General features: G+C 44.2%; 1 protein-coding gene and 1 long non-coding RNA gene across 4 annotated transcripts; both read left to right on the top strand.

Annotated features, from left to right (window-relative positions):
* The first annotated feature begins 32091 nt into the window (after window positions 1-32091).
* CADM1 (cell adhesion molecule 1) lies at window positions 32092-371811 on the top strand. Of its 3 annotated transcripts, XM_075909409.1 has the most exons (12): window positions 32092-32260; window positions 282068-282214; window positions 283448-283600; window positions 291854-291991; window positions 294975-295130; window positions 313416-313515; window positions 318255-318427; window positions 323395-323460; window positions 338028-338060; window positions 350956-351009; window positions 365980-366111; window positions 367361-371811. In XM_075909409.1, the coding sequence occupies exons 1-12, from the start codon at window positions 32146-32148 to the stop codon at window positions 367477-367479; spliced, it is 1386 nt and encodes a 461-aa protein (XP_075765524.1). In that variant the 5' UTR covers window positions 32092-32145; the 3' UTR covers window positions 367480-371811. The 3 variants fall into 3 exon arrangements, with proteins under 3 accessions (XP_075765524.1, XP_075765525.1, XP_075765526.1); XM_075909410.1 differs by lacking the exon at window positions 350956-351009; XM_075909411.1 differs by lacking the exons at window positions 338028-338060; window positions 350956-351009 and having other exon boundaries at window positions 32093-32260.
* Window positions 371812-498747: 126936 nt separating this feature from the next.
* Window positions 498748-511908, top strand: LOC142820505 (uncharacterized). The gene is made up of 4 exons (XR_012897728.1): window positions 498748-498953; window positions 500280-500363; window positions 511554-511679; window positions 511771-511908. It is a non-coding gene; the product is annotated as an uncharacterized LOC142820505 (long non-coding RNA).
* Window positions 511909-576716: the final 64808 nt, after the last annotated feature.

The following is a 576716-nucleotide window of genomic DNA, read 5'->3' on the forward strand; positions in this document are numbered from 1 at the left end:
CAGTGCCCAGACATCTGAGGAGGTGCACTGGGTGTTAGAACTCCAAAGAATAAGCAACTGAATCGAGTGTGTACACTATTATTGTACTATAGAAGTGCACTGAGTATGGTGACTTGCTGGTCGTGAATATCCTTGCCATGTATATATGGGTTTGGATGTATAAACAATTAGGTGTGTGTGCTGGAAATAGGTTCTTAGAAAGCGTTTTGGAGGCAGTACATCGATCACATCTTTCCAGGACACAGGAAAGTGGATTTAGATGTCGGATGGGCTTGATAAGGGGTAGAGTTTAAGTCAGCAATCAAGCTAACAAGTGACGGAGGAAATAATGTAACTTTCTGCAATCTTTCTTAACTCTTGATATAAAGATAATGAACTTTGTCTTTTTGCTCCTTCTCACGCTCTCTTAGGGGACATAAGGAATAACGCCCTCTGAGTCTGTGAATACTGGATCCTTTTTCATCTGAAGGGCCGGAGCTGCTGGCCGCTTCCTGTGAGTGAGAAACTGTTTTAGGCAAAGAGATTCTAGAACCGAGCTTTAGTCACTGGAAAGTGAGTGTTGCTTTGTAGCCATTGTCTGTTAGTTGCCTCTGCTTAGCATCATTTAAATCCGCTCTGGATTTATAGTAAAACTAAGTTGAACAATCTCGGCACTTTCAGGGGGTAGCCGAGTTAGTCTGTACAGGATAAACTTAAACAACAAATGGTCTGGTAGCACTTTAGACTAACAAAATATGTAGAGGGTATCATGAGCTTTTGTGGGCACAGCCCACTTCAGATGACCAGAGGTGGCGATGTTTGTTCTCATCACTGTTTGTTGCAGTAGAGAGACGAGTCCTTAGTTCACACAAGGCTCGTGTGTACACTTTCTCTTAGGGGACAGCAAACTTAATTTCTGTGAGTGCCCAATGAGAGGGTCAAGACTCTAGCAATGTCTCTGGGAAGCTCGAACGGGGACCACTGATCCTTACCTCCAAGCCAAGATGAAGACACTCAGTCTTGAGAAGTTGACAGGTTGATGTAGACAGGCTGGAGTCTGATAGCTCACTGCCTTAATCTCCAGTAAAAGCTCACCCTTACTCACACAGAGCCGCTCTTTCTTGAACCCTGTCAAAGTCCTGGATTTCAGGGTTTTTAGCTGTCCCGGGAGAACATCATAAGAATCTCTGCAGGATTTCTAATGTGAATGTTAGTGAGAACATAAGTGCTATGCAACATTATGCTACGTAACCAAGGGATGCCCCACATCTTAAATACTGCATACAGATGTAGTCGCCTCATCTCAAAAAAGATACATTGGCATTGGAAACAGTTCAGAAAAGGGCAACAAAAAATGAGGGGTTTGGAACAGGTCCTGTATGAAGAGAGATTAAAAAGACTGATATTTTCAGCTTAGAAAAGAGGAGACTAAGGGAGGGATATGATAGAGGTCTATACAATCATGACTGGTGTTGAAAAAGTGAATAAGGAAAAGTTAATGACTTGTTCCCATACCGTAAGAACTAGAGGTCACCAAATGAAATGAATAGGTAGTAGTTTAAAACAAAGAAAAGGAAGTTTTTCTTCACAAGCACATGGAACTCTTTGCCAGAGGAGGTTGTAAAGACCAGGACGTTGACAGGGTTCAAGAAAGATCAAGATACACTCATGGAGGTTTGGTCCATCAATGGCTATTAGCCAAGATGGGTAGGAATGGTGGCCCTAGCATCTGTCAGAGGGTGGGTATGGGTGACAGGAGAGGGATTACTTGATTCCGTTCACTCCCGGGCATGTGGCATTGGCTACCATTGGCAGATAGGACACTGGGCTCAATGGACCTTTGGTCTGACCCAGTGTGGCTGTTCTTATGTTCTAACCCCACCACTCCTGCAGTGAATAAATGTGCCGACCAACCATCCGGAGCAACTTTTCCTGAGCAAAATAAAACATGAAATACATATACATATTGGAGAAGATCAGCCGCTGCCATACTTCTTCACTCTACGATGTTCGCTTGTTCTTCGCCTTACTGTCACTCCCTGTCCTATCAAGGACTTCTGGAGTCTCTCGGCCAGAATTGATTCTTTGTTTGCCCCTAAGCAAGAGAGCACAGCTGGGAGATGTTCCACATTTACAGCACATAAAGAACAACAAGTGGGGCTCTCTGAAGCTTGCTATGGCATGGGTGCGTGAGGCATAATTGTTTCCTCTTTGCCGGTGTCATCTGTAAATATTGTTTTGGCCCACTCTTTCCTGAACAATATTCCACATGTACAAACACACCTTCTTTTGAATTCCTCTGTCTATTCTGAAGTGTCCTAGAATAATCTTCTCTCTTGTTTTTCACACCTCCCTAGCCCCTGTATTCTGATTTGTTGCATTAGCTAACTGGGATAATCAGGATACAACATCTTGAACAATCACTTCACCTATGAATAGTCACATTGTAAAATAGAATCACAAGCAGGCTTTCCTACTTGATACCTAAGTGAGTGTAGAGTCCCAAATTCTCTAGGCAGATGAACCAAGAGAAGACCTTAATTGTAGAAGCCAGCAGCAACTAACAGTACAGTTGGAATAGCAAATTCTGAATACTTGCGAAGAAATGCAATCAAGCCACAGATTTTTTTTTTTAAATCTCACCATAACTCCTGAACTCCTTAATTATGAGGAAATTGGCACTTGCTTAGGTATTGTAGGAAAATGACTAAACATCAATTAAACTATTTGTTGTGAAATATTCATTTAACACGGCACGCAATGTAAGAAGAAAATCTCCTCCCTCCTCCATAAAGAGCTAGGATTACAGGCGCATTTGGGAACTGAAAACCACTTCTTGTGCAATGGAAAATTGATTTTTGTGGGGCAGAATAGCAGTGTGTGTAAGTGAAGAACCAATAACTTTACCTAACGGGAATCAATGGTTAACTGCTACATTTTTAATGTTGTTCAATTTCCATTTTTCTGCCCATGGATTAAATAGAGAAAATTGTGATGTTCAGCTCCTCTAGAAAGGGAATCAGAAGGGTGTGGGTCATCTACCTACATATTTTAGAAATGTGCATCTATCTGTCCATCTTTGAGTCTGTTTGTTCAAGAACTCCTCTGAAACAATAAGAGCTAGAACCACCAGGTTTGGTAGGCAGCTGCCTGTTACCTTATCTTAAAGCAAAGTTGAGGTTTGGTTGTGCCAGGACAATGGGATGTGTCTTAAATTGAACTTTCTCATAAGATGCAAAGAGAGGGATCTGGTAGGAGGGAGTTATACTGTGGAATGACCACAGGGGGGCAGCAAGCACCTAACTGGGAAGTCACTGGCAGGCAGCAGCAGACACCTCGGCCTGCCCTGGGGAGCAGCTGTTGGCCACTGGACAACCTCTGCCATCCCTGGACCAACCCCACTTCCTCCCGGGCTGGGCACAGGGAATGCCAGCTGACGGCCAGGGCCTGTGCTCTACATTCAGAGGAACGTGACTGCCTGGTGGTAGAGCAATTTCAATCCGCTCTTACAATGCTGAGCAGGAGGAAGGGAAAATACAGTGCCTATGTAGCTGGGGGTAGCTGCCAGGGGAGACGTTCCCGATCAGCGTTAAGACCCTTCAAGCTTCACTTCGCCTTCACCTCCAAGTGTGCAAAACTCCGTCAGAAATAGCCATCTGCCCACTTCAGCGCGGGGAACAGAACAGGAAGCAAACCTCATAGTACCGGAAAGTGTCGTCTCCTCAGCCAGGCAGCCTAGAATGCAGCAGGTATTTGCACATTTCAGTTAGAGAAGGTGTTTGTAGCTCAACTTGCTTAATATCTGCTGTCTAGGACGTGATAATGGAGGATACTTTTAAAGCGCCATTAGTGTTGTGCTGACTCCGGCTTTATGTTTTGAAAGGGCAAAGCGCATCTGCCAAGTGATTTAAAGAAACACAGCCTATTTGTCACCACTTTGCGAGGAGCTGGCTAATAGAGCCCCCCTTTGCTCGTGCTGTCTGAGCTAATGTCGTGCAGCATGGAACACCCGCGTTCCCCTGCATTTGTCCCTATAGTGACACTTATAGAAGTGCCCCTAGATTGCTGGCTCTGTCCTTGTCAGCCAGCCACACTTACAGGAATTCTCAGGAGAAAGTGATTTTGCAGGGCTTTCTCATACTTCCCGAGGTTGCGACAATTTCAATCAATATCCACACGGCAAGTCCCCCTCATCCCCCCCCAACACACACACCCGTCTTCATTATTGTGCATCAAATTTAGTTTAATTCTTAATTTGTCCCCCCACAAAACCCCTCTTTGGTGACTGGCTGGATGTTAATTGTGTTGTGATCCTTCTGCTTCCCACCCCGCTCCTTCCTACTGCTCTACTCTGGTTGCATCTTGTTTCAGATTGCAAGTCCTCCAGGGCAGGGCTGTTCCTGCTCCTGGGTCTATGTGGCACCTAATTCAATGGAACCCTGATCCCAACAGGGTCCTCAAAGTTGAGGCTACCGGCCTCAGACTAACTTGGCGTCCTTTCCGATTGTGAGTTCTACAGGTTGAACCTCCGTAAACCAGGACTCCTAGGTCTGGCAACTGGACCACAGATGTTCCAGGACCAGAGAGTCCTGGAGAGTTGGTGGCTCGGTTCCCCACAGCTGGGCTGCCTGGTACGCTGGGAGTGGAACCAGAGATGACTTCCCCTGGTCTGGCAAAATCCCTCCTCTGGGACCAGTCTGGTCCCAAGGGTGCCGGACCAGGGAGGTCCAACCTGTAATAGTCCCAAGCAGTCTCCTTTTCCCTGCCCTACCCTGGATGTTATAATTGTCATTTTAATATAACTATTAACATCACTGTGACAGTCATACCAGAGGGCTGCAATACAATGGGGAAAGGCAGCCCTAGCAGGGGAAAAGGCCCACCCCACTATTCAGAAGATGTGAGTTACTGCAGATCAATCCGGATCAGCAACAAAGGGGTTGACTCAGGAAAATTGGGATCTGCTGAGACAGGGCTCCCTCGGAGCAACTAGGATCAGCTGATTCCACTTCAGGGCCACTTGAGACCTTTTAAACCCTTCCCTGGAGGGAAGAGGAGAGACCCACACCCTCAGTGGTGGCTAAGCTAGAGATGGCAGGGGAGTGAGCAGCTTCAGGAGGAGAGCTGGGCTTCCGACCCCAGGGGAAGATAACGAGCCTAAACCTCCACTACGGGGGAGGCTGACTAGCTGGATGTGGCTAATTGGGGGTGCTTTATTTGCGGTCCATCTCATGGGGGGGGGGGGTGGAGTGCAGAGGCTGGCAAGGGAAAGCAGGGTCCTTGCCACACTTCATAAAATGTAATGACAGAACCAAGAGTGTAGTTGGGCATGTGCTAGGCAAAAGTTATTTACTTGTTCCTGTAACACAACCACTAGGGGTCACTAAATGAAACGAACCGGTAACAGGTTCTTCACAACAATCATCCTGTGGAACTCCTTGCCAGAGGATGTTGTGAAGGTCAGGACTTGAACAGCATTCAAAAAAGAGCTACCCACTTATTAGCCAGGTTGGGCAGGAATTGTGTCCGTAGCCTCTGTTTGACAGAGGCCGGGAAAGGATGACAGGAGACCACTCATGATGATTCCTTGTTCTGTTCACTCCAGCTATGTCTACGCTACGAGTTTTCTCAGCCAAAAAAAATGCTGAGGGACTCATTTGCATATTTTCGGCCAATCCGTTTTTTGCTAGGGTTTTTGTGCAAAAACAAGCAGTATGGACATTTTCTTTTTGTGCAAAAACTCCTTTTCTCGCAAGAGCCTTATGCGCCCCCCCCACCCCCCCAAAAAAGTTTACGGATCTTGTGGGAAAAGGGGTTTTTGCACAAAAAGAAAACATCCACACTGCTTCTTTTTGCACAAAAACTCTAGCGAAAAACAGATCGGCAGAAAACATGCAAATGAGTCCCTCATTAGCATATTGTTTGCCGAGAGAACTCGTTGTGTAGATGTAACCTTCCTCTGGAGCATCTGGCATTGGCCTCTGTTGTAAGACAGGATACTGGGCTAGATAGACCTTTGTTCTGGCTGTTCTTATGCTTTTATGTTAAACAGCAGAGAGCTGAAAGCTTTGTGGCAGAACACACATGTCTATTTCTATGGTTAGCAGGTTTCTGAAGGGAACATGCTGTGGAATTCCCAGTTGCATTGGTAGATAGGATGGCACAGATGACTGGTAGGTATATCAGTCTTCTAGAGCAATGTCTAATATAATCGGAAAGTCTTTTTGCTTTGGTCTCCCAATGGGGAAGTTGGCAGAGAGAGCTCCAGCTCAACCCATCATAGAGAAACTGCAAAAATTAGGTTTGGGTGTGGATCTCAAAGTGCAGTTCCTTCCACACGCCAACGCTGGCGCGAAGGGCTGGCCTGTTTGCATGTGGGGGTTCCACGGTGGCGTGGAGTGGGGGCGCTATTCAGAGCATAAGGAAAAAGTGGCCACGGTTCTGAGTGCGTTGGAGAACGCTGGAAGGCCACTGGGGAAAACGCGCCTGCTGCATTTCAGAGCACTACGTCACTGCGATCAATGCCAGACTCAACCGCAGGCGGGGGCTGGATGAGCTCGGGTTGTTTGCAGTGCCCTCATGCTCACAACCCTTCCGATGGAAACTGAAAACTGTTCATGCCGCAGAGACGTTCCGAAGCGGTGGGGAGTATAATTTGCCATGACCCGGCCTTGGGTTGGCATTTAAAGGTCACGTTCTGAGCAGGCCCCTCAGAAATGGGCCAGTTAGAAAAAAAACCCAACTTTGTACAGAGCGGAAAAGTGGGGGCAGGAAAGCTAAAATCAAACTGACAACGGTCATTGTTGCAAGCGAACAAGGAGCCGCTGAAAAGCGCCCATTGTGTTGTCAATAGCAGATTGAGGATGCCCTGTGGAAGGGCTGCAGCAATCAATGGGAGTATCTGGCCTGTCTGGACAAGAGGCGGCTGTTTTGCTAACGTAGCCGGAGGGAATTGGGGGGGGGAGGAGTGGAGTTGGGGATTCTCTCACTGCCAAGACTGACTAATAGGAGAACTGGGCTTCCTCTTGGAAGGGGGATGCTCAGGGCATGGGCAGAGGGGACAAGGTGGCCAGCTGATGGGGCTGTTAGAAAGCTCTGTCTTGTTATGTGCTGATTAGCCCACAAAAACACCAGCTGCTGAATCATGACCTAGCACAGCAGGACGGTGTGAAAGGGCCAGTTTTGCTCAACATCTTTCTTAATGGCCTGGAGGAGGGGATGGATGACACTAAGCTGCGGAGAGGTGTAGATACGTTGGAGGGCAGGGATAGGGTCCAGAGTGACATAGACAAACTGGAGGATGGGGCCAAAAGAAATCTGATGAGGTTCAACAAGGACAAGTGTAGAGTCCTGCCCTTGGGACGGAAGAATCCCAAGTATTGTTACAGGCTGGGGACCGACTGGCTAGGCAGTAGTTCGGCAGAAAAGGACCTGGGGGTTACAGTGGATGAGAAGTTGAATGAGTCAACCATGTGCCCTTGTAGCCAAGAGGGCTAATGGCATATTCGGTTGCATTGGGAGGAGCATTGCCAGCAGATCTAGAGAAGTGATTATTCCCCTTGATCTGGCATTGGTGAGACCACATCTGGACTATTGCGTCCAATTCTGGGCCTTCCATTACAGAAAGGGTGTGGATGCATTGGAGAGCGTCCAGCAGAGAGCAACTGAAATGATTAGGGGGCTGGAGCACTTGACTTAACGAGGAGAGGCTGAGGGATTTGGGTGGGTTTAGTTTACAGAAAAGAAGAGTGAGGGGGGATTTGAGAGCAGCCTCCAACTTCCTGAAGGGAGGTTCCAAAGAGGATGGAGAGAGGCTGTTCTCAGTGGTGACGAATGGCAGAACAAGGAGCAATGGTCCCAAGTTACAGTGGGGGAGGTCTAGGTTGGATATTAGGAAAAACTATTTCTCTAGGTGGGTGGGGAAGCACTGGGATGGGTTCCCTAGGGAGATGGTGGAATCTCCATCCCTAGAGGTTAAGTCCTGGCTTGACAAAGCCCTGGCTGGGATGATTTAGTTGGGATTGGTGCTGCTTTGGGCAGGGGGTTGGACTCCGATGCCTCCTGAGATGTCTTCCAGCCTGGGGTTCTATGATACATACATGCACATGCCAGCGCAGCCATCCTGCCTTGTACCTCCCAGTGCTACAGGAAGCCGGGATGTGCATTATGTGCACAAGCAATACATTATTACCAGTAAGTGTTAGCAAAAGCACTCCAGGGTCTACACACACAAGGAGGTTAACCGAGATAGGGCCTTGGCTGGAGGGAAGGCATGCGGAAATGACCATTTCCGTATGCCTGGGAGGACACATGCTTGGGGATTTCAATATATGTGCATCTTGCCATCAAGTGATGGGAAGAACGTGGATGAAACGCTTAGTGAATGTACATCACAAGGTTCGATATCAATAGCTTAAGGCCTTTGAAGGCAGGGAAGGAGCATTCCTACCAAATGCACTTTGTGCTGAAGGGACATCTCCCCCAACCTGTGGGATTGGATCGTTACCAGGGGAAGATCCAAGGCTGGGAAAGAAACTGTTTGCCTTAATGAGCTCAGCTAACCGTCAGCTGTTTTGTAAGCATTAGCAAATAATGAGAAATAGCTGCGTTTGCTTTGTGGATGCAGCGGGATCTGTCCCTAACAAGGAGTATTGGCACATGGTTATATTTCAAACACAGTTAATCGATGTTCCAAAAAACAAAGATACTCAGAGGCACTCTAGAAAGACTGGAACTCTGAGGTTCCATGGAGGGGTGCACTGGAGGGAAGGCAGCTGCTGTATGTTTGCCAGTGCATGAATAGATGACAGAACACACGGTAGGGACAGACAGACTGGACTTGGAGGCAGACAAGAGCCTGCTTATCTTCTAAAGCTTTCAATGCACAGAACGGGGCTGAAAAGTCCGGCATTGAGTGGTGGCTTGCTCCTCCCTCTTGTGCCAGTTTCCTCTGTGGTCACAACTGGAAATGTTCAGGGAGCATGAGAGCCGCTGACGTGGACCCATAGCTGCAATTCTAAGGGGCCTGTCGGCACCCCCAAACCCATCTGGGTTTTGCTCATTGTGCAGAATCTAGCCTCTCAACTTGTGGAGGTTCAGAAAAGGGCAACAAAAATGATGAGGGGTTTGGAATGGGTCCCATGTGAAGACAGATTAAAAAGACTTTGGACTTTTCATCTTAGAAAAGAGGAGACTAAGGGAGGATAGGCTAGAGGTCTATAAAATGATGACTGGAGTGGAAAAAGTGAATAAGGAAATCTTATTTGCTTGTTCCCATAACACAAAAAACTAGGGGTCACCAAATGAAATTAATCGGTAGCAGATTTAAAACAAAAGGACGTTTTTCTTCACTCAGGGCACAGTCAACCTGTGGAACTCCTTGCCAGAGGATGTTGTGAAGTCCAGGACTTTAACAGGGTTCAAAAAAGAGCTAGATAAATTCATGGAGGTGAGGTCCATCAATGGCTATTAGCCTGGATGGGTAGGAGTGGTGTCCCTAGCCTGTGTTTGTCTGAAAATGGATGTCAAGAGAGAAATCACATGATGATTACCTGCTGAGTTATGTTCTTACCTCTTCCATCTAGGATTTTCAGATATCTTTCACTCCTCTCCTTCAGACTGAGAGTATAATCAGAGAATATCTCCTTTTCCTATGAGCTTTGTAACTACAAACAGTTTACAGTGCTAATGGGAAAACAGACTGCTCTTCTCCAGAGATGCGGGAACTAAGCAGAGCAATTTAAGGCAAGACGGGCGGGCAAATAGGGGAGGAAGGATGCTCTAGTTATTATGGTACCAGTCTGGGACTCAACAGCCCAGTTTCAATTCCTTGCTCTCTTATGGGCTTACTATTTGACCATGGCCAAGTCATGTAATCAATCTTGCTCATCCTTAAAACAAGGGGAAAAGCTTTGCCTTCTTGCATGGGGGAGGACAAATACATAATGGCTGAGGTGCCTGGGTAGTACTGAAATGGGGGCCACATCAGAAACATAGGTAGACAACATTATTAGATCAACTTACTCATATAGGCACCTCCTATAGCTGAGTATTCTGGGCACCTCAGTGGAAGGGAAGATGTATTAAAGTTCAGGGAGGGATTCCATTCTGAGGGCAGGAAGTGCATTTAAATTGCTCTGCAGAGCACAGATGAGAACAGATGGTTGGCAACGTACCAATGTGCAAGAACGTGAAGGGTCTGTTCTCAAAACATGGGTATGCCCATTTTAGGGGCTAAGAGCAACGGAGTGCAGTTAGGAAGAGGACACTTGGGGTATGTCTACACTACCACCCTAGTTCGAACTAGAGTGGTAATGTAGTCAACCGGAGTTGCAAATGAAGCCCGGGATTTGAATTTCCTGGGCTTCATTTGCATGTTGCTGGGCGCCGCCATTTTTAAATGTCCGCTAGTTCGGACTCCGTGCCCCGCAGCTACACGCGACACGAACTAGGTAGTTCGGACTAGGCTTCCTATTCTGAACTACTGTTACTCCTCGTTCCAGGAAGCCTAGTCCAAACTACCTAGTTCGTGTCGCGTGTAGCCGCGGGGCACAGAGTCTGAACTAGCGGACATTTAAAAATGGCGGCGCCCAGCAACATGCAAATGAAGCCCGGGAAATTCAAATCCCGGGCTTCATTTGCAACTCCGGTTGACTACATTACCACTCTAGTTCGAACTAGGGTGGTAGTGTAGACATACCCTTGGATATTGAATTGTGGGGGAAGGAGGGACGTTCCTAGTGGTAGCACGTGGCACGAGCCCTATCATCTGAGACGCAAAACTAAACTAGCTCCAATGACTAAGAAATATGCAGCACAGAACAATTCTGTCTTGTCTCTGGGTGCTGGGCCAAATGACCTGAAAGGTCTTTTCTACCCCTAGCCACCAGAATTCTGCATGAGAGCCACAGGGCTTGATGTGAGCAGGGCCCGCCGGGGAAGGCTTGGATTATAGAAGTGATGGAGCTAAAGAAAAATAAGAGGTTTGACAAGTGAAAATTCACTGCAAAGTGTGGCCCACAGATCACAGTATTTCTCCTTTCTTCCCCCCGTCTTGTGCAGAGAAAAGCAGCTGGCCAGCTTGACAAGTGGAAACTGTAGTTTTGTCATTAGTGCGCAATGCTGAAACAATGATATATGGCTGGCGATAGATCATGTTGGGTTTCCAGAGAGCAGGGAAGACTAAAGCATGCACCTAATCCATGATGCATGAACACATTGATCTTCCTGGCTTTGAAAATACAGGGTAATGAACCCCCCGCTAACACATCATTTTTATGTCATTGCACCTCACTAATATCTAATGATTTCACCTTCCACTGAGATAAAATATAATTGCATGGGAGTTCCTGCTTTGTTCTTTTGCTAATAGAATAGCTGTGTTTTGCTCTGCAGCTATTAGTGTGTTAAGACTGAAACTTACAAAACCAATTAGGATCAGATGCACAGTGAAAGATCTGCATGTACGTGTGTGTAGAGAAAGCATGTATGTGCGGTACACCACTAGGATACATGTGCACATACTGTAACTGAAACAGCTGAAAGATAAAATGAAATTTTGTAAAGATGTTCAGAAGCAGGTGTCCAAGCTCTGGGATTTTTGGATCTCTTCCAGCCCATGAGCACTCAGGAAATAACAATTACTTAAGGCTGGAGATTGCCCTGTAAATGTTATTGTTTGCAACATTCCATCTGGTGATTGGGGGGGAAAAAATCATTGGAAAACAAAGTCCACATCCCTTCCTAAGCTGTGGCAGGCAGAGCTGAGACACAATCAGGCCATGTTTCTCTGATGCCACCACTTCCCACAATCTTGGGTAAATTTTTTGTACAATGAAAAAACTGTTAAGTTACAGATCAATTTCTGTGATGCTTTCTGCATTATTGCAAGGCGGAAGCAAAATATTTGCAAAGGCTGGTGGATGAATGTCTCACTTCATAGTTCTTTCTGCTTTTACTTGCCTCTGGGCCCACAACTTCCTCGTGGGCACATTTAGAATAGGACTAACTTGCAAATACCCCTTGTGAAAATCAAAGGCTAGGATAGATGAGTTTTGTCTCATTTGTAACAATGGCGAGAGAGGTGGAGTGATTGGCTCCATATCGTCCCGCAAACCTGGGGCAGATCCTAGCTGATCTGACATCCATTCCTACCGTGGATCCAGTACACCTGCTGCCACCCAAAAGGTAAAATTGCTGAACACTTGGGTTCCAGTGTAATGAGCTCTCAGAAGGCTGCATGCTTCCCCAAACTTCCCAGGCATTAGGGTGGCGGAAATCTTTTCCCAAAAAGACTTTGGGAGACTTATGCAACTTCCAAGTGCAGCTTTATGCTGACCGAGGCGAGGATGCATATGGGAGGTGACTAAACACTTGTGATTTTGATAAGGGTAGTTTGGGGGGAAGGTTCTGATTGAGGGCATGGGGAAGAAGAGCGTCACTTTTATCTGATTGTCTTACCCCTACCTCTCTTTGTAGGGAACAGTATAAATAGGGTTAGGACGCAAAGGTGCATGTGTCATTCAGGCATGGCCAAAGATTGCGGGGCCCAAGGCAGCTCGGTGTGGTTGACTGGGAGCTGCCCGGCCGTGCGGCTCAGCCAGGGCAGCAAGCGAGCTGCTTGGTGGGCAGAACTGGGCAGCCCGGGGCTCTGAATGCCCGGGGCCCAAGGCAACTGCCTTGCCCAAAGGCCAAGACTGGTCATTAGACAAACAAGGTGGGTACCCAGAACCACACCAGTCCAGAGTGTCTCAGGAGAAAAAATCAACCTATCAGCTACCTCACTGTCCTGCTGAGACCACGGCCTAGGAGGCAGACCAATATGGTCTCATAGCACTTTATAGACTAACAAAACATGTGGATGGTATCCTGAGCTTTCGTGGGCACAGCCCACTTCTTCAGAGGACTGGAATTTTGAGTTTATTTTGGGTCTGCACATCCTAAATAAGGGAGAAGGGGGGGGGGGAACAGGAAGGGGGCGGGAAACAAGGGTAGCAGAGGGAATGAAAATATCAAAGGGAAAAACAAGTAGGCAGAACTGGTAATCTATATGCAGCTGAAGATTGGGTAGTTAAAAAGAAGCAGATGAGGCTCAAACGATAGCAATTATCTGTACAGGATAAACCCTTCCTAACTTGGCTACCCCCTGAAGCTTCTCAATATTGTCTTGCTTCCTTATGTTCCCTGACTGTCTCCTCAGCTCTCCTGTTTTCTAGTTGCATTGTAAGCTTTGGGGAAAGCAGGGAAGGGATCACCTTTTTGGTTCAGTATTTGTACAGCATCCTGCGTAACGGAGTCCTGTCCCGAGAGTGGCACTCCGGGGTGCTACCCACCACCCACAATAATTGGCATCTGTCTGCTTTTCAACTTGCTCACAGATTCTTCCCAGGAAAACCCGAGACTTCAAAATGAGTCAGTGTAGACCTTATTGGATGCTAGAGCTGAAGTTACATTAAACCTAATTTGACATTCCCTCCAGGCAAAGTAAGACATTTTCCCCCGTTTACGTGTTGTGTTTGTATCCCTTTGGGGGCCTCTTACCTCTGTGCTCCAGTTGTCTACATGTGGGGCTCATGGCAGACACAAGCATAAAGTCTCCTAAATCAGAGAAACAGCCTAATCTCTCCCTGAACCCAAGGGGTATTAATCTGTGTCACCATCAGATGCCGAGGAGCAAGTTCTCATGGACGCAAATCCAATGTGGAGAACAATCCTTTGCTGACACAGATGTACATTGGGGGCTTGAACTCATCTCTTCTACCTCAAATGTTTGTAATTCTTAGCATAAACATCATGTTGAGGGCCAATACACTAGCTTTATGAAATGCTCTGCAGTACCTGCCCTGGAAATCATCTGTCCGTGTGTCTCTCCTGAAAGTTTGTGCGAAGCAAGGTGAGGTATTGTTGCTGTAATATGCTAGCCCTCTGAAATGTCACTGCAGTGGTGCACTCTTCTCCCCTTTCAGAAGGTTGCCTGGTTGTCCTCTAAGCAAACAAAATGACATTCTGATCTGGCTGGTATTCTAGGATGTGAATTTACTTGTTCGAGGCTTATTTTCCTAGTAGGCGTCGCACAATTTGGTATGTCTGACATCTACAGCATCTCTCCAGGACCTCGCCCATGCAGAGGAGACCCTTGATAATGCAGCCAGAGGGAAGAAGTACTTGATTTTTTTTTCTTCTGAGTGTTGATGAAAGGTGCCAGGCACAGCCCCGAGGGAAGAGTTGTCTCCGGGACTAAGTGCAGGAATCCAGAGCTCAGACTGAGGAGTAGGCTGTGTGCGGCTGATGAATTCCGGGGGAGCAATCTGTCCCAGTCAGCTGCAGAGGAAAACCAGTCTCCAGAGTCTGAGCTGAATAGCTGCAGCAGTCCGTGTCAGCTCAAGCTTCTCCATTCATCTCCCACCACCTGCCTCGAACCTGATCAGAAGATCACTTCCGGACAGATACTGCTCCCTCTCCATGCAGCTGTTGTGGAGACATCGAGCGTGCCTTTGGTAAGAGTGCTGCAGTCACCTGTCCGCCAACAGCTGTGATGCTTCATCGACGATTTAGCTATTGGCATAGAGAAGATGCACATAAAGTTTGCAGATGATACTGGGAGAGGTGGCAAATGCTTTGGAGGATAGGGTCATAATTCAAAATGATCTAGGCAAACTAGAGAAATGGTCTCCTCTAAATAGGATGAAGTTAATAAGGACAAATGAAAAGTGCTCCATGTAGGAAGGAACAATCCGTGTCTCTCTCAGGATGGGAAGCGACTGTCTAGGAAGGAGTACGGCAGAAAGGGATCTAGGGGTCACAGTGGACCACAAGCTGAATGAGTCAACAGTGTGATAGTTTCCAAAAAACAAATAAAACAAACATGATCCTGGGCTGCATTAACAGGAGTGTTGTGAGCAAGACGCGAGGAGTCATTCTTCCGCTCTACTCTGCGCTGATTAGGCCTCAACTGGAGTATTGTCCAGTTCTGGGCACCACATTTCAAGAAAGATTTGGAGAAGGTCCAGAGAAGAGCAACAAAACCGATTAAAGGCCTAGAAAACATGAGCTGTGAGGGACAACTGAAAAAACTGGGTTTGTTTAATTTAGAAAAGAGAAGACTGAGAGGGCACGTGATAGCGGTTTCCAAGTACCCAAAAGAATGTTACAAGGAGGAGGGAGAAGAAAATGTTCTTTGACCTCTGATGATAGGACAAGGAGCAATGGGCTTAAATTGCAGCAGGTTTAGGTTGGACACTAGGAAAAACTTCCTGTCAGGGTAGTTAAACACTGGGATAAGTTTCCTAGGGAGGTTGTGGAATCTCCATCTCTGGAGATATTTAAAAGCAAGTTGGACAGACTCCTGTCAGGGATGGTCTTAGACGGTGCTTGGTCCTGCTGTGGGGACTGGACTCGATGTTCTGTCGAGGTCCCTTCCAGTTCTAGTGTTCTCTGGTGAATACAAAATGGTGATGGTGGGACCAGCCCTTGGTTGCTACCAGCCAGGACATGCATTTGAACCACTTGTTAGTAGTTGTCTCCCCTGAGCAAAGAGGGTAGATCTGAGAATCTTGGTGTGGGGGCAGCTAAAAGGGAGGATGAGTCAGAGTAGCTGAAGATCGGGGAAGGGACCTCCCTCCACATGCTGCTTTGCATTAAAGTCCAATGTGAAATGTATCTGGCTGGGGAGGTATTCTCTCCGGGCACACAGCACAGTCTGGGGCAGCTTCAAAAGGAGCCAGTCTTTATGGCATCTGTAAGGATCATGGGGCTTGGTTAGCATGTAGGGGAGGCAGATGAGGAGATAGGCGCTAGCTTTGAAGCTTTCTCGTTGACATGCCTGTGGCTTTCCTTAGCACTTATTGATAGCTTACTCTCCCCCACCCCATCTTCATGACCTGACTTTTACAGTCTCTTCCTCTACGAGAGTTTTAAACATATTTAAAAACACTTAAATGCTAATGTGAAACCTGGGAAAAAAAGGATGTCAGATGTAAGAAAAATGCTCTGAAGATGAGTCTGCAGAAGGATTTGACCCCAGTAATCTAATTTGCTTTAAATTTAAAATGATACTCCATTCCCTTATTATAAGGCTCCGTGTCATTGGCTCATAAAGATGGCAATTTCTTGTCTTCCAATTGTAATAAATCCAATTCAAGCACCCTCTTGATTTGAAATTCGTCACAACAACATGCAGAGGGCATAGCTTCTCCGGTGAGTTTTATGGAGAGGGTGCTCTGCTCATTTGCAGGAGAGATGATGCAAGACTATAAAATGATTTGCCTCCCCTCCCTTCTCAATATGATCTGTGAAAAGAATACTATGTCTAAATTATAGTCTATTCCTCATTATCCAGCAGTAAAAAGGTTAGACCAGCAAGGGAGCCAGACGGGCTAAAGCTTTGCATTTTATCTGTACGCCGGGGAATAGTTGAGTTTCTTTAAATCCATCTGAAAATATTCCATCTTGTTCCAACAAATCTAGTAGTTTAACCTTTCTGGTTATTTTTATTAGAAGTGATAACTGATCAGTGAGAAGTGAGTCTTACTGAGCAATCTAGTCATCTGAACTGATGCAAATAAACCCTTTATTTGCTATCTTTATAGCATAGAATCTGTAGAGTCGCCTGTCTAAGGGACTGACAGAACTTCATTCAGTATTAGAAGGAAAATAAAGGTGGAGAAAAAGTGTATTAATTATTTAGCTGCATTGTGATAACAGCCAGGATCTCCGGTCATAATCCTAGACAACCCCCCCGCTGCCCCTCCCTGCAAATACACATGATAGGTGCTGCAAAAATGCAATATGGGTTTTGCTTTTGTGGGGCTGTCTTAATTTGTATTTCAGTGTTAGCAATGTGTTCCGCTACTTCGCACGTGGCTTTTTGGGGACCAGTTTCAATGTCGGTGTACATAAAGAATGGATCTGTGCATGTATCAAGAGAAAATGTTGGAGATACTGCAGATCAAGCCTCTCTAGTGTAGCATAGAGTGTGCCAAGCAGCTGCATAATTGGGATACATTTCCGGATTGAGATCTTTCCTTTTTTTCTCTGTCGTATGCCTCCAGACCATCCTCTGAGCTTATTTCATTTTCATTCCCTTCTTTAAACTCCCTATGGATGGGATTAAGTCTCCTGAGCTGCCAAAAGACAGCTTTGCAAAGAGTGAGAATGGCTGACCAGCTGAAACAAAACCATATTTAGCCTCAAGTCCAGCTACCTTACGTTCCTCCTATGGCTATGCAAAAATGGCTCATGGCAATATTTCTGTGAAGTGGTTGAGAGAAATCCTTGTCAGTTGGCTGCAGGCCATTGGGCACCTCTAAAATTCTGCTGATCTGTGAAATTTGACAAACAGGTTGAACCTCTGATCTGGCAACATCTGCTCTGGTCCGCGTGCTCTGATCTGGTAACATACGTGGTCCAGCATGATTTGAGTTAGCCGGATGTCCATTTCTGATAGGTGTGGCCAAGTTTCCCGCAATCCCACAAAGTTTGTTTACCACCACCAGTCCTGGCTCTCTTTTCTATGCCATTATTTTAGCTCTAAGTTACTCCTCAAAGTCTTCTAAGAGCCCAGAAGCAGTGGAAGGGTCGGTAATGCTGCTAGACATTATTGACCTCCTGTAGTTCAGCAGATTCTCTGGTTCAGCACTGGTTCAATTTGTAGCGACTCATTTTTCACCAAACTCTTGCAATGTTTTCCACCGTTCATTTTTAATTTCAAGGTCACTCTTCGAGAGCCAAAAATGTGGTGCCAAAAGTTGTATCCTTACTGGCTGCCTAATTTCCTGCTTTTTGCATCAGCTGATAAGATGGTCTGAATTTGCAGGGAAATCTTTTTAATGAAATCACAATTTACCCTCCTACATTTAACCTCTTTCCTCTTGTGTAAGCCTCTTTCTCCTGCCAAACAACAATTTAAAAATAACCAAAAAAACCAGACTAGACTAGGTTGGCCTTTGAACTGATTCAGTGAACCGGTTCTGGGACTGTAATATTTCAAGATACCAGGCTGAAGCAGAAATGCACAGGCTGGCATTTCACAAATACAAATGTAATACCGTTGAACCAGTCCGTGTGTGTGTGTATGGATATAGATTATATTGATATAGGTATCTCGAGAGACCTTGGCGTTTAGTTAGTTGCAACCATTTGGGAATACATCCCTCTTTTTGAACAGTCTTGAATCAATGCACGCATGAGACTTCCTTCCTCTGCTTGGAAGGGACATTTATACTTCTAGTATTTGTGCAGTGTTCTTTAGGGTTTGTTTGGTTTTGTTAACAGAGGTCTTAGCCAAGCAAAAAAAATCCCATCTGTATGGTGCTTTTTTATTAAAAGATAAAAAGCTGGAGTTGCTAGGAGTTAGCTTTAAGTCACAGTCCATAGCAATCTAAGGTATTCATTGGCTGGGGACTTCCTCTGTTTATTTCAAGTATCCCTTTATCATTTTTGTTGAAAGAGCAGTGTTCTCTATAAAGTGCTGCCAATTGGAAAAAGAATCAGATAATGAAGACTGATGCTTTTCTGATGACAGCCCTTCAAGTTCCTCAATAGGATTTCTCCAAAATCAAAAGACTTTTTTTATTGTCACATTTGGTGGCGTTTTTACAAGTAAATTAAAAATTTTTTCCAGTCGCAACCAAAATTAAATCTTAACATGCAAAGAAAAGGACAGAGCAAATGCAAATATTAAGTGGGGTATTGGGGGGAAATTTTGTAGCTAACTCAAAATGAAATTGTGTATGATGGATGCTGAGCACATGTGCTTCAAAAACATTGTTGCCCATAATCAGTGTGTCTGTGCGTGTTGCAGTTTTTCTATAGATTGCAAGTGAATTGAAGTTGGTTTGTTCACAGCATTGTATAAATGTTACTTTTATACGTTTTTAATTCATCAATTGCTCCCGCAACTATTTGACATCAACTATCTTTCTGATAGAGACTTTGGTTCAGAAAAGTACTTAAGTATGTATCTAAATTGCATAGAAATCAATAGGATTTGGCATGTGTTTAAGTGCTTTGTTGAATAGGAATGGACTCAAGCACGTGTTAAAGTTAAGTACATGGTTGCATTTCTGAACTGGAGCCACATCTTCCTTTGCCATAAATCCAGATCCAAAAATGCTCTCAAAGGATTATCAACTGTACAGACACAACATGAGCCTCCAACGAAAAGCAGCCACCTCTGGAGTGAAACATACTGTGCATGGACAGCGACTAACAGAAAACGCTAGCTGATTTTTATGTCCCAAACTTAGAAGCAGTATGAGCTAGTGAATAGCAGAGTGCTGGGATTCAGGAGACCTGGGTATTGTTCTTGCTCTGCCACTGGCTTGCTGGGTCACCTTGGGCAGGTCACCTCAATTCTGTGCCTCTACATCCCCTGTCTGTAAATGGGAATAATGATACTGACTTCCTCGGTAAAGTACTTTGAGAGCTACGGATGCAAAATTTCACATAGGCAAGGTAGTTTTACTATTTACATAAGCTAGCGAGTTAAAATAGACATTGTGGCACTGAAATTTTATTGGAGAATTTTCGGGGTACAAAACCCCTGCTCCTTAAATTGGAATGAGGGTTGGACTCTGAGGTTAGTGATCTTTGTCTTGCAAAAAGACTTATGGTCTCTTAAATATCTAGTAGTTGGGATCCTCTGCAAATCCTTAAGTTTCTTGCCTTAGTATCAGATCCCCTAATTAAATCATGGTCCCCAAAATGAATGTTTAATTGTACCCAAAAGTGGCTTTTTAACCAACATAACATATCTTTATACACTGCTGGGGTATTTATTCAGTATAGTGTAAGCTCTTTGGGCAGGCACACTCTCTGTTGAACTCTGATCATTACAGATGTCTCCAGGTGCTACTGCAATATCAGTAAATATTTAATAATGGGGGGGGAGTGTCCCCCTATTCAATCACCAATAGCACTTCCTAGATGGTCTGTCTCCTGAGTGATACTGTCTAACTTGGGTTGAGAACATGAGATGCTCCATCTTTTTTTTTTTTTCCTTCTTTTTTAATGGGACTAGAGAGAAGTTTTCCTACACTGTGTATTGGAATCTCTCTTTGATACCTTTTACATTCTGAACAAATTTGTTATTCCTCATAGTGAAAGCCAGAAAAATAAAACATACTGAGAGATATTTGTACTGGAACTAACGTACTAAATTTATAGAGGAAGAGCGTGGCAAATGACATCTTTGTCACACCACATGAAAGAGAGGAAATGAAGCTTTGCATTTTTACCTGATCTTTAAACAGATTGAACTTCAGTTCTTCACTCTGGAGATCAGTAAAAGGAGACATTCAGACTCCACCTGGGAGCCCTGTTGGTTGAATGAAACACATCCTTGAAGCCCTTGAATTTCTGTCAGGAGAGCCGTTGAGTCTGAAATGCTATAACTTGATTATTCCTTTGCTGGACTCTTTTCACAAATGCCTAAATTTTCAAAGGGTTACACCAGCTTCATCCACGTACCCACTTTAATGTGAGTTGTGTGGCTAAACCCCGTGCAACTCTTTGAAAATTTCAGGGTTGGTGCTTCTCATGAGAGACTGTTTTATTCCACTTGACAAAGTATATGAATGAACAAACACTATCATTTGTGGGGAAAATGGAAATCTCTTCGCCATCTGTTGTTGCTCTTTGCAGCACTTTTCATCTGAGACTCAGAGCTACAGAAGGATGGAAGAAAACCTACAATATCTGCACAAATAACAGAAATCTCTATCTCCATTTTATAAGAGAAACTGAGTCACAAACTCAAGATGAACTAACAAGGTTCACATCGCAAGTGAGTGGAAGAGAGCCCTGCAATCTGGACTTTCTGAATTCAATCCATTTCTCTCTGGACAGGGAATTCTTTAATACCTAGATATCCCATAAAGGAATTTGGGTGAAATTACAAGCCACAAAAAAACCTGAGCAAAATTATCGCAGCAAGAGAAGATCCTGCTTTATGTCAAAGATGTCCCTAATGATCTGTTTCAGAGAATATTACCATAAAAAATGGCTTCTCAAATGTGGCAAACCCAAAGAGAACTTTCATCGCATTTTAATGAAAATGATGCATATAAATGACGAATGTGTCTGAGTTATTTCCAACTTCAACACACAATGAGCTGTTTGTTATTTAAACTTACACTTTGATGTGGTTAAAAATAAAAGTAAAATGTCTTTCTGTACGAACACATCTCTGCAACCAAACTTCATTAAACACATGGGAGAGAAGGGGGCCTTTGTACATAATTTTGAATTAAACTCTATTTCCTTCTTTTTTTAAAAAAATCGGAGACTTGTGGCATATATATATAAAAGCATGGTAATCTCTGAATTGTACGGTAGTCTATGCATACATCTTTGAGGATTCTGATGAAGTCTGACCACCTTCTTCAGCGGTGGTTTTAGTCTTACCTGGATGACGTAAATTTTATGAGGTACCGTCTGGCTTTATCACGGTTTAATTTGTGGTGGTGATTTCTGTAGTATCTCTGCTATGTACACTAGTGCACCTGGGTGTCAGTTCTGCAAATCCTCGTGCAATTGCTTAAATTTGCCCATGCGATTAGTCCAATTGACTTCAATCCAGCTATTCTTGAGAGCAAAGTTCAGCATCTGTGTTTGCAGGACTGAGGCCATGAATTGCTACTGAGTGTCTAGCTTTCTATCTGCCTTTTGAACAATGGTTTGGCCTACCCTGCTCTTATCTGCAGGAAAAATCCCTCTGGATTTAATACATTTTAAGTTGTGTAGCTTACTTATCAAGAAACTTAAAAAAAGTAATTAACACTTTTTACGGAATTCATGAAAACACTATTTCTCACTACAGGCTCTTCAGAAGTGGTTAAATAGAATTCTCACTGTAGAGCTATGCAAATATTCTTTTAAGAATGAGTAGTCTCTGTCTGAGGCACAAATATACCAGCTGTGTGTGTGTGTGTGTGTGTGTGTGTGTGTGTGTGTGTGTGTGTATATAGCTTGTACTATGTGGTTAGATCTTTAAGTCAAAAGGAGCCCTTAAAGTCAATAGAAAAATTACCTCTCAGGCTCTAGATTGGTTACTAACCTGAAATATCACACAGTGCTCATTGTTCATCCAAATATCTGAATGTGAATCCTTATGTCATTACAAGTCTCATAGGGCAAACGTTGTTCATTAAATAGTGTTTACTCTTTAGTTTGTTCCATGAGGGAGGACAGTGTATAAATTCTTTTCCATTTTTCTGTATTTTTCTCTATATATATGTTTAGCACCTTATGGTTTTGGCACTTTCTCCCGCTCAAGTATATCACAGATTGGAATTCTCATTTTTAAGCGTATTTCTGTTCTTGCTTTAAAAATGCATTAACAAACAATTGATTATCGGTTATAAACTGCAAAAACACCATCTGGTGCTTGAAATTAGCTAAATTGAAGTAGAAAAAAAATTCCCATTTGAAGAATGTTTGCCAGTGGCGTAAAAAAAGTGCTACTGTCAAGAAATTCCTCATGCTCATAACTTTTTATTAAGTAGCTATGGAAACTTGGCACGTTACATATTCCATGTGTGATCCACATCATCCTCAAGTCTGGGAATTTATCCTGCCTATCTCACTTGAACGGATTTCAGTTTTTGTTCCCACTTATAAAATGTTATGAAATTGCAGCCCGTACACAGTTTGACAATGTTACCTTTCCTGTTTCCAAGTGCTGGTGGGTGGAAAGTCACTGGATTTGGAATGTTTGATTCTTGGTTGCCCTACAGCCCTTCTTTATCACTCCGGCAGCTTAAGGTTCTAGAGCAGGGGTGGGCAAGATGCAGTCCAGGGGCCACTCTGCTGGGACGTTTGGCACAAAGCCGCCCCATGCTGCTTTAAACATCTGGCTGCTCTCTCTGGCTCTCCTCCGGGCACCGGGAAAGGTGGGAGAGGCTTTGCGTGCTGCCCTCGCACTCAGCACCATTTCTCAGCTCCTATTGTTCAGTTTCTGGCCAATAGGAGCTGAGAATGTGCTGGGGGGGGAGGGAGGACTCACACACAACCTTCCCCTTCTCCCCCATCAGCACCAGGAGCAGCCAGCTGTTTTGAGTAGTCTGCGCTTGTAGCAGGCAAGGGGGAAGGGGAGGGACACAGGTCAGGGTCTGGCAGGGCTGCTGACAGGGAGCTGTTTAGGTAAGTGCCTCCCATCCAGAGCCTATCCCATCTTGCACCCCATCAGGCATTGGCCACTGTCGGGAGACAGGACGCTGGGCTGGTTGGACCTATGGTCTGACCCAGTCTGGCTGCTCTTATGTTCTAACACACTGCCCCATTCCACCACTCCTTCCTAGCTCAGGTCATCACCAAAACCCTTTGCACATCCCTCCCCCCCAGGTCACAACTCCCTCCCAGCACCTGCACTCGAATGTCCTCCTTCACCCAAACTCCCTCCCAGACCCACTACCCTGAGCTCCATTCTGCACCCACCCTGCATCCGAGATCCCACCCCCCCTCCATAGAAAAGTGTGGCCCTTGACCACTTGCCAAAATCTTGGCATGGTCCCCCCCCCCCAATCAAATCTTGGCGTGCCCACCCCAATCCAGAGGAACCAACAGCAGCCTGTTGTGTATGTCCAGTCAGTCGAGAGCTGACCGGGGGGAAAACAGCCCTCAGCATAGAGCAGGGCTACTCAACACGCGGCCCGTGGGCCGCATGCGGCCTGCAGCCCATTCGTTTGCAGCCCGTGGATGGGAGCTAAAACAAAAAAGGAGTCAATATCATAGTCTCCTGCTGATATGCATTTAGTAGTTAAATTCCTGGACTGTCATTGCTCAGTAAAAGTGCTGTCATATGGGTGGAAATTGGGTAACTATTGCATTTTATTACTATCAGGAGGACTGACTTCAATGGGGCCTGTGTGTTGTGTAGTCTTATCTTAATCTTTGTATTCATGCCCATCAGTGTGAAAAGTGATTTGCATATCTATTTGCATGTATATGCAACCACACTTAAGTTGCGGCCCTCTGCATGTATGGTTTTGGCCCCCAGGGCTTCCCAAGTTGAGTAGCCCTGGTGTAGAGAATCGGTTGGGAGCATGGCATTACGCTACAGCTACTTGCTATTTTCCCCAGGTTCATAGGTTTCTAGGGTTGCCAGGTGTCCGGTATTGGCCTGGACAGTTGGGTATTTGCAGCCTCGGTCAAGCAAAAAAACCCACTGGACATATAAAAAGGGACATTCCTCCCCTGCAGTGTCAGGCGGGAAGAGGGGAGGGAGAAGTGGGGGAAAGGAATGGGGATTTAAGGGAACAGTGACTTTTTTTTTTTTTTTGCTCAATTTTTTTTCCTGGCAAGTTTGATATTTTTGTGAAAGTATCTGGCAACCCTATAGGTTTCTCCAAATTCTGCTGTGTGCTGGGCAGGATACTGTGTATGGCTCAAGAAAACAGGGACCCAATAGAAAAGGACTTTCTGACTGCTGCTATATGAAAGAAAGGTCTGAGAAACCTGCTATCATTGAAGATCTGCTTGAGTGGGAGACTTTGTGGGGCCTTGTAGCATTAAGAAATATCTATTACAGGTGAAATGGTCAAGCCAATCTTTATCAGACCACTCTTCTCCTCCCTTTTTTTAGCCAGCTCCTGTTGCAAGTTGCTTGTAACCTGAGTCCTCTCAAATATATTTAGTCTTCAGTTACAGCCAGTGGGACTCCTGCTTCAAGATCAAAACTGCTAACTCACTGTGACCAATAATGTGAGTTTAAACTTCCATGAGAGGAAATAGTTTTCCTCTTGAAACAAAAGTTAATGCATTAGGATTCGAACGGGGCCTTGCTGCTATCTCCTTAGCAAATCTGAACTCCCTTCTTTTTGTGTTTGCTTAAAGAAAAGCACGTAGTTAAGGAAGTCATTTCCTATAGTTCGGGATTTGCAATTTGCATTCCATAATCTCTTGGTCATTTAGAGACAGATAATTTGTCATGGTTTGTTTTAGCTGTTGTGATATTGATATTTATTATGCAAATTGTATTTCCTACATCTTATTGTTCTGCATCCTATGAATACTTAAATTATTATAAACCTTTACACTTAATATGAGTCGTCCTTCAATTTGATGCTTGAGCAGCAGTGGGTCATAAAGTACAATATCTCATGGAAGGGAATAAAATAAGTAATTAAAACTAGACAAACAAGATACTCTGGTACCTAATCATACTGAGGCAAATGGAGTTTATATGCAGTGTCTTTCAAACCAGATTTGTTTACCAGCATGAAAGTCCTTCTGGAGATGAACAATCTACGGTATCCTAGACTAAGAAGAGCCTCCCTCTTAATCGGAGGATAAATCTGGTTTAGTCACATAGTTGCAATGACCCTAGCAGCTTTAACATTGTGTGCAGCTAGTGCAGGGAGCAAAATACTTTACTGCCAATATGTAAAGGGCAAAGAAGAGCCACTGCTTATTCCAACAGAAGTGAGAAGAGCTGAGATTTATGGACAACGGAGGTGGCTTGCCCAGGGCCTGCTTGTGGGTATGAATGCTCCCAGTTTGAAGGAGTTGGAGTGTGGGAAGAGTCTTGTGTTTGCATATGTAACGCTTGTGTGAATCCACACTAGGACCCAATCAGTTGGAAAAGGTGGTTCTTTCCAAACCCACAGCGCGGTTCAAGATTTGCCTGGAGCAGTTTTAAGTTGAGACTCTACAGAAGGTGACAGAATGGTAAAGCTAAAGTGACAACTCATTTGCTGTAGCACTGCTTCGAATAATCTAATTAAGAGTGTTGGAAATATTTGGCATCCCCTTCCTATTAATGGATACTCAGGACTATAATATTCAAGAACTAATGAGAGAGGGAGGCTTAGTTCTTCTTTCCAATGGAAGTGATGCCTACTCGTCAATAACTCAATGGTATATTTACTGCACAAAATGTATTGAGACGGCTGGGCTTAGTCTGGAGGAACAATTCTCTGGGCCTCATCTCTTTTGCAAAGAGAGAGGAAGGGTTGTTCAAATAAAGAAAAAAAAAAAGACTGGTACCAATTATTGCACAGAAGGAAAATCTACAGAAGTGTGTCAGAGGGATGTAAATCCCATTTAATTAGTTAACAAGTTAAACATTAAGTTTAACTGTCTAACTGATTACATTGAGGCAGGTGGTCTTTGTACTACCCCTTCCAGCCCTGCCCAAGTCTGCCAACTCCGAGCAGGGGGATTGCTCCCAGCTAACTGTTAACAGTTACTAGGTAAGCATCACCCATTGAGGGGGGTTGACTGGTTACCCATTCACATGCCTAGTCAAAGTCTGGTAACGTTCACCTATCTACCACTTACGGTCTATCTAGAAAAACAAGGATATGGTAACTATTTGGAGATGACCATGCCCCACTTCATGAGGAAAAGAGCAGAGGAGATAACCCTATATTGAGTAGAGTTTAATGCACCGATGTCCAACTTGCGGAAATGGAAAAGAACTTTGGCTGAATGAACATAGTTATATTGGCACCTGTTTGGTAGGCCCTTTCTCATGCCCATAAATTGACTCCTACTCTTGGCTTAATCTTCCATTGGCCAAAGTTGAGTAGAAAGGTGGGAAAGGTCCCTTTAGCTCAAGTCTGTTCAGGAAGCTGTTGGATGGAGGGGTAAGATATGGGGTGGGGGGTGGGAGAGAGGTTGATACAAACGGAATCCTCTGAACTTAACAGCTGTTAACTTAAGGGCTCCAAAATCTCCAGGGGATGTGGTCGAATCACTTCAAGAACAAACCTACCTGCTAAGATTGGAAATCCCCCTATTGTGGACCATCGATACTTGTTTTGGTTGGAGTAGTCCAATGGGACTAAATTGCCACCCGTTTTGTGTGTTTCTTTAGTGAGAAATTAACGTGATTAACACACCGATTAACGTGGAGGATTTTCCTGCATCCTCTCTCATGCTTCCAATGGCATCATTTTACTTGTGGGCTGCTTTATACATTCAGGGGGAGAGGCAGATGACCACAAAGGCTCTGGAACTGTTCTGAGCAACTCCTAAATGGTAAACCGAATGTTGCTACTAATAACTCCTCCACAACGTCCATTTCCTACTCCACCTTTCTTAGCATCCCTTTAACATCCCTGTGTTTGCCTTCTCCTAGGGTTGTCAAATTTCTAACCAAAGAAAACTGAACTTTGCTGAGGTCCTGCCCCACACCCCCCCAGTCACTCGCTCATTTTCATTGGGTGGAGGAGAGTCCTTTTTCCGCGGTGTGTTTGGGTGAACACTGGACATCTGGCAACCCTTCCAGGGTAACCAACTAGACCAAATTTCCCTGTGTCACACTCCCATGAGCAGAGGGTCCAGCTAAAGCTGATGCCTGAGCGTAGGTTTGCCGGGTGTCCAGTATTCTACCGGACAGTCTGGTATTTGCGCTTTGTCCGGTCCGGTATTCTGATTTACATGTGCACTGTCTGGTATGAGCTGATTTTTCCGGCTGCGCACCGGACGGAAGCCTGGCGTGGGCGGGGGAAGCAGCTGGGAGGCGGGGCCACGATTGGCACTAGGAGCCTGTGATTGCACAGAAGCCTGGCGGGGGTAAGGGGAGTGGCTGGGAGTCGCCAGGCTTCTGCTCAATGGCAGGCTCCGAGTGCCGATGGCGGCCACTCCTCCCAGCCTGGGAGTCCCAGCTGGGAGGAGGGGTTGCGATCACCGCTCTGGGTGCCCCAGAAGGGGGGGGGCTGCTTATCACGTGTTCCTCCTTTTTTTTTTTTTTTTTTTTTTTTTTTTTCCTCAACCAAAAAATACCACGTGTCCAGTATCTGGCAACCCTACCTGAGCAGCCTGATTTCAGTAGAAGCTTGGACGGTGCATAATCTCTGACTACCTGCTGCTGTTCATAGTTCTCAGGCTTTGCGAGTGACTGCAGCCTGTATTTGGACAACACTTCAACCTGGCCCTCCAGGACTGGCCATGTTTTCCTCAGACTGTTGCTCAGCAGGGGCCAGGAGGTTCTCTTACTCCCACTGCTTCCCCCTCAAAACAATCTGGGGCTCAAAGACAGCTGAATGGAAAGACAGAAGGGCTGTGTCTAGACTGGCATGATTTTCCGGAAATGCTTTTAACGGAAAAGTTTTCCGTTAAAAGCATTTTCGGAACAGAGCATCTAGATTGGCACAGACGCTTTTCCGCAAAAGCACTTTTTGTGGAAAAGCATCAGTGCCAATATAGACGCGCTTTTCCGCAATAAAACCGATAGCCATATTTGCAATCGGGACTTTTTTGCGGAAAACAAATCTGAGCTGTCTACACTGGCCCTTTTGCACAAAAGCTTTGCGGAAAAGGGACTTTTGCCTGAACGGGAGCAGAATAGTATTTCCGCAAGAAGCACTGATTTCTTACAGTAGGAAGTCAGTGCTTTTGCGGAAATTCAAGCAGCCAATGTAGACAGCTGGCAAATTTTTCCGGAAAAGCGGCTGATTTTCTGGAAAAACTGGCCAGTCTAGACACAGCCAAGGGGAAGATCATAGACTACTAGGATTGGAAGGGACCTCGAGAGTTAAGTAATATTAAAAATGTTTGTGCAGCCCCTTCTGAGTGACTCTGAAATGCACCAAGAGTTCAGCTAGGTGGTAGCTTGGGTGTGTTGTAGAAGTCTAATGACCTCCAATGTACAGAGAGCCTGTTCTCTGACTCTCTAAAAAGCATTGCTTGTGACAATTGGGTCTTAGCCTTCATGTGCCTCGTTGTTCTGTTCCCTCTGGGGAATCTAGGCTTGTTTGACCAGCAGATATATTAAAACTACTTGGCTTCATCCTGGGACTCTCACAGGCCAGCGAATGGGTGTTTTAAATTGCACCTTTCTTTTCCAGTGGGGAGACAGCCTGTTTTCCCTCCTCAGTCCAATCCACCTTTACAGTTGGTGCCCACTCCCTGATGTTGAAGGTATGGTGCAGTCCATGGTCACAGGCCATTCTGGTGGTGGTTACATCAGCAATGTAATGTGTAATCGGGTATACCAGTCTGGGAAAGTGGAGTCGTGTCTGGCCATATTTAAAGGCTGGCCGCCCCCTCTCTCCGCTAACATCTCCTGTCTAGCTCTGAGGCATTTTCCAATAGCCTCTCTTAAAGATCCTGCATTTCAAATTCTCTTTAGATCCTTCCTGCTCCTTAGTAAGCCTAAAGGGTCAAGGTGACTGGATCTTGGTTTGCAAGACAGGTGTCCTTGGCTAGCGATGTTACACAGAGTCAAGCTCAATCTGTCTTTCAAGTAGCAGGATTTGCATTTTTTTGTATAGTTCTCTCTCACTATTTCTTACAAATCATTCTTAACATGAATCCTGCTCTGTATCAACTATGAATCATGGACAGATTAATCAGAGCCGTATGGTATGCTTGATACTTTTTGTAGCAACTGAATTACCAGCATTAGACACAGAAGGGCCATTTTCTAATCTCCAGGTATGCTTTTTCTCCTTTGTCCCCGTCCTTTTTTATTTTGCCTTAAACAATAGGATCCGATTTCAGTAGTGGAACCAAAGAGCCTCTGCCTAAATCGCCAATTTACCCCAAATGATGCTACTGCAGAGACTGGTAACAAAGGGTTTTCGTTTTAATAGGCTCTATACAAAGGCAATAAGAAAAATCTGTTTAAAAACATCTACTTGTTTGTTTGGAGTTGGGGAGAAGAGTTTTAAATATTTATTTTCTTCTGTGTTCTTTTAAAAAAAGGATTTGTTTGATGGGTAAAACAAAACAAATCCCAGGCAACCATACTCTGAATTTAAATATTGTGACAGTAAATTGTAACATCTTAAAAGCCCTATTGAATAAAAGACAACAGTCCTGTATCCCTTCACTGCTAAATTCTCCTCTGCATAACCAGCAATAACACACTGACCAAATGAAAGGATTTGGGTGTAGTCATTATAATGGCTTCTGCCACACATCCACTGTTGCATGGTGTTTATGCTAACATGGCCTATTTGTCTATAGACAATAATGCCCGATACTGAATTCAAGGGATTTAAAAGAATTGTGGGGCATGTGGATAGCATAGGATCCATGTGTCCATCCACGTCCCATTTACCAACAGGGTTGTTCATCTCCCAGGTTGTGCCAGTATAATCAAGATTTTGTCTACATGGGAAAATTTCTTCATTGTAACCTGAGGTGAGAATTTCAACTCATTACACTGGTATAAGGGGTGTAGAAATACCAAATCTTTTGGTTCACTGGGAGTTGAAAAATGGTTGTGGGGTGAACCGAACATTTTGTTTTGACATCTAAATGTTGCTTTGACAACTTAATTTTTTTGACAGAAGAAAGGGGAATTTTGAAACTTCCTTTGAATAAAAAAGGTGTTAGTGGCTGGATTCCTGTTGTACCCCTATGTTTAACATTTTGGTGTAGCTGCATCTGCTTCTTAGCTGAAAAATGTTTTGTCGAACATTTTTGCTTCTAGGTATCATTCCCTATTTAGAAAATATTATTCCAGCTTAAATCTGGCGCTTTTTCTAGTTTAGTTTATAGTGTCTGGAGGGGAAGAGGGTTATACTTAAAAGTGAAAGTGGCCTTTTTCAGTTTAATGTGTCCACAGGTGAAGTCAGATCATTATAATTGATGTACTTTCCCTTGTAGCTAAGGCCTAAAAGTATGTGGTTTAATATGGATTTAAGTAAATTGGCAAAATTTAGTGTAGACATTCTTACATTGATTTTAAAACTGGCTTGTATCAGGTTACGTTACACTGAAATTTACAGGTGCAACATATATAAAAATAACCCAATTTTAAATCAATAGTCTACTCAGTGTGTGACTTGCATGGTTTTAACCAAATCGGGTTGCTCTGAGGGAATGCGCTAAGGATGAATTATCAGAAGTACAAAGCCGCACACGGCTGCATGGGTCATAGGGGTGTCTGGTACCAAGTCGTTAAGATATTGCCCAATATAGTATCCACCAAAGTTTCCTTGTTGTATGGAGTGATACCATATTGATGTAAATTCTGCATCTTCAGCACTAGAGATGGGGCTGTGTGCATGGGGAAAGGCATATGCGGGGCAGCTAGGTAAGTTGTGTGGTGATGTATTTGAGAGAGTCCAGGGTTGGGGTGCATAGGGGTAGGGTCAGTACCGAGGCTGCAGGTCTGGGGTGTGGGGATGCTGGAGGAAGTAGTGTGAAGATGGTGATTTGGAAGGAATATGGGGGTGAGAAGAGTACATAGGTATTTGGGGAGGGAAAAGGTGGGAAGGGGATGCAGGCAGATGTGGGTTGTAGGGCTTAGGGCGGCTAGACTTAGAAGGGGATTGGGGGAGGGATGTGGACAATGCATGCCGCGGGGCTGCAGGGAAGGGAGGTGGGGTTACAGGGAGACAGGGGCTGCAGCCTGTGTGGGGAAGGAAGGGCTGGGGGGAGGCATGCAGAGGGGGGCTGCAGGTTTGGGGGGCTGCAAGGGAGGGAGAATGGAAGGGAGGTTGGGGGTGCAGGCAGAGGGGGGCTGCAGGGGAGGGAGGTTGGGGGGTGAAGGCAGAGGGGGGCTGCAAGGGAGGGAGAATGGAAGGGAGGTTGGAGGGTGCAGGCAGAGGGGGGCTGCAGGTTTGGGGGGCTGCAAGGGAGGGAGAATGGAAGGGAGGTTGGGGGTGCAGGCAGAGGGGGGCTGCAGGGGAGGGAGGTTGGGGGGTGCAGGCAGAGGGGGGCTGCAGGGGAGGGAGAATGGAAGGGAGGTTGGGGGTGCAGGCAGAGGGGGGCTGCAGGGGAGGGAGGTTGGGGGGTGCAGGCAGAGGGGGGCTGCAGGGGAGGGAGAATGGAAGGGAGGTTGGGGGTGCAGGCAGAGGGGGGCTGCAGGGGAGGGAGAATGGAAGGGAGGTTGGGGGTGCAGGCAGAGGGGGGCTGCAGGGGAGGGAGGTTGGGGGGTGCAGGCAGAGGGGGAAGGGGAGAGGTGGCAGGCAGGCGGGGCTGGGACTGGGGCAGGCCCACAGGCGCGGCGCAGCCGTTCCCCTCCACGCGCCAGCCCCGGGCTCAGCGCCGACGGGCCGGGCCGGAGCTGGGACTTTACTCCCGATCCCTTATCGCCGAGCGGGGCGGGGCCGGGGCCGAGCCCCAGCGGCGGCAAGGCGGGCAGGGGGCGGGGCTGGGCCCCGCGGCCGCCCCGCCCCGCGGTGACGTCGGCGCATCTCATTAGCGGGCGCTCGCTCGCTCGGTCGCTAGGTGCGGGCGGCGCTGGCAGAGCGAAGCAGGTGCCCGGACATGGCGAGTCGGACCGAGCCCAGCGGCTGCTCCGGGCGCGGCGGCGGCGGGGCCCCCGGCGTCCTCCCGCTCCCGCTGCTGCTGCTGCTCGCCGCCGCCGCGCTCGTCCCCAGAGGTAGGGGGGCTCCTGCCCCACGGCCTCCCCGCGCCGCGGTGGGGGGGCTCCCCTGCCCCCCGTCTCCCCCCTGCCCCCCCTCCCGCTGCCCCCCGCCCCCCCCGCTGCCCCCCTCTGCTGCCCCCATGGATCCCCGCTGCCCCCCTCTGCTGCCCCCCTCTGCTGCCCCCCTGGATCCCCGCTGCCCCCATGGATCCCCGCTGCCCCCCCGCTGCCCCCCTCTGCTGCCCCCATGGATCCCCGCTGCCCCCCTTCTGCTGGTCTCCCCCTCCCCCCTCCTGCTCCCCCTCCTGGCCCCCCCGCCCCCATGCATCTCCCGCGACCCCTGCTTCCCCCTTCTGGTTCCCCCTACCCCGCCATGCATCTCCCCTGCTGCTCCCCGGGACTCTCTTCTGCTGCCCCCCCTCCGGCTCCCCCTGCTCCCCCTGCATCTCTTGCACCCCCCCTTGCAGCCCCTGCATCTCCCCGGACCCCCTGCTGCTCCCCGCGACTCTCTACTGTTGCCCCCCGGCTCCCCCTCTCCGCTGCCCCCGGCCGGGCCCCGCCAAGCAGAAGTTGCCTCCCTCCGTGACTCGGCTGCGGCGGCGGCTCCCCCGGCTCCGGCTCTGCCCGGGGCGCTCGGAGGGTCAGTCCGGAGCGGTGTGTTCATCCTGCCGGGCTTGCTCCGGGGACCCTGCCCGAGAGCTCCTCGCGGCGCCTGCAGGGATGCGCGCTCCAAGGGCGAGCTGGGGCCAAGTGTCGGGAGTCCCTCCTGGCCCCTTCCCAGCCCTGTTGCGGCGGGGGGTTGCGCACACAAGGGGCTTTTCTTGCCTTTCCTCCTGTGCTGCAAATATCCCCCTCTCCCCACAGCAGCGCCTGCGAGTATTGGCGAGGTTGGGAATGAAGAGGGCAGTGTTTGCTTTCAATAACAAAAGGCAGAGAGACAAATCACTCCCGCTCACTCTGCGCCGCTTCCGATCCTGCTGTTTGCCATCCCTTTGCACCCCTGCCTCCCCTCAATAAATAAACCGGCGGAGTAGATCCGATTCTGCCTCCCCGGGGCAGAGACCTGAGTATCAGTGACAACAGCAGCAACAAGTAGCATAAAAGTGGATGGGGAGGGAAAAAAACCACCCCCAAACAACTCGCCATCTCACTCAGAAAGAATGCTTTGCCGTGTTGTGGCCTGAAGGTTTTTCTTTGGCAGAGATGAAAGTCTTCTAGCATTTCCCTCTCTATCTTTTACCAGTTATTTTCACAATTATGTAAATAGTATGCAACTGAATACATCGTAATGTGCTAGGTCAAGCCCTTGAGAAGATTATTCCATGCAAAGCATTTTTTAAAAGTGCTCTCTTTCCTCCGAGCCATTTATTTTATAGACTAAATGTGTATCGGGTGCATAAAATGAGATTTTTTTGGGTCTCATTTTTCTTCCACTGAAAGCTTTGTGTGAATCACTAAATCTTTAATTTATGGGTTGGTAGATGAATTGATTTGGCAAACCTGGATTTGTTCGAAGTTGTTACTTATTTGTGATGTCCAAGTTTTGAGGATCTCAATAAAATATTCTTGAAAGAGCCTGTTTGGACTGCTGCATTGTGAAAGACCCTGTGTTGTGAAAACGTGTGTGCATGTGAGGATTTCAAACTGGTGCATCTTAGAGGGAACAATAGACTGTCTGCTGGAGACTGGACACAGAGATTTCCTTGAGACCAAACATGAGGAATATATAGTGTTGCTCACTGACAATAAAGTAATAGGCTACATCTGAGCATTGAGAGAATGCTGAAAGTAATACATTTGTAAATATTTTGCAGTGTGAAATCGCTGCCCTGAAAAGGGATATATGGTGGCTAGTAAAGAAGCCATTGTAGGCTCGACAGTGCATGTCAAAGCTACATGAAAATTTTGTTACTGGTTACCATGGAAGCAGCTTCTTGCTCTTGTGTTTCTTATGGGTCTGGCTATCGCGTAGCATTCGTGTTTAAAAGGGGCTCTGTGTGTGTTCTCTAATTCTTCATCTAAATCAAAGGGTTATCAACCTAGATAAGTCTGAGCCATATGCTGCAAAGGCAGGAGTCTCTCGGTGCATCCTCATGAAGGATACCCCGATGGTGAATTGGGAAGCCGGAAAGTCTGTAGTAGAGTTGAAAACCTGTTGGTATCAAAGTACAGCTTACGTGCTTCCATTTTCTTCCTTCTGTTGTGGTTAATGGGAGCCTTGTTAAAAGGAGTTCTTCAGCGTTACCCAATGCGTCTTTCATCAGGACTAGATGCTTTTCCCATGGTGATGGTTTTGGATTAAATCAAACGGATGTTAATTTAACCCCGCTAAAAGGGGTTACCCAAGCCTTTCTGGTTCTTTTCCCGCTTTACAGGAAAGCCGTGCAATTTAACTGAAAGCTATAACTCGAATCTTGGCAGACAATTGGGTGGGTAATTTGGGGCAACTTCGGCCGTCCAGAGCCACGGTATTGTTCCAGTGGCTTGACAAGATTGTATTCTGGGCTACGTATTCTACACAAAGTGCTGCCTCGCTATTGTTGCGTTTCTTCTGCATTGAACTGAATAGCCACAGGAGGGACTTGGGCTGGCGTCTGGCTTTGATAAAATATCCCTCATTAACGCCACTTTATATTTACAGTGTGTCACTGGAGACGCACAAGGCTTCATTCACTGACTTGTGTGACAAGAGGAGCTAGCATTATTTGACTGGGACATTTTGGAGGAACAAGAGAGCCATTGAGTGATCTTTTGAATTTAACTAATACTAGGACGAGGGGGGAGAATAAAAGAGCAGGCAGTACTCTTGAACAAAGAACTTTATTCATATGTATGTTGTACATGTTTTCCCCGGTGGCCCTCTTGGTAAGGCGGCGGGGGGAGAAAACTGGTGTCGCTTTCAGTTCATTATTCTGACTTGATGTACCTCCTTTTAAAGCAGTGCCCTCCAGAGCAAGGCCACCATCCTGTCCTGCGTGAGTACCAGTTAGGACAATGATTGTTATTTTGTGACTGTGCCATTTAAAAACACATCATTTTGAAGGAAGAGCTAATTTGTGTTCCAGTCTCCCCTCATGGCTATAGAGCAGCTGAGCTACAAGTCTTCCTTGTTGGGAATGGGGGTTTGGAGTAGGGAATGCCTCAGTGTTTGATAGTGGTTTTTTTAAAGGCCAGGGATACAGATATCACTTTGGCATGACTCTAGTCAATTTGCAGAGGCAGACACCCGATGTCTTCCGACGCTGGGGCGTCTATGCAATTACTGCACTGTGTTCATGGCGTTTAAGCCGTGTTGCAGCCAGATGGATTTTTGTCCTTTTCAAAAACGACATTGTAAAATGGACTCTGGTTTTCTGCGAGCGCGGAGTTTGCTTGTGCTCCTGCTAGGTTTCAGCTTCACACCTAGTGAATTGTGCAGTGCGTGGCATTGGAGAATTGGATCACGAAACAATACTCAAGCTAAAATAAAACCACTTTCCTAGCGTGGTATCTCATTCCCTCTTTCTGTATCTCAAACTCTTAATGCCTCATCTCCTGCTTAGAATCACCATTTAAAAAATACTTTTTATTAAACAAAAGGCTTGTACCGTGCTACTATATGGTGAGCCTGGTAAATGGAGCCCAGCTAATAGACCTAACACTTTGAATTAAAATATAGCAGCATTAGGAGCAATTGAAAAGAAATGAAAACGGGGGATCTGAATGCGGCAGTTGTTCAGTTAAAAGGGATGTGACTGACCTGTACATTGGGCATTATTCACTGACAAACTGGAGAGCACCACGCAGTGGTAGCTGTTGCAGAACAGAAAATTTGCTACTGGATGCCCGAGCGTCATTAATCTCCACTAAAAGTTTGATTATCCGAGGCAAGGGGTAAAGCACTAGAAACTCTTCGCTGGCTGAGTTTATGTCAAGTTCTCTTAAAGCTTCAGAAATATTTCCCTCACTTGGCCTTCCTCCCGTTTGCACATTTTAAAGCTATTAATATGTAATAATGAAGTTTCAGTACTTAGGGAAGGAAAATCCATGCCGTGGGAGTAAATACTTGTTTGGTAATGATTGCACAGCTTTGTGTCCCTTTCTGTTGCCTAATTCTAAGGTAAAATCTGTCCTTTCTGCATTGCAAGACAACGGACAATATGGTGGAGGTGCTATATCTCGCTGTCTGGGTGGAATCTGTAACTGGGGTGTGCTTTGGGGCAGGTTATAATGGGTGCGCTGAATGAGTCAAGCAAGGTAATTGGCATAGGGCCAGCCAAGTTTTAACACGGCCATAAAATAGTGATACACACAGATTCATCACGCGTTACTTTTAGCTCCTTTCATCTGACCATCTCAGCCCTTTACACGTCCGTAAGCATCACCATTTCTCTGTGGAATAGAAAAAGAATACAGAAATGACTTCAGCTAGCATTGAACTGCAGTCAGTCCTTGGGTGGACTGAACAGCTGTCTAAGGGAGTGTCTACACTGCAGCTACTTCTGATATCCCGAAATAGCTATTCCACCTCTTTTGAACAAGCCCGTTCTTTCGAAATATAATGGGCTCGCTATTCTGATGTCCCTGTAAACCTCGTTCCACAAGGATTAAGGGACGCTTTGGAATAGCGGTTTATTTGGAACACCGTGCCAAATTTTGAAATAAGCGACGCAATTTGCGTCGCTTATTTTGAGCTAAGGGTGCAGTGTAGACACATCCTAACAGTGCACAGTAACACTGCATAGTAGTTCAGATAAGAACTTTCCAACTCAAATGGCAGGAGGACTTCAGAGGTAGGTGAGGTAATTTTTTTTATTCATGAAAGAGATGAACATTCACCAACGTAAGCTGGTTCAGTTAAAGAGATGACCTTGCCCACCTTGTGTCTTTAATAGCTTGGGATTGATACAGCTACAGCAAGGGAACGAACGGGGGTTAACTGTCCTATTTGTAAGAGACTACAATGGGGTATCAAATGACAAAAAGGGTCAGGATTAAGTGTTACCTCTTAGCCAAGATAGATAAACCCTGTGGGAGCACTGGACAAGCCAAGAGATCTTTTCAGAAGTCCATGAGCTAACCTGACTGCTCAATAATCACACTGAGTTTTATGGGGTGAGTAGATTCTTGTAAATATGGAGCAGCATTGTAAGGGAACTTCTGCATGCAAGCAGGGGGAAAATATTTGCTATCCACTGTCTCTCCTTGGGACTGTGAGCTAAGCACTTGGCATGGAAAAAGTACCCAGCTTCTGGCTCTGGTGAGTGTCCTGCATGCTTTGCAAACACTGAAGTGAAGTTGCAAAGGAGAGGCTGGTAAAGAAAATACAACTTCAGTTGTGATATGGGCTTATTCAAGGCACTTGAGCACTGGTTGTGAACATGGTAATCTGGTTTAGGAACCTAATCACCAAGGAGATTACGATGACATCTTCTGAAGGCTACCCTTAGTCTCGGCTTTATGTATACCAGATATGGTGATACTGGGCTAGTCACTAGCACCTTCATCTCACTAATTAGTTTCAAATTAAGTGATGACACTGCTGGAAACAACCGTACAGCTCATGAAGAGCCATTGCTGCTGCTCTCATTTTGTTTTGGGGAAGCTATTATTTATACCCTTTTGCCACCGCATAGGGACATTTTTTTTTCTTTAAGCACAGTCTGCTTCAGTTTCTGGTGTGTGGATCTTTTGCTGCTTTTGTGTGTTCTGCTTTCCTTTTTCGGTTGTGTAATTAAAGAAACACTTAACATCAAACCACTGACTCAGTAAAGAAAGAAGGCTGTTTCCTTTGGGCCACGCCAGACCTGCAGTCGTGGTACATAGAGACAGCAGCATGCGCACAGTTTCTGCCCTATTGATTAGTGCTACATCTAAAAATAGATCAGACCTTGTGTGTCAGAGGCCATATAGAACAAATCCATTTTTGTTTTAGACCGGGCATGCTGCCTCTTCAGACTATTTAAATGCTCTTACTAGCCTCTTTTGATGAAAAATGACTTTCCTGCTATCTTTTTGGTGGCATTATATGCATGCGTATTCCTCTGGTTAGGTTAGTTTGACACAGACTCATGCAGATGCTGGCAACTTTAATTTTTTAAAGTGGCTGTATAATTTTTGGGTGTGTCTTTCGTTTTGAGCAAAATATGGTAGAATGTTCCAGGGTGCCCCAGAAATCGAACAGCATCCAAAAGTTTGATGACTTTTTTTTTTTTGTTTCTGGGGATATGATTTTACCAGACTTGTAGAAATTGGACTGTAAATTGAAAGCATCCAGTCTGGCTGGATTCCAGCCACATAAGTAAACGTTTATGTAGTGGTTTAAGGATTCAAGCAAAGCTGGACGTATTCTCTGATCTTTTCTCGGTAACTGGACATTACGCAGAAAACTCTGTAGCTGTTTCCTTGCGGAGCATTGTGTACATTTCTTCAGTGTTGCAAAACCACCAGCACTAAATAAAGTCTTTGTTCAGAAACCTGCAATAAAGGGGAGACTCTCTATCTGGGAATGTTGCAATTGCAAGTGGTGCCTACTATTTCAGAGCTTCATGGAATTTCAACAAGTAACGGGTTGAGTTGTGTGCTCCAGCCAACAGCTGTTACGGTTAACGGGAGGTTCCACTGCAGAACTTCCTGTGAAAGCCTCCCACAACTGGCTTGGGGTTTTGGTGCACTGGGCCTCAGACTTGTCAGAAGACGTGGGACGGAGCAAGGCTGTGTGGGAGGGATAGAGCTTGACATGCCAGTAGGTTTTCCTTGGAAACAAAGCCTTGTGAGGATTTGGTCACAAGAAACAGAGACGAGTGTTGGTCATCCTTAGTATATTTGGGAGGATCCCAGGCCCGTCTGAGTTAATCTAGTAATTTGAACTGGGTATGCATGGGGGCGGGGGCGCACTCTTAATCGAATATTCGATCTTGCATTCATCAGCTGTAGTCAACCCTGGCCATGCTGTGGAAATGTGAGACCCAGAAGCTACAAGTGGATAGGATAGATCCCATTCTGATATTTGCATACATGTGTAGATTGTGCATGCTTGGGCCTCGTTAAATATTTTATGTCTACTTTTGAAGGAGGGAGATTCCTTCCCACTCATTTAAAGTCAGTGGCCTCTGCTGGGCAGATTTATTGTGCTCCATTTTAAATCTTTTAGCAAGATGTTTTAGGCAGCAGCTGAAAGGGAGGGCAATTAAGTCACAGGGCAGGGTATGTAAGGTTTCTCCAGTGAATAAAGTGACTTAGGTTACTCTCTTCCTGTCTGAAACGCCTGCTGTGGACGCATCCAGCCCTCATAGCTGCGTTCAAACTTCACTCAGCTACTGCTGTGTGTGGATTTTGCCCTGTTTGGGGGATCATCGCTTCTTGGGAATTTTAGTGATATATAAACAGAACTGCTTAGAGTCAATGGGACCACTAAAGCAAGTAGTGACACCCAAGTCCTAATGTTTGGTCCAGCCCTTAGTGTACATGTACAGCTAGTTTTTAGACTAATAAACGGTAATTGACTAAAACTTGAGCGAGGGAAATTCACTGAGATTATTGAATTCTCAAGATAAACTCACAAACAGCAAAACCAGTCTTTTCCATATTAAGAGCTCAATACTGAGATACAAACTGCCATCTTTACACTCCTGCACAATAGGAATGAAGAAATGACACATTGTCTAAGTATTGGAGGCTTAATTACAAGAGCTTATTGACGGACTGGAGTAGAAATGCTTTTGTTTCTACGTGACTCAACAGTAGCTTCTGAAACGCCTGTTTTCTGGACTGAAGCCATCCAGAGTATTTCAGTCCAAGTGCCATGTTCTGACATGCTGTTAGGTTCTCTCTCTTAAAGCACTTAGACAAGGAGTGGAGAACCTCGGGACCGGGGGCCACATTTGGCCCCCGAGGCTCAGCACTGGGGAGCCCGCACTGGCTCCAGCCCTCCTGACAGCCACCCGCAGGGCTGGAGCAGACAAAATCTACTACCTTGCCCCCCCCCCAAGCTCTGGTGTGCAAGGGGAATAAGGGAAGTGTTTTTCTCCTTCTCAGTCAGGGTTTTCTCACTTGTGTGTGGCCCCGACTGACTTTTTTTTTTTTGTGAGTCATCAGCCCCCAACCCGAAAAAGGTTCCCACCCCTGTCTCAGACGTTCGTAATAATTCTAGCCAGGATTCTTCTCTGCATTTCAGTAATATTAGCAATAGCCTGGTAAGTAACTTCCTTGGGCTTTTGGCACAGGATAAGCGGAAATGGCATTTGTGAGCTGCAGCCTGACTTGCGAACATTCTAACATCTTAGCTATCATTTTCTGGACTTTTTTTTTTCTAGACAGTAAAAGGTCTCCTCTCCCTCCCCCTCCCTGTCTTTTGTTAGTGCCAGTGGAAGTCAAATGGCTATAGTGAGGGAAAGACAGACCCTTAGCTGTACCTGATTGGAGCCGTTTGTATTAAGATGTTCCATTTGGTAATGGAGAGCATACAGTTATAGATTACCAGTCTGCTTTCCCTTTAGCATGGAGAGAGCATGTAGCTTTTATTTCTCTTTCTGAAATCTTTGACTAAACAGTAGACACTCGAAAGCCACAAGAAGCCATTAATTTAATACTATATTACTTGCCCAATTGTGTTATCTCTGGAAAGGTTTAGGGATGTGATGTGACAGTGAATTTCCCTTCTTTGTTCCTATCCTGTTGAAGATACAGCATCTTGATGATGAGAGGAACCTTTTAGATGCATCCATTTGGCAGCTTCCTTGTGCCAAAATAATCAGCTTTAGGAGAATGGGAAACGCCTCACCAATTTTCAGTGGAGAAAGCTGTGCATGATCTTGTCTTAGTTGTGTGGTTTTTTTTAGTTTGATACAGCATGATTTTTGTTCAATACAGCATGATTTTTGTTCAATGATGAGCTGACCTTTTTCATCTCCTGTTTTCTTACTCGCTTTCAGATGTCAGCAGTTGCCACTGCTGATACTAGAAAAGGCACAGCTCTAGTTCCATCCATGGAATAACCCTGTAATTCATTAGTTTTAAAGTTTCGAAAGTTATGGGAGATGGTAGAAGTTTGGCTTGTATCATTGGCAAGTCAAGAGCTCTTCCTTTAGAGTAGCACTTGGCATCCATTGGGATCAAAACATTGCTCCTTATGTAATGGATGGACTGACCTCCCTTTCTAGGAAAGCCATTTGGCTAGATCTCAAAAGGCTGTTTAAAATGTTTCTCCTCAGTGTTAGCCATATGTGGTCAGAAGTCACCGGGGTGGTGTCCTGACAGGTATCTTGCTTTGTCAAACGATGATCGTTTGGCTGTGCGTGTGCATTCCCTCCAGGTGCTATATCAGCTCTGTGCAGATAGCGGGGACAGCAGACTCTCAGAGAACCCCTAAGGACGACGAGACCAGAGAAGGCAAAAAGATGCCTTGACCAGGTGTGTTGCCAAACAAAGCACACTAATGGTTGTCAGACTCTACTGAATCGCTAGGCATATGTGCCCCCTGACAGTGGACTCAGCCCGGTCAGTGCTGGGATTTTCCACTGGAGAAAGCGTTAAGGTGAAAGATCCCAACATTAATAGACAGTGATACACATCTTACATACCATCTTTTATGGCATGTTGGTTACCTCCCCTTGTACTTTCCTCCTGAGATTCAGACAACGCATTCTTCTTCCCTACCTGTCATTCTTCGTTTGTTCTCTCCTGATGTCAGACAAAATACTAGTATTCATCACTTTTTGTCACACTTTTCTATTGTGTGCTAGGCTGGGTGTCCTTGTACTGTCTTGGTAGAATGTACTTCCATGTTCCATGTGTTATAGCAGCACTAACAAAGTAGTTCATGTCCCGGACACTGACTTGCAACCAAACCTGCTTTTGACAGGGCCTACCTGTTCCTTTTGTTGGATCAAACTCATGCCTCAGGCTTGCTTTTTTTTTCCACTATACCATGCCTCAAGCCAAAGACTCCCCATGTAAAAATTTCTGAAAATGTGCAAATTGAGGTTCATAATCTACTACCCCCAGTTGTCCCAAACACAAGTTACTAGTGTTAACTAGGGAGGTGAAAATGCATTTATTTTGGTAAACATGTAAGCACTGAAATTTTCAGCAGTTCCATGTGGAGGGCAGGGAAGGGGGCAGAGATGCCTCCATGGAAGCTGATGCATGTGAGGAGCTGGCTTCTGGGGGGTGAGGGGGCAGGCAAGAGCTAGTGCTTCCGGGAAGCCCGTGCTTCCCCTCCTGCGCACTGCTGCCTCTGATACAGGAAAAACAGCCAGGGGGGTGGAGGGACTGCATGTAACGGAAGGGTTAAGCAATGAGCCCCAGCTCATTGGTTAACCGTTTACACCATCACATCCCTAGTGTAAACTGCTTTCTCTCACCTTCATTGTCTGGTCTTTCCATCGCTTAGTTGAGAGAGGCACGTGAGCACTGCTAGTCCTTAATTCCGGAGGGCAACTCTTGGTAATTCAACACTGTCTGGATAGTCAAACAAATTGTGATTCACAGCTGTTTTTATTGGACATCTGGAACCGGGAGTTGCATGTTGAACTTCCTGAGTACACTTCTTCCCTGCCTTTTCTCTGTGGATTGCTTTATAGCTGGATTACTCCTAGGCAAATACAGTATTTCTGGGCTAGATATTGGGGGCAGGTATTGGGATATTGTACTTCACTCACACTACCGAGGAATGGTCAACTTGTCTCAAAATAGGACAAGGGTGTTACCATAGTGGGATGGTTTTGCAAAAAGTGACTTCCTGGATTTAAAAAAAGAAGCAAAACCATATTCGAAAGCATTCTAGTCTTCGTCGAAGATTTGCACAGTTAGGGTACATCTACGCTGCATCACTATTTCAAAATAACTAGCACGATTCCTAAATAACTTAGTCTGCATCTAGACAGCGGGAAGTTATTTCGAAATAGTATCAAAATACTGTCAAGTTGGAGGACTTCTTACTCCGACTCCTGTAACCCTCATTATATGAGGAATAAGGGAAGTCGGAGGAAGAGTGTTCTATTTCAAAATAAGTGCCGTGTAGCTGCTCCGTATTTTGAAATAAGCTATTGAAACCCACAGACCTAGTGTGGTTACTGAGCAATGCAAGTGGTACCTAGACCACAGCAACAGTTAAGATCAAGAGTCCTCTACAGCATGGGCTGGAAGCCAGCTGGTTTTTAGCTCAGAGGATAGAGGCTCCTGTACTCAATTCTAGAGGTCCCAGGTTCAAATCTGCCTGGTGGTTGTGGTTACGCTATTTCAAAGTAAGATACTCAGTTGACAGTTCAGTTTGTGTAGCTTATTTTGAGTTAAGCCCTGCTGTGTAGATACCCTTATGATCCCTAGTCATGGCAACTACATCGGTATTATTGGTGGAAATTGCCTCCAGGTTCGGGCATCTTTACAAGCCTAACCATCAGCATCATAACTGATTTTGTATTAAATGTCCTTAACCCACTGTTTTCAGCCTGCTCTCTGACAAACCTGAGCGCACATACTAATGGGGCAGGGAAATAATGTTGACAGAAAAAAATCAGAGAACCTCAGCTCTTCATGAAATGATGAGCAAATGCCTTGCCTCAGATCTCCAGAGCCATTAGTCGCACGCATTTGCGTTGTGCTGTGCATTGTGGGAATTCGAGCTCTTCAGAAGGATCAGCTGTTTGGTCAGCACATGGCTCTTGATCCGTAATCCTAGCCATGCAAGGAGGCCAGGATGGAAGGAGTATTGCTGCATTTTCTTTGAGAGAAGCACAAGCAATAGATTGTAATCTTCACGGGTGGAGAGTCCAGGTCAACTGGTTACAGGGACTGACATTTCCTTGAGGGGCATTAAGAATACCTCTCTCCTGGGTGGAGGTGGGCACTCTGTTCAGAATTCAATCCCTAGTATTGGTGGGTATAATGGCCTTTAGGATTCAGGCAGTTCAGATCCCTTTATATCCCTTTCTAGCACCAAACATCTGCCAGATTGGACCTCTCCAAAAGGACTCACCCAGGCAGGAGCTTACATTGCATCCTCAAAACCATTATTAGTTGTTTTGTTTTGTTTGTTTTTCCCCCCCGTACACAAAGACAAAATTTCCTAAGCTCTAATCCAGTGTTTCTCAACCAGTGGTATGCGTGCCCTTAGGGGTACTTGAGAAGTCTGAGGGGTATGTCAACACAACTGAAATTTGGAGAAAACTGAATTTGTGTTTTAAGTTTTTCAGTGCTTTATTACTTCTGTGCTTTTTAAATCAAAAAATTGCATCGCCCTCCTGGCTATGATTAAGTTGTTTAAACAAATGTGTCGCAATGGTAGAAAAAATGGGTTTTTATCTGAAAACTGTAGCAACTGGGGGTACTTATAATTGTGTGTTTTTTTTTAAAAGGGATACTTTATAAAAAAAAAAAAAAGTTGAGAAACACTGCTCTAATTCAAACCAAAACCATTGAGATGAACTGAGAGCCGGGAAGAGCTCTAGTTTGAGAACAGCGCATAGGAGTATACCCTTATAATTCTGGTCACCTGGTGGCCAACGTGTCATTTGAGACCTCGAGACAGACGTTGGCAAGCTCTCTCCCCAAATCACCCTGAATGTGAGTAACGATTGTCTCAAGATTGCTGCTCATTAACAGTTTGGGTTACATTTCTACCTGTGTGCTAGAGGACAAAAGCGTATTCTTCCATTGCCTGCCATCTGAGTCATCGAAGTGTGATGTCTATAGGGTTATGTATTTAGGGTTTCCAGGTGTCCGGTATTCAGCCGGACAGTCTGGTATTTTCGGCTCCTGTCCGGGGGGAAAAAAAAAATTCAGAGAATACTGGGCACCTAAAACATCCGATATTTTCGGAATTTTTCCCCGGCCAAGAGGCGAAAATGCCGGGCACCTGGCAACCCTATAAACATTCAGCTCCCGGCCTTCCCCCATCCCCTTCCCCAAACTCCCCCCTGGTTCCCAACGCCCCCAGCCCCCATGCTGACCTGGTTCCCCAAGGTACAAAATGGCTGTCGACCAAAAGACCTAGGGTAAGCAATGCTTTCCCTGGGTCTTAGTGCTCAACTTCTCCCCTGTTCCTGTCTCTGCACTAACTCTTAAAGGGGACATGCTGTTTTAATACTGGTCTATTTTAAATTTTTTTGGCTTACTTGGAGGTTTTTTGTTTTTTGCTTTGGTCCCACTCCCCCCCCCCCCCCGTTTTTCCCCCTTCCAACAGAATTTTTTCCTGTTTTTTGGGGGGGGGGGGGGGTTGATATTTTTGTTTCAACCATCTGGCAACCCTATATGTATTCTCAGTAGAGGCGTGATTGCCAGGGCTGGCCTAAGGTAATATGGCGCTCTGGGCGAACTTATGTTTTGGTGCTCCTGACTCTTGTGAGCATAACACCACCCTTTTCCCCTGGCACCTCCATCCTGTGCACCCTTTAATCACTAATCCTGTATTGTGCCCCCAGCCCTGCATTTCCAGCACTCCCCTCCATGCTGCCCCCTGCACCCTCTTTGTCCTGCGACACCCATGCCCAGTTGTCCCCCATCTCTGACTATTGCACCTTGGACATGGGCCCAGCTTGCCTGGCCCAAGGCCAGCCCCAATGATTGCAGTAAGGAAATGTTAAGCATCGGGTTTTGGCTCCCCATCCCCCCCGTCCAGCAATTAGAAATAAGTCTGTCTACAGCATCAAAAGATAGATCAGAGTAATAGGATCAAGCCAGAGCAGTTCCTTGTTGCTGCTTTTCTGTTTTTAAATGAGGTTGCCAAGTAGCTTCCCTCCTAGGAAAATGTGTCCTTAAAATATCTGTGGTGTTAATCTCTAAAATTGGAGTTATGGCTAAATAAGGTTTTGCTACAATTAGGCCAGAAAGTAAATTGCCTTCAAACAATCTCCTGTTAAATAGAACAGATTTGCTTCATATTAGCTCGGAGGTGAATAAATTAAAGTAAAGGTGAAACGAATGACTTTTTTCTGCTTTAATCCATATCCTGGGAGTCGATCGGGGTTGGTACCTAACGCTGACTGCAGAGGTAGAACCTGCACTAGACACCTTTTATTACTGTAATCCTTTTCTTAAATGCATTTAGTGACACTGATATATCTGTGACCTTGAAAAGGCATGTGGCTTTTAAAAAAAGCTATTTTTTCCCCCAGCTGCCATAATATATCATGGGATAACTTTTGGGCAACAGTCGCTCTTCATCCATAAACAGTAGCTGAAACTACATGACTGAGTTGAATTGGGGAGGGAAAAGCTAGTGGCGCTTGTTATTTATAGCTTCGTCACAAAGAGTGTCTCCTTTACATGAACTTCCATTTGTTTGACCTTCTATTATGCCTGCTGAGGGCAGGTAGACTGTCAGCTCAGTTTGATTCTTTGCAATGCTCCATAGCATCAAAATAGTCAACGTCTTGTCAATGTTTTCCCTGCAGCTATAAAACTGTCTCAATTGCACAGTTGTATTTGCTTAAGCATTATGTACAGATTAGCTCAATTAATTGGTTGAAGTTCTTAGAAGAATGACCAAGACTTTTTCTTGAAGCGTAAAATGATGTCACGTGGTATTTCTTGATGGACGTCGCAGATAGCAATGTTTGCATTTGGGAATGTTGCATTGTGAGTGGGATATTTAAGCAGCATTGTGATGATGTAGGTTCAGTTAAGCATTTCTTTCACAGGGTGCCACTAATAAGCCAATGAAAACCTGAAGCTGATGTCGGACTAATCTCAGTTCTTGAGTAAAGTCATTGTACATTAAAGTACAGGATATAAAACTTCTGCATTGAGTCAATGGAAAGGTTAGTCAGCCAAGTCTAACTGCATTCATTACAGTTAAGCTTTATGGCTTGTCTTCAGTATATCTCTCATTTGTTATGGTGAAATCTCAAACGAAAACAAGCTCTGATACTTAAATTCTCCGCTCCTGAGATCTTTCCACCATGAAATCCCATCCCCGTGATAGCTAATTGGTCCTACTCGACATGGTGATGATGTCAAAAGGCTTGCATGACCAGCTGGAGGAGTGAGTGAGCTCTGAAAAGCACCCCCAAAAGCTGTGTTTGCTTAAAAAAAGACACTATCTGTAAATGAGCTGAAAGGAGGAGTGATTACGTGTACTATGCAAGCTATTTCTAAATAGAATGCCAGTTTTCGAGATGTCATCAGTCCTTTCAAACATTTATGTCTACACCTGTCTTAATGGAGAAGGAGAGGGGAGAACCTTGAGAATATTTTCACAATTCTGCTTAATATACTGAGGGCTATCATTCTGTATCGTTCTTGCTTTCTGCATACTTACAGCGTTAAGTAGAATGCAGATCAAGAAGCATCACAACTGTTAACGCGTTTTCAGTGAATGTTGGCTTTATCAGACATCAGTGTTCTTGTGAGGGACTTGGGCTACAATTGTTTGGAGTAAGCACAGATGAGTGTTTTTTGGGAGGGAAGGGACCCAAAACAAAAACGTGATTGGTGTAGGAAGTGCTTGCGTATTAGCAGTGGAAACCTAGGTCAGCCTGATAGCAGCTACAGTTCTTTAGGCAGATTAATTTTTTTTCTCACCTTCGTTTTTAGCATGGTAGGCAGAGTCCAAAGAAACTGCCTGGTTCCTTTGTGCATATGAGCCAGCAGGGGGTCTGGAATTTAAATTTGCAAAGTTCATTTGCAGTTGAGCAGTGTGTGGGTGTCTCAAGGCTAAAATGGCACTCCTGCTGAGATGTTGGCATTTCTTGATCTCTCCATCTATATAAAATGTCAAGTTACCTGTGATAGGTGATGCTACATTTCTTGAACGTGGCGAGCATGGGACAACAAAACGTATGGACATATGTGAAGGATGTCACGATGGCCCTGTGTTGCATGTAGCATGGCTTGAGACAAGTAGTACGCGATTTCCCTTTTATGAGAGAGACAGCTCACTTCTGGCCTGTGTTAAAGCGTAAATTTACATTGGATTAGATAGAAAGGTGGCAAAGTTCATCCAGTTCCTTTTTTTTTGGTTTCTTTAAAAATCCTCTGAAGCTGGTGCATTAGCTTACTGCTTTCTCACTGCTCCTTTATGACTTAAAACTTCAGAACTCTTTTAAGGAGGAAATTAGCTTCGTTTGAAAGTCTCCTTTTTGACCTCCCTGTTCCAATAGCTCACTCAGTTCTCAGATCAGTCACTTTTGCGCGTAGTCCTTCAGAAGCTGTATCTCCAAGCTTGCGATGACATGATTGCTGTCCCATGCCAATACACATGATCTTCCCTCGCCACCTCCCTCTTCTGAGGCTGAAAGTGAGTGAAATGTGAAAGAAACATTACTCATTTTAAGTAGTCTCTTTCTGCCAGGTTAATGTGACTCTTAAGCTGAGCCTTGTGAGCTCTGTCTGTGGTAACTGCTTTTAAGTTGATTTAAAGTTCTTAAATACTCTGAATTGCTTCAAATAATCTTTTAAACAGGATGTACAAATTTCATGCTTTTTAAAAAACCCCATAACTGCCAGTTGCTGTCAGCTGACTATAAAGAGTAGGTAGGTGATTGTAAATTCCGGTGCGGAGAATAAATTCGTCAATGGATAAAAAGGCAGAGTAATATCTATATTGAGAGACCAGGGTAAAATCTCATGTGGGCGAGAAATAAAACACCCACTTGCAGCTGGTTTGCTTATTGCTATCCAGAAATATAAGTCGAGCCTAATAAAAGAGAGGGTTGCCAGCAGAACCAATGAGGTAGCTTTTCACTTGCCCCAGGAGAGTCCTGAGTGCATAATGAATCTCTCAGCCATGCTCTCTCTCCTGGAAATGGAATCTGAAGTATGTTCACACAACCAGATGCATATACAGTGAAACCTTGTAAGCCACACGTGCCGTGTTAAATACTGCTGACTTCCAATTGCAAAACCAAGAGGATAGCGTTGGGTGGGTGGATGCTGGGTAGGCTATTGGTGTGTTTCCTATGTAAGGAGGAGCAAGGCTTGGTGTTCTTAGGTTTATTGCAAGAGAGCATTTTAATGTTTTGTTCTCTGCTCTCCTAAAGAGGAAAATGATTTAAGGAGGTGTAGGTGCCCCAGGTACTTTTCCTAACATGCAAAGGGAAGGAAAGAAGAAAGGTGCTCGTGGAATTGTGCATCAGTGCTAACGTGTTGAGGATCTTGGTTGAGCTTTATCTTGGGTCTCAAATGAAATTGCATTCACAGGAGTGTTGTGAGCAAGACATGAGAAGTCATTCTTCCGCTCTACTTGCATTGATTAGTCCTAAATGGGAGTATTGTGTCCAGTTCTGGGCACCACATTTCAAGAAAGATGTGGAGAAATTGGAGAAAGCCCAGAGAAGAGCAACAAGAATGATTAAAGGTCTAGAGATCAGGAGTTAAGAGGGAAGAATGAAAGATTTGGGCTTCTTTAGTTTGGAAAGAAGACTGAGAGGCGACGTAATAGTGGCTTTCAGGTATCACAAGGAGGAGGGAGAAAAATTGTTCTCCTTGGCCTCTGAGGATAGGACAAGAAGCAATGGACTTAAACTGCAGGAAGGGAGGTTTAGATTGGACATAGGGAAAAATTTAGGGTGGTTAAACATTGGAATAAGTTTCCTAGAGAGGTTGTGGAATCTCCATCTCTGGAGATATTTAACAGCAGGCTAGATAGACACCTGTCAGGGATGGTCTAGACAGTACTGGGTCCTGCTGTGAGGGCAGGGGACTGGACGCGATGACCTCGCGAGGTCCCTTCTGGTTCTAGTGTTCTAGGACTGAGAGTTCCTTCTGCTAATCCCTTGGGTATGTGCACAGCTAAGCACAGGAGACAGTGCTTGTTGACTGGAAGAGCAGGAGTGTTGCATGTGTGGCATATGAAGCACGTTGGGGAGGGCTGCTTGGGGAAGACTTGCCTAGTAATTGCCTGGAGCACGCTAGAATGCTGATGTAGACTGCTGCTGTTTCTATATGTTGAGTGGTTTAAAAGGTAACCTGCCTTCCATTCGTAATCCAGCAGTTCTGCCATAACAAAGGTTGCATTCTGAAGCAGACTTAGTGGGACACACATCTGTTTTTTCTACGCATCGGTGGTTTCCGGTCTGAAAAGTGACACGCTTCTTATGCCCCTGGAATTTTGTATGTAGGTTTTTTGTTTTGGATTTGTTTGAATGGAAAGGATTTGGGAATTGTTCTCTGGATAAAAAATGTTGAGATTTTGTTGTTGACTGTATCTATAAAATAACACACTGCACCGGATGCTAATAGACCAGTTTTAAAGGGGTAGTCCTATTAGTTTGTTTCAGAAGAAACAATGAATCCAGCAGTATCTTAAAGATGAGCAATTTTATTATGGCATACAGTTTTTGTGAGTTGCAACATGCTAATTCATGGGTAGCTTTGGTACAGCGGGCAAGTCATCTTCCCAGCAAAGATCATTCCATTTGAGCTGTGCTTATTGGGAGGAACTTAAAAAACAACAAATAGTATGGTAGCACTTTAAAGACTAACAAAACATGTAGATGGTATCATGAGCTTTAGTGGCCTTGAGGGAGGAAAAATCTCATGAGGTATTTTCCCACCCAGCCAGGCAGCGACTTGGAACCAGGGAGATTGCATTTGGTTTTTATTTTTTTTTCACTTTAACCACAGTCTTTTGAGTGGGCAGGATATGTGTCTATATTTACTGGACGTTCGACACACTGGAGATTGATCTTCTGGGGGTTTGATTTAGCAGGCCTAGGAAGGACATGCTAAATCAAACACTGAGGGCACCCCCATCGACCCTGGTACTCCTCAGAATCACAAGGCATAAGGGAAATCAAAGGGAGAGTTTCTCCTGTCAACCTCCTGCTGTGGGGCCGCTCCAGAAAATCGATTTAAGGTTTGTCTACTCCAGCAATGCAATTCTTGTAGCTGGAGTTGGGAATTTGAAATCAATTTTCTGACCCAGTGTAGACCTGGCCTGGCGGCTGTGTTGGTTCCTATTGATTTTTATTCAAGGTCAGGGACCAGCTCCTGGCCTGTTACGGGAAGAAGGTCTTAATTCTGCTTGTTACAGAGGTCTGGTTTGACAGTGCTGTAGGCCTTGCTATGGTATAGTCGTTGAGTTGATGGTGTTGCTGGGCCCCCTGATTTGGTATGGGCGATTTAATAGGCGTGTTTAAGTGTATTTTTAAGATGGTCAGGGCTGTGCTAAGCACTGGGTGGCAGCACTTTTTTTTTAAATTATAATTTGTAAAAGTCGAAAGTGATTTAAATTTAGGATCCAGAATCATCAACGTTACCAAGTATAAATCCTGCAGTCAAATAAGTAGCTTATGTTTGGCCTACTGATCCTTTACCACAGGATATTTAAAACATGTCATGGGATTCTCTTCCAAGAGGATCAGGGAAGGCTGTCTCAGCATTTAAGGGTCACATACTGAAATTAAGAGAAATGTTTTAAGTGCACCACTTAAAGGAGTGGTATAGATTTCCCCCCACCCCCCACACCACCGCTGTCTCTGGACGTCAGTGCTGAGAGTTGCATCTTTAACCAGGACTAAATTCACTGAGAATGAAAGCATCTTAAAGGTTTTCCTAACACAACTGTTAAAATTTGTAACCGTATTTCTTCACACTCATTCAAGGCAATGGTCTTTCGCAGAATCCTAGAACACTAGAACTGGAAGGCACCTCAAGATCAAGTCCAGTCCCCTGCCCTCCTGGCAGGACCAAGACTTTGTTGAAGATGTAAGTCCAGTATACGACGGAGGTTTATTTAGTTTGGAGTGTGCAAAGAATCAGTTTAAAGAAATATGATTTTTCAAACCTTGGTTTATGGAAAACTGGCTAGGATATCTCTTACCTAAACCTCTTATAAAAAGTCACCTGAGAATAAACTTGCCAAAGGGTAATTTTTGGACGGCTCATTAAACTATCAAAAATGGATGTTAGTGAAAATAATGCCTCTGGAATTGGTATCTTTATTTCAAATTGGTTCACAGACTTCAAGGAATTGAAAGTGCACAGAGAGTAAACAGCACTGGCTGAATATTGAAGCAACTCATCTATTTTTCAGCAAAATATATGGGCGTGCTGGAATGGCAACTGTAGCTACTAAAAATTGTAGCATGCAAGATGCTGCTTTGCACTGCTCAGGATAGTAATAAAAGTTAGACCTTCATATGATGTTTGATCTTGCAGGTCAGTGAACATTTCAAGGGTTGTTCTTGTTGACTTCCCGCTGCGCCCTTTGTATTGATTTCTTTTTAACCATTTCATATCAGCATGCCATCTGTGTTTATTTATTTGCCACACACTGTTTGGTAGGTGAAGTCCTCCGGTGTCTCTAGCATTCATGTGTCCAGATTATCAGCATGCAAAGGAAAACCGGCTTGTTATTTACATGATTTAGTTGTAAATATGGTGAGCATGTTGATGTATATTAGTTGTCACAAGTGCTTACAGCTTATGAGCTGATTACTGAATTTTTTTTAAACTTGTTCAGTCTATGCATGCTAGTCGATTCCCAAGGGAACTAGAATGGGCTTGGGGCTTGCACATAGAAACGAAATCAGAGGTGTAGTGGTGTTGCATTGATATTTATCAAACAAATTTCAGCTTCAGGGTCTCTTGACTCGGGTATTTTGTGATGGGGTGGGAGCAAATTCTTCCCTTCCTTCACTGTTGGGTGTTTCTCAAACTGTGCTCCGTGGAGCCCAGGGCTCTGCGAGACATCTCCCGGGAGTCCGCGAGGTTGACAAACTAGAAACGTCGATAGGTACAACACGTACAATCAGTGGACCTCTGGGGCTCCACATACATTTTTATGCGTGTAAAGAGCTCCCGAGCCCAAAAAGTTTGAGAACCGCTGCTGTAGGGTAATGATTTGGTGACAAGATGTATGAAGAATGTCAGTGAGGCTCTATGGAGCGAGCTAGCTGGGAGACATGTTAATAGGTACGAGTGGTGTTAAAGGGACAAATGTGTGATTTGCTGCTAGCTGCTATATTGATTGATAAACAGCAGTAATTATATTGCACCTTCACAGTATTCATTCCAGAATGCCTTTGTCTGTTTAGACCTCTGCCATTACCACAATAAATTGGTCTAGGAAATATCCCCTCTGCATGCGTGGCATGGTCTTAGCCGAGGCTTATTTGGGTTGTTTTTTGTGGCCCGGAAGATGGACGGTGTTTTGCAAAGCTGTATGAAACCTTGGTCGGGAGTAAATTTTGGAGTCTTTCATTGAAAGTGAAAAATTGAAAAGGTATGGCATTGGTTTGCTTTACATCTGAAAGTGCGTGGAGAGTGAAAAATGATTTCACTGTATTGACTGTATCCATTTAATTCTGCACAGCCTGAGCGCTCTTCGTTAAGCCTGTTCACTCCGTGGGTGGTATGGCACCCGTTTACACGGAAACACAAAGTGAATGGGTTTCCTACTGATTGTCTCGCCCCCTTGGTGAGTGGCAGATCTGGAAACTGGACCCAGGGGAGAGGTTTACAGTTCAGTTGCTGAGTGACTTCAGTCTAGGGCACTTCAGGGTCCTCTCCTGCTCATGAGGGCTGGGAACTGCGGTTGGAACCCAGAGTTTGCACATCCCAAAGCTGCAGGTGGGGTGGGGGAGGGGGGAGAGTACTGCACAGCTCCCAGCCCCCCAGATTGTGGGAGAGCCCCAGTGTGTCAGGCATCAGGGACCCTGGAATTCCAACACCCAAATGTCAGTGAGGACCATGGAAGCTATATTGCCCATGACTTTTACTCAAAATATCCAGGACACAATCTTAGCCTTACCAAGAACTCTGGCTTCTCTAGGACATGGAAAGTACTTTGCTGAACTGCTCTGAACGTTTATAAAGTGCATGGTAGAACTTCAGCAGTACTCAGAGTGGTGTGACAAATGAGAGGGGTGGAAGCGATTTATAACGCAGTTGGCTGACTTGGGTGGTTTGGTAACCGCTCTCTCTCCCAGGCGCGTTATCATGCCCTGCTCGTGCTATTAAATGACACGAACAATCTCTAGTTCTTCAGTATCGTAAGCAAGTTGCTTAGATAAAATGAGTCCCATTCAAAACTGCGAGGTTTGCTCAGTCTTGACTCCCCCTCCACTTCTGAAGCAGTGATACCCTTGAAATAGAAGCAGTGCTTGGTCTACGAGGATTTGCACCTCTGAACTTAGAGCGTCATGCTACAATTCAATTGCAAAGGCAACTGTTCCGTATGGATGCTGCTAGTATTAACTTGAAGCATCTAGTTTGTGGTGCTGTAGTCCTCTTCGAACAGGAGTACGTTAATATGAACTAGGTACCTTGTAGTTTGCACCAGCTACGGGCCCACGCGATGGGTGCAGTGTTATGTTGTGCTCTGCAGTTCAGATCCCCTGCAGTCTGCACTGTGGCATGCTATAGATGCTTAGAAAATGTTCATTCACCAGTGGGGGAAGAGGAAGAGAGATACTTGAGGATTTAAGACGTATGGACAAAATAGGCCTTACAGAGTCACACATCCAGATGGATTACATGGGTAACTTGACATCTTGTTTAAAAACAAATCATTCATTATGTAGCAATGAATAATCAAGCATTACAATTTCATCTCTGGAGATTGCTTTTTTTGGTTGGGATTTTGATAGTTCAGTAATTAAAAGCTGAAAGCTGTAACACTGTCTACATGTTGATCAATTGGTAATTAAAAAGTTGATGATGGAATGGTATTTCATGCAGCTACTTGGTTTTTGATCAAATTTCTTTAGTGTTTGAAATTTGTCATTTTACTTGGCACTTGATTTTTTTTCAGCATTCATGAACTATTGTGTTTGATTTTGTTATAAATAACATGATCACAATTTGCATACAGCAATTGGAGATGCTATTGGGTCACGTGATTTTAATGAGATCTGAAAGGTTGTTTTTTTCCCATCTTTCTGCCAGAATGCATTTCCAGAATATTAAAAATTTCTTTCTCTGGGCACCATATAATTTTTGACTGTTGTATCCTTAATTTGCTGATGGATTTGTGGCTGGCTTAATCAGAATGAATGTAAGACAAAATGCTACTTGAGGCATGATGCTTGATTCAAGGCTCAATCTCTGGAGGAGTCAATCAATTTTCATATTGAGTTTTTAATCTGTAACTGGTATAAAGTATTAATTGGGACAAGTGGTACAAATGTTTCAGCCAGTGTGTTGGCTAAACTTTGGAGAAAACAGTTTTCCCCATTTTGCCAAACTCACAATCCCTTTGGTTGGGGGTTGTCTCAAGTGGGTTGTGCATCTCAAGCATAATTTCTATTCACATATCAGAGTTACCAACGAAACAGTCAACTGCATGCCTCCTTTCGAACCAGAAGCACTGAAGCAGGCGGCAGCTATGGGGAGAGGGGTAAGCAAATTCAGAACAGCATTGTATTGTATTACAAATACATTCCTAAAAAAGGGGAAACAGTATTTTTCTTCTGCATGATCAAGTTGCAAAGCTGTGCAGGTTGAACCTCTCAAGTCTGGCATACTCTGGTCTGGCAACATCCGTGGTCTGGCATAGTTAGTTAGCCGGATGCTCTCTTATGAGTGTGGTCCACTTTCCCGCGGTTCCATAAAGTTTGTTTATAGTCAGCAGTCCCGGATCTGAGTGTCCTGTGCTGTTGTTTAACTCTAATCTACCCTAAATGTCTTCTAAGAGCCCAGTAAGCAGCAGAAATGTTGGTAATGCTGCTAGACAATATTGACCTCCCAGAGTTGGGCAAATTCTCTGGTTGGGCACCGGTCAGGTCCTGAGGGTGCTAGATTAGAAAGGTTCAATGTATTAAGTAAATACTCAGCTGTAAACTTTTGAAAGAACAATCAACATTTTGAAAGAACAATCAACATTTTGTTGTGTTACACATTTCATTTACAAACAACCCCATTCCCAAGGTGTTGGTAACTTGGAGGTTCTACTGTATCCTATGTGTAGCAGTCATTTTAATACAGTGCATGGGGAAGTCCAAGTTCTCTTAACCCATCTTGTCCTGCTGAAGTGCAGGTGTGGAATCAACAGATGTGTGCAGTCATGTAAGTAGTGTGTGTGCTATGCATTCAGGAATGAATTTGCTACTGTAAAAGAAAATGATAAAGCTGATACAGAGGCAGCAGTGTGGCGTGGCAAGGGGCTGACCCCACCCCTGGGGACTATAAAATAGTCGAGTAACCGATAAGAATTCATGAGGTTAATCGACTATTCAGTTAACTGATTTTTAACATCCCTAGTTCAAACCCCAGGGGAAAGTATATAGGGAGTAGAGCACTTTTGGTGGAACGTCTCCGCTTTGGGACCTCTACTTCGAGATCTGAATGAAGCTCAAGCCTATAGCTTTTCAGAGCGTGATTTCTGTGCAACCTCTTCCAAAGATAGGTAAATACAATAAGATTTCTACCTGTAATTGCAGGAGATTTGGTTCATTAGCGAGATTTGTGCTATCACGATGTGAATACATAAAATCAAGATGACTTGACTTTGCTTCTCCATACCTTACTAGTGGGCACAGTCAAAATCCTGAGAGCTTTGTAAACCTGTTGGAGTTGATATTTGGTTTGGGAAGAGGCAGGTGTGTTGCTTAAGATTGAATAACTTGACAAGAACTCATCAGGTGCCTCCGGGCTGGTGTGTTTAGATGGATCTAGTGGTTTAAAAACCTTTGTACAGTCAAACCTGTGTTATCCGGCATGCTTGGGGATTAGGGCATTCCGATTACCTAAAAATCCAGTTATCTGAGGGTCTCATCAACCTAGGAGAAACCAATGAATAATAATAGTAAAACTCAAGTTTTTAATATTGGTAGTTTTGTAGTGTAAGGCAGTTGGTCTCACATTTCTATTTTGAGTTCAAGATGATTAGTACAACTTAAATAAAAAATTGTTAAGCCATCATGTTAAACCAAGCCAGGCCTGTGCGCCTGAAGATGTGACAGTATTATGGCTAGGGGCAATGCCCGTTAACAAAGTTTTCTGATTAACAGAGTGCCGGATGATAAAGCTTTCACAGTAGTTGCTTCACCCCCTCCAACTAGATGAACAACATGGAAGTGATGGAGTTGAAGTAGCACAGCAGATACAATGTCTAGTCCAAAACACTCATAAATTTGGCTGCGTTCTGACACTGAGAAATGTTCTGAAAAGCCATTGGTTTAAAATTCATGATATCCTTAGATTATTGTTGCTGTGTGACAGCTGGTTCCAGTAATTTGTTTTTATAGGGCAGTTTGTAGTAAATGAATGACATGTTGAATATTTTACTGAGATTTTAGGTTATCTAAAGAATAGTTTCTGGCTTACTAATTGGTAGATAATGGTGAGTACATTGATGTTGACATGTGCAAATGGATTTAAAATGACTTTGAAGCGAGCTTCATTAAAAGATGCTCTAATTCAGAGTCAACAGGAAATGTTAAATAGTATGTCCATCGTTGGTTTCACAGATCAGACTGCGGCAGTGTTGGAATTTTTATAGGTTTACGTTGTAGTCAAATACTGATTGTGTAAATCCACACAGGTCTGTATCCCCTCCCAGCTTATTCTGCAGGACTCTAAGGTGCTATTTTCCTGTGTTGAAATATATAGTTACCGCCAAGGTAAGGTGCATTGATTCTGTAGCTGCTTTTTGGTGGCTACATAATTTTACAGTGCAATGCAAAGAGGGCTTTGTTTTTCTAATTTCACAGTGTGGAAATTGAGGCACACACAAAGCTCATGGTCCAAGGTAGACCTGGAGCAAAGCTCTCTGTAAACTCAAAAGCTTGTCTTTCACCTATAGACATTTCTGTGGTAAAAGATACAGTCTCAGTCTGATACAGTTAAAACACCATAGAAGAATGGAGTAAAACCAAAGACTTCTGCTTGAGTCATTCCGGAGTCATTAGATGTGTATTATAATCAAACATATCCAATTAGAATGGCAAAGGCAGAGTAAGAATTCTTCAGTAAAATAGTTGCCCAAGACACCAAGGCCTGCACCTTTTATATCTGGAAGTCTCATGCTACTTTCAGATGCCATAGGTCTTGAGGCGTGACTTCACGGAAAAAAGGTGACAGAGAAGCATATTATCTCTTCGCACGGCACAAGGGATGTAAATATGGCTTTCCGTACCGTGTTAAAAACTGAAGGAATCCAGGTACTGAACGTACTGAGGTGGAATTGTAACAGCTTATAGAAGAAAGTTGTTCTTAGAAGCCGCCTATCCTAGTAGTGTCAAATCCTTCCTCTTCCTATTGCGAGGGTGGGCAGGAGATTGTAATATCAGTTTTATATTTTGGTTAGTTTTCCCATCACTTCGGAAGCAGACTTAATGGTATGGTACCAGCCCATCTGAGTTGTGACATGTTAGATGAGTCTCCGCCCCTACCCTTTAGTTAAATATTATGACACTATACTCTTTGCCCTAGTTCCATGTTGTCTAGATGTTGGACTTCACACTGGAGGATCCTAATGCCTTTGCAATGATTTAACACAGCCTGTTAAAATGGTGCCTTCACCTGTCCCAGTCTGAACACGATCACAGCATAGATTTTCTTCTGCAAATGGCTTTGGAAAGTTGACTTCTAAAATTAGCCACTGGAACAATTTACCAGAAGTTGTGGCGGTTCCTTCGTCACTGAGCATTTTAAAATCAAGACTGGATGGGTTTCTGAAAGATCTGTCATATAGGAATGGTTTTGGGGAAGCTTTATGGCATGTGTTACACAGATCAGACTAAATCAAGGGTGGGGAACCTAAGGCCTGGGGGACAGATATCCTCCCTCCCGCTTGCCTGGATCTGGCCCTTGAGGCATGGGGCTCCTTTGCAGCTTTGGGGACACCTTGCTTGTGCTCCAGCCCCCTGCCAACCTGCATGGGACTGGAGCACACAAAATCTAGTAGCCTGGGCCCCCCTAAGCTCTGGTGCATGAGGGGAATGTGGGGAGTGTCTTTCTCCTTCTGACACATCAAGTGAGGGTTTGTATCTTTTTTTTTTTTCTTTTGCTTCTCACTTGTGTGCAGCTCCTGACTGACTTTTTTTTTTGTCCTGTTGGTCAGTGGCCCGACCCCCAAAAAGGTTCCCCACCGCTGGACTAAATGATCTCCGGAGTCTTGGCCTCCAATCTCTGACTGCAGTAAAATTGTGGTTCAGCTGTTGTCTCCCTGCCACTCCCAAAAAGCAAGTTGCGGTGTGCATATGTCAGTTTGGCCTGCTGTTAACCCCTCTCTCTTGTTAGGGAAATGGAGCTTGCATCACATTGAGAAAATGAAGGGGAAAATGCTTTATGGAATGACTAACCTCTCAAATATGCTTTATGCTGCATAAATCCATTATGCTGGTTAATTTAATGTTTCCTCTAAAGATTCAGGGCCTGTCAGGAGAATGAAGAGAAACAAGCAATCCTTTGCCAGACAATTGTAAATGGGTTTATATTTCCATTCAATTAAATATACATTCACCTTACTTTATTTTCCCCTTCCTTCTTCAGTGTTGCTATGCTTCTGGTCCACTTCCTGTCTTGCATTACTACGATTTTGCCTGCTTGGGAACTGTTTTGTTCAATGAAATATGACTAATATGTTAAATATTTAATACCACTAATTGATTCATTGTAAAGGAACAGCAAACAGCCGCAGGTTGCCTGCAACTTTGGTCAGTGTTCTTTAAACCATTGAGACAGCAGGAGTAACGTACTGCAGGTGATTCACCTTAAATTGGGAGGGCAGGGACATAGACGCCAGGGACGTAAGACCCTGTTGAATTGGTTAACCTATTAACTGATATTAAAGGGGAGGGCAGGTGTGTGTGGAGGGGAGCGCTCCAGCTTGGATCATGTTTGCCTCATATTTGACTGAAACTTACCTTGTGGACCACTATGACCCCAAGATCCCTTTCTGCAGTTCTCCTTCCTAGGAGTCACTTCCCATTTTGCGTGTGTGAAACTGTAGTTGTTCCTTCCTAAGTGAAGTACTTAGGATGACATTCAATATGGATAAATGCTATTTACCTCAGACCAGTTCTCCAGTTTGCCTGGATCATTTTGAATAATAATCTTATGCTCCAAAGCACTTGCAACCCCTCCCAGCGTGGGATCATCCACAAACTCTATTCCGTTATCTAAATTGTTGATGCAGATATTGAACACAACTGGTCTCAAAACCGATTCCTGCAGAACCCAACTTGTTATGCCCTTCCAGCATGACTGTGAACCATTGATAACTGCTCTCTGAGAAGTTATCTAACCAATTATGCATCCACCTTTTAGTAGCCCCACCTATGTTGAATTTCTCTAGTTAATTTATGAGGTCATGAAAGACTGTATGCTTTACTACATATACTGCTTCCCCCTTATCCACAAGTCTTGTTACCTTATTAAGAAAACCTCTCGGGTTGGTTTGACATGATTTGATTTTTACATATTCATGCTGATTGAGGTTGGCATGGTGAAATGGAGATGAGTTGAAATTTGCTGAAGGCCATGTGGCCTAGGGTGTGAGGTTTAGTGGACGGGGTACTATCTCTGCCTCTACCATTGACCTGCTTGGTGACTTTGAAAGACATAACATTTTGCTGTGCTGTTCCATCTTGTCCACTTTCCCAGGTGCTGTTTTTCTTACATGTTTGCACAGTGTCCAGTTCTGAGAGTCATGGCAGGGGTTAGAATTTGAGTACCTGTCTCCTAATCCTGAGCTCAGACAAAGTAGGCCTTCTAGGTTGGGAGTTGGAAGTGAGGTAATATTTTAGTCCTAAAATGTTGTTTTAGTCCTAAAATATTTTAAATCACTGAACTAAAAAAACCTATTTTTTTCTATAGTCTAGTAAAATGCGTCATATTCCACATTACAGAACCCATATACAGGTTTAACCTCTCTAGCTTGGCATTTTTTGGTCCAGCAACATCTGTGGTCTGACATGATTTTAGTTATCCTCTTATCATGAGTGTGGCCAAGTTTCCTGTGGTCCCATAAAGTTTGTTTACAGCCATCAGTCCCAGCTCTGTGATCTATGGTGTTATCTAGCTCTTAATTTACCCTAAATGTCTTCTAAGAGTCCAGTAAGCAGCGCAAGTGTTGGTAATGCTATTAGACAATATTGACTTCTCTGGTTTGGCACCAGTCAGGTTCTGGGGGTGCTGGACTAGAGAGGATTAATCTGTAAAGGTTTTGCTTTTTCCAACAATACTACTAGTACCAAATAACTAATGTTTTGAGAAGAGAATGCAGTCTATGAACAAAGTCTTTAGAATATTAAGAATGCACATTAGTTAATTTCCTTTAAAGAGGTCCTATTGGAGATGTGTTCTCAAATATGAAATGTCTTAAGTATAGTCTTGCTGTGAACCGCCTCTTTAGAGCATCTTGCAAATTTCTGTTTCATGAAAATATCAAAGTAATTTAAACCGAATATGTGGACCACCGCATAAAAGTTAACCTGTGCCTCTTCTGTTTATATGTGGCGTGGTAAGATGGAGAAGAATAGGACCAAAAGAGATTGTAATTGTGGTAAGGCTACAGAGCTACAGGAATAAGTGCACTGCTGAGAGCAGGGTTGAATAGACAGAGGTGTCCCCAATGTTTTCTTTGTTCCATACGTTGCTACTCTCTGAGGACAGCAGGAGATTGCTGTGTACTGTTAATTCTTTCTTCCAACCCCTACCAGCAAATTCATGCTGTCTTCTTTCGAAAATGCACTCATCGATATAGGAAGCCACAAACACAGGAATTATTGATTGACATACAAACTGGTAGAAATCATTTCCCAACTTGCTTTGTCTAAAAAGTGATGATCACAATATGCTATCTTATGCCCCCCTCCCCTCCTTTCCTCTTCCTCTGGCAGTGTAATTAGGTCTTGATGATTGTAACCACTACCTTGTTGGTACTTGTACGCTTTTTCTTTGTAAGATCTATTGTCTTTCCTTATCACACATACATAGATGAGTTTTAGGTTTTATAGCTTATGGTGGGTTGCTTCACTGTAGAATTTTTTTTCTTCCAGATTGGTACTAAATTGGATGCTGTGCTTGTCTACCAGCCCTGCTGGAGATCCCACCATCAAAATACGACCTGAGCCCAGGGCATTATGCTCTTTAACATCTGAAATTATTGTCTCTGTAGATATTAAGCTGCTGGACCCATTTGTAATGAGTATCTCAGATTGGGAGTTGAGTTAGCAGTTGCCTGGGGCGTTGTGCAGCATGTCCCATGCTTGTTAAGTGTATATTTCAGTGTCTGGTATAGAGTAGAACTGAAATGTGTGGATGTCCTGGGTGGGACACTTCGTACAATGGCAAAGGGGGGTAAGTAGGGTGTGGACTAGGAATGTTACATTTAGTTTCATCAACTACTCGACTAGTTGATGGAATTTCCATCGACTAGTCGATAAGCTGGGGAGCTGCAGTGGGGTGAGCTCACCCTGCTGAGGCTCTGCCTTTTAAATGTATTAAGAGCTCATGCCAGGCACCCCCCGCTGCGCACCAGCCTTTTAAATGCATTAAGAGCAGACAAGTTCTTAATTCATTTAAAAAGCAGAGGCACAGTGTCCTGGGACTGGGTATGAGCCAGAAATCAGTGGATTCCTGGCTTGGACCCAGTCCCTATTATCCCCATGCCTCCTCTGCCCCCTGCGGACAGGGGAAGCAGTAGAGGCAGCAAGGTGGGGGAGAGGGACTAGTTCAGGGGTGGCCAACCCATTTAACAAAGAGAGACAAAACAATGGTGGAAAAAATGCAAAGAGCTGCACCGGAATTGTTGAGCAAAACCAAAAACATTAAAACATTTTTTTAAAAGAAGGCTGCCCCTTTAAGATGGCCGCCATCTTGGGCGCCATTTTTAAAATCCCGCAGCTCCAACCCGGTAAGGACAGGGAAGCTGGGGCCCCGGAGTGGGGTGAGGGGAGCGTTTGGGGGAGCACAGGAGCAGCTTCAGGAGCTTCACTTTTAGGGGCAAGAGCTACGGGTTGGCCATGGCTGGACTAGTTGATTATCTGATAAGCTTATGCTTATCGGATAGTCGAGTAGTCGCTTGCATCCCTAGTGTGGACGACAGGCAGCTTAAAATGCCGCAGGTGATGGATTGAGAGGTAGGTAGACATCCTATTGACTCGAATATCACATGGGCATTCAGAAGAGCCCAGCAGGTTCATGGCAATGACAAGAGGACTGCAAAGAGGGCAAAAGGAAAGAATTCACTTTTGGTACGCGCAAATGAAGCTTCCGCACACCAACACACTTTGCTGTTTGCCTGCCCATTGCTGATGGAAACCTCAGGCTGTTGGTGCAGCATCGCAAAACTCGAAAGCTCACTTTGTTCCCATCACTAAATCTGATTTGTGTGGAAGTCACTGGAGGGGTTAATAAAAGCTTGAAATTCTATGGGGCCATTCTAGCCTTCCTCTGGAGGGTTCTGGAAGCCTGAAATATTCTGGTGAAGTACCAGGAGGTAATTTATTTTCAAAATGTACTGAACCCAATGAAGCATAGACATGAGGATAACAGGAGCCTTATGCACATGTGGCAAAAAATAAAATCCTATGGATTTAGGATTCCTCTAACTCTCTGCACTAAGCAGCTTCAAATTAACTATTTTTTGGTGACTCTCCCAATTTCATTTCTTCAGGTTGACCAGTTGCGGAGAAACAGCTGGTCAAAGCTACTGTTGGACTGCGAAGAGAGGAATGAGGGCCAAGACTTCCTGACTGGAATTCACCTCCTTGCCAAGGGGAATTGTGAATTTCTTTTTTGAAAGAAAGCAGACCAGCGTTCAACTTAATCTATAGTTTCAACCTTTCCGAGGTCCATACATAGCAATATGAGCCAATCTGAATTTTCATTAATGCCTAAATTAATGGAATGTATTTTAAATCCTCTGCTTTCACTGAGAAATTCTTCAGTAGGTTCCACGTAGGCATAATTAAAGGATGCTTACCATCTTACATTACCTAGATTGGGGATATTTTTATTATACCATGAAAGCAGACTGCAATGAAATCTGATAGGAAGAGACTCAAAAGGTTAGCTGAAAGCAGACAAGAACTGAATCATTGAATTGACTACAAAACCACATTGTGCAAGCAATAATGTTCCTTTCCATTCATTATTGCAATTATAATTATGGAACCCAAAGTATTTAATTGGCATAGCATACTCTTCACATTGAATAGATTGCATTGTTTCAGTGCAAAAAAAAAAAATCCCTCTTATGCATTGCAAATGCATGTACATGTTGCTCTCTGGCTCTCAAGAGGTTTCTTTTGTTTACGTGATGAGTGATTAATGGAATTATGGATCCTTGCTATACAGCATCAGGAATGAAAATCAAAGGAGAAGGGGTCTCTTCCAGAGCTCAGTGTTTGGAGTTCTCTAGCCATCTTAATGTTATGTCTCTGTGTGGAGAATCCAATATTTGAGAACTGGTAAAGGACAATTAAGTCAAGGCTGCCCCCCCCCCCCACACACACCTGGATCTGGATTGCTTGATCTAATATACTTCATCCCAATAAAGTCTTAGGTGTGTGAGACCTTTTATGGCACTATTTCTGACTCCAGTATAGATCTGGTTATGTTGGCACAGAAGTGGTTTTGTTAGTACAGCCTGGGAACCCATGTAAACTGTCTACATTAGGAGGGTGTGCTGCAGTAGATATATATAAGAACATCAGAATGGACATACTGGGTTAGACCAAAGGTCCATCTAGCCCAGAATCTGTCTGCCGACAGTGGCCAATGTCAGGTGCCCCAGAGGGAATGAACAGAACAGGGAATCATCAAGTAATCCCTCTCCCGTCACTCATTCCCAGCCTCTGACAGAGGCTAGGGACACCATTCCTACCCATCCTGGCTAATAGCCATCGATAGACCTAGCCTCCATGAATTTATCTAGCTCTTTCTTGACCCCTGTTAAAGTCCTCGTCTTCACAGTCTCCTCTGGCAAGGAGTTCCACAGGTTGACTGTGCACTGTGTGAAGAAAAACGTCCTTTTGTTTTAAACTTGCTGCCTATTAATTTAATGTGGTGACCCCCTAGTTCTTATATTATGGGAACAAGTAAAGGACTTTTCTTTATTCTTTAATTTTTGTTGCCCTTTTCTGAACCTTTTCCAATACCAATATATTGATAGTGTTGATCTTTTTTTGAGTTGAGGTGACTGCATGTGTTCAGGGTATTCAGGGTGTGGGCATACTGTGGATTTATAGAGGCGCAAGAAGAGATTCCCTATCTTATTCTCTATCCCTTTTTTAATGATTCCTAACATTCTGTTCGCTTTTCTGATTGCCACTGCACACTGAGCGGATGTTTCCAGAGAACTATCCACAATGACTCCAAGATCAATCTCTTGAGTAGTTGTCACTAAATTAGTCCCCATCATATTGTATGTATAGTTGGAGATTGTTTTCCAGTGAGCATTACTTTACATTTATCAACATTACATTTCATTTGCCATTTTGTTGCCAATCACTTAGTTTGGTGAGATCTTTTTGAAGTTCTTCACAGTTTGCTTTTGTCTTACTTATTTTGAGCAGTTTGGTATCATCTGCAAATTTTGCCACCTCACTGTTTACCCCTTTCTCTAGATCATTTACAGCCAGTCGCCGAGTTGCGAACGGTTGAGTTATGACCGTTCGCATTTATGACCAAAGCTCCCAGGGAGTGGTCGTAAAGGCGGTCCTCGAGTTACGAACGCGACCCGCGCTTATGAACAGCGTGGTCGCTATGTAACTCAGTGGGGTCCGAGTTACAAACAGATCGAGTTACGGCCAAGTGTTCGGTCCGTAACTCATTCGTAACTCAGGGAGAGGCTGTATAAATAAGTTGAATAGGATGGGTTCCTGGACAGACCCTTGGGGGACCCCACTAGTTACCTCTGTCCATTCTGAAAAGTTACCGTTTAACCCTACTTTTTGTTTCTTGTCTTTTAACCAGTTATCAGTCCATGAAAGGACCTTCCCTCTTATCCCATGACAACTTACTTTACTCAAGAACCTTGGTGAGGGGCCTTGTCAAAGGCTTTCTGGAAATCTAAGTACATTATATCCACTGGATTCTTCTTGTCCACGTGTTTGTTGACCCCCTCAAAGAACTCTAGTAGGTTAGTAAGGCATGATTGCCCTTTACAGAAACCATGTTGACTTTCCCCTACAAATTATGTTCATCTATGTGTCTGTCATTTTATTCTTTATTTTAATTTCAGCTAATTTGCTCGGTACTGACGTTAGACTTACCGGTCTTTAATTGTCAGGATCACCTCTAAAGCCCTTTTTAAATATTGGCGTCACATTATCTTCCAATCATTCGGTATACCAGCGCTACTTAGACCAGTGGCTCTCAGCCTTTCCAGACTCTCCACCTTTCAGGAGTCTGGTCTTGCACACTAAAATGTTTATGCAAGGCATAGAGCCCTTTTACTCAGTGAGTTGAACAGGAAAGTGTTCAATAACACCTGGCTCTTGGTCACCAGGTGTTGATTAGATTGTACAGGCCAATGGCATAAAACCATTGGCTATAGCATATATTTTTATATATGTAAAAGTGACTATAGTTGGCACTGAAATTGAGTAGTGGGCTGGTTGAAGGAACAATGTGTCCTGAATCTACCAAGTCTCATTTTGCTTTAGAAGATAAGAATGACTGGACTGTGGCCACTACATGGACCTCAGACACAGGAGCGGCCCTAGACAAGCTGCCGGCAACTGGCGCCCTAGGCGAAACATGCAATCAGCACCCCCACCTCCAAGGCCCTCACCTACTGTTCATGTTGGTGCCCTAGGCAACTGCCTAGGTCGCCTGTATTAACGGGCCGCCACTGCTCAGAAGCACATCATGTGCATATGTAGTGCCGACAGGCGGGATTGAACCTGGGACCTCTAGGAGCTTCCTGCATGAGCTTCTGCTGCTTGAGCTAAAAGCCAGCTGACTCCCAACTCAGACTGTAGAGCAAACTCATTCTCTCTCTGATGTAAGTGGTCTAAGTGCCACAACATGGGACAGTGAACCACACCTAGTAGGTGTGTGTGTGTTACACTCAGACTGACAGCTGCTGTTTAAAATATCCTTCACCCCTTTGCTCGTTGTGTTAGATAGCCTTATCACTTTGTTTCAGGAGAATTCTGGTTCAGTTTCTTGCCAGCATCTATTCCTTCATTTGCTGTTTACCTTTCTGTATTCTGTGCTGTCCCCATCAGCCTTGCAGGTGTTTTTTTAAATAATTCTTGTTGGGGGTGCATTTATGCATTAGCTATTTTTATTAGAGTTCCAGCTCTGGTGATGCTTTCATTCCTAGCCCCCATTTTCAGTGGCCTATAATTTTGCAAGGCATTACAAGGATGAAATAAATGTCTTATTTTTCCTCTGTTTGGAAGTGACTATATTCTGTAGAGTTGCAAGTAAATCCATGGATCATAAAGAGCACGTTAAAATAACATTGAGGTACATTTTCCTATTTTTCCCTTTAAAAGGAAAACGGATGCAGTAAATTAAATTAATTTGACATTGCATTTGAATTGGCTGACTTCGATGCAATTAAATACTCATAGCAACTATAATTCTTCCCTGTGCCTTTACAGGGTCTTTCAAAATGAGAGGCGTCTTGTACAATCTGCTAATATACTGGGAAGGGAGAGGCCTTTGTGCTTGGTAAATAAGGCGGATGCGGTTTGAAGTGCATAACCCCATCTTGGTTTCTATGCTAAAATGCCCACAGGTGGTTTCTTGCCTGTATGTGCTGGGGCCAGATAATGAAAGATGGAATACACACAGAGGTGGAATTACAGTTAATGTGGAAATGATCTGAGAATTTACTGACCTGTGCAATTAAAAATTTCAACCTTAACCATGCATGAACTTTTGTTTTGTTTGCAAAGGGTGGGATGGTAGTTGCAGTGGGAACAGCACTGTCATTTTACTATGAAATGTGTACTTGCCCTAAAAGAGACACATTTTTCACTTTGCTTTATAGTCTCCTCCCCCACGTTCTGGGAGTGGGAAATGTAAGGAGGGAGCGACAACGACTTCCAGTGGCAGTCATCGAAACCTGAAAAAGCAAAAGCATGGCTATACAAACGCAGAACTCCGGAATGGGCTTTGGATGTTGCCAATGGGTGGAATTTCAGAATGAATGTGTAGTGCGTGAACATACTGTTGGTTTGATTGTGCCGTACAGCACGAGATCGATGAAATACTTCACCAGGGTGGGCGTAGACAGAATGAGCAGGTTTTTGCCTTACATGATTTTGATTTTTACCTAGTCTTCCACGTTTCCTCAAATTTCCATTCTGCCACTTAGCTTTAGTCACTTTAAAGATGGCCATCTTGGCCGCCATCTTGTGAAGTACAGCTGTTCCCCGACTTACGACCGTCCATACTTAACAACCAACTTCGCAGCAGCAGGTTGTGTTTGCATGTCTGCGGTTGGGAAGCGTGTTTACGTTTCATTCCCTCACTGTGTTTTCGGTGTTTGCTTGTAGCTATCATGTCAAGTAAAAGAAAAAGGGCTAGTTGATAAGGGTGATGAGAAAAGAAAGAGAATAACTATTGATTTGGAACAGAAAATAGCGATAGTAAGACAATACGAAGGGAGTCAAACAGTGTCCTTCATATTGCGTAAGTTAGGGCTACCGAAATCCACTGTAAAGGATCCATTATAAAGGATAGTGATTGTGTTCATGAAGTAGTGAAAGGGTCTGCTTCTATGAATCAAAAATTCTAACAAAGCAAAGAGCAGGTCCCATTCTGGAAATGGAAAAACTCGTAGTGCTTTGGATGGAAGACCAAATTGAAAAACACATGCCATTAAGTCTCATGACGATACAAGCTAAGGCTCGTAGTCTTTTTGGAGACTTAAAGAAAAAGGACGGGTCTGACTATCACCAAACTTTCACTGGCCAGTCACAGTTGGTTCAACCATTTCAAGATGCATACTTTCACATTATAAAGGTTTGCAAGTGGGGAGGCAGCCAGTGCTGATTCAAAAGCAGCCAAAACTTTCATAGAAGAATTGGATAAGCTGATAAGAGGGAAATTATTTTCTAAAACAGATCTTTAATGTTGATGAGACAGGTCTCTTTTGGAAGAAAATGCCCGAACGTACCTCCATACCTAAGGAAGCAAAAACTATGCATGGTTATAAGGCTTTCAAAGATCATCTAACAGTCTTGTTAGAAGGCATTGTTTCTGGGTATAAATTGAAACCTCTCTTGATTTATCATTCTGAAAACCCTAGAGCCTTCAAGAATATCAGCACGGCTACTTTACCAGTCCATTATCGCGCTAATAAGAGAGCCTGGATGACACACTTTTTGAAGATTGGTTCATGAACTGCTTCATCCCTGAAGTCAAGTCATATTTTCTGGAGAAAGGAATTCCTTTGCAAATTTTGCTTATTTTGGATAATGCTCCAGGTCACCCTCAATACCTAAATGACTTAAATTCCGATGTGAAAGTGGTGTTTCTGCCTCCCAACACCACATCTCTTCTCCAGCCCATGGACCAGAGGGCCATAGCTGCTGTCAAAGCATATTATCTTCGCAACACATTTGCGAAGGCAGTAGCTGCCACGGAATGCGAAAATGGCAAAACATTACATGAAGGACTACAACATTCTGAATTGCATAAAGAACGCTGCATTGCATATGGAACATTGCTGCAGGGTTGGAAAAAGTCACTCCACAATGTACGAATGGCATATGGAAGAAAATCCTAAAAAGATTTGTGAACTGTTTCAAAGGCTTTGAAAAAGAAAAGGCACTGGAAGACATTTCTAATAACATTGTACAGCTGGCGAAAGAAGTGGATCTGGAAATGGATAATGAAGACATACACCAACTGGTTGGGGAGGAGCTGAGCAATGAAGATGTAATGCAGCTCGAGGCGAAGAGGTTAGCAGAGGAAGAGAGACAAACAGCCCAAGAAGAAGCAGCCGCCAAAAACTTTGTGATGAGAGAAATGGCTGCAGCTTTCAGCAAAATAAATGAAGGAATGCAAATGTTTGAACAAATGGACCCTAATCTTGCGAGATTCTCAGAGGTGGATCGTTTAATTCAGGACACCCTGGCTTGCTATAAGGACATATATAATGAGAAGAAAAAACAAATTGTCCAGTCCAAAATGGATATTTTTTTTAAAGAAAGCCCCCAGCAGTGCTGCCTCCCATACTGAACCAATGCCTTCTACAAGCAAAGGAACTGCTGAAGTAGAAGATGAATCTGTGGATGATGTTGTTACTGTAGATTTTTACTCCTATTCCTCATCCAATTAATTCAATTCACATTACTGTATTTAAATTACTGCATTGTGCTTTGTATTTCATGTTCATGTTTGTTAAATAAAGCTTGCTGTTGCTGCAGTAGTGTTGTTTTTTCGTGTGTTTCTATTTTTCATTGTTTATTGTGTTGTTGGTGCTTGGTTACGCTTCGAGTGCTTCGTATGGGGTATTTCCGACTTACGAACAAATTGAGTTACGACCAGCTGTTTGGAACGTAACCTGTTCGTAAGTCGGGGAACGGCTGTATACCTGAGGGTGTAAGTTATTTCACACTAAACTTTGCAGGTCGTTGATAATTTCCAATATTCTGCCCATTTCTCCTTCCTCCCTACCCCCAGGCATGGATTTTATTATCTTCCTCTCTTCCTTTTGGGAAGGACTTCTACTGCTACCAAATGCTTTGCTGGAAAGTCTGACTACAATTTAAATATGTGAAATATATCGTGTCATACATATTTCAGTACCTCTTACAGTGCTGGGCTGGACAAACCTGAATTCAGTCTCCCTATGCTATGGGGTAGCTCTGGGAAGTCACCTCATCGCCTCTTAACAGATGGTGAAAATGTGGCAGGGAAGTGGAGTGTCTTGTCCGAAGAAATGAGGTTAAATGTGAGGGGTTCTTTGATCCTGTCCTCTGCATCATGCTCTCTTATGTCATGCGCATCCTTTATTGCTTGACTACGTATTGCACTGGCCTGTGAGTGCACCGAGTAATCTAAAAGGCCTCTTCTGCCTTGAGTCTCCAACTGCCGTTTCGCTATCAGTGCGATCTGAGCAATGCATTTTATTATGGTTATCTTTAGAACAGATTGGGAAAGGGAAAATAGGACTCTGGTATGTGGCGCTGCTCATGAAACTCCTTTTAAAGTTGTGCAATTTAGGAGTCCATTACACAGCTGTGGCTCACTTCTCGAGTTAATTTTGTTATCCGCCTTCTTTGCGCCTCCAGATTGTATCAGTCACTTGTGAGAAGCGAGGGATGAGCATGACACCTGTGACCCAGTACGTTGGATGCTGTGTTACACTAAAAAAGCTTTAGCTCCCTGGGCAGCAGGGACTTAACACTGCCATCTTATCGTTCTTAAGAGGTACATCTCTGGCTGGTTCTAGTTTCTTCTTCAAACTGCTGTGAAGAATCTGAAGTCTGTTACGTAAGCTACTGAGGCATCCGGACAGCTCACCAGGGGTCCTCTTTATAACTACTTGCCTTGCTGTGTTGCTTTTTGCTCTTGACGTTTTGTGCTCAAGTTAGAAAAGATTTTGCTTTTTCTCTCCTAAAACAATTAAACGCTGTTTTAGTGGGCTTGATTTCTATCCCCTTTGCCCTGGGATTATCCACTAATCCTAGCACCAGGGGGAGTTTCCCTCTGGCAGTCCCCCGCCAGGCAGTTTCTGGGACACTCCACCCAATCTGCAAGCATTTTGGTTTCCCAGCATTCTTGCCAGAAGTTCTTCCTCTCCACAGAGTGAAGTGGGCAGTCTGGTACACATCTACATAATCGGTTTATTGCTTTTCGCCTTGCAGGCTGTAGGGAGTGTGTTTTTCCTCAAAGAAAATGTAAGAAATATGTGGAGCATCACTGTTCACGTTGGAAAGAATTTTGGGAGACTGTCCGGCACGTCAGCACTCGTTCCTTTCCACGGTTCTCACTTCGGAACCTGCGTTTTATTCTGCAGGTTGCTAAATGATTTGCACTTGGTGATGTCACAGCTGCCAACCGACTGCATCCACAAGTGAGCAGTTGCCTCCCCAGGCCATGCAAGAGCTGAAGTCCCGACTCTTTGTGGAGCAGACACCCTCATGACCCTGCTAATTAGGCAAGCCAGCCAAGCAGCAGTGGAATGACCCATGTATGCTTGTCTCTAGAATTGCCAAGGGATTTTTGGGGGGGGGGGGGGGGCAGACCAAGGAAATAATGTTGCTGTAAATCCCTCAAGAAAAATCCTAGGGAAAAGTGTGTGTAGCCATTGAAAAGCACCAAGGAAGTATTCCTGCAGCCTTCCGGAGCCACCTACCTCTGCTCATTGCCATGTTGTGAGGACAATATCTAAAAAGGCTTCCAAAAAATTCAGGAAGGCAAATGGTTTATTCTTAGTCCTTCCTGCTCAGTGAGGGAAAGAGCCTATGTTTAAAAAGACAACTGTTCTTCACAGCCTTGGATCTGAAGAATCCACAGTTGGCCCCTTGGTGTCTTGTTACGGTGGTAACAGATTCTCTGCATTCAGAAGCGGCAGCACAAATATTTTGGCCAAGTGCACACAAGATGTAGGGATTCCTGAATTTCCTTGAGGGAGGATGTAATGAGATTGGTGAGGCCTTCCCAAGAAGAGGTCTGACCAGTTTGAGGAATGGTATGAAACACACCCTCTTGCTACCAGAAATAAGCATTTCAAACAAAAGCAGCGGCATCTGCATTAAGTGGTCATTTGGAAGGGAACTGTCCCCTCTTTCCTTATCCCAAGGAATCCTTTTGAGAATTCCTCTTGCCCATATCAATAATTTCAGGATTTCAGCAGCCTCTGCAAACATCTCTGCTTCCACTCCATTTTCCTCAATGGTTGGCAGTCCAATCCTGGAGGGGCGTTTCTTATGCAAATGTGGAGGACTGTTAAGGGCTTCATTCCTTTTGGAGGTTTTTTAGACTCTTAGGGTGTGTATAGACGACAGGGTTTTTTTTTTTTGAAAAAAGACACCTTTTTTTGAAAACGTCACCTGCGTCTAAACTGCTGCCACGTTCTTTCGAAATTAAATCGAAAATGCAGCAGTTTTTCGATCATGGAAAATCTCATTTTATTGGGAATAACACCTTTTTTTGAAAGTGCTCTTTTGAAAAAAGGCGTTATTGAATGCAAACCGTGCTTTTTTTGAAAGAGAGCATCCGGACTGCCTGGGTGCTCTCTCTGAAAAAGAGAGCCACTTTTTCGCAAAATACAGGTTGCTTTCTAGACGGTCTCTTTCGAAAGATGCTTTTTCGAAAGATTCTTTCAAAAAAGCCTCTTTCGAAAGAGGCTTGTAGTCTAGATGTACCCTTAGATATTGTTGCCAATAAGAATGTTAAAAAGTGGGTAATTGGGTAACCCTGAAACTACTGAAAATTTCAGCGGTTACACACACCCACAATGGCAGCCAGCTCTCTGGGAGCTTTTAAGCCGGCTCCACGCACATACCGGCTCCCGTCTGTGGGCCCCACTCCTGGGGGTTGGCTGCTGCCTCAGAACCTTAAAGACTTATCACATTTATTTGGGCACAAGCTTTCGTGGGTAAAAACCACTGCATCTGCCCCCAGATGTGTTGCGTTTTGTGAACCTGTTGGTGTCCTCAGAAGGACAGAAGCATAAAGGCTTCTAAAGGCCAGTCTTGTCTTTGTGGCAGGAGAAGGGTATCTGAGAATCCAACCTGTAACGAGTATAGCAGCAGTCCCACACCACTTCTGTCTCGTGTCTCTCTTCTTCTTATCAGTATCTGAGCATTTTAAAAGCTGTGCTATTCCCTGCTTTGCTTTTGTCCTCAGAACTGTAGTCATTCTCACATCTGAGAAGAGGGATTTATATAATTTTGGTATTTCTGTTGCACATAGAATAAATCAAGCAAATTCAGCTGCAGAGCTACAGTTCTACCACTGAAGATACATGGAAATCTTACAATACATCAAAATCTTCTTTTTCATTAAGACCAGAAATGGTGCCTTTGCATATTTGTATTTCTGCCAATTACTGGTGATACTAGGTATGTTTGTCCTTCCCCAATCTTTTAATGTCTCCACAGACTGAAAGAGAATCATGTGTAATACATGCAGGCCATAACTTCCTATCTAAAACCCCTGTAAATAGGAGCTGTTTTGGAGGCTGCTTGTTCTGATTTTTGTTGGTGAATGGGGAGAATGTGATACTTGAGCGAGAAGATTTGAAATTGGATTTACAAGATACTAGTTCAGCAACGAAATGTCTATGGTGTTTATATAGCTTATCTCTAATCATCGGTGTTTGCAGGGCTCTGCTCGCCAAGTGTTAGTGTAAACGCTATTTCAAGACATTGGTCCATTTGCCTTCTGGAAATCCATCCTTTACAAGATGGCAGTAAACCCTTTGTACATAAAAACAAACCCTCCCTGTGGTTTGAATGGTATGAAGGCTGAGCATCCTTTAAAAGCAAGCTGTCAGAGTGGCTAGGATTGAAGTCATTGGTGGAACAGAGTTTGGGAGCTAAAATTGCTGCTGTATGACCGAATATAACCACAGCATAGAAGGGGTTTCTTCCCCAGAAGATGGGGTGCTAAAAATCTAGGTGTAGCCTTAACATATGTTGGAAATTATTAGAGGGATTCCTATTGAAAATACAACAAGCTGGTTATTAAGTGATAAAATAGCTTTGCCAACTCCTTGATTCCACTGAGTATTTTATAGTCTTTGATACCTTTTCTAAAGTCTTTCTCTTTTCCCTTTTGCAAAGTGAAAGGTTACACAAACAGCAGGAATGCTGAGAACTATGCAGAGAGTACTCTGGATTGCACGTTGTAGACAAAAGCAATACATATATTTTTCTTTAATCTTAAAACCTATTTTTTTTTAAAAAAAATTGATGTCTTTTTAAACTTGGTCCACTGAGCAATCGATAAGAGAAGAAAGTCAATAGCCATTGTAGTAGGATATTTTTTAGGATGTTAATAAAATTGCCCAAACACTTCCACCTCTGAAGCAAAACTATGTGCTGCTTTTTTAGTTTTGCAGGCTTTGTGCGCAATGAAATAAGAATGTTCCCATCTCTAAAGTTAAGACCGTCTGGGACATAACTGTTTCACATTTGGCTTAAAGGCATGCATGTTCTGAATAAAAGTGCCATCAGCAAGTGTGTAAATTTTCAGTAGCAGAGCAGTTCAAATATGAGAAATGGAGAGTAGAAAATTCCAGGAACTCCTGTGTTACATTCTCCTGCCACCCCCAGTTTTTCAGACAAACTGGTGTGCAGAGAGGTCACTTCTGATTATGACTTGCTAGAAAAACAGTTTTTTTACAGGGCTGACCTTAAGTACAGCATGGGCAGTAATTCAGACTCCTAGGGGGGCTCAGGAAATGAGTGCAGGTTATTGGTTTTGGCAGTGAAAAAGTTGGTTGGGTAGCGTCGCTTAGACCTTTGACTAAAAATGCAGAGAAGCTGAGCAAAAGCCGTGTGTGCTCTACCAAGCAATTCATTATTTTCATTGGCACAATGCATGGCTCTGTTTTGGAAATTATCTGAAACGTAGGGTAGACTGGAAAAGGTCTGTTGCTTTAAATGTTGTTTTGGCAGGCTCTTCACGTAAGTCGTTTGAGTACCCCAGATGCACACCAAGTATTTTTGTCAGGGGTTCAGAAATCCTGATCATCTTCTTTTTTTTTTTTTTTTTTTTTTTTTTTGAGTATTTGTGGAAGTTGGACAAACTACACTAGAAATTTTTTTTAAACATCTTTTTGTCTTACATATGAACATGATTTGGGAAGAGGAGAGGTAGATAAATGAATCTTTCGCTGGAGAACAGCAATGGTGTATAGGGGTGGAAGTGAAATCCATATACTTCTTTGGAGTGCAAACGATTTCCAGGAAATGACACGAACTAGATTACGAAAACTAGGCCATGTGTACCTGTCTTTGCTCTCCTGTTGCTCCTGGTAGATGAGAATTTATCTAAATGGGGAGTTTGATTGTTTAAAAATCAAACATAGAAATATTGTGATTTTTTTTCTGAAGGTAGCCTCAAATAGTGGAAAGAAAGGGTTAATTGATGTCTCAGTAAGTGAAGTTTCATTTGTTAATGAGGTTGGCCTAGTCAAAGGCTTTGGGAATACACTTGGCAGGGAAAAGAAGAATGTTCATATTTTTTCAGGCATTGTCTTTGGGTCAATTAAGGAAGCTGCAGAATGAATTTTCTAAACTGAACGTTAAATGAGAGGACAGTTAAGCAATGTAGTGTTGCACTAATGAGTGCTTGGCTAAACATGCAAAAATGGGCCACTGGAATGGTTGCAGTAGGGTGCCCTCAGGTCACTTTTCAAAAAGACAGGAAAGATGGGATGGGCAGAAGAGTGAAGAAGAACTCATAAGGTACAGATACTTTGCTTTAGCTTCTCCATGGGAGTTGTTTGTGTTCAGACAGAACCCTGAGATGGAAGCATGTGGGAAGGTAAAATGATAGAATGCAAAATTCTGGGTGGGTGCCAAACACTCAACTGGCTTTGTTTTTAAAACAACCAAACCTTGTTTGCAGTCCTTTTTGGGCAGGTGGGAAAAATGGCAGCTTTTACTCATCCTCCTCTTGGACAGGTAAATATCAGGATCTACTTCATTCTGCACAGTTATATGGAAAACATAAGTCATCAGCTTTCATTGTGACAAATGGAAACTGTCATTTAATTTTTATCCCCAATTATACAGCTCTGGGACCAATTTTTCAGGTGGAATGCTGGAGCCATTAGAAAGAAATAAGTAAACTATACTGCATTCCATCATTTTTCTGGCAGCTACCCAATGGTCTGTAGCCTTATTCTGTGTGTGGGTTTTTTTATATAGATATTTTTCTGTGGGTTTCTACAAGATTCTTATTTAACTCTGTACTGACTCTCTGGAAGGAAGGAACATTGGATAAATTTTTAGAGCCAAATGCTTGAGTGGAAACTGCCAATGCAAAATGTTGGCCATCGTTCTATACCAATGCTTTTTCTCTGATTTTTTGGCAAAGTGGTGGCTGGTATGTTAAGTTTTCATCTAGAATAAGAATAGCTTAGTTTTGCTAGTGTATGTCCAAGGCCTGTTAATGTTCAGGCTGTTTGCTTATAAGAGAAGAATGATTGATTTACATATCTCTGAGTATAGTCTACTGAAAACCCTGAAAATATTTTCAGGACACATATACTGAAATAGATCAGACTACCTATCTTCATCTTGCTAATCAAATTGGCATTACAACATAGGAAAGCTGTTTCCTGCCATATGAGCCTTTAATATCATCAGTTCTGCAACATGGCTACCTTTGTGTATGAAAACCTTATTTTTATTTGAAGTATTAACATCTAGTGGTTTAATTGTGGTAAATCCTGTGAGTGCCTATAGCTCTTGGTGAAATTCTTCGATAGACAGTCTGCCTAGATAAGGCTTCACCATTTTGATACTTTCTAGAGTTCAATGAAGATTTTTTTCTTTTGTTCTGTACTCTCTGTTGCTAAGAAGTAATAGTCTTAAATGTTAGTTTGAGTCTCAAAAAAAGTAGACTATCAAAACCTTACTGGTTATTTCTATTAATAGAAGCTTGGTAGGAATTTTTCAATGTACTACATTTTCTTGAGATACTTTGGGGGAAGTAGAGTTATCTTGATAGAAACGAAAGGGAGGGGGGAAAGCTATACGTTTTGTATATACATATGTAACTTTCAAGTTAATAGTTACCATTGCAGATTTAAGCCAGAGGAGTTCTTCTGACACAGACAAGGTTTCCTAGTAAAACATAATATATTTTGTCTATCTACAGTCCACTTTGTGTTCAAGAACTAAGTAGTTGCAGACAATATCTGCTTACTACTACAAATGCATGAAGCTTCTGGCTACAGCAGTCAAAATGCTCTTTAAGTCTGTTGGCCCTGTTTCTTTTGCACTTTTTAAACACCATTCCTGGCAGCCATTTTAAGATGGGTATTGAGGCATTTTGCTGGTGAACGACTTGCATTGCATGCTGATAATGTGGCAGCTTTCTACAGTTGGTACTGCTACAGCTGATATGTTTCCTTAATTAACAGGAACGGCATGAAAGTTATTTGTTTCTTTGACTAACAGGAATATAAATAAAACAAAACATGTTAATAGCTGCGGTTCCAGACATACCCTACACTGGTTGAACACGTTGCTTGTGTTGACATAATAAAATAGCTCCATTTGGTTAACACAGTTCCTGCACAGGAAATGCCTGAGATTAGTATGTATTAAATTTTGTTTCCAGAGGGAATTTCCTTCATAAACTTACTATTTCCTTTAAAGTGAAGTGATTATTAATTCTTGGCAGAAAAACTTGGTGGTTAAATGAACGTGTCCTTTTTGCATGTGTCTTTCCAGGCTAGTGGAGGGATTCTTGCTTATCAGCCTGTGGAGACAGAAGGAATATATGTATATGGGCAAAAGGCTTCAAACAGCAGACCTGATAGGATATACTTATGCTTCCATCAGATGGGTGTTTTTCTCTCCTTCTCGGATCAAGGCTCCTAGTTCTTTAGAGTCAGTAGTTTGTCCCATTTATTAGTGCTAGGTTTTGTTTTTGTTTTTGTTTTTTTAAGGGAGAAATCTGGTTGAAGAGTGACGCTGTTCCTGAAAAGGAGGGTCGCCCTTCAGGGTCTTTCGCTGGGTTCTCGTGGGTTGTGCAAAATTAGAGCTGCCATTCTGGCTTTTGTACTTTCTGGCAAGCCCTGAGTACCTATAAGAAATGCTGCTGGACTTGTCAGCCTTTTTACCTCCTCTTCCCTCCAGAATGGCAGATTTTTTTCCCTAGGTGTGCCTGCCAACCCCTCTCGTGCTCTGAGATTTTCCCCTACTCCCCCCCGCCATATCCCTGTCTGATGTGGCGTTTCCCTGGAGCTGAAGGGCAATCTGGTAGCCCCTGTCCTACTGTGATAGCTGGTATCTTCTTGCATGTCCATAGTTGCCCATGTACTACTATTGCATCAATTCCTTCTCTACTCCAGCAGTAGCCTTCAGGCCTTTTATATCACAAAATTAACCTGAGGAAAAGCGATGTCCTTTCTGAAGATAGTGTCTGTACTAGAAATCTGAATCCCTCTCCAACAGGACTGTCCAGCAGAGAGCAACCAAAATGATGAGCGGGCTGGAGCGCACAAACTGCGAGGAGGGATTTGGGCTTCTTTAGTCTGCAGAAGAGAAGAGTGAGGGGGGATTTGAGAGCAGCCTTCAACTTCCTGAAGGGAGGTTCCAAAGAGGATGGAGAGAGGCTGTTCTCAGTGGCGGCGGATGGCAGAACAAGGAGCAATGGTCTCAAGTTACAGTGGGGAGGTCCAGGTTGGATATTAGGAAAAACTCTTTCCCTAGGAGGGTGGGGAAGCAACGGGATGGGTTCCCTAGGGAGGTGGTGGAATCTCCATCCCTACAGGTTTTTAAGCCCTGTCTTGACAAAGCCTTGATTAGGATATTGAGTTGGGATTGGTCCTGCCTTGGGCAGGGGGCTGGACTCGATGACCTCCTGAGTCTCTGCCAGCCCTACGATTATATGATTCTATTCCTGGCACGAGCTAGAAAACCGATTTCATTGCTCTGGATGCTAGGCTATTATCATGTTGGTTGAACTCATTGATTTCCTTTTTGCTCCCCCAGTGTTACGGACCACATCCCAGGAACAAAAGAGCAAGGCCTGTTGAGGATCTCCTCGAGATAGGGGGACTCTTGTTAAATTAATGGAGATTGCTTATCTCCTAGAATTGGAAGGGACCTTGAAAGGTCATCGAGTCCAGTCCCCTGCCTTCACAGTAGGACTGAGTACTATCCCTGACAATTTTTGCCCCAAATCCCTAAATGGCCTCCACAAGGATTGAACTCACAACCCTGGGTTTAGCAGGCCAGTGTGCAAACCACTGAGCTATCCCTTCCCCCATATTGTTGAGGTCAATATGATTGTGTGAGCAGAGAGATCTGTACTGGGCGCCCCTGATAGCGGATTACAGCTTTCATCCATTGTAGGGTAACAGAATAATGTTCATCTGTATCGTGGCAAATCTTACAGAATGACTGGGAAGTTGTAACAGACTCAATAAAATAGATGCACTTGCCATTAGGGGTTATAAAAGGGACTACTTTAAATGTATCAGATTTCCTTCATACTACTTGTTGGTCAGTGTTCTCCTTGAGAAGTGCTCATTAATGTTGTCGTATTTAATACTGAGATGGTAAAACCTGTCTGCATTTAGATAAATGAAAGTATTTTTGAAGGAGTAATTGTAATCTGATGCTGTTGTTTTTTAAAAAAAAACCGGCGCTAATGTAGGCCTTTTTATGAAAGACTAACCCATTAAAATAGCCTTTGTCACAAGCATTCTGACTAACTTGTTCAGGAGCTGTGCGTTTGGTAAACTTAGAAGTAACATTTTTGTAAATTGTGTGTCTGCCAATTTAAACCTCTTAGTGCGCTAACAAGCCTTCTTGTGGGTAGATGGACCACGTCAGCTATAAACTTGCTGCTTAGGGCTTAATCATGCATGCCTCAAATTAAGGATGAAAAATCCCATTTAAAATGTTAAACAGTTACCCCTTTACATCTCTATCTCAAATTGCTGAGGGATTGAGCACAAGTGCGCTTGATCTATATTATTTCCCTTTTTCATTAACATGAGAGAGAGGCGAAAGAAGCAGGCAAATATCCTTGTGGTAAATACTCACTGAAAATAAAATAGATATTTTTTTAGGATGCTTGCTGCAGAGGCCTACAATTACGTGGATAGTTTGCCAATCTTGACAAAGAATATCATCTCTTGAACTGATCACGTAAAACATTTGCGGGGTTTACCTGCCACCAAGGCTGTGTTTTGGAGTCAGGACTCTGTGGAAAATGTTTCAATAAGCTTTTTTTTAAAAAGAAAAAGACAATGTTCTACTGAAATTGGCTTTATTGAAAACGATACCCTCTTCTGAGGGATAAGTCTTGCATTCAGCTGGCATTTTTTACACTGAATATTGTCACAACTATGCACTTTCCGATTTGTGCAGTCATTTTCTTCAAATATTGTGCGTCAGCCGTTGAAAATAATTGTTGCACTTGCAATTTCCAGAAAACTGAAGTATGCTTTCAAGTTCAAGACTAGTGAGTGAAACTATATTGATCAGGTACTCCCTAAACATTAATACACTTAAAAACCTTTCTCCTTGCCATAAATATAATAATGAAGCCTGTAGCCTGAACAATTACTACATTAATAAGATTATGTATTGGGGAGCAACTTATCACAGATAACAGGTTCTTTTCCCTGGTGGCTACTTAAAGTTAATTGAGAAGATGAAATTGGTGAAACCGAGAAACTTTTAATGCAGACAGCTATAATTGAAATCATAGGAAAGGATCAATACACACAATGATTAGAATAAGATAAGCACAGGACAGTGGCTTTTCTGCATTGTTCAGACGTGCCGTATTGCATCGTGCGTATGTTTGGAGACTTCTGGAACCAGAGATGGAAGGGAAAGTAAATGGAGACCATCAGAAGGTAAGTCCTGATTTAATTTGCACCATTTTGGGGACCTGACAAATCCAAAGAAATAGGAACTGGGCATGGCCTTTTATACCCTTTATGGTAATATTGGCCATATTTGACCTTTCACCCTATTGTAATTAGGCCAGTTCTTGCCCTATCCATATGTAGCATTTGGGGTGTCTCTAATTATATTCCTGAGTTACATCACTTCCAGTTTTTATAGGTAGATGCTATTTAACTGCTCAGATATTGCTGAAAGCCCCCAAAACTTTCTTCTTGAAGAATAGAAGAATGCTGTGGTGTACTAGACCCGTTTGACAGCACTTGATTGTGCGTCTGAATGAGAATGCAGAAGATCTGACCTGGGGTTATCTCCTTAGGTTGCTCTCATTTCCGCTACACTTCAGCCTTTAATAACTGACTCCCACAAAGCCTTAACCTAATATGACAGGCCCTTAACTATAGCAAGCTTAATAACCCATTTACTTAGATTCACCTATGTACCCCCATGCATATTCCAAGCTAATAAGCAATGTACCCCTGTCAGTCTGATACTGCTATAATGCCACTTTACCTCGAGCAAACATAAAATCATCCTGAACACGGCCGTGTCACAGGTTATAAGATCATGTTAGGGATCAACAAGCTGCATAATTACAAAAGTGTTTTGCTCTGTTAAACCCACAATTAAATATAGTAGTTGGTCAGTCTGCTTTAATGGGTGAGTTGTGTTGTTCCGAGGCCGGGCTGTGCTGTTTGGTTGGAAGCTCACATTAGATCGATAGTCATTTTGTTGTGGGAATGGGCCAGATGTCAACGGACAGAAATATGCTTTCAAATACCACTGACTGGCGATGGCAATTAGTTCGGTGAAAGATGTTGCTTGGCAGTCAAGGCATGAATAGCGGGTTTTGTCGTCCACCTGTTCAAGGGGAGGCTTTTAATTACCTTTTTGGTGGCTGGCCAGTGTGATGATACCTGTACGTGCTGCTTTCCCTTCCTTCCCTCAGTCCCTTGTCTGAAGACAAAGGAAGCGTTTGAATGGACTTTCCCGAAGAGAACAGTGTACCCATTTCCCTGCACATCCCAGGTGTGCCTTTGAATCAGGGATGTAAAATGCCGTTAAAAAGTTAACTGGTTAAACTATATGTTTATGCTAATCCCCGCTTCATTTAAATCCCCGCTTCATTAGCAATTTCAATGTGCTTAATCTACATCTCTCTGTCGACAGAAAGGTGTAGTCTAGACACAGCCTGAGTGTGAGAGCCTTGATTATGGCATTTTGTGATTTTTTTTTTTTGAGCACATTTGACTTTGCAGCCTTAAGTTTTTAATGTAATTGTGGGATGTAATTTTTAAACTTATTTAAAAAGCTACAATCCATCCTCCCCTCCAGAAAATCGATCATGGGGAAATCATATGGACCCCCAGCAAAGATCATGGGCACTGTGTAGACCTTGAGATTCACAGAACAGCCTGCAATATTGAGCTAATGGAGTAACTGGTAGAGGATAATAGCCTGCTAGTGCTTGTGCCCCAGTCACTAGAGGCTGGGGGATGAGTCACAGACTTTTGTTGGTGGGTTTCATAGAAATTTGCTGACAGCAGAAACAGGACTCCTGAATTTAGTTCTAGGTGCTGAAGCATGTTCTGCTGGTTCTAGATCCATTATGTCCTTGATCTGCCTTTATCTCCCTCTGTTCTGTCTCCCTTCTGTGTCTCCCGCAGCTATGCTTATCTAACCACTCCCAGCTGCGTGCCTATGTAGCTCCAGTCCCTCTTCCTGTGCATTTCTGGGTACCAAAAGGCAGCGCACAAGCGCCAAGGAGAGAGTCTCCTTGCAGTCCCTGACTACTGGGTACCACAGTGGAGAAATCTTGCTCCCCTGCTGCATCTGTCATGCTCTGGGGGATAGGCCATATGCAGCCCCATCTGCACAAGGAGCTGCGTGGCAGTGGATTCTTCTCAGTGCAGGTGGAATTGCTGGAGAATTCATCTTCCAAACTAACAAGTCTCTTGTATAAACTGAGACACTTTCAGAGGCGTCTAACTTGGAGCAAAAGGCACATCCCTGACTCCAGGGTGATCGCATTCTGCCAAACATCAAGCCCTCACTCCAAAATATGCAGCGCTAGATCAATGGTAATCCACTTTTCTGTCAAGGTCCATGTTTCTTGGTTAATGTGTCTCTGGAGTTGGGGCCTTGCTTCTACATTTTTCACACGGCAATAACAATAGTAAATAAATAAAATATTTTGCTGTCTGTTCACAAGCATCCTATGGTCTGGATTTGGCCTGGAGCCTACCTCCCCTGACTACCTCATGCATCTCAATGAAACCACGGCCAGGATATTTTTTTCAGTGGGGGTCAAACCACATCATTTCCCCCTCCCCCCATCTTTTCTTAGAAGTGGTTGAGCCATTTTTGATTGATCTTTCTTTTGTTAAGGCTCTGGCAGACACCCAGCATAGACTTTCAGCCTGCAGCCTTAGCTGTTAAGAACAGGACCTAGCAGAGGTGAGATTTGGGCAACCTTCACTATAGGAGAAGCAGGAGTGGGTTCTGTTCTAAGGGAGGAAGATTTCATTTTGAATAGTACTAGTTAGAGTACCTGAAAGGGGAAATAGAGCAAAAGCTTGCTAAATACTATAATTGGCATAGATTTCCTTGCACCGTGGAATAGATTCCCAAAGGAAGTTAGGGAAGATTCCTGCTGGTAGCTCTTCAGGTAAGTTGTAAATAGTCACTATTTAGCTTCTGTTAAAATAATAGTTAAACATTAATATTTCTGTGTGAACAGGGGGATAACCCTGACCTGCCTCTGAGGATTGTGATGGTTAATGTTTGCTTCCTGCTTTGACTGAACAACTAGGGACGTGACCGGGTAACCGGTTGATTGGTTATGTGGCAAGCATCTCCCTTTCCGGTTATCGGGTACTGGTTAACTGGTGCCCTGTAGCAGCCCCATGTCTGCAGCCCACCAGGGCAGAGGGCTACTCCAGTGGGGGACCGCGCTGGGGGACCAGGAGCAGAAGCTGGCTCCCTCGCATGGATGATGCCTGTCTCTTGCTGCCGTTCCCCCACTATGCGAGGGAGGGGGCGGGAGCTGGATCCCGCTTAATCAGGTAACTAGTTAAAACAATGCATTTTATTAAGGAAAACCACACACAAATAAATAACGCTTTGGCTGTTGGATGTTGCAAAACAGTTGACATCAGTCTTCCAGGTCAGTAGTGAGAGGGGCAGGTGTAGAATTGTTCTGAATGCTGCAGTCCATAAATCACTGGGTTTTCCAATGAAATGGGCTGATTTTTGTAGATGCCTGCAGTGGTTTTTGTAGCTGTGTCAGCTCCAGGATATTAGAGCAACAAAGTGGGTGAGGTAATGTCTTTTTATTGGACTCTGTAATTTGAAAGTGTTTCTCTCTCCAACAGTAGCTGGTCCATTATCTCACCCACCTTGTCTCTCTGATTTTACAAATATCAGCCTTCAAAAGCAGGCAAGCTTTTATAAAAAAAAAAAAAAAATCTGGTTCCCCTGTCAGTACACAATATTGTAATTTAGTTCTGGAAATAAATGCTTGCATATTGAAGGTGCTTTTGTAAAAGGTCTAGTTTCTACTTGTTTTTTTTCTCTTAATTCCTAGACAGAATATTTACCTCGGTCGCTGCTTGTCTGTCGTCTTGTCCTTCTGCTTGTTTCAGAACCTGTGCAAATATGTGAATTCACTGCAGCCAAATAATTGGACTAGTATGTAGCTGCTTGAAAGCCAGACATTAAAATGAATGGGGCATAGACCTTCAGGGCAGGGCTGCCAGTTACACAGTTGTCATCAAGTCAGTTTCTACTGTGATGCTAAGAAAATTAGTCCATTCTTTTGATTTAATGTCAATGTTATGTTTGAAAACTATGCTTCGTCATACTGTCAGTTTACCGTCTTTGAGCAGCTAAGTTGCTGCATGATTTTTAATAAAATTAATGAACATCTATGTAAATGTACATCTTATCTTGCTCTTAATTAACATTGGATACTTAAATAAGGGGTATCATTGGCTATTGGTTCTGCTGCTCTCTAGTTTTCGTAAATCCAAAAAGAAAATCCCAAAAGACCTTTCAGAAGAGAAGAGTGAGGGGGGATTGGATAGCAGCCTTCAACTTCCTGAAGGGAGGTTCCAAAGGGTATCGAGAGAGTTTTTCCAATCTAGACCTCCCCCACTATAATTTGAGACCACTGCTCTTTGTTCTGCCATCCGTTACTACTGTGAACAGCCTGTTTTCCTAGAAGGGTGGTGAAGCACTGGAATGGGTTACCTAGGGAGGTGGTGGAATCTCCATCCCTAGAAGTTTTTAAGTCTCAGCTTGACAAAGCCCTGGCTGGATCAATTTAGTTGGGATTGGTCCTACCTAGAGCAGGGGACTGAACTTGATGACCTCTTGAGGTCTCTTCCAGCTCTGACTCTGAGAGAAATGTAGAAAAGGTTAGATGTTTAGATCTCCATGTTATGGCTTTATCACTCAATTCACAAACTCTTGTTAGAAACTTAGTTTCATGTCTAAGGGGTGAGAGGGAGAAGGGGAGGAATTGACTTATTGCCAGTTCCTCACTTAAACTGAAGTAATTTTACTGCAAAGATGTTTTATCTGGAGTTCTGGCAGGCTAATAAATTCCATGGACCGTTTTAAACATGGACAATCTAAAAGGTAATCCTATTAAAATAATTGAGTATTTCCAGAGAAAAGAATTCCCTTGTCCTCCTGCCCACAAAACACGAGAGAACATAAAAGGTACCCTGAATTGTCCTCCGAAGAACCTTGAACCATTATGTGTGTAGTCCATTGTACCTCTTCGAAGAACCACAAAGCTTGTAATGAGCAGCTAGTTTACAGATCACTTCATTCTAATGGCATTTAGTTAAGAAGGGTCTTGAACTTCTCCTGCCCCATGTCCCGAACACTGCAGAAAATTAATACCTGTATTAATAGTCATCTGGTATCTCTGTGCTGGTTAAAGCGGTGAAAAGTTTTTGTAATAATCCCATGTTTCACGTGTTAAGTTTCCAAAGTATTTGTCCAGTGGATTGAAATTTTTGTTTGGTCTTTTTGCTTGGCATTATTTTTAAATTGGGGTGCTTCCCCTTTTTGCTTGTTTATAGAAGGTTTTTTGTTCCCCTTTCTTGTTTACATTAGAAATGTGAAGCACGCTGTGCCTAACGGTACCTGATTTTGACTGGAGGAGACTGGAAACTTCAGAAGGATGGGCTGCAGCCTCTTTTAAATGGGAGGAGCAGGATACTGAATCTTTAACAAATGTCATTGCTTCCAATGGTTCACCTGGCACTGGCTTTTTAAAAGGCTTTAACAAAAAGTGAAGTCAGATCTTGAGCAGCTGTCTGAAACGCTCAATTTTCCGGCTTTCAGTCTCCAGTGGTATCAGAATTCGACAAGTTCTCTACTTGCTGTAGCCTTGCAGTGCAGGCGAGACCTGAATTTCTAATGTAGGCAGAAAAAAACCCAAGAGGCTGTGGCGGGAGGGGGTGGGAAACAAAAGTGTACGTCAGGTTGTCTTTGTATACTGTTAATTAAGAGTGTGAGCACAAGCTTATTTTGGGGCAGGTCACCTTTAATGAAGGGGAACAAAGTGTGTTTTCCTTACAGCAGCTGAGTTTTACAAAAACCCCTTTGTTTTACTTTAAAAAAAAAAAAAGTCATTTGATTTTTTTCAAGTGGGCTGTAGCAAAAAGAGCTTGCATGTAAACTTGCCAAAGAACAAGGGCTTAGTGAGGGATGCTGTCTTTTGGTGGGCGAGGGTAAAGCAAATAGGGAGAAATAACTTTTGAGCATGCTCAGTTGGTATGGATGCTTTTGCCTGTCAAACGAATCCAGCTCCTAGCATTGGTCCATATTCTCCATGCATGGCCTGACCATGGTCCAACAAGCTCAGAGGGCTGTTTTCATCTGGCAGGCAGGAAGTGTTTGGAGTGCACATGGACTCCTAGTCTACATCTACACTACAAGATTTCTTGGCAAAAAATATGCAAATGAATGACTCATTTGCATATTGTCTGCAGAACCGTTTTTGCGCAAAAACAAACAGAGTGGATGTTTTCTTTTTGCGCAAAACCCCTATTTTCTGCAAGATCAGTATACCTCCTTTTTGGGGGCATAAGGATCTTGCGAGAAAAGAGGGTTTTGCACAAAAAGAAAAGGTCCACACTGCTTGTTTTTGAACCAAAACCCCAGCGCAAAAACGGATTGGCAGAAAATAGGCAAATGAGATAGTGATTCATGCAAATGAGAGACTCATTTGCATATTTTTCGCCGAGAAAACTCATAGTGTAGACGTCACCTCGGAAAGTATCTGTATGCTGACTGCTGCATCACAACAAGATTTTTTTAGTTTTTCCTTCTTTTGCAGAGTAGTCTCTGCAACCTGAAATGTCTGTCCTCCCTGTTTTAGGGCCTTTTGTCCCGTTTCTTCCATAAGTGTGGGTTCGTTTGAATTGAATGGGTTCAGGGCATGCCACTTTTGGTAAAAGGGCAAAAGAAATGGTCACCTAATTCACAAAGGTTTGCCCTTGGAGTGATTTAGTTGTGCTGGATGATAGCGGAGGAGCCTTATTGACTTTGAGCTCCCTTTGGAACCGAATTCAGAGAGCTGTACAGCTCTGCAGCACCTGCGAGACACTCACTTGAATAGAGCTACTGAGAAAAGCATTTCGGTTATTGGCATTTTTCCTAATGCATTTTGTATGTGTCTATACCACAGGGAGAAATGTGCGGTTATTGTTGAAATATTATCTACATGGCTTTTCGGGAGATGAAAGAACCTCACTCTGCAGCAAGGAGTGTTGTGGATGTAGCATTGTGGTAATGGTTTGGGGCTTTCCCATAGATGCAGCTCAGTATGTTTTATCCCAACTATGCATGTGTTAAAAAGCTTTAAACTTGATACGGAATTGTTTGAGTAATGCATGGCAGGCTGCTTTCTGGGGGCTGGTAACTGGGCTGAAATGTTGCTTAATCATTATTTCAGATAGTCTACTAGAAACTAGACGATTATGCACATTGCCTATTTTAGTAGAGATGCTGCATATTAAACAGAGGTCATTGGAATACGGGGGAGTGAATGAATCTCCCTGATTCACTTTGAATTGAGAAGCAACAATTCAAATAAATGCATATAAACAACTTCATTTTGTCATGGCATTGCAGTGTATGTCTTGGTCTGTTGGACACACTTCTAAGTGTCTGTCTTGCATCCTAAGGCTACAATAGCTGTTTTTGTTTTTTAACTTAGAAAATCCTTTTTGTGTGTGTTTTGCTAACTTTGCTGGAAGACTTTGTAATTATTTTCCAAAACAGTACAGTGTGAATCCTGTGGCTGTTTCTCTAACTTAAAGAAAATTCAAAACATAATCTCAAAAGTGTGGTTTGGTTTTTGTTACATGAAAGGAGTTATTTATTATTCATTACTAGGCAAATGACATGCAATCATTGGGGAAAAAAACCAACCCAATAGCAAAATAACAAACCTGTGTTGCATCTCCAAGTTTCTATATCTGGTTTACTCAGCTTTTCTTGTTCTCTTTTCCTCACTTTGAAAAATAAGGGCTTCCTTTCTAATAGCCTGGAGCGGTGACTAGAATAAGTTCTCAAGTCCAGAGTGATTGTGGGAAGTGCCAGAAAAAGGTGGAATTGAGCAAGGAGACTGAATCAAAGTAGAAACATAGTCTCTTTCTTAAGTTACCAGTGAACTAAAATCAAAATAAGGAGGCAGTCTCATCACCTCTCCTTAAGATTGTTTCAACAAAATGCAAATACTGCATTTCATTGTTTTCCCGCCATCTATAATGTGGAAGAAAACGCCAGGCTCCTTTCAAAATATCAGTTTATTTTATCTTGAGAATAGTGGCTGACAGCTAATTTAATATCCCCAAGTGAATGGTGACTTTTGAATTAAATAAACAAATCGCAGTTCTTGGGGCATTTTTAGTCTCTTGTCCAAGATAAAAATAAACAAATCATTTGTCTAGATAACAGTAATATAATCGTAAGTGCTTTAGCATGCATTGTTTTCCTATATTAATTACAATAATGTAATGACCCTTCTGTGTTCATCTTAATGTGACCGATTACAACAGGCAGAAGTATTAAATCTGGATGGAAGAGAAGTTCCAAGTAAATCCAGGATGTTGGATTTGTGGTTTTCAAGTTAAATGGGCTAATTTTTGAAGTGGTTCAACTTGATACCATAGTAACTAATCTTGATTTAGTTTATGAACACAGTATGCTAAAAAAAAACCCATTACATCACTTTAAAAGGAGGATTTGAAATAAATCCAGAAAATTGAGGAAATTGTGAATTGAGTCGTATTGTTCATTTCTCATTGCGTTATCTGGGTACTGCAGGGTTATTACTAAATTAGCAGCATTAGTAAGGCACAGTGAAATGAATGAAGTACAGAATGACAAAATATGTGAAACTCTGAGTTCGGGTTGTATGCATCTTAATGTTGAATGGACTTGTTTGTAATATTGGCAGGAACTAACCAATGTTGATATACTGGCATTGATAAAATAGATTGGAAGTCAGTGTCATCTTGGTGTATAATCATATACTGTTTATATATCCTTCAGAGCTATTCCATCATACTAATACTTGTAGTGGTTTTATCTTAAGTGGGTCTGTGACAAACACCTGCAGAGTAGTGTTTGTATGAGTCACTGAGGGAAAATGTGCTTGAGGTTTTTTTTTTAACTGCACTCTCAATCTTGCATATAGAATTCGGTGCTAACAATTAACTACTGGCAGTTCTCTTCATGCAGCTTGTTCACAGGAGAAAACATGGTTGAATGGTGTTAATACTTTGTACAATCACTGTTTGAAAATCAAGGCCCCGATGTGTCTTTTACTTAAGCAACTCCAGAAATACCACTGTGATAGATAGGTTAGACTCGCTGATAGAGGGAAACAAAGGGGGCAGTTGCTCCAGAACCCACCGACTCCCAGGACTCTCAGCCGGAGTACTCTAATTCATGAGGTTTTTGAGCCTAACAAATGATTTTTGGAATGCCTTTGAGGTTGGCAATACTGCAGCTGTGGCAGATTAACCATGTACATGTTGCTGCAAACAGTGTACATGTTGCTAGTCGATATTGATGAGTATTAATGACATAACGTATTAGACTTCTGTAGTATAACTCGTTGTATGCGTTGGCTGAATTCCCCCAGGGCTTGCCTTAGAACCATTCATCTTTCACTCATGTTTATCCATGCAGCTACCTAAAAACAGTCTTACCCCCTTAGTCTCCTCTTCTGTGCGCAAAATCACCACCCTGTCGTGATTCAGTTCCTGTCTCTAAACCGGGGTTTCCCAACCTATGGGTCAGGACTCAAATATGGGTTGCCATTACATTGCAAAAGGGTCGCCAAGTGACTCCGCCCCTTGTCCTCCCCCCTGGGTTTGAATTGCCTTGGGTCGCCAAGTCTTCCCGAGTTGTCAAAATGGGTCCCCATCTGGAAAAGGTTAAAGTCTAAACTTTTTTTGACACTGCACTGAAAACAGGGGAGGCGTAAGAAAAAGAGTATAGTAAAACTCTGCTGCTCTGAAACTGAGCCATTCTACCCACGATCATTCATTGTGTGGTGTCTACTGGGTGTTATTTCTCCAGTGTAAGTACCTTGGGTCTGACTGCTAGACCTTCCCTGGAATAATTCCTCGAGCTGATGTTTTAAAAAAGATCCACTCTTGATACAAAAGTTGACAGTGATGGAGGAATCCACAATTTTGGTGTAAATTATTCCACTGGCTACTTACCATTAGCCATATGTGCCTTATTTCCAGTCTGAATTTTTCTAGTTTCAGCTTCCAGTCAGTGAATCCTGTTCTACCTTTTTCTGGATAGAAGAGCCCATTATTAAACATGTATCCCATCTAGATAATTGGACAGTACTTAAGCTATTTCTTTACCCTCTTCGAGATAAATAAATTGAATTTGTTGTAAAAATGTAAAAAACAACAAATAGACCATTAGTACAGGCAGTCCCCGGGTTACGTACAAGATAGGGACTGTAGGTTTGTTCTTAAGTTGAATTTGTATGTAAGTCGGAACTGGTACATATTGTAGGGGAAACTATAGCCAAACATTTCTCCAGAGCTCAGTTTTATTCTCCCACACCTTACTTCCCTCAGTCCTTTATTCTCAAGCTGAGGTGTCTGCTGAGAAAAGCCACTCCGCATCTCCCTGGTCTACTGGGGGGGCGCTAGCTTCGCGTCTCCCTGGTCTGCTGGGGGGAAGCAGCTAGTGCGGGGTTGCCTCACCCCGTTTGTAAGTAGGGATCCGATGTAAGTCGGATCCATGTAACCCGGGGACTGCCTGTACCTTAAAGACTAACAAAACATGTAGATGATATCATGAGCTTTTGCGGGTGCAGCCCACTTTTTCAGATGATAATTCATCGTGTTTATCACTTTGGGTATGTCTGGACGGCAGTGTTATTTCAGAATAACTGAAGTTATTCCAAAATAATATAGTCCCTATCTCTACTAGAAGCAGTTATTTTGACAATGTCAAAATACAGTTGAGCTGGAGGACTTCTTACTCCAACTTGTAACCCCCATTTTATGAGGAGTAAGGGAAGTCGGTGCAAGAGTGCTCCTTCTTGGATTTCCTGCTGCACAGAAAGTGCCAAAAGCTGAAATAAGTTATTTCAACTTAAGTTACGCAATTGACATAGTTCAAGTTGCATAGCTTATTTCGGCTTTAGTCCTGTTGTGTAGGTGTGTTCCAGAAGGCCTGTTTTCTAATCCTTTTAACCATTATGGCTCTTTGAACCCTTTACTTCCTAAGTCTTCATAGGGATATAGTGACAGATACAGTGGTCATTCTTTGTGGTTAATTTGCGTAAATACCACAACTGTTTCTTCAGGGTAAGTAATAGTCACATGGGACCTCTGCTCTATTGTTGAAAGGTGCAAGAATTCACAAGCATGCATGAACTTTTGTAACCCCCACTCCTGTGGGACCAGTTAATTCCTGCATCTTATGTAGTTGGTTAGGTTTCTTTGCCAAAATGCTGGTGAAACTTGCCCTTGATAGACTCACAGGGGAGTTTTATGCCATAGTGGTGGTAGCTGTGGTGGTCCCAGAGTAATAGGGACACCAGGTGGGAGTGATAATCTTTTATTAGCCCAACTTCTGTTGGAAATTGAGGCAAGCTTACACAAAGCCTGAAGATGCTGTGTGTAAGCTCGAAAGCTTTGTCTTTCACGGACAGAAGTTGGACCAGTAAAAGTAGTATTTCTTAAACTTCTTAAGAGTGAGGAACATCAAATAATTTTTTTTTATGGGGAACGCCGAGGATTTTTTGTTGGGGGGGAGGGGAAGGGGTCGGGGGAAAGTTTTTTTTTTTTGGGAGGGGGGGAGAGGAGAAGGTTGCCTGCCCCTTTAAGGGTGGCCATTTTGAATTCTGTTGTTCTCCGTGGCACACCTCCAACTGCCAGTTTAAGAAACACTGAGTCAAAGGGATAGCTTCCTCCACCTTGTCTTCTGAGTAAGGTTGTGAAATTCAAAGAATGCACGACTTCCAGCAGCCTCGGTCTTAGCCAGTGACAGCGTGGAGGTGCAGTGTCTCTCATCAGCTATGTTGGCCAGAAGCTGCGGGATGAGACCCCTCTGCTTCCACCGTCCTCCATGAAAGCATACAGGTGGTGGGACCCCTTGAGACTTTGAGCCCCGGAGGGTGGACAGACCCCATGGAGCTCTGAATAGCCCTCCACATCTCAGCTTCCCATTTTGTCACGGATATGTTGGAAAAAAAGTCAGACGGCTCATGGGTTTCTGTGAATTTTTCTTAACTGCCCACAAGCCGTCTGACTTTTACTGAAGGTCTCCATGACAGTCTTAGACTTTCTTATAAAAGAACTAATAGTCAAGGAGGCCAGGCTATAATTCTACGAGATAAATATTAAGGAATAGTTTCCTCTTCCGAAGTGAAGTGAGCTTTGGAGCATAGAACCTTTCTTTGCTTACTTGCTCTAATTAGGTCAAAGCTTTCCTCTCTGAATTTGTCTGTGTGGGTGGGAGAGAGGAGGCGGTCCTTACGGATTACTTAGCACTCTGTTTGGTGGAGTCTCTTTTGGTTTATCGAGTAAAGCTGTGATTTCCAGCCTTTTTTCATTTGTAACCCCCTATAAATTTTGAATGGTAGTACAGACCCCTTTGGAAATATTAAGTCTTGCTTGGACAATTCTTTCATTACTTAAAATAGGATTTTTAATTTGTCTGTCCTCTACCACTAGTTTACTAAACTGGATGCTTTTCAAACACTTGTTTTGAGACCTAAAACCAGGTGTTAATCAGAAAAAAGCTTTTTTTGTGGGGGATGTTCAGCTGAACGCTTGGCCTGCTTGATTGTGTGCTTCGTTAAAAGCGTGGACACGCACCACTCTTCTTATTTTGTTTTGAAGCTTTTTCTTAAGTAGTACCATAGTCTGTTTCTCTTCAAGTATTTGGTTAACCGAATACCTGCATGAAATATGATGTCTTGCTTAGGGAATGCATCTCTTTCTAGTTCTTGTTCTGCGCCTAAGTGCAATGTTGGAAAGCATTTCAAACTATCAGGGAAATCTTCCTGGGTAATTAAGTGCTTTTCAGGAAGCTCTGCTCTGAGTCAAACTGTTAGTCAGAGCTGGTGACCTACTTTCTTTTTAGTGTTTCTATAATGTTATGAAGCCCCGGTGTTGAAGATGCTAAAACAGTGGTGGGCAGCACACAAGACATCTTGTTTACCATTGCCCATGTGCCAGTGTCCAGATTCCACTGGTTTCTGCCTGTGAGGTGTTTTTTTTTTCTTACTGGTACAGCTGGTCCCCGACTTACGAATGCATCGACTTACGACCATCCGCACTTACGACCAACCTCCCATTAACCCCATTACAGCCGATCCCTGACTTACAAATGCACCATCCTCACTTATGAACAGCCCGGCTGTGTGTAAAACCATGTGTTTCCCACTTACGAACAAATCGAGTTACGACCAGGTGTTTGGAACATGTGTTACTAAAGCAACATGCTCATAGATCAAGGGCATGTGAAGTTAAGTGCAAATTGATTGCAAACACACGTTTGCTCCCTTCATCCAGTCAATGCTCTGCTGTGGTTCCATCCATGCTAGGGAGGTGAAAAGTTAACCGGTAAGCATCGCCTGTTTAGGTAACCCCACCCTGCTGTGGGTAGAGGGTTGTTCCAGAGCCGCCATGGACAGGTGCCTCGCAGGCAGGCAGAGTGGGTTGGGAACTGGAGCCAGCAGCCTCACAATGGGGTTGGGAGCAGGAGAGGTCCCCAGCCCACACCCCGCTGTAGTCTGTAAACTGGTTAAACGTTAGGTCAATTTAATGTTTAACTGAGTAGCTGGGATTTTCCATCCCAAGCGGTATTTGGCGCACGTTCTAGGTATGCAGACTTAGTGAGCAAGACGAACCTGTCCCGGAGATTGCCTTGGTTTTGACCGTCTTGTGGCCCGCTGGGAAGAGGGAGGGGCATTCATGTGACCCACTCGCTTGCTTAAGTTGCCCACTGCTGTGCTAAGACCAGTTTCGTCCTGGAGCTTTTATTTTGGTCTCTGCTCTCCGTTTACCCAAATACATACTTCCTGGTCTTTCCAATACTATCTCCTGCAATTGTTGTAGAGCGCAAAGACAAGCTGATTAAAATTCCCACCTAACCAAACAAAAGTGACACTTTGGCATTATCTACACTGCCGTGGGCTGTTGACCTAAGTTCTGCGACTTCAGTTACTTGAATAACATGCCTGAAGTGGGAGGGAGGGGGGTTCAGGGTAGAGGGTTGAAATGTTGGGGGATCAGCTTGGGAGGCTGGGAGTGTGGGGAACCAGGGCAGAGGGGATGTTGGGGTGCAGGACTTAGGGCAGGGGGCTTAGGACAAGAGGGGTGTGTGGGGGGAGGGAGGGGCAAGGACACCACTTTGGGAGGGCTTGACAAAGCCCTGGCTGAATTGATCTAGTTGGGATTGATCCGGCCTTGGGCAGGGGGCAGGACTTGATGACTTTCTGAAGTCTCTTCCAGCTCTATGATTCTAGGGCAGGGGACAGCTGCTGCACATACTGGGTCACTGCTGCTCTCTCCCTTCCCCAAACTATCATTGTGCAAGTGGAAAATGCCCAGCCTGCTGCTTTTCTCTTGCTCAGCTGCCCGAGGAGGGGCAGAGGAGGAATGCAGGAGGCTCTGCATTTTCCCCTTGATCTCTGATAAGGGAAGGAGGAGAAGAAGCATCAGCAGCCCTGCATGTATAGCTACAGCCCCTCATCCTCCCAAAATGGCACCCTGGGTGCGGGGGTCCCAGCTAGCCCCTTTCAACTGCCTGCTGCTTAGTGCACCTCCCCTCCTAGCTTCTTGTTGGGGCTCCGCTACGGGACCCACCGGCTTATTTTCACTTTTGCTCTTGTAAAAGTATCTGTGTAACTCACTGAAGCCTTAAATGGCACATCCTCCTCAAGATCCAGACATCTTGCCACGGGTAATTCTCCTGGTTGTAAGGATACAGAATTGCCTAACTTGCAAAAGATATTTTGTTTTTTCCCAAAGAGGAGCAGAATCTTTAACTGATGAGCTACGGGTATTGTAAAAACCCAGTGTTTAATGCCCAGCGCACATCAGGTTCAGCAGAAGAGGTTACATTGTGCGTAATAGCCAGAGCTGTCTAAAAGATAGCTGTTACTTAGCAACAGGTGGAAACATAATGAGAATGAAAGGTGCTTCTCTGTTGTTGAAGCAACTGCAATGCAAAATGTTCACTATGCTGCTTGGCTCGGTATGGTCTTAAAATCCTGGTTTAAACGGAAGAGGCAGTGATGTGCTTTTATTGAGGCTTGCTATTCAATTCAATGTTGTACCTCTGGCTGCACGGGGCAAAGAGGGGAGTCGCATACTTCTCAGCCACTTCTGATGCCTTTGGTTTTGATTTAGCAAAGTTCTCTTCTGCTGATTTGCAGTGTCGGAGACTATAATGCGGAGAACCTGCAGCCCCTTTTTCTCCGGCACAGGTGGTTACTTTGGCTTGTTCTGCAGCCTGTGCCATTTATAGCCTCTCTAAGAATAGCCTCGTGCAGCTATACTTCATGTAGCAAAATTTTGTTCAGGATAGAGCGGCTCTGTCCTTTGGAAGTCAGATTTCATATTCTAGTACCTTGCTAAGGGGTCAGCCTTTGGTTTGACCTAAGTAACTGGAATAAGCCCGTGAAAGGTTAGGGGAGGGTGCTGCTAAAATTGGTCAAAACAAGTGCAATTCGTGATACAAAATGAAACAGTCCTTCTTCTTTTTAAACTTTTTGTCCACTCCCTGCTCGGGGTTTGACTGAGGCTGTGTCTAGACAACAGTCTTTTCGAAAAAAGTAGCCTTTTAAAAAAAAAAAAATTCACCTGCATCTAGACTGCCGTCGTGTTCTTTCTAAATTAAATCGAAAGAATGCGGTGGCTTTTTCGAAATTGGTAAACCTACCGCAAACTGCTTTTTTTTTTTTTTTTTTGAAAGAGAGCGTCCAGATTGCCTGGGCGCTCTCTTTTGAAAAAGCGGATCGCTTTTTCGACATGCTTGTGGCTGTCTAGATGATCTCTTTCGAAAGAGGCTGGTCATCTAGACGTACCTTGTATGTTCTACAGGGTAGGGATGAGTAGATTTCCCCCCGCACCTTCCTTCCCAAGCACAGAGTACAATTAGGTGCCCAACTCACAAGTTCTTTAGCCTACTATGAAAATCTTAGTAACAGCTATCAGGTAACTTGTATCCTCAAAAAAATCTGACTTGTGTTGTAAGTCACAATTTTGATAGACAAAATGAATGATCAAATTGGACTTTTGCTCTTGCAACTCCTGCCCTGTCATTAAACCGAATCGAAACCCATTGGTTCCTAACATGGTGTTGGGGGAAAGCATGGAGTACTTTCCATAGATGTGGCAACTTGTGACAAACAATCGGAAATTTGGCAGGTACAACAAAACTGTTGGCTGTGCCCTGACACTATTTCTGGGGCTTGGGAATGTGTTTGTGTAGCAGATGGAGCTATTAGTTAGCTGTGCAATCCTGAAGAATTGCTTTCCCAGGTAATCAGCTCTGCTCATTTATGATGTCGTTTTCCCACCTCGAAATGTCAGCCGAGGAAGCAGGCATGATTAATCGCTGTGGTTTGGACACTGCTCTAGAATAACTGTGGAGGGGGTGTCTTTTCAAGGTGCAGCACCACCGCAGGGAGTTTCAAGTGCTGCCACACAAAGCAAAGGAGGGGAAAAGATGACCCCTGATGGTTGTGTGCTAGTGCATGGAGTTTCTGCAGCAACCTGAAGATTTACAATTCATAGGAAGAATGGAGCGAGACAAAACTTTTAAATCCTGGCTGTCGGTCCAGTGAAACTGCTGCTGCCAACATCTGGCAACCTCTTCTTTTAACGGCTTTCCTTTCACGCTTGGGGGGGTAAATCACATAAGAGTAATATGCATAGTAAACCCTCTTTGTAGAATATGTATGTCTTTTATATTTTGAATGAGTTGGAACTTCAGAAAGTTAAAATGAAAGAAAAAGTCAATATTAGTGATTTTTTTTCTCTAGGATGCTTTACTTTTGATGGGCTGCTTATGCCAGGGAAACTAGAACGCTAACCTCTCCTCCACTCTCGAAAACCAAACCTAGTTTTTTCAACTGTAGGAGGCCCCCGACTTGTGACGCGATTCGTTCCGGAGGAAGCGTCGCAAGTCGGGGGTGTTGTTACTCGCACCCACATTTACGGTAGGCGCAGTGCTCCGTCGTAAATTCAGGCCAAGGATGTAAGTTGGAGATTTCCAGCCCTTTCCACACTTACAAAAATGGTTGTAAATGCGGAGGAGAGGCGGAGTTGGAACTCAGGCGGTCGCATCTCAGCGGCCTCCATTACTTAGAGAGCATGAGTATAAAATACCTTGCATTTTCCATTAGAGGCTCCTAAATTGTCACTAGTAACCACAATTTTGAACTTTTTTTTTCTCTCTAGGAGGTTACAAAATTGTAAGGCTTTCAGTAGTAGAAACTTTGACTCAGATTCACCCAGTCTCCTTAGCAGTTTGAATATCGTACGTTAGAATTTTCATGTGTAATATAAACATGAAGTGTGAAATAGGGCAATCTGGGATTTACAGTTTGAGAGGGTGCCAGCTAAAGCTCCTAAGTATGACCAAGTAATTTAAGAGTATTAGGCAGTTTAGTCTCTTCATGAATATGCAAGATTTCCCCATCTACCCTTGTACTTGCTGCCACCTGTGCTTTTTCTGAGCTTGTAGTTGATTTACATGACAAAATATGCTAAGTGATGTACCAAAGTAACTCACTAGTTACGTTATTTTCATGGCAAGCTAAAAAAAGTAATTTAAAAGGGTGTTTAAAATAGGGATGTGCATGACTAGTCGCTTCCCTGCCCCCTGCGCTTCCTGCCTCTATCAGGGAGGGGGAGGAGAGGTAGAGGACAGGGTACTTCAAAGCGGCAGTGCTGTGTGGAGCCCGGGACCAGACCGTGGGCTCCATGCGGTTCTGCTGCTTTGAAATGCTGCATGCAGCCTGGGGCAGCTGGGAGTCCCAGCTGTGGTCCCACTGACCCCAGGCTCCATGCGGTGCTGCCCCTTTGAAATGCCGTAGGGAGCACAGGGCCAGCATTTTCGCCGTTTGAAGTGTAGCAGCAGCCCCAGGGCAAACTTCATCAACTATTCGATTAGCCAGTTAATCTAAATTTCATATCCCTAGTTCGAAACACTAAGCTTAAACTAAAATTCTAGAAACAGAACAACGTGTCTTTTTCCCAGCACAAATAAAAAATAGAGACCCCTGGAAATTAATGAACAAGAATGTTGTTTTAAGTGCTAGTTTCTAGCAGGGCTTAACCTTGAACTTCAGTTGGGGATCTATAGGAGTTTCAGATTTTGACCATGACGCAAGTGTATGGCTTCAAGTGAATGTATAGCTGGTGTAGTCTGTTTCCTAACAGGTTGTGGTATCGCATGTCCAGCTTTTCCCAGGATTATTCTCCCCCCCCCTTTTTTCCCGAGGCAGCTGTCTATGAAATGCAAGGGTGCTCGGCTGGCATTGCCAGCTGTCCAGTTCTAGGGACCCAAGATCATCCCAGCTGTCCCCGTTTTTTGTGCATCAGAGATGGCAACTCCTGTTATGGAGGAACAATTTGTTGATTGAAAATCTAAACAAAATTATTGCGGAAGTGGCAGAGCAACGTCCACATGCTTAGAATTGTGTGCGACAGGTTAACTGCCCAAAGGAGCTTATGATCAACCAACATATCAAATGATTGTTTATATAGTAGTGTAGACTTGCATTATTTTACAGACAGTATTAGTTTACTATCCCTCCCCTCACCCCCAGTGAGGCCTACACTAAAGGAGAAGGTTGAATTAAGATGGGCATCTCCAACTACGTTAATTACATAGGTGGAGTTGGTGCATCTTAATTTGAGTTTCCGTGCCGTCTCCTCAGTGGGAGACCGATGGGAACAAGTGTTCCCATCCGCTTCCCTTACTTTCTTGTGAGGAGCAGGAGTACCAACTGCCCTTGGGGGCGCCCTCTGAATTTGATTTGCGGGTTGGTACGAGACCTGTTCAATTGAACTCGGGAAGATGGATCGCGGCAGCGGCAATCTTCTACTTAGTGAAGACATGGCCATAATTTCGTAGCTGAGCTACCCAGAGAAGATGCTTTCAGAAATTTAAGCTGTGGAAAACCTTTGCCGCTGACTGGGGTTCAGAAATGAAAATTCGGGTTAAACTCCGATACCCAGAGTAGTGCTAGCTGCACACTGTGTTTTCTGTTGCGAGTGTTCAGTACTTTATCTGTACATCTATATAGAGCCAATTTCATCAAAGTCCTTCTGCTGGGCTCATTGCAATACTGTGTGGATACTTCTAAATGTAATTTACCCAAGATGACGTGCATTGGCAGGGCTAGAATCTATGGGCACTGCTTTCATAAGCATTGAGCACCCACAGTGCTCGTTGGCAGAGGCACTGGGTCCTTAGTGCTTGTAGGTCCTGATTTGACAGCTCTTTTTCTTGGATACGGTGTTGTGTTCATACATCTCCTAGTTCTCCTAGTGCAGGAATGGCCAACCCACGGCTCATGAGCTACATCTGGCTCTTCCTACCCCCTTAAAATGCAGCTTGCGAAGCCTCCCCCGCGGCTTGCAAAGCCGCCCCTAGAAATGGCCCCCAGTTCTCTGTGCTCACTGGGTGTAGGTGAGCCGCCTGGCGAAGTAAAATGGTGCTGGCACGATGGTGCCAGCCAAGAGGAGTGTGATATGGCCAAAAACCCAAACTGGAGGTTTTTTTTAAAGGGGCAGCGTCTTTTTTTTTTTTCAACAAAACATGGCGGCTGGGCCTTTTTCCCCCACCCCCCAACTTTTTCCTCTTTTCTTCTGTGCTATATCCAGCACTATTTTGGTTCTTTGTCTGTAGTGGGTTGGCCACCCCTGTCCTAGTGCATCTCGTGGAACCTTGTAGTGCTGTGTTGTCATTTTGAGATTGATTTTTCTCGTTTTCTTGATTGGCATGTGTGACGGCGCAGTCGGGGTTCCACCAAATCCTGCACCCCATCTGCAGCAAGAACAGACCCCACCAGCCAGTAGAATAGAGGGTTTATTGCTTCTCCAGGATACAGCACAGCACAGACATGATGTGGTTACAGAAGCCAGGGCCTGGATGCCTCAGACCCCTTAGGTTAGGGGTCCATGACCCCTCAGCCCAGGCTCTTTCCTTCATGTTCCTCTGCCAGCAACTCCCCTTCCTCTGAACCCTCACTTTCTTAGTTCCGACTCGTCTGACCGGTTGGGTCTTTGTCTACATGACTTAGGCAGCCCACCTGCTGGGCAGTGCTCCCAGGCAGAGGCCAGTAGGGGTCACCCACAGCCCACACCCCAAGCACAGCAACCAGCAAGATACTGACACTACATCACCACATGTGGGTGAGTCAGTGGGAATCACACATCACAGTGCAGGGGGACACCGGGTTACAGAGCGGACAGCACCCCCACTACGCCACAGCATGTTACTGCCACGTGCTGCTAGTAGAATCACTGTAAGCCAGTAAGGTACAGAAATTTGGCACAAGTTTCTTGAACCTGCAGTTCTGTGCTTTTAGCGAGAAATTATGCCATGTAGATAGATACTTAATAGTTTGGCCCCCTCATCCTATTATTGTCATTCTGACGTGAGCCTGTTTTCAGTAACTTGAGAATAACATGGTTGAATGAGAAGCCATATGTTTTGCAAGTAGGTAATGTACTGCTGAGATCTGATCATTTTCCAGGATTTGTGAGATGATGGCTCCATCAAGGAATTCAGTTTTTTATAATTTCTAGAGCACAGTAAGTTATTTACCTCAGACATGTTTGTGAACTTGTATAAATGTTCCCCCTTTTCAGTCTAGCTGGGTATCTTTCTAAAACCGTGTTCATTTGTTTTCGAAATAATGCCTCTAGCAAGATCCCAAAGTTAATTGCCCAGATGTATATTGCAAATAAGATGAAGTGTTACAAGAAGATAGCAGCAGATGAATGGATTGGGAGAATAACCTCAGGGCATGTGCATATGAACAGACATGTAAAAATGCATTAATTTTGAACTTCTGACTTCAAATATTTTGTATAGAAATGTTTAAGTAGTTTTCTATCAAGTTTGATCTTTTGAATCACCAGACATTTTTAGTAGTTGGCAGAAATTATAATTGTATTTTCCTCTGAAATGATCTCTGCTGTCAGGAAGTTTGCGTGAATAGTTTTGGATGGAAATCTATGGAATTGGCTCAGACAATAGTAGAGGAAAGGATTTTTTTCAGTAGAAACTGGGTAGGATTTTGATAACTACCTGTTATTTACATTGTGATGGTTTAGTTGGCAAACATTTGTGCAAATGGACGCATGTCGAATTAGTTTGTATGTTACTATTGAAATGCTCATAAAATTATTTTAGGATGAATGATTTGAGCATTGTTGGGGACTTAAGTGTATTTTGGGTCAGCTAGATTAGTTTCATGAAGCTACATGTGTTTCCTAAAGTGTACAATAAACTAATACACAAATTTGAGCCTTGTTTGTCCAGACACTTGAAAGTCGGTCTCTTTTAAAGAGTTCTTTTCACTCTGTTCTTCCCAAAATGGCATTAGGGGAGAGACGGTTTGTTTGTTAATTGTTTTGGCTAGTAGTCCCGTGTTCAGCTATCACTTGGAATGGGTAGAAACTTCCTGTCCGATGAAACCACAGCAGACCCGATCAGCTGGAAGCATTTGGCACAAAATGAATGGTTAAGCTGGCAAAGCTATCAGTCTGAGTCTGTCGTGAGGGGCCACCAATAGGCTTTGCCAGTGGGATTTACATTCTTGAAGCTAACATGAAAGTACGAAGTGCATATTAATCAAAGCCGGTTTTGTGTGAAGGATGGAATACTCCTATGGTGCTAGCCTCGCAATGAAATTGTCCCTTCCTGTTGACCTAGCGTGAAGATCTGAAGATGAGAACGTGTGTGTTCCCAATATGTGAGGTTACTTTGTGGACAACTTTAACTGTGTGCCTAGTGCACTATTGAAGTGCAGGTAGTTAAAAACGGCTTTGACATAGCTGGGCATTGATAAGCCAAAAAGAACACCACATGGTTCATTAAGATTTACAACTCAAACATAAATAATTCAGAATCCACAAACATAACATTAAAAAACCCTAAACCACTCCTGGCATAGCACATAGATCAAAAGGATCAGACTAGTTGATTTGAGACTTAGTCCCAGGGGCACAGTAACTTACATTATAAGGATTTTTCTGATCCTGTTAAGTCTATTGTTGGACCTTGCTAAGGCGAATGGACAAGAAAAGACAAAACAGCAGGGATATGTTAGCTGAGGAATGAAATGTTCTGAAGTAGATTTACTCTGTAGAAATGTACCATCTCTCTAGTCAAACGATAAACAAAACAGATTGGCTCAATTAGCATTTTTTTTTTTTTTCAGCAACCATCACAATTAGTCGACATCTCCAGTGGAAAACATGCTTTCCAAAGAAGCCTGTTGTGTGGAGAAGATTTTTCTGCAATCTTAAAACCTTGTAGGGGAGTTTTGCCCCAGTTGTCAGCGTAAGTCTGGCATATCTTGTTGACAGGCAGAGCTACCTTTGGCTATTGTGCCTTATTAGGAACCGGTAAATGGTGGCTTTGCTGGCTCGCTCTAAATGTTGTGTGTGTGCCATTATTTTGGTGCCTGAGCATTAACCAATTGATTGTTCAGGGTGACTTGATCAGGCTACAAGGGAGTCTATTCAGTGAACAGAAATTCGATGATAGAGGGGTCTTTAGTCTAGCAGACAAACGTATAACAAGAGCCAATATTTGAAAGTTGAAGCAAGACAAACACAGGCAAGAAATGAGTGCGCCTTTTTAACGTTGAGTTTGTAGTCATTGGAAAAACTTAGCATGGGCATTGGTGGATTCTCCATCATTGACCATTTTTTAAACCAAACTCAACTCTTTTTAGAAAAAAATATTCTCTAGTTTCAAACAGGAATTAATTTGGGAAATTAGTTCAGGATTATACCAGAGTTCACATGAGACTCTCATAGGTTTTTGCCAGTAAGTTCTGCTCCTATTCATTTGACACTCGGTACCAATGGACTTTCCCTTCTATTCCCAGTTCTGCAAGCTTCCAGATCCATTAAAAGGGTGTTTTGAATGAGGTTTAGGGGGAGGGATAGCTCAGTGGTTTGAGCATTGGCCTGCTAAACCCAGGGTTGTGAGTTCAATCCTTGTGGAGGCCATTTAGGGATTTGGGGCAAAAGTTTGTCAGGGATGGTACTTGGTCCTGCTGTGAAGGTAGGGGACTGGACTTGATGACCTTTAAGGTCCTTTCCAGTTCTAGGAGATAGGTAATCTCCATTATAAAAGACTCAAACAGCTCACCTCTGGCAGTTCAAGCTTAGAATTCCTTAAAGCAGGGTTTGGTGGTACTCTTCCAGGACACATTTCTACTCTTGAGACCCTGGAGGGAAGTGGAAGTATTCACGGTGGAGTCCCATCCCTCTGTTAGTCTGAAATCAGTGTCTTCATCCTATACCCCCCACTTGTCATGTGTAAATATGTTCCTCCTCCATTTTGAGCTTATGCCACTATGCCTCTAGAGTGGCCTACCTCTTGTAAAATGACACTTTTTTAATGGTTGCTTTGGCTAGAGAAGCTGGAGAAAGAGCTCCCTTCTCCTTTAAAGAACAATTTCAGCACTTAGTATAAGGATAAAGGAGTGTCAATTTTTTCTCGAGTTTCCACTTGACTCAGAGTAGCATGTCCTCGTGCTTTATACTGTCACCATTAGGATGGAGTGCCTTCCATGTAAAATTGGCAGCACTAGGCAAGTCTTTAGTCAGTTTCATGGACGTTTTACTGACTCACCAGAAAATATAACCTTGTTGATGATCATTGCGTACTTTTAGAAAACTAAATACTGAACTTTTTCCTTGAAGCGAATCACTTCTTTCTTGAGATTTTTGCTGTACTCACTTTATCTCACTTGTGGTTTATTTCTTAATCATGATTTCCTTTTTAAAGGACTCATTTAGGAACATAATCTTCCTTTCTCTGATTCATATATTCCTTCTCTAAACTATGATTTAACAAGTCCCCGAGTCTTATCTCTGTAGATTATGACACTGTCTGTCTCATAAATATTATGTTAAAATACTAACTCCTGAAAAATATCGCATTTGTATAATTCTATTGCAGTCTTTGTTTAATCTCCAGTACTGTTGTTAGTCTCTCTTGGGCTGCATTTAAGGGAAGTAGTGTTGATCCAGATGCTTAATCCTAGTATGCCTAATTAATTTTTCATTTAGTAGCTGATAAACTTTGGCTTTGGTCTCCGGTATCTTTATGTTGCTCACCCTAAAATCAATTTCAGACTGGCCCAGTAAATGTAATTTACAGTAGGATACTTTGGAGCGTAATGTAGAGAATATTTCTGGTGCAGATTTATCCTAAATGATGACTCCTTTTCTGGAGTCTAGAGTAATTTTTTTGTGAATCTGGGTGGTAATTAGAGATTTCACTCCTCGGTTCTTGCACTGTGGTAGTAACCATTCTGGCTGTAAGTAGTTCATGTGATGTAAAGGACTTCTGCGGTAACTCTTATCGTTGTGTATGATATAAGCACCACTTCCTTTAAGTTCTGGGGCTAAGCGTTAAAGGTGCATTCAATTTCCAGCCAAACTATATAGTGCACAATTACTAAGCTGTGGGAAACCCTGGCTTTCTAGGAGTTAACAGGAATATTTTTCAGCTCTCATGAGAGATCTGATTTATATAGTTTCCTAAAGAAAAAAGTGTATCCATAAATTGAAGAGAAAAAAATCACTATCTAGGCCTGCTCATGTGTTTGTTTCTCTCTTTACAGTTTATGCAAGTGTAGTTATTTTGGCTGACATTAAAAGATAACATTTAGTGCAAGCACAAAGTATTTTTATTAGGGATGTAAAATCCCATTTAATTAATTGGTTAAATGTTTAACTAGTTAACTGAGTTAATGGGGGCTACAGGGGGTGGGGTGGGAGAGGGCGACTGCTCCATTCCCCACTGGGTAACCAGAACCGTTAAGCATTACCCATTTAGGATGATGCTTACCGGTTAACTTTCACATCCCTATCACGGTGGTGTCAACTCATTGCTCAAAGCTTTAGTTTTGCATTGTTTTTAGGATCTTCTTCAGCATAACACTTAAGTTCACGAGAGAGAGCCATGTAAGTCTGTAACTTAAAAAAAAAAAAAAAAAAAAAAAAAGAGTGGTCTTGTAGCACCTTAGAAATCTGGTCGTGAAATCTGGTCTCTTGTGTGCTTTTTTAGCTTATACTATCCATGTGGTTTGGGGGGGGGGGGGTGACGGACATGTTTCTCAAATTGATGGTCATGATCCAAAAGGTGGATGGTCAAGAAAACCCACTGTGGACGTCAGCTCACTATAGAGGAAACTTCTTCCTAGCTCCCCATCAGTCTTTAGTTAACTTATTTTCCAGTTGAATGCAAGCCCGTTTTAAATTTTGGAGTTACGGTCTTGTGGCAATGAATTTCATTGGTTAATTATGTGGCGTTGGGTGGAGGGAATGTTTGGTTATATCAGTTTTAAGTGTTCCTTGTCAATTTACAGAAAAAACTCCTTGCTCTGGTAGTACTGTAGGATGAATAGAAGCAGCTATTTAACCTTCAGTATTGTTGGAGAGATGCTAAACAACCGTCATGATGCATCACTGAATTTCAACAGCCGTATTCTGTTTTGTGAGTGTCACCAAGCCTTTTAATATTCACTGCTTATTTTTGGAACCTCTTCTATTTCAACTCTATCACTTCTGAGATGGGGAAGCCAGAACTGTGTGTGTGTGGTATTCCAAGTTGGTCCCAGTTACTTCTTTGCTTTCAAAATGCAAGTTAGTTGTACTGTATGTTTACTGTTACTCTGCTGATTTATTCATTCCATGTTTATAGCCTTCACACTTTTTATACCTGGTTTTAATGATTTTCATAGAAAGAAATTGTGCGTTGTTTATCCTTACACTTTCCCAAAAGATTAATGAGAAACCAGCAGAGAATTGACCAAAGAGGCCGAACTTTGAATAAGAGCTTCGCCTGTCACAGAATATTACTTAAGGTTGTTTATTAGTTAGGAGATTGGTGTCTTTTCTCTAGCTTGTGGAAAAGTGATGCATTAATTGTTTGACTTGAGTTCCTTATATGGAGGAGGGATGAGCTACAGCATTTAAATAAAATGCCAAAAATAGCAGGTGAACCAATAGAGAACATTAAACTACATTGTGTGATTGGAGCTTGTTTAAATTTCCTACTATGGGTTCTTTTTTCCTCTGTAACCAAACACAGCCAAACTACTTTATGGAGCAAACTCTGTGGATGAAATTTGGTTGTCTTAAAATACAGCATTACTAAGATTTACGGGTAGCTACTGACCCATCCATCTGTTGGTAGTCATTGTATATCCCTTTCTGAGTCCTCTTACCCAATGCTAAATTCATAATTACAGCTCAGTTATCACGTTTCTTAGTACTACCTGTTGTCAAGGAGACAAAGCCTATTGAACTAATAGAAATTGTACTTTGGAAGGAACTGGCACATGTTTGTTGTTAGCAAAGTGAGCGGTTGAAATCATTTAGGTTCTTCATATGTTAGCGGCAGCAATTCTATTTACATTTATAGATTAACTTTTGCACTCGTGAAGTTTACAATACATTTGTACACGCATTTTGTTTGTTGTATTTATGCACGTAGAATGAATGCTTCATGTGAACTTGGTTACACTGGTTTGATGGTAGACATGTTTGGTAATTGCATTGGTACAGAAGAGGGTGTCCAAAGAGGTTATATTGGCAAACCAAATAACATTCTAAGAGGTAAAAAAAATTGAAGATACACTACTCACCTGGGACTATCGTCTGTATTACTATGCACTATTCAACTCTCGGGCAGGGCCAGCCCACAACATTTTGGCATCTGAGGCGGGGAGCTCAAATAACGCCCCCATGTCCCCTCACTTGGGCCAAAACTTTTTGAAAGGTCTCAATTCTGCCTCCTTCCTGTTCTTCTCCTCTCATGGGACTGCTCTGCTACCTACATATGCACCAGCAGCAGGCACAATTTTCTACACTCTGGGTCCTAGTGCCCCCCCTCCCTCCTGATGCGGCTGCCTCCGTTTGCCTCATGGTAGGGCCAGCCCTGCCCTTGGGGAATTCTTTCTTGTGTGTGGCATAGTAGGAAATAATAGTACTTGGGGTTGGGGGATGGGGGGGGGAGGGGGGCTCATCCTTCACAGAGGAATCAGAATGAGTTTGTACATTCCTTTGTATATTTGAGTTTAATGTTTATATTAATCTTTATGGGCATGTCTCTTTCATCTATAGTTCTTAATGCTTTCTGTAGACAACACCCCCAGGAAGTAAGGTTTCCATCCCTATTTTGCGCATTGTGATATGGTGCGGGGAAGGGACATCTTGTCCAAGGTGCATTAACAAATCAGTTGTAAAACTGGGAACAGAATTTTGGGTTTCCAGCTCTGCCATCTGTGGCATGCATTAATATGCCATACTTTTCCCACTCTTTAAGCTGATAGATTCATTTTGATTTCTTCATTTTATGTCGCTGTTAAGGAGATGTTTTCAATCTGTTTCAAGAAACTCGGCTCCAAGAGCAGCATTTGTGCTGCTTGTACCCCAAGCAGGAGAAGATTATGATGCGTCTACTTACATGAGAGGTGACAGATTATCGACAATTAGCAGTGCCTTTTCTTTTACGAGGGCAAAATGTGAATTTATAAAAGCTGATTTTCTTTATCTTGGCCTCAGGAATTCTGAAGCAGTTGTACTTATTCTTAATTGCTCGTTTTATGGGTGAAAATTAGGTTGTAATGTTGGCTGTATTGTGAGGAGACTATAGTAGAATTGTTGTGGTGGTTGAACACCAAGTGAAAAATTGGTACTGAGGATTGCCTAATAGTTTGCAAATTCCAATTTTTATTAAGTTTAACAATGCAAGCATTTCATACCATTCTACAACTAAATATAGTAATGAAATTTTATCTGAAGTCAGGAACATTATCCAGAGAGAACTTGATGTGTGTAGGATACTGCACATCAACTTAGTGGTACAGATTGTGTTAAATGGGCCTGAAATAATCTTCAGAAAAGAAAATCGCTTCCTATTCTTCTTGGCACAAAGTGTTTGTCACAGATATGCATTCTTATCCACATCTTGTTAGTGAAATCATTGTACTTTTTCATTATGAGTTTTATGCAAATATGCTGGCTTTCCTTGATTAGGTTTACATGAATAAGCTGTAATGATATATCTAGGTGATATTAATGTGTGATAATTAAATGTGTAATTAATATGTGTAATTACGATCTGAAAGGTGCATTGTAGTGCCTGTGCACTGTGTTGATTTATAGCTAAGGTGTTGCCCACGCAGAGAGAGATCTAGTTTTATGCTTAACACCTCTTCCTATAAATCTTCAGCCTCTTGCAGGGAGGGAACACATTATATTAAGAATGGGGAGTCTGATGGGGTTCAGTGACAGAAGACCCCTTGCTGATTATGCCAATGACATCCACCATCTTGCTCTGAGGCTCTCTACCACCCTGTCCTTCTGGGCTCAAGCCTCTGGTCTCCCTCAGACAAGGCACAGACTTGGGGTCACTCCCTTCTCCCTGCAGAACAATGCAGACTGTGAACAACTTCAGCTCTGGGTGGATGCAGTTCTAGGGCACAGCCCCCAGGAAACCAATCCCCAAAAGAGCTTAAATAAATCTGTCTCTCCGTGTGAAAGGTTTATACAGGGAAAGCTCATGAAGATGTTTGTCATCAGTTAATGAAGAGAGATATGCACACTGGTGTTCCCTTCCTCCCCATCCTAGGTAACAGTTATTACACTAGGCCGGATAGTAATCAAAAGTGTTTAAGTACGAACAGCAGGGTTTAAGTAGTTGCCAGTAATAACACTGACCAATGTAAGCTTCTGAGTTAAAATGGAAGGAAAACACATCTATCCATCCCATCCCATTCGTTCTTTGGGCTCTGTTCTAAAGAACACTTATTGAAACACTTATTGAAGGTAGTAAAACACTTATTGAAGGCAGATTCATTCCCTAAAGAGCTGTTCTTAATTCAGGCATAATCTTCAGATCAGAGACTCTTACCCTGACCTGGGTCTCTGGCTCTCTTTGTATCTTTTCAGGGTTTTCCAGGCTAGCCAAAGACAAAGGGCTGATAGCTTCACATTGCTTAAATAGACTTTCTCCCACACTGGGAATCTTTTGGTCAACATTTCTCCCTTCTCCCTTCCATGGGAAAATACCAACATCAAAATGGAATCCCATAACCAGGTGATATGGTCACATGTCTTACTAGTCTAATCATGTTTGAACTTACAGGACAAACAACACTGTTTACAAGTCATTAAGTTGATTGAGGTTTATAGAGCGGGGAGGGGGTGACAGTGATGGCTTTCCTTAGCATATTTGAAACAATAAACATGTTCATACTTCATATTTCTAACTTTACATACAAGAATGAGGCATGTACCAAAAGAGGATATCCAGATCCCACATATTGTAACATTAAAATTGATAGGTTACCGGAAGTATTTTGTTTAAAGCATCTTTGAGTTATGCACATTTATATTCATAAAGCCAAAATTCATACAGCATGGAGGAGGGGAAACCGTCAGTCTTCATAACCATACAAAGTTGCTTTTAGACCACCTCTTGGGGTTTCCTGCTCGAGCATTTGTTTCATAAACAGCCACGCCTATTGGGAGGAGGAAATTAATACAACTGGAGTTTTGAGAAGGCTATTGAATGTGTAGCCAGAGTTAGAATTCTGCTTTAAGCATAAAAGAGAAGCTCGTAGGATGGATATCCGTCACTCTGCAGTGAGTCAAAGATTCTCGTTTAGCATCACTTGGAATAGACTTGGCATTCAGTTCATGCGGGCAAGGGGGGTGCTTCAGCCTCCAGCGATTAACTGTGATTAACCATTCACATCCTGACTGATCAGTTCTGATCTCTAAGGTTCACTTGTAGCTTATTTTCATGGCCGTCAAGGGGGCTGTAGTGTTAGCATGCTCACTAAGAACACTTTTTTAAGGCATTGTTAAAGTAATTAAAGACGCTCCTGAACTGCTCTGACATCTCTGTACTTGCAAGCAGCTCAGGAAAGGTGCCGATCTGGTGAGGTTGTAGTATACTTGGTATCATTCTTGGGAGCCTGGGATATGCAGACTGATCATGCCATGGGCAATTGCAATGCAAGGAGAAGCCAAGTTGCAGATTATTTAAGTCTGCTTTAGACTATCATGTTGCTATGCCATCGGTGTTTCTCATCACATTTTTAGGATGAGCCCATAGGCATAATAACTATCAGTAAATAATCTTGATACAAGTGCATATACATGTATGTTTCCTGGAATAACACATGGAGGGTTGACTTAAATTCTAATGCAACATATTTCTAAGGGAAGGATCTCAGAACAGATGTCTTGTCTACTATGAATGTGTTGGGATCATTCCATTGTGCTTACAGATCCCCTTTCTGTCTGGTGCACTCTGCCCTCTAAATGCTTCCTGAATTGCTTTTTGAACAAGGCAGCGCCTGCAGCTGCAACCATTGAATCTGGCCTTCTGCCAGCAAGAAATATATCCCTACCTACCATGAGTCTAGGAGCAAGATGGAAAGGAAGTACTATTTCACACACATGGCGAAACTGAAAGTGGGGGGAAATATTAAACGGGTTTAATTTAGAACGACTTTAGTTGGCATTACAGCGTTGGTCATCTTTGGTCCTCGAAGAAAGGGTATGGTCTTTTCCCTCTTTCTGATTTTTGAGCAAGCTTGGTGCAGTACATTATTGCTTCTCCCTTATCTTTGCAGTTTTCCTGTTAATCAAAGATACACAACGTTGCAATTGTCAGGAGATGTACCTAAAATGGCTTTCAGGTTTTTCTTCATTTAGCGAACAGAGGCATCAAAATGGATCTTTTTTCCAAAATATAATAAGTTCTATATTCTCTTCACTTTCAGTGTTTTTAAAACCCCATGTATAAATATGTATTTAACTGTATTATGGAAGAGCCGTTTACAAATATTGAAGCTATAGTGGCCTAGGTTTCAGATGCAGTTGGATTCACTTAAAGACTTTCTAAATATGCTTCTCTTTCTCCTTTCCTTCTGCCTGCCCCGGAAAATGTGATCCTGGAATATTCTTAAAGAAACAACTTGTATCTCATAGATTAGGACTTCGGAAATTGCAGTAGTGACTTCTCCAGGCACCAGTAGATCTCCTTTAATTTCTTTTAACCCTCTGTCCATGTAATCGACTAACTGGAATACATTGCCTAGGGAGGTTGTGGAATCTCTATTGCTGGAGATTTTTAAGGGCAGGTTAGACAAACACCTGTCAGGGATGGTCTAGATGGCACTTGGTCCTGCCATGAGTGCGTGTGGACTTGAAGCCTTCCTGAGGTTTCTTCCGGTTCATAATTAGCATTGCAGATTTATTTTTATGGCCGATTCTGTAACAGATAAGAATGGCCATACTGGGTCAGACCAAAGGTCCATCTAGCCCAGTGTCCTGACTGTGGACAGTACTCAATACTAGATGCCCCAAAGGGAGGGAACACAACAGGTAATCCTCACATGAGCCCTCCCCTGTCACGTATATCCACACTTCTCTGTTTTGTATGAACAGAAAATATTTCCTGCCACCTGCTCAAACCCCCCCCCCCCCCCCAAAACCCATACAAACCAAAAATAAACCCAACCTCTGAGGAGCCTGCCAAAATTCTCCTTTTCGGGGAAAAAAGTCAAAAGCAGCAGAAGACTTATTGAGATGCACTCTGTTCTCAAATATGGGCAATGCCCACTTCTTGTCTTTTTGGGTTTTGAATTTTGTTTCCATTTTGCCTCTTTGTGGTGGAAGAAGGGAATCACTGTGGAACAATGACTTGCTTTCTAAGGAAGTCAAGAATTGTAGGTTGTGGCCTGTGGCAGTAGTGAGGTGGGAAGACGTTTTCCTTGATCTTGGTTTTTCAGTGTCATTTCCTGAAGTGATTCACATGTTGAGATCTTAGGACAGTGACTGGTGCAACTAAGAACTAGACTCTTGCTAGGTCCAGCTGCTTCAACACATGGCCTGCGGGAAATGCAGGCACGCACTCCCTTTCCTTGGTTTGGATCCCAGACTGTAAACTCTGCTTAGATTCCAAATGTAGAAGCACAAGGTGTTATCTGTCGCTTAGAGAGATGTGTCATTTCTGCCACTGGATTCGTCTGAAGAATTAAAATTCAGCGTAGAAATGAGTCTTGGCTTATATTTATACTTCAAGGTTGAAATGCATACATTTATGCAGACATTAGCTCATTTTCTTCTGAAATCGGTGCAGCAGTCAACTGGTTAAGTTTGCATGCCAGTGGGTGTTTGTCTTCAGAGATTTGAAAATATATAATGTGGTGCCATAAGTGATAGGAACAGAATGCCTTGAAAAAAAGAAATAAGCAGGTGCATGTGACATGGCTGATGTTGAGGTTTCTTTTGATACTTTGGATGGGTTTCATGGAGTTGAAAATAAACTTTCAGTTCTCCCCACACAAGCTTTTACACCTACCATGTTGTAATGCTTATAGTAATACTACTTTTTTCTATCTTTCTCTTTTTAGGTAAGTGAACATAATTCTTGGATGTACCAATTGTATGGTCGTGTTTTACATTCAACAGCTGTGAATTCAGAAGGAAATTGTAAGTAAAGCTGACCAGTGGTCGATCATTTAGTTCAGCAGCAACTTCTAAGGATTTCCAAATGGGTTTTTATTCTGCAGTGGAGTGAAAAGAAAAGTGTGCATGACAGACACATTCAGTAGCTGGATGTCTAGGGTACTAGCTTGGAACGTGGGAGATCCAGTTTCATGGGTCAGAGCAGTCTTGCATGCTGTATCACGTCAAAGGCAAAGACCTGAACTTGGATTTTCCACATCCCAAGTTAGTACTTTTATCATCATAGTTCTCGCTGAGGTGTGCGGCTGTGCACAAAGAATTCCTCCCCCACCCACCTGCTCTGGAGAACCGTGCAGCAGCATTCGTGTGGCAGGTGACTGCTCCGGTGGGCGGGGCCAGCTAAGATGGCATGGTGAGGGAGCCACTGGAGCGGGGGTTGGGCTGCTCCAGGGGGTGAGGCCACCATGTTGCAGCTGGGGCTGGGAGCAGGACCTGCTACATGGCAGAGGATGCGGGATTCTGCTCCGGCAGATGGGAAATGTGTGTGTTAATAAATTGGGTGCCACAGTGGCACACAACCAAACCAGTGCACCTCAGAATTGGTGCACAAGCCAAAACTCACTCTTTGCATGATTGGAAAATCATAGAGGGAACACTGCTTATCATCCAGTCGGTCTCTCTGCCTCAGCCTTAAACCTTTCTAGTGTGTCTTCATGAAACACTTGGGCAAACGTCTTCTGACCAGCTCTGAGATACTTTCCAACTGGCAGATGTTCCAGTAGCACATCTAGTAATTGAATGCCGGAGGTGCCATGGAGCTTTAAAAACAACTGATGTGGTCATTCTGGTGCTAGTCTGAGACTCTTGACTGGTTTATCAGACCTGTGTGGGTAAGTGACCTCTTTGACTGTGCAACGACCCTTCCTGCCACCCGAGAAATGGCATTGAACAGCTCCGAAGGGAGCTGGCTCGTTGCTCTCAGAAAAATATGGAATAGGTTAGGAAGCGGAGCTCGAGTTCTGTGAGGCTCTCTGGCTGAGTGGGAAGGGTAGACCAGACTTTTGAAGTCTGTAAGCTGTTTGCATTCAGGGGTTTAGTGTTTTTCCAGGTATGTCTGAGATAATTGTCTTCTAGTCAACATTTTTAATTATGTTCCTGCCAGGAAGAATATAGAACCGCCACACTGGGTCAGACCAAAGGTCCATCTAGCCCAGTATCCTGTCTGCCGACAGTGGCCAATATCTCATGCCCCAGAAGGAGGGATCACAACAGGTAATCCTCACGTGATCCTTCCCCTGTCTCTCACTTCCAGAGAAACAGAGGCTAGGGACACCTTTCCTACCCATCCTGGCTAATAGCCATTAATGGACCTAACCTCCATGAATCTATCTAGCTCTTTTTTGAGCCCTGTTAAAATTCTAGTCTTCACCGCATCCTCTGGCAAGGAGTTCCACAGGTTGACAGTGTGCTGAGTGAAGAAAAGCTTCCTTTTGATTGTTTTAAACTACAGGAAAATTGTATCTCTTTAACTTTGGAAGAAAGGGTGGGGGAAGGAAATGTTCTTTATGCTTAATTTTAAGATTAAACTCAGAAGTGCTTGGAAAAAAATAAACAAGATCCCTCAATCAAATTCTCTCTCTCTCGTGTTCGGCTCTGTTTTATCCATTGAGCAAGTACATCTAGTAGAAGGAGATACACAATGGAAGGGCAATTTTAGTCACAGCAGATATGCCTGGGAGGGACCTCAGACTGGATCAGAAGAACCTCAAGCGTCAATGGCTTATTTCTTCCTTATTGGAGAGTGCTGTTTTTTGTGGCAAAGGCATGGCCTGACCTGTTCTTGTTGAAGTCAAGTCAGTGGAGAAACTCCCAAGCATATTTGGCTGACAGCCACTCACTAGAAATAAAACAGGGTTAAGGGAAGAGATGACAACTGATTAGCATCCCTCTCTGGTTGGTTGCTTCAGTGCATCACTTGAAATTATTCAAAAACTCTTTACTTTTTAATTGGTGCCTATTCATGACCAGCTGTCTAAATGGCAAATTCCTCTTCTTCACTAATATTGTGAGGAAAATTGCACGAGCTGCTGAAACCTCCTGATGGGGGTGATTGGTAAAAAAGCTTGGAGCCTGGCTAGGTATTAGGGTTGCCAGGTGGTTTCAACAAAAATACTGGGCACAGCTGACTTACATCACAATCTACATTACATCTTCTTTAGAAAATCCCAACATTTATATTTTCTCATTTATATTTTCTCAGTTTGTTTCCTGAAGAGAGATCTCAAATACTGGACTGTCCGGTTCAAAACCGGACACCTGGCAACCCTTCTAGGTATCCAAGTTTGTAAAATGCTTCCTGGCAATTCAAGGAAGTCTTACTGGTGTGGCTTGTTATACAGATGGCCCTCGTGGGCAAACATAGCCTGGTGTGATGGAGGCAAAAAATGGTGGAGTGTTACAGAGCCCAATCCTGTGACATCTGAGTACCGCTTGTAAGGTGGTGACGTTGCTGGAAGTTAAGGCGTATTGATATTGTTCAGCTCTAGTTCTTACACAGCGCAGACGGGTGAGATTGTAGCCCACCCCGATGTGTAAACCCAGCTCGTGTGGACTGAAAGACACTCACTTCACAATACGATTGTCTTGTTTGATTCTGGACTGCATGAACATAAACTAGGGATCTCTTTGATGGAGCAAGTCGAGTATTCACAGGCCATGATGGCACCAGGCTGTAGTGTGAGCTGTAACTCAGTCTGCACTGCAGAGCTGTGTCGACCAGACCATGGATTCATTCCATCATTAGCAGGGAGCAGTCTGCAAATCTGCAAGCTTTTTGTTTTCCTCTGTGAATCTATGGTAATGATCTGAGAAGGGCTGCCAAGTTCAGATGTGCGTCCCTTTACGCCAAGGGGGGGCAATGAAACCTTTGGGACTAGTGAAGGATTTTATAGGTGAATGTAAAGGACAGAAACAGGTATCCGGCTAATACTAAGCTGTATTCTTCGCTGTGTGCTGGTTGTGCCAGACTATGCACAGAAGTTCTAGAACATATGTCCTGACCTGATATAGCAGCATTCCTCAGCCATGTGGCATTGTGGTTTGCTGACAAACTGCCTTTCTCAGCACATTGTCCAAAAATACAGATGCTTGCTTTACCAGAGGTTACCCACTTGCTGTGCTTGCAAGAAGCCAGCTTTACAGAGTGGACGGTTAATGAGTAGAAAGAGAAAATGGGAATAGGAGCAAGATAAATTATAGTTTCAAGTAGGATTATTTAGTCAAAAATACTTGTGTAATGTGTTAGAATCCCATTTTCGAGCAATAACACACTCAATGTTGTATTCAAACACTGAGATAAATGCATCCATCTAAATTCATGATTTTGGTTTTTCATATTGCCGCTAATTATTGAACATAACTAGCTTATTCATAATTTCTTTTCTCCTTCTGCTTGATAGCTATAATCCTGTATTTGTGCTGCTGTCATTCCCATGGTAACAGACTAATGTCTGAAGCAAAAGATTATTAAATACAGAATAGTACATTAAAATAATGTTAAGGTTCTGACTTAGACTTCCACATAGGGGCAAACTTGAAAAAAAAAACATTTGTACAAAAAGCAATTTACTTTGTCAGTAATGTTCTGTATTCCCACAGCTATTACTGAAGAGGTTTGTGTGAATAACAGCCTTTTCCTTCGCAACCCATCTTTTCCTTCTGCTTTGCAGAGAAATCCTAATCTCCTGTTTGTCGTCAGCTTGTTGCCGTGGAAACTTTTTCACAAATGTATCATGACCTCATGACAGGGTGAAGAAGGGAGGAACACATGGGTTCAAAGGAGATAGTAAACAGGGCCGACTTATCCATTAGGCACAGTAGGCACCATGCCTAGGGCCCACGATACTTTTAAGGGGCCCACGAAAATGTTTTAATTTTAAAATCAGAAGAGAAAAAATGAACTTTTAGGGTCGAAGAAAATGTTTTCATTTTTTTCTGATGCGAGAAAAAAATGAAACTTTTAGGGCCCACAAAAATCTATTAAATTTTGCCTAAAACAGAAAAAAAAAATGTTGAAGTATTTAAAGTTATATAAAAAATAATGTTTAATATTGATATTATTATGGTGGGATGGGCCCACGAAGGCAAAGGTGCCTAGGGCCCACGAAAGTCATAATGCGACCCTGATAGTAAAGATGACTTGTTATAAAAAACCAAGCAAATTCTCCTATCTTAGCAAATGTAGCAAGGCAAAGTACATAAAGGTTAAATGGATTTAGGTTATTTCATGTCAATTGGTAAGTTCTAAACAAAATTGTCTTTTGGTTGCTCCCTTTCTGTTGTGAAAGTGTTTGCCAATGAACAAAAAGGGCAAAATTCAGAGTTAAAACTGTGATTTTCGTCTGAGACGTCGTAAGATTCCTGACGTGATTTGATACCCTGTATTGCAGCAATGAGGTGTAAAAGGGTTTGTTCAAATGGAATGTCAGAACTGTTTCCCCAGCGTCCATGACTTTAATGGTTTAAGGTTGGATTATCATGTTACCTTTTTATGAAAGTGTCAAACATTCTTTTTATGGCCTCCCACAATCTATTTCATTTTAAACCATAAATGCAGTGAAGTGCACAAGTATTCAATGGTAAGCCTCATCAGTGAAGGAAAATTGCATGATCCTCTTAATATATGGATAGCATCTGTGGTCAAATGTGTGAAAATCTGATGCAGCAAAATTGGAGACTTTCTTTTAAATACCTGAAAAATATAATTGAAGGAAACCAAGAAAACAAACTAAACTGTATACAGAGTGTGCATCTACACAGCAAGCCCGTTATTTTGAAATAACAGGGTTCTTACTCTGACTTCTGTAACCCTCCTTTCATGAACTTGAAGAGAGTTCTTCCTTCCAAACCACAGGCTATCACACAATTCGGTCTCCTCCAAAGCCTCTTCTGTCGAAGGAAACACAAGTCTAAAATAGCAGTGACGACATATACATGGGGTGTACGTGGCAGAAATTGGCAGTAGGTGTTTTTTAGCTCTTCACTGTTTCCAGTACCTAATGCATTAAAACAAATTATAGAAAGGGATGCATCAGAGTGGTTACTATTTTGCAAATGTCTGCTTGTTCATTCCGAAAGCTGTCAGCCCACGTAATACAATTTTATTACAGGTTGGATCTCCCTCATCTGTAAGGATCACGGATGGGTCCAGGACCAGAGACCCCCATGGAGGGCTGCCTGGCATGATGCAGTGGGGCTGTAGCCTGGCATGCCGCGATGAGGCTGTCCAGCACGGCTGGTAGTCCCGGCAGGACTGGTAGCTGGGCTGGAGCTAGACTTTCCAGGCTTAGCAGCGGGAGGGGCAGGAGTGAGACCAGCAGGGTAGTATGACTGGTGGGGTTAGTGGGGCTGGGGGGCTGGCTGGGAAGCCAGTTGCTGGTCCAGTAGCATGGGAGCCAGATACGACTCCCCTGGCCCAGCAAAATCCCTCATCTGGGACTGGTCAGGTTCTGAGGGTGCTGGACTAGGGAGATCCAACTTGTAGTATAATTGCCTATACACCTTGCCCAGAAAGTCTCCAAACAATTGGGCTGCATCTACACTGGCAAGATTTTGCGCAAAAGTACTTTTGCGCAAAATCGTGCCACCTGTCTACACTGGCCATGAGTATTTGCGCAAGAACACTGATGTTCTACTGCATGAAATCAGTGCTTCTTGCGCAAATACTCTGACACTCCCGCTCAGGGATAAGTCCTCTTGTGCAAGAGGCCAGTGTAGACAGATAACATCAATTCCTTGTGCAAGAAAGCCCGATGGCTAAAATGGCCATCGGAGCTTTCTTGCGCAAGTGTGTGTCTACACTGGTACGGATGCTTTTGCGCAAAAGCAAATCTTTTGTACAAAGGCACATGCCAGTATGGATGCTCGCTCTCTTGCGCAAATGCTTTTAACGGAAAAACTTTTCCATTAAAAGTATTTGCGCAAAATCATGCCAGTGTAGACGCAGCCTTGGAGTATAGCATAGGGTCAGACCACATCAGGAGAGCTTCCTGTTGGTTGCCGCCTCTTCAGTGGCAGAAAACAAACTCTGGCTTTTGGGTTTGTATAGTGTGTGCTGACACACTAGCATTCCGCTAGCACACGTTCTTTTCCCCTTAAGGTGTTCATAACTGAGATGACATGAAATGGATAGTCTTCCTTTTTGCAGTAGGTAATGCTCGAGGAGATGAGTAAGTGGCGATTTCTTCGTACCATAAAACAAAATACCACTGCAATAAAGGCCTGCCTAAAACTTAACCCAGCATTTTTTTTTTATTTACCTTGGTTATTGCTGTTCACTGTCTCCGTTTTAGTGAACGGAGATTTCCCTCTGGAGCCAGACTTAAAAACAGAGGTTATAAGGACTCGGAGCATCTTGTTTCATGCTTAGCCTTAAGAAATATATTTGACTTCAAATAATAGGTCCACTTGTTTTTCTATTATGTTCCCTTTTGCAGTGTGGATGGTTAATCTCCGTTTTAGACTACCGCCTACAGTAAATGTACAAGATAGCATTGTAAAATCATTGTGCTATCACGTTTGTTGTAAAGGATTTAGATGTTCCTCCACTAAGGCATTAACATGATTGCTAAATGTCTTCTAGTACAGGACTGGGGAACCTTTTCCAGGTCGGGGCTGCTGAGCCACAGAAAAATCAGTTGGGTGCTGCACACAAGTGAGAAGCCAAAAAACAACCCCCCCCAACCCACTGATGTGTACCCTGACTGAGAAGGAGAACAACACTCCCCATATTCTCCTCCCATACCAGAGCCTCGGGGGCTCAGGCTAGTAGATTCTGTGTACTCCGACCCCACGGTGGAGTGGAAGGGGCTAGCTCAGTGGGGAGCCTTGGGAGCCAGATCCAGGCAAGCCAGGGGTCGCATCCAGCCCCTGGGCCTGAAGCTCCCCATCCCTGTTTTAGTGTCTTGAAAAATGTAGCTAACATGTGGATGTGCATGCACATTTAAACTACCTAAATTGGCTTGTTTAAGAATAGTGCAATGACAAAGTAAAAAAAAAAAAAAAAAAAAACAACCCACACCTTGGAAAGTTGGGCATCATTTCTTCTATTACTTCACCAAGGCTGTGCTATTTTATATGTGCTGTCTTCATCTTCTGGGTAATTTAAGATGGCGTTCATCTAAATCCCATATTTGGCTGATATTTCGAGAAGTCCATATACTATCAAGGACTTTTTCATATTAAAAGAAGCAGATTAATGGGGAGGAGAGTGTTAGTATCCCAAATGCCCTATATGTCACCTACTGTGACAGGTGTGCTCTTCACATGTGTGTGTTTGAACAGGTGCCTTGTTGGTTTGCTGAACGACTGGCATTTGAAACTGTAATTCAGCTGCAATTATTGCCTCAAGGGACATAGGCCAAGGGCATGGGGGTTGCTGTTATATTAACACATTGAGGTTTATTTCTTTGGTTAGTCGTTTACCATCGTTCAATTTTAGTAGCTGAAACGAGAGAAAAGAAAGATGATCTGTTTTTCCCTGTCCGTTTTTTATCTTTTCATTTTTGACTTGTCCAGGGATGTGCAAAGATGCCAGCTCCTTTAAAACAATGCAGTCACTTGTTTTTTAAAGCTAACCTTGTAAGAATGCAGTTCATATAGGGGTTTCAGAATGAGAAGTTGTTCTAATAGCTTGATTTTTTTTTTTTAAACTGAATTAAATTCCCGAGGTCTATTTGACAGATAGCCAAATGAGCTCATTGACACAGATAAAAATGAAGATGAACCACTGATAAAATATCTGCTGGTCGTATTACTTACAATCTCATTTGGATGATGGTTGTTGAAGCCTCTGCTGGTTCCAGAAACGGCTCTCCACATCCATAAATAGAAGTACTTCTCCCCCAGTAAAATTAAGGTTGTAACAAGTTACTTTTAGCACCAGGAGGTGGATAGATGCTTTGCACACTGGGGGGCGAAAAATATGTTGGCGCTGGGATTATTAGGTTGAAGGCAGAGCATAAATCAATGCATCTTGTGTTCCTTGGGAGAAAATCTGAGTCTTCTAGGACAAATTAATTTCAGGCAGGTCTTCCAGGAACAAAAGATTGAAAGAGCCATTTGACTTGCCAGGGAGGTAATCGAAGTCTGGCATTGACACTTGGGATTATTTTGACAATAGATCAACTCCCATGTATTATCCCTTTTTACATGTATTTGTTTGGGGAAAAAAATGTATGTAGTAGGAACATAGAGGTGAGGCAAATCTTTTGTATGGGAGAAATGGGGGAGAATGTATGAACAGAAGCTTTGCTCCTGTCACCCAGTCAAGAACCCTAATGTAGCAAAATGTAAGGACACTAGGAAACAGGAAGCATTCATGGAAGATTTGTGTGATAGCCTGTGCTTGGGAGGTGAACAAAGACAGTTTTTTGTAACGTTGCATATGAAGGAGTGAGACTCTGATCCAACCAACTGCACTCAGTTGATTAAAAGCAAATCCCAATAAGGGATAAACAAACACCGATGCTCTGTCTACACTGGTGCGTTCTCACGCAAAAACTCTTTTGCGGAAGAGTTCTTCTGCAAAAACTCTTCCAGAAGAGAGCACGTCATGTGCTTTTACGCAAGAGCATCCATGCCAGTGTGGACACTCTCTTGCGCAAGAAAGCTCTGATGGCCATTTTAACCATAGGGCGTTCTTGCGTAAGAAATTCATGTTGCCTGTCTACACCTGCCTCTTCTGGAACAGCTCTTGCGCAAAAGGCTTCTTCCTGACTGGAAGCGTCAGAGTTCTCGCGCAAGAAGCCCTGATTTTATACATTAGAACGTCAGTTTACTTGTGCAAGAACACTCGGCCAGTGTAGACAGGCAGCAAGTTTTTGCCCAAGAGCGGCCGCTTTTGCGTGAGATCGCGCCAGTGTAGACACAGCCTGATAGTTTTATGTACAAAGCAAGTTTTTTAAAGTTTTCATTCATCCATGTTTTTTATCTGGGGTTTTAAACACACAAATGCCGGTGGAGAGTTGATATATAACTGCACCTATGAATCACACTGCTAGACTGCAAGTATAATTTCAAACCTGGGGTTAAAAGGTACTTTCATGTGAGGGTCCAAATGAGTCTTGAATTTGGGCTTCAGAGGCTATATTTTTCCATTTGATGTGTTGGAATAATTCTGTCTTGATCTTAAATACTTCATTCGTCTTTCAGGACTTATGTTGAAACTCTGGGTGTTTTTGAATGAGAGAGATTTTTTTCAGCATGCACCACTTAACTCTGACAGTCCTTTGTAAATCAGTTGCTGATAAAGAAAATGAATGTAATAAAGAAATGGGGAAAAATGTCTCTCAGTAAAAGTAGTATTCTCTTGAAAAGGAACAAGAAGCAAATGGAAAAGTTCTTTATTTTTGTTCATGCATTTGGTTGAATCCTCCAAATTGTATGTTCAATGGTTGGAATCTGGTATAGGCAGGTTAACAGTTTCTAGACAGTGATATACATTGATTTCTTTTCACAGGCTTTGAGACAATTGCTAATTCACAAAGCATGACTGTATTTTTCAGTGATTGTCAGTTGCGTTGTTTTTTTGCATTCCTGTGTCTGTACTATTGGCAGCCCTTAAATTGATTGAATTTGAAATCTGAATGAGAAATTAGTGTGTTCCTATGTGGACATGTCTCAGTTAAATTATTAAATGAAGTGTGTGACTTCATCTGAATTAAACTGGCAGAAAAATTTTAATTAACTCTTTCATTGGCCGAGGAGGAGTTGGAAGATGTGACCTAAGTTCGTAATTGACTAAATCAGCGTATTTTGGGGGAGGGAAGTAGGCATATCTTGTTTCTTCCGATAAAAGTGAATTTCATCTTTGTTGTCAGATTGTCCATTACTTTAATACCTAGCTATTTGCTGCTGGCCTTCTAATGCGGGACACCATTTGTGCAGCAGGAAGAACAGTGTATCTACCCAGTGTCACTTTGGCTATGTCTAGATGACGTTCTATTTTCGAAAGAGAATTTGCATATCTTCTTCTGATCTCACTTTTGAAAGTGGATCTTTCAAAAGTGAAAATAGTCTGAATGGTTTTTTTCAGGAAAAAAAAACCCATTTTCAGGGGGAAAAAATGCTCTTCCTTAAAAAAAATGAGGTTTACGCGGTTTTTTTCGAAAAGGGTTTTTTTTTTTCCTGAAAAAACTGTGTCCAGGCTACTTCCAGATCGGAAGTAGATATGCAAATTCCTGCAGAATTTTCATATCCTCTTTTGAAAACAGAAAGTAGTTTAGACATACCCTTTGTAGTACGAAAAAATCAGCGAAGTCACCCTCATCTAGAAATGTCTCCTAACAGCACTCTCTAAGGCTGAACTTTTGAAAGCGCTTTTGTCACAAGGTGAAAAAATGTGTCAGCCTGATAGAAGAAGTCTTCCTCTGTTTGGTTTGTCCTTTCCAACATCATGGCCAGTCTGTATGAGCCATAACTCTACTTGGCTTTTACAGTTCAAAATATGGGTTGATGTTCAACTTAAGAGGCTTTTATTTTTTCATTCAGAGAGACGGGCTCAAAGACACAAGAAGCAATTCTTCTGCTCTGCTCAGCGCTATTTAGGCCTCAACTGAAGTATTATGTCCAGTTCTGGGCAGCACATGTGTAACAATATTCTGCTTTCCCCCACAAAATATTTCACAGCTGGGTGTTAGGTTTTATATAGTTTATGTATGCCCAATTGTCCATCTGTGTTGAATTTAATAAACAGTGCTTTCATAGCATTAGCGCTGTTTGTGCCATAATTAGCCCCCACTATGAAGTCTGCAGTGAGACTACAGGATGGTAGCAGTTGGCCTGTCCCCTAGGTTAGGCCAAGGTTCAACTGCTGCCATTTTTGTTGTAAGAGTTGGTGCAAAACCATTTTTTAGTACTCCTTGCAGGTAACTAATTCTATGTTGGCCAAATAATCATACTTAACCTTCTCTGCACTTGGAGATAAAAAGCCAGGAATTTTTTTTTTTGAGATTTCACAATAAAAGTAGCCCTATGAGGAACACAAATCTCAGTATTTTTAAGGATGGGATTGAGAGGGGCATAGATAAGTAACTTGCTTAAGGTCACAGAGGAAGTCTGTAGCAGATGTAAAACAGAACGTAAGGATATGTCTAGATGCACAGCGAAGATGGACATTTCACTTGACTGTAATTTTGCATTTAACAGTAATATACACAGTTCAGATACGTGGTTAGTATTATCCAGTGGTTCTGAAGAAAATTGCAGAATGTAAACTACCAGAGGACATTAATTACAAAAGAGAATGATTTGCTGTCCTCCTCTAAGGACCAGACAGAATGGATCATAGCTTTTTGTTTGCAAAATACTAAGCTGCGTCATAAAGCTTGGATAGGGGTATGTGTGTGCGTTGTGTGTATAAAAATAGAGAGTTGAAGTTTGCGTTTGCAAAGCTAGCTTGATATAATCTTGGCTGGTTTTATTTGGAAGGAGTATGATGTTTACAAAGCAGATCTGAGCTGATTAAAATAATTTCCTAATGCAGTATGTTCCCGGAGGGAAAAATGTGCCTTCTAGCAATGGCTAATAAGAGTTAAAATTTGTATTGCACTGGGTTATCTTGCCTTGTCTTCCTATCAAAAACTTGCTGCGGAATTCGTGCAGCAAAGCTTTATGCTTACATAATTGGTGTGCCAAAACATTCCTTGGGGATTGCTGGAAACTTTTTTGGTTCTGGAAATATTGACTTTCAGAGAACTCTTTTGTAGCTACTTTTTATCTGCATGAAAAAGAAACTTCACAGAAACGATGTTGACTCTTTTAAAGTGGACAAATCACTTCAGAATCTCTTAATGCTCCTTTGCTGAGGAATCTTCATTATAGCTGAAAACTGCTGGGCTGTGTCTACACAATAGTGGCCGCTATTGCGCAAAAACTTGCTGCCTGTCTACACTGGCCATGTGTCCTTGCTCAAGTAAACTGATGTTTTAACGTATGAAATCAGAGTTTCTTGCGCCAGAACTCTGACGCTCCCGCTCAGGAAGAAGCCCTTTTGCACAACTGTTCTTGCACAAGAGGCAACACAAATTTCTTGCGCAAGAAAGCCCCGTGGCTAAAATGGCCAACAGAGCTTTCTTGTGCAAGAGAGCGCCTACACTGGCATGGATGCTCTTGCACAAAGGCACATGCCAGTGTAGACGCTCTCTCTTCTGGAAGAGTTTTTGCAGAACTCTTGCACTGAAGAGTTTTTGCATGAGAGCGCGCCAGTGTAGATGTAGCCCTGCTGTGTTCGGCTGAGTGACTTGAGGTGTCGGAGGGAGGTGGTGGGTTAAGAGGGTGTGTTCTGCAACTTGAAATTCTTGCAAACCGTATCTGCAGCTGTGTAGGGCGCTGTTACACATTTTCACATATCCCTGCTCACTTAAATCAACTTGTAATTGTACGGTAGTGTAATAGAAGTGGGGGGTAAGGAAAACGAAAATGAGTACGAATGCAGGTTTTCTGTAAGGTTTCAGAGTGCAATAATAGGATTTAAGCTCTGCTGTTCCAAGAAGGTGAGCTATCCATCAAAAGCACAATCTTGGATTTGGGTCTTCTATTTAGATTAGGCATGTTAAGAAAGATGGATGGTAAACGTCTTTCCACCACACTGTCCCCAAAACACAAAATGAAATCTAAAGACTCTCAAAGAAGGTTTCAATTACGTTAGCAAATAGCTTGAACAAGAATTGGGTAAAAGGAGGTCATGGGGCAGTGGAGTGCCAGTTGAGGATTTATATAGCTTAAAATGAAAACATTATTTTCATTAACCCTCCCCGTACACACACAACATTCCCCGCAAGTTATTTTTCAGGCCAGAGGTTTGCAAAGATTCGTCATACTTGATGTAGAAAGACCTTTTGGCTAATAGGAATTGCATGGCATTTCAGTATGCACATACATATGTATTATTCATTACTGCATGATGCGTGGATCTCCTCTGTTAATACTCACAAGCTCTACCTGGAATCTTTCATTGTTTGTTGTACTGACTTGCTCTGAAAATGAAGCAGCAAGCAGACTGGATTGCAAGATGTTTTGCAATGCTAGTGCTTAAAATCCCCTATGCAGTGAGCCAGCTCTTAAAAAAAAAAAATTGTTTTGTTCTGATTACATTCATCCTATACCATGGAGACGCTGATAACTGAAAAATAGGAGCTACTGGAAATTAGAAATGAAGCTACTTAATACTTACCATAATTGATAGAGGCTTAGGGAAATTTTGGTGTCCAATAACTTAAACACATTGGAGAAAAACATGGTTGGTAACAGCTGCCTGGCTCTTGAAGAATTTAAATTTATTATATGCTCAAGGGCCGTGTGTTTCGAAGCAGCACTGTTAATTTGAATAAAATGGGAGAGATGGGTACACCATACATTCAAAAAGCACAAAAGATGGGCCCAATAGTGTTTTTAATATTTAATAGTCTGCAGGCTTAACATTTAAAAAGCATTTGAGATTGCTTTATTTCTATTCAGGTGTGTGTATGTACGTGGCCATATTAATACAAATGATGATGGTGAAGTGATACAGAATCCAGATTGTACTTCTGCTGCCTCTTTTGACTGGAAGTTTACATCCTGGGGGCAACCCACTTGGTTAGTTAAGCCGAAGAGAGATGATTTTGTGATTCTTCAGGCATCCTTCACAAGGCTGAGGAGTGTAATCTGGGTAAACCCTTCTTGGTTGACCATTTCTGTGTAGGCTTAAAAGTCTCAGAGGGGTAGCTGTGTTGGTCTTTCACTTAATTTTTTTAAAGTGTTCATTTGGCACCTTTGAGACTAACAAAAGAATATAGTTGGTATCATGAGCTTTCGTGGGCACAACCCACTTCTTCAGATAAGTGGAGCAAGAGGACCCTGGCTTGCTCATTGAAAGGAAAACCCACTGTGTATGGGAAATTCTTGCTAGAAGTCCTTTAAAACTGAATATCATCATTTGCTTTCTTACCCCTTTGTCTTGCAAAGAAAGGTGCTAGTTATCGGTGTGGGGTGGAGACAAACAATCACTTCTTCATATCCAACAATAGCCTGTCTCCATTACGAAATGCACATGCTGCTAATGCAAGTGTAGGTGGCCTGCACTTTGAAATGTGATACTGGTATTCTAGCATCACAAGGCGAGGCTTGTATTCGAAAGGCTTCTAAGAAAATCAATGATACTGACAGCTGGAATTAATGTCAGTATGACAAAGTGATTCTATAGTATACTGAAGCTTTTTTCATTTTGCCTTTTAGTTAATACAGGAGCTTAATTAGCCATTAACATGTTCTCACCTTGCATGGTCCTAACCACAGAAGCATGTCTTATTGTATTCTAGAGAATGTCACTGCTAGTTATCTTTTCACTTAATCTATTTTATGTATTTTACACTAAAGTTTGCCCTTTTGAAAATCCCTGCTTCAGATCTGTATCTTTCCTTAGTTCTAGGATCCATTTCAAAATATATTTTGGCTACTGTTATCTTATCCAGTACAGTGCAAAGATGAATTATGTTACAATGCAGTTCCACTAATAAAATCGGGAATTGAAATAATTAATTAGAAAATAGCACATGCTGTTCTGGGTGACTGAGAAGATTACAAAGGGCAAAAATTACAAAAGGCAGCCATAATCCCTTGCTGTTTCATTTACTCTGTTACCTTACAAAGATGGTGAAGTTGTTTTCATAATAAAATAGAGGTGGGGAAAGATTTATTCGGTTTCTACCCTCTGTAAAAGTGATACTTAACACTTGTATGTCAAGAATGCAGGGAACATGGATAAAATTTGTTGACAGCATCAGGTGAAAGGTAACAGAAGTACAGAATAGGATTGATCCCATATATAAGGATGTCTGCCGTGAATTTTATCTAAACCGGTAAAGTCGGACTTGTTCTCCACCTACTTCTGAAAAGACTAACCAGACGAGCAAATAAGTGTGAATTAAAAGTGTTTAATAATCAAGGCTTGGAACGAGCAGCTTAGAGTTATACTTTCTGCTACATTTGCCTGCTACTAGAATGGAATCAGTACTGTTTTGCACTTCTCTACGTGGTATCAGATACTTTCAAAGCATTTTAATGTTCATACTATTCTTGTGAGGCAGGTAAACTTTTAAGTTACCTGTGCCCGTTTTATAGGGAATAGAAAGGGCTTCTACACACAGCTTCTTGAGTGCTAAAAGATGGCTACAGAGTAACTCACTTTGGTTTCACAAGCCATGAGGAGGCACCTACAAAGGTGAAGAATAGCAAAAGCCAAAGAAGCTTGGTGCAGAAATGCAAAGAGCTCACCTACCATTCATGGCCACATGCAGCACTACATTAATGTGAACTAGAATCTCAGAACACTAGAACTGGAAGGGACTTCAAGATGTCATCAAGTCCAGTCCCCTGCCCTCAGGGCGGGACCCAGCACTGTCTAGACCAGGGGTTCCCAACCTGGGGTACGCGTACCACCAGGGGGTAAGAGAAGCTTGTCAAGGGGTACAGGGAATATTTGGTAAATAATTAGATTATCCTAATTGTAATATTCCAAAAGTAGTAGTGTTAGTTAAAAAAGTTGTGGATTCTAGAGTCTAGAATTTATTTCCTTTAATATTAAATAGGGGGTACGGTAAGGTTTACTAAAAGCCAAGAGGGTACGGGGACCGAAAAAGGTTGGGAATCCGTGGTCTAGACCATCACTGACAGGTGTCTATCTAACCTGCTCTTAAATATCTCCAGAAATGGAGATTCCACAGCCTCCCTAAGCAATTTATTCCAGTGTTTAACCACCCTGACAGGTAGGAAGTTTTTTCTAATGTCCAACCTAAACCTCCCTTGTTGCAACATAAGCCCATTGCTGCTTGTCCTATCATCAGAGGCCAAGGAGAACAATTTTTCTCCCTTCTCCTTGTGACACTCTTTTAGATACTTGAAAACGGCTATCATGTCTCCTCTCAGTCTTCTCCTTTCCAAACTAAACAAACCCAATTCTTTCAGTCTTCCCTCATGGCTCGTGTTCTCTAGACCGTTCATCATTCTTGTTGCTCTTCTCTGGACCTTCTCCACTTTCTCCACATCTTTCTTGAAATGTGGCGCTCAGAACTGGACACAATACTCCAACTGGACACAATACTCCAACTGAGGCCTAATCGGCGCAGGGTAGAGCTGGCCTGTGTGGTCTCTACTGGCAACTAGTTCTTGCCAGTAGAGTCTGCACAGACCAGTTATTGCATAGAACATCGGAGCGCTTTAGAAACCACACCCCTTTAATGGGCATTGCTGTGCTTTGTGGGCCAGCCCGAAGAGCCCACTGGATGTCTGCGGCAAAGCAGGATTTCTCTCCAGATAGCCATATTCCTAGTCCAGCTCCCTCGCTACAGAACCACACTTTGAACTAGTTTGCCAGGATTGTAAAATACCCTGGCACCGGGAATGCAGTGAACGGGTTCCGTGCAATATGCAAATGGTTGTCAATAGTGAGCGAGGATCTAAAAAATGTAAGCATGTCAGGGATATAAAATTCTGGTTAATCAGTTAACTGGTTAAATGGCTGCTGCAGGGGTTGGGGAGCAGTTTAAATAGCCTACAGCCCCAACTGTGGGGGGAGGAGGGACAGATGATACTCCTGCCCCCTCCCCCCCCCCCCCCGCTAGAGCCGCTCCCAGGTACCGGTTAAGTCCTCACATCCTTGCACATATTCCTCTTGCGAGCGTTTTCACGAAAAGGCAAGATCTTGAAGATGACAATATTGTTGCAATAAAAATCTATTATGGTGATAAATTTTCATGTCTGTGCAATATTTTAGTTTCCCACTCTTCGCCACGTGGGACTTAATTACGTTAGTTGTCAGATGGAGTTGCCAGTTCAGTTTCTTCAAGTGCTGCTTCCTAAAGCTGACTCGGTAGGTTCTGTAATCTTGAATATAAAGTAAATGTTAAGGTACGGGTACCTGCAAGTTACTCCAGTTGTAAATCTTTGGCTTATTTCAAAAGTCCATTGAATGCGCTGTGTGTTACTGTTGCGGTAGATGCTGCGGGGCATGCCGTGTGAATTCTGTTACACACCGCATGTGGGTAGTCTGGTTAACCGAATTATATTGAAAACAATGAGCAGTCCTGTGATACCCAAGGGTATGTCTACACTTGGTACCCTCTTTCGAGAGAGTGATGCAAAAGAAGACGTTTGAAATGGCAAAAGAAGCCAGTATTTAACTATCCTGCGCTTCATTTGCATATTTGCGTTATAGCGAATGTTGAAATGGCGCTATTTTGAAATAACAGACACTGTTAAGACGTGCTTATTTTGAGAGAGAACCCTTCTCTCAAAATAACTGGTAAACCTCATTGTATGAGGAATAAGGGTTCTTTCGAGAGAGAGTTTTTTCTCGCAATAACCACGTCTTAACAGCGTCTGTTATTTTGAAATAGTGCCATAATGAGAATATGCAGATGAAGTGTGTGATATTTAAATCCTGGCTTCATTTGCAATTTCGAATGTCTTCATTTGCATCCCTCTCTCGAAAGAGGGTGCAAGTGTAGACATACCCTTAGAGACTAACAAATATGGAGCACCATGAGCTTTTGTGGGCAACACCCACTTTTTCAGACGAAGAAGCTTATCCGAAGTGAGTCTTTAAGATGTCACGGGACTACTCGTTTTCAAAGTTACAGACTAATACGGCTACTCATCTGAGACAAATTATATTGAGTACACTCAGCTTATTTATGGCAGGAGATCTCTATCCCGTAATACTCGACAAAACTAAACAGCGCTATTGGCACTAATAAATATAGAAACTGCCAAAATGAAGATGTTTGATCTTTGATCTAATACAGATATCTTAATGAGCAACTGGTTTGAAATGTAGTATCCAGCACACAGAGAAGGGAAATTACAGAAGAGGGGAAGGAAGTAGTGTATTGGATTTTAGGAGACAGGTAAAGGTGCTTTCTAACTTGAATACAAGTGTGCACTATAAATATTAGTGCTTGGGGTGAGGGTGTAGCTTCAAAGTACACATTTGGGGTATGTTAAAGTGCACGTTTTGAGAAATAAACTGTGTGGAAGGATTATTAATATGGCTTTGACACTTTGCTTTCTATATTGTACTACGTTGTCTCAAACAATGAATTGGCTGCTTGGTTATCTTGGGTGGTAGCCACTCTTCATGATGCTGTGTCTCTCTAACATTATTCCATCTCGCTACCATGCTGCAAGGCAAGTAAACCATGTACCTGTTTTCTCGCTCAGTCACTTCACTAGTCTCCAGGCTATTGACTGCTTCTGCTTGTGTGTGTTGCTGGTTTGTAGGGAAAGACGATTGCTGATGGAAGCCCATGGCTAATATGGCGTCTGTCAGCAAGCTAATCATGTGGGTTGTCTTGCATGCACTGTTGCTTATGCTTTCAGAAAACATTTTTTTTTGTGTATTCTCTGAAATGCAGCTGCTTTTCATGACACTTAATTCCTCGCTAATGTGCTTCTTGTAGAGAATTGTGGTGTGGTGAGGGGGTTAATATGTTTATCTTCTCTGTGGAGGTAATTTTAATTGAAGATAAATGGGCTTTATTTTTAAATGTCTTGAGCTATTATAGGTCTTCTGTTATTTTGTACTAATTTCAGGCGATCTGAGAAGCCAGGTAACTTTTAACAACCCTAATCTGATTCAGCATTCATTATTGCAGCTAAATCAAATAAGAACCAGGCTAATGGAAACGTGGCTGGTATAGTCATCCTTCAATTTAATTAGAATATTGCACACTGTATTGTACTTAGATCTTCGTATCAAAGACTGAACTCATATCGATTCAAGCATTGTATTACAGAAGCGTCTGCTAATGCCATAAGAGAGACTTGCAAATATGTTTCTGGGGCTTCCTGCCTTGGTGATAAACTTTGCTTTACGCTAAAACTTTCTTCTTCCAAATGACTCAGAGGGGCTGTGTCTGGACTGCAGGTTTTTTTTGAAAAAAGTAGCCTTTTTTAAAAAAAAAAACTTCACCTGCGTCTAGACTACAGCCGTGTTCTTTTGAAATTAAATTGAAAGAACGCGACTTTTCTTTTGATGGTGGTAATCCTCATTTCACGAGGAATAAAGCCTTTTTTTTTTAAAGTGTTCTTTAGAAAAAGGGGTTCTTGAATGCAAACAGGGCTTTTTCGAAACAGAGCATCCAGACTGCCTGGTGCTCTCTTTCAAAAGAGTGGCTCACTTTTTCGAAAGAAGAGGTTGCAGTCTAGATGCTCTCTTTCAAAAGAGGCTTTTTCGAAAGATTCTTTCGAAAGAGGCTTGCAGTCTAGACGTAGCCAGGGTTTGTGTTCTGTGCTCGGGCAGCTAACAGAGCATTTGAACAGTCTCTTGGGGTCTGTCACAAACACAGGTGGCAAATAGCTATAGAAGTTACTTAAGTTCTCTGTCCCATGGGTCTGATCAGCTAACTCATCCTCATTTGGGTTAGTGTTCTGCATTCTGGGAAGAGTTAATACTGGAAGATGCTTCTGACTTGCTTTTTTCATTGGTGTAAGGACAATTAGTAGAATGGTAGAGCAACTGCACAAAGCAAATCTCTTCATTGCAGGTTGTGGATAACCTGGGGAACTCACTGCTACAGTAGATTAGTTTAGTGCCGTGGCTGGAGTTTTAGGACTGGCATCATTTCATGACCCCACAGCTCGATGCAAAACGAAGAGAAGGGAAATCTAATCTCAAGCATCACGATGTAAACAAGGATGATCCTGGATCAGAGAGCCCAGGAACAGAGAGGTCTAGACAGCGTGGCTGGGAACTCCGCAGCAGGGGTGGGGGACCGGTGACACGGCCAGAAATTCTGGGGAGCCTGGTGGCAGGTGGGCTCGGGCCATAGCCTGGTAAATTCCCTCATTTGGGATTGGCCAGGTCCCGAGGGTGCCGGACCAGGAACGTCCAACCTGTACTGACCCCTAAATTAATGAGCTAAGTCTCCTTTGTAGAATGTCCTTGTTGCGCTAAACTGGATTCTCTGGTTTGGCATGTGATTACCTTGTGCCTTACTGTCTAAATAGTGGTTTGAAGGTGAGCAATGGATAATTGCAAGCTACTTTCGGTTGCCGTTATCTTGTGCTATCAGGTGCTTTTAACTTTGAATTATCTAGGAGTCGGTAATAACACAGAGTTGATTTGTCTGATCTCATTTGAAGAGAAACTTCTTTTTATTTCTGGGATTTCTCAGGGTAAGCAACAGGTACACAATCTACCTTTTAACCAATAAACCAAAACAAAATGCTGTAATTTGATTACAGAGTTGCCGTGTTCATCTTGAACCCTGCCTTTTCTTACTCAATTTGTTGGCCATTGCTCTTAATAGGAAGAAATAATGTGAGACTAATTTTGTAAGTAATGTTTCTGCCAGTCTCCTCATCTTGTTACTACAGCTGTGTAGATAACACCGGCACCTTGAACCCATAACTCCATCTGAAAACGTGGGCGGTGCCTACAAAAGCTCATGATACCATCTACATTTTTGTTAGTCTCTAACATGCTGTAGGACTATTCACTGTTTAAGTTTTTTCAGTTACAGACTAACACAGCTACCCCTCTGAAATAGATAACACCGGGATACTGGAGGGGGATGCTGCTTCCGAAAAGTCTTGATAGAGTTAATGAAAAGCACTTTAAAGCCTCTCCATTCCACCTTCACCAGGCAATAAAGAAAAAAAGGTACCTGATCAGTCAGCTGCTTGAAAGCTGCTTTTGAGTAGTGATCAAGAATAGATGGGTTAAACCTCTAAGTTAATGCATGACAGAGTGAACTTGGGAGCTCCATTCCCTTACTGAAAGTTCAACTTGATGATAAATCTGCTAGCACTTTGTCATCTGACGTTATGAATTGTCTTGCCTTATAAATATAAAATTACTCATTTAAGCCTGCCACTGGCATCGCTCTCAGAACTGGACAGCTTGGCAATCCTTTCTCCTTTTGCTGTCTTGGGCTCTTAGGCTTGTTCTGAATTCCCGTGTTGTAGGATGGGAATTTAGAACGCTCCTTTCGTAACGGTAGAGCGTGGGAATGGGAATGGCGAAAGGCAGAGAGCTATAGATGTCAGCCACTTGGAGTTGAGCCGTTTCTCAAATTCATGCCAATCACTCACGTCCAGAACAGGTTAGAGAAAGAGGCACTTGTGAGTTATAGCGGAATAGGCTCTGAGCAGATTCCGATATACCAAGGTAGGCAATAGGTTAGTGTTCTGCACCAACAGGGGTGGGGAATGTGAAACCTACTAAACGTTAAGACCAGAATGTTCACCATTGTCGTCTTTTGTGTCTGATTGCAGATTTAAGCGCTCTCAAGTGGCAAGAAAGGTATTTAATCAGTTTTTCCCAATAAGCTAAATCCCTTTTGAGTCCTGTCTTCCCCCATCACTTGAATATATTGGAAAGCATGCACCATTTGTACCATGACCACTGTACTTATACATGATATGCATCTGACGAAGTGGGTCTTTGCCCATGAAAGCTTATGCTCCGATAAATCTCTTAGTCTCTAAGGTGCCACAGGACTTATTGTTTTTGCAGATTGAGACTAACAGAGCTACCCCTCTGATACATGATAAAAAGTGTTTCCCAAACCTTGCCTGGCGGATCTTTGCATTGTACTCGAAGTTCTGTAGGTCAGCTTGGAATCATCACGCTTACAAGGGGAAAAAAAGTTGACTTCAAAGGACAACTCTGACACGGTCAATTAATAATTAAAACCGTTTTTAATGAGCTGTGCAATTACCTGTGTGTCCCAGGAGATGAGAGTTTATAGTATTATTGCAGTGTGCCCTTTCTCTAGTCGTGGCACATGACATCTGTAATTTAAAGCAGGCTAGACATTAAAGTGACAGGACTTTCATTAACCTTGTCTAAAGTTTGCTAATGACAAATGTCTTGTAAAAAATGCTATTGTCAAAATACCAAGCTACAATGAAAAGAAGCCTCTACAGTCCTGAGGCTTGTGCCGTTGGTTAGTAAGTGTGCACAACTCCAGCTGATGTAATGGGAAGGCAAAGCTGTTTCCTTCTCCTTGTACCCACAACCTCGGTGTATGCTCTCTGTACTCGTGACATACTGGTGTTGCTGCGTGAGTTTATTCGGTATAAATTCTCGGGTTTGTGGAGCTTGCAGTTCTCAACTATAATTTACACAGGCCTGAAACTTGGTTAATAAATGAGGTTTAAGGTATTTCCCCCTAGTTTTAAAATGACTGGGCTGCCGATATTTGAGGGCGTGTTGGACAGGTTGGCCACATCCCAAGAAAATGAAACTTGTTTAAACGGAACTCGTGCACAGCAAAGGGAGTGTTGTGAAGTGGGTAAAGTAGCGGGCTGAGTGATGGGTATATTACTGACTGTCCTTAGCTTCCCTACAGCAAATACTCCACAACCTTGCCTCCGCTTATTGATTTTGCAACAAGATAACTAATGCGTGGGGGGGGGGGGGGGGCGGGGAAACCCACTAAGCAAAAATACCTATAAAGCCAAAGTGGGATTGGCAAAACACATAGAGCTCCATTGTCTACAGTGCTGTCTGTGTGAACTTCTTACTTTACTAATAACGAGCGTCCTACGGCTCCTTTGAGACTAACCAAAATATATTGAGTACCATGAGCTTTCATGGGTACAACCCACTTCTTCAGATGAGCATCTTTGTCTGATGAAGTGGGTTTCGCCCACGAAAGCTCATGATACTATATATATTTTGGTTAGTCAAAGGTGCCGCAGGACTACTCATTTTTAAAGTTAGAGTAATATGGTGACCCCTCTGAGACTGACTTTCTTTACTGGCAAAGATGACATGGAAGTCACATTTGGAGCAATAAGATTTTTGTTATGTTCACTATACAGCCGCTCCCCGAGTTACGAACAAGTTATGGACCAACACTTGGTCCGTAACTCGAAGTGTTCGTGACTCGGATCCCATAGAGTTACATGCCGACCGCGCTGTTCGTAAGCGCGGATCGCAGTTCGTAACTCGGATCTGCATTTATGACCACGTTGGTCGTAAGTGCGGATGGCCGTAAGTGGAGGTGGTCGTAACTCTGGGAGCGGCTGTATTGCCTACAACAAAGAGGAAGCGCTTGTGTTTTTTCAAGTACGTCTTAACACTGGTACTGTCTCCACCCCTGGATTCCCCAATTCCTTTGAATTTTCAGTTGGGTAGATATGTTATTATAGGCTAGGTGTTGAAATGGTACGTTTTGTGTATTTACCCATCCCATGTGCCATTTGGGACTAGTTGAATGCTTCATTAAATGCTTGCTGTAATACGTTGGTGAGCCAGCTAACCTTATGTCCTCTTTTCAAACATGAGTTGTCTCTGCTGCAGTGTCTTCTGTTTGAGGCACTGAAAAGTTAATTTAGTTTTCACTCGAGTCTGGATTAGAGAGCAAAATTAGCTGAGTCATGAGCACCTTTGTAGGAAGGGGATCAGCAGCAGAGGAGTCTCTTGAGAGCTGAATTTGCAAGGAGATGGTGTTAAAACGGGTAAGTCAGATCTTAACATCTTAGTATTGAATGTCAGGCTGTTTGGAAATGGAGTCTGTCCTGGTATTGTTCAGAAGCTTCACTAGAGAATAATGTAAGTAAATATACTTTCCTTATGCCTCTGTCACTGCAGTCAGCCTCACAATCAAAATAGGTAGCAGGATTTATTATTTTACCCTCAGTGTTTATGGCTCTGGAATGATCAGAATAGCTCATTAGTGAAGTCTAAAGTGATAGGAATCAGAACTGGATTAACTTCTCTTCTGCTCCTGTGAAATTGAAAGCCATGTCCGTCCCACAATATTTTTGTTAGTGTAGCTTGTCGGATTTAGAAAGCATCTAACCTACATAATGCTGCTTCGTTTGTTGCCTCTCTTCAGAAGACTGAGAGACAACCCCTGTTTCATCCGAGAGAATTTTATTTCCCTTCTTAATTTATACAGAAATGTATTTCTTACTGTTCAGGTTAACAGCATAAGTTTATTCATTTCGATTTGCCATGACAAATGGGATTCTAAAAACTTGCTTGTACAGGAATTTGTTTTTATTTGCCTTAAGGAAGGAGTTGTCTGTAGTCAATAGAGCCCTGTGTAGTTATATGTATAATCCCCCTAATATTCTCCAGATTTGCCTAAGGATTTGAAATGAAGGCACTTCAGCAAAATGTGTGCATGGATTGACAGTAGTTACCTTCTTTGTAATTGTGGCTTTGCAGTGAGATTATAGCATCAGCGGCATTTTACCCTTTGGTTATGTTGAATGATCATTAATGGTTTTATGTGGGTTTTTTGTTTTGTTTTTTGTTTTCTCCCATGCTTTACTGGATGAAAGCTGGGTGCAGAAGAGCATTCCTTTCATGGGAGGTCAGCTTGCATATCTCATCAGTGGACTTTAATTGAGGAGGAGGGAGGCCTGTGTTCCTGGAGCGTCTCCTAAATCTGTTGGCTCATTTTGATCCATTTGTGACATGTGGGCTTCATGGCTCACTACTTTGGTGGGTAAAATCTCCCTTTTTATTTAATGAAGTTGCTTGGGGTTTCTGCAGAGGACTTTCATGCAGCTTAAAGGAACCACTGAATTTGGTTTGATACTTGGTTTTTGGTATATTTAGTGAGTCAGGATTTACAAAGTGACACAGAGAGGGGAAGGTTGGGCACAAACGCCTAATCCACTCGTAGGCTATAGACGGGCTTTCTGATCCAAGTGCCTCCTAACTTCTCATCCTTTCTGCTGGCCTCCACTCTTAATTGTTCATTCCATTCCTTTTTAATGGGTAAATATAAAATGTAGGAAACAACCAGCCAACTGGGGGTAAAATAACTAACAAATCTGGCCTGGCCTAATGCTGCCTTCCGAACAGCCTTCTGTCTGTGCATGCATACCTGTCAGATTCAGAATTTACTCTTTTTAAACCAAAGACTGCACGTTTGTGTTACCAGACTAGTTCATCTGGACCTATCCTGGCCTAAGTGCTTTCACAATATAAAATATATGCCCTTCTTTAACGGGGGTGGGGAACCTTTTTTGGGTCGTGGGGCTGCACACGAGTGAGAAGACCCCCCTCCCCGGTGGTCCCCAATTGAGAAGGAGAAAGACACTCCTCACATTCCCCTTGCACACCAGAGCCCGGGGGTGCGGGTATGGCTAGTAGGGTTTGTATGTTTGAGCCTCAGGGGCCAGTTCCAGGCAAGACGGGGACCCCATCCCAGCATTAACAGATGAGAATGAAGTAAAAAAAAAAAGACTCCCCCTAAAAACGTCTCTGCCAATCATTTCCTTACTAATCAATGCAAAAGGGATTCCAGGAAGTTGCTCCCCTTGCCAAAACCTGGGGGAAGAGGCTGGATGATGGAGAATAGCATTAGCAGCATGCCCTGAAGGTAATTAGTCTGAATTCTTTACAAGGTATGTGTGTCATGATCTCAGACCTTCACAGAAAACAACCTGGTAAAAGCCTCTTAAGGCATACGTTTGCTGCAGAGTTAGCCAAAGTGTAGCTCTTAACCCTTGTCCATCCACCCAGAAATGCCTCTCATCCAGGCTTGAAGGTGTCTTTAAAATCTGGCTAGCAGGCTCAGCCCGGGGGTACGCTTGAGTTGTGAGTCAGCCTGGACTCGCAACCTGTCCAGGGTGCAGTGAGAAGGTAGGCGAATTGAGTCCGGGTGCCATCAGTCCTCCAATCCTATCCCTTGTTTCACCTGGGTGGTACGTGTCTAACTCTTTCCCCTTCGGCACTGCACTATAGTCACGCTCGCATTATTCGCTTCTGCTGGACTTAGAATCATAGAATCCTAGAGCTGGAAGGAGACCTCAGGAGTCATCAAGTCCAGCCCCCTGCCCAAGGCAGGACCAATCTCAACTACTTCTGCACCTCTTGAACAGAGATGCTGTCCAGGAACAGCTACCCTGAGCTGTGAATGGGCACAGCACCCTGGGTGGGAGCCTATGGGCTTGTCTCCACTACGCTTGGGGTTGATGCTGTGGAGATCCATCCACCGGCCATTAATTTATCATATCTTAGTGAGACTGGTTTTCTTTCTGATTTTGTTGAGGGGCTGGTCTTTGGGTTTTACTTCTTGTTGATTGCATGTGTTGCAGTGATAGTCTACTTTATAGCTGTGTTGCTAATTCTTAGTTTCTTACGGCTCAATGGATACTTGATGTGGTATTGTTTGGCAAACGATAGAAACATGAATCTGAGAAGTAAAGCTTTGTGAAAGTCCCACATTAAACATGTATATAGTTGACTATTAATCTAAAAATGTAGTACATTGAATCTCCTGGTACAGTAGACTTCTGATAATCCAGAACCAATGGGACCTAGGTGGTGCCAGATTATCAGATATGCCGGAGTATCAGGAGGTACTATAAGTTGGTTATGTATATACTGTATATAGTATATACTGTATATAAAGTGTTCTTAACCTTTTTTATTGTACATACTGTATACAGTATACTGTAATGTTTTCGTTTTTAACCCTTTTTTACCCTTTTCGCTCAGTTCAGCTGCTGCCGCTGTTACCTTTAGACTCATTTTTTGCCAAAGCTCACCCATTAGGCTCTTGCCATTTTGATGCCGGACTATTAGGAGTGCCGGACTATTGGATGCCGGACTATTGGAGTTTTACTTTACATTGATTAGGGATGTCAATGGTTAACCGGTAAACATCACCCTTACTGGGTGATGCTTACTGATTTAACCTGTAGCCCAACAGGGCTGGAACAGCCTTCCTGTGTGATGCTGGAGCAGCCTTCTACCAGTGGTTAACTGATTAAAATTTACATCCTAACATTGATGCTGCACACCAATGCTGTGGCCATGCTATCCATTGTAGCGCTCTTCCTGAGTTTTAAAAAATGTAATACAGGCCGAACTTCTCTAGTTCAGCACTCCTGGGACCTGACCAGTTCCAAACCAGAGAATTTGCCGAACTATAGGAAGTTAACATTGTCTAGCAGCATTACCAACACTTCCACTGCTTACTGGGCTTTTAGAAGACATTTAAGGGTAAATCAGATCTAAACAACAGCACAGAACATTGAGGGCCAGGACTGGTCGATGTAAACAAACTTTATTGGACCACTTAGCCACATTCATAAGTGAAGAAATGACTAACTAAAATCCTTCTGGACCATGGATGTTTCTGGACCCGAGTTCTGGACTAGAGAGGTTCAATCTGTATCTCAATTCCCTCCGCAAAGTAAGGATATGGGAATATAAAGCATATCACTTTCTTCCTTCTCATTTTGTCCCTGCCTTTCATTATCAGTGACATCTGTCCACTCCACCAGGGAAAAGCTCTCCACTTTTTTCCACTCCAGTGTGGTACAGTGAAAAGCATGATCCACTACCATAGATGGGATTACAGTTTTTATAGGCAATGCCATCAAAAAACAAATCCTACAGAAAGTGGAAACATGGACAATCTGGGGAAAAGAAGTACAAAGAAGAGCACAAATATGTAGGAAAAAAATCAAGCAGCCTAAGGTACAAAATGAGTTGCAGTTAGGAAGAGATTTAAAAGAAAAGGAGAGGTGCTTTAAATATATTCGAAACAAGAGAAGGACAAAAGTGTAAGCTCTCAATGTGGTGGAGAGGGAGAGCTAAAGATATCAGTATTGTCTTTTCTTAAAAAAAGGATAAGGGTGATTCAGCACAATGTTAACAATAAGGATAACCGGAAGAAAAATAAAATAGGGGAAGGAACAGATGAAATGATATTGAGATGTTAGATTTATTGAAATCTGACCGAGTCAGATTATGTTCCTAGGATATGTAAGGAACTAGTTGAAGCAGTCTTGGAATAGTTAGGAATTATCTTTGAGGGGAAAGAAAAGGGGAAGAATGGGAGAGGTCCCAGTAGACTGGAGAAAGGCAAGCATCATCTATATCTTTAAAAAGGAGGACCAAAGAGGGCCAGGGGGAATTTAGAGCAGTCAACCAAACTTTATACCTGGAAAAGTAGTGCACGAAATGACTAACCAATCAGTTTCTAAGCACCTAGGGTTGCAAGGAATAGCCAGTGTGGATTGGTCAAAAACAAATTAAATACCAGCCTAATTTATTTCAGTTTTACTAGCTTAGTGGCAGCGTGGGGGGAAGTTGTAGATGTAGTACATCTTGCTTTTTTGGGGGGGGGGTAAGGCTTTTGATACATGCCTCCTTTGATAGACATTGATGTTTAATGTTGTGTAAATGAAATTACTTTAAGGCTGAAAGACATACTCGGCGTAGTTATTCAGTGTATTACTCTCAAACTGGGAGATTGCATCCAGTGGGGTCCCTTGGGAGTCAGTCCTGGGCCTGGTACTATTTAATCTGGTCATTGAGTTGGATGATGGAGTGGAGAGCACCTTCATAAAATTTGTAGAGGACACAAAGTTGAAGGGAAGTTGCAGGCACTTCAGAGAAGAGGGTTAGAATTCAATGACCTTGACAAATTGGAGAATTGGTCTGAAATCAGGAAGACAAATTCAATAAGGACAAGTATAAAGTGCTTCACTTTGGAAAGAAAAATCAAATGTGCAAGGTACAAAATGAGGACTAACTGGCAAGGTAGTGGGACAGCTGAAAAGGACTGCAGAGCTAGAGTGGATTACCAATTAAACGAGTAGTGGGTGGGTGAGATTCTGTGGCCTGCGCTGTGCAGGGGGTCAGACTAGATGATCATGATGGTCCCTTCTGACCTTAAAGTCTATGAGTCTGAGTCAGTGCGATGCAGTCAGAGCTGCCGACAGAATTGCTGGGCCCCTGGGTGAAAGGATGGGGCTGCAGAGGTAGCCTGGAGCCTCCCTTTCGACATCCTCCCCCCGTTTGCTGCCCTGGTGCCTCATGCTGCTACTGGTCCGGCCAGCAATTTAAGAATCAGAACACTGGGTCTTTAGTCTCCTTCTCTCCCCCGTGCCCTCCGCTGCTACCACACCATGCCACTACTGCCCTTTAAAACAGAGGGGCCTGTGGGGCCCTCCCCTTCCTCCGCCCACCCCCAGTCAGTGCACTGTGCCACTATTGGTCTTTAAAAGCAACAAGGAACTTCCCAGCCACTGCTACCACGGCATTTTCGGCAGCCCCAGGGCCTTTAAATCACCAGGGCCCCCTCTTCCTGCCCCCCTAGTGGCCCTGGATATGGTTGCGGAAAAGGCTAATATCATTCTAAGGCATATAAATGACTGTACATAAGACACTGGGGCTAGGTCTACACTACGGGTTTTCTTGGCAAAAAATATGCAAACGAGGGACTCATTTGCATGAGTCACAATCTCATTTGCATATTCTGCTGATCTGTTTTTGCGCTGGGGTTTTTGCGTAAAAACAAGCAGTGTGAACGTTTTCTTTTTGCAGGGGAATACCAATCTTGCGGGAAAAGGGGTTTTTGCACAGAAAGAAAACGTCCACACAGCTTGTTTTTGCGCAAAAATGGATCGGCAGAAAATATGCAAATGACATTGCAACTTATGCAAATGAGTCCCTCATTTGCATATTTTTTGCCAAGAAAACTCGTAGTGTAGACATAGCCTGGAGGCAATTCTCTTGCTCAGCTCGCCACTGGTGAGGCTTCAGCTGGAGCACTGCGTGGAACTCTGCGTGCTGCGCAATAGGAAAGGTCTGGGTGTGCTGGAGAAAGAACAGAGGGGAGTCACTAATGAGAAAATGTTTAGAAATCCGAATCTATGAGAAGCGTTGGGTTTTTTTAGTTGGGTATAGTTAGTCCTCGGCACAGAAGACCAAGAGGGGACCAGATAAGTTTAAAAAAAGCTGATTTTTTTTTTTTAAAGGACAGGGAACAAGAGATCTCTGACTACTGAAGGTAGGATGAGAAGTAATGGGCTTAACGTGCAGCAGGTTCCATATTAAGGGGAAAAAAGTTGTTGGGCTCGAGTAGGGTTCCAAAGCAGATTGTGGAATCAGTGGAGGCTCTTATGACCAGGTTAGAAAAACACTTTTGTGTGCAAACAGTAGGGAACTGGAGTCTAAATGTACCCTTCTGTGTGCCAACAGTCCACAGCAACCCTGCTGCCTCATAGCAATCTTTTCCTACTGCGCTTAGATGTCTCCTGACTGGAAAAGGGAGAAGATGAAAGCACGTTCTGTAACTTCTAGTCTGGGACAGGAGGGTATCCACAGACATACAAGTACAGGAAAACTCCAATAGTCTGGCATCCAATAGTCCGGCACTCCTGATAGTCCGGCATCAAAATGTCAAGAGCCTAGTGAGTGAGCTTCAGCAAAAAATGAGTCACAAGGTAACAGTGGCAGAAGCTGAACTGAGCAAAAAGGGTAAAAAAGGCTTAAAAAAACTAAAATATTACAGTATACTATATACAGTATGTACAATAAAAAGGGTTAAGAACACTTTATATACAGTATGTAATGTATACAGTGTGTATATATATAACCAGCTTATAGTACCTCCTGATAGTGCGGCATATTTGATAATCCGGCACCACCTAGGTCCCATAGGTTCCAGATTATCGGAAGTCTACTGTATGTGGCAGGATAGATTAGCACCGTAGGAACTAAGTTCTTGGGTAGACTTGGCTTAAGCGAAGCAGCAATAAATGTTAACTGTATCCTCCTTTGCCAGCCTGACCGTGGGCTTAATTCAATAAATATGTAGTTTTGTAGACGACGTGTCAATGCTGCGTGTGCAGCCCTGTTACAGAGCATGTAACTCTGGTGGCTGAGTTTGTATTAAAAGCCAACCGTTATTTTGAATTAAAATACTGGACATTTTCAAATGACCAGATTTATTGTGATAGTTGATGGTAGTATTTACTAATGAAAAGTCTCAGGGGGGTCGCTGTGTTAGTCTGTAACCTTAAAAATGAGTAGTCTTGTGGCACCGTGGAGACTAACAAAGGTATTGGACCTCAGCTTTTGTGGGTAAAAGCCCCACTTCACCACTCATCTGAAGTGGGTTTTACCAGTCCTATGCCTTTGTTAGTGTTTTTAAATGAAAGCTGCCATGGTTTAACACATACCACGAGCAGTAGACGTCTGTGCTGATGTTTCTGTGTACACATTATAGGTCAGCTTAATGAAATCTCAGTGTATAGTAACATGTGCAAAATGCTAGCCTCCTAGATTATCCAGGTGTGATGAAGCTCTTAATTAGGAAAAAAAAAGCAGCAAGTGTTTTTTTGTTTTTTTTCCCCCTTGAAATGTTAAAATGTGAGTGTGTTGGAGAAAGTGTGTCGATTGGGAACTTGAAATACTCTGACCACTTGCTTAAAACAAGAAGATACTGTATTATAAGTAATAGAAAATATTTCTGGGAAGTTTGCTGACCCGTGGACATTCCCTGCTTATTTTCTGAACCATTTAGCTTGCAGTGCAAATGACAGAGGTTGGACACTGGGTATTTTCTATTTAGCCTGTGTGTAAAGTAACTAATATTAAGTCTGGCTAATATTAAGGTAGTTGAAACTAACCAGTAATAGTTGGTAGAGTTACCATGTAGGTGGCAATTTTATAGTTAAAGTAGCTAAAAGGAGCATGATGTTAGTTGTGCTCGTGGCAAATACAACTGAGTTGTGTTTATTACAGGGTGTTTGCCTTTGACTTTTGAAAAAAAACAAACTTGGTTTGGTTTATATATTGCAGAATCCATGTTCCGTGATGGTAAAACAGCTGGGCCTATGCCGTCTTTGAATAATGGTCAGCTTGGGGTGGGCAGAGGAGGGAAATGTGCCGCACAGTAGAGCATATAGGATTGGCAGTGTTCAAGTGTAGAAAATGTGAAGTCATTTTACAATGTATAAATTAATAAAAAGGATGATATGAAAGTAATGTTACGCACAAGTACATCATAAATAACAAAAGGGCTGTCTGTTAGCTGTTGGCAAGGATTTGTCACTTAGTTTGTGTCTTAATTATTGCTGCAGGACGTGAGCAAGAACATTGTAGATCAAATGAAATAGGATCTCTCCAAATCTATCCAGTGTTAATGGAAACCCAAAGGTGACTGTGTATAGGTAACTCCTGAATAGGGATGTTAAAATGTGTGTAATTAAGTAACTGTATAAGCGTGGAAAATTTCAGTGGTTACACATGAAGCGGCAGGCAGCTTCCCTGGGAACTGGTGTGCGTGGGAAGCCAGCTTTTAAGTTCATACTGGAAACATGCATATAACTGTGAAGTTAGGCTCATCAGTTAACCATTTACACTGCTACACATTCACATCCCTGCTCCTGAAAGTTCTTCTAACTATCCTGGAAAGTTGGTTGTTTTTTTATTTTGTTTTTTTAAGAAAACCATGGAGTTGTTCTCTTCCTGAAGAACTTTGAAGAAAATAATTTAAAATGGGGACCAGTTGGGGAAGCATCCTGCTTTGTCTCCTATTTAAAGTTCTTTGTTTAATATTTTCTGTGCATTTCAGGGTGTTACATTTGCCTCATTTTCTCATCTTGCTTTGTGGCATTTTCTCATCTTGCTTTCCTTACCTGGTCAACCCAAGGTATACACTTACTGCGGTAATCCTATAAATTAAATTCCCTCAAACTTTGTAGGTCATCAGCATGTTAAACTAATTGCTTTTGGGGAATTCTTTATACTTACTAGTATTTGAATTACACACATACAGTGCCGGTGGCTACACCTTTCCTGTTGGAAACTGAATACATGCCCACGTTCATAGCAAGATGACTTGGTGCTAGCAAGTAGCAGTAACTGGCTATGGAGGCTGATTGGCTAAGATGTTCTACACATTAAATAAACAACTCTTTATTGAATTAACTGATTGAGAGAAGACTGGATTTTATCAGTTGGGGCATAGGCAGTTGCTCTCTACTTGACCAAAGTGAGCTAGTCTCAAACAATGTGCAGTGTGTGTTAATTGACATATGCAAAATATGCCCCTTTCTATTGAATAGATCAGTGTTTCTTAAACTTTTTAAGACCGAGGAACACCGACCAATAATTTTTTTTATGAGGAACACCAAGCATTTTTTGCTGGGTGTGGGGGGGGGGGGGGGGGGAGAAGAGGTCAGGAGGAAAGTTATTGAGCAAAAAAAAAGTCACCCACCCCTTTAAGAGTGGCCATTTTGAACTCTTTTGTTCTCCGCGGCACACCTCTGACTGTCTGCTGTGCCGCGGAACACAGTTTAAGAAACACTGAAATATATGCTCTAAGAGATGTGCAGAAAGCAGACTGCCATTGCATAAATAGGCCCATGCTATTCTAGGAACTACCTGCCTTCAAGTTTGAGAGATTGGTCACCTGGACCACTCTGCAGTTTGCAGCTGTATATTGCTTATGTTCCTATCATAGACAGCTCAGCACACCAATATTGAAGGAGGTTAAAATAGGATTGGATCTGATTTTAAGGATAACGAGATAACTGGTGCAGAGCTAACTTGCCATCTTGTTCTTCCTTTTTTGGAAGGACAGAAATATCCAATGTGTACTGCTCAAGACTTAGGGTGTTGCAGGGGGAAAGCAAGGTTAAATAGCATCTCACACCTTTTGCTTCAAGTTTCATTATTCATTGCTAATAGAAGCCTGGGCCATCTGTCTCTGCAAAGAACATTTGCATGTGACAGGCATAGTAGATATTGCAAAAGTTTTTCGTCAGTAAAATCTTGGTTTACAACTTGCTCCATTGTTGATGCCCTGGAGTTTTTTGAAGCTCGCTAGTACAGGCAGTCCCCAGGTTACATGGATCCGACTTACATCAGATCCCTACTTACAAACGGGGTGAGGCAACCCCGCACTAGCTGCTTCCCCCCAGCAGACTAGGGAGACGCGAAGCTAGCACCCCCCCCCCCCAGCAAACCAGGGAGATGCGGAGCGGCTTTTCTCAGCAGACACCTCAGCTTGAGAATAAAGGACTGAGGGAAGTGAGGTGTGGGAGAATAAAACTGAGCTCTGGAGAAATGTTTGGCTATAGTTTCCCCTACAATATGTACCAGTTCCGACTTACATACAAATTCAACTTAAGAATAAACCTACAGTCCCTATCTTGTACGTAACCCGGGGACTGCCTGTACTCAAGTGAACAGTAAAGTACAACCTTGCTGCTCTTCAGCTTAATTAGCTGGGCTTCTTTGGTACTCTCTAGGTTAACAGGAACAATGAGTATTGTCTCTTCTTCTCTTAGATTTAGTTGGCTTACAGGAAATCTTTTTTAACAAAGGAAGCCAAACTATGAAGATTTTTATTTGACACTGCTATAACTGCAGAGAAATGTATGTTGGGAAGTGAATGGCTTATGTATTTTTAGTGATATCTAGGCAAAGTGGTTTCACTATAGAGGGACACTTAATTCCTTTTGCGTTGGATTCCTGGACAGGATCTAGCAGAGAATGAAATAGCCTATCAAGATTCCACTGTTGTAGAGATCATTAACCTTCATGAAGAACTTACTGCAGTCCATTTTTAGTTCTTACTTGTGAATAAGCCTCTTACTCCCATTTTTCCAGGCTATGCATTTTAATTTATCCATCCCATGTTTTGCAGATTGTCTCCTCAGTAGAGCTGTTGGGATCGCAAAGAAATGAATTTGGGAGGATTGGGGGAGCGGTGTGCCACCTTTAGAGGTGAATTGCAAAGAGGAAAAGGATCCAGTTTTCCCCGTTTAGTACTGGTGATTTTCTGGGGTACACAACACTTAAGAGACTGTTTTCAAGCTTATTTCTGTGTGCGCGCTCTCTCTCTTTCTCTCACCCACCCAGGGTTGCTCAGGTCCTTTACTCAATTTTTGTTTTTCTTCATGTCAATCAGTGGTTCCCAAACTTTTCAGCATTATGCCCCTTTTTGATTTTGGAGAAACCCTCAACCTCCCCCCCCGCGCGCAGCAAAACTTGATAAAAATAAAAAAGGACCTGACCAAGGCCGAGAAACAAAAATGGCAGCAAAACTTGGGGGGGGGGGGGAGAGGGAGGAGGCTGGGTTGCCTCGTGCCCCCCCTCGGAATTTCTCCATGCCCCCCAGGGTTGGCATGCTCCCCAGTTTGGGAACCCATGGTGTAAACCATTGCTCTGGGGTTGGAGGGGTTCAGTCTGCTGGCTACCCGGGGGGAGAGGACAGAATAACCAGCAATGTTCCCATGGGAATCGCATGCAGGGGAAGGGCAGAAGTCTTTAAAAGGCACATGTCTCTGCATAAACTTTGAGGCTGCCTTAAACATCTCAGTGAAGGGGAAACAAAAGGTGTAAATGCTATTTTTTGTTTCTAAGACCTTATTTATACGTTGTGGTTGGCAAGGTGCATTGGATGCATCTGGGAGAACATCAGTGTGTTACTGCAGCTTCTCCCGCCCCACTCACTGGGGTTCTGATCCTGACAAAGGATCACCTCTTGGCAGTACTATCAATAAAACAATACATTAGAATTTGTCTGCTTACATAAGCTCTTAAACTTTCCTAGTAAAATTTTTAGAAGAGCTGGAATTGGGAAGTGTGTAGGTTACAGTGATTGTCCTACTGCCAATATTCCCTCTAACTTGTTCCGTCCATGTGTGGAATAAATTGCAGAATAGTATGCACTGAGGCACAAATGGATGTGCACCATGAGTAGAAACACATGCTGCCAGCTGTGGGCACTCTGCTAATTAGCTGGGCATCATCTGACTCTCTCCTGGGTGCTCACCCAAGAACCTTCTGTCTAGTCTTGAGGGGAGAGAGTGTGCATGTGAGGGGGAGGGAGAAATGTCTGTTGTAATGCAAGTTACTGATTTCAGGAGAAATGGATCAACTAGATGGCTATATATTTTAAAGTCACAAGAACAGAAAGATAACGATTAAGCCTGAATGCTTAAGCATGTGTACGTTGATTCCTAAGGAATCCTTGCCACCTCCTCCCATTTTACAAGGTATTTTTAAGTGGAAAATCTTCCTGAAGGAATTGAGGCCATTGCTCTTTTCTCTTAAAACTTGGTGAATTGTCTCTGGGGCACTTAATCTTAAGGCCAAGGTGTTGATAAACCACAACACGTACAGTTCAGTTTGAAAATCAGCAGAATGTGAGATTGAGCTATCATGTTAGTGGTTGTGATTTAGTCATGGAATGTAAGGCATTTTCAACAGGAAATGTATCTGGTTCTGAAGTATTTTCCATCCCCATCTGACTTTTAATGTAGATGCCAATGAGGTATCAGTATTTATTTATGGAACTTTGTCTGGAAAGGGTTTTTTCCTTTTTCTTCTCTGGTCTAATGTTGTTGTTGTTGTTGTTTTTTTGGCGCCACACAAACTGCAGGTTTTGGCAGAAACACTACTTGTCTTTATTTGGATGCGGAACATTTATTGGCTGGCTGTATAACAACTTCATTATCATTTGTATCCATCTTAAGATGCGAATACAGAAGATATCCCGAAGGCATAAAATGTGCAGATATTTTATTCATTTCTTATGCTTTGAGTCAGAACTACAGTTTATGCTAGTCAACAGATTCTAGGGTTACGCATTTGGAAGTTAAACGCAATGCAAAATCCTAATTTGGGGGTGTTTTTTGGGGAGAGTAACTCCGATGTATGCTGACAAAGCACTGCTGTTGTTTCTTTGTGCATTTAGGGTATGTCTACACTACCCCGCTAGTTCGAACTAGCGGGGGTAATGTAGTCATCCGCAATTGCAAATGAAGCCCGGGATTTGAATTTCCCAGGCTTCATTTGCATGAAGCCGGCCGGCTCCATTTTTAAATGCCGGCTAGTTCGAACCCCGTGCCGCGCGGCTACACGCGGCATGGAGTAGCTAGTTTGGATTAGGCTTCCTAATCCAAACTAGCTGTACTCCTCATTCCACGAGCTTAGTGCATGAGTCCACAGTGTGAGCTAAAAGCCAGCTGACTTTCAGCTAAGGTTGTAGAGCAGGCTCATCCTCTCTCTGTAAGTGGTCTCAGGGCCAGTGCATGGGACAGTGAACCACACCCAGAGGGTGGTGTCGGTTACAGCAGCACTCGACCGATTTAGCCTGACTGCCAATTGGGTGGGTTACTAGTCGTAGTGAAAGCAGCATTCAAGCTGCTACTGACTTCTTGCCTCCCCGTTTTCACCTTAGTGCGAGCAAGGCTGGGGTTCAAAGCACCTCTCAACGCAATGTGGTTTTTGTGTGGATTGGAATGGGTTTGGGATTCACATCTGAGTGACTCCAAGCTAACGCTGCAGTGAAGACATCATCCCTTGTATCTTTACGGGAATAGTCAGTATAAACACTGATTCTCTCATCTCCTTCTGAAGATACATTTTGGCTGGAAGGGCTGGATCTCGTTCTAATCTCTATGTATCAGAGGGGTAGCTGTGTTAGTCTGAATCTGCATAAACAACGAGAAGTTCTGTGGCACCTTATACAGCCGCTCCCCGAGTTACGAACAAGTTACGGACCAACACTTGGTCTGTAACTCGAAGTGTTCGTAACTCGGATCCCATAGAGTTACATGACAACTGCGCTGTTCATAAGCACAGATCGCCATTCGTAACTCGGATCCACATTTATGACCGCTTTGGTCGTAAGTGCGGATGCTTGTAAGTCGAGGTGGTCATAACTCGAGGTGGTCGTAACTCAGGGAGCGGCTGAAGACTAACAGATTTGTTGGTGCATAAGCCTTCGTGGGCAAAGACCCACTTCATCAGATGCATGTCAAAACAAGACGGGAGATTTACATTGCACTCTTCACTTCTCTATAGAAGAAAAAGAACTGTAAGCTATCTAAACTCCTACTTGTCACATGCATTTGACAAAGTGGGTCTTTGCCCACAAAAGCTTATGCTCCAATAAATCTGTTAGTCTATAAAGTGCCACAGCATTTCTTGTTGTTTATTCTAATCTCTAATTTGTTTCCATATTGCAGAATCGCCATACAGGTAGTTATTCGATGAATTGACACAGGGAACTCATGTGGCAGGGATATAAAAAGTAGAATTCAGGTGCACTGGCTTTAAGTTCTTTTATGGCTGACTCTTCCTAGTGCTTAATTACCAAGTGAGCCCCCAGTCTGTGGGACAAACTTGTTGGAATTGTGCAGTGTGGGTGTGTTTCTGGATAAGTGTTTTTTTAATAAACACATCTGGATTGTTCTGTTAGATTTATGGTGGGTTGAGCTGGTTGTGATGGAGGCATCATCCATCTTTTAAGATTACATAAGCCATGAAGTAGTCTCATCAGTAGATAAAAGTGTTCATATGTGTAGCACAGGAATGGCCCATCTATTTGAAAACGGGGGGTGGGGGGTATCTTCTTAAAAAGGATGTTAAAGATTTAGATCCGCTGAAGACCTATAATGGATTTTTCGTTGTTGGATTTGAAATGCTGGAATGGCTTCATTTCATAATATTCATTTCCAAAATATTATGGTAGTAGAGAGAAGTTTTAATGGGACAAGAAAGGAATAGTTAACCTTACCATCTGCAGTCAATCTCTGTTGGCAATACATGCCTTTGAGCAGCATATTTGGCCACTGAGCTGGAAAATTGTCATCCTTCTGTGGAAATGATATTTTTAGTCAGAGAAACATCTGTAGAACATTTTCCTCAAACTTTCACTATCTTTTGACAAGTCAGACAGACGTGACTCATGTCAGTTTTGAACTTTCTGGAGGAAGAGAGGAAAGCCGCACATAAACCAGAAATACGGAGGGGGAAAAAAATTCAGTCTAAATGGGTCATTCTACTTGATTTGTAAATGCATGGGGGAAAAGCTTTGTGTTTTGGTCTCCATATTAAAGACATCTGCCTTTAAAGGTGTATGTAAATCTATGTTGTGGTATCGTGGAAATCATACTTTGTTGATTTTTATGAAACTTCCTACCATTCCAAGTTGAGGGCAAAAATGTCCTATTTCTGGAGTTGAATGAACCCAATATGTTGAGTGAGTTCTCCTGAAACAATGATGGTTTGTAGTGTGCTGCTGCTCGAAGAACAGACTGCAAAAGTGTCTGGAGGGGGAAACCGAGGTTCTATGTCTATTGTGTCAAAGATCTCCAAATATGTTCTCTAGGTTGTTTTAAAAAAAAGATCCTTCTCCCACCCTCTGTCTCGATTTCAAGATTGGAAAGCCAACCTGTGTTGTACCAAAAATTATAGGTGGGCCAGATAACATTGCTGCCTGACTCTTTAAATTATAAGACCCACTAGCCAGCCGCCCCTCCCTCTGTGATGCTGGCACACACAGAGGAGAACTGACTACTGCTATCAGTCACATGTGGCAGAGGCCAGTTGGGTGGCTCTACAGGTTCCCACTTGGTGGCTGATCCAGGAGAGCCAAATTGATGCCGTGTGGATTTTTTTGTTTTATTGCTTTGTTTTTTTTAAACTCTAGAAAATTATGCACCCATGAGCTAAAAAACCCCGTTAAGGTTGCAAAGTCAATACTCAAGTTAGAAAATGCCAGTTTGAATGTGGCCTGTGCTACGTTCATTCAGCCTTGCACTGAATGAGTCCGAGGTGCTACGGTGGGGTGTGTGTGTGTGGGGGAGAGATCCCTTTGATACTCCAAACAGGTAGGCAAGCTTAATCCTGGCACTTGCTAATATTGGGGTGCTTGTCTCTGCAGGCTAAATGTTTGTAATGAGCAGGGTTGTGGGTGTAGTAGTTAATAAAGATTCTACAGTCCCAACTGTGCCCTAACTTGCAGCAGTGCAACTACCCTCTTCAATGGATTTGCTCATGGATGACTTGGAATATTGTCGTCCTGCAGCAGGGGACTAGTTAACAATTCCATTGTTATACGAGCAAAACCAGAATGCCTTTCGTACACAGGCAGTGCCTCTTGTGACACGAACAGGAATAAACAATAGAGCTTTAATGTGTTATTAAAGTAAGCAAATAGGACTTGGAATGCACAAAGAGAATCGGTTGAGTAAAACAATAGCTTATGTGATAGCTTTTCAGGTCAGAACCCCAAACCTTCTGTCATTCTAGGAGTGATGCTTGTGAGGCGGAAAAAAGCAAAGGTGTTGAACAACAGAGCAGTTGTTAGGCCTTCTTCACGCTCAGAGAGGAGCCATATTTGACTTAACTGGGGTTCTGCACCCAGGAAGTGGCTCAGCATATAGGACTTGCACGCTATTTCTTGCGCCATATGTACGGCAGACTTGATTTTTGCTTAAAATTTGTCCCTGATGGAGCCGCTCCATGAGGTAGCAAAGCTCGTAATGCAAGAAAAGCTCAAAGCAAGAAAACATGCATGCAGGCTAGGAGTGTGAAAGGTTAACCAGTTAACGGGTTGAGCATCATCTTTAGCAGGTGATGCTTGCAGGTTCCACTTTAACCGGTAGGGGCTGGAGCAGCTCCCTGCTTGTCGCAATGATGGGGCGCTTTGATGGTGAAATGATTAGTACTCCGATCAGCAAAACACATTTGAGCCATGCTTTTAACCCCGTGTTTCTGAAACGCTTCCTAAGCCTTAAGATGGAACATTGTTGCCTATTCAGAAGGATAGGGCAGGAAAAGGAAAACAAGGGCGTAACCTGGCTTTCTCTTGGAGTTGGTCATTATATCAGGATGAAGATGTAAGGTTTTTCTTTTCACAGGTGGGACATTAGTGAACACAAAAACTAATTCAATTGACAGGACTTGAAAGGAAGCTGTTAAACAGTATGGCTGTGTCTAGACTGCTTCCCTTTTCCGTAAAAGAGATGCAAATTAGACATATCGCAATTGTAAATGAAGCGGGGATTTAAATCCCCCCGCTTCATTAGCATAAAAATGGCTGCCGCTTTTTTCCGGCTCGGAGCTTTGCCGGAAAAAAGCGCCAGTCTAGATGCGGATCTTTTGGAGAATAAAGCCTTAAGAGGGTTAAGGGATCTTTCGGAAAAGGCTTTATTCTCCGAAAGTTCTGCGTCTAGACTGGTGCTTTTTTCCGGCAAAGCTCCGAGCCGGAAAAAAGTGGCAGCCATTTTTATGCTAATGAAGCGGGGGGGATTTAAATCCCCGCTTCATTTGCAATTGCGATACGTCTAATTTGCATCCTGTTTACGGAAAAGGGATGCAGTCTAGACACAGCCTTCAGATGTATTTTTAAAAAAATGAGTTGAAGCTCTTGTTAACCTAGTCGGTTATCTTTGGTTTAATTTGTTTTCATGGTTTCAAATTCCAAGTATCATTATTTACCCCCAAATTTGGCATTTGGATGTAGAATCTGCCAGCCTTACAGCTTCAAGTACTTGTGATACCCGGGAGAATTTTGTTCAGCAATACAACACTTCTGAATACCCCGCTGTCACATAATACTTGTGTGGGAGTAAAGTTTTTTTTTTTTTGTGTGAAGTGACTTGAAGTTGCGATGATCTTGAGTAGGAGTTGGACCTTGACATGAGGTCTCAAAAAACATTTTTGGCTTAAATTCTGTCACTTGCTGTTGAAAGCATAAGCAGATGTGTCTTGGCATATTTAGATTTGTTTAAATAGCTTTTAAAATATTTCATAGCATTATGTTAATATATTAACATTATATTAATGACTTGTCTGTCACCTGTTAGTTGTAATACTTATCTTTCCATTACTTCTGATGGGACTAGACAGAAATTTCTTACATCAGTATACACACACAATTTGTATTACTGTGTGTGGGAGCTAGAGTTGGCGGGTGGAAGGGTTGTTCCCACTTATCTCACACACATGGGAGAAAATGGATCCCAAGGCTCATGAAGATAGAATTGGATGTTATTTACAAAAAGAAATACTGGGATTTCTCTCATTTGAGACTTTTTAAATAGGTGCACTCTATTCAGACACCAAAACCATGTTAAAAATGGTGAAGAACGGGATTATCTATCAGTAATTTAGGGTAAAATGTTCTATGGATCAGATAAGAGTGAGTTTTCTGTCTCTTCTTTTTGCACTCCCCTTGTCCTTTGCCAGTGTGACAAATATATTTTCCTGTGCAAATATACACGCGGCCTGTTTTTCATCTCTTCCTCTTGCCAGTGTCACCAACCTTTGTGACTTTTTCTTCCATCTTTCAGTACTTGTTTTTCTGGTAGCTCAAACGCCTGAGAATCATGTGAATGTGAGAATCTCAATGTTCATTTAGAAAGAAAAAAATATTTTACTCGTCTGATGGCAAGCAGGAACTGAAAAACACAAATTCTAAAGGTTCAGACATTAGAACACAAAAACACGTATGCCACATTGAATCTTATCCTGTTGTTTTAATGTGGGGACTGGCAGCTCTGTGAGCCTCGCATTATTTTGTGGTACATGTGCACACGAACAAACCAGTCCCCTCTCTCTTCCAAATATATCTGCTGTAAAGAGTTACCCCTGAAATATTTAATACTGATGGTCATTTTTGCCATTAATTTTCATAACTGAAAGTTCCCGTCAACAGAGGCTGCTGCATAAAACATTTTCTTTCAGAGAAACTTATGGAAAATTGTCCTCTTTCAAAATAGCTACTATTGTTCCTACTGTGGTTGAAGCACAGCTCTCAAGAAACGTGACTTTCAAAATGGCCGGCCCATTATTTTTACTAAGAACAAACCAGCAGTCATCTTGGAACTGCCTGTGTCCTCAGTTTCTGTTCAGAATTTGAAATAAATGCCCCTCTCAAAATAGCATCCAAGCTGTAGGTTAAATTTATGACTTTATTTCTACTTAGAACAATGGAACATGTTAGCCATATTGGAAAAAGGTCCTTCTACATGGAATTATCTGTAGTTGAATATTATTTATCATCCTTTGCAGAAAAAGAAATTTCCTAAAGAATAATGGGGGAAGAATAACCATTAACTCTTCTAAAATAAAAGCCTTCAAAACAACCAGAAATGTATCCCCCTGCAGGGGATATCAGTGAGTTTAGTCTGTCAGGGAAGTTTGGAGCACCTGCGTAATTGCAGTATGATCAAATAGTCTGACACTGGGTACTAATTATTTTTAATTACAATTTTTTAAATAATCCATGACCAGTAAGCTGTTTTACTTGTAAATGCTCGGAAAATGTACCCTGTGCTTGGAGTAAATAGTACTCTTTCCTCCCCCCTCCCCCCGAAAGATGCACTGCATTCTTCATCTTTTCTTATGACAGAATCCTTGACTTAAGTCCAAGGCTCAATGTGACTTTATGCTATGGAGTCATGAGTAGTGCAACATTACTAAATCATTAACTTTTGCAGTTTCTCACTATAGATTATTTTAATGCTTTAACACATACTTTGAGTAACTCTTGCTTCTGCTGTACTGTAAGGGCACATCTACACCACAGAGCTAAACTTGAAACAAGTTACACAACTTGAGCTATATCAATTGCCTAGCTTAAGTCGAAATAACTGATTTCGTCTTTGGGCATATCTACACAGTGCTTATTTCAAAAGAGAGCACTCTTCCTCCGACTTCTCTGACCCCTCATACAATGAGGTTTACAGAAGTCAACGTAAGAAGCCCGTATTTCAACTTTATTTTGAAATAACGGGCTTGCTGTGTAGACGCGGACTATGTTATTTCGGAATAATTGACGGTACCCTAAGGCATCAGACCTACCTAGAAAAGAGAAAAACACTTGAATCTTTGTGTTGAACTAGTTTACTTGATTGAAGTTGCTAATTGGAAAGCAGTGATTGAGGTTGACATAGTTTTCTTGAAAACAACAACGAATGGTCAGTTCTAATGTTTGGTTTCAGAGTTGTATGCTAGTTTCTTTAGCAAGAGGACCATGAGCTATTGAGATTGGAAGCAGTTTTCCTATAGGACTGAAAATTTTAGGAGAAAAGGATCATGAAAGCTGCATATATGATAGAATTACCAATGCCTTTTACTTTTTATGTCATGAATAATATTTTTTTAAAGTACTACTTAAATTTGTTTGTTTCCTTGCTTGAAACCACATCATTTGCCAACCTTTCCGAAATGTCATCATGTAATTATTTTAACAGGCAGTGTATTCTCCTTTATTTGGGGGATAGTAACCTTTCTAAACAAAAAGAATGTTAATATACACTGGTGACACAACTAATAGGATTTCATTTTTCTCATTAGGCAAGAGACTTATTTGAATTCTGTTTTTAAATAATTGCGAAAGAATGCCACAAGTAAAATAATTGCCTTAAACTAATCCATGATAGCAATTTTAAATGTGAATATCCAGATCACACTGTAGAGAGTAATGTTTTTGTTTGCTTTGGTCAAATGGTATTGAAGGATGATATAAATTCATTGAATTTAGAACAAAGAAAATGCTAATTATGAATTCACTTCATTATTTTATGCCATGAAATGTAGTATTTAATTCACAAAGCTTGTTGTGGCCTGTTTAGGTTTCAGGTAATGTTTTGTGTTGGTTTGGGGTCTGTATTATGTATTAGGTTCAGCACAGCACGTTTTTGTTTTCTTTCCAAAATATTTAATTGAAATTTTGTTTGCCTGAATTATCTATACTTCACTTTTTCTCTCCAACACCATTTGCTTGGGGAGGCTGAATAGATGAGTAGAAGCACCTTAAACAGAATATCTCATTCTGAGCTCTTCCCATTGATTTTTTTGTGGGTCTTAAAAAAGATGGGCTCTGTTGTTCTTGGATTAGTCTGAGGGAATGAAACATTTTTGCTTTCCTTCTAGGCAAAAATACTAGTATAGTCAACTTTTGGAATGCAAGGGCTGGTGACTAGTGATTCCTCAATTTTGAAATGCATGTTCCAACAAGAACTATGCATTAGTCTTCTCAGTGATTGTGGGCATATATACGCATTTGAGTACTGCTCTGTGGAACTGGTTTGCATTCACTTGACTGATGTATAATTTTGAAGTGTGTGTGTGTGGGTGTATGTGTGGTCTCAAATAGTCATTTGGCTTTTAATGTTACTTTGAATGTGCACACTAGTGTTTTATGTGCTGAAATTGAAATATATAGACCTAGATTAATATAATCTATAATGTAAAATTGTGTGATGTTTTGCATCTGAAATGTAATGTGGACAAATATCCCAAACTCTACATAATTTATATTTCAATCTTGATTTTAAAAGAATATTTTAGGCCCCCTAATGACTTGCTTTATCTACAGTGAACTTAATGTGTGCTGCCAGGGTATAATTGCTTCAGCACCTTTGAACAAGGAGCAACACAGAGTTGTTAACAAAACACATATTAGAACTTAATACAATCCTTTTGATGCATAGAGGAGGATAAATAGAAAGCTAAGTTGATTGCCTATCTGGAAGAATATTTGTGCCTGATTTATGCTCTAATTTTAGCACAGAGTTTCCTTTTATAATAGTAAAATGTCACATTAGCATTTCCCTTTTAATCTAATTTAGTTCCAATGAAAACAAATACATGTGCTAAGAGATTGAATCTTCATACTTGGAGACCAAAATGTTATTTTTTTTCTTCCTTCTTACTCTTTCATTTTGGAGTACTGGTGAAACAAAATTTAGAAGACAAAAGTGTCAGTAAATAAGCATTTGGTTGATTTTCAGCAGCAAAGGGAAATGAGCTCATGAAGGGTAATGTCTCCTAAGAAAAGAAGTTTGACCTACGTAAATAATGATAGAAGATAAAATCAAAAAGAGAAAGTACCTTTATTCTGGAAAATTGATTTCTGAGTCTCTAAACAGAGAGCATAATGTTCAAACATTCAAGCACTTTCCTTCATCGGTAAATACCCAGTGCTTACAGATAACACAGTACAATTTTACAATAAAAAAGTCTTGCTGATTCTCAGGGTTGTGACCCATAATTTGAGATTCCAGACTTGGTTGAAGGTTCAGCTGCAACTGCCCTAACGTGTCTAAGTGCTACTAATTTAGAGCCGTACAGATCTAATTTTTAGTGGAATTGAAAGCTGCCTCTCAACTAATTATGATTTACAGAAATTGATAATTTATCTTGTGTGTATCTGCAGGAAGAAAATGAGTATTAGATATGATTAGCAAATGACAGGTTTCAGCCCAGTAATGTTCATTAACAAACTTCGAAAATTTATCAATAACACTGGAAGTTACTTTGTTTATATAATGTTATCACAGCTGGTATCATTTTTATAGTAAGGAAAATGTGGGCATTGTATTATTAGTGTGCCGTTAGTTTACTCAGCTCTTCTATGAGTCCTGATGTCCACTTACACCCTCCAAATCGTCCGTTAATGGTATATTCTAGACAGGGCTGGATTAAGACCTTTAGAGACCCTAAGCACTGACAAGATTATGGAGCCCCACCCCCATATGTAACTCGAAATAAAAACAATACTGTACTGTTTTTGCCCCTGCTTTGCGGGTGCCCTAAGCACATGCTTAGTCTGCCTATTGGGTAATCCAGCCGTGATTATAGACCAACCACCAATTCATTTTCATAGAATCGTAGGACTGGAAGGGACTTGAAGACATCTTCTAGTTCAGTGCCATGCACTCGAGGCAGGACTAAGTACTGTTGTTGTTGTTTGTCTCGTGGGAGCCAAGGAAGACATGTTGTGCGTTTCCATGAATGAAATGCAAGTGGCTCCGGAGCCCAAAGGTCGAAGCACACATGAGGGTACAAATAGGGCATGGGACGCCGGTTGTCAGGACAAAAGAGAACACAGCTCTGTCGTCTTTCCCATGCAGCTGCGAGGGGTTGGTGGCAGTTGTCCTCAAACTTTGTCACTGCTTTCCTTGTAAGGGAACGCCATTTAGTCCTGTTTGCAGCAGCTAGTTCAAATTGTCGAGGTTGAAGGCCTGTCCGTTGCAAGTTGGTCTTCAGGTTATCCTTATACCTCTTCCTCGGGCGCCCCTTTTTGTGACTACCATGTACCAGCTCTCCATAAAACAGCTGCCTTGGGATCCTGCTTTCGTCCATGCGGAGAACATGGCCAGACCATCGAAGCTGGGTCTGGAGGATCTTAGCTTCGATGCTTGTGGAACCAGCTCTATCAAGCACTTCTTGGTTAGTAATTCGGTCCTGCCAGTATACTAAGTACTGTATATACTTGTTTATTAGCCCATTTTTTAGGAGCCAACCCACCAAGAAGAATAGATAAAAATGGCAAAACTCTGACCCTTTCATAAGCTGATCCTATGTTTTAGCAACTGGCAAACTTCAGTTCCTGGCTTGTTTTTTACCTGGAACATCTGCATGCGTGGAGCCCTGCAGCTCTCAGTGTCTGCAGCCTGCCGTTCCTGGCCCACAAGAGTGGTGGGAAATGGTGGCCAGGATATCCATCAGTCCGCGCCACTTCCTGCAACGACCGTTGGCTGAGAATGGTGAATTGCAGCCACTAGACGCTGAGGGGCTCCATGCCTGTAGATGTGCCAGGTAAACAAACCTCCCTGCATGCCAGTAGCTTGCCCTGATGGTCCGGGAGCCAACGTTTGCAGACCCCCTGTTGTAGAGCACCAATATTGTAAGTTCTGCACTCTCGACTTCTTTTTTTTTAAGTGCTACATTTTTATTTTTATTTATATTGTAAATGCATGAAATTTGACCCATGCGTTTCTCAAAATGCTAGACCTTACAAGTCAATTGGAATAATACAATGTACGCTAGTACCAGGCCCGGCCCTTGGGCAAGGTGAACGAGGCAGTTACCTAGGGCCCTGTGCTGCCTTGCTCCCAGCCCCACCTACCTGGCTGCTCACTCAGGGCCCTGCACTGCCCTGCTCCTGGCTAGGGTTGCCAGATGCTTTCAGAAAAAATACCCCCCCCCCCAAAAAAGACCCCAAGAGTTGTTAAGCAAAAACCCCCCCAAAACCCCACACAGCGTGGCCCCTTTAAGAAATACGTGGTGAGACTTTTTGGCCCTAACAGGCTACTGGCGGCTGCCCGCCATCTTGCCTCCCTGCACGGGGCCAGACAGCTCCCCTGCAGAACCCGATAAGCAGTAGCGTTGCCAGGCTGCCTCTGTATTGAGCTGGACAGCCCGGGATTTTCGCCTCCTGGCCGGGAAAAAAATCCAGGTACCAGACATTTTAGGAGTATTTTCTGAACTTTTTACTGGACAGGAGGTAAAAATACTGAACTGTCCAGTTCAATACCGAACACCTGGCTACCCTAATCCTGGCCCTGCCCACCCGCTGCTCACTCAGGGCCCCATGCTGCCTTTCTCTCACACGATTTGGCTGGGCCTGGGTAATACTATGGCACTGGTGTCAGTCTGCTACTGTGTAATTTGATCTCTTCATGAAAGTTGACCACTGGACCACCTAAGTCTCTAGCCAATCTGAAAATATTATGTGCAGGAGCAGTGAAATCTGTAATACATTTAAATAGGTTGTTATCGTCACAGACATGACAATCTACAGGGCCGCTTTGAAGTAAACAAAGAACGATTATAATTTGACAGTGATAAAGCAGGTGACGTTCCTTTGTAAAGTCCTACAGAAGCTATAACTAAGTTTTTTCTAAGATTTTCATAGTAGTATTTAAAATGAACAATGTTGAAATCAAAGGAAAACTGCTTATGATGCAGCATTCAAAATTAAAATTGTTGAATACGTAGAAGCAAACAGTATTTGTGCTACTGCTTGTGAATTCTGTATAAATGAGATGCAGGTAGGAGAATGGGAAATAAATAAAAACAGTACTAAAAGACATGCCAAGAAGAAAAAAAGCTGTCCAATGAGGGGTGCTTCGCTTCCTGAGCTGGAGAAAGATCTCAGTGATTGAGTTGTTGAATGACGTCAAAATGGGTACCTCCTCACTAAAACTGGAATTCGTCTGCATGCTCTGCAAATGTAGAAACATGACACACACAAGTCTGTAAAGTCATCAGTGTTCGTCGCATCAGCTGGTTGGTGTTCTCATTTCATGAACCATCATGGTTTCTATCTTTGTCAGCGAACAAAGATAGCACAAAAGCTGCCGAGAGACCTGGAAGAAAAAATAAAATCTTCCCAAAGGTTTATTATAGAACATAGAAAGGAATATGCATTTGAGTGGTCACAAATAGGAAATATGGATGAAATACAGATGACATTTGATCTCCTGAGCAACAAAATGGTAACTTGTGTTGGTGAAAAACCATTTTAATTAAGACCACTGGCCATGGGGAAAAAAATCCATCTTACAGTGGTTTTATCATGTTGGGCCAATAAATCAAAGCTCACTCCAGTTTGTTTGTTTTTAAAAGAAAAAAGCCTTCTCCAAACACATGAAATTTCCTGTGGGTGTCGTCATACGTTCACATGAAAAAGGGATGAATGGATGAAAGTGGGGTCATTGAATGGCTGGAAAAAGTGTGGAATAAGAGACCAGGCGCACTCCTTAAGAAACCTTCTATGGTTGTTTGGGACGTGTTCAGAGCACACGAGATGGCTGAGGTGAAACATTTGGCCAAAAAAATGAAAACTACTTTGGCTGTAATATCCGGAGGCTCAACTTCTGTTCTACAACCACTTGATGTCAGAGCAAACCCTTTAAAGACAGGCTACACAAAATGTGGGCTGACAGGATGTGCTCAGGCATGGTTAAGTACACAAAAGGCGAGAATCTTATGAATCCCCAAATCAATCTGCCCACCCAATGGGTGAGGGATATGAAAATGATGGGTCAGAAGACAACTCCAAGTTTGCTGATGACACAATGGATCCTGAAAAGGAGGATGACGCAGGAGCAGCTATGACTGAAATTGAGTTTAATGAACTGTTTGGTGAGTTGGAGACTGATTTAAGGGTTTTAAGACTTTTTAAATAAGTGCATTGGAATGATATGAGACTTTAAAACATGGACTGTAAATTTGAAGGATGTTTATCCCTAATGTCCAGCCTAACCTACCCTTGCTGCAATGTAAGCCATCGCTTCTTGTCATATCCTCAGAGGTCAAAAAACTATTTTTCTCCCAATTCACAACCTTTTATTTACTTGAAAACTAACTTTTTTCCCCTCTCTACCGACGTCGTCTAAACAAATCCAGTTTTTTAGTTTTCCCTAATAGGTCATATTTCCTAGACTTTCAATTTTTGTTGCTCTTCTCTGTATTTTCTCCAGTTCACGTCTTTCCTTCAATGTGGCACTCAGAATGGGAAACTGTACTCGGCACTGAGTGGAGCAGAAGCATTTGTCTTACAGCACTCCTGTTAACGCATCCTAGAATGATGTTTGCTTGTATTTTTTCAACATTGTTACACTGCTGACTCATATTTAGCTTGTGGTCCATTATAACCCATAGATCCCTTTCTTCAGTTCTCCTTTCTAGGCAGTCACTTCTCATTTAATATGTGGGAAACTGATCATTCCTCCCTAAGTGGAGTACTTTGCATTTGTTCTTACTGAACATCCTATTTGCCTCTGACCATTTCTCCTGTTTGTCCAGATCATTCTAAATTATAATCCTAGTCTCCAAAGCAATTGTAACCACCTCTGCTCGATCTCATACACAGGCTTTATAAGTTTCCACTCTATACCATCATCTCAACTGATGATGAAGTTATTGACCAGAACCAGTCCCAGAACTCATCTCTATGGGATACCACTTGATCTGCCTTTACAGCTTGACCGTAAACCACTGATGACTACTCTCGGGGAATGGTTTCCCAACCAGTTATGCACTTACCTTATAGTAGCTCCATCTAGGTTGTATTTCCCTACTTTATGAGAAGGTCATGTGAGACCGAATCAAAGCCGCCTTAATATTAAAATATACCGCATTTACCACTCCTACCTATTCGTAAGGATTGATTCTGAATAGCTTGTCATTTGCAGCATAAAATCTCCAGGTCAAAATTTTCTTTTACAAAGTGACTTAACTCTCATTTAATGTAATTATGCATCACATGCTGTTTTATGCAACATGATATGAGGAGAGATTTTAACAGTCTAGTGTGGAAGCTCTTGCAGACAGCTGAGGAATGGTTTAGTATGAGTAGTTATGGCTCTGCCATTGTAGCCATGTTACTGAGCTGTAAAACTCAATGGCTACTAGCCAAGATAGGAAGGAATGGTGTCCCTAGCCACCCTCATTCTCATCTTCTGACAAACAGCGATCACCTGACGATTCCCTGTTCCGTTCATTCCCTCTGGGGCCTCTGGTATTGACCACTGTCGGAAGACAGGATACTGGGCTAGATGAACCTTTGGTCTGACCCGGTGTGGCCGTTCTTGTCCTATACTTACGTTCTTGGCACAATGTGCCAACATATCTTCTCCCTCCCACCCCCCACCACTACTGTGGTTTGACAAGAGCATTGCATTTGTACCTAATGGATCTGCCATCTCCCACACGAACTTGAGATGATTGTCTCTGCAGATGCCGAGGTCAAGGCTAATTATAAAAAGCCTGGAATGCCTTTGCTCTTTTCTTGGTAGAGAAGGGCAGAAACTTGTACAAGAGCTTTGGACCCAGTGGATAAAGGCCTCTGTGTGATGTTGATTCTAAAATGGGCTTGCTATCAAATGATCTGATAGATTAATTAAACACCAAGATCTCTCTGACTTGCTCACAATTTTGGAGGCAGTAAAAGGAAACCGTTGGAATGTCCTGGTATAGTAATTGGGAGTAATACTCCTGTAATCGTACTGTGGTGCTGGTCTTGGACCAGTAGGTCTCTTAGACCCACAGCCTCCAACCAGTTCTGTCGCAGTTGCCAAACGGCCACATTGTTCAAGCCAACAACCGGCCAAATAGCCACAAGTGGCTAGCATGTCAGACACCACGGTCTTATACCATAAATCATGTTGTCTCAGTTGTTAAAGAGAATTTTAGTACTTTTAAGAATGCCAGTGTGATTTCCTTAAGTTGAAGGTAAAATCATTGAAATTAACATTTCCTTCAATAAGGAGGAGAACTTTACTAACTTTCCTTAGTTGGGATGTAAAACTTTGCTGACCTCATTTTTAAATTGTCTGAGCAGTGAAAGCCAATCATGCTCCATTCCATGCTGGCTTTCTTGTGGACAAAATGGAACTAGGATGAGTCTTTTGGGGTACATCATTGGTGCGCAGGGTATAGAAACACTTAGGCTACGTCTAGACTGGCCCCTATTCCGAAATAGCTATGCTAATTTCCAACTTTGGAATAGGGAAATCCGCGGGGGATTTAAATATCCCCCGCGGGATTTAAATAAACATGTCCGCCGCTTTTTTTCCGGCTTGGGGAAAAGCCGGAAAAAAGCATCTAGACTGGCGCAATCCTCCGGAATAAAGCCCTTTTCCGGAGGATCTCTTATTCCTACTTTCAGGTACAAAGTACAAAGATACAAAACTTGTATCTGCAGCTACAAAAATGAGTTGCAGATCTCCGTGGATCCGCAGGGCTCTAGTAATATGTACAAAACCGCAAGCACCAGGTTAAACTAGTCACAGTAATCTGCACAAAAAGTCGTTCCCCCCCATTCCCCCCCACCATCAACAGCCTACCATAAGCAGGCCCTGAACAGTTATTCATGTTATCAAGAGCTTGGCAAAAAGATGTATCTTTTACTGAGCTCTGAATGTTACAAGAGTCAGGCTTTGACCAGAGATCTGAGGTTAATAAAGAATACTCCTGTAGTCCCTAGTAGCACATGGAGGGACTGTATCAAAAGATTGGAGCTGAACTTCAGCCTCTGCCGTTACACAAAAAGGAAAGTGACCTCCATACCAGCCAGTCCTCAGACCGAATAGTACTCGATAAAACCACTAGTGCTCTATCTGGAATCAGTAGGAGGAAGCCAGCAAGTGCCTGGAATATAAATCTAATATGCACAAACCTATTCATTCCACTGACAAATGGAGCTGAAAACCTCTTTAAGATTTAAAATTTGGTATTCATATTTTTGGGAGGCTATATTATGAACCCTTTTGCTCTTAGCTGGTTTTGCTTCACTAAAGAAATCTTGACAGTTTTGCACAACTGACCAATGTATTTTGTTGGGTTGTGACTAGCTGGTAACACAGCTCCTGTGCCCTCCCACTATGCCTGCTGTTTCTTGATTGTTGTATTGTTTTGCGTTTGCTTTCACCATAGCACTTAATTTAGTCAGTCAGCTTGAATTTTTAATAAGGAAGGGATTCAATGGCATCTAATGATTAAATAACCCCAATCATTTGTAAAATTGTGGTGTCTGGATGTTAGAATGCTGCTCAGATAGCAGGCACGGACTTCTAATAGTAGGATCAGATTTACAGCTGAAAGATGAGATGTACTGTAACATTCCTTCATTTTGTACCTCTTTGTATGTCTCCCTCCTGGAGCAAAATGCACTGTGTATTAAAGTTGGTGCATTTGTACATCACAACAAATAAAAAAGCAAAATCCAAATAGCTGTTAAATGTTTATCTGATAGGCACCGTTGTCTTAGGGGAAAAGGACTGAGTGGGCATTAAAAATGAGCTCCTTTTCTCAGCTCCTAGACAAACCTACAGTCCATACTGAAACAGCAGTGATGGGATATTATGAAGAAACTTGAATGGATCCTGCCCATTTTGTACTGGTTCTTTGGTTACTAGATCTGTTAGGGAATTCCAAGCTAGCACTAAATACTAAGCAAAAACATTATTTAAAAATATATAGTATCCTTGTTGTAGGTTAGTTCCTTTCTGAGAGACAATGAACATATTACTTACACCTGGCTTTATGAAAGTTAGACAGTCTCCAATCTCAGCCTTTCGTTTTCTGTCACATAATTGCCTTCAAAGAATTTTACTTTTTGCTTCCGATATGTAAAAAGACTCTGGGGTTTTCCCCCAATCCAAATTCCTTTTTGTCTGCCCCAATCTAATGCCACTTTCTTATGGTGTCACATAAGACTCCTTCAGGGTAGAATATAGATGTAACTCTTCCATTCTGATGTATTAGGACTGTTAACAGGTTCTCTATTAACTTTGCTTCTAAGAAATCGGATTAAAGTAATCTTCTATTATAGCCTGATAGAAGCTGCACATGTAGAGATATTTTACTGTAGTCATAGTTCTTAAGGTAAGTTAAAGTTATTTCAATTGTTACTTATCTGTGGGATGACGATGACAAATGGCTGGTATAATTTCTTTCCCTGAGCAGATAGATATAAAATGAAAGTATTACATAGATCTTTTATGAAATTTTAGCTTTACGAACATTGAATTAGGTACTGAAACATTTAACTTGACAAGCAAGAAATAAACTGTATTCTGATCTAGTTTGTATAATAAAGTGAAATCCAATGTTTGAGATTTGTGCTAGTAACTTTTCATTGCTATAATAGTTAACTTAGAAAGAAGAATACAGCCATTGATCTCTGTTAGTGACACACACACACTTCCAAGAGGCGAAGTTGACTGCAGTTGAATTTAAAATGGACATCTAGTTGAAGGAGGATCCCTCTCTGCTATTCTTGTCTTTGCCCCAACAACACTACTTATTGTGGGAAGCCAACTCGCCACAGACTTGGGGAGGTAGTCGTGACAAAGCCCTTTCCGGCTGCCGGGCATCAACAGCAAGAGCCTCGCTAGTTACTCGGTGCAGACGCATAGAGGCATGCGCCTCCCAGCAAGAGCCTGTGGACCAACCCATCGAGCAGAGTCGTTATGGATCCCGAGAACGTTCGGCCGACCGGAGCCACGGGTCCCAGCACTCGTCCTCAAGGATAGTGTCACCACATTCAAGGAGATGCCCACGGCTGCTGTCCCGTGATACCTTAAATTCCCACGCCTTGTCCTGGTACCCGTCCTGTAGCACAAGCCCTGGGATGCTAGTCTCCTGTCGCTGATCACCACGGAGGTGCATGTGCTGGTCGGATCATTCCTCCTCCAGGTGTGACACCGGACACCAGTCATGAAGACTCCACTAGAAGATAGCGATGTACTATATTACTGGGGTCCTGCCTCTTGAGATACAGCTCCAGTACAGAGCTGGCATTGAGACCTACCCTATGGCTCCAGCCTCACTGGTCGGCTCAGTTTTACCCTTGGACCTCCTGGGAACTTAGATTGTTGAGACCACCAGCCTGTCTAAACCCCCTCCAGTATTTGAGACCTGATGGGAAAAGATCTCCCCCCCCCCCCCCAACTCCTCATGAACAAAGGGGGCCAAGTTGCTGGACCACCAATGGGTACCATGGAAGCCATGATACCGTCCTATTTGTCGTCGTTGCCAGATGAGGCTATCAGCAGGGTCCCTCGCCACCTTCCTCAGGATGTTGCTAAGGCACACAAGGAACTTCTAAAGGGGGATGCAGCTGAGAAATTGGAGGAGCTGCGGATGCCCTATTTGACGTCCTCCTTTCCAATACTCCTGCTAGGGTGGCCCTTCCCTTTCCTGACAAGGTAATAACTACCACCTAGTGGCAAGCCACCTCCTCTCTGCCCCCTATCTCCAAGCAGGTAGAAAATCAGCATTTTTTCCCAGCCAAAGGGCGTGAAAAGCTCTGTTTCCGCCCTGCTCCACATTTCCTGGTGATCAGGGCGGTTCATCACAGAACGTGTCAGGGACAACTCAGAACTACCCCCAAAATAATGACTATAAGAAGCTGCACTTATTTGAATGGAAAAAAATCAAAACTAGTTTAGAGGGCAGGTGCTCCTGGACGGCGATTATTTCAATACGTAGCGCATGGCAGCCAGGTTCGGCAGGCCTGTGCTATAATCTACGTGGCTGTAAATGCCTACCCACTTCTAAGGGTGCTGCTTGGAATCACCTAATATGGACTGGACAGGAGCAATCACTCAAAGAAGAAAAGACAGTTGCCTGTTTCCCTAACCAGTTCTCTTTGAGATGTCTTGTTCACATTCATCCCATAACCCACCCTCTTTCCTGTTGTTGGAGTTTCCAGCAAGAAGTAACTTGAGTGTGGGAGAAGCAGATGGCAACCCTTATACCACATCGTGTGGGTACCAATCCAGAAAATGCCAGAGCCACTCCCCTATGGATACTGCTGAGGGAAAAGTTTCCAGCACCGATGCGTGTGGCAAGCTCACACACCTAACGTAGAATTGTCCTGTAGCATCTTGGAGACTTAACAAAACATGTAGGGTGTGTCTAGACTACATGCCTCCTTCGACGGAGGCATGTAGATTAGCCAGATCGGAAGAGGGAAATGAAGCCGCGATTAAAATAATCGCGGCTTCATTTAAATTTAAATGGCTGCCCCGATCTGCCGATCAGCTGTTTGTCGGCAGATCGGGGCAGTCTGGACGCGATGCGCCGACAAAGAAGCCTTTCTTCATCGGCACAGGTAAGCCTCGTGAAACCAGGTTTACCTGTGCCGATGAAGAAAGGCTTCTTTGTCGGCGCGTCGCGTCCAGACTGCCCCGATCTGCCGACAAACAGCTGATCGGCAGATCGGGGCAGCCATTTAAATTTAAATGAAGCCGCGATTATTTTAATCGCGGCTTCATTTCCCTCTTCCGATCTGGCTAATCTACATGCCTCCGTCGAAGGAGGCATGTAGTCTAGACACACCCGTAGATGGTATCTTGAGCTTTTGTGGGCACAACCTGCTTCTTCATTCCGAATACTTGACTTCATTCCGAATACTTACTTTCTTGGAAAGATTTGGAGAGGGACTACACATGTTTAGTGTTAAGTATTGCTGATGCGTTTGGGCTTTGTGTAGGGTAGGTTGTCTTGTATTTAAAGATGGGTGAACATAGCAAAGGATAATTGACTATTTTTTTCATGCACTAGTGCTTATTTCACCTACTTGTCTCCATGCTCCGGGTGATGGTTGATTTATATTAAAGTGGCACTTAAACAAATAGTGACCCTCCCAAAACTAAAAGTGCTCAGTATCTAATTATACAAGACAGATGAAGACCTTAAGAACGGCCATACTGGGTCAGACCAACGGTCCTTCTAGCCACCCTGTCTGCCAACAGTGGCCAATGCCATATGCTCTCCCAGGGGAGGGAACACAACAGGTGATCCTCGTGATCCTGACGTGATCCCTCCCCTGTCACCCACCTCCAGAGAAACAGAGGCTAGGGACACCATTCCTACCCAGCCTGGCTAATAGCCATTGATGGACCTAATCTCCATGAATCTATCTATCTCTTTTTTGAACCCTGTTAAAGTTCTAGCCCTCACTGCGTCCTCTGGCAAGGAGTTCCACAGAGAGAAGTGGCCTCGCCCAGTTCCCTATCCACTAGATTAGCTGGCTCACTTGCTTGGCAGATCAGAAGTGGAGACTGTCTTGCTTGCATTAGCATTATGCCACAAAACAACATGTGGCATTTTCCCTGGTATTGTTGCTTATTGTTTAAGGCTTGAGTTTGAGCCAGGAAGCACTGGAGGGAGGTCTATTGGATTTGCTGATGTGCACGCTTTTACTTCCAAATCAGGCAATCTTTTTTAGAGTCCTGTTCATTGTGTACTGTGCTGCTTTTCAAAAATGCAGCATGGGATCATTAGTTTGCACCAAAGATGGGAGGAAGTTGGGTGAGAGTCAACTGGGATGACTTTCACCCAACTTTACTATTACCTGGGAGCTCCCAGACAGCAGCTACAGAATCAGAACTTTCATTTTTAAAAGGGGGAAAAAAACGTTTCTGGCATTTCTGGCTGCAAATAAAAATAATGAAATTTCTGTTTACAGACTCTGTGACAGGAAGTTTTTTTTATATATATCCCCAGCGCCAACTTACTATGTTTCTGAAACTGGCATCTACCGGAGAAAATGTTTTTCCCTTAGTCCTAAGGCATGAATGATGTTGTTTACACCAGACAGAAACCATGGCTTATACATTCGGTCTTACAAGAAGTCACTGGGTATACTGAAAATGGTTTGGAATTGGGCAAATTTAGCACCAAAGGAGATACATTTGAATGACACTGAACAATTTGCTTATCTTTTGGCCACAATGAGGTGAGCAGCTTTGTGAAAGAGGGCTTCCCCGAAGGGTTACAGCGTGGAAAGGTAACAAAGAGGGGGAGCAGGTTTGGCTAGTGATGGTATTTCTCTGTATCCTGTTGTTTTTAAAAGGGCAGCAAATGTAGAATCATGCCAGCAAGCAGCCTCCCCCTCTCCGTTTTTACGGTCTTTTTATCGTCTAATTTGCTTGTTGTATTCAACACCAAATCCTTTTGTGGCTGCTTAGAATTGTGTAGCAATATTCTCCACCAGCGCAGGCTCCATATAGTTGTATGCAGGATATAGTAATACTCTCTTTTTTAAGGTTGCCCCCCCATACACAAAAATGGTGGCATGTATCAGCCCCAGACAGTAAGTGGCCAGAAACTATCTTGCGGGTCTGTCTGTATTCTGCTGCACAGTAGATGCATATCTGAACATGATGTAGCCTCCCATAGAATGTTTTACTTCAGATTTCAGGCTGACTTGGCTCTGAGCACTGTCACTCGGATAATAAACTGTCTGGAAAAATTATAAATAAAGTGTAATGATAAATGACAATTTATTGAAGCCATGGGAGATGCCCCATGAGGTGCAGCAGGAATTGTTGTTAAGCCATCTCATTAATAAAAGTCTTGAAACAAAAATAAAAGGGGGGGCATGAGGACGAACAGCATGCTAATTAATCTCAGGTGAGACTAAATGGTGTTGTGTATGCTACAGAGGGTAGTGGAATAATACAAAGGCTTCCAGATGATTATTTCAGAAGTAAGAGGAGGAAATAGAACATGGAAGCATTCACGTGAATCCCACTGAAGAAAATTAATCAAATAGTTGCATTAAGAGAAATTGGGCAATGGCTAAACTGAGGGTCAGTCAGGGAGTGATAGTGATCAGCAAATTAGGCCAGGTCCACACTGTGGCGAAAGGTCAGCTTAGGATACACAGTGCCAGCTACGTAAAAACGTGGCTGGAGTGGACATACCTTAAGCTGAGCTTCGATGCTGTCCTCGCAGTGGGAGGTTGACGGGAGGAATGCTTTCATCAATTTCCCTTACTCCTCATGAGGCGTAGAAGTTCCAGTGTTGCCAGGGGTGCCCTCAGCATTTGATTTAGCAGATCTTTACTAGACCTGCTAAATCAAACTCTGGAAGATCAACCACAGCTTCGATCTCTGCGTCTTTACTTTGAGGATGTTAGACATTAGGATGCAAAAGAGGACAATAAAACAGGCAGTGCATCTCTGGGTTGTATGTGCAGAGGTGGCATTCATTGAGCAAAGAGGTGATGGTCGGTCAGTGTCCTACCAGTGGGGTCATACCAGAGACCTAGCACTAAGTCCAGATCTGGTGTTCTGATGTGGTTCTGATGTGGTTCCATCTCTGTGCTGGAATGAGCATGGCAAATGGTGGTCAGAGCAATTGGGGGTTAGTACCCAGGGCTCATATCCAGTAGTCTGCTCCACATGGCTGGCCCCTGCAGGGCTGGAACCTGTACATTTATAGAAGGAACAAGCAGATGGAGGCAGTGGTATTTTAGGGCATGTCTAAGGAAATTATTTCGAAATGATTAAATTTGAAGTCACAAAATCAAAATAGCATGTCCCCGCTATAGGGGAGTCTCGAAATGAGTCCAAGGCAGACTCTGTTAATGTGGACGTGCTGCCTGAACTTACAGCCGCAGGAAGCGTTGGGGAGTAATTACTTCGAATGACTTTGGGGAGTAATTATTTCAAAATAGCAGCAATGGAGCATCTGCACTGCTGCTATTTTGAAATAACTATTTTGAAATAAGCATTATTCCCCGAGACAGCAGGAATACAGATTTAAAAATAACCAGCCTGTTATTTCGAAATAACGGGCCTGGTAATGTGGACGCTCCACTTATTATTTTGAAATACGGGGCTTATTTTGAAATAACTCCCTAGTGTAAACCAGGGCTTACAGGTATTGTAAGGTTGTAAACAGCCGTTGGAGAGTAGAACTGTTTTGGGCTGCGCATAGGGTTGGAATTAGAAGTAACGGGTGAAATATAAGCTGAGCATTGTGAAACGGCTTTTCTTAGACTGGAATTGTCTCCCAAGGGACATGATGGAAGCTGATGAGTTGCTAGTTTAAGAACAGGCTACTGGCAAAAGCACAAGTGTGTACCGTAAAGAACAATACTGTGTAGGCAGGTAGATAGACTCCAGTCTCAACTACCTGTAATTCTTGAAACACCAGTTTTTAAACTATAAATTTCTGTTAATCTTTCAGATGTTGGCTGCTTGGTTCAGAAATGAAAATACGTATTCACACTTCCAGGTGAAAGGCTGCGGTCATGAAAATAAGATGTGCATCTCATGAGGCTCTTGCAGCTCTACAGAAATAAAAAATCCATGTAAAACGGAGTTGAATACAGGGAGGGGGGAGAAGCATGTACAGACTTCAGCATGGATGCTGGATGAGTGCATTTCTTGTATTGACTGTGGCCCTTAAAGATTATGCTTAAAATGGTACATACAGATAAGCAAAAGTGTATGCACACAATCCATCTTCTCCAGCCTCGTGAATTTCCAGTGTTTATTTGCAGCTGTAACTATGTTGCCGCCGCACGGCATAGTGCGGAATGAAGGGAATACTTGGGTCTTTGAGACGCTGTTTGCTCAGTGCAGTCATGGCCTTTGACAAATTCACCGGTCACAGAACTATAATATGTGAGCGGGCAGGAGCATGCTTTTAATATTCATCATCTCTTAAGTGCTACAAACTGACATCTAGTATGAAGGGTGCAGATATGGGTGCTAGGAGAAACAAAGTAGGGACGCAGACTTGCTAATTTGTATTCTAGATGGAAATCTTAAATTAGTTTGAGATTTTAAAAATGAATTTTAAATGCCGGGCACATAGGAGATGGAATTGATATTAATATTAATAAGGCTTTAAAGATATTTAGTGAAAAACTTGTATAATTTAATTTTGTTCATAGTCGAGTTGGAAACCATACCCAAAATGATCAGAGTCCAGAAATTTGTGAGTCAGAGTACTCTGTAGTCTGACTTGTCATGGAATACAAAGCCTTTTGTGGTCACGTGGATAACCGAATCCTCATTTGGTTGTGGCTTTACTGCTAAGATGTACACTCAGGCTACATCTACGTTAAGGGTTTGGTTTTTTTTTGGCAGAATATGGGCTAATGAGGGACTCATTAGCATGAGTTGCAATATCATTAGCGTATTTTCTGCCGTTTCTTTTTGTGCAAAAAGAAGCAGCATGGACTTTTTTTGCACGAAAACCCCGTTTTGCGCAAATAAAGTCCACACTGCTTGTTTTTGCGCAAAAACCCCTTGCACAAATACGGCTCGAATTGATTATGCAAATGAAGCATGACAAAATGCTAATCAGCGCTTCATTTGTATACTCTGTGCCAGCAAAAGCCAGAAGTGTAGACAGAGCCTCAGTGCATCAGATCTTACTTTTGCATCATGAATGTCATTGTTTTATCAGGGGCGTTAAAGCAACATCCCTCAAGGCATGCATATTCTATTTGTTAGTTTGATCACCTGCCAGTGACTTCTAGGTCACTACAGATAGGACCTCCCTGGTCTGTCACCCTCAGGACCTGCGTGGTCCTGGACCATGGAGTTTGCCGGAGGTTAAGGCTCTTCTCCCAGGCGGGGCTGCATTCCCCCCATGCCAGCCCAGCCTCTGAAGCTGGTCAGCCGAGACTCTCTGAGCAATATCTGTGGTCCTGCCAGACCATGCATGTTGCTGGACCAGAGAGCCCTGGATTTTAGAAGTTTAACTGTACTCACTTCCCCCTCCTTGAATATTAATGATCTACTATCCATCTATTGTGCCGTAAGTTTTCCTAAGTGCTTGACAGAAAAGGGATTGGAGTTGGAGATGCAGCACAGGAAAGACGCTTCCTTCCTGGGGAGCCTAAAACACTATAAATAATAGGGGGGGTTAAATTTAGATGAACTTGCTAATCGAATAGTCGATGCAGTTTGCTAATCAAATAATCGATAAGGCTGGCCTCGGGCTCCATGCGGTGCTGCTGCTTTGAAACGCCATGTGCAGCCTGTACCAGCTGGGCACTTCCCCGCTGACCCTGGGCTGCACGCGGCGTTTCAAAGTGGCAGCGCCGTGTGGACCCTGGAGTCTGGCCCGAAGCTCTACGCATTACTGCTGCTTGGAAACGCTCCCTCCTTTACCCTCCCTTGCCTCTTTCTGATAGAGGGGTGGGAGAGCGACTAGGATACTAGTGTGTGGACTATCCGATAGATAGTCGACTAGTTCACATCCCTATGTGGCTTCTGCTAAGGGTTCGATGGGTTTGGGTTCATTGCACTCAGTCTCGCTCTGGAGAGAGGGTGTGTGTAATATAATTACTTTCCTCTTAATTTTTACTTACCTCTTGCAAGTGGGAGGTAGAATTTCTTAGCACACATCAGGTGCCAGGGGGTTTAAACTACTGTTTAAAATAGCATGCATGGAACCTGAATGAGCAGTCAAGAGAGAATCTTTTCTTAGATTGCTGTGTAACAAATGCCTGTTGAGATTATAAGATACAATTAAAAAGCATTTTACCCCTAGATAAATGGAGACTGATTAAACACCTCCAAGAGAAATCGTTGCACAAGAGAATGTATTTTGCTGCCTTGTTGATGCAAGAATAGTGTCCTGTAGATCTAGATAAAACCAGGACAGTTACAGGAAGACCAAGATGGGAGAAGCTGCAATATTAATGGCTGTGTTTTAAACATTGCACCTACATTGAGAGCAATGTGATGTTCTTGCTTGTGTATTCATGTTGAGTTAGCTGGGCTTTAAATTTTTAAAGCAGAGAAGGAAAAGAGAAGTTTTGCTGCTTGTGATAGGCTTTAATGTTGTGTGTTGCTGCTGAGGTACAAATAGAGGAAACTGATTTACATTTGTGTCCAAATAGCTCTTGATTATATGATCATCAACGTGCTCTCGTGCATATGAGCTCTCACAGCTACTTAATGAGTCTAACAGCGAACAAACTTAGTAACATTTCCTTGGGTTTTTTTTTGGGGGGGAGGCTTTGTCAAAAATTCTCTTCCTTACAGAACCAAAGTTCCCGTTTAGACCGTTTAAGAGAAGTGCATCTAAGCTTCGTTATGCATGCTGTTTATACTACATGGTTCTACTGCTTTAATGTTACATAACACCCTAGTGTGGACACGTGTATACAAGTATTGCTAGTTATTCCCCTTCTTGGGACAAGAAATAAGTTATCTTTGGGTGGTGTACCTGCATTCCCATGAGAGGCTGTACATTTAAAACGGTTTTGATTTAAAAAAAACCCCGATGCCTGCACTTGCAAGTAGTGGTTTTGTATCTGCACAAAAGCTGCAGATAGTTCAGATCTACCAATACTTATTCATCTGGAGTCCAGCAGCTGTTGCTGTTCCCGAGTTTCTCACAACCCATGAGAGCTGCTACCTATAAACAGATGCAGATTTGCACAGTTGTTTTTCTTGGGAGACGCTGGATAGAGTAATATGTTTCCAACTACAGGTTTAGGCTATGGTGCCTGGGTTTGTTTAGGTGTTCAAAATCAGTGTGGTAAACTTCCTATGTGTACAGACTGACTTGATGGAGTACAGTCACTTGGCCAGGTAAAATAGCATTTTTTTGAAAGTTCTTTGTAATGTGTGCTTAAAAATTCATCTATGGTTCATGTGACTGATAAAATAACAGCATCTTTGCAGCTATTATGGACTATCCTACTGAGAACTTGTCTGTAGGTGAATTACTTCCTCGCAGCTGCTTTACCAGTAAGTAACAAGCTGTTCTGAATGAGGAGCTGTTGATGCTATAGTAACTTTGATTAGCGCTTCGTTCACAGCTACTACTGTACTTTTTAGCTTATGTGTTGATGTATGGGCTTGTTTCAACAAGGAGTTTGCTTCCACCTACAGGAAGCATCAGGCAAAAAAACCCCAAACTCCTCTGATCAGCCAGCCTATTCTGAATAAGCCCAGGAAAGTTTTTCTTGAATATTTCTGCTTTTTGGTGGCAGTCAAGTAAAATCGCACAAGTGTTGTTATAGTAGGCTCAGGGCTTTGTGACCCTTGGAATTTTTCCTGTATTTGTCTTTTCTCATGCTCATATAAAGGAAATATATAAAAACAGGCAAGACAATATTTGGGCTCAGTTTGTCTCGAGGGTTGCCAGATACTTTCACAAAAAATCCCAAACATGGCAGTAAAAAAAAATTGGTTGAGGAAAAAAAAAACCCCCCGCTATGCCTTTAAATATCCCTTTGCTCCCCTCACTCTTGCCAGACGGGTGGCAGGGGAAGAAAATTTCCCCGCTGGTCTTCTGTCCAAGAGAAACAGAAAATACCATGGTTTCTTCACCAGAAATAACGGACTGTCCGGGGGAAAACCGGATACCTGGCAACAGTACTCGTCATTAGCGAGACTTCCGTTTGCAGTCTGAGTTGAATAAAGTATGCAATTAAAAAATACAAAGTTCAGAAGAGAGCAACAAAAGCACTGGGAGTTTTTGGGGACAAAATAGTTTTTGGTTCTAGGAGAGTTGGGCATGTCCAGCTGGAGGTGTACCATACGGTAACGGTCTGACTTCCTTATAGGTAACTGGTGGCGGGCAGTGAAAAGGTTAGAAGCTAGACCAGTTATGGTCCCTGATGTAGCTCATAGACTATTAGTTACTACTTCCTTGGTGCCTAAAATTACCTCCTACCGAACGCCCAGCACCAAACACATTGTCATTCATCCCAAAGCTTCAGACCATATGTGCTCCTAGGCCTGTTTTGTGACCAGTTCATACAGACGTCCTTTTTAAGTCTAGCCTCCTTTTCTGCAGGAGCATGATAGGTAGCCTGATGGTCCTTATTAACATGAGTGGATCCTAGGGTTTAATCAGCTGAGCTTAAGCTCCCAGTGCATCTCCATGGCTTGAAGGGCTAACGCGGCCCTTGGATGCATAAAGGGAGTACAGAGGGTATACTACTGTACTCTGCCCAGTTCTGGTGCCCAAAATTCCAGGAGGATACGGGCAAATGGGTGAGAATTCAGAGAAGATCCATGAGAACAATGGCAGGATTAAAACACATCTAATTAAAGGATGTGAACTCGGTACCCTGCCACTCAAATCTCCACGACTGTTGGGTAATTGGCACTGAATTAGAGGGTCGGTTTTTAGGTGGAGCTACAGCGCGAAGGACTAATAGGGGTGTGTTGGTGGTGCGGGAAATCCTGGGAGCAGACAAATGGAGAGGAAGGAGCCCATGGAAGTCAGGAGAGGAGAGCCAGAAGATGGGCAAATGGCCAGAAGATGGGCAAATGGCCAGCTCTGCCTAAGTTCCTTGTAAACTGTGCATCCCTAATTCGCACCATGTAGGTGCTCAAGGTGGGGACCTGCCAGCTGGAGGAGGGCTGGCTCATCCCCAACCCAGCCTGCCCCAGCAGGGGGAGAGTTGGTCTGAACTTGCCACCTCTCCCCTGGCCCAAATGCAGCCAGAACCCGGCCCCCGAGCTTCCTCCTCCGTTCCCCAGCCAGACCCAGATCCTGCCACGGTGCCAGGACCCGTCAGTCCAGCTGAAACCTGCCAAGTCCAGGAACCGGCACCCTCAACCCTGCAGATGCCATGGTAGGTAGGGAAAGGTTATTTTCCCTTCCAGCCCAAGTGCTGCTGTGAGGAGAGAGCTGGGGGGAGTCTCCTCTCATCACATCACACATGGGAACGCCGCGGTTTATAGCTTTGTTCCTTTGCCCTGGAAGCTAGTAGGGGACTTACCCCTGGAATAGGGTAGTAAGACTTGGCAGAGGTGAAGGAGACATGAGTGGGTGTGATCTGTATATAAAGCTAGACTGGACTCTCCAGGGACCATACAGCAACACGGGCCTTGTAGTGATAAGACTTACAGTGCAGTCTGCTTAGATTAATGAAGAGAAAGTTGGGGTGGTACCTTGATTAACAAAGAGAAAGTTCCCCCAACCTTGATTACTATCTACAAGTGCCTACATGGGGAACTAATTTTTAATAATGGGGTTTTCAGTCTAGTAGAGAAAGATTGAACATGATCTGCAGAGAAGGGCCTGGGAATTACAATGGATGGGAAGCTGGATATGAGTCAAGAAGGCTCATGGCATATTGGGCTGCATTAGTAAGAGCATTCCCAGCAGACCAAAGGAAGTGATTGTTCCACTTTATTCAGCTCTGGTGGGGCCACATCTGGAGTACTGCATCCGGTCTTGGGCCCCCCAATATACAGAATGGATGTGGACAAATTGGAGAGAGTCCAGCAGAGAGCAATGAAAATGATGAAGGGGCTGGAGCGCAAGCCTTATGTGGAGAGGCTGAAGGAACTGGGCATTTTTAATCTGCAGAAGAGAAGAATGGAGCGGGGGGAGTGGTATTAGCTTTCAGCTACCTGAAAGTGGGTTCCTAGAGGTTGGAACTTAGCAGTTCTTAATGGTGGCAGGTGACAGAACAAGGAGCGATGGTCTCAAATTGCAGTGGGAGTGGCCTAAATTGGGGATTAGAATCCTAGAACACTAGAACTGAATCCAGTCCCTCCCCTCATGGCAGGACCCAGTACCACCTAGACCATCCCTAGGTTTAGAATTATTTCCTTAGAGTGGGGTTGGTAGCGAAGCAGTGGAATGAGTTATGTTGGGAGGTGATGGGATCTCAGTCATTGGGTTTTCAAGGCCACGCTTGACAGAGCCCTGGCTGGAATGATTTAGTTGGGGCTTTGTCCTGCTTGGAGCAAGGAGTTGAACTAGAAGAGCTCCTGAGGTCTCCTCCAGCCCTAATTTTGTATGAGCTGATGGCTGGAAGTTGCAGCTAGAAGGAATATAGTGTCTGTGTCGGGGCCTTGGTTTAAAATATGCTTTACAACTATTTCATTAGTGTGTTGCTGAAAATTATAACCGCATCTCTAGAAGATCATTATGAACCTCCATGTGGACTGATGTTGGGCACAGTTTAATGGTACTGCACATGTCCATGTAAAACCTATGGCTGTCCCTAAAGCTAGTGTCCCAGTCTCATCCTTTATTTCTCTTTGTTATATTTGGACATTGGTAGGCTGCCATTTCTAAGTTTCTCCTGGACTGTTCCCCAATGAGTCCTCATGCCATGTAGTGTATGTGGACAGGCACCCTTTTTGCAATGTCCAGTAAGTTGTATCTGAAGTGAGTGATTTTGTCATAGCCCTTCTCTTTCCGGCATCCTAATTTTTTATTTCTTCTGCTTGTAAGAATGGCTCCCATCCAGTAACTAATTCCTGAAATGAACATCAACTCTTAAATGTCTGTGTTCTGTCTATGAGAAGATCCATAGCAATTAGAAAGTCATGCATACCAAACAGTGTCCTGTAAACATAATGCTTCAAAATTTCCAGTCGGGTGCCATGGGCTTTTTGAGATGTAAGGGTTTCTAAAAATTATGTTAAAACAAAAAGTTATCCAAGAGACGCAAGTCCATTGACAGCTGAAATCAAACTGGTTAACGCATTGCAGAGGTAATTTCCCCCCTCTGGATATTCACATCTCCACACCAAATGCTGTGAATGAGCCACTTCCACACTGACTTGATTAGCTTCATTAACAGATGCAACTTCTTCTTTGTATATACACCTTTGCTTCTGTAACTTCCACTCCAAATCATCTAATGAAGTGGGTTTTACCCACGAAAGCTTATGCCCTAATAAATCTGATAAAGACGAACACAGCTATGCCTCTAAGAATTGTATTCAGCTGAGTTGCTCGGGCTTTCTAGTGTCACTGAGCTTTTATTATGACATGGAGAGGGTAAACAAACAGTGTCTTAAACTTAACACGCTCTCCCCTCCAGCTGTCAGTCCAAAAGGCATGCCATCGATCTGATGCCAGACAGATAGAATCAGGTTTTTGTATGTCAGATGGATTGTATGCTGTTTTTGGATTGATGGCTTGACAAGAGATTCTAGCCTCCATATATTATGGAAAGGAGTCCTGGTGGTAACGTTCTGGTATGATATTTATCTTTATGGACTATGAGATGAGAATTAAGAAGTTCCCAGTTTTAGTTTAATTAAGCAATAAAGCACAGCAGATGGTGCATTTCTAGATTATTATGGAAAGTCTCTTGTTCACCCGAGAAGTTCAGTAACACTATAGAATTGGTTGTCCAGAGTGTCTCATTGCTCCTATGAGCTGATATTAAAATAAGGACCATAGACATGTGTTGGTCGTGGGGCTAATTGCATGTTACTTATTGCTGGAGTTCTAAAGTTGTTTTAGAGTAAGTGGCAAGGTCGGATGTGAATCCACTCTGTGCAGAATCATGCACCAGAATCTCCACTTAAGTTGGTAGCTTTGGTGTGTGTGTGTATATACTTTTTTTTTAAGACAACAGAATGCAAATGAGCACAGTCTCTGGGCTTCCTGATTCTGCAGGCAGTCTGAAACAGCAGGTTAGAAAAGTGCAAGCTGCTTCTAATTGGGCTCAAGGAGAGGTATTAAGCCATTGATGATGGTGTGTGTCAATGTTATTAACTATGGAGTGGCTGATCCATTTATCAGAAACAGCTAGGTAATGCATTCAGTCCTCAGTAGAAACTGCTTCATATTCTTTTTTTAGTTATCAAGACCTTATCTTCCAGTTATGGCTTCTGCGATGCAGTGATGTGATACCAACACACAGCTTCTTGGCACTTTAGAAACTAAAGGTGTGCAAAAAAATTGCATTGTCTCTAAAGTAAGCAAACTGTTTTATTGATGTGTTTTTTGTAGTTAATGAACAAATTAATGTTTTCTAATTTAAACTAAGGATTATATTGCAGTTAAGGTGTTGGAATGAGGTTCTGGATATCTGGGTTCAATCCCACTTTCCACCATAGATTATGTGATGTTCGAAAACTTGGTTAGGACATGTCTACAATATGGAGTCTATGCCAGAATAGCCTTCTAGTGTAAATAAAGCCTATGTTGATGGATTTTCCGCTGATGGAGGTTCACTGTTTCTCAGACAGGCAAAGTTGAGAGAAGCCGCCTTTAGCTGGTAATATTGCCTATGTTGGGGATTTTGTTGGCAGAAATAAATTCTTCAGGGGTGTGGTTTTTCCTGATATGCATGTCTGTGGTGAGAACATTTAAATGTAGACCAAGGCCAGGCCTATGCTAAAAGGGAACATCAAATAAAGATATGCAAATCCAGCTGCATTAATTACATAGCTGGAATCGACGTACCTTGTTTCAAATTTCCCCGTAGTCCCCACAGCAGGAGACTGACCAGAGCAAAACTCCCATCGGCTTCCCTTATCCTTGCAGAAACAGGAGTTCCAGCCACCAGCAGGAGTGCCCTCTGAGTTCAATTTAGTGAGTCTTAACTAGACTCATTAAATCAAACTCTGAAAGAGAGATTGTGGCAGCCTGGATCTTCCATTTAGTGAAGACGTGACCCAAGTCTGTCTGTCTTGTGCCTCAGCTCTCCATCTGTAAAACTGGAATAATGTTCCCATTCTCCCAGCCTTTGTCTTGTCTATTTCAATGGTAAAGTGTTACTGCTAGTTGTACATACACACATTCACAGAGAGATCCCGATCTCAGTTGGAACCTGCAGGCACTGTTATAATGCAAATAAAAAACCCCACTAGCATAATTTCTAATAGGATGCAGAATTCTGAAAATGAGCTTCAGAATTTAGGTCCAGGTGCCCATGGAATATATGGGACCTTCACTATAGAATGGAAAACGGCTGCACTAGCAGTTGAGTGAGCGAGAAGGTCGGGAGTGCAATTGCCATGAAACCCCCCAAATGCAGCTGTCATTACCTCTCTGTATACAGTTGATTTGCAAACACTGTGTACTCTGGTATTCTTTTGTGTAATCTGGGTCAAACATTAAGGAGGCTTTGGAATATGATTTGCATGCTTAAGTGCTCAAAGGAGATCCAGTAAATGGAGAAGAGCTGAATTTATGGCAGGTTGTTTTATTGTGTTTGCTTTTACTGACTAGAGAGAACATTGGGAGTTTTCTGCAATATGCGCTTCTCTAAGTAGTGTATGCTTATAGCTAAGGTATTTACTCTAGAGAATGGTTAAAAATATACAGGGGCAGAAAACATGGAATTAATCAAATAAACCTTGCCAATCTCTGGCTCTTAAGGGAGAGAATTGGACTGTTAAATTGAGTCTCAGTTACTCCCATTGGCATGACATAACTGTTTGTGTCTCCTATTATATTCTGTTTTTTGCCCCTTGACGTTTCTGAAGTTGTAACTGACTCGAGACCTGGCATAACGCTTGCAATTACATTGTATTTTATGTAACTGGCTAATATGCCTCAATTTTTCTCATTAATGCAGTATTTGAAAGCATCAAAATGAAATACATTCAGTTGCTGGCTGCCGTGTTGTTGAAAGTATGATCTGTGGGGAGATTTTAATATAGCTGTAGTTCTTGCAGATAAAATAGCCCATTTGTCTCAACCTGGCGCTGTGATGATGAGATTTGGGATTGTGTTTTAAATCATCAACTTCAAGACATTTAAGCATAAATGCTTTTACATTTCATTTTGAGAAACCCTGGGACACTTAACTTTTTACTGTGCAAGATTTGTTTTTTTTTTCCCCCGTTACTCTTTCTAATGAAGTTATCCCCTTAAAATTCCATATTCGGTCATTTGCATCTGCTCACTTAAATTCGCTCAAAGTGCATACTTGATTAATTAAAGTTTTTGGGATAGTTTTCCTATAGCATGCTCCTCTGATGCTCTAACTATAAAAGGGACAGAAAAAGCACCAGAATGGATCTTTCTGTGAGCAAACACATTCCTGTTGAATTTGAAAATCTTGCCTTTCGTTAAGGCCTAAATATGTTTCAGGAAAAAGGTTTGCTAATTTCTCTGTTCCCTGTGGATTTCTATTCTTATTTGTATTTCAAGCACTTGCATTCCCCTACCACTGTACCATTGAAGTTATAAGCTATTAAGTCTCGATATGCACTTGTCTTCACTCAGCAGTTAGGTTGATCTCATCTTCTAGATTCATTTCCTCTCTGACTACAGAAAGAGTCAGTTCCCCAGATTCTACCAGTGATTTGCAGTCAGTACCCTGGCTCATCAGGATGCTCTGGGGCATACCGCCCTTCCCACATCTTGAATCTCTTGCTCTTCTCCATTTTATGGGGTGAAAGGGTGCTAGTGTCCCACACTGGCACTCCGACTCCTCTGCAGAACTTCCAGTTCTGTGCTGTTCTCGAGACCAATTTCTGGCTACAGTTCGTAGGTCTCTGATACACCTGGGAAACTTCAGCTTCTTTGAACCATAAATGTGAGAATTTCTTGTAGGAAAAGCAGTGCTGAATTAACTTGAAAGGTAAAGTAACTAATGAAGTATGTGAAGTTGGACTCCTTCAGATTAATTATGATGATTAAAGAAACATTTCACCTCACAATGGCCAGATTGGAGACTTTCATGATGCTTTTCCACCAGTGTCATTGAGGTTTAAGCTTGATGAGCGTGAATATCCCTTGGTTATGTGTTAAAGAACATTTGTGAGCATGCCCTCGAATTTAGAAGCAAATAACCTCCCTTCTCAACTAGCACCTGGAAGTTTTAAGCACAGATCTGTTACTGTATTCCAGGGGAGCTACATACCTATGAAAATTTAGTGGACAAACTATGAAACCAAAATATTTGTTAGATGGGGACGGTACCCCTGGGCATACAAAAGATAATGCCATATATGAATGGTCATTTGCTGCTCACTGTTTTGACACATCTAGAATATGGAATGTGCCATAGAAATCCCACGTTCTCCTGAGTTTGCTCAAATTTCATGTCAATTTTAAGCAGTTGGCATTTAATATAATAAATGTGTTCTATATTTCAGTGCAACGGGCTAGAAAATATTTTAAGAACTCTCTAAGCACAACATATAAAAGACATCTTTTATCCAAAGCCTTGTTTTGGGTGTGGTATTTTGGAACGAAGTGTGTAACACAATTAAAGCAAATTCTTGGTCATAGATTAGTTGGCCTTATGCCATCTTTATAGGCAGTCTCCTACTTTAAATAGCTTGGATTGGGTTGAGAAAAATAATTGCTGCTATGAAATAATTTTGCAATTACCAGTGTAATTAAGGGCAGTTTGTTAATGAAAACGCTTGGTGAATAATGACTGTAGGGGACTCGGTTTTGCAGAATTCATGCCAGATGATTGGTTCATGTGGTGGATGTGGTTAGGGAGTTAGTGACACAGCTGTCATGGTTACAAGATATGGATGTAAATAGCCAGTGCTGTTGATGATGAAGAACAGTCATTAGCCTCTTGCCATATGGGAGCTGGTCAGATAAGCAAAAATAAACTTATCATATGACGGTAAAAGTTATTGCTTATGTCTTTAAAAAATAGGTACATAATATGTGCACATGTACTCAGTGACCTATTGAAATATGTACATATTTATACCTATTTATTCGCTAGGTTACTGAGTTTATGTGAATAAGGTTCCTTTTTTTTAAAGCATGTTAACTTGATAGATGGAGGCCTCTAGTCAGCGTATTGATTTACTCAGTTGTGAGCTACCATTATTAGCTTATGAACCAGTTCGCTAGAAACCTAGTGGATATATCTGGATTTTATCCTCATAGATCTGCTTGTTTCATGGTCTCTCTCCTGCACATGAAATTTTCCTTTTAGAGCAATCAGCGCCTTGCCCAGGTCTACATTAGGACCTTATTCTGAAATAACCCCCCTCCAAGTTCGAATTCATAGCCATAGTGGGGATGCACTACTTATCTCTAGACTATGCTGAAGTGAAGAAAGGGGATATGTAAATTTGGTGGGAATTTGCATATCTTCTTCTGCTCTCACTTGGAGAGGAGCTTTGCAAGTGAAAGTAGTCTAGATGTATTTTTTCAGCAACCCCTCCTTTTTCGAAAAGATGCTTTTCCTCAAAAAATGAGGTTTATGCAGTTTTTCGAAAAAGTTGCGTCTAGACTACTTTCACTTTCAAAAGCGAGATTGGAAGCAGATATTTGCATATCCTCTTTCGAATCTTCTATGTAGTCTAGAACCCCCTATCAAGCCCATTAGTTTGAACTAACAGGTTGTGGAATTTGAGCTCTGGACTCTTGCTTTTCACTAGGAGTAATGCTAATTCTGAAATAGTAATTTCAAAATAACGTCATTGTGGACGCTCCGGTGCTGCTAATTCTAACTTATTGGCCTCTGAGAGGCCTCCCTCAGCTCCCCAGAGGCCTTCCTGGGGCTCGAAGCCTGAGGTAGCACATTTACATTAGTGGAGCTTGTGTTGCACTAATTTTGATGCTTCCCCCGTAGTGAGGACACGCTAGTTTGAATGTCAGACAGGACACTGGGCTGGACTTTTGGTCTGACCTAGTGAGACCGTTCTTATGTTTCCTACTACAGACATGGCTATGGACTTGTTTGCAGTCTGCGTAGAGCAATTTCATGTTAGTTTCAGAAGAACAAAATATTCTGTTGGCCATAAAACCTGACAACTTTGTCTTCTCTTTCTGTTTGCAGGTAAGAAATATGAAAATTTTGCTCTTACATGCTCAGGTGCAAGAGATCTACTACTTGAGCATGCTAGTCCATTGGATGACAGTAGCCCATGACAGACACACTAACCAAAGATCCCTGGATCAGGTTTGATAGATTATGCACAGTACTGGTGATGAATGTTGGTGGTATACAAGCAATTTCCTGCTCTTCTAAATATTTTCTTTAAATGCAGAACACGGTTCCCAAAAATATTGAAAACCTGAAGTAATTCATGAGCAGTTTACACATATTTAAGTCTAATTGGACTGGCTTGGTATTGAGGAGCTAACTTGTTTTCTCCTGCAAATACATAGAGCCCTATGCACATACAGAATTGGTATATACATACATGTATATGTAAAAATGAGCTGCAGCTATCTGTATCCACATTCTTTGATGCCCTTTGATATAAAGTGGCTCTCCGCAAATGCACAGGGTTCTAAATACAAACTTTATATCCGTATCTTGCAAAAATGGGCCATGGATATCTGTGTCTATATCTGCAGGTATGAAGTGAGTCTCTGGATTTGCAGGGCTATACAAATACAGACCTCCCTATCATTAGCAGCTGTTCAGTGTCTCCCATTGTATATTTTTGACATGGTCTACAACTAGCTCTTAACAGCATGACTGGATAGTAGCATAGGTCGGGAATCTCACTGTATATAGAAGGTACCTTAGAACAATTCTTTTTAAAACTTTATATTATCAGGAAGAGGCTGGTTATCACTCTGGCCTTCTGATTGGTTTCTCCCCCTCCGTCTATCCTGTGTCTGTCTGAGTTTAAAAAATGATTAAAGGTCTAGAAAACATGACCTATGAGGGAAGACTGAAAGAATTGGGCTTATTTAGTTTGGAAAAGAGAAGGCTGAGAGGAGACAGGATAGCAGTTTTCAGGTATCTAAAAGGGTGTGTAGAGGAGGGAGGAAAATGAGGCAATGGGCTTAAATTGCAGCAAGGGATGTTAAACAATAGAATAAATTACCCAGGGAGATTGTGGGAATCTCCATCATTGGAGATACTGAAGAGCAGCTTAGAGAGACATCTGTGAGGGATGATCTAGACAGTGTCTGGTCCTGCCATGAGGGCAGGGGTCTGGACTTGATGATCTCTCAAGGTTCCTTCCAGTTCTAGTGTTCTATGAATCTTCAGGGTAGCCCAGGAAGTGACTGGTATATCAGAGTGCCAGTCCCTAGTACCCATGTAATTCAGAACAGCAAAGGGGGAGCCAGTTCAATAGAAATGGAAATGTTACAACCCAGTGCTTGGCTGCTGAGACATGTGTTGGTTTGACTGGCACAGCACTTGAATTCACTAATTCAAAAGTCAGCGTTGTGACAGTATGTCCTGATGGTTTACCGTTGGAAGCCTAAACAAATAAAGGGGTTTCTGTTGCTTGCTTGATTAGATAGGGTTTAGTTTGGATTAGCCCTGAGAGTGACAGCACCAAGCATACAAGTGAACCTTTCTTTACTTGTGTTACATTCTTGCCTACTGCTGCTTCAGTGTTGCTGCTGCTATAGAAGTTATCTTGTAGGGTTGGGAGAAGAGTCCTGCTTATCAACAATCAGTAACTCTAATTGCACACACAGTATGGTCAAGTTTAAAAAAAACCTCAAACAACCTAGAAGAAGAAAAAAAATTCATTTGTTGGACCCTTCTGGGGTGCTTTTACAAGTGTGGTGCTTTCAGAATGGTCTTTTTTTTTTCTCCAGTCTATCCATCCCCTATAATGACAAAAGGTAAAATTTTAAAAGTGCCAGAGTGATTTGTGTCCCTAAGTGTCCGACTGTCTCTGAACATCATATCTGAGCAATTAAACTTTTAGGCACTTCTGAAAAGTACTTCAGGGACATCTCTAAGCAACCTTCTGTCTGTTTGTCATTTTAATATACTAGACTACTGTTGTTTTTTTCTGTTGGCTCTTAACCAGTTTGAATAGATGTAACTTATGAGAACTGCTTAAATGTATTTAGCGAGTTGTTTGGAATTGCAAAAATGGGGGTTGTGTGATTGTTAGTGTGGGTTACTAGAGGCTTCCATAGGTTGAGTTTGCGCAAATAGTTAAAGCTCCAACGGGCTGAGATGGAATGTTGTACAGGTTGAACCTCTCTGGTCTGGCATCACCCCAATGCTGCAGCTCGATTTTAGTTTATCGTGGGTGTGGCCAAGTTTCCCGTGGTCCCGTAAAGTTAGTTTATAGCCAATGCTTCTGGCTCCCAGTATTTTGTTCTGCTATTTTAGCCCTAAATGTCTTCTAATACCCCAGTAAGCAGTGGAAGTGTTGGTAATGCTGCTAGACAATATTGACCTCAAATGGTTCAGCAAATTCTCTGGTTCAGCACTGGTCAGGTCCCAAGGGTGTCGGACTACAGAGGTTCAACCTGTGTCTTCCCTTTTCCTTCCTCCCCCCGCCTCTGTCATCTTGGGACTATGTACGTCATGTTCTGTCTTAGCAAGAAATGCAAGGAGTCTCTCTTCAGGACTTTTCAGAGGTTTTATCAAATTCCATAATGAAGATGGATCAGGTTCTGTCTTGTTGCCAGTCACTCTCTATCAAAATAATGCTAATTACAGTGGTTACACATTAATATGCTTCCTTGTTCTTGAGTAGCTTAAAAGCACACTCTGTACCACTTATAAAAGATGGTGTGAAGAGGGAATTCTTTCTCCTTTTTGGAAGAGTAGTTAGTAAAGGAGCAGGAAATTGATTTTGGTGTCACAAAGGACATTTCTGACAGGAGTGTACTTTGCAATGATTCAAGACAACTGTTGCAGATACCCAACGCCACAAGGAGCTGTACCTAAATCAAACTATTTAATGTGTCACCACTGGGTCTGAACACAATCCACCTCCTCGTGACGGGATTGGCATTTTTATCATTTTACGAACTTTAAGTCCCTCAGCAAGGTCTTTCCTGTGGCAATCATTTTTTCTGGTGTTTGTGACTACTCAGTTGGCATCTTGTTAACTCTGCAAATGGGTATAATTTTATAAGCTGTTCGGGTTTGTGTGGTCTTCAGTTATGAAATGTAACTTACTTTATTTAAATTTAAAATTATATTTTTCATTTGCTCAATCTGTTTTTCACAGAGGCCCTATAACAACATTGCGGTTTATTCCAGTGGATGCTCTATGAGCTCTTTGATTTGGTAGATGGCCTTTTCCTCCACTGTTAGCTTTGTCATGCCAAAACTGTCACTTATGGTAAACCAAGCACTCTTAAAAAGTGTTTGTAAATAAAAGCCGAGACAAAAAAAAGTGTGTCAGGAAGACCTCTTGCTATGTGCCTATATATAGTACCTTGTGCAAGGGAGCCCTATTCTCACTTTTTTTGGAGATAAGCCCTATCTATTGGTTTAAGCATGGTAGAAATGAAGACATTTTTATTTCTGGTTCTTGCTTTAACGCAGAAGACTCCTGTGCCCTTGAGTAGCTCGCACAATCTTTGGAAAACGGATATTATTTCAGAAATACTGTCATCTTACAACCAATGTGTGGAACTACTGCAAAACTTCCCAGCTCTAATGCTGAAACTCCTTATTTTAATATTGCTGATGTTCTCCCAGGTCCCTATTTGAAACATAGGCACCTTTGTCTTATGCTCTATATAAATCTTCATGAAAACATGTCCCTTGATCTGAAGACATTTCTATCTAGGTTGGTTTTTCTATTTAGATTATGCAACATCATCTTAGCTGCTTGCTATGAAGGAAAAAGAATATGCATTCTGACATGTCAGTTAATGCTACCTTTAGCAGAATTCTAATACAGATCTTGGTGGTCTTTAAGAAGGGGCAAGATTCAGGTTATTTATACTTGGAAACATTCTGTTTTGTTTTTGGTGGTGGTCACTTCTGGTACCAATTTGCATTTCAAGATGTGTGGTCTCTGTGGATTTCTCGTTCTGTGATGTATTAGGGCTTTTTGAGGGATATTGTCAACTTGAAACCCAAGATGATGCTCAAAAAGAGTTAAAAGCATTTTCTGGTGTTTTCTTTGCCCTTGAGGTTCCCTGCAGTTTTAAAGCATTCTCTTTTCTTGTTGGTATGTGTGAGACCAATACACAGGGCACATAATTATACAGGGGAAAGAGTGAAAGTAACTCAAGATACACTTATAGCAGATGTGCACAGTATGTAAGCTGGAAAAAACAATTGTTCTTAGTTTTCCAGTTACACGAATGGTCGTGTTTTTTTTTAACAGAAGTAAACAAGCAAACAAAAAATCTGGGAATAGCGTGACACTTTTTTAAAGTTTATGGCCGTGTAAGTTGCTTGAAATACATTTGATTTTGAATTTTCTGCCTTAGCTAAATGTCTAGCTTAATACAAGTCCAGGATAAGTATTAAATGTAAAAACTGATACTCTGTGTAGGACTTAGTGTTCATGACGCACTCTGATAAGCTGACATTCTTATTGTTCCAGCTGTACCGAGGCTGCTATTAATGGATTAATGCTTTTCAATTGTACATTTTTATAGCAGTCTGTCTTCTAGCAATCAAAACATGAGAATTGTTGTGTTGTGAGTCAGAGCATGGAACTGCTAGGTAGGCTGCACTTAAAGGGGGAGAGGACAGAAGAGGTATTAACTAATGAGAATGTTCATCTGTTGTGACGAGTTTTTGTGTATTTTGCTGATCAGGAAGGGGAGGGAGGTTTGAGTTGTCCAAAATAAAATACTCTTACTCATCATCAAATGGTAAAAATAATGCAGTAAGCTGATTTGTCCATTTTTTTTGGAAGAAGAAAAAAAATCTTTCTTTGCTGCTGTAGTCCTCTTCTCCCTACCTTGGTGTTGTTGGCAGCTATAACTGTAAGCTCTTGGCATTAAAGACCTCATCGTCCTCTGTTTGCCTGCAGTTCAGCACAGGTAATCCTGATGGTAGAACTAAAAGTGCACGTTTATGATTTATACATTGCCATTTGCCATGTGTTGAACACAATGCAAGTATTATTTCTCAGCTGATAAGGAAATTGCATGTTGTATCCTTCTGCCAGAAGTGAACCCTTCCACCTTGGATATCTGTTAATGTTCTTGTATGGTTTTCATCAAGGAGGCTGACTTGGAGTCAGTATTTCGTTATCTAAGTTTTTTTTTTTTTTGATAACACTCTCTCATGGGAACTTTCAGCCTCCAGGAATGGGGAGGGAGAGGGAGGAAAAGGGCCAAGAAGCCAGGATGGTTAGCATCAATTCTCCTACTCATACAGAACCTGTGTGCTAGGACTCTCGGGAATGTAGGAGCTACTTGGCTAGGAGCCTTGCATCAAAGTCGCCACCACTGCATGCACTGAAAAGAGCCCTTCCTGCCACATGCAATTTATGCTGCGTATAAGGAAGTACAAGGCAGAACCAGTGGAAAGTTGCATTGTAAGGAACTGATGTGAACAATGAATCAATGCAACCTTCCTTCCCCCCATAAATAAGTATTAACAGGACACTGATGGTACTTTGAATTGGATGCAGCAGAGAGTTGAATTTATCAGTGGCCTGATTGACTTACTTGGTGCACCACTTAATCCCATGCCCGTAGCAATCTGGCACCACTACAGAATATGCAGCGTTTCATGTTGCGTTGAGGGTCAAGACCCCAGCGTCATCTGCTGCGTTATACATGTTGTCCAGCCAGCCAAAAGGGCTGTCAGGAAGGCTTTCAGAAAGGGTGACAGAAGGATGCCAGGAAATTGGTCCAGACCCCCGCATAGTTCTGCATGTACCAGGATCAGTGTTCCCTCTATGCTGGGTGGCAGCACAGCTTCACAGGTGACACTAAGCTAGGGGGAGAGGTAAATACACTGGAGGGCAGGGATAGGGTCCAGAGTGACCTGGCCAGATTAGAGGATGGGGCCAAAAGCAATCTGATGAGGTTCAACTAGGACAAGTGTAGAGTCCTGCACTTGGGATGGAAGAATCCCAAGCATAGTTACAGGCTGGGGACTGAATGGCTAAGTAGCAGTTCTGCAGAAAAGGACCTGGGGATTACAGTGGGTGAGAAGCTGGATATGAGTCAACAGTGTGTCCTTGTAGCCAAGAAGGCTAATGGCGTATTAGGGTGCATTAGGAGGAGCATTGCCAGCAGATCCAGAGAAGTAATTATTCCCCTTTATTTGGCTCTGGTGAGGCCACATATAGAATATTGTGTCCAGTTCTGGGCCCCCCACTATAGAAAGGATGTGGACGCATTGGAGAGGGTTCAGTGGAGGGCAACCAATATGATATGATAGGAGAGACTGAGGGATTTGGGTTTTTCGTCTGCAGAAGAGACAAGTGAGGGGGGATTTGATAGCAGCCTTCAACTTCCTGAAGTTCCAGAGAGGATGGAGAGAGGCTGTTCTCAATGGTGACAGATGGCAGAACAAGGAGCAATGGTTTCAAGTAACAGTGGGGGTGGTCTAGGTTGAATAGTAAGAAAAGCTATTTCCCTAGGAGGGTGGGGAAGCGCTGGGATGGGTTCCCTAGGGAGGCGGCAGAATCTCCATCCCTAGAGGTGTTTAAGTCTCGGCTTGACAAAGCTTTGCTCATGGGTTGATTTAGTTGGGATTAGTCCTGCCTTGGGCCAGGAGCTGGACTTGATGGCCTCCTGAGGTCTCTTCTAGTTCTATGATTAATTAGCCCCGCCCAATCAGTCAGCTCCCTGTACGGAACACTGAGCTTAAGAACCTGGGCTGCCGTGCACTGTAGAGGGAACACTGATCAGAGTATATATGAACCAACCCATGCTTTTCCCTAGCAGATCTCCTGTCCCCACTCATAGTCCATGGGAAGTCACCTTTCTGTAAAACAAGAGCTGTCAGAAGTAAGAATGTTGAGAGTAGGAAAACCTCTCAGATGGGATCTAAGTTTTCCCATATCGCACTTCAAGTGAGTTGATGGAAAAAGAAATAATGCCCTTTGGAACAGGAGTATGTATGAATTACCATTCGGTAGGCAGGGAAAATCTCTTTTCTCCTTAGTACTCTACCCTGCGCTAGGTCACTGTGAAGGTTTGCTGCTGTAAACGCAGCCTACGGATGCGCGTGATGGATTTTGTGCTGCTCTGTCTGGGCCCCGATGGTTCTATCCATCACAAGGAATGTTGGAAAGCTGAATTTCAAGGAAAGTATGGAAAACTGTGCTGTGGCATATATAGCACAGGGTGTAAAAAGTCCCCTTCATTTTATATTGCAGGAAATAAGGCTACGTCTAGACTGGCCCCAAATTCCGGAAAAGGGATGCAAAGCAGGTAAGTCAGCATAGGGAAATCCGTGGGGGATTTAAATATCCCCCGCGGATTTAAATAAACATGTCCGCCGCTTTTTTTCCGGCTTGGAAAGTAGGAATAAGAGATCCTCCGGAAAAGGGTTTTATTCCGGAGGATCGCGCCAGTCTAGACGCTTTTTTTTTCCGGCTTTTCCCCAAGCCGGAAAAAAAGCAGCGGACATGTTTATTTAAATCCGCGGGGGATATTTAAATCCCCCGCAGATTTCCCTATGCTGACTTACCTGCTTTGCATCCCTTTTCCAGAATTTGGGGCCAGTTTAGACGTAGCCTAAATGTATAGACTTTGTAAATCTGCTTTATTATATAACATATTATATAATATATAAATTATATATGTTAGTTTTTAAGGCATCTCCGATTGAGCTGGTAGGACACCTTGTGTACTTCTCTGAAGTGGTTTCCTTTCCTTCACCATGTCCCATTTTGAAAGAAGCTAAAGTTGCAAGTCTGATAAAATGGCCCTGAAGAAATTCTACAAACCACGCAGCGAAAAGATCCCTTGCTTTCTCCTTCCTGGAGAATCTGTTAGCATACTTTATAAATAGACTCAGTGCTGGGTCTGCTCAACCTTAGCTCTGTGTCCTTTAACTAGCAGTGGGGTTTCTTGTGTCCTGTTGTGGCCTTTTATGCGAAGAACAAGTGACCTTTTATCCATTCTAATTTGTCTTTTTGACTTTCAAATGTAATTTTTTTTTAAATGCAACTGTCAGTTAATCTTGAATACAAGAGTTTGGGGGCTTTATCGGTGCTAAGGTTCAAACGTTGCAGCACTTCCTATGTATTTAGGAACAAAAGGAAGTTTTTCTTCACTCAGTGCACAGTCAACCTCTGGAACTCCTTGCCAGAGGATGTGGTGAAGGCTAGGACTTTGACAGGGTTCAGAAAAGAGCTAGATGGATTCATGGAGGTTAGGTTCATCAATGGCTATTAGCCAAAATGGGTAGGAATGGTGACCCTACTGTCTATTTGTCTAGAGGTGGGTGACAGGGGAGGGATCATGTGAGGATTACCTGTTGTGTTCCCTCCCTCTGGGGCATCTGGTATTGGCCACTGTCGGCGACAGGATACTGGGCTGCATGGACTGTTGGTTTGACCCAGTTCTTATGTATATTTTGATATAGAATCATTTCTTTAAAAAACTCATTAAATTACTTTGATAGTACCCAGTATTATTGGTAGTAGAACAGGAGAGTGGCGTGTAAAGTTGCTCCTTACAGTTGTGAAAATGCACGATTTCCCATTGGCAATTCCTCTTTGTTGTTCTCCAGTGAGCTGCGCAGACAGACATAATTTGGCACAGCTGAGGAAGCTGTTTATAAATAAGTGCCACCCGACTCCTTGTTGTTTTGCTGAAACAGACCAACGTGGCTGCCTCTCTGAAACGTGTTTATAAATATCTACCAGCCCCAAGCTTGATCGCTTGAAAGTCGCTTCTCACTGAACTCAGAAGTTGAACCCAGCTTTCCACATGCGGGACATTAGTCACTTAGACTCCTGAGCCCTCAACAAGCCCAACTTCCTGTGCATCACTTCTTCCTTTTTTGTATAACAATGGATGCTGCTGATGAAATAACAAAGTAATGGGTCAAATATCTTGGAAGAAGTGTGACTTTGATATTGAGCTTAGGGGGAGAGACTTTGGAGATCTAGGTTCTATTCCTACCCAGTCCATGGAGTGTCTGGTATGAGATTGTTATTCGTTTAATTAAATTGTGCGCTTGTTTCCCCTCGTCAAAGAAGAAAGGAGTACTGGGATGGACGTAGAAATGGGAATATTGAGAGATTTGCAACAATTTGTTAAATAGTTTGAGAGCCTCAACTGGAAGGTGCTGTAGATAAATGTAAATCACACCTATACCTTGTAAGTCACACCTGGCGCTGGCCACTGTCGGCAGACAGGGTACTGGGCTAGATGGACCTTTGGTCTCACCCAGTACGGCCGTTCTTATGTTCTTAATGTGTGCGTGGAACTCGTAATAGCTCCTAATGCAATTAGGGACCCAGTTTTCATTGAAAATTAATGGGAGCAAGGTGCTTCTGAACATTTCTCCTTGTAATCTTAAAACTCTGTTAAATCTGCTGCTTCTGGGTATCTGGCTTGATGAGACAAATAGTGTTTCCCTTTACCCAAAGTAAACTATTTTCCCCTAAACTTCAGTAATTTGTTAGGAGGTCAGAATAAATATTAGGACATAAGAATAAAGAGTGTACTGAAGAGGGCATGGGGCTGCATATCATTACTGTTTGAATTGGTGGGAGGGATAAAAGAGGAAACAAGAATATTGACTTTAAATTTAATGTTGAATTAGTGTTGCTCTGAAAAGGACTTTTAATTTAACTCCTGTTAATAGTTTTACTTCAGGTGGCCTAGATCAGTGTTTCTCAACCTTTTTGTATAAAGTACCCCTTATACATACATACACATACATATATTTTTTAAAGTACCCCCAGTACCTACAGTTTTCAGACGCGCACATTTTTTTTCTACCTTTGCAACACATTTGTTTGAACAACTTAATCGTAACCGGGTGGGTGGTGAAACTTTTGAGTGTAAAAAGTACAAAAATAATAAAGCACTGTAAAGCTTAAAACAAATTGAGTTTTCTTTAAATTTTAGTTGTGTAGATGTACCCCCAGACTTCTCTCGAGTACCCATAAGGGTACTTGTACCTCTGGTTGAGAAACACTGGCCTAGACAGTTCTTGGTATGTTGCAGAAGATATGTCTTGCACACAGCGAATTAGCTTTTCAGTATTGCTGGTATCGTGACATTGGGGAAGGTTTTGTGAAGTTGCTACTAGAGTGAAATTTTTAACCGCATTCTTCAGCCATTGGATTAACTTGCTTCATGTTATATAATACAGTCCAGTTCCATTGATCGCTAGAATTCCAATAGGCATAAATTCTTGACTCCATATTAGACATGCATGCCTTTCTTTGGAAGCTGAGCAGCCCTGCTATCTATCTAGAATGAAATGCCTCATGATTTTTAGTGGAGTGAAAGTTCTTGCATACCAAAGCATTGTAGCATCTAACCCTAATGCTTAAACCTGTAGTCTTTCAGCAAGAAAAGGCTTCATAGCTGGATGTACTGCTGTACGAAAGTCGTTAAATGCCAAAGGAAGGACAGGCAAAGCACTGAATACATGTTTCATGGAAACAAGGGAAATCAGACAATATGTAGGATGCAGCATCATTTATTTCATTGAAAAGAAGAAAAAAAAGGTATAAGGGTCAAAGTCTACTCTAAAGGCCATGTGTATGGTTCCAAAAGATGGTCTAAGCTTGGAGTGAACAACAGAACGGATCGCTTGATGATTACCTGTTCTTGTTCATTCCCTCTGAGGCACCTGATATATAATAGGCAGCAGGTTTAAAACAAACAAAAGGAAGTTTTTCTTCACTCAGCGCACAGTCAACCTGTGGAACTCCTTGCCAGAGGATGCGGTGAAGGCTAAAACTTTAACATGGTTCAAAAAAGAGCTAGATAGATTCATGGAGGTTAGGTCCATCAATGGCTATTAGTCAGGATAGGTAGGAATGGTGTCCCTACCTTCTGTTTCTCTTGAGGTGGGTGATAGGGGAGGGATCACATGAGGATTACCTGTTGTGATCCTTCCCTCTGGGGCATCTGTTATTGGCCACTGTTGGCAGACAGGATACTAGTCTGGATGGACCTTTGCTCTGACCCAGTATGGCCGTTCTTACGTTATGGTATTCATCACGGTCAGAAGACGAGATACTGGGCAAGATGGACACTTGTTGTGATCTAGCATGTCTGTTCTTGTGTCTCTTCTGGCGATGTTAGTGAAGATTTCTTTGTGTATGTATTTATCGCTGTTTGCTTGTTTCATAGGGAATGGAGTAATTCAGAGAGCTATACTGATGGAAATGGTTACTATTCTAAATCCAAATTTCATTAAGGACATGTAGGTAACGGTTGTTGAGCAATCAGTCTTGATTTCAGCACGCATTTCTCCAGGGGATAGCGAGAGCTGACACATGACTAGGATGCACGTTTTCATTGTCCTCCCAATAAGCAATATGCAGGCAAGAGATAAAGAAGAAATGTACCTACTTCTAGCTTAAAGCTGCCCAGACAAGCTGTTGCAGAACCATGTGCAATGAAATGGAGATAGGTGTAGTATGTACCAGAAGAGATGTGATAGCACAACAAAGTCTACTCATCTGCAAATAGGAGAAGCCAGATAAAATCAGTGGAAGTAGAAAGGATTTAAAATGTCTTGAAAATGAATTTTTGATTGTTTTGATTAACATGTACTCTTTAGGTCTTTTCTTTATTAATGCAACAGTGTTGTGTTAACTTTGCTTGGCATTCTAGCTGTGCATTACTCTCGCTGCATAAATCGATCCTGGCTACTGCCCTGTGTGGGGTATTGATGGACAACTTAAATACTTCTCATTTAAAAAAAAAAGAGAGCAGCCTGGGTAATTAAGTAATGCACTCTACAAGTTAGAGATCAGCATCTCATGGAGGACCAGTAATGAATAAAAAGTACATTACCCAAATTAAACGCGTGCATTGCCTGTAGGTCTGTAACTATAGACTTGGCTATTTGAATTTCATTATACTATATCAGAAAAACCCTGCTCATGAAAGACACTTGCAAGAAATATTCTGGGTTTAAGGATTTTTGAATAAGGAGATGAACAGTGTTGCTGCTGTTCTGATTGAAACATTTAACTCTTCCTTCTCTTTCACCCCTGTCACCCTGCCAAAAAGGTAAGCATTGTCTCAGCAACTTACCGAGACTTTAAGCCGATAGGAAACCAGGCCTATGAGGTTTTTCCTAAAGCAAGGGTCTAAAATTAGGCACCTGAATAAATGGACTGATTTTCAAAAGTAATATGCACTGAAGAGCTCCTGCTGAAATAAGATGGAAATGTTGGGTTTGCAAAACTACTGAAAATCAAGCCCCTTCTTTATGAAAATCTTGGCCATGGGAGATAAATACATTATATGGTGCTACAGTCAGGCTAGCCAAACGGATTGTCCTGATTGTTGATGATGATAAACTGTCCGTAAGCTAAGGGAATTTATGTATTCTTTAGAAAGAGTTGATTGACGTTTAGGTGTGGATGTTGCTGAAAATAGCCCAAATTCAGCCCTGAAGCAGGTGGCCACAATTCTGGTGACTTTGGATGGCTTGGACCTGTTCATATGAGCACTAATTTGGGCCTAATAACCTCTATATATGAGGGAGGCAGAGAGGGCCATCATCAGAACCGTCTTTAGGATTTATGGGGCCCTACGCTGTACTATTAAACTGGTACCCCATGTCGGATGGCAGAAGGTGTAGGGGGGGGATGATTTCTTAGAGATAGGTTTGATAACTCTCAGCAATACAGTAATGAAATATTTTTAAAAGAAATTTTAAACACATGTCCTGTAGATTAATACAGCAAAGTCAAAACCTACCCATATACACCTGTGTTTGGCAAATGGCTTAATTGCTATTTGAAGGGCTCTTTCACAGGTTGGATATTCTGCTAATAGGCCTGGCAGGGTTTCTCGCTTTTAAGTTAACTAGTTCCTATCTGGAGGAGATGTGTGGGTGGACATTAAGACCCAGTGGTGCCCCAAATTTTTGGGTGCCCTATGCAACCGAGTGTTCTGTGTATGAAAAGGGTGGCTCTGGGAATCATTAATAGATTGTCAGATCCTAGAATCTCTTGAGTTCTATACTAAATATACAGATTACAATTGCCAGCCAGAGTACAGACACTGGTATCCTTCTAAATACCACCTGCTGCAGAACCGTCAACTTGGACTGGCTAACAGTGGCTGCCAGTTAATGAAATTACAGGGATTAAAATTTTTGTGCTTGAAATAATCATATAATTATTTTGGACACAGATGTCCATAACCAATTAGGGTACAGGAAATAGATAATTAGGTAGGATGCCAGTCGTACATCAGTAACAGTGCAACATGGTCATTGGCCAAGATAATTCTCCTTCAGCAAAATATTTTGTAATTAATCTGATGTGATCAAAAAAACTTCAGAATGGCTAGTGCAGAAATCAAGTTCTGGTTCATGCCGCTTTGTAGTCTCATGAATCTTTGGAGAGGGCAGCTTTGCTCCTCTCAGAACTTGAAATATGGATAAGTCCATATACAAGTTTTTCCTTTTCTATAGTTACTTCAATAGAACTCAACAGAATCCAACTTCCATTGTGGTTGCTCAAGGTTTTGTTTATTCTTCAGTCCTCCTTCATCTCCTTGTGCTATGACTCCAAGCTTCTTAAAAAAAAAAAAAAAAAAAAAAAAAAAAAGAGGAGGAAAGACAAATCAATGAGAACATAAGAAGCAGAGACCAGACTGACACAAAGCCAAATCTCCAAAGGATTTGGTCTCGTAAGAGCACAAAAGAATAGAGGCTCTCTAGGGGAAAGATGAGGTTACTTTGATTAAATACACATGGAGAGGAAAACCTGTACTGCTTGGACTCTTCCCTCCTCTTAGTGTGCATTGCAGCTAGCTTTTCCCTTGGGTGTAAGATTTGAGGTAAAAGGGAAAACTGCATAAGCCTCTAACGACTATAAGTACTATCACAGGGGTGATTTGGTAGCCTTTCCCTCATTTGTCTTCAACTGTGCATCCACCCTGGAGTCCTGTACACTTGGAACATTTGTCAGTACACTGCAAAATGGGTTGGGGGTGGGGTGATTTTTTTTTTTTTTTGCCTTCTTGTGTACAAATTCTCATCTAACTCCTCCAGCTCATGTGAGTATAAATAGCCATGTAGGGGTAGTGGAAGCATAGCTGGTCCATGATGAGTATTCCGTTGCTGCAGCCAGTGCTGTTCTAGCTGCGCTATTTATATCCATGCTCCCCGGGTTAGTACAGGTTGGGTCTCTCTGGTTCAGAGTTTCATTATCTGGCAACGTCTGTGCTTGAGAATCCCTGCGGGTGCTCCTGGGCTGGCGCTCAGGCTGAGGGAGGGAGGTCAGGAGTGGGAATGGGGGCAGAGGCGGGGAGCACAGCGGGGCGGCCGTGGGGCTAGGTGCGCTCCTGTGGGTCTGTGATCCTGGCCACAGGACGCTGCAGTCACCCTCCCTCTTCTCCCAGCTTTGACCTCCTGTGATCCAGCAAATTCTCTTGTTTGGGACTGGGCAGGCCCTGAGGATACTGGACCAGGGTGGTCCAACCTGTACATGCATGAGCAGGGAGTTCTCACCCCTATCTTACAGTGTAGACATAGCCTGAATCCTTCAGCACCCGGCTTTCAATGGACTTCCGTTTGCCGGGGTGTACGACAAGCTTCACGTTTGCATCGTGTTCACCCCCCCCCCACCCAAATAAAAAGCTTAGTCGCTACAAAATGGGATGTGAACCGTTTATTTGTGCCACAATCATCTCTTCCCTTCAAGAAAACCACCATTGAATTAGCTTCGGCATAGTGTGTTTCAATCAAAGCATTTGATCCTTGTTTCTGCAAGATAATCCCAAGAATTTCTTACATTGAGAATAGAAGACGGTGATGGATTTAATTCATAAAGGGAAGCCGCCGTAAGGAATGTAAATGTAAGAGTCAGATAAGGTAGGATTTCCTAGTTGCTATGGCAACCCTTGGGTCATGAGCCTGAAAAAAATATAAAGTAAGTCCTGAAGCTGTGGAGATGATTATAAAATTTAACTGTCATTCTTCATTTAGAGTTGATAGCAAACATTATTTACTTAAGTTTATCTGCAGACAGGCAAGGATCCCCTTTCGCTCCCCCCTGCCCTTTGGCTCCTTCCCCCCCTCTCTCTCCTTTAAAATCTGAGGCTTAGATCACAAATGAATATATGTTGTGCATGTCTGACATTTATACTCTGAATCCTCTATTTATTATTCTAACCAGGCAATTTGCTTTTAATATTCAAGTAGATTCCGTCACTGTCCTGTAGAAACCAAAGGTTTTATCTCTCGCATCCATAATGAAAGCCTTTGTAATGCAGCTTTGCACAGAGTAATTTTACCAAAGCAGCATACTTTTCACTCTACTGAAAAGGCGGGTGGGGAGAATAAGGATTTCACACCAGTCATGTACAGTTACCATTACGTTCTCTTGCTGGGATACAGTTTTGCCCTGTACGCAGGAGGAAATTTACAACTCTAATTATTTGTTCTGTAGGCATACCAATCTAAGCTTGGGGGGTAGTTGAATTCTGCATGCAGGAAAGGACCAAAAAGAATTTGCAATCCTGCATTCTCTGTGTAGTATTTTCTAACTTGGTTTGGCTCTGGTTCCAGCAACAATTTTTTTTTAAAGTTTAGTTTTCTGTTGTTTCTTAGTTATAGCTGTCGGATGATTCCTTCTATAAAGTGTAAAAGCTTTATATTTTGAGTACTTGATCGTCATTTCTAACTGGGATTGAGAAGAACGTTTTACAGGTCCCTCTGTCAGCTATTGACATTCTGAGGATTACATTTTCAGGTAGCTGAGCATCACATGTTGCTGCAAAGTCCTTGTAACCCATTCCATATCAGCCATTTATGCATATCAACTTCAACTGGTATAGTGGATTCAGAAGCACTGTTAAGTTCCTGGGTTTTTTTTAGTAGCTAATGTTTAAACAAGCAGCCTTAGGACATGCTCTGTAAAGGGTGATTTTTGAATTACTGTGTATATATGTAGCCATCATCAGTTCACCACATTTTATGTATAAGTGTTTTTTGTCAAGTTGGAAACTGGCCATAAAGAGGAAGAGGACAACACATTTTATATACAGTAGTGTTAGATGCAGAAAGTAAGTACATTTTTAAAGCAGGACAGTGGAGGTTTTATTTGTTACAGATATAACTTTTTATGTAATTATATTAAGCACATTTTCAGTGAGAACCAAGATTTTAAAGTTGGGTTTATATGAAATTGTAAAACAATATTGGCAGTATCATTTTTTGTCTTCTGATCATTTATTATCCTGTATTGACTCCTCTCCCCTTAAAACAACCCTCCCTTTTAGCTGTTTTTAAGGATAAGTTATTCACACGTTTTTAAGCCAGAATCTTTAGTCCAAATTAATCTAAAATGAAATACAATGCTGCCCCTCTTCCCCTAGAAACATCACCCCAAATCTTAGCACAGATTACTCACTGTAGTCAGACATTAATCGGTCACAACACACTAACTAAAATAAATTTGAAAAACCTTGAATAATTTTATTTTTAATTTGGAGGTCTGCATATATCAAAAGCCCCAATAAGGTCCTAAATTACCGAACTTAAACAAAGGGAGAGAGTTATTTAAAAGCAAATCCTGTAATTGGTCAATAAACCATATTTTATCGTAATGGCCTGGGTCCTGCAGTGAATTCCATGCAGATCCTGATGATCCCACGCAACTCCTTACAGGGTCAGAGTCAGCAGTTGCAATGTGAAATGCTTATTGTGGATACACAGTGGATAAGAGTAGAAGAGCAAAGAGAAAAACACTCACTGCCTTTACTAAATTGACAGCTGAGTTATTTAACAAGAGCTGGACCAAAAAGGAAGAAGATTAGAATATAATCACAGTATTATACCAGTGTGGGTATTCTCTCATAACCCAGGAATGATGGTGTCTCAACTCTATTGTCTTCCTGTGCTTTGTATGTCTGACACTTGGTTTGTATTTTCCTGCGTATTTTATTCATTATGTTGCTGAAATTGTAAGTACAGCTAAGCAACAGTGCTCCAAATCAATAAAACATAAATGCCCCAGGATCAGGAAAGAATTAATTATATTTGGAAAGGAGAGAGCCATTTAAGTAATTGTTGTGTGGGGTAGCGGAGAGGTGTACCTGCCTTGGCCATCTGCTACCAGATGGATCACTTCCTGCTTTTGATAATCTTAAGGGAGATCTCCGTAAAGAGCTGTTCACAGCCTTTCTCACCACCGTACAGGTTGAATCTCTCTAGTCTGGCATCCTTGGGACCTGACTGATTCTGAATGAGTGAATTTTCCAGACCACGGGGGGTCAATATTGTCTAGCAGCCTTACCAACACTTCTGCTGCTTATTGGGCTGTTAAAGGACATTTTGGGGACAGACCAATCCTCACCTAAAGGCAACCTCCTAACCTCAAACACATTCTTTCTGCAACCACACAGCACACCTCCCTTATACTCATTCAGCAACTCATCCCTGCAAGCAACTCCGGTGCTAATTCTGTCCACACATCTATACAAGTGACATCATCACAGGACCTAACTGCATCAGCCACTACGTCAGAGGCTCAAACAACTGCACATCCACCAATGTGTTCTATTCCATCAAGTGCCAGCAATGCCCCTTTGCCATGTATATTGGCCAAACTGGACAGTCTCCGTGACAAAGGATTAATGGACGCAAATCAGATATTGAAATGGTAACACACAGAAACCTGTTGGGGAACATTGTAACTTGCTGGGCACTCGCTAATGGATCTACAAGGCAAGTTCAAACACCAGCTGGAGAGAGAAGCTACAGAACTTGATTTAATTTACAAATCTGACATCTGCAATAGAGGTTTAAACAAAGACCTTAACTGGATGGCCGGCTACATTCCACACTCTAATGACATAAAAAGCCAAGCACTGGGTACTAAGAGTACAGTAAAACTCCAATAGTCCGGCACTCCTGATAGTCCGGCATCAAAATGGCAAGAGCCTAGTGAGTGAGCTTCGGCAAAACGTGAGCTATAAGGTAACAGCGGCAGCAGCTGAACTGAGCGAAAAGGGTAAAAAAGGGTTAAAAAAACCCTAAAACATTACAGTATACTGTGTACAGTATATACAATAAAAAGGGTTAAGAACACCTCACATACAGTGTATACAGTATATACATAACCAGCTTATAGTAGTACTTCCTGATACTCTGGCATATCTGATAATCTGGCACCACCTAGGTCCCATAGGTTCCGGATTATCGGAAGTCTTCTGTACTTAGAACCCACTTTATCAGCCTCATTTACCGATATATTTTTTCCTTCTCTTTCCCATCCCATCCCCTCTCTTTCTCTGCTATGTATTTGCAACCTGGACCTCTTAACTCCATTCATTTTTTGAGGATTACAGGATCTTTCAAAATGCGGCATTTCTGTTGTAAATGCCCCATCTAAACTGCCTCTTTTTTTCGAAAAGCCCCATTCCAGAAAAAAGCGGCGGCTGCCATTATGCAAATGAAGCACAGGATATTTAAATCCTGGCTTCATTTGCACTTTCAATGTGTCTGCTGACAGAGGGGTGTAGTTTAGACACAATCTAAGGTGCTGCAAGACTATTTGTTGTTTAAGTTTATTTAGGGGCAATTAGAGCTTAATAACAGCACAGAACACTGAGAGCCAGGACCGGTGGCTGTAAATAAACTTTATGGGACCGTGGGAAACTTAGCCACACCCTGAAAAGTGGACATCTGGCTAACTAAAATCATTTTGAATGACTGCTGTTTCTGGACCAGAGAGGTTCAACCTGTACTAGCTACTTCATGGCGAGGCTTGAAGCTGAGCTGTATTAGATTACTCCTCTAAGACCTCTGAATGCATTTGCTTGGCATTGCTAGCTAGATGTGATCACCAGCAGAGGCAATATACTCAAGAAGTATGTCCTATATGTCATTCTTCAGCCTTTGTTTCCTTATGAATCTGCTTCTTCCTAGTATCCCTGGTATCTGTACAAGCCAGCTTTGCCAACAGGACAACTCTCTTTCTACTTGCATGCTACATGTATGCAGCTTCTTCTGTATCAGCCCAGGAATCTCACAGTCAAAGGAGAATTCTCCCCCCCCCACCTATGAATAGGACATTGTTTAATTCATGTGATGGCACTGCTGTTGAACTGTGAGCCGCTCAAAGAACACTGACCTGCACCTATCTTGGCTTTTTCAAGGTTACGTTCTTAAGCTCCCCAAGTCTGGCTTGACCAGTGAGATACGTCTGCTTTCTCCATCAGCAGGACAGAGCGTTTTGAAATGTCCCAGAGACTGTATTTTTTTTCCGAATTCTAAACTTAAGAGAATTTTTCCCCCTCCTGATTCCTTCTAGGTTAATTTTTAGTTCTGCCATGAAAAGCCAATGAAATTGATCACGAGAGCCGACACCTTCATTTGAAGACATTTCCATATAGTCACCAGCTCTTTTGGATCTGGCCTATGGCCATTACTAGTGCCCCCACCCAAGCAAATTCTATCGATCCATTCCTCTCCATACCCCTGCTAGCCCAGCTTCCATAATGTGTTCAGCCCCCATACCATTACCCCACCTTTAGAGACTGCCTAGGCTCCGTTGCAACATATCCTCCCTCTCGGCTTTCTGGTGAACAATAGGGATACGTCTAGACTACAGGCTTTTGTCAACAGATTCTTTCTCGACAGATACTGTCAACAAAGCTTCTGGCGACAAAGAGCATCTAGATTACATCCAGTTCTGTCAACAAAGCAAGCTGCTTTTTCAACATGAGTGTAGACGCAAAGGACAGTGTAGATGCAATAACGCCTTCTGTTGACAGAACTGTTGACAAAAGGCGTTATTCCTCGTAGAATGAGGCTTACCGCCGTCGACAAAACTGCCGAGTTCTGTCGACATTATGTGTAGTGTAGACACAGGTATAGTTTTGTCAACAAAAGTCCACTTTTGTTGACAAAACCCTGTAGTCTAGACACACTCTAGGAGAGTTGTCCTGTGGCATCTGCTTTTGGAGTTGAGCAGCAAATTCCATCTCTTTGAAAAACTGGCTTTGCCCCTTGCATTGTCAGTAAGAAGGCAGCACACCTAAGGAAAGGGGGCTTCTTTTCACATGGTCCATAGGTCCACTCCATAAGCAGCTACCCCCTCTGACTTTCCCATGGCTTGCCAATTCAGGACCCCCTCCGAGGGACTCAAGGAAGTCCAGTGGGAGTAAGTTGCTTAGGTTAGATAAGTACCTTGCTAGATTGCATATCTAGGCATATAGTTTCTCCCACGCATTCAAGCTCCCATTCATCATTTCGTCCTTGTATGGCTTCTTAAATCCGGCAGCTCACCCCCACTCTTGACTTCCTCAGATCTGTAGAGCAAGGTTTCCTAATAGCCGGCCACAGGAAGCTCATTCCAGGGAGCACTCGTCAGTGTGGTAGCACTGCTGAGTTCTTATCACTCATCTCTTGGCCTTGAAGAGTCCCTGCAACTTCACAACAAACTCACTTTTGGTTCTGCTCATCATGCACACATGCAGGTTTTTTAGAATACCACTAACCTCCGATCTCATACGTACCCAGGCACAGATGAAGTGTCTCCTTATCCAGTGATCTGTCTTGGTGAAGTCCGCTAAGCTGGAACGTGAAGATGTCTGTGCATACTTGTCATGGTACGTGGGTGGAAATATGTGAGATGAGTTTGGAAGAATAATTGTTGGCCAACTTGGTGTCATCCTTGGTTTTTAGGTCTCACATTAACTGCTTCAACTGTATGTTGGTTTACAAATACGTTTTTCAGACTGAAGAGAGACTGGGGTGGAGTACAAGGGAGACAGGAAGAAAACATAAAGACATGTTTCAATCACATACTTTACAGCTCTTGAGACACCCAAGGGTTGGAAATAACTCCTTAAAGCCTAAATAGTGCTGAACTAAGTAGCATGTTTATGTATTTTTTTCAGAATGATAGAAGAACTTCATTTTCTATGTTCTGGTTAATCCCAGTTGCAGTTGTAATTTCTATATGATTAATCTAAACTGTTTGTTTGCGGCCCATGGGTGGGAGCTATAACAAAAAATGTTGATGTGCATTTCAGAAGTTAAATTCCTGGGCTGTCATTGCTCATTAAAAGTGCTATCATAGAGTGGAAATTGGGTAAATATTGCATTTTATTAATATCAGCAGAACTGACTTAAAAGGGGCCCATGTGTTGTGTAGTCTTGCCTTAATCTTTGTATTCATGCCCATCAGTGTGAAAGAAGCTATTTGCATATGTATTTGCATGCAACCACACTTACTGTAAGTTGCAGCCCTCTGCATGTGCTGTGGGTATCATTGTGGCCCCCAGGGCTTCCAAAGTTGAGTAGGCCTGATCTAGTGGGTGTACATGTGCTGTCTGAGATGATCGAGGACAGAAATACCAAACTGCCCTTTACCGAGCATACTTTTGGTTTTAACCTGGCTCAATGGGCAGGTCAGAACTCCCTTCTGTAGTGTTCAGGATTCCTGAGCTACTGTGTGATTATAAGTGTTGTTTTTTTGTTTTGTTTCATTTAGCATGTTTTTAGGTCTACGTGAGGGCGTTGCATATTTATATGTTTATCTTCTAGTATTTTGAGTTGTACCTTTAGAAGAGTGTAGAACAGCTTGGTAGCCTTGATTTACGGGAATGCCTCTTTATGGGGTTCTGGGATTCCTAGATCAATAAAATATGTTTACAGTCATCAAGGATTTGCTGTCATGCTATCTTAAACTCATATTTCAGATCCCATAGATGACAAACTTGCAAAAATCTGAGCATTGAAAACTTATTCCAAGCAATTACCCTAAATATCAGATGTAAAGTATGTAATTAGTTTGTTTTTAAAAAAGCCTGAGCAAATCTGTCCAATAGAAAATGAAATACCAAATAAGTCAGCGGGGTATCACGTCTACACCTGTTTGAGGAACACAGTGGAGGTTGAGGATACTGTTGCTAAAGCTTGCAATTATTTTCAAAATCCTGGGGGAAAAAAATCTTTACTTACAAGAACTCATTTTCAGAAACATTCACTCAGTAGGAGAGCTGCTCAGACTTTTTTTTCACTTTTAGATCAATTGCTGTGTTTCGGTTTCCCTATTTATAGCCTAATTTTGGCTGGATCAGATGAAAACTGTTGCACTTGCCTGTATAATACACTTAAAATAGCTAATCTGAAAGCGCCGTTTTCAATCAGAAGGGAATTTTGACTGCTTTTATAGAAAGATTACTCTAAAACATGCTTCCCGTTTGGCTGGTTTAGGTTCCTTGAATACGCTTTGTAAATGTTGAAATATGATGCCAAATGTGTTTCTCTCTTTCTGTTTCTGTTAAAACATTTTGAAATCCAGGCAGAGGATTCTGTTTCAGGCTTCATATTGATAAGAAAAAGAGTTTTAAGGGGAAAAGTGGTGGCTAACCTGTCAGCGCTTTGTATCACCTCTATCAGAGAGACTGATTACCATGTTGATGGTGACTTCTAAGGCCATCTCTCACTTGCTTCTGCTCAATAAGGTGGTATAATGCAGTCTAAACTCCAGAAAAATAGGTCAAACTGTGGGTATAGCATACTAAACTACCACAAAAAAGCCCCCCAAGTCTTAGGTTTGAGTGGATAGGCCTTCATAAGCTATTTCTACAATCTAAGCAAAAATTGAAAATTGTTAATCGAGACTCAGTGTATATTTATGCACCAAACTGCTCTTTGCTCATTTAGGCATCATTATTTTCCACGGTGCTAGAAGCTGCCATTTTTTATATATATTTAAAGAAGGCTCATCTTTGGTATCTGTCAACTCCAGCTGCTCACATTGAATGTAAAAAGAAAATACATGAACTTTTTTGAGAGTAATTGTTATTCCTAAGTATAGCCTCAGGGCAGCAGGCAAAGTTCTTACTTGCCTACAGACAAAACTAACAGAAAAGATGCTTCACTCAGCAAGGGTGCCAAAGCACATGCCTAACTTTACACATACCGGGTTGAGTGAGGCAATACCTTTTATTCAAGAATTTTGTGTAACTGAAAAGCTTGTCCTGCTCATCAACAGAAGTTGGTTCATTAAAAGATGTTACCTTTCCGTCTTCTGTCTCCCCTATCCGGGGACCCACATGGCTACAACAATGCACATAAATGTAAGCTATGCTCCCTCTAATTTTTTCCATCCGTGTGTGGAATAAATTTTGTTATGCATATATGTGGATGTGCACCACCAGTAGAAACACTGCTGCCAGCTGTGGGCACTCTGCTAATCAGTTGGTTGTCATTTGAATCTCCCTTGGGTGACCGCCCAAGTGCTCAAGTAAGATGTCCCAATGACGTCAGTGGGAAACCTTATTGGATTGTGACGTCACTCATTTTTAACCAGGTACAAAACACTTAAAAATAGAAAGGAAACATGTTAATTTAAAACTTTTTTTTTCTGATCAGCTCTTCTTGAGCATGGCAGCAGTTCTAAATTGCTTGAGAACTAAAGTTTGCTGCTCTTATCTTTAGTTTTGAGAGAATATTTAGTGAAGGAACTAAGATAAAGCATTAAATTTAGTTAATTCTTGAAAGAAACAAGGCACGAGTAAACTTCACAGTTAGCTCTTTTACAGACCTGATGCCCTGATGGTGTCTGCTTTACTATTAGTATTCTGATACCGTCTGGCCTGACAGGATTCAGGTAACTTCAGCTTTTTTTCTTTTATAATACGAAGATTTCAAGGAGTGCGCAGGAAACTGTTCATGTAAATCCAATCCTGGAATAGCTGCTATCACACAGTCTTGACAGATAAATGTCATTCTCTTCATCTGGCACGTGTTGTCAGTGATACGAGGCTGAGAGTTGGCGGTAGGCCCGTGGGGTTGGGTGTCAGACGAAAAAAATGTTCTGAGAAGTATTTTTCCAGACTGACACATACTTACTTCAAACACTAAGTTGCTGTTGTTGATGATAAATATATGGGTGGGAGGTTGTTGAAGTTTACAGTGAAGCCAGAATTCTTAAAGTGGGCATATTTCTTTTGGAGATCTAGGTTTTCTGACAGTGCTTTCCCCTTCTCTTTAATATGTATCAGAGCACTATATTAGAACATTGATACACTTTGCACAATTCTCATTTCTGCTATGGTAGAGCTCAATAATTCATGAACATATGGAACTATACTTGCTCGCGAGTAGACGAGGTGACTTGTTGACTTCAGGAGAGTGTTTGTTTTATTAGCTAGAGTGGTCCATCTGCTTTTGAAATTGTAATTAAGATGCACATGTCCCTTTGGCCAAAGAAGTGGAAAAAGTGTTCAATCTATTGCGGTGAGGTTAGGTACTCAGCTGCTAACTCCTTCCCCAGAACCGGAAAAAAGCTAGACTTGGCAAATGTGATGTAGATATAACCTACTCCCCACTTTCATGCCCCCTGTGTGGCTTGAGATTTAATGCTGTCACTGACGAATATTTAAATAAATTTAATCTTGATGTCTTGATAAAACCTACATACCCTTGTGTAAGATGAGAAAATGAGAACTGTTAGTTTCCCATCATTGGCAGTAAAAGGGATGCTGAATATTGTTACAAAATATGTTTTGTACCATTCTTCCATTGACTAGAGAGGCCATGTCAGTCACACCACACACGCACGCGCACGGCTGTATTTGCGGACTAATCAGCAACAAACTGACGATCCCTTTTGACTAGTTGTCAGTGGCACTGTGTTTGTGTTGCCTTATTTTTCTGTGTAAAATACCTGATGGAGGTGCGAGCAGGCAGACAGGAATGATGCTTCATTATATCAATATCTATAAGGATCAAAGCAAACTTCTCAAACAGTCTTGCTTGTTCTCATGCAGCGGAACATCTGTCTAACTGTCTGTCCACATTCTGATTGCTTCACCTAAGGATCTGTGATCATAGGCATCTGTCAGGGTAGCTCTGTCATCTATCCTGGCTGATCACCACTAATGGGGGCTGTTCTATGAGGGGTGCATGTGCTGTAGAAGGCTTTATTATTAACTTATGCTTCATCATTCCATGACGACTTAATTGATTGCTACATAGTTAGTGAAGCAGAAACTGTTCCACTGATTTCCCCATGTCCTCTCCACCGCATGCACTCATAGGAGAAGGCGGAGCAAGGCCAAGAGGTGGGGCAAATTAAGCAGAGTATTCACTTGGTGCAACAGATCTTATTTTGTTGGAACACACGAGCACGTTCGTGAAGTTGCTTTCCTTGAAAGTAAATGTGTTTTCTGTTCAGAGAGGGAGGACAGAGTTCCAATCAGTAGACCAAGTAAGTTGGAAGATCCCTGGGCACCCTGATAAGCTCACACCGCAAAATTAAAGGTTTCAGGGCCTCCTCTTGCAGGCTTACAAGGTAGAAAGGCTCTGATTCAGCTCCGAGGGGGTCTAATTGGTCTCCCTGATAACAGTCAAATCCCTTCTGAGCTCATTGCATCTCTCCCTACCTCTGCCAGAGATTGTTCTACGTGCTGCTTCTAAGATACATTTCCAAGTGTCTGGGGAATCAGACTGGTTTAATCACGTGGTTGTAGTACATTTTCTCTTATGGAAAAAACCGAGTCCCCCGAACTGAACTCGGCTAGCAATAATGCCATAGCAGCTGTGCTATAAACCTAGTCTGACTTACGGAAATGAAGAATCGGGGGAAGTTTGTCTCTGTATTTACCACCATTATTCTGACTTCTCTGCTCTCTTCTTCAATTGAGTTTGCAAAACCACCCCACGCTGGGGATTCGGTAGCAGTGCTCAGGGACGGTACTTGGTCCTGCTGTGAAGGCGGGGGACTGGACTCGATGACCTTTCAAGGTCCCTTCCAGTTCTGTGAGATAGGTATATCTCCATATATTAAATGCCAAGCAAACTCTTGCTTCCATTCAAAGGGTCTCCTTTTCAGGATGTGACGGATTATGTTGTCCTTCTCAACAGCCACCCCTCCAAACAGAGGGTGAATGATGCTACTTGGGCGTCCTTAGTGCCAGTCACAAAATTTAAGGCCAGAAGGGAACACCAGGTCATTAGTCTGGTGTGTCATAAGCCACCAACACCCTGCACACTAAACCCAGTTACTTAACTCAAACTCAAGGAACCACAAGACTTAGGAGTCGGAACTGTAGTGTGGCAGGAGGAGAGACTCGGAGGAACTGTGGATCACCAATCCTTGAGGCACTGCAGTGGCCGGAAACTGAGATATGAAGAAATAAATGTTAGGACAGAGCTAAGTATGTGAGTATTTCTAAGCAAGTAATGAATCCATGGGATTCTGCTGCAGATATTTTACTTTCCTCTTGCTATGGACTCTATGGGAGAATTGCAGGTGTGGTAAGTGCTGTTTTTGTAAGAATGACGTAGTAAGTAACCTCTTCTGAAAAGCTCAGAGTACCACTGGAAGACCCCGTGCTGGTGTGTACAGAGCTAGAAGATGAAATAGGTCTCTTTTCATTGCTAGCATTGTAAAAATTAACTAATTCAGAACAGGGATGTAATATAGCTATAAAACAGATTGCACGACTGTTAAAAAATTGACTGTTTTACCTGGGGATGTGTGGGTAGGGATGAGGGAGGGAAGGAGGGTGGAGGGGTGCTCTTGTGTCTGCTCCTGGGATGTTCCTGGCCGACTGCAATCCTGGGGAGTCTACTGTCGTGCTGTGCGTGTGCCAGGAGAGAGTCCACAGAGTGGGGCTGGAAATGGGGCGGCAGCCCGTGTTGGAACTCAGCCAGTAACTTGGAGGGTATGTCTAGACTACATTGTTTTTTTCAAAAAAAGTCACCTGCGTCCACACTGCAATCGTGTTCTTTCGAAATTAAATCGAAAGAACGCAGGGATTTTTTTCGACATTGGTGAACTTCAAATTATGAGGAAGAACGCCTTTTTCGAAAGATCTTTCGAAAAAAGTCATGTGTGAACACAGAACAGGGATGTTTTTTGAAAGTAGAGGCAATTGACAAAAGCACAGGTGCCCTGGTGGCCATCCTGGGAATAGCAATCAGGGCTTTCTTTCGAGAGAGCGTCCATGCAGTCTGGATGCGCTCTTTCGAAAAAGCAGATCGCTTTTTCTATCCAGTGTTGAGGGGTGGACGCTCTCTTCCGAAAGAAGCTTGTAGTCTAGACATACCTGGAGGGACTCCTTTGGTGCAGCCTGGAAGGACTTTGCATCAACACCCCAAGCAGTTGTGGCAGCAGAGCCCTGAGCAGCAAGGTGGCGGCCTGGACGGACTGCTGGCAAGTGGGACGCTAGCAGTGTGACACCAGTAACAAAAGCCAATAGACACCAAATAAAAACATGAAATACAAACTTTTTTTGGAATGTATTTTTGACCTGAAATTACATTTTTTGGCAAATAAACTACAGTCTATTGGGAATCCACTCAGCTGTATTTGCTAACCCCAGTTGCTCTTGGAACTTTTCTGAGATTAGTAGTTACACGTGTCAACCTTACATTTACTGAGTGGCAAAACAGCCATTATATATCTCTTGGCTTTCTACGCATGTTTGTTTTCTTAACATCTAAAAAAATTCATCGCCGCCTTAGAAATTCAATACTGCTAATCTAAAGCGAATCTTCAAAACCACACAGAGACCTTTGGTATTTTTAGAGAGATGGCTACATTAGCTTTGGGATTTAAGTAAGACCAGCAGCGAGTGGCTTTTACGAGAGAAGTGCTTTTGCCTTCGCAGCAGGACTCTAATCCAGCCACCTGTTTTTTGCTTGCCGGCCCAGAGAACAGAAGTTGTTGTTAATTGCTCTAGGGCATTAAGTTTTTACCTTTACTCCCACCTGTGATTGAATCTTATTACACGGACCCCTTTACACTATATCCCACTGTGACCCATGTTCTGCAGTTTGCCAACGAAAAGCTGGGCCATGCAGGATCTAATATTATTCAGTCCAAAAACTAATAGTCCACTAACATTTTTATGTGGAACATATAACAAAATGCATGTGTATATTCATATATAACAGTAGCATGTCTAGTAATGTCCTTTGCAATGAAGGCTGATTGACAAATGACTGCCTTTAACTGCTTAGTTTCAGCTAGTTCTTTATCCCTGCAGGAGTCAGAGCTGGGAAGCTCTTTCCTGCCCTCCAAAAAAGAAAAACCTGAAAACAACGAATAGCCGTGCAGCACTGGTGCTGGAAAATTAACACGGCTACCCCTCTGAAACACCCCAAAAGAGTTAAGCCTGGAACTTTTCAGTGGACTGTGAGCCGTGTACGCTACGATTGTATCAAGACTACATTTAATTTATGAAGAGGAAGGGAGGATAACACATGAGAGAGACAGAAATCTGCTGTTCTCTTTTTAAGTGAAAGGTCACGTTACTGAGCACTGCAGGGTGGATTTGAGAGAAATGAGCTCCTGTTTGCTAGGAATTAGAATGAGTCTATCTGATTTTCCTTCACTTGTGACCTTTAAAGATGCAGCTTTTAGATTGATAAGCAGGTTGATGCTTTGAGTAACCCAATCCAGAATTTGTTTAATATAAAGACTATCTTTCAAGCCCCATGGATATTACTTCCACAAAAAGGTTTCTTTCTATGAAACCTCTAGAGAAAGGAATGGACCGATGACATCTTATCTGTCAGACAAAAGGAAAATTCAGAATTCCTGTAAGTTTAAATTTGAAGAATGTTGAATTTGCTAAGGTATAAAACATTGTATGGAACGTCTTGCATCCTCTCATTAGGGCCCTCCAGGCTAGAATAATCTTTCTTAACCAGGAGCAAATTTTCCTTTCCTTCCCCCTTCCAGGTCTCCCTGCTTTGTTCTCTTTTCACTTCATTTGCAGGCGTGAAGCATTCCTTTCCTATGGGACAGCAGAGTAGCTTGTCAAGATAACTTACTGTGCGCAGTGTACAATGGAATGTTACTTAACAATCTTTTTGTCAATGATGTATAGCTTGAGGTGTTTGATGGCAGATCAAAGAATGCATGCACGTTGAAAACACCTTACATACCACAGGAGTAAAACATTGACGTTGCCTGTAGATTTTTGTTTTTCGCTATAACCGTCCGCTACACCACACTGGTACAGTTGGCTCTCTTTAGCACGTCTCTGTGTAGTTCTTTGTAGGTGATTCATTTGTGGCTGGCCTCTTCCCTGTTACATTCACAGCTGCTTGATATGCCTGCAGGGGGAGGTTTCCCGAATACAGGTGGTCACCCCAGGAACCTAGTCACTCAGGGCTGCTCAGAAGCAGTTTCTCTAGAGCTCTCTGGGCCTCCAGGTAGGGGCATTATTAGTATGTACATACGTGTCCACACCTTGGACATTTTTCTTGGTGCACCTGGAAGGGAGAGGATTTATATGCATTAAAGAAAGGATCCTGCAGGCTACTATAAGTGGAGTAGAAACTATAATAGTGTGGCAGGCCGAGCCAAGCACGGAAAGTCAACTTTATCCATAGACAAGTCCCTTTTGGTCAAGGTTGAAATGTATTTGTGCAACGGCAGAGGAGGCTCTTTCTGGCCTTGCATGGCTCTTCTCGTTCTGTTTGTTAATACAAGGCATGCTTTTCCAGGGCTAGCAATCCAGTGTCTCACTAAATGGCTCCTTACTGACATGCTTTTATCAGATGGTGTCTCTCTTCAGGCTGCTGTATTTGAGTCTCTGGAACTGGACTCTGGTTTTTTTTGCATTGTGCTGAATATTATCCATTCAGTGTGTACCATTTACCCTTGTTCTTGACCATTTTTTACAGAAAATGTGCTCTACAAAAGAAGAAACATGTTTATGTGGTAGCTAGGAAGGAGGGTGTCTCCCAGTAATGCTCCAAGTTGTCTCTTTTGGCTGCTGTATGCTCTGCTTTTCAACTGCATTCTGTTATCTTAGCTTGAATTCTAATTTGACGAGCTGTTCCAGAGCTCCAAAATAATTATGTAGAAACTTCATCTGAATCATTGCGGGACTCCCTAGCAGCAAGTGTGAGTGCTGTCTCCACACTGTCCTTTTGTTTCCATTTCATGTGATGGATATAGACACAAGAAGTAAATCTGAAGTAAAAACCTGTTTCTCAACACTTGCAAAATCATTCTTAACCTCTTTCCCTGGATGCTGAAATTCCTGTCTATAACTTGATTTCCCTACGCCTGGGATTGCTGTAATGCAAACCAGACGTGCATTACAAATAATTAATGATTTTCTGTTCCGGGAGGTCAGAATACTGCAGCTCTGTCCACCTAAGGCAGGCTGAACGTTTCATACCAGTTCCTGGTTCATCTTTATCTATTCTAGCTTTCAGTTTGGGCTTGATCTAGTTTTTAAAATCCTGATCTGGCTAATTCTATCTAGACTCACGATATATGTACTTACAACATTATGCATGCCAAACACTTAGCTTAAGCATGCCGTGTTTCCTCCAGTTGCACTTGATGTGCATCTGCTATTGAAATGAGAAATGCATGTAGAAATCCTCAGTGCAGGAAAATTGCTGTCCTTGGATGACAAAGAGCATTTGGGCCTCTAGCCTCTGGTGCTTTGGGTTCTTGTTAACTGAAGACAGAAGTACAAACTGAAAGTTGTACAGCCCCTGCAGCGTTAGGTTTTATACACACACGCACACAATGTAAAGAAATAAGTTGTAAAATGCCTTTTCACCTCCCCCTAACACCAAAAGTGTGAAAATACCAGGAATGACATGAAAAATTTCCTGAAGAACGTTTTAGTTTCCATTTAAAACTGTGAAAAGCCCCACCTGTCGAAAATTACTGCACAATATTGTGCACTAAAACACTACTGCCAAAGACCAGCCTTTCATTTAAAACTAACAACTAACTGTAAACTAAAACAAAAAAGCAGACATTCTTAAGTTTACCGTATGTTTCCTGAATGCATTCTTTAGATGAGCACCATTGTATTGTAGAGTTCAGTATCAGTATAATGAAAGCCACATGGGTATGTCTAGACAACATGGCTTTGTTGCCAGAACCATGTAGATTAGTTTACTAGACATACCCACATGAAGCGGCGATTTAAATAATCGCCGCTTCATTTAAATTAAAATGGCTGCTGCGCTGAACCAATCAGCTGTTTGTCGTCTCAGCGCGCTAGTCTGAGCGCTCCGCAGTCTACATCAAAGGCATTTGTCAACCTCCCCGTTATGCCTCATGGGATGAGGTTTACTGGGGCGGTCGACAAATGCCTTTGATGTCGACCACGGAGCATTCAGACTAGCGCGCTGAGCCAACAAACAGCTGATTGGCTCAATGCGGCAGCCATTTTAATTTAAATGAAGCAGCGATTATTTAAATCTCCGCTTCGTTTGGGTATGTCTAGTAAACTAATCTACATGGCTCTGGCGACAGAGCCATGTAGTCTAGACATACCCCATGGGACCAGCCAACTTTCGTGGTCTTAGGTGACCCATCTGTTGTTGGGGTGGGAGTGCATCAGGAGGTTAGGTAGTTATTGCATTCTTCAATAATATTATGGAAACTAATAAGAGTCTCTCCAGAGTGTTGTGAGTCATGTTCCCCATTGGCACATATTTGATGCTGCTGGGTCTGGTAATTCTAATTTCAAAAGGGAAAAAAAATCGTTGCATGAATGCAACCAAATTTCTTAACATGAACCAATATATGATTCTTAATCAGGGTACCAATCAGAATGTTCCTCCTTAGTTTTGGGTGTCTGGCCCAAAACTTGAGACAAGATGGAGATGTTACAACGCAAGAAATGATTGATACGCTTCTTTTCTCGAAGTTCATTCTGTTATTGATTTTATGATATTGTTTGAAGAATGATTCTGCATTTTTATTAAAATATGTACTCCGAGTAGCTTTTCAATTAAGTGATTTGTTCTCTAGTTGAAAGGTTCTGTTGTGCTTGAAATATGCTTTGCTTTTCTGTACCTTCAGCACCATCTTAATTAGCAGTGATGTGACAGGAGGTGGAGAAAAACTCACTGACAGGAGGTGGAGAAAAACTCACTGGCAAGCTTCCTTATCCTTGATATTTTATCCATTTACTTTTGTGCGAAAGTGCAGGCTCTGTTCTGGATGAAACCGTCACCCAACTGGGCAATAGGGAAAATTGAGCTAAGTAGTCCGGGGAGTAGTCCAAATGCTTCCTTGGCAAGACTGTATCTTCCTACAGAGAGCCTACCCCAGATACCAATGTAATGAGAGGCAATGCTCACCCATTAACATAGCCACTTACCACAATCAACACTAAAACTTTTTGTGGGAGATGTACCCAAACGCTCATTCCCTACTGCCCTAAAACGTGCACACCTACCTCTGGGTCAATGCTGTCTCGTATGTGTCTTAGGACTTTCTAAGCAAGCCTTTTAATTTTTGATCATCCAAGCCTGATCCCAGATGTACTGAGCTTTCCCTCTAACTCTGTGTTACATGTGAATTTTCATTTCAAACATGAGCGTTAATAAAAATATAATGGAGATTGCCTATCTCCTAGAACTGGAAGGGACCTTGAAAGGTCATCGAGTCCAGTCCACTGCCTTCACAGCAGGACCAAGTACCATCCCTGACAAATTTTTGCCCCAAATCCCTAAATGGCCTCCACCAGGATTGAACTCACAATGCTGGGTTTAGCAGACCAATGCTCAAACCACTGAGCTAGCCCTCCCAAATAAAGCTGAGATTCTGGGTACATGCTACACGGTAGCTTCTGTTTGCCTCTAGCCTACATAATGAAGGTGCAAGAGCCATATGTGATGGACTGGATCACGGGAGTCCCCTTGGGATTGTCACCTGGTATGCTGGCCATGCCACTGAATCCACCACCCTGCTCTTGGGGGTATCTGACCACTGTGTCCTGCTGGGCTAGAAGCTGTGGTCTCCCCTAGCCAAGGCACTAAGTTGAGGTAACTTAGAGACTGAATCAGCTCAGCTGTAAGATCGCTGGCACCCCCCCAGGAACAGAGCCCCCAAAAGAGGAACAAACATTTTTATACAGAGTAAAAACATTGTCAGCTCTGTCAGTGAAAGAGATGTATAGTGGTTGCTCCTTTACTCCTTCTCCCAGTAACAGTTATTTACACTGGGCTTGATAATAAACAGAAGTGGTTTTATTAAATATAAGAATCGAATTTAAGTGATTGCAAGTGGAAACAGGCAGATCAGAAGTAAGTCACTAAGCCATAATAAATAAAACAGGCCAGCTAAACCTAATACACTAAGAAATGTGTTACATGCATATTCCTACCCTAACAGTTGTTCTACTTATCTCTTTCTCAAGCTAGGCAGCCTTTTAGCTTGGGCCCAATTCTTCCCCGGTCAGTCTTAAATGTTTTCAGCAGGCATCTTGGATAGGTTGTAAGTGTAGGTCTTCTGGCCTCTGGCCACACCTCCTGTTGTTTGGTTTTCCTCCCTCCCCCAATATCCCTTTTGCCCAAGGTAGGAATTCTTTGTGCTCAAATGGAACTTTTCTCACCGTGAGTGGAGAAGTACTAAATCCAAAATGAGTTCTAGCATCAGGTGGCATGGTCATATGTCTTTGTAGGACCAACCACAGTTTGGGTTTACAGGGGAAAAAATAGCCATTCACTGGTTTTTGACTTGATCACTGAATCATTAAGTTCCTAAAACATCACCAATGGCTTTTATTGAATACATGGACTAATAAAACAGGTGCCTATTTAATATTTCTAACTTCCCACACAAGACAGATACATTCACACACTGAGAATATACCGCTTCAGTGGATTCCAACTTTTAAAATGACACTTACGGGACCCATTTTGCATAAAGCATTTTTAAGTTATGCATATTCATAAGCAAATTCTCATAAAGCATGGGGAGCTACAACTCCACATGTAGAGAATGTGCAGGACTGAACGACTGGAATCTTTTTCTACTTCAGCTTACATGCCATCGTGAACTGAAAAGCTACCCTGAGAAGTTTATTTAGCATGAGCAACTTTGTAAGTGAATCAGTCAGTTCCTGCTAGGCTGCTTTCTTGCCTGTCATATCTGCCTCAATTATTATTGGGCAAAATCAGTTGCATTTTTTATTTAGTATGGCTTTTATTCATTTTTTGTTCTTTCTTCAGGCTGGTACTTATGTGCTATCTGCCTCAAGTGTGAGGATGGACTCATGATCCATAGAAGAGGCCTGTTGCTGGAGTAGTACCAGGTTAATGCCTCAAGGGAGTGGTGGGAGAAGTGTCTGTTAGGGCTAGTGACTCGGTTGTTTTCCATGGCTCAGAGAAAAATCCCATTTGGCTTATTAACGCATAAAAACCTACCAGTTCTCCATGATGTCAGAAAGTATTGGGATGTGTCCATCAGATACAAAGGGTGAATGCACGACTGAGTTGAGCTACTGAAGCGTATGAAAGCTTTGTCTTGAATGACATTCCTGGATGGAGTCCATTCGCTAGGAAGCAAAAGCTTTCAGTCAATAGGGACAGTCTGGGGAAAAATGCATTTTAGAATGATGAGTGCTTTGAAAATGGGAAGGCTTTACAGTTACTAACTGAACTCCTACTTTAAACAATTGCAGAGCACAGATGTTAAATTTATGTAATTCTATGGTGAAAGTGTAAACATATAACAGTTAAGATGTGATGCAAACTGGAATGCATTTCGGGCAAAGAAACAAGGGAAAAATCTTCTGTGTACGAGCGTGGAAAACCTGATTGTAACGTCAACATTTCTGAGCCAATTTCTTTAAAACTTTACTTTGTTGTTTAGTGTGTGGTGAGTTCTAAATGTGTCAAGTTTGAATAGTCAGTTTGGTTGGTTTTGAGTAAATTATGCACTGTTCTGTTAAGGCACGTGCATAACTCAAATACCTGAGTGGATTGTTCTTTTCTGATGCTTTCCCAAAAACCCTTAACAAACAAACTGGAGGCAGATGCATGAAAAATTCAGCCCAGAAGGAATTTGAACAATAAAAGACAAATATAACACACAGCAGTTCAATTTGAAATAAAGTGGTTACTACTGTTGTCTTTGTAATACGACAGGTCTTTGTAGCTATAGTCCACTGAATATCCTGCGTAAACTAACGAGGTTTCTCAATTTCATTTTATTTTTCTGGCTCAGTTAGAACATTTCAAATGCTGCATTTGCTGCAGCCTATCCCTGAATGTGCTGAGTAGCTTATTCTTCCTGGAGGAATTGAATGTTCTTCTTTCACATTACCGAATTCCAAGTGTGTTCCATATCAAAAAGATGTTGCAGCCTCTCCATTCAGGGAACTCGAGTGAAGGGTTTCTGTGGAAGGCCTGCAGGGCTAAGCCCACAATTAGTATGCACAGATAGTGAAATTTAAATAAAGTTGCAGGAAAGTGCGAGGGCAATTTTTGTCATTTTGCTCTTGGTTTTGAGGATGTCTCTCAAAGTTTTGGTGATGAAATTAATGTCACCGTGCAGAGGTCACCCAAAAAGTCCAAAGCTTGTTTGCATTGGCTTCCTCGTTTGAAAGCGGTTGGCCACGCTTGTAGATCCCTCGTGGACAGATGGAGCAGTGCATGGTGAGTATGCATCCCACGGTGCATGTACCACCTTTCTCTAGGCGCTGTCGGAATGTAGAATGGAACATGAAAAACGTCCCATCAAGCATCGCTTTCCTCCAGGGATTTCTAGCTCCCTTTCACACCATGTGTAAAGCTGCCAGCCTTTGCTGTGCGTTTCAGTATCTGGATCACCGTTCTCTTGAGGACAACTGGAGGATATCACTCACTGCAGCAGAGTTACTGCTGAGGTTACTGACAGAGTCGTGGCTAGACGACACTGTGAGTAACACGGACAGCAGCAACCTGGCATTGAACGTAGCTGCCGAGCAGCATTGTTTGGAGGCTAGGGAAACCCAGTGGGATGACGTTGTCATGCAAGTATAGGATGAAGACCGGTGGCTACGGAACTTTAGGATGGGCCTTCCTGGAGCCGTGTGCTGAGCTGGCCTCCGCGTGGTGACTCAAGGACCCTGAATTAGAGCTTCCCTGTAGGTAGAGAAGTGGGTGGAAACAGCCGTGTGGAAGCTGGCAACGCCCACTAGCTAACCAGTCTGTTGTGAATCATTTTGGAGTGGGGGGAGTCTGCCATTGGGGCTGCCCGACTGCAAGTGTGCAGGGCAGTGAGTCGCATTCTGCTGTGCGGCACAGTGACTCTAGGAAATGCATATGACATAATAGCTGGCTTTACAGGAGTGGGTTTTCCTACCTGCCGGGGCCACACATTCCAAGTGTAGCGCCAGGCGGCTTTGCCACAGTCCCGGAAAGGGTTCTTCTCGATGGTGCCTCATGCTTGTCCGTCATTGTAGGCGTTTCACAGACATAAACGTGGGGTGGTCTAGAAAGGTGCATAATGCATGAATCTTCGGGAACACTGGCCTGTACGGAAAGTGGTGGGCGGGGACTAATGTTCCAGACCACGAGATTACCATACACGATGTGGACATGCTCATAATGATCCTGAGAAACCCTCTGCATGGGAGTGTGACATTTGCTCATGGGGGAACACTGAGGCAAAGTGCTTGGGCGTGCTGTTTGAGGAGCCAGAGACTAGGGCTGTAACAGGAATCCGTACGGTTGCCAAACATCAGGGAAGTTTTTGAGGAACCACTTTGATAACGAGGGGCGCTGAGATCCTTTTTGGGGTTGCTTCTGTGCTGTCAGTGCTACTCGATGCTAATCATGCCCCCATGATTGCATCCAGCTCCTGACTAGGGATGTTAAATATCGGTCAATTGAATAGTCGATTAACCTCCTGAATTCTATAGTCTGTATCAGAGGAAGCAGCACGGGCTTTAAAAACCAACTCCCCACAGAGGCTGCTGCCTCTGATATACAGACAGCAGTGCAGGGTGGCAGCGGCTCCTGTTTGGGTGGGGTCTGAGCTCCTGGACCTGGTGTGAGCTGGAACTGAGCCAGGCTGCCTGCCTGCCTGTCTCCTAACACACTTTAAATGCAGAGCCACAGGGGTAGGTCCCAGACCCAGTGCAAATCAGGACTAAGCTGGGCTGCTGGCCAGCCTGCTATCAGATTTACCGGTGGAGGGGCAGAGGGGATGTGTGTTGTCTGTAGCATTAACTGATAAGCTTTTGCTAATCGATTACACTAGTACATCCCTACTCCTTATAAAACTCGCATGTCTTGGATGCATCACCAGAATGGTGGTTTGCCTCCTTTGGCTTCAGGTATGACTTCCTCAGCTCCTCTCTTTGCTGTGCCCTGCAGTGTGTCCTGGTCAGACCCCTTCTCGCACAAGGATCGAGAAACGTGGCCGTACATGTCCTGGCTCCTGTGGGTCACTCGCAGCTGGGCCTGCTCTGACTCCTCTCCCCACATGCTAAGATCCCACAGCGTTGGGTGCCATAGCCAGCCGTGGCTAGTCGGGAAGATTCCATGTGAGCTCTCAACTCTGAGTCACCCGGAATGTAAAGTTCCCAGAGCTTGCAAGGAGCAGGAGCGGATTGCTGTGTCTGCAGAGCAGCAGAATTTAAAGCGTTCCAGAGTGGCTAGTTGGGCATTGCAGGATACACTCCGGAGTTCCACAAGAGCAAAACAAAAGTCATCCTGTGATACATGCTACGTGATTGTGCACAGTAAAGGGAAGCAGAAAGGAAAAAAAAATCGCTTGTGGCGCTGGAAGTTTTTTGTCACTGAAACTGGGTGTGTTTTTGCAACTTTCTTCACATTGCAGTGTGAACACTGTTGACGTTTTGGTGCCAAAAAGGTGGTTTTGGCAACAAAACTTATCCATGTTGTAGACATGCCCTAAGAACAGGCAGTATTTCCCATATGGTCAAATGCCTGTCTAAATGTTAATGGTCATTGAGCCTCGTTTTTCTAAAATGGCCGTACAGACTGGGCCAGTCCATTGCTTAGTCTGTCTGGTGCAAATCAACCTCTGCAGATTCCACATCCCAGCCTGCAATGTGATTACATTAAGTGGCTTCTGGCAGTTTATTGTTGGTGAGTGACAAGTTCAATTCTGTATATTGCATTTCAGAATGAAATGCAGAACAGTGCTGTAGCTATATTCCTCCTCTTTTCTAATTCCCCACCCCCATTTGATTACATTATAGTGTCTCTGGGCATATTTAAATAGAATTTGACTTAACTCATTATCCGTTGTCCCCCCCCAAACTCCTCCATATAATTGGCTTTTTGTACATTCTCAAGATACTTGGCTTTATGTAGCTTGGTTTGTAATGAGTGGAGTGTAATTCTGATTTTTAGGAAATTATAAGGAACAGCAGACCCATAAAATCTTATGATTCATGATCATTTGTTTTGTTCTCATAATGCAACCTAAACTAAAAAGCCATTCATCAAAGCTGTAAAGCTGTTCATGGCTGTCTCAGGCTAGCATGCAAAGGATAATTCATCCCCAACAGAAGAAAAGCTCATGTTTATCCATCCATTTCCAGACGTGCAGTTAGTTTCCTTCTTTGGGACTAGGGTGGAGAGAGGAACTGCCATCAAATTATAAAATATATGCAACAGGGGGGAAAAAAATCTTCATTGTTGAAGTAACATGGCATATATTCAATGTGGAATATATGGTAGGATGCTTAAAGTGACTATATAAAGACCTGCCTGCTTAACATCATAAACTGAATTTACTAAATTCCATTTGCAGAATTTATTACTTACAGTGACTTATTTCAGGGTAAGATTAGCTGTTAAATCACCTCTACGTACCCAGATGCACCAGTTATTTTGCTTAGGGTTTTTTTTTTGTTTTCTTGTTTTGTTTTCCCCTCCTTGAGGTAGTTTAAAATGCCAGCCTCTGAATGCTTTTGGGCTTCCTTAATAACCTTTTTGAGTCCTAGAAAAGAGTTTTATTTACAATTTCCAATAATCAGCTTTTTAACCTCTTTACCTAGATGGTATTGCACTAAACTACACAACTGAGCGACCAAATTCGAACGGCCCCGTTTCGAACGAGTCCATTTGAAAGCCCTGGTTGTCTTGTTTATAGAGCTTTGTGTTATCTCACTAATCTGCATAGAGATGTTCTTAAAATGTGCATCTGATCTTGTTCAGTTTAATTTAGATGGATTATGCAAAAATGTAGCAAAAAAAGTCCCTATGCCCTTGTTTTTTCAGAAAGGAAGAACTTCCACATGGAGCGCGATTATTGTAGGTCAAAATTTGGACCTCAACACCATATGCTGCTATGACTGGCTAAACGGAAAGCGAAAGTTATTAATTTGAAAGCCATTTGTGGAAACTAGGTCTTGAATGCAAATACTGCTAATGAATAAAATCACCCAATGTTGGTACCTTGGAAATACAACAGTGAGGTTTGGGGGTTATTTATTCAAGCAGTTGCCTTGGAAATCAGGTATTTCACTGGTTTTTGAAACATCTCTATTGTCAAGTGGCTTAGTGGAAAAAAATTTCTAAGTGACAGCAGAATGTTTTTTTCTTCATTGTGAGGTGTGATGCTGAAGTTATTTTTATCTAACTCGATTACAGTTCTGATGCTTTACGTGCCATCAGCCATGCATTCACATACATATTTGTCTGGCATTGGAGGTGGCTGTCTTTCTGCTTTTTACAAGCTCGTAGAGGAAATCACACTTCTTTAAAACATTTCTTTAATTTGGAACATGATTGAGATGGCTATTCAGTATGGAATTTTAAGCTACATTCTTACCAGAAGTTAAGCAAGTGTTTTGCGGATCTATAAATCAGTTTCTAATGACTTAGGGATGTTGCTCTGTTCGACACCAACTATAAAAGTAGTCTTTGCTCTACACCATAGCAGTGAAGAATTCTGCATTTGTTTTGTATGAGCTTTGGAAACCCCAAGATAAATTTAAAACAATCTGATTTAAAGACTAATGTGTATTTTTGGTTTACAAACACAAAAAGAGCAACTCGGTTTATTTGCTAACTATCAGCAAGTTTCTTCCTTTTCGAAATGGGTCTCCACAGGTCTAGATATCCATATAAAATCCCCACAACAGCTATATTCCACTCAGGTTCTGTACAGCCTGATCTAAAACAAAATGGCTGTTGCGACTCATGAAACCTATAGCACCGAGCTTGGCTTACAGGTATTCCCATGTGAGAGGGTGTGTTTTGGGGATTGGTTTTTTTTTTTCCCCAGTAGGAGCCTATTTATCAGTGTTCCATAAGGGAAGCAGGGTATAGATCGGTGTTCAGGTTGCATTTCCTGTTAAAACCCCGCCTGAGCCAGAGAAGCTAATGATCCAACCAGCGGACTAAATTGATAATGAATCCTGGTCATGTACCGCCTGAGGTGTGTCTCACACATGCTAAGAAACGGGGTTCTGCTTGCTGCTGCTTTTACCTTGGTTTGCACAAAAGGAGAGATGCAAGTTTGAAGGGAGTTATTCCTACTGCCAGCACTGCATGGATGTTTACCAGTCCCTCTTCTATCCAAGAAAAGTTTAAAAAAAAAACCAGCATTTTCTTTCAAGATTTTGCTTTATTCCTTATTTCAGGACCTGAGGGAAAGCTCTGTGTAAGCTTGCAAGTGTCTCTTTCCAAGAGAAGTTGGCCAATAAAAGGTTACCTTACCTATTATGTTGTGTCTCTAGTATCGTGGGACAGCACTGCCAGGAAAAAGTTTGTTGCTATTTTATTGGTCTTTGGGAGATGTTTGGTCTCATTTCCGTTACATCCCTATGGCATTCTGTGCCTCGAAGCCGCACCCTGGAACACTCTGTCAGGCACACTTCATACAAAGCATGCCATGTCAGCGATCGTATGAAAAGTCATGCTCTGCTGAAGCTCTGTGCTGTCCAGGTACCATCTATCGTTCGATTGTGTGAAGGTGAGAATGTGCTATCTGATCGTTACTGAAGTATGCTGCAAGTCTGACAGTCTCGACTGCAAGTTCTCCAGTGAAAAAGGAAGTGATCCACACCCAGGAGGGTGTTAAGTGACCATTAATCATTAGAAGAGTTTTAATCAAGGGATTTGCAATGCTAGAGGGAGACTGCGTAGACAGAACACAATGTGTGCGGTGTAGGGGTGGGGGGGGGGTCCTTAATTCCATGATTTTGGCAAAGCCCACCAGGATGTATCTGGGCTAGTGTGTTCTCTGCACATGACTGAAGGTATTAATGGAGCATCATCTTTTGGCCTTTCTCCTCCCTCCTCTGTGCTGAAAGCAACAAGAATGCTTGGTCAGACAAAGATTTAAACTGAGGAGACTGGTCCCAGGTTTAAAAGCAAAGCCTGTGTATTAAGAATTGTAATCTACCTGCAGCATCCAGTAGTGGTAGGAAGAAACCGCTTCATCTAAATACTGCCCGATCTAACAAGGCTTAAGGTTTTAGACTGTGTATTTACCTTTTCGTTTTCTTTACTGACTCTCTCGGACTTTTTGTGCCTTTATCGCTAAAATGTATCCTCCTTTAATTGTGTTTTTATCTAAAATAGGGTGTTTTGATTGAAGTGCTTGGGAAGTTTCAGCTGAGTTTACAAAGGCTGGTGTGCCACATCCAGACTGAGGCAGACGGAGTAGTAAAGTGACTTGGGTCAGGCTTGGGACCAGGGCCAGATAGTTATGGGAAGGAAGGCTAGGGGCTTGGGAGATTTCTCTGTGATGCGTGAATAGCTCGGAGAATTGGATGAAATTTAGCTGGAAGTGGGCCTGAGTGATCATAGTATTAGGAGGGGTTTGCTGCTTGTCACTAGCAGAACATTGTGAGAGATGGCCCAGACTGGAGAGTTAAGGAAGGCCAGCAGTACCCCAGTCCCATAGTGTATCCTGGGGATCCCATCTTCATTCCCAAAAACATCACTGCAGCAAGCATCAAGAGTCCCTAGTTGGCTAGCTTAGAACAATCAAACTCGTCTTTCCCCTCTAGGGTGCGGCAGTTGGGCAGGGTGGTGTGGGAAAAGTTTGCACGGCTGCAGCTTTTGAGATCTGCTCTGCGGTTAAATAAAGCACAGCCCACGTGGCGTACAGAAGGACTATATTTGAGGGCTCTGAATCTGGTATTCTTCACAAGTACTGACTCCACATAGAGAGAACCTTGATAAGAGGAAAATGTACACAGCCAGCCAAGGGAGAAAACGCGAGCAAGATGGAAGCTTTTATTTATTTATTGGCCTGGTTTTTTTTTCCCAAAGCTTTTGAGCACCTGACAGGTCTTGCAGAACTCATTGGGAACCATGGATGCGCCACTCTGCAAAACTGCTCAGCTGATGTTCAGCAGAGGAGATGGTGTTTGTAGGAGACGCTTAGTGTTTCTGCATTGCATGCGGAACCTTTGCTTTATGGTATTAAAAATGCAGACTAGGAGCTTGCAATGATTAACTTCCCGTTCTCTTACTTTATTGAAAAGCAAATATCTTGTTAATTAAGCCTGTTTTATAAACTGAATTAAATCCTGTGGTTTGGCATGCGCCTGCTTTGCAGCCAAGTCTGCTGCTCTTCCCTGAAAGGAGCTGAGCCTTTTAAAGCAATAGAGCATCCCAGGCATGAATCCTTCATAGGGTGCTCGTTTACTGTGGATTCATTTAGGAATGCAAAAAGAGAGCGTCACATTGGGAAGCCACAGCTAAATATTTTTAGACACAATAAAAAGACCATTATAGAGAAAGATGGGGCGGCAAATTGCATTTGTATGACTATGTCTTTGTATCAAAATACGCACTGGTTGGAGATGGCGGGGATGGAAAGCAAAGATGTCTGGGTTTGAACTGCTGTTGATGTCTGACTTGTGTAAAATCTGAATGATGTTATTCCCTCCCTGCTTGATTTTTATTGAGGTATTTAGCATTTTAATGTGGACGCTTATGGTTTCCTGGTGGGTTTTCCCAGTATCAGCAAATCAATAAAATGCATTTTATAATCCTTTTACCTTGTAGTACGAACACGCTCCCGGTTATTGGTGAAACCATGCTCATAGGCACACAGTTTCTCATGGAGGGGATAAATTCATTTGTGGTGTCAACAATGTGTTGGGCGCTATAGGAAAAGGCTAGACCACATGTTCTGCAGTCGTTACAATCTAAACAGCCATAGAGCTCAGAGAGGCCGTTCTCAAGGATCAGACTGTGTGCAAGGATTAAAGAGAGTCCACTAGCCATTCCACTGGTGCCTCTGATCTTGCATGCTAAATAGGGCCAGTCCGAGAGATGTAATTGTGGACCACGACACTTGTCGTGTGACAGAGAATTAACCTTTGAAACCAGACGTACTTTTCAGGTGATTGGCACCAGGAAGCAACATTAAGTGCTGCACACCTGTTCGATAGGTGCTTTCTGTGTTATCAGTTAGGGATGTAAAATTCTGTATGTTTGGTTAAATGCAATGTTACCCCTGCAAAAGTGGGGTGAGAAGGGGGCTGCTCCCAGCCCATGGGGTGGCCGCTGCCATGGCTCCCGGCTGCCCCCGCCATTCCCCAGCTGGTGGAATCGGAGAGGTGACACCCACCCAGTTGCCTTCACTGGAGGCCAGGTGTTACAAGGGGATTCTTAGCCCTGGTTGCCCCAACAGCTGTCTCCTTCCCAAAGAAGAATGGTCATAGCGATGCAGTAAGTCAGTGGTCACCAACCAGTCAATCGGGATCTCCTGGTCAATCTTGGAGCCTCTGACAGGTGATCCTAACTGGTTTGGCCAAGAGGTTCTCAAATGCCGTCATGCCAGCTGCCCCTTCCCACCACTGCTGTGCATCTCCTTCCCTTTGCCTTGGAGCTGCCTCCCTCCCACCCCCGGGATCCTCGTGCTTGTGGTATAGAATAGGGAAGGGAAAGGAGGGGGTGCTAATGACAGGGTGCCCCCTCTTCCACCCTGTATCCTATCTCCACAGAACAGGGTAGAGGGAGGCACAATAGGGCTTGGGATGGAGGTTGTTTGCTGGCTGCTTTTGAGAATGGTGATGAGCCTGCCTTAGCCTCATTGTACCACCACCCAGGAGGCACCTGAGATAAGCAGTGTCCAGCTGGAGCCAGCTCCGAGCTCCTTCCCTAGCCCTGAGCCCTCTGGACCCAAACTCCCTTACAGAGCCTGTACCCTGAACCCCCTCCTGCACCCCAACTCCCTGCCCCAGGCTCAGCTCAGAGCCCTTCCCACACTCCAAATCCCTTCGCCTAAGACCAGAGCCTGTGCCCCGACCCTCTGCCCCAGCCTGATGAAAGGAAGGGAGAATGGGGGAGGGAGGATGGAGTGAGATGGGGCAGAGCTTCGGAGAACGGGCACGAAGGAGTTGGGGCAACGATATATGGATTTGAGGTAGATCGTACATTGCACTTAGATTCAAAAAGTGATCTTGTGCTCAGAAAGCTTGGAGACCACTGCAGTAATTGGTGTTTCTGAGTCAATGTAAATAATACGTAGCTGTGCAAATGCTACTCCTTCCTGCAGATCTCTAAATCAACGTGTATCCAATATTGTTCCTCTTCCCGATGGGAGACACCGGAGCCATGGGTAAGCAAAGTGGCAGTCTTCCCATCATGGAGTTCTGCACCCTTATCGCAGGACAAGGGGAATTGTGCTGTGTTGTTTTTCCATGCTCATTATAGATCCCATGCTCCGCTTCAGAAAAGCAGAGGGAATAAAATTCAGTATCCTGGCAGAGTTCCAACATGGGCAATTACTTTTTACTTCTCCAGATTGTTCCTCTTGGTTTCAATTGATCATGGAATTTTTCATACTTCCTGCCCAAAACAGCTGCATTGTGCTTTTGTTGCCTTTAACGCTATCAAAGTATAACTCTGTTTTGGCAAACTGTGTTCAGTAGCCAAGCTGGTGATGTGATAGCTAACACTGCATCCTTCCATGCAGTTTGGAAAGCTGCAGCTATTAACAATGAGTAACATCTTGCAGGCCAGCTTGCGGCCGCCTACGGTACATCACCCCCGGGTGTATTTTTACTTTAATTTAATCTTAAATGGAAGATGTAGTCACTTTATTTTAGATCAATTTTCTTTATTCGGTATGTTCTTCCCTTTTTGTGTATCTCTGTAGCATATTGGTCAATCCAGAATTCATGGCAGTGAAGGACAGTTGTGGAATAATGTGAAGCATGCTATTTTTCTCGCATGCGCTGCTTGCATGCTGTCCCGTTTTCTCGTATCGAGATGTTCACAAAGGGTTAATCTCTGCCTGGCAGTGCCCAGTGTCTTGCTAACATTCATTTGGATCTATAGGTGCAGAGGCAATTTTTAAGCAAAAATAAAATTCTTTACTATAGAAATTAAATGCCAAGTGGATGAAGGGGGATGTTAAAATAGCTGTTCTTTACAAAACTATAGAGAAGCGGAATTAATAAATACTTGGAAGAAACACTGAATATTCACTCCCTGCTGCTTCCGAAATGGTATAACAGCATCATTTTTTAATGATGGGTAATGATAAAAAAACATCAATTTTATATCTGCTTTCTTTTCTTCCTCCTGCTAAAACTGTGAGTCAGAAAGCTTGAAAATAAATAGTTATTACAGACAAGCTTTTTCTACCCTTCTTTGTGGAACTGATACCTGCTCTTGTTTCTTGAATGCTCTAAGTACTGGGGAAGATCAGTAAACCAAAAATTGTTGCTAATGGGCCCATGTTGGATTTTTTTAATGCATCTCAGAAGAAAACAGGAAATATTGAGCCTTTAAATAGAGCAGGCACCATTATCTTCTAATGCACATTTTCTTACGGTTGTCTCGTTACAGCTTTTGTCTGCTGCTTTTCTATAATAGCTAAAATGAACCTGTAATCATATGGCATCCAGAAAAAATACCCCTCATTTTATCTTCGTCTCCCTGTTGGCTTTAATAGGGCAGTCTGCATGCTGGACACTTTGGGGATGAGAGTGCTGCTAATCCATTATGTAACACAACCCATCTAAAGTACGGCCTTCTATACCTCAGGGGCTAGGGTTGCATGCTTGTTGGCAATGAGGAGATGCCAGTAGTGCAGTGTCAGCATGTTTGTGGGTGTGACCTTATTAGCTGGTATGATATCAGCCATTGGAGGTGGGGGGAAAGGGAAGACATTTCACGTTTAGCATTTAACTTTAAAAGAGGGAAGTGTACAAGACTCTCAGAACTGGAAAGAACTTTGAGAGGTCAAGTGCAATCCCCTGCATTCATGGTAGGACCCAGCACCGTCTCTACATCATCCCTGATAGATGTTAGTCCAACCTGCTCTAAAAACGGAGTGTTAGTTTCAAGGAATTTAAAAGGCGCTGTCATGACACTTAAATGCATGCAGGCACCATGGGGACTGCCTACAAACGGCATCATAAAGACTCAGATTTAAATGTTGACCCCAAACCAGAAAAGAGAATAAGACTAGCCATGGTGCTTTCTTATGGTCATCAGCAGAGAAATAGAAGCTGGAGGAGACAAGGGGGAGGGATAGCTCAGTGGTTTGAGCATTGGCCTGCTAAACCCAGGGTTGTGAGTTCAATCCCCATGGAGGCCATTTAGGGATTTGGGGCAAAAATTTGTCAGGGATGGTACTTGGTCCTGCTGTGAATGCAGCAGACTGGACTCAATGATCTTTCAAGGTCCCTTCCAGTTCTAGGAGATAGGCAATCTCCATTAATTTAATTTAATGGGCTACATCTACACTGCAGTTAAACATTTACAGCTGGCCTGTGTCCATTAACTTCATTTTGCAGGGCTTGGTTTAAGGGGCTGGTGACTTGTGGTGTACATCTTTGGGCTTGGATTGCAGCCTAGGCACTAGGACCCTGTGAATCAGGAAGCTCCCAGAGTCCAGGACACATCCTGAGGCCAAACATCTACCCAGCCCTGGGAGTTCAAGTTGGCAGGCGTGGGCTAACTGCACGTCTTTAATTGTAGCGTAGATATGGCCAGAAAAGCATCCCTTCAAATGTGGAAGTAGAATCCTAGCAAAGATAATAGGAAGGAGTAGAAATTAAGGCAAGTTAGTATAAAAGTAAATCCACTTCCGTAACTAATGACTGGAAGATAGCTAACGTGATGCCAATATATAAAAAGGGCTATAGAGGCGATCCTGGCAATTACAGACAGGTAAGTCTAATGTCAGTACCATGCAAATTAATTGAAACTATAGCAAAGAATAAAATTGTCAGACACAAAGATGAACATAATTTGTTGGGGGAAGTCAACATGGCTTTTGTAAAGGGAAATCATGCCTTACTAATCTGCTAGAGTTCTTTGAGGGGGGTCAACAAACGTGGACAAGGGGGATCCAGTGGATATTGTGTACTTAGATTTCCACAAAGCCTTTGACAAGGTCCCTCGCCAAAGGCTCTTAAGTAAAGTAAGTTGTCATGGGATAAGAGGGAAGGTCCTTTCATGGACTGAGAACTGGTTAAAAGACAGGAAACAAAGGGTAGGAATAAATGGCAAGTTGTCCGAGTGGAGAGAGGTAACGAGTGGGGTCCCCCAAGGGTCTGTCCTGGGACCAATCCTATTCAACTTGTTTATAAATGATCTGGAGAAAGGGGTAAACAGTGAGGTGGCAAAATTTGCAGATGATCCCAAACTGCTCAAGGTATTTAAGGCCAAAGCAGACTGTGAAAAGCTTCAAAAAGATCTCACCAAACTAAATGTTTGGGCAACAAAATGGCAAATGAAATTTAATGTGGATAAATGTAAAGTAATGCACGTTGGAAAACATAATCCCCAACTATACATACAATATGATGGGGACTAATTTGTCTACAACTACTCAAGAGAGAGATCTTGGAGTCACTATGGATAGTTCTCTGAAAACATCCACTCAGTGTGCAGCGGCAGTCAAAAAAGTGAATAGAATGTTAGGAATCATTAAAAAAGGGTTAGAGGATAAAACAGAGAATATCTTACTGGCTGTACATAAAACTATGATATGTCCACATCTTGAATACTGTGTATAAATGTGGTCGCCTCATTTAAAAAAAGATATATTGGCATTGGAAAAGGTTCAGAAAAGGGCAACACAAATTATTAGGGATTTGGAACGGGTCCCATATGAAGAGAGATTTAAAAGACTTGGACTTTTCAGCTTAGAAAAGAGGAGACCGCGGGGGGATATGATAGAGGTCTATAAAATCATGACTGGTGTGGAAAAAGTGAATTAAAAAAAAGGTATTTACTTATTCCCACAATATAAGAACTAGGGGTCACCAAATGAAATTAATGGGCAAACGGTTTAAAACAAAGAAAAGGAAGTTTTTCTTCATTCAGCGCACAGTCAACCTCTGGAACTCTTTGCCAGAGGATGTGATAAAGGCTAGGATTTTAACCGGGTTCAAAAAAGAGCTAACCATTGATGAACCTAACCTCCATGAATCAATCTATTAGCCAGGATAGGTAGGAATAGTGTCCCTAGGCTTTGTCTGGAAATGCGTGATAGAAGAGATATTGGAGAGACAGGGTAGGTTTGGTTGTATCTTTTATGTGGCCAATGTGTGCTGGGGAGAGACAGAAACCTTCAAGCCACATAGAGCAGACCTGAAGACGGACGTGTGTGTGTGTGTGTGTGTGTGTGTGGGGGGGGGGGGGGGGGGGGTCTTTATAAACATTGCATGGCATGGAAAAGCATCATGTAGAGCATTCTTCCTACAGTACAAAAACCAGGGGTTACCCAATGAATTAATTAGGTAGCAGTTTCAACAGAAAGAAGAGGATGCGCCGAGTCACATAATGCTCAGTTAATCCCGGAAATCATTTCTGTGGGATGTTGAGGAGGCCAGAGACCTACATAAGTTCATGAAGGCAAGGACCATCAATGGCTCTTAACCATGATGCTCAGGGATGAAACCCATGCTTGGGGTCACCTTACACCTCCAGGTGGTGAAGTGTGATGGGTTGGATCACAGAGGTCCCTGGAGACTCTATCCAGTGTGCTGATCAAACCACTGAGCCTGCCCTTTGGGGTGCCCCTCCAGCTTGTCTCGCTGGGCCAGAAGCTCTGGTCTCCCCCAGCCAAGGTAGAGAGTAGGGGTAACAGCCTCCCAGCAGAGTTACACAGACTCTCATAACAGCTCTGGGAGAGTTCAGCTATGGGAATGTAACAGAAATCAGGAACACAGCCCTGGAAAGGGACAACCCTCCCCCCCCCCCCCCCCCATAAATCTGTCTTACTCTGTATAAAAGCTTTACACAGAAAGAACTGCTAAGTTTGCTCTCTTTATCAATGAAAGATAGATATGCACAGTGGTGGTTCTACGCCACCCAGGTAACATTTATTTGCATTGGATTTGATGATAAACAAATGTTTTTATTAAGTATACAAAGTAGTATTTATGTCATTTCAAGGGACAACAGATACATCAAAACAAGTTACTAAAAGAAAATAAACAAAATGTACCAGTTAAGCTTAATACAGTGAGAGAGTGTTACATATCATAATTCTCTCCCTCATCCTTATTTCATGTACAATTCTTCAAAAGCTTAAAAAACAAGTAGTAGTTTGGCAGTACTTTACAGACTAACGAAACATGTAGATGGTATCATGAGCTTTCCTGGGTACAGCCCACTTCTTCAGATGACAGTGTGATGGAAGTCCAGATCCAAGGATAAATGAGGGAAGGAGGGAGAAGGATTTTTTCTTTGACCTGGGTCTACAGCTCCTTGTGTATCCTATTCAGGTGGGGAGGCAGTGTCAAAAGTCAGCTGAAGGCAATTGATGTGTTTCCCATTCCTCAAATAGAATTTTGTCAGGATGGGAATCCTTTAATTCTCCCCAACCTTATGGAAAAATGCCAAAATCGAAATGGATTCCAACACCAGGTGATATAGTCACATGCATTTGTAGGATCAGCCATACTTTGGGCATTCAAGAAAAAGAAAACCTATCACAGATTGTTGCCTTGTACACTGGGCCCTTAAGTCCCACTAATGGTTTTCACTAGAAATTCTAGCGTAATAAGCAGGTATAAACTTTGTATTTCTAACTTCACATACAAAAAATGACACATGCACACAAAGAGAATATATACATTCAGGGGATCCCAAGGTCTTGAATGATAGGTTACCTGACCTGTTTCCATAAACCTATTTGAGTTTTACATATGCATATTCAGAAACGTATTTGGATAAAAATATTGGGGACGAGCATCAGAGGAAGAGGAGCGTAGATGTCTCTAAAATTACCCTGTTGTGTATACTCCTAAAGCTCTGGTCTGGGTCTCTGTCAGAGGCAAGGAGTAGGCTAGATGAACGATATAGGTCTAACCCTGAATAGCTAATCTTGTTCTCTTGCTCTTCTCCTCCCAAAAATGTAGACCCTTAAATAGGCTTATACTGCAATATTAAGAGCCATTGTTAACCCTTTCTCCTGTGTAAGATTCTTGGTGGTTTTGTTCTTACTTTCCTTGCAGTCTAGACAGCTGTGGATACCTGCTTAGAGTTTAAAAGCAAAAGGTTGCATGAAAGGGAGTCACAAGGAATATAAAAGCAAAATACATGGGTTTTCATTGACATGTTTCTGAACCCATTCAAAGACCAGTCAAAGGATAATTTCTACATCTTTTGTTTCCAGTTCCTGTGAGCTGTGCTAGACGTGGCAGGTGTTAATCTGGCAGAAACATTGCTGATGGAGTTATTCTCTTGGACCATTGTCAAGGTTTTATATTAAGTTGTGCAAAACAGAATGTGGGGCAAGGGAAAGTGAACAATGTCTGTTTCTCCCAGCTGTTTTGTTCTTCAAGGGACAAATCTCCCTGGGCGATAACTACCAGATTGATGGGGTTAGTGAAACAGAGTACGGAAAAGAGGATGCTGCTCGGCGGGAAGAAGAACCCAAAGCTCATGTTTAAGTACCACTGGCACAGCTTTAAGTTTTGTGTCTAAACAAGTAATATGAGGAACCGAGCATAGCGACATGAGCCAGTGCTGCGTTGATGTCCTTGTTGCACTTGGTTGTATAGTAATCCAGCAGATCATTAGTTTAAAGAGAGTGTGCAACAAAACAGGAGCAAGCCTAGAGTATCTTTCTTCTGCTCCACTTTGACGCAGAGAAAATCTTGGATTCACAGTATCTAGTGTTTCTTGCTAGCAACCGCTTGCTCTCAAGAATTGACTTTCTTCTTGGCATAGCGTATGTTTGCATGTCACCGTACTCCTCGCACACTTATGTTCAGGATATAATTTCCAGGTGGTGTAATTGAAATCTAGATATTTTGCATTGACCTCTGTCTGTCTTTCTCTGCCCCTTCGCTCAACATTCTCGCTCTTGGATATTAGGTAATGCATTTGCCCAGCTTTACGGTGTCTCATGGTTAAGTATTTCCCTGTCCTGTTGCATGCAGACCTGTAAGAGGAAATGAATATTTCAGCTGAGAAGATGAAAATATGAAATGTGGAGGTTTTTTCACTGTGGTTTTGCCTTACAGCATGCTTCTTCCAAGACAGCAGTGAATTTAAGTCACTCATTGTAGCTGTCTTATTCTTTCTCGAGGCAGTGTTTTGATAAATGTTGATGAGTTTATAACTGTAAAACCAAATGACATTTATAGCGTGATGCATGCTTTCCTCATTGCATAATTATATCTAATGGCATTGCATGTAAAATAAAAAGCCTTTACCATTTACTTTTGTTTAAAATGACAATCTAAACCTCTGGGCCTACATTTTTTTTAATATGAAGATAAAGACTTAATTAAAAACTAAACACAATTTATTTTTGTATCTGATTTTTAAAAGGTACCTAGCACTCTTTATTAAATATCTGATAAAAATCACAGTGCTTGTATTGAAAGATCATTTTGTTTGAGAGGGTTTTTTCCCCTTTCTCAAGTATTGGTGGACTCTGTTTTTAATTAAAAATAATTGTATCTGGTATGAGTCATCCTCTTTGCTTTTCTATTTTGAAACTTTAGGGCAGTATTTTAGCAGCATTCCATATTAACTGGAGCCATTTAGGTTCCCATTTGATATGGTAGCTGCAGAATGTTCACATGGTATGACACTGGTCTTCCAGAATTGCTTTCCCTTCTTGGCTCTTGGTATGGGTGAAACTAGTAAAGTGAAGGACATTCTGATTTTCTACCATTGACTAAAGGCAGCCAGCCCAGAAATGACAACTGAATTCTCAGAAATGATGGGAGCGTTTGGTTTAAGCAACTATGAGACTCACTTAAAATGCAAAAATTCTTTCTTACAAACTCTCCTTATGGTTTAAGATGTTCTGAGTAGGGGGTTGCCAGGTGTCCAGTATTGAACCAGACAGTTGGGTATTTTCACCTCCTGTCCAGTAAAAAAAATTTCAGAAAATACCGGGCGCCTAAAATGTCCGGTACTTTCTGATTCCCGCCTCCCCCGGCCCCGGCAGCAAAAATCCCGGGCTGCCCAGTTCAATACAGAGCATCATGGCAACCCTAGTGCTTACCAGGTTCCACAGCGGAGCTGTCCGGCCCGGCACAGGGAGGCAAGATGGCAGGCAGTCGCTGGCAGCCTGTTAGGGCCAAAAAGTCTCTCTCACGGTTCTTAAAGGGGCCACAGTGGTGGGCTTTTTTTTCCTTTCAACAAACTTTCCTGGTGTGTGGTTTTTGTTGGTTTTTTTTTTTTTTAATTCAGCATTTTTTCTGAAGCCATCTGACAACCCTAGTTCTGAGATGACTGGGGAGCTACTACTGTCAATCAGTGGGGTAAAAAGTAAGGTTATCACCATCTACCTCCTGCCTTCCATCAAGCAATATTCTTCTAAGTTCAAATAGGAACTTGATTTTTAAAGGAAACTATATAACGAAACTACATGTATCCAGTTTATCCAGTGGCATCTTCATTACTATTCACTTAAATTCATTGTTTTTATGTATGATTTTAAATTATATTTTTTTAAAAACATCAACAGGAATATTTTAAACGAGGTATTCCATCCTGCCTGCTTGCAGCTCTTTGAGACTAAGCCAAGGCTGCCTTTTTTCCTCCTTGCAATTTTATGGTCTTGGTCTTCCATGGTTATACTTTTAAGTGTCTGAGCCATTGCTAGTCTCCTGCATTTTAAGCAAACCGTGGTGTCATTTCTGCTTGTCGTAACCAACTGCGCTTCACTTCACTTGCCTCAGGTCTTTTGGAATTTTATAGGAAAGCAATTGTCAGGCCTTATTTAAATTTGAGATGTTAGTAAACTCTTGGGTACTAGGAAGTGCACCGACGTGTCTGTTAATGAGAGAAATGTAGCCATTCCTTGTATTTGTAAAAGTACTGAAATTTTTATTGTCGGAAAGACTGAGTTGGGTCGGAATGGGCAGGAAGGTGTGAAGAGTAAAATGGAATGCTTTCTGGAGCTGTGAGCTAAACCTGGAGAAATAGTGCAGCTTTTGTTTGGAGACTTAATACAAATGTGTATGCCAAGTTCAATAGAAAATGTGAGGCTTCACAACCAGCTGTGCAGTCAAGGATTTCAATAATGTGCTGAAAGACTATTATTTGTACAAGGCCTTGTTCCACATGCTCTCCAGAACAGAGGAAAAGAACAACCAACTGTTACACCAACATAAGAAATGAAGGTCAGTGTGCTGGGATTTAAGATGGTGGCAAATTTGGCACCTCATTCAGTTTTCCAGCCCTATTTAAGAAAGAGAAGTTAGTGATATCTTACATGTGACTTCGTCTTAGAGGCAGCTGTAGTACAGCTAATCCTAAGGATCCTTCGTGCTTCCCGGTGACAGAGGAAGTCAGATGTCTAGCCACCAATGCCTCAAAAACATTAAAATAAGAAAATATTGGCCCCTGGCTAAATACATGGAGGATAATCGGTCCATGAATGGCTATTAGCCAGCATGGACAGGGATGGTTTCCCTAGCCTCTATTAGCTAGAAGCTGGGAATGGCCACTGTCCGAAGACCGTATCCTGTGCTAGATGGACCCAGCGTGGTCATTCTTATGTTCTCTTATACCTTGAAGATTAGGTGAGTGCTGTCTCACTTCAGTTTTGACTTTCCCACATGGTACATACTGTGGTTGATCGGCCATGGGAAGCATGAAGATAGTATCTCTGGTGAGCCTGCGGAAGGTTGATGGATGTCAAGCACAAGATGTAGATTAAAATTATTGAAAGTGATCTTCAGTCTCGTTTTTTCTCATGTGTCATTTTTATTTTAATTACTATAACTTCAAAAGGGAGGTAGAAGGTAGGGCTAAACTAGTTTGCAAACTCATTAGCAACAAGCAGGCCCAGCAATCTGTGTATGTGGGGGAGCAGGGAAGAGCCCCGAAATGGAAAAGGATCCCCAGAAGCTTCTATTTTGATGGCAGCTGGAGTCCTGAGCCATTAAATAGCCCTGATCAGGGAGATTGGGACGTGGGGAGCTAGCTGCCTGCCCCTTCTGCCCAAAGCCTCCACTCCTTTTGGGAGCACAGAGCCGCACCCCATCCTGTCCTGGGGTCCCACAATTCTGTCACCCCTCCATCTGCATGTTAGGATTTTTTTTTGTCTTGTTGGTAGGGGACGATTCACCTTTCCCTCTTTCCAGGTGTGCTACTGTGTGTTAGCAAACACACCAAAGCTCCTCTGTTGAAAATAACACCGCAAGAGCGAACCTGCGTAGAGCCCTGCAAATGGGCAGCTATGTGATGTGGCTGCAGATATCCACAGCTCATTTTTTGCGGCTACAGATCCGGATACAAAATGTTGTTTCTGTGCAGGGCTCCAAGTATTCATCTAGAAAGCTGCCTTGTTTAAAACAACCATCGGCTCAGAGTTGGGCACTTAAGTCCAGCTACCCAAGCAATGACAGCAGGCTGTAATATTCTCTGAAGTCTGTCCTTTTCTGTTCAAGCTTTCACTCAGTAAAACAAATGCTTTAAATGCAGCAAGAAGAATTCTTTTTTTCCTGAAAGGGTGTATGTGTAAGGGGAACAGAACGGGTAGGGAATAGATTAATATTTAGAGACATCAACACTAGTCTTTTGCTAACATTTATTACTCTGCTGGTGGCAGATTGAGGGCTGAATCAACATTTTTTCCCCTCTGTAAAGTAATAAATATGGTAAAGTAGCTCTCAGAACTGCCTTTATCATATGGATAAATCAGGACAGTTTGTGTTACAGGAGAGACTTCAAACTTATAAATATATTGCCCTTTAGGCTACTATTCATCAATGTGTCTGATATGAAATCTAGGCTAAAGGCTTTTGTTATTATATACCTGTTTATCCTTTCTTTGAGGTATAAATTGGAAGAACCTCTGTCACTTTGATCATAACAGAGCTGCTGAGTTATTTAAATGTTTCTCTGCAAAGTTTGAAAGGAGTTGTGTAACATTGCTGGGTATTGTCTGTCATTCTTTGTTACAAAGATCCTGGTCTTTCTTTCCAGTCACCCCCTCCAGCCATGTGTGTGATGACTTATCTGACACATTCAGCTTTATTTCCAAGACACTGGAAATCAAAAGATGTTTTCTCTGTATGTTGATGAAGTGGGTGTTCGTGCATGCTCATATGGGAACTCACACTCCTCACATTCCATAGGAAAGTGGATACAAATAATATACAGAGACTCTTCCTGGTCACAGTGTTTCTTTCTCTGGTTCCTGTGTTTTTGCAGTTAGACCCTGAGTACTGAAGTTCAGGCTAAAACGGTGTTTTTAATTCACCTCCACACTTAGCTAGTGGAACACAACTTACTATGTAAAATCACTGTAGACGACTTAGTGTCTAGTAAGCAGGGTTTATTTAAAGTACAGTAAGACAAATAGGGAGAGTAAACATTGTTCTGCCCGTGAACTCTTTAGCAAGTTTTAAGGCTCCATCATTGGCTACTAAACATTCACAAAGGCAACATTATGAATTTTGCTGCAGTTTGATGTTCTGCCCATTTCGCTTCAATAAGCTGTCGGCATAGATGTGCTCTGGGAAGGAAGCAGCAGGATCTGTAATATATTAGCTGTTATATCATGTACTGTTGGTAACACTGATCATTAGCTCCATCAGATCAAGCTCCCTGGAATCCTCGGATAGTTGCACCAAAAAGTTGTTTTCGTTTTCTGAACTATACTGTCGATTGCAGAAAACAAATTTTGAGCAGGGAATTTTATAGTGTTGCCAGTTCAGATAATGTTGTTGTGCTTCCCGAGATATTTGGCCGCGGCAGCTGGAATCAATAAATTGTTTCTGAATCTCTGCTGTCATCTTTCTAAAAGAGCGTCTAGCCCTCCAGGTTTCAGAGAGAAGGTGGAGAATGTAAAACAAGTGAACCCAAATGGCTGAGAGAGATCAGGAGATAGAAAAACCTGGATTTTAAATCAGTAGCATGACCTTAGAACAGCTGGGTTGAAGGAGCACTTCCACTCTGGGTTTAAACTTGTAGGCTTGGTTGTAAAATCAAATTTCGGGAGTTTGTCGGAGAACAATGATGTAACTGATTTTAAATACTCCTAGATCTTTTTGAGGGAAGGACTGTATAAGTAGGTAGATAGGCACAGGAAACACAATCATAAAAGCTCAAGCATGAAAGTGATAATTTATAAATAAGAACCAATGGGGGTTATTTGTATAGCATGTGAAGTTTGTCAAATTGCATGATAGTCTCCCGTACTCCTTCATTAAAGAAACTTTTTATTTAGACTTAATTTATTTTTTTTTATTTTTGCTTTGCTCAGCTCTTCTGTTTCAGGGAGCATAAAAATATCTTAGGGAGCATCCTTTCACCTAATGCACATCCCATGGTGTAGAGGGGGTAAATATACTCTTTATAGCAGAGGTGGAAACTTTTTTTGGGTTGGGGGGCTGCTGACCCACAGAAAAATCAGTCGGGGGCCACACATAAGTGTGGGGAAAAAAACCACAAAAACCCCTCACTAATGTGAGGCTGAGGCGAAAGACGGTCTCCACATTCCCCTTCCACACCAGAACCTAGGGGTGGCCCAGGGTAGTAGATTTTGGATTTTGTGTGTGTCAGCTTCGCAGTAGAGAAGTGGGGGTGGGAGGGGGCACCTTGTGCATCAGCCTGGGGCTCCCCAGTGCTAAGGGTAGGGCCCTAAATCTCAAAAGCCAGATCCAGGCAAGCCAGGGGCCACCTCCATCCCTGGGCCTGAAGTTCCCCTCCCCTGCTTTATAGGATAGTTAAACGTATGTCTGCAGTACAATAAGAATGTAAGAACATCAGAACGGCCACACTGGGTCAGACCAAAGGTCCATCTAGCCCAGTGTCCTGTCTGCCAACGGAGGCCAGTGACCCAGAGGGAGTGTACAGAGCCGGTAATCATCATGTGACCCCTCTCCTGTCATCCATTTCCATCCTCTGACAAACAGAGGCTAGGGACCCCATTCCTACCCATCCTAGCTAATAGCCATTGATGAACCTCACCTCCATTAAATTATCTATTTCTTTCTGGAATCCTGTTAAAGTCCTGGCCTTCACAACCTCCTCTGGCAAGGAGTTCCATAGGTTGGCTGTGCACTGCATGAAGAAAAACTTCCTTTTCTTGGTTTTAAACCTGCTATATATTGTATGGCTATAATGTATCCAGGAAAATGTGTTGACATGGAATACATTCACTTTAGTTGTTGATTTTGGATTATTTCAGTGATCTGACAGTAGTACTTAATCCTTCAGTAGTACAAGTGGAAAACACTAAATATTCTTGAGAATAGTGTAACTTCAGTGGTTTGCTGAAAACTAGAAGTAATCAGATGTCATACAGTACTTTGACATTTTAGTACCAACCAAGATATGTGTCATTTACTGGATGAAACCGCCTTTCTAATTATTAAAAAAAATCTGCAGACTGTGTTCTGCCTATCTATTGTTTGTTAGCTGATTTGATTCTTAACTCATCTTGCAAGAATACCTAGGTAATTGAGAATGTGTGCTAACTTTCAATATGGAAAGTATAGTCATTTCAGAGCATTTTGAAAGAAAAATGAGGTATAAGAAATATGGCTATGACAGACAGTAGAAGATTTTGTTTTAATGTGTGCTCACTAAAGCGATACAGATGCTTTTGACCCTCCTGATTTTCTGCTGAGGACAAAATAGCTGAGGGAGAAGGCACAAAAGCATATCGATGCTTTCCAGCGACAGCGTGTGGCTTGCCAGGATCCTAGTGTACAAGTTGTCGGGGTGTAGAGTAATGGGAGTAAAGGCAGTTTGATGCACTCAGTATCAAGATATATTCTCCAGACACTGGAGTTCAGGAATGTATCTGAAGGAGAGAGTGCATATTAAATCACATGCCTGACACAGCTGCCAGTTTTTACAATATGTTTAAAAATTGAGGTGGTGATTCAGATCACAAACCTGCAAATATAAATCCTCCTCCTTTTTTCCATGTTCGAGAAGGCAACAAAAGCTGCATCACCTCTTGCCCACTGTTGCAAATATGGAAATGAACGTGTGGCACGGAGTGTGCTATTAAATACATTCCTTGGAAGAAGGTAAACATTTTGAATGCCCTGATTGTGTGCTGAAAGGTTCCGTTTTTCACAAAGATCCCTCCTCTTCGCCTGCAGCAATCCCTCTGTAAATCAGCTGTCATTTACTAATAAAACAAGTCCTGACAGACCAAAGAAAGTCCATGTGTATCATCAACTCCAGATTCATCAGGGTCTTCATTCTTCGATGGAGGCGGAGTGAGACCTTGGTGGCGATGTAGCTGGAAGATAAAATGCAGATAAGAAATTCTGTATTAGAACAGCATTAATAATAAATGCAGGTTGATCCTAATTGAGTAGTATTTAAATATACAGGATAGAGGCGGCCGTCTGCAGGGGCCATCTTGTGTTGTCGTCATATCACTGCCTGCCTCCCTTTCTCCCGCCTGTGCTGCTGGAGCATTGGCCTTTCATAAGACAGTGAATGATTGCTGCTTTTTAAAATGATCTCTTGGAATGGGACAATTTGAGCTTAAAACCCCCCCAAAAAACCACTCACCTAATTGTGGAGGTTTCTGCAGAACCCTCCACCAGCCTCCCTCTGCTTCAAGGCGTGGCCTAATCAGGGTGCTATGTCTGGGTCCGCACTGACTGGACAGAGCTGTAAGTGGGGCGTTTGAAATGAGGTACGGAGAGAGTTTGGGTATGTGAATGAGACCCTTACGTTGTTGGACTGAGAGGCAAGGGACATTGCTCAGTCCCAAGGCAGCTCCCTTCCTTTCAAGGCAGCAAACGACATCACCTGCTCTTTGACATTTACCAAATCACTCTGGCTTGAGCACTCTCCTTGCTCTCTCCAGCTCCAGCCTAGGCTTGGTCTGCACTTAAAAGTTTAAAATAAAAGCGTGGCCACGGCACGAGCTCTCCCAGCGCTCCACATAAACCACCTCCACGCGAGGAGTCGCGAACAGTGCCAGGAGCACAGCTTCCAATGCTATAACCTGGTTCCCACTGGGGCTTTGCAGCACTGTAATTTGCTGCACTTGGCGGGTGGGGCTGGGAGGGAGTCACACCCCTCAGCCAGCAAGTTGCAGCATTGTAAAGTGCCAGTGTAGAATCACTTCTGCTGGTGAAAGACAAGCTAGGATTGAGTCCAGGAAGAGAGAACCTCTCCAGCTTCGTCTCTAGAATCTTGCTTAAAACGTTTGAAGAGAGGTGTTTAAGTCTCGGCTTGACAAAGCCCTGGCTGGGTTGATTTAGTTGGGATTGGTCCTGCCTAGAGCAGGGGGCTGGACTTGATGACCTCCTGAGGTCTCTTGCAGTTCTATGATTCTAATGGCATCCGTGCACTGCTTTTTCAGTCCTCCACGTGCATGGGAAGCCCGAGGCATTTCTAAACTCTTCAATATCTGTTCTTGTTTGTAAGCATCTGGGCCTTCTCCCCTTGCATGCAGAGTCCTGAACCCACTGGGCCGAATACATCATGAGCCCTAGCTCAGGAAGGATATACCTGCCCTCCCTGATAAGAACAGACACGTTTTTAAACTAGCGTCATTTCTCCTAATCAGCTATTGATGGGTGATTTTTAATCGGATCGCTTACTTTATACTGCAGAGCAATCTAGCTCTTCCACAGCACAGAGCAGTCCTGCTTAATGTGCTTTTGGTATCTCAGGTTAACTAACTGGTGCCCAGGTATTTAAGAATCTCCTGTCTCCACTCCTCTCTCTAGCACTGTAGGACACCGAGAAATTCCATTGGCCTGTTGGACCAGTTTTTGAAGGTAAAGTTTCTCAACGTCTCCAGTAGTGATTGTGAACCTGAAGGAAGAGAAGTGCTAGGGCAATACAAAGGAGACAGGGTGAAAATTAATTCAGTTCATGTAATGGGTGTGGCTGCTGGCTGCGTTTACCCCTTTGTGTGTCTGTACGGTTTGGTTTCCCTCAGGGGTACAGAACTTTACATGATCTGGTATCCGTTCTTCCTTTTTGGTTGGGTACTTGTGGCCTCATCATCCCTTGACTGTTTGTCATCAGCACTACACACATGAGCGAGCCGCACAACAATCTGTGTACACAAATATATGTTCCCTGTTTTAGAAATGAGGACCTGAGGCACCAGGTAGATTGAGACTTGCCCAGTCTGTGGCAAGTCAATTCTTCAGATCTCTAAGGTGCAGCCAGGACCATGTGTGGATTTTAAAGGTTTTTTTCGGTAGACTAACATGGCTCCACAGCAGTGCTTTATAAGTGACCTTGTGTCTCCCCCATGTGCCGTTTCCAGGATAATAGCAATAGATCTATTGGTAACTCATTCCTGAAAGCATTGCTCCTTTTAAGCTAATTACCATATTTAAGCATCCGCACGAATCCTTTAGGAAAAACATTGTAAAGTTCTTACCAATACCGTAATTATCATAGTGATCTCGTAACAGAAATAGATGGCTGCAGTGATGCCCTGTCTTATTTAGGGACTGTAAACATTGTCAGTGCGTAAGATACAGCTTTCCAGCTTAGTCAGGGGAAGCAGAATGTTTATTTTTTCCCTTATAAATGAAGAACTCTGTTGTCCTGAACACACACGCAATTCTTTTCTTGTATAAAAGTCCCTTACAGTAAATATGTTAAAGCCAGGAATTTTGGCACTTGATATAAATGACAATCGACCACAAGATTATTTATCGAGAAATGTGAATAAAACACTTAACAGGCCCAACTTTTATAGAATAATCACTTTTTCCATGCCAAGTTACAATCCCATGAGCCATGCCGTATTCTTTTTGACTTGTTCCCGGGTTTTGCAGCGTGCCTTGTTTGCTGTGTCTTTCTTGTGGTTTCTGACGGATAAGATCTGTATTGATTCTGAGCCTCTCCTGCCTGTAACCTTTTGAAGGGGCAGGCAATGTTTGGCCACAGAATTTTATCTATCAATATCTGCGTAATAGAAAGACACGGATGACATCTAATCACAACACTGGTGACAGATCATAAATCTGAGCTGATCTGATACAGCTAATGGGCAGTAGAGGAAAAGGGGGAAGGATTAACAGGATAAATTTAGAAAAGGTTTAGATGGAAACGGGATGTTCTGGTTTTCCACCTTTTGAAAGGGGATTGAATCATATAGAAAAACATTTTTAAAAAATCAAACAGAATAATAGGTTTTTCCATGCACAGTTATAATCCTGTGAGGCGCGCCGTATTGGATTTAGAACTATTTACTCGAATAGACAATGCAGATACTGCATGATGAAGGACAAGCAGACTGATTTGTACATGAATTTCATACAGGGTTGACTTCAATGCATATATATTTTTCATAGGCAGGCCTCTGGTGGTCCCCTCCTAGCCACATTACAGACCCCATTGGTCAGACAGTTCAGCTCATGCTGGAACTGCTTTCAGAATTGATTTCTGTTCCTTAGGAGCCACTGAGTACTGCAGACATGCAATGCAGTGTACATACTGAGTATCCTCCTGGCTTTCCTTTTGATTAGCATTCTGAAAAAAAAAAAAGCATTCTATGGGTTACTTTCTAGAGGGGTCATTTAGAGATGAGGCACAGTCTGATGAGTACATGGTGCCGAGCGCTTGAGTAACACAAATGGAACATGATTCAGCAGAGAGACCACCTTTCTTTGGATCCAGAGTATAGTCACTTACGCTGTGTTTCTCGGCAATATTTTAAATCCATTTCTCATCTTACAGTATCCTGGATGCTAAGTGCTATGGAGAGGCTTTGGTGCTACTTAATAACACCAGAAATTGACGAAGATTGAAGGAAATACATCAGTTTGGGGCTGTTGTCTTTGTTGAAAGCAAAAATGTAATTATGAAGTAAGGCTCCAGTGGAGTCAACATTTTTCAGCAGGAGTTTATGGCAGTGCACAACTGGTTGGAATTAAATTATTTTCCCCTTAAGTATCTAATTTCCCCAAAGACAGAGCTATCTTTTTTTTAAAAGGGCTAATTTCAGATATTCTCTAGGAAACTTGAGTCAAGTGATCCAGCAAAAGTTGCAGTTGACTAACAGTTGTGTAAAGATGTTCACTGCCATTTTGGGTTACTCAGTAACGTAAGGTGTTGAAAGCATTCACATGTGTACATGCCTGTTAAAATATGTATTGAGAAGAGAGAAAATAAGTTCCTGCAATTACAGAGGTTGAGTAAAACAGATGACAGGAAAATGAAATGTTTTGTGCCAGAGCATGCTGAATGTTTTTCTGCAGAAAATACTGGAAAGCTCTCTAAAATTTACTTTTAGATATCTCTGGATGCAAACACCACTAGAATTCAAGTCTGTACCATCTTCATTTCACACTAAAACCCTCAATATTAAAGATTCAGTTTTGTACCCAGACTTCAGTGACAAAACTGTACTTGACTTGCGTGGGAACAGGTTCAAGCCATCTTCATCTTTCCGCTGTGTAGGAAAGATAGAAAATATGGCAAAAGACCAGCTTGGCTTAACCAAGAGATCTTGCATGATCTCAAAATAAAAAAGGAGTCCTATAAAAAATGGAAACTAGGACAAATAACAAAGGATGAATATAGGCAAGCAACACGGGAATGCAGGGGCAAGATTAGAAAGGCAAAGGCACAAAATGAGATCAAACTAGCTACAGGCATAAAGGGAAACAAGAAGATCTTTTATAAATACATTAGAAGCAAGAGGAAGACCAAGGACAGGGTAGGCCCACTGCTCAGTGAGGAGGGAGAAGCAGTAACAGGAAACTTAGAAATGGCAGAGATGCTCAATGACTTCTTTGTTTCGGTCTTCACCGAGAAGTCTGGAGGTGTGCCTAACGTAGTGAATACAAGCAGAGAGAGGGTAAGTTTAGAAGATAGGATACACAAAGAACAAGTTAAAAATCACTTTGGAAAGTTAGATGTCAGCAAGTCACCAGGTCCTGATGAAATGCATCCCAGGATACTCAAGGAGCTGATAGAGGAGGTATCTGAGCTTTTAACTATGATCTTTGAAAAATCATGGCAGACAGGGGAGATTCCAGAAGACTGGAAAAGGGCAAATATTGTGCCCATCTATAAAAAGGGGAACAAGAACAACCCAGGAAACTACAGACCGGTCAGTTTAACGTCTGTCCCAGGGAAGATAATGGAGCAGGTAATTAAGGAAATCATATGCGAACACTTGGAAGGTAATAAAGTGATAGGGAATAGCCAGCATGGGTTTGTGAAGAACAAGTCATGCCAAACTAATCTGATAGCTTTCTTTGATAGGATAACGAGCCTTGTGGATAAGGGAGAAGTGGTGGATGTCATATACCTAGACTTTAGTAAGGCATTTGATACGGTCTCGCATGATATTCTTATTGATAAACTTCCAGTCCTATGATTCTATGATTCAAGTTTTGTGTTTTGTTATCTCATAAGATCAGACTGAGATATATTGGGTTTCTGGGCTTCCTCACCCTTTTATCTGGCGCCTGCACTTTTGTTTTCTACCCATGCAATCTATCTAGTGTCGGTTTCTGAAAAGCTTCAAGCAAATTGCTAATGGTCTGCTTCTACTCCTTTTATGTTGGAGGCAGAGACTTTCATTGGGTAGTTAGGTGTGCAATTCCTAACAGGAGTTAGGCATCTAATTGCCATTTGGGTTTATGAAAATCTTCTCCCTTACTCTAATCCAAAAGGGGCCTTCTGAGCTGAATATGAATGTATGTCACCTTACCAATTCCTTTCCTTAATATGGAGCCTGTTTTTTTTTTTATTGTATTGTATTGCTAAATGTAGAGTGTGGCTCTTGCAATCATCTGCAGTTGTGGTACAACTACACTCCTGAAGAAAATTGCGTTGTCCGGGAGACTGCTTGAACACAAATGTTACTGCTGCTGATTGTGTTACAGAATTCAATCACGGTTGCATCATAACTTTTGCAGCATAATTGTATGATGGTTTGAAAATCCGATTTTGTATCTTTCATGTTTCTTTTGCTCATACTTGTCCTGGTGAAGTTTCAAAGGGGGCAGCTTGGCGAGCTAGTTGGTTTTGGAAAGTTAAAACTCTGTGCATGCTACTTCTTGGACATCTCTACGGAGTAGACTGAGAGCCAAATTCCTATTGATGCTAAAGCCCCTTAAGCTACCTGTACACCCAGTGGAATGAAGGGGCCATCCATAGTACAAAGGAGAATCTAGTGTGCATATGGGGAAGGAGCAGAGAGAATTTTATCTCTCTCTGCCTTAATGTTCTGAGGAAATGCTCGCAGGCCCGGAGTCAACAAATATTGGATGCTAATCCTGACTCAGCTGGTTATGTATTGTGCGGCCATAGCCAATTGCTCCCTGTCCCCTCCTGCCTGCATTGGTTTCTCCATCTGTGGATTGGGGATCGGTCTTGTGAATTGTAAGAGGTACAGTTCAGTGCTCTGCACCTGTGAAATGCTATTATGCAAGTGCCAAGAATTATTTTTCGAATGTGAATGGTAGCGACCTTTTTTTTTTTCTAGTGAACACAAACGGTTGGAATGGTTTCCTTCAAGATTAATTGCAAGTTTCCTTCCATAAAGGAAGTCGTGTTTTTTAACTTGCATTGCTGCTCAGAGTTCATGCATCAGGTTCCATTGCTATCGGGAGCATCAGAAAGAACAAGGAAATATTTGCCCTCTGTCACATTGCTTTTCTTTAAATCTAGCTTTTTATGGGGGAGTGAAGGATGAGTGACACCCGTTAAATTTGACAGTAACGATGTTAGCACAAGATGAGCAATAGCAGATATATCTGCTATGTTACTTAAGGTTCAGACTCCGAAGTATAAATGTGTAAACTGTAATACCTGGTTCCTCTTAATTGTACGGTGTTTAAGTTGCCTTCAAGGCAGGAAAGAGCCTGCATGTCCATAAAACATCTAGCACTCCTGCCAGTATAGAAATACAAGTTTTACCCTCTGAAAATCCCCAAAGATTAAATTCTTGAAGCTGGTCCTCCAAAGTGGAGGTAAATGCAGAGATGAGACTTGCTTCTACATGTGTTTTACTGCTAGTATCTTTTCCTGACCTCCTTCTCCCATGTTTGTTTGTTTGTTTGTTTGTTTGTTTGTTTTTTGTTCCCCTGCTGGAGTCTACCATGAAAATACCAGTCCTGAATGGTTCGTATTAATTTGCCAGCACAGAAATAACTTTTCACAAATCAGCATTCTGAATTCTCTAAAGGCATCAAAACTAAATGCTTTATTTTGACTTTTTCTTGTCTAATTTATTATTGAAATCGACATATTTCTGTGAAACAATTAGATTTTGACAAAACTGCATTTCCCAATGGGAAACTATTTCTTCCAACTTTTGTGCCAGCTATGGTTCGTTCCCAATGCCTTGTTTGCGTGTGAGGTCGCTGAGTGCAGAGGACCAGTTCGGGGAGCGGAGTTATTGATGAAGCCTTGAGTGATCCTCCCTGCAAGAGAGGGAGAAGGAGAATCCATTGAACAGGACACTGAGAAGGGATGCAGGAGAGGATGGAATTATGAAATCCTTGGGAGGTTGCCTTTTGAGACTATTAGACAGTTGCTAGGTCTACGGTGTTGAGGATGGGAGCCATGTGATCAAAGAATCATAGAACACTAGGACTGGAAGGGACCTCGAGAGGTCATCGAGTCCAGTCCCCTGCCCTCATGGCAGGACCAAATACTGTCTAGACCATCCCTGACAGACATTTCTCTAACCTACTCTTAAATATCTCCAGAGATGGAGATTCCACAACCTCCCTGGGCAATTTATTCCAGTGTTTGACTACCCTGACAGTTAGGAAGTTTTTCCTAATGTCCAACCTAAACCTTCCTTGCTGCAGTTTAAGCCCATTGCTTCTCATTCTATCCATAGAGACCAAGATAAACAAGTTTTCTCCCTCCTCCTTATGACACCCTTTTAGATACCTAAAAACGGCTATCATGTCCCCCCTCAATCTTCTCTTTTCTAAACTTAAACCCACTTCTTTCAGCCTTCCTTCATAGGTCATGTTCTCTAGACCTTTAATCATTCTTGTTGCTCTTCTCTGGACCCTCTCCAATTTCTCCATATCTTTCTTGAAATGCGGTGCCCAGAATTGGACACAATACTCCAACTGAGGCCTAACCAGCACAGAGTAGAGCAGAAGAATGACTTCTCGTGTCTTGCTCACAACACACCTGTTAATGCATCCCAGAATCATGTTTGCTTTTTTTGCAACAGCATCACACTGCTGACTTATATTCAGCTTGTGGTCCACTATAACCCCTAGATCCTTTTCTGCCGTATTCCTTTCTAGACAGTCGCTTCCCATTCTGTATGTGTGAAACTGATTGTTCCTTCCTAAGTGGAGCACTTTGCATTTGTCTTTATTAAACTTCATCCTGTTTACCTCAGACCATTTCTCCAATTTGTCCAGATCATTTTGAATTATGACCCTATCCTCCAGAGCAGTCGCAACCACTTTCAGCTTGGTATCATCTGCAAACTTAATAAGTGTACTTTCTATGCCAATTTGATTTGCCAGCATAACCCCCATGGGGCAGATTTGAATCTGAGACCTCTGGAGGTGAGTATAGGAGCCTTTACCCTCTGAGCTAAAAGCCAGCTGGCTCCCAGCCCATGCTATAGAGGTCTCTTGGTCTTAACCACTGCTGTGTTCTAGGGGCCACTACATGGGACAAGTGTGTGGCTTACACCAGGAAAAAGTTACTAGGCACCTGAGTGAGAAATGATTTTGTGAAGTCCAGGCAGACGCTGGATCAGGGAGTGGGGCCTAGATATTTGATTGAATTTAAGGCTACACCCGGACCTTAAAAAAACCTCCATGTGAGAGGTAGCCTATGGATATGCCCAGGACTAGCATATGACTAACATTCAGCATATCGGTGACATGTTTCACAGATCCAGTTAGAGCTCCTCTTGTCTCAGCATGAGATCTGTGGACGCTTTCAACGCAGCTGGCAAGAGCTGGGTAGGTGTGCATGCGGGGTCATCAGTGTCGATCTCCAAGCATCACGGATCCTTGTTATTCTTGTTGGTGGGTCAATGCTTGCTTACTGACAGCTTTGGGGAGCATCTCCTCAGGGTGTCCCAGCCTCCTTGGGAAGTCTGATCTCCCAGTCACCTAGACAGTGGTGGATTCCCCTGTTTCAGGCTCTTCAGCCTGCACCACGAGATTTTTTTTTTTTAATTCTGATGCTCTGGATAATTGTGTGCTCTGCCCAGGTTACCTCCTACTGAATTACGCTCTTGATGCATCCCACGAAGTGGGTTTTTGCCTATGAAACCTTATCCTCAAATAAATCTGTTAGGGTATGTCGAACTAGGGTGGAAATGTAGGCAACCGGAGTTGCAAATGAAGCCCGGGATTTGAATTTCCCGGGCTTCATTTGCATATTGCCGGGCGCCGCCATTTTTAAATGTCCGCTAGTGCGGACTCCGTGCCCTGCGGCTACACATGGCACGGACTAGGTAGTTCGGATTAGGCTTCCACGAGGAGTAACGGTAGTTTGGAATAGGAAGCCTAATCCGAACTACCTACTCCGTGCCTAATCCGAACTACCTACTTCGGTTGCCTACATTACCACCCGAGTTCGAACTAGGGTGGTAGTGTAGACATACCCTCAGTCTTCGAGGTGTTGCAGGATGCCTCATTGTTTTTGTGGATACAGAGTTACACAGCTACCCCTCTGGCTATGTCTATACTCGCGGCTTCTTGCATAAGTATGGCCATTCTTGCGGAAGAACCCGCAGAGCATCCACACTGCCTGCCCGCTCTTGCACAAGGAAATGTACAGTACGGTATGGTAAGAGACGGCGTCTTGCGCTAGAGCTATGCTCTTTTTTAACAGGTGTAAGCCCTCTTGTGCAGGAGCTCTTACGCAAGAGAGCTGTGTGGACACTCGGCAGGGATTTCTTGCGCAAGAAAGCCCTATGGCTAAAATGGCCATCAGAGTTTTCTTGCTCAGGAGAGCGTCCACACTGCCATGCGCACTCTTGTGCAAAAGCACAGCAAGATGTTCTTGGGCAAGAAGCCACCAGTGTAGACATAGCTTCTGAGACTAGTGGATTTTGACTCTTCTCATTTGTTGAACGTGTGAGCTAGTAGGGAAATTCTGTCTGCTGGAGAGGGAGGTGTGGGCGAGTTAGAAGTTTCAGGTGGCATTCTTCTCTGGCAAATAATGTCTCTGAGGAAGGGAGTTACAGTTCTCTGTCAGAGTCTCTGCTAGGGAAGCTTTCCGGCTATTGATTATTTTGCCTGTACTCAGAAAAGAGAAGATACTGTGGGGAGCAGAGAGGTGATCCGTGAAGTCGATACATGAAGTCTTCCTATTGATAACTGCTATTTGATTGGCAGCTGATGCCATGAGTAACCCATCACCATAGATTGGTAGGTCTGAGTCACAGAAACTCAATTTTCAGGTAAGAAAATTATCCTTTCTTATAATGGTCTGACACCCCTTGGCACCTTCACGAGACACACGAGTAATTTTCACATTGTAATATTATTCAGCATGATCATCATCATCTGTTTACTGCGGTCTCTTGAGCAAAACGTATTCCTCCCACCCCCTCAAAACCCTCTTTGGAATAAGCATCTCTTCTCCCGTCGCCTGCTTTCCCATTTCTTTAGTAATGTCAGTGGATTTTGACACTCACTTTGAGTGCATATCTGATGTGTTCCAACACCGATCCTTACTGCTCACTGTGTCAGTTCTAAGCTTTGAATCTGGAAGGCTTTCAACATCTCTCTTTGGCAGGAAAAAATGAACCAGGAGATGCAAAGAGACTAATATTGCAGCCAAATTTCAGTCACACACACTGTCAATATTAATGAATACCCTTGAAGCAGGTACTGCAAATGTCTGAAGCTGGAATTTGAGCTGCTTTTAGAGGCTCTATCATTCAGCTGAACACAGCAGACTTCTCTTAAATACCAAAGGCCCTGTATTTAGGTTCTGGTTACAGAGCTAATTTTATCAGTGTCACATTAGAAACTGCTGAATGCTGACAGGCTGAATGCTTAGATAAGTTCAGGTGCTTGTTGCGGTGTTTTATCTTTATTACTGTACGCAAATGAGATGTTGAGTTATTTTGCTGCCTCACTGCATTAACACTTTGATACCCAAAGAACTTGGGTGTCTTTCATTCACATGATAAGCGTGGAATAAACATAATTAAAATGTGCCTAGAATATAAAGTCAACACTGCTAATAAATCGCAGTCGGTGCATTCCAGTGGGGCACAGTTCTCACAGTGCGGGGGGCGGGGCAACCCATTAAAGGCAAAGAGCCACAATAGTTGGGGATAGAGAGCAAAAAAAGAGGGGGGAAAAAGTAAAAAAAAAAAAAAACAAGCCGTGTTTGGTTGGGGGGGGGGGGGAGGGGAGGATGCTACCCCTTTAAACGAAACTCCGAGTGGCTTTTTGGCCACATCAGGCTCCCGTCAGCCAGCACCATCTTGTCAGCGCCATTTTGCTTCGCTGTGCCAGATGGTGAGCACAGGGAACCGGGGGCCAGGAGGCTGTTTTTAGGGGTGCAGGGGCGGCTTTGCAAGCCATGGGGGAGGCTTCATGAGCCACGGTTTAAGGGGGGGAAGAGCCGCATGCAGTTGGCCAGCCCTGACATAGTGGATCCAGTGCAGACAGTGCATATGGGGAGAAAGTTGGTGTTTCTTTCCCATTGGTGCCCTGTAAGCACTGTGCACTGTATGGCATTTAGAACCGCGTTCATGATCTACTAACTGATAGAAGGATATGACATCAGTAATTGGTAAAAGCATATACAGTACAGCAGTGTTTCCCAAATGGTGTTCCGAGAAACCCCAGGGTTCTGCGAAATGAAAATAAGGATTCCGTGAGAAAATTCCATTACAATAACATTTTATGTTAAAAAAAATAGTATTATGTGATTTTTGTTTTTAAATATGTGCAATTAAACTAAATGTTGATCTCAGGACCTTGTTTAGCATTTGTTTATTATTATCCTTGCTTATTTGTGGTCTACTTCTTCAGCTCCATGTATTAGACTGTTGTTAGGGGTTCTGCAAAATTCTTTCGAGTTTTAAAAGGGTTCCGTGGCCAAATAAAATTGGGAAACACTGCTGTACAGAAATTTAAGCAAGCCCTTTCTGGTTTATGTTTATGATGTGACCTTTTAGCACGATGTGCAGCAGGCTGTGTTGAAATGCAACTTCTAAAGATCTCACCTTTCCTATAGTCTGAGTAGGAGTGCCATCCTGCCTGTAATATTCTTGGGACAAGTGTCTGTCAGATTTGTCTGCAAAGTGCCACAAACATCTGTGATGCAGTCTAGAAAGAGTCCTCTTTCTCACCCGTTGCCCTTTCCACTTATCCCTTGTTTGAATTTCTTCTCCTTTGCTTCAAAGTCTGGGGCTGAGTTGTCCATGTGCTAGACTTTCTTTTATTTCATCTCCTGCTTCGCCCACAATGCTAGCCTTGATGTCCTGAAGTCTTTCACCCATTTCCATCTCTGTCTTCTATATGATGCTTGATCTCTCTTGGATCACTTTTCTATGGTGGTTCATCGAGTATCACCCACTTATTTTTCATTTCTTTCTATCTATCTTAATGGGGGGGGAGGGATAGCTCAATGGTTTAAGCATTGGTGTGTTAAACCCACAATTGTAAGTTCAATCCTTGAGGGGGCCATTTAGGGATCTGGGATAAATCTGTCAGGGATGGTACTTGGTCCTGCTGTGAGGGCAGGGGACTAGACTCAATGACCTCTTAAGGTCTCTTCCAGATCTATGAGGTGGTATAGCTCCATATTTCTATTCTGTTTTTCTATTTCTTAAAAGCTCATTCTTCCGGGAAGAAAATACAGAACTCCACGCTCTCTAGTGGATTCCCCAAACTCTGCTCTTTGGCCATCCAGTTATGTCTTAGCTCTGTAGTACTTCAGGAAGAGACTGCATTTATTTTGCGCTGTGTAGAGCACCGAACACTTGTCATTGTGAGCGCACACCATGCGTGCTTCTTGCTCAAGATGTGGGGGCAGAGCAAGTGTGTTCAACACATATCTCTCAAGTCCCATAAAGCAGCCATTTTATAGATGGCAGCTTCCAAGAGCCTGTGGAAGTGAGGCCAACTGGACAAGTTAGCGTACGTCGCAGAGAAGCAAATGGTTTTTGTACTAACTGGGATTCAGATTTCACAAAGGTATTTAGATGCCTGCAGATAAACATAGTCATCAACCTAAGTGTGGTGTGCCTAATGTCCAGCAGAAGGAGCATGGCCAATATATTTCCTGGTTTCCCCACCTCCAGACAGTGATTGGTTTGGGGGTGAGGCAGTGCCATTGACCCTACCCCATGTTTCTCCCTAGGTGCCTGTGCCCCTGGCATAGGAGAAGACTTTCCTTGCTCCCCTGCCCCAACGCTAATTAGGGCCTGGCGGTTGGGGGGACGTGAAACCTCCTCCCGCCCTGCCAGGAGCACGTGGCACTATGAAGCGCTGCTCGCAGGGCGAAGGAAGAGCAGAGAAAGTTTGGCGCACTCCCTTGCTCCCCAGGCCATAATTGGCTTGGGAGCAGGGGAGCCAAAGGGCTTCCGTGGGCCGGATCCACCTGCTTGGCGGGCCAGATCCGGACCCTGTAGGCCCTTTTGCCCACCCATGTGCTAGTTAATATGGTAGCTTTTCATTGCATGCTCACCTGGGCATAGGAACTGGACAAAGCAGCAATTCACTCCAGGCGGTCTGTTGGCAGATGCGAGAGGGCAGTTATTTCTGATCACGACTGACCCTGGCGGTATCTGAAGGCTGCTGTTGTACATAGCGCACCACAGTGACGAGTGTTTTGGAAAAGCATTCTCTGCAATAGGATTTTATGAGATCACTAATTCTCTTCTAAGTTATCCGCTCCCTCTACAGTTTGTATTAGAAATAAGTTCTAAATATAGTCACCTATAGGTTTTTATACAAATGGAACAGTATACCCTGTTTTTACATACTCTAAATATTTTAATGCATCTCAAAGGACATAGTCTCAGAGGTTTTTTTTTTTATTGCACATTTTAAAGCAGCTGCAATCAAAGCTAGATTTGATCTTGTTTATCATTAGTATAGAACTGTTCTGGCCGGAAGAGACTTAATAAATGATGGAAAGCAGCACAGCTTTGATATTTTTCTGCTGACAGCCTCGTCTAAAACTGTCCTTTTTTTTTTAAATTCTTTTGGCCATGAACAGACGTCACAAAATTAACTCCATTGAAAGGAAATGCCTTTCGTTGCCAACACAATTAGCACAAATTGTCCATTCTTCTCAAAAGTTCAAGTTTGACAATTGTATGGCTTTTTAAAATGGTCTCCTAAGACTTCCTGACCAGATGCAGTGAGCTTCAGTGACTTGCTTTCTGAAGGGTTTTTTTTTTTTTCTTAAAGCAACCTTGCAGCATAATGAAACTATGGCTAGCCTCTCTTTCCCTCCCTTCCCCGGCGCATAACCCTTACACATTACACAGTGCAGTGTCTCTCCATTTATGATGTTGTCTTGCCATAGAGCTAGGTTGTTACCTTTATTTTAAACTGATCCTATCTGCGTGATGAATGGAAAGGGCAAGGAAACAGCCCGGTTAAAGGAAGTTACAAGAAAACAACACGTTTAGTAGCATGGCTGGATTACTAGACGTTTGTAAGATTCTCTCCAAATGTGTTGGTTGCCTAACAACTGCATTTCATGCTGATCTTTAACCATTGATTAATTTTTACATCAAAGTTGCATTAGTTCTGTAGATTGATCATCAGTTTCTTTTAAAATAACAGATAATGGACTTTTTTGTTTGGGTCCCTCCCCCTTCTTACCTTGAATCAGCTTACAGAGGGGGCTCGTCTACATTGGCCCCTTTTCCGGAAGGGGCATGTTAATTTCAGCGATCGTAATAGGGATACGAAGTAGGAATAAGATCCTCCGGAAAAGGGCGCTTTTTCCAGAGGATCGGGGCCAGTGTAGACGCTCTTTTCCGGCTTTTCTAAAAGCCGGAAAAAAGCGGCGGACATTTTTATTTAAATGCCGCGGGGGATATTTAAATCCCCCGCGGATTTCCCTATTACGATCGCTGAAATTAACATGCCCCTTCCGGAAAAGGGGCCAATGTAGACGTAGCCAGGGAGATTGCTGCTTTTAGGTTTGCAATAAGACAGTTGGCAGTTGCATAATCTTCGTTAAAAGTTTGCCCACTGCTATCAACTGGGGTGTTCTGCAAGAGTCCCTCCCACTAGGCCTGGCAAACTTGCTATCCCAAATGCCGCTTTCCAAACGGTCACCTAAAAAGGGTTGTGTGAGGTCTCTAATGGGAGCTTGTCATATTGATCCCTCCTAATGGTTGTCCAGTGGAGGTGCAGGCAGGATTGGCAGGTTTTTCCTTAAAAAAAATAAAAATAAAAATAAAGCAATCACCATTAATATCTCCTAGATCTGAAAGGGACATTGAATCCAGTCCCCTGCCTTCACAGCAGGACCAAGTACCATGCCTGACAATTTTTGCCCCAAATCCCTAAATGGCCTCTGCAAGGATTGAACTCATAACCCTGGGTTTAGCAAGCTAATGCTCAAACCACTGAGCTATCCCTCCCTTCTGATGTAAGGCCTACAAAATGCACCTGGGCCTTGAGTGGCTAATGCCATGTGTGTCTAGTCTACAGCATGAGCTAAAAGCCAACCGGCTCTTGAATAATGCTGTAGAGTAGACTTCATTCTCTTTTTTGGGGGCATGTCTTCACTCTCTAGATGATCGCCACTGCTGTGATCAATCTTCCGGAGTTCGATTTCAGCAAGTCGTGTTAAGACTCTCTAAATTGAAGTTGGAGGGTGTCCTTGCCGATTTCTGGTCCTCCTGCTTTTGCTCCCGTTGGTCTCGCATTGTGGGGATGCAGCCACTCTCGGCTTAACGTAAACCGACTCTAACTATGTATTTTATGTAGCTGGAGTAGCATACTTTGAGGTGAGCTGCCGGGTCAAGTGTAGACCTGGTCTTAGTAGCTTCTGGGTTACACCTAGGCAAAGGAAAGTTGATTTACCTGCCCGGCTCAACTAATATGTAAATAAAGCAATGGAAACCAATCACAATGGAAAAATTATTGCCCACCTCTGGGATATATACTGTTCCTTAGGGAGTAGCAACTTACTGAGTGCGCCAAGTGATGGGCCGGATGTGTATGGGGGGTCATTGGAATACCCAGTATGAATTGGAAAGGCAAAGTGGTAACTTGCAGAGCCCAGAGGAGAATGTTTGAGAGCTGAAATCCAGCTGCCATAAGACAGACTTCCTCTCACCAGACCATGGTGGTGGCCACCATCCTGGACACACTGAGAAGCTCATCTCCAGTGTATTGATTCAGCAGCCTTACTAAGGTGTCATCCAGTCATTATTGGCAGTGTTGTGGCCTCCTCAGTCCCAGCACACAAGGTGGGAGAGGTAATGTCTCTTATTGGACCAACTTCTGTTGATGAGAGCTTATGCACAGCCCCCTCTTCACTATAAAGGATGTGGCTGAAGAAGCATTGTCATAGAGTTATTTTTTAACCTTCTTCCTGGTCACTCCAAGTGACAGACAGTACAGAATAGTTGGAGATATATGGATCTCATAGAGCTGGATGAGACCTTGAAAGGTCATTGAGTCCAGGCCCTTGCCTTCACAGCAGGACTAAGTACCATCCCTGTCAGATTTGCCCCAGATCCCTAAATTGCCCCCACAAGCATTGAACTCACAACGCTGCGTTTAACAGGCTAATGCTCAAACCACTGAGCTGTCTCTCCCCCATAATAAGGATTTACTTTGAAGTGAAAGTGGTCTGTATCCAACCCGTGTCAGCGTGAGCGGGTGACAAAGGCAGCAATTGCCCCAGGGTTCAGGAATTCAAACATGCCCGGGCTTCCATTCACCGCTGCTAAATCGCTGCCAGCACTCTGCATGGCTGGCTGGGCTGCCCCAGCTCCACCACTTCTGCCCAAAGTCTTGCCCCTTCCGGAGCCGTGGGACTGCTCCCCCATCTTGTCTAGGGGCTCAGTAAGTCTGTTGGCTCTCCTGGTCGGTGTGAATGGCAGGATGTTCTCACATCATTCTCCTCTCTGTACAAGAGGCACATAATTGGAGCTTACAACAAACACTCTGCTTTTTGGGGAATGTTCTTATTTTGCAGCTTTACGAACTAACAAAGACTTAAGACAGGAATATATATTAGCAGAAGTTGAGCATACACTATTGTCTGACCTTCCTCCCATCTTGGTTTATTCCAAGACTTTTCCTGACAGGATTTATGTCCCTTCATCTCCCGCCCCACACAGACACTCACTATAAAATATGCTAGCTTTTACATAGTGCAGAGGGACTGAATAAATGAGGTCAAACAGTTTCTGTGGGTAATAAGGAAAAGATGGCCTAGCAATTTTTCTTTCACTTACATTGCAGATACCTATTTCAGGTGCTACTGACTCCCATAAACAGAATACATGGCTTTTCATCCCATTAATCCAAAATGCACAGGTGCTGGAGTTGGTTTATTTTATGGTTGGGGTGTGTGTGTGTGTGTGTGTGTGTGTGTGTGTGTGTGTGTGTGTGTATGCGCGCGCGTGCGTGTGTGTGTATGCGCGCGCGTGCGTGTTCGTTCGTTCGTTCCATAATAGGGAAACATTTCTCCAGTAGCTTGAATTACCCTAGTGTTGGTTCAAACAGCTTCTTGCCTGTTGTGTAAACTGTAGGTCATCCAATTTTTCACAGAGATGGAAAGTTTAATCGAGGAAAACATTCTGAAAATCTGCATGCTGACACTGTTCACACAGATAAAATGGGTTCTCTGCTGAAGTACAAAGTAGGATTTAGTTAGCAAACAAACTTTTGTTTGAAGATTCCACCCCCTTTTTTCCAGGGCTCTGATTTGTTAAATTTATTTTTTAACCTGGAACATTTGTCATTGTTGGAATCTGGTTTGAATTTTGCTTTTTACATCCCTTCCATATTAGGTTTAGCAAAGAAAGAAGTCGGTGGGTGTTTTCCTGTCATTCTTAATCTCTGTTGAACAGTGTTTCTTACACTTTTTAGGACCAAGGAACACGAAACAATTTTTTTTTTATGAGGAACATCAAGGATTTTTGAGCAAAAAAAAAAGTCAGAGGAAAAGAGTTGGGAGGGAAAGGGAAAGTGATTGAGGAGGGGGAAAAAAGGAAAAAAAGGTTGCCTATCCCCTTAAGGGCAGCCATTTTGAATTCTGTTCTCCACAGTACACCTCCAACTGCCTCGTGGCACACCAGTGTGCCACGGAACACAGTTTAAGAAACACTTGTAGAATCTGAGACCCTAACTAACAGTGACTGTATCCTCCCAATACGGAAGTGAAGTACAGCTGTATCATGATCATTTTGCAGCTCCTAACTCCAAGCGGGGGTTCCTTTATTAGGACTGAGGTCTGACTGACTTCCATACAGCTGATCAGAATCACGTGCCAGAGCTAAAATGGAATCCGTGTCTCTTGAGTCTCTCCTGTCCTTTAACAGTATAGACCAGTGGTCCCCAACGTGGTGCCCGCGGGCGCCATGGCGCCCACCAGGCCATTTCTGTGCACCCTCCGAGTGATTGGGGCTGGCCCCGCCCCCGGGCACGCAGCACAGGGATGGCGCCAGCCCCGGGAGTGCAGCACATGGGCGCCTTCCCCCCCCCCCAGGTGCTCGGTTCATGGGCTGTGCCGGCCCCGGGCCCGCAGCGTATGGGCATCCCCGCTCCTGGGCATGTGGTACAGGAGCGGCGCCGGCCCCGGGTGCCTGGCGTATGAGTAGCCCCACCCCTGGGCGTGCAGCACAGGAGCGACGCCAGCCCTGGGAGTGCAGCGCATGGGTGGTGCTGGCACTGGGCATGCGGCGTATGGGTGGCCCCACCCCCGGGCACGTGCGTGGCCGCACCCCCACCCCTGGAAGCCCGATGTGTGAGTGGCCCCACCCCAGGCGCCCGGCAGCCCCAAAAGGTTGGGAACCTCTGGTATAGACCATCCTTTCTCATTGAAATCTTTTATGGGATTTGTGGTCTTAATCAGGTCACAAAATTTTGTCAATAAAATACATGCAGCTACTGGAGTGATGAGAGTCGGTATGGAACCTTGTCAAGGCTGTTCCCTACTCTGGCACTCTAAGTGCAGGAAGTGGGGGCCCGCAAGAGACCTTAGAAATACTTTGCCTCTGTAGGCTTCTATTTAAAAAACTCCCCAAGGTCACGGATTCACTGGTCTGGGAGAGAGGCTGCCACCATCAAGTGAAAACCCCCTTTCTTCTTGGACCCATTAAGAAAGCACTTGAACCTCTTCCAGAGGGGTACCACAAGAACACTTGGGGGAAAAAAAAGACAACCATCTGCAATCTCTGATAGCTGACCTCTCAGTCGTATGCATGCATACACAGACCTCCTCTTTCCTTCCAGGACACAAGAATCAACTCATCACCTTAAAAAAGAAGATTTTATTAACAAAACGAATAGCCAGTGCTTGACAAATAATACAATCTACTCGCCACGGGCAAGTAGATTGTAACCTGGAAGAGCGCAGCTGGCGAGTGGGGCTCACTGCGATTCGGCGAGCCCTGCGAATAGCTATGCTTGTAAAACATACTAGGTTGCTAAGTGTACAGCCACTGAGAAAAGAGCAAATTAAAACACAGAGAAATTGTATCTGTGGGATCCAGCTTACAAAATACCGTGTATGGAGGAAGGGTGAGACACGTGGGCTTAGCACAGAGAAGTTAAACCAAACAAAACAAAGAAAATAACCTGATCACAGCTAAATAGATATTTTTTATCTACTTACAATCTGTGCTTCAAAGTCCAGTCTTATTTCCATGTACCGTATTACTTGTAGGCATGGAAGTTCTGCTTGGTTCGATACATCTTGTTCCCCCAACTCCTGGCTTAAAACTCCCACAAAGAAAAATAGCTGGCAGGTATATCTTCCAATTCACATTTCAACACTTTTTCCCTTTGGCTCTCCCGGCTCCCTCCCAGCACCCTTTCCCCCCTCCCCTCACCTCTCCTCCTCCCCGCCAGCTACCTGAGTTTAACCCGTTAGTCACCAAATGTTGACCAGCCCTCCTCCTCTCCATCACAAACCCTAACATTTCAGGAGTGGGTAAAATCAAAGGCAACGCAGGCCAGAGTAAGATCTTTCCCTTTAAAGATCTCTTCTTCTCACCTCTAGATAAGAAAGGAGTGAAGCCAAGTAGAGCATTGTGGATCATTCAGGACTTCATTTCACTTACCTCGTGTAAGCACCAGCTAAGCTGGATAGTGGGGCTGTAACCTTCTACAAAGGATATAAACACTAGGTTTTAAAACATGGACCAGAGATGATGTTATAACAACTTAATTTATTTCATTCACAGATGAGAATTCTCAGAAATGAATTTGTGTATTGTCTTGGAGTGTGTAGGCTGCGTTCGGAAGCTAATGGGATTAGCGAGTGCGGTTCGAAGGACAGAGTGATGTCCCTATGCAAGTACTCAGCACTGCAGAATTCAACATTTGATGTAGTAATTAAGTGACTAAAACGGTCTTAACAATTTTGCTTGGTGCAGAAATACCTTTTTATGTTGAAATTGAAATGTCTCCCTGTGAAATCCCATAAAATGCATTGAAACATTTCAGGTATCCACCAATAAAATGTAGTTTGTAGTGAGTGATGGGGCACGTAGAGGTAGGACCAACAAACCGAACTGTCTCATTTCCAATCAGCTTCTACTCTGTATAGTTTTTCCACACAATAATCTTGTTGCCATTTTATTGACAGGAAAATCTTGACCTATTGTAATGTGACACAGTGAAAGACTCAAAAGTGTTTCCATCAAAGAAATTCTGGAGAAGTTGGAGGTAGCTGAAATGTTAAGGAGTCCCTCCTTAATAAACCCCAGAGACTCTTCTTTGACTTGATGGTGCTTCAGTTAGAGTAGATCTATAGTGGAAATATATTTAGAAGTAAAACAAAGCATCTTGGACAAGAATAAGCACAAATAAGATTCATGTGACCATAAAGCAAGAAAATTTGGAGTTTAGTGTGGTTCTGACTTTTCATGTGCCTCTGAGCAATAGTTAACTTAATTAAATACTGACATTTAAGAGATGATTTAAGGGTGGGACTTCAACTTCCAAACTGAATTTCCTGGGTTTTCCTTGATATTACTTTTATTTGGATGTGGATCTTCTAAATATTTTCTTTTCTGTTTTCTACTGCCAAAGCCGCCAAGACAGTACACCTTAATTTTGTCAAGGAGATAAGATTGTGATCTGTATGCAAATAATCCATTTAGCTGTTGGTCTATAACTGGTTACTCAACATTTTTTCATCTTAACATGTATTTAAATTATTATGAAACTGCATTATATTTATTACATAGATCCTAATGACTCCAAGGGAGCCATTACACTATATTATGTCATTTACATATTTAAAGTGCATCAAAATACGCTTTTGGAGTTTAGAGCTAATCAAACATGCTTATGAAATAATGCATATCTAAGTTAGAAGAGAGACTTTTAACTTAGTGTTAGACATCAACGGGAAATTAATTATATATAGTACAGATATAAAGCACGCAGATTGTTTTATATTCCATTTGTGCACAATTAACTTTAATTGAAAAAATCTATCCGGTATTAATATAAATCAGTTGATTTTTTTCCACTTGTTTTTCAAAACTTGATTGAAAGTTTGGCTGATTATTGGAGGCTATTTATTCAAACAAGAATTTTTCACACTTCCTCTCAGCTTCCTTCACTCTCGTTACCCCCCTGTGATTCTGCATTGGGAACATAAAATTGATTTGTCCCCCTACATCATTTTTCTTTGTTAGAATACAGTCATCACATGAAATTAAATGCATTTTGGAACGTTTTCACCACTAAATATTTTGCTGAGTATTTCCTGAAATGTTTGAAGGCAAGTTGAAGTGAGACTGCTGTTTGACATAATATATTTTGATCTTTATGCTTGTAGTCTGCATTGTTCACATTAATATTTTCCTCTATTATATGAAACTGAATATGTACACAGATTTTTGAGAACACTAGCTTATGCTACCTGATGTTTTTGCAGTAGCACAAGAATGAGTGATGTGAACTGTCTTCATTTTGACTGGATAAATATCACCTCCCGTCATGATGCAGAGAGAATTTCTAGAGTGGTGCTTCTTGTAGTAAGTAATCCTGGATCCAAAATTTAGTGCTTAGTGAAGCATAGCCTCTAGTCCAAGAGGTAACGTTACCTGAAGTCACCCTAATGCAATTCAGTTTAACATCCTCGTTTGGGAATATACCCAAAAAACCATCATGGGAACATTTACCTTGAAAAAGTAGAGATTAAAAAGAATTGGAACATGAGTCAGAAATTAAAAAGAGCATTCACAAGGGTAAAATGCCTGTAAAGCAGCATGGGGACTACTTAAGAACACTGTTCTAGAGGCTCAGACTAAATGTATATGTCAAATAATAAAAGAGCATAAAAAACGAAAAAGAACTCCACTAAACAGGAAAGTAATTGGGACTGTTAGAGGCATACTTAAAAAATTGGAAGTCAAAATTTAGTGAGGAGGAAAAAAAGAGCACAAACTGTCAGGCTAATTGTGAACGTACAACAAGGCAGCTCAAAAAAGAATTTAAGAAGCGACTTGCTAAAGAATAAACTTAACGCTATGAATTTTTGAAGTACATCTGAAGCAGGAAGCCCACCACGGTGGTGGTGGGGCCACTAGATAACCAAGAGGTTTGAAAGAGCACCTAAGGAAGACAGTACCATGGCAGAAAAGACAAATGAAACCTTGTGGATTGGTTTTCCCTGCAGAGGAGGTGAAGGATACCCACATAAGAACTATTGTTTTGAGCAAAAAATCTGAAGAACTGTGCCAAAGGGATGTGCCAGTAGAAGAGGCTTGAGAACAGATTGATAAATTATACACATAAATCACCAGGGCCAGATGGTATTCACCCAAGAGTTCTGAAGGAACTCAAATATGAAATTGCAGAACTACTCACTGTGGAATGTAACTCGTCACTGGAATCAGCATCTGTACCAGATGACTGCAAGGTATTTAATGCAACATTCATTTTTTAGAGCGCTCCACAGGAGCTCTTGGCAATTATAGGCCGGCGAGCATAACTTTTTTACAGGGCAGAGTAGCTGAAATCTTAGGAAAAGAGAAGAATTTTCAGGCATGTAGAATCTGTGACTTATTGAGGAAGAGTCAACACAGCTTTTCTAAACAGAAATCATACTTCACCAATCTACTGCAGTTCTTTGAGGATGTAAACAAGCATGTGGAAATGGTTGATTCACTTGATACAGTATACGCGGATTTTTCAGCAAGCCTTTGGCAAAGTCCTGCTCGAAAGTCTTATAAGGAAGTTACGTTGCAATGGATAAGAGGGAAGATGCTCTTGTAACCCACTGTAGTTCACTGTCCCATGTAGTGGCCCTTGGACCACGGACAGCATGTGATAAGAACAAGTGAGCTCTCCAGCCAAATCTAAGCCGCTTCTGGCTTTATAGCTCAAGTGGTAGAGGTTCCTCCATTAAGCTCTTGAGATCCTAGGTTCAAATCTGTGTGGTAGTGGTTACACACTCATGGGTTAGTAACTGGTTAGAAGATAGGAAACAATGTGTAGGACTAAAAATTTAGTTTTCTCGATGGAGAGAGGTGGACAATGACATCCCCCAGAATTCTGTATTGGGACCCGTGGGGTTCAACATTCTCATTAATTATTTGGAAAATGGAGTGAGTAGTGACATGATTAAGCTTGCAGATGGTATAAAACTATTCAAGATAGTTAAGTACAAAGCAGATTGTGAGAAGTTGAAGAGGGATCTCCCAGAGGGATAACTGGACAGCTAATTGGCAAATGAAATTCTGTGTTGACGAGTGCAAGGTAAATTACATTGGGAAACATAATTGGCTTGAATAATTCTCTGAAAACTTCCACTCAGTGCACAGGTGAAGTCAAACAGGCTGTATCAATGGGACAGATAGGGATAGAAAATAAGGAAGGGATAGAAAATAAGACAAGATATTATAACGGCACTATAGGGTTCCATGATGTGCCTACAACTTGATTACTGTAACCAGTTCTGGTTGCTCCATCTCAAAAAAGGTATAGTGAAACTGGGAAAGGTTTGGAGAAGACAACCAAAATGACTAAAGATTTGGAATGGTTTTCATGCAAGTGAATAGTAAAAAGATCTAGAAAAAAGGCAATGGTGGGTGGATACAATAGAGATCTTACAAAGGATAGTGAGAGAAAAGGGAATAGAGAAGTGTTCTGGGCCCCCCCCCCCCCCACTACAAAAAGGATGTGGACTCATTGGAGAGGGTCCAGCCGAGGGCAACCAAAATGATTAGGGGGCTGGAGCATATGACTTAGGAGGAGAGGCTGAGGGAGCTGGGTCTGTTCAGTCTTCAGAAGCGAAGAGTGAGGGGGGATTTGAGAGCAGCCTTCAACTTCTTGAAGGGAGGTTCCAAAGAGGATGGAGAGAGGCTGTTCTCAGTAGTGACGAATGGGAGAACAAAGAACAATGGTCTCAAGTTGCAGTGGGAGAGGTCTAGGTAGGATATTAGGAAAAACTATTTCACTAGGAGAGTGGTAAAGTACTGGAATGTGTTACCTAGGGAAGTAGTGGAGTCTCCATCCCTAGAAGTGTTTAAGTCTTGGCTTGACAAAGCCCTGGCTGGGTTGATTTAGTTGGGATTGGTCCTGCCTAGGGCTTCTGAGGTCTCTTCCAGCTCTATGATTCTATGTTATTTACCATATATAAGCAGCTGACCCAACAGTAAACAAGAGGAGGTACTATTTTTCTCACAACCCGTAACTAATCTGTGGAACTCATTGCCATGGGATGTTGTAATGGCCAAAAGTATATCTGAGGTGAGTGTAAACTTATGGCTGCCAGAAGCCAGATTATCACTTCATAACTGCCCTGTTCTCAGCTCTCCCTCTGTAGCACTTCTCAGGGCTGTTCCCTGCTCTGGCACTCTGAGTGTAGAAGGTGAGGGCCTGCAAGACAGCTTAAAAACCTTGCCTCTACAGGCACTGGTTACAAAAACCTCCCCTCCCCCCCCCACCGCAGAATCACAATACACAGATTTTGGAGGATCATTGCCACCATCAAGTGATTTTTATCCCTAAAACACCAGGGGTGAACACTGGAACCCACCCCACATGTGTCCCAAGTTCTTTTCCCCTAAAAAAATTAAGGGGGGAAAAAAAAAGGAAAACAAGCTGCTGTCTCTAGTAGCTGACTTCAGTCGGAGGCATATATATACAGACAGACAGACCTTCCAGGACACACACATCAAATCATCACCTTAAAATAGTGATTTTTTTAATTACAAAACAAAAGATATACTTGATAAAGCAGATGTGGTTGCTAGATGTTATGGAGCAATTAAGGAAAACAACTTAAATCACAGAGGAAAACCTCTGGGAACAATACTAGATGGTAAATGGGGAAGGGAAGCATAGATTCACACAGAGCGGTTCATACCAAACCACAAAATAAAGAAAAATTACCCTGAACGTGACTAGATTCACTTGTTTCCCCCTTTACTTCCAGTCTTATCTTTGTTCAGTCCACTTCCATGCCCCGAAATTCCTGGAAGTGATGATAGTCCTGCCTGGGTTTAAATCATTTTGTGTGTTTAAATCTCCCCACAAAGAAAGCAGGCAAAGAATCTTATACAATTCAAATGTTAACTCCAATGCCCATTAGTTTTCTGGCTCACTGCCAACCCCTTTTGTACTGGTCAACACTCTCCCGGTCCATTATAGCTCTGATAGGGGCCAGTGATGGAGACAGGCTATTGTGTTAGATAGACCTTTTATTCTGACCGAATATGATAGCTCTGATTTTCTTATGTTAGAGATCAAAGAGGTCAGAGAGAAGCTTTTCAAACAACATTTAGATTAGGAGGCCTTTGATTCAAAAAAAACTATTCAGATAGTCATATTCAAATAGTCACTAGATGTTTCCAAAAATGACAAACTGTGCTCATCCTTCCTGGACCCCATTATGAACCCCAAGCCTGAAGGAGAAAACACACCAACATGAGATGCATTGTTAATCTAGTTTGGACTGGCCTAGACATTAGACTTCTAAAGAAATCAGTTGTCTTATGGGTGCAACATTCCATCATCAAAAGCTACAGTGACTTGAACTTCCAGTAATTTATTTCTAAATTACTTTTACTGTAATTCTTATTCATTCAGATAGTGTTTTGACTTGATATAAAACTTGGCAAATATAAGGAACAGTTTAATGAATTGAAAGATAGGATTGAGTCCTTTAAATAAATGTAAAAAAATGTTAATTGCTTAGATGGAAATAAAATCTTAATAGCTTTGTTAATCCTTTGTAGTGAATATTGTGTTTACACAGAAGTATGGAGACTGTATCCAGCTGAACCTTCTCCACAAGTCTCTTCTCAATTGGCTTAATAAAATTCTTCCCCAGGGTTTTTTGGTGGTGTTTAACTTCTTGCTGCTATTTATCTATTATAAGAGCTGTTGCTTCTGCATTGGTGGTACTCCTCAGCTGGAGAACTTGCCTTACTGTTAAATTCTTAATTGTTTAATGGCTTACCAAGTTGAAAGCATGACAACATAGCCTCCTATTTGCTCCTAAAACATTACTGCAAGAAAATAGTATGCCGACTTGAAATTCATCCTTAGGACCGCTCTACCTGTCCAGTGGCATGAGTGAGCCTTGTGAATCCAGAAATAGTATGTTCAGGAATGGCGACATGTTCCATTTTTGAATGCAGCAGTCCTTTCTGTCATTGCAAAAAGAGCTTTATGGCCAGCGTGCTGAGCAAATGCAGCTTGGATGCTTTCTGCAGGGCGACGAGAGAGTGAGGAAAATCTTTCTTTGATGTGAGATCTTGAAACATCTTTTTGTGGTTCACTGTAGATGAAGTTGCAAAACACGCCCACGTAGCAATGTGTTGCCAAGCAATTTAACAGGGTTTTCCAACAAGATTCCACCCTTTAGCCATTATACATCACCTTTCCAGGGTTCCTTGTGTTGCAAAGAGGATAGTGAGGTCAATAGTGTACAATAAAGTCACATGTTTTCACACACAAGAATAGGAGCTGCCTCCATCCCACAACATAAGAGCATAAATAAACAGCATCACTTGGCAAACGAGATAATTGTTTGGAAGTGTTCCAGAAAATTATACTTAGTATATTGTTAGTATAGAAAGGTAGTTACCTTGTGAGATTGGAGGCACCTTGCAGGTAGTTGAAAATATTAGATGCCTGTCACATGCTCATTGTAAGTATTTTTAATGAACTCTGGGGAAACACATCCTCTCTAGCAGGGTGGGATTTGATTATTGATTTTTAAAAGAAAAGATATGTAAAGAGTTTGTCCATTTGATCAAGAGTACTCCCTAAACTGTAAGAGATAGGACCACCAAACTCGGTATATAGTTGTAACCTTTCTGCCAGGTAGCGCCGGCAGCAGCCGGAGCCGGGTTCTATATCTAGGAGTCCCTTTTCATCTATCTCTCACGCATCCGGCTCGAGCCCCCACCCAGTAGCCTGGGAAATTTCACACAGCCCTGGGTGCCTCTGAGAGGCAATGCTTCCCCACTCATAAGCACAGAGTCTGAGCGTAGAAAAGAACTTTGAATGAAAGAAAGAGAGAAGTCACATGGCATTAGCTTGGGAAAATACCATCACCAGAGTTCATAACCAACCCATGAGTAACCATCCAAGCTCAAATGGACTGAGCAATGTCCCTTGCCTCTCAGTCCAACAACATAAGGGTCTCATTCACATACCCAAACTCTCTCCGTACCTCATTTCAAACGCCCCACTTACAGCTCTGTCCAGTCAGTGTGGACCCAGACACAGCAACCTGATGACTTTGCCTCTCAGACCCTGATGTGATGCCACCTGTGTGCTGCCCCTGCTGGCTGGTCACTCCTGCCAGCCCCCTGCTGGCCGCCTGCTGCTGCACCTACCGGCTGCCCACCACTCATTCCCGCCAGCCATTCAACTGGCCACCAGCCAGTCATTCCCACCAGCCACTCTGCTGGCCGCAATGGGTCTGGCTCCAGGCTAAACCAGTGACTTCAGCTCTTAGTGAATTCAACTCTTTAGCCACCACCTAGGCTGGCAAAAGAATCCAGCAACAAAAAGACTCCTAAAGGAGTCTGCTTTAGGTCTATCCTTAGAACAAGGGGGCAGGGGAAAAGGCAAGTTGAACCAGTCTTGCAGCTCACACCTGGCAAGCATGAAGTGGACTGGCTCAAGCCCTTTCCCCCCAACTCAGTTCACTCAACTCTGGAAGGGGGAGGCTTCTTCATCTGACACCCCTTACAATGATGGTGTCTCTCCTGCAAGAACTGGTATCATATTTTACAGTTCCCACATTTAGGGGTAGCATGATTTATGACCCCACAACAACCCAAATTAGTTACAATACACTACATTCCATTCTGACAACTGATCCTCCATAAGCCCTGGCTGAATTGGATTTACATAACCACACCCTGGATTCCTTCCCCATCCCAGCATGAGCCGTCTTTACATTTCAACAGTTAATTATCTTGCAGGGCTAAACAATTTGAGTGAGCATATCCGCACCCAGGGCTGCTCTCTTCTTTTAGATAGCTGCTTGCAAGAAGTAGTTCAGCCCCTGCTTTCTCTTATCATACATTAAAGAAACTCCAGGGTTTGGTTGCGCCAGGAAAACGGGATGTTCCTGGAATGGGATTGCTTCTCATGAAACATAAAGGAAACAGAATCATCAAATAAAGAAGAGTCATCACAATTGACATAACTGAGCGAATGTTGAAAGAGACTAAACCAAGATGAGCCAGAAAAATAAGATGAAACTGGAATAGGATTACCTCTCAATAAACCTTACTGAAAAGAGAAGGAATGGAGAAATTTGAAGTAGTGCTCTGTTTTGGCACTAGCGGGCAACACTGGGTAAATCTGCAAGTTATTGTATAAGTTTGAGATAATTTAGCAATAGGCACAGAGAGACTGACTATGCCCATACCTAGTGTCAGAAAAATTGCTCCAAATCCTCCTTCAGAAAAGTGGCAGGATTTGAATATGGCTCTTCTGAAAGCCCTCACCAGTCTCTCCCCGGGCATTGTGAAACTACAAACAGAAAGCATATGACAATTTTTCAGTCTAGTGAAACTTACATTTCTCCTACAGGTTAAATAATCAGCAAAATATGAAGTGTTAAGAGTAAATTGTGTCCTTGTGTTGCTGCTTGTCAACCTTTTGTTAAATTATGGCATTCTAAGGTTTCATCAGAAGCACTTATAATCGCATCGTAACTAAGTTGTTCTTGGACTCTCTCGCCTTAGCTCTAACCCCTTTAGGCATATGCTATCATTAGCTTCCTTAATGCCTTTCTGCTGTATTTTTGGGCATTCATGGATACTGTTTATATCTCTCTTTCCCACCTCTAGTTCAAAACCATTCTTTTTATAGTCATTACTACATACCTACTTATCTTACAGTTTCCCATCATTAAGTTTAATTTGATACATCTTGCCAGTCAAAAAGTCGAAAGTTTTCCCAGTCCCTGCTTGCTTTTATGTAGCCAACAAATGAAAACACTTCGTGAGTTTTTTCATTCATCGTGTTTATATAGTTTGAAAGCAGGCAAGATGTTGCAACTGCTTTAGAGGATAGGGTCATAATTCAAAACAAAACGATATGGACAAACTGGAGAAATGGTCTGAGGGAAATAGGATGAAGTTTAATAAGGGCAAATGAGAAGTACGTCCCATAACAAGGAACAATCCATTTCACACACAGAATGGGAAGCGACTGTCTAGGAAGGAGTACGGCAGAAATGGATCTAGGGGTCATAGTGGACCACGAGCTAAATATGAGTCAATAGTGGGACACTGTTGCAAATACAGCAAACATGATTCTGGGACGCATTTACAGAAGTTTTGTGAGCAAGACATGAGAAGTCATTCTTCTGCTCTACTCTACATTGATTAGGCCTCAATTGGAGTATTGTCCAGTTCTGGGCACCACATTTCAAAAAAGATGTGAAGAAATTAGAGACGGTCCAGAGAAGAGCAACAAAAATGATTAAAGTTCTAGAGAACATGAGCTATGAGGGAAGACTAAAAGAATTGGGCTTGTTTAATTGGGAAAGGAAAAAACAGAGGGGACATGAGAGATTTTGAGGTATCTAAAAGGGTGTCACAAGGAGAAAGGAGAAAAATGTTGTCCTTGGCCTCTGAGGATAGGACAAGAAGCAACATCAAGGGAGGTTTAGGTTGGACATTGGGAAAAACTTCCTACCTGTCAGGGTGGTTAAACACTGGAATAAATTGCCTACGGAGGTTGTGGAAACTCCATCTCTGGAGATATTCAAGAGCATGTTAGATAGACATCTAACAGGGATGGTCTAGATGGTGCTTGGTCCTGCCATGAGGGCAGGGGACTGGACTCGATGCCCTCTCAAGGTCCCTTCCAGTTCTAGGTACTATGTTTCTGTATAAGGAGTGACCCAAAGAGATTTGAATTTTGAATTTGAATTTCTCTTTTGGGTAGATATGCTCTCAAGTTTTGTTTTCTATCCTTGTTACTGGTTAGCTTTTCCTCTATCTTTGCTTATTGCGTGACCTTACAGAACTTGCATCATGCATGAGGCAAATTAGAAATTTATAATGCAAAGGTTATATTTCAGCTAACTTCCCCAGCATTTTCTAACACTTGAACCCAAATATCACTGCCTGCACCTGATATGTTGTCCATTAAAGGGGAGAGGGGAAGGATTGTGCAGCTGACTTGTCAATAATTACTGTACTCAGAGGAGATTGCATGAAGGTTTTTTCTTCAGTCTCTGGACTTCCACAGCATCGCCTCCTGCAGTTTATGAAAATAAGTGTATCGCTGATTATCAGAGGACAATTGCTGCTAATCTATATTTTTAAGAAGGTTTGAAAGAGAATTGCTTTGTGAGAACATTCTTTCAATATTCATGCTTTGAGAGAGTGGGAGTCAATCTTCTAACATTTTATGCAGTCACCCCAATGCCAAGAAGTTAAGTGCTAATTTCATTTTCTCTGATCTGAGCACTTGGCTGTGTTTTAATACAATAGGCTATTCTTCTGCTATCTGTAAAATACTCTATTTTGATGTGATTGAGCAGCTATGGTATCAATACACTGCCTCATGGTAATCTGGATTCTGGTTTACTGTGGGTTGTTTCTTTTGTTTCAGATTCAAATGGAGAGGCTTCTCCAAAGCATATGCAATGAGTTGTTCAATAGCAGGCTAACTGGGGGTGTGAGTTCACAGGCTTGGTAGCGGTCCACTATGGAAATAAAGCAGTTCTCCTGAGGTTAAACATGCTGAGTATTAAAGGACGGGAGTAATAAACAAGGTGTTTGATATTCTGTACAGTTTCTCCCTAGTCTTGATGTGCATAATTGGGTGCTGGATAAATGATAGAAGTAGAAAAAAGTGTCCAGTGTGAAAGCACTCATTTACATTCAACTATACTCTCTAGTGCAAAGCAAACGATGCACAAGCAGGGCTAGCTGTTGTCCACCAGCTAAACAAAAGCAACTCCAACCAAAAAGAGTTGTAGTTGGAAATAAATAGCCTGAGCTGGAGCAGATTATCAAGCTAGCTTGTGGGGGTTTTTAATAAGCCTTCCTCCAGTAATTTCTTTGAGTTAAAAAATGTGAAAATACATCCAGAAGGTCTGTGTGTACAGGCTGGACCTCCCTAGTCCGACACCCCTGGGACCTGACTGGTCCTGAATGAGGGTGTTTGCTGGACCAGGGAGGTCAATTCTGGACCTCTGCTGCTAGTCTCCAGGCTCTCCTGGGGACCATCAGCCTCCAGGTTGCTGGGCTTCCCTCGTGGCCACACTGCTGGCCCTGCTGCTGGCTGCCAGCCACTCTGCCACCGGACTCCTGGCTGACCACCACTCCCAGCCTCTGGGGTTATCTGGTCCAGCAACATCTGGATGTTGCCAGGCCAGAGAGGTCCTAGGTGTGGTACAGCCAATTTCTCGTGCAATATAAGCAGTCAGGGATAGTTCAGTGGTTTGAGCATTGGCCTGCTAAACCCAGGGTTGTTAGGTCAATCCTTGAAGGAGCCATTTAGGGAGCTGGGGCAAATCTGTCAGGGATGGTATCTGGTCCTACCACAAGGGCAGGGGACTAGACTCAATGACCTCTCAAAGTCCCTTCCAGCTCTGAGAGATAGGTATATCTCCATATATATATATAAGGTTAGCATTACAATTCAGCCACGCTGCTATGTCCTTGAGAATACCACATCCTTGGTCTAAAACAGCCAGGCTGTAGGCAGCTGATATAGCGAGTTGCTAAAATATTTTGTGATTTGTTACAGTAGGGCTTTATTGTTCCAATATTTCCATGGCAAAGCTATTGTCATTTGTAGCATGTAGGAGCTCCTAGGTTTTCAGGATTAGAGCAGCTGTACCAGCATGGAACTAATAATTGTCCGTTGTTAACTGTGGAATATAGTTGTGACCATAATTGCAGGTCCTCAGAGGTGTTCCCGTCTTGAGGATATATGCAACGTAAGGGCCATCCACACACAGTTTTGGCATCACTGGGAGAAATCTATCCTTGGTGCAAATTGAACTCCAGCTCTTTTGTCTCTTCGGTAACCCTGCTCTTTCAGATAAAGGAAATAATTGTTTCTCTGATAGGCTTCAAAACAAGGAGCAAAAATGATGTAATTTTTGTTAGCTGAACATATATGGCAACTTTCTTCCATAAAGAACTGGAGCTACTGTGATTTCACTACTTGGTCTCTTGCTTGCCGATCCTAAGCACGTGTACCATATGTGGATATAGTGATACTTCACAAATCTATGATGGAGTAAGTATAATTTTGGCATAAATGGAGTTGCCCAGTGGGATTAATTTCAGAGCAATTAGATTACAATTGAAAATATTTGTAGAAGAACGCTCGTGCCTATTAAAACAATAGCAATTGGGCTTGAAGTGTTATGCTCAGGCAATAAAATTAACTTTAACGGTTCATAGTTGTGTGATGTTTACTGAATGTTTTAATTGGGTTTGCATGTTGGTACAGAATATTGTGATGGATATGATATATCCATTATGTTTATTTCTATTTTATTTTTAGTTCTGCAAAGGTTAAAATACAAAAGGCTTTGGTATTGTTTTTATTCACTGAGCAATTGCCAGCTGCACTTCTGTTGCACATCAGATTGCCTTATTCTGTTTAATGGCTGCCTAATTTCCTGGTTAGAAATTATCAGGTCTCGTACATGTGAACTGTCCTATCTGACTGAGGTGGTCACTAAATTGTTTTAGTGATATACCTCACTTTTCCTTTCTATACCCCCAAACTCTCTTGTCCAGTTTACTTGATTACATTACATTTTACATTACAATTTACTTCATTACATTGCATTTTTCTCCCCATCTTCCCAGCTTATTAATGTTGCTAAGTGTCATTCAACTGGAAAGACTATTTGGCCTGCCAAAGAGAAAAATACGTTGCACTCTTAGTACATAAAAAAAATCTATGGACAATTTACGCTTGAGAATTAAATTTACTTGACTTTTAATCAAATAATTTTCTGTCCCCTTCTTTATTCATCTCAGTCAACTATCCTTGACTTCTTTTTAAGACAGTCTTTGTTGTCATAGCTACTGTCAGTTGTATAGGACTTGGCCTCCCATACTTTCATGCACGCTGATGTGATGATGAAGTACATGTTGATCAAGACTTACTATTGTCTCCTGGCTGTTTCAATGTGGACTTGCTGAATGCTCCCATCCTTAAAGGCAGAGATGTGGTATAAATTAATCATGTCACTTGAGATTACATTTAAAAAAAATTGATTAGTAATGTAACAAACTACCTAATCTACAGGTAGTTTAATTGCCTCTCAAGAGATGCTGAAAAACCGTTGCTTTATCATAAAACAGTACAATTATTGCTCTATTTTCCTCAAGAATATGCAAGCTGCTGTGGCGTAAATAGCAACTGTTAGGTGTGATGATTCCCAGATTAAAAAAAAAAAGTGTGTGGTCAGAGGCCGAATAAAGCTTCCCCAAATCCCAGAGATGAAGATGAAATGTGTTCGTGCAAAGGGGGAGTGGGAAATCTAGTATTTTGTGTTGCAGTTTTCCTAACAATTCCAGCACATTTTCAGTTTTAGTATTGGAGTGGTCCAGTCATGTTTTAAGTCACTCATGGTTCCTGCTCCTCCCTCCCAGCAACAACCGTTAGTGATGTGATTGGTGTATGTTGCTCAAAATAGTCCTGGATACACTTGAATCTTTACTGACGTTACAGCTGCAAATAGCTTGTTGGAATAGCAGGAATTCCCATTGACTTTCCCCATTCCACTTCTAGTTGGAGGGCAGGAAGGGGGTCTTGAAACAGTTTCCAAAATCTGTTTTATATATAAACTAGATTTACCCGGCGTTGCTTGGGTCCGTCAGGGGAAGGGTTTGGGGATGTGGGAGGCTATGGGCAGAGGTTGAGGGTATGAGGGGGTGCAGGAGACAGGGCAGAGGTTGAGGGCTCAGGGCAGGGTGCTGGGAAGTCAGAAGAGTTTACCAGGGCCACCTGTGGGCAGCACATCGCAGGATGCCAGGGCTGGGTACTGTGCTTCCTGCCCTTCCACTCCTCTGTGCTTCTATGTGGATATTGTATGCCTCAGGGGCTTGCTGTGACCCTCCACACAGCCTCTTGCCCCTTAGCAGAGGCAAGGGTCACTGCCTACTGAGCCATCCTCATCATAACAAGTCTGAAAATTGGGGTGAAGCCCCTCTGTAGTCCTGGTTTGACCCCCCTCCCCCCCCCGGGGCAGACTCTGTAGTAATGTGGGAAGGGCTGGGCCTGTTCACTACTCTAGGTTCCGGCCCAGAGACCCTGAGTGAGTGGCATCTGGCAGTGCTTCCTCCACTCCCAGTCTTGCAGCCTTTCCCTGGGCCACTTCCCCAAAAGCTCCCCCCAATACCTTCTTCCTAGCAAGTCTCTCCTGCTCTTGCACAGCACACTTCCCCCCTTGCAGGCCTCAGCTCTCTGGCAGCACACCTCTTTCTTACTCTCAGCCCTCGGCTTTTCTCCTGCTCCTGCCTTTCCTGAAGGGAAGTCCTTTTAAACTAGTCCCAGCCAGCCCTAAAGGACAGCAGGTGCCCTGTTCAGCCTGATGCTTCCAGCAAGTTCTTAATTGGCCCCAGGTGCCTGCCTGCCTTGATTATGTGACCAGTTCACTCAAGGACCAGAAAACTATTTACCGAGTTCCCTGTATATCTGCCCTTCCACAAACTATTGTAGCCATCTTCCCTGGGTCTGTCAATACATACACAGATATATTTCAGAAATAAGCCTTTCCATTTCCTTTCTTTTTCCTCCTCCTTCTGTGTATTTTACTATAACAGTATTAGAAATTGACTTTTTAGCTAATGCAAATTTGACTGCCCTAAAAATTTGGCTCAAATTTTCATACCACTTAAAGAGGCAATCCTAGGATTGCTGTATGTTTGGAAGAACTTTGCCTTGTCACAGATTTGGTTTGCCTCCCGAGTGTCAAGAGCTGCCCAAGTGGCTGCAGGAAATGTCTGGCCTAAGTTAGTTAATATGTGCTGATATTTTACTCCCTATAGCTTTGTTCTATTGTCTGTGCTATCCGTTCATTTCTCCATTTCACTCTCTCGTGGAGCTCTCGTACTCCTGTGGTTTCCAGGGAACTAAGAGGTGGACAGCCTGCCATCCCCTTGTTTTTTAGGAACCAGTCTGTATCACAGTGCTTGGGTCCTGGCTAAGATGAAGACCTGGGCTCCTAGAGTTAATCTCCTTGTTTTCCCTTCCCTCTTTCCACCACTTTGGCCAGGGGTTCATTTAAAAATACTTCGTTCTATGCGGGCTGGATGCTTTTAGCAGATTTTTAGCTTCTAGGAGAAAGAGAATTTGCCTGCTCCTGTGTCTACCTCTTTCTTTGGGGAATCACATTTTTTTCAGCTAGATGAAATTATCCTTCAGCTCTTTTCATACAGCCTTGCCAATGCAGACAGCAGACGGGGGCAGTCCTTAATTTTAGAAAAGCAACTGCCCCTTTTCCTCTGGCACCCCCCACAAAGCGCTCCCAGTTATTCTACCGTAGTGGTGTTCAGTTGCATTAAATGGTGTCACATCTTCCCCGGGATCCCCCTTTCAAAGGGCCAGTGAACAACTCTAGATGGGTACTGAAAACAAAAGTGTTGCCCAAGGTACTGTAGTCACAAGTGACAGATGCCACGGAAACTAAGCCACATTCGTGCAGTGATACTCTCTTAATACTCACATGGGAACTGTTTGCTTCAGCATGGAGGCCCACCAAAGTTTGTTCTTGATCTACTATATATTCCAAATCAGGGGTGGGGAACCTGAGGCCCAGGGGCTGGATGTGACTCCTAGCTTGTCTGGATCTGGACCTCGAGACTCGAGGCTCCCCCCTCTAGCACTGAGGACCCCGCGCTGATGCTCCAGTCCCACCGCTGCCCCATAATGGGGCTGGAACACACAAAATCTACTAGCCTGGGCCCCCGGGCTCTGGTGTGCGAGGGGAATGTGGGGCGTGTCTTTCTCCTCAGTCGGGGGCCACTTCCGTGAGGGTTTTGCTTCTCACTTATGTGCATTCCCCGACTGATCTTTTCTGTGGGTCAGAGGCCTCCAACCCCCCAGAAAGGTTCCTCCCCCCCTTAAAAATTAAATTAATGGAAATTGCCTATCTCCTAGAACTGGATGAGACCTTGAAAGGTCATTGAGTCCAGTTCTCTGCCTTCACAGCAGGACCAAGTACCATCCCTGACAAATTTTTGCCCCAAATGTCATCCATAAGGATTGAACTCACAGCCCTGGGTTTAGCAGGCCAATGCTCAAACCACTGAGCTATCCCTCCCCTTCCTCTTGTAAATGAATCCTGTTGACACAATTTAAATGTTCAGCCACACATGTAATGTCTTTCCCCTTGCTTTTTAAGGTGATGGACAGAACTTGGTTACTGAAGACGTGACGGTCGTGGAGGGAGATGTTGCCACCATCAGTTGTCGAGTCAAAAACAGCGATGACTCAGTGATTCAGCTACTGAATCCCAACAGACAGACGATTTATTTCAGAGACTTCAGGCGTAAGTTTCCATCCCTGTGCTATTTGGTAGCAGCTGGGCCCTCATTCTCCTTCCACTCTGGATATTGCTAAAGCCTTTCTTTTAATTTAATGTTAGGCACTTAAAGTTTAGTTGATTCTTCAGAGCGTAGATGACAGGCAATCATAATCTTTTCTCCTTAATGGAAACCTTGATGGTCCCTTTTAAAAGTCAGACTGTTTTACCTTGCAATAGGAATTGATTGTAGTAATTCAGGGTGAATTGCAACGGAGCGCCAAATATTTAACTGACACAAACAAATTGAATAGAGTAATGCAGGAGAGTACAATGTTCTGAGAAGTAATATGTTTGGTCTGAAGATTGACATGTTCAAGATAATCTGTCCCCCTTTCAAGCCAAAACAGAAGCTGTCGCCATGGTGCCCAGGGCAGGAGGATGGCTTTATTTCCCATTTAGACAAAACTGTGAGGATAACAATTGAAATGAGACAATTTAAATTATTCACTCTAATGGCTGCTGTCGGAATTGGACAAGATGGGCCAGAAGTCCTTGGTCTCATTGTGTAAACCCAACAGAAAGAGGGTCTCTTCTCCAAAATTGCTTATAATCCAAGTAACTAATTGGGTGGAACAAACTCAGAGGACACTGATTTACTGGTATTGCAGTAGCATTTGGGCTTCATTTTGTCAGGCTTACGCAGACCCTGCCCCACAATTGGCACTCAAGAAAGACCTTCAGTGAGTCTTTGTTGAAATATTTGTCAGTGCTGTCAAAATTCCCAAAGGGATTTTCACAGTAATTGCTTGTGTAAAGGAGCCGAAATCTTAAATTCTTTGCCCTGATTCTTATCTCTGCTTCATGCTGGTCCTAATCCACTCATGTTATCAATCCTGCAGTCTGCTTTAAGTCACAATGTCCCTCCTTTTCCTCCCCCCCCCTTGTTTTTATGACAGCCTGCTTACCAAAAACATCCCTGCATCTTCTGAAAATAAAAGCCAGGCACATGGAAAATTCGTTTGCATTGATTATTTATATTGATGTGAGCACATGAGCATTGCTTAAACCCAAATTGAAATGGAAAGAGCTGGAATAATGTGGAACACATAGGAGTTTTATTTAGGCACTAAAAAAATAATAATGAAAAAGTAGTCAGACATTACTCTTTCAGGCTTCTGGCTTGGCCATGTTTTTGTAGGAGGAAATGTACTATTTGTCTTGTTCATCGCAATCACTAATGATCTGTTTGTTCCACAGCTTTGAAGGACAGCAGGTTTCAGTTAGTGAATTTCTCTAACAGTGAACTCAGAGTGTCGTTGACAAATGTCTCCGTTTCTGATGAAGGAAGATACTTCTGCCAACTTTACACGGATCCCCCGCAGGAAATTTATACCACTATTACTGTGCTTGGTAAGTGGTAGGCATTAAACTTGGAACTCTCCATGTAAAGTTGGAGGGTGGTGGAAGGAAGGTGTGGGGGAAGGGAATCAGCACATGTTCTTAAAACTTGATTCATAGAGCCACACCCATTCTGAGATATTAGTACATCTCAACTTTTTTTTGTTTTAATGACAAAGAGCTTTTTCTCTAGAGACAAGCTGCCTTTCTGGATCTATTGAGTCTGGAACTTGAAACTTCAATCGCAAGATTCTGAAGGTGATGAGCAAAGATCAGTCTAAATTTTCAAGTCAGCCATTTGCCGCATGGAACAACGTAGCCTTCAGCTAGTAGTTGTGTTAGCTAAGGGTGTGTCTAGACTACAGATCTGAGGAAGTGGGTCTGGCCCACGAAAGCTCATCATCTAATAAACCATCTTGTTAGTCTTTAAAGTGCTACATAGTCCTGCATTTTGCTCTAGACTACAGGGTTGTGTCGACAAAACTATACCTGTGTCTACACTGCCGCCAAGTTCTGTCGACGGCGATAAACCTCATTCTACGAGGAATAACGCCTTTTGTCGACAGAGTTCTGTCGACAGAAGGCATTATTGCATCTACACTGTCCTTTGCATCTACACTCTCATGTCTACAAAGTGGCTTGCTTTGTCAACAGAACTGGATGTAGTCTAGACGCCTCTGTCGACAAAAACCTGTAGTCTAGACGTACTTTCAGTGTGGAAGAGAATAGCTCTGCATCTTTACCCAATAGCATTTCTTAGTAATCACTCTCCATGTTTGTTTTTTCTAAGTAATACACTGCTGGTAGTAGAGATGCTGGGCGTGTTGTTTTTTCTGCAGCATTTCAGGCTAGTGAAAAAAGTACAGCGTTAGGAGCCAGATGCTCTGAAATTAAGCCCAGCTGTGCCAGTTTCTGACTCACTTGGACAAGTCACTTGCGTTTCCTTGGCCAGTGTCTCCATTTGGGAAATGTGGGATAATGCCTGCCTTACAGGGGCTGCATGAGGATGCACTGGCTGAGTGCAAGCATATGAATTCCTAATATGACATTTTGGCGCATGTCATAGATTCTTTCCATTCAGTGAGGAGAAAAAGGGAAGGAATAAGACTTAGTATATTAGGGTATGTCTACACTACCACCCTAGTTCGAACTAGGGTGGTAATGTAGGCAACCGGAGTTGCAAATGAAGCCCGGGATTTAAATATCCTGGGCTTCATTTGCATCTTGCCGGGCGCCGCCATTTTTAAAGCCCCGGTAGTTCGGACTCCCTGCCCGTGGCTACACGCGGCACGGAGTAGGTAGTTCGGACTAGGCTTCCTAGGTTTCACGAGGAGTAACAGTAGTTTGGAATAGGAAGCCTAGTCCGAACTACCTAGTCCATGTCGCGTGTAGCCGCGCGGCACAGAGTCCGCACTAGCGGACATTTAAAAATGGCAGCACCCGGCACTATGCAAATGAAGCCCCGGAAATTCAAATCCCGGGCTTCATTTGCAACTCCGGTTGCCTACATTACCACCCTAGTTCGAACTAGGGTGGTAGTGTAGACATATTATTTATCTAACTTAGTGCAGCAATGGGCAACCTAGACTGAGTGGGCCCCAAGATGGTCATAACCAGGGCTCGACAAATCCGCTTATCTACTCGCCTGTGGCGAGTAGATTTCAGCCGGTCGCCCCATTCACTGGCGGTTTGCGCATGCACAGTGCAGGGCTGGCGAGTGGTTTTTGCCGCGATCGTCGAGCCCTGGTCATCACCAAGATATTCTCCCGGAATAGGGATAGTTTTGCTATGTGCGCTTGCATAGCTAGAATTTGGGGGGGTGCTGACTGAACCAGGGTGTGCCGATTGGATGCAGAGGGAGGCCACCCAAGCTCTTACAGTCCAATGTTGTGTGCAGTCAGCATGCACCTCACTTTTGTGTGCCCTGGCTTTACATGCATGAGGAAGGAAACCAGCAGAAAGTGTAACCCTGTGTATGGGCAGTGGTAAACAACATGTCTGACTAGCCACACATAGAACCCCAAAGGACCACATGCAGGCCTCAGGTTGCCCACCATTAACGTAAGGTGTAATTATGGTTCTCCTCAGTGGCCATTTTGGGACTCTTGTCTGCCTACCAGAGGTGCTTACTAGCTCCTGATCTTTGTTGTTGGGGCCGCCAGGGAGGCAGACCGATCCTCTATTTGTTCTTCATCTACTGCTTCAGCTGCAGGAGGGAAACCTTTGAGGAGCAAAAGGTCAAAGCAGAAAGAAGGATACGCTACAGCGTCTCCTTGTCTTTCCCAGATAAAGATGTTAAGCCTCTTCCAACTTCCCTGCTCCTTGACTTCAGTTTCAGGAGCGAACAAAACATGTGGTGGATTCATTGCGTATTCCCCGGGAGCAGGTTTGAGAGTCACAGCACAAAAGCACTTGGACATTTTGCAAATGATACTTTCTGCTCAAGCAGCCTTGCCCATAAATGAAGTCCATCTGAATCCTGCCAAGATCATCTGGCAGACCCCGGCAATGGCATTGCTCATGTGCATACGCTCTGATAAGAAGTATTTTGTCACAGCCAAGAACTGGGAATATTTATTTTTGCATCCGGTCCCTAATTCCCTGGCTGTTGAATTGGTGAACGTGGCAGACAGCTCCACTCTAAATGAACCGCATATGGCAGGGACCAAAAACACCGTGACCTGTTTGGCTGTAAGAGTCATTTGTCTGCCACTATAGAGTTTAGAATTGCAAATTACCAAGTTCTTTGGGCAAAATAGTCACACCAGTTATTTCAAATGCACCACACTTGTTGAACACCTTCCCGCAGAACATCTCAAGCAGTTCCATGCTGCTATGGCTGATGGTCAGCTACTGGCTAGAACATCATTATAAGCCTCCCTCGATGGAGTTGACACTATAGCTCACTCCATCGCCGCACCAGTCACTGTATGCCGAGCATCCTTGCTCCAGTTCTGAGTTACCTAGAGAGGTTCACGATACTGTTGAGCACTGCCCTGTGGATGGACTGAAACTCTTTTTGCTGAGATCACAGGTGAATCACCGCTCAGTTTAATGAATTACAGGGCCACCTTGCCACCTCCTAGAGCAGTGTTTCTTAAACTGTGTTCCGAGGCAGTCGGAGGTGTGCCACGGAGAACAACAAAAATCAAAATGGCTGCCTTAAAAGGACAGGTGACTTTTTTTTTTTTTGCCCAATAACTTTCCCCCCGACCCTTCCCCCCCCCCCAACCTTTTTTTTTCTTCTCTCAACAAAAATTGTTGGTGTTCCCCATTTTAAAAAAATATTGTTTATTGTTCCTTGGTCTTAAAAAGTTTAAGAAACACTATCCTAGAGGTTATAAGATTGTTCCCAATCAGCCGCCAGGGAAGGAATTTTACTCCCAAGAATTGTTGTGTCCTCAGAAAAGAATGAAGAATGGCGACCATTTCTAGTTCTGACTCCCAAACAACATTATGAAAATACAAAAATGTGGAACGGGACTTTTGGAGCTGTAATTCCATCATCAGTTCCAAGGGGATTTGGTTTTCAGTCCTCACCTTCAGGACCTCTTAGTTTCATGCCAAAAATGGGGTCTGACTTTTGTTTCTGGTCAATCCAGCCTTGGGTACCTGTAGTCAGCCTTTTTATTCTGTTCTGAGGGTGTTCTTGAAGGTTTGGTCACCGCCTACCTTTTGTTCGGTGGAGATGATGGTTTTTTCATACCCTGGTGATCGGCTGCTCAAGAGCCAGATGTGCAAGGTTCTCTCTGCCCTAAGCGCACCACTGTCCACACTCCACAGATTATGTCTCCAGCTCTGCATCAATACAACCACTTTGACTTCAATACAAAGGACACTGCCAAGTCAGTTAGCAAGTTTCCCAGGCAGTTCATCTCAATGGCTGACAGGTCCAAGGAAGCCACCGTCTCTATCTAGAGACTCTCCAGGTGGATATCTGGATGTATTATTTATTGTTAACTTGCCAATACACAAGTACCTCCTAAGGTGTTATCCCATTCCACTAGGTTTGTGTCTGTCCGTGGTGGTGTTTAAACATGTTTGCATTGTTGGGATGTGCAAGGCTGCAGTTTGGACTTGAATACATTCCTTTTCCAGGCATGTGAGGGGTCATTCTTCTAGGTCAGATACTGTCCTAGAGAATGTAATCTTGTCTTCAGTATGGACTCAGCTTCGAAGCTCTCTCCTGATAATGAAGAGACTGCTGGGAAGTCACCTCCCATGAAACATCCAGTAACGAGTTCTTCGAGATGTGTCCAACAGTTTTACGACATGTGTCCAGCAAAAGTGAATAAGGAAAAGTTATATACTTATTCCCACAATATAAGAACTAGTGGTCACCAAATGAAATGAATAGGCAGCAGGTTTTAAACAAACAAAAGGAAGTTTTTCTTCACTCAATACGCAGTCAACCTGTGGAACTCCTTTCCAGAGGATGTTGTGAAGACTAGGACTTTAACAGGATTCAAAAAAAGAGCTAGATAGATTCATGGAGGTTAGGGCCATTGATGGCTATTAGCCAGGATGGGTAGGAATGGTGTCCCTAGCCTCTGTTTCTCTGGAGGTGGGTGACAGGGGAGGGATCACGTGAGGATTATGTGTTGTGATCCCTCCCTTTGTGGGCAGACAGGACACTGGGATAGATGGACCTTTGGTTTGACCCAGCATGGCCTTTCTTATATTCTTATGTCCCCTATGGGTGCTCTACTGTTTGCCCTGCTTCCCTTCTGCTTTGGAGTTGCCTCGATTGCACTTTGTGATAGAGAACAAACTGAAGGTAGTTCACCCACACAGCCCTACATATAATTAATATGTGCTACAAGGACGTATAGAGTCATCTGCTGTTCGAACGTTACTGCCCAAAATCTGATGAAAGGCTCAGTGTTCAGTTGAGGTACGGGGCCCTTGCCATGAGCTGGCATCTGGTCTGCCTGTGTCACAATAATAAATGAATAATTTTTTTTCTTTGCTGTCATGCTCTTTAAGGAAGGTACTATGTACATTACACATTTGTTAAACCTCTTGACGTGCTTCAAGATGCTTATGCCGCTACATATTTTAGTTCCTAGATGTTTTTTGCAAAATCCTAAGCATAATTATAATGCAAAGTGATGGCTCTCTGTTAACTTTTGTTTAAGCTGATTTTCTAGCCACTGTTTTATTATTATGTATGGGGAACTTGAGCCCTATCATCTGACTTTTTGTGTGTCCTCATTTAGTTAGGAATTATTGTATTAGTTTTGCAGTATTAAAGTTCAATTTTTCTACTCGGAATTACATTTTCACCAAGACAAGCTACTAAACTCTCCTCTCTTCATCCCATTTCTCATGACTTGCAAGTCTATGATCCAGATGCAGCTATGAGGTTAATGTAGTTACTGATAATAGTAGCTAATACCATTACAGCCATGTCTAAAGATTAGTGTTGGCTTTTAAGCTCCCGTTAATAAGAATTCCTGAATCATGTTGGAAGATTGTAATGTAAGATCTCACTTCCTGATTAGTTGCAAGTCTGGTTGTTTTTCTCATTTTAATGAGATTCAGTTCTGTCCGAGTGTTTTGAACTGTGAAAACTGTTGACAATCTGCCCGAGTATAGAAGTCCAGTTTCTCTTCACTTCAAGTTGTATTTCAGTTTTCTGATACTTAGCTGAATAGGATAGTGTTTCTGTCTCTTTCTGTTTCTCCTCTATGGGTATATGTTGAAATGTATTGCGTTAGTGTACATTCACTCATTGCTAAGACAATCATCATACCTGTTGAATGGTTCCATAAGTGAGCATTGTGTCTTCTGTAATAGGTTAGAAAAATAATTTAGTTCTTGTTAAGTAAATTGCACCTCAAGCTTCAAGATGGATTTCAAGAAAGATGTGGAAAAATTGGAGATGGTCCAGAGAAGAGCAACAAAAATGACTGAGCTATGAGGGAAGACTGGAAGAATTGGGTTTGTTTAGTTTGGAAAAGAGAATACTGGGGGTATGTCTAGAAGATGGGTTTTTTTCAAAAGGAGAGGTGCAAATCAGTGCTAATTTGCATATATTCTTCCAATCGCTTTTTCAAAAGCAGGTTTTTCAAAAGTGAAAGTAATTTGGATGTGGGTTTTTTGGGAAAAAAAAAAAACCTTTTTTGGAAAACCGCGTAAACCTCCTTTTTTTAGGAAGAGCGTTTTTTTCAAAAAAGGGTTTTTTTTCCGAAAAAAGTGTCCAGACTACTTTCATTTTTGAAAAACCCGCTTTTGAAAAAGTGATTGGAAGAAGATATGCAAATTCGTGCCGAATTTGCATATCGCCTTTCAAAAAAACAACAACTGTAGTCTAGACATACTCTGAGAGGAGACGTAACCGCTTTCAGGTACCTAAAAGGGTATTGCGAGGAGGAGGGAAAAAATTGTCCTCCTTGAACTCTGATGATAGAACAAGAAGCAACGGGACTGGATTTGATGACCTCTCGAACTCCCTTCCAGTTCTAGTGTCCTGTGATTCAAGATATACTAGCTTTCGTTTCTTGTATTCTGGCACTACTTCAGGAAAATTGCAGCTGTGTGTATACCAGAGATATCTGACGGGTGCTCACGACCTAGGTAGGTCAGATCTTGGCACATTGGGGGTATGCATGAATGTGAATGTGCACCTTTCCCTCATTGTACAGAGTGGAAAACAAAGGCACAAGCATACTGAGTCTCTCAAGAGCAGAGAGTTGCTGTCAGGCCTGGATCTAAGGTGCTCAAAACACTAAACTAAACCTTGTTGCCTTTGGTTAAATGTTCCCATGCAAAGGAATCAAATCAGAGCATTTCCTTGGTCCTCCTTTTAAGCAGTCTATTAAGGGTTCTTGTACGTGAGACATAAATAGCACTTACATTTCCGTGTGTTCCTCTTACGCTTCAGTAGTAGCTTTAACGTGATGCTTTCCAGTCACATTTTCCATGATAGTCACTTAGAAAAGCAGAAGAACCTTTCTAACTGCCTTAGCTCCTGCACTGTAGCAATGGCATATCAGTGGGTACCTGCTCCCTTTCCTTTGTCATTTTATTATTTTTCCTCTCTTGCCATGTATTTTAATGTCTTCTGTGACACTAGATATGTAAATTAATTCACAGTGGTTTGGAACAAGCGAAAATCTGAAATGTACGGTCTGTTTTACTCCTCTTGGAGAAAAGCTACAAGTGACTAATGAGTCCTTTGATCATCTGGATGATATTTATACATATTTTGTTCTTCATCAGCTGAAAATGTATTAGTCATATTCGAACCCTGCAGTTGCTTAATCATAGTGATGAGAGCAAAAAATGTGGAGTTATCTTTGCAAATATCAGTTTAAATCCTGTATTTAAAGGTTTAGCGGGGATGGAATTGTGTGCATTGGTTAGAACATTCATGGTTCCCTCATGAATGCCTCTTTCATCTTGTCCCTTTTTCAGCATTTTAAAGCTTGTTTTTATCCTGTCTATATAGATTGCATGCTACTGTGGTGGTCTCCCTTCTGTATCAGTCTGTTCATAAATATTATAGGATTGTCTTTCACAGGTGATGATTACAGCCTTCTGGCTTTGTAGCTCACAGTGGTGGTGTCTCTCAAGGGAACCTGCCTTAAAAAGAGGAGAATTCTCAGCTTGCACTAATTGCAATCTGAAGCCATTATCTTTGTTGCGATCCAAAGTTCTCTGCACATCTAATCTGGGATTGCATTTACCTTTTGGGTTATGTTGATGGGAGATGCATTGGCAATTGGAGGCCCTGGTGTTCCATTCTTTGTCCTAGACTTTGATGGCATTTTTTTTAAAGAGGCCTAAACGTATTTAATTTTTGCTGGTCATCTTCTACGTCTTAAGCTTGCAGCTTGAAACCTGAAGAGCAGATGAGAAAAAATGTACATTCAGGGAGCTAAAACTATACATAGGAATGGTATATTTAAATGCAGTCCTTTTTCTGTTGCCCTTCTCTCCATTACTGTTCTTTGTGCAAAATTACACCCGTGTAGCATGGAAGAGAGCAGATAATTTTCAGGGGACTGTGATCAGATGGGAGGGATTATGGATGATGAGAGAATTTAATAAGCTCAGAGCTGGACTGAAAACCTCTAACACCACTATTAGGGGCAATAATAATTTGACAGATTAAGAGAACTGATCGGTATCTGTGCCTGGCTTCCCCAAACAGAATCCATCTGTTTTCCACCATTGAGTAACTTGGAAGAGTTCTTGGGTAAAAACCAATTAAAGATCAAAATGTATTGACCTTGTTTTGATTTATACTTTGTATTTTAGTCCCACCACGCAATTTGATGATTGATATCCAGAAAGAAACGGCCGTGGAAGGAGAAGAGATTGAGCTGAACTGCACTGCCATGGCCAGCCGACCAGCCACCGCAATCAGATGGTTCAAAGGGAACAAAGAGCTAATCGGTAGATGTATCTTCTAAACCAGCACAGATTTATAGATAACTGAAGTGGTTAAATTACTCCATCCCAATGTAACAGTGTGGTGACAGAGACTGGACATACTTGTTTAAAAAAAATAGATCCAGCTGTTTCAGATGCCATGTCAATGGGGAAATATATGGGCAGATTTAAATGCCAAATGCATCTTAAGAGTAAAGCACTACCACCCATTCCGTCAGTGTAGACATAGCCTAACAATAGCACTATTTCGGGATACCTCCTGCTATTCCACGTCTTTTGAGCGCACCTGTTACTTCAAAATATAACGGGCTTGCTATTTCGACGTCCCTGTAAACCTCCTTCCATGAGGAGTAAGGGACGTTTTGGAATAGCAATTTATTTCAAAAGAAGTGCTGTGTAGACAGCGCCAAATTTCTAAATAAGCTGTTTTGAAATAAGAGACACAAATTACATCTCTTATTTCGACCTATGGTGCCATGTGGACGCACCTAAGTTATCTTCCTGAGCCTATGTTCAGAGTTCTGGATTGACTCTTCACCTGCTGATGACCTGAATGATCCCTTAAGGTGTGCAGGGAAGTAGCTCTTGCCCCTGATTTAGAGGTCAATATGATAGATAGACCTCTATCAGGGATGGTCTACATGGTACTTGGTCCTGCCACGAGGATAGGGGACTGGACTTGATGACCTCTCAAGGTCCCTTCCAGTTCCAGTGCTCTATGATTCAATGATGGCACTGACCATAAAGTTTTTTCAGTTCCTTGCTCAATTGTTCATATGGGATTGTACAGATGGTCACATACAAATAAGTGTCTTCTATTCTGTAAAGTCTAGTGCTCATGGAATTTGTTCAGATAAATCACCAACACTGATTGCATATGATGTCTGTTTTAAGTCTGCATGCATGTGATATCCCCTCTATTTTTGCCCATCTCGTTGGCGAGTGATGTCTTGCAGAAGTCAGAGCCCTTCAAAATCTAACCCCGCTGCAAGGAAGAATAAAATCCTCCGGTTAGAGGACATTGATCCCTGCCCTCCTATAAGCATCTTTAGCACAATGACACATACTGAACTGATGGTGGTAATAGTGGAAGGGCAAGCTGTGCCACATATAGCTTCCCACAAAGCCAGCTGCTTTTTGGCATCTGTCGTCATCAAAATGATGCATGGATCCTCCTAGGTTTCTTTTGCTTTTGGTAGGGCCCCGCACACTGGTATTTGACCACTTGTACTTGACCTGTCCATCTCCTTTATTAGGCTTTCTCACTTCAGCAATTGAATTCCAACTGTCCTAGATCTTTGAAGACTGCTGAGCAAGTAGTCGCTTCTTGAAATACCAGATCACCCTGCTGATCCTTTGGCGCTGCGGGGTTTTCAAAAACAGAAACAGAGACACTGAAATAGTTTCCTTTGTTCTTGATTTTACATCGACTGAAGATGGAAAGAAAACAAGAGTCCTCTTTTGGTTCTGCAGTCTTTCCTCTAACCCTTACAGGTTGTGTTAACAGTTACCTGTTTTTGATAGAGCAGGACACTGTTTCTTGTAAGTTTCCCTCTTCCCCATTTTATCTCCATGATATGAACCATCAAAAAGTGGAATTTAGCTCATTTAAAAGCAGCCGTGGTTTCTGTTCAGCAAGCAGGCGCTGAGTATGGAAAACCCTGTTAGCTTCTTCATTTAGTCCTGAGTCTCTTCTTCCTTGTTCTGTATTCTGGCACATCTAACCCTGCAATACACTTTGTTCCAACCCACTGCTATGGTATTTTCAATGGAGCTTCAACAGTGCCACTGTTCAAATATTTTAATTACTGTTTTTAATTATGTTAATCCATTTACTCTCTTTCCCGCCTAATAGCTGATGATGGGTTTTCATCGCCATAGCATCTGAATTCCAGGATGCTTTCCAAGGTCTTAAATCAGTGGAGCTGTAAGCATCCTGGAATTTTTAATCCTTATGGCAGTGCACTGTCTATTGCAAGTTTTAGTGACTTCGGTAGAAAGGATTTTGTTACCTGTGCCTACACCTCCCTGCCCTTAGAGTTCAGGTGCTAGAGAGATGAACGTTGGAAATGTAAGGGCACGTATGTCCCCGGCACCACTTTTTTGTGTACCAGAGTGACACAAGCAAACGGGATGAAGTTTAATAAAGACAAATGCAAAGTGCTCCACTTAGGAAGGATCAATCAGTTTCACACATATAGAATGGGAAGTGACTGTCTAGGAAGGAGTACTGCAGAAAGGGATCTAGGGGTCATAGTGAACCACAAGCTAAACATTAGTCAACAGTGTGACACTGTTGCAAAAAAAGCAAACATCATTCTGGGATGCATTAACAAGAGTGTTGTGAGCAAGACATGAGAAGTCATTCTTCCGTACTACTCTGCTCTGATTAGGCCTCAATTGGAGTATTGTGTCCAGTTCTGGGCACCATATTTCAAGAAAGATGTGGAGAAATTGGAGAAGGTCCAGAGAAGAGCAACAAGAATGATTAAAGGTCTAGAGAACATGAGCTATGAGGGAAGACTGAAAGAATTGGGCTTGTTTAGTTTAGAAAAGAGAAAACTGAGAAAGGACATGATACTGGTTTTCAGGTATTCAAAAGAATGTTATAAGGAGGAGGGAGAAAAAATGTTGTCCTTGGCCTCTGATGATAGGACAAGAAGCAATGGGCTTAAATTGCAGCAAGGGAGGTTTAGGTTGGACATTAGGAAAAACTTGCTAACTGTCAGGGTGGTTAAACACTGGAACAAATTGTCTAAGGGGGTTTTGGAATCTCCATCTCCGGAGATATTTAAGAGCAGGTTGGACAGACACCTGTCAGGGATGGTCTAGATGGTGCTGTCCTGCCATGAGGGCAGGGGACTGGACGTGATGACCTCTTGAGGTCCCTTCCAGTTCTAGTGTTCTAGGATTCTATGAAGCAAGATGGCAACAGGGTGAGGTGTCCCATGGTTACTCTGTGTTCTCTGCCTTATCTACGTGGCAGGCAAAACTGAAGTGGAGAAGTGGTCTGATATGTTCACTGTGACGAGCCAGCTTATGCTAACAGTGGGGCGCGAGGATGATGGAGTCCCAGTCATCTGTCTGGTAGATCACCCAGCTGTCAAAGACTTACAGACCCAGCGCTACCTAGAAGTAATGTGTGAGTACCAAAGCTTTCTATTCTTCGAACGTAGACTGTGCCTCATTTAAAAAGACATTAGAAACCATTAATTATGTAATTAGATTTTATTACAGGGTAGATCGGGGGTTTGTAAATGTAGAAATCAAAGTATTGAGTATTGTTTAATGGATTAAACAATGACTTCTTGCAGTTTTGCTGTGATGCCAAATTCCTAGTTTTATTCTCTCCACATAAATTAAGTTATTCTGGCTAGATTTAGCATCTCGAGGGGTTAATAGCTAGTCCTTGTAATTATGTCACAGCCGATTAATTTTAATTTTAAATCCTAATTTTTTTTTAACAATGCACGTATTTCTTTAAAAGTTAGCATCACTGCAGAGTTCCATTTAAAGGAACTCACTGCAGTTATCCATTGGAATATGATCTGAGAGACACATGTGGTGATGCAAGAGGGACTTTCATATTGCATATAATGGCAAGTATAGTACAGTAGGTTCTTTTCTGAATTAGAGCTGCAGAAATAAGTTTAAAAATAGTGGAACCTTTTAAGGTAAAGGTCAAGTAAAAGCAGCTTGCTAAAAGCAAGCTAATCTTAGGGCTTAATGCTTCCGACTACAGTGAAGATAAAAACTAGGGGGAACGTTTTTCTCAGTTCTCTGTGAGCTGCCATTTATATGCCTCACGTAAGTGTTGTGAATTGATCAAAAGAAGTAAAGGTTGGGAAATATTTGTGGGGCAATGTATAGTCGAGGTGGCTTATGTTCACATTGGGGATATAGGACACAGTCATGTTAGCATCATTGTTACCAATCAGCAATGCAAACTCATCTGGCAACCAGGTGGAGTCCCCAAGAGAACAGCAGAGCAGTGAAAGGGGAAGACGACTAAAATTTCTTCCGTTCGTAGGTTCATCTCAACCATATCGTTCTATCAAAAAGAGAGGGGAGAGTTGTTAAATTTTTCATCCATTTCATCCTACATTCTGCTTATGCTTTCCATATCCCTGAAACGAGCATGAAGTCCTGTCCCTACAACAGGGAAAACAAAAAAGATCAGATACTATCTAAACTGGCAGATACTAGATTTCTTGTGACTGTGCTAATGTGTAATTCATTTATGCAAACTTAATGTCCATTAACATTTCTTGTAGAGCTCCATTAGCTTTAATAATACATTAGCACCTTTGTGAGGCTTGATCAAATACTTAACGGGGGGAAAAATCCCATCTCTCTGATTACAGAGGAAAATTGAAATCTTTTTTTTTTAACTTGTTTATAAGGAAGTCAGATTTAGGAATTTAAGGCTTCCCTGTGGATATTTCCTTGTAAGGGCTATCTTTTGGTGCAATAGAAACAAATAGCCTTTTTTAACAATGTGGCTATGTCTAGACTGGCATGATTTTCCGGAAATGCTTTTAACGGAAAAGTTTTCTGTTAAAAGCATTTTCGGAACAGTGTGTCTAGATTGGCACGGACACTTTTCTGCAAAAGCACTTTTTGCGGAAAAGCGGCCGTGGCCAATCTAGACACGCTTTTGCGCAAAAAAGCCCAGATCGCCATTTTCGCGATCGGGGCTTTTTTGCGCAAAACAAATCTCAGCTGTCTACACTGGCCCTTTTGCGCAAAACGGGAGCAGCATAGTATTTCCGCAAAAAGCACTGATTTCTTACAGTAGGAAGTCAGTGCTTTTGCGGAAATTCAAGCAGCCAGTGTAGACAGCTGGCAAGTTTTTCCAGAAAAGCGGCTGATCTTCCGGAAAAACTGGCCAGTCTAGACACAGCCTGTGTGCAATAGGGATCCTTCTGCTCTCTTATATGAAAGAGAAAATAAATCTTTTTTTCTGAATCCTTTTGGTTGCAGCTTGTGATGGGCACCACACTGAAGGATGGCAAAGTTCATTTAAACTTATGGTTATCTGAAGGCTTTGGGGGATCTTCAAATAAAGCGCCATGTTTATTTTACCTGTTGCAAGAGGCATTCTTTTTTCCTTATCACTAATTTTAGGCTTGCCTTTGGGTGCCTTTTGGGGAAAGAGGTGTTACTCAGTGCTCACTACTTACCTGGGCTGGAATGCATTTAATGTGGAGCTTTATGCGGGGGAAAAGGGAATGTGAGATGGTCTTATTGACTGGTGTGTTTTTCTTTACATTTACCCCATCGATAGGTTTCAGCGCACTCCTGGTGTTTCGGGCTGGGGGTGGGGGGGGGGTTGATCTCCATAACACGACAGTTCCTGGCCTTTTTCCTGAACCTGTTGTAGTGGCCCGTACGTAGGAATTTCTGGGGGGCGGGTGCTTTTTTTTGTAAATGTGGCCCAGTTTTTTTAAATATAAAGGAGTTCAAAATAGTCATGCAGTGTGTGTGTGTGTGTGTGTGTGTGTGTGTGTGTGTGTGTGTATTTTAGAGGTTAATGAACATTTTGAGTGGAAACAGTGATTGGTAAAATGATTTTATTTACACACACACACACACACACACACACACACACACATACACTCACTCTGCAGGCCACGGTGATATCACACACATACTCTTTCACACACACACGGTAGTACGAGGGTTAAGGTGACACGCAAAGCCAAGCGAAGGCCCAGCAGGCATGCAGGTTCCTGTTTCCCAGTGACCCCAGGCCTGCAAATTGCCTTATAGGGTTGCCAGATGGTTTCAGAAAAAAATACCAAACCACAACAAGAAAAACCACCGGTGAGTTAGGGTTGCCAGATGGTTTCAACAAAAATACCGGACACACTTGACATGACGTCACAATCTACCTTCCATCTTAGTTAGAAAATACCAGACATTTCTGTTTTCTCAATTTGTTTCCCAAACAGAAAGCTCAAATACTGGACTGTCCGGTTCAAAACCGGACACCTGGCAACCCTAGTGGTGCGGCTTGTTGGCCCTAAGAGGCTGCCGGCAGTCACCCGCCATCTTGCCTCCCTGCACCAGGCCAGGCAGCTCCCTGGTAAGCCATGGAAGTAAGCAAGCTGAAGGCTCTCTAATGGTGGACAGTGACTGGGTTATGCTGAGACCTGGGTCCTTGTGTTACATCTGAATGCATTCAAAAGCCACCAAAGACTCCTCCTATCAAAAGGACTTCCAGTCAGTACCAGCCTTCTTTTGGATCTGACCTGATATCCAAGTTCGATAGCCCCATGCCTATCCCTGGAGCCAGTCTTTGTTTTTGAAAACAGCATAGTCAGAGGATTCACTGCAAACCGAGGAGTGGAGAGAGAGGAATTTGTGGGACCAGCTCTCAGGTAGCACCACGCTAAAGAAATTCTCAGGCAGCTCTGTTTAAAGTAGAAATTGTGTATATAGACCTCGGGAAAAGAAGGGAGCCAGTGTGATCTGACAGAAGTAGGGACCAGAAAATGGGGAATGGCTGAGGCCCCTTGGGATCTGATGTTTGGTTGGGCCGACAGCATTTTTGCAGCCTGCAGGTAACTCTTCTAGCTAGACACCGACCATGCCATAGATCAGGGCTACTCAACTTCGGAAGCCCTGGAGGCCACAACGATACAGCAGATTTGGAGGGCCACAACTTAAGTGTGGTTGCATGTACATGCAAATAGATATGCAAATAGCTTCTTTCACAGTGATGGGAATGAATACAAAGATGAAGGCAAGACGACACAACACGCAGGCTCCATTTAAGTCAGTTCTGCTGATATTCATAAAATACAATCGTTCCCCGATTTCCACCCACCTGAAAGCACTTTTAATGATAATGACTGTCCAGGAATGTAACTACTAAAATGCACATCAACAGAAGACGGTTATATTGACAATTTTAGCTTCACAAGAGTCCAGGAATTTAACTACTAAAACACACATCAACCCAAACCGCACTGTAAACACAAACCGCACCGCAGGCTGCAAACCAACGGGTTGCAGGCCTCATGAGGTCCACGGGCGCCTGTTGAGTAGCCCTGCCGTAGAACTACCTGGGACTGCCTCCTGAGACTTCCATAGCACCATGGGAAGACTTGTCCTGACCCACAGACTGCAGGCTCTGTCTCCTGGGGTACGTCTAGACTACATGGCTCCGTCGACGGAGCCATGTAGATTTGTTGTTTTGGCAAAGGCAAATGAAGCCGCGATTTAAATGATCGCGGCTTCATTTACATTTATATGGCTGCCGCGCTGAGCCGACAAACATCTGATCAGCTGTTTGTCAGCTCGCGTGCTATTCTGGACGTTCCCCCTGTCGACGTCAAAGCCCTTTGTCGGCAGCCTCGGTAAACCTCATTCCACGAGGAATAACGGGGCAGCCGACAAAGGGCTTTGATGTCGGCAGGGGAGCGTCCAGACTAGCGCACGAGCCGACAAACAGCTGATCAGCTGTTTGTCGGCTCAGCGCGGCAGCCATGTAAATGTAAATGAAACCGTGATCATTTAAATCACGGCTTCATTTGCCTTTGCCTATGTGTCTAATCTACATGCCTCTGCCAACAGAGGCATGTAGTCTAGACACAGCCCTGAGTCTCAATACTCTTGCATGTAGGAAAAAACTACAATCCCATTGTGGCCTTTCTTTAATAGATCAGCTTCACACTCCTTTAGGGTTGCCAGGTGTCCGGTATTTTTACCTCCTGTCCGGTAAAAAAATTAGAAAATACCGGACACCTAAAATGTCCGGTACTTTCTGATTTTTTATTTCCCCGTCCAGGAGGCAAAAATCCCAGGCTGTCAGTCTCAATATGGAGGCAGCCTGGCAACCCCACTGCTTACCAGGTTCCACAGGGGAGCTGTCCGGCCTGGCGTAGGGAGGCAAGATAGTGGGCAGCTGCCAGCATCCTGGTAGGGCCAAAAAGCCTCACCACTTGGTTTTTAAAGGGGCCACGGTGGAGGTTTTTGTTTTGCAGGGTTTTTTGCTTAACAACTCTCGGGGTCCTTTTTTTTTTTTTTTTTTTCAATGAACTTCTGAAACCATCTGGCAACCCTATGCTAATTCCTTCCAGTGCTGAAGGACAGTCCAAGCATTGACTTCATTCCACAGTTCTTTCTGTGAATCAGTTTTCTTGTCCCTAAAATGAGAATACTACTAACCTTTCTTGGTAAAGCCCTTTGAGATCTCTTGAGGGGGGAATTGTGATATAAAAGCTAAGTATTATTGTTCCACATAGTTTCTCCTCTCTGTGCGTGATGCATGCCATTCAGTGCTTCGTTTGCACATTACCCTAGTGGGTAAACAGGGGCAGCATAATGGGAGAGACAAATCTACTTGTCTTCTTTGACTGAAGTGTAGATCAGAGCTTCCTCTGACACAGGGCCAGCCTTTTAAAGAAATTATACTCCTAAAATCAGGCATAATTGTCCCTTTCTCAATAGCGTTTTAGAGCTGGTATTTGCAATCAGAGCGAAGTAGCCCTCCAAATTGCTGTTGCATGCACTTTAGTTGACCACTTTTACCTCCTGCTATACAATATTCTGAATCTCCAAGCAAGTGGCAATTAACATGTGCACACAGTGCTGTGTGAAAGCATGTGTTTACATGGTTGTGTGCCTGTGCCCGGTGAGGCATAATTTGAGAGAGGGTTGGTTGCTTTGCAAAAGGAGTGATTACGTTTGTTGTTGCACAAAGCCAGCTTGATCTTGCTCTTACACACATCATGCCCGTGTCTTCGGAATGTCTGAGGCTGCGTGTAGCCACAGTAGACCGTTTTCCCAAGGTGTTCTATGCCTTAGTGCTTTTAGTCTCTCAGAGTCAAGGTGGGGGAAAGGTGTTGCCTGAAAAAGAAAGAGAAGAAAGTATTAAAAGGCAATTTTCAAATGATTGCTCCAGCCTTCGAAAGCTATGAGCTACTATTTGTTGGTTTAGGGTTCAGAATATGCAGATGCATCATAAAGCTAGTTGCAAAATAAACACACAAAAACAATACAAACCAGAAAGCCCTGGAATGTGGGAGGAGGCGAAATATTTATCCTGCTAAACTTAAACCAAAACAAAACCCACAAAAGAGGGTAAAGGGAGAATGAACCCAGTGTAATTGGGGCCTTGTGGAGAATGGTCTTGAAACAGAAATAGTGCTTTCAGATGTTCTCCTGCACATTTCTTAGTCATTTTCCAAGAAAAAATGTGCTTGGGTTATTCCCCACATACTTATTAGCAGCTGTGGTAACCTATTTTCTGTCATGTTCTTGAAAAAGAAGCCTAACTACAGATTAACTGGCATATGCATGGTGCACATGCAAAAGATCACCGAGAAAACTAGTCTGGGGTAGCCATAAAAAAAACTGATTGCAGAAAAGTCGGAGTAACTTTCCCCAGTAAACAAGTTCTTCCTCTTGTCCCATCAGGTTGTGTAAATGAATAGCCAGGGTAAAATTTCCCTTTGAAAAATTTGAAAATTCTATAGGTAGGATTTTCAAAAGCTCCTTTTTGATTGAGGAATTCACGTCTCGTTGAAGGTCAGCAGCACTTGTGCTTCTAATGTATGCAGGTGCTTTTGAGACTCTTACCCTTAAATATGTATCTGTTCCATTAGATATATATTTCCAGCTGTTTCAAAAGAGGAAGTCATTCTGCTGGAAATTGATGCACAAGATGGTCAGCCTTCAAAATGACCTGTTATAGTGAGTTATATCAGCAATTCATGTCTTCGTTTTCTTATGTGTTAGGTTCGAGATTTCAGCTTGTTTGTTTGTTTTCCAACACTCCTAAGAGCCAATGTTTTGAAATGGTTCCCGACTATTTTCCGTCAGGCTGAGTTCTCCCCAGATCTCAAATAAGCCAGGCTGGGGAGTCTGTAGCTGTAGAAGACAATGGATTCCATTGTAGGCTTCACTAACCAGAAAGGTCCATGTGCTGCTGTGTTCTCTGTAAAAACAAAACAGTAAAGACAAAGTGCTGTGGTTTTACTGTAGGGTGAATTAGGAAAGGATTCATGGAGGTTAGGTCCATCAATGGCTATTAGCCAGGGATGGATAGGAATGGTGCCCCTAACCTCTGTTTCTCTAGAAGTGAGAGACGGGAGGGATCACATGAGGATTACCTGTTATGATCCCTCCTTCTGATGTATCTGGTATTGGCCACTGTCGGAAGACAGGACACTGGACTAGATGGACCTTTGGTCTGACCCAGTATGGCCGTTCTTATGTCAGCCATATGCCTGATCTTTGCCTGGCCTGCATCAGCAGAAAAACTCCAGTTGCCTTCTCTCTACTAGGACTTGATAGTCCGCTAGCAAAAGAGCACCCATTGCCTCACTTGAGGATATGTGTGTGTTGGGATTGGGCCTGCTGTTTGCAAGAGGTTGGACTTATTGACCTCCTGAGATCTCTTCCAACCCTATGATTCTATATGATAGATAAGAAAGACTTAATAGAAAAATATTACAATCACTTTACCACTGTACTAGGAAGTGTGCAAAGTAATTAAAAGTGAGCTGCCTGTTCTCAACAAATGAACTCTATGAGCTTGGTTTTTGTCACCTTTATTCATGTTGAATGCTCAGATTACTCATGCCCAACCTCCTCATGAAGTAAGCCCATAGTATCCTGAGTAAAAAAGATGGCAGAGTCTGGTCCTTTGTGAACTTTTGAGATAAATGCTGCTTTGTGAATGTAGGAGATACCACTGAAATGAAATCTCTGTAAACAAGCATGCCATAAAGTCTTGATAATGTTCTTAAAAGCAAAACTGAGTTTGACAAATGGCAGCTGTGTACACACAGTAGCAATAACTATTTCATGCTTGATTAATAGTCACACTCGCAAATTTATAACCCTGCGATGGATTGATACAATATGCTGCAGAATATTACTTCAGATCTATCCAGTCGTTCTGGAGTAGTGGTCTCTTTCAGAATTCATTATTGCATGAGGAGTGGGTGAGTGTTTTTGTTGCATATAATTTTTTAGAAAGGAAATAGCAACAAAATACATTAAAAGGTTATCAAGGAGTTGAAATGAGCAAAATTTCTCCAGAAAAATGTGTTTCCGCCTTTCTGGTTCTTTTCCTTTGCTTGTTATAATGCTGGAAATAGATGACAAAATAGAAGCCTTAACTCTTGAATTTTTTTCTCTTGCGGGTTTAAATCCTCATTAATTGAACATAGATTTTTATGTCTACTGCATGTTTATAAAAGTATATATACCCATGGAAACTGTTACGACCTCTTGTTATACCAGGAGAATTCGTTGTGCCCAATTATGCTAAAAATAAGCCATATATGTATGCTTTCATACTTTTAGTAATCCTCGTTTCTAGTGAGTACAAATATTAATTGCATGGTATGCAGTGAAGTGATTAACATCAGTGTAATTTATCATCTGGAGATTTCTGAACATAAATAAATGAGTTGTTTTGTTCAGTGAGGTGTTGACCCCTTCAGAATCTGCGACTTCTGTGTTTTTTTTCTTTTTTGTAAATATGAAAGGCACCACAATCAGCCAAGTGTTGAGTTATTTGATTTTCTGGGGCATTAGTCGCTCTTGTTTGTGACATTTCCCAGTTGTGTGCTCGTTTGCAAGCTCATTAATAAGGCTTTCTCAGAGGAATGTTGTTGAGAATGAAGAACATACAGTAGGTCCAGGGTTTGATAGTTTCACTCGGAGGCTCAGCAAGCATACAGCAGCAATGTGCAGTCAGATGTTTAAAATGGGAAATAATTCTACATGAAATCTTTGAGTTCAAAGGCCTCTTCTTGTCAGTCTGACTTAGACTAAAGCCTTGTATTTTTAAAATGAAAAATAAACCATTTTGCCGCATACAGCCTCCAGACACCAGATAACTAACCATTTCTTTGGATATGCCTATGCTTTTTGGTGGCTGTACTTCTGTTACATTAAGCTTGGCTATAGAAGGATATATAATTGGTGGCAAAGGTTTCAGAGTTCACCCTCTGAGAAATGGTGCCTCTATAATAGTGTAAACCGTCTGCTTAACAAGAACCGCATGCTATATATTAAATAAAAGAACACTAATCTCAATAACATCAAGGTGGCAACACTTACGGTGGACATGCACACTAAAGGTTAGACACTGTATAATGAAAGCATGTTCTTGTGTGAAAAAGGAATAAGAAAAGGCACAATGGGAATAAGAAAACCAGCACATCTTACCGTTAATATTTCTTTAGTCACTGATACAAGATAATTGCTTAAATCCTCTCTTTATGTTTCAGGGATGATTTTTTAAAAGCCTGTTTAAGAAGGGCTCCTTCAGGCCCATTGTGTTCATCTTCCATTTCACTGTTAGTTTAAAAATGAGGTCTGGCGACCCAATAGTTGTTTGTTTTTATAAGCCCGTGTTAATATTCAACCATTACGTGGACCATTATGTTGATACAGAGGAAAGGCCTGTTAGAGTATGGCTAGACTGCGGGGGTTCGGATTACCAGAGGTATCCTGAGAGAACTCCGCCGTGTCCAGGGAACGCCTTTGCTCTTGCGCTTTTTTTTGAGGAAGAGCAAACACGCTCTTTCGGGAAGCCCCTGTATTCCTCATTCCATAAGGAAGGAGGGGGCTTTTGAAAGAGGGTTTTTTTCTGAAATTTGGCTCAGTCTAGATGGGCCAAGTTTCGAAAAAGCCTCTTCCGACAAAAGTATCAGGAAAAGATACGCAAAATGCGGAGCGCATTTCGCATACCTTTTTCCGATAGATCCTTGCAGTCTAGACATACCCTCAGACTGTTACATCCCTACCCCTTCCACTGTGGAATAGAAGCCAATGAAAAGAGGTTAAAGAAGACACTTATATATGCATAATAGCCAATATGCAAATGTGAAAGTCTGACATTTTTGAAAAATATCGAGGTCTTGATTTATAGAACTAACTGCATCTGCAAAGCTCCATATTAAAATAATTGAATTTATTGCTTTTTCTGGTTGCATTTTTACCCTTGAACTCAAAAGTCATTCTCATAATGTACTTAAATAGACTTATTTATACTCTAACAAATATTTTTCTGATTGATTTTTGCTTTTTCTGGATTTATTATATGCAGCCTGATTTAGAAATTGGTGAAAATCAATTCTCTTTGAGCAATTTCCTTCTTAATTTTAATTTAGACAATCTATTATGCCTATTAAAGTAAAACAAAATAAAAAGGTCAAAAAACCATAGATTAGGGAGATGAGAATACCCATAAAACTTTCACTGGCTTGAGAGGATATTGGAAGAGATATTGTGAAGTACTTCCTGGATGATTTTTAAACTAACATGAAGGAAAGTAGACAGGCATTCTGCTTCAACTGAAAATATTTTTTGCTGAGGAGACGTCTCCTAGATCAGGAGAGAGATGAAAACTAGGGATTAACGCTATCAGAAAATAGATTTTAACACCATAAGAATTTAAAAGCTCAAAACTTAGTCAAGATAATTTTTAATTGAGTTATTGGAAGATTCAGTTTCCTAATTTTCTCAGCTGGCAAAAGATTTGGGATTTAAAAAGCTTTTTTTCACACCTGACATCAGGAAACAAAATGTTTAATGCTATATTAATGGATGTGCTGAGCTAGATAAAGTCTCATTTTCTCAACACTAGAGCAAGTTTTCTCTCTAGTCCCTGCATGCCCAGTTGAGTTACAAACTCCTTTTGCTTATATGGGAAATATTGAATACGGTGTTATAACTATGGTGGTCCCAGGATAATAGAGAGACAAGGAGGATGAAATAAAATCTTTTATTGCACCAGCTTCTGTTGGTGAGAGACACAAGCTTTCATGTTTACTCAGAAGTAGTTTTCTCCTGGAAATGTCAACTTGTCTTGTACAGCAATGGAGACTCTGCAGTTATGAGTATATATCTGCTCTCTTGAATGCCTATAATTGACTAGAGTGCTAGGTTTACTCATCAGGACGGGCTGAAAGCTGCCCATTAATATAGTTTCTTGATTTGTCTGTTTATAAGTACGTTTAAACAGTCGGTTTGTTCATTTGATTGATTTTTGAAGGCTGCAAAGAAAACGTTCACTTTGATGGGCTGTTTCAGGAATGAGGGACATTAAGTTTGTTGCTTTTCCCAGGTAGGAAAATTCAGAAGTGGGCTGGGTTATGAAAAAGCTCTTGAGTGTAATAAAGTGTTCACACAATGTTTTTGCTGTATTAATAATGGCTCTGGTCCAACACAGTCATTGTGTATTTAACGGGCTAGTTCTGTAGGGGCAGCTGTTTTTGTTGTGTGTCCTATATCATTTACACTGAAAAGCCAAGGGTTATTAGGGTGTGATGGATCTTTTTCTTGTGATCACTATAGTGGACAGTGAACTAACTGGATACAGCCACCAAATTAAATGCATCACACAGCAATCCCCCACTCCGTATGTACTGATTCTGTTTCTACAGGGTTGTCTCGCTGTGATCATAACTCTGCCTTCTATCTGAGGTTCAGCAACAAAATTTGCAGTTAAGCATGTTACTCACATTCCCAAATGTCAATTGCATTTAGCGCCCATTGGCTCCACTTTACACCCTTGTTGACTGCAGAGTCCTAATTCGGGATGTAAGAGTGTAGGCGATTAACCGATAATAAAAGCTTATAGCTTAATGCTATAGACCACGTACATTCCTCCCTCTAATTTTTTTAGCAAGCTGGTCATCAGCCCAGCTCAGTCCTGGCTTGCACTGGATCCTGGACCTACCCCCGCGGTGGCTCTTCATTTAAAGTGTATTAGGAGCCCAGGTGGGCAGGCAGCCCGGCTCAGTTCCAGCTCTTGCTAGGTCCGGGAGCTCAGACCCTTCCCCCCCGGGCAGGTGCTGCCCAAGAACTACAGAATATCCGACTAACCGATAAGAATTCACGAGGTTAATCGACTATTCAATTAACCGCTATTTAACATTCCTAGTGTGAAGAGCAAATGACCCCTCTCCTTTCCTGAGGAGGGCTGCCTCCGGCGCAGGGACACGCGGGCGGATGTGGAGGAAGGAATCTTGTGGTAGTGCTCTTCTTGCTGTACTTGTGTGCACAGCATTGGTCTCTCACCAGATTGAAGCGGGCGCCCCTTTTCCAAATGCTTAGTCCATTTAAATCAGTTTGACGTGCTCGTATATCTCCGGTAGAAGCTGCAGCGTTTATCCTCTGTTCCGCCACCTTGCATGGTTTTAAGGTGAAGTGACTATTTAAAGGTGGTCTCTAAGCAAGGTAGTTGGGGCAACCTGCGAAGTCCTTTGGGAAGAGTGGGAGGTGAACAGTGCTGTATAATCGTAAAACGTTAACTAAGCACCACCATTTCTAAATAGGTATTAAGAACAAGGCTGTGGTGTTGCCCCTGGGATTGTCTGTTTTGCACACAGCCCTGCTGACGGGTAGCTAGTTTGGGGATAGAGTGACAACCAGCTGCTGCAAAGCATTGGAAGGGAATTTCTAGCTGAGGACTTGAGTGCAAAATCCTAACCTTTTGAGGAGAGTCATGGTAGCCTCTGTGTACAATCAGACTGTCAGTGATACCATTTGTTTCCTGGTCTCTGAAAGAGACATGCTCTGGAAACTGCGTGCACACTCAGTGTATGTGTGACCCACACAGCTGCTGGGTGTGGTTCATTGTACCATTTAGTGGCACTCAGACCACTTACAGAGAGGCAGAATAAGTCTGCTCTATGCCAGCCTGAGCTGAGAGCCAGCAGGCTTTTAGCTCAAGCGGTAGAGGCTCATGCACTAAGGTCCAGAGGTCCCAGTTCAGTTCCGTCTGTTGGCGCTACGTATGTGTAACCTATACACTTAGGCTCCGTCTATAGTGTAGCCGCCTTGCGGAAAAGCATATGCAAATGAAGCATGGTGTGGAATATCACCGCACTTCATTTGCATAAGTAAATGAGCAGCCATTTTTGCTCCAGAGGCTTTTGCGCAAAAACGAGCAGTGTAGACAGCTTCCTCGTTGAGGAAGAACAGCTCTTGTGCAAGAGGGAGGTTTTGCACAAAAAGGAGCCGTCTACACATCTCATTTTTGCGCAAAAGCCTCTTGTGCAAAAACGGCTGCTCATTACTTATGCAAATGAAGCACAGCGATATTCCACGCTGTGTTTCATTTGCATATGCTTTTCTGCAGGAAGGTTACAGTAAAGATGTAGCCCTAGTGTGGTTCACTGTCCCATGCAGTGGCACCTAGACCATAGCAGCTGATAAGACCAAGAGACTTCTATAGCACAGGCAGTGAGCCAGCTGGCTTTTAGCTCAGGGGTTAGAGGCTCCTACACTAAGCTCCAGAGGTCCCAGGTTCAAATCCGCTGGGTGCTGGTTACATGTGCTTTTTGGAAGGAGGAAGAACAGAGTCATTTTCTGCAACAGTTATTATTATGGAGGCAGGCAAAGATGCTGGAACTAGGAGTTCTGAGGGAGGGGCGGCTGCGCCCTCTGGCTTGAAGTGGTTTCCATTATACACAGGGTGCAGAGTTTGGTTGAGTGGATCTCCACACCTGTACCATACAAACTGTATCCACGCCCCTAGGAGGCAGCACAGCTCTCCGTAAAGAGGTAAGAAGTAGAGTGTCAGCATCATGGGCATTGTAGACTATGCTTTTCGGCTCTTGGGTAGACAGGCAGCCTATTCAGAGAACACTGCCAACTGGCCCAGGCACGAAGAGTTATTGACAATGACCGCTACCAAGGGGGTCTTCTTAGTGATAAACAGGAGGAGGAATGTGCTGCCCCTGAAACAGAGGCAGAATTCTACCAAAAGAGACACACGGGCCAGGAAGACCGGGTTACTGAGAGTGTCTGTTTTAATATTCATGGTGGCAGTTGAGCTCAAGGATTGTTTAACTTTCCCATTTGCTTATGAAATTAAAATATAGGTTATTAGACAGAGAGCACTTTGTTTCATCAGTTGACTTGAAGACAATGAAACATTGCATGGTCAGGCTCGGATAAACTCATCTACTAGCGGGGGGAAAGAATGCATCTCATGCCCACCTCTTTTAGGATGACTTTTTGTGTTCTTAGAGGCCCACTCCATGTGTTCTTGAAGAAATCTCATCGAATCCAGAATAGTTTGTAGCAAGGTTGGTCGGTTAATTAGTAAAAAAGCAAGTAATAAGCAAGGTTGCTTAGTTAGTACCTAGCCTTTGAATGAATTCACTAGAATAATGATGCTGTATTAAATTTCTTGGCAGTTTTTTAAAGACAATAGAAAGTCAGGTGTACTAGGAATCTGTTTTAGATGACTAGACATAACTGGCTACCAGTAGCGTACTATTGTGGTGTAGGTGTGTAGCTCTAGCTACTCATCTTTATTTTTATGTGGGAATCCCACTGTATAATGATATAAAGAAGGTCCAAGAAGTACATTTCAGGGCAGTTTTGTTGTACGTAGGCAGTAAATGTCCATCTGGTGCTGGCCTTATGCTTTATATTGCTATCTGAAGCGTACAGTAACTGTCCCAGAATGTACTACTGCAGGCCTCATTAATGACCTAATTCTGGGAACTTGGCATTAGAGCCCTGCAAATGTGCAGATATGTGATTGATTTCCATGGACCGTTTCTGCAGGTTGGATGCAGATACATATTTTGCATCCACACAGAGATCTACTTGGCATGTTTAAATGCAATGTTTAATAGCTGGCACAAAGTTATTGGAGACCTTAAACGCATCTTAAAAATTTCACTGTAAAGATTTGTTATGACAACAATAATAAATGACAAATAAGGAATAATAGATAATGAATAATACAGGTATTTATTAAGATTATGTTACAGTATCATCTAGGAATACCCAGTGGAGATCAGAATCCTACTGTGTGTACAGCGGCGGATTTAGGGCAGGGCGAATGGGGCGGCTGCCCTGGGCCCCGCGCTTCCCGAGGCCCCGTGCATGCGCCGTGTCAAAGGAGGGGCCCTGCGAAATTTCGTTGCCCGGGGCCCCGCGGCATTCTCATCCGCCCCTGTGTGTGTATACACAGTCCACAGCTTGAAGAGTTTAGTTTAAATACTTACCATCTTTGGGCCATGGCAACTGATAGCGGAGACAACCCCAAAGACATTTTATTCAAATGCTCTGCCCTCCTCCATCCCCAAATAATTCTTACCCCAGGCCGTGAAGTTTTGTAAGGCTGGGTTAAAATGCATTATAAAGGTAATTAAAATGTTACTCCTCCTGAATCCCCAATCAACTTCTGAGCCTTCATAATTTTGGAGCACATCTTCATAAGTGTTTTCTGTATTTATCAGTACACTGGGAAATCCTGGTTAGTGGAAAATTGCACAATGGTGTTTTTACTTGAAGTGTTCTTGTCTTTATGAATACTGGTGTATTGTGTTGCTAAAGTCTAGAAGATCAGCTCTTTGGGTGGTGGGGAGGGCTTTGTAACATGGTACCTCTAGGAATACGCGATATGGTGTACAAGTTGAAGTTTGCTTTGTTTTAGTTTGTAAAATATGAAGAGTATGGAGATAGAGCGCTGAAACTGAGAATTATTTCAGATAATTTGAGAGAGATTATTTGATAGTTTATATTTGATTCTAGGTGCAGCAACTCTTCCATTGGTTCCCACTGGTTTGTATAAATAATTGACAATAGCTGATTAGAAATGATAAAAATTATCTGAGGAAACCAGAATTGTTGCAGCAGAAGAGACAAGGTGAAATAGATTCTGTGTGTTGCTTCTCAACACAGGATGCTAAGAAAGAATCTTTCATGCTTATACACAAATCACAGTGTCCATGAATTGTACTTGGAATTTATACCCCCGCCTCATATGAGGCGTCCTGGTTGATGCATCTGCTAGGCAAATAGAAGAAAATCTCTGACTGGGGAGCAGATAATCCTAAGTACAGCATAAGACATTAGATGGACAGGGAAGAAAATATGATTTACTTGCAGTTTTTTGCTGCTCTTCAAACAGTAAGTGATCTTAGGTATCATTCATGCGTCATATCTAGGCATGGAAGGGAAAGTCGAAATATGGTAGTCCAGTTCTTTTCTCTATCTTTGCTTTATAGTGTCTGTATATATCACTATGAAACTTGACTTTTCATTTTGTGAGTTACTTTTGCCTTTCTACATAGTGAGAATCCTTGCCAATTACTCAATCTATTATATATTTTATAGAGTTTATCTGTCTGTCCAAGAACTCCTGTGAAATATAAAGAGCTAGAACCATCAAATTCAAAATACAATTTCTTCGTATCCTAACTGACTGCAAGGTCAGAGCTTGGTTGTGCCAGGAAAATAGGATGTGCCTAGAATAGGATTGTATCTCAGAAAACCACACAGAAAAGAGACAGAATCGCCAAATCAAGTGCAGTGCTCAAAACAGTCATAACTGAGCGAATATTGAAAGAGACTGAACCAAGATGAGCCAGAGAAATAGATAAGTCTGGAATAGGACTCCTTCTCAATAAACCTTACAGAAAAGAGATAAAATAGAGAAATTTGGAGGAGTGTTCTGTTTTGGAACAGTTACATCAATGCTTAAGGCTTGAAACTAGAAGAAAATGTTATCAGAAATCAAATTGACTATAGCCTTTTTTTGTTGTTGTTGAAACATAGCAAATTATATGAGTTTATAGGGATGAAGAAACAGAATACACTGGATGGAATTCCTGAATGATGGACCTGAGCAACACTGGATAAATATGATAGTAGTTAATATTAATATTTGGGGTGTGTCTAGACGACAGGGTTTTGTTGACAAAAGTGGACTTTTGTCAACAAAACTATACCTGCGTCTACACTCCCACCGAGTTCTGTCGACAGAACACGGCAGTTTTGTCAACGGTGGTAAACCTCATTCTACGGGGAACAACGCCTTTTGTCGACAGAGTTCTGTCGACAGAAAGCGTTATTGCATCTACACTGTCCTTTGCGTCTACACTGTCATGTCGACAAAGCAGCTGGCTTTGTCGACAGAACTGGATGTCGTCTAGACGCTCTTTGTCGACAAGCTTTGTTGGCCGTATCTGTCGACAAAAGCCTGCAGTCTAAACGTACCCTTGGTGTCCAAAATAGGAAAGGCGAGCCCAAGCATTACATAGCATTATCCATCTAGTTGGTAGTTCAGAGCCACATCATGATTTTGTCCAGCCTTTCCAAGAATGACCATCCCAGCTGAGATCATTATCTGGAATATAGGTACCAATTACTCTTACAGATTTACTTTATACCTCCCACAAATTAAATCACATTACTTGAAGATCAGCTGGTGATTTCAAGTGCTTAATGTTTTATATTAACCAGGATACAATCATTTTGCTTTTCTAAAATGTTGCAAACATTTGCTGGTTTACTGTGAGTGGTAAACCAGCGCAATGATGCTATTTTTAAAACCGCTAGTTGTCTTGTTTCATAGTCACAAGACCCTATGAAATGGGGATTTGTTTATTTAAAAAAGCACATTTATTGTGTAGCTATCTTGGGAGAGGATTTACTAGTGTATTTTATTCCATTGTTGAAAATTAGGAGGGTTTAAATTGTAAAACCCAGCCTTGGCTTTTTTTTAATGTCCATTATTCTATAGGAAACATGTTAATGAGTTAAATGCTGCTAATAAAAGGCAACAGGCTAAGAGTATTGGCAATAGACTTTCTCAAAGATAATAAAAATGTTTGAATAGTTTCAACCTTTATGCATACGAAGTTGTTGCCTTCCCGTGTTTTTTACAGTTGAGTAACTTTAAAAAAAAAAAAAAGTATGGGACTTAATGGCATTTGTGGTATTGAATTGATTTTTGCGTTCATAACATTTTAGCTACAGTTGAGATTGCATTTTTAATCTGTTTCAGTTGTTGAAGGCAATGAATTTCTTATTAATTGTGGACTGTGACGTACTTTTTTTTTCTACTAGGCCTTTCTGAAGGATTTCTGAGCTTCGTCCTTTGGCATAAACGCTTTAATCCTCTGTGTGTGTTTTTGAGATTGACACAACCTTCATTTGGACTAGCAAGAACTGTGCGTTGCTGAAGCAAAAGCAGGAGCAGTTAGATTTTTCTGTCTCTTGCACAAATGCCCTACAATAGAGCCAAAAATATTAATATGCAGCAGCACAAAGTAATGTCAGACGGTAATATATGACACATGATAAAATGTATCAATTCTGAGCACCACAAATATCTCTGGTTTCACCTCAGCATGAAGGCAAATGAGTTCCCTTTAGCTTGAGTGAGCTCAGAGATAAACTTCAATGTAACAAAATGTATTTCTCAAGAAATGGTGGTGCTGCACTTTAGCGTGTTACGCTCGTATCTGTGTCTCCCACTTTGGCATGATTAGTCAATTTAATTTGAGAAAATACTGAATCTATTTTCTGATTAGATCAATGATATGGAAATGGCAAGGCTAGGGGTACCGATGCCCAGCACACATCTGATTCTGTTCAATGAGATCATTTGTCAAATGGTTTTTGTTGTTGTTTTTTTGTCATGCAGATAAGCCCCAAGTGCGGGTTTTACAGAATTACCCACTGCAAGGCCTAACGAGAGAAGGGGAGCCACTCGAACTGACATGTACAGCCCTTGGAAAGCCACAGTAAGTTCAGGAATTCAGCGGCTTGAACGGATCACCTGGTGCCAATTATGTCATGCTATAGACGAGCGGTTTGCACAATCTCAGCCTATCCTTACTGGCAGAAGTTAATATGAGATGTGCCGCAGAGAAAATAGCTGAGCCGCCGAAACAGTGAGTTGCTGAAGGGGCATGTTCTCTGAATCTGGACATCAGCTAAAATATTAAGACCTTGATTTTAACCCATATCCATTTTGATATAAGTGATAGGTGAGAAGCGTCTCCTTTCAAAGCTCGAAAAGTAGAGCTTTTTCACAAATGGGCACATAAGAAGCAACTCTGTGCTTTGTGGAATCCCTGGCAGCAAGATCTCTCTAGCATAAAGAGAAACCACATGACAGCACATCCCTTCCTTCAGGGAATGGCTTAGAAGGCAGTTGGTTTGTAATGAATCTGCAAAATCCAGGCCATTGACTACTTACTGAGTCCTACAGAGGTGCAAGTATGACTGAGAAATTATGGCATGAGGGACAGACATTATGGCACATTAGAGGTGGAGTGGAACGGTAAGGTTAGATAGTTGCTCCCTCTCTGTGTATGATTTGTTCTGCGTTGGGGGGGGGGGGTTGTAGTTGTGTAATTTTCAGAGTTCATGCAGTGCAAATTTTCTCCCCCTTGTGATGCTATTATACAGTGTATCCCAGAGGGGACAAAATCTCCAGAGTGCAAAGTGTAAATTCCCCCTTTTTTCATGCCATTAGTTCTAGTTAAACCCTTGTTGCCTCCTTAAATAATTCCTCTTCCATTTTGGGTTTACACGCCCTAGTAGATTAATATGTTCTGTCTTAACCCTAGCCTTTTCTTTTCCTTTATGAGCCCAGCTTCTTAAGCTACAAGCAAGGGGTGTGATGTGTCTGAATGCATATACGTTCTTCTAATAGCTCAATGAGAACTAACGAGTATAAATAGCGTAGTGGCCATAACGTGGGCAGTTTCTGGAAGAACACTCCAGGAACTGGTGGGTACCCAGGTCACCACTGCCCATGGGAAAGCTACTATTTATATTGATTCCAGGTCAAATGGAACTACCCCATGTATGTGCATTCCAGCTGGGGAGCTGCATCTCCCTGGCTCACAGTGTAGCTGTAGGGTTATGTTCCTCATCTTTGTTACGTTTCTCTGAACTCCTTGCTGTTTTTGGGTGATGTGTCTGGAATGGAAGAGATTATTCTGGGTGTAGATGCATTTAGAGCACTGTAGATTGGGAGCTCTTTCTCCATGGGCGATGATGTGAAATGTGTGCAGCTCAGAAATTTCCTTCTGCCATCTTTCATTCTACATTCGGGTCTAACATTTTATCCCTTCTCAATCTCCTCTTCCCTCCCCCCACCCCGTCAGTGTTTGTGTTTGAATCTTTCCCCTAGATATTAATCTGCATATTCCCAGGCGAATCTCCTTTTTATGATTTCTGATCTCTTTAGGCTCCTTTGTATATTTCAGTCTTCCTCGTTAATTGCAGCTTCTCCTAATTTAATATAGGTTGAATCTCTCTAATTCGGCACTCTCTGGTCTGGCAACATCCGTTGTCCAGCGTTTGTAGAATCCTAGAACCGTAGAGCTGGAAGAGACCTTAGAAAGCCATCAAGTCCAGCCCCCTGCCCAAGGCAGGACCAATCCCAATTAAATCAACCCAGCCAGAGCTTTGTCAAGCCGAGACTTAAACACCTCTAGGGATGGAGACTCCGCTACTTCCCTAGGGAACCCATCCCAGTGCTTCACCACCCTCCTAGGGAAATAGTTTTTCCTAATATCCAACCTGCACCTCTCCCACCACAACTTGAGACCATCGTTTCTTGTCCTGTCATCCATCACTCTGAGAACAGCCTTTCTCCATCCTCTTTGGAACCTCCCTTCAGACAGCTGAAGGCTGCTCTCAAATCCCCCCTCACTCTTCTCTTCTGCAGACTAAATAGACCCAAATCCCTCAGCCGCTTCTCGTAGGTCATGTGCTCCAGCCCCTAATCATTTTGGTTGCCCTCCACTGGACCCTCTCCAGTGCATCCACGTCCTTCCTGTAATTGGGGGCCCAGAACTGGACACAATACTGCAGATGTGGCCTCACCAGAGCTGAGTAAAGAGGAATAATCACATCTCTGGATCGACTGGCAATGTTCCTCTTAATGCAACCTAATATGCCATTAATCTTCTTGGCTACAAGGGCATATGGATTTTAGTTCGCCGGATGTCCACTTATCATGGGTGTGGCCAAGTTTCCCACAGCCCCATAAAGTTTGTTTACAACCACCAGTCCTGTTCCATGGATAGGTAGGACTTGCTTTCCATGAGGAGTAAGCCTAATTCGAACTACCTACTCCGTGCCGTGTGTAGCCACCCTAGTTCGAACTAGGGTGGCAGTGTAGACATACCCCATGTTATTTCAAAACAGCCGTGCAGCGTAGACATACCCCTAGTCTATATATAGAGGATTATATGTTTAACAAAGTTCCATAGATGCCTGTGGGTTAGGTAGGAAATTACCTCCATGTTACAGATCAGGAAACTGAAGCACACAATGGTTAGCACTTGCCCAAATCCACACAGTGGCAGACAGGAGGTCAGAAGGCAGGAGTTCCTGCTGCTCAGCCCCAAGAACCCCTCTGTCACATCTGTTCGTATCACCTGGTAGGGAATCTCGAGTCCCAGTACCTATTTTCTTTACAAAAGTCCATCACTTGGTCTCCTTGAAAAGCCCAAACTTTTGTGGGACCCCCAAAAACTGCATAGCCTCCCTTTTGCCAGCTCTCCAGTAGGAGACAGCTAACAAATCTTATCCCAGAGTTTTGGTTGCTTAAACAAGACTTGACTCTCCTAATTAGCCTTTTATCTGATGATCTTGAAGTACTTTCCAAACCATTAAGTCCTCCAAAACCTGTGTGAGGGAGATAGATGATAATATACCCATTTTACAGGCGGGAGAATAAAGCACAGCCAAACTAAGCTATTAGCTCAAAGTCCCCCCAGTAGCTGAGAGTTCTATTCAGAATTCGTTAATCCTTTTATTCTAAGCATGAGTCTATATTTCTCCCTTTACGATATACCGCTGCGTGGAGGCAACAAAATTTCCTCCGTGACCTCTTCCTTGCCAAAACTTTTGCTTCAGCTCTTGGGAAAGAAATCCCAACTTTTCTTCTGTCTGTCTCAGGAGTAAAAGGTTGGGTTTTTTTTAATTACATCGTAGGCTAATTAGGACCTCGTCTTTTACTCCAAAAGGCAAAGCCAACTTAGAGAAGGATCTCAAATGTCTCATGCGCTATATCTAAAACCTAAACTGAAATAAAGGGAATTCCTTACTTGAGGGGTGGGGGATACTATAGACTCTAACGTAATTGCAAAGGAGTAGTGAATACATTTATTCTGTGTTCCATTAAGAGCACTTCATCTACACTAATTATTTCTCTAATCATATTGACCTGATTGAATGTATGAGCACGTGTTACCTTTTGGATCTCTATCTTGGTAGGTTACTGGTGCTTTGCCTAGATGTTGCATGCAGTCAAAAGGGTAACGTTAATTTGTTGTTAAATATTCTCCCACCAATTCCACCAAGTATTTCACCTGCCGAGCAGGAATTCCAATTGCCGTTTGCCGCTGCCAGCAAAGCTGACACCTGTAATACTAATTTTTAAGTTACTTCACTGAGTCATGGTGACAAACTCAATTGCTCTTGTGCTTAGATGCAGCTTAAAGTTTGTAATGTACTCTGCTATGACTTGAATATATATTAGCCATAGTGATTGATTGATAGAAATTTCATTGCTCATTGAGATTGTTAGAATTGATGGAAAGTTTTGGCTGGTGCTTTTTTACTCAGAAGAGCCATATTCTCTAGTTGTCTGAGGTACAACATATTTTTCTCCTAGTAGGAATAGATCCAAATTTCTGCTTGATTCCAAATAATGTATTTAATGGAAAAGTCAGTGGATAGTCTTACTGCCATTGTGAGACCTACAAAACCAGTTGTTCCCTCTACTGGATCTATAGAAACTTCCCTGTTCCCTGAACTGCGTAACTATTACGTTCATTGTTGTTCCATTAGCAACAGATGAGAAAACAGACTGCCAAATGAAAAAAAGGGGGTAATTACGGGTGGGGAGAAAAGAGGCAATGTTATTTCCAGCTGCTAAAATGGTACTAACAAACAGTGGAGACAAAAATGTTGCAAATGAGTCAACTGTATCCTTTTTCAGAGCTGTTTAAACTTGCTAAAATGTGTCCGTTTTATTAAATTAACATGGTTTATAATAAAATGCTGTTGAAATTTAATTCAGGCTTAAAGGGCTACTGTGCATACATGCATAACCCATTGACTGTAGGCCTCAAGCTTTCGGGTATGTGGGATTTTCCCCACTAATTAATGAGATAATTATCTTTTGGTGAGGTCTCTCTCCCTGGTTTAGTGTGAAGCAACACATCAAGACAAAGAATAGTAATCTCCCAGGGAATTGTTTCCAATTGGCAAAGGATAAATTGTAAGTAATGTAAGTGCTTCAACATATGGGATGTGAGTGTTTCAAAAACCAATAACAAGAGCATGCACTAAATAGTATATCTTATTCAGGAGCATCAGGAATTTCACATTTCCTTACCATGTCTTTTTTGTCTGTCATGTGATGTCGTATTTGAATGTGGATGAAACGGTGAAAATACCAACTTGATTGTCAGAATTGGTAATGCAATTGTTTCTTTCTCCCCCTCCTCCCTAGGCCTACGGACATGAAATGGTTAAGAGTAGATGATGAGATGCCTCAACACGTTGTAGTGTCGGGTTCAAACCTTCTCATTAGTAACCTAAACAAAACAGATAATGGTACATACCGGTGTGAGGCTTCAAATTCGGTGGGGAAATCATATGCGGATTACATGCTGTTTGTATACGGTACGTGAGAAAAAAATGCCATTCTACTAGACTCATTTACACATAATTGCTACATACCAGTAACTAAAAGCTTTTGAAAAAGTAAACATTTTGCTTAATGCTGGAATGTCTGATAACATCCAATGCATCCTTTCATTATATTAGGAGGTGCTGGGAAAGCATTTCCTTCCCTCTTTTCCCTGATGCTAGCCTCCGATGCAGAGCCTCTTACATTCAAAGTCTAGTAAGTGACTACTCCTCGGAGCTGTCATTGGAAGCTTGCTGCGGAGGTGGGATGTATTGCACGATGCGGTACAGCAAAAAGTCAAGGCCGAATTTGAAGAGGGTGCGGGAGGTGCTGATGGAGGTGGGGGGCTTGACTCGTCCTCTCTGACAGCCCTGAATATTGTAGGACTACTCCCTAGTTTATTCCCCCACGGTGTCTTATCTAATCTCTCGTGCGATATCTGCAACAGTGGTACTGAATATTTTTTTCTCTCCACTCTGTTTTTAGCAAGTTAAATTACTGAAGAATCAGTGAGCATATCCAGATAATTACAAACCAGTAAATAAGCTGGAGGAATGAGATGTCTTAAACATATCCATGGCTGCCAAACAGATACTAAAACATGCCTCAGCATCCTTTTTTTTAAAGTGCTATTAAGTATCTACTCTAATTCTTCAGTTCCTCTGCATTATTTCACCATCACTTTAATCCCTGTTGTGCTCTTGTTATGGAGGTCGGGCATATAATGAAGATTCAGTAGACACTTGAAGAATGATCCTCAGTCTAATTATGAACAATTCCCTAGGGCTACATGCGTAAGGCTGGTTCTTGAGGGAGACTTAAGATGCATGGTTTTTTTTCCTGCTCTATATAAACCCTGGCACCTGTAGTGCATGCAGGTGGTGTGGATAGACGGAAAGTCCAGCAGGAGAGCCAATGGTAATCAAGCCTGACTCCCTACAAATCCCCTTTGAGTTCTCGCAAGTATTGATAAGTGCTGACATTTGAATGACTACAATTCAGGTTGTATTGCTTATAATTTTGGAAGCCTGCTCTGGTTTGAAACGTGCTCCACGTGACCCCCGCTTAGAACAGTACAGCTAAAGTCTCTGGTGCTGAGACAGTTTGATTGTCTAACATCTGACTTGTATGGCCACATATTGCTTCACACTCATGATGTTTTAGTCCTTTCCAAAGGGAGCCCCACCCCCTTTAGAAATGTATATACTGATCATATCCAGTATTTTCCCCTACAGTGCAAATGAAGACCTCCGCTTTTAAAATGAACGTTAACTTAATAAGAGACACAACCAGGGATGCTGGAACAATTTCGATGCTGGGATCCATGAACTCAAACTGTTTCCTGTATATAATGGAAGCACCCCCTGATTTGAAGTGGTTCCCATTATATAAAGGAAACAGTTTGAGTCCATGGATCCCAGCATCGAAATATCCCACAGTGATATTTCAGAGTAATTTCTCTATGGGGGGGATGGCAGGGTCATTCATACTGAAGTTTCTCCATTAGGGCAATAGTGAAATGACCTTGCAGCCCTAGAAGGAATCAACTCTCCAGACTAAATAACGACATGGGAACATGTGAAGCAAAACATGCTCATTTCTTCAGTGCTATCGCACCTCCTCTGTATAAGTATCAGAGGGGTAGCCGTGTTAGTCTGAATCTGCATAAACGATGAGAGGTCCCGTGGCACTTTACAGATTAACAGATTTATTGAAGCATAAGCTTTCGTGGCAAAGACCCATGTCGTCAGATGCATCTGATGCAACAGGACTTCTCATTGTTTCTCCTCTGTACAGGATTCCTTGGATCGCTGCATAGACTACCTGTCCCATAAACAAGGATTTTAAACAAACCTTAACTTGTCTCAGTCCAGTTCCTAATGGGCTTATCTTGGGAACAGCCATCAATGGCTCTAGCTGGAATCTCTGGCCTTTTCAGACCAAGGATTCCGTCTCCTCTAGGAACTGAACCCCCTTCTGAGTGTGAGATGGGGCCTAATAGTGACATTTTCAGAGCTCATGTTTGCACACACCATTGTGGATTTTGCTGTGTGAAGATGTTCAGGGGCCAGGGCTGTCAGTGATGTATCAAATTCACAGGAAAAGACTGCAATTCAGTTATTTTAAAAGGAATTCCAATTTCCCAGGATGTTTAACCTGTGCACATGGTGCAGACATACGACAGCTGTGTAGCTTGTGTGGTCTGTCGGGGTCCGTGGTGAAGTAACTGGCCTATATCCCATCATGTTGAGATTCTGTAAAATCAGGATTGCTTCAGTAGGGCTCGATAGCGTAGATCAGTGTTCCTTAAACTTTTTAAGACTGAGGAACACCAAAAAATAACTTTTTTATGAGGAACACCAAGACTTTTTTGTTGAGGAAAAAAGAAAAGTCACCTGCCCCTTTCAGAGCGGCCATTTTGAATTCACTTGTTCTCTGCGGCACACCTCTGACTGCCTTGCAACACACCGGTGTGCTGCGGAACACAGTTTAAGAAGCCCTGGCCTAGATTGTATAAGGAAGTTCCTTGATGCTATACCCATTCGGCCCAGAAATTCAGAGCAGTTGATCTCATGGGAGTGGATTGCTCAGGGTTCCCTTCTTTAGTGCACTGGAGCGCACTCTGACCCAACTCAGCATTACAGAATAAAAATACAGTGCTGTGTCCTGTGTGGGAATGAATCGACAAAGGAGCACACTTCTTCATAAAGCGTTCATGCCTCATATGCCATCACCACCTTGGATCTCTTTTCTCTGCATCTGGCCTATGGGAATAGAATCTACCAGCCTAGTGCAAAAATGCATTCAAAGGTTTCCGTACTGCTAGCCTCTCTGCCTGTTCCATGGATAGGTAGGACTTTCTTTCCAGGTCTGTCAATCCTGGGACTTTGCCCCAGCACCAAATTGACCTTGAGTGAGAATATGAAAATAGGGTGATAAGCCTATCAAAATCACAATAGAGTGTAAACACTGGAGCTGTGACTATCTGACATGTCTGCTCTATTCCACCTCGTCAGGATTCAGCTCCTTATAAAGTTAATATCCATGCATGTTTAAATAGCATTACGTCAAAGAGTCTTCCGGCAGTAAGAACCTGCAAAGTGATAGCTGCTGAGTTGTCCTTGCCACCCCTTTCTGCTGACTTGTTACAAAGACGTTGAATCACATACAAGATAATACAAACTGAAAATGTTGTTGCCTAAAAATTGATTTCACAGGGTGCATGACCGGACACATTTCCCGGAATCTCTACTGTGATTAGCGCATGAGACTAGACAGTCGTCTCTCCCAATCAGTAGGGACAAAACTGTCAGTAGCAGTTTCCCCCGGAGGAGACAGTGAAACAAAATTCAGTTGGTTCTCGTCCTCAGTGACAAAGGTTGATGATTTTCTTCTCCTGCTTTACTCTGTCTCCACTGGTAATAAAGCAACATCAGTGTAGTACCTTGTCAGCCTTTCCCATATTACGTGGATGGTGAAGAAGCTGTCTAATAAAGATATGAACCCAGATACTGCAGCTGCAAGAGAAGGACAAAATGTTTAAAGACGTTCTTCATGAATGATCATTTTCCTTTAGCAGACTTCACAATGAAGCTTACTCCAAGGTAATGTTTCTTAGCTTTCAGGAAGTGGTACTGAACACAATAAAGGTGTAGCATATAATTAAGGCTTGGATGTATTAATTAGGGAATTTGAGAGCTCACTTGGAGATAAAAGAGTAGCAGATGTGTCAGTGATGAAAAGTTGACATGCTTTAGATAAAATTTAAAATCAAAAGCCTATGAACCGTTTCATGCTCTATTATTGCAGAATGATTCCTTAGTTCAAAGTCTTGCTGACTACTTAACACATTCAGTTTGATCATTTTTGGGGGCATTGATATACATATCCTTTTTTTTTTCTTTCTCATCTTTTCTCATCTTTCCTCCTTCCCAAATAACTTTTGTGAAGATATGGCACTCTATGTGGCATAAATATTTTATGCTGTATATCCTAGCACATTTAGATGGCTTTAACAGGTCAAGTGTCTTCTATAAATTCTTGTGAACGAAGAAAAAAAATCTTTGGTTTTTCTGATTTTCTCATCCAGGATGTGATATTAACAAAAGCTAGGGCTGCATTAAAATATTGATATTTATCAGTCACAGAGATATTGATTTATTTTTTAAAAAGTCTCAATAAAATCGTGCATGCTTTGAACTTGATATTTAATAGTGACATTCTCATTTCTTTGTATTTATTACTCGCTTAGAAGTAGCTTTACATCCTGCGGAGATGTATTGATGGAGGAAGAATAATGAAGTTAACAGTTCTGGAAAAAGAGAATGAGAGAGACTCATCTGCTGTGGATATTTAGTCTGTTAAGCGCAGCAGGAATTCCCCCTTCCCTACCTGAATTTTCAAATGTAAATGTAGAAAAGTGACAAAGCACCATTGTCTTTCTTTGTACATAGTAAATTGTCCTTCTTGTCGCAGGACGTTTGTGGTTCATTTTTCTTATAGCACTCCCATTCCATCTCTCTCTCTCTCTCTCTCTCTCTCTCTCTCTCTCTCTCCCTCCCATCAATGACTAATTTGTGCTAGGTTTTGGTTTTGTTGTTGTTGTTTTTTATTTATTTATTTATTTTATTTATTTATTTATTTACTTGTTTGTATGTTTATTTGTAAAAGACAGACCAAGAGAGAAATTGGAGGCCAGATCCCTTCTACTGACATAAGTCTTGGGTGTAGTTCCATTGTAGTCAATGTGGCTATGCCTCTTTACAGCAGCTGGGGTCTGGCTCTGTCTTTAAAGCCAGTGGGAAGTTTTTTCCCCTGGTTTTAGGGGAATAATAAAGACCTCAAACAGTCATGCTGCTTCTCAGTGTCCTTACTTCTCTCTTATCATTGTTGATCATTGTTGTGTTCTGCTTGTTTTTCTTAATTTGCCTTTTTATTTTCCTTTTTATTTTTTATCCAGATCCCCCCACAACTATCCCTCCTCCCACAACAACCACCACCACCACCACCCCTACCACCATCACAGGTATGGTACCTTCATAACCATTGGAATGTGTTTTGTCTTTTATGTCTATAAACAGAATTTGAAGCCTGGGGGGGGGGTGGGGAAATGACAAATTAATTTATTTTTCTTAACATACAATTCTTGTCCTGGTGTGTTATAATCCAAAGGCTCAGGGAGGTGGACAGTCTTACTGCAGATGTTCTTGGAACAGGGGAACGGACATGACTAACAGTCCATTTAATCCAGGACTGGTGACTAATATCAGCTATTTCAAAAGAAGGTATAAACACCCCTGTAGCACATCTATATGGTGAGCAGATCTTAAATACCTTGCTCACCCCAGTTAATATCAATTACTGAGCAATTTCTGCCCACTAGCATGAATTTTATTGTTTGTAACTTTATCCAACCAGTATAAGTACAAATGCTATTAGTATTTGTAGATGTTGCAACTATTTCTGAATTTAATAAGTTAGCTACCTCAATATCCTGCAACAGTAATACCATCAACTAGCTCTCCTATATGAGCCCCCCTCCAGGCAATTTTGCATCTAATAATTAAAAAAAAATCTTTTCACCTATTTAAGTTCCATTTTAATTTTGAATTCCTGTTTTCCTGTATTTTGGGACAAGGTAAATAGGAAACCCCAACTTACCTTACTACGCCACTCATTATTTTACATGTATCCATCATATCCCCTTGCATACCCCTCCACAGTAACTAGATCTGTCTTCCCAAGCACTCCTCATAAGGGAGGCATTTCTGATTACTCCTGCTCAACTATGCCTCTGCTCATTTTCATTGCCATTTTCTGATTTTTTTTTTAATTTCAGCTCCTTTTTTTTTTTCTCTTGAGCAAGAGGTGACAAACTGACCACAATACTGGAGTTGAGAAAGTTGAGAAAGTACCATCAATTGCAGCGTAATATATTTATCTTTGACTACCACTGTGCCTTCACTTAGTCACCTTTAGCTCCCTGCTGTTCTTACACCCACTCCCCGGTGATTTTACAGCTAAATCAGAACTCACAGGTGTGGACAAGTAATTTAAAACCTTCCTTCCGATGTGCCTTAACATGCTCTTGGCCACAGTGTGTTTCATCTGCCATTGTATTATTCAGATTTTCCATGTCACTGTCTTTCTCCTTCCAGGTTGTTAATAAATACCAATGAACTTCAGAACATGCTGGTATTAACTTTTCCCACATTGCAAGCTGGCCATTTATTTCAGTTCTTGTCTTTTTCACAACTTTTTATTCCATAGTGTATCTGAACCTCTCACCTCATTGTTTGAAAGTTTCTTTTGGAACCTTTTGTGGGGCATGTTTTTCTCAAATGTCTCTCAGTCTAAGGGAAAGACTGTTATACACTGTTTTCAAAGAACTTTAAATGCTCACAGGGGCTAACTTACCCTTACAGGATCCACGCTGCTTTGACCCTGTTACATTATATTCACATGGTGCTTTGTAACACTAATAATGTTCTCATCTTTTTACCTTGGAAATGAAGTAAGTATTGTGAGCATGTAATTTTTAGACTCTGTATAGAGGGGTACTCTACTGAGCTAGCTTTCCACACTTAGTATTGTAGTTGTTTCTAATAATAATGTACGTGTTTGTAGCTCAAACATTTCAATTGTTGCTACCATCAAAGACATCTCTGGTAACCTCCACGCTGATTCTACAGATTTTAATTCTCCAACTTCTCTCTTTGGGTGCTCTTAGCTTCCTCAATCTCTTAGTTAGCCGAAGGGTGGCTCTTTTTTTAATAAGTGTCCCTGGCTCTTGGTATAATTCCTCCTTAGTGGCTGTTGAACTTGATTACACAGGTTTGACCTCGCTGGTCTGGCACTCACAGGACCCGAGCTGTCCTGGACCAGGGGAGATCAGTGCTCCCCTGCTGGCTGCCCTGCTCTGGGTTCCTCTCCTTGGGGCTGCCTGCCCTGCCCCTGGCCCTGCTAACGCTGTCCCAGCATGGCTCCTTGCCTTGCTGCCCACACGCTACCCCAGAGTCTCCCGTGCTTCCTGGCAGGTACCGCTTGGCCACAGCTGGCCCCACTGCAAGCCAAGTTAAGCTATTTCAACTTCCGCTACGCAGTTGATGTAGCTGAAGTTACGTAGCTTAATTCAACTTGAACCCTGCTGTGTAGTCTGACCCCAAATGAAATGAATAGATAGCAGGTTTAGGCAAACAAAAGGAAGTACTTCTTCACGTAATACACAGTAAACCTGTGGAACTCCTTGCCAGAGGATGTTGTGATGTCCAGGACTTTATCAGGGTTCAAAAAAGAGCTAGATAAGTTCATGGAGGTCAGGTCCATCAATGGCTATTAGCCAGGATGGGTAGGAATGGTGTCCCGTCTCTCTTAGTCAGAAGGTGGGAATGGACGAAGGGGGGGCCATCTGTGACCTCTGGGGGCACCTGGCTTTGCCCACTGTTGACAGACAGGATGCTGTGCTAGATGGACCTTTGGTCTGACCCACTATGGCCGTTCTTACGTTCTAAGCAGTTACCACTTGAGATAGGCAGGGGACAGATTTATTCAGTAAGAAGAGGGGCCAGTTCTGAATAATTATGTATACATACAGTTATGTATGTGAATAATCACATGCACCACTGATTAAGCAGGTGTCTACTCTGCTGTTTGTGCATCAAACTGGGTGCCCCTGCAGGAAACCTTTTCTGCTTAGCAGCCATGGGGAAAAGATCCCAGGGAATCTGGCTTCTAAAACAGAGTTAAAAAATGTTTCCTCACTGTGTATGCTTAGCCATAACCCTCAGCAATTAATCTGACTTGACCAGTGCAAATGGTGCCAGACTGTATTAGTAATGATGTGCTCTGTTCTGCTCTTACCCAGATTGTTGGGAACTTTCCTGTTGGCTGCGACGAGGGCAGAAACAGGCTTTTTTCTCCCAAATGCCTTGGTTTCAATATAGGCTTTCTGTCTGTTTCAGTCTCATTCCGCTGCTGGCCTCTCGGTTTGAGATTTGAGGCCATGTTACAGATGCACTTTCACCTCCTGATCCAGGAGTTATATCTTCTCTCAGCACAAAATGCCTTTGTGCTAATGAACGAGCTAGCACTGAGGCGTTGTTCAACTGAAATTGCTACTAGAACAACTTTGTCAAATCCCTCTCTTTGATGGATGTGATCTCGCAGAGCCGCTGTGTCTTAGCAAGCAGCTATATATGTATTTATCTTATCCTGAAGGCTCAATATCTGCACTCATGGAATTTAACATTTGCTCCTCTTTCCAAATAGATTAAAGGTTACAGAACTGAACATTTTCAATCTCCATTTCTACAGAGACCAGTCTACTAAATTTAACTGGGAACCCAACTCTTGACAAATGGATATAAAAATTAATTTCCACTCTTCCCCCTGCATTGTTTAGTTCATTGCAGCCCCTGTTAACCTTAGAAACTGCAGCGGCCAAACACCGCTGAGTGAGTTCCTGCCAGTTTATACTGAAGGTTATCTTCTTTGTAGGGAAGGCTTTGGTAACGGAAATCCATTTACAAACTGGCATCATTGCAAGAATTGCAGAGTAGTAGTAGTGTAGAAAGACGACTTAAAAGCCTCCGGAGAGAATACATACCTGCAAATTTGATTGCCTCCAAATACTGAAATGTTCTCAGATAGCAAGGGAGTTCAGACTTACTGACCTTCCGAGCCAGGTATGATCTTCAGAAGTTTGAGGCCCACGGCGTGCCTGCCAAGACCTGGAGCTCCAGCCCTATAAGACACACTTGCCAGAGCTCAAAGTTTCAGCCTCCCTCCTGCTGAAACCCCAAGCCCTAGCAGGCATCTTCCATGGGGTTGAAATCCCAAGACCACCTTCCTAACAAGGCAGGAACCATGGGGTCTTCCTGGCCCCATTCTGCTAAGTGGAGAACTTCATGAGCCGTGTTTAAACTTCACAAGAACTGCGTACGGCTCTCAGGACAACGTCTGGTCCCCTCGGCACGTAGTCCCCAGTACTGGTCATCGACTTTGTTCAGAGGCGGAAACCCCCAATCCAGGGGAGATTTTATCCCAATTATACTTCACCTTCTCTCCCTTCATTCTTCACACCGGCAGAGGGCACCCCCTGCTGGCATTGCCTGGAAGCCGAGGGCGGTTTTGTCTTCATAAGGAAAATGAGCCATGTCGGATAGAGTTTTCCTTTGCAGCGCTCTTGCTCTCTGCGTTTACACTGCACTGCTTACCACTGGCCCCTGGATCAGACCCTGACTCATTTTTTCTACTGTAAATAAGAATGGCCCTCTTGCTCTTAGACACGTGCAGTAGGTTCTTTAGCCGGAGTCTCCAGAGACAAACACCCATTTTAACTATTCCCATAATGCAAAATGTCTTAGGTGGTACACCAATGAGAGGAAGTCATGCTGTCTGCACCAGAAAGCCTGCATTGTTACAACAGATAATACATTTTGTTACAAAATAAAATCCCTGAGCAGTGCAACGTGTCCCCTTGCCAGCTAGCTATGGCCATCATCAGTCACGCTTCACCAGCTAGCTATGACGAGCCTTCATTGTCCAGTCTGTTTTCTGTCCATCAGACCTTCTTCTGCCTCGTCCCACCTCACCCCCCCCCCCCCCCCACACTCCTTTGTATCACTCCTGATGTGACCGTGAAGGCTGCTAGCATGGACTTGACCTGAGCAGGTGTAATGAACTCTTAAAGCTGTTCTCTAGTGTTGGGAGAAGTTGCAGAGCTTCCCAAATAGCACAACTTTTAAACTATTTGCTCTCTCTTTGTTGCTTTGCTATTTCAGATTTATTGCATGGTAGTTTGATCTTTTCAGTATCTACACTGACCATCTTTTTCTGACCATCCTTTGGCATTTCAGCTGTTATCGCTGGCAAATCCTTTTTTATCATTTTGGATTGTCCTCTCGGCTTTGTTCATTAAGATATACAGTACGATATGGCAGAGCAAACTGCATAATTTAAATTGCCCCTGGTGTCCTCACTTGAAATACTGGTTTTGGACAGCAGTTACGTCCTGGGAGATAAGAGTTCTTAATTAAAAAAAAAAAATCCTTCCCTTTGGGCATAATGTAGAATAAAAAATTGGTCTGCCTAGTAAAAAAGTTTTACCCCCATAGGGCTAATTTTCCTTCTTTCACCTTAGCACATAAACAATTAATTGTTACCTGTACAGTCATGTTTGTTGCTTCCTCTGCTGTTGTCACTTAAATTTAAGTTTTAAATTAATGGAGATTACCTATCTCCTAGAACTGGGAGGGACCTTGAAAGGTCATCAAGTCCTGTCTTCACAGCAGTACCAAGTACCCTCCCTGACAAATTTTTGCCCCAAATTGCTAAGTGGTCTCTGCAAGGATTGAACTCACAACCCTGGGTTTAGCAAGCCAATGCTCAAACCACTGAGCTATCCCTCCCCCTTTGCTTAGAACATAACAGCAGGTTTACTTCCAGAGAATCTCTAGCGTTGCAGATTATATATTTGACCTGCGTGTCCCATTATAATTTGGGCAGAGACCCAAGTGCAATCCTTAGAGCCCTGCCAATCTGTGGATATCCGCTTTGTATCTGCTGGGATACCCAGTCATGGACCATTGTTGCATGTGTGGGTCCTGATTTTGTATTCCCACCGGGCTCTGACAATCCTGTAGCAGTGTCAAAGCCCTCATTCTGGACTGGCATGTTTCAGTATCAGATGTATGAAAACATTTTTTACTTTGAAGGAGTAATGGAAGGATAAACACAATTGTTTATGTGCTAAGGTGAATGAAACCTGGAATTTCACACTTAAATATTGTGTAGGCTAAAGCTACACTGCTGGTACCTAAACATTCTAAGGATTTACTGTCCTCCCAGGTGAATTCCTGTGAATAGCACTGGGTTCATATCTTAAATAACTCTCTTCCTGCAGGCAGGGTTGCCAGGTATCCAGTATACACCCGGACAGTCCGGTATTTTCAGCTCCCGTCCGGTAAAAAAAATCAGAGAATACTGGACACCGAAGATGTCCGATATTTTCTGAATTTTTCCCCGGCCAGGAGGCGAAAATGCCGGGCACCTGAAAACCCTATAAACACTCAGCGCCTGGCCTCCTTCCCTCCCCTGAGTCCTCCCTGGCCCCCAACATTCCCAGCCCCCATGTTTACTTGGTTCCCCAAGGCTGCCGGCACAAAATGGCTGCCGACCAAAAGATCTAGGGGAAGCAATGCTTTCCCCTGGGTCTTAGTGCACAACTTCTCCCCTATTCCTGTCCCTGCACTCAAAGGGGACATGCTGTTTTATTTTAAATTCTTCCCCCCCCCCCCCAACAAATTTTTTTCCCAGTGTTTTTTTTGGGGGGGAGGGGTGTTTGGTATTTTTGTTTCAACCATCTGGCAACCCCTACCTGCAGGACAGGGGAAACGTCGACTCCCAAAGTGTTAGTGGAAAAGGATTTTTCCCCCATATTTGTATAGGTATCTAATATAAAAATGGGAACTCTTGTATTCACTTACTAAGAAAAGGCTTGCACCATTTTAAATTTGGTATTCGCAGCCTAAAACATTCACTTAAAATGGTTGGTTTATTCCTGCTACAAGTTGGTCCTTTTCCCGATTTCAACTGCTAGCATGACAATTACAGGTGCATAGGATTTCTTCCAAGAATAATCCAAAAAGTTTATGGGTGTGAAGAATGCAATAAAGGGCATTCTTTGCTAAAAGGTATTTTGGGCAATAGGTTTGTGGGAGGTTCAGAAACAGAGTGGATTAAAGGGTCTGCATATGTTCCTGCGGCTGTGGATGAATGGCGTCACATCTGTATCAGTGGCTGTGGAACTGATTAGCCTACCTGATCAGGTACTATAGCTGACATTTGTGATGTCAGTGCTGCAGTTCAGATGGAATTTAATGGATAAATGAAAAACTTGTTTCTCTCCCGTGAAATTCTACAATGAATGATGGTGGTTAATTCCATGCTGGACAGGTCAAGCTACAGATGGCCCCAGCAACAGTTTATTTTCTTTTCTGAATGCTGCTTTAAAGAGGCAGCAATATACACAACTTGAAATTTGAAAATCGGAAAGCATGAATCTCAAGATAAGAGTCACATATCGCTCTGCTGTCTTTGGAAACTTGGAACATGCACAGACCAAGCCAGATGGTTGGTGCCATGCAGTGCTTCCCAAGCCAGTGCAGTGATTTACACCGCTGAGTCATTCTTTCCCCAAATTATTTATTGTATCATTCTTAGTGTCTGCAGAAACTTCCCTCTGTCCCTGATAGAATGTCAGGTTAATTTACCATTAACAACACACTCCCCTGACATTTTCATCCAATATGTGACCACATTAGAGGGAGAGAGGAAGACAGAATAACCTACATACCTGCAAAGAATTATCTTAAGCCCATTTTAGACCACCACGCTGTCAATAACAGCCAGAACACTTGCACTTGCTTGTTGCTCATTTGTGATGAATAAAGTGCTGCAGCAATCATTTTTACTTAATTGTGCATCTGCAGAAAAGGTGTCTATTTTGAAGCAAGAGAGCAGAGGGGAAAATTCCCAGAATGCTTATTCCACCTCTCTGGAAAGAAGTATCTCCATTTTGTCAAAATTCACAGGTCTTCCCCACGACAGTTGGTATATTTGTTCATGCTGTAGGAAGAGTCCTCATTGTAGAATAATAACTATTACAGTAAAACTCTGATGGTCCGGCATCTGATGGTCCGGCACTCCTGATGGTCTGGCAACATCAGGAACCCGGAAGTGCTCCGGGCAGCTGGACCATTAGAGCTGCTCTGCCCCCGGCTTCCCCGATTCAGCCACTGCTAAAACTGACCAGCGGCTGAATCCGGGAAGCTGGGGGCAGAGCAGCTGGAGTACTGCCGGGTAGGTCCTGTAGTGCTGCCCCTCAGGGCTGCAGGACCAACTCGGCAGCGCCCCAGCTGCTCTGTCCCAGGCGTCCTGATTCAGCTGCTGTTGAAACTGACCAGTGGCTGACTCCAGGAAGCCCAGGGCAGAGCAGCTCTGCCTCGGGCTTCCTGGAGTCAGCCGCTGATCAGTATCAGCAGCAGCTGAATCAGGACGTCTGGGGCAGAGCAGCTGGGGTGCTGCTGGTTGGTCCAGTAGCGCCGAGGGGCTGGTCAGCTGCTGGTCAGTTTTAGCAGGCGTCCCCAAGAGCAGCTGGGGTGCTGCCGGGTTTGTCTCGCTGCGCCAACCCGACAGCACTGCAGCTGCTCTGCTGTAGGCGTCCCGGATTCAGCCGCTGCTTCCCCCCCACCCAGACCCCTAATAGCTCCCCCTTCCGATAGTCCGGCATATCTGATAATCCGGCACCCCCTGGGTCCTAAAGGTGCCGGATTATCAGAAGTTTACTGTATATCCCTCATCCTGCAAAGAGGTGCCAGGGCAAAAACATATACATGTACAGAGCCCTTTTGACTTGCGGGAGCTCCCTGAAGGGTCTCTTTGATTTTCTTTGCAAGGCTGGGGTCTATGGGTATGTCTACACTTGCACCCTCTTTTGAGAGAGGGATGCAAATAAAGACATTTGAAATTGCAAATGTAAATACCCTGTGCTTCATTTGCATATTTGCATTATGGCGCTATTTCGAAATAACATGCTGTTAAGACACGGTTATTTTGAGAGAAAACCTTTCTCTCGAAATAATTGGGAAACCTCATTGTATGAGGAATAAGGGTTATTTCGAGAGAATGGTTTTCTCTCGAAATAAACGCGTCTTAACAGCGTCTGTTATTTCAAAATAGTGCTATTTCGAAATAGCGCCATAACGCGACTATGCAAATGAAGCGTGGGATATTTAAATCCCGGCTTTATTTGCTATTTCGAATGTCTTCATTTGCATCCCTCTCTCGAAAGAGGGTACACGTGTAGACATACCCTAGCAAGAGTGCATATTGTAGGGCTTTTGGGAAGAAGTATTAAAAATCCCAGATGAAGTTGCAGCACCCGTTCTAGATTGTTTCCCCCCTACTACACCAACCTTCTCGGCAGATTATTTTTGTGAAACATCTGGTCTGCAAATGAAGCTGTCTCTGGGGCGCAGTGCCGTACACCTCTGCACAAGCTTTGAGCGCAGGTTGGAATTACTTTACAAAGAGTGATCTTACAGCCTCCAACATGAAGCCCATTTTCTTCATTCTTCTGGGAAGACTTTAGAGATAAAGAAAGAATGGCTGCAGCTCTGCATTATGTGCAGGCTTGAATTCACCTCATCCTCTCTCCTGCCCCATTCAGTTTAATTGAAGTGTAACATAAATGAAATGAAACTAGGCATTAGGTCAGTGGAAATTAATAGCTTTTTTTTTCAGTATTTCTTTTACTGTCTTTTATGGAGTTGAACTAAACCAGAAAATAATATTCTTTTCATAAATACTGCGCATTCATTACTTAGTGCATTGCTGTAAAAATGGTAACATCAAGGGAACCCAGGCTTGTGCTGGCCTTTTAAATTTGAAGTAATCTGAAAAAAGCAGATGGAACACGATTTCAGTCAGTCTGATCAGAAAGCCTATTGGCGCCTTTTTTTACTTTTAATTAAGGAAATATACTAGAAAGGAACTACATTGCGTTTGTCCTTCTTCATATGGCTTAAAGTAAAGACCGACACATGAAATGGGTGGAATAAAGTCTTATGTGCCCTTTTGGATGTCGCTGTTCTATCCATTCTAGTATGAGATTTGTTTTTAAAACCCGGCAAATCTGTCATTTCTTACGAGGTAGGAGCAGAGCAGTTCGGTTGGAAGTTGAAAAAAGCATTTTAGTTTATGAATTTAATTTTGTTCGGAAGATTTTTATTTTCATGTGTGGTGTTCATTCTGTTCAAGACTATGGACTAATTTATGGATTAGTTTTAAGCCCTCTGTTTTTCATGCTCAATGAACAATTTTAAGTTGGGAAAGAAGCCATATGAAAGAATTAGAATGCACCACAGTGGAGCTAACATGCCACTGTTTCAACTAAATATGGTCCAGCTACCTCTGAGGCAATGTTTTTTGCAACATAGCTAAATAACTGGTGTGCCAAGGCTTGAATGTTGCCAATGATTTCCCATTTTGCAAATACTTTCATCTTCCACCCATCATCATGTCTATTAGAGTTTTAATTCATTCAAGACATAGCTACAATAAATTGACTGAGTGATCCTATGACTGATCCTTAAAAGGAAATCTATATTAAGTGAAATATGCAACTTTATACCAACAGAACTCTTCCTTTCTGGAATGCCATGTTGAATGATGCTCATAAAACAGTCATCTAGCACAGTCTCAGAAATTCCAGACTCCTGTACCTCTTTCAGGAATCTGATTTGTATACCCGAAGTTTCATTTCATTTAAAAACTACTTGCTTGAAAAAATCAGACATAAAAATACAAAACTATCGCACAGTGCGCTTCTACTGAAAAATTGCTGACGTCCTCATTTTTATTATATAATTGTATAATACATCAATTGGAATATAAATGCTATACTTACATTTCAGTGTATAGTATATAGAGCACTATAAACAAGTCACTGTATGAAATTTTAGTTTGTACTGACTTCACTAGTGCTTTTTATGTAGCCTGGTGTAAAACTAGGCTAATATCTTAGTGAGTCAGTGTACCCCCTGGACGATCTCAGTGTACTCCCAGAGGTGGTATCACTGATCTCGTGAACACTGGGGTGATTATGGATGTGAATAACTGGGAAGGCACATTGGTTATTTTTACTATCCCATATAAAAAAATTTTAGCTGAATCTTACTAATTAAAATAGAGACCAGAAACTTCTTATTCTTCGTTCTACCTTGATATGAATCATAGAATTCTGGGACTAGAAAAGATGTCAGGAGGTCATCGAGTCCAGCCGCCTGCCCAAAGCAGGATCAATCCCAAATAAATTAACCTAACCAGGGCTTTGTCAAGCCGAAACTTAAAAACCTCTAGGATGGAGATTCCACCCCCTCCCTAGAGAATGCATCCCAGTGCTTCCCCACCCTCCTGGTGAAATAGTTTTTCCTAATATCCAACCTATACCTCCCCCACTGAGCAATGCCTTTACTCCACTTCAGTGTTTTGTTACAGTCTTCCTTCTGTTCTCTTTGCTTATCTCATAATAGAAAACATCAAGTGTTCATTTTCATAAAATTCATGTGATTGTAGCAATCACCCAACGCTATGGGAGCTGATCAAATGCCTGCTAAAGATGTTAATTGATTTCACTGGACTTTAAACTGCAAACAATGACACACCTCTTCTCTTCAGCTCTATGGGAGAAAATTACGTTTTTTTCTCTCCAGAGTTTGGAAAGTAAAGTAACTCAGTGAGGTGACACAGTTCTTCTCAGTATGAAATAAAACTAAAAGTGGACCATTCTGAAATCCAGAGAACAATTTTAAAAACATAAAACAGTTGTAAAACCATAAGACATTCCAGAAGCAGTCCGCACAGTATTTCCTGTTCCTGGTATATTTCTTCTCTTACATGGAGCAGAGTAGTAGTGTTCTTGAAAGTGATTTATACCATTTTGCATATACTCACAAAGGAGCACGGCAAAAGGCTAATTTTCTCTCTCTCGTGATGCAAAATAATCTTTCTTAAGTGTGTTATTTTAAATCTCTGAACATGAGCTCATTCCTCTCCAGTGCAGCTTCATACCCTGCCTTACAGGAAGTAAAAAAAAGTGTACAAAATCCTTGTTCTGAAAGAAGATGGTGGAATTGAAAAGGACCTCCAGAAAGCCCTTTAATTGGTCTGTGTTTCCTGCTGTAATCATGCAATCCATTTGCTAATCATAACTTTACCATTCCAGCTGTAGCAAACATGTTGTTTGACTTGGATATTTGTTCTTGCTTATAATGGCTTTAAAACGTTATTTTTGTAAGCTGTTGGTCTCTGTCCCCAGAAGAGGAAGCGAGATGCACTGTCCAGTTCACGCTGTTTCTTGACTAATATCTTTTCCAGCACATGAGTCCAAGTTTGCTTCTAGCACAGTTTTATTTAATCTGAATGCTGACATAACTTTTTTTTTTTATTGCAGGAAGACAGTAAATTGTGGCTATTTGTAGATGCCAAGATGATAGCTCAAGAGTTGACACTCAGTTCTGTAATTCCTTCTAAACAATGCTCCCCTTACCACCTCCATTTTCCCCTTCGCCATTTGCTTGTTTAAAATGAGGCATTAGCTGGTTCCAAAAAACAAAAAAACAAAACCCAACCACCCCACTCTTGTTCTCATTTTTATTTTGGAAGGCTTCCGTACTGCCTTCACCGAAGTTCCCAGTGAGAACAAGTGCTGGAATATTAAATTGGATTGCCAAGATAAGAACAGTGTACATTGGCACTTGTAGTTTGGAGCAAACTTGATAATCTGTCGTGCAAATCTTGGTGTAGAGTTTGTTAAATTGTGCTTTTTATTTATTTATTTATTTATTTTTGCTTTGATATTTAAAGCGTGCAGAGTTTGAATCTGTAAGTATTGTGTACTCCTTGTCTGATCCTCGTCTTCACTGATGGGCCAGAAATTCTAACATAGACTGTCCTTAGCTAAAATACAGAGGAGAAGCCCTTCACTCTTATTCTGAATATGTGGAAAGACTACAATTCCTATGGTTCTGAGGAGAGCATGTTAAGTGAGGGGAAACGCCTGTGTGAAATTGTGTACTGTCATTATGAAACTAAAGTTCCTGGCTACTTTACAGAAATTATATGTTTTAGAGTGCCGCCCTGCACTTTAACATATGCTTTTGTTCATTTAAACATTGCCTTTGTTGTCCAAATGTAGTCCTTTGAAGCCCCTTTCTGATGTGAATGACATCTGTACTTTACTGAGGGTTGGAGAACATTTTTGTAGGTATTGACCATTTACATCCCAAACAATCAGCCTGCGTAGCATGCAACCAACAAATGCACATAGTAACAATTTTTTCTGTCCAATTCAGCTTAGTGGAAGGGTGAAAGTAGAACCAGGTATTGGTCAATGAATGGAGATGGATTTTTCCATTTACTGAATTGGGCTAAGGTTTGGGTTAATCATAGAGGCTACGTCTACACTGGCATGATTTTCCGGAAATGCTTTTAACAGAAAAGTTTTCCATTAAAAGCATTTTCGGAAAAGCTCGTCTAGATTGGCCGGACACTTTTCCGCAGAAGCATCCGTGGCCAATCCAGACGCGCTTTTCCGCAAAAAAGCCCCGATCTCCATTTTCACGATCGGCGCTTTTTTGTAGAAAACAAATCTCTGCTGTCTACACTGGCCCTTTTACGCAAAAGTTTTTCGGAAAAAGACTTTTGCCTGAACGGGAGCAGCATAGTATTTCCGCAAAAGCACTGACAATCTTACATGAGATCGTCAGTGCTTTTGCGGAAATTCAAGCGGCCAGTGTAGACAGCTGGCAAGTTTTTCCGCAAAAGCAGATGATTTTGCGGAAAAACTTGCCAGTCGAGACACTGCCAGAGTGTTATTGCTGAAATGTAAATAGGCCCAGTAGAGAAGGGATTTTTTTGTTTTGGAAGATAATTTAGTTGCCAGGGCACTCAGTTGAGGTGGAAGGAAATCTGTCCAAAATACAGGATAGTCTTTTGAAAACTGTCTATATAGTCCTATTCTCTCAGGGAAGAGGAGCAGTGCTGATTTAGATAGCAAAGCCATAACTCCAAAAAATATTTCCCAAGCCTTTCATAAAGCTTTGCAGTTTGAAGTGAAGCAAGTTTCCTAAACTGATAGCTTCAAGGCTAGATGAAAACAATGCCATATATTTAACTTGTAACATATGACACTCAGCTTCCTGAAAAAATAAATGCTTTCTTCAGAGCTTAGCATAAAAGACTAAAAAAGGATCAGAGCATAGCTGATCTTTCTCAGGAATTGGAGGTCTCCACCTGCTGTCTCAGTAATCTGTGAAGTCACTTTTCAATCAAGTGAATGTCTCACTGGTGCATGATTCATTAGAAACCAAGCTAAAAGGCCACCTACAAACTGAGTATGCAGTTCTGAGTAATACCATATGCTCATCCTCGTCATCTCCCTGTTGCTTAATTGTTACCTCCTCAGCTACCCTAAAATGAGCTGAATGCCAAAATTAAACCCTGCAGTATCTTGGCATCTGCTGGAGGAGGGGAAATTTGAGGAACTGGCTGATTGACTTCTGGTTTGGTTATGAAGGAACTGGGGTAAACAGGCTGAAGGGGAAGACTTTAGGGAAGGCAATGTTTGAATGTATGAAACCATATTCAGGCTTTGGGACTTTGTCCTAGTTTTGTGCATGTGTGTGTTGTAAGTACTTATCAGCCAAAGAGTTGACCCTGGTGGTATTCCCCACATTTCATGTTCCCCTTCGCTCTTGACCACCAGTAAATATCCTCCTGGCACGACTCCAGAAAAAACAAAAGAATTTACTGTTTTCCTCAGGCTCACAGCTTTTGAATTCAAGGCATGTCCTCTAAACAGTGCAACTCACTTCAAATGCTTTTTGCCTTTCATTTTATTATTGCTTGTCACGCAATGTTCTTTGAAAGCTTGCTCATATATTATCTGTTCCATTTTTTCCATTTTCCCTTTTTTTGCATGCCGTTCCTCCTGTTTCTTCCCTTCCTACAATCCTCTGTTCCCGTGTGTAGACACAACGGCGACGACAGAACCGGCAGTTCACGGTTGGTATCACATTCCTGTTTATCTACTTTCTCAGCATTGCTGAGTGGCAAGGCAAGCTTGGGGGAAAAAAGGGAAGTGTAGTCTTCAAGGGAAATCATGTTTCAAGTGGACTGATCTCATAAATATAACATAATTTTTAAGGCATGAAAGGATGTCTAGTCCTGTCATTTCTATTGAGTTGAACCACCAATTGTTACAGTCCTAGACTTGCCGCAATTCCCAAAACTGATGGAAATGGCATGCATATAAGAATAGTACAAAGGGAGCGACTGATTTCTAGTAATCCTTATTACTGGGGTAATCGCATCAAAGATTAAAAAGAAATCTGGCTTTTGAAAATATGAACTCAAATTTAATTTTTTAAGAGATGCATAAAATTTTCAGTAGTGGTTTTTTTTTTTGGTTTGTGAAGAACTTAAGGGATTTAGGTCTGTTGGAGACAAGTGATATTTTTGATATTCTGGAGACGTTCTGCAGGAGAACCTCTCATCGCATTGGTCGAGAGGAAAGTTCATCACCCCTTGGAAGGGTCAAAACTATCTCCTCTACTGGTCATAGTAAACAAGCTCTTCTCCTCTGTAGAAATTTAACAGCTTATCTTGTTCCCTATTTTTAAACCATGTTCAAATATTCACTTCAGGCCAAACCTCCAGCATATAAGATCTTGGCACAAATTACTTATTTTTAAAACAAAATGACACCAACCTGACAGTTCTACTGAATTGTGATCCAGGAGTAGAGGGATTAATATTTATTCTTTATTTTTTTTTTACTTTGGTACTTCAACTGCTCCATGTTTCACCCTGAAGTTTGATAAGCCAGCACATCCATAATGTGGAATAATAACCTTTTAATGAAACATTTTTGGCAACAGTGAAGGGAGGGGGACTGAGAAATTGACACCGTAATAAAGTACAATGCAAAAAGGAGGAAAACAGTTCCTTAGCCCGAAGAATCTATTTTACAATACATGTTTTCAATTCATTCAAGCAGACTTTTTAGTATATTTTCATATTATTCATACACTGTGCACCTCTCCCTCTCTAGTATTATGATGACAAACAATGTTCGTTAAGTGCTGTACGTTTTCACAGGGATATAGTGGTTTTGCCTAGACTCCTGGCAAATGAATTGATTACTAGCTGCTGCAACAAGAGAAGCCATTGTAAAGTAACCAAGCCCCAAGGACCTCCTAAAACAAAGACTACATTGAACAAACTTTCAAGGTCAGAAGAACACACACAGTTATGGAAACTACTGATCATTAACACAGGAGGAAAGATTCAAAGATTAAATAGGAATACAGTGGTATTCTGCAGGCTTTTTGCGCAAGAACCTTTTGTCAGAAGACATCTTCTGCAAAAATGTCTTGTGCAAGAGAGCGTCCACACTGCAAAAGCACATCGAAAAAGCAATGCACTTTTGTGCAAGAGAGTATCCGGACTGCCTGGATGATCTCTCGCAAGAAAGCAGTGATCGCTATGGACAGAATGGCCACCAGGGCACCTGTGCTTTTCCTCTTCCCTCTTGTGCAAAAAAACCCTCTTCCCCATCCACACACTCGTGTGCAAAAAGGCGTTTTTCCTTGTAGAATAAGGATTACCTATTGCACAAAAACCCTTCTGCTCTTTCAATGTACTTACCCAACAACTCACTTGAGGTGTGGACGCACTGTGAATTTTTACGGAAAAACAACTGTTTTTCCGCCAAAACTCTGTAGCATAGACCTAGCCTTATTGAGGAATCAAGTGAGAGGTTCCTTTTGAGATTCCTACGTCAGGGCACCATTGTGCTCCACCACACTCCAATCCGAGTCTTTGAGTCAGATTTATCCAGAATGTCCTGAGTGAGCGACTCAGCAGCCAGCCAGGCTTATTTCTATCGAGTTGGTGGGCGAGGCAGCGGACACGCTCCCCGGGGGCAGCAGGCTCCCCGGAAGGAGTCGGGCCTCAGGCAAAAGGGAAGGGTCTCCAGCCAGCCCTTCTTTGCCACCTGGGGCTGCGGCCACTGCTGTTGCCGCTCTGTCCATAGCAACTGGGAGCCCTGAGCCTCTTTAAATCACCAGGTCCTGATGCAGCTTTTTGTGTCCCACCCCACCCCCATCATGGGCCTGTTGTAGGTGCGTTATTATTACTCTTACTTTATGTTAAACAATTTAAAAGCCCTTATACTATCGGGGGGACTGTTGCTGGCCAAACTCTGACTGAGAGTTTGAACATAGACCTCCCTGGGAGCACAGTCAGGCCAACATAGCTCCTTTGGATATCCTGGGATATTCCTTCCGCCTTCGTGGGCATCCTCCGCTCCCTGAGGATCTCTCTGTATTTAGCATCTGTTTACCTTCTCCTCCATTCCTGCTGTCTCTGGGCTGCAGAGCCTTTATCCTCTGGCAAAAGACGACTTTACAAGGCGAGTGCATCCTTCTCCTTGAATAATTAGAAGTCCCTGGAGGGATACAGGGAGGCTGCATGAGTTTTAGCAAGTGCCCTGTCCACTGCTAGGACAAGAGCAAGGCCGCTGATTATAGCACATTCAACAGCTGGTGAGATCACCAAACAGGTCCTGCTACACCTGCAGTTCAAAGCAAAATCATAGAATCATAGAGTAGTAGGACTGGAAGGGACCTCGAGAGGTCATCGAGTCCAGCCCCCTGCCCTCATGGCAGGACCAAATACTGTCTAGACCATCCCTGATAGACATTTATCAAACCTACTCTTAAATATCTCCAGAGATGGGGATTCCACAACCTCCCTGGGCAATTTATTCCAGTGTTTGACCACCCTGACAGGAAATTTTTCCTAATGTCCAACCTAAACCTCCCTGCTGCAGTTTAAGCCCATTGCTTCTTGTTCTATCCACAGAGGCCAGGAAGAACAATTTTTCTCCCTCCTCCTTATGACACCCTTTTCATAGAATCATAGAACCATAGAACTGGAAGAGACCTCAGAAGGTCATCAAGTCCAGCCCCCCTGCTCTAGGCAGGACCAATTCCAACTAAATCAACCCGGCCAGGGCTTTGTCAAGCCGAGACTTAAACACCTCTAGGGATGGAGACTCCACTACTTCCCTAGGGAACCCATTCCAGTGCTTCACCACCCTCCTAGTGAAATAGTTTTTCCTAATATCCAACCTGGACACTTCCCACCACAACTTGAGACCATTGCTCCTTGTTCTGCCATCTGTCACTTCTGAGAACAGCCTCTCTCCATCCTCTTTGGAACCTCCCTTCAGGAAGTTGAAGGCTGCTCTCAAATCCCCCCTCACTCTTTGCTTCTGCAGACTAAACAGACCCAAGTCCCTCAGCCTCTCCTCGTAGGTCATATGCTCTAGCCCCCTAATCATTTTGGTTGCCCTCCGCTGGACCCTCTCCAATGCATCCACATCCTTTTTGTAGTGGGGGGCCCAGAACTGGATACAATACTACAGATGTGGCCTCACCAAAGCCGAATAAAGGGGATCTTTTAGGTATCTGAAAACTGCTATCATAAAATATTTGAAAGACTTTTGTCCCCCTTGATTTTACTACATCTGCCAAGTCATGAGCTTGAGATTGCATTTCCTTAGAAACCATTGGTGATTTTGGAAACATCTGAAATTGTGCAGGATGTTCGGGGAATACAATATGACTTGGTGTTGGAGTAAACCAACTTTTTTATTTTATTCTTCTTTTTTATTTTTCTATTTACCGATGTGGCGTGATGCAATCCTAACAGTAGGGAACTGTGTTAAACCCCCTCAGCACATGATTTTAGATAACTTGATTCCCCTGATACTTGATCAGTACTTTCCAGCCGGATGCAAGAGTTGGAGGCACTTAGCATTTTAATTCCTCTTGGTGTTGAAGCAGACATAAGAAACTAAAAAACATTATGGGGATGCCATACCTCAGACATTCGGGATCTGTATAAGAAAAGAATCGTATATCCACTTGCAGGATACCTAGTTCAGATAATACCCAAAACTTGTACTAATGTAACTTTTACACCAAGAAGCACTTGGTTTGCAATACATTAATCTACAGATGAAAGAGGTGTCAGGTTTGTCACAGAGAAAACTTAAATGACAAGATGTGCTAAGCAAAGCAGCAATGACAGTCTTTTCTGCCTTAAAAATGAATCTGAACTTCTCAATACGTCCCTCTCAAAGGGTTCTTTCCCTCGGAAGACTCCTGGGTTTCTTTCCAAGCTTGTGTTGCTGGAGTGTGTATGGGGTATACCAGATGTTTATGTATGTTGGTCATTTGTTCTTACCAATCTGAGTGAGCATGTACACGAATGGTTAGAAATGCATGGGCATGATATCAAACCAAATGGATTTCCTCCAAAAAAAACCCACTTAAAATTGATTAAAAATTTAAATCCAATAGATCAGTATTAAAATATATAGATGTGACCGTAAGAATGGAATTTAAGGCTAGTGACGCATACAAAACTACAATCACGGAAAGGTTTTTTTGAGTTATTAAACTTTTTGGAGTGTATCCTAGAGGCCTGGGAAAGAGGAGCCATGTGTGTCTGTGCGTGTGCGCACAAGTGTGAGTGCGTGTATGCATGTAAAACAATAGCAAACGATACCCTGCCATTCCTGTTTCCTCATGGTACAGAATTTGCGGCAGTAATGCATGAGTGACGTAAAGCACGAACTTTATTAACTCTTCTGTTTTTAAAAATGAAAGCTGAACTGTAAATTTTCTTGTGCGTTTTTTTTTTTCCTTTCTCTGCACTGTTCATTATCAGAACTCTAATAACAGCATGGTCATGGCTGGCCGTAGTGCTTGTGTTTCTGCTGCACTGCAATAATCTGGTTCTACTGAAATTTTAAAAAATTACTTTCCCTTTTTTTTTTTTTTTAACCTCCTGGTGCCAGTGAGGCCGATGCTCCTCCATGCATCTTGAAATCCCAATTCCCTGCATCGACAGAATTAATGTGAGGGCTGAACATGGAATAGCAATGGCAAAAATAATTAGAAAATCTTCTAACCCCATAGACTATAGAGAATAGTCTTTGTCCATTTCTTCCCCATCCGCCAACATCTAAATTTATTTCCTTTAACATTTTTTGATCAATGGTAGGCCTAGGAGCTTAGCCTCGTAGGCCATCTACCTTTTAAGACACTTTGTATAACTGTCCCAACTCATTTTACCTCCTATATAAATCAAGTGTCTGGAGCTGCACTTCTGTTCACAATACAATGTGTTGCCACTAAAGATAATATCTGAACTTCATAATTAAAGCCCTGCAGATCTGCAGATATCTGCTTTATATCCACATGTATCCGCATCTGCAAATATGGATGCAGCTATCCGCGGCTCATTTTTGCAGGTACAGATGGGGATACAAATTTTGTATCCATGAGGGGCTGTATTTACAATTTTCTCAGGTTCTTACCTCTAGTTAGTTTTAAACAAGCCCTAAAACCATTTAAAACTTATTTAAAAATCCATGCACATTGTACTTCACTACAAATGGCATATCCATCCTACATGTGTACCTCTGTGCACATATTTATCTGAGTACATAAAAATAACATTCAAAACCTGCCATTCAATCAAGGGACCCTGCTAAAAGCATACCAGTGTTTGAGCCCACCCTTTAGAGACTAATGAATGAAGATGTTTTAGATGCCATTTTATCTATAATATTTAGCAAGGGAGCAGTGGGTTACAATTTTAGTGCAGACAGACATCCCACGAATACTGAGAAAAGAAATAGGGTTGAAAAAAATCCCTAAAGCTGACAAACCAGGAAGACAGCATTACACAATGAAATGTCTGTGATGCCAAAATCTGATTTGAGGGTGGATGAGGAAAAATATCCAACTGAAAACATGTAGGTGTCCATACCAGCTAAGAAAGAGACTAGGTAATTAATGGCACAAGAGGTTTTATTTTTCCTGATGGTGATGAGATAAAGGACCAGTGTGTTAAACTGTTTCCAGAAGTCACCCACTCTGAAAATCTGGGTTGAGGGCATCCAAAACTGAGGCATCCAAAAATACTTCACCACTTTTGAAAATCTTGACCATAATAAACAGTGCAATAAATAGAAATCTCACATTGGCTTCTGTATTGACATAATTGGGCAACAGAGTGTACCTAATGGCTACTTTTGCCATTTAAAAATCTTCCCTTTAATGTATAACCCTAATAGGAAATATAATGATTTAAACTGTTACCTTGCAGATCCAGATTTTTGGGGCAATTAAATAAAGTGTCACAAAGAGCTCCAAGTACCTTTGAAGATATTTGTTGACTGGTGTAAAATGATTAACATAAAATAGAGCCCATAATTTGGTACTCCACATCATATAAGGAAAGAAAATAATTGCTGCTTTAAAATAGAGATAACTTATGGAACAATACACTGTATTATTTTGTCAATATAAATCTAAATAAATATATGGCATACTACAGGAATCATTTAAACAGTAATCTCTATCTGAAAGAGATGCAACTTGTAACTTGATATTTGTACCTTTTTAAGTTTTGTTGTTTGGCAGCAAAATTGCATCTGAGTGAAAAGTTAACTTTCATTTATTTAAAGAAGTTGTAATAGACTTAGCATACATTTTAATCAAAAATGAAGAAAAAGGACTTTAATAGTCAATATGAAAGTTTAATGAGAAATCAAGAAGTAATTTACCACATATTTAAAATGCCTCGCAACAGGTTTTAATACTGTTCGGTGACATTTTTGAGTGTACCAGGTTCAGGTAGAAACTGAATGGCTGAATTGTTAAATTTCCTTTTGAAAAAGATTCTTTGCTTCATAAAAAATGCAACATTGCCCTTTTTTCATTATTGAGAAAACGAAGTTTCCTTTAAGTGAAAGAGAAGACTGTACAGAAGCAATTTTAGTGAGATAAAAATTGAATGGCTCCTCTTCAGAGCACAGAGTTCCATGTCCAATTCTTCTGCGAGTCAACTCTAATTATATTTATACAAAGATGATCATATTATAGTAAAAAATGTGCCGTTTCCTGAAATCTAACAGTGGTGCAAAAACAAATTTCTTGCCATTAATCTAAATGGTTTTCTACGTTAGTAAATAATTCAAGCAGTAGATTCCAGTTGACATGATGTATTTTAAACACTGTCATTGAAAATGACAGTTTCAGTTTAATGAGGGGTATGTTGACTGCTGCTTTCTAATGGAGAAATTTTGCATATCAACAATATTGAATAAACAACTTCATCTTTATTATTTAAAAAATTCCCCTATACTCTCTTTCCTAAACTCTATCTCCATTCAAAAGAGAGTTAATCAGTAAATACAAGCTCTAAACTCCATTTTTGCCATTCCTCTGTCACCACTATCTTTATAGGAGCATATATAAAAAAATATGATGTGCACAGGCCCATATAAAAAAGAGGGACTGACTTCCTGAGATTTGCATCTACATGGTTAAGGTTCACTTTTATTGCTCATTTAGAATTATTATTTGAATAATAGTAACGTGTCTTTAATTTCTGCAAGAGAATGCTTTCAACCAGTGGAATGATTATTTCTGCTCATACAGCCAACCCCTGTCAACAAAGAGCAGCAATCTGTTTGTCGGCAGTTTTTAGCTCATCTGGTACTGCCCATGCTTTGCCCTTATCCATGCACAACCAATGTGCTCAGCTAAAGCAGTACCATTTAAGTCTGAGCATTCACTCTTTGACATCCAGTCACTTCCAACAGCAGGTTTTTGCAAGTACCAAGTTACTTCATTACGGTGCATGTTATCCCTTCGTTAAATAGGTTTATTTGACCCTCGGTGTTTTGAGTTGCTTTGTTAAAGTGGGAGCACACACAAAGTAGGAAAGAAGGAGATTGTCATCACAGAATTAAATTTTGTATGGGCCCCATCAAACCCTCAAAACAACTTTTTTGAAACAAACTAAAAAAAGGTATGATTGTACATACCGTAGCTAGCTGGGCTGTAGCAGTTGCTTCCAGTAGCTTTTAGCATTTAAAGGTCGCAGAGGGGTTTATCCTGCCTAACTGCTTTATCAGCTTTGAGGATATTTTTCCACAAATAGATCAAGTTTTGAAATTAAAAAAGAAAATCATTTTCCATATCAGATTTTTGTCAGTGAAGATATAGCCTGCAATCTGCTTGTCCAGCCGCTAAGCAGTTTTGAATTGTGTTCTTTGAGTGATTGCACATGTCCATTCTGCTGTAGCTGCACGCCTCATACACAGTTATCCAAGATCCCCCCGCCCCTGTAATAACTGTTGGGGCAGCGTGTGTGCCATCAACTGTCTCATGCCACCGCGTACAGGTACAAAGGGACATGCTACCCAACAAGAAACCCAACTTAGTTTCTTCCTCCTGCTAATGACATTTGTTGGAGCTCCGATCTTTGTATTTGTAAGGCCACATCTATACTTATGCACTTGGAGATTGATCTTCTGATGTTCAATTTGGCGGGGGTAGTAAGGACCCCCTAAATCAAACGCCGAGGGCGCTCTCAGTCAGCACTGATACTCCGCAATTTGCGAGGAGGAAGGGAAGTCAATGAGAACATTTGCTCCCTTGACCTCCTGCTGTGGAGATGGCACCAAGTTCAGCTTAAGGTATGTTGAACGTAACTGGAATTGCATAGCTTAAGCCGACTTTCCGGGTCGAGTATAGATCTGGCCTAAATCTTCTTTTAGTGTATGTGGTATGTGTAGAAGTCGTTTTTAGGGTAGTGTAGTGTTTTCGATTCAAATTTACATAGAAGAATAAACTTAGGACAGTGTTTTTTCTAGAGTGGAGTTCCAGGAGTAGTAAGGAAGAATCTTTTTCCTGGCTTCAGGGCCTATTGTCTACATAACAAGTCTATGCCAGTGAAAGACCAACATTCCAGCTGCCTTAAGTATCTGAGTGAGAAGTGTCACGTTTGTAGAAGGTTCAAACCCCGCTTGAAAAAGGACAGAGCACTATTCAGTACTGGTGGCTTCTTCTCTGTGGGTACCCCTATGCCCAGCCTCAGAGCTGGCTTCCCTGCTGCCAATAGGGTCAGCTCCACCATGATCTGAAGTAACGAGTCTTCTTCAGACTCCAAGGACAGATCACGTGTTTCTCAACACAGGCATGCCACATTGGGATGCCTGCCCACCATGGAACTGGTCACAGCCACAGCTCTTGAAGGACCATGTAACGGGGTCCTGCCTCCACATCAGTGGCCCGTTGGGACCTCTAGGGGCTTCCTTCTATGTTCTAGAGTCTAGAGTCTTATCGCTCCCTTCCATGTCTGCTAGATGCTGGGAGCATCTGTAGCAAGGTCACAATCTTCCCTCCTCCAGTGTCATGAGGTGGAGCCCTGCATGCTCGGGAGGAATTAGAGGGACCTCCTCAACAACTCTCATCTGCCTCTTCTTCGTCCCTTAATGGGGGTGATAGTGACTGACTCTGCTCTGTTTTCTGATGATTTCAGGGCTCACTTAGAATTGAGGAGGGCTGCCACTCTGTGTCTCCAACCAGAAGAAGTATGGGTAAGGTCACACAGGCTTGTGGACACTTTAGCCTCTGGAGAGCCCTCTAGAATAATTCATAAGGTTATCCTGGAGCCTGTCAAGGTTTTACAGTAGACCCTCTCCTCCCCCCCCCCCATAGCCAGCGGTGGACCCTGAGGCTTGAGCAACGGCTTCCGCCATCACTGTGCACGTCCGTCTTGGGTACAGTCATCAGGTCTTCCCCCAGAGGCGCAACACACCACTGAAGGCCTCACGCTCTTCTCTGATAAGACCAATGAGAGACTTCATCGTCTTGAGGATTCAGGGGTGACACTGAAGTCTCTGGCAGACTTACAGGCGGGAGGAGGGGAAAGGCCATTCCAATAACATCAGCCATTCTTGCTGCATATCTGGAAGTCCTCCAAAAAGAGGAGCAGAACTTACAAGAGGGATCTTCCTCTTCCTCCTTGCTCTTCTGCGGCTGAGAGTTTTCTAGGACGAGTTGTGTCCTCTAACAGTCAGTTTGACCTGTTGGTTGAGAACAGTCCTCTCAGCACCATCTTTCCCCACACCAATTCTTGCCATTCAGCTATCCTGTTTCCTAAGTGTTTGTACTTGCATCACCCTGGATCAGTGGAGCTGAGATGCACCCTTCAGTTTATGCCTGTGCCCTGTTTCCTGTCACTTTTCAGGGACCACTCTCCTGGGAGCACCTTACTTCAGGAGATTCAGTCTCCTGTCCTTATGGAGTCCATACAGGAATTACCGCATCATATAGAGGGGGAGGGATTTTCTCTCCATTACTTGGCATTCCTCATCTTAAAGGCAAAGGGGGTCTTAGGCCTATTTAAGATAGAAAGCAGCTATGCAAATTCATAAGGATAAGACCATTCTAGATGGGTTGCTCCAGCATTTGTTCTTCCTTCCTTAGATCCCAGGGACTGATATACTGCTCTTGATTAAAGGATGCTTATTTTCAGGTAGCGATTCACAGAAAGTTTCTCTGATTCGAGGTCGAGGGATCCCACTAACGGTTTGCTGTGCTGACCTTTGGCCTCTCAGCAGTCCTTTGCTTATTCACAAAATGCTTGACTGTAGTAGCAGCAGTCCTGTGATGGCCAGGAATCCGTGTACTTCCCTACTTGGATGACAGGCTAGCGAGAGGCCGACACAGGTCTCAGGTACTCCATAGTGTAGCCACTCCTCAGCTTGCTTTCAATGCACCAGAGATCCTAATCAATACAGAGAAATCTATCCTGCCATAGAATGAAGAATAGAATTCCTTGAAGCAATCTTGGAGCTACGGAGCTCCAGTCAATGCAAGTCATTTTTCTTGATCTGTCACTGTGGTTCAGAGTTTCTAGGAGGCATGGCGGTGTGTACTACCTGATGCGTATACCAGGCCACACCTTAGAGAACTATAGGGCTAGCTAGCCTCAGTGTACTCACTGGCCTGTCGTTATATGGTCCTGATGGTTCTACTATCTGTTCAGAACATGTTCTCCTGGGCAGAGGGAAGAGAATATGCAAATGTTTACAAGTGAGTTCCCTTTTGCTCCCCCCTAAGTCACTCACTCTAGTCACAGATGCATTGGATCTAGATTAGGGAGCTTACATAGGTCCCCTTCAGACTTAGGGCCTTTGGTTTCTTCAGGATCTGAATCTCCATATAAATCTCGAGGCGCTTCAGGAGATCTGTTGGGATTGCATGACATTCCTTCAGCATATTGAGGGGATGGAATTGGTTCACACTCTGAGATGTTCTAAATAAACAGACTAGGGGGAGCCCATTAGATCAAGTTATGCCAGGAGGCAATCCTCCTTTGGCACGTCTTCATCATCACCAGTGTCAACCCGAGAGCTACATACCTTCTAGAAGTTCAGAGAGTGCTGGTATATTGCCTGAGCAGGCAATTGGCCGATCACCACAAATGGTCTCTTAGCCTAGATGTGTCCGGGTCCATTTTCATCCATGAGGGCAGGGGACTGGACTCGATGACCTCTCGAGGTCCCTTCCAGTCCTAGTATTCTATGATTTTCCAGCAGCAGGGAACTCCCTAAGTCGGCCTATTTACAACAAGGAGCAAACAAAAATAAGTCCTCCTTTTTTATCCTGAGCAAAGATTCACTGACAGAGGTATTCTTCTCCCCCTGGTCAGAAGGCCTGTTGTATGCCTTCCCTCCAATTCTACTCTTGCCCAATGTCCATACCTGATCATAGAAGTTTAGGGTTGGAAGAGACCTCAGGAGGTAATTCTAGCAAAATTCTACACAAGTTATTCTAATGCAGATTGAACCTCCTGGGCTGGCACCCATGGGACCTCGCTGATCCCAAATGAGGGAATTTGACAGACCATGTCTCCTGTCCCCGAACCCGCCACCAGCTCCACTTTGGTTCTGGCCAGCCCCCTACCACCGGCCCCACTAGGCTGCCAGCTCTAGCCCCACTGCCACTGGCCCTCCTGTGACTAGGCTTCTTGTCTGGGGCTCTCTCGTCCAGAAACATCCGTGGCCCCGCGGAGTGTGGTTAGTTGGTGTTGGCTCTTCTTTGAATAGTGTCATTAGGGTTGCTGCACCATAGATGTATCTGCCTCCCTATGCTTCTTCATGGAGATTTTAGATAACAGAGTCTTTTTCTCCCCGCTTGAGTCACCTACGGAGAAATGGACATGTGCAATCGCTCGAAGGGGGAAAAACCTGATACCTCACTCCCTGCAACTGTTCTTCGAGATGTGTTGTGCATGGCCATTCCACGACCCATCCTCCCTCCCCTTTTTATCAGAGCCTTCCTCGTAGGAAGGGCCTGACGGTGGTTGGGAGTCAGCATGGCCCTTTATACCTACGTGCAGCGGCACAAGACACCAGAGAGTACTCCTGCTGCCGTTAGGTACTTCTGCGGGGGAAATCTCCCAATGCCCGTGCATGAGGTACACACACACACGCTGTGGAATGGACAGGTGCAACACTCCTCGAAGCACAGCGGTTCTGGAAAGGTAGGTAAATACAAGATCTCCCTAAATTGATAAAATGCTGTTTGTGTCAATGTGGGCCAAGGCTTTCCATTTGTATTGTAACGAGAAATAAAATTTTACATACACACATATGCGTAATCTAAATAGAACTGTAATAAAGTGATACATCACACCACTTGACAGCTAACAATCAAGGCCTGGAAAAGGGTTGGGTTTTTTTTTTTTTGCATGCTGTTATGGATGAGTGATTTTGAACATTCACCTTCATGTTTCATGTGTTTTAAACAGTGTAGACTGAGGAATCTTTCTGACAGTCTATCAGTATTAAAGTAGACGATTGGAGAACTGCATTTACAAGCTAATCTATTCAAACCATCCAAAGGTGGCAAGTGACTGACTCGCTTCTTTTTTCAGTAAATCCATCCTCTATTGTTAAGTGTATTGTTGTTGTCCGTTGAGGAACATAAAGAAAAACGAGTTTGTTTTTACTTGTAAGGCTTTACTCAGTTGCCAAATTCCGCAGAGGAACTGGACTATGGGGATCTCACAGGTAAGGGCTAGTAATAGGTAAAACACTGCTGCGTTCAATCTGTGGATACTGCTTCCCCTTTGATTTATGCATCTTGGCCATTTTGCATTGCACAGTTGCTGTCGTGTAGCAGTTAATCACATATAGAACCCTGTCGTTTAGATATATATACTTGTTTTCTGCTTCTCTCTTTTTTTAACTGGCATGCATTTATGTATCAACATATTTCAGAATGGGGGCAGGGAAATTTATGCCGTACAATGTGTTTCATATTTCAGGTTGTCTAACTGCTACTGTAAGTTCAGTGGCTTGAAATAATGTTTTAATCCTCATTAGAGAATGGTTCAGTTGAAATTTTGTTACATTTGTTAAACCATTCCGGATGCTGGATTGTGTGAGCGTCTAGAAAAATGCAGCTTGCACTAAATCTAGCCGGCCTGCTCCTTCATGTAGTGCTGGGAAATTGTCCTGACATGATTATTTTAAATGGGGACAGAAGGGGCCAATCCTTCTCTCACGCACTATAATGTAAATTAATTAGATGCTTTGAACCCTCTTTTCACAGCAGACTGAGCAACTTGCACAAGTAGGTTTTATTGCCGGTTCCCAAATGGAGGCATTACTATTGCAAATTAAGAAACAAACATCTCTTCAGCGGGTGATTGAGGGTGGCGGATGTAGTTGAAACAGACACCAACTATGTATGTTAAATCACTTGATCTCACTGATATGCAGTCAGACATGGAATCTCCCCGCTCCCCCAAGGACTCTAAATACTCATAATTTAGTATCTGTTTTTGTTGCTTCACTTTAAATTGTTCATTTTACTGAAGCATTTTTATTTGTGCAGCCCCATGAGGCTGCCCTGAGTGCCACAGCGCGTGTGAACTGTGTGTCACCGTGTCAGATTTTCAAATCGCCAAGCCAGCAGTGGGTTCCCTCTCAGGCATCAAAACGGGACTCTTGCATGATATACAAAATTATGGAGACGTAAGGCCACATGGGCTATGTCTACACTGGCGGCTTCTTGCGCAAGAACATCTTGTGCAAGGGTTCTTGTGCAAGAACTCTTGCGCAAGAACACATCCACTTTGCCACGTGTGAGATGTGCTTTTGCGCACAAGCATCCATGGCAGTGTGGACGCTCTCTTGCGCAAGAAAGCTCTGATGGCCATTTTAGCCATAGGGCTTTCTTGCGCAAGAAACCCCTGCCGCACGTCCACACTGCCCTCTTGCGTAAGAGCTCTTGTGCAAGAGGGCTTACATCTGTTAGAAAAGAGCATGACTCTTGCGCAAGAAGCCCTCTCCTACCACGCTTTACTGTAAATCTTCTTGCACAAGAGCAGGTGGGCAGTGTGGACGCTCTGTGGAAGAACGGCCGTTCTTGCGCAATAACCCGCCAGTGTAGATATTGTCATGAAGTCCTGCTTCCATTGTGGGAAGCATGGCAATCATTGAGGGCCCAGCTCCAGAGACCACAGGTACCTGGGAACAGCGCTATCCAGAAGCATCTTCTTGATTTGATGCTGCTTCATTTTGTAGTATAAAATCGGACCTTTTTTTTTTTTTTTACCTTTTATTCATAGAATGCTTTGCTTCATTCCTAGTAAACTTATCTGCCCCTGTGTGTGTGCGCGCGTGCCACTAGAGTGTACATTGCCCAAGAAGTTAGTAATTGTTTAACTAGTGTGCATTTCACCAGAATAAGACATCCCACAAGCTGTACAACACTTGTAAACCCCGGCAGTGCCGATAATGAATCTGCTGGCCTGAACCAGCCCTGATAAGTAAGATGTACCAGGTGTTTGTGATGTACCACTGTATGGAGTGGGAATGATTCTTTTGATTTTGCTAGTTAGCTAGAAGCAAAAGAAATGCCTTTCACAGATGAAATGAACAACGTAGAGGAATTCCCTAGTCAAATGGCTGAAATGAATCTCTTCCATCACTGTGTGGCTGCTTTAAGTTGAGCTGTGTGTGTCTCAGATTCCTGACTACAACACAAACTCTCAAACCGAGTGCAGCAGGCTGTTAAGGAATGCAGAGAGCTTACTGGCCCAGGGACGAGGTAACAATTTGGTTTAATTTTGCTATTATGCTTCTGATACAGCCAGTAACTCATTCTGTCTAGAGAGGCACTGATAGGGTGGCATATTTTCTGCTGGTAGGTGTGTTTTTTTCTGTCTGAAGCTTAAAAAAGTAGGGCAAAATTTTCAGAAGTCGTCATAAAAGCCATCGTGAACACATCTGCTGCCCATACCAAGCAGGTGAGAAAGTATCCTGTTTGCAGGAGCACATGTCCATTGGGTACGTTTTTACAGATATAAAAGGCACCATGTGTTTTGAGAACTTGGGCTGTTTTATCCATTGTGCATGTGCGCAGAGATGAATGCCACCGTCTTCAGTCATCGACATCCCTTCGTGGTAGAATAGCTCATCCTTTTCCTTAGCTACAATCCAGAATATGCTAACCCCTTGCTCGAAACTTTGAGGATATGGCTACACTGCAGTGGAACACCTGGGGCTGGCTGGGGCCAGCTGATTTGGGCTGGAGAGGCGTGAAATTGCAGTATAGATATTCTGACTCGGGCTTCTGGGACACTGCGAGAGCAGAAGCTCAAGCCCAAACCTCAACACTGCAATTCTGTAGTCCTGCAGCCCAAGCCCCAGCAAGCCCGAGTCAGCTGACATAGGCATGATGTGGGAGTTTGATTGCGATGTGGACAGATGGGCTGTCTGTCATTCCCAGAAGGTCAGTCAGCAAACCCAGGCTCTCTGGTGGACAGTAGGTGAAAGTTTCACAGTTGAAAGCCACACACTGTAACTGCCGAGTCTCCAAATTTCTAGTTCGAAGGGCTGTGATTGTATCTCCTTTACACTAACGTTGGAAGATGAGCATTTTGGTGGCTAGCCAATATCCAAGCATGTTGGGCTTCCAAAATGAATAGCAGCACCTTGAATTGCATCCCAGAGTTGAACAGGCAGCCCCTCCAGACAGCATGATTAATGAGCTATGGCATAATTAAATGTGCTAGCCCAGCAACAGGTTTTGTTCAGCGTGCCATTTATTTCAGACAGTGATGTCCTGCCAAACAAGTCCCGTGGGACTCTCCCAACTGTACAGCTACATAATCCATCTTGCATCCACATAGTTAGCTTCCAGTGGTCTGTGTGACTTTTGTGGACCCAGGTCCGGTATGACTCCTCAAACATTTGCTCTGCAACATAACAAGAGCTTATTGCTGTGATGGAATTTTTTGTATGCTCACAGGAACACTCATTGAATTCCTCTCACCTCTCCTTCAACCTCTCTTTGGTACCCTACAGTGCCAGGGATATCATATCTGTAGTCTTGTCAATCCCATGTCACAAGTGCAAACAAATTTTTTTTTTTTGCTTATTGTAATAATCCAGTTAAATTAATCCAGTACATTGCATTTTCATTTCTCACCAATCCATTATGGTCTTATTTTTCTCCACAGTGTTGATACACAACTTGTAAAACACTGAACAATCAAGGAACAGCCATGTAGCCTCTGCCTCTGGTTTGATTAGCTAATCAAAACCTGATTAGCATCTTTGTTCAAGGGGGATGCTGATTAATCAATTACTATTGATTGTAAGCGTGGCTTCATTCTCTGGCAGAGAGATGTCTGAAGAAACAACCAATAAAAATTGAGCAGCTGTCATAGTGATTAAATTTATTAGAACAAGATACATTATTTTTTATGAAGCTATCTTGAAATGGGTCACTGCAGAGAAGCTTATTGATTGAAGAAGGATGAACTCCTTGAATTTCTGTAGTTTAAGTTAGAGACCAAATTCAATTATAATACAAGACAAACAGGTTAACACCGGTCTTAAACAGTCCATCAATAAATTAGAGTAGGTGTAGCACACTTAATGCTACATTCTTGTCATGAATAATAATATCATCCATTGCTACTGCATCTCTGTAGCAATTCCAATGCTTCCCTATTATGGCCAAACATGATGCACTTCTCCAAAATAATGACGGGCACAAAAAAAAAAAACCCAAATCTGATTTCTGCTTCAGCTACCGCCATTTTCATAGGTAGCTTGATAAAACCACAATGCCGGTTGGCCAACTAATGAACTTCTGTGAACAGCATATGCAGTTTGGTCACTGGTATTTTTAGCCTTCTTATTATTAGCAGAAATGGATTGGCTTTTTTAACTTGAAAGCTACACCTTTTAGACAGTATCATCTTCCAAAGCACCTTAGTGATTTAGCGGCTGAAGTTCCATTAACAAATGTGGTTTAGGCAAAGAGCTTAAATCTCATAGAAAATCAATGGGCCATAGGCTTCCACGTTGCTCTTGAAAAGGGAACTTTGTCTCCTAAGTCACTTAGGTACTTAACTTTACTTTGTAATAGTCAGATGTTCACTGGGTTTAGGGTTTTGGGGTTTTTTTTAAATCACTCGTTTTCCTTTCCCTGTCACAATCAGTGTACTGAAAAAACATGAGTGTAGTATGGTAGCTACAAAGAGACTTAAAAAGAAATTGTCCCATGTCGTAGCTTAAAAATTAATTTCCCCCTAGAAATGGAAGTGCTGCTAAGAAATTTTTGCGGGAGTGCAGCGGTAAATCTCAATTGCCGAAATTAACGGCCATGGTGCACACGCACAAAGAGATCTATCAATCTTCTGCTTTTACAGTACAAATGTGCACAGAAGAAACTTCACAGCTGTCACTTCTCCCCCACTTCCTGCTCCCTCTCCCCCTGAAAATGTTTTAAGACCTTGGTCTACATAGCTCAACATAAACCAGAAAAAATCGGCGTCGCAGCTACAATAAATCATTGGAGTAAAACACAATGTTCCCTGAGCCAGAGGTGGGATGAACTATATCTCTTTAAGTGCTTTATTTATACTATGCCCCAGGCAGTAGAAACAGAGCCTTAATGAGCCACATAGTGGAACGCATGGAAGAACCACTACCAAGGTGCATAGTTAAAAACATTCCTTGGGGCTCGTGGTACTGGACATCAAGTTCAGAGCCTAAAGTTTCTGCGCATTGTAAAGATTAAGAGGGTGATAAAAGAATTTACCAACTCTTTAGTTACCCCAAAAGCTACTGAGAAGAACTTTACTCATTCTCGGGGAGAGCTGTGTTGTGCTAGGGGGAAGGGCTGTTATAAAGCTGCTAAGTTTTAATTACCAGGTCTAAACTCCATCCAGGACTTGGACTGGATGGAGTTTAATTAATGAATTATCTAGGGCTTTCCATTCTTTTGTAGAATTTAAAATAATAAAACATTCTGTTTCAGTCCAAGGTCTTCAGTAGATTTACAAGCGTCATGCTTTGGTAATTTTCTAAATCTGGTATGACTTGGATTTTTAAAACTCTGGTAAGTAATGAGTCCACTGGTATATCTTCTTCCGTCTTTCTCAGGCTGTGGGGCTTGAGTTCCCATCTCTTGCAAAGAGAGTGAAAACCAGCTCAAAAGAATCTGGGAAAATATTAAATGTTTCATCTAAAAATGGTCCAATAAAAAGAGAATCAAACAGAACCAGTCATTCATTAACTGGAAAAGATCTGAGTGAACTAAAATTCTACAGCAAGGGTGGGGAAACACAAGCCCAGGGGCCAGATGTGGCCCTCAACTTGCCTGGATCCAGGCCCCAACACTCAGGGTTTCTGCCCCCCAGCATCAGGGAGCCCTCTCTGGCACTCCTGCCCCATGCCACCCCACCACGAGGCTGGAACATACAAAATCTACTAACCTGACCACCCCCCCGCCCACCCCCGGTTCTGTGGTGCAAGAGAAATATGAGGATATTTTGTTTTTCTCACTTGTGTGCAGTCCCCCCGTGATTTTCCTGTTTGTCAGCGGCCCCCGAGCCAAAAAAGGTCCCCCACCCCTGTTCTACAGACTGCACACTGCCACAGGTTCACTATTAACTGTATTAGTTAATCTACCCTCCCCTGGACTCTGGAAATGAATCTATCTTAGTTGTGGGGTTGAATAGATACTAATCAAAAGTGTCTTTACTTTTTTTCTGAGATGTTTACCAAATGTGCTCGTTTCAAGGAAATCTCAGGTTGAATACACTCTCAAAGCACTACTATTAGTGAATAATGTAACAGTTGGCTTGGCCAGTTAAAACACATTAAATTAACTTTCACGGCCACTGAAGACTCCGATTCCCTGTACGTGTAAATGGGAGCAGAATGCCCTGGCTGTTCATTCAGATCAGGCAGACCCCTCTGGTTGAGAAGTTTGCTGCTGCGACAGCCCCCAGTTCAGAGTCATCTGCTCCATTCCCTCGATGGAGGCAGCACAACAAGGTTTAAAAATTGTTTTGGCCAATATTCAGTGATTACTGCAGGCCTTGCAGGGGTGGTGGCAGAAATCATGGCACTTTTAAGGTACTTTGACAGATCAGAAAGCATCGGACTTGAAAGTTTGATTTTTTTTCCTTTTGTTATGGTGCAAAATAGTTGCAGAATAGAGTAACACACAGCACTCTGGCTATGTCTACGCTACAGAGTTTTTGCGGAAAAACAGCCATTTTTCCGCAAAGACTCGCAGTGTCCACACCTCAAGCGCGTTTTTCGCAACAGAATTGAAAGAACAGAGGGGTTTTTTTTCCAGCGTTGGTGTTCCTCATTCTGTGAGGAAGAAGCCTTTTGGCGAAAGAGTTCTTTTACCAAAAAGCGTGTGTGGACAGGGAGGAGGAGGGGTTTTGCGCAAAAGGAGGAAAGAGGAAAAAGCACAGGTGCCCTGGTGGCCACTCTGTGCATACCAATCAGTGCTTATTTTCGAGAGAGCGTCCACACAGTCTGGACGCTCTCTTGCGCAAAAGACCATCGCTTTTTCGATGCACTTTTGCACTGTGGATGCTCTCTTGTGCAAGAAGTTTTTGCGGAAGAACTCTTCCGACAAAAGCTTCTTGTGCAAAAAAGCCTGCAGTCTAGACATAGCCTCTGTGTTCACCTGCTTCTTACATTCCTGCGTTTCCTCCTCTCGACCCACCGCACCCTTCAAAAGAAGGCCATTCACTATACAGACCAGCGTGCTCCAATGTATATTAACATCTTAATGGGAAAGCCGAGCATGTATGCATTTACTACTCTCTGACAAGAGGGAATTAAATGTCAGAAGGATTTGTAGCATCTGTAATTGAATTGGTGCTGAGAAAAGCAAATCTTAAGGAAGAATAACATATTAGGATTAGCAAATAAGGTGACGTTTTGTCAGTTCCTGCCATCTAGCCAGTTCTCCCATCAGTGATAAAGCTGTGACTTGTTTTTATCATAGATAGGAAGCTACAGTGTGTTTTCTAAATGGGGGCAGCATCTTTATTTTTTTTTAAAGGTCAAATCTTTGTTCCTTCCACCAATTCGGGAAAGCTGCTATTTCTGCACACACCCACGTCCCTTTCTTTCCAACAAAGAATTGGCATTAATCATTGACTATACCTTGTGTTAGCGAAATGCTTCTCTTCCCTCCTGCTCTAGAGAGGCATGTCATCGTAAAACAAAAAAAAAAAATCCCTGATTTTTCAGAGCTAGTCACTAAGCTGTAAACTTAACATGCGTGGTCCCGCAATCCAGGAAAATGCTTTACCAACTGGAACAGCACACATGTGTGTGTTGATTGGATACATATGTTGTGGCTCAGTCTACACTGGCGCTTTACTGCGCTGTAACTTTCTGGCTCAGGGGTGTGAAAAAACACCCTGCCCCCTGCCCCGAGCACAGCAGGTTACGACGCGATAACCAGACTACAGAACGCTGGGAGCTGCGTTCCCAGCACTGTTGGCAACTTCCCTTGTGGGAGTGGTTTAAACTAGAGATGGAAGCGACCAGTCGACTATCCGCTAAGCAGAAGCTTATCGGATACTTGACTAGTCACTTCTCCCCCTCCCCCACTGCTGCCTCTGTTAGAGGCAGCAAGGGCGGGGAGAGCAGGAGCCAGCGCTGGGGAAGCCAGCTTAACAGCCGGTTCCCTCCAGCTCCATCTCCATCAGGTGCAGGAGAGGCAGAGGCGTAGCGAGGGACGGGGTGCAAGCTGGGAATCAGGTGATTCCTGGCTTATGCCCAATGCTAGGCTCCGCGCCTCTGGTGTTTAAATATGTTAAGAGCCAGCAGTTCCCTCACCCCCGTGCTTCAGCCGTATTAAGAGCCTGCCGCAGTTTTCCCCGCTTATTGACTAATCGACTAGTCGATGGAAATTCCATTGACTAGTCAATTCAATGCATTTTAACATCCCTAGTTTACACAGAACATTAGGAAAGCTCTCTCCCAGCACTTGTGCAGTGGCCACATTTTCAATGTAAAGCACTGCTCCGGCTGCACTTTAAACTTTTAAGTGTAGACAAAGCCTGTAGATCGGCTACTGCAGCCCGTACGTGGAGGTTACACATTGACAGTAGTAGCCAGTTTCTCCTGCCTTTAACATCCGCATTTGCACATCAAAAGCTATGACTGAGACAATACCAGTCAACTTAATTAGCCTCATTAACATGGGTTGTACAATTGACAGGTACTTTTTTTTTTTATGTTTTATTGATAGGTAGATATAGGTATTGGTTTCTGTTCTTTCCACTCCAGTTCATCTGATGAAGTGGGTTTTACTCATGATTCTATATATTTTTGTTAGTCTCTACTACTCATTTTTAAAGTTACAGAGTAACACAGCTATCCCTCTAAGACTTTGTGGCCTTAAGTGTTTGAGCTACTGTTGGTATTAAGGATGGGGTCCTTACTCCCTATATATGAAGCACCGAGTAGAAAAGAAGATGAATTCCCACCTCAGGTGGAAACTTTTGTTTGCTGATTTTGCATTTGGGTGATTTAATAGGAAAAACTTGACATGATGCTGCCCTGAGGCACATTGAAATAAAAGGAAAATGATTTTCTTTCCTGGCGTCCCTAAACATAGGGGGGTTTGTTTCAGGATCGGTTGTGTCAGATACCACTCACCTGCCCCTCCGCATCCCCCTCCGAAAAGCCTCATTCACACTTTGTGTACTCAAATTCAGACACTCTCTTAGTGTTCAATGTCCCGAGAGTAATGGTGTGTCTAGGGTGACAGTTGTCTGTCAGTGCTGAAAGTGGAGAGGGGTGACTAGGGTATGAACACAGAGACGTGAGGGAAGGGGAAAAACACAAAGAGGTGAAATTAGTGACAGGAGGGAAGAAGAGAAGGTGACCTCTGATGCTCTGGTGTATTGTGATGTTGGGAGCCATATAAGTATGCAAACACAATCTGCCCCTGCCATTGTACAGTAGGTTCCTCCTCTTAAAGATCCCATACAAAACATTGAGGCATTGGAAATAAAAGCAGGAATTCCCACATCTGGAATACTACGTACAGATAAGGTCGCCTCATCTCAAAAAGATACATTGGCATTGGAAAAAGTTCAGAGAAGGGCAAAAAAAATGAGGAGGTGTTTGGAATAGGTGCCATCTGAAGAGACATTAAAAAGACTTGGACTTTTCAGCTTAAAAAAGAGGAGACGAAGGGTATGTCTACCCTTGTAGCCTCTTTCGAGAGAGGGATGCAAATGAAGACATTCAAAATTGCAAATGAAGCCAAGATTTAAATATCCCGTGCTTTATTTTCATATTCGCGTTAGGGCTCTATTTCAAAAAAACAGACGCTGTTAAGACATAACCCTTATGAAATAACCCTTATTCCTCATACAATGAGGTTTACCAGTTATTTTGAGAGAAGGGTATTCTCTCAAAATAACCACATCTTAACAGCGCCATTTCGAAATAGCGCCATAACGCGAATATGCAAAAGAAGTGTGGGATATTTAAATCTCAGCTTCATTTGCAATTTCGAATGTCTTCATTTGCATCCCTCTATCGAAAGAGGGTGCAAGTGTAGACATACCCTAAGGGGGGATATGACAGAGATCTATAAAATCATGACTGATGTAGGAAAAGTGAATAAAGAAAAGTTATTTACTTATTCCCACAATATAAGATCTAGGGGTCACCAAATGAAATTAATAGGCAGCAGGTTTAAAGCAAACAAAAGGAAGTTTTTCTTTATTCTGCGCACAGTCGACCTCTAGAACACCTTCGAAGAGAATGTGGTGAAGGCTAGGACTTTAACAGGGTTCAGAAAGAGCTAGATAGATTCATGGAGGTTAGGTCCATCAATGGCTATTAGCCAGGATGGGTAGGAATGGTGTCCCTAGCCTCTGTTTGTCTGGAGGTAGATGACAGTGGAGGGATCACATGAGGATTCCCTGTTGTGTTCCCTCCCTCTGGAGCATCTGGTATTGGCCAGGCCACTGTGGGCAGACAGGATACTGGGCTGGATGGATCTTTGGTCTGACCCAGTCTGACTGTTCTTATGTTTAGGATTGATCCTTCTGTGTGTAGGCAAGAAAGTCTAAATTTTGTCCATGACTAGTCATTTCCCCTCCTCTCGGTAAGACATTGACCCACTTGTGTGGGGGGCTAAGGATGGTTTTTGAATGAAGCCTTTACTTGATGATGCCTCTGTACATCAGCGATCTTGCCTGGCAGGCATAATCTTCAAGGTGTAAGAATTCATGCATGCTCACTGGCAGCTGGGCTGCATCTGTTTTTCCATTTAAAACAAACAATTAACATTGAATATCTCCTGGTTTCTCTCGCCCAGTCGAGACAGAAAGTAGCCAAACTGCCCCGCGACAGAAGGCAAAAAGCAGATGCTGTGGTGGTTTTATTTTGCTCTAGGAAGCTGGTTTCAGGCTGCTAAAACATTCTACACATTTGAAAGGATGGAGCGTGATGGCCCAAAGCCTTTCCTCTTTGGAGGCAAAGTTTAAAACTTCATCTTGGGTCACATATGCAACATTATCAGGGAGTCAGCTGAGTCCCCACCTGTGCGCTATGTGAAACTGCACAACTTGATATAACTGGTAGCCACCACTAAAGGCCCAGGGCGTGAATAAAAGTTCTGCCAGACAGGATTAGCATGTATGGGTATGTCTAGACTACATGGCTCTGTCGCCAGAGCCATGTAGATTAGTTTACTAGACATACCCAAATAAAGCAGCAATTTAAATAATCGCTGCTTCATTTAAATTAAAATGGCTGCCGCAGTGTGCCGATCAGCTGTTTGGCGGCACAGCGCTGTAGTCTGGACACTCCGCGGTCAACATCGAAGGCATTTGTCGACCGCTCAGGTAAATCTCATCCCACGAGGCATACCGGGATGGTCGACAAATGCCTTTGATGTTGACCGCGGAGCGTCCAGACTAGCGCGCTGAGCTGACAAACAGCTGATCGGCTCAGCGCGGCAGCTATTTTAATTTAAATGAAGGGGCGATTATTTAAATCGCCGCTTCATTTGAGTATGTTCTAGTAAACTAATCTACATGGCTGTGGTGACAGAGCCATGTAGTCTAGACATACCCTATGCGCAGAGCTTTGGAGGAGACTTGGTACAGATGGAAGAGGAAGATTCTGCAGTTCAGTCCGGAGTGAGAGGCATGCGCAGAGTCCATGCGGAGGTGACTTACTTTTCCTCAGCTGAAGATTGTCAGATTAGGAGACGTGAGGGCAGGTGCATAAATACATCTGGTTGGGTAAGACTGTTTTAATTGACAGATATGTACAACACGTCTGGGGAATAAACATCCCGTGTGTTAGCAGCCAGACTAGGAGAGAAGTTCCTTTAATTGAACTATCTACTAGAAATATGAAGCCATTTTCTTCTAAAGCAAAAGCGCACTGTTGATGTACTCTCCGATTTCTCTCTCGCTGGTTTGCAAGCACCAGACATCCTCAGTGGGCTGTATTTAATTTTTAATTAGAAGATAAACTTAGTGTATTTAGCCATGCACTTTATAAAATAAACTTGGAGCATGTCCTTGCGAAAAAACCCATGGTTTTCCATACAAATAATGAAGGAAAATAATGCCCGTCTCAGTGGAAGAAATCGTATTTAATAAACTGCGCTGGCCAAGAATGTGTGTCAAGCTGTATTTGAAAGTCACTTCCCGGAGAAGGCGGGACAGGAGTAAAGACTGACTGCTCTTGACTTCATTACGGATTGAACCGATCATGGAGCCATCAAGCCAGTGGTTTTGGCACACCACTTCCATTCATATTTTATGGGCTCATGAAAACCAACGTAGCTCCACTGTAATTTTTACTGTGCTGACGTATACCCTCTGAAGCTCTGGCCTTGCATTTGTGTCTCTTTCTCCATCTGTACTGGTCTGAGCAAAATACATTCTGGCTCCAATCCTTAGGCTGTGTCGTAGGTTATACAGATATGCTGTGATGTGCATAATTCACCCTAACCGTTCCCACTGTCAGGAATGAATTATTATTCTGAATTTGGGGGAGGTCCATCTCTCCTGCAGGGGGTGTGTGCAGCACTAGGGCATCATAACTTCAGATGTTACCAATCTGTAGAGTTACCTGATAAAACAGCAATAAACTGATGGGCGAATTAGTGAGGGGTATTATTTACTGTTTGGTCAGAGTGGGACTTGGAAGACATCAGTCGGATCTGTTGTGCTTCTGCTGGGAAGAGCACACATAGAACAAATCAAAAGAATTAGTCACGCTGAAATACACACAGTGAAATCTACCTTCAATGGCCACTAAGTGGCTCAACCAACTTTAGTTATCTCGTGGAAAATATTTCACTGGTTGCTTTCCCGTTAGGTTTTGTCCTGTGGGTACATTTTGCATTATGTTAACAATCATTTTGCATTTCATTTTTCTAATCATGAAGTTGTAAGGAATAACCTATATGGGACATACCTGCCATTTTTAGGCCGCAAGTGTTTACCCATATTTCAGCTTTAAACTTCTCTAGTGCATTCTAATCAGAGTTAAATGATTTGTAAGTATATCATGCCAGAGCTACCCCAGCAGTGAAAGCTTTTGGCCAACAGGAGTATATTTTTGCCACACTTAGTTGAACTTATTAGATATATTGCTGGAGGGGATTTTATTTAACATGGTTCTGCCTAATTGGCTGCACTTCGTTTTGTCCTTTAGTGTACAGCTACATTGACCTAATTAAACCTAGACTTTCCATTGTCTATGCCAATGCTACTGGTTTTGTTCCATTACTTTTTAAAGTTTCTTTCCCCCCTTTTTAATTTAAATGTTTTAATTAAAATGCATTTTATGGAGCTCCTAGTCATGAGTTATTTACTTACATCCTGCAGTACTTAATCTTAAAACAAAATTGGAAATATTGATAGAAAGTGTAAATCCTGAGCTGCTGCTGAAAACATTGTATCAGGTTTCGGCTCAAAAGAGCACCATTACCTTTAGCTGTCACGGATCTGTACACTTGATCGATAAACTTCAAATATTATTAGAGGTGGAGGCTTCAGAGATTTGCTCCGTTATTTGGAGAGAGACGGAGATAAATCTTTCGTAAAAATTGACTTGAATTTGCACTCTCGGTCTTCCTGGTGAAATGCATTTCTCTTAGGTGTCCGGGCAACTGCATGTGGGACAGATTTATAGGCCATGTGCTTCTTGTAGTGAAAGATTTAAATGGTAAATCCTTCACATATGACTTCACAAATCATGTAAAGTTAAAAGATTTTTACCGTTTCTGTTGCTGCTGTGCTTAAATTGTAAGGTACGGCTAGTAAATCATTTTAATAGAGGTGTCGCGCTTGACTCAATAAAAAAAAAAGACAATGGTTTAGCTTCCATTCCAAATGTTAATGTATTAATCAACGGGAGAATAATTGTTTTTTACTACATTATAAATCTCCGTTGCCATTAGAATTACAGCAAGGGTTGATGTAGCTGCATTCTTAAATTAAAATTGTTTACACTGCTATACATTCATTTTACATGGCCATAGCTCATTCTGGGTTCATTTCAGAGTTGTTCCCCAGCCAAATAAGTCATTCCTCTCTAGGATGCTAGTGTCCTAAGGGAGTGATGCTTATAAAAGAAAATTAATTGCATGGCGAGGTGTTAAATAAATAAAATAAAGCGCTTGGAGGCAATGTACAATTATTGCTTGCGATCTGTGTTTGAAGAGGGCTTTATGGTTTGCATTGAAAGTTCTGCTGGTTTTGATGCATCCTGGAATGTATTGAGCAAAAAAAAAGTGTATTGAACCACGCAATCCTCAATCGTCATCCCGAGAACCTGATCCCTTTTTGGCCATGCAGATGAAATTGGTGGGGGGGAGGTTTACATTCTTACAAATAAATGCTCTGTTGATATTTCCATACAACTGATACCAGATGTCACCACACTAGCACTTGGCCTCCGATTGTTAGATCATCCCCAGCCATGCTGACAGCCACCATGGGCCTGGGGCAAGATGGTAGGGTGGCCCGGCTCCGCAGTCCCAGACAAGGCAGGGCCAAGGGCAATGAGCCCTTAGCGCCCCCAGGACCTTGGTGCTGGTAGTTCAAAGGAGCCTGGTTAGACCACCATTGCCACGGCCGAAGTAGCAGTGGTGGCAGCTGAGAGCTCCAGGTCCCTCCGAAATGCCGGGCCCCTGTGGGGTTGTCTCCTCCTCTTCCCTCCCATTGGCAGGCCTGATCAGCCACCTTTATCTGGGGGAGAGGGAGGGAACATTCACATTGGGGATTTATGTGTGGGCAGACCCTCAGAAAAGATGATTCCACGTCTCCCCTTCCCGATCTTGTTGCACATGCACAAGCGTTGACGCTGCAGCTGCCTTGTGAGTCGATCAGCCAGATCTGTCCCGTATGGGACGGGCCCGTCGGCTCTCTTGTGTGAACCGATCCATCTGGATCAGCGGTTCTCAGCCTGTGGCCCAATCAGCTGCTGCCCACGGGACAGCCTCAGGGCCATACGGGGAGGCGATACTGGTGAGGATGCTGCCCATGTAGCGGCACACAGATCCACATGTGGCCTGCAAGCGTAAATAGGGGGGGAACCACTGACCTGGATAGCTCAGTGCATTATGCCTCTCCCTTTACAACTGCGGCCAAGCCTTCAAATCCCCCTGTAATAAGCCCCAAATTGCTATGCCTCTTCTGCTCCCAACAGATTCTCGAGCAGGAGATGAAGGGTCCATCCGGGCCGTGGACCATGCGGTGATCGGCGGAGTCGTGGCTGTGGTGGTCTTCGCGATGCTTTGCCTGCTCATCATTTTAGGGCGATACTTTGCGAGACATAAAGGTAAGTGGGGGTGGACTTGGCTTTGCGGTCCATTCCCTCTGAGCAGCGGATAATACGAGGCACTGTGTGTTGTTGCACAGCAGGAGAGAGAAGAGAAAAAATCAGAGGGACTTGGATAGTGGAAAGAGGGTCAAAGAGGCAGGGATACAGGATAGGGGGAAACTAAAAGCAAGGTGAGCGGACAATAGGGGCAGAGAAGAAGTGGGGAAGCGCATTGGGGGCGAGAAAGGAGGAGCGATGACAGATGTGTCATCTTTAATTGAGGGTCACGACGTGCTCAAGAATTTACTAATTTACTTTACGTTCTCTGCCTCATGGGGGAGGCGATATAATACTCCACACTCTTATACGGCGTGACATAAAATCATTGTGTTATTCATTTGGAAGGGGAGGCATCATGGTGCACTCAGAATAGCATTAAGGCCCTTTGGTCAGTAAGAGATGCTGATTATGTTCGCTTGTTGAAGGTGCCCCGTGGACCTCCTGTGTACATTGCTGAGCACCACCAGTGTCACCGCTGAAGTGTACCCGCCCTCTTCCCCCAATGCACTGATTGCAATGACAAAACTGCTCTTTTAAAAGGGATGAGGGGAAAGCATGATTATTGGTACTTCTCCATATACCCAGTCCTAGAGAGACACTCACTCTGGGTTGTTTTAAAATGGCCTATCGAACCAGTCATGTTTGTTCTTTACTTGGTGTCATCTTTATAATGCCCCGGACTGTCATTTTCAAAGCCCCCTTGCAGAATTTAGATGCATGATTCCCATTGAACTTAACGTGCATCTAAATCCGTGACGCAGCATTGACTAATCTCAAGTTTCATGTCTGAAGTCATTGTGTTGTCTTGCTGATTATTGCTGTTTATGGTTGAGTAATCGCAATGGAATCCCTAGATTCAGACGTCTCTCTGTTGCTTCTGATGCTGGTCAGTGTTCCCTCTCTTTTCCATCCATGTGTGGATTTTTTTACCTGGGTGTGGAATAATTTTTAGGGACACCAACGCACGTGTCCATGTGAACCACCAATAGAAACATAAAGCTTGGCTGTGGGCGCTCTGCTCATCCGCTGGGTGGCATTTGAATCTGTCCTGAGTGGCCGCACCAGCGCACAGCTTACAAGGACCAATGGTGGGGGTGTTTTTTCTCCCTTTCTCATGGCTTCTGTGTAGAAGAGCAAGTGGCAGTTGGTATCACCATTTACCAGGACACCGTCAATGAGTCACAGAACCTCACTGCTTCATTTTCAGGTACATACTTCACTCACGAAGCCAAAGGAGCAGATGATGCAGCCGACGCAGACACAGCTATAATCAATGCAGAAGGAGGACAGAACAACTCTGAAGAAAAGAAAGAGTACTTCATCTAGATCAGCCTTGGTTTCAATGAGGTGTCCAACCGTGGACGGTTACTGGCCCAATTTAGATGACAGAGACAGTGATATTGGAAGTTGCAACCAGCTTGTGTCTTTTTTTTTTGTTTGTTTGTTTGTTTTTTTGGTTAACAAATGGGTGAAGAGATGTCAGACTGGAAGGGTCCTGGATTGGATGTGTAAAAAACATTATTTGTAAAGTACACTCTGCTGTTTGACACCTCAGTTTGGGTTTTATTTTTTGGCCAAGTCCAACTTGGAATTAGTTTAGTTGAATCATTTGCAGAAAATTCTGTGCCTTGTTTTATTTTAATTTTATTGGGGGGGGGAAGGATTATGCGTGTGTTTCTTTTTTTTCTTTTCATTTTTTTTTCTGTTCTCTTTTGGAATTGCCTGCTGGAACCCCTTGGAATAGGTTTCTTTTTAATGTGTTTCTTTATTTTAACTCCACTATTTTTTTTTCTGTTCAAAGTTCAATCTTATCAGAGGAGAACCAGCACACTTTAGATTTTGTAGTTTGCAATTCAGTGTATCCATAATACATTCTTCTCTGTTGTCTTAAAGGCTTGGGTGAAGAAGCTATGAAAAACTGTTTGCAGCTGCCTGTGTTTCAAATGCTTTCTAGTGGTGGAGAGTAGAAAATAGGCTGTGACTCAGAAAATGCACTCCGTTGGCTGCGGAGCGACATTACTGCACAGGGTTATCTGCAAGTGAGGTGTGTCACTGTGAGATTGAATCTGTCTTCAATTCTGTGTTTGTAGACTGCTCAGTAGAGAGGGTATCCTCATGCTGTCTGGACAAGTTTGGGGCATGAAGGAATCCTTCTTGTTTTTGTCCTAAGCAGAACTGACAGATGAAGGCTGTTCCTTTTATGCAAGTGGACAAATTTGAGTTGCCACAGGAGAGAAAGGGGTGGAGGAGGAAAGGTAGTTCTGCTCTGATTATTTCTGTTCCAAATAATTCCATCAAGCTTTCCCAATAGGCCTTACTTCTGCCTAATTTTCTGGAAAAAGAAAAGTCCTCATGGTGTGCAAAGTGCTCGGAATGAGCAGATTTTGTATTATTTTTCCTCCTTCTCTTTGTGCTAGTTAGGGAAGGCCGTGGGATCTGGCCTGCATGTACTGTATATTACAGATATTTGTCATGCTGAGCGATCCAGCCAGAGACTGTGTGAAACTTCCATTCCTTAAGATTTGGTTTGACAAAGCAGGAGGAACAGCAGAAGGATCGCTATTGTTTTCATGCCGGCGTGTCCTGTTTCTCAGTTCTGCAAAGGTCAGAGCAGGTGGAAATAACAGCATGTAGGCTTTTTCAGTCACTTAATCAAAACTCAAATGTTGTATTTTTTTATCTCTTTACCTTTCATACACTAGCTTTGGCCTCATTCCTCAGCCTTAAGAACCATCTGCCAACAAATTACTGATCCTTGGATGAATGCAGTCATGGTGCACAGCTACTAAAAATAAGTTACCTTGAAAATGTTTTCGGTTTGAAGCCTTGGGAAAAACTGGATGAGTGAAGTTGCCATTTCTTTTCTGATAAAGTAACTATGGGGATTTGCATTAAAAATTGCCAGGCAAACAGATTATAAACATTTTAGGTGAAATTCAAAACAATGTGAATTAGAATTATGATGGCTCTTCAGATAGCAGTCCACGATAAGGTACCATTAAAATCTCTGTGTATATACTGAGCTGTTCACTGAGTAATCTTGGAATTTGAAAGATGCGTTTTTATTATTGTTACATTATATAGAAAATTTAAACTGATTTATTTAAGGGGAAAATTTGCATCTGTTACAACTTCATAAGCTTTTAGGAAGCATTTTTTAAGGGTTTTTTTTTAACATTTTGGCAGAAGCACTGCAACACGAGAGCCTTTTGGGAATGGGTCGGCATGTGAAAGAGGGAAAAAAACCAAATCCATTCTTGAGCAGTATTTTCTTTTCCACTCCCCTCAGAAACAGAGAGAGACAAAAGGGAAATCAACTTTGTCAAGTGCTTCTGAGGTATCAGCACCCGCGGAGCTCCTAGCCAAACCACAACCAAGGGCAAGAAGCATTTATCGTGTTAGTGGAAGGTTTCTTGGGGGGAGGGGCTTTGTACACACTGATCACAGAATTGGCATTCTGTTTTTTTTTTTTTGTTTTGGTTTGGTTTTGACCAGCCCATCTTTGTTTTGAAAGTGTACAGTAGTGCAGTGTTACCGATGTAACTTTGACTTACAATGTTGACATGTCTCAGGTTCATGTGTTTTGTTTGGTGTTTTCCGTCTCAGGTAGATTGCAAAATTTTTCAGCCCCACACATTGGAAGAGAACTAAACAACAACAACAAAAAACCCAGGAAATTATGGATTTTAGTTGTATATTGGTTTATGTATTTTTTTCTTCGGTATACAGTGCGCTGTTGAAATGTATTGTTGAGTATTACTTTGTACAGGTTTAGATCATAAGGGTTTTTAAGAGTGTAGAAAGAAACACACTTTTTAAAAAAAAATGAAGGATGTGTAACTGATGGCAAATAAGCTTGTTCTTTAATCACCTGCCCTTTTTATTTTCCCCTGTAGGCCAGTTCTGTTTAAGATGTCCATGGAAGATGTTACAGTGTAAGAAAATACATATCCATATGTTCCCATTCACATTTTGTATTGGTTCATGTATATCATTTTTACAAACAGAGAAGTACTATAAAATATGTCTTCTTAATAAAAAAAATTAATGTTACAAAACTATTCTTTAATCTCACTTTGCACTCTTTACCTTCACGGCCATGGTGGCCGGTTGCAGTAAAGTCCAGTCTTAGCTTGCTTATTGTGAAATTCCAGTTTAAAAAATTGTTGTGGATTCCTCCCAAGATCTGTGGCCGCCTAGAACTAAATCTCCCATCTTTAATTCTCTTTTCCCCCATCTTTTGACCTGTTTCTCTTTCTCCTTATTCTGACTCCTAAGCGGTCATGAGGCAGCCATCGTAATCCAAGCCAATGCTGTTCTTTGGTCAAGGGAGCAGGGTTTGTAAAAACCACAGGCCCTTGTAACATTTAGGCCAACTAGATGACATGCTGAGTCAGCAGAACGTGCCGCTGTTGCGTGAATTTGTATTTAAGTCCCTTCTGTGATCACTGACGTACGTTTCTTGTATTATTTTGGAGAGTTGGTGTAAAGATGCCTTCAATTTTCATAATTAAAAATCCTTTTTTATTAACTTGTCACTCACAATGGCCTCAAATGTTTTCCCTGTTTGGCTATGAATATGTTCTCTGAAAGGTATGTATGAACTATGTTTGAGTGAGTCCCCTTTTTGGTTCTGGCCTCCAATCTTATGCAAAATGGAAAAATATATTGCTGGTTACACGTCACTCCTTTATTTCCTGGGGGACCTTTAGGAGAAAGTGTTGTCTTGGCGCCTTGGATTTGGGTCTGCCACACAAGCCGGCTTGAGTATTCTGAAGAACCTCTCTGATTTTTTGGGATGTGCCACGCCACGATGGCTGCTCCTGAAACAAGAGAATCGTTTTTAAAGTTTTGTCAGCTCTGAATGATTTCTGTACGTGTGCTGTCAACTTCGCTTTTTTTTAAAGCTCTGCTGAAGGCTCCAGACTTTCATTTCCCATATTCTTCAAGAGGCTAAAATGAACCCGGATCCTTGGGGCAGAGGACTGGTTAGTCATCACTATTCTGGCAGATGAGTTTTCCCCAATATGTTGGTTAGGACCCAAAAGAAACATGTAGTCTCAAATTGGTGCCATCTTTCAATGCCTTCTGCAAGTTTGAAAAGAGAAACCTTGCTTTGTGGAAGGGATTGTTTCCTTGGAGAAATGTTTCTCCGATGCTTTCTTTTAGAGTCCTAAATCCACAGCAGTGTTACCCCTTCCCACAGCTTCCAAGGGGAATGTTTGTTGGGTGGCTTTGTTTTTAAATGGCTTGCCAGAGAGAAGTGATTCACCTTCTCTGTGTTGCATAAATTGCAAGGTTTCGTCCCCTTGGAGGCTAGTCTGATTTACCCCAAGAAGAGAGTCACACTTTCAGGCTGGGTCCAACTCAAGTTTATTGGTTGCAACCAAGGTACGGCTAAGGAACTCAATGTTCAGATCAGAGCCGACCCCCAACATCTCATAGGCAGGGGTTTTTATAGGGTTCACATCTTTCCTGGTTTAGGTGCCTTAACATGATAGGTTACTTCATCTTTGACATTTAGCATTCCTATAGGTCAGGTTAATTTTCCAAATGAGGTTAAATACAGTGCCTACTTGCTGAACAATGGGCAAGCCATACTTCCCTTTTTCCTTTCCTGCTTGAGCCGGTCACAAGTTTAAAGGATGTGGAATCTATCCATATCTCTACTTAACAGAAGACTGGTTTCACTTCCCCTCGTCTCCTTATTATAAGTTATTACCTGTGACAGGCCTTGACCTTTGTCATGTCTTACTCCTATACAAATAGCAAATATATCTAAGCATTAGCAATGTATGTATATTGTACGTGCCCCTCATAGGGGAATCAATGGCTCCGGGGGATTTGACTTCCCTTTTACACATCATCTGCATGGTGGTAGCAGTCACGTTTCCCCCTTTTCAGGCCAGAGAACCATAGGACCTATCTCCAGAACCATAGGAGTCAAATTCCCTAAAGACTTGAACCTCTCAAAGCCGGGAATCTTGTCTGGCACCATCCGTGTTCCTGCTAGACCATGGATGTTGCTGGATCAGAAGGCCCCAGCTGGCCAGGATCAGAACGGGTGTGTTGTGAGCAAGACACGAGAAGTCATTCTTCCGCTCTACTCTGCGCTGGTTAGGCCTCAGTTGGAATATTGTGTCCAGTTCTGGGCACCACATTTCAAGACAGATGTGGAGAAAGTGAAGAGGGTCCAGAGAAGAGCAACAAGAATGATTAAAGGTCTAGAGAACATGACCTAGGAAGGAAGGCTGAAAGAATTGGGTTTGTTTAGTTTAGAAAAGAGAAGACTGAGGGGTGACATGATAGCCATTTTCAGGTATCTAAAAGGTGTCACAAGGAGGAGGGAGAAAACGTGTTCATCTTGGCCTCTGAGGATAGAACGAGAAGCAATGGAGGTTTAGGTTGGAAATTAGGAAAAAGTTGTCAAGGTGGTTAAACACTGGAATAAATTGCCCAGGGAGGTGGTGGAATCCCCATCTGTGGAGATATTTAAGAATAGGTTAGATAAATGTCTATCAGGGATGGTCTAGACAGTGCTGGGTCCTGCCATGGGGGCAGGAGACTGGACTCGATGACCTCTCGAGGTCCCTTCCAGTCCTAGTGTTCTAGGATTCTATGAGAAGCACAGCCTGGGCTGGGCTGGAGGTGGAGAGCAGAGCCCTGGCCAGGGCTGGCAGCAAGGAGCCCAGCCCAGCTGGAGCTAGAGTCAGTGGGTCCAGGAGCTGGGCATGCAGCCCAGGCAGGCTCTACTGGAGGCAGTGGGGCCGGGGGGCTGGAGGCAGCAGGACATGGTGCAGGTTGCTCAGCCCTAGCCGGGAGCAGAGCCTGCAGCCGGGTAGGGAGCCTTGACTTCCCCTGGTCCGGCAAACTCCGTGGTTCGGGACCATTCCCATCCCACGGTTGCCAGACCACGGAGATCCGTGTGCACATACCTGAATGTACTTAGGATGGATAAAAACACCTAATTGATGCAAAGTACACAAGTCCTAATGAATTTCAATGGGACTTGTGCCCCTAAATCACAGGTGCTTTTGAAAAATTCCCTCCTTAATGGATTTAATAACAGAGAAAGAGGCACAGAACTGCCGTGGAGCGAGAGGCCGTAGCTACTTGGTTAACATGCTCTGGAGCAGTTTAAGAAACTCTTGACTCTTTTAAAGACGTGTTTCAGCGTCTTCAATGTTTCAAAGCATTCAGACGGTGAGCCATTTTGTGAATACTCTCCTGTTGCACTCTAATGAACGCTGTCAACTAACAGAATGGCATGTTCGCGTTTTTGCAATTTATTGACTGAAGAACTGGATGAAAAATGATTGACAGAATAATTTATTACAGATAACATTCTGCCTCTCTTAAATCCATCCCCTTTGCAACTCCAATTTGGATACACATCTTTGTCACTTTTTCCTCTAACTTGCTATCGAACGTGGCGGTGCATTGTAAAATGACTGTGGTGTTCCTCTTGAGAAGTGGCTGCATTGCATCAGTGAGGAAAGTGATCTATGCAGAGGAGTCGAAATCTTTGGGATAGAAGATTCCATGCTTGTGAAGACGCCCTCCTAGGGGTGAATGAAATTAAATGTTGATCCCAGATTAAGTCACAGGATCTTGAATTCCAAAATCTAAAGTCATAGTTCTTGAATGTGTTGCTGTCGTACTCATTCTGGTTATGGGGTTTTTTTCAGAGCACACAAGCTAAGCAGAGTAGGAGGATGTACTCACTGCTTGGATGGGTGCCCTCCAAATCAAAGCCCAAGTACAAAGGGGTGGTGCAGCAGCAAGTCAGTTAGGTGGCTCGTCTTACTAAAAGTTGCTCTTCTCTGAGTTGATGCTGAATGGGATGCGCAGCGTGGTGTGGAAGACATGTAGGTGGGGAGTGTTGTCGTTGGGAGATGAGCTGATGTAAGGAAGAGGGAGAAGGGAGACAACTCAGGAATGGATTAGGGATGTTAAATATCGGTTAATTGAATAGTCGAGTAATCTCATGAATTCTTAGCGGTTACTCACTATTCTATAGTCCCCGAGGACGAGGCCGGAAGCCAGTGCACTCCATCCCCACTCCCAAGTATCAGAGGCAGCAGTGTGGGGTGCCAGGCGGGAGCTGGTCCACAAGGGGAGCCAGTTTAAAAACCAGCTTCCCACAGAGACCAGCTGCCTGTCACCCTGTACTGCCGCTTAACCTGGGGTGGGTTGCCGAGTGGTCATGGGGCTACGGCCTTTGCCTGGGGAGGGCAGTGTTGGGGGTTTGAGTCTTGCCTTACCCCCCCCCATACACACACACCTTAGAATCTTCTGTATATAAGGCAGTTGGTTGGGTTCTGGAGTGGCCCAGGGGAGAGGGTATTTGCCTGGGGTGGGGAGGGTTTGGGGGTTCAAGTCCTGTCTGGGAGGAGGGGTGGGACTGAGTTCCCAGAGCTGGGCTATCTCATTCCTGATACGTTTTAAATACAGAGCTGCAGCAGGGATACGGCGCAACCCAGGACTGAGTCGGGCTGCTGGCCAGCCTGCTACAAAATTTACTGGCAAGGGGGGGAATGCATGTAATCTATAGCATTTACCTATGCGCTTTTGCTTATCGGTTAATCCACTACACTATTACATCCCTAGAATGGATGGGTTTCAGACACCTTGCATAAAGCTGGTAATGGGAGCCATGCACCTGAGTGAAGATCACCCAGCGGGTTTCAGAGAGGAGGAGGAAATACAAGACTTGCAATATCTCCAGGGCTTCATTGTTTCGTCATGTTGCTACAAGCTTAGAAATCAGACATTTGTGAGAAATTTCACTAAGGCACAAGTTGTCTGAGCAAACTTGGGCTTGTTTTCAAAACGGAGCTGGTTCTATTTGGGGCAAAGATGATTTTCCTATCAAAAACCCGAAGGTCTATTTTTGTCCCCAAATTTGGGGTGTAGTAATATCCATGACATTGAAAGCGCATAATAAAGAAACGTCGTGGATGTAACGTAGCAAAATGTGAACATTTTTATGTGCATTTTCATACACATAAAGGCTACGTCTAGACTGGCATGATTTTCTGCAAATGCTTTTAATGGAAAAGTTTTTCCATTAAAAGCATTTGCAGAAAAGAGCGTCTAGATTGGCACGGACGCTTTTCCGCAAAAGCACTTTTTGCGGAAAAGCGTCCGTGCCAATCTAGACGCAGTTTTGCACAAGAAAGCCCTGATCACCATTTTCGCCATCGGGGCTTTTTTGCGCAAACCAGTTTTTAGCTGTCTACACTGGACCTCTTGCGCAAAAATATTTCTGGAAAATGGCTTTTGCCTGAACGGGAACGTCAAAGCATTTGCGCAAGAAGCACTGATTTCGGACTGTAGAACGTCAGTGCTTTTGCGCAAAATCAAGTGGCCAGTGTAGACAGCTGGCAAGTTTTTGCGCTAAAGCATCTGCTTTTGTGGAAAAACTTGCCAGTCTAGATGCAGCCAAAGACTTTTTGTGCCGTGCATTAACCCCTTATCTTGGCCAGATTCCAACCATGCTCAACTAAATTCTTCCAACGGTTTCCCCTGGTTATGGTATCTTTATATCCTTTCCTCCCCCAATGTCTCAGATATTCCATTGCAGCAGCTGCATTTCACTAGTGGGTGAGTGATCCCAATACACTGTGTGTGACATACAAAGTACTTCTGAATCCTTCAAAAAGAGAATTTTTCATTCGATTCCCTGACTGGCAAATGCAGGAATGGTCTTATGCACTGAATCCCCGTTTTACACTGAACAGATCTTCACTAGCTTCACCTCAAAACCAGATCCAGAGTTTTGTGAGGATTGCAGACAATGGGAAGATGGGAAATCATCACCATCCCTGTTAGGGTGAGCATTTATTTTGGAGTGATTGCCTGTAGGGCAATTTGCATCTCTTCAATATACTCCTTTTTGAGTGTCACCCGAGCAATAAACGTCTTTCGGTCTATGGCACCGACCTATGTCCTACTACCATAGTGGCTAAGTGCCTTACCATCTATAATATATAGATCTTCCCTCAAAGAGGGAGGGACTATTTCCTCATACTGTACAGAAGGGGAACTGAGGCACAGAGACTCCCTCAGGGGGACAAAAGAGGTCTGAGGAGGGTGTGTCTTGAACCCCAGTCTGAGGTCTTTGGTTAGTGACCTAGCTACTGCGCCACCCTTCCTCTCTAAAGTGCATCTCCAACAGTATACGAACTCCACCCCCTTTGAATGCCCTCCCCACACGAGAAACACAATGGACTATGCATAATGCTACATTGCCACTCAGGGCCGCTGATATGTAGAAGAGAGGGACGTCAGCTTTTATTTCCACTTGCTTAGAGGTCTTTTTCATAATGCTGCCAAAAGGTCCCTGGGCCAGTGAGGAAGCAGAGGTACCCTAAGAACAGGACTGAGTGAAAGGAGTCGGGAGTAAAATCCATACGATACAGCCAGTAATTAATTTAATAAGTGACACCTGATCATCCTGGGGATTGGTTGGCAGGAAATACCTGCATAAAGATGACATCACAGCTGCACCAGCTCTGAAAGATTTATACCATTATTTCAATCATGGCCAGGAATTACTTGGCTCTCCTGCCGTTTTACAACCATTTAGCCATGAAAGGAAAATGCGTCTAGTTTCACAAGCCTAATCCTTACAGCCATAATGAATCAGTGCTGGGGAAAACAAGAGCTAGACGTAGGAGAATCAGAGCGCATGACTTCTTTCTGCAGCGTTCCTCTTAACATGCACGGCATCTCATTCACTCATATTCCCAACATGATCGTCTTAAATCTTCCTTAAGTGATATCTTCTCAGGTTAATTAATCTCCAGGCTTAAACTTGCTGTGAGCAGCGGGAAGTCCATCCTGAAGTCAGCAATGTTACGATTGCATCTTCTAATACTGTTTATCCTGCATTAGTGTTTACTTAAGGAGAAAATTGATCTGTAATTGATATTTCAATCTTCCAGAGCTGATGCCGGGAGAGACTAGCACAAATCTTTAAAAGCAGAAGAAATATTTAAATCCTGTAATGGTAGGTGAATATGGAAGCATGTGGCTTACCCCTCCTCATACCCACCCCAATTTGGCTCCAATTTCGGTTTTCTTCAGGTTTGATTATTTCATTATTTTGAAACCTACAATATTAAAACCTGTTTGAATAGACACACCAGACTTGATTAAAAAGTATTGCAAAAAAAAAGGGGGACTTTTCAGCACTAATCAGTCTCAGTTTAGCTAGTGACGAAATCGATGTTAATTTCTCCCCAGTCGTTTCCCTTAGGCCACCTCTTCTGGGATCAGGTTATGAGGCAGCTGTGGTATTTAAATGAGGCATGAATCTTTTATAGCTCGGACAAAGAAGCAGGGGTGGGGGTCGAGCAATTGCTCTCTGTTGAATAGGTACTACAGAGATGAGCCCTGCAGAGCTGCCCGTAAATAAATAGATTAAAATATACTTCAGGTTGTTTCTCTGGGCTGCCTTGCCAAAGCCTGTTGCTGCAGATTTACGAAGAGTCTGGCATTCACAGCTGCTCTTGATTATGTGTTTTTGAGTACAGTTCTTTGCAAAAACACAGACTTGCCTAGCAGAGCTATTGATACCATAAGGCAAACTTGGAAGAAAGGAAAGTAAGGAAATTTGCATTAAAACACAGTGGCTTATGTTTGAGATGCTTACAAAGTGCTATCACTTTACAGGGGATTTTACAATCGCAGATCGGCTGCATGCCCATTCTGTTTCTGCTCCTTTTAAGCCACAATCCCCTTTGTGACCTCACAGTTGAATTGTGACGTTGCAAACTGAGTTACAATATCAGCTGAAGAATTACATTGCCATATGTATGGTCCTGCAGCACCTTAGAGAGGATCAAAAAGGCTGTGTCAGATGATTTTGTGGAAAAACTTGCCAGCTGTCTACACTGGCCGCTTGAATTTCCGCAAGAACACTGACGATCTCATGTAAGATCATCAGTGTTCTTGCGGAAATACTGTGCTGCTCCTGTTCGGGGCTTTTTTGCGGAAAACAGTACTGTGCTGTTTACACTGGCCCTCTTGCGCAAATGATTTGCGCAAGAGGGCTTTTGCTCGATCGCGAAAATGGCGATTGGGGCTTTTTTGCGGAAAACCGCGTCTAGATTGGCCACAGCGCTTTTCCGCAAAAAGTGCTTTTGTGGAAAAGCGTCCTGCCAATCTAGACGTGCTTTTCCGAAAATGCTTTTAACAGAAAACTTTTCCGTTAGACGCATTTTTGGAAAATCATGCCAGTGTAGACGGAGCCAAAATGTATAAAGTATCACGAGGTTTTGTGGGCACAACCCACTTCTACAGCTTGTGATACTCTTTACATTTTTGGTTAGTCTCTAAGGGTATGTCTACACTACAGAGGAAGATCGAAGCTGTCGCTGCCAATCTTCCAGGATTTGAGTTAGCGAGTCTACTGAAGACAGGCTAATTTGAACTGAGTGGGGCACTCCGGTCAATGCCGGTCATCCTGTTTCCACGAGGAGTAAGGGAAGCCGAAGGAAACGTGTTCTCCCTTCCACTCCCTGCATTGTAGACAGCATCAAAAGCCGAGTTAAGGTACTTTGACTTCAGCTATGTAATTAACGCAGCTGAAGTGGCCTATCTTAATTCAGCTTAGTCCCGTAGTGTAGACGTACCCCAAGGTGCTACAGGACCATTCGTTGTTTACGTTTTTTCAGTTGCAGACTAACATGGCTACCCCTCTGAGACTTTATTGCCATATGTACTTGAGCATCTTGTAATCCTCAGAGCTCAGATATTCCAGTGTGTGGGGCCTGAAAACCTACCTGGGACACTGCAGCACAAAGTTCATGGATCTTGATTGTGTGCAAATATCTCAAGAAGAGAAATGTAGACAATCGGACCAATTATCAGAATAGCCCCCAAACAGAATGTCTCTCTAATTTCTACATGAGGAGCAACACTGCAGTGTCCAAACCAGAAGCGCTGAATTTATATTGCTGTCCTTCACGTTTGGGCCATCCTTGGCAGAGGTTCACCATCAGTCCAAGCCTAACTATTCCGAAGTACCTAATGCGGGTACCAGGGCGAGGCGAGTAAGGCCCTTGCCTCGGGCACATAGCCAAGGGGGTGCAGAAAAATAATAAAGAAAACTAATTATTTTAAGACAGGAGCTACTCAGCTATCTTCACTCGTGCCTCATGCCACGTCAGCGCCCCTGCCCGCGCCGGGGACGGTCAACGTCCACCGCTCCTTAGACTATCTAAACATGAGGAGGCGCAATTTTATATTCTTGCCTCAGGTGCAAAATTAGCTAGTGATGGCAATGGCGGGCACCGTTGCCAAACTGGAGCCAGCAACACCTTTTCCAAAAAGGAATTAAGTAAAAAAAAAATAATGCAGCGGTATTGCTGTCTCATGTACTTAGCCTATTCTTGCAGAATACATTATTGGGCTTGGGTTTTCTGTCTTGAATATAGAGTCAGTCAGGGAACACCACCTAGAAAAGGTGTAATCGGGGAGCTCTCAGGTAAACTTCCCTGAGACATGTAAAAGCTTGGACAACTACTCCCCTTTCGTTCTGGGCATCTCTAGAGCAAACAATGCCAGGGTGCATTGCTCAAAATGCGGAGAGGTTTCGTGTGTAACTCCTTGAGCTATTTGGTGCCTTGAATCTCTTTGGTTCCTTGGGGTTCCATAGGGCAGGTGTTTTGAGCAGGGTGGTTGTTTTTTGTTTTGAAGTTGGCTGATTCAAATAGCTACAGGAAAAAAAACCTACCCGCTGTTATCTGTTTACCTAGAGTCTAGAGAGCTGCTCGATGCTTCAGTATAACTGTGGCTGTATGTCTTATTTATATGTGCAGCATGTAGGTATTACTGTGGGTAGGTACTTTATGAACACACAAGCCTGATTCTTTGCACTCCTGGTTCCACTGTGCAATGCTTACGTGTGCTGTATGTTGTGGTGGGGGAGAGTTTTGCTTTGTCTTAATCTTTTGATGTGTTGCTTTTCTCCCCAAAGCTTTGCACGCCACCCCACCTGAGCGTGAATTCTTCCCTGAAAGCGCTGTGCTATGATTAATGCGACCGCTTTTCTTCAGCACAATCATCCTGCCACTTTTAAGCTGCAGTAATTTTCAGTAATTTGGTGCTGCTCAAAAGCAAGGCAGTGTCTGGCTTACAAAAGAAAAGCCTGCAAGAGCATGGTCAGGCTGCTACAGGAGAGGGGGAAAGCACAAAGCCCTGTTTACTTTTAGCCTTTTCCAGTTTCAAGGGTTCCAGTGCTAAAAGTGTGAACATTAATAGCCCATTAAGAATCCAGTTGTGTACATTGCTCAGTGAAACTGCTGCCAGGCATTGCTTTTGTGAGAACAAATAAGTTGCATGTTGGAGAGTTCATGATTTATTTATGGGCATATGTGAGGTTCATTCATGCCATTCCCCAAATCAGAGCTTTTTCCTCATTATTTTTGCATTTGCCAAGTTTTTCTGTGCTGTGAAGGAAATGCAGTTGCTTTGCTCTCGGGCTGTTTACCTTCTGTGAATGCTGAGCAGGGCTTTTGCCAAGATTTTGGATTTAGTTCCTCGAATGGCCCAGCTATTTCCCCAGCCATGTGTATTAAACTATTGCTCCCTTTAATCTTGGCAATTTCATGCTACAATATCCATCTGTTTGGGAAAAGAAACCCAAACAGAGACCGTGGTTTGAAATGATCACAGATTTACTGAGCTACAACTTCAAATGGCTCTTATTTATACCTCATTACATCTTGTGGCATAAGGAGGCCTGTCTGGACAACAGGAGTTCCACGCACTGAATAGGAGATGTGTGAAAGGCATTCGTGTCAACATGCAATAGCGCACTTCAATGGGAGAATAGAATTGGCGGTATTATGCAGCGGCCTGACCACTGAGAGTGCTGTACCGCTTCCTCCTTGTAGCAATCTTTTAGGTACTCGAAAGGTGTTCTCAGCCTTCTCTATTCCAGACTAAACAAGCCCAGTTCTTTCCATCTTCCTTCATTGGTCATGGATTCTAGACCTTTCATCATTTTTGTTGTTTTCTGGACTTGCTCCAATTTCTTCACATCTTTCCTGAAATGTGGTGCCCTGAACTGGACATAATACTCCAATTGAGGCCTAATCAGAGCAGAGTAGAGTGGAAGAATGACTTCTCGTGTCTTGCTCACAACGCTCCTGTTAATACATCCCAGAATGATAGATGTTTGTGGGTGTTGGGGGGGGCGGATTTTTTTTTTTTTTTTTTGGCAACAGTGTCACGCAGTTGACTCATATTTAGTTTGTGGTCCACTATGATGCCTAGATTTTTTTTCTGCAGTACCCCTTTCTAGACAGTCTCTTCCCATTCTGTACGTGTGAAACTGATTGTTCTTTCCTAAGGGTATGTCTACACTACCCTGCTAGTTCGAACTAGGAGGGTAATGTATGCATACCGCACTTGCAAATGAAGCCCGGGATTTGAATTTCCCGGGCTTCATTTGCATAAGCGGGGAGCCACCATTTTTAAAACCCCGCTGGTTCGAACCCCGTGCAGTGCGGCTACCCGGGGCTCGAACTAGGTAGTTCGAACTAGGATTCCTATTCCGAACTACCGGTACACCTCGTGGAACGTACACCTCAAGTGAGTAAGTACTTTGCATTTGTCCTCTTGAATTTCATCCTGTTTACCTGAGACCATTTCTCCAGTTTGTCATTCTGAATTGTGACTCTATCCTTCAAAGCGCTTGCAACCCCTCCCATCTTGAGCCGCAAACTTAGGATTGCCAAATGGTTGAAACAAAAATACCAAACATCCCACCCGCCCCCCCCAAAAAAACAGGAAAAAATTCTGTTGAAGGGGAGAAAAAAAAAGGACTCCAAGACTTATTCAGCAAAAATAAATAAATAAAATTAAAATAAAACATCATTAAAACAGCATGTCCCCTTTAAGAGTTAGTGCAGGGATAGGAACAGGAGAGTGGTTGAGCACTAAAACCCAGGGGAAAGCATTGCTTCCCCTAGGTCTTTTGGCTGGCAGCCATTTTGTGCAGGCAGCTTTGGGGAATCAGGTAAGCATGGGGGCTGAGGTTGGGGGGCTGGAGGTGTTGGGAGCCGGGGGAACTTGGGGTGGGAGGGAGGCCAGGCGCTGAGTGTTTGTAGGGCTGCCAGGTGCCTGGCATTTTCACTTCCTGGCCAGGGAAAAATTCAGGAAATACCGGACATTTTAGGTGTCCGGTATTCTCTGAATTTTTTTTACTGGAGAAGGAGCCGAAAATACTGGAGTGTCCGGGTGAATACTGGACACCTGGCAACCCTACGCAAACTTTATAAGAGCCTGCAATTCAGTCTTGAGAGGCTGTATTTGGTCTTTGAAGGCAATGAGTTCTTTGCATCAAATGCGCCCACCCATGTCATCAGCCCACATATGTACTGCCAAATGCACAAATGATGTTTGTGTATATGTAACCGTATTGTTGAGGCTTTTAATTCCAATAACCTCAGCATACATCTAGATTTTGTAAAATTGAAGCAAATGAACCCAACCTGATGTAAAAATGTACTGTTTGTTCTAAATTTAACACTTTCAACAGTTAAATAAGTAATTTGTTACTAAATCCCTGAATTTTTTTGGGGTTAGTAATACAATTTTTGAACTATTAGCCAAGCCTAGCGAGGAATTATTTTAATGTAGCAAATGACTGTGATGTGCATTAGTGCTTCCATGACTTTTCTGCCAACTTGATATTAGTAAAAGTACAGACTCCCATTACTAGTGCTACATAAAGTAATCGTGTAATGGTGCTTTAACTTACAGCAAGTAAAATGTGTCTTAATTTTAATGAGTTTTTGAGAGTTATATATAGAATATGCTGTTAAAAAATATCAGAAATGCTGCAACTCAAAGGCATTGATTTGAGATGGCAAGTCACTTATCAATAGAAGGTCCTGACAACAAACTAATGGGTTTTTCTGAAGATCCAATCTCATTTTCTAGGCAGTAGTTTGAGGTGTTCCACATGGGATAGTATGTGTCCCATGCAGTATTGATTTCACTCTCTCTTTCTTTCTCCCTTTGGCTTCAGCTCACATTCCATGTTAACAGTTAGGCAGACTATGAGTGGTTCTGCGTTAGCAACAGATTCTGTTCTGTTTGGCATGCTCATTTGTCTAGCTATCATTAATGCCAGCCGTAATGGTTTCCTGTTTTTTCTTGCTTTATATCCCAATGCGCACAGCTCTGGAGAGCAAAAAAGACATTAGTAAAGAGAGCTGTGGTTTGGAATGTGCATAAAAAAAAAAGCAATTCCCCGAGCAAAAGGGAGCTGGTATGCATCACAGCACCGCCGCTTTCGGTGCAAAGTCAACAGCAACAAAAACCAATCACTGGAGAAATGAAGCCTTATAATCTGGTTGGGCTGATGCTGCCCTGTGCCATTGGGCATGCAAGCTAGGTATTAGCATTGGGAGAGTGCCCACTGGGTTCCAACAGATAAAGCTTGAGTGTATAGAAATCTGGAGGGAATAGGACTGAAACAGCATTCTTTCGGTGAGGGCTGGCTCTAGAGGAGCCAGGGGCTGCATCAGTAGGATACTGTCTGCATGAAAAGTTGGTTGGAGCTATCCACTGAGCCCTCCCTTCCTTGCGACTTCCTTGCACGATAGCATGCATCTGACGAAGTGGGTCTTTGCCCACGAAAGCTTCTGCTCCAACACTTCAGTTAGTCTATAAGGTGCCATAGGACTCCTCGCCGCAGTAGCACCTCGGCGTCATAGACCAGGGCTCCATGGTGCTAAGAGCTGTACAAACACAGACCAAAAGATGTCCCCACCCCAAAGAAGCTCCCAGGACTGCGAAAGCCAGAATACTGTCCCATTCTGGTGTCCGCACTTCAAGCAGGATGTTGATAAATTGGAGAGAGTCGAGAGAAGAGTCTGAGAACGTTGAAAGGGTCAGGACACCTGCCTCGTTAGCTTAACAAAGACCATATTAAGAGGTGACTTAATTAGGTCCACGGGGAATAAATATTTCATAATAGGCTCCTCAGTCTAGCAGAGAGAGGTCAAATCTCAGACCACTGCAGACTCAATGGGTTGAGGAGCAGATAGCTGAGAGCCAATATACGGTTGTTGGTATTGAGATTCCTATAATGTGTAGAGGTCCCATCAGGTTGGGGATCTGTCGTTCCAGGTGCTGTACAGCCAGATAATAAAAGGGAGTTCCTGCTTCCAAGAGCTTAGTCTGAACCATAGGCCATTATAGGTGCAGGGCTGGCCTTACCCATGCAGTTGCATAGGGCACCAGTAAATCTGGGGCCCCGCTGGGTCTCCACCTGCCTCTTCCTGTCCTTGGTCCCAGAGAGGCTCCAGTTCACTGAAGTGAAAAGGTCTGCCAGACCTAGCAGCAGAACTCAACCTGTGCAAGAGCCATTCCAGGGGCAATGCAGCCACTTCACCGCGTTTGCCAACCCCAGGGACATACTGTCAGTTTCAGAATTTATTGTGTTGGTCGCCAGGTTGAAATTTGTTTAAAAAATTTCGTTAAGATGTTGCCGAAGATTCTAAAATCACATCCCTCAAAAATTACAGTGTTCCCCCTCCCCCGCTGCCACCGGGCACAGGAGCACCAGTTTCATAGTACTGAATAGGGCCCCATCCATTCTACGGATGACCCTGAGCATCAACGTAAGCATGTTTTACCCGGAACAGCTGTGGACCCAAATTTTAGAACATCAGAAGGGCCAGATTGGGTCAGACCACAGGTGCATGTAGCCCAGGATCCTGTCTCCCAACAGTGGGCAACACCAGAAGCCCCAGAGGGAATGAACGGAACAGGGAATCTTTAAGCAATCCCTCTCCCATCACCCATTCCCACCCTCTGACAGAGGCTAGGGACACCATTCCTACACATCCTGGCTAATAGCCATTGATGGACCTAACCACCATGAATTTATCTAGCTCTTTTTTTGAACTCTGTTATAGTCCTGGCTTTCATAACATCCTCTGGCAAGGAGTTCCACAGGTTGACTGTGTGCACCCATATTTGCTCTGTACCTGCTTAGGCATCCTGAAGTGCTAAAGACTGTTTAGATTGCTCAGCACAAGTAAGTCTAAGAAAGGATTTAAGGATTTGAGGGTAAAAACGATTTCTCACACCTCCCTTGATGCACTGGGTGCCCTGTGTGAATGCATAATTGCTTAACTAGCGCTGTTCTCAGTTGCCCTCCTCTGTAAAATCCTTTCCCAGTACCCAGGGGAGCTGTGAGTCTAAATAACTGTAAAGTGCTCTGAGATAACTTGTAGGGAAGATGCTGTGGGTGTGAATTTGTGCTAAAAATGACCAATAATAAATAAAACAAGAACATCTTCCTCAGAGAATCTTTGAGTGGTTGCAAGTTAAATGTGAATACTTTGCAGAGTCCTAATTTGCCCTGCCCATCCCCATATATGTGGGTAGAGTTTCTTATTGATCCTCTCCCCCCGTCTGGGATCTGACTCTCCATTGGTATTGCTGGTTCTCAAAAACGTTGCTTTGTCTCCGGGTACATTGCTACCATGTCGGCGTAGTTTGCTCAGCAGCTTCAGATGAGGCCCTAGATAACAGAATATTACACCAGAGTAGAAGAGTTGCATTGCAAATCCTTCACGTCGCCGTCCTGGATGTTCACTCTGAATTTGAAGATGAGCCCGGTGCCTTCTTCCTGCTTTTACTAATTATGTGATTTGTCTAGACCATCCCTAGGAGAAACTTCACTGGCAGCGGATTCTAGATCAGCCAGGGTACGCAGCGTGTTATCTGCTGAACATGTTAGTGCTCACCAGCTGAGGGGAAAAGCATCAGGCAGGAGACACCTATCTAGGGCCTCACCGCAGCAGAATGGAAAGCAAGAAAGTTCTGCTGGCAACCAGTGAAGCAGATGGTTCTGAACAGAGCATGTATACAATATTTATAGCATACCGATGGAAATGAGCTTTATTTGAGACTCCCAAGCTCAGGCAGAGCAATTCAGTCCTGTGCATCGAACAAGATTGTAATTATGGTAGTTCCAATTTACTAACCATTTGCAAAAGATTACTTACCTTGCACATATTATCCTCTCCTAATCTTTCTTTAATGAACACTACTTTATCTGGATGTATAATTTCAGCAAAGGGAAAAAACAATTTCCAGCCTCGAAGGCAAAGCTTTAGCTAATATTTTAACATCTGAATTACTGCAAGAGAGAAAATAGTTGAAGTCTATAGCTAATAAAATTTTAAAGGCGCCTCGGCCTGTTTGAAAGGCTCGAAGAGGAGACGTCTTATTTTTTGTCAAAGGCTTATCTTGGATAATTTCTTTCATCTTTAAATAAACTGAAGCATCACTAAGGACTGTCCATCTGCTTCCTCTTTCCAAAGGCTGATCTTTACTACTCTCTGCTCCTCTGATAAGAGGGACGTACATTTTCAAAACTGATGGGTGATTTTTTGGAAGCCTTCATTGTTTGTGCCCAACTGGAGGGACCTTTTTAAATGGGCCTTATTTCAGAGAGGAAGGCTTTTCCAAACTTTCTGAAAAAGCAAACCCTACCACGGTTTCTTGCTCTGGGAACCAAAATCACTTTTAAAAATTTAGGGAAGGTGACTTCTTAACAGCGATTGGCTTTGTCAGAGTAGAGCCCTTTGATTCTTGTTAAAACTTCAACAAAATTGGGGGGGTGAGCTGTGGCGGCGCGTCGGAGTTCCTCCGTCTCCTGCACCCCCATAGCAGCAGGAACAGACCCCACCAGCCAGTAGAACAGAGGGAGTTTATTGCTTCTCCAGGATACAGCACAGCACAGATGTCATCTGGTTACAGGGCAGGCCTAGGATGCCTCAGCCCCCCTTGAGATGCGGGAGACTGGGCCCCTAAATCCCAGCCCGTTGCTTAGGCTGCTTCCTCCATGATCCCAGACAGAAACTAAAACTCTCTTCCAGCCCTGCCCCCAGCCAGGTGCTGGTCTCCGCCCTCCTCCCTTTGTCTCTCCCTGGGAGGCTGAGCCTGGGTTTCGGGGTTAATACACTTTTGTGAGAGTCAGTGAGAATCTCCCATCACAGTGCAGGGGGACCCCGGGTCCCAGAGCAGACAGCACCCCCACTACGCCACATGAGCAGACAAGAATTTTCATCACTTCCCACCACACACACACACACGTTTTGACCAGTTATAGTAATGGTCAAGTTTTAATTTTTAAGGTCAATGTTTTTAATGGGTATTTTTTGGAAACCAAATGACTTTCCCCTCTCGTCTTCCCCACCCCTCATTTCTGCCAGCTTGAATCAGAGATGTGCGGTCATGAGTGTGTGACTGGTAGCACAACACTTATTTGAACAACTCTCTTCCACAAAATAATTCACACTTCCACGCTGGCTTATTGTGTACTATGGAAAGAAAATGGCTTCTCCGAGGCAGGTGTGGGCATGCAGCTTGAATCCAAAGCTTGAAATCCACAGAACTTAGGTTTCCTGCCTCTTCCGATGCCTCAGTGCATGGCTTTATCTTCTCTTTCCCTCTGTTAACGTATCTGTCCGACAGGACTAAGGACGTGTTTTATCCCTCTTGGAAACATGTGATGCAAACTTGGGTGCAAAGCTTTGATAGAAGCCCGAAGTGGTATTCATCCTCTAAACAAACCTTAGTGATACTTAGATACTAGGCTACTTATGGCATGACATGAAAAATGTGAAATGGTAATTACATGATTGATATCTGTATTCCAACCCAGAGGACATGTTCCATTGTAACTATTATTTTGGTTCTATTAAGGGTAACGACATAGTAATCTTCAGGGACATCACATTACTTGGGGGGAGGGGAGGGAGACCACATCACTGCAGACAGCTCAATAAACACATCTGCTCAATATGCAACGGCAGTCAAAAAAGGCAAACAAAACGTTCGGCTCCATAAAAAGTGGGCTGGTAAACAACTGAAAGTGTAGACGCACTATTGCATCAGTCGATGCCTCACCCTCACAAGGAGTGCTGGGTTTGGTTCTGGTCACCCAATCGCCACAAAAAACCCAAACCCCCAAAATATAAAGGAATCCTCAGATAGACAATGAGGCATGTAAAAGACTTGTCTGTGTAAAGAGATGGAGGGTTTTTTGTAGGGAGAAGACATGCAGCGTGAGGGGACATGATAAATATGTATATACAGGTGAGGAAATTTAGGGGCACACATTTTTACAAATTCTTATAACAGAAGAACAAAGGGATGTCCAATGGTGATGGAAGTTAATGTTTTAAAATCAGATAACAGGAGCTACTATGTACAATAACACCTATTGGACCTGTGGAATTTACTGCCGCAATACATCATGGAAGTCCAGAGTTTAATGGGAACAGGCAGAAATACGCTATCTTGTTTATAATGAGTATATCTGGGGTTGTGTTGGAAAGGATGTGACAAATACTTGGGAAGGGGAAAAAAATTCTTATTTCAGCTAAAATCTCTCTGAGGGAACATCTAGACTATGTTTTACTTTCAAAAGAAGATATGCAAATTCAACAGGAATTTGAATATCTTCTTCCGATCACTTTTTCGAAAGACTTCTTTTCGAAAAAGCAAGTAGTCTAGACTCAGTTCTTTGGGGGGGAACCCCTTTTTCGAAAGAACCCTTATTCCTGAAATAAATGAGGTTTACAGAGTTCTTTTGAAAAAGGGTTTGTTTTTTTGTTTTTTTTGAAAGAGTCGCATCTAGACTGCTTGCTTTTTCATAAAAAAAACCCCTCTTTCGAAAAAGCAATCGGAAGAAGATATGCAAATTCCCGCCAAATTTGCATATCTTCTTTCGAAAGTAAAAGGTAGTCTAGACGTGCCCTGAGAGAGATAGGGAAACTCTTCTGCTAAGAATAGATTTTCTAGCTGTACACTAGCAAGTTTCTTGCATCTTCCTCCAAAGCAACTGGGGTTGACCAGTCTAAGAGGCTATTGGACTCTGTGGAGCCTGATTCCATCTGGCAAATCCTATTAATTCACACACATGGTGTTACCCAATAAATATTCAGGGCGTGGTGCCCATATGGATGTCTGTCTATTTACCAGTCACTGGCCATGAAAGCCACACAAATTCCAAATAAAAATAAGACCCAGACTTGTAAAAGTGAGTGTGACCCCAGACCCTGGGTTCTTCTCTTTGCTCTACCACTCGCTTTTGTCATGACTTCAGGTGCTATATTTCATGTTTCATCTTTCAGATTCCCCATCTGTAAAATAGGGGATAATGCTGCTTACCTATACTGCAGGAGACATCATGGGGTTTAATGCATCATTCATACAATGCTTTGTAATCAACAGACAAAAGGTGCTAGGGAAACTCAAACGGCTTCAAAATAGCTACAGCTCCAAGTGGGAAAGAGAGGGTGACTCTTAGTGCATGTTAATGGTATTGGAAAAGGGCAACAAAGATGGTGAGGGGTTGGAATGGGTGCCGTATGAGGGGAGATGAAAAAGACTGGGACTTTTCAGCTTTGAAAAGAGGAGACAAAGGGGGGATAGGATAGAGGTCTATAAAATCATGACTGGTGTGGAAAAAGTGAATAAGGAAAAGTTATTTACTTATTCCCAAAATATAAGAACTGGGGGTCACCAAATAAAATTAATGGGCAGCAGGTTCAAAAAAACCAAAAGGAAGTTTTTCTTCACTCAGTGCACAGTCAACTTGTGGAACTCCTTGCCAGAGGATGTGATGAAGGCTAGAACTTTAGCAAGGTTCAAAAAAGAGCTAGATAGATTCATAGAGGTTAGGTCCATCAATGGCTATTAGCCAGGATGGGTAGAAATGGTGGCCCTAGCCTCTGTTTGTCTGGAAATGGGTGACAAAAGAAGGATCATGTGAGGATTACCTGTTGTGTTTACTCCCTCTGGGGCACTTGGCATTGGCCACTCTAGGCAGACAGGACAGTGGGCTAAATGGACCATTGGTCTTATCCTGTGTGGCTGTTCTTTGAAAAGGCATGCAAAGAGGAGAGTACTCCTATGTTAGAATAGTAAATTTCAGTGACTTGGATCATTTCTAAATTTGAAGTGTTGGATTAGTGTAAATGTCAAATCTAGCATGCAGAATGAAAAGTGTAACAGGTGCAGGAGAACTTTAAGTATTCCTAAATTGCCGGAAGATACGGCACTGCAAAAATGGCAGGCCTGTTTGGAAGTTGCACGGCAAATTCACTGCACTGGTTATTCCTAGCCAGAGCCATGAAATGGGGGTTTATAAATGGCAGTAGATGACTAAAACAAGGTGACATTTGTGGACTCACTACCTGGTGAGCTTGATGGCCCTGCCCTACCTGAGTATTCGGCTACATGGAGGATTTAAAAGCAGCATTGGTGCTTTCTTTTCACGTGGAAAGGCTTCTATCGAGCTTTGAAAACATTGGCCCGAATCTTGCCTTCAGGTCTACACCTGCCACCCCATTAAACACAGTGAATGGGGTTACGCGTGTGTGTAATTGAGGGCAGGATGCTGCCCTTTGTTAGAACAGAGGACACGCCTCGCTTCCCTTAGGAGCTGAAGACTTACGTGACTCTCAGGGTAAATCTTTGTACGGTGCTTTGAGAGCCTCTGCTGGAAGGAGACGCAGGAGGGCAAAGCATCGCATGCCCTGCCACACTCTCTGGGCGAAGGAGTGAGTACAGGCACCCTGCGAGAAGCAGGAGTTTCTCGATGGACGTGAGTCCTAGTTTTAAAAAAAAATTCACAGAAATGAAAGCAGTGAAGACCAACTAGAGAGGTGCAGGTGACACCCCCCTGCGTCCCTCCCAGCTTGCCTTTATTACTGCTGGCGGCTGCTCTGGTGTCAGGCCGTGTTCCTATTGATCAACTGTCTCCTGTTTTGGAGGGTCAGGGGTAAGCATCCCTGTAGCTTAATTGATTACGGCGGAGGCTCCTCCATACAGTAAGAGAGTTTCCTCCGACTCGGTTGAAATTCCGTTCCGTTTTCAACCGTCGAGCACAAGTCCAGCCTATTGATAACCTGCTTGCGCTGCATGGGTAGCGGGTGCAGCATTAACCCTCTCCCGCCAGGCAGCCAGCTGTTGAACTGGTGTGAGTCAAACAATGGGGGCTCTGCCGTCGATGGAGCAATGTTGGCTGATGCCAGCGGAGGGGCTTGGAGGGGTCCTTGCTGATCACGGAAGGGGGGGTGAGCGCCATTGACTATCACACCTCTGATCTGAGAGTGTCTCTGGTCTCAGAGCTTCTCCAAGTCGTGTCAGCTGCTCTCCTTACATCGGTCTGTTCTGCCACAGAGAGCACTGTATAGGGCAGGGGGGTAGGTACACTTGAAATCTGCTTCATATTAAATAGGCTTTGAATGTTCCTTTGATGTCAGCTGCACAGACAGCACCGGCCGCTCTTGTGAGTCTTGCTACATGAGAAACACATGCAGGCAGCGGGATCTCCTGCCCTGGTTTTGGGGTTGAACCCTGACTTGGACTAACCACTGCTAGGTACGGGAACAGAAGTTCAGTAACTCTGGCTGCGTTATGATTTGGTCCATGCGTTTGGATGGGCTCACCATTGCGTCACAAAAGATTGGGGAGTAATAGGACTGGTTTTTAATTTTTTTCCTCTCATCAAATAGCTGCATCTTCCATGGTTGGTTTGAGGATGTGAATGGGTAACCTGTTATCTGGTCACCCTTACTGGATGATATTTACTGGGTACCGGTTAACCGGGACCGGATCCCACTTAGTTGGTTAACCAGTTAAACATTAAGTCAACCTGACATTTAACCAGTTAACTAATTTATCGGGATTTTACATCTCTAGTGTGTTCGAAAGTCTGTAGTGCAGGTGGAAACTAGGAGGACAGCTTGTTTAATCCGCGATAATGTGTCTTTTTGGACCAGTGTATGAGGTCCAGATACTCTGCCATTGGGCTGGAGCTGAAATGGCCACATGTGGTCCACCGTAGTTTTCACAATTTTAGCCACTGTTGGAATGTGTTGTCTAGAACCTGCTGGATGGGAAGTTCTGAGTAGTCTTGGGTCTTGGCCCTGTGGTACTTCAGTTGCAGAGTACTGTGGTCTGGTGTGGACAAGAAGCTGCCACACCCAGCTTGTGGATCAATAGATGAATCAGATCATGTGAATCTTTGTGGGGACTTGAAAATCAACATCTCCACTGTGGCTTTCGGTATAACCAAACCTAGAACCTGTGCAAAGATTTTAAACGTGGGCAACAGGGGACAGATCGCTTGATGATTCCATGGTCTGCTCCTTCCTTCTGAAGCTCCTAGCATTGGACGGTGGCAGAAGATAGGATACTGGGCTAGATGGACTTGGCTCAATGTGGCTGTTCTTGTCATCTGATGCTGAAGACTACCCAAAACTGCCCACTAAAAACTGTTCCAAGCCCCGGATTCATTTTGGGTAGGGTCTGCTGAATGATGGCGACAACTTTTCTAGTTGCTATCAAACTGAGTGGGATTTGAACCCTGTATCTTACCAATGCTTTGCCCTTCATTAGCGTTTGTGAAAGCACTTCACTCTCGGATAAAGCCTCCTCCACAGAAAGGGAATGATTTAGTGGCTAGCAAATGTTTCCTGCCCTGTTGCGTTCCAGAGACGATTCAATCTTAGCAGGCATTGGAATGATTGTCTCAGTGCTTCTGAGTGTTAAATGCTCTAACCAAAGCTTGCTCAGCCTGAGCTAGGGAGGATAAATCTAAACTCGCTCTGCTCCTCTGTGCCGTTTGTTGCATGGCTCACTCTTTCAAAGGATAAAGGAAAACAAGTGGCCATCTTCTGAAAACTAAAGGCTGCCCCTAGCTGCTGCATGGCTGGATAGATTACTCAGCACCTCCTGCTGCTGTTTCTAAGGCCTTGTCTGTACTAGTGCAGGCTGGCTACCTAAGTTACATATGTAGGTTGGCTTCCTGTGGTATCTTCCCTACGTTACGTCGACAGCTGACCCTCTCCTGTCGACTCCGCCTATTCTTCCCATTTTCGGGGAGGGGCGGAATCAGTAGAAGAATGCTCAGCAGATGTGATAAATGGACCCCCCTACACACGCACACGCACACGCACACGCACACGCACATACACATACACGCTGCATCGATTGCTGCAAAGACATGCCCTAAAATGGGAATCTTCTTAGACCTCTTGCATGGCTTTGCTAGAACATTAACAGGAGTGTTGTGAAGTCATTCTTCCGCTCTACTCTGCACCGATTAGGCCACAAACTGGAGTATTGTGTCCAGTTCTGGGCACCACATTTCAAGAAAGATGTGGAGAAACTGGAGAAGGTCCAGAGAAGAGCAACGAGAATGATTAAAGGTCTGGAGAACATGAGCCATGAGGGAAGACTGAAAGAATTGTTCTTGTTTAGTTTGGAAAGGAGAAGACTGAGAGGGGACATGACAGTGGTTTTCAGGTATCTACAAGGGTATCACATGGAAGAGGGAGAAAAATTATTCTCCTTGGCCTTAGAGGATAGAACAAGAAGCAATGGGCTTAAACTGCTGGAAGGGAGGTTTAGGTTGGACATTAGGAAAAATCTTCCGTCAGGATGGTTAAACACTGGAAAAAATTGCCTGGGGGGCAGGGTTGTGGAATCTCCATCCCTGGAGATATTTAAGAGCAGGTTAGACAGACACCTGTCAGGGATGATCTAGACGGTGCTTGGTCCTTCCATGAGGGCAGGGGACTAGACTCGATAACCTCTCGAGGTCCCTTCCAGTTCTAATGTTCTAGGATTCTATGATCTCTGCTGGCCCGCCAGCCCAACTAACCAGGAGCATCTTGGGGCCAGGACAGTCTCCCGACTCTACCAACTCTCTTAGTTCAAAGCTGACATGCTTCACTTTCTTCACACCGGTTCCCTGCCCAGCCCTACTTCTCCCTCTTCCCACCTTTACCCGTTCTGCTCTCACTTAATTGCCTTTCAGAGCAGTTTGCCCAGGCATAGTGAGACTGATTGAATCCTGTGCTTTGTTCCTGAGGTCTTGTCAGACAGTCTCTCTCTCTCTCTTCTATATATGTATAGACACTGACTGCAAAGGGCTTCCATCTGTTTTCCTTGTCAGATAAGGCCTACCAAAGCTAATATCAGTTTTAACCCTCTGCCTGCCGGCCTCATAACCTCTATTCTGCTGTGCCAGTTTCTCCTCCAGCCCTGCAGGATGGGAGCTGTTTGATGAAATACCCCCTTTAATAGAGAGAGAATGGATACCAGGGAGAGAGAATTCAGTAATTCCACTCCTGGTAATGGAAGAAAAAGTTATGCAGGCAAGAGCCGGGAAGAGCCAGTAGGTTGCGGGGATTGGATTTGGGTGCCTTTGGCAGAAAGGATGTGTGGGGCTAGTGGTTAAGCAGAGACCTGGCAGCGAGGACTCCACTGGGAGGTGACCCTGGGCAATTTCTTCCAGCTCCGATCCGGTGCAGCGCTTCAGCGGGTGCGTAGCTTTGAGCGCTGGGACTCTTCATCGCCGGCGGCGTGGTGCTGGATCGGAATCTCTCTTCCGGCTTCTATCTCCCTGCCTGTAAAATAGGGGCAATCCTTGCCTGCCCCCAGAAGAGGGGGATGCCGGGCAGCCAGGCAGCTGGGCTTTGAGATCCTGCGAGGGAAGGTGTTTGAGGAAGGTAAAAGGAAGCTGTACTTGGCTTGCAACAAGAGCCTTAAACGTTACCTTGGCTTATCTCGCCTGCCCTGGGAGAAACCCGCCAAGGGGTTAAGACCAGTGAATCCTGGGGTTGAGACTACCCCAGCCCCTGGAGCAGCTGGGAAGCCACCCTCAGCTTCCCCAGAGTAAACCAGCCACTGTGACTCTCTTCTTTCATGCACTTTGTGATTAGAGGTTGAATCAAAATCTGAACACCCCTGTAGACTCAGGAGAAGGTGGGACCTGAACCTCCGCCCTGGGGTCAGACAGCATCTGCCTGAGCTCTGATCTGTAGCCTGGGAGAGCTGGCTTCATGATAGCTGATACCCAGCATTTCCACTGAGGCAATTATCTCGTACTGGCTCCCTCGAGGACAAGCTACAAGCCCCATCTGTTCAGCTTGGCCTTTCTCATTTCCTCGGGGGCCCACTGATTCTCAGGGCACCATCTGCTCCACGTCCTGTGGGCCGAGTTGGGAGCGGATCCCCTTTCTCGGCTGACCCCATGGCCTGGACTGACAGTGGGTTTGCCTATGCCACAGTCCTTGGTCCCCTCAGGCCACGCGCTTGGCCTGCTAGTTTATAGCGGAGGATTAATTAGTCGCATGGCAGCTTTTGTGCCTGGGGCTCAGATGCCCTGGGCAAATGCCCGGTCGACTGAGCTCCCCTGCAGCTCATCTCCCCTTTAACAGCTGCCAGGGCTGGGTCCGTCTCCGGAGAGGCCTCGCTGCAATGTTTGGAGTCCTCTTACCTGCACACGAGCAGTCGGGAGACGTGAAGGCTGCCAGGAACAAAAGGAATATTTGATCACACGTTCCCCGCCCCCCCTTCGCTGTCCCCGGAGGCCGGCACCTCACTGGCTGGGAGTGCTGGAACCTTGCTCTCATCTGCATGGAGACAGCTCGCTTGGCAGCAGCTACCCAAGATGGTGGCTGCAGCAGAATGCCAATGAGCGAGAGAAGGCGACCCAGGCTCTGTGTGTCTCTAGGGCTGTTTTCTCTCTCCCCTTCCCGCCTCTCCATGTCTCCACTTTCATCTCTCTCTCCCCAGCTCCCTGTTTGCTGCCGGCGGGTGCTGCCTGCCTCTCCTTTCCCTTCCTGTGATCCCAAGCAAGCCTGCTCTGCACGTGACCCTCGGGAGAGGCAGCACATTGGGGGAAAGTGGAACCTGACCTGGGGTTCTTTCCACACAGGGGTCGGAAGGCAGCCTCTCACCATGGCAGAGAGGCACCTTTCTCCCTGCAATCGCTGCTTGTGTGTCCCACACACCTGCTGGGTGTGCTGTGCTGCCCCACGAGGCGGCGCACAGACCACTTAAAGCAGTGTTTCTTAAACTTTTTAAGACTGAGGAACACCAAGCAATATTTTTTTTTTATGAGGAACACCAAGGATTTTTTATTGGGAGGGGGGGGCAGTTAGTGAGCAAAAAAAAAAAAAGTCAGCTGCCCCTTTAAGAGCAGCCATTTTGAACTCTGTTGTTCTCCTCGGCACACCGGTGTGCCACGGAACACAGTTTAAGAAACACTGACTTAAAGCAAGAAAGAATGAGTCTGCTCTACAGCCTTAGCAGAGAGCCAGCTGGCTGTTAGCTTGAGCTGTACAGGCCGGTGGGGCATCAGAGCTCTGACCTTCCTGTTCTTTCCCTGTTAGGCGAATCTTCCATTCTTTATGGCACAACTACGTAAGGACAGGGCAGGACCTGGATCCGAACCCTGGCTGGACGAGAACATTACTAAGCAATTAGGCCCACGTTCTTTAAGGCCACTTTCTTCCTCAGTCGCCTTGCAGTCCCTCTCCCTGGTAGGTGTTGGTTCTACGCCACTCCCAGTCGGGAGGGCAAGAGACCAGGATGCAAGAATTTGCCCATAGTGATACAGAGCACTAACTGCTAGGTATTCCTATTCATCCTCTCTAGGAATTCCTGTTTATTCTCCTCAGAGTTTCTAGGGACTGGAAGATGACGACCAAATGGCCGTCACTAAAATCGGCCTTCCACGCTGTGGGGGTGATATGTGGCTTAGGGCTTATGGGGCTAATGGGGGGTAGAAATTTACCCTGCCCAGGCCAGATATGTCGTGGAAATAACCAGAGAGACTCCATGCTGTCCACCCCACACTGGGGATGTAATAGTGGAGTCGATTAACCAATTAACTGATAAGCAAAAGCGTATAGGTTAATGCTATAGACTACACACATTTCCCCCCTCACTTGCCAGTACATTTTTTTGCAGGGTGGCCAGTAGCCCAGCTCAGTCTTGGATTGTGCTGGGTCCAGGACCTACCCCTGCTGCGGCTCTGCATTTAAAGTGTATTCGACCTGGCTGGGCAGGCAGCCCAGCTCAGTTCTGGCTCACACCGGATCCAGGAGCTCAGACCCACCATAGACAGGGGCTGCTGCCACCCTGTGCTGCTGCCTCTGTATCAGAGGCAGCAACATAGGGCAACAGGCAGCTGGTCCCTGAGGGGAGCTGGTTTTTATACTGGCTCCTCCTGCAGACCAGCTCCCGCCTTGGACCCCGCACTGCTGCCTCTGATACAGCGGCAGCAGCGCGAGTGGCAGGAGGCTCCTCAGGAGTGAGGCTGGAGCGCACTGGCTGCTGGCCCCACCCCCGGGGACTATAGAATAGTCGACTAACCGATAAGAATTCCGGAGGTTACTCGACTATTCACACACCTTTCACTAGCCCTCAACTCGCTTACAAGGAGATCGCGGCAGCATCTTTTTTATTTTATACAAAAGATGATTTCGTTAGGCTCCTGCTGGTCCTGGGTGTGACTCATTCCCAAACCTGGGGGCAGAGTTGGGTTTAGCCTGGAGATGCTTCTGTGCCTGTGATGGATTGAAATTCCGGCCTACACCCTTTCCTTTAGCGAACGGTTTGGCTAAAGCATCTTAGTTTCAAGTCCCTGGGGCTTTCTTTCCACCTGCTGCTCCCTGGCCGTAATCAGCCCGATAATGTCTGGATAATTTTCCCTTTTCTCAGTAATGCGGCTCTGGAAGGGAGCTAGGAGAAAGGCAGTGTTTTTCTGAGAAAAGCTGGACATGGTCTTGATTGCAAATGAAAAATTAAGGCCTCGTGTCTTGCATTCATTCCCACTTGATTACACACCGGTACGTAAACAGATCTTCACCCGGTTGCCTGAAGGGTGCCAATGATCTACCTTTTCGTTCGCTTGCCTCCCTTTAGCAAATCTATAATGCATTTAATCTCCGCCAGCCACTCAGCTTGGTGTTTAAATGTCTAATTTGCTGCTGGGTGCCGCTCCAGTTCTCTCCGCGCTGCAGTTGAACTCCCTGGCTTGTGTTTGCACAATTGGTTGTCTGCTTGAATGGATGGGATCAAATGCATCTGAGCCTTTGGAGGCAGGGAGAGGAGAATCAACGCAGGAGGAGCAGCTCTTTCAGCATCATTGTCTAAGTAACCTTTCAGAGTCTCCCCGAGTTCCAAATGCCTCCTTGTGGCCTGTTTTCAACCCAGGCCTTGCAGAAGGAGTTGAGATGGCCCATGCAATGGGATGGTACAGATGTTAAAAATAAGTCGCTGCACACCTGCTTCCACCAGCAAGCCAGCGTGCGAATGCGTACATCACTCCGAGGTAGCGGCTCTGGCCACCAGAGTAAAACAGCATGGGAAAGACTCAATATTTGCAATCGGGATTAAGCGCTTGGATGCCTCTTGTGGGTGTCGGTGAGTGTGGGGACTCTTGCCTTTCTCTCGGTGCCACAATGACACCGGGGCTGCTTGCCCGCCCTTTGAAAGCCTTGCAAAGGTAGCATTGCTCCCTGAAAGCCAGGCACGGCACTGTACCCATGAGACTGCAAACATGACAGATGTTTGTCACATTACTTCATGCACTGTGGGAGGTGCCCAAATACTACGGTGGTGAGTCGGTATAAAAACCCCCAGGGTGTGTCTAGACTACACCTCTCTTTCGACAGAGAGATGTAGATTAGGCACATCGAAATTGCTAATGAAGCCAGGATTTAAATATCCCATGCCTCATTAGCATAAGCATGTCCTTCACTTTCATTTAACGGCATTTTTTTCGAAAAAAATGGCAGTCTAGACGTGGCTCTGTTGAAATAAAAGCCTTTTTTGACAGATCCTGTATTCCTCAAAAAATTAGGTTTACAGGATCTGTCGAAAAATGCTTTATTTTTGACAGATCCGCATCTAGACTGCCGTTTTTTCGAAAAAATTCAGTTTTGAAAAAAGTGGAGGACATATTTATGCTAATGAGGCGTGGGATATTTAAATCCCGGCTTCATTAGCAATTTTGAAGGGCTCTCCGTCGAAAGAGGGATGCAGTCTAGACGTAGCCCCAGTGTAGTACAGAACCACTTTGAATTGCAACAGAACTGGAGCAGGTAACTGGGGTTATTAACCGTTAAACTGAGCAGCCATTGGAAATGTTACCAGTCCACTAAGGGAAGTACAGTCTGATCATAGGCTCTCTTGAGTGCTAATCATAGCTCTGCCACTGACTCCACCTTTAACCTTGGCCAACTCTTTTGCCCCTACCTCAGTTTCCCTATCCATTTACTTGGGCATATGATTCCCTCCTTGCCTTACACACAGCAGCAGGCAGGCAAAAGTTGGTCTGTGTATAGAACGGTTTTCATCTGCAAAATGTTTGACTGTTCTGGTTACTAGGCCAAAGACAGCTGGACTCTCAATTTATCATCTGATCAAACCTGAATCTATCCAGGTGTAGCAGCTTCCATACCGCCATCTCAAATGGCCACATGGGTCTTGTTCTGCCCTAGGAAATGCATATACATTGACCGAATGGATAGCCGGGCCAAGCTGGACAGCCACAAGGAAAGACTGAATAACTTTACCCTGAGTCCTAAGAATTCAATCACATTTGGAATCACAGATGAATTTTGTGAGCAGCTCCCGTTAGCCTGGGTGGAAGACAATGAGCAAATCAATACACATCGAAGTGAGACGACAGTCCAGTGCAAATTAGAAGGGGCAGGGTATTTGGCTGGAGAGATTGGCTTCTTTCTTACATGAACTATTGTGCTCCTTACGTTCCTCCATCAGAAAGCATCAGAAAATGCTTTTGCTGTAGCAATGCTTGTGTTGAGGCTCCCTTCGCTCTTGCAGTCTGCCTGCTCCTAGAATGCCCCCTCTGCCTCTCCTCTGCCCAACACCAGCTGCCCAGACACCCAGGTGAGGGGTGCCACGTAACAATCTGGACCAAAGCAAAGGAAACATCCCGAGTGCCGGATGGACCGGCCAGTTGATGCCACTGAAAATGGTGAGGCCTTCGATTCTCCCTACGTGAATGCATGGGTAGGCAAGGAGATGATTAATATCCCTAGCTGGAGGACAAGTCCCACCTGCGGGCTCTGAGGGCGGCGGCCTGCAAGGCAGGTGGGCAGGGCCAGCAGCGGGAAGCTGAGGGATGGCTACTGCTTGGCCAGCGAGGGGTGGAATCGGGCAGTGCATGGGAGGCACTGCTGTGGGGGTTGAGCTGGAACTGCGGGGAGAATCACTTCCTCTTGGGCGAAATGAGCTTCACTCTAAGCTTCTGCTTTGCGTTTAGCCTGCAGGAAGCCCTGCGGCGTGCCCGGGCCAAGAGGAGACAGAGCGCTCACCCTGCACACAGACTGTCCAAGTAGGCCTCTCGGGCTAGAGATTGGAGTCCCAGGGCCTTGACCCCACACCTCCCCCCTGCTCTGGGTGTGCCCCTGCTCTGGGACTGGGGCAGAAGTGCTCTGCTGTGTTCGTGATCACAACAGACGTGCAGGGGGACATAGCAGTGCTTGGGTCATGTGTAGCTTCCTGCACCCTACCTCCTCTGAGGTTCTCTTCCAGCTGTGGGGGGCCTGTAACAAGGCTGCCAGAAAAGCTAGAGCCAAGCACAATGCTCCTGCAGGCCTCCCCACATGCTGCTTAATCCTCCCTCCTCCCCTCTTCCAGTTGTGGTCAGGCCTCACTCTGCATCTGCAGTGACTCAGTGCAAAGGCTGCATGCAATCCCAGCAAGACCAGGGGAGTGCTGCCCCCTTATGTCTCTCGCGATAAGCAGCAGGGCTGGGCAGCCCTGTGCAGTCTCAGTGTTTCTTCCCCTTGTGGGGCTGAAAAGACGCAGGAAAGCCCTGGGGAGCTAAATAAAACCATTCCCCAGAGCTAGGACGGAGGGGGACGAATTAAATCTGTCGACTTGCCTGACGAGCACGGAAACCAACAGCGGGGTCACCGGCGTGTGTCCGCCACCAGTTACACCACAACAGTGAGGGAGACGGAAGGGCTGGGAGTGGGAATCCTTGTGGATGCTCCATTTATTCAACCGAAAACATCTTATATTTTTATGATCCAGGCCAGCAGGTCTCCCTCCCGGGAGGGCCCAAGCTGGAAACATACTTCTCGAATGATGTCAGTCAAAAGTCCAGGAGGTTTGAAGTCTTGTTATGAGAGAGCAACACAAAGGTAAATACATTTCATCCCTGTCCAGGGCAGCCTGTTTGCACCGTTTATAAATTACGGCTATTAAGACAGAGCGCCTGGCTGCTGGCAAGGATGCTCCACGCTGAAGATTGTCACCTCATTCCGCTCTACCGGAGCCAGTAGTAGCTTCTCTAAATAGTTTTAGCTCTGTGCCTGTCACTGCAACATGCAGGGGCCGGGATAGGGCTGCCCGGCACCAGTTCTAGGAGCGTGCAGCCATATTCGAGCCAAATCAAGTCCTTTGATTTCTCCTTTCTATTCTTCTGGTGAGACAATGTAACACAAGTGCCTCTGTTCTCTCTCTCTCTCTGTCCCCGTCTCTCCCTTACACATGTCAAGGTACGTCTAAACTATGCTCTATTTTCGAAAGAGGATATGCCAATTCGGTGGAAATTGGCATATCTTCTTTCGATCTCACTTTTGATAGCTGTCGAAAGTGAAAGTGGTCTGGATGCATTTTTTTCGGGGGGGGGACCCTTTTTCGAAAAAACTGTGTAAACCTCATTTTTTAGGAAGAGCGCTTTCGAAAAGGAGATTGGAGGAAGATATGCAAATTCTTGCTGAATTTGAATATTCTCTTTTGAAAATAGAGCATAGTCTAGACATACTCAATGTCAGCTGAACTGCATACATAGCATAGGGACCGTAAGGTGGGGTTGTCAACAGTATTGGCCTAATTCTTCTTTGGCTCAAGTCAATTAGGTGTTTCCCCATTGATGTCAAATTGAACAAAATGAGGCCAGTGCTTAGCACTTGTGAACATTTCGCCCCAATTGTACAACCTCGGGTTTCAAGTACAGAGGTCTCCTCTACTGGGGTGGGGGGGGTTAAAGGAAAATCTTTTTGGTGCCAGGTCTTTTATCTTACCCCTCACCTCCAGTAAGAGACAGGTGTCTTCTCGTTACCTCCTCATAGAGTTGGTCAAAATATGTGGTTTGGCTTTTTTCCCTTTGCCTGCGGAAAATTTCAATATTTAGGTGGAAATAAGCCAACTGAAAAATGTGGGCTAAAACCTGAGAGGAAAAAAACCAAACAGCCCCGTTTTCAGGTGTTTGGTGGTCCAATGCAAAATAAAAGTTTCCTGCAGAAGGCAGATACTTCTCACAAGAAAAAAAAAATGTTGTAAATCCTATTTCTGACAGTTTGTGTGGAAAATTTTCAGCCAGCCCTTCTCAATCTAACCTTTACAACGCTATCATTTGGTGAGTGCTAAGAGCTAGAAATATCAGCTGTTTGATCTAGTGCAAACCTCAGCTCCTCCTCCATCCAAGTGTACAAGTTTCTCAGAGTGATGCAGGTCCCTTCTAAACCAGTAAGGACATAAATTAGAGAAACAATTACACACGTTTTCTAGGATATGGACCCGTCTCAGCACTATGTTTGTACACTGCCTTGCACAATGTGGTCTTGAACCGGATTAAACGCTATGACAATAGATAAGATATAGTATCACAGACTTGGGGGGATACAGTTGTAGGAATTGCAGACTGACTACCAGTTTAGGGCCTGCATTTTGCTCATGTGCATAAACCTGAGCACTGAGACAAAAAAAGTCCTTGCTCGCTTGCTGAAACAGGCAGCGGTAAACAGAGGAATCAAACTTCATTGCATTTGTTGGTGAAGCCCACAGCAGGCAGAATTGAGTAATTGTCTTTCTGATGCAGCTAGATGGGGGGAGGGGGGAGAGGAAGAGAACCCTAGTATCGCTGATTTCAGCATAACATGATGCTTCTCACTCCTTAGATTTCTCAGAGGCCTATTTGGGATGTGCTTGGGAGACCTAGTCTGCTCAGAGCAAAACCTATTCATATCCTCAAACTCACCATAAAACTTGTAAGACATCTATTTTTTTTCTTTGTGCTTCTATTTCTACTTGGGTCTAAGGTTTTTCCTTCCACTTGCTTTTATCTATTCATTTGAAATGACTCCTACAATATTTAATCTTTATCAGAAACTGTAAGCCTTGTATTTATTTTATGGGTCAGTTGTTCATCCTTTTTCCTTGATGCTTCTCACTGGAGCTGGATAGCCTCAAAAAACTCTGCTTGTTTCTGCCCGTCAACATTTGTCCAAATGACAGGCAAACAAATCAGAGTTCTGAAGGGCTAATAGCAGGAAGATAAATCTGGCAGAGAGTAAATGGTTGCATGAAAGGGCCATCGGAAATTTCCATCCCTTGCTACAGTTTCCGAAGAGGACAAGAAGATTACAATCTATGGTGCTGGTCAGACCGGAACGGTCCCCTATTTACATAACCGTGTTTGTGACAAGAGGAGATTAGGATATTGGAGAGGTTTGAATTCTAAACTCTGGATAAAATATAGCTACGGTTTTCACCAGTGTCAAGCACTAACACTGTGCCAATATTTAAAAAAGGTAAATGAGACGGCCGGCTATTTCAAGATGGCATTGATCCCAGGGAATATAATGGAGCAGCTGATACGGGACTTGATTTTTAAAGAATTAAAGAAGGATGATATCATTAATACTGAGCCACGTGAACCTATGGAAAATAGATTCTGTCAAACTAACTTGGTATCTTTGAGATGATAACTTTGGTTGACAAAGGTAATAGCGTCGATATAACGTACTTAGACTTCCGTAAGGTGTTTGAGTTGGTACCCCACAATATTTTAATATAAAAAACTTTGAACAATGTAAAATTAACATGGCACATGCTAAATGGATTAAAAACTGGCCAACTGGTCGGTCTCACAATGTAATTGTAAATGGGAATTCACTGAGTGGGTGTTTCCAGTGCAGTTCTGCATCTTTTCATCAGTGACCTGGAAGGGAACAATAAATCATCACTGACAAAGTTTGCCGATGACACAAAAATTGGGGGAGTAGTAAATAATGAAGGCTAATGACAAACGATTTGCCTTGTTTGTTAAAATGGTTGCAAGCTAAGAATGTGCATTGCAACATATCTTAATGTCAGTGAGTACGTCTGGGACCAAAGAATGTGGGCCATACATACAGGATGGGGGGGCTCTCTCTTGGGAGGCTGCAATGCCAAAACAACACTTGGGGGGCATGGTGGATAATCAGACGAACATGGGCTCTCGATGCAGTGGGGGGGCCAAAAAATTAACGTGATTCTTGGGTGCTTAACTGGGAGAATCTTGAGTAGGAGTAGCGGGGCTATTTTGACTTAGGATTTGGCATTGGTGTGACCGCTGCTGGTATATAGTGTCCAGTTCTGATGCCTGCAATTCAGGAAGAATATTAGGGAAAAATGGAGAAGAGCTAAGGTTAAGGTTAAGGGCTGACCTGGTCACAGTCACGAGACTACGAGATACATATTTAACAAGCGGCTCTTCAGTCCAGCAGGGAAAGACCGAAGACGATCCAATGGCTGAAAGCTGACGCCAGGATACTTTTGAGTGGACGTCTAAGTATATATTTTAGAAATGTCCATCTGTCTGTCCATCTGTGAGTCCATTTGTTCAAGAACTCCTCCTGAATGGTAAGAGCTTGGAACCACCAAGTTTGGTAGGCCGCTTCCCCTTATCCTACCTTCAAACAAGGCCAGGGTTTGGTTGTGCTCGGACAGTGGGATGTGCCTGGAATTTGATTGGTTCTCATAAAATGCAAAGGGAGGGATCTGATAGGAGGGAGTTATACTGTAGAATGACCAAAGGGGGCAGGAAGCACCCTTGAAGGAAGCCACGGGCTGGCAGATGGGGAGCATTTGTCACTGGATGTCACTGGGCCAATCTTCTCGTAAAGTATATATTTTTAACAGTGGGTATATCTACACTGCATTCCTCTTTCGAGAGAGGAATGCAAATGCAGGTGAGCGAAATTGCAAATGAAGTGTAGATTTGAATTTCCTATGCTTCATTTGCATAATAGTGTCTGGGAGGTTTTCGAAATACTCTATTTCAAAAGAAAAAATGCAGTCTAAACATGGTTATTTCGAAAAAGCCCCTTCTTGTGAAATAACCTTTATTCCTTAAAAAATTAGGTTTAAGGGTTATTTCGAAAGAAGGGGTTTTTCTCGAACTGTCCATGTCTAAACAGCGTTTATCTCAAAATAGGGTATTTTGAAAAAGTGGCAGGCCGCGATTATGCAAATGAAGCACGGGAAATTTATTTCTGCACTTTTTGCAATTTCGCTCGCCTGCATTTGCATTCCTCTCTCGAAAGAGGAATGCAGTGTAGACATACCCAGAGTAATTAACCATTGGAACAGTTTCCCAAGGAATGTGCTGCATTTCTATCACTGACCATTTTAAAATGGAGAGAGGTTGTTTCTTTGAAAGATCTGCTCTAAGCATTTTTTTGGGGAAGTTCTCCAGCCTGTGTTATATGGGAGGCTAGGCTAAATAATCACAACTCCTTCTGACCTTGGAATGTATGTTCTGAGATACTGGGCTGAACGGACCTCTTAAAACTCGGTCTGTTTGAAAAGAGGTGGATTCTGCAAAAAAGGAAGGAATATTCCAAACCTGAAAGGCAATCTTGACCATGGAAAAACAAGGATGATTTTAATTTTTTTCCTTTTTCTTCCCTCTTCTCCCTCTGTTTTCTTTCCAAAGTCAGCCAAACCAGTCAAAATCTTTATCAGAAATCTGTGTACACTGGCTACGCGCTGCGAAGAACTAATCTGTGCAGCGCTAATAAGAATGAACAAAGTCACCACAGACTTGCTACGGGCATTTTTGATAAGGATTTGTCAAAAAATTGCAGGTGACATCTAAACCGCCTGTGGAAAGTATGATGCAAATGTCACCTTAAAACATTGGCAGAACCTTGAAGAGGCATGCTGGAGCCTGGAAAACGGAGAGCAGGATTCCCCAAACAGGTCACAGACCGCCCCAGAGCATAGCCGAGCATTGGGCAGCAGGAGAATGGTGGGGGATGTTCTGAGTCATGCTGACGAGAGGCGCAGGCCGAAAAAGCTAAGCATGGCAGGTGGAGTGCAGCATTTAGAGACGAGGACAAAGGGAGGGCGTGTGAGATGGATCGGGTATGGAGAGGAGGGAGATGCCCTGGAAAACTCTTGCTGGCTTTGGATTTTTCTTAATGGAAAGCTATTGCTAGAGCTCTTTCGATATATAGGCCATCCAATGGCCAGAGGAGGGAGGATTCCCTCAACCGATGTATGAACACTGCACATCTGGCTGCACGTATTGATAGGAGAGAGAGAATGGAGCCAGATGTTGGCTACTGCCAGCAGCAGGGTCCCAGACTTCATGATTTTATCCATCAGCTTGGCGATGCCTGCGAATTCGATAGAGGCTTTGTCGACACTGCAGGGTTTTTGCACAAGAAGCTTTCTGCAGAAGAGATCTTCCACAAAAACGACTTGCACAAAAGTGCATCCAGGCCTCACAAAAGGGATGCGCTTTTGCGCAAGAGAGCATCCGCATGGCATGGACGCTTTTGTGCAAGAAAGCTCTGATGGCCAGTCACAGAATGGCCAACAGAGCGTCTGTGCTCTGTTTGCGCAAGAAACCCCTGTGGAGCGTCCAGACCTGCCTTTTTGTGTAAGAACTGTAGCGCAAAACGGAGTTATTCCTCGTGGGGGGAGGGATAAGTCTACCGACAAAAGCCCTCTGTCCTGTCAATTTACTGTATTTTTTTTTTTTTTTTTTTGCACAAAAACGCATTTGAGGTGTGGACGCTCCGCCGATTTTTGCACTAAAACGGCCGTTTTTGCAGAACAACCTTGTAGTGTAGACATAGCCTAAGGGAAAGGCGAGAAGAGACCCCAATAGGCATTTGTAGGGCTCTGCTATATTCTGTTCATTTTCACCTTCCTTCTGCTAGTCCCCACCCCGTTTCTCTGCTCCGTTCCATGGTGGTGCCCGGTCTGATGTCTGTGTGGAAGCTCACCAGGACTGTGCAGCAATGGGAGCTTGATACTTGGTTGAGGATCCTATGTGCTGCCATGACTACAAGTAATAACTATAGAGGGCAACCTTGGGACGGGGGCGGGGGAGGGGGTGTCTTTGGACCAAGTCTCCACAGTACAGGTCTGATGATAGGGGGGTGGCTGCCCTGTGGCCTGGCTCCCTCAGAGCTCCTGACCGTCGCCCCGGATGGAGCCCCCGGCCCCTTTGAATCGCCACCAGAATGCAGTGCTCCATTAGGGGAAGGCTAGTTCTATTCTCTGGGTGGCACTGAGGCCCGGTTGCCCTAGCCCCTCCCCTTCTACCTAAGCCCCCGCCCCTTCCCAGCCCCTCTCCCACCTTGGCTGTCGGCCCTCCTGCCACAAGATAATGGAATAGAGGCCAGTGGACAGGTTAGGCTCTGGTCCCAGGCTTTTCCACTGAAAACCGTGACCCTCGCTTCCTGTGAAGTGTCGTTCCAGTCCCACAAGGCCTGTGGCCTTCATCAGCCTTCTCCTGCAAGATCGTCAGTAGCTGAAAGCCTGGAGAAGAGGAAGTCAAAGGGCCGATCCCAGATCAGGTGCGGGTGAGCAGAACTGAGACTGGATCGCTCACTCGCTCGCAACTGGAGAGAGAAGCCAGCCTGGGTCCAGGGACGGACTGCACCTCCCCGAGGAAAGCGGAAGGAAATGAGTCAGCCCAGGACTCTGCATACTGGTGGAAGGCCCTGCAGGAAATAGAAAGATTCCTGCCGAGTCAGGGGCTGTACGCTTCCTCGTTTGCAGCCAGAAGTCTGGCTTGCAGCCCTCAAGGGCTTCGTAGGGCGTGTGCCATGCTACGGGAGCCGGCATCCTGACATGCAGCAGTTACTGGCGCAAATAGCGAGTCATGTCTTGTAAGAGGTATTTATTTTGGCTTCCCAGAAAAGGAATTCTCCACTGGGCGGCACAAAGTGCTAAGAAGCTCTGCAGGGAATCCGTGGAATTGGCTGAGAGGGAGACACCCATGCACAGTGGGCCAGAGAACAGTCATAAGAACATAAGAACAGCCAGACTGGGTCAGAACAAAGGTTCATCCAGCCCAGTATCCTGTCTGCTGACAGCGGCCAGTGCCAGGTGCCCCAGAGGGAGTGAATCGAACAGGTAATGATCAAGCCATCTCTCTCCTGCCATCCATCTCCACACTCTGACAAACAGAGGCTGGCGATGCCATTCCTTAGCCATCCTGGCTAATAGCCATTGATGGGCTTAACCTCCATGAATGTATCTAGTTCTCTTTTAAACCCTGTTATAGTCGTAGCCTTCACAGCCTCCTCAGGCAAGGAGTTCCACAGATTGACTGTGCACTGCATGAAGAAGAACTTCCTTTTATTTGTTTTAAACCTGCTGCCCATTAGTTTCATTTGGTGGCCCCTAGTTCTTATATTATGGGAACAAATAAATAACTTTTCCTTATTCACTTTCTCCACACCACTCATGATTTTATAGACCTCTATCATACCCCCCAGTCCCCGCTCTCCTCTTTTCCAAGCTGAAAAGTCAGTCTCTTTAATCTCTCCTCATATGGGACCCGTTCCAAACCCCTAATCATTTTAGTTGCCCTTCTCTGAATCTTTTCTAATGCCAGTATATCTTTTTTGAGATGAGGAGACCACATCTGTACACAGTATTCCAGATGTGGGCGTACCATGGATTTATATAAGGGCAATGAGATATTCTCTGTCTTATTCTCTATCCCTTTTTAAATGATTCCTAACATCCTGTTTGCTTTTTTGACTGCCGCTGCGCACTGCGTGGACCTCTTCAGAGAACTATCCACAATGACTCCAAGATCTCTTTCCTGATTAGTTGTCGCTAAATTAGCCCCCATCATACTGTACGTATAGTTGGGGTTATTTTTCCCAATGTGCATTACTTTACATTTATCCACATTAAATTTCATTTGCCATTTTGTTGCCCAGTCACTTAGTTTGGTGAGATCTTTTTTAAGTCAATGGCAAAGGCTGAAGACCAGGAGAGGCAGGGGAAGATCTAGCCAAGCAGCAAGGGGGCTGTGTTGTCAGGCCTTGACTGTTCCTCCAGGGCGCCTGGACCAGAACCCAGTAGAAAGGGCAGAACGTGTTGCCCTAAGCAGCCCATCAAAGAAGGTGTTGGAGGAACCTCTGACTAGGGTAAGGATGATGGAATCCTCCCTGATAGCGGGCTGAGGGCGAGTGAGGCTGCAGTTACACCACAGGCCTGAAGTGAAGTTGGTGGAGCATTGTTTGTCAGATTATTGCTTGACTCTCTGAGGGAGGGGCTGGAAACAGGAAGCAGACCCATGCAAGGCTAGACACTGGTGGTGCACTCCCACCCCCCAGGGGGTGCGCTGACTGGCAGGTCACGCCTGTTGGCTTCCTCGTCTAAAAAAACGGGGAAGCCTTTTTTACCTACTATTGTAGCGTACGTGGGGAATCTCCGAATGGAAACTGTTGTGGTGCACCGTTGAGCTGTTGTTTCTCACAACACTTAGCCAGCATCGAGGCAGGGGAGGGGTTTGCACCTCACCGCTGGCATGCAGTGTGCCGTGGGGAGTCTGGTTTGTAGCTCTCCTGGGGTTCGTGTGGCATGCTATGGCAGCTGGGGCCCTGACACACAGCAGTTACTGGAGCAAAGACAGAGAGTCCTCTCTTGTAATCGGTATTTATTTTGGCTTCCCAGTAAATGAAACGTTGGCCCTGAGATGGTGCTGAGCGCTCTCCAGCTTGGATCTTCGTGGTGAAGTTTATTGTAGGCCTGATTTATTTTTATTGTGTGTGTTAAAAGCAGCTACATTCCCATGCCCCTCTCAAAATCCATATCACGACACCTGCTTGCCATCTCCCTCCCTTTGGAGCTCATTGGACCCATCAGGAAGCTTTTGAAAAGCACGGCTGGCTACGGCGTCGCGTCTGAGGAGACACTGCAGCCTCGTGTCACCCCTGCGGCTGGTGCATTGGCAGAAAACACTCAAATCGCCTGATTAATTGGCATTAAAATGGAGCTTTTGGGGTTTAAAACCAGTGCTTTTTGAGTATCTCCAGCCATGGGATTGCAACCCAATGCAGAGTCAGGAGAGGGGCCCAGTGTTAACTCCTCTTTAACACATGCATCAGTGCTACAGATTTTGTACGTGCTGGAGCTGCAAACCGCACATGTGTCTAGCCCTGATGGCTGCTTTCCAGCTTCTGCCTCCAGTATAACCTGCCAGGGTGTCATCTACACAACCTCAGGGACAACCCCATGGCTGCTTAATTGCTTTACTTTTCCAGTGCAAACATCCATCCTGTCTATCCCCCCACATTTGTTATTGTGTCATTGACTCCGCTCAGTGATGCAAGACGTTCGTCTGCAAGTCCATGTCCCTCAACGGTGTTCTCCTGTGCTGCCCCCCATAATCAAGGTAACACCCCATAAAAATCACATTCATAGAATCCTAGGGCTGGAAGAGACCTCAGGAGTCATCGAGTCCAGCCCCCTGACCAAAGAAGGGCCAATCCCAACTCAATCATCCCAGCCAGGGCTTTGTCAAGCCGGGACTTAAACACCTCTAGGGACGGAGACTCCACCACCTCCCGCGGTAACCCATTCCTCCTTGAAATTCTGTCTCGATGCCTCCTAAACTCATGCCAATGGTTATAATGTCGCCTCTTGATTAATTGGGATTGTTTTGCTATTTGCATTGTCCTACTGTCCTTTATGCATCTCACGATACTCAGAAAGAGAGATTTTTGGGGCAGAGGCTGTCTAGGCTCAGTACCAACAACGTTCGAGAAATTGACTCATTAAAAAAAGTTTAAACTCTGGGGAGAAAGCTGAAGGAGCTGCCTTTGCCACCTTTCCCTTGGTAAAGAAGTGCCAAGCTATTCCAGCACTGACAAGTCTCTCTTTTGGATGCCGTCGGAAGGTTCTGGAATGAGGCAACTTAGGATAAATAGGCAATTGGCAAGCCCTGTAACCCACGTGGGTTTCTATAGGTAGCTCATGGTGATGCACATCCAGGAGAGATGAATGGAGAAGATGAGACAAGTTGTGTCTGTTTCTGGGGGAGGTAACTGAGGAGAGATGGGGAAAAGATGATAGGTTGAAATGAAGGTATTATGCGGTTTATCCATTTCCTATTCTTAACATGCAGTGAGAGCAGGACCGTAAGGGTATGTCTACACTATGGGACAAAGTAAAAAAAAGATACACACCTTCATCTATGTTAATTGCGTAGCTGAAGTCGAAGTAGCTTAATTCGGCTTTTGGCGCTGTCTACACGGCAGGAAGTCAAAGGAAGAACACTCTTTCTCCGAATTCCCTTCCTTCTCATGAAAGCAGGGTAACTGGCATCTACTGGAGCGCCTCTCTAAGTTAAAATTAGCAGTCTCAACTAGACCGCGAATTCGAACCATGGAAGATTGACAGTGGCAGCTTCTATCTTCCTCTGTAATGTAGATGTACCCTAAGGCTATGTCTACGCTCGCGGCTTCTTGCACAAGAACATCTTGTGCAAGGGTTCTTGTGCAAGAAGCCTTGTGCAAGAAAACATCCACACGTGCAAAAGCACAGCGTGCACATGGCAAAGAGCTCCCATGGCAGTGTGGACGCTCTCTTGTGCAAGAAAGCTCCGACGGCCATTTCAGCCATAGGGCTTTCTTGTGCAAGAAATCCCTGCCGAGCGTCCACACTGCCCTCTTGCGCAAGAGCTCCTGCGCAAGAGGGCTTACACCTGTTAAAAAAAGAGCGTAGCTCTTGCGCAAGAAGCCCTCTCTTACCACGCGTACTGTAAATTTCCTTGCGCAAGAGCGGGCGGGCAGTGTAGATGCTCTGCGGATTCTTGTGCAAGAACGGCCATACTTGTGCAAGAAGCCGCAAGTGTAGACATAGCCTAAGAGTGAAGAGGTTTGGGTTCTGCGCCAGACTCCTCCCCCCTTGGCTGGCTTTTGGAAGAACTTGTGGAAGTCCCTTAAATTTTCTGTGCCTTATTTTCTCCATCTGCAAAATAGGACTGCTAATTCCCCATGTTCAGGTGCTCTAAATGAGCCTGTGGAACTCATTGCAACAAGATAATGTCAAGGCTGCAAACTTAGCATGGATGATAATAGCACCCAGAACTTCAGTCACAAGGATTTAGAAGGAATTTTGGAAGGGACATAGCCTCTCAGAGGTCAGAGCATAATCCAACCTCTGACTAACAGGAGTCAGGAAGAAACTTCCTTTGGGGGCAGTTTCTCTCAAAACTGTATCCTTTGGTGCTGACTTCAGTGAGTGATGCAAGACTAGATAGGCCAATGTTCTCAACCAGAAGTAATCACTAAATAACCCACTCTTCCCACAATATTTTGCTCTGAGGTCTCTAGATTAATTCAGGGGCTTTCATTTCTTTTCCTTGGACAAAATATGCAGCGCTCTGACAGTCGCGTCCCCTCCCCCCATAGTGGGGCTAAAATTTCAACCACGGATTGGTACCGTATTTTTTCCTTCCTTCCTTCTTGCTGAGAAAGTTTGGTTCCAAACGTCTGACACATTGCCGCTTGTAAGTAAGATTACCGAAATCATCAGCTTTTCTCTGCCTTGGGGAAAAATCTCCGAGAGATTTTATATTTAGCTCAAAATGTAAATAACCCATTTGGCATCCTATTAGAACCAGCTAACGACCCCATGCTTCTGGAGGAGAAATCTCCTGCTCCCCTATCGGTTAATCTTTGACCACAGGAGGTTGATCACATATTGATGAGAAGGTTGGTGGCTGATAAAATAGCATAAAACAAAAAAAATTAAACGAAGCAGTCAGGTGGAGAGAGAGGTGCTGCAATGAGCTTTGGGTTATCCGTGCTAACTCTGCATTGCTCTGCTTCCCTTATGGAAATGCCAATTATCTTTGCAATCTAGCTCTGCGTAATAGGGTTTTTATGGTCTTACATGGTTACCCAAAAGAAGCCATGGATTAATGCAATCCTGCAGTTCTCCCTCTTGCCTGGGGGTAACAAACATTTGCTTACTCCGGTCCGGCCCTTCAGGTAGGAGGGATAACTGCAGCTTTTCTGTATTCCTGGAAAGAGTTTGATCCCTTCTCCCAGTGTTTGGTCTCACACGAATCGCACAGCTTTATTTCCACAGAAGAACGGCCACACGGGGTCAGATCCAAGGTCCGTCTAGCCCAGTATCCTGTCTGCAGATAGTGGCCAAAGCCAGATATCCCGGGGAAGTGAACAGAACAGGAAATCATCAAGCAATCCCTCTCCTGTCACCCGTTTCCAGCCCCTGACAAACAGATGCCAGGGACACCATCCTACCCAGCTGCAGCCTTAGGGGAGGCAGTGCACATGGTAGTGTTAGGGCATGGTGCTCTAGCACCATGGGTTATCCGGGCCCTGCAATGAGCTAAGTGACTCTCATGGGCAGTCCCTTGATTTGCTCTGATCCTGCTCCTGGAAAGAGAGGGATCTTTTCTTCTTCTCCGGGGCAGCAAGATAAACTAAGGCATTGCCAGGCAACCATCTAGGAAGATGGTTTGGATGAAGTCAAAGAAGCTGAAGTTGAACCCAGATAAGACTGAGGTCCTGTGGATCAGGAGTCCATCTGTGTGTGAATGTGGCATGGCACCTGTTCTAGATGGGGTTACTCTCCCCCTGAAAGAACAGGCACGCAGCTTGGGGGGAGTCCTGGATCCTTTTTTAACATTTGAAAATCAGATTTCTTCCGTGGCCAGGAGTGCCTTTGGGCAATTTCGTTTGATCTGCCAGCTGTGACCCGTACTGAACAAGCATGACTTGGCCACAGTGATCCATGCTCTTGTTACATCCCGACTGGATTACTGTGATGCACTTTATGTGGGGCTGCCTCTAAAGAGCCTTTGGAAACTTCAACTGGTCCAGAATGCGATTATACGCAGCACATTATGCCAGGGCTTCGGCAGCTGCACTGGCTTCCGGTATGTTTCCGGGCACAATTTAAGGTTTTAGTTATGACCTATAAAGCCTTAAATGAGTTAGGTCCAGGGTATCTGAAGGACCGTCTTTTCCCATATGAACCTGCCCGGGGATTGAGGTTAATTGGGGAGGCTTTGCTTCATGTTCCCCCACTTGTGGAGATAAGATTAACGTCTATGCATTCTGGTGCTGAGCCAGAGAATTTGCCGGACCAGGGGAGGTCAATATTGACTAGCAGCATGACCAACACTTCCACTGTTTTCTAGGCTCTGAGAAGATTGCGGGGCAAATTAGAGCGAAATGACAGCACAGAACACCAAGAGCCAGGACTGGTGGCAGTAAACAAACTTTATGGGACTGCGGGGAACTAGGCCGCACCCCATGCTAAGTGGGCATATTAACTAAAATCATGCGAGACCACAGATATTGCAGGGCCAGACGGTGCCGGATTAGAGAGGTTCAGTGTAGCCCCTTGAGCTGTCACTCATCAGAGCAGTTGTCCCAGCTGGAAAGGCAACCCGCCCGCTCAGGAAAACAGCATGTGGAAAAGAGGCTGGGAGGGACCATAAAGCAGGGTGTTAATTGGCTGGTCTGGATTTCCTCTCACCCTTCCAAGGTGGATACCACTGGCTGGAAGCCGGGCACCCCAGCAGCGGTGTTGGGCAAGCTCACGCATTCAGCTCTGCCCTTGCAGACTGCTTGTGACTGGCAGCAGCTTCTGCTTTGCTAATCCTGCCCCTGTTCAGGCACCTTTCTGCTGGAGCGGCACCATCTCCGGCCACAGCAGCTTTGCCAATACATCCGTGCTGTGAGAACCCTCCGACCTCCCACGACCCGGCTGTGACGGCACGTTGGGGGTTCCCCATCTCCTGCACCCCGAAATGGCACAAACAGACTGTACCAGCCAGTGGAATTGAGGGTGGTTTATTGCTCCTCCAGCACAGCGCAGCACAGATGTAATCTGGTTACAGGAACTGGGCTAGGATGCCTCAGGCCCCCTTGAGATGGGGGAGACTGGGCCCCTAAACTCCAGCTCCTCTCCCTAGGCTGTCTCATCCATCCTCACAGACAGCCACCAACCAATTAACCCACTTCCAGCCCTGCCCCCCAGCCAGGGCCGCATTCACCTTCCTTTGTTCCTCTCCATGGGGGGTGTCTGGCCACTGGTTCAACCAGTTTGTCCTTACCTCTGCCTAGTGAGGTTTTCCCTGCTGGGTCTTGCTCCAGACAGCAGGGGTCACCACAGCCCAGCAAGTACCCCCACTACGTCACACCGGCCCATTCACAAGCAGTGTTCCCTGGCTAGCTGACAAATGAATCTGTCTTGAGCGGAGGCTGCCACTTGTCCTAGACTCCAAGATTGTCTCTGTGATATGGACAGTTCTTCTCCTGGGAATCTGAGCTGCCCACGTTAATTTCGCTTGTGAGTGGTTTAGGGCACTCCCAAAGGCCTCCAAAAGCAGAGCCTGGACTGGCCGTGCACACTTCATTTGCTGTCTAAACGAATCTTGCCGTTCCAGTGTGAGTCTGAGTAACGCTGCAAGTGTCGTCTGGAGAGAACTAGCTCAGATACATCATTGAGACAACAGTTAAAACCTCATTTCAGTGAACACAAAGAGAGGACTCTTGGGCAGCCAGAGAATTAATTAATCTCATTCCTGTGCAGAGACTTTTAATTAATAGGAGTGTATGGCCTTTTTTTTTAAAGTGTCTTTAAGTAAACCGCAACCATTGTGGAAGCTTGCTGGGCAGAGGAGGACAGGGAGTGGTGAAATGCAAGCGTGTGTGTGTGTGCGTGTGTACGAGAGAGATAGAGACCTGGTGCATCAAAGCAAGAGAGGGCTATTCTGAAACAGCACAGAATGATTTTCTTTGGTCCTCTTATCTCCAGCAGCTGTGTTGCCATGTGGCTTTGGTGCCTGATGCCCTATGCCAAATGTAAAAGAATGGACCAAGCATTCCACTCTTGAGGAAACAAATTCCCTAAGAGGGAGGGAGGGAGAAATGGTTTCAGTGGAGTCTTTCCTATCTGCAGTGTCTGAGAGAGGCAGCTATTTTCCTGTGCCGTTCTCTACTCTTGGGAAGAAAGCTTGCACTGACTTCATGGGGCTCAGATTTCACCCCTATTCTTTGGGTCTTGGGGATAAACACCCCCTCTGTCCAGTGGAGATGGGACCTTATACCCTGGTAGTGACTCAAGGGGCCAGGCTATGTAAAACTGCAGGGCCGTTACTGCCTGGGATGCCCTGCAGGCTGGGGAGGGCACAGGCAGAATGCCTTTCTAACATCCCAATGGAGCAAGCTGGCTGTATGGAGCACACCGATCATCTCTCACTCCCCTAGGAAGGGCTGGCCAGGGTCAGAGGCTGATGCAGCAGGAGGAATGAGGATAGCCAGAGATTATCAAAGGGTGGTCAGGCTCCCAGCTCACAGAATTGCAGTGGGTTTGGGGGAACGTAAGGCCCTCTCAGGAATCCGCTCCTGGGTACCTGGCTCTCCCTCTTAGCTATGAAAAGAACGTTGGTGATTAAATTGGTGGGACTCCTAAGTCAGATTTTGCCTCTGACTTGCTCTGATCTGCCTCCTAGGCAGGTGGTGATGCTTTAACATCCCCAAGGGGCTTTGGGAACCCTCTACCAAGGGGCCCCGTGCAAGTGCAAAATGTTGTAGCCACTTCCGAGCTGTCTGCACTGTGGCTGGGAATGTGCCTCACCCCCCAATTTCCCCATCGCACCAACAAACGAAGCCAAAATGCAGCCAAGGAATTCTTCCATCAGGAAGAGCAGTTTGGAGCGACATGGCTGGGCTACCAGAAAAGCAAAAATTTCCTCTGTGACTTTCTGAGCTTGACTAGTAGTGACATTCCCTGCGTCCTTAGAAACCCAACACCAGCAGGTGATATAAGGGCGTAATTAAATGTTTATGAAGTATTGGTTTTCTAAACACATTGGGAATTCAGTAAAATATCAGTCAGGATCCTCTCTGCTAAAATATGAGCGCTGATAAATAAGGAATGGGAATGCATTCATTACATTAAACAAACCTACAAAACTATCCCTTTGGGGAAAATAACCCTTATCAAACAAAGCAGCTATATTTTCAACGTCAGTATTAAAGAGGAGAAGAAAAAGGAGATTGCACAGAGACAGTGCTTTGATGTGCTGACTACAGAGCTAGAGTTGTCTGTGTTTCGCTAGGGATTCAAGCTTCCCTAATGTGCAAACCCATCTGGAAACATCTGGCAAAACATTGGTGTCCTTGTGGCTATGTCTACACTGCCTCTTTTTAAAATGAGGTTTATAGGTTCTTGCACAAAAGGGTTTTTTTGTGCAAAACAGACCTGTCTACACTGCTTTTTTTTTTGCACAAAACCCTCTTCCACAAAAAGCAACAGAAGACAATATGCAAATGAAGTGCAAGAAAAGTTGCTAATGAACGCTTCATTGGCATTGCCTCTTCTGCAAAAAAGAGGCAGTGTAGACATAGCCACGTGTTAAAGGCTTTGGCATTCCCTGACTGGTCTGCAGGGAAGGTCAAATACTACAGAGCTGCAATTTTTCATTCCCCCTTTCTCTCGTACAAACCTTTTTGTCTGGGTAGCTCTCCTGATTGGGGAATTCCTTGGAAGCATTTCGGCTTCATGTGCTGGTGGCTCTCAGTGCCAAGTCCTCTTTATTGCTATTATGCACCTGCCATTCGGGATGCGTATGCAAGAAGATTGCGGTCTTTCCACCCAGCAGTGTGCTGTGGTGACTTGTTTGAAACCACCCACGTTACAGAGAAGTTGCATGGTCTCAGAATACATTTCAGTGTTGATTCTCGCCTCCCTTCTGCCGCCTCTCTTGGGGTATGTCTACACTACAAAGCTAGTTTGAACTAACGGACGTTAGTTCGAACTAACTCTCATAGGCGCTACACTAGCGCTCCGCTAGTTTGAACTTAATTCGAACTAACGGAGCGCTTAGTTCGAACTAGGTAATCCTCATTCCACGAAGATTAAGCCTAGTTCGAACTAGCTAGTTCGAATTAAGGGCTGTGTAGCCCCTTAATTCGAACTAGTGGGAGGCTAGCCCTCCCCAGGTTTCCCTGGTGGCCACTCTGGCCAACACCAGGGAAACTCTTCTGCTCCCCTCCCAGCCCCGGACCCCTTAAAGGGGCACGGGCTGGCTACGGTGCCCGTGCCAGGTGCAAGCCTGCCAGCACCCAGCCAGCAGACCCTGCACCTGGCACGGATCGAGCCACCCACCCGATGCCCCCCAGCTCTCCCCCTCTTCCCGGGACCAGGCTGGCGGCTCCCGGGAGCTTGCCCGGGACCGCAAGAGGCGGGCACCCGCCTGGGCTAGTGCGGACATCGTGGACCTCGTCCATGATCTCCGCACTAGGCACAGGAAAGTGGCCGGCTTGGGCAGGAGAGCTGCCAGCCTGGCCACCCAGGAGCAGGTGTGCAAGAGAATCAAGGGGGTCTACTGAGACCCCTGACCCTGAGCCCTGAGCTTACAATGGCCGTCCTGGGTCAGACCAAAGGTCCATTTAGCCCAGTAGCCTGTCTGCCGACAGTGGCCAACCCTAGGGACCCTGGAGGGGATGGACCAAAGACAATGACCAAGCCATTTGTCTCGTGCCATCCCTCTCCAGCCTTCCACAAACCTTGGGCAGGGACACCACTCCTACCCCCTGGCTAATACCACTCCATGGACCCAACCTCCATGACTTGATCTCACTTCCCTTTAAACTCTGTTCCAGTTCTAGCCTTCACAGCCTCCTGCAGCAAGGAGTTCCACAGGTTGACTCTTTGCTTTGTGAAGAACAACTTTCTGTTACTAGTTTGAAGCCTGCTACCCATTCCTTTCCTTTGGTGTCCTCTAGTCCTTCTTTATGGGAACTAATGAAGAACTTTTCTGTATGCACCATCTCCACCCAACTCCTGCTTTTAGAGACCTCTATCCTGTCCCCCCTCCGTCGCCTCTTTTCTAAGCTGAAAAGTCCCAGTCTCTTTAGCCTCTCTTCATATGGGACGTGTTCCCAACCCCTGATCATTTTAGTTGCCCTCCCCTCTCCCAGCCTCGCTCTTCCCCTCTCCCACCTCCTTTTCCCAGTCTCCCCCAGTTTTGTTCAATAAAGACAGATTCCAGTTTGGAAGACACATTATCTTTATTTTATACATCAAGAAGAGGGGCTAGGGAAGGGTAAGTGGAAGGAGGTGAGGGAGGAATGGGGCACGAGCCCCCGATGGGGAGGACTGGGCTGGCTCTGCAGGCTTCTGGGGGTGGAAGCTCTCCTGCAGCCCCCCAATTGTCCCCTCTCCCCAGATGGCAGCCTGTGGCAAGTGCAGCCGGTCTGATGGCCGAGTGGTGTGATGTGCCCAGTGTGGGTAGTCCGGGCACTCCAAGCCAGGACTGCTTTGAAAGCGGGGCACCCCTGAGAACTGTCTGTCCGGGGTGGGGGTCGGGACCCTTTAAGCACAGCCCTCGGCTAGCCTGAGACAGCATCTCCATGCTCTAAGTCCTCCTCTGATGCCCTGCCGGCACTGCTTCCGGCCATCCTTAACCCCGGTTCAGGGTCCACTTAATGTGGACGCGCTAGTTTGAATTATCAAAACGCTAATTCGAACTAGTTTTTAGTTCTAGATGCGTTAGTTCGAATTAGCTTAGTTCGAATTAGCGCTGTAGTGTAGACGTACCCTTGGAGTGTCTAAGAGTAACCATAGTGGGTCATACCAGTGCTTCATCTGGTCTTGCATCCCATCTCTTGACAGTGGCCAGTGCCAGATGCATCAAAGGAAATAGAACAGGAGATATTGCGTGTCAACCACTCCCACTTTCTGGCAGAGAGAAGTTTAGGGGCCCCCCAGAACATGGGGCTGCATCCCTGATCATCGTGGCTATGAGCCTTTGATGGACCTACCCTCCATTAATTTATCTAATCCTTTGAACCCAGGTATACTTTTGACTTTCACAACATCCTCTGCAAGTGAGTTCCACAGGTTGACTGCATGTTGTGTGAAGTACTTCCTTCGGTTTTTTCTCAACCACCTGCCTATTAAGTTGATTGAGTGACCCCTGGTTTTCCGGCAATGTCACGGAGTAACTAAACTTCTCTATGCACTTTCTCCTCATCATTCACGATTTTATAGGTCTCTATCATACCTTCCTCTTCATCCTCTCTCTTTGTAAACTGAGCATGTTTTAACTCCCCCTCCCCCATATAGAAGGTGTTCCATCCCTCTAATCCTTTTTCTTGCCTTTTCTGTACTTTTTCCAAATCTGATGCATCTTTTTTGAGACCAGGTGACCAGAAAGATACATGTCTTCAAGGCATGGGTGTGCCATAGTTTTGATAGTGGCATTAAGATATTTTCTGTCTTATTATCCATCCCTTGCCTAATGGTTTCTAACATTTGGTTAGCTTTTTTGATTGCTGCTGGGAAGGTAAACTGCTAACTGCATAGGGTAGGTGGGGAAGAGAGGGGTGAGTGCAGTGAGGTGGAGGCAGGGACCAGTTTGGGGTGTTCTGACTCGTCCTCTCTGTTAGGCTAGGTTGGAGGGAGCAGGAGTGGAGGGAAATCAGGCTGCATGGGAGGGTATGGGGCAGGTGTGCTAGAAAGACATTTGCATGATTGCATTTCAAACAATGTTTACATAGATGTTAATGGCTTAAGGTAAGAAGGAAAAATATTCTTTTCACAGAATTTTTGGAGTGTTTCAGATACCGAAAACTCTGAACTTAATGATTTTTTTCAAAACCTGTGTTACGAATTAATACATGGGAAACTGTATTGCATTGAGGCCAGATCTTTGGTATGTGGAAGAGTTCTAGCTTTTATGAGTCAGAAGTAGCAAGTACTTGGTGTGATGCTAGTTTTGTAGGATAAAATTTTATTTACAAGCTCTTTGAAACGTGCATCTGTCTACAAACCCTGAAGCCACGTGTTAATTTGTTCTGGGGCTTCTACTTTTCCTCGAGGAGCTAATTCCCTACCTTTGTACAGCACCTTTTTAGGCTAAGGCTATGTCTACACTGCAGGCTTCTTGTGCAAGAACTGTTTTGCGCAAGAGTTCTTGTGCAAAAGGTCTTGCACAAGAGTGCGTCCACACTGCCATGTGCTTTTGCACAAGAGTGTTCACGGCAGTGTGACCGCTTTCTTGTGCAAGAAAGCTCTGATGGCCATTATAGCCCTGTTGCCCGTCCACACTGCCTTCTTGCACAAGAGCTATTGCACAAGAGGGCTTATTTCTCACAGGGAGAGGAATAACTCTTGTGCAAGAAGCCCTCTTTTCTGATGCTTTACTATAAAGTTACTTGTGCAAGAACACGTGTGCAGTGTAGACACTTCACAAGTTTTTGCGCAAGAACAGCCATTCTTGTGCAAAAAGCCTGCAGTGTGGACGTAGCCAAAGGGTACCTCACAGCAACTAGATATAGATGTCTTGTTTCAATATATTTTCTTCCACACACATACATTTTATTTTGTTTTGTTTGTATTGGTGGTGCACATCCATACGCTACCTCCATATTGGAGTAGCACTTAAGAAATTTCAACCCGGCTGAAAGAAAATTCAGCCCGCCCAAGGATAGAAAATGTTAGCGGGAACACTGGTTATGGGAACAGGTAAATAACATTTCCTTATTCACTTTCGCCACACCAGTCATGATTTTATAGACCTCTATCCTATCCCCACTTACTCTCCTCTTTTCAAGGCTGAAAAATCCCAGTTTTTTAAATCTCTCTTCATTGTCTGGTTTCACACTTACACCATTGTTGAGGCATTTGGTGCCTGGTTGGCTCATTAGTCTCCAAAGCCAAGTGGCTAAAACCCTTGGCAATGGAGTTGAATAAGTAATTTGCATGTGTCTTGCTCCAGCTGGGTCATCTCTTCCCATTCAACGCCGCACTGCTCCCTGTTGGACCTGGCGGAACTGTCCGTCACTGCCCCCTTACCAAACTGTACCAGCAGCCCTTATGACCGTTTGGTCGAAGCTCTGTGGCAAGTCTCCTACTCCAGCTGGCTTAAGATGCAGGTGCCTGTTTTGCTGCATTTGTACGGAGCAACACAGCCCTGCATGCCCCATGGCTGCCTCAAGGGGAAGAGGCCTTTGCGTGCCAACGGGGACAGACTTTGGGGTGGATGGTCATCTCTGCTTAAAGCCTCTCCTCATGTCTCAATGACAAGCCCTCCCCTTCACCAACTCATAGGCTAGTTCAGGCTCCCAGCCCTAGCAGGTGGCTCAGGACTACAATGGGAAAACTTATTTTTGATGAGAGTAGAAAGAAATGTGGCGAGAGGCTGCACCAATGAAACCCTGAGCATGCCCATGTGTCTGCAGTGCAACATGGGCTGGTTGTGACATCTTGGGAAGGCGCCTTGTTCTCCCTCCTCTGTTGCTTTATCTTTGTGCGGAGTACATCAGGGGCTGTGTGTAGATGCTTTGTGATGAGCTGCATGGGTCAGAGCTTTCTGTTAATGAGGGAGGTTTGCTGGCTGCTGGAAAGCGAGATTGGAGAACGCGGGCGGCAGGCAGTGGTGTTCTCTCACTTTCGGAAGGCTGGGTTATAAAGCACCTTTTTGCTTTCTGGGGACTAGTCCAACCAGGGCTGAACTGTGACTGATAAACCTGGTGAATTCGACTGATAAGTCTAAAACCAATGATATGCATGTGTAACATAGATGGAGCCCATGTAAAGGTGAGCCATGTCTCACTATGCACCCGACCCTCTAGGCTACGTCTAGACTGGCATGATTTTCTGGAAATGCTTTTAATGCAAAACTTTTCCGTTAAAAGCATTTTCAGAAAAGAGCGTCTAGATTGGCACGGACGCTTTTCCGCAAAAGCACTTTTTGCGGAAAAGTGTCCATGGCCAATCTAGATGCGCTTTTGTGGAAAAAAGCCCCGATTGCCATTTTCGCGATCGGGGCTTTTTTGCGCAAAACAAATCTGAGCTGTCTACACTGGCCCTTTTGCGCAAAAGCTTTGCGCAAAAAGGACTTTTGCCTGAACTGGAGCAGCATAGTATTTCCGCAAGAAGCACTGATTTCTTACAGTAGGAAGTCAGTGCTTTTGCGGAAATTCAAGCGGCCAGCGTAGACAGCTGGCAAGTTTTTCCAGAAAAGTGGCTGATTTTCCAGAAAAACTGGCCAGTCTAGACACAGCCCTAGTGTTTATGTGGTATAAGAGATAGTGGGCTGGTGGCATGGGAAAGGCATTTTCCACCCACACAAACCATGCAAGCACCGCGCAAAATAACAGCTTCGGATTTCCACAGCCTTGTGTTCTTAAAATGTTCAAGCTGCTGAATGAGATGCATAGAGTCCCATCCCCCTCTCCTCCCCCCCCCCCCCCCCACTCAGGTATGGCTAGAAAAGAGGTTTACAGAAGCGGTCGACAAAGGCTTCCCTTGTTGACTGATCCGCGTCTTGACTGCCGCGCTCTGCCGGATCAGCTGATTGTCGGCACAGTGTGGTGGCCATTTTTATTTTAATGAAGCGGGGATTTAAATAATCCCCGCTTCATTAAAATCCTCTAGATGTGGATTATTTAAATCCCCACTTCATTGACTATGTAGGGTACACTAGTTTACATGGCTCCGACAACGGAGCCATGTAGTCTACACATACCCTTTCAATATCATTGAAGGTTCAGAAAAGCCGTTTAATTTTACTACCAAAACCACTTCAATTTATGGACAGATGGGACCAAAATGAGCTATATTGTTGTATCAGGAGGACAAGCTTGATCTGTTTTCTAATTAAAAAAAAAAATTCTGATATTGCATTGCTCCATAGAGTTGGAAATCCTGCATTTAAAAGTGAGGGAGCCAATTGTGAATTAGATTCTTTTGGAGTAGAAGACATGGACTTTAAGGAGTAAATTCTCACCTTTATGCTTTGGTGTAACATGGCATGCCCGAAAATGCCACGAACATTTTTTTCTGCTAACCCTGTCTGTCGTGGGGACCTAAAACTAGATTTTTTTTTTTTGCTCATAATGAGGCACTGGAGCTGAGTGAACACTGTTATTCAGCTGGGCTTGTGATGAATGCAGGCTTTTTGTTGATTAAGGGTTTCTAATTTCTGCAAACAAGTTTGTTTGTGGTAAGTACCTGCCAAATAGTTCAGACAAATAATTTTCAGGGAGCTGTTCGCTATGGCTTGTTTGCTACTCATAATGTGTGTGTTCTGCAATTGGTTACGTTTTATTCCTTTTCTTTGACCGGTGACTGAACAACCAATAATGCACTTCCACAAATTTGTGAAACTCTTGGGATTTACACTTATTTTCATGTGGATCTGCGATTGTCTGAATGTGTGCTCATTATGATGCGAGTGGTGTAAGAATTTGAATAAAAGTGGAATGGAATATTTGCAAACATGTTAACAAATCTATGTTCATTCAGTTATTTGACTGCAGTTGGGGGCATCACATGACTAAGAAGGCCACACTTTTAAAATTTAAAAAAACCCTGTGATGCTGTGACATTGAATATTGTGAAATACTCTTGACTGGAACTCTTTTCTTATGCCTGTATATTTCTACCTGCCTCTGGAATTTCCACTACATGCATCTGATGAAATGGGTCTTTGCCCACGAAAGCTTATGCTCCAATAAATCCGTTAGTCTATAAGGTGCCACAGGACTTCTCGTTGTTCTTATAAAACTATCCTTTTTCAAAATGTGGGATGGTCTCGCTTCCTTCTGCTTTGGGTTCATTAGTGAAATCGGCCATATTTCAGAGGACTATTTTCCCAGTAACTTGACATCTGAAGCAGTTTTATGAAATGTTAAACAAGTGTAATCATTAAACGTAAGCAAATGGTGAGCGCTGAGAGTCTGTTTTTATTCAGCTGGAGATCCCGTTCATTTCACTGGACTGGTTTGTTCCTGGGAAGCACAGACCACGTTCAACTGGATGCCACAACGCATCTTCAACATAGTTGCTGTTGTTATCTTTACAGACCGGTTTGAATTCAAATGAAAACCTGGGATGTTTCTGGGGCATTGGAAAATTCCTGAAGCCTGGAACATCACATCAAATGCGGAGGCTGTCTACCTAATGACATATACAGGCTCAAATGCCACACACTGCAGGCAGGTTTTCTTAATGTAGTCGCCTATAAGGGTTTAGCTGACCGTTATTGTGATAGGAATGACCGAGCTCTCTGGTGCCAGAGGAAGCTGCAGGACCACTTGCATGAGTGGGTGAGAAGGGAGAATAGAGAACAAAAATAATCCAGTTCCAGGATTTGTTCCCTTTGGATTGGGAGGAAATTTCTTCCTGTTGTCTGCTTTGAACTGGGTGCAAGCAGCTGTCAGCCTGTCCCTCAGCCCCCCACGTCATTCCCTGTGTGTCCACAATGGCAGGTATCTTTATCGAGGCAGTAAACCGACCTATGCAGGCTTGTGCACAAGGATTGAAACGTCAGGTGAGGGACTCAGAGGGTATGTCTACCGAGTTTTTTTTGGAAAAACTTCACTTACGTCCACACTGCAATCGCGTTCTTCTGAAAGAAAATCGAAAGAACAAAGGGTTTTTTCCGACATTGGTAATCCTCTTTTCACGAGGAAGAAGCCTTTCTCCAAAAGAGCTCTTTCACAAAAAGGAGTGTGTGAACGGAGGTGAGGGAGTTCTTTCGAAAAAAGAGAAAGAGGAAAAAGCACAGGTGCCCTGCTGACCATTCTGCCTGTTCCAGTCACAGCTTAAAAGCAAGAGAGCATCCATTCAGTGCGGACGCTATCTTTGAAAAAGCAGATTGCTTTTTCGATGCGCTTTGGCAGTGTGGACGTGCTCTTTTGGAAGAAGTTTCTGCGGAAGATCTCTTCTGGAAAAGCTTCTTCTGAAAGAAGCCTGCAGTCTAGACATAGCCAGAAAGAGGCTAGTCATGCCAACAGGTGTAATAGCCCCTCCTATTTTCCTGCCTCCTACCTGTTTGCACATAGGGCTTGTCTACATCAGCCATGGGCAATGTAGGCTAGCGAATGCACCACGTGAGTGGCCCTCCTTCATCTCCGTGGGCCGCCAGACTTTGGGATAGAGTCATTTTGTTAACAGTGCTTGCATGCCTAGAATTTGTGGGGGGTGGGGGGACACCGACTGAACCGTAGCAGCGCTCGGATTGGAAGCAGAGGGAGTACGCAACTCTCCTTGTCACAGTTGTGTGTGATTAGCACGCACCTCACTTCATGTGCCCTGGCTTTACATGTGTGTCACCAGTATGAAAAAAACCTGCATGGACAGGAACCAGCAGACTCTGGCAACCCTGCACATGGGCAAGAGTAAACAAAATGTTTTGTGGGCCACACATAGAACCCAATGGGCAGCAGATTGCCGGCCACTGGTCTACATGATGACTTGGTGTGGCAAGCCAGGGTGGGAATCTACAATGCACCAACTTGCGATGTAGCAATTTCCTGTGCAGATGGCGAAATGTCCCAGCACAGTGAAAGCGCAACTTAATGCTCTGCTATTGACAGCATGGACTTTCGCTGCACTGTAGCATTGGCCGTGCAATAGCTCTCCAAACAGACATCACCTTAACTTCTGCCACTGGCAAGCCAAGCAGATTTTTACTGCAAAAAGCCCTGTCTTCCGCTTCATTACTATTCGTTTTACTGTCGTATCTGGAGTGCAGTTGAGATCATGGCCCTGTTGTGTTGGGTGCTGTATAGACACACGTCTACGTAGCCACGACAGGCACCGAGTGAAAGAGCAGGAGGTGGGGGAAGAAGGGATATAATAAACAGCTTAAACAGTGATGGTTTGCAAATGTTAGGTTAGTTCCGTGAAAATTTTTGTTTGGGTCTTTTTCGTTTTTCTTTTTTCTTTTTTTGTTTTGTTTTTGTTTTGTGCTTTTTTTAATTAACAAACATTAAACTTAACCAACATTTCAACTTTGCCCAGGAATAAAAGTGCTTTGCTTTATTATCCTGTCATGTTTTGGCGCAAGGCGGGGACGCGGGTCTCTGCGGTCAGCCCTCAAAATGACAGGATGCTAATGAATTGAGAAATTGCTGTGGGATTTGCATAGGATCAGGCTGCCCTGCTCACATCTCCATTAGCGTTCCCCTCCTGGAGTTCGCTGTGATTAACATCACTACAATAAACAGGAAATGAAAGAATAATAATTGCCCATCTACTTGAAAATGTTACCGGTGTTGCCATAGTGACTGCACCTTTTGGTACGGGCCCTGTGGAGAACTTCAGTGAGTGGGTTCTCTGCTTCCTGGTTGCCTTTATTCGTTATTCATTAACCATTTGTTGACCTTTAGCTGTGGTTGGAATGCCCTCTTTGGCTTGGCTCCACTTCCGAGGTGGCTGGAAGGGGGAGTTAATCCTTTCTGTGCCGGAAAAGACTATGCATTTTGGACCTGTTCTTCCTCTGTCGGCAGGCCACGCGTGGAACTGTGGGGCGCACCTCTCGATGTGTGCGTTCCCTTGTGTGTGATAGTGACATCTGCATGCAAATGAAACGACGGCTGAGCCCAGCCTGCAGCCTGAAGACCATCAAAAACCCTCGCTGGATTGCACACTGCAGGCCAGACCGGCCCACCTGGGAAGAGTGAGTTCTCTGGTCTCTCCTCTCCGGTGCGATTCACTTGGAGGGAGGCAAGTCACTTTTTTTAGGTGTGGTGGTGCCCAGAAGCCTGCTCCATTCCACCCTGGCAGATGCGTGCGGTAAACCACTGGGAAGATTTTTTTTTTCTCCAATCTAGGCACCAAACTGTGTTTTCCAGCTCCAGGACCTCAGTTCCTCTTTCTTCAGGGCTTTATTTTACTCCTTTAAAATAAAACACAAAAGCCACCGATCAGTCGTGTCCTTTTCCCTGACCGGGGTCGTCTTCAGGGGCCTATCGACCCTCTGCAGCTCGGAGCCACTTGCCAGCTGCCACGAGGAACAGGTGATTTTCCACCCACTGCCCCTGCCCCGAGCACTAGTTCCACACTCCCCTAGCTTGGGAACCTGTTGCCGGCTGCTTCTGGGGCACAGCCTGGTCTGCGGGGCCAGGAGAGGCAGGAAGCTGCCTTAGCTGCCCTGCTGACTGGGAGCTGCTCAAGGGAAGCCCCTCCTGCCCCAGTCCTGGACCCCCCCCAAGCTGGAGCTCCCTCCTGAACCCCAAAGCTCTCCTCCTCAGCCCCACTTCAGAGCCCGCCCTCTCGTCACATTCTCTTGGGTCGCCGGCACCAGCAATTTTCTTCAACTGGCTCATGAGGGGGAAAAAAGTTGGAAACCCCCTGGTCTAGGTAGCTCGCCCCACAGCAGGGCCTTGGTTGTCGAGAGAGGCCAAACAAATGCCAGGCCGAAGCGAACTGCTCGGTCTGTGTGTTCAGCACGCGGCTTGCTAGGCAGGTCAGCGCCCATGGCACCAAGGAGGTCCGGGAGAGACTGGGACGGAGCGTCTTGCTCACCCACCCACCCAGAGGAAAGGCTGCTCTCCGTTGGCATGGGGGAAGCCTTCACTTCGCTGCCCAGGGCGTAAATACATTGGATCATCCTCCAGAGACTCGTCTCCCACGTTAGTGCCCTGACTGCGCATCCCCAAAGCACTGAGGCCTGTTTTGGGCCTCCCTGTTCCCCATCACCGTACCACACTCAGTATGCACCCTCATGGCCCACAGCGACCGTGCCATTGTCCAGTCTTTGTGTGTGGCCACTCTCTACCCGCTGCGGCCTGGAATGCCACCGGGAACCCTCGAGCATTGTGTGGGCTCTGATCCTTTTCAGGGGGCGGCAGTAGAGGAAGCCCCTTGGAAGGGGAACAGCAAGAGGATGGGGAAGGGTGGGAGGGCCAGAGGGAGGGATACAGGAGGTAGATGAGGAAAGAAATGAGAGAGGCAGGCAGGGAAGAGAATGGAAAAGGGATGGGATCAGGACACTCCTCTCTGATTAGGTTCCATTCCCAGCTCCGGTCACTTGCTACATGACTTTGAGCAAGCCCCTTCCCTTCCCTGGGCTTCTGTCTCCCCTTGGTCCATTCAAACCTCTTTGGAGCAGGATTTCTGCCAGGGGTCTTTACAGCACCTAGCACTCCTGGGCCTTGAATTTCAGGCCAGTTGCTAATAGGGTTGCCAGATGATTTAACCAAAAATACTGAACATCCCCCCCTAAAAAAAACCCAAACACCGGGGAAACATTTCTGTTGAGGGAAAAAAAAGGGGGAGACCAAAATTGTTAAGCAAAAAAAAAAAAATGTGGCCCCTTTAAGAAACACTTTATAGGCTTTTTGGCCCTAACAGGCTTTTTTGGCCACCATCTTGCCTCCCTGCAGAACCCTTTCTGCCTCTTGGCCGGGAAAAAGTCAGAAAATACCAGACATTTTAGGGGTCCGGTATTTTCTGAATTTTTTTTTACCAGGCAGAAGGCGAAAATACCAGACACCTGCCAACCCTAAGTTGGTGCAACCATGACGGCCTATGAGTGTTTCTCGGATGCCAGCCATATGGTCAGCACCATATCCAATGAAGCAGGCTGTCTTCTTTTGGCTAATGAACTTGTAACAAGGCTGCCATGGAGCCTGCCCTGATGCCCACGTCTGGTATTCCGCTCCCGACCTCGGAGCCCTGCATGTCCCTGTAGCGGGAGGTTGCTAACTCGCGAAGTTTGTCGGTGACTGTAGCACTCGCGTATTATTTTAAATTGGCAGCCAGGCTCAGGCTCGATCCAGGGCCCCCCTGCTGTGATTTTCCCAGACCAGTTTTATCACACTGTGCTGAACATGTTCCTCAACAGCTCTGCAGCAGCCTTCAACTGCCAGTTAAAAATAAACCCACCTTAATTTGTTAGAGAAGGCAGCGCAAGTGTCAGATTTCAGGTACTCCAGTCCCTGACACCTCCTAGTTATATAACAGCTTCAAATTCTCACTCTGGACTCTGGAGGAGGAACTTTTAACAAGTCTCTCGCTTTCACAAGGCGCTTTTATTAGACAGCTGGGTAAAAAGCTCCAACTTGTTATACAGATGCCATGCTGTATAGGCGGTTAGTGATTCGAGAGGGGAAGGGAATGGAGTCATTTTTAATATGCCAGCACCATTGTCTTTGAAGCATATTCACTGGAAGAAATTTGCATTGTACAAAGGAGGCTGAAGTTGCAGAAAAACTCTGAGGCCAAAAGAATAAATTACTGTAATTTTTAGGCTTTTGTGGTTTCTCCTCCCCTCCTGCACTCCCCTGTTACCAAGTCAATCTAATCAAATGTGGATTTGTTACAATCAGGGCTCACACTAACCTTCACCTGGAGGGTATTAATATGCATGGCACTTGTTAAGTGTTTGTTTAATTTTTATTTATGGAAACTAGAATCTGCGAACTGCAGGCAAGCGGGATGTGCGAACATGTGTGAAGGCTGCTCTGGAATCAGAAGCCACAGTAAGAGGCGAGTTTCCTTTACCATAGAAAGTGTCTAACCTTGGCTGATCAAGATGACATTTCTGTGTCCTTCTCATTTCACTTGTTGAAATTAACAGCTGGTAAATTGAAGGAGGGGAGGAAAGAAAATCCCTTGCCATGCAGAATTCGCTGTTCGTGTCCTGTCAAACTTGGCCGCTAGTTTTGAAAATGGACTAAGAGTTTCATGATCTATGTAAATGTTTGAATCTGGGAGGGAGGGAGGTCTGAGTCTGTGTCGTTGCAGTAGCACCTAGAGAGGTCCAACCCAAGATCAGAGCCCTGTTGGGAAAGGAGTTTTTTTTGCATGGAAAAAAGTACCGTCTCAACAGACTAGCCAAACCTGGGGGAGTCCTCACTGAACAGATGGAGGATTAGAAGAATTAAGTGACTTGCCCAAAATCTCACTGAGTGCACAGCAGCTGGGACATGAAACCAAACATGTTGGCTACGTCTACACTGGCATGATTTTCCGGAAATGCTTTTAACGGAAAAGTTTTCCTTTAAAAGCATTTTCGGAAAAGTGCGTCTAGATTGGCAGGACACTTTTCTGCAAAAGCACTTTTTGCAGAAAAGCGTCCGTGGCCAATCTAGACGCGCTTTTCTGCAAAAAAGCCCCGATCGCCATTTTTGCAATCGGGGCTTTTTTGCGGAAAACAAATCTCTGCTGTCTACACTGGCCCTTTTGCACAAAATTTTTTCAGAAAAAGGCTTTTGCCCGAACGGGAGCAGCATAGTATTTCAGAGATCGTCAGTGCTTTTGCAGAAATTCAAGCGGCCAGTGTAGACAGCTGGCAAGTTTTTCCGGCAAAGTGGCTGATTTTCCGGAAAAACTTGCCAGTCTAGACACAGCCACTGATTCCCAGTGCACCGCTCTTCCTCTGCTATTGCAGGACAAATACGCGTCATGGTAGGGTTGGAACCTGTTTTTTTATTGTTACATACAATTGCACAATTGGCCTGGAGAATTATGTAGCATCAGATACTGGCATCTGCCAGGGCAGGAAACCCAGACTTAATAGAGCAGTAGCACCCCAAAAGCCAGACATGTAACTGGTGGGCATGGAAAGACCGGAGCAAGTTGGCACCCATCACTGCCCATTTCTACCAGTTGAGGATGTGACCCTAACTCTTCTCACATGATTGTGACATGAGATATTTAGGAGCAGGTTGGACAGACAGGGATGGTCTAGACAGTGCTTGGTCCTGCCATGAGGGCAGGGGACTGGACTCGATGGCTTCTCGAGCTCCCTTCCAGTTCTATGAGTCTATACTTTTAGACCTGAAGGTGGGAAATAGAGTTCGCTTGGTTTCAGAGAGTGAGCTGCTGGACAGGGAAGCCAGATGGTCACTTTAAGACCTACCCTTTCCACTCGAGAGTCTTGGCTCCCATTCCAATGCTCTGATCGCTGGACACAATATTTTTCTCCCATGCAGTTTGACTTCAGGGCTTTCGGGCAGCGCTGGGACTTGGTCGATACCCACAACCAGCAGCAGGCAACTCCAAAGTAATTGTGTGAAAAAGAGAGGCTTTGTTCCCACACGTTCTCTGATAAAAAAAAAATGCTTCTCATCCCGTAAGCCCCCAGAACCCGGTGCCTGGCATTTTGGAAATGCCCAGAAATCCCCCCTTTTTGTTCTTTTCCAAAGGGTTGGGAGATCTCAGCTGTTCCATTATAAGGTGCTTCTGCAGAACCTGAGCCAAGAGACAAGCTCTGATTTTAGCTGTAAGAATGGCCCTGGGATTTCTAGGTACCCGTGAGAGGTGGCCTCCTCTGTCCCCGCTCTGGCAGTGTTTTACTTTCTGTCTCCTAAGGGCTGGGCAGCAAGTGCTAACCACTCCTCCCTTCTACCCCTCCAACCTGGTCAGCATCTGATCCACGGCTCGCTGCAGCGATGCACCTCTGGCAGAGCACCACCAAGGGGCTGGCCCTGGCCCTCGTGGGCTCCCTGCAGCGGTGGATTAATGACGGACCCGCGGTTCTCTGCCTGTCTGTGCAGTTGGCAGATGGGCTGCTGATTGCAAGCACTCGACCTGAGTGGTGGAACTAAGTGACTGACACTCATCCACTGCCGCCGCAGCCCCCGTGGCTGATAAGAACCATGTTGCTAAGTTACATAAGCCCCTTACAGACGGTATTTAAAGAGCTTGCACAGGAAAATCTCAGCAGAGCCGTGTGCCCAGTGGTAGCTCTAGGCCGCAACGCCCTGTTTTCCCTCCTACGGGAGATGACACAGGACTAATGTATCCAGCGTTTCCTTGCTCCTTTCACAGGCCAGCGCAAGTGGAGTTCAGCTTGCCCCCGTCTTCCCCGCTTGCTGTCATCTCCCAGGGAGACACCCGGGCAGGATTAGCTGCCACAGCAACGCCATAGATGAAAGGCCTGCTGAATGCAGCATCTCCTGCCGCACGGAGGAGCAGCTGGGCTGTGGGAAGGCAGGAGCGTTCATCTTAAGAACATAAGAATGGCCAGACTGGGTCCATCTAGCCCAGTATCCTGTCGCCGACAGTGGCCTATGCCAGTGCCCCAGAGGGAGGGAACACAACAGGGAATCCTCACGTGATCCCTCCCCTGTCACCCACCTCCAGAGAAACAGAGGCTACGAACACCATTCCTACCCATCCTGGCTACTAGCCATTGATGGACCTAACCTCCATGAATCTATCTAGCTCTTTTTTTTAATCCTGTTGAAGTCCTAGCCATCACCGCTTCCTCTGGCAAGGAGTTCCACAGGTTGACCATGCGCTGAGTGAAGAAAAACTTCCGTTTGCTGGTTTTAAACCCGCTGCCTATCAATTTCATCTTCAAGCCTCAGATAGCACAGGAAAACTTGGAGCGGACTCTGGCGAAGTACCACGTCCTACATGCATGCAGCTGCAGGGCTACCTTGCTATTGCTTCTGCCAGGATTGTTCTCCCTGTGATTATTTGCAGCTTTGGGGGGGCGAGGGTTGCTGATTTTAGAGGATGGTGCTCACCCCGTGAACTCCTCCAGAATGGTAGGTTTTCAGGCATGCTCAGAACTTGACCTATCTAGGATAGTGAGATTTTGGTAGCTCTTTCCCCACACCATTTCCCATGGCAGGTCTCAACCTGGGAACAGAATCTGGTGCCTCATATATCTCCAGAGAGGTTGTGGGTCTGGTGGGTGGGGCACTGGACTGGATTGGAGTCAGGTTCTATTTTGGGTCCCCTGCTGACCTGTTCTGGGGCCTTGGGCCACTCACATCAGCGCTGTGTGCCTCGGTTCCCTTTCCACCTTTCATCTGGTTTAGACTGAAGATTCAGAGAGGAATGGAATGCCCCTTACTGTGTTTGTATAGCACCCTGAGCAATGAAGCCTGATCTGATTGGGATGTGTATGAGAAGGCGTTACAATGTAAATCAGGGGTAGGCAAAAATACATCCTGCAGGTGGGGGGTATGTCTACACTAGCCCCCTAGTTCGAACTAGGGAGGCTAATGTAGGCATTCGAAGTTGCAAATGAAGTGCGGGATTTAAATATCCAGGGCATCATTTGCAACTTCGAATGCCTACATTAGCCTCCCTAGTTTGAACTAGGGGGCTAGTGTAGACATACCCTGGATGTGGTCCACCAAGCAAGCAGATCCAGCTCATGGCCCGCAGGATCCTGGGTAAACTAGCCAATGGGCAAGGGCGGAATTTCGGGAGGGAAGGGGGAACAGCAGCCATGCGCTCCAGGACACGACTTGCTTTGCATCCCGTTCCCCGGACACTAAGGGAGCGAGGGGAAAGTACTTGCATTCCGTGCATGGCTCTCACACCTGGCTGGTGAAGTATGAGAGGCATGCACTGAATGCAAGTACTTTCCCCTCGCTCCCTTAATGTCCGGGGAACAGGAGGAAAAGCAAGCCGCGTCCCGGAGCGCACGGCTGCTGCCCCCGTTGCCCTCCTGAAATTCCACCCGTGCCGACGGGAGCTGCTAGGGTTGTGCTTGCGGCATAGGCAGCACGCAAAATGCACACCCCCTAGGGGTATGCGAGGCGCAGAGAATTCATAGCCCCTTAGCTGTGCATGAGGGAGTGGAGGCAGGAAGCCTGCTTGCCGATCCCACTGTGCTGCTGCTGGGAGCTGCCTAGTCGCTGGTACCCCAGCCTCTCCCTCCCCCCAACCTCCTGCACCTCTGCCCTATGTAACCCAAACCCTCTGCATCACCTGCTTCTGCACCTCTATCCCTTCCCAGGTCCCTGCCCCAGGTCACAACCCTTGCCCAGACCCTGCACCCTCTCCTACAGAACTTTCCCAGGTCAGAATCCTCTCCTGCACGTGTACCCTATCTCGGACCCTGCTCCCCAAACTCTTTCCCCAGGTCACAACCCCTTCCTTCACCCGAACTCCCTCCCAGACCCAACACCCCTTCCTGCACTCCAGACTCTTACCCCAAGCTCCCTTTGGCACCCAAACTCCCTCCCAGACCCAAACCCCTCTCCTGAGCCCCAATCCTCTACCCCAATCCTCTACCCCAAGCATCCAACCTCCATCCCGGACCCGGCACCTCCTCTATCAATATCAGGGAAAAGTGCGGCCCTTCACCACTTACCAAATTCTTGGACTGGCCCCTCCATCCAAAATTATTGCCCACCCCTACTGTAAATGAGGATAAATATGTAGCAGGTGACCATATTCCATTTTCTCCATGGAGAAAAACATCCCCCGTTTTGGAGCACTGAAGACAAAGCTGCGATGAGTAAAATGCAATCTCTCTCCCCGTTGTGCAGTGGCTTCAGTGGTCCTGCATGCCGCTTGGAGCAAAGTGCTTTTCCTGCTCAAAGTGGCCCTGCCAAACCAGTCCAACGCTGCAGCAGAGCTGGGTGAGATGACTGTGGAGGCAACATGCCAAACTCCCTGGCTATGTCTACACTGGCATGATTTCCCGGAAATGCTTTTAACGGAAAAGTTTTCTGTTAAAAGCATTTTTGGAAAAGCGCATCTAGATTGGCAGGACGCTTTTCCGCAAAAGCACTTTTTGCGGAAAAGCGTCCGTGGCCAATCTAGACGCGGTTTTCCGCAAAAAAGCCCAGATCGCCATTTTCGCCATCGGGGCTTTTTTGTGGAAAACAACTCTCTGCTGTCTACACTGGCCCTTTTGTGCAAAAGTTTTTCAGAAAAAGACTTTTGCCCGAACAGGAGCAGCACAGTATTTCCGCAAAAACACTGACAATCTTACATGAGATCGTCAGTGCTTTTGCGGAAATTCAAGCAGCCAGTGTAGACAGCTGGCAAGTTTTTCCGCAAAAGCAGATGATTTTGCGGAAAAACTTGCCAGTCTAGACACAGCCCCTGGCTTTGGCCGTGTCCAACACAGGCCTGGTTTGGCATGAGTCTTGCCAACCTTTGGAATGAGGTGATGCCTGTTTCCAAGGGCACATGTGTCCCGTGTTTGCCTTGAAGAGGGAATTGTGCAGGATGGACTGTTTCTGAAGTGACGCCAGGGGAAGCTTTTCTCTGAGCGCGTTCCACCTGCAAACCAAGGGGACCATGGAGGCAAGCTGAAATTCCCCTCCCCCCCGCCACTCCCTCCTGACTTAAAGCCAAACCTGCTATTTCCCAAACCCACTGCAGAATAACACGGCTCAGCTTTTCCCAGCTGCCCCTGTGGTGGGCCTCAAGGGGAGATCGCATGGCTGCGGTATCTTAGAGAAGCAAGGCTGCTCGACAAATAATAATAAAACCCTGCTTTTCTAAAGTGGCGTTTACACTGATCTCTCCACGGGGCAGGAGCGCTGGCAACCAGCGCACATTGTTAAATAGAAAAGCTTGACCCCGACCCTGGATTACTGTTTAATGATCTGAACCTTGTGTGCCATTCTTCTAATCTATGGAAGATGTGCTGGCGGCTCGCTTGGGGGGTGATTGCATTGTGCGGCTGGGAAGGAGACAGGCTTTTGGTAAAGGGGGATTTTCCTGCACATGGTTTTACTTTTAGAACTGGCACTTGGGAAAGGTAAAATGGGCAATATTTATGGTTAGCGTGAGGGACGGGCAGATAAGATAATGGATGCCATTGTTCTGTGGGGGCATTGTTCTACCAGTTAGGTGGGGTGGCAAGGCAGTGCCAAGGAAAGAGCAATGGGAGAGATGCTGTTGTAGTGGGCATGGAGTATGTTCTTGACAAAGCCATTCCAAGGACTTCACTCTGGGGTGGGTAGAATTTGGACCACAATCCTCGTGGGTCTCCATCATTGTAAACATCCCCTCTATACGGATGGCAACACAGCCCAGAGCTCGTGGCAATTACGTGGGCCTCGTCTGGTACCATGCCTGTGCTTCCCAAGTTTCCTTGCAGCTGTGACTCGGGTGGGGATGGGGAGGTGACTGTCACCCGACTGCTGTCCGAGAGCAGGGAGAGCAGGCTTGTTTGGGATACACAGTTGAAAGGCCGGACAAAGGAGAACAAGACTGGAGGGAGCGAGTCCTTATTATTATGCAACTCTTCTGCCAGCCAGCTTCTCCCCACCAATTGTCACAAGAATGCCTGGAATGAAAAACAACTATTTGTACGTTGTATTGATTAGCTGAATCTTTTGCAAGAAAACTCCAGTAACCTTTCCATGAAGGCTTCAGTACCACTCCCCCTGGACCTTCCAGCCACTGCTGTGGCTGCTTAATATTTAAGACAGCAGAAACACCAAATCATCTCGAATTGCACTTGCAGTCAGCATATCTAATCAGGCTCCCTCTTAATATGTCCCCCTTTTCTTTTGAAACGGGAGGGAAGGAGAGATTGAGCTAGACAAGGAGACGAGAGTGAGACAGATCGTGAGACACGGGGAGATGAAGAGAGAGAGCAGAGGCAGGCGTGAGAGCAAATGGATATGGGGGTAAGCAACATTTATATAATGAAGTGGTCAGGGGAATCTTTCAAGGAATCCAGGAGGCTGATGAATTCTGTGCTTCCCTTGAAGACTCATACTCGCAATAGGGATTGCACAATATGTTTCAATTTCCAAAAGTGCCCATCATCCCAAAGCACTTGACAAGTTTATTGGTTCCACTTGTACCCTCTGACGTGTAGGGTATGTCTAGACTACATCCCTCTGTCGCCAGAGGGATGTAAATGAGACATACTGACACTGCAAATGAAGCGGAGATTTAAATCTCCTGCATCTCATTTGAATAAAAATGGCTGCTGCATTTTGCCACGTCAGCCATTTGTTGACAAAAAGCAGCTGTCAAGATGGGGATCGGGTGACAAAGAAAGCTGTTGTCAGCTGGTCCGCTATGCCTCGTAAAATGAGGTTTACAGGATCATCCGACAAAGGCTTTCTTTATCACCCAATTCCTGTCTTGACAGTCGCTTTTTGCCGACAAACTGCTGACGCGGCAAAACACGGCGGCCATTTTTATTCAAATGAAGCGCAGGAGATTTAAATCCCCGCTTCATTTGCAATGTCGGTATGTCCAATTTACATCCCTTTGCTGACAGAGGGATGTAGTCTAGACCTACCTGTAGGGGTATTGTCCCACAGACGGCACCTGTATGTCTGAGGACATAACTGGATGGAGTGTGGATCCAACCACACTGCAATGCATCTGTTGCTGGGGAGGAGGAAAAAAAGCCAGCTGTATAATAGGAAATGGAGATGAGGAGTTTTTGCTGAGGAGGCAAACTCTCTCTCTCGCCAGTAGGGACCGAGAGAATTTCCATGTGTAGTAACACAGACCTTCAGCATTTAGTCTGAACTGAGAGTGAAGCATAGAGGGGTTGATTTTATGAAGCTCAGAAAACGAAAGGGCAGCGAATAGTCAAGAAACTGATTTGATTAAACCTCACGCATCAGTGAGTAAATATGTCAGCATTGTGATGGCCATTTGAAGGTGGGGCGCTGTGGCACAGAGAGGGGTCAACATCTCTCAGTGAGTCAGTGCCAAATAGGGATTACGACTCCAGTCTCCTCATTCACATTTCTGTTTTCTGAGTCAAAGCAAGGACTAGGCCACGCTGCCTCCCTCCTTTGAGGGCTTGTTGGACTTGCAAAGTGCTTTCTGGTCTTCCGGAGGAGGAGGAGGTATCTAACGGATGTGTTGGACACATAGGCTATGTCTACACTGCAGAGTTTTTGCGCAAAAATGGCTGGTTTTGTGCAAAAACTCATGGAGCATCCACATCTCAAGTGCGTTTTTGTGCAAGAAAATTTACAGTGAATCAACAGAACAGAGGGGTTTTTGTGGTGTAGGCATTCCTCTTTCTACGAGGAATAACTCCTTTTTGCACAAGAGTTATTGTGCAAAAAGGTGCACGTGGATGAGAAACGGGGTTTATTTGTGCAAAAGAAAGATGTGGAAAAATTGGAGAGGGTCCAGAGAAGAGCAACGAGAATGATTAAAGGTCTAGAGAACATGACCTATGAGGGAAGGCTGAAGGAATTGGGTTTGTTTAGTTTAGACAAGAGAAGATTGAGGGGGGACATGATAGCAGTTTTCAGGTATCTAAAAGGGTGTCATAAGGAGGAGGGAGAAAACTTGTTCATCTTGGCCTCTGAGGATAGAACAAGAAGCAATGGGCTTAAACTGCAGCAAGGGAGGTTTAGGTTGGACATTAGGAAAAAGTTCCCACCTGTCAGGGTGGCTAAACACTGGAATAAATTGCCCAGGGAGGTTGTGGAATCCCCAACTCTGGAGATATTTAAGAGTAGGTTAGATAAATGTCTAGCAGGGATGGTCTAGACAGTATTTGGTCCTGCCATGAGGGCAGGGAACTGGACTCGATGACCTCTCGAGGTCCCTTCCAGTCCTAGTATTCTATGATTCTATGAAAAACAGCGTATCGAAAGAAGCACTGGTGGCCATTCTGTGGATAGCTATCAGGGCTTTCTTGCGAGAGAGCATCCATGTAGTGCGGATGCTCTCTTGCGCAGAAGCGCATCGCTTTTCCAATGTGCTTTTGCAGTGTGGATGTGATCTTGCGCAAGAAGCTTCTTGTGCAAGAAGCCTGCAGTCTAGATGTAGCCATAGAGATGATGCAAAAGCATGTGGTGTATGTGACCCTTTTACCGTGAATTCACTTGGGTGCTGTGTGGAACCTTGAACACTGGACTCTTCTGGTTTAGTCAGGCACCAGTGTTCCCAGGAACCAAATTTACTTACCTGCTCAGTCAGGCTATGTCTACATTGGCGGCTTCTTGCGCAAGAACGTCTTGCACAAGGGTTCTTGTGCAAGAGGTCTTGTGCAAGAAAACGTCCACACTGCCATGTGCAAGCTGTGCTTTTGCACAAGAGCACCCATGGCAGTGTGGACGCTCTCTTGCGCAAGAAAGCTCTGATGGCCATTTTAGCCATAGAGCTTTCTTGTGCAAGAAATCCCTGCCGAGCGTCCACACTGCCCTCTTGCACAAGAGCTCCTGCGCAAGAGGGCTTCCTCCTGTTAAAAAAGAGCATAGCTCTTGCGCAAGAAGCCCTCTCTTACCACGCTGTACTGTAAATTTCCTTGCGCAAGAGCGGGCGGGCAGTGTGGACGCGCTGCGGATTCTTGCGCAAGAACGGACGTACTTGAGCAAGAAGCCGCGAGTGTAGACACATAGCCTCGGTGTGCTCATCCAATGAGAGATGGAACATGACACCATGTGACTTATTCAGCCAGTGCCCGCTGAGCAGCACTCTTGGTGTTTACCACATTTAAAACCAATTCATAGGGAGTTAAAAAAACCAAACTCAAACCTGAAGATGTTGGTTAAATCCATTCGAATAACCAATAAACTGGAGGAAATCTCAGCGTGCTCCGGGAAATGATTCCATGTGCAGGAAAAGATGCTAACACCATCAGATAAATTGTTTACAGCCAATTATTCTCTCGGCTTCATTTATTAGACGTCTTTTTATTGATGAAAAGATTACGGCCCCATTAATTAAATCTAAGAAACATCATTTTGAAGGTCTCCCCAAGCTTCTATTCCAGCATTTCTCCTGCTACGGTACTGATCTGAACTGAAATGGACTTCTAATCCTTGTGGGGCTTGCTTCGGGTCTATAGATAATAATTCATCCATTGACCTCTAATGTGTAGATGTTATGGAACTGAATTATTTCACATGAACCCTGATGAGATTCTGCAGCCAATCTAATCTTGACATTGATTATAAAATCAATATTTCCTAGCATTTTATTTTCATCTCCTTGGAACAGTCAGTGGGTGGTGTATGTTCCTGATGCATTTGCTTTTTCTAATATCCACTAACTTTATCCTCACACAAGTAGGATTGATGTTAACACCAGTGATAGCAGGCTCTTGATACTAATCTTCACAGCTGTCTCTGAGATATCCTTAACATATTCCTAACATTGGTATTTATGTATTTGCTCGAACTCCCCCCATAACCTTGGGGGAAAAACATGTAAGGGGGTAAAGGGGGGGAAAGGGCTGTGGTGATTAAAGAAATCTTTGTTCATTTGAGCAACATTAAATACAACTGGCATAATGTCGGTGGCGAGATCTGATAGAATAGAGAAAAGGCTGCAAATAAAAGGCTTGTATTTTTCCCTGATGTAACATAATGGTCACATTTTTCTTTCACAATGGTTTTTCTGAGATAAAGAACAAATTATACTGATTTGATTGCTACTTAGAAATACTTAAAATTGAAAAAGACAGCAGGTGGGCATGGTTGGGAAGGATGGTTATTTTAGCATAACAGATGCATGCATAAAACATTGTGGAGCCAATTTTTTAATCGTGAGATAAAAAAAATAAAATTCCGGACTCTTTTCCTTGTGAGCTGGGGAAGGGATTGGGCAGGGGCCCGAGTGTTGGCGTGTAGACCCAGAGGAGACAGGGGGGTTTCTTTGCGAATGGTGTCTTCTGCCAGCGTTTGTTGTAGCAACAGCCTTTCTGTGCTGTTTGCGGATAAAGGAGAAGGAAGTGCTCTGTGCCTGCGAAGCTCGGAGAAGCTCAAAAGTCGGGGAATTAATAGGAATAAGGAGTCAAATATTCCTACAGTTACAGTGAGGGAGATATAGATTAGATATTAGGAAAAACGATTTCCCTAGGAGGGTGGGGAAGCACTGGGCTGGGTTCCCTAGGGAGGGGGTGGAATCTCCATCCCTAAGGCTACGTCTACACTGCAGGCTTCTTGTGCAAGAATGGCCGTTCTTGTGCAAAAACTTGCAGAGTGTCTGCACTGCACGTGCGTTCTTGTGCAAGCAAATTTACAGTACAGTATCGCTTCTTGTGCAAGAGTTATTGCACTCCCCAACAGGAATAAGCCCTCTTGTGCAAAAGCCACCCTTGTGGCTAAAATGGCCAGCAGAGCTTTCTTGCTCCAGAGGGTGTCCACACTGCCATGGATGCTCTTGTGCAAAAGCACATGGCAGTGTGGACGCGCTCTTGCGCAAGAATTTTCACACAAGAACTCTTGCTCGCAAAACAGTTCTTGTGCAAGAAGCCTGCAATATAGACGTACCTAGAGGTTTTTAAGTCCTGGCTTGACAAAGCCCTGGCTGGGTTGATTTAGTTGGGATTGGTCCAGCTTTGGGCAGGGGGCTGGACTCGATGACTCCTGAGGCCTCTTTGGCTACGTCCACACTGCACAATTATTTCAGAATAAGCTACTCCAGAATAGTTATTCTGACATTGCTTACTTCAAATAGCACATCTACACTGCAGGGAAGACTCAAAATTAGTCTGAAGCAGGCTTCCCTAATGTAGACATGCTATCTCGATTTAGAGCCCCGGGAGGAATAACTTAGAATGGCCCCGGTGAGGGGCTATTTCAAAATAGCAGCAGCAGAGTGTCTACACATGCCTTATTTCAAAATAGCTATTTCAAAAGAGGCGTTATTCTTTGTAGAATGAGGTTTACAGCAGTCAGAATAAGCTGTCTGTTTTTTCAAAATTATTTTGAAATAACGGAATGGCTGTGTAGACGCTCACATAGTTATTTTGGAATAACGGCCATTATTCCAAAATAACTTTGCTGTGCAGACACACCCTTCCAGCCATAGGAGTCTATGATTCTAAACAGAATGTCTGGAAGCATTTTGGGGTACAGGGAAGTGTATACATTTGGAGAACTGCCTCCCAAAGGATGTAAGGAAGCTGAGGGTATATCTAGACTACAAGCCTCTTTCGAAAGAGAGCATCTAGACTGCAGCCAGTACTTTTGAAAAAGCAAGCCGCTTTTTCGAAAGAGAGCACCCAAGCAGTTTGGATGCTCTTTTTCAAAAAGCACAGTTTGCGTTCAATAACGCCTTTTTTCGAAAGAGCACTTTCGAAAAAAGGTGGTGTTCCTCATAAAATGAGGTTTTCCATGATCAAAAAAACTGCCGTGTTCTTTCAATTTACTTTTGAAAGAACGTGGCAGCAGTCTAGACGCAGATGAAGCCCTTTTTTCGAAAAAGGCCACTTTTTTTTTTTTTTTGAGAAACCTCTGTACCCTGAGAGATGTAAAATTAGACATGGAAAAGCCATGGCGAATGTGTTGCTGGGGACAGTTCTGCTCTTGACTTTTGAATGGGGGTGGGGAATAGAGGCCCCGAGTCCTATAATGCAATGTATAGGACATTAATAAGGTATTAATGAGTAATTTCTCAGCATTTTCCAGAGCTTGGTTTGTGTCTCTGTATTCTCCTACCCTTAAGTGCATCTGCTGAACTTGCCAGCACCAGAGCCATGCCATGTCTCAGTCATATCTCTCATGTCCCTCACACAATGAAGGAGCACATCGGGCCCTCTTGGCAGACTTCTGAAAGCACCGGTTGCCGGCTTTTCAGCAGCACCCAGCCCACCTCCAGCCTATCGTGCAGATGTGAAAGGGTGACAGGATTCAAGGAGTATCTAGAATTGAAATAATTTCATCTCTACATCATAGTTTATCTAGGAATGTGGAGCAAGTAGTTCTCTGAATGTGCATTCCATTTGTCACATAACTCACTATTTGTTACTGCTTTGCCTAGGCAAAATTGAACAGTGTTGAATGAGCTCTCGCTGTACCACTCGACGGCTGCTCGGGTTTCTCTTTCTTTTCTTTTTAATGATAGGTTGACACAGTGTGTCTAAATAAAAGAGACGCTGGAAGCAGCTTCCCATAGTAATGCACTTCAGCTGGGAAAAGGAAACCATCCAACTGGCTTTGCTTCCCAAAGCTAATGAGACCTTTTCACAAAGGCTACGTCTAGACTGGCATGATTTTCTGGAAATGCTTTTAACGGAAAAGTTTTCCGCTAAAAGCATTTTCGGAAAAGAGCGTCTAGATTGGCACCGGCGCTTTTCCACAAAAGCACTTTTTGCGGAAAAGTGTCCGTGCCAATCTAGACGCGCTTTTCCGCAAAAAAGCCCCGATTGCCATTTTCGCGGTTGGGGCTTTTTTGCGGAAAACAAATCTCAGCTGTCTACACTGGCCCTTTTGCGCAAAAGCTTTGCACAAAAGGGACTTTTGCCCAAACAGGAGCAGCATAGTATTTACGCAAAAAGCACTGATTTCTTACAGTAGGAAGTCAGTGCTTTTGCGGAAATTCAAGCGGCCAGTGTAGACAGTTGGCTGATTTTCTGGAAAAACTGGCCAGTCTAGACACAGCCCTTGAGAGATCTTCAGTGTGGGACTGAGGGTAACATTTTCAAAAGGGGCTTTGAGTTAGTGGCTTGTAATCTGCCTGTGCCTCAGTTTCCCATCTGTAAAATGGGAATAACCATTTTATCCAATCTACTTCTGGGGGAATGCAGATGAATCCATTTGTGTTCTTGAGATGTAGTAGTTATAAGCCATTCAAGTGCCTAGATAAGTCACTGTGTGCTCATAACCAAGGGACATGTGGGGATGCATGCGCAGTTTCCCTTATCTTGTAATGATATTTCCAAGAAAAAGGAAAGTAAAGCTGTTTATGGCATGTTAAAGCTCATCAGCCAAAGAATAAGTTTATTCAGCAATGAGAACAGGAGGATGTAATTGAATCTCCCAGGGGAAGTTGGATATTAGCAGCTAAAAAGGACAAAATATTAGTAAGTGTCCCTGCGGAAGCAGCTATGAAAGACTAGGAGTGAGGACCAGTGTTCCCTCTACGCTGCGGGACAGCACAACTTCCCAGGTGATTCATCAGCCTGGCCCAGTCAGTCAGCTCCGTGCATGGAGCCCTGAACCTCTGATTGGGTGGCGGCAGCTTAGAGGGAACACTGGTGGGGACAGGGCCGACTCTACTGAGCGTGGGGCCCGATTCCAGAGGCAGGGCCGCACAAGCATTGGGCCCCAGGTGGCACGGTGCATGCGCCATGCGCCCGGGACATCACGACGCATGCGCTGTGCGCCCAAGGGCCCCATGCAAGTGTCGTGCTCCCGGCGCACGCATCGCTTCCCTGGGCGCGGGGCCCCACGCTGGGGAATCTGGGGAATCAGCCTAAGCCTGGCCCTGGGTGGGGACTACAGTGGGCCAGATTTGTGTTGTATTTATGACTTCTTTGTTTAGCAGCATTAACGTCCTTAGTTCTGTACAAAATAGAATGCGGGTGGTCCCTTGAGACTAAGGCCATGTCTTCACTACAGGGAGGATTGACACTGCTGTGATCGATCTTCCGGCGTTTGATTTTGTGGGTCTATTAAGACCCACTAAATCAAACTCCGAGGGTGCTCCTGTCGGCATCAGAACTCCCGCTCCTCACTAGGAGGAAGAGAAGCTGATGAGAGCATTTGCTTCCATCATTCTCCCACTGTGGTTACTGTGCAGAAACGTAGCTGGAGTTGCATATCTTAATTCAACTCTCCCCTTTAGTGTAGACCTGGCCTAGCTGACCCATCTCTCATGATCTGATCACCATGGACGCACTTGTAGGCCATCATACACTGCAGTTGAAGAAAGTTAGGTAGTGTCTATCCTCGTGGGCCAATCTGCAAGATCAGAGTCTGAGATATCAGGTGAAGAGAAGGAAGCCAAGAAGAGAGTCCTCCTAGACTCCAACAGCAAAGGGGTAAGGGAGAAGGCAGCACAGGGAGAACCATCCCCGAATAAGCAGACTCCTGGGCTAAAAATGCTCTTTGAAGAAAATGCTCTGTAATTTTTAATTATTTATACAATTAAAGCAAAAACCACTCATTTATTGAGAATTACCCCATGCTAATAAATGTGCCTCAGAAAATACTCAGTAAGCCTTAATTTACTTAATAGAACACTATATCTAAAGTAAATGCATCGCTTAGTAAATCAATTAATTAGTACGTAATGACTGGAAATTACTATCAGTTACTGAGCATTACTACAAATTACTTACAGAATGGACTGCCCTGTTTACCACTATCAACCATTTCAATGAGTTATTTATAGTAATGCCCCACCTCCTTTCCCCCTTGCTCATTCCCTTCATGTGCCGTTTGACTGGAGAAACCCTTTTCCCTGGTGTGTGTCGGCCCCCACCATGCTGAAAGTCTGAGTCTGAGCCCCAAAGTGATGCAACATCACGGAGGCTGTATCAGCCTGAGAGGTCTTGGGTGCAGGTTAAAACATAAGCAGCCGAGTGGGGTCTGATCAAGCCGCGCCTATAGTGCCCCCACATTTAAGCCTTTGTGAACATAGGATCTGAATGGAGTGAGGAGATGGAGACAGAGCCCCTGTTAAAATGGGGGGTGAATTTCACTCATGCATGTGAAGTGCTGTGTGAACAGCCTACATAACCAATCAGTCCTATGGTGCCCACTGTGTCCCGCTGGAGAAGTGACTGCAGATCAGGAAGAGGAGTCCTGCAAAGAACAAGCAGAGGCGACAGGCCAATACTGTTCTGAAACTGCAGCTGGAGAACAGAACATCATGGGGTGTGTCTAGACTATACCTCTCCATCGACAGAGGGATGTAGATTAGACACTTCAAAATTGCTAATGAAGCCGGGATTTAAATACCCCATGCCTCATTAGCATAAACATGGCCACCACTTTTTTCCAAAACGGAGTTTTTTCTAAAAACAAAACGGCAGTCTAGACGTGGCTCTGTCAAAAATAAAGCCTTTTTCGACATCCTGTAAACCTCATTTTTTAAGGCATACAGGATCTGTCGCAAAAGGCTTTATTTTTGACAGAGCCGCGTCTAGACTGCCGTTTTGGTTTTCGAAAAAACTCCGTTTTGAAAAAAAGCGGTGGCCATGTTTATGCTAATGAGGTGTGGGGTATTTAAATCCCGGCTTCATTAGCAGTTTCGACGTTCTTGATTTGCATCCCTCTGTCAACAGAGGGATGCAGTCTAGATGTTGCCATTGTGACCCTGTTACCTGGTCTGAGCCTCTGCTGGTTTGCTCACCGTTTTTTTCGTGCCACATGCAATTAAAAAGCTGCCAGGTCGGGTCTTCAGTGAGGCTGAAACCTAGGATTTACAGGAAAAAAAAAGTCTGTCCTGTTGGAGCTGAAGGTAGCTCTCCTAGGCTGTTATCCTCGGACGTGGACCAGCTGCTTGAGCGTGGGAAAGACCCGCTCACTAGACGGTGCACTTTGGGGCAGAAGCTGCCACTTTATCCTTTGGGATGCACGACACCCGGCATAATGGGGCCTTGATCCAGATCAGAGCTCTGAGGAGCTAGCGCAATGTGAACAATAACAGCAGCAACATGGGGAGCGGATAGACAATCTCTAATGGTTGGAATCTTGTCCTATCTCGCTTGTCACACTCATAAAGCCTGAGGCCCCAAAGGTTGCTTTTTCTTTAGCTTCTACCTCCATTACAATTTTGAGGTGCTTCTGAGCCTTAGAAACTCTCCTGTCTTCTGCCCTGACTCCTCCTCCCTCTCTTTTTTCCTACCACTGCCCGCTCTGCTGGTCCATCCCTGCACATTGACACCTCTTTTTGGAGGGGCTTCTTCCAGCTCCGCTGCACCCGTCTCCTCAGAGAGTCTCCAGTTGATAGACAGCGGGCTGAAGCGGCCCCGGCCTGCACTCCCTCTGTCGTGTGACCTGGAGGGGAAACTACAGAGAGGAGCCAGCCAGAGATACCAGCCTGGGGGAGCAGAAAGAGCCACAGCAGGGGTATCTGGACAGTCAAACGACCCCTCCCCCATTATGTGGCTGGACTTCCTCTGCCCTGGGCTGAATTCTGGCTTAGTTGTAGACTTCAACAACCTCCCACCCACATATTTATCATAAACAACAACAACTTCATGCTTGTAAGTAAGCGTGTGTCAGGCTGGAAAAATACTTCTCAGAACATTTCTTCGTCTGACACCCAAGACCACGGGGCTGTTTGCTACACCCCTCTCCCTCCGTCTTTTCACCTGAGTGTCACCCCTCATCTCTGCCCCTCTGAGCCCCTTCTCCCAGGCCCGGCCCCCTTGCAAATTAGCTAAGTAGTGATTTAATTAGGAGGGGAAACACCCTCCCTGGCAACAGAAAAATAATGGAATTCTCGTGTTTACTTCCATCGCGTTGTTCACTCAACTTGTGTGGCTGACTCCTTTCTCCGCCCTGTATCAATCTGGTCTGCTTAGATCATGGGATCCCAAACTAGGGGGCGTGAAGAAATTCCAGGGGGGGGGGGCTCGCCCCCGTCAATCCCCCCCCAAAAGTTTTGCTGCTATATTTGCTAAATCGCTTGATCATTGTCTTCAGTCCACCCTCTCTGGGGCACCTAGTGCTGGCCACTGTCGGTAGACAGGCTACTGGGCTAGATGGACCTTTGGTTTGACCCAGTATGGCCGTTCTTATGTTGTTATATTTTTTTGGTCACAGTTAGTTCCTTTTTGCTGAACAAGTTTTGCTGCTATTTTGGGGGGGAGACACGTGAGGGTTTCTCAAAAATCAAAAAGGGGGCGTGATGCCGAAAAGTTTGGGAACCACTGATTTAGATGCTAAGTTCTTTGAAGCAGCCACCATCGACTGCACTTGGCCTGTAGGCTCTGGGGTGATTGACATTATCATCATTAATGAACAACGTTCAGAGAGACGGTCCACCATGTCAGAGCGTGGAAGGCAGCTTTTGGAGAGAAGTCCCTGTGGGGTTTGTAGATTAGCTGTTTTTTGAGACAGGATGCAGCTGAGCCTAGGGTAGAGCGAGTTCTGGGTGGAGGAAGGCATTTGGCCAAGCAATAACAGCAGAGACCAGGGCTACGTCTACACTGGCCCCTTTTCCAAAAGGGGCATGCTAATTTTAAACTTCAGAATAGGGAAATCCACGGGGGATTTAAATATCCCCCGCGGGATTTAAATAAAGATGTCCGCCGCTTTTTTCTGGCTTGTAGATAAGCCGGAAAAAAGCGTCTAGACTGGCCTGATCCTCCAGAATAAAGCCCTATTCCGGAGTATCTCTTATTCCTACTTTGAAGGAATACTTTGAAGTAGGAATAAGAGATCCTCCGGAATAGGGCTTTATTCCGGAGGATTGGGCCAGTCTAGATGCTTTTTTCCGGCTTATCTACAAGCCGGAAAAAAGTGGCGGACATCTTTATTTAAATCCCGCGGGGGATATTTAAATCCCCCGTGGATTTCCCTATTCTGAAGTTTAAAATTAGCATGCCCCTTTCGGAAAAGGGGCCAGTGTAGACGTAGCCCTCGAGTGCTGGCAACAGCAGAGGAGAGCTGGCTGAAACCCTTTTGGCAAAAAGGGGAATTTTGGGTCAACACTGAGGTTTAGTCAAAAACGCAAATGTTTTGCAACATTAACTTTTGATGACAATACTCTGCTTTTGATGACAGCTATCTGTTTTGACTGGAAAAATGTTGTGATTAAAACTTTTTGTGATTAAAGCCAGAGGTTTTTAGTTTAAAAATTAAACCATGGGTTGTTTTTTTAAAATGAAACACCCAACGTTTTCTGCTAAATGTGTGTGTTGAAATTATTTTTTTTCATTGAAGCGTTTTGTCTCAGTGAAGCAGCATTTTAGGGGGAGGTCTAGCGGGGAAAGGGAAAATTATTTCCAGATTCAATTTGCCAGAGGGTTATTTTACTTAAGGATGGTGTTCACAAATTTAAGACACACAGGCTATGTCTACACTGCAAGGTTTTTGCGCAAAAACCCATGGAGCGTCCACACCTCAAATGCACGTTTGCACAAGGAAATCAAGAGTGAAACAGCAGAACAGAGGGCTTTTTCTGCCGTAGGTAGACCTCTTTTTATGAGGCATAACTCCGTTTTGTGCAAGAGTTCTTGTGCAAAAAGGCAAGTGTGAACATTCCAGAGGGATTTCTTGCACAAGAAACCCCTATCAGAAAAAGCACAGGTGCTCTGATGGCCATTCTGTGAATGCCCATCCGAGCTTTCTTGCACAAGAGCGTCCATGCAGTGTGGATGCTCTCTTGCGCAAAAGCACATTGCTTTCGTGATGTGCTTTGAGGTGTGGACGTGCTCTTGTGCAAGACGTTTTTGCACAAAAACTCTTGTGCAAAAGGCTTCTTGCACAATAAGCATGCAGTGTAGGTGTAGCCACAGAGAGATTATGACCAAAAGGCTGCATTGGAATTGGCCAGTTTGTTTTCTTCCACCTATACAAGAATATCCTACAAACAAATCTGATACTCTCGTAGGTGTCACTGACTTTCACTGGGTCTCCTGAGAAGTCCCAGGCGCATGGTCCTGGCTTTGCTTGGTAAGAGTTTTTAAGAACAGAAATACAGACTGATCAGGGCTGAGCAAAGTGTCCTCAACATACAGCAAAATCTTCCCCTGTTTACCAGCAGGAGCCTAGCAGAGATGACACCCTTCAAAAGTCAAGACCAGTTTTTTCCCCAAAAGGGTTGCAACAGCTGGGACATTCTCTGCCACTGAATGGAAGCTGAGAGAGACAGCACATGCCTGTATCCCTGTCCCAGAAAAGTACAAGGTGACCGCATTCACATAGCATGGTAGAATGGGAGTTTTCCTGGCGTCTCACGCAAGCTGTGTCAGACACCTTCCACTTCAAGCCTGCAATTCAGTCTAAGTGCCAGCAACGAGCTCCTGGAGTTTGTACAGCTGGGCGGCGTTGCTCTAACCCTCCTCTCCGGTTCTGTATATTCCAGGGAGGGACTGTTTCTCCGTGCACAGTCATTTGAATGTGCAGGCTTCATTCAGAGCCTGCGCATTGGTTCCAACTTGTAAACAGCAGGGTGGGCACTGATGCTGAGCCAAGACTGCCGGGTGGCACGCAGCTCCGAGTCTCGCTTGGAAAACATGGGTCGGTGTGAGGGGAGGAAGCAAATGGTCCGAGTAGGAAGTGGGGCTATGGGATCCTGGTGTCTGCCACTGGCCTGGAACAAATCACTTCTGCCGCTCTGTGCCTCAGTTTCCCTCCGCTGAGTAACGTAAGGCTAGTGACCTGCCTTCTGGGGTCGTTAAGCTCCAAGGACTGCAAAGGTAGTGTTGCTATATTGTACAGCCAGTTGTGTAGCCCCGCTTCGGTTTGTTGTTAAACCGATTCAAGAGACCAAATAACCAGTGTCATTCGGGTTTGGGAATAAGGCTCAGGGAAAAGGTTCTGTACCAGCAGCTCTCCAAAGGAGGGTCAAAAGCCTAGAATCATGACCCTGTTATAATGGGCTGGATTGCCTGGGGTGAAGCCCAAGACCCACTTCCTGGGGCCAAAGCTGAAGCCCCGGGATTTTAGCCCTGCCTGGCAGGACTCAAGTTGTAGGTCCCCTTCCTGGCGCCGAAGCCCTTACGGCTTGACTTTCCCCCACTTGGTGGTTTGGCTTTGCCCCCACCCCAGCCTGGGTGGCAGGACTCAGGCTTCACTCCCCCCTGCCAGGACTGTGGTATTTTGGGGGGTCAGAAGGGTTGCGTGGTGCACACGCATTTGAGAATCCATGCCCTACATGTAGGGCCCTACCAAATTCACGGCCATGCAAAATGTGTCATGGGCCACAGGATCTGGTGTCCTCCTGTGAAATCTGGCCTTTGCTGTGCTTCTACCCTAAGGTATACAGATGTCAGGGGGGGACCAGCATTTCTCAACTTGGGGGGCTTGGCCCAAAAGGGAGGTGCAGGTTGTTCATGAGGTTAATTTAGGAGGGTGATGGTTTTGCGATCCTCGCTTCTGTGCTGCCGTCCGTGCGGGGCACCTGGAGAGCAGCGGCTGTCACGTGGGTTGGGTGCCCAGCTCTGAAGGCAGCGCCCGCCAGCAGCAGCGCAGACGTGAGGCAACGTCGACACTGCGGGTGTTTTGCGGAAGAGGCCATGCAAATGGAGTGCTCATTTGCATATCTCACACTCTCATTTGCATATATTCTTCTGATCCTTTTTGTGGATGAGATTTGTGCGATAAAAAGCCCTGTGTCGATGGGGCCATTTGTCGAAAAAAAAACTTCTGTGCAAGAGCCTGTAAACCTCATTTAAGGGCTCTTGTGCAAAAGGGGGCTTTTCCGCCAAAGGGCCCCATTTACACAGGGCTTTTTATCGCACAAACCTCTTCTGCAAAAAGGACCGGAAGACGATATGCAAATGAGAGCATGAGATATGCAAATGAGAGCATGAGCTATGCAAATGAGCACCCCATTTGCATTTCCTCTTCCGCAAAACACCCGCAGTGTAGATGTAGCCTAAGGGTGGCAACACGGTACCCATGTCGCCCGTACTGCTATGCTGTTGCTTTCAGTGCTGGGTGGCCAGAGCGTGGCAGCTTCTGACTAAGGGCCCAGCTCTGCAGGCAGCGGTGTAGAAATAAGAGTGGCAACACCACAGCAGGCCAGCCTTACCTACGTGCAGCTGCTGGCGGGGGTTCTGTCTTCAGAGCTGGGCTCCTGGCGAGCAGCCGCTGCTCTCCAGCTGCCCAGCTCTGAAGGCAGCAGAAGTGTAGCAGCACTGTCACCCCCCTACAATAACTTGCAGCCCCCGTACAACTCCTTTTTTGGGTCAGGATCCCTACGACACTGTGAAATTTCCAATTTAATTATCTGAAATCAGGAAATTCACCATTTTTAAAATCCTATGACCATGAAATTACTCAAAATGAGCCTTGAAATTGGGAAGGCCTAGCTAAATGATACCAGGCTTGGAAGAGCCAACCTGTGTGGTGATGGTACAGACGCTACTCGCAGGTGTGCGCTCGAAATTTCACCTTTCAGCTGGCATTTGTACAAGTGACAGCCCTGTGCACCTCACTAAAGTCAAATTCATTTGCACCAGTTCCCTAGCTCATTGTTCTGTTCCTTCCTTATCTGCGGTGTGGTTACTGGCATTCCAGGTCCTGGGCCGTGAAGAGACAGAACGAATGCATCTTGATTTTGACAAGCTTCCTATCTATTAATGCCAAATGCTTACTTCTGCAAATGAGAGAAGTTATGGGATACTTAGCATAAGCGAACAGGATTAGGGTTCAGGCTATATCACGGTTACAATATTTGTGCTTAATGTTATTGGTGCTGAATGCATACTAATGTATGGAGGGGGCTGATAAGGTGTATTATTAATATGATACATATTTATCTGCTAGCCAGCACATTTGTCAACAGTAGTGATGCGTCACATGTTGGACCAGGTATGTTTATCCCAGGGTATCTGCCTCCCAAAGCAGGGTTTTTGAAGTTCAAGCCTCTCTCCACAGATGCTCAGAATAGAAACGAGATGCTTCCAGTGCATGCTGAAAGAATTGAGACAAGTTTCCTCTTGCTGCAAAGCAGTGAGTGATGCGGGAGGGGGAGATGGCAGCACTTTAGAGCTAAATAACAATCACATTTGGAACCAAAAAATGCGAGTAGCCAGTTGCAAATAACAAGCCACCACTGATTTTACCCATGACTCCAAAAGGCACCTCCTGCTATCAAGGAGCCCCATGCTCCAGAGGGGTTGCCAAGGAACTGGGAGTAGACGGATGTGCAGCAAGGCAGCAGAAGCATTTCTGGGATTTGCCTGGATATTTTGGGATTGGGGGGATGCTGTCAAAACCTTGCTCATGCACTGCACCGGCTGGGTTTGGCTTAATTCAGTGCAGCGTGGGGAATGAACCTCTCGGGTCTGCAATGAAATGGAACGGCTCTGCGGAGGGGCAATAGCTGTGTGCGGCTGTCACCCCCTGGTGCTGCTACGCCTGGCTAGTGAGAGTTGCCATTACGTTCGCGCCAGCGGTAGAACTCACTGGTGCTTTTCAGTACTCCGGAGGGAGACTGCAGCGTTTGCAATGTTAAACAGAGTGGGATGAAAACTGCCATTAATAATGCAGGCGGCTTTACTGGGCAGAGATCACATGGCCGGGTTCCCTGGTCCATGGCTGGATGAGCATTATGCTTAAAGGCTGTTTTCTGGCGCAGCTACTCCTCGCTCCAGATGGGGCTAGTGTGAGCATCCGGCAGTATTCACATCACACGCCAACTCGGTCCGTGCCCCAGCCAGTAAACCGATTTGCAGGGACAGTCACATGCAGAGCGTTTGTGCCTCTTTTGGGGTCAACCTACACATGCTCATTTAAAAATTCTCAGGAAGGTCAGTGGCAATATTTTTTTTGCAGTATCTGGAGTCCTACTGGTTCCTCTACTCTCCATCCTTGCTCAGTATGAAACCAGTCAAGTCCTGAGGAGGGAACATCTGGTGCCTTTTCCCCAGGCCAGTCTTGCCTTTTCAGGTTGTTTTAAAGAGACGTACGGTGTACTCTGCCCTTGGGCGCATGAATGTTATTTTTATTCCAGTGGCAGACTTTTCTTAGCCCCGTGGAAACGTGGGCAATTAGATTGCAAAGAAAGGCAGGTGCAGAGTTGTCAGGGTGCACCAGGACAAGGAGACAGGGAATAAGACCGCAGATAAAAATCCATGTACTTTCTGGAGAAAATTGCAATCACTGTATATACAAAATGGCCTCTTTGACCACGACTTTGATCTCCGGAAGCCTGCAGTGATAGTTCCACGACTAACCGTCTCCTGAGCTGGGCTTACGGCTGCAGAATCCTGCAGTTAACTGTGAGGAGCTGTGCCGTTTTGATTTCAGTTCAGCTCCTGCAGCCCTGCTCTCTGCGCAGCAGTGACGGGGTTAAACCGGGGCCCAGTGAGCACTGATTAAATGTCGCACTGTTGACGGAGAACAAACTCCTCACAGAAAGAATGTTTCTTACAGGCATGCCTAGTGCACCAGGTGTCACCCGTCTTCCGCATGGAGACCCTGGCAATTTTCAAAATGATTCAGGCCCTTTCTGTAGGGTTGGTGTCTCTCTGTCACAGTTTTGTGTCAGTTAATGGCTCAGCCGAGGTGACCTCCTTATGTCAGGATAGTACTTAACAACTGAAAAGTGTATAAGTTTGAACCGGGTCAAACTAGTCTCTGCTCTGTCCCCAAGAGGCAAAACTTCCACAGATTTGTTACCTTCATTTGGTAATTACCTCAGTGTGATTTTTCGTTCCTCCTGGAAATACTGTTTATAGTTTATCCACTGAGTCATGAACACAAGCACTAGCCAACCCATAAAGATACATGCAACATTTATAAAGTGGTTACAATCTCCTCTGATTGTTCCATGTGTCCCTCGCATCTGTCACATTGCAATTACGAGTCTTAAAGGGGCCCACATTTCCAGAGCACTGCGTCTGGCACCATTATATGCCTGTAGAACCAGTGATGGTGCCCCAGACCAATAAAGTGTGTGTGTGTGTGTGTGTGTGTGTCTGGCAAGTTTGCATGTGTAATTCTTCCGCTTCCAATGGGCACTATAAGAGAAAATAAACCAGATAATGGATCCAATTAAATACTTCCCGGGCATGAAGCTGAGATCTGGTGGATAAAAGATCAGAGGTAAATGTCGGAGATCTGCGTTAACAGTGACCGGCGAAGATGCTGGCAGTAGGATGCATTCAAGACGGCATGTTTCGCAGCTCTTTGCCGTGCTGTCAGCACTCGACTACGGTGACAAACTCCTGACATGATTTGAAGGAGCTAATTTTAGTGTCTCTCTCTCACACCCTCATTTTTTTAAAACCTTGCTGTCCTGCTGCATTCGCGGGGGCCTGCGATGAAAGTATGGATTTGCCTGGCTTTTTGGTGTTTAATCCTGAATCTGTCAGGCCTTGTTAAATTTGATGGGGCCTGAAAGGTCTGGTGTTAAGCAAATACACGGTGACCAGAGCCTTTGATGAGAATCAAACTGAAGCCTAATCCTAAGGTAATGGCTTTTGCTGTAAGCCTGCAAGGCCCCAGGATAAATACAGAAGGCAGAGCTGTGCGTACGTGTGGACAGGAGCTCTGCACATGGCTTCGCTGCGGCTCGCCTTTACCTTGGGACAGTTTGAGGAGGCAAACCGTCAGTGGCTTTACTAATGTGTCTGGCCGCCCTGGGCCTCTCCCCACTCTGGGAAGGGAGGGGACCCAGGCCCCGACCCCTGCAGCCGCTGCCTCATACACCCTTGTCCTCTGCCTGGCTTCGAAAGCGGGGGAGACATCAAGCAAGTGGACACGGGGAACTGGGAAGGAAGCAATTGCACTGCCACAGAGCCACACAGGTGCGACAGGAGGGAGGAAGCTGATTTGATGCCCTCGGACCCGAGCAAGGGGGAAGCGACAGGCAGGTGGGTGGGTAAAACCCTTTCTAAAATCAAGGTGCGAGTGGTTGGAGCAGGTGCCTGCAGCTGTGGGGAAAGATGGAGAAACCCCCTCCAGGCTGCTAGCCTGCAAAAGGGCATGGACACGGAATGTCATTGCAGGAAACTCGGGCAGCCAGGTGAGACCTTGGTAGGGGAAGGATAGTACCTAGAGTGTGACTGCCCCTGTGGAAGGAGGCTCTGGTAAGAGCTGCTATTTAGGTAGATACAGAGCTCTTCTACACCAGGCTTTACTCTGCAATGCTCCCTAGGCCACTCGGGAAAGCTGAGGGCACTGACAGAATGGGTCTAACCCAGTATTTCTTGAACTTTTTAAATCCGAGGAACACCAAACAATAATTTTTTTTATGGGGAACACCAAGGATTTTTGTTGAGAGAAGGAAAAAAAAAAAGGTTCAGGGGAAAGTTATTGAACAAAAAAAAAACCAACAACCAGTCACCTGCCCCTTTTAGGGTGGCCATTTTGAATTCTGTAGTTCTCCACAGAACACAGTTTAAGAGACACTGGGCTAGACCCATTTGTTTGCGGCCCACAGTGCAGTTTGGATTTATACACAGCTCAACTCATGGCCTGTGGGTGGGACCCTGTGAACGTGGTCTCCACAACGGCGAGGCATCTCCCAGGCAGGGTGAGCATTGAAAGATGCAAGCGGACGGGCTGGCTGGAACAGACGGGTACAGGGCATCGGCATTTCTAGCCCCCAGGGAGGAGGTTTTGGGGGCGCTGGGGCATTGTGTGAAAGAAGCTATTTGCATATATTTGCATGTGAATATCATTGTGGCCCCCCAGGATCCCCAAAATGGAGTAGCCCTGGGCAAGACAAACTCCGAGGGTAGTTGAGGTTCCTCTGCCTCCTGGAAGGGGTGTCTCAAACCTGGAGCTGCCAGCTGTCTCTCAGACTCTGTGTGTGCATGCTTCTATCTAACCGCGAGTCCTACAATTGCCCAGTACTCCTGGGTACTGTGGCAGAGGAGGTGGGGATCACTGTTGTGCTGAGAGGTTTATACGGCTTGTCCAAAGAGACGTTGGTGTCGCAGCTGGGATTAGAGTTGGACCTTCCTGGCTCCCAGCCCTGTGCCCTAGCACACAGAGGGCCTTCTTTCAGTGTCTTGCAAGATCGTAGTGTGCTGCTCCTCTATCCCATCCCCCTCTCCCCTGACCTATTAGCGCCTCCTTTGGGAGGGGCCCGCTCTGTACTTTGCAGTCTGGGTTGTATGTGGGCCACGTCCACCCCATCACAGAGTGGAAACTCTGTCCTGCCTACCATTGAATCCTCTCAAACAAAATAGGAAGATGTGGTCGCTTGTGCTCTGGCTGCTTCCCGGGGGATGGCTGCTGTGAAGAGCACTATGGTATCTGATTAAACATTCATGCAAAAGATATAAACACTTTGCAAAGAGATGCTTAAGCAATCAAACGCTCCAGGAGGCGGGTTACTGCATGATAACCATACACCCTGGGGCTAAGTGACATTAAAGTTTGTCTTGTGCCTTTAGCACCCGGTACGTGCACCTTTACATCACTGAAATCCTTCCCTAGGGGTCCTGCTACAGCCATGGGGTAGCTCAGTTTGGTCTTTATTTTTCCTTTGGTTTTGTAGGTTTTGGGTTTTTTTGAGCCTTGCTTTTTTCCCCCTGCATCAAACACAACTTTACAAGATGCAGGTTGTACAAAATACATCAGAAACCCCTTTCAGGCCTTCCTAGCCTGATGCAGAGTGGATGAATGCGTGGAAACAGTGGGAAAGCCGGGCTAGAGTCTAACTACAATGCTGCTCAGGGAAGCATGATCAGTTTTGATCCAATGCAAAGTGATGTGAGGGAGACAACCTCTCCTGGTGCCTTAAGGGTGGGGGAAGGGAGGCTCAAAATGCTGAATCTTTCCTGTGTCAAGTACCAAGATGTACAGCCAGTTCCAGGACATCCATGTGCGTTATCTTCTTATTTTTGGAGATAGGGTTCTGAATTCTTGTGGTTGTGGGTATGGGAGTATTACAAGAATGGAAGACCAACAAATTCTGAAGCCTGGGTACCAAGGAATAATGTTACACAGGTGCCAATCACAGGGGCGTATAAAGCTTCGTAGAGTTGCCAGGTGTCCGGTAGTAAACTGGACTGTCCGGTATTTTCGCCTCCTGTCTGGAAAAAAATTCAGAAAATAACGGACAACTAAAATGTCCAGTATTTTTCTGATTTTTTTTCCCGGCCAGCAGGTGAAAATCCAGGGTGCTTACCGGGTTCTGCCGGGGAGCTATCCAGTCCGGCACATGGAGGCAAGATGGCAGGCGGCTGCCGGCAGCCTGTTAGGGCCAAAACACCTCAAAAGCATTTCTTAAAGAGGTCTCTTTTTTTTTTCTTAACAACCTTGGTCTTCCCCTTTTTGTCCTCAACAGAATTTTTTTCCCGGTAGTTTTTTTTGGGGGGAGAGGGAAATGTTCAGTATTTTTGGTTAAACCATCTGGCAACTCTAAAAGCTTGGGGAGCACAAGATTATTCAGTTTCTATCCATAGCAGCCATCCATAACCTCCAGATCACCATAAGCACCTTGGCCTCCTTGAAAATTAAGAGCCACCTGGATCAAGCACATGAACATGTGCCTTTATCTGAATGTGACATGCAATTTATTTCTGCCAGAGCCCCAGGACTGAACTTACAGCTACTTGTACACAAGAGCCCTGAGGTGAACATTGGGTCTTGTGTCCATCTCGGTTGGTTTTAGTAGATGAAGGCGATGCAGAGATGTGTTATTATTATTATTGATGGTGTATTGCACTAAAACCTAGATCTCCCAGTCCGAGATGAAGAACACACACACTCCATCCAAAAGAGCTTACACTCTAAGTCGGAGGCAATTTTGCAATTAACAAACCTCTTTCCCACAAGGAACAATTTGAGAACATTGTTGCAATTCTACATAGGTAATAGGAGTCCCTCCTCAGACTGTGTACTGTAGATCAGGAGCCCTTATGTTGGGAAAGAAGGCAGCACTAGCTGTATTTTGTCAGGGTCACATCTACAGCACCAGATGGAACCACTGGGTCTGATGGTCTCTCTAGCATCCTCAATGAAGAATCACCAAGTATACTGGTACCAACAGTTTAGTCTTTAACATAAGGAACACAGCAGTGCCTGGTGGTAGGGAAATATCTTTACTCACTGGGTAATATTTTAATCTTTTTATACTTCTAACTTTGAGCTCCAGCCTAGGACAGCCATTTTTAATTAAGCTAATATTACCAGATCTGTAATTGAAATTCCAATATTAAATATTAAAAGGGAAAAGCAATGAGCCTTGAAGGAAACAGGAATGATCACAGCACTCCGCCTTGTTTCTGCCACTGAGGTCAGGAAGAGGTGGTAGTGCCAAGAAAATTCACCCTCTGGCATCATTCCTGACTCTTAAACCCACATACCCAGATTTTTACCTTTTCAGGAGTCTGATTTAAGGAGACAAAAAAAAGAAAAAAAAAAAAGAAAAAAAAAAGAAAAGAAATCCATTGCTATTTGAGTTCTGCAGGCCTCTCTCTGGAAGGTATGCAGGTTTCAGTTCAGCATATTACTTTGACCTTCAAACGGTGGGTCACCAGAGAATTTGAGGAAATGGGAGACACTGTCAAAATACAAGGACTGCTTATTTTAAAAACCCCGTCAAACAGAAAATGCTGTGGCTGCTGGCCCCTCTAATCAGTCAAACTGAAATAACTGTATAAATATGCAATTTGCTCCCCCTGACCCACTGTTACATCACTCACCTTTGACAGTCAAACTAGACTGGACCTCCTTGTGGTCCTCCACATCTCTCTGTTGTTGGCATGATGCCCACAAAACACTATTTGGCTATGTCTCGACAGCGGAGCTATTTCGGGATGCCGGAAGTATCCTGAAATAGCAATTCTGTGTCTTTAAACGTGCCCATTATTTTTAAATATATTTTGAAATAACGGGCATGCTATCCTGGTGTCTCTGTAGCCCTCGTTCCACGAGGGTTAAGGGACTTGACAGAATAGCGCATTATTTCAAAATTACCTCGAAATAAGCTACGCAACTTGCGTAGCACAAATTGCGTAGCTTATTTCGCTGTGTAGACACACCCTATCTGTGCCCATGCAGTTTACAAAGGCAGATCAGCTGGCTACACCCGCAAGCGAGACCTCTATTTCAGCGTTACTAATTATTGACAATGAACTGCTTAGTCTGCTAATTATAGTGCTCTAATTAAGCAGGTGATTATTTGAGTCAAGTAGGAACAGGGCCCTATAGGTAACCTCACAGTGAAATTCTGACACGGGATATGCAGCATTGTGAAAAAACCTGAAAGGAACAGGCAGGTGCAAGAGGCAGACTAGAATCTTGCCTTGCTTCCCAGTGGCTGATTAAGGAGCCTAGAGTATAAATGAAAGCTGAAATGAAGATGTATCCTTTCCCTGCCATCAGATAAAATAGTTCTCTTTGTAAATTAAAGTAATTCATTGTGCATCTCCAGACAAATATGCACTCATGCATTGTTATTAATATGGTCTTGGCTTTTAATTTGCTTTTTCTACAGCTAATTACCTGTCAGATAAAGAATTATCTACTGTTTCATGTGCATTGAGTAGCTGGTTGTGTGGTAAGCAAAGAGGAGGGGAAGGTACAGCTGTTTCAGGAAGGGTCTGATTGCTGTGTCTGAATGATGGGTAATTCTGAATGCTCATTGTGCAGCATTTTGTTTAGGTCTCTTTGGACACCAAACCTTTTCCCAAGCCACTTTGGTGTCATTGCTTTGCATCACCGTATGTCAAGGACGGACCTTGTGCTAGTCAACATTTTCATCTTTGACCTGGAATGATGACAATGGGTTGGAATGCATCTTAGGGTACCCAAGATCGGAGTCATCAGGCTGAGGTTATTCACCTGTATGTTGGCAGAATCTGTAAGGTTGGGATGATGCTCAAACAGGAATGGCCTCTCTTAAAAAAAAAAAAGTGCACCAGGCCCTATGTGGTAGTGAACCTGTTGGAAATGGATGGGCCACATTCCCTGTTGCCAGGCAAGTCACAATTTTAGTTTTCTGCTGTGCGAATGCAGCCTTATTAGCATGGAAACATTAGACGGGGTGACAGAGTGCGGGACAGGGAAGGATCAGGCCCCTGGTGTTTCAGAGCACTGCGATAGGATAGTCTATCAGCTCCTGAAAGGGAGGCTTGCCGGCCGGACATTAAGGTTGCCATAACAATTCCAAATTTCATGGAAGACCAGTTGTGAGGTGAAGTTACTGTACTCAATGAGTTGTGCTTGCAGGCTGGGATCACTGGCTAACGCAGAGGTGGGCAATAATTTTTTGCCAGGGGCCACTTCAGAAATTTTTTAAGTGGCCCTGGGCTGCAAAGGAAGGGGTGGGGCCTCAAGAGGAAGAGGCGGGGCCAGGATAGTCAACCTGTGGAACTCATTGCCAGAGGAGGCTATGAAGGCTAGGACTATAATAGAGTTTAAAGAGAAGCTAGATAATTTCATGGAGGTTAGGTCCATAAAAGGCTATTAGCCAGGGGATAAAATGGTGTCCTTGGCCTCTGTTTGTCAGAGGCTGGAGAGGGATGGCAGGAGACAAATCGCTTGATCATTGTCTTCGGTCCACCCTCTCTGGGGCACCTGGTGCTGGCCACTGTCGGCAGACAGGATACTGGGCTAGATGGACCTTTGGTCTGACCCAGTACGGCCGTTCTTATGTTCAGGATACTTCCCTGCTTCCCCACCCACAGATCATGATTGGTCTGGGGGTGGGGGAGTGCACAAAGTCTTTGCCCACCCCCACGCCCACCCCCGAGGTTTCCCTGAGGTGCCCATGCCCCCGACAGTGGGAGGAGACTTCGCGTGCTCCCCCTTATGCCCCCAAGCCAATCAGGATTTGGGGGCGGGGGAGCGCGGGACGTCTCCTTCCACCCTGCCAGGAGTGTGTAGCACTTTAAAGCACCCTGTGCTTCTGGCAGGGCAGAGGAAACTTCGTGCCCTTCCCCCCACCCTCAAGCCCTAATTGGCCTGAGGGTGGGGGAGCAGCAGGACGTCCGTGGGCCGGATCAACCTGCTTGCTGGATGCAGCCCACAGAGACCCTTTTGCCCTGGACTAAAGAGATGCGTCACCCACATGGACACATGAAAGATACCTGGAGAGGACCTATAATGAAGACACTGAAGGGACCATGAAGCTCAGCCAAGCCAACTAACCTCGTATATGTGAAAGTAATTAATACAGACTTTATTGTAAAAGAGAGAACTAAGCATTGCCCTGTACCCTCCTCCCATGGGAGCCATCGGAGTGCTCCGATCCACTAATTGATCAGATCCATGGCCCCGATTTGGGCTGCAGAGCGTTTAGCAAGGCAGGTGGCACTGATTATGCCTGTATGAACAGGTATTGTTTTTACTAGCAGGGGGTGTATCTTACCAGCCATCGGTAATTCCTTGGTTCAGGATAAAACTATTAATCTCCCAGACATTTTGAGGAAAGGGCCACTCTGGGGGGAGGGGAGGACCAGGCTGGGGGTGTAGAATACCGCAGCCCCCATTGCTAGGAGAGCTACACCTACCTCCTCCACTCATCTCTGTGATGAACGGCCGTCTTATTGCATCCCCATTCAGTTCCACACGCTGACAAAACCCGCTGCACAGAGCAGCTGTTTTAATGCTTCTAAGGCCTCCTCCCAAAACTCCGCTGGGGTTTCAGTTAGAAGGGGATTAAGATTTTGGAGGGGGAGGAGGGGTTTTTTACAAAGCTCAGACTCCGGGGGAAGGAATGGACAGTGCTGGGTCTGCTAGGATTATTAATTGGGATTTAGAAACTCTTTCTGCTGGCTCGCAGGCTGCCGCCCACACTGGGAGACTGGTGATTCGGAACGGAGCCCATTTTCAGCCAGGTTGGAGTAGCATGAGTTTGGCAGGTCTCAGGCCAGTCCTTGGTGTGAACACATGCACAGTGCAAAAGGTACCAGTTGCCCTCCTAGAGGGCCGTCTCCCCAGAGAGCCCTGCTCTCTGAATATGAAGTGGAGACTAGGTTGGGGAGATGCAATGCAGGAAGAAGGCCCTGCGTCTGCAATGCTACCTCTTCCTTGGGTGGAAGCGTTCATGCCCTAGGGCTGCCCATCTGGCGGCTTTTGCAAGCCCTGATGTTCACACTGACTTTAAAGAGAGAATACAAACCCCTAACCAAGCAGCACAGCCTGCAGTCACAACGCAACGGCAGTGCAGTGTTTGGATGGGTGCCTGCGACCAACTCAGTGGGCAATACAGGTGATTTTTCTCTTCCAGTTCTAGCATGTCAGGGTGTCAATGTGAAGGGCTCCTGGCAGCTGCAGGGCTAAGTCTGGTTTCTGCAAGGGTTGGAGTCCCTTCTGCTTCTCATGACAGTACCAGGGAATTAGATGACTTGGGTCCTGACAGATTAGTGACCCAAAGGTGGGGCAAAGGGGGGACCCTTTACATCTGACCTATCAAACTCATCTGCTGACCCAGTTTAAAAAAAAACATACCTTTTGCTGTGGACTCTAAATGCCTGTCGCATTTATTTTCTCGCACACTTCTGAGTTTATCAAGGGTGAGTGAATGATGAACAGATGTTCGGAGACTCTTTGGGCGTGTCTGCACTGGGGAATTGTTTCGAAATAACACCCCTTATTTCGAAATAACAAGGTGAGCGTGTGCACTACCAAGCCCATTATTTCAAAATAATAACTCCTGCTTGTAAGGAGGAACAAGCTATTCCGGGAGTTATTCCAAAATAACCTGGTAGTGTAGACACAGCCTCACAGACGTGATAGGACTCAGCCCCTCAAAGGCTATGTCTAGACTGCAGGCTTCTTTCGAAAGATGCTCTTTCGAAAGCATCTTTCGAAAGAGCATCTTTCGAAAGATCGCGTCTAGACAGCAGGCGGATCTTTCGATAGAGGAAATCCGCTTTTTCGAAAGAGAGCACCCAGCGAGTCTGGATGCTCTCTTTCGAAGACAGCCTCTTTACATTGAAGAACGCCTTCCTTCGAAAGAGGAACTTTCGAAGGAAGGCGTTCTTCCTCGTGAAACGAGGTTTACTGCCATCGAAAGAAAAGCCGCGTTCTTTCGAAATAATTTCGAAAGAACGCGGCTTGAGTCTGGATGCAGGGGAAGTTCTTTCGAAAAAAGGGTACTTTTTTCGAAAGAACCCCTGAGTGTGGACACGGCCAAAGGTATTGAGAACCCAAACTCTCATTGACTTCAGCGGAAGCTTGGTGCTTCAATGCCTTGAGGATCTGAACCTAGATTACTGTAAACACATCAGTGACAGGTGCTGGATTAGAAGCAACCACTGGATCTGTTGGACCCTTATCTGTTAACCATTTATTAAGTCCTCTAGTCATCCTTTCTTAACCCTTTGAAAAGCTATTTATAAATTGAGATGGTTTTCTCTCACTAAATCCCGGCTGTTGCTTCCGTCCTGGGACGGGGTCCACGGAGAAAAGGAATTTGGATGGCTTCCATTTATGAAGCAAAGCAAAGAAATAAACTTCCTGGCTACGTTTACACTGGCAAGATTTTGCGCAAATACTTTTAACGGAAGAGTTTTTCCGTTAAAAGTATGTGCGCAAGAGAGCATCTACACTGGCATGTGCCTTTGCGCAAGTGATGTGCTTTTGCGCAAAAGCATCCGTGCCAGTGTAGATGCTCTCTTGTGCAAGAAAGCTCCAATGGCCATTTTAGCCATCGGGCTTTCTTGTGCAAGAAATTAACGATACACTGGCCTCTTGCGCAAGAATACTTGCACAAGAGGGCTTATCCCTGAGCAGGAGCGTCCGAGTATTTGCGCAAGAAGCACTGATTTCGTACATTAGAACGTCAGTGTTCTTGCACAAATACTCGCGGCCAATGGAGACACGTGGCAAGATTTTGCGCAAAAGCGACTGTTTTTGCGCAAAATCTTGCCAATGTAGACACAGCCCCTGTGTGATCCTAAAAAATAATGTTTAACAAATGCAACAAACAGAAACCAGGGGAATCCTTTAGCCCTAGAAAGAAGCTTTCTTTCCCCAGAAGTCTATTAGAACTCTGAGCTGCATTCCACATGGTCTTCTAAATCCCCTCCTGCAGAGGTGAATATTAGCAGCATGAAGTAATATAGCCAGGGTGGCTCGCTGATTCAAGGTCTTTGGTACAGGATGGACTATTCCTGCCAAAGGCAGCTCTCGAGAGAAAAGTGCATCTCTGTGTGCTGTGGTAGTGACACAAATTGGCTGCAGAGTTGTTGTGCAACTGTGCCATGGTGTCTTACATTAATGAGGCGAGATGAGTACTCTTATGGGCACATGGCTAACCCTTTGAAGCCCAGGACAATGGTAATGAATGGCTTTAAATTCTGCAGAGAGCTAAAATGACAATAAATCAATATCAGGAAACCATCAAGTGCTACTTTTTCCTGGTATACGATGCTGCAGGTGGAAAGTGGATAATACTGGGACTTGTACCAGAAGCTCTTCAGAGACCATGGCTTCAGTGGGTTTTGGATCAGGTATTGGGTAAGAATACCAGCGGCCTAGGGCTTTGATAGTGCACTTCAGATCCCTGGGAAAACATAAGAATGGCCATACTCTGTCAGACCAAAGGTCCATCTAGCCCAGTATCCTGTCTGACAACAGTGGCCAATGCCAGGAGCCCCAGAGGGAGTGAACAGGGAATTATCAAGTCATCTCTCTCCTGTCATCCATTCCCAGCCTCTGACAGACAGGGGCCAGGGACACCTTTCCTATCCATTTTGACTAATAAGTATTGATGGAACTAACCTTCATGAAAGTCTCTAGTTCTTTTTTGCACTCAGGCTACAGCTACACTGCAGCGCTATTTCAGGATACCGCTGGAGAAAAGGGAATTGGAGTCTTTTGAGTGCACCTGTTATTTCGAAATACAACGGGCTCGCTATTCTGACATCCCTGTAAACCTCATGGCACAAGGAGTAAGGGATATTTCAGAATAGCAATTGATTTCAAAATAAGTGTTATGTAGACAGCGCCAAATTTCGAAATATGCTATTTAGAAATTGACTCGAAATAAGCTACACAATTTGCATAGCTCAAATTGCGTAGCTTATTTCAAGCTATGGATGCTGTGTAGACACATCATTAAAGTCCAGATCTTTACAATGTCCTCCAGCAAGGCGTTCCACAGGTTGACACTTCACTGCATGAAGAAAAACTTCCTTTTATTTGTTTTAAGCCTGCTACCTATTCATTTCATTTGGTGACCCTTAGTTCCTAAGTTATGGGAACAAGTACATAACTTTTCCTTATTTGCTTTATCCATACCTTTCATGATTTTATAGACCTCTATCATATCCCCTCTTAGTCTCTTCTTTGCTAAGTTGAAAAATCTCAGTCTTTTTAATCTCTCTTCAAATGGCAGCCGTTCCAAACCCCTCATCATTTTTGTTGCCAAAAGACATGCGTTCCCCATGCTATTTCTAAAAGTGGACCGTGTGCACCTCGCTTTAGTTGCTCTGGCAAATTGTACTGCTTCCTAGTTTTTGCATGGATTCTATTGATTGAGCCATTGCAAATAAATGGCTCGTAGATGAGCTCTTGTACGGTTTGTTCATGGAAACAACTTAGAACCTCCTCTCCAGGGACTTAAAAAGAAAGGCTTGTGCTGTTTTCAGTAGACTAATGTAATTCCTCATATTTTATTAACAATAATAAACACATGTCTCTAGCCATTAATACGTTCACATGGAGGTTTTTTTTTTCTGCCTTTCCAATTATTTTCTCTTCTTGTACAGCCCTGACAGAAAATACATTTGTGCACCGTTTGTTCAGTACAGAACAAGCCTCCCAGCGCATCAAACACTAGTATAGACTCAATAAAGAACACACAAGCATTATTTGAAATGGCCATATCCTCCCATGAAACCATCTAAGCTTGGCAGTGGTTTTGATTAGCTACTTGCATTTTATACAATTCTCCAAGCCTAGATAAATCCTGAGCACCCGACGTCGGTCATATGAAAAATTATGGAAAATATTCAAGAGATTTACTCTCTATAAAAAATTGTGCGGCTGTTATGCCACGTTGTAGTATTCTTTTGTGTTTTCTTTGAATGGGTGATAAAACTGAAGCCAGGTCTACAATGAGGGAGAAATGTGATGTAAGATACACAACTCCAGCTATGAGAATAGAGGAGCTGGAGTTGAGGTACCTTGAATCGAATTTCTGCGACGTCCCCACTGATGGGATAAACTTTCCTGTTGTCTTCCCTCACTCCTCATGACCCCATGAAGTACCAGGGTCAATGAGGGTGTCATCAACATTCGATTTAGTGAGTCTTTACTAGACCCACTATATTGAACCCCGGAAAATCGATCTCCGGAGCATCAATCTCCAGGTAAGTATAGACTGATTCTGTAGCTTTAGATGACTCTACAGAATACCAGGTGGGGTAATGGTGAGCTTTTTCCACTTTTCTGTGCAGAAGACACCTGATAACTTTAAGTTACAAACTTTGAGTTAAATTATGAACCTTTTAGCTTTGCATTAGAAGAAGCTTCTGAAACCTGATTTGCTACATCAAATCACATTAGTTGTGTTGTTATTTTCCAAAAACACATTTCTGAGAAATAACTCCAATCTGTGTTGCATTTTATAGCACAAAATAATTGAATGGTGGCTGTTTGTAATTTTAGCAATCTCTTAACCTTAATCATATTTAATGGCTTTTCTCTTCAGGCTAACAGGATGGAAAAAAATATTTCAGCTCCATTATATTACGGCACTACAGTAATGCACTCCAGTCTCTGGCAGGCACTGTAAATTCCTGCTTTCTGAATTGTTGGTTTAGGACAATCATTCAGCAGGGAATTACTTTCTCATCTATGAAATAAATGAGATGTTAAACTAGTTTTCTGCTTCCTGTGGTACCACTGTGGCAGTGCGCAAACCCATGGAAGGCAAAAAGAAGCGCATGGCTCCCACGATGTCAACAGAGAAAGTTGAAAGGAACCCGGCATGAGGCGATCAATGAAAATAGCAGGGCCAAATAAAGAAATAGAATGAAAACCCCGCCGTGCTTGCACGTGTGAGCTGCCAAGGCTGAGCTCTGAGGCGGCAGTGGCCATACGTCGGTGTCTGACAAAAAAGCACTAGCACAGCGACGCCGAGTTACCCATGTGGATTTCTCACTGCTTGCCCGGCTGGGTTTTCTTCCTGGTGCATGCTGCTGTTGAGTCATTTAAAGGCACAGTACTCTACACAAACCTTCTAAGAAAGTTCCCCAGAGCTCTCTCAGATGTAAATAGTTAAGGTGGAGTAAATACAGCTCTCAATTCCACCAGCCACTTGAGAGCTGGCTGCTCTGCATGCACCATGAGTGGTCTCTCTGTTGATTGCCTCCTTCCTTACAGGTACCCTGGGTCAGTGACTTTCAAACTAAGGGTTTCCACCCGGTACCAGCTGACGGAATGTCAGGCACTAAGTCGCTTTGCTGGAGGGTGACCAGCAAGGGTGCTAGGCAGCTTCCCGCCTGTCCTGGCCCTGCACACCGTGCTGTGCCCCAGAAGCAGCCAGCAGCTCCTAGGTGGGGCTAGATGGGACTCCCTGCACGGCCTCCACCCTGGCCATTGGCTCTGGGGACTGGTGCCAAAAGTAGTGTGCAGAGCCGCTTTGCACACCTCTGCCTAGGAACCAGACCTGCTGCGGCTACTTCTGGGGGGCAGAGCAGTCCGCAATGCTAGGGCAAGGAGGACGCTTGCTTTAGCCCCCCTGCTCTCTTGCTAATGGGGAGCTGGCAGAGGACACCCAACCTCCTAAGCAGAGCTGGTCTTAGGGGCGGGAGAGCCAGGCAGTTGCCCAGGGCCGCCATTTTCAAGCCCAATGGAAGCCCACTCAGGACACGTGGCAATCAAAGGGGCTGCGACTGCATTGCGGCCCGACCCCCCCCCCCTTTTTTTTTTTGCTCAATAACTTTTCCCCGGCGGTTGCCTGGGGCTGCCAATTGGTTAGGACTGGCCCCACCCCTAAGCACCAACCCCAGCTTTGAGCCTTTCCGAGCCCAGAGTTCCCTCCTAAACACCTCACCTCCGGCCCACCCCAGATGGGGCCTGCACCCACCCTGAAACTCACCCCAGCCCAGAGCGTCCTCTCACTCCCTGGCCCCTCTGCCCTGCCCCTCCAGAAACAATCATGCTACCCCACCCCAGAGCCTGCACACCCAGCTGGAGCCTTTCCTCCCCCTGCCTACCAACCCCACACCATAGTGCTCACTCTAGTCAAAAGATATAATTATGTTGGGTTGCAGGCATCAGCCATTTTGTTCAAGTGGGTCATGAGGGAAACGCCACTGCTCTAGGCTTGTGGGGCATCTATTTCTGCTCGGTAGCAAGCAGGGCGGGCCTGTACCTTCTGCAGAGCATGTGGCCAAAGGGGTCTTACAGCAGCTAGGGAGCCCAGTGCTCTAAATACATTTAGATAACCCCACAGTGAACACACCCAGGCTGGGGCCCGGCTTGGGCCTCCACTCTTGCTACCAGCCGCACTGCGGTCGAATCCCCCTTTTCCTTGTGCACCCAACTCCCCGCCTCCTGCAGGAGTCTGGGGTGAATCTCAGAACTGCTCTTCTTCAGCTCCGGGAGGGACACTGGAAGCCGGCGCTTTGAGTTTGGGAAGCAGGTCACACAGATTCAGTGCTAAAGGCTAAAGAACGGTGCAGGCTTAGCTACGTCAGTCAAGGCTATGAAAAACCCCACGTCTGACCATGCCTAGCAATGAGGGGCGAGGGTAAGGCCGGCCTTACCAAGAGGCAAACTGAGGCAGCCGCCTCAGGTGCCAGACAGTTGAGGGCGCCACTAGGGCCCGGAGTGTAGAAAATTGTGTCTGCTGCTGGTGCAGATGTATTCTCGCTGTGCTAGATGCACAGAGATGGGGAAGTGCTGTGCTGGAGGAAGGAGGACACAACAGGCAGGCAGGAGAAAAGAGGGCAAGGAGGAGTCATTTGAGCTCCCCGCCTCAGGTGCCCAAATGTTGCGGGCTGGCCCTGGGCAAGGGGCCTGGCATTTTAAAGGGACCTGGGGCCACCACTGTCTCGTGGCAGCAGTGGCTGCTGGAGCCGTGGGTTCTTTAAATTGCTGCGGGAGGGCCGAACTGCATGCTCTGTGTGGCTCCAAGGGGATTGCACCATGCTGTGGGTGGTGCTGAGGGTTGGCTGCCTCTGGCCCCGCCCTTTCTGCCCGAGGCCCCGCCCCTTCCAGGAGTGGAGCGCCAGGGCTCCTCCCACATTACCCAGGGATCTGCTCCTCTGCCTCTGACACTGCTATGCTAACAGACGCAGCCATGGCAAGGGCTTCTGTTGACCATCCAGGGCTGTTTGGGGTGGAATCATTGCTAAAGTGAAAGAAAAAGCTCCTTCTGCCAATGTCAGGTTGTGTCTACTCTGGGGACTGTGGTACCGTCGGCTCTGCAGTGCAGACGTTCCTAAGGCTCTGGTTCAAGAGAGCCTCCCTGTTCAGAAAGTGCTCAAACACTAAGCCTCACATTAGGTCAATGGGACTTACGCACTTGCTCAAATGTTTTCCTGAATCAAGGCCTGGAAGGTGCCAGGCAAAGAAAAGCAGAGAGAGGTTTGCAGTGTGAAGGTGAAAACCCAGCTGGACTGCTTGGAATGGACCTGCACTGACCTATCAGCGATCCCTTACACACTGGCTTCAGCTCGTCTTGGAGATATAAGTGCTTCTGCTGTTTTTCTCAGATTGCCTTTCTCATGTGAGTTTCAGTGGTGCTATATCATATTGGGTTGACAGAGGGAATTTTTTTTCTTGTTTGTTTTCCCGCTTTCCAGCTAGCTGGCAGAGTTTGAAGCTCTTCTGCATGGTTACTAATTAAAATTACAATTGCCTTTGGAATTGAAATGTGTTTCATGGATGAATTTACAGAACTTCTTACTGAGGTGTGATTATTGCCCAGTTGTTGTGAGACCGTTCCATCCCAAGATGGCATATGGAGCAGTCAGCATGTCTGCAAATTATGAAATCACAAGTGTTTGAAAATAACTGGCTCCCATGGGCAACTGTGATTTGTGGAATTGACCAGGCGGGCTATAAATAGCTTGTATTTTATATCTGTGTAAGTTGTGCATGGCTGTCGAAAGGGAGGACTCTCATAAGGTGACGGAGTAGAGATTTTTGAAGAAGACTTTCAATGCAAGGTCCAAGTGGCCTGCTGCACTTAACCTAGGAGAGGTGGATTCAAACTCTGAACAGCACACACATCACAGGAGGGTGTTGCTCCCAACTAATGTCCAATGAATGTCTGGGTGCCACTCAGTGTAGCATGCTGGTGCCGATAGCGGTCCCTCCGTGGGTGGTTGTGGGAGTGGGGAGTGATGCGATGGATCAGCGCTAAGGAGATAGTGTTGAGAAGAACTAGAACTGGATTTGACAGTGTGTGGTATAGGGTTGCCAGTTTTAGGTGGACATATTCTTGCAGATTGAATCACGTGGCTACCCCTCTGATACGTGGCATAATCTTGAACTCCTGGGGTACGTCTAAACTACATGCCTCTGTCAACGGAGGCATGTAGATTTGTGTATTCGAAAAAGGGAAATGAAGCCGCGATTAAAATAATCGCGGCTTCATTTAAATTTACATGGCTGCCGCGCTGAGCCGACAAACAGCTGATCAGCTGTTTGTCCGCTCAGCGCGCTAGTCTGGACGCTCCCCTGCCGACATCAAAGCCCTTTGTCGGCAGCCCTGGTAAACCTCATCCCACGAGGAATAATGGGGCTGCCGACAAAGGGCTTTGATGTCGGCAGGGGAGCATCCAGACTAGCGCGCTGAGCCGACAAACAGCTGATCAGCTGTTTGTCGGCTCAGCGCGGCAGCCATGTAAATTTAAATGAAGCGGCAATTATTTAAATCGCGGCTTCATTTCCCTTTGCCTACAACCCTCATCTACATGGCTCCGTCGATGGAGCCATGTAGTCTAGACACAGCCCTGGAGACCCCCAGTCCATCCTGGAGGGTTAAGGTGTGGTTAGATGGAGGCGCATTGGCAAGACTAGAAGAGCCACACTTGCTCAGGGACTGTGGATCTCCAAACCCGGTCCTCAGGGCTCTGAGGTGTCAGTACGTTTAGAATTGCCATGGAGAGACTTGCTATCAGTCCCCAGAACTAGAAACCTAACTTTGATAGAAGACCACAATCCTGAGATCTGATTGGTGGAACTCCAGAAGTCCTGATTGGTTCCTGTTTAACCTAGGCATGGGAAGAGGGAGCGTCCATGCAACAGTTTCCCTTACTTAGGACTACTTCCCTTCTGCTCCTATAGGCAGATTCTGCTTTCCTAGGGTACATCTAGACTACATGGGTCCATCGACGGAGCCATGTAGTCTAGACATACCCCTAGTGTCCTCACCCTGCCTGTCTCCTGACTCTGTTTGCCTCCTGGTGTAGCTTGGACTCTGATCTCTTGGTATGTGATCCGGCCTGGCTCCTGACACCTGCTTCAACTGCCAGGTCGAAGTGCCAGTACGCCGGTCAAGATGCTGGAATTGTTCAAGTCCAGACAGCCACAGCCATTGAACATTCCAGCCACTGCAACCAATACAGGTACCTATTGATAACCATGATCCTGATGTAGCGTCCAGCGGGTGCGGAGGGCAGTTAGTCTGTGTGTGAACATTCTTGCTCCCAAGTTGAAATTTTTTATTGAAATTTCCCCCCCTCCTTTATTTTTTATTGAAATTTCCTCCCCACAGCCAATCTTACTTTTTCATCAAAACAGATGGGGCGGAAGAGGTCACTGAAAAACTGAAACTGAAAGCCCACTTTTACCCAGGGTCTTGAGTCGTTGAAACCCCGTGTGGTTTTTCTTCTAGATTTTGGCAATTAAATACTCAGGCATTTCAACCAAAAGCTGAAAAATTCATTAGGGCAGATGGGGTTTTTTTTTCAACTTTTGGTTGCTGTGAAAACTGTAAAATATTTCTTTTGGGTGTTGGTTTGTCTGGTTTTGATGAAAAAAACAAACTTTTGAAGAAAAAAATGAATGAAATTGTTATTTTTATCAAAATATTGAATAGGAACAAAACGTATTTCCTGACTCACTCTGGCCACACACCCCACACTTGCTTGGGGCGAGATGCTTCTAAAGGGGTGTGGAAGAAAAGCAGCAGTGGCTTACGGAAGGGGTGGACTATACACCTGAACCCTTGAGGAGAATTTATGAAGCAGCTGAGAACCAGGGCGCTTCAGAGCACAGGAAAGCTCTGGAGATGTTGCTGCTAAGGCTTCTGCAGTCATGATCCCATCTACATGTTTTGTTAGTCTATAAAGTGCTACCAGACCATTGGTTGTTTCTACATTAACTCTAGTTTGAACTAGGGAGGCTAACGAGGGCGACCGAAATTGCTAATGAAGTGCGGGATTTAAATATCCCACGCTTGATTTGCATATTCTCGGCCGGTCGTCATTTTGGAAACTGACTAGCCTGAAGTAACTGCCTGCATCTATATGCGGCAGAGAAGCGGGATTCCGAGATAAACCCCTTAGTTCGAATTAACTATTAAACCTCATTCCACGAGGAGTAACATTTCATTCGAACTAAGGGGTTTCTATTGGAATCCCACTTCTCTGCCGCATGTAGACGTGGGCAGTTACTTTGGGCTAGTTGTCTACCCTCTGAAGCTCCATTATAGGTATGTGGCTTCCCAGTGCCTGGAAGCCCATGGTCGGCGCCAATGCGAGGCTGGAATAAGGAATTTAAATGCATGACTCTTCTCTGTGGATTATATTCTGCCACGCTAGGCAGTGGCATAGCAAGGGGGGTAGCTGCCCCAGGGCACCACAATAGGGGGGTGCCAATTTAGTCACTCCCCCCGTCATCCCTCGGCTCGCCTGTTCCTCCTCTGCCCCTCACCGGCTGGAGACTCCTTCCCCCTCTCTGTCCCCAGCCCGACCTTCCTCCATCTCCATCATCAGGTTAGTGCATGCGGTGGCCTCCCAGGGTTGGGCTCATCCGTGCACCAGGTTTGAGGTCCTGCCGCTCAGCAATGGCAGGGGTGTGTGTGCAAATGTTGCCTTTGCCTCCAGGGCTACGTCTACACTGGCATGATTTTCCGGAAATGCTTTTAACGGAAAAGTTTTCCGTTAAAAGCATTTGCGGAAAAGAGCATCTAGATTGGCACGGATGCTTTTCCACAAAAAGTGTTTTTGCGGAAAAGCGTCCATGCCAATCTAGACGCACTTTTGCGCAAAAAAGCCCCGATCGCCATTTTCGCGATCGGGTCTTTTTTGCGCAAAACAAATCTGAGCTGTCTACACTGGCCCTTTTGCGGAAAAGCTTTTGCGCAAAAGGACTTTTGCCCAAACGGGAGCAGCATAGTATTTCTGCAAGAAGCACTGATTTCAGACAGTAGGACGTCAGTGTTCTTGCGGAAATTCAAGCGGCCAGTGTAGACAGCTGGCAAGTTTTTCTGCAAAAGCAGGTGCTTTTGCGGAAAAACTTGCCAGTCTAGACACAGGCCAGGTGTATAACACCCTCACTATGCCTCTGATGCTAAGTTACACTGACTAGTGCCTTGCCCCTTGAGCAATCCCGCTGGAATCGAGGAGGGGGTAAGGTACTCCTCCGGACCAGGAAGAATGCCTGATTGGGCCCTAGGACAGTTCTGTGGCTAAATTCCCACTTGCTGCCTTGAAACACTCCCCATGGTGCTAATGTGAAACACATTAGTGTCATTAAAATTACCTGGATCCCAGGGTAGTAAATACAAAGGCCAGGGGGTGATTAATTGTATGTGTGGGCATACAGGATCTCCTCTCTTCACACCTTTCCCTGGGGAACATGATATTTCCAACGGGCTTTTTTTAAATAAAACTGTGACGGAAATAATTGTGTTTCAGCGGACTGTACATGGCAGTATACATTCTATGCAAGAGCAGGGAGTGAAAGGCATTCCTCTGAATTTCCCGGCACCTTTCAGTGTGTTGGAATATTAATGCTGTTTTAACACAGTCTTTTATATTCCACTGCCAGAGAGATTCTTTAAAAAAAAATGATGACATTAAAAGGGAAATAAAATCCAGGCTCTCCTCCACCCCCAGCCCCTAAGCCCTGCCTCATATCAAAGAGAGCTGCTGAGGGGTTCTTTGATGGACTATACGGTAATGGCTTCTGAATCAATCCATACTGCAAAGTCAATGAGGAGATCTAACATAATACATCGCATTAGGCCGTGGCATGGAGCGCTGCTGAGGACAATAAAGATGCAATCTAGGGAATGGAATCCATAGGAAGAAATAAAATAAGTGAGGGGAATGTCTGGCTCCTTTTTTTTAAGGAACTGTGGGGGTTTTTTTCATGTGTCATTTACTTGGGAGTGTTAACTTCTTGAAAGAGTGGGAAATGTGTGAATTCAGGACCTGGTGCTGGTGGGAAATGGTCATTCTCTGGTGGCCTCAGAGAATAGTGCCCCTTTGCACTGCTAAAGGGGTAAAGAAGTCATTGTGCAAATGAAAGTTGGGCCCTGGGTGTCTTCTCTTTGGGTACGTCTAGACTACAGGCTTTTGTTGACAGAGGCTTTGTCGACAGATACTGTCGACAAAGCTTCTGTTGACAGAGCGTCTAGATGACATCCAGTTTTGTCAACAAAGGAAGCCACATTGTCGACATGACAGTGTAGACGCAAAGGACAGTGTAGCTGCAATAACGCCTTCTGTCAACAGAACTCTGTTGACAAAAAGCGTTATTTCTCATAGAATGAGGTTTACCGTTGTCGACAAAACTGCCGAGTTCTGTCGATGTTATGTCGACAGAACTCGGTGGCAGTGTAGACACAGGTATAGTTTTTTCGACAGAAGTTCACTTTTGTCGACAAAACCCTGTAGTCTACACACACCCTTGATGTCCAGTCTGAGGCAGAGGGTGTGTTGGCTTCCTCCATCTCAGGAGGTATTTAGGCCCCATTCTCAAGGTGACAGCATTGGAGATGAGCTTACCTTGTTCTTCTCTCCATGCCCTGGTTGCAGCGACATGCTTGTTAAACACGTATGTTAGCTGCACAATGCCATCCTGTCACCCAAAGAAGGCAGATGTCTTGACCACTGGGTTTGAAGTTTTATTCTGAAAGTGTTTAAGCGAAAGGTAATCCAGTTATGTCCCTGTTCGCACTGCCGTGTCTCAACGATGCATCTCAACCTTGCTGTGAATGAGCTTACCTCATCGTCCGACCTTGACCACAGTGCTAAGACAGCCAGTAAGGTGAAGGCTCAGGTGTTGTCACATGCCTGAATAATAGTAGGTATGTAAAGGGCAGAGGGCCACTGTGGGTAGAAGTTGGCTCCATCTAGGCCTGGCCCACCATTCTGCGGGCAGCTGGAGCGGTCCTCCACCCGTGGGATCCCATTTAACGTTTCACCGCTTAATTTTTTGAATGTGATTTCACATCCTTAAATTTAGACCCACCTCCTATTTCAGATGGGTCACCAGTCTCTTTTATTCTATTTCAAACTTACAAAAGGAGAGCGCGGGATAGAGGGAAGGTAACAAATCTCTAGGGAGGTGGTACAAGAGTTATCCAAGCAGTTGGTTAGCTAAGGCACTCCTGCCAACTCTTAAGTATATAGGTGGAGTTTCCTGCATACAATGCTTTGAAACTATTCTGGTGTGTGAATTCTGTGTTTGGCTGGAGTGTGTCTAGAAAAAGAGACTTTCTCAAGAGACACACAATTGTTTTGTTTTGTCTGAAAATTTGTCAAACCAACTGTGATGGGGCGGATGTGCCCTGCACTGAAGAGGAGGGGCTAAGACTCTGGCTACGTCTAGATTGCAAGCCTCTTTCGAAAGAGGCTTTTTCGAAAGATACTTTTGAAAAAGCCTCTTTTGAAAAAGAGCATCTAGACCACAACCAGTACTTTCGAAAAAGCAAGCCGCTTTTTCGAAAGAGAGCACCCAGGCAGTCTGGATGCTCTCTTTGGAAAAAGCAGTTTGCATTACACAGTGCCTTTTTTCGAAAGAGCTCTTTCGAAAAAAGGCGTTATTCCTCCTAAAACAAGATTTTCCGCTGTCAAAAAAACTGCCGCGTTCTTTCGATTTACTTTTGAAAAAATGCGGCAGCAGTCTAGAGGCAGGGGAAGTTTCTTCAAAAAAACCCTGTAGTCTAGACACACCCTCTGTGGGCAGAGGAAGTCCCGCCCTTTTTCCCAGACTGGGCATGCTCCAACTGCTGGAGCTGTATAAAAGCCAGTGGAACAGCTCAGTCTGGGTGGACTGCCAGCAGGGCAGGAGCTCCCGAGCAGTCTCTGCCACCTCAGCAGCCATCGCAACCACCGCCGCTACAACTGCCTCAGAAGCAGCCACCCCGGCAGCAGCCGCCGCAGCCCCAGCAACAGCCCCGACCAGAGAGGCCTCCTTCGTGAGTTGGATTCCTTGAGCAATACCCAGAGAAGGGGACGACACCAGGGACGGTAGGAAGCGGCCCAGGGAGGAGGTTTGTCCCTCCGAGAGTTCAGCGTGTTTTGGCGGGACACCCGGCTGAGCAGGCAGTGGAAGCGTCCACCGCCAACAGGGCCCTGGGCCGGGACCCGGTGGAGGGGGAGGGCCTGGGTCCCTCTACCCCCCCGCTCTGTGAGACATCTCCCTGACAGTCGGGGGAGACTCACCAGGGATGGAGAGAGACTTCCAGAGTGAAATCATAGTACATATATACCCTAAAAGAGGGAACAGGACTTTTTGGACTAGGTTTATAGGGCCGTATTCCCCCTGAAAGAGGGGACAATACTTTTGGCCAGGCCTCTCTGGCTGCTTTTACACTAAAAGAGGGAACAGCACTTCGTGACCAGGCCCATAGGCTCGTATTTTTTGTAAGGGGAGGGAATTGTACTTTGGGGACCACACACCCCTTTTGAAAAGGGACATCGATCCTGCCTTTGGGGAGACCCCCCCCCAACCGTTGCGAGGGTCAGGCCCCCTTACACCAGCAAGAAATTAATCCTCTGTGTGTTTCTAAAACAGCTCTTTGTAAAACGGAAAGTATGTTTTCCTAAATATTTTGAAAAATAATGCATTTGGGTTTGAATGTAGGGGATTTTTGGTATAAAAGAAAATCAGTTCTGATTATTTCATTTGGTAGTGAAGCAGCTCAGTCCCATAAATAAAAATAAAAAAACAGAAGCAAAAGTTCTCCCCTTTCTCAGTGGTAAAATGGGGTGCAGAGGACAGAGGGGGAAAGAAAAACTGAAAGAAGGGGAGGAAGTGAAAAACATGTTTTAGTTCTAATTTTTAGTTTTTGAGGTCTATAGCCAAAAATTAGAAGATTTTGAAAAGAGATTTGAACATTTACAATGTTGACTAAAAGGCTATTTTTCATTGATGATGTTTGTTTGTTTGTTTGTTTGTTTGTTTGTTTGTTTGTTTGACAAAAGCTGACATTTAAAAAACTCCAGTGTGTTAGGGAAAAATATTTTCCATTGAAAAACATTTGGATGGAAAAACTTTTGACCAGTTTGACTCATGAGCAATGCAGAGCATGGACAGTTTATGGAATATCATAATACATTATAATAATAATGTCTAAAAGATCTTGGAAAAAAATCTATGTGAGGCCAGATTAAATGCCAGGCACCCCCAGTCAGAACCAGATGTTCAGAAGTACCCAGAAGCCAATGTGGACCCCATATGCCCCTTTCTGATGAAACTCTGGCCATATAGTTCAATACCTAAGTGGGAGCTGGGCTCTTTTGAAAATCTGGTTTGGAATCCCGGCCTTGCTGAAGTCAATGGCCAAACTCATTGGCTTCAGTGGAGCTAGATTTTTGCCTCGTGCCTTCAGGGCAGAGTTGCATAGCTTATGCAGAATGCAACAGATCTTGATGAAGCTCTTGACGTGAGCAAACCAAGTTGACTGTCTTACAGAGGAAGTATGAAAGGGAAACCCAGAGCAAATGAAAGTGTAAAGAGTGTAGCAGGAATGAAACGAGGTGGTCCCTAAAGCTCCCGATAAGTGAACAATTTAGTCATTCCAACATGACTCCAGTGGGCATCCATATGTGATGGAGACAGGCTGAGGTTGGAAAACCAGCCAACACATACAACCGCACACCCCCCAGCCAGCTGCTATCCCCCACTCCCACCGTCGTCCTATCCCATCGACTCCGTAATGCGCAATAGCGGTTGACACTTTGCTGAGGAAAAGTGATAATTGTCTTTTTATTCATTTTGATAGCATCGCGAAACATTAAAATCAGATTTGGCTGGTCATATGGGAGCATTGCTCATCGGTGACTCGGCATGTGAGCGAGTGCATGCGAGTTTCCCCCACTGCAGGCAGAAGGCTTTATTAAAGAAACTAATCATTTAAAAAAATAAATAAGTACAAATAACCTAGTTATCTGGTGAGCCTTAATGGCCTTATTTTTCCATTCTCTGGCATAATGAGAACAGTCTGGGCTGCTTGAATCTGCCTCTCTGAGAGTCTAATTGTTTTTAAATGTCTTTCCTAACCACTTCACATAGAGCCCATAAATCTATTTTCGGGTAACTGAGAGCCACACTTCTGAGCTCCCTTTTATGATGACACATTTGTACGTTAATTAAAACCACGCTTAGGAAAATGTAATCTTTCAGTCTTTAATGTGAGACTGCCGGAGATGGGTCCGAATGCTGGCTGTCTAGCTGCGGGGAGGTGGAATGATGATGCAGATGATCCTGGCCTCCTTACAAGGGGAACAGTCCCACATAAATATCAAGAAATGTGTTTCTTACTCTATTGGGGTTAGACACGTCCAGACACCGTATGTGCCATTGCAATGTGTTTTCCTTGTAGGTCATTCTATGATGATGAGCGAGAAGGTTACTTTATTTAATGGTGCCCTCCCTCATGGACTGTAGAGGCTGTTGTATGCTGACCTTATTTTAGGAAATGTCTCTTCTGTGAGGCAGCCCCTGTCAACCTATGCTGCCTCAGAGTTTTGAAGAGAATAAGAAAAAGAGACTGGGGGAATTCAATCAGATTTTAATCCGCTCTAATTGAGTTATGTAAAACAGAATGAACACAGATGTTAGAGAGGGGAAAGAACTAAACACTTAACCCATTCCCCTTGAGGCGCTGAAATTGTTTCCCTGAAGTCTGCTCTTCGTCCAGACTAGCTTTGTGACTCTGACTATAGCTACTAACTACAGCTGGTGAGAAAATGAGGGTGTTCTCTGTGGAAATTGCCACATTTTCAGTGAGAAATCAAAATATGATGCATGTTGATTCTGAAATTCTGTGGAACTGCCTCATGGGAATTGTAGTTTTGGGGGATTCAAGCTTTCTACTTCCTCGGTAGGTCAGGCTGCCTGATTGGACTCCATTTCCCATGATGCACCATGGGCTCCCTCTGTGGTGAAGGGGAGAGAGAGATGGTGCATGGATGTTGCAGGTCTGCGAGAGGTGTCATCTGACCAGGGAGCATGAAGTACCATGGTGGTATTTCAGAATGAAAATATTTTGGTTTTCAGCTGAAATAATTTGGTTTGGGGTGTGATATTTTCTGGTGAAAATTTGAATTTTTCTGTGAAAGAACACACGCTTCATGAACAATAGGATTTAGACACAAACCAATTTTCCACCAAAAGAGTTTTGTCAGAAAAATTTTCAGTTGCACCCATTTCTAATGCTTCTCTTGGGAGCTTATTCCACAACTTAATAGATTTCCGCATGTCAAGAAATGTTTCCAGAAAGTCAGTTAATTTCTCCTCCTTCACTTAATTTCCTACCATCTATCTTCCCTCACATCTCTCCAAACAATGTCTCTTAATATTTACACCTCTTGAAATGTTTGTACATCATTGTTGTGTCTCTTTCACGTTGCCATTCCTTAGCAGAATGTATAGATTTACTCCTCCCATCAGTCAACTCCACTGGCCTCTTAATCACTTTTGTTACTGTTGTCTGAATTCCTTCCAATTTGTCAGCACATGTCCAGCATATTTACTGCTGCAGCAGGAGCTGGGAAATGTGTGAGAAATCATCAGACCGCTGGTCCAAGAGATGGGCATGTGTTACAGATCAGGCACATCATGTGTTGTACATTTGCTAGGGAAGAGCTACACATATACCAACTGGCTGAACACACGCTTCCCCTAAGTGATTGCTTTGCCTGTATGAAACGAGGAGCTGGTGACCGTGGCAACTGAGAGACCGGAGGGGTGGGAAGACCTGTAGGCTGTGAATGCAGCAATGCACTGTTACCGAGACGGCTTGTTCTGTAAGAGCACCTGCCCTGAAGCTGTAGAACCCAGCTGGCTTCCGCAGCCTGGAAGGTGAGGAAGTGAGACAGAGTGTGACCTACAAAAGAGAGGCGTGAAAAAGCCTAGTGAACGTGGAAGCCAGCTCTGAGTGCCAATCTCCAGTTTTTCAGCTCCAGCACAGGGAATCTAAATGAAGAACATATTTATCTTTTAGATGGTTGGACTGGAAAATGGTCTTTCCACAGGGAATGATTGAGGGAGCTAAGGGGGTCAGGTCATTGAGGTAAACACATTGGGGCTGTTCTGAACACAGAAGGCAGAGATGTTGGGAGATTTTTTTGAGAGAGGCACCTGGAGAACCTGAATGGTCTAGTGTAATTCCTAGGCTTTCATGTGTCTCTCTGTTTTACTGAATGCTACAGAAAAATATATAAGATGTCCCAGAAAGAATATGGACTGTTTACTCCAAGTAAGTGGGCAGTGCCCACGAAAGCTCATGATAGCATCTACATGTTTTGTTAGTCTATAAAGTGCTACCAGACCATTTGTTGTTTTTTAAGTACAGACTAATTCAGCTACCCCCTGAAGCTTAAGAAAATCTAGCAGGCCAAACTGGGTCAGAGGTATGGATAGTTGTAATAGAGGAAAACTGGAGTGAGGCTGGACTGATGAATCTCCCTGGAAGTATAAATGTAGAACTGGGTCAAAAAAAGAGCGAGATGAAAGTAATAGAGGATCAGTCCATTGGCTATTACCCAAGCTAGTCAGATACACCCTGGTGCTCATGATGTTCCTCAACCTCTGACTGCCAGATTTTGGATGACAGGATGGATCCCTCTCTGATCCGTTGAAGTGAACACCCAAATGAAGATACAACAGGGTGATGGGTTTCACCAGCCTACCCAGATGGGCTGCTGTGTTGTGAAGCAACCAGAGTTTTCTGTAGGTCTACGGTTCCATACCTAGAAGTTTTAAATAGCCATGTTTTATGAAGGGCTTTAAAACCCACTGGTTATTAGAGCAGGGTAGGAAGCTGTTTCCCTGCCCTGTGAATGTTTTTGAGATTTCAATTTTTTTCACTTATGAAATTGGCACAAAAAGTCAAAATCACCAAAAAAAATCATATACCAAAAATCTGACCCAAAACCCCCACACGCCAGATTGGATCAAGCAAAAAGTTTCATTTTGACATCTGCCTTTCAAAACTTTCAATAGCATATGAAAACTTGTTTTGATTCCCTTGCAATAAAGAAATATTATTTCATTTAAAAAAATTTGGAGACTTATCATTTTGACAATTTTGAAGTCCAATGTTCATGTCCAAGAGTTTACGATCTTCAGTAAGATCAAGCTTTCAACTGGTGGAGCAAAAATAAATTACTCATCTCGTTTTAAACACTTATGGGTTTTATGTATAGTGTTTTGGGTAACTCGTCCCATTAACGCCAAGTATAAGTACAAGGTGACAGGCACTGAGCCTCGTTTCGCAAAATATCTCTACTGAGAAGGTTGCACCAAATGCCATTTCATAGGTATTCAGAGAATAAAGGAGAGAATAGCCTAAAATCCAGAGAGGGCATGAATTGGGAAGCAGGGAAAGACAATTTAAGGTTGGGCCGTGGATTTTCTCAGTTGGATTCTCAGTTGGTGTAACTCCATTGGCTCAGCTCAGATCTGTCGAAGCCAATGAAGCTACGCTGATTTACACCAGCTGAGAATTTGCCTCTCTGTGGCAGCTCCTTCCTCCAGCATGCAGTGTGAGCTACGGTAGCAGAAGGCATTCTGCTGCAATGGTCCGGAACACTGCGGTCTGAGGTGCTCCTTGCGAGAGTTAGCAACCCAATGTTTTCATGGGGGTGTGGACTGAGGAATTCTTTCTATTTCCCATCCTCTCTTTTGGTCTCGCTCAGTTATAGAAGAGTGGGCAGTTGGACAGCTGTTTGAACAGCTCTGGCAACTGCCTTTACTCATTTAAAACCCACAGATAAATAAATGTAATAAAATGTGAGCTATGTTTTCCCCTATTAATTTAAATGAAGTCTGGAGTCTGTTATGAACTTGAACCTCGGCCTGGATTTAAGCTCAAGCAGCATGAAAACATCACATTTTCCAATCTCTACAGTGAACATTTTTATTCTCTGAAAAGCCGAAATATTAACTGTATCGTTCAGTGCAATTTTGATTCAATTTCCCCCTCTGTCTTAACGGTGAGATGAAGCTAATGCACAGGGATGTAAGTCAGGCACGACTTCCCAATAGCTTACTTTTCAGCAGCCCATTATACATTAACCTGTATGACAATATGTTTTAAAGAGAACCTTATTCATCACCCCAGAAAAGTCAAATTAACATAAATTCTGCAAAAGAACAATGGGGAGAAAAATGTTAGTCATTGTTGATTGAACAGGTAAGTTTCAGTTGCATGATCTGTTGAATATTCATACTATATTGTTTTTGACATTTAAGAACTCAATTATCAGTTGACTAATCAGTCTTTTACAGTACGTTATTTTTGTGATGGAAAATGAAGCACTGATAAGCCCCTAGGGGAATACTATTCAGATAGACTTTAACACTTTTTTCCCCTCATTAAATGGATGAATTTAGCACTGATTCCAGCAAGTGATTAATTGCCTCATAATAGAGTGGACAGCTTTTGTGACGTCTCCCGAACTTCCTCTTCAATGCACCTTGTTGGGCCTGTGTTAATACAAGTGGAAGGACTGGGGTTCTAGTCTCAGTATGGCGGGTGTGATTTAGGCTTTCCTCCCACTCCAGCGCCGGGAGTTCTGATGTTGACTTTGATCAGAACAGGAACGGCCCTTATATAGGAATGGATTCAGTTATCTGCAATGCATGGAATCATTACGTCACCATCCAAACACACACTCACTCGGGTTCCAGAGCAGGCTGCGAACGCAGAACTTCAGAGACAATTGTGCATTTACCTTAATGATTCACTTGCTCCTAATTTGTGTTCTTCCGGTTGTTGCAATGTGTCACATAACAAAATATTCCTTTATTTCCTGAAATGCCTATCTCCTAGAACTGGAAGGGAACTTGAAAGGTCATTGAGTCCAGTCCCCTGCCCTCATGTCAGGACCAAGTACAATCCCTGACAGATTTTGCCCCAGATCCCTAGATGGCCTCCTCAGGGAGTGAGCTCACAACCCTAGGTTTAGCAGGCCAATGCTCAAACCACTGAGCTATCCCTCCCCCCACGCCTGTGCCTGTTAAAGCCAGCCAAAAATCCTTTCCCCCATCATTTGTTTTCCTTTAATAGGTGCAAACACAGCAGGCCGTGTCCCTCTTGCATGCTTGCACTCCCCACAATCAAAGGGAAGTAAACGTTGCTTTTCATCATGACAGCTCCCCCATATCTTCACTGGTGCCCCAGAGCAGAGCCCAGTGTTAAAAAACAGGAGCAAGGCATTATTTGCAAAGTATCACTTGTTTCTGAGACTCGGGCGTGCACCTGGCTCCTGCTTTGTAGCAAACAAATAGGGAGCCAGAAGGGATGGGAAGGAAACTACTCAGCTTCCTGAAATCTGCCTTTTGCCCAACCTATCTTTTGTCCAGAACTGCTAGGGGGTAACTTCTCAGAGCTACCTCTTTTGTATGACTCCATTTATGTAACCCACAGCCCACTTGGAGCAGCAGGCAGAGCAAAGGGGGTCATCCCCACTGTCTTAAAATTCTCTGCATACAGGAAAGGGTGCTTTACCGCCCTGCCTTGGCTTTTTTAGGCACCTGAGTATGCTAATATTTCTCTCCCTAGGGCTTCTTTCTGCTGGTCGAAGAGAAATAATTGGGAGCATCCCTTTCTGCTGATGCTAAACTGCCTTGGCTAAGATTCTCTGAGACCATGGAATTCACCATTTACAGAAGCATTTACAGTAACTGCCAACCTTAATAACTCCCTGTGATGAAGTTTTACTGTAAACAGCAGAGGTGGGAGTGTGGGGGGTAGTTTGCCAAAGTGACAGTTCCCCAGTCTTCTTGACACTGCCTGAGTCTCCTGTCTGCCTCTTGGAAATGACACTTCTGACATTCTCCCCTACCAGGTTCTTTAAATTACTCCGCTTCCTATAGCCCTGGGATTAATAACAATGTCACCTGCTGGTTTTATTTCCCTTTCTCTCTCACACAGGGAAATTATGCATTATGGACTGTAGCAAGCATTAGCATGCAGAGAACATTAACTACAATGATTGTGTATTCCCGACATTTTCTCCCTCTGCCCCCCTTCCTGCGAAGCAAACCAACAATAAGGTGTTTGGAGTGAGTGAGGAAATGCTACATTGTTACATTGACTTCGCCAGCCCGTTATAAACACTAACCCCAAATCTGTAGCCTGTGCCATGACCTATCTTTCAGGTTTCAAACCAAGTCCCTGAGTCAAGAAAGCATCCTTATTCAGGAAAGCATTTGAGGACATGCTTAACTTTAACCATGTGATTCACTCCCTTTGAAGTCAATAAGGACGCATACTTAAATGTGAAGTACAGGGATATGTGCTTTCCTACGCGGATGCCTCTTCTCCTTTAACCAAGGAAGTCCTTTCCAACTTGAGTAACAATGGGTCCATGTTACTGAATTCAATGGCATTACATCTATTTACTCCACTAATGAGGGTGCGTTATTGTGCTTTATTGTTTTGACTGGGTTTGTGGAAACATTGTGTTGGGCTCCAGTCTGTGTGTGGGGTTGTGACAGGGTGAACTAGGCCTGACACAGCCTGCTGAAGGCTGGAGGCCTCAGGGAGAAAAGCAGAAGATAGGTCCTCCAAGCAGAATAGAGTGGCTGTTTCTGCTGCGGCCAATCCGAGCCCCACAGGCTGATATAAAAGAAGCTGTTGGGCCAAAGCCAGGTAGTTCTTCACTGGAGCTCCACCCAGCCAGATCTAGGGCCTGACTGGAGGACAGCAGCACCTTGGACAGCGCCAAGTGAACTTCAGACCTGGTTGAGAAGTCCAGCAGTTGAAGAGTAACCACAACCGACTACAGACCTTTACAGAACCCTGGACAGGATGCATTGGAGAGAGAGAGCATCTTGAGGAAGTGACTCACGGAGCAAGGGAGCAGCAGATTGCACAAACTCATAGCAGGCAACTGCTACTTTTAGGGTCCCTGGGCCAGGGCTGAGGAGTAGGCGGGCCTCAGTTCCCTCTTTTAATCTCCAGCAGCCACAGCAAGGGGGTAAGAAGTCTAGTCAAAGGTAACTGACTAGAAATCCTTCTGGGATATCTCCCCTCCCGGAGGACAGCCGGGCAGAGAAATTGCAGACACAGCCTTGGCCACAAAAGCGGGTGCTCTCGAGAAGGTGAGCCCCTTCACAGGGGTGAATAAGCCTTCAGTTTTTAATTTGCATTTTTAGGGTGAAATTGAAGCATTGCCAAACCAAGGCATTAAAAATAATGAGCCGGACCCCAAGAATTTTGAGGTTGTTTTAAACCAGTGGTTCCCAAACTCTTCGGCATCATGCCCCCTTTTTGATTTTTGAGAACCCCCCCCCCCCCCCCCATAGCAACAAAAATTGTTGAGGAAAAAAAATAGCAGCACAACTTGGGGAGAAGGAATTGACAGGGGGGGGCTGGGTTTCCTCACCCCCCCCGGAATTTCTTCATGCCCCCTCCCAGGGGGCACACACCCCCAGTTTGGGAACCCATGTTTTAAACAATCATGAGATTTTAGAAACTGTCAGCTGTAGAATTCTCCTCTTTACCTTATGTTTCCTCAGCCTTTAGACTACACTCAATTTGTCTTTTCAGGCTTTTCTTCATAACCAGGAAGGATAAAAATGTACTTTCAAAAAATGAAAGTTGAGATTCTCTTGCCTCTGGGAACTGAGGTTTGAAAAGACACCAAATATTCTGAGACTCACAATAACAGTACAAGCGTTGGTGATGATGAAATGGAACAAGTTGGGATTTTTCTTTACAATTTCAAACTCTAAATCACACCAAACTGGACTATATGTAAAGGATATGAGAATCTCAATGAATCACGATTGCGTTTTCAATCTTTGAAAGTAGGAAAGGAAAAGTTTAGGGAGCTATCAAAATGCCAGCCCCCCCTTACCTTCCCATTTTGAAATATATTTAGAAATTCAGTGATAATCTTTATGTAATTTACCTCTGTGAGTGAAAAGCTTTGGGAACTGCTTTTGTCTTGATAGAGAATATTTTGACATATTTACTCATAGTTGTGTCTGTTTCAAACACATCCATATAAAAATCTTAAACTTTAAAATGAACGTGTTGAGATTCTGGTTGTTTTGCCTCATATTAATCCTGCTCTTTGATTCCCCCCTCGCTCTGACTCCCTCACTTGCATTTACAATTTTAAACGGTGACAAGGAATTTTGGTTGCTCACGATTTTTGATGACCCACTTTTGCAAGAACATGAAAAATCTTGATTTTCATAGGGCGAGACACCTTAAAAGGGTGCAAAGTTTTCTGCAAAATCAGACCCTTTTAAGGTGTCTCCAATTAGGCACCCAAAATCACGTGTAAAAAAATTGGTCGTGTTAATTGCCTTCTGGTGTCTCTGTACTTTAAGATGGGTGCCCCTTAGCACTTTGCAATTCTAACCCAAGAATCTCTGGGTATTTCTTAAAGTCAAAATTCTCTAGTAGATGACCTGCGAATGACAAATCCCAAAGTCCAGGGCCTGCTTGCTTGTTTTGGTATTTGTGTGCTAGGTGAGGGACTGACGTTGTCAAGAAACATTGGTGTTCAAAAGGATTGGCTCAGTGCAACCTTGGTCTAATGCACTGCCCCTATATCCTTCCTAACGCCATAGCTTCTCTATCAGGAGCTAGGTCTGACAGTTTCACAGGGCCTGTGTTCTTGAGACCAGAGGGGTGAACCTAGAAATGGGAAGACAAAACTAGATTCCCCATTGCCTTAGCACCTTGTGCCACCATTTACACCAGGGCACAGTGAGTGTAAAATCATGGGTGGTGGGTAACGCTTTCCCAAAACTGCCTATACTGCCTGGCCGCTGCGGATGGTGGGGGCCATGGCGCAACAGCCTCCACCCTCTGGATTGTCAGAAAGGATCTTCTTGAGGGCTGGGGTTGGGTGGGGTTTAGCTGGGAGAGGGGTTTGTTGAAGAGGCATGGTCTCAGAGGAAGAGGTGTGGCTTCAGGTGGAAGGGGTGGGGCTTAGGCTTGGCTTCCCCAGTCTTCACCTGCTGCCCACATGTGAAACGCTACTAAATCCGACTTGCCGTGGTCTACACCCACTTGGCACTAATGTGACCGACTGCACAAGGTGCAGGACAATGGAGAATCTGCCCTGTGCCATGGTTGCCGCTGTGGGTATGTGGACCCCACGTGGTTCAAGCTAGACTTGGAGCCCTGAGCTTGAGAGCTAACTTGTGGGGAGGTGGCTTTTGACTCCTGCCCAACCCTGTGGTGAATGCTAATGCCCCTGTTTGAACTTCGCAAGAGCTAATACCTTGTGGTGTCCGAGAGAAACCCTGCCTCACTGCAGATTTGTACAGAGGACCCGTTCTTGATATCCTATAGCCCGGCTTTAATGGACATGAATTCCTTTGGCAAAGGCCTCAAAGACTGTCCTCCTTGGCTTGTGGGGGACCCAACGGGAGGATGGAAAGTGCGACTGGGGAGGATGAGGAAGACAAAAATGCTGCTTGGATGGGCTGGTCTTTCAGTAACATTTTCATTTTATACCTAGCAAGTTGATGAACAATTTTGCTGGTACAATCACATTTCTGTTTTCCTGCCTTGGCTTAACGATATAGATGTGGTGGGAGAAGATTCAGAAAATTCCTTCTTGGTTTATTTTAATCTATAGAGGGTGAAAAAGCACATTATTTCACCATCTCGGAACATGACAGGTATTAATAACCCTATTAAGAGCAATGCTTTTCAGCTCTCTTTAAACAGCCAGTGCCCAAATGATTGCTGGGAAGAAGGAAGGCTGCCCCTGACTTATAAAGCTAACAAGACATTGGTTTGTTGAATCTTGTTTTTCTCTTTTTACAAGCTGTGCTAGCAGTGTTACAGGTCAGATCAATACCAGCACAGACTTCCCTTCTATCACCCTTCCAGAGAGGGTAAAAGGACATCAGCAAAGTGGGTTTTTTTATAGGAGTTTTCCTTTACACTCTCTTTTAACTTAAGCCACTCTGAAGTTGGAAGCTGAAATTTCCTTCTTTCACATGAAGTTTATTCCTCTGCCAAATCAGCTGGTTTTGGACCATGTGTCTCATGAGTGTTTTGATTGGAACACAGATTTGTTGGTGTAACATTTCTTGCGAACACGGCGGAAGCTGTGCATGCTGATTCGTAGAACACTAGAACTGGCAGGGACCTTGAAAGGTCATCGAGTCCAGTCCCCTGTCCTCACGGCAGGACCAAGCACTGTCTAGACCATCCCTGACAGATGTCTGTCTAACCTGCTCTTAAATATCTCCAGTGATGGAGATTCCACAACTTCCCTAGCCAACTTATTTCAGTGTTTAATCACCCTGACAGTTAGGAAGTTTTTCCTAATGTCCAACCTAAACCTCTTTTACTGCAGTTTAAGCCCATTGCTTCTTGTCTGATCATCAGAGGCCAAGGAGAACAATTTCCCCCCTCCCATGACATCCTTTTAGATTCTTTATTGTAGAGTTGTTTAGGGCACTGCATTTGTGCATAATGGAAACTGGAAGGAAAAGCAGCCGAATTGTGGCCTTGCTAAAAGCCTAGAAGTGGTTGGAATGTCTGAGTTTTCCCTTTTCCCCTTCCCCTTCTTGTAGAATTGCTTGTTAGCTTGTTAGTTTGCAGGAGATATAAGGGATCTGTCGAAAAAGGCTTTCTTTCTTGACAGATCCCCCTCTAGACTGCTGCTTTTTGCCGACAAAGTAGTGAGTCAGCAAAATGTGGTGGCCATTTTTATGCAAATTACGCACGGGATATTTAAGTCCCTGCCTCGTTTGCAATGTCGACCTGCCTAATCTGCATCCCTCTGCCGACCGAGGGATGCAGTCTAGACATACCCTAAGAATGAGAGCTGCTCCTTCTTTTCACATGAAGACAATGAAGTTTAGTGGTACAAAACCTGAATAATTCATCGGTGTAAATACTTGGGGCGCAGAATAAAATGACACCTTCCCTAAAATACAAACAAACCCAGAAAAATGTAGAAAATAATTAGATTTCTTGGGTCATTGGACAATGTTAGAGGTTTTTTTTAAAAGTTTGCAGGACACATCTTCATTAGATGAGCATTAGATGTGTCCACATGACACATAGTCCTGGGGGCAGACCCTGCATAGCCCCGCAAACTGAAATGGGGGTGCACAGTTTTGTGATGGGGGGGTGAGTTGTACTCCATGCCTGGAAAGCAAAAGGTTAAAACCTTGTCGTAGGCCTTCCACCTGCTGCAAGCAATTAGACCTTGTAAGGCAGCAGGTGTTGCTTATAAAGCAAATAGCAGCAGGCGCTCCCATACTGGGAAATGTAAAAGCAGCCGCATGGAGACAAATAGGGGCTGGGCCGTTTGGGTTGTGAGCTGTTCAGGCAGTGTGATTTTTTTTCTTTCAGAAGAGAGCTGGACTGTTTCTTCCTTTAAACAGAGTAGAAGTCAGGAGCTCTGCATTCTAATCCTCAGTGGACCCTGTGTAACCTATCCCCATGCTCCCTTGTGCCACTGCTTTCCCATCTCTACAAGAGGCGATAAAGCCATAGTATCTCCTGAGCAAGGAGGAAATAATTAAAGTTAGTGCCATGCTTGAAGATCCTCAGATGGTAGGTTCTGGAGAAGAGCAAAATGTGGTTCTTCAAAGAAACCAGCATTCTAAGTTTGAGCACAGAATAAACCCGCCTCTTTCCAGCCTGGGGAAAACAGCCATTTAAAAAAAAAGTCACTTATGGCCACACTGCAATTGCGTTCTTTCAGAAAAAAAATGGAAAGAACAGAGGGGTTTTTCCGACATTGGTAAATCTCTTTCTACGAGGAAGAAGCCTTTTTCCAAAAGAGCTCTTTCGGAAAAAGGCGTGTGTGGACGGGAAAGAGGGAGTTCTTTCGAAAGAAGAGGAAAGAGGAAAAGGCACAGGTGCCCTGATGACTACTCCACCCATAGTAATCACAGCTTAAATGTGAGAGAGCATCCGTTCAGTGTGGAGCTGTCTTTTGAAAAAGCAGATCGCTTTTCGATGCACTTTTGCAGTGTGGACACGCTCTTGCGCAAGAAGTTTTTGGAGAAGATCTCTTCTGAAAAAGTTTCTTCTGAAAGAAGCCTGCAGTCTAGACATAGCCTGGAATACCTGCTCCCCCAATCCCCCAAAGACCAATGTCTCAAAATGCCTGGAGTCCCAGACCGGGGTCATCATTTCCTGCTGGCTAGAGAGATGCAGCAAGTTGAGCCAGAGATCCCTGCTATTGCAGCTGTCCATTTCTGCAGTGTACAACGGGAGCTGTTTGGCCCTGACATGACTTTATCTTTACAAAAGAGATTTTCTTTGTGTGGCCAACCAAGAAATGCATTGCCTAAATGTGACTCCCGCTTCCCTTTCCAGAGAGCAAAAGGGACACCTTTCCCCCCTGCAAATATGTTCATTGTGCCGCAAGATATCAAAATAACATTTAATCTTGAAGATTAAATGCCCTGTTATCTGGAGACCCTCATTTTGGGCACTTATTTTCTTTATATGCACACAATTCTCTGTTGAAAGAAACACTTGTCTGTTTTCTCGTCAGAACCTAGACCCCTACATACTGATATCAGGGCTATTACTCTGTCACATTTTGCCACTCTACAGAAAGAAGGCGTTAAGCAAAATAATATTCTCTGGAGCAGGAATTGCTATTGTTAGGGAAACAATACCTGCAAAATAATTTCCTTCCAATTGTAGCCTCATTTCATGCAGCAGCTAGAAGGGAGAGGCAATTTATTAACTGGAGGTGGGAATGTGACTGCAACTTCTAGCCCGTGAAGTGTAGCTGTCTGGATGTACCTGGTTGAGATGATTAGGAAGGAGTCAAGAGGATTTGGAAATATATATGGGACATCTGAGTGGTTTTGCTAGAGCTGGTGGATGTTCCATAGCTGGGGCAGGTTGAAACGTCTCGAATGTTGACAAATGTATTAAAAAAGTTTGGGACTCCCTTGTCCCCACACATAGATACATTTTTTCATCAGATCTACTCATGCCAGAATTTCAAGAGAATGAGAGAAGATTTTCTGAACCAAAGGCCTTTTTCTCCAGAATGCTCTATGGATGAAATATTCCAGAGAACATTTATTTTGTCTTTCTCTGTGAGAACCAAGTGGCATTTTTTCTTTCTCAGTAAGTTACTCTTGGGAAGCTTTTCCTGAGGGTGGTTGGGGTGTGGGTTGGGTTGGTGCTCTCTTGCATCCTCCCCCTCTCTATCTTTTGAGCTTTGTTGACTTTTTTACTGGCCCTTTTTCCCAACTGATTATACTGTGTTGTCATAGCACCTTTCCCTTCCCCGTGTCTCCATCTGTGAAATGGGAATAAGGATATTTATGCACCTTTTGTAAAGTTCGTTGAGATCTTGGATGGACTGCTATTCTGTGTGAGTTACAGATTATGGGTGTGTCTAGACTACATGGCTCCGTCAACGGAGCCATGTAGATGAGTTTACTAGACATAGCAAAATGAAGCGGTAATTAAAAAAATTGCTGCTTCATTTACATCAAAATGCCTGCTGCTCTGTGCCAATCAGCTGATTTTCGGCACAGTGCAGTAGTCTAGACGGGGATCAGCCGACCCCAGAACCCTTTGCTGTCAGATCCTGTAAGCCTTGTTTCATGAGGTATAAAGGATCTGACGACAAAGAGTTCTGGGGTCGGCTGATCCCCATCTAGACTATCGCGCTGTGCCGACCAGCAGCTGATCGGCACAGCGCAGCGACCACTTTGATGTAAATGAAGTGGCAATTATTTAAATCAGCGCTTCATTTTGCTATGTCTAGAAAACTCATCTAGACGGAGCCATGTAGTCTAGACACACCCCAAGTTTTATGTTACTTGCCTTGCAGGATCCCAATATGTAGACATGCACAGCTATCTGTGGTGCAGAGCAACAGCCAAATATAGAAGAAGTAAATTGGGAGTTGCAGTGCCAGGGAACTTTTAATACCTAAACCCATTGGAGAATGCCTAGATTTTAACAGATGTGCAAATTTTAAGACCACAGGAAACCATGATCTTAATTTAATCTGACCACCCATGTGACACAAGCCATAGAATTTTACTCGGTAACTCCTACATTGAACCAAATAATTTCTGGTTGAACATTTAGAATGTCATCTAGCCTTGACTTAAAATCCCATGGCATTCTGTCACGTTGGATGATAATCACATTCACGTTGGACGATTTATACCTTATTTTCAGCTTGAATTCTGTAGAGACAACTTTCACCCATTGCATCCTATTACTAGAGGACTCCCAGATGTAGCTATATCCAGTATCTTCTCCCCGTGTCGTTGCATAGGAAGTAACTTGATCCCAATCCATAGAGCTCATCTGAAAGCAAAACTATGAATGTGGGGTCATGCCACTGGAAATCCTGAATGCTTTTACAATGGAATGTGATGTGGGGAAATGCAAAATTCTAATATACTAGAGAAAGTGATTGCCGCACTGTGCGCTGAATAAAGACTTATAGACTTTAAGGTCAGAAGTGACCATTATGATCATCTAGTCTGACCCCCTGCACAGTGCAGGCCACAGAATCTCACCCACCCCCTCCTGGAATAATCCTTTCACCTCCATCTCAGATATTGAAGCCTTCAAATACTTTGAAGACCCCAAGATGCAGAGAATCCTCCAGCTGTGATCTGTGCCCCATGCTACAGAGGAAGGCAAAAAACCTCCAGGGCCTCTGCCAATCTACCCTGGAGGAAAATTCCTTCCTGACCCCAAATATGGTGATCAGCTGAACCCTGAGCATGTAGGCAAGACTCACCAGCCAGACACCCAGAAAGTTCTCTATAGTAACTCCTATCATCCCTCCATTGACCTATTTACCACTGATAATGAATGGTCAATTAGTTACCAAGATCATGTTATCTCATCAAACCATCCCCTTCATAAACCCATCTAGTTTAATCTTGAAGCCAGATAGATCTTTTGCCCCCACTACTTCCCTTGGAAGGCCGTTCCAGAACTTCACTCCTCTAATAGTTAGAAACCTTCGTCTAATCTCAAGTCTAAACTTCCTACTAGCCAGCTTATATCCATTTGTTCTTGTGTCCACATTGGTATTAAGCTTAAATAATTCCTCTCCCTCCCTGGTATTTATCCCTCTAATATATTTAAAGAGAGCAATCATGGCCCCCCTCAGCCTTCTTTTGGTTAAGACAGGTTCCTCCTGTGGGCAAAGCTCCACGTCTCCAGATTCGGTGCTTGGCTTTTCGACAACAACATGGAGAAGATTTTGGAGCTAATCGGGAGTTTCCATTAAGTGACCGTGGATAATGCTGCTCTTGGCAAAAACACATTGAATAGCATATCCACAATGTCGTTAAATCAAGGGAGAGATCCCTTGCATAGCAAATCCCTCTCAGATCCTCTTCCTCATTAAATAGAGAGGGTAACACTCTGGCTTCCCATGCGGTGAAGTAGGAAGGCCACAGAAAGAACACCAAAATAGCTGGGAGGTGCATGCAGCCGTTTAGATAGACTGGCCAAAGAGTAGAGGGAAGGGAATTTGACAAGTCTCAGTAGCAGACCATGATTTGGTTGCCTGAATTGAGACTATTGGAATCCAATGGCTACATTAGCAGAGCACCTTCAGTTCTATCAACTGGAAGAGTGGGGAGATAACACTTTGATCTTCTTATGCTAATGAACTATCGCTTGAATTTTGCAGTCCGGTTAAAAAAGTTAAAGATTTCACCCACTAGCTTCAGGAAGAGGACTTTCTGTCATCCCCTATGACTTCTCTACCGGCTCCTGCGAGCAGTGACATTGTGTTTCTTCCCAGGCTGGCATTTACAACCTCTGACAGCATCCAGAAGCTTGTCCTGTCCATTAGCACGGTGGTGATTGTGCACAGAAGAGTGTACAAAGAGCAGGAGTTGTGCACCGTTGGGGCAGGAATAAGACCCATGGATATTTGCTGAACTTCGCAGAGAAGTAGTATGGGACGGTACGGAAAAGTATTTCCACAGAATCACTTCCAAGTACATCTACACAGCAACAGGATTTGAAAATAACTTAGTCTGTGTCTACACAGCAGGCCGTTATTTCGACATAATGTCAAAATACTGTCAAGCTGGAGGACTTCTTACTCTGACTCCTGTAATTCTCATTGTACAGGGAGTAAGGGAAGTCAGAGGAAGAGCGCTCTGTTTTGAAATAAGTGCTGTGTAGACGCTCCCAATTTCGAAATAAGCTACACAATTGGCGTAGCTCGATTGGCATAGCTTATTTTGAGTTAAGCCCTGCTGTGTAGATGCAAGTGTGCCTGTGAAATCGCTTTGATCAAGTTACCTACCAAAGCCTCTTGCTTCCGTTTCATAGCCCCTTTGGGACATGGTGCATGGTGGCAACTCTTTCCTGCAGTGGCCTCACGTACACGTTGCGACCCATGACACGGTGACATCACGTTCGTGCCACGTCACGTGAAGTGGTGACCTCAGAGCCTGAACTATGTGCCTACAATGGTGGGCTGCTACCTTATCACCAGTGGCATTCTCCTTCCCAGCAAGCTCACAAAGTCTCAATTTCCTGCTAGCTCGGAGCTGGGAGTGTATTGATACAGTCCACCCCAATCTCAAAGCCAAGCTAGATGCACCAGTCCTTGGGAGTCATAGAATCATAGAATCTCAGGAGGTCACGTACAGCTAAGCCAGATGCGGGGCCAAACCTTTGGGCAGCAGCTTGAGTCACTGATGGTTGCAATGCAGCCTTACCTCCACAGCATCTTCCTAAGCGAGAGGCAGTAGGAGTGCTCTGATTTTAATTTTATTCATAGTGCCACTGTTACTCTATCCGGATCACCCAGAATGAATACTAATGGGTCTCTGGATTGTTTTAAGTGCAAATCTGAACAAGATACTTCCTTTCATTTTGTCAGGCGCTGTCATTTCTTACAGAGGTTTGAGAGTGTGCTTTCTGATTCCTTTCAAACTCAACACCAAGCCCTGGCGTGTGTGTTCAGGGTGGGTAATGCTGTAAAGCCTCAGGGAAAGGAGGGGGGGCGGAACCCCGCTCTTCCTAGAGGAAGTTTCCTTGATGCAGAGCGGAAGGGTAATTACATAGGTCTGCCTTGAAGGTTGGTGGTATGGCTAAGGCAGGAGTTTGACAGTCAGGGTTCAAATCTTGGCTCTGTCACCTGTGTGACCATGGAGAAAACTTTTATTCTCTCTGCGTGAGCTTGTGTAAAAGAGGAATAATCACCTTGTGACCATCTTGTCTCTTTAAACTGCGAGCTCTTCAGGGCAGGGTATGTCTCTTGCTAGGGGTACATCTCTTGTTATCCACAGAGGGCTTTCAATCTCAAAAGAGGCTGCTAGCTATTATTGCAGGGCAAATTATGAAGGACTTTTCATCTAGGTTTCCGCCTCTCTCTCTCTCTCGATCTTTTGCTTCCATTTCTGACTCCGTATATTGAAAACTAACACAAATATTATCTTGCCCCCTTTTAGAACTTTGAGCGTCCTGGCTGGAGACAACAAGTAACTCCTTGACCCTGATTGAGGCGCCGGGAGCTCTTAAAATGGCACCAAATGTTCTCATGTTCTCTTGGTAATTGTGCTGAGTAAAAGGATGTCTCTGAGTCTGCTCTGAGGGCACTCCAGCATTCACTCAGGATCCAAGGTGGGAATTATTCCATTTAGCAAAGAGGATTAATGTTTCATAACAAAAGGTAATTTATTCAATTGTATGCAAAAAAGATAGCGGTAATGGCATGTACAAGGCTTGCTTTATTTTTGTCTATTGTATTATAAGTTTAATTCCTGTGAAAACACCGGTAACTCCATTGTGTACCTTTGGGGCGAACTTGACCAGTCCCAGAATGAATTGGATTGTGTTAATTAAATACACTTGACTTTGACAGAAGAGAAACCTGATAGGCTTTCAGGGAAATGAGGCTTAGAAGCTTCTGTGAATTCTGATAGACAGAGGGGCATGTTCAGAGCCCGGAGTGGCTCTGAGACTCCTTCACTCAATTCATGTCAGGGCGTCAAGTGTTGCTACTTGTCTGAATGGACCCCACACTCTAGAGTCAGAGGGACTACTTACAGGCGGCGCTGGAGTGGTCCTATGGACGCCTGCTCTGCCGGAGCCGAGGCTGTGGTATGGTTGCTCCTGGGGCCAAGGATCCTGCATTCCTCTTCCCTCTCCCCCCACTGCCCTCTGGCTCTGAGCTCCCTGCCTCCTCCTGCCCCCTGCCAGCTTCCCCACTCTGGCTTCCCATGCGGTTGCCTAAGCCCTCCACTCCCTGGAAAACTTGGGTGCTGGGAGAGTTTCTCCAGCACCAGAGGTGGGTGCCATGGTGGCACCCATCTGAACTATAGTGCCCGTAATCTCAATATGAGCGCCCAAGACAAAACTCCCTCCGCTCGCGGATAGAAAATCTTAGCAGGAACGCCCATCACTCTTCTTCCTCCTTCTCCGCCTCGGCCAGAGGCTCTGGCCCTCACAGCGCTATACAAATGGCGGTTAGTCCCAATTGAGATTCACTTGCCTTTGTGGGGGGAGGGGTTTTCTGGCACTGCCACCCTCAAAACATGCCAGAGCACTTTGACGGGACGGCGTAGGCTGCACAGGCAGGAGCAGGCGTTCTGCTCTGCAGGAGAGCGTACACGTTGCTTGGGATGTTAGGAATGGCTCTGGTGGGAGTAAGAATGTCGATCAGGATGGGGGGGGGGCGGTATTTCCTGACCTCTTTTCCATGGGCTTGTGGCTTCCTTGTCCTACTCTCACGTCAGTCTCTCCCTTCACCCCCCCTCCACTCCTCCAACTTGGGCAGCAGGGAACTGAGTTTGGCATCTCATTGGATGGGGGCATATCTGGCAGAGTGCCACTCTAGTGCAAGGGTTGCCCATTTATTTTTTGTGAACATCCAGATCTCTGGGTCAAGGTAAAGTCAAGGTCTAGACTCAAGAGAAAATATTTTTTTTATTAAATAAAAAGATTTTGGGGTCTGCTCAAAAGCATCTGGTGGTTCGGATTTGATCGGTGGTCCCCCTATTGACTATGCCTGGTCTACTGTATTACACCGTGGCATCCAATATTTGCAGTAGGGATGGGTGGAGGAGTCTGAAATCAGTGGCTTTTTCTCCATGGGCTGTTTCTAACTCGCCTATGGAGATATGGACAGACTAGTAGATACCCTCTGTGCTTTCTGTATGCACTGTTAGATGACAGAGTAAATGAACTCTCCACTAGTTGCATGTTCTGCCCATACGCTGTTCATCAGGGAGAAGCACAGACTTCATTATCAACATAATCCTCATTTCTGCTGGTGATCTGAGAACCAGAAGGGAAGCAAATGGATTTTCTGATCCCGAATAGAGTTGTGGGGTGCCAGCTGGAAAACCCCTCATCTTTTGACTTGTTAACAGAGTATTTTTCTGCCTGGAAGTCGCTGAGAGAGAATAAACATGGATGATCCTACTGTCATTTTAACAGAGTTCTTTCTGGAACCCTCACTGTAAAGAATAAAAAAAAAAATGTTTTCTTGAAAAAACCGTGTATGTGTGAGTCACCGTAGCATGTGGCTAGAGTTCAGTGCAAACTTACACACTGACAATTTGTGTGGGTGTTACAAGCTTCTTCATTCTACTCTGTGAAACCAAAGGCAGCGGGGGGGGGGGGAGGGGGGGGCGGGCGGAGGAGAGCCCAGCATGTTATTTCTTTAGCAACTGTCACATGACATTAATCCTTTTGTGATCTGTGAACTTCACATGAGCTTTATGCAGAACCGGATGACTGGAGCTCGTGCGGCGGTGGTGGGCTGTTCGCATGGTTTCCAGGGAACAGGGGCTGAGGTAATTTGAAAAGACTTGGACACTCTTCGTAGTCCTAGCGCTGTGTTGCTCCTGGAGTCCAGTCACTTTTACTTTCTCATGGAAGCAATATTACAACAGGCACCAGGAGCAGCATTACGTGAAGGATTCCTACAAATTCATGGGACTCCCACACTAGACAGAAGGAGGGAGAGCTCAGTGGTTTGAGCATTGGCCTGCTAAATGCACTATTGTGAGCTCAATCCTTGAGGAGGCCATTTAGGGATCTAGGGCAAATCTATCAGGCATGGTACTTGGTCCTGCTGTGAAGGCAGGGGACTGGACTTGATGACCTTTCAAGGTCCCTTCCAGTTCTATGAGATAGGTATATATTTATTCATTTAAAAGAAGGTTGTCTCATGTTGGTGGTGATCTCTCAGGCTATAGACTCATAGATTTTAAGGTCAGATGGGACCATTATGGTCATCTAGTCTGACCCGCTGCACTGTGCAGGCCACAGAATCTCACCCACCCACTCCTGGAATCATCCTCTCACCTCTATCTCAGATACTGAAGTCCTCAAAGGATGGTTTAAAGACCCCAAGATGCAGAGAATCCTCCCGCAAGTGATCCATGCCCCATGCTACAGAGGAAGGCGAAAAACCTCCAGGGCCTCTGCCAAATCTACCCTGGAGGAAAATTCCTTCCTGACCCCAAATATGGTGATCAGCTTAACCCTGAGCATGTGGGCAAGACTCACCAGCCAGACACCCAGGAAAAAGTTCTCTATAGTAACTCCTATCATCCCACCATTGGCCTATTTACCACGGATAGTGAAAGGTCACTTAGTTGCCAAGATCACGTTATCTCATCAAACCATCCCCTTCATTAACCCATCTAGCTATGTTTACACCCAGAAAAACTCCACCACCTCCAAGAAACGCATTTGCTCTTCAGCTTTTTTTCGTGGAAGAGCAGATGCGCTCTTTTGGGGAGCCCTGTGTACCTCGTTCTATGAGGAATAAGGGCTCCTCTGAAAGAGGAGGCATTTCTGCCTTTTGGACCCGTCTACATGGGGCAAGCCTCTTCTGGAAAAGCAATTGGAAAAAGCTATAATATAGACATAGCCTTGATACACATGCCCGATTAACGGAAAATAGTTACAGACACGGTTTCCTCGCTTTTTCATTTTCTGAGGGTTTTTTTGAGGGGAGGTAGAGGGAAGAGAGAGGGGAGAAAACCACCTGTTAGTTGTGTCAGCAACGTCACTAAGCCACTCCAGACTGAATCTATCTTTGGAGTAACTCCACTGAGGTAAACACAGCTATGCCGATGATGAATTTTGTTCTCTCCATCATGTCTCCATAGCAATTAATGGCTTGAGAGAGAGAACACTGGAGCAAAGCAGACGTCACCAGCCAGACGGGGCCGGGATGTGTTTGCAAGGAAGAGGTAATCTAAGTGGTAGTAGCCGGCTCTGAATTTTAGTCTCTTCTGATACATCATGATGTCCCACACACGAGATTATCAATTAAGGCCTCGGTACTTTAAGCCCCACAGAAGTCAGCAAATGTACAATCTTATTTGTGGACTACACATGTAGTTATTCTTCAGTGACGAATCCTGAACTGGCTCAAATCCATGTTAAAAGCGGGTTTAGATAAACCAGAAAAAGCAACTCCTACTCTAGAACACAAGAACCCACATATGTAGTTATTCTGTTCTGCTTTAAATGTACATGCTATCTTAACCTGGAGAGGCTCTAATGTGGAAACAAGCTCATGGCTATTTATGTAAGCATTCAGCTAATTAAGGACCAAGGGAAGGCTAAGAAGCCATTAAACATCTCTCAGACAAAGAGCTCAGGCCTTCTGCTGCTCTATGATGTCACTGTTACCCTGGTAACTGAGGGCATGTCTTCACAATAGGTTGGATCACTGAGCAGCGATTGAGCCAGTGGGGGTCAATTTAGCATGTCTAGTATAGACATGATAAATCAACCACCAAGCACTCTCCCATACACTCTGGTATCTCACCAGAATGAGAAGAGTAAATGGAGTTGATGGGAGAGCTTCAGCTGTCCACTTACCACGGTGAAGATACCATGATAAGCAGGGCTAAATATATCCACTTTAGCTACATTATTTGGGCAGTTGATATTATGTAACTATGACCCGTGGTAGTGTAGACGAGGCCTTATTCTTGATCTACCCCTGTATATGTGAACTCAGAACCAACCCCTCTCTTTCAGGCAAATGACCTTGTTAATAAAAAGAAGAAACTAGGAAAGAGAGACAATCCAATAAAAGGAACCCTGCCTCCATGCCATTACCTCTAAAATATTCTATAGGAATCAATTGGTAGGTGACTGACAGCCCTGTCTTACTGAATGTAAATTAAATGTTTTGTCAAGATGCTCGACTGAAAGTGGGCACGTCTACACAGCAGCTTTAGTTCGGAATAGTTGTGCTCGTCATCACTGCAAGACATTATTTCAAAATAATGTCGAGCTGGAGGACTCCTTACTCTGACTCCTGGTGACCCTCATTTCACGAGCCATAAGGGAAGTCGGAGGAAGAGTGTTCTTCCTTCGACTTCCTGCTGTGTAGACAGCGCCAAAGCTGAGTGAAGCTATTTCAACTTTAGCTACGCAATTGACGTAGCTGAAGTTGCGCAGCTTAATTCGACTTTAGCCCTGCAGTGAAGACGTAACCAGGGTGGCCAATATATTTGTTCTGAATTATTTTCTCTGGCTCTTTTGATCTCTGGTTCACTTCCTTTCCTCTCTGATCAGCGTGCTTACTTGTGTGCTGCGATCTATCTGGTTCTTCCTGCAAAACAAGTGCCATAGAGGAGATGGATCCACAAAAGAGGAGTCGGGGTTACTGTGCTGAGCAAGCTCTCCCTCCCATGATACTCTGGGGACCAGAACACTGTGATCTGGAGACTATTCCTGACCCTGATAGCAAATACTCCAAGACTGTCTCTGATTGTCATACTGCCTATATTGGAGGGTGAGTGGGAGCAACTCAGGAAAGCAAAGCAGATTAAGATTTCTGTGGTCAGGCAGGGGAAAAACACTTCTTATGTTATTACCTGCTGCTGTTTCCTCTCAAGGTTAAAAAAAGGGCAGAGGAATTGCTTTTCTTCTGATTTAATCATAAAAGCACCATTCCCTGAGCTATGGAACCCATCTGCCAGTTTGGACTGAGGAGGAGTCGGAACATCTGTGTCATAACAAGCATTTTGAACATCTTTTAACTGGGCTGGTATGACGTTGCTTCCACATTTCCTCCTGCTCTGATTCAGAGGTAAAATGGGCACTTCCAGTTACCAGCCAGGGATGGTCTCTGCCCCCTTGAAAATTCCTTTGTCAATAAATAATATTTCCCCGGGAAGCAGGAGCACTGTGCTAAGTGCCCAGTGGAGGGTGTGTTCCACGATGTGAGAGCTGTAGCGTGCTGAATTCCTAGTCGTTGCTAAATCCATTCCAACTCAGGGCAGCACATTGTGCTCTGGCACGATACGTCCTGTTCCACGACATGCCGTCGAAGGTGCCAAAGCTCTGTAAAGGGGCTGCAGTCGTGGTGCCGAACGGCCAAACCACTGCATCCTCTGACAGCAGCAGCGGCTCCTTCTTAGCATCAGCGAGAAACGTCCTTGGGTGTTGTGTGTTAACAGAAAGGTGATGCAGTGTTTATGATTCATGTTTCTCTGCCACTGCAGCACAAGGACACTAAAGAGTTATAAAGTCATTAATCTGCCTCTGAGGCTATTCATAAATGCCCAGCGAGGTGGGGATGACAACTGTAAGTAACTGACTAGAGTTCATTTTGAGTTTAGACTGTGGGGCGTCGGGCAGGAAATTTCCAGCAGGGCGTTTGGAGAGGTCTCTGATTTCATGCTCACCCCCAAACATACTGGCTACGTCTACACTGGCATGATTTTCTGGAAATGCTTTTAACTGAAAAGTTTTCCATTAAAAGCATTTTCGGAAAAGTGGGTCTAGATTGTCAGGATGCTTTTCCACAAAAGCACTTCTTGTGGAAAAGCGTCCGTGGCCAATCTAGACACGCTTTTCCACAAAAAAGCCCCGATCGCCATTTTCGTGATCGGGGCTTTTTTGCGGAAAACAACTCTCAGCTTTCTACACCGGCCAGTTTGCGCAACAGTTTTTTGGAAAAAGACTTTTGCCCGAACGGGAGCAGCATAGTTTTTCCGCAAAAGCACTGACAATCTTACATGAGATCGTCAGTGCTTTTGCGGAAATTCAAGCAGCCAGTGTAGACAGCTGGCAAGTTTTTCCAGAAAAGCGGCTGATTTTCCAGAAAAACTGGCCAGTCTAGACACAGCCACTGGCTATGGGATTGTTCAAACCAAATGCGGTGAAAGGAACCGTGAAAACTGTCAGTCCTCTGGCTCCTGCATTACAGCGGGTAGCAAGGGGGATAATCTTGTATCAAAAATCACTTGTCTACCTTATGGGGCCTTCCAGGCCTAGACTGGGGTTCTGTCCTGGCATAAGCCTCTTCCGAAAAGAAGCCCATCTGGAAAATCCAGCATGCCCTCCTCCCCAAGCAGAACTGGATGAATACCATAAATATTCTTTGGAATGTATTACACACATTGTCTGTACTGTATTTGCATTCCCGTGATGCTCATTTTCCACATGTCCTCTAACAAATGAGTTCGCTGAACGAGTGAGCTTTAAGGGCATATTTCAGAAAATCATGCAAATCTGGATTTTGAAAAAAAAATTGTAATCAAGGGTAACCTCACTGGAAACCCCATTCAAGGAGTTCTGCTCAGCATATCAGGAAATGGGAAGGAGGCCACATGACTCATGGATCCAATTTAAAGAACTCTTTTAGTCTGAATATAATAAATTCAGAAGTGTGCGAGTAATTTATCATTGGAACCACTTACCAAGGGTTGTGGCAGTTTCTCCATCCTCGGCAATTTTTAAATCAAGACGGGATGCTTTTCTAAAAGATCTGCTCCAGTTACATCAGGAATTAATTCGGGGAAATCCTAGTGCCTGTGTTATGCACCAGGTCAGACCAGACAGTGGTCCCTAGTAGCTTTAGAATCCAGGAACAGCTCCAAAACACTATACAGACAGAATTAGTGGCAAGGAACTCGCTCACTTGAGAAAATCATGGCCACGTCTAACACAGAAAAAGCAGCAAATCACGAGATCAGATACAGGTTGCACCTTTCTCATCTAGCTCTCTCTGGTCTGTCAATATCTTGGTCTGGCATGATTTTTGTTAGCTGGATGTCCACTTATCATGGGTGTGGCCAAGTTTCCCATGGTCCCATAAAGTTTGTTTACAGCCTTCAGTCCTGGCTCTGATTTCTGTACAGTTATTTAGCTCTAGTTTACCCCTAACTGTCTTCTCAAAGCCCAGTAAACAGTGGAAGCATTGGGCCAGACAATACTGACCTCACATGATCCAGCGAATACTCTGGTTTGGCCCCGATCACATCCTGAGGGTGCTGGACTAGTGGTTCAACTTATATTTAAATTATTGACTAAGGAAGCACTTTTGTTCAAGCTGTATTGGAACCCACACTCTGAAGGGAGAAGCCCCGTGGCTTGGCATATTTAAAGCTAGAACACAATGAACTACAGGGAACAATTCTGCACCAAACAGGTGATTTCTCTATATTCTCTGGGCCTAATCCAGGGCCACACCAGGTGGGTGGCAGTGTAGAGAGGGATTTCAGGGACCCTGCTGCCTGAATGTACCTGCCCCAGCGATGTCCTTAAAGCGAAGCCTTGCCAAGCTCATCAGAATTGTGAGGTTTGGGGAGTTAAATCCCAACAGGCATTTTCAGTGGTAGTTCCCAGTCATGCTGCCCAGCTGGGACATCATGAGCTTCAGCTGAGGCCAGTTACACTCAGAACTTTAAAACCAGGGCTCAGCTAGCAGTGGGCTTTTGCTGCCTGAGATTTCAGGAAGGGAGTGCTAGGGAAAGCAATGTACTGTGGTAACAGGGCCTCACCTTAAGTCAATAGCTGACAGTAACTGCCTTGCTTAGTAATGAGAAAGATATGGGTTAGACAGTAGGAAAAACTTCCTAATTGTAAGGCTGGTTTGGCACTAGCAAAGGTGCCCTAGGGAGGCTGGGGACTTCGCATTGCTGGAGGTTTTTTCAGAATAGATCAAACAAACTTCTCAAAGGGGGGAGGGGGGGTGAACTAGGTGCCTTTAGCTGTCCTTTCCAGCCGACCTGTCTGTGATTGTACAAGAAGAACTGAATTGAATGGTTCTGTGGCATCCATGGCTGGGGGTAGAAGCCAGACCCATTCAGATGAGAAATAACTCAAATTTGTCACCGTGAGGGCAGTTAACTATGGGAACAAACCAAGGGCAGAGGGGGCTTATCTATCTCTTTGTTTTCAGATCAAGATGCGCTGCCAAAATAGGCTTGAACCAAACACAGGTTGTGCTTTAGTGACACAAGTTATTAAGCTCCATACAGGGGCGACAGGGTGAAAGTTAATGCCCTGTGAATATAGGCAGTCAGACTAGATGATATAATGGTCTCTTGTGGCCTTAAACCATGCATGAACCACTCAGGGGAGAACGAGGCTACAATTGCATTCTGCTGCAATTGCTACAATTACACTTGTAATCCTAATTCTGCGGTTGCCACAATTACTATGGCTCCACATTGGACAATTGCAGAATTCTCCAGGATGAAACCTATGAATAGCTCATCTCCGTTTGTGCAGCAATATTTCAATGTGGTGCAGAGGATCTGGGCAGACACCCCGATTGGGGTTTCGGGGTTGGTGTGTGTTTGTGGTTTTTCTGGTATGCTCTAGGTTCCACAAGAACCCCTTAAAAGCAAATCTGAAATGCCAGGAAAGTGGTGTTGCTTAACTAGAGTCTCCTGCAAAGCTTTTCTGCAGCTGCAGAGCCTCTGGCCCTGCCCCAGGGTGTAATTCCATCAACATAGTTGCACCTGCTTATGTCAGGGATGCCTTAGCATCCTGTCACAATGCCCCAAGCAATCCCTTCCCTTTTGTCGGCCTTTCTAACAAGGGGTGCAGGGACAGCGGCCACTTGGGGGCTCCAATCCAGTTCAGAAATCAGAGTCCCCCTGTGCTTGATTCTTCTCTCTCTCTGGCATGCGGGAGATGCTTTTTTCCTGTGTGTTCTATCACAGCAGCCATGACTCTGCTGTTAGCGAGTTTGTTAATAAAGCCTCCCCTCTCGGTCACGTTTCCGATTGCTTCAGATGCCGGCATATTTCAGTGTTCTTCACCAAGTGCCACGGATTATCCTTCTTGCTGGAGAACGCAGCTCCATTTTCCTTTGTTTCAGCCCTGAACCCGGAGTGAGGGCTCTCAAATGGGGAAAGAGCCTGTTGCCTTTTTGTTAGCCTGCTTGTATCTGAACAGAATAACAGACAATTGGTTGCTGGGAACAATTAATAGGAGTGTTTATTAGAGAGACAAGGTGGATGGTGATAGAGATGCAGCCGTGTTAGTCTGGTCTTGCTGAAACAAAAGACAGGACTATGCAGCACTTGACAGACTAAGAAGATGGTTTATTAAGTGATGAGCTTTCGTGGGCCAGACCCACTTCCTCAAATCAATTTGTGGAAGAAAATGGGCACAACTATATACACCAAAGTGATACAATAAAAAAAAAAGTGGAAAAAGTGTTCACTTTTTTTTTATTGTATAACTTTGGTATGTATGGTCACGTCAACTTTCTTCCACTATTTGATCTGAGGAAGTGGGTCTGGCCCACGAAAGCTCATCATCTAATAAACCATCTTCTTAGTCTTTCAAGTGCTGCATAGTCCTGTCTTTTGTTAAGGTGGATGGTGTAATATTGTTTTACAGGAGCAATCAAAGGGATTCTCTAACCCAACTTGTCTCTCTAAGACCCTGGGCCTAAACTGGCTACAACCAGGCTGCATAATGTGTTTATTAATGATCTGGAAGGGGGAAGAAGCCGTGATCTCAAAACTACTTGACTGGCCAGGTTAGCCCAGACTGCAAGTTGGGGGGACCTAGCAAAGCTAAGTCAACTGGCCCCAGATTGACAGAGGAAAGTCAGTGCTGGTGAATATGAGGTAATGCGCTCCAGAAGGAATTTTTTAAGCTCTTTATACTCATTTCTGGATTCTAAATCAATATGTCTATTCAAGTGAAAGATGTGGCGGTAGCTCCATGAAATCTTCCTGCTCCTTCTGGTCAGAAGTCAGCAAAATATTTGGCTGCATTGAGAATGGGATGGAAAATATGATGCTCTTGTAGGAGGTTTTACAGAAATACTGTGCTGAGTTCAGGTCTGTCGCTCTCAAAAAAAGATATAACAGAAATAAAGAGGGCGGAGGGCTTGAAGGCAAGAATGATTAGTTGCAGGGAGAGATTTGTCTGAGAGCAAAGATTGAAAAGGTTGGGAAGGTTTAATTTACAGAGAAGACAAGAGGTGATAGGGTAGAATTATATACAAGAATGGAGTGTATAAAGATGATCTGTTTACTCTTTTGTATAATACAAAAAACAAGCAAACAGTCCATTAAAACCCATAAAACTAATGCACCAAAACACTCACACAAAGCAGCCCCAGCTTGTGGAACTCCTTGCAACCAAACATTACCCGGTATAAGAGCTTAGCAGGGTTCAGACAGGCTTAACACTTGTCCAGATAATGAGAACAGCTGTGGTTCCATTCTGAAGTGGAGTTCTCCTGTCTGGCTCAGTTGAGATATTCTGTAATATATTGAACCAAGAGACGGGCTGAGTTGGGCCCTGGCAGGAGTAAATTGGTGGGCTGTATATTTTCCACACTAATATCTCAGTTAAATGCAAGTGCATAGAAAGCAGAGGAAGGAAGAGCAAAAAAATCCTCTTGTTAGCCAGAGATCACAGCAGGCCTGTGAAGTCCTCTGTCTGACACTAGCCCCAATTAACCTAACACTGATCATCTGGGACACGGTCCCTCCCTCCCAAACACAGCAGTGCCCCAATGAAGTTTTCTTGCATTGTCTCTAACATGTGCCCCCAGGATTAGCTGTCCAGCCACAAGATTCATGGTGCAGCTTTTCGTCCTGATAAGTAATAATTCTCAAGCCACATTCAGAACTGCAATTTATTCCACTAGTAAAACACCGAGAAGGTAAATCAAAGAGAGTATAATCACTTCTTTTCTTTCTTATAAATCATGCCCCATCTGAAAACTAATGTCTTCTCTGCATGCTCAGCCAGACTCTGTTTCATAATTTTGGGGGTGAACTTTCATGGGCATAAATTGAGGGTCTGATGGCATTTAAAGCCATACGATCTGTGTTATCCAAGTAGGTACCTAGGGAAATACCAAGCCTCTCTCCTGCCAGTCAGCTGCTCCTGGTGTTCCACTCCCAGGTTCTCAGCTCCCTGCAAAGCTCTGCTGACAGCCATTAGTCATGCCTGTTCAGGGACGCTGACAGTCTTTGTGATCCCCTGGGCAAGGTGTGTGTGTGTGTGGGGGGGGGGGGGGGGAATCTGGCTCTGTGCCCTTGAAGGGGTAGGACCTTGGGTGGAAGAGGCAAGGTCAGAGACAGCCAGCCCTCTGCACCGCCTGTAGGGTTCCCAGATGGTTTACCCAAAAATATCGAAAACCCTTCCCCCCCCCCCAAAAAAAACACCCGGAAAAAATTCTGTGGAGGGGAAAAAAAGGGGGAGACCAAAGTTAAGCAAAAAAAAAAAAAAAAAAAAGGAGTTATTAAGCAAAAAACATTAAAACAGCTTAAAGTGCCTGCAGAGTCAGAATAGCGATAGAAAGATGAGAGAAGTTGAACACTAAGACCCAGGGAAGGCTTCAGTTCTTTAGGCTTTTTGCCGGTGGCCATTTTGTTTTTTTCATGGAGCCAGAACGCAGCTTCCCTGTGGAACCAGGTAAAGGGGGGACTGGGAGTGAAAATATTGGACAATACTGGACACCTGGCAACCCTAACCACCCAGAGCATGGTGCTGTCCCCCCTGCTGCCCCGCAACCGTTAGCATTCTCTGGAGTGCTTTGGTGGCTATTTAAAGAGTTCAGGGCTGCAGCTGCCACTGCTGCTGAATCGCTGGTCTCCAGGGCAACTGCCCCTTTTACCTCGCCCCATCATCAGGTCTGGCCCAGCGGCAAGTAACGACTGCTTCCCATCCCAGGGCCCCTACAACAGTCCTCAGTCCCACTGTGCAGCATTGCCCTGTTATTCCAGCCCTGGAAGGATAGAAACATAGAATCTAGAACTGGAACGAGTCTAAAGGTCGAGAGAACATGAGCTAGGAGGGGAGACTGAAGGAACTGGGCTTGTTTAGTTTGGAAAGGAGAAGATTGAGAGGGGACATGAGAGCGGTTTTCAGGGATCTAAAAGGGTGTCACGAGGAGGAGGGAGAAAATTTGTTCTCCTTGGCCTCTGAAGATAGAACAAGCAGCAATGGGCTTAAATTGCAGCAAGGGAGGTTTAGGTTGGATATTAGGAAAAACTTCCTACCAGTCAGGGTGGTTAAACACTGGAATAAGTTGCCTCAGGAAGCTGTGGAATCTCCATCCCTGGAGATATTTAAGAGTAGGTTAGACAGACACCTAGCAAGGTCCCTTCCAGTTCCAATGTTCTAGGATTCTATGATCAAGTCCAGTCCCCTATCGTCATGGCAGGATCAAGCACCACTCAGCCCACACACTGAGCATTGCAGGGGCACGTTACTCCTGACTTGGTATCTGACTGGGAAAGTCCCAGCATTCAGGTCACAGACAATAATGCCACACCGGTGTGATTTGCTAATGAGGTTAACATGCTCACCGGAGGAGAGGTAAAATCACCAAACTCATTGTCACTTGTCAGTGACCTTGACCAAATCTATAGCCACGTCCATCAGAGCATCTCAACGCGCATCTCAGACTTCATTAATCCTCACAGCTTCCTTGTGCATTGATTATTCTACTTAGTCTACATGAGGGAAAACTGAGGCTCAGAGAGCATAACCCACTTGCCTCAAGGCTGCACGGTGATGAAAGCTGGGGATAAGACTGAGAAGATAGCCCAGAAGTTCAGGCACCCAGTCCCTTGCTCTGAGCTAGACAGAGCTGAAGAGCTCTTTTAGTGGTAATGTCAATATCTGGCTTTAACATTGAGAGTGGTGTGGTCACTGGCGTGAGCCCAGGCCTGGGAGCTGAAACTTGCATGTTCCAAGGACGGCTCTGAAAGTGGCACTTTTGTTTGGGCAGGCATTTCCCTTCGCTTCTTTTGCTCTCTGTGAAACAGCCGCCTGCAGGAGAAGGTAAAGATGTGGGGATGCGATTTTTGTCCAAAAGTGTTTCCACCTTCCTCTAACTCTTCTGCAATTGAAGTCAACAGTCAGCCTCGTTTGCACCGGCATAAATGCTTTGGAAACCCACACTTACCAGCTGGGAAGCACTTGGAGGGAGTTTAGGATGGAGGCAAAAAGCTCTTACTTCAGCTCCCCGTTCTAGTCTCTCCCGCCTCAGCTTACACTCTTTTTAAGGACAAAAAATGTTTACCAACAGACTCACCCCTTGCCTGCACCAGCCCAGTGGCTACGGCCAAGATTTTCAAAACCCAAGACTTCAGAGTAAGGCTCTTAAATAAATTACTTGATTTTTGGGTTCTGAGCACTCGGATGGTTTTAAAAATCCTACCAAAGGCACCTAAAGCCACCCAATTTCCTAGGCTCGCGAATCCGTATTTAGGCTCCTGAAAAAATCCCCTGACTGTTCTAAGTGTCGCAGTCAATATTAGTAAGTTGCTTAGCATCCATCTACACTGCCGCCTCCCCTCCTCACCCAGCTGCAGCACCAGCATGTCTCAGATCAACTGACTCAGACTCATGTTATGGGGCTAAAAATAGCAGTGCACATAAGAAAGGCCAGACTGGGTCAGATCAAAGGTCCATCTGGCCCAGTGTCCTGTCTACCCACAGTGGCCAATGCCAGGTACCCCCAGAGGGAATGAACAGAACAAGGAATAATCAAGTGATCCATCCCTTGTAGCTCATTCCCAGCTATTGACAAACAGAGGCTGGGGACACCATTCCTGCCCACCCTGGCCAATAGCCATGGATGGACCTATCCCCCATGAACTTATCTAGTTTTTTTTTTGAACCCTGTTAAAGTCCTGGTCTTCACAGCCTCCTCTGGCAAGGAGTTCCACAGGTTGCCTGTGTGCTGCATGGATAAGTACTTCCTTTTGTTTGTAGACATTCCCAGTTGGGCTCTGAACCCAGAGATGGGTTCAGCTGAAATGAGAATGGGGCTAAAGGTAGCACTTTGCCAGCAAAAAGCAGCAGTCTAGACAGGGATTGGAAGAAAAGGAAAGCTTTTTCCGACCGATCCCTTATGCCTCGTGCAACAAGGTTTACAGGATCAGTCAGAAAAGGCTTTCCTTGTCGACTGATCCGTGTCTAGACTGCCGCTTTTTGCCGGCAAAGTGCTGCGTTGGCAAAAAGCCGTGGCCATTTTTATTCTAATGAAGCATGGGATATTTAAATCCCCCCCTTCATTAGCGATTTTGGTATGTCTAATTTACATACTTCTGGCGACAGAGTGATGTAGTCTAGACATACCCCTAGATTTGAAAATATATGTTGATAGATTTTTTTTAACCAAATAATTATCCCCCCACCAGGATAGTGTCTGAAGACCTCTCAATCATCAATGCATTGACCCTCAGAACCCCCACCTGCTGAAGAGTGGTACTCCCAAGTTATAGATGGGAAACTGAGGCACGGAAAGACTAAATGATTTGCCCAAGGTCAGCTGGGGAGTTTGTGGCAGAGCAGAGATTTGAGGCTGGGTTTTGCAAGTCAAGCACCTTAACCTCTGGGCAATCTTTTCTCTTTGAGCTTGTGCCTGAAACACAGATGCCAAAGGGAGCTTTGCCGTTAACGTCCCTAGGATCTGGCACTCGGTGCTCACAATGGCATCTTGAAGCCCACGGCTGTCATGAATAGTAATTCTTTGAAACCAGCCATTTTGCTCTTTTTTTTTTCCCTCCACTTTAACAACTGAACTGATTAGAATGAAGCTTTGACTTGATTAGTGATTATTGTCTCAGGACGGCAGTCGTGCACAACCCTTTCATTTTCTGGGTTTGTTTTTTAAAAAACATTGGCAGGCTTTGCTGTCCCTGATTTAACGCCTCCATTCTCTGCTCCATATTCATGCCTCTTTCTCTCTCCCCTTTTCTCCGGCAGGCAGAGACGCGTGTTCTTGTTTGGGTTTGGTTGTTTAGCCCCGGGGTAGGTTGGAAATCCTGGGGGGCCGTTCGGGGCACCTGTCCTGTTTTTGTCGCCATGCTTCCCTCCCGCTGCGGGCTGCGGTTGTGGACAGGAAGGGAGGTGCCAGCCGGGGCCCGTTCTCCACGTGAAGAATACACTTTGAAGGGAGCAGCAGAGGATGCTGTAGGAAGTTCCTGTTATAGAGCCAAAGGCTATAGCTGCTTTGTTTCCCTGGGCTACAGCCTGATGCCCATATTCCTCCCCAGGCCCTCCTACATTCGAGAGCGGTGAAGGGTTCTTATAAATTACGGCAAACCTAGCAACCCTGCATGAGATCAGGGTTCTCTTGTGATGCTCCCTGGTCTTGCACCCTCGGGACCTCTCTGGTCCCAAACAGGGGAATTTGCTGGATCAGGAGAGGTCCCCTGCTGCCCCTCCCTGCTTCCATCTGTGATTCTGCACTGGCTGTTCTCCTGGCTTCTGCTGGCTGGGCTGCCGTTCCTCACCTAACTCCAGCTCTGGTGGATCCCCGCCACTGGCAGCTCAGCCCCACAACCTGGCTGCATTGCCAGATGTCAGCCCCACAGCTGCTGGCCGTGGATGACAGCCCTGGCCAGGCTTCCAGCCCCCAGCCCTGCTGCCGCTGGTCCTCCTGCCAGTAGGCTCCCAATCCCAGGGCTGTCCGGTCCAGGAATATTTGTGGTCCTGCCGAAGCAAGGAGGTTGCCAGAATGGAGAATCCCAGATTTGGGAGGTGCAACCTGCTTTGTGTTAGTACCAGGACCCCACGGGGCTTACCATCAGAGCATAAGACAAGAGAGAACAGGAAGATGCAGGCACCCAAGAGCAAAAGGACGCTAGACGTTGTACCTGCCTCGAAGGCTGTACAACTCCTGTCCCAAAGACTGCCCAGTGTGAAAACAGAGCGAGAGAATTGTTATAAGCAAATTGTGTTTGGAACGACTTGCAAATCCATCACAAGGTCACCACGTCCACCACAGTAGGCTCTAGCTAGCCCCAGTGCTGGCAGTCTTAGCGGAGAGGCCAAAGACTCAATACACAATAAAGAATGAACTGTGTTAACTAAAGGTGTCAAGTATCAGAGGGGTAGCCGTGTTAGTCTGAATCTGCAAAAGCGACGAGGAGTCCTGTGGCACCTTATAGACTAACTGAAGTGTAGGAGCATAAGCTTTCATGGGCAAAGACCCACTTTGTCAGATGCATGTAGTGGAAATTTCCAGAGGCAGGTATAAATATGCAGGCCAGGATCAGGCTGGAGATGACGAGGTGGATCGTCATCTCCAGCCTGATCCTGGCCTGCATATTTATACCTGCCTCTGGAAATTTCCACTACATGCATCTGACAAAGTGGGTCTTTGCCCATGAAAGCTTATGCTCCTACACTTCAGTTAGTCTATAAGGTGCCACAGGACTCCTCGTCGCTTTTGTTAAATAAAGGGTAACTCAGTAAATATCAATTTCATTGTGCACACACACATACACACAAAATATTTTCACAATATTTCCATCAACAATAGTCAAAATTTGCATTTAGGCAAAATAAGAAAAATGCTACTTGGGAACCTATTAGAGTTTGATTGAAGGCTAATTATTTTGTATAGTTTGACCTGTGATCAGTGCTGTCCTTACCTATACATAAAATATACAGCTGCATAGGGCAACTGAAAATTTGGGGCACCGCTGGGTCTTAATGTCCACCCTCCCAGGTTTTCCTATGCTGCTGCTCTAGGGCACTGCTTCCTCCCGAGAAGATCTAGTGAACTTAAAGGGTCCATCAAGACAGTGGCGCTATTTTGGAATACTTCTAAATAGCATCCTGAAATAGCATTTTCCGTGTCTTGACAGCAAGCCCGTTATTTTGAAATAGCTTTTGAAATAACGGGCATGCTAGTCTGACATCCCCGTAAACCTCATTCCACGAGGATTAAGGGACGTTTCGGAATAGCGCTCTATTTCAAAATTAACTCAAAATAAGCTACACAAAGTGACACATCTGGCCATAGCCATTAGCAGAACACCCAACCTGTGAAAGAGCCATTCAAGTAGTAATGAAAGCGTTGAACAGGCATTTGCCAACCCCACGTATATACTGTCAGTTTCTGAATTAACTGTGTTAGACAGGATCTTAATTTAAAATTAGCTTTAAAATATTTCATTGGTGTGTTGCTGAAGACTGTGAAATCACATCTCTTAAAACATTGTCATCGACCCACTTCCCAGGCTGCCATTGGGCATAGGGGTACCAGTTTAATAGTACTGCTTAGGACTCCCATACATCCCAAAGACGCCCCTTCACGTGATGCTGGCAATTTGTGTTTTGAGGGTTATAAAGCTTTAGCTTTTAGAATTCCATGTCTCTTGTCATGAAACAATTATTGTCTGACCTCCTGCCATCTCTGATCAACTACTGAAAGCTTTCCCTCCCCTCCTTTTGCACAACAATGAAGAATTAAATGGATAAAGAATGGGAAAAAATGCTTAAAAATAAACACATGACGTGCATTCATTTTAAAGCATTTTTGAAAATGTATGTTCCCCAACCCTATTTAAAGAGTAACCTCCCTGGCGAGGATCTTGTGGACAGTGGTATGTCTGAGTGACTCTTGCACTACAGCTGCTCATGCTATTCCTGCTTTGTAGCTCAAGGGGGCTTTGGTCTCCAGTGGCATCAAATCCCGCACTAAATCAATCCCACGCTTCTCACATGCCTGCCACATAATTTACAAAATATTGAGAGTGGAGAGCGTCTGGGTAACAGCCACCACGGGGAATGTTGCTGATGTGCTGCATATTTCAATAACAATGGCTTATTAAATAAAAACTGACATTTACCTAGTGCCTTTCATCCTCAGATCCCCTCCCGCCCTCAGACTTGGCAAACTTTAATTAATAGTTGTTTTAATAGTTAAATAACCTTTATAACTGCATTTCATTTGTTCTGGGCCCCTCGGAAATAAAGTCATAATGATCTGAGTCAAGTGATAAAAGATAACATATGGCAGAATGTTTGCAGGTTATTAATGAGTCGAGTAACCCAGCAGCAGAAGAATATCTTTTATTTTCACTTCCGTCTGGGTATTTTGAGAGGAATAATACTTTTGCACGTGGGTTTGCCTTCCGTTCGTGGCACTCAAAGCACTTTTCAAATACTAATGACATCTCACAGCCTGCGAGGTATGTGTTGTGATCTTCATTGTATAGGGAAACTGAGGCATGGCGATGCATCAGCACGCTCTAGGTTACATAGTCAATAGCAGAGCCAGGAGTGTAGTTCAAGGATTCAGTCTGCACCCGAGGGGTATACATTTTGGTCTGACTAGTGAATCGTGCATTGACACCCCTGCACGGCTAGTGTGTTTTCTCATAGACTCACAGCCTTTTAATGTCAGACGGGACCATCTTGATTCTCTACTGAAGTGGAACTACATTAACGTTCTTCAATGCGGAGGGTCGGGAGCCAATCCAGGCAAGCTGGGGGCTGCATCCGGCCCCATGGTCTTAGGTTCCCAACACTATACTTTAGTGCAGTGTTTCTCAACCAGTGGTAGGAGTACCCTCGGGGTACTGGAGAGAAGTCCGGGGGGTACGTCAACACAACTGAAATTTGGAGAAAACTGAATTTTAGTTTTAAGTTTTACAGCGCTTTATTATTTTTGTACTTTTTACACCCAAAAATTTCATCGCCCACCTGGCTACGATTAAACAAATGTGTTGCAATAGTAGAAAAAAATGTTGTGTGTCTGAAAACTGTAGGTACTGGGGGTACTTGCAATTTTTTTTAAAGGGGGTATTCATAATTTTGTTTTTGAAAAAGGGGTACTTTATTAAAAAAGGTTGAGAAACACTGCTTTAGCGCATGCCTGCAGGGTCCACATTGGTCTATTTGAATGTGACAGGCTACAGTCGACTAAAATTCCTGTGGTACGAACTAAAACACTGTGTAAAGCCTCAAGGCCTGGGCCCAAATTGACTATAACCACGCGGGAGTACTCAAAGGGTGGCTGTGTGGGGGTTGGGGTTCCCATTCTATTTCTGAAACACCCTCTTTAAATTAGAAATGGACTAATACCACACTGGCTCCACTCTGTGCCCATGGGCGTGGGCTCGGGAGATGAAAAGTGGGTGTGTCTGCTCAGAGAAGGTTCTTGAGAACCCCGCTGAATGCAAAGTAAGACACCTTTGATGCTATAGGGTATGTTTGAGAACTTCCCCTCCACAACGGGTTCTTGACTGAGAACCCCACTGAGCAACGCACGCCAGCTGGGGGTTAAGTCCCTTGGCCTTTGTGTTTCAAGTTATGCCTGTGCTCGACTGCTTTGATGAATTGTGCCCTTCAAGTCTGCTTGGCACTTGCTCCATCTCACATTCCACGGGGAAAAGAAACCCCCTCTCGTTCGCACGCTGAGGCCTTGCTTTTCTCCCCGCCTCTCTCTTCTCTCCCGCCCGGTTACCTTACCCCACACACGCATTAGCCAAGCACGTTTTGCGTCAGGGACTTGCTGTATCCGAGCTGTCCCCTGACAAAGTGGCAGGTGCACCGTTGATTTATCTCTTTATGCCCTCGTTGCCATCTGTTTTTATATTGCTTTCAGCACAAGATGAGTGGCTCCCATAGAGCGCTGAGCCTCATAGACTGCAAAGTTCATGAGTGTGCAGAATTTATGATAAAGAAAAAAAAAGTCTTAGTGTCTCGTTCATACGAGCAGGGTCCAGAACAAATATTGCCACCTCCAGATGTTCCCTTCCGTTCAGGAAGTTGTGATCGCTGCTGCATACTGAGAGACTGACCAGTCTTCTGAAGCTCTTGCTTTCTATAATAGAACCACATAAGTCAAAGTATAAAACGGTTTTTTGCTCTGTGGCTATGTCTACTCTGCATGGAATAAGCTATTCTGGAAGAAATGCTCTGAAATAACTAATTTTGAAATAGTACGTCTATGCTATAGGTAAGTCTAGAAATTAGTCGGAGGCAGGCTCCCCTAATGTAGATGTGCTACTTGATTTTGAGCCCCAACAAGCACTGGGGAGTAATTAATTTGAATGGCCTGGAGGAGGAGCTATTTCAAAATAGCAAACAGTGGAGCAAAACAGTGGAGGCGTTATTCCTCGTGGAATGAGGCTTACAAATGCCGAAAGAAGCTGCCTGTTGTTGAAATTATTTCGAAATAACAGGCTAGCTGTGCAGACACTCGCATAGGTATTTCAGAATAACAGACGTTATTCCGAAATGACCCTGCTGTGTAGACGTACCCTGCATGCCCACTGCAATGAAAATGCTATGTACAACAGAAAGCAGCTTCTGTTCATCACGCTCTTTTGGCATTGTATCAACGCACCATGCGATGTCCCAGTAGCTCATTCCTGCCTCCAGTTGTGACCCCCCCCCCACCCCAACATTGAAGTTGACTTGGCAAACCCAGGAACATGGGACATGTCCAATAGGGCTTTCCATCCACTACTTGCATGGATACCGAGGTGACCTAAAAATCGTGGTAGGTATGTTTGTGCAAACAAATGCATTGTCCTGGATACTACCTCAGGCTATGTCTACCATGAGTTTTCTTGGCAAAAAATATGCTAATAAGGGACTCATTTGCATGAGTCGTGATCTCATTTGCATATTTTCTGCCGATCCATTTTCGTGCTAGAGGTTTTTGCGCAAAAACAAACAGTTTGGACATTTTCTTTTTGCGCAAAAGCCCCTTTTCGCACAAGATCAGCATTCCTCCTTTTTGGGGGCATAAGGATCCTGAGAAAAAACGGGTTTTTGCGCAAAGGATCTTGCGGAAAAAGATTTTTCGCACAAAAAGAAAACATCCACACGGCTTGTTTTTGTGCAAATACCCCTAGCGCAAAAAAGGATCAGCAGAAAATATGCTAATAAGATTGCAACTCAAGCAAATGAGTCCCTCATTAGCATATTTTTTTGCCGAGAAAACTCGTCATGTAGATATGGCCTCAAACTATGTAAAAGGGCACGGCTCTTCACAACTTGCTTTATGTTAGCAGAAGGAATGGTGTGTCTGCCATACATCTCTGCCTCTCAGCCAGTTCCTCCTAATTCAAGGCCGGTAGTTGCCACTGTGTTCGGAAATATGCATAAGAAGTCGCCGAGATCCCGGAGAATGAAGCCATGTCAAATGGGTGCCGGTGTCCACAGTCTGTCTCTTTGTCTGAATTCCCACACGAAGTCATCTGCAGAGCTCAATGAAGCCCCGGAGTCTAATTTCAATCACCTCCCAGCAGTGTTCCCCTCCCATTTTTTCCATCCATGTGCAGAATAAATTCTGTTATGTACCCAGACACATGTGAGGATGTGCACTTTCAATAGAAACACATGCTGCTGGCTGTGAGCAGGTGTAGGAGCTCTGCTAAACAACTGGGCGTCTTCTGAATCTCTCCTGGGCGTCCACCCACGCGCTTAGCTTACAGGGAACATGGGGTTGCAGGTTCCTGGCTCTTGTTTTTTATGCTGGTAGAAGTTTCTGGAGCTAGATTTTTCAAAGGGTATCAGCAGGTTGTTTGCGGAGTGCACCTGAAAAATTTGGTCTTGAGTAACACAATGGGAACAGCTGGGAGCAAATCTTGGCAATCTGGCCCAGCTGTGACCTCACAAGTGATCCCGACTGCCCCCCGAAAGGACAAAGGAAGCAGACTCCCCCATTTGGCTGTAGCTCAACTCATGAACATTAAAATTGTCTTGCTTGCATTCCTGCCGCTGGTTTGCTCGTTTCTTTCTGCAGACTATTAAGAGTCTATCCTGACTAATGTAGCTTAACACAGCTCCCATTCTATAGTTCCCAGAGCAGTGTCTGCGCAATAAAATTAGCTTTGTCAGGTATATTTTTGGTACTTATTCTTCCCCCCAACATTACCTATTAATTGCTTTCAGAAAATATTCCAGAAACCTACTTATGCCCTTGAGCTATATTCATGTTTATTTCCATAAATGTTTGATATAATATTTGTCTGGGATAGTTTGCCAAAAGAAGGAGGGGGGAAGCTTTCAGATGATTCGGATGGCTTCACATCTGCCTTTTTTTTAAGCAACCCATATGGGAAAACATTCTTTTGCGCAGAATTTGTTAGAGGTTTCATAAAATACATTGCACACATATTGTAAACACAGCCCAACAATATTTATATTTTAAATAGGACCAAACAGACCCATTTGAAGAGGGTATAAAACATGTAGAACGGCAATGCTGTTGGAACACACCACAACTTATTTTTGAGTATCTGTTCCGTTTGTGGGAGATATTAATGGAATAGATTTAATAGCCAATACCTCAGCGCATGTTTGGCACATAATAATAATAATAATAATTTTTAAGATGTGGAGAAATTGGAGAGGGTCCAGAGAAGAGCAACAAGAATGATTAAAGGTCTAGAGAACAAGAGCTATGAAGGAAGGCTGAAGGAATTGGCTTTGTTTAGTTTAGAAAAGAGAAGACTGAGGGGGGACATGATAGCTGTTTTCAGGTATCTAAAGGGGTGTCACAAGGAGGAGGGAGAAAACTTCTTCATCTTGGTCTCTGAGGATAGAACAAGAAGCAATGGGCTTAAACTGCAGCAAGGGAGGTTTAGGTTGGACATTAGGAAAAAGTTCCTAACTGTCAGGGTGGTCAAACACTGGAATAAATTGTCCAGGGAGGTTGTGGAATCCCCATCTCTGGAGATATTTAAAAGTAGGTTAGATAAATGTCTATCAGGGATGGTCTAGACAGTATTTGGTCCTGCCATAAGGGCAGGGACTGGACTCGATGACCTCTCGAGGTCCCTTCCAGTCTAGTATTCTATGATAATAATAATAATGGTGCCATTTAATGGGCACATTTCACTTCAGAGGGTTGAAGCAGAGAGGACATTGCTATGCTGGTTTGCAGCAATGGGGGATGGACATCAGTAGACCATTTCCTGGCTTGCTTTATATTTCTGTCAAAGGATTGTGTTGGGAATGCCTTGTTCCCATTGGGGAGCAGTGAGACGATTTAGAAATGACTACATGACTGACATAATTACAGGGGGAGGTTGGAGTTCACAGTCTAGTTAGCCCCAAAGGGTGCAGGTATTGTGTCCAGTTCTGGCCTCCCACTACAGAAAGGATGTGGATGCATTGGAGAGGGTCCAGTGGAGGGCAACCAAAATGATAAGAGGGCTGGAGTACATGACTGACGAGGAGAGGTTAAGGGATTTGGGCTTATTTCGTCTGCAGAAGAGAAGAGTGAGGGGGGATTTGGTAGCAGCCTTCAACTCCCTGAAAGGAGGTTCCAAAGAGGAGGGAGAGAGGCTGTTCTCAGTGGTGACAGATGGTAGAATGAGGAGCAATGGGCTCAAGTTGCAGTGGGGAAGGTCTAGGTTGGATATTAGGAAAAACTATTTCCCTACGAGGGTGGTGGAACACTGGGCTGGGTTCCCTAGGGATGGGGTGGAATCTCCATCCCTAGAGGTTTTTAAGTCCCAGATTGACAAAGCCCTGGCTGGGATGATTTAGTTGAGGTTGGTCCTGATTTGGGCAGGAGGTTGGACTCAATGACTCCTGAGGTCTCTTCTAGCCCTCGGATTCTATGAAAGGGAACGGGGGACATTCTGCACATCCAGCCATTGTATCTGTAAAGTGCCCTACACTGTTACTTAAGTCACTGGAATGACACTGAGGTGAGATGAGAATGAAAGCACTTGCCCCATCTTTAACTCCTAGATGTAACAGTGTGAAAACCCCGGCTCATTGAAGTCAGTGGCAAAATTGCCATTGGATTCCAGAGTTTCACCCAGAGCTTCATACATGCTAACTGATGGGGGCAAAAAAGAAAAATGTCCAACCATGCCTTGAACAGCAAAGTGAGCTTTGCCTTGTGCATAGAAAGTCGGCACAACCCATCCGCTCACATGTCCAGGCAGTACTGTCTTTGCAGTCCCATTGCTTTGCACCTGTCTTAAAAATACCAAGGTTGGGTCAAATGTTGTGCCCTCACAGAGTCAACCAAGATGAAAATACATCTCACTGTGACATATCTTATTTCTAAATTGCATCTAATTTAATGATTCAAAAATATTATTCTTTCTCCTCTTCGTGTGTTTCATTAAATGTACAAGTTCAGCATATCAACAAGGATGGTTTTGCAGGTTTTACAAGTGAAAAGCAAAATCAAAAGCTGAAAAGAGCTAATCAAATTCGATTAGTTAGTTTCAGACTTCACTGAGTCTTGTTTGGTCTACTTTATCTGAATCTTTATTAGATCAGCTTGAATTGGCAACATTGTGTGATGTAACATCTTATGTGATCGCCATCTGAAAAGGCAAAAGGGCCGCCCACCAGCCCCCCCCTTCCTGGGAGCAACTCACAGTGAACTCCACCTGCCTTGAAATAATTGTATTTAATTTTGGCAATCTTATGCTATAGACTTAAGTAAACAAAAATCAACCACTCACAACCTTAATTAGAAAACACGTAAATAATGGTTTACTGGATTAGCCAGGAGTATAGAGGAGAGATGTGAAAGTAATAAAAGAGATGTTACTAGTATTTCCCTACACATACAGTCCTCACACCCCCATCCTTCATTTACCTGCCAAATGGCAATACTGGGGAGATAATGTCAGCATCTGAAGAGAAACAGGAATGAGACCAGTATGGAAAAGAACTGTGATGAAAGCTCTGTAGAACCTAGATGGGCTGGGGGAAAGGGCTACGGATGGTCCCAGTCTCCTCAGTGTGTCGTAGAATTAGCAGCCATAGTCTCTTCTGGTTCAACTTAAAAAACAACCAATGGTCTGGTAGCACTTTATAAACTAACCAAATATGTAGATGGGATCATGAGCTTTCGTGGGCACAGCCCACTTCTTCAGATGAGTTTTGAGTGTAGGATATGCAGACCCAAAATAAATACGTAAAGGCTATTTTTGGGGGTCTGCACATCCTACACTCAAAATTCCGGTCATCTGAAGAAGTGGGCTGTGCCCACAAAAGCTCATGATCCCATCTACATGTTTCGTTAGTCTATAAAGTGCTACCATTGGTTGTTTTTTAAGTATATTCTCTACTGTGTGGTGAACGGGGCCATGCTTTTCTCTCAGCTCAAGCCCAGCCAGAACCTTTTCAGATGGTGAAAGAAGTTGAGGTGACTTTTGATTTTATTCTATGGTTTGTTTTGCCTTGGGCTGCCCCCCTGCTTGCTAGACGATTCGGGCGGTGGGAGCCAGTCTTTCTGTGCTTCTGAACTCAAAGGCATAGGCGGTACCAGCTAAGCTCTCTGGCAGGAAGAATCACTTCATGCAGTGCTGCGTGAGCACACGGGAACACCAGGAAGTCCCAAGTGGGTACCGTTTTGTATCAAAGCTTTGGGAATAATTTGCGATGGTTGTTTTCTCAGAGCAGATCTTTGCCAGGTTGGGACCCTCTGTTACACAGGCTAACAGAACGAGCCTCAGCTAGGCCTGCCCACACCTGTGCTATTGACAGGAGGTAAAAATGATTTTTTCCCTGGGCATATTACTCATCTTCTGCCTTTAAATGATAGAGCGGCTCAGCCAAGTCAAAAATAACTCTGGCTGTGGTAGTTCATCCCAGATCAGCAGCCCATGTGGTCTCTATCTATCAACGTGTGTCCGATACTAACGATGCGATAGCTTTGAGAAGTTGAGCTATTTACACAAGGTCACTTTATTAGTAGGGAAATCGCTCTTATGATGAATGAGCATTCGGCAGCCTGTCACGGGTGCTCTGCCATCCTGCTCCACGGGATCCTCGGTGCAGCAGAAAAATCCACTTCCTTGCCCCACCCACGAAGCAGATGATAAAGAGAAGCTGGGTTATTCAATGGATGAGGGGATGGATTGTCCTTTCCTTGGGAGGTGGGGAGCTGTTTCCTTTGCTGACCATGCGGATTAAGACTGCCCCGTTGCTTCATTCTGCTTTCCCACTTCCCTGCATCCTCCTCTCGTCTCTCGCTTTTCATCCTTGCTGCACATCCTCAGGGGCAGGGCTCTGTGTTTGTTACTGCACCGAGCACAATAAGCTACCGTAAAATAAAGAACGACACTACTCCCCTTCCTGCACTGGGCTAACTTGAGTCCTCGTAGGGTATCTTGGTGCATCTACGCTAGCATGTGTCAAAGCAGGGATCATTGACGATGTTTCTCGGTATTTAAACAATGCCAATAATAGGGAAAGGAAGAGAGTTGTGAGGAGAGTCCTTGAAGTTTCTGCGGCTATGTCTAGACTACAAGCCTCTTTCGAAAAAGAGCGTCTAGCCTACAAGCAGATTTTTCGAAAAAGCAAGCCGCTTTTTTGAAAGAGAGTCTCGATGCCCTCTTTCGAAAAAGCGCGGTTTGCATTCAATAGCGCCTTTTTTCAAAAGAATACTTTCGAAAAAAGGAGTAATTCCTCGTAAAACGAGGTAAAACTGCTGCGTTACTTTCGAAAGAACGCGGCTGCAGTCTAGACGCAGGGGAAATTTTTTCAAAAACAGGCTTTTTTACTTTTTTACTTTTTTTGAAAAAACCCTGTAGTCTAGACACACCCTGCATCTCACAAGTCCCACTTAAATCGACAGAGTTGACGGTGCCCTTTCCCCTGCAGGGTTGGGCCCCGTGAGTGTTGCATGGTCCAAGGATGTAATTCCAGGGCTGTATTCTGTTCCTCCCACCCGTCACTCACCCCCAGCTGTTGCAGTCCTCCACTTGGGGATGTAACATTCCATTCACCGGCGAGAGCGATATAAAGGACATTTAGACATAGGGGTTGGAACTAAGCACTTGGGGGTGCTGCAGCACCCCCTGACTTGAAGTGATTTCCATTAGATGCAGGGTTTTCAATTTGGGTCAGTGGCTTTCAACACCCCCACGGCACAATTTTTTCCCAGCACTGCTGCATTTAGCGTCATTGAGAAGTTCCCATTTTCCTGTTAGCCCTTTTCATTATTTACAGTCCTCTGTCGTCTTTTTTTTTTTTCTTCCTGTATCAGTCTAGATGGAGGTTCCGCTTGGATCTGAATTATTTCACCTCGGGGTCTGACGCCGAATCGTTCTGAACACCCGGTGGCATTCTATAGGGCTTTTTGATGAGCAAGGAATACAGAGCGAGGCGCTGCAAAAACAGACGGTGCAAAACTCTCAGCGGGATCCTTTTAACCTGCTATCACTGGACCAAAAAAAAAAAAAAAAGGCATTTGTAAGCAAATCAGTAACATTCTCCCTGGCCTATTTTGAGCATCCTTCATTCGCTGCTTATCTATAGAAGACTAGTAAATTGGCCCAGCATGGTCACACATGCTCAGCAATCTGTCAGCACTTCCAGCTACAAGCTCCAGCTACTTCCTGTGGAGGCACAGGCTGGAGGTTGGTGAGTGGCAAAAAAGCCCAGCCAATTCTAAAATAAATAAATAAGTAAATAACTCCTGAGGCATTTCCGCCCTCTGGAAGGCTGGAAAGTGGGGGTGTGCTGGACCAGCAGAGAAATAAGGGTGTAGCGCTTCTTTAATGCCCGAGCCGGCTTTAGGAAGTGCGGGGACCAATTCGAACAGTTTCAATGGGGCCCCAACAGCCAGGTTTTTTTGTTGAGCAAAAAAGAAAAAAAACACAGCGCGCGCGCACACACACACACACACACACACACACACACACAAAAGACTCAGCCCCTTTAAATCCCCAGCTACAGGGAAGAGTCATGCCCGGGCCGACCCCCCTCCTGTGGTGCAGGGAAGCCGCTGTGCTTCTCCTCTGAGGCCGACGCCCCCTCCCACAGCGCTCCCGGCAGGCCAGCACACTTCTGGCTTTAGGGCGCGGTGGCCTCTTAGGCATGGGGCCTGATTCGGGGGAATCGGACGAATCTGCCTAAAGCTGGCTCAGCAAGCCGGATTCCGTTGTACCAATGAGGGAGGCAGGGTGGAGAGGCTGGACAAAATCGGTGGGTTAGGACGGGAGACTGCCTTTCAGCAACTGTCACGGAACAGAACAACTTTGGTGACACTGAGGCTATGTCTAGACTGCAGGCTTTTTGCGCAAGAAGCTTTTTGCAGAAGAGCTCTTCCGCAAAAACGTCTTGTGCACGAGCGCGTCCACACTGCAAAAGCGCGTCGGAAAAGCAATGAGCTTTTGCAAAAGAGAGCATCGAGACTGCCTGGATGGCGTGGCACAAGTAAGCAGTAATTACCATGGACAGAATGGCCAGCAGGGCACCTCTGCTTTTTCCTCTTCCCTCGTCTTGCTCACAAAACTCTTCTTTCCTGTCCACACACGCCGTTTTGCACAAGAGCTCTCCAGAAAACCCGCTCTGTTCTTTCGATTTCAATGCTCCATGAGTTTTTGTGGGAAAATGGCCCTTTTTCTGCAAAAATTCTGTAGTGTAGACCTACCCCGAGAAACTCTGAACAAGGCATACATTAGGCAACCACAGGAAAGACCTGGGTAGAAAGGGATTTGTTACGATGCTTACGTTTCCCCAAGAGCTCCCAGAGCTTTCAGATCCTTGTTGGGAAGGGGCAAAGCACCACCGGACCTTGCAAGCACCTGTCTTCACTTCCAGGCTACGTCTATAGTGCAAGAGCGCGTCCACACTGCCATGTGCTTTTGGGCAAGAGCATCCATGGCAGTGTGGACACTCTCTTGCACAAGAAAGCTCTGATGGCCATTTTAGCCATAAGGGTTTCTTGCACAAGAAACCCCTGTTGCCCGTCCACACTGCCTTCTTGTGCAAGAGCTGTTGCACAAGAGGGCTTATTCCTTGTGGAGAGAGGAATAACTCTTGTGAAAGAAGCCCTCTGTTTTGATGCTGTACTGTAAATTTACTTGGTGTAGACGCTCTGCAAGTTTTTGCACAAGTACAGCCATTCTTGTGCAAGAAGCCTGCAGTGTAGACATAGCTCCAGTGTTTAACTGAGGTGATGCTTGGCGGTGGGTACCTTAGGCTATCCATAGACCCTCTCCTGCATTTCCTAGCATAACAACACTCTACCCTGGACCAGCGTGGCTAGTGCTGGTGCCAGGCTGGCCACCTAATGCTCAGACTATGCTGCCTAGTGCTCTGAGACTGCGGGTGTGTCTAAACTACATGGCTCGATCGACAGAGCCATGTAGTTTAGACACACCCTGGGGGTGCCTCAACCATGCGGCCCAGAGCTGGGCTGAGGCAAGGGGCTGCCGTGGGAGTGGGCTGGACTCCTGTGTAGAAAGGGGTGGAGCCTCAGGAACAAGGGGAGGAGCCAGGAGCTAGCCTCCCTCAATGCAGAGTCACTGACCATCAATGATGCTTGGCCAAGAATTTTGCTAAAGGGGCAAATGATTTTGAATGTCTTGATGTTTGGTGCCAGTGATGGCGTTCGCTCGCTGTCATGGCACTTCCTTGTGGACCCGCCTGGAACTCAGCTCCGTTCAGGTCTGACCCAGCCCTTGTGGAAACTGAGAAGTAGGAAGGCATCCAGGAAGTAGTGACAGGGTCTGGGAGCAAGCAGGATGCAGTTGCTTGACATGGGGTCTTGAGACTTTCCCCCATCCCCTTCACAATCCAGGGCTCAACGTGCTCTCTATGACTCAGCCCTCTGGACCAAGTACTGTGCAGCCCTCCCCTTCCAGGGCACCAAAGCCCCACCGGAGCAGCTGTGCACATGGCCATTCCAGACAGAGCGCTGCTCCAAGGCCGGGTACTGCACCGCTTTCCAAGCGGCTGGTAGGAGAATCCAGGCCTGCCCACTGTGCTGAGTTCTAGCCCCAGGACCGCACATCTAGCAACTACATCCTGCTTGCTCCCAGACCCCGTCATTACTTCCCTGGATCTCTTCCTACCGCTCTGTCATCTGGCCCTCTCTGGGTTTGCCAGCCCAAACTCATGCCTCCCAGGGAGTAACTGCAGACGACTTGCTCTCTTCCAGACTCTGAACCCTGCAAACACATCTCCCAGGGAGTGATGGCCAACTGCTTTGCAGCCCTGTCTCAGCTGTTTCTTCCCTTTATAGAGACCCCCTTCTGCTCCTTCCCAAATCAACTGCATCTTCCCTTAGACCTGTGCTTCTTAAACTTTTTAAGACCGAGGAACACCAAACAATACTTTTTTTTTATGGGGAACACCAAGGATATTTTGTTGAGGAAAAAAAAAAGGGTCGGGGTGAAAGTTATTGAGGAAAAAGAAGAAAAGAGTCGGGGGAACATTATTGAGCAAAAAAAAAAAAAAAAGTCACCTGCCCTTCCCCTTTAAGGGAAGCCATTTTGAATTCTATTCTCTGCTGCACACCGGTGTGTCACAGAACACAGTTTAAGAAACACTGCCTTAGATCCTGTTGGTCTCTAGTTCTTCCCCAGGTGCCACATATAAGGTTAATATTCCAATTTAACTGGCTGGTGCACACCCCATCACACTACTCCACTGAAGAGACTTTTAAGGGGGCTTTGTTTCAGAAAGCGATGAGCTTCCTTTGCTGTGAGCTCCTGCCCCCCTTTTGAGCATCCCAAAACTAAGGTCCCTAAAATTGCATAGGCAATTTTCACAAATTGCATCATCAGTGATTTACAAAAGTGATGTAAGTACCTAGGAATGGAGTGGCCAAAGTATTTTGGTGCCTAGTGGAATTTACAAAAATGCCTAAGCATGAACTAAAGCCCAGTGAAATCCACCCAACCTAGTGCTTTTGAAATCACAGTAAGTGCCTAATTGTGTCTCTAGGTACCTAAATCACTTGGGCACCTATTGTCTTTCAGGGACATGCAGATCCTTACATGCCTAATTCACTTTTTAAAATGGAAGTTAGTCTCCTAACTTGGTCACTGCTGCAAAAGTGAGGCTGGTCAGCAATTCTCCATAATTGCGACGTCCCCCATGAAATTGGAGATGCCCACATTCTTGATGGTGTTCTTGCAGCTGGCTTGGAATGGAAATGACTTCCACAACAGCTGGAAGGGAAAGCTGATGCGGGGCATGATGTATGATAACCTGGATGCATTACCAAAAGGCATAAAATAATTCAAGAAGTTATTTTTCACCCAGTGTGCTCACTCAGCACTATTTTTGTTTCTTAACTGAAAATGATGAATGAATTACCCCCACCGAAAGCCTGAAATATGCATTGTAGACTGTATCTTTCTATCTTTTATTTAGGCTATAAAGTGGTACTTTTATTATTTTCTCTCCTGAGCTGCCTTAAATGAAGCTAGATTTGAAAGGGAAACATTTATTATATTTCGAAAGAGGGATTACATTTTAGCATAGGTAGGAGAGTGGGAAGGGATATGTTAATCGGCCAGACAGCTAGAAAATGGTTCTTTTTGATGAAAAATAGCCTTGCTGTGTATGTGTCAAGCATTGCGTGGCTGCCCCCAATGAGGGAATTTAACAGGGTGCGTGCACTGGGATTATATTTGAGATACAGACAAATTATTTCTCTCTATCACATTCACAGGGTGGTAATAATCCCAGTATTAATCTTCCTTATATTTTAGAAACTTGGTCTGTGTGTCTGTCCATCTGTCTGTGAGTCCATTTTTTCAGGAACTCCTTCTAAAGGGTTAGAGCTAAACCCACCAAATTTAGTGTACATCTTCCTTTTATCATACCTTACAGCAGGGGTTCCCAACCTGGGGTACGAGAAGCTTGTCAAGGGGTACAGGGAATATTTGGTAAATAATTAGATTATCCTAATTGTAATATTCCAAAAGTAGTAGTGTTAGTGAAAAAAGTTGTGGATTCTAGAGTCCAGAATTTATTTCCTTTCATATTGAATAGGGGGTACGGGAAGGTTACTAAAAGCCAAGGGCGTACGGGGACCGAAAATGGTTGGGAACCCCTGCCTTACAGCAAAGGTTTGGTTGTGCCAGAAGAATGGGATGTGCCTGGAATGCGATTGTGTTTCATAAAATAGAAAGGGAGAGGTCTAAGAGGGACAGTTTATACTGTACAATGACCACGGGGGGCAGCAAGAGGCCAGAGATGAGGAGTGGGACAGCTATAACCCCATCGGGCAAGAAGGGAACAGGGATGGAGAGAGGGACAATTATCTACTATATTACATTTTCCAGAAAGTTTTTCTGTTTGTGTGTCCATTTGTCTGTGTGTTTGTCAGGGGACTTGAACCCCACCCCCAGCTGTGCCCGCTGTAGCAGCCACAGAGAGGCACTTCTCACGTGGCTCCAAGCTGCTGTGGTGAAAGAGGGCCTGGATTGTCCCCGCTCTCCAGGGCAGCCTGCAAACTGAACTCCTCATCCCCAGCCCTACCCCAGAGTAGTGATTTAAATGAAGCAAAACAAAATGTATTTGAGTTAAGGACCCGAGTAACTGGGTAAAACTTCTAGCACCAAATATTTTTAGCTACCTGAATAATAATGGCATGAGGAAGATGTTGTGGTAAAAACACAGCATCAGGTGCCAGATCTCCTCAGTACTATGCCAGGGTATGTCACAATCTTGCAGCGAGACCCTTGATGACAATTTCAGCTCCGTGTTGCACCTCCCAGCACTGGGCCTCGTAGCCAATACCAGGTGTACTCAGTGTAAAATAAATGCTTTGCCTTCCTGAAGCACCTTCCCCCGCAGGGTTTCAAGACGCTCTGCAGACTTTCCCTAAAACCTCACAGCACCCCGGATTTTCTACAGTTGGCTCATGAGGCCATGGAGTCACAGCAGTTATGTGACTTCCCCATGGTCAGCCAGCAAGTAAGGGATGGAGCCAGAAACTCAACCTGACAGGCTTGATTACCAGTGATTTGCTGTGAGAACTAGAATATTCTCTCCCTCCTGAGAGATGGAATGGGCTTGGTGGCTGAATAGTCTGTAATAAATGCACCCTTTCATCCTATATTTGTTCCAGGCATCAAATAACGTGAACTCAGGTGCTTGGATGTGACAATGGTGGGTGTTGCAAAAAGCCCCAGACTGGTCTGGGAGCATCGTTCTCTTGGAAAGAAATTAGCTTGCCGTCCAATGTTCTGGAGCGTTCACAAACGTGGGGTGCTTGGATTTTTGAGGGTGCCCAATCTGGGACACCGTGGGCCTGTTTTTTAGCAGCACTAAGCACCAGGATCTGCCCCATGGAACAGTGGCTCTTCTACATTTCTCATGGTCAGTTGCCAAATAGCTGTAGTAAGTCACCCCAAAAAGGGCTCTCGGAATGAGAGAATGCTTCCGAAAATGTGGCCCTTCACATGCTTGCTTAGAAGATGCAAAGACAGAGGCGTTCCCTTGTTGAATAATTCCCCAAAGATCTCTCTGATGCTGCAAAAACACACGGCCCAGCTTCCACTCACTCTATGCCTCCCTCTGCAGCTACAAACCTCCTTATTACAAGCAACACCTTCCTTGGACAGTTCACATGTATATATTCAACCCCAGGCCATTTTCACCCCGGGCTACCTGGTGATAGCACCCTCCTCCTGGGAGGCGGCAGGCCCTACTGATCAGTGACACAGGCAGCAAAACTGGCTCCTGCCTTTTCTGACATCCAGATGCAGGAATTGAGAAAAATATTGTGTCTCTGGAGACAGAGTCCCCACCGAGTGACATTTTTCTCTGCCTGATTTATTGCTTTGCACCTGTTGCCAGGCAATGAGGTGTGAGCCGGCCAGACTATTTACAGTGCAGAGCTGGAGCCTGCGGAGAATTCGCATTGTTCATCGCCCGGGGATAGAAATTCAGTTCAGATTTGCAGAGGGGGACAAAAAAGGTCCAATATGCAACTTTGTGGGGGTTTGAATCACTACTTCTGTTGGAGGGGAGGGGAGGGCAAGAAGTAAGCTCTCTAATCCCTTCCAAATGCGGTTTCCCGTGGCAAACTTTGTGTACCGGTTATTGCTACTTAATGCTTCAGGGTGTGCAAATTTTCTCTAAGCACTCCAAGCATGCACGCTGCCATTTTTGCATGTGTGTGTGTGTGTGTGTGTGTGTGTAATTTTTTTAAAAGAAATGAAAGGCTAGATCCTTGCAGCCCTCTTAAAAATTTAAGTTACACAGAGGCTGGACCAAGAGCTCTCCACTCCCAACTTGGAAGGCATCAAAAGAGCATGTGTCCAGAGTGTCCTTACACCACAGGTGGGTAATAATTTTCATGGGGGGGCACTTAATGAATTTTGGTACTGGTCACAGACCAGCTCATCCTCCCCCCCGAAGGGGTGTGGCCTCGAGTAAAAGGGGTGGGGCCTCAAGTAGAAGGGGCGGGGCATCAAGTAGAAAGGGCGGGGCTTCTCTGGGGCTGGCGGCATTGAAATAAAATACAGCAAAAGTCTTGCAGCTCCCAGACCCACCACTACCGCATTGCCCAGCAACCACCTGGGATGGCTGTGGCTATTTAAAAGGCTCACAACTCTGGCCCCTGCTGGGGTAGAGTTGCAACCGGGATCCAGGAGCTCTTTAAATAGGATTCTGCTGCCTGGGCCACTGCCTGGAAATTCGATGTCATGGGCAGCAGGATATAGGTGGAAAGTGGCCAGATGCAGTCCTCAGATCAAAGTGTTAGGTGGGCCGGATCCGGCCCCCAGGCCGCATCTTACCCTGCCCTGCCTTACATCCTGATAATCCAGAACTGCCCTAGGGAGACCTGGGACCAACACAGCTACACCCGTGCTGGCTAATAGCATTGCTTCCGTTCTGGCAACCCTATCCATCCTCTGTGTGCTGCAATTTGGACCTGTCCAGATAAGCTCCAGATGCCTTAACACCAGCTTTGGCTTCCTTCAGTTTGGCCATGGATATAGCTCCACTGGGTGGGAGGATCTATGTAAAAATGAATTCAGATAAATCACTGTCAATAAATAAACATTCAAATCTATTAATACTTTAAAACTTAATTGAAAGTTCCTATCTGTTCCCATTTAACTCAGCTGTGGTTTTCAAAACCACAGTGAGAAACATGTGCATCTGAAATTGTATCTGGCCAAGCCCTGGCACTTGTTAACATGAATAGATTTTGTTTAAAAATAGAAATATGCCACTTTCCAACAGCAAGAATGAATTAAGCTATTAAAGGATTAGGATCTTGTGACTTCAGACCTATTGTACTCTTAATATTTCTTGGTACATTGACATAGAGTACATACTATAGCAAAAAACACTGTTGGTTTCTGCTGTTCCAGACGGCACAATGGGGAATTAATTGAATAAAAACAATTTCATCTAGGGAGAGAGAGGACAAACATCTCAGTGCATCTTGTGTCACGGGAGCTTAAGTTTAGAGAAATGCCTCTCTTTCCTGACAAAACAATTTCAGACCCCACTTTCCCCTGCTTTGTGGAGTCATTTAGACCTGGGCAAAGGAGGTGAATGAATGGAAAGGTCTGATTCATTAGCATTGTCCACAGACTTTGCTTCCACTTTGTAACCGGCCAAGGGTAGTGGAAAATCAGGTTTGTTTGTGCACACCTGGATTGGTTTAATTAAACTGGACCCCATCCCTGTGTGATAGCCTCAGATTGAAATAAGGGCAATGTCTATACTACAAAGATTTTCTGGGATGCTGGAGATATCCCAGAAAAACTCTGCCGTGTCCAGGGAACGCATCTGAACATAAGAACATAAGAACGGCCGTACTGGGTCAGACCAAAGGTCCATCTAGCCCAGTAGCCTGTCTGCTGACAGTGGCCAGCACCAGGTGCCCCAGAGAGGGTGGACCGAAGACAATGATCAAGCGATTTGCCTCCTATCATCCCTCTCCAGCCTCTGACAAACAGAGGCCAAGGACACCATTTTATCCCCTGGTAATAGCCTTTTATGGACCTAACCTCCATGAATTTATCCAGCTTCTCTTTAAACTCTATTAGGGTATGTCTACACTACCCTCCTAATTCGAACTAGGAGGGTAATGTAGGCATACCACACTTGCAAATAAAGCCCGGGATTTGAATTTCCCGGGTTTCATTTGCATGAAGCCGGCCGGCGCCATTTTTAAATGCTGGCAGTTCGAACCCCGTGCCACGCGGCTACACGCGGCACGGAGTAGCTAGTTCGGATTAGGCTTCCTAATCCGAACTAGCTGTACTCCTCATTCCACTCCTCATTTCATTGTTAGTGGCTTTTTTTCCTCATAACCCTATGGCTCGGAAACCCGCATTGCATGCAGCTTAGCAGTTCAAAGGGAGATCCATCTCTCTGGTCTTTGAAGCCTCTGGCCAATGAAATCAGATGATTCTGGCCCTGTGAGCAATACTTTAACAAGCTTTTAGAAACCAGGTAGAGGCGCTTCCTGTTCTTTTAGTTTTGGGCTTTTTGTGCCTCGGGTGAAATTTTCTTGCTTTGTAAGTTTTCTGTGTTTTGTTCATTATTATTATTATTTATTTTATTTTACCTTTTTTTTGGTAAACTCAAGAAGTGGGTCAGGGGGAGGGATTGCTTGGGATTTGGTCAGGAGTGCTTTTTTCCCTTCTTGTAGCTGTTAGACATCTTTCATCCCTCTCTAGATGGCCTGGGGCAGAGAGTTTGAAATCACAAACCCACCACCGTTCAGTAGGATATAATAATTCTTCTCTTTCTGCTGCAGAGTGAAAACTATTTGCCTGACAGGGAATTTGCCTGGGTTCATGAGGGAAAATTAACATGCAATGGCAGGAGGGTGCCACTATCTGAGACCTCTTAGATCAGTGTTTTGAGAAGCGGTGGCCTTCTAACCACCTCAGGAAAATGGAGCCAATCATGGCCCATTCATCCCTGCCATGTGTTTTTTCAAGGCCTATCTGAAAAGAGCCACCATGCTGAGAATACCATGCTGATGCTTAAAATGTGATGCTTCCTCCTGTTTCTTATGTGCCCTGATGAGCCAGAAAGCAGCTTGCAACGCTGACATTGAACGTGTCATCACTGGCATTCGAATAAGCGAGCCCCTATGGAGATAAATAGGGGTAGTGAGCGCCCTTATTTCAGGCTCTCTGCAGATTCAGGAGGATGGTCTCAGCTGAGCCATGGTTTCAAGGATTTCTTCAGAACATCTTGTAACGATCTTGAGACTTATTTTTGTTAAAGTGGAGACTGTGGAGAACAACTGAGGAATGTGGCCATGGACCCTTCCTTCTCCTTTTCTTGGAGCCCCTTCCAGGGTCCCTACGCTTTAAGAAATGCTACCTTACAATTTAACTGAGTGACTTTATCATGAGCCTGCCTCACACTTCACCTTCTTTCACATTCGGTACTGCCTTCTAAGCCATTGGTATCGGCTCCCAGACTCCTAGGGCACGTCTACACTGCAGTGTTATTTCGGGATACCGGAGTCTCCTGAAATAGGTATCCTGTGTCTTCACAGCAAGCCCGTTATTTCGGACTTGCTATTCCGATGTCCCTGTAAACCTCATTCTATGAGTAAGGGATGTTTCAGAATAGCACTTTATTTCAAAATGTGGCACTGTGTAGACAGCGTCAAATGACAATATAAGCTATTTCAAAATAGCATTGAAATAAGATGTACAATTTGTGTAGCTCAAATTGTGTAGCTTATTTGGAGTTACGGTGCAGTGTAAGCGGCAAGGAGTCCAGTGGCACCTTAGGGTATGTCTACACTACCACCCTAGTTCGAACTAGGGTGGTTAATGTAGGCATTCAAAGTTGCAAATGAAGCCCGGGATTTAAATATCCCGGGCTTCATTTGCATCTTGCCGGGTGCCGCCATTTTTAAATCCCCGTTAGTGCGGACTCCGTGCCCGCGGCTACACGCGACACGGAGTAGGTAGTTCGAATTAGGCTTTCTAATTTGAACTACCGGTACACCTCGTTCCACGAGGAGTAAGCCTAATTCAAACTACCTACTCCGTGCCGCGTGTAGCCACGGGCACGGAGTCCGCACTAACGGGGATTTAAAAATGGCGGCGCCTGGCAAGATGCAAATGAAGCCTGGGATATTTAAATCCTGGGCTTCATTTGCAACTTCAAATGCCTACATTAGCCACCCTAGGTCGAACTAGGGTGGTAGTATAGACATACCCTTATAGACTAACTGAAGTGTTGGAGCATAAGCTTTCGTGGGCAAAGACCCACTTCGTCAGATGCAGTGTAGACACACCCCAGGCCATCGGATCCTTATCCCTTCCAGAAGGACTCCCCAGCCATCCCATACGTGGTGAAATGCAGTACGGGCGACATCCTCAGCTGGTGTGAATCAGGATAGCTCAGCTGAAGCTGCTATGCGGATTCACATGACTGTGGACTCACTCTATGAGTTGCTCCCTTTCTTGGAAGCATTAGGCATTGGCTCACTGCTGAATGACATCAGACTAAACAGAATAATGAGCTCATCTGCTCTGGTAGCTCCTGCCAGGATCTCGAGAGGTTCTTACGTTTCCTAGGAGTTGTACTCCCCAGGAAGGGTATTCGTGGACCACAGGCTATTTCGGTGTCACTTTGATGGGTTCTCAAAACAGAGAGCAAAGAGAGGCTGGAGATCTAGAATGCAGCTCTTGGAACCCACTCATGCAGGAGGCTGCCGGTCCAAATAGAAGCCTGCCCAGCAGAGCTGTGAAGCTGGAACAGTGTGGGCATTACTGGTTCAAGGAAGCTCTCAAAAGAGCCGGGGATGTAGATGGGCCCTAGGGCTACGTCTATACTGTAGCCTTCTTGCGGAAAAGCATATGCAAATGAAGCAAGGCATGGAATATTGCTGTGCTTCACTTGCATAAGTAATGATCAGCCGTTTTTGCACAAGAGGCTTTTGCACAAAAAGGAGCTATGTAGGCAGTTCCTTTCAGTGCAAAAACCCCCTCTTGTGCAAGAACCGTTCTTCCTGAAAAAATGAGGAAGAAGGCTACAGTATAGACATAGCTCTAGGATTGGAACAGGAGTGGTTGCTGCAAGTCGGGATGGGGGGTGCATTGGAAATATTGTGTCTGTGAGAAGCTTACACAGCACCTGGGGATGGCTGGTCATAGTCAGCGGTCACCAAACTGATACAGATTCAACTCAGTTCAATTTCTCACTAGAGTTTGACAGCCTGTCCTGCCTCTGACATACCCATGGACCACAGCAGTGTGGGACTGTCCCTCATACTGCTGAAATAATCTTTGAGTAGCTTGATCTCCCATGTGTTTTCCTTAAGAGCTACCAGCTGGGGCCAGGAAAAACCAAGAGCTATGGAATGAGAACTCGGGTAAGAGCTTTGCAACTGGGCAAATGATTGAATTGGAACAGCAGGCCCTGAAGGAACAGCAGGGAACTGTGAACTGAATTCCTTCATTTTTCTGAGCGTCTCTGGCATGGCTCTACAGCTGATCTGCCTCCTCCCCACTTCATTCCTCAGCCCCAGGGCCATTTTCAGATATCTGGTAGATGATGCATTTGTGATGCGTGTGTACATGTATTTCTCTTTAAATGGCATTAGATGACTTGTTTGTTCTTTGATTTTTTCCCTTTACCTCCTGAGATAACTTAACCTGCCAGTATGCCTCACTCAGTGTTGTCCGGGTTAACAATGTCCCTGTATGAACTGGGGGGAAACTTGGGAGGCTTGGGTGGGGCTGGGGATGAGGGTTCAGTTTGCAGGCTGCCCCGGGGAGGGAGAACACCCCAGCCCTCTCTCACTACAGCATCTAGGGGCCCAGGTGAGAAGATGGCCTCTGCAGCTGCAGCAGGCACAGCCGGGGGAGGGAGGGATGTTGCCTGGATGTGGGACAGACAGACAAACTCTCTCAGAAATATAGTAGAGAGCTGTCCCTTTCTCCACCTCTGCCTCCTGCTGCCCCAATGGGGTTATAGCAGTGACAGCCCCATTTCCTAGCTCCTGGCTGCCCCCGGTGGTCATTCTATAGTATAACCATCCCTGCGAGAAGAGCCCTCCCTTTCCATGGGATGAGCAGCGGCGTGAAAGATATTATCGTGGAAAGCAGACATAACAAAATGCGATGGGCAGGCCACACAGCATGGCTCACGGACAATAGGTAGACCACAATTATTGCTGAGTGGTACCCGCAAGAACAGAAAAGACCACCCGGTCGGCCTCCAAGAAGTTGGGAAGATGACATTGTTAAACGTTTTGGATGAACATGGAGAAGAAAGGCAAGAGTGCTAGAAGAATGGTGGACAGATTGTGATCGGTGCAGTCTTAATGATAGCTGAAGACTGACTGATCCAGATGATCCAGATGAAGGGGAAAAAATTGCATTCCAGGCATATCCCATTGTCCTGGCACAACCAACTGCTGACCTTGCTTTAAGTTAAGACAAGAGGAAGCTGCCTGCCACATGTGGTTGTTCTTGCTCTTACCATGTAGGAGAAGTTCTTGAACAGACAGACTCACTCGCAGAAAGACCACCTCTCTCGAATGTATAGCAGACATATATGCTTTCCAGCTGCATGAGCAGATGCTTATGATCCTGCCTGCAAGGTGGTGTGTGGGATTCTCAGTAGCTCCCTCCATTCTCTCTTTGCGTTATGCCTTGTGGCAGGAATGGCCCTCAGATGCAAAAGGCATGATATCTACCTGGCGTTAATGGGTGCGGTTCCATTTACTGCTCAGTTATACTGGTTGAGAATCTGGCCTCAAATTTAGTATTCGATCTCAAATGTGCTGCCACTCCAACGTCGCAGCGTTCAGCAGTGTCCATCTCTAGGGGCCAGGCAGGGCTAATTTCTACTTGAAAACACACGTGTGCTGTAATGTCAGTGAAATAAGGCTGAGTTTCGATCCTGTTCTGGAGCCTATCCAGAGGTTACATCACAAGTATTAGGGACACTTCACACTGTTATTTAGAACTTTTCACCTGGGGTATGTCTACAGTACAGAGTTTTTTCAGAAAAATGACTATTTTTCCGAAAAAATGTCACTTACTGCAATCGCATTCTTTTGAATGAAAATCAAAAGAACAGAGGGGTTTTTCCGACATTGGTAAACCTCTTTCTACGAAAGTGAGGAATGGGAAGCTATCTCGGAGGAAGAATGTCTGATTCAATTAGCAGATATAGCATGGGCATTTCATTTCTCTGCAAAGGCCAACATGAAGTCCTAGTCAAAGGGTGTGAGTGAGATTTAAATAGTCCAAGAGCTTTGAGAGTCAGTTTTCACGTAGAGCATGTCTACATTAGGGCTATGTCTAGCCTACAGGTTTCTTGCGCAAGAAGCTTTTTGCAGAAGAGATCTTCTGCAAAAACTTCTTGTGCAAGAGAGTGTCCACACTGCAAAGTGCATTGAAAAAGCGATGCACTTTTGTCCAAGATAACATCCAGACTGCCTGGATGCTCTCTTTCAAGTAAGCAGTGATTGCTATGGACAGAATGGCCACCAGGGCACCTGTGCTTTTTCCTCTTCTTGTTCAAAAAAACCTTCTTGCCCATCCACACACACCTTTTGGCGAAAGAACTCTTGCGCAAAAAGGAGTTATTCCTCGTAGAATGAGGAATATCTACACTGGAAAAACCCCTCTGTTCTTTCATTTTATTTGTGCAAAAATGCACTTGAGGAGTAGACATACCACAAGCTTTTGTGCAAAAACTGCTGTAGACCTAGCCTAGGAAATTATTTCAAAATAGCTACATTCGAAATAATAACTCCAAAATAACTATTTCGCAATAAACATTATTCCCTGAGGAAAGCAGGAGTACAGATTTTGAAATAACCAGCCCATTATTTCAAAATAACAGGTGTGGTAGCATGGATGCTCCGCTTATTATTTTGAAATAAGGGGGTTATTTGGAAACAACTCCCTAGTGTAGACCAGGGCCTAGAGTGGTAGCTGACTCATGGATTATTTTTGTAGTAAATTATTCTGATATTAGCAGATTATTATTATTTTGATTGCAACAGCAACCCAAAAGTGACAGGCTCTTTCCAAACACATAGGAAGAAACAGTCCCTACCCCCAATTACTTAAAATACCATCTGTTGTTTAAAAAAAAATGGAATCATTTTTCATCAGAACACGTAGTTCAGCTGAAATTGTGTCAATGTTGCAAAAATTTTGTTTTGGAGACTAAAAGGGTCTGAAGCGGTCAAAACAGATGTTTTGGAACAAAAATGTTTTGATTTTTAATTTTGCAATTATTTATACTTTGAAATAGTCTTATATTTTGTATATTATAATTCAACCTTTATACAACAGTCAAAGTAAAGCAAAATGTTTTGAACAGTCCAAAGCTAATTAGGATGGGGAAAAAATTTCCTTCCTGGAGAATTTGGAGAATTCCAGGTCTTGTTCTGATTCAGAAAGATGCCAGATCCTGAAATCTCACCCTCCTTTGTGAAATGGGATTCCTGGCCTCTCCACCACTCTGCTTACAGCTTTTTTCCCCACTGTTCCACAACCGTAGAGGAACTCTTTACAGTATCTGGACAGCATCTTGCAAGTATTGTGTGTGCTGAGTGAGGGAGATTTTTTCTGACACCTTGAGGGACATAAAGTCAGGCTGAATTTTTCTGCTCCCTAAACACCCTAATGAGATGACATTCATATGTAAGGAAATGTCACCTCCAGTGTTAGTTATTATAAATCACTCTATGCTGGGTATGGTGTTACAATATATAGCGATTTTTTCCCTGTGAATTTAGTTCATTTAGAAATGAACAGAGGTTACCTACAGTACATATTGGAATGGAACATTCTATAATCAACAAAACCTGAGCTTTAGCACTTTCAGCTTGTCTTGGTGACAGATGAAAAATTGATAGCAGAATAGCAAGTTCAGAAGTTGGCAAAGGTTCAGACTCTCGGCCAGTTGCTTTCTGGTTGCCCTTGTTCCTCCGTTATATTCTTAGCTCCCACCCCTTGCACTAGAATTTGTATGATTTTTTTAACACTCATTTCTCAAGAGCAAGTCATCAGGATGCGGCCAAAACATGTGTTCTCTAATTAGAGGGAGGGAAACTTCACATGGAGGGAAAAAAAATATTCAGACTTACAGTCCCTTTGACTAGATATTTCTTTCAGGGTTGGATTCATTGAAGATCTGCTTTGATTTTCTTTCATCTGAATCCCCTCATTTTCCTTCAAGGAGATTTTACTCTTTCCCCCACCTTTTCTTTCTTTCTTTCTTTCTTTCTTTCTTTCTTTCTTTCTTTCTTTCTTTCTTTCTTTCTTTCTTTCTTTCTTTCTTTCTTTCTTTCTTTCTTTCTTTCTTTCTTTCTTTCTTTCTTTCTTTCTTTCTTTCTTTCTTTCTTTCTTTCTTTCTCAGAGAGCTTTTTATCTTTATCTTTCTGTTTACAGATGCCAGTCATCTACCTCTCTCATCTCCACTGCCTTCTATTTCAGGTCTCTCATCTAAGTCCGTATTTTACCTTTTCCCATCTACCATACAGCCTTTCCACTTGGCTGCACTCACCAGTCTTGTGGCACCGGGTGCCTCTGTCATGGCCGTATGATCGTGCCGCTACTGACTTGCCTGCTATTTCCTCACTTCTCTTTCTGTGTTGCCACCTGCCTGCTAAGGACAGGCTGACTGGCTGGTTCTGAAACCCGTGCTGGTGGATCTCTTCCTCCATCCAGTCTTGAAGGGAATGAGAGACAGTGGAACCCCTCATTTCCCATAGTTCCATTCCAACAGGAAGTGGCAGACCTGTTGTTCCGCTAGAGGGAGTCTGCAGTGGGAAAAGTTCAACATAAGAATAGGAACACTTATTATTCGTTATTTGTATTGCCCCAGGCATGGACCAGTGCCCCTTTATGCTAGGCACTGTACAAACAAAATGAAAAGACTGCTGCCCAGAGCTTACAGTATTGGTATGTGGTAACTGGTTGGAATAAAAGGTTCAGGGGGCAGCCGAGTTAGTGTGTAAGGGTACGTCTAGACTACAGATACTGTCGACAAAGCTTCTGTCGACAAAGAGCGTCTACACTACATTCAGTTCTGTCGACAAAGCAAGTTGCTTTGTTGACATGGTAGTGTAGACGCAAAGGACAGTTTACATGCAATAACACCTTCTGTCAACATAACTCTGAAGGTGTTATGCCTCGTAAAATGAGGTTTACCAGCGTCGACAAAACTGCTGAGTTCTGTCGACGTTATGTCGACAGAACTCAGCGGTAGTGTAGACGCAGGTATAGTTTTGTCGACAAAAGTGGACTTTTGTCGACAAAACCCTGTAGTCTAGACACACCCTAACAGGCAAAACTTAAAAAACAACAAATAGTCTAGTAGCACCTTAAAGACTAACAAAACATGCCTACATGTTTTGTTACTCTTTAAGGTGCTACTGGACTATTGGTCGGAATAACCACTCCTTGGGAATATTATCCATGGTTCACAGACTAGTTGGAAGGGCATAATGAGTGAGGTTCTACTTGGATCATTTCTGGGTCTGGTTCTATTCAATAGCTCAATCAGAGATTTAGATAATGACATAGAGAGTACACTTATAAATATTGTGGGAGGTACCAAGCAGGAAGGATAGGATTAAAATTCAAAATGCTGTGGACAAATTGGAGAAATGGTCTGAATTAAAACAGGATGAAATTCAATAAGGACTCATGCAAAGTACTCCACTTAGGAAGGAAGAATCGGTTGCATCCATACAAAATGGGTAATGATTGCTTAGGAAGGAGTACTGCAGAAAGGAATATAGGGGGGTCATAGAAGATTACAAGCTAAATATCATTCAACAGTGCAACACTTGCAAAAAAAAAAAAAGCAAACATAATTCTGGGATATACTGGCAGTGGTGCTGTAAGCAAGACACGAGAAATAATTTTTCCACACTACTTTGCGCTGATAAAGGGTACGTCTAGACTACATGCCTCTGTCGCCAGAGGCATGTAGATGAGGCTACCAGGCATAGGAAAATGAAGCGGCGATTTAAATAATCGCCGCTTCATTTAAATGTACTTGGCTGCCGCGATGAGCCGATCAGCTGTTTGTCGGCTCAGCGCGGTAGTCTGGACTCGCGGGTGTCGACATCAAAGGCATTTGTCGACCACCCAGGTATGCCTCATCCCAGGAGGCATACCTGGGTGGTCGACAAATGCCTTTGATGTCGACACCCGCACATCCAGACTACCGCGCAGAGCCGACAAACAGCTGATCGGCTCAGCGCGGCAGCCAGGTAAATTTAAATGAAGCGGCGATTATTTAAATCGCCGCTTCATTTTCCTATGCCTGGTAGCCTCATCTACATGCCTCTGGCGACAGAGGCATGTAGTCTAGACGTACCCAAAGTCTCAACAGGAGTATTGTGTCCAGTTCTGGGCACCACATTTCAGGAAAGATGTGGACAAATAGAAGAAAGTCCAGAGAAGAGCAACAAAAATTATTAAAGGTCTAGAAGACATGACCTATGAGGGAAGATTGGAGAAAAAACATTGGGTTTGTTTAGTCTGCAGAAGAGAAGACCAAGAGGGGAACATAAGAGTTTCAGTTATATAACAGGTTGTTACGAGGAGGGAGAAAAATTGTTCTCTTTAACCTCTGAGGATAGGACAAGAAGCAATGGACCTAAATTGCAGCAAGGGCAATTTAGGTTGGACATTAGAAAAACCTTCCCGTCAGGGTCGTTAAGCACTGGAATTAATTGCCTACCTAGAGAGGTGGTGGAATCTGTCATTGGAGATGTTTAAGAGCAGGCTAGACAAACACCAGTCAGGGATGTTCTTGATAATATGTAGTCCTGCCTCGCTGTAAGGGACTGGACTTGATGACCTCCATCAATGTCCCTTCCAGACCTATGATTTTGTGATTATCTAAAGGGCTTGTTTGAAAGTTTAGCAAGTATGGAGGCTGGCATCACGAGCCAATTCGAGGCAGCAACTGACATCTTATTAGTGAATGAGAGCTGATCAGAAAGGTGGGGACAGGCCAGGAAGCGAACGACGAGTAGCTTGTTTTAAGCAGTAGCAGTGCAGCTGGCAGCAAGGTGGGAGGGGGCCCTGCTCAGCTCTCCTGAAAGGGGTGGGGCTTCTGGAGGAAGGGGCAGGGCTGCACCGCACCCTCCTCCCCTTCCCTGCAGCCCTCACAGCCACCCGGATTGCGCAGCAGCATCACTCCAGCGGCGATTCAAAGGGCATGGAGCTCTGGCTACTGTTGTGATAGCAGCAGCGGTCGACGTCTCAGGCCCTTTTGAATCACCAGGCCCCAGGACGATTGCTCCCTTTACCCTCCAGCTATCGGCGGGCCTGAGCAATAGAGAACGGGGGGGGGGGGGGGGGGGGGGCAGTGGAGGGATGCAAAGAGGCAGTGACATGGTCGAAGTGACGGTCTAGGGAAGTGATGTGTTTGGCAGCATTCTCAATGGAGTGTCTTTTCACAGCAGATACCTCATTTCCACACCCTCTTGGCACTGTCTCCTCTTGCAGAGGCTGCTGGTGGCCTCTGTCCTTTCTTTCTCATTCCCTACCTCTGGACATGCACATATCACCGCCAGGGCCGGTCCTGGGGCCTTTCCATGGCCTGGAGTCAGGGAGGATGCTCTATATTCTGGTTTTGCACCCGATGCAACAATACAGAAATTCACGGTCCTAGTGCCTCTCCCGTGGTGTCTCTCCAAGCCCAAGCAAAATGCAGGACAATGTAGCACTTGAAAGACTAACAAGATGGTTTATTAGATGATGAGCTTTCATGGGCCAGACCCATCTGAGGAAGTGGGTCTGGCCCATGAAAGCTCATCATCTAATAAACCATCTTGTTAGTCTTTAAAGTGCTACATTGTCCTGCATTTTGCTTCAGCTACCCCAGACTAACACGGCTACATTTCTATTACTATTCTCCAAGCCCAGTATGGGTTCCACCTTCCAAGCCACCAGATCATCCGAAGAGTTAGAAATCACAGCTACGGCGGGGCTGTGTGCGGCGGATGGCTAACACCCCTCCCCCCCCTTACAGCTCCTTAGCATTATAAAAGAGCTGTCATGGTCTGAAGATTGCCACGGGGCGATTTGTTGAGTGAGACATACATTTTTAATAAATTGTATTTTACTTCAGTGATGGGCAAGTTATTAAGCAGTTTGACAGTGAGTTTCATGAAGAAATGGAAGCATACCTTAAGGTAGACTATTTCTGGCAGATAAGGAAAAAAATCAGCAGGCTAGAGGCTATGAAAACAGAAGTACAAATAAAGATGAGATGCTCCTGCTTACATGCACATAAGGTAGATTCTGCTACTGCAGTAGGGCGTTGTGTAAATTATTTTCTGTGTGAATTAAATGTCTTGAGAATGGGCGCACCACCAAAAGGGTTACCTGGCAGAAGAAATTGTTGGGAGAAAAGTGCTAATTCATGGCTTCCTTATGCTATGTCAGAACAGAATTTTATAGAGTTTGGGGTTCTATATGATTGGAATGGGTAATGGGAATGATCTTGAGGTTTTATAGTGCCATGCCTCTAAAAGATTCTTAGAGTACTTTGCAAGCTTTATAAACCATTGTACAATTAGGTATTGTTGGTCCAATATAAATAATAACCAGTAAGAAAATATCAGAGAGCCTGACCTTTCTTTGGCTTGAAAGTACTATATAAAAATTAGGTTTTATTGTTATAAGAACCACAAGCACCTACTACTGAAATGCCGCCACCTCTGGCATGAAACACGACAGCTGTTTAACCCATGCCCAACAATCTACACAATGGTTTAGAGCAAGAGGTATCCTGTATCTATTTGAGCAGGAAGGAAGAAGGAATTTAAGGAATCAGAATGTGAAGTTGTCCTAGCTGGAATTTGACCAGGCGTTCCTGATTAACACCTTTTGTCCTGCCAAAAGAACAATGGGATTATTTGTGTCCTTGGTCAGGAGGAGGCTGCTTTTTATTTCTCCTCTCTGAAGCACAGAACTCCATATGCTATCCCTTCCTCCTCAAGCCTTTAATGAAAGCACTCTGTGGGAAATGAGCCTTCTGTTATTACCTGAATAGAAAAACTCTCTGCTTTTTGACTTTTGTACTTAGCATAATGTGGCTTTCTGGGAGATGGTGAAATCGGAGACAATGCTCTTTCTTTTGTGAGGTGACGGTCAGGAGGGAAGAAAGCTAGGGCTCTGGTTAACAACGTGAGGCTGTCACTCTCCCCGTGGTCAATCAGAATTCTTAACCTCATTTCTTTCTGCTGTAAGTGCCCTTGAGCCTGTTTGCATTTTTATTTCAAGGCTTTCGAGGTGGATGCAAACAGGCAGGAGGGCGAGTCGTCACAGGAATACACAGCGCCTTCTGCGGTCGTTTTTTTGTGGCACGGGGGAGACTACGATGCCACAGGAAATGAAAACCGACTGAAATCTGGATTTCTCCTCACCCAGAGGAATCATTTGTCAACATCCAGGTACCCAGCCTTACATGGGCACACAAACAAAACGGCGTTTCCTTAAAAATCTCAGAAGCTAACACAGACCTAGACATAAATAAGCCCCGGAACATTCTAGTGAGTAGTTAGGCGGATGTCTGTGTCACACACATGTGCACGCACACACACACACATTGCTATATATCTAGGGCCAGAGCCAGGGCCGGCCCATAACAATTTGGCACCAGAGGTGGGGAGCTCAAATGGCATCCCCATTCCCACTCGTTTGGGCCAAAACTTTGAAAGGTCTCAATTCTGCCTCCTCCCTGTTCTACTCCTCTCCTGGGACTGCTCCGCTACCGACCCCAATAAAAGAGAACTAACAACTTAAAATGCCTTGTTCAAAAATTTTAAGTAACACTTAACTTTCAAAGCCTGAACAGCAACTGTGACTTTGCTTGTCTGCATAGTAAACACTGGCATTTTGGTCTGTTTGACTAATCAAAGTGGCGCTTTCCGTGCCTTCTTGGTTGCAAAGATTAGAACTGCGTCCTGAAGGTCCACAGTCTGGTCCAGCTCATGCTCTATAGAGTTGGTTGCAAGGCCAACCAGCCTCTGCTGTAGAGAGGTATTTAAGAGGCTCCTTCTCTTCCTCTCTCTCCCTGCAGCGCCTGCTGCTTTCTGTTATTCCCTCTCACTTTTTCTCCTGCCTGCCTGTTATGTCTCTTGTGCCCTCCTTCCACCAGCCCAGCACCCCCCCCATCTCTGCATCTAGCGCGGAGAGAGAATACATCTGAACCAGCAGCAGACACAATTTTCTACACTCTGGGTCCTAGTGGCGCCCCCCACAGTCTGGCACCTGAGGCGGCCGCCTCAGTTCGCCTCATAGTAAGGCCAGCCTTGGCCAGAGCCTTGGCTAGTGTAAATTACTGTTGTTCCCTTAAAGTGATATACCAAGCTACACCAGCTGCGAATAGGATCCAACATACATGTGTTTTGCACAGAATGTGAAGTAAGGAAGGGTTTGCACGTGTGTGAAATTGTCACCTTTGGGAGTTTCTTCGGCCTAGCTCCTCAAAAGGATTTAAGCTCCTAATGACCATTGAAATTATTAGCTATGAAGAGCCTCCGTACCTTTGAGGATCTTGCCCTACGTTCCCAAATCTTGAAAGTGCCTGAAAAGAGTAAAATGTGATGCATTGTTGCAATTCATATTCTAGCTTGGACCTGTGAAAGCAGCTTGAGAATGCAACCGGTTTCCGTTTATTTTAGATAAAAACATAAAATTGCTGTTTTTTTAAAAAATCCTGGTTTCTTTGTGCAAAAGATGAAAAAATGTTGGGTTTCTGCACTGAATTTTGTTTAGGTTTTTCACCAAACACCATTTAAAAAGTGAGGTTTGGGGTTTTTTCTATTAACCAAAGGCTATTTTCTGTTGAAACATTTTGAACATCTCTACTAAAGAGCCATGAAGACTTGTGAAGTGGAAATGGGCTGCATTCATATTCAGGTCCTTGGAGTCTTCTTTCTGAGTGGAAATATAAATTAAGCATTTGCTAATGGAAACTAAACCGAGGCTATGTTCTTCAGATCAGTGTCCGAGGTGGATGCTGTTAACTAGTGCTTTAGTTGCCCAGAGGAGAGCAATCTATTTTCCGAATGGAGGGGAGAGACAATTAAACGTGACTCAGAGGAAGAGAGTATAAACTTGCAATGCTTTTGGAGATCAAACTAAATCCTCCACAAAAGAAGCAACTCCCACCACTCAAAAAAACACAAGCGATAACTATAAGTAATAACCAGGGGTCCTTCTTAACCCCCCTGCCACCATAGGAATTCATTTCCTACATTATTACTTGCTAATATATGCTGCCGGGGAAGTAGGTTGGTAAAGCAAAATGAGGAAAGAAGATCTTGTGGTTAGAGAGTTAGCCTGAGACCCAGGAAATGTGAATTTTCTTCTTGGCTCTTCCACATTCCTTGTGTGTCTTGGGCAAGTCACTTTGACTGAGATATTTCAAGGGCAGCTGGGCACTAATTCGCCTAAAATCTCTCTCCGTGTCTCTGGGCCTCAGTTCCCTATCTGTAAAATGGGACTAATCATCCTTGCCTACCTCACAGGAGCATTGTGAGGCAAATGCCCTAATTACCTAAGAGGTGCTCTGATTCCATGGGGGCAGGAGCCACAGAGCTGCTTGGATAGACAGCCACAAGTGTGCCAGCTTAGCCAGAGAGTGACTATGAGCTGCCCAGTTAGCGGGAAGATGTTGGAATCTGAGGCTTGATTTCATAGGCCTGCTCTTTTTATTCCCTGATGCTGGGATTTGCCTTTCCCTTAAGCAGACTCCTGCACGGAGGGCATGACTAACATGCTAGTTAGTCTTGTGCACAAACGTTTCCTTGTCATTTCCCCTTCTCGACGCGCTTGCAAGTTGGGCTAATCACTTCCCTCTCCCTCCAGAGTTTGCCATCCAGTGCGCATCTCTCCCCTTGCAAGGGGATGATCAGTCTCTCTGGCAGCCTGTGTCCAATCAAACAGAACTGTCACGGGCGAGAGAAGAGCATCAAAGGACTGGATAAAAGCCCAGTCGCTTCTCTCTGTCCCTTTTTGCAGATCCTCTGTGCCCTGGTCCCCTAGCAATGAGGCTTTCGAAGCAGAGCAAGGAGTTTTTTCTCAGCCAGTGTTTCCTCCTTTTGTCTCTTTCAGATGGTGGTCTTCTGGCATGCACGTCTTGGGGAATTCACACTGGATATCAGCATCTACCAAGTGGTGTGACACAGGGCCACATTATGACTTTCGTGGGCCCTAGGCACGTTTGCCTTCGTGGGCCCCATCATCCATAAAAAAATATATAAAAAATTATTTTTGATATAACTTTAAATACTTCAACTTTTTTTTCTGTTTTAGGCAAAATTTAATAGATTTTCGTGGGCCCTAAAAGTTTCATTTTTTTCTGATGTGAGAAAAAAATTAAAACATTTTCTTCGACCCTAAAAGTTCATTTTTTTTCTTCTGATTTTAAAAGAAATTAAAACATTTTCGTGGGCCCCTAAAAGAATTGTGGGCCCTAGACACTGTGCCTACTGTGCCTACTGGATAAGTCGGCCCTGCTTTCACTATCTCTCTCTATGTTCAGGGGGTCCCCAGGGTATACATCTTTTCCATACTAAAGTCATTGATGTTTGTAGGAACTGATGCGTTACACGTCCTCCCATTTCCTGCTATACATCGTGCGAAACACTCCCCCTAATTTGCTTAAATGGAAGTCAGCCGCAGGAAAAAAATCCTCCGCTTTATGTTGTTTCGCGATAAGTCCAAGATTTTTGGAACGTATCCTGGACTTATAGCGAGGACCCCCTATATTTAAAAGGGAGAGAGAATGAGCCTGCATCTTATCATGCTGACCTTAGCACAGGGCTCAACATTAGTCTGAGGAAAGGAAAGGTGGCATATGCAGGCCCAGGAATAAACTAGAGCAGTCGAAGGCTGCTCTAAATTATACCAGGTGGCTGTTTCACTGCTGGGTATCAGTGGCCTACCAGGCACAATCCCTAGACCTGTGGTGAGTCATCCAAGGATTCCCCTGCAGAAGGATACTTCACAGCTTACCTAGTAGGGCATCTTCTGATCCATACAGAGATATGACCTGGGTCAAAAAGTGACCACCACGATGTTGCCTCTACATACATGCTGTGACGACGTATTGGGGTTTTCCCGTCTCCTGCACCCCCGAAATGGCACGAACAGACTCCACCAGAAAGTAGAATAGAGGGAGTTTATTGCTTCTCCAGGATACAGCCCAGCACAGATGTCATCTAGTTACAGGAACAGGGGCTAAGAGGCCTAAGTGCCCCCCCTTGAGATGGGGGGTGGCTGGGCCCTACAATCCCAGCCCCCTCCCCAGCTCCTTCTCCCCTGCTTCCCAGACAGAAACTAACTAACCCTCTTCCAGCCCTGCCCCCCAGCCAGGGGCGGCATTCCACTTTCCTTTGTTTCTCTCCCTGGGGGGTAGCTGGTCGGACAGGTTTGGAGCCCCCTTTGCATAATGACTCACCCCCTGCCCTGCTGGGTCGCCCACAGCCCCAGCAAGGTACCCACACTACGTCACACATGCATCGCCGCACGGCTCACATACATGTCACTGCAACTGGCTTGATTCTGAGTGTAGCATCCTCTCCACTCTGATGTGCAACATGTAATTAATGCCAAGTAGCCGGATAGGAGGGGAGGTGCAGAGAGCATGTGACTCGGTCGGACTCCGTGCCAATGGAAAGAGGGCTGCTGCTCTGTTCCCCTCCCCACCCCCATTCTCAGAAGATGCTCGCCATGCTGTCTCTGTCTCAATGTCATTTTCTTCAAGATGTGAGCTGGAACAAATCAGAAGCAGCTGCTTCATTCCTAAGTGTCCTTTAGGGACCCCCTCGGCAGACACTTTGCAGAATATAATGATGACATTCTAACGAGCATTAATGCACATGTTGTCATTTTTCTATATTTACACTTCCCACAGGAGGCATAGTTCTGAAAGAGAGAGGGAGCGAAGGAAAGTTTTTTATGAGTAAACTTCAGTGTCTGAGCTGGGCTAGGCAAGCAAAGAATCTAATTACAAAGAGTTACACACCAGAGCGTGCCCGGGGGCTGAGGAGACATAGCAGGATTCTGGGCTGGAGATGGGCACGGTGACATTTCCTGTTTTCAGGCTGCTGACTGAGGGCTGAATCCAGCTCCCAATAAAGTCAGGGGGAGACTTTTAGTGAGGGCACAACTCCCTGCAAAGCAGGGGGGCAGCATGAGGCCGGTGCACCACTCAAACCCTACGAGGTGGTTATTTATTGTTTGAATTGTGGTAGTGTCCAGAAACTCCCTGCTAAGATCCGGGCCCCATTGTACTAAACACACATAGAAAGAGACAGTCCCTGCTGTCAACGCATAGGGGCAGGGTCCCACAGGGTTGTGGATCCGCTTCAAGACAGAGTCGATTCAGGATAGATAGTTGCGTTTATTAATCTTACTACTACTACAGACTTAATAGTGCCAGATGGTTACACAGCTACTGCAAAGTAATACACCAATAAGTATAGGCAGAGTGATGCATAAAAGAGTAACAGGCACCTGGAAATGCTTACGCCCCTTGGGTATGTCTACACTACAGCACTATTTCAAAATATCTTATTTCAAAATAACGCATCTACACACGAAATGCATTTCAAAATAGCTTTTTGCTATTTTGAAATAGTGCATCCACACTGATTGGATGCTGAATTGCATAAGGTCAGAAGTTACCTTGTGGCCAGGGTGGCCGGCAGGGCACCCTGGGAAGGGCTGGAGGCCCTCTATTTTGAAATAGCAATTTCAAAATTGGCACTATTCCTTGTGGAATTAGGTTTACCAATTTCAAAATAAGCCCTCCATTATTTTGAATTAATTTTGAAATAGCAGTTGACTTGTGTAGACGGTAGGGAAGTTATTTCGAAATAACTGTTCTTTCAAAATAACTTTTCTGTGTAGACACACCCCTTCAGTCTTGCGGGGAGTCACGTAGACATGGCTCCAGCTGGGGGACCCAGGGTACCCTTCAAGGTCTAGGTCCCTGGTGAGACTCAATGGGCACGTGACTCCCTACACTAGTGATACTACAGTTGTTTGCCGGGTGTGCACGTACCTGGCTCAACGCCATTCTTATCACTCTTATGAGCTGAGACTGAGGTCAAACTTGTTTACTGCTCAGTAGTTTCCCAGCTCAAGGTATGGGTTAGAGCTGATAATGCCCAGCTGCTGTCTGGGCTTGCAGGGTCCCAGGCTGTGCTAAGCTGGGTACGGTGGGGATGTAAACTTCCATCCCAGGCCTGTTAAGCTACAGGACGCACCTATGACTTTTATGTGACACCTGCCCCAAAGGCCTTACAAAATCCAGTTAGAGAAGGTAAAGAGTGCCAGAAGGAAACAAAGATGATCCCTGTTGTACAGAAGGGGAGCTGAGGCAGACGGAGCGATTAAGTGATGTGGTGAGGGCAGGAGAGCGTAGAACCTCTGCAGGCCCCTGGGCAATTGGGTGGTGGCTCCATGCTCCAGGAAGGGGCAGGTGTCCTCAGGCAGAAGGGGTGGAGCAGGGGTAGCCAGTCCTCCATGCCTCCTGGAGTGTGATGTACGCCCCCCACCCTCCGAGGCACATGGAGTGCAGGGCTCTAGACACAACTTCTGGCCCTTTGAATTGCTGGGCCCGGGGGCAACTGCCCCTCTTGCACCCTCCCTTCCCCCACATCAGTGGACCTGTGTTAGGGCCACACAGGAATTACAGCTTCATCTCCTGAATCCCAGCCCAGTGCTGTAATTCCAGGACCACCCTTCCTGCAAGCTATATTGGGGATGAACGTACAGTTCGCTTATTGCATTGTCTTCTCAGTTTACCCCCTAAGAATGATGAATGGAGGATATTTAGGGGCCATTGTGTTGGATAGCTCTTGGCTATCACGAAATTCAATGGCTACAGAAAACCATTATTGTAAATATCATTTACTGAGCACAGGATGGTCACAATGTGTTTGGTTCTTTGAAAAGAGGATCTCATGCATCTGAAATCTAGTCTGGCCAGTTTGTCTCCAAAAGCAGAAATAGGTCCTTCTCCTCAACGGGACCTGCTGTCATAAAAAAACCAAATAACTAAATGAAAATATATATGCTTTGTGGTACTTTGCAATATGCACAGCTGAAACGGATAAGGTCACAACTACGTCCTCTGTTTACCAATTTTATCAGAGGGAAGATTGTATCAAAAATGTATCAAAAGAGTTCTCTCTCCCCCTCCCTTTCCGGCTACATTATCCAAATCAGGAGTGGATTTCCAGCTGGTATGATAAGTAGTAATAAATGGTTATGCTTGTCTGTGTAAATTTTGCTGGCAAATTTCCGAACCAGATTAAAAAGTAAATTAGATTTCTTCTGGAGAGTTATTTTCAAGGGTTTTTGTCTGCTGATGTTCTTGTGCGAGATTGCAGTTTTGCCAAGGGGGAAAAGAAAAAGAAGGGGATGGAGAATTCAGCTTGCAATTATCTGACTCAACAAGGCTCTTCTACAGAAGGCACCTAATCAGGAAAGTCTCAAATTTGCTTAAAATACAATGTGCAGTATAAAATTTACTTATAATGTGCCTCACCCGCTCAGATAAAATTGTTTCTAAAGCCGGGCAATTGCCAAAGACAAGCCATAAAATGGAACAAATAGAATCAAATTGGGTATTAATAACAGTGGAATAAAGTGAAATAACATGCTTTTCCCCCTCTCTTTTAGTAGGCTTAAATTTTTCTCCGTGGAAAATGCAGATGAATAGCAGAGCAGATTTTGTATGTACTCTGAACACCAGGGCAGGCAGTGATAGGAGACAGACAACATACTTGTCCCTGGACATCAGAGGGAATTTGAAAGGGGGATCAAATTCCAGCCTGAGGCACCTAGGTGTGGGAAATGAGAAGTGGCAGGATGGTGGTCTTGGTGCTTTTGGTCGCAGGGGAGAATGTGGCATTTAACTGCCCATCTCCAAGGATGAACAAAACTCAGCTCCCCAGTGGAAAACAAGGATCCTTTTAAGCCATAAGGTTGAGGATAGGAAGGATGTTCTTGTGGGCGAAACATTGGGCTGGCACTCAGGAGATAGTTTCATTTCTCTTTCATGCCACAGATTGCCTGTGGGACCTTAAGCAAGTCATGTAATAGCTTGGTGTGTCAGTCTTCCCATCTGTGAAATGGGGATTGTTTTTCTTGTCCATTTCGATTTTCTGTCTCTTTTCCTCTGTGGCTGTTCAGTGCCTAGCACAATGGGGCAGGAGCACAGCTGACGCCCCTAAACACCTCTGCTATATCCATAACAATAAAGATAGTCCTTGGTCCAGGTGTGAGTCATAGGCTGGAATAAATATAGCAGAGGTGGTATGTAAAACTGCCCTTCCTTTTGCCTCCATCTAAAGGTCCTGTGTATCTGTATATGAGGGTTCCACCACCGGGCTGCTGGACATGGGTGCATGAACACCTTTCTCAGCATCGCCGGGAGGGATCACCCCAGAGTAACTTCAGCCTTCCCTCCTGCTACTGAGTAAGATCCAGGCTGATCCCAACCTTGCAGATGGGGCAGGTGGTGATGTGAGAGCAGCATTGGGCTCTGACCCAGGGTCATACAATCTTGGTTATGTTTAATGGGAATAAAAATCTCACCCACACGGTGGTTGGTTTTTTTTTTTTTTTTTTTTTGCAATGTTTGAATTATTTTATAAAATCACTGCCATTAACCCTCCAACGCTGCAAAAAATAAGCTTTTTCCAAAGCTAATTGTTTTCCAGTGTCATGATGCTCAGCCAGTGTCTATGAGCAGCCCTACAATAATAAATCCAGGGGTCCACTGGTTTGTTATTGTGGAGCTAGGATACACACATACATTTCTTCATGGGGACACTGGACTGGGTACCCCAGTGCATCATTGCATGGCTCTTCATGGGACCCACAGGTTTATTTATTGTAGGGTTGTTCATAAACTCTGGCTAGGCATCATGATTTGCTAATACAGAGATGCTCAGCCAGGTACTCTGCCATCTGGCTGGTTGTGTTTCAAGTAAAAAGAGTATCTTGAAGAATTAATTTTGAACTTCGCTCTCAGGCCTCAATATTACACAGCGTTCACAAACAGCTCTGTCTGGGATATTGCAATCGGGCTAAGATGTGCTGTGCTTTTACAGTGATATTGCTATCCCACGCTCTGGGGTCTAGTGAACGGGGTACCACTTGAGCGCGTGAGGACAAAGCCTTTAAGAACATAAGAACGGCCGTTCTGGGTCAGACCAAAGGTCCATCTAGCCCCATAGCCTGTCTGCCGACAGTGGCCAGCACCAGGTGCCCCAGAGGGGGTGGACCGAAGATAACGATCAAGTGATTTGTCTCCTGCCATCCTTCTCCAGCCTCTGACAGAGGCCAGGGATACCATTTCTATCCCCTGGCTAATAGCCTTTTATGGACCTAACCTCCATGAAATTATCTAGGGGTATGTCTACACTACCCCGCTAGTTCGAACTAGCGGGGTAATGTATGCATACCGCACTTGCAAATGAAGCCCGGGATTTGAATTTCCCGGGCTTCATTTGCATAAGCGGGGAGCCACCATTTTTAAATCCCCGCTGGTTCGAACCCCGTGCAGCGCGGCTACACGGGGCTCGAACTAGGTAGTTCGGACTAGGATTCCTATTCTGAACTACCTAGTTCGAGCCCCGTGTAGCCGCGCTGCATGGGGTTCGAACCAGCGGGGATTTAAAAATGGCGGCTCCCCGCTTATGCAAATGAAGCCCGGGAAATTCAAATCCCGGGCTTCATTTGCAAGTGCGGTATGCCTACATTACCCCGCTAGTTCGAACTAGGAGGGTAGCGTAGACATACCCTAGCTTCTCTTTAAACTCTATTATAGTCCTAGCCTTCACAGGCCTGCTGCATCGACCGTCAGCCCAGAGACGTTGCTAGGCACCGGCCTTTATGTGGGGAGACCACACAGAGCCCCTCAGTGCTGCTGTTGGGGGCCTTGGGAGTTAAATCCAGGAGGGGTTTAGAGGTCACTTTGGGCTAAGCTCCTCGATAAAGAGGCAGGGCTAGGCCTCGGGCAGAGGGAAAATGGGATTTCGAGGGGGGCTCCTTTTGAACTAGCAGGTGGCTGTGCTTAGAGCGGCTGATGTTTGAGGTGTGTGAAGGGAGCGTAGCTAGCAGTTGTGAGCGGACTGATTTATGTGTGTCAAGAGCCGTGTAAAACCCAAGCTGGAAACCCAGTGAAGGCGTCTGTGTTTATCCAGGGTCTCTGGTGTTTCTTTCCCTGCTGCTCAGTCTCCAGCCTTGACCCAGCCGTGCAGCATCCATGCTGCCCCTTCAATTCCCCTTGCATGCGTGTCTGTAGGGTGAGTTCAGTGGAGACAGCATGGGGCTTGCATGCTGTATCTATAGCGAGCTCAGAACAATGCATACAGGCTGTGTGCACGCTCACCTGCCTCTACACTACAGGGTTGTTGCGCAAAACCTCACGGAGCATCCACACCTCATGCGCGTTTTTGTGCAAGTAAATTTACAATATATCAAAAGAACAGAGGAGTTTTTGCGGTGTAGGTATCCCTCTTTCTATGAGGAATAACTCCTTTTTGTGCATGAGTTCTTGCGCGAAAAGATGCCTGTGGATGGCAACAGGGGTGTTTTGCCCAAAGAAGAGCCGATCGAAAAAGTACAGGTGCTCTGGTGGTCATTCTGGGAAAGGCAATCAGAGTTTTCTTGCGAGATTGTGTCCATGCCGTCTGGACGCTCTCTTGTGCAAAAGTGCATCACTTTTCCGATGCGCTTTTGCAGTGTGGACGCGCTCTTGCGCAAGACGTTTTTGCGGAAGATCTCTTGTGCAAAAAGCTTCTCGTGCAAGAAACCTGCAGGGTAGATGTAACCTCAGAGTTGTGCTCACACATGTTTGACTCCGCAAAGGTACTGAATTTATGCCACGTAACAGGAGTCACAAGCTGCTACTACTCGGTGGAAAAGAGTGGACAGAAAAGCGAGTACTCTCCTGCCAGGAAGGACTGCATGTGTTTGCTCTGGACTTATGCAAACATTGTGTGTGCTCCTGTAGATTTGATACTCAGTAACAGCAACCTGATTGAAAACACTGGCTTTTGTAGAAGGGCTAATTCAATCTCTGAGCTTTCTTTTCTGATATGAAATTAACTCCGGGCCACTGGCTCGCAGAACCCATTTTGAGCCCCGAGGGTGAGGTGGGAGACTTTAAATCTGCCATGGATCCAGGATTGATTGTGCAAAACCAAGCTGAGGTGGGGGAATCCACACTGGAAGGAAACACAGCAAACAATTCCCTGGCTGATTCTTTTGCTTTGTTCTTTTAAGTGCCAGCTGCCTGAAGCTGCTGGGAGGTGTGGAGTGTTAGACTAATTCCTCCGAGAGGTGGGCAATGAAGAAGAAAAGCAACTACTTTGGAGAGCAAATAGTTCATCTCACCCATACAAGCTCCATGAGTGATTGTGATTTTATTTTGTGTGCAGAGGCCTGGGCCAACCCACACTAAGACTACGTCTGGACTGCATCTCTCTGTCAACAGAGGGATGCAAATCAAGCACGTCGAAATTGCGAATGAAGCCGGGATTTAAGTATCCCGTGACTCATTAGCATAAACATGGCTGCCGCTTTTTTTTCTAAACAGAGCTTTTTCGGGAAAAAAATGGCAGTCTAGATGCGGATCTGTTTGAAAATAAAGCCTTTTTCGACAGATCCTGTATTCCTCAAAAAATGAGGTTTACAGGATCTGTCGAAAAAGGCTTTCGTTCCGACAGATCCGTGTCTAGACTGCCGGTTTTTTCCGACAAAGCTCCGTTTCGGAAAAAAGTGGTGGCCATGTTTATGCTAATGAGGAGTGGGATATTTAAATCCCAGCTTCATTAGCAATTTCGACATGCCTAATCTACATCTCTCTGTGGACAGAGAGATGTAGTCTAGACACAGCCTAAGGCTGGAAAGGGTTAATGACCTGCCACCGGGACAGGGACTGAAGCCGGCAATACCAGCTTGGCAGGAAAGGCTCTGCAGTGAGAAGGGACACCACAGAGGGAGGAGGCGTGGGCAGAGGGACATGGCAGAGGGATCTTGGAGCTGAGCAGACCAAGGGCAGGGGCTTCTTGAGCTAGGAGGGGCCCTGGAAGCAGCCCCGGGTTGGAATGGCTGTCACATGGCCTCTATGTCTGTTTCTTCGTTTAAAAGAGCTGACTCCAGGAAGAGGGGAGTGTTGTGCCTGCACGAAGCGGGGGGACTGTTGTAGAGCCGTCCTCGTGTGCGTCGATCCTTTCTCTGTCCCTGCGTCGCATGGAGAATGCCGGCAGATTCTGGCATGTCAAGAGCTGCACAGACACCCTCTTGTCACATCCCCGTGTCAGCTTGCGCTGTACGTGCCAAGCTTCCGTCGGGACTGGGAGACTCGCAAAACCCTGTTGCACTTGCAAATGCCACCTGCTGTCAGTAACAGCCGCAGCCGCACTGGAAAGCTGCTGCTTCTGCCACGCTGCTGTGCATGGATTGTCTGCTTGGAGGCTTCACCAAAGCTCATCTGCCCTTGCCAGATTGTGGGCACCAAAGTGTCTGAAGTGCAGGACGAAATCGGACAGGCAGGAGTTCCTGGCCGGGTCTCTGTGTTTCAAACCCCCAGAAAAGCAGCCACAGGTACTGGCCTAATGTGACAGGGGAGGTTCCATCTCAAACCCTTTTGGAATGAAGGTAGCAAATGGGCAAAGATCAAAGGCTTCGGAGGTTCCGTTTGATCCATCCCTGTAAATCTAGACACCTTTGAAGTTACCTGAGCCGCTTGAGGTTACAAACATCAGATGCCCAAGCTACTTTCCCATGAATCTCGGTTTAGCTGGAGAACAGCCTCCCCTGTGTTTGCTTCATTTGTGCTGTTTCTGCTCTAGACCGAGAAATCCAGAGACAGGGGAAAGCTAGCGAGGCGCTTCCTGGCCCTTCGCAAAGATCGGATGAAGGGTCAGGTCTCGGCCAATTTTTTCTGCAGTGGTTTGTTGGACTCTGCTAGAAAAAAAAGCCCTCCGCTGTGGACGGACTTGTTGGTGCAATATGGAGCATGTTGCACAACATCCCTGTGAGGCAGGGGCATGCCTTATAGAGGGGGAAACTGAGGTACATGTAGGTTAAATCTAAGTTGGTGACAAAGCAGAGGCTAGATTGGAGGGCTCCCTCGATAAACTTCCTCCACTGGCCACCCTCTGTCTCCTCTCCATGTAAAAGCTGGGGAGGGGCGGGGAGGGAAGACAGGCAAGGAAGGCACCAGAGAATGGGAGGGGGCTGACATCCCTTGGTGCTGACGGTTCCTTTGGCACATTTCTGTGTCACGCAGCAGGAGTTGCTCTGGGCTAGGAGATTCATTGTGGGAACAACTCAGGCTGCTTTGCTGCTGGAGCATCCTCTCGGAAATCTAACCCGGAATTATCTGCTCTCCCTTGGCTCAGGGATTTATTCATGAGGCAGTAACACTTGCTTGGGGCTTGGGAAGGCAGCTACGTGGACAAGACTCTAGCGGCTCGCAAGCCAGCTGGCAACACTAAAAGGAAGCTGCTATTCTGTGACACATCCGTGGCCTCAAGTTCCCTCTTCACTGGCTTTGAGGGCCGAAAAGACATCACTGCCTTGGGCAACTGGGGGTGGGTGGTGGCCGGCTTTTCTCACGTAGGTTCTTTAGTGTGAAATTAGCAAGGGGCTGATAGCATAGACCAGCAAGGTGTTGGGCGGTTGTCCTCTTGCACGCCAGCGGTGCTGAAGCACTTGAATCCTGCGTCTGAGCATCAATGTCCTGAGCCTCCGGGTCAGAGAAATGGGTCATCTCCTACCATCCAGTCTGGAGACCCCATCTTGAAACTCTTGGCAAACTCATGACACCCAACCCAGCAGTAAAATCTGCCTATAACCGATGTCACGTGGAAAACGAATCACTCATTGATCTTGAACATACTTGTGTGATGTGTGTAACACGTAAGAGTTAGGGATCTATGCTGGAATCAGTGTTCCCTGTAAGCTGAGAGCTTCGGCGGCCACCCTGGAGCGATTCAGGTGCCGCCCAGCTGATTGGCAGAGCGTCCACAGCTGACCACAGCCAGCAGCATGTGTTTATACGGTGGTGCACCTCTGCACATGCCATGGTACATGTAACAAATTTTATTCTGAACAGGGATGGAAAAACGTAGAGGGAACGTTGGCTGGAACGATGCCTAAAATGAGTTAGAGCTAGGTATGTCGGGAGAGTTGGTCAAGAAGGTCGGCCCTAAACCAGGGAATGTGTTTGCTTTTCAGATCAACCTGGTCAGCAGGCACACACAATTAAAGCCCATTTACATATCAGGAAAACAAAGCTGTTAAGCAGAGGAGAAGCCCAAATGGTTTAGTTTGGACATTAGGGAAAAACTTCCTACCTATCAGGATGGTTAAATACTGGAATAAGTTGCCCTAGGGAGGTTGTGGAATCTCCATCACTGGAGATATTTAAGAGCAGGTTCGATAGACATCTATCAGGGATGATCTAGATGGTGCTTGGTCCTGTCATGAGGGCAGGGGACTGGACTTGACGACCTCTCGAGGTCCCTTCCAGTTCTAGTGTTCAATGATTCTATGGTATTTTCTCCCCAGCATGAGACAAATTTTATCTGGCCTATAAAGATGGGGGGTCTGAACCTCAAGTGAGAAGCAAGTGAAGCAAGTGACAGAATACAACATAATTATGCTATCGAAGTATAACCGGTGAGGTGTTTTATGAAAGCCTGCGACGCACTGGTGATTTGTATGTATTGACGCTACATAAGGAATTGCATTTACTCTTTAATAGTATGCTTTATAGTCTGTGTCCAGACAGAGAGAGAAACAGATCTCTCCCTCGTCAGGGAGCAGGGAACAGCACAGCTATTTTCCTGGCTGTAATGAAATTAAACAAGGTGTGACCAAAACCAGTGGCTACCCCGTTTACACAGAAAAAAGCCAGCGGATGGGAAGCTCACAGGACGGGAAGAACAGCGTGACATTAACCAATCTCTTGAAACAAGGTAAATGAGCTTTGGAAGATATAAGCTAAGGACAGGAGCAACCTTTGGACAAATACAAAGGAGCAGAGCTCTTGCAAGCTGAGAGAGATGGATCCTTCAACCAAGTGGGGATTGAAGGTCCCAGAAACTGAAAATAGATGAGGAGAAAGTTCTTTAGGCCAAGTTCTTTCACATAGGAAGATGAGGAAAACCAGCCCTTTGTACATCTGAGGATGGTCCTGACTCAAAGGCAGCCACGGCTGGAAAAATTGGGGGAAAAAATCGACCTTGAACAAAGACTATAGTTGGTTACATTAAGTCGTAGCCCTTAGGAAGCATTCTGTCTTTGGTTTGACTTGTAACCCTTTCTCTTTTCATTCTTTCTATAGGCCTACCCGTACATTTGTTTTAGTTTTACTATAAAGCAACTTAGTGCTGTGTTTGATGGGAAGGATGCATCTGGCCCGCTTAAGTTAAGCTGTCATTTGTTTTTGTCTCTTTAAATGGTCAACAAACCTTATAACGTCTCTATGTGGCCCAGCTAAGGACCCTTCTGGGCACAATGTTCTGGGGAAATTCAGGTCTAGGAGTGTGTTGGGGTCACCCTACAAGTGGTAACCAAGGCTGCTGGAAGCTAGGCCAGAGCAGTTCTGCTGGAGTCAGCATTGCTGGCTCTGGGATGTACAGCTCGCAGGCACTCCAGGTGTGAGCTGCAGGCTTGTTGCTGTCTGTCAATCTCCCAGGGGAAGTTACAGTGGCAAATTTGGGGTCCCCAGGGTTAGGGCGCAGACAGTGGCACAACTCCTCCCTCATCTGGACTGTCCCTTGGAACATGACAGGCCCCCAAATAGTTCTGCCAATGCACCTGCGTCCAGAGCTCCAGGGCCATGTGCTGTTTCAATTCAGACCCCCACCCCAAAGCTGTGTTGATGCTGGGCTAGCCCCCATCCCTTGCTCTTCCAGTTCAGGGCTCCCCACGTACAGTTCTCTTGATGCCTCTCAGTCCTGACCAGCCGTGCTCCCTGCTATTCCATTCATTGCCAGCACCCCTTGCATGCAGGGCAGGCGTTATCAGGAGACCAGGCTGGTCTGAGAAATGGAGATCAGAAACCTCCCCATGCCTTGATAAAGAAAGGGGTAAATCTTCCGCTGAATGCTCCCAAAGAAGTGGGATTGGCTGGTGTGGGAGAGGATGCTCGTGGTTAGGCTTACTCTGTGGCTCTCACTGAAGGCATTTTGCGCATAAGAAACAGTGGTTTGCACCTCACCCCATATCCGAGGGATAGGCCAGTTTTATTCTTTACTTTTCACCCAAGAGAGAGGGACTTGCCCACGGTCACACAGAAAATCAGTGGCAGTTCTGAGACTAGAAACCAGGAGGCCATAACACCAGAGCCCTGTGCTGATATAAAATTGGTATCCGCGCCCGCCTCTTCAAAAATGACCAACGGGTATCTGCAGCCGCAGATGCGGACAGCCACAAATTTGCAGGGGTCTAGAATCATAGAACACTAGAATTGGAAGAGACCTCGAAAGGTCATCGAGTCCAGTCCTCTGCCCCCACAGCAGGACCCAGAACTGTCTAGATCATCTCTGATTGATGTCTGTCAAACCTGCTCTTAAATATCTCCAGAGATGGAGATTCCACAACCTCCCTAGGCAATTTATTCCAGTGTTTCACCACCCTGACAGGTAGGAAGTTTTTCCTAATGTCCAACCTAAACCTCCCTTGCTGCAGTTTAAGCCCATTGCGTCTTGTCCTATCCTCAGAGGCCAAGAAGAACAATGTTTCTCTCTCCTCCTTGTGATACCCTTTTAGATACCTGAAAAAATCCGTATCAGCAAAACAGAGCCATGGATTATCCGCATCCACGTTTGTGGCTGCGGATACCCGCGGATATAAAATGGGCAGCCGCCGATTTGCAGGGCTCTCCGTAAGACCCCTGTTTCCCTCCACCGGAGCTGTGCACAATGCTTAAGCTTGTGAGCAAGCATAAACTGCTTAGAAGGCAGAGGCTCCATCTCCCCCACCCCGGACCTGTTGAAATAAATAAATAAGCCTATAGATCAAGTCTGGTGCTTTTTGCTAACCCTGCCAGTCAGTGACAGAGAAGCAAGAGCCCTTTCATTGAGATAAATACAGTGCAAAATGGTAATTAAAGTGACTGATTTCTCAGCCGCAGAGTTCTCCGGGTTCCATTTCCCTTAATGCCTTTGCATGCAGCTAGAGGGGGGGAAGAAAGGACCATGTTAAGTTTCAGAGTCAGCTGGTGTGGACACCACCGTCTCTGAGAGGAGCTCTCTTCTCCCCAGGAAGTAACCCCTGAGCAGATCTGTTTAAAAAGCACAGGAGGTCTAAAAGCATCCCTCTAATGACACACAGAAAAACCATCTCCTTTCCCAGCCGTGGCAGATTAGCCAGGCCTTTTCCTTCCCCCTACTCTGCTGTGAAAATAGCACGTCGGGAGAGTGACCTGTGAGCTTTCGCCCTCGGCTGTTTTCGTGCTTTCCTACATCCAGGGAGCCAGGGCTTAGAGCCGCTGGGTGGCTCACAAATCTAGTTAGAAGGTGGGATACAAAAGACACACACGTCGGGTTTCCCTGCCAAGTGGATTTTGCAAATGCACGAGGGGGAAGAAAACCCCCTTTCACAGAATGAGGAGCCCAGATGTTCTTCCTGGGTCGGTGGATCATTGCCCTAGATCTATGCGTAGAATGCTGCAGTGCAAAAAAACCCGGCTTCCAGCTAAGACAAGTTCTATACTGAGCCAGACTGCAGGGGCGAAATTTGCAACTGTAACCAGTTCACTGCCTCTGCTAGCCACTCCGAGACTGCAGTTCCAGCAGAGATCAGGGCTGCCCTGCGATTACCAGTTCTGCCAGAGGCAAGTGACTCAGCTAAGCCACCGCTGCTACCAATTCAAGCAGGGGAAGATGTTATCAGGGTTACTCCTCAGGTTTCCAGTGTTGCAGTATGGAGGAAGGAAGCAGAGGTGGTAAGTCCAGGGGACACCACAATGGCGTTAACAGCCCTGGAAGTGCCTGGCTGAGAAAGTCGGATGTAAACCCAAAGTATGCCGGACTTCAGTTCACCCCCATTTCTAGACCTAACCACTCGACCTTTTCTAAGAGCCTAGCATGTGTCCTGATCTAGGTTGGGGGGTTCTGCTTCTCTTTCCTGCTCCAGGTGAAGATGCTGAAATGCAACACAGAAGAGCTGAATTCATGGTACCTTCAGCTGGGAGCATCACCAGAATCATAGCACACTAGAACTGGAAGAGTATATCTACACAGCAACATTATATGGAAATAACTAGTGTTATTTCCAAATAACTTAGTCTGCATCTACGCAGCAATTTCATAGAATCATAGAACTGGAAGGGACCTTGAGAGGTCATCGAGTCCAGTCCCCTGTCCCCATGGCAGGACCCAGTACCATCTAGAATGACCATCCCTGACAGGTATCTGTCTAACCTGCTGTTAAATATCTCCAGTATGGAGATTCCACAACCTCCCTGGGCAATTTATTCCAGTGATTAACCACCAGGCAGAAAGTTTTTCCTGATGTCCAACCTAAACCTCCCTTGCTGCAATTTATGCTCATTGCTTCTTGTCCTATCCTCAGAGACCAAGAAGAACAATTTTTCTCGCTTCTCCTTATAACACCCTGTTAGAGACTTGAAAACCGCTATTGTATCCCTCTCGGTCTTCTCTTTTCTAAACTAAACAAATAATGCTGAACTACTGTCAAGCTGGAGGACTTCTTACTCCGACTCCTGTAACCCTGTATGAGGAGTAAGGGAAGTCGGAGGAAGAGTGCTCTATTTTGAAATGGGTGCTGTGTAGATGTTCTCGATTTTGAAATAAGCTATTTTGAAATAAGCTACACAATTGACATAGCTCAATTGGCATAGCTTATTTTGAGGTAAGCCCTGCTGTGTAGATTCACCCGAAGGAACCTCGAGAGGTCATCAAGCCCAGTCCCCTGCCCTTCCAACTATCCTCCCCACTATCACGAATGCCGAAGTTCGATAGAAGCATCTTACCATTTTGATACTTACCATGGCTCAGGAACATTTGAAGATCTCCAGTCCTGGAAGGAATCATACACATTGCAGGGAACTAGACTTCTCACCCACAGAAGCCCACAGGTACCTTTTTCATTCTCCTGCCTGATCCGGGAGCTTGCTGTGTGGACAGATGTCTGTGAAGTAGCCACAGGCTCAGAGAACGTGGTCCTGGGATTTCCAAATCCAGTTGGGATTTCAGATGTGGAACCCCTCTCCAAATTCCACAGCTCGCTCGTCTCTGCAATGGCCTCCGACTCCACCCAAACTTTGAGGCATTTGGGATCTGGGTCGGGGCTTTCCCACCCCTACTGTCCGCTCTCAATTCAAGCCCACGGTGAACAAGATTCGCCATTGTGACGAGCAACGGCACCTCACCCTTGTGCGCAGCAGCTGCCTGCATCCCTGCAGGCTCTGCTGGGTGAGAAGCAGAGAGGCTGCAGGGAACCGTGAGGGGAGCCCTGGAATTAACCAGCATCGAGCAAGATCTGCATTTGGCTGAGCCGTGCAGGCAACCCGCCCTGCAAACCACCAGCGCTGTGTGATTTTCTAGCGCGCTCCCTCTGTATTACTCCTTTGTCTCCATACAGCTTCATTATGGATGCCCTATTACTTATCATAAGAGGAAAATATGTCTCCTCTTGTTTATGAACAATAAACGATTTATATACAGCATGTTAATCATTATCCTCCACCTTTAATCTAAAGTGTTAGCCCAAGCTTCAGCTTGGGGCTCATTTAGTTTTCTTGTTTGTAGCAATAACATCCTTTTAATATGCTAAATGAGCAAGCAAATGAACCTTCCTCACACTTATGAGTTTTTAAAAACATCCCTTCTTTAGTGGCTGAAGGTCATTCCTTTGGCAGATGAATGCGTAACTACGAGGCCCTGTTTATTGTCTGGGGTCAGCACTGCTGCTGTCATAGCATATTAAAAAGTGCCTGCTCGCAACGGCGAGAACAATGCAGCGAGGTGGGAAAAAGGCCCAGCAAAACACGGCGATCCACTTCCCCAGTTCTCATTTAAACCCCATTGCCCTCATTAATGCTTTAATTTGTAGGGCATTTATGAATTTCAATCTCCATTATGTCGCCAGTAAATGGGGCCCCGTCCAACCAGGTGTGCTGTGCATCTTGCTCATTGGCCTCTGAAGTACAACGGCTTTGCTCAAAGTGGGGCCGGAGACAGCAGGGGAATTTCCTGATTGGGAGCCCGGCTGGCTAAGGGGGTGTGGGTGTTCACCCTTGGCCGGATGCTGCAGATGGGAACCCCTCCCATAGTTGGGTACGTTTGCGTTGTGTGTGCGCCCGTTTGGTGCCTGGTGGTTCAGAGACAGCAGCTTTCTTAATGCAGCTCCGTGGCCAGGCCCAAAAGCAAGAGGGTTTCCATGCATCCCAGACGTCGTTCATTTCAGTCCCAGGCCACGGCAGGGAACCCTTGACAACTGTAGATTGGGCCATTGAGTTTACACAAAGTCCATGGGACCAGAGGTGACTTCACTGGAGACCATGAAGAGAAATGAGTTTTACCTACCTATGGTCAGCAGTCCTAGGGTGTGTCTAGACTACATGCCTCCGTCGACGGAGGCATGTAGATTAGCCAGATCGGCAGAGGGAAATGAAGCCGTGATTAAAATAATCGCGGCTTCATTTAAATTTAAATGGCTGCCCCGCTCTGCCGATCAGCTGTTTGTCGGCAGATCGGGGCAGTCTGGACGCGACGCGCCGACAAAGAAGCCTTTCTTGATCGGCGCAGGTATGCCTCGTGAAACCAGGTTTACCTGTGTCGATCAAGAAAGGCTTCTTTGTCGGCGCGGCACGTCCAGACTGCCCCGATCTGCCGACAAACAGCTGATCGGCAGAGCGGGGCAGCCATTTAAATTTAAATGAAGCCGCGATTATTTTAATCGTGGCTTCATTTCCCTCTGCCGATCTGGCTAATCTACATGCCTCCGTCGATGGAGGCATGTAGTCTAGACGTCCCCCTAGTGATGAAGCCTGCTGTGAGAACAAACAGGAGAAGCAGCCGGAACTTCTCTCACTGCCTCTTGGTGGGTGACTTGAACCCTGGAGAAAGGGGCCTGATGGGATGCCCCGAACAACTACGTCTTATCGTTCCTTAAAGGGTTATGGGCACCCATCACCCTGGTATCTGTCCCTCTCACCTACCTAAGTAAATGCGCCTTTACAATGCCCAGTGGTACGTGGATGTATTATTAACCCCATTTTGCCAATGCGGAACTAAGGCACAAAAGTAGCAAGGGAGAAACAGGAAGCTTGTATCAGAGATGGGTCTTAAAACTGGATTTCCTGAGTCTCAGGACAGAATTTAAACCAAGACGTCTCTTTTTCTGAGCTATCGCTCTCCTCCCCCCAACCCCATGGCTGTGGCTCGAGCCCAAAGTGGAGAGAGAGCCTCTCGTCTACTGAAATGGAAGTTTGGCCTCCGTTCAGCCTTTGCCAAGGCTGCCAGCAATGGGGATGTATGATAGCACCAACTGTGCAGGTGGTTTTTATGATTAGACTCTGACCTCGCTCAGGAACTGGGCTGAGGCCTTGTCTACACTTACTGGGAGATTGACACTGCAGAGATCACTCTCCCCAGAGTCAATTTAGTGGGTCTGACCCACTTAGTCGACCGCTGATCAATCTCCAGTCAACTCTGGTATTCCACTGGATGAAGAAGCGTAAGGGAAGTCGACAGCAGAGTTTCTCCCATTGATCTCCCACTACGAGGACGCCGCAGTATGTCAAATTAAGGCCAAATCTCCACTGATCAGAGGATCAACGCTCTGGTGATCGATCTTCTAAGGTTTAACTTAGCAGGTCTAGTAAAGACCCACTAAATCAAATGCCGACCTCCTGCTGTGGAGATGGCGCCAAGCTCGGTTTAAGGTATGGTGACTCCAGCTCTGTTGTTTATATAGCTGGAGTTGTATTCCTTAAGCCAGCCTTCTGGGTATAGCATACACCTGGCCTAAGGTACGTTGACTCCAGCTACACTATTCACATAGTTGAACTTGTGCACCTCAGTTCAACTTTGCCCCTTATTGTAGACCTGGTCTGAGAGCCGACACTCTTCAAGAGAGGCCAGCCTGCCACCACCACCACCAACAACTTTTTTTCTTCAAAACTTTTTTTCTCCAGAATAACTAACTGGGTAAAATCCTCCTCCCCACTTCCTCCACTGCCGTTGGCTCGCTGCTTGCAGATGAAACTGGAGGCCTTTAGAACTCCTTGCCCAATGGCAGCACTTTCGGCAGTGCCACTGAGGCCCCACTAAGCTTCTCGCGAGAACCTCCTTCTCTGTTATTCCCACTAATCCAGATGCATCATCAAGTCGCATCTAGATCACAGCCTTTGATAAGTTCATTGCTGCTTCCTATGCCGGATGTGCCTCTTCTGATGTGCTCAGACATTCTTCTTGCTTCCCTTTTTGCTCTTCTTAGGAGTTTGTGTCCTAGTGATCTATGAGTTGTTTGGAGAAGGAGTAAACACTACTTATGCATTATATACATGTCTTGTCTGTTCCACTTGACTCTACCATTCTTTAATATGCCCGGCAGTAGCTTTTTAGCTGCTTCTGCATTTCCTCAATGCCTGCTTGGCATGCACCGAGTGCCTTTTGTTCTTCAAATAATTTAAGAGCTTTCATTATGTCCAAAACTTTTTTCCCAACCACACTCACCCGCGCAGAAGCCAACACCCCCGGAGCCCAGGGTGTTTCGGCGCCTGTCTTTGCAAAGATTTAACAGAGCGGAGGCTTGCTGAGTCAGGGATCAAAGAAGAAAAGACAGCGATAGTTTCTGCTCCTGAAATTCACTCCTGCACTAAGTTGTCATAGATGTATTATGGGTTGGGAAGCCATGTGTGTTTTCTGCCGGCATCTTTTGCTAACTGGAAGCATCTGTGCCCCCATGTGCCTGCATCTAAGAGTGCTGATCTCTGGCTAAGACTTGGGGAAGGGTGTTTGTGTGCAAAGGGGGAAATCAGCTTTTCAAGGTGGCGCTTGTAGTCTAGGCAATAGGCATTGCAGGTAGGCCTGGGGGTACGAGAACGGGCATTTCAATCACAGCTCAAAAGTATCGCAGGCTCAGCCATGGATTCTGCAGGTGCCCGGAAATCTGGCTGGCTGGGCTCATGCTGCTTCAGAGAGGGGACTTTTCCATCAAAGCAGAGCTCATGCCAGGCCTCTGTGATGACTAGCGGCTCAGGGAGGACAAGGACTCTTTTCCCAGACAAAGATTCACAGTACTTAAAAACCCAACAACCCTGCATCCTCTCCTCCCAGCAGAGAGGTTCTGACATTGTGAGGCTGATTTGCGAGAATCACTCTGAGCCCTTCTCTTGAGAGTTTCAGCTCTCGGGATCCACAGGAGCCTTGGCCTCATCACTGAACTCAGCCGCTTCGCTTATTCTCTCTCCAGCCATGCTAAATAAGCCACTTGAGGTACCGTACTTAAACACGCGCCGGCATGGTGAAATGTACCATCCTCCCTCCCGCCCCCAGCCTGTTCTCTTCGGTTCCTATGCAAACGGAAAGGTCAGCCCGCTCCTCCCCCTCTGTTCGCTCACCTCCTGCAGCAGGCCGGTCGCCGTGGCAAAGCAAGACAGGGCTCGTTGTTGAAGGCGAACAGGGCCATGCCCCCTCAGCCAGGGCGGGGAGCTGGTAACTTAGCACATGGAGCTGCCTGCTCTGCTCCCCCTCGAAAGGCCCAGGGTCCTCGTTAATGGAACGCACCGAGCGCCGGGCTGCTGAGGAAGGGGGGAGGCAAGGAAGCAGCTGCCTTGGAGCCCCGTGATTTGAAGGGCAGCTGCAGTGGTGGGAGCCCCCGGCCCTTTAAATCGCCACCGGAGCACTGCAGTGGCAAGTGTGTCCCCTGTGGCCCCACCGACACCGACAGGCTGGCGGGGAGAGGCTAGCCTAACCCCACCCCTTCCGCCAAAGGCACCGCCCCTTCTGGGGGTCCTGGCACTGCCCCCGGACCCAGCAAAGTCTTTCGTCAGCCCTGACCTAGCATATCGCCTTAGCATGTGGGGGCAAGTCCCACCCGAGGGTCCTGGCTCAGCTTCTGGGGTGTGTCTAGACTACATGCCTCCGTCGACGGAGGCATGTAGATTAGCCAGATCGGCAGAGGGAAATGAAGCCGCGATTAAAATAATCGCGGCTTCATTTAAATTTAAATGGCTGCCCCGCTCTGCCGATCAGCTGTTTGTCGGCAGATCGGGGCAGTCTGGACGCGACGCGCCGACAAAGAAGCCTTTCTTGATCGGCACAGGTATGCCTCGTGAAACCAGGTTGTGGTCCTCCCACACACTCTGACCACAGCCGTGATCCTGTCAAACGGATGCAGGGATCCAAGATCTACAGGTCAACATCCCCCCAATGGCTACGTCTAGACGGCAGGTGCCTTTTGGAAGAAGCTTTTCTGGAAGAGATGTCATGCAGACACTTCTTCCACAAGAGTGCGTCCGCACAGCCAAAGCGCATCGAAAAAGCGATCTGCTTTTTCGAAAGAGAGCGTCCATGCTGAACTCTCGCATTTTAGTGGTGATTACTTCCCCATCCACACATGCCTTTTCCCAAAAAAGCTCTTTCGGAAAAAGGCTTCTTCCTTGTAGAAAGAGGTTTACCAATGTCAGAAAAACCCCCTCGGTTCTTTTGATTTTTTTCCCAAAAGAACACTGTTGCAGTGTGGATGTAAGTGACGGTTTTCCAAAAAAACTCTGTAGTGTAGACATAGCCACATCCACCCATGATGGCCTGAACTCCCATTAGCAGAGGCCTGGCTTCTGTCGCCCCAGAGGACGTCTGGCGTTTCATCCAGCAGCCGTTCCTGGACAGGGATTCCCAGCAGAGAGCACTGGGCGCTGCTTCATAATTGATTCTGAGACTGTAGATTAAACACCCGCCTCCCCCCTAGAACCGTTCCCTTCCCAGGATGGTTGTTGCCACGACAGAAGAGCAGCGTATGATGGATAGGCTGAAAAACACAACCCAGGGTCATGTTGTCATCTATGAAGAGTCAATGATGCTCAGGGCAGAGCCGTGTGCCCTGCACAAATGCATGTGGGATGAACAAAGTGCATTTCCCCTTTGAATAGAATGGGCCCTTCGGGAGCCTTGAACCCTGCCGCAGATAAGAGACATGCAGGAGCGAATCTGCAGCTCACCCCTCTTCCACTCAGCTCAAGGGAGCACGACTGTCAGTGCGGGTGAGCCACTCACAGGGAACGACTTTGAGGCTACAAAGATGTTTGCTCCCTGCACGGTATTTCCTCCGTTTGTGTTGCCAGTTGGCAAAGGGCTCTCTGATGTCGATTTCCAAAGGGCTCCGTGCGGGGAAAACTTTCCCAACTCGAGCAAGTGCTGCCACCGCTGCTTAAATAAATAATGGACAGGGGAGGGAAGCCCTTAAAACTTTGGAAGAACAAAAGGACATCACTGTGAGCAGGTCTGTTCTGTGCTTTTGTGATGTGTGTGGTTGGTTGGTTGGATGCATTTGGGGAACAATTTCACAGTCAGAAACAGCAGGGAGTAAAACTTAATTTCTTTGGCTAGCTCCCCGTTCAGTATGCTGCACCGGTGCTAGCTGTCCTGAGATAAGCCAGAGGAGGGCTTGAAAGCTTCTCAGATCCCCCTTATTGCCCAAATCAGCATCTGCGAAGTACAGCTTGACCTTATTCGGAAAGAAATGTCAAACAAATCTGGTGCTCGTCACACATGGTTTGAGACACATGCACAGATTCCCCTCCCTGCCCGCCCTCCATGAGTCAATCTCTCTCCTTTACCTGGCGATTTGATGCCTTTCAGGGAGTAAAGTGAGGTTGGCGGTGCTGGTTTTGGGCATCCGTTTCCCCCAGCTCAAGCTGGAAGCAAATCTGAGATGCATTGTGGTTATGAAGAAGCCTCACTGAGCAGCATCCATGGGATGTTTAGTGGGTCACATGAACTACAATAATTGGCTACGTCTACACTGGCATGATTTTCCGGAAATGCTTTTAACGGAAAAGTTTTCCGTTAAAAGCATTTTCGGAAAAACGCGTCTAGATTGGCAGGACGGGAGCAGCATAGTTTTTTCTGGAAAAGCACTGATGATTTTACAGTAGATTGTCAGTGCTTTTCTGGAAATTCAAGCGGTCAGTGTAGACAGCTGGCAAGTTTTTCCGGAAAACCGTCTGATTTTCCAGAAAAACTTGCCAGCGTAGACACAGCCATCATGTTTAGCAGTGTACAGAAAAGACCCAATTATGCCCCAGGAATGATTCCGCCCCCCCTCCCCTTGACAATCTACAAAGGTTAAAAATAATGGGACAAAACACTGGTCTTGTAAAATTGTCGGGGACCAGCATTTGTCCTGGTAATGGGAACCTTCCTGAGTTTCAGGGACACATGTTCGCAGAAGATTCATTTTGAGGATGGTGGGTACCCAGCGTATGACGTCAGATGTAGCTGGGTCCATGTGACGGAAGGTTGTTCCCAAACTCTGTACTGTAGCGACAACTGAGCAAACAGTTTTGAACGGGAGTCTCAAGAGGAATTGCAGAAGTTGCCTGGCACCAGGACTGGTGATAAAAGACCAACCCATTGGTCCCACTGCACCAACACTAAGACGGGCACGGCAGAGAGATTTCAGCATGGGCATGCAAAGATTGATAGCAAAAAATAATCCCACTGGGTCAATGGCAGGAAGTGACGAGCGATCCCATTGGGCAACCAGGAGCCAAGTAATCAGCATAAAGGGATCCCCCTGGCCAATCAGTGCTGGAGGCAAGAGCGAGGCTGGACTCTGGAATGGGCCATTTTTAGTAAATGTCATGTCGTGCCACGTGCTCCAGTAGGGGGCCTCCCAGCCCTGACATGCCCCCGGCACCATCCCTGCAGCTGCCACGTGGTTTCCACGTCATGGCAGGATGTCTCCTCTCCTGTTGCCACAGGCAAGAGAAGAAGTTAAAAAAAGACTAAAGAGAATCCCATGTAGCGTCGGCATATTAGAGTTTCCTCGTGTGTCCCTTTGTCAGGAGGGCACAGCGCAGGTAGCCAGGGCCAGCTCATTTAACCAGCTTCTCCTTGTTCTCTGTCTAATTCAACAAACTCCATAGCAACGCTTGATCTGCTCTGCTTACCTGACCTCACCTGACCTCACTGTTAACATCTTTCCTACTAAGTTACTCTAACGCGAGTCTAAAATGCAGCAGAAGCTCTTTTGACTGAATTATGCTGCCAGGACATGCAAACCCGCAGCGAGGCGTGGTGGCGAGGCCGGAAGAGCAGATGGAAAATTCCAGCCTGCTTTGCCTTCCGCTCCAACGGTGCCCACTCCCCCCATCTGCTGGAGTGGGCATTTTGGGAGGCATGAAGGGGTGAGGGGTGGGGGAGTTGGAATTAAAGTGGGTTTGCTGATTAGACTGTTGTGTGGGGGAAGGTGGGGAGGGAAAGAGGGATGCTGTTTTGAAGTACTGCTTTTAGGGCTCTTTTAAAATGGTTTTAATTAAGAGCAGTGATTTATTATAAAAACCCTCAAAGCCCCAACTCAGACCAGGGCTTTATTGTGCCAGGCCCTCTGTACACACCAGGAAGAGACCATCCCTGCTTCCAAGGACTTGGCAATCTAAAGACATAAGCTACCAAGAGTGGAAGGAAAACTGAGGCTCAGAGAGAGGACATGGGGGAGGTCTAGGTTGGATATTAGGGGAAACTATTTCCCTTTGAGAATGGGAAGTCTAGGTATACCTAGACTTTAGTAAGATGTTTGATACAGTCTCACGTGATCTTATCAATAAACTAGGCAAATACAACTTAGATGGGGCTACTATAAGGTGGGTGCGGAACTGGCTGGATAACCGTACTCAGAGAGTAGTTATTAATGATTCACAATCCTGCTGGAAAGGCAGAACAAGTGGGGTTCTGCAGGGGTCTGTTTTGGGACCGGCTCTGTTCAATATCTTCATCAACAATTTAGATATTGGCATAGAAAGTACACTTATTAAGTTTGCAGATGATACCAAGCTGGGAGGGGTTGCGACTGTTCTGGAGGATATGGTCATAATTCAAAATGATCTGGACAAATTGGAGAAATGGTTTGAGGTAAACAGGATGAAGTTTAATAAAGAGAAATGCAAAGTGCTCCACTTAGGAAGGAACAATCAGTTTCACACATACAGAATGGGAAGCGACTCTCTAGGAAGGAGTACGGCAGAAAGGGATCTAGGGGTTATAGTGGACCACAAGCTGAATATGAGTCAGCAGTGTGATGCTGTTACAAAAAAAGCAAACATGATTCTGGGCTGCATTAACAGGTGTGTTGTGAGCAAGACACGAGAAGTCATTCTTCCGCTCTACTCTGCGCTGGTTAGGCCTCAGTTGGAGTATTGTGTCCAATTCTGGGCACCGCATTTCAAGAAAGATGTGGAGAAATTGGAGAGGATCCAGAGAAGAGCAACAAGAATGATTAAAGGTCTAGAGAACATGACCTATGAGGGAAGGCTGAAAGAATTGGGTTTGTTTAGTTTAGAAAAGAGAGGACTGAGGGGGGACATGAGAGCAGTTTTCAGGTATCTAAAAGGGTGTCATAAGGAGGAGGGAGAAAACGTGTTCATCTTGGCCTCTGAGGATAGAACAAGAAGCAATGGGCTTAAACTGCAGCAAGGAAGGTTTAGGTTGGACATTAGGAAAAACTTCCTGTCAGGGTAGTTAAACACTGAAATAAATTGCCCAGGGAGATTGTGGAATCCACATCTCTGGAGACATTTAAGAGTAGATTAGATAAATGTCTATCAGGGATGGTCTAGACAGTATTTGATCCTGCCATGGGGGCAGAGGACTGGACTCGATGACCTCTCGAGGTCCCTTCCAGTCTAGTATTCTATGATTTTATGGTGAAGTACTGGGTTGAGTTCCCGCGGGTAGAATCTCCGTCCCTAGAGGTTTTTAGGTCTCAGCTTGACAAAGCCCTGGCTGGGAAGATTGAGTTGGGGTCGGTCCTGCTTTGGGAGGGAGCTGGACTCGATGACTCCTGAGCTCAGAAAAGTAGGAATAATTTATTCTTCAGTCACACTCAGAGCCCTGGTCAAATTAAGGAGTTATTTTGAAATAACCCCCTTTATTTCAAAATAATAAGAGGAGCGTCCACACTACCAAGCCTGTTATTTTGAAATAACGGGCTGGTTATTTTGAAATCTGAACTCCTGCTTTCCTTGAGGAATAATGCTTATTTCATAACAGTTGTTTTGTAATAGCAGTCGTCTGGCCGCTCCGCTGCTACTATTTCAAAATACTACTCCCCAGAGTAATTCAAACTAATTTACTCCCCAGTGCTTCCTGGGGCTCTAAGTCAAGGTACCACGTCCACAATAATGGAGTCTGCCTCCAACTAATTCCTGGGCTCCCTGTAGTGTGGACATGCCATTTTGATTTTGTTATTTGGGGAGTTATTATTTCAAAAGTAGTTATTTTGAAATAATTTCCTAGTGTAGACATGCCCAGCAGTTGGGTTTAGTGCACATGGTGGCAAGGGAGTTGCCGCTGCCCTGGACTGAAATTAAATGAGATGCAAATAGGGTGAAAATCACTCCTGTGCAGTGGGCCCACTCTAGGCTTATGAACTGCGAAGCCCTATTTGCGGGGCTTGACTTTCACCCATGAAAAAAAATACATTATTTTGGCATTTAAATATACACAAACACCCAGCCTTTCCTTAAAAAATATAAGGAGGTTGTAAAGTCAAGCACTTGAACATTAGGGAATGTCACAGTGTAGATGGTGCATGCAGCATTAACTTCACTCACTTATATAAAACTTCAGCTCAACTGGATAAATTCAGTATGGGTGTAAGCAACTAAAAATAATCTAAAACATGTCCAGCAGCCTTAAAAATACGTGCTCCTACCAGCTCTGCATCTAATACCTCAGGGTATGTCTACACTACCCTCCTATTTCGAAATATGAGGGTAATGTAGGCATACCGCAATTGCAAATGAAGCCAGGGATTTGAATTTCCCGGGCTTCATTTGCATAAGCCGGGCGCCGCCATTTTTAAATCCTGGCTGGTTTGAACCCCGTGCCGCGCGGCTACACGCGGCACGAACTAGGTAGTTCGAACTAGGAAGCCTAGTTCGAACTACCTGGTTCGTGCCGCGTGTAGCCGCGCGGCACGGGGTTCGAACCAGCCGGGATTTAAAAATGGCGGCGCCCAGCTTATGCAAATGAAGCCCGGGAAATTCAAATCCCGGGCTTCATTTGCAAGTGCGGTATGCCTACATTACCCCGCTAGTTCGAACTAGCGGGGTAGTGTAGACATATCCTCATTTCGGTTGGGAGCTAGATGTTCTATTTTAAGCAGAGAGTAGTCCTGTGGCAACTTAGGGTGTGTCTAGACTACACCTCTCTGTCGATGGAGAAATGTAGATTAGGCACATCAAAATTGCTAATGAAGCAGGGATTTAAATATCCCGTGCCTCATTAGCATAAACATGGCCACCGCTTTTTTTCAAAACAGCGTTTTTTCGAAAAAAAATGGCAGTCTAGACACGGATCTGTTGAAAATAAACCTTTTTCGATAGAACCTATAAACCTCATTTTTATAGGTTTTATTTTCAACAGATCCTCGTCTAGACTGCCGTTTTTTCGAAAAAACTCAGTTTTTTTACAAAACAGCAGCCATGTTTACGCTAATGAGACATGGGATATTAAATCCCTGCTTCTTTAGCAATTTTGATGTGTTTGATTTGTATCCCTCTGTCGACGGAGGGATGCAAGCTAGACATAGCCTTAGAGACTAACTAAATGTATAGAATCATGAGCTTTCGTGGATGAAACCCACTTCATCAGATGAATTGGAGTGGAAATAACAGAAACCAAGATAACAGCAGAAAAAGTACTTGTCCTTTGTAAGACCTATGTTATTGAGGCTAATTAAGTGGGCTGGATGTGTCTCATTCAGAGCTTTTGATGTGGAAATGCCCAGAGTACTACAAAGGAATTTTCCTAACCAACTAGAGAGAGAGTCTACAGAACTGGAATTTATCTACAGAGTTGACACCATTATCCTGAGCTTGAACAAAGACATTAACTGCTTGAGACATTGCAAAGCTAATATCTCCTGCCATTAACATCTGCATTTGCACATCAAAAGCTATGCATGGGACACATCTGGCCCACTTAATTAGCCTCATTAACAGGGGTGCTACAATTGAAGGGTACGTCTTCCACTTCAGTTCATCTGATGAAGTGGGTTTTACCCAGGAAAGCTCATGATTCTCTACATTTTGGTTAGTCTCTAAGCTGGACCATCCATTTTTAAAGTTACCGACTAACGCAGCCACCGCTCTGAGATAGCTAAGCAGGTATGAAATAAAGCACAGTCAAACATGCACCAGTCCAAGAGCGTGCCGTAAAAATCCTTTGCCTCTTCCCTGGAACCTTTAGCAATGTCCGTGCTGGTGAAGGTGTTGGGCTATCAGATCTCTGTTTGTCTTCCCAGAACTAAGTGCAGCATGGGATCAGGTCTCCTTCAGCTTCGATCAGGAACTCAATCTCTTCCTTCCGAGGTTCTCCCACACGCTGTCCTTGCCAGCAGACACCACTCCTGCAGCTCCCGTTGATCAATAATGGAGAACTGTGCCCAGTGGAGTCTGTGGGGTAAATGCCTGTGGATGAGGGGCAGCACATGGAGCCATTGCTGCTCACATCAGCTGCGATCAGGAACTCGCCCCTTGGGACTTAAGCGGAGTTTGGTCTCAGTGGCCCATTCAGTCCTTAGCCTCTGCATTGAGGCTGCCAACAAGGAGACCAATTAGCTTGAGTTGCAGCAGTGATTTTATTT

Source organism: Pelodiscus sinensis, chromosome 26 (genome assembly GCF_049634645.1).
Source record: "Pelodiscus sinensis isolate JC-2024 chromosome 26, ASM4963464v1, whole genome shotgun sequence".
Taxonomy (NCBI): Eukaryota; Metazoa; Chordata; order Testudines; family Trionychidae; genus Pelodiscus; species Pelodiscus sinensis.

Coding starts and splice junctions, on each gene's coding strand:
- CADM1 (XM_075909409.1), top strand. CDS start 32,146: ATGGCGAGTCGGACCGAGCCCAGCGGCTGCTCCGGGCGCGGCGGCGGC. Junction 282,215..283,447: donor TTATTTCAGAGACTTCAGGC/GTAAGTTTCCAT, acceptor TTTGTTCCACAG/CTTTGAAGGACAGCAGGTTT. Junction 313,516..318,254: donor ACAGCCCTTGGAAAGCCACA/GTAAGTTCAGGA, acceptor CCTCCTCCCTAG/GCCTACGGACATGAAATGGT.